This window comes from Cadophora gregata (assembly GCF_030347475.1).
Source record: "Cadophora gregata isolate MNR1 chromosome Unknown scaffold_8, whole genome shotgun sequence".
Taxonomy (NCBI): Eukaryota; Fungi; Ascomycota; class Leotiomycetes; order Helotiales; family Ploettnerulaceae; genus Cadophora; species Cadophora gregata.
The window spans coordinates 1537329-2015109 of NW_026695931.1; the positions used below are offsets into that span (position 1 = coordinate 1537329).

Genomic DNA, 477781 nt, shown 5'->3' on the forward strand with positions numbered 1-477781 from the left:
TGGGGAGAGGTGAGATTACTGAGCAGTCTGTAATGTGTGGTGCGTTTGACCAATAATCTGAGGGAAGGACCATGCCCGACCCAGTGTTGCAAGATTCGTGATCCTCGTTGGGCCGGCCCAAAAGGGTAACTGGGAGGGTGCATGCCCTTGCTTTGGCCTTGGACTCCTTGGACTCCTTGGACTCCTTGGACTTTGCTTGCCACAAGATCAAGATAGCTGGATAGGTAGGGATTAGTCTAGGGAATGGAGGCCTCTTAACTTGACTGAACTGTACTGAGTTAAGCTTCTAAACGGTTATCGAAAAATAGGTGACACTAATGAATTTACTTGGTATCGTAAATATTAATTCTTCCGTCTCATCCGGTGAGAATGGAATGGTTGGTGGGGGCCTTTGAAGGTTTGAGTGCCCTTGTTAAACATCGAAGTATGCAAGTGCACACACACATAGACGCCTAAGGTAAATTATGTACATACGGTAAATCTACATACACAAATACCCCTCACTGTAGTTGTTCTTGCAGCAGCATCTTCACTACCTTACTCCCAACAATAGACCAGCTCCAGTTCGCGCCAATCGATAGTTGGCGTCAAAGGCTCATACAGCCAGCCTATCGCTCGGCTGGCTGGTCATAGCCTGGAGCCTGGAGCCTGGCCCTCGCCTTCGATTCGATGGGTAAGGAAGGTATTTTGCCGCGAGTACTGGCTGATTTAGTCCCGTCCTAGTATCCTACTGTACAGTACAGTACTGTAAATGCCTCCTCCCTGCCGCGCCGCTACCCCTGCGCTGCCCCTGTCAATCTCCAAGCCCTGCAGCCCCTGCCATGCTGCGAAGTGGAGTGGATTCAGCCGGCCAATCAACAGGCTGTTCCTGACACTAGCGGTTTTGATTCTTCTCATCGCAATTTCCTGTGCTCCACTCGGACGCACGACGAGCGAATCCTCTGCCCGGGCGGGCTTCGCTCTTTCCTCTGCAAAAGTCTGAGAGATCCAGCGCAGCGCAGCGCAGCGCAGCGCCTTCCCACCGTTCCACGCCAGGTCCATCCTCTGCTCCCGCCCGCCTGTTCCAGTCCTGTCCTGTCCTGTCCTGTCCTCACCTCACCTCACTCACGACCTCCTCACCTCCACCTCCACCACCACCACCACCACTCCTTCACCATCGTTCCACCTACGGTCTTTGTCATCCATCAGCTCCATCGTATTCGATGTCTCTCGCTCTCTTTCAGTAGAGCTTCACTTCAACCAAAGGCACACTCGTTACGGCCTTTTCCTATTTACACTGCATTCCGATTCGCGTTCTATCGAAGAAAAGGAGACACACAGGTCAACACGTCCGCCTAAGTCAGGGATATTGTTTCAAGAAACGCAGCGAGTCCCCTCTTCGAAACAAACAAGACAGTCGATCCATCCCATCAACGCCATCATCATCGATTAATCATCCTCGTCCCATCCAGTCCTCTCGTCCCTCGATAGCGCAGTCGACTTCGAAGGGAAAACAAGTGAAGGTTGTGCGTGGACGGGCTGCAAGAGCAACATCAGCACCACCACACCGCGTTCTGCCCCAGGTCTTCCGACGGAAACGCTCGAGTCGAAACGGGATTTTCGACATACGAGCGACCTAATATCCAACCACCCGGCCGCGGCCATCCCACATTTCAAAATGAAGACATTCTCCTCTGTCACTGCCGTCACGGCCTTGCTCGCTGCCACAAATGTCATGGCTCTGGAACGGACCTACCAGGGTTGCTACTCGTCATCCACAGGCATGACGCTCAATTCCACCCAAGAGTACAACTCGAGGGGATCATGTGGAGATCCGTGTTATGGTATGAACTCGGCAACATTCGCCATGACAAACAAGAACTTCTGCTACTGTGGTGACACCCTTCCCCCGGCATCAACCAAGGTGGATGATACCAAGTGCAACATCAACTGTCCAGGATACGGCACAGAGAGCTGTGAGTATACGCCATTGAAACGTTCCGAAATGTGCTGACATGTAAATAGGTGGTTCTAAAGGATTTTGGAGTGTCTATGTGACTGGAATTGCAGCTGAGGTTGAGAATGCACCTGCAGCCGCTTCGGATACCGTGAAGTCTTCGACAGCATCAGCTACTTCAACTGGAAAGCCATCTGTTGTTACTGTAGGAGGACAAACTGTTGTCGTTACCGCTGGTAGTGAAGCCACAAACTCTGCTACGTCATCCGCGGCATCAAAAAGTAGTGGACCAAGCAAAGCTGGCATCGCTGCAGGCGTCGTTGTCGGTGTTATTGCCATCGCAGCTATTGCTGGAGGTGCCTTCTTACTGATCCGTAACCGCAAGAGAAAGGCTATTGAGGAGGAATACAAGAGAAACGCTGCTGTGAGCAGTTTCATCGCTGGTGGTAAACCACCTACCAGCAGTGGAGGTGCTTCTTCATTCAACGATATGCGCCTTGACCCAGCGGTCATGGCTCAACGAAGGATGAGCGATGGTAGCATTGCCGACAACCAAGATTACTCCAGAAGAATCCTCAAGGTATGACGACTGGATATGACGAAACTATGTCACAACTAACACTGCTCCAGGTTACAAACGCTTGAGCACCATGTGACGACAACGAGTTTCCATGTCATTTAGCATCCCTCTGTCACAACGGCGTTATACGGTTTCTGGTCTCCCGACCCCTGGTCTGATTTCGGCTTTGCTTCGCCACTGTATAGGCCGCTGGTGTTTTTGTTTATAGGTGTGGCGTAGAATGAGGAATATGTCCTATATCCCCTCTTCAAGGGTCTCCGTTTTTCGATTTCGTCTCCTTGTCCTCGGCATAGGATCGAAATCTACGATTACAGTAACGCGCAAACAAACGTTCATACAAGCACGTTTTGTCACACCAAGTCCTGTCCTTATCGTCAAAATATTGTTCGCTTTCTTTTTTGGATTTTCCAGCCTCCTCCACGCACCCTTTCCTCTCGAATGAAGATGGAGAAAACATCTCCCATCATCATCGCTCTCGTCACCAAATCAACAAACTTTATATCCGGAAACGATCCTTGGAATCTCACTGTGGATGGCTGGTCATGGATTGGGATTTATACCATCCTTTTCCGCTCTGGCTGTGATATACGGGGATTTCGTGTACTGGTACTCTTACTTGTCTCACTTCTGTTGGATACAGATCTCGGGATGAAAGAAATGGGTATCTATCTACCTGTCGAGGATCGTGTGTTGAAGTAGTATAGACCTGATATAATGAACGACATCAAAGCTACTTTCATGTTTTGTCATCTCGTTATGTCCCTTTAGTCCGTGACCCCAATACTATCTAGGTTCTTCCGGCTATGTTTATATCTTTCACCGCTCGTTCTCTTATCCTTCTCGCATGAGCAAGTTCGGTAGTCGTCTACTACTGCTCAGATGTCACTCAGCTACACAATCTGAGAATATCCAGCACCGCTGATTTGACACTACCTTCCTTTATCGTCCACTGCACACCAGCTCCCCGACTGTGATAAACGCATCTCCACAGCACCAATAGCACAACATCCGAGTTGCAGCGTCTTGGCTTCTCTCCTCTGCTTGCTTTCTCGCTATCCGACGTCAGCCTTTGTTCATATGTCAGATCTACACCACTTACACAGTATGAGGATAGAGACGAAGCATGGAAGAAGTGACAGGAAGAGGATAGATTGGGCTCCAACTTGGAGATTGGAGATGGAAAGGAGAAGTGGGACGAGTGATTTTGTGCTAGGAATTAGGCAGCGGTTCTTGTAGATTTTAAAATTGATGATGGATTCTGGTATATTAGGTATTCATAGACATTCTTGTCCTTTGTACATGTGAGCAGCATCTCGATCTTCTGGAGCGAGGTATCCTCCCAGGAGCAGGACTGAGTCCATTACTGCCTCTGGAGGGCTCAGCTAGCTGATATTCTCGTATCTTTGCCGGTTACCCTCTCTTTTGCAGCGCTGGGATTTCATATTCCCGGCATTGGGATAGTCAAAGCTATATGGCTTCCACGTCGGTATTGGAGAGAAGGTCTAGAGGTATGCTTAAGCATTCCCTCAAGCACTTTCACCCATCTGCCCTTGCTTCTCTTCTCCAATACGGCACGAATCTTCCCCTGTCCCTCCCAGAACCATTCCCTCTCCTAGCCCTTGACAATCCTCTATACTCCCCTCTCCCCCTCCTCGTCCCTCCTCCTGAGCGCTCGCCCGTTCTCTCACCCTCCCCGTCTTTCCTTCCTCTAGCTTCAGCATACTGCACATGCCTATCCCAATCCGCCAACTCAGTGTACGGACTTCTCAACCAAGCCCTCAACTCGTGTAAAAACAGCCTCGTATTCTGCCTCCCCAGGAACTCACTCAGCATCTCCTCGGCTTGTCCACCACTCCCCTGGATATCTACTGTCTTCAGAATAGCAATGATGTATTCGAGTAAAAACTCTGCGTTGTTCGCCCGACGATCATTACTTCTGCTCGGACCAGACGTTGACGTGGCATCTGGATTCAGGAACGTAAAGACACGGAGTTCCCGCCTGATCCATTTGCGTGCTCGTGAGAGTAGTTCTGTGTCGCTGGTGAAGAGGGCAGGTGTGAGATCGCGGAAGCGCGAAACTCGATTGGTTCCGACATGGAGGGAGAATAGCTGGTCCTCGTAAACTTGTCTACGTCGGAGGAGGGCCTCATCTGGTGTTTGTGCTGGCGCGCGAGTATCTCTCCTCTCCCGGTATGGTCTTCTCCCCCTATAATCAAATCGACCCCTTGAGTTGTAGTTCGAATTCGAATTCGTGGTTGATGTTAAAGGAGGCGCATTGTTGTCTGTCGAGGCAACCTCATAGACCATGAAGGTCTCCGCATTCTTGAAGTCGTACCGCACAGTCTTGACATCTGCTTTACAGAGCGGACATGAAGACTGCTCCTGTAACCAACTGATCAGACAGAGAAAGTCGAAAGAAGCGTGTTGGCACGGCTGCGCAACTGCCTGGTCAGACACTCGCTCGAGGCAGATCACACAGCAGGTTTCGTCTTCGTCTTCGCCATCGCCTTCAGTGGGGTCGTCTTTCCGTGCTGCAGATATCTCTGCTAGAGTTGTTTGCAGAATCTGAGACCGAGTGTCGATGTCAATTTCGACATCTTCTTGGTCCATGAGAGGAGTGTTGAGCTTGGGTAGAGAGGTGAAGGTGAACTGTTGATAGAAGACGAGGCTGATGCGGGCGGGGCAGGGATGATGATGTTTTTGAGTGGCGGGAGCTAGCCGAGCGATAAGACTAAAGTGGCGTCACGATAGTGGAGTGGACGCGCCGGGACGCGACTTTTTGACGTCCCGGAGCTGCAAGTTCGCGTGAGTTTTGTGAGATCATAGCGAGATATGTTACGGCCTTGGAAAGCTCACAAAAAACACAACTGCCCAGGTTTTGCATATCTTGACAAAACACCTTACATTTTCTCCAGTTTCCCAGTTATTCCTACCTTGAATGCGACACTACGAAGTACTTGACTGCATCCCTTGAACCACCTGGAGCTCCTCAGCCCAGATAGGTCATGGAGGACTCCAAGAGAGCAGAATTGACGGAAACGTCAAACGCGCTTCGGGGGGAGTTGAAAGTATGGGAGAAGGCATTTTCTGCGGCGAATGAAGGCAAAAAAGCTTCTCGAGAGGACATCAAGAAGAACGCCGAGATTGGTATGTCCTTTAACCCCTACAAGATCGGCCAGTCTAGCTAACTCTTATCACCAGCTGCAAAATACAAAGAGTACAACAAGATCCGCGACATTCTCTCAGGCAAAATTCCATTACCTCCACCACCAGCACCACGCCAGACCCCTCGAAAGCGAAAATATGAGGAGCCAGCTGGCAACGAAGTCTCGAAACGACAGCAGATCTCAAGGACCCCGTCGAAAGGCATATTACAACCCTGGCAGGTCGATCCATATGATTCTCCATCAGTAATTCGGAACCTCTTCACACCATCAAAGAAAGCACTTGGACCAACTCCGCAGAAAGATGGCATGGTCTTGGGATTGTTCGACCTACTTGAGCAGGATATCACAGCGGCTACACCATCGAGAAGGAATGCTGAGGCCAAAGGGCTACCCAAAGCCATCCATGCAACCCCCCGAAAAGCAGGGGCGGAAATCGGACTCAAAGGCAGCAAAACACCTGGCTCTGGACGTCGATTGCTGGATGCTTTTGCTACTCCAGCAAAGAACCGCCATATTGGAGAAGCAGGCACGCCATCCTCAGTCTCAGAATTACATTTCAATACTCCGTCATTTCTGAGACGAGATAATCACAGAATCCAATTACCAGCCGTAAACGAAGAAGGCCCGGAATTGTCCCCTCAAATGGTCAGAGTACCTCGGAAACCACTAGTCAGAGGCTTGAGCAGTATGTTAGCCGGACTCCGTAAAATGGAAGACCAGGCGGCGGACGACGACCTGGACGCTCTTCGAGAGATGGAAATGGAAATGGAAGGCAGCAGCATGACTGTACCCAGACCAAAGCCAAACCCAACATCAACTGCCCAATCAAAACCAAACCCCATCCAGCCTGCTACGAAGGAAAATATCCTGGTAGCTGACAGCCAAACAAACCTCGTAGGTGCATTCGACGATGAGGCTCAATTCGACAGCGAAGCCGAATCACCAGAAATTGGACGTGACGGCCAACCCTTGAAAGTATACAAGAAGAAAGGGCAGAAACGCACAACCCGCCGGGTGAAAATGAAGCCCACACGCTCCAAACCTTCGCAACCATCCAAAACCCCAGCCGAGGATGAAGACAGCGACGACGAGGTCGCCGGTCCCAGTGACATCGTTCCAGAAACCCAAATTGATGGTGGTCTAGACGATCACTCAGAAACAGATCTTGCTCAAGACACATTCGAAGAAGCCGCCAGAAATTTTGACTCGGATTCTCAGAGCGAGTATACAGCTTCTGAAGGCGGCACGCGATACAAAAGACCGGATCAGAGTAAGAAACGGAAGGGGATGACGAAGGATGGGAAGATCAGATCGGTGGCGAAGAAGGTGAATGCCATGGCACATCAGAACTTCAAGAGGCTGAAGTTGAGAAATTCAGGGGCCAAGGGAGGACCAGCGCATAATAGTCGCTTTAGGAGGAAGAAGTAGCTTAGAACAGGACTGGAATGAATGAGTATCACTGTATTGAGTCTGAGCTGGACAGTGGATAGCTGGGCTAGCACTTGGCTGTGAGAGGAGCACTTTAGGTTTTATGAGAATCACGGCAGAAGAAATCACGTTGATGATTATGAGGGATACGCGGGCATATGTTTTGATTATTTGATTGGGATTTCCTGGATGATGCTCATAATGTTCATTCTGGCCTCCATTCCACTTCCCAGCTGTCCTTTCTCTCAATCATGAGCCCATACATACAGGTCGATTCCATCTTCGACCACAAGTTTCGTAATTAACATCCCATTCGTCCATCCATCCTCATCCATGATCATCATCCAACCCACTCAAATAAAGAATCCAGGCTCCCAAAAAGATAACAAAACCATCCATATCCGTGTCTGGTCAACTCCGTCCCAAATGCGTGCACGATCTTTCTGTCTGACGTCTTTATACACAAATCGAAGGTAAAGCACCCAAACGATGTTGGTTCACTCCGGTTGTACTTTTGTTCAAATTGATAAAAATCCCCAAATCACACCTTGGGAGACGGAAAGGTGTGTGTATGGTGTTTACCATCCAAATCATCATGCGCGCTGAAAGGTATCATCAAATATGCTTGCTGCAGCCAAAACTCTCTCACTTCTCCTTCCGATTGTCGTCTCGGCTCCACGAAAGATAAGCGGTCTATCAGCTGAATGCTTCACTCAGAACACGGATACTCAGAATCATGACCAGCAAGCCTATCGTAACGATGATAAGCAGAGCAAAGCCAAACCATCCGAGTACCATGGCTGTAGTTCCGACGCCGCTCTTGACGCTCCCGTTGCCGAAATCCTGCGCTATGATGGACGCTGCTACGGATGCAGTGTGTTGCCATAGAACGGAAACGAGTACGAAAATCGAGGCGATGAAGATGATTGCAAGGGCGATTTGGGAGACGGGCCGGGAGGGAAAGGGCTTGACTTCTCGTTCGCTACCGGAGGCGTCTTCTTCTTCGTGCCATCCAGGGAAAGTGGCGAGGAGCAAGAGGCAGATGAAGGCGAAGATGATGGCGATGATACTGCAATATGTCAGTGGCTGGGATTAGGATAGAAAAATCGAGGAGACAACATACATCAGGTATGGGAATACGATCATGTCCTTGAACTGACTGGCAAGCCAAATCAGATTCAAGGGATCTTGCGTCAGAGATATTTGGTCTGCGAGCGCGGTAGCATTGTTACTGCAGAGCCAGGATCCTCCATCTGGATTGATGCAGATACCGAAGTATCCAACTCGGGCTGCTAGAACGGCATCACCAGCTACTACTGCGATGGCATTGTGTACGTTGAAATCGACTTGGGCCGTTGATGGCTTCGGTGCATAGTCTTCGTAGTAGAGGGAGATGAGGAAGATATCGGGTATGAGAGGCGATGACGATGAACATCCTGCTAATAACAGTGCTGGAATGTGTCAGCTTGATTCAGGTCCGAACCATGGGATTATGGAGACTTACATAGTAATATGATGGCAATCGCAATCAGTATCATGAGTACATGATGGTATCCGAGGAACGGTATCAGCCCTATCAAACGGTTAGCAGCTGTTGTGGAATGAGAGATGATTTGCATTCTTCGGAGACATACTCATCCACCCCACTTGAAACCTCTGTGCCATTGCAACGCTCTCCTACTTCTTGTCTCGGTATATTCTAAGATCTGCCACTCCCGTCCTCCCTGCTTCGGGGCGACGTAGGAGTCGCAGCTGAGGAATGCTCAGCAACGCTGAAGATTGTATGCGAGGTTTGAGTTTGGGGAGCGAGGAATGTTCGACGGGTATCGCTATCGAGGAATGTAGATCTCGTTTCAAGTCGGTATAATTGTAGATGTATCGTTGTAGAGGTTATAGGAGTTTGCACTGCTTCTTTCGTTGGGAGCACGATGGTCAGAATCTATGTCAACAAAGCAAGCAGTATAAGGGAGGAAGAGGTAGAGGATGCGTAGCAGAATTGGTTTCTTCACAAAAGGGTTTTGGCCTTCAGCTAGTTGGGAGGAGGTATGGTATGCGAGCGGAGAGGAGGATGAATTTCGGGTGGTTGGGAATTCGTTACGTTGTTCACCAACCCCTTCGATTTGCGCTTCATTTGGAGCTCTCGGCTCGCCATCTGTTTTCTTTCGCGCCGTTCCTGGCCCGGCAACCCAGTGTAGTGGCGTAGGCGGGCGCTAGTGCAGCCACCCCTTGTCTTGGAGCGGGCTGGCGGGATCGCTTCAACCTTATTTATTCTGGCACTTCCATCGCGACACCTTTCGTCATCTGGACCCTTGGGATATTCTACGACGGATGCACGGAACAATACCAAGAGGTGTTGTATCATTACTTTATTTTCAAGCAAAGATGACTGATATGGAGACAACTGTTGTTCCGCTCTCCCTCTCTGTTGCTCTGGTGTTGAAAGAGGTGTCTGTTTATCTTGGCTGAGATCTCCATGACAACAGACGAATTACCTTGTTTTCGCGAGTTTTGGTCAATGCTTTTTTGCATGGGAGAAACGATCTTATTTTCTGGATAGCAAGGGGGCTCTGATGTTGTCATCGTGCTAGACCTGTTATCCTCCTGCCAACTGACTCATTGCCACGTTGCTGCAGAAAATCTCCTCTCTCTTTCAAGATGCACCACTTCAGCGAGGATGAAACTTCAAACTGTGCTGTGCTCCTAAGTGGCTTCCTAAAAACATCGAAACTCCCTTTGCCGCTTATTTTTCTGCGACATAATCAGATAATTGTTTTCTTTCACCTGGTTACCTCCCACCGGTGTGATTCTCTCAACTTGCTTACATTCTACGCCTCTTGGCAATAGCTGTGGATAGTGTGTACAACTCTCCGCAGATTCCAATGTGAAAATCGTGTTCTTGATAGTTTTTCTGGTACCCGGGCATGGATTTATCGAGTCAACAATAGCGCGCACCGAGGTAGTGCTCCAACAAACTAAGCCGGTGCGAGGCTCCTTCAAACATTTCAGTTCTACTGTAAACCAGTAGAGCCCATGCCATCTGCTGATAGTTATACTTTCAAGAATAACAAAAAAAAACGATGCATAGTCTCTAGTCTGAAGGGGTGCGAAACGGTATCTTGATCTGATATTTTGATACGGTCCTCTACCATGGCTCTTACAATGAATTCGACCGCCAGGTCACAGTCTTCCCCAACCATCCATGCAGATTACCTCCTGTACACGACCTCGTGTCGCCCGTAATCGGAGAGTCGTCATCGTCATTCAAATTGTCTATCCATTCATGTTCACGAATGTCCCTCTCAGCGACGGGAAAGCCATCCTCGTCACGCAGCCAGGTAAAGATATTTCTCGTTACCATTTCCGAACAGTCGTCATCTTCGTCATCAAGTCTCTCGTAGGTGATGGGAATAGATATATCCTTGGGTACCGGATATCCGTTCTTGGGCCGCAGTGGTGGTGTAGGAGAGGGTATAGAGGTGGCTGTGTTGTTTTCAATACATCGCCAGCTTAGACTCTTGAACTCAAGACTATGGCGAGCTTCGCATCTGACATGCTGACGAACCTCGATATTGGTGTCTTTTGTTGCTATACATCCGAATGGTGCAAATGGAAAGAGCGGAGGAACAGTATAGCTTTGCTCGTGGGACATATACAGCAATCGGCATTCATCCGCTCTCGAGATCTCCTCTTCCTCTTCCTCTCCCTCAACGCGACCTCCCGCAACCGGTTCCTGAATGAATGACATCAGTGTCCCGGTCCACGCCGCGACATTCAGATCAAGCTTCCACCATCCCCGTCTGGCTTCTTGTAAAGCACGAGTTTGGGCTCCGGTGATGAAAGCTCCCAGCCATAGCAAAGACAGACCAGGATCTCGCTTCATCATGGCCCGAAGGAGGACGTTCTGGTCTTGCATAGTCTCTGACCCAAGAACCTCAAATGTGCCTTGCAGGAACGCACCACAGATATTGCTTTCTACGCCGCGTTCAAAGAATACGCTGTTGAGGAGTGACTTGACACCCACGGCGTTGCAGCTTAGTGTTGTGAGACTGTCCAGGTACTTGAGATTCGTCCATATTGAGCTGAAAATACCGGGAGATTGTTTCGTGGTTGAGCGTAGGTTGTGTCCAGCTCGTGGGGGAGGTAAATTTACTATTCTGTTTTCGTATTGAGCGACCGGAAGAAGTAGTGCGGCGGCCAAAGCAGCATGGCTCTGCTCAACCACATTATGATATTCGCAGTAGCCCCAAAGAAATCTCAAAGCTGTTCCGAATGATGCTGCAGGTCGGTACCCTGGAGAAGGTGGAGATGACGCCTCGCGTGAGAGTACCAGAGGTTGCTCTGATGCAACTTTCGTATGCCACGGGGAGTGGAGAACTTGTCCCCTATCACTCAGAATAGTGGTTTTCCAACCCCCTTCTGGAGCAAGAACAGCTGCCCACCATCGAGCAGCGTCATCGTCAACATACCCTAGCTCAATAACCACTTTGCTGGAGTCGTCCGAATAATCCTCAGATGATATATCTCTGCCTGTCCACTCAGCCAGAGAATTCATATACTCTGGACCAGCAACTCCAGGAATGATCTCTGCCCATCTCGCAGAAAGGATATAAGTCCAAGCCAGGATAAGCACGGCAATATGATCTTCATCATCGCCACAAATCTTTGACAAATCAAATTCCTGTCTCTTAGTTTGAGAAATATTGATATTGACAGGACGGTCTGAAGCGACGTGAATGTAAAATTTCTGATCGAAGCCTGGTGAATCGCACGGGGATTTGGCTGTTCTCCAGGTAGAGATACCCTCTGCAAGAACAGTGTTTGAAAATGACTTGTCAAGAACAAGGTCCTTCGGAAACGACGGATGGGAGAGCAGTGCAGTGTCGGCTTGTAAGATCGAGCTCAATGAAGGATGTTTGCCCCGAGCATCATGAAGTGCCTTCTTCTGCAAATTATGCCAAGTTCGAAATCCTCTCTCGTACATAGCTTTGAACGCTTGCTTACTTGGACGAACTGCATCTTGCATTGTGGCCAGAAGTATCGAAGGAATCGCTATCCACGGGATAGCTGGTGTTGATGTTTACTCTAGGCAACCGAGTGGCAGCATTGGTCAGTTTCGACATCCAGAATGGAAGCAAAACAGCGCACTTTGTTCTCGCGTTAGGCTAGCGAAGGTGCCTTTGTTGTCATGAATGGACGAGCCAGGCGAACAGATCTCACTCGCGTCATGACATTGCTTCCCATACGATAACGCACTTGTGGTCACATATTCGAATAGAAGACAGGTAATTGCACAAGATCATGCATGCATTTCATTCAATGCTGGTCACGGCGTATGCAAGTATGCAACTTCTATCTCCACGCTCGAAAACATACAAATCGGACCACCATCTATATACGGCAGCCGATCCTTTTCGCGTCTCTCGTTCTTTCAGTTCCCGCAAAGAAGATCCCAGCCCAAGAACGCCAGCCATGCAGAGTGAGACCAGACAAGCAGTCCTTTCCTTCCATCCTTCATCCATCATCCCCAACATTCGCAATCCCCTTACTCGTGCATCGAATTGGTATTGAGGCTTGGACGAGACTACCTCACTTCGCAACCGCAGCGCTCAGAACCTGTGTTCTGAAAAAACCGCCCTTTGTTCGCTCAATGACCTGTTGATACACGCTGCTAGGTGGGTGGTTCATGACAACTGTACCCTCCTTGTAGTCGATCTTAGCATCGACTCTGGTATCTCTGATCAAGTTGACGATCCACTTCTCGCCCTCATCCTGGTTCAAGCCCAATCTCGCACTCAAGTCCTTGATATCGATTCTCTGGTGAATCTTGCAGTAACTCTCGGAGATCAAATGTCTGGCAGCCTCAACGAAGTTGTCTGCGGCAGAAACGAGGAAGAAGTCGGAGCGGAGCACTTCCTCAGCCTCAGAGAGCTTCTTTTGGGCCTCCTCGAAATCGAAGTCGATGTAGAGCGCCTTGATGAAGTCGGTGACAGGATCCTGGTACTCGTAGTTTTCTTGCTTGACGATGCGGATGATATCCTTGAGCTGCTTCTGGTATTGTCCGGTGTTTCTTGTGCGGTTTCTGTTGGTGATGACGGCAGCTGTGAGATATCTGAGGATCCATGGGCAGGCGGTTTGGATGGTGTTGATGAATGGTGCGGAGAAGAAGAGTTCGCAGATAGTATCGCGGCCGGCCTCGTAGTTGAAGAAGGGGAAGAGAGCCCAGTGGATGAGCCATGTTCGGTGAGTGAGTTGTGCGAGTGGGTTGCTGAAGAGCTTGGTATCGATCGATTCCTTGACCTTCTGCACTTCCTCCATAGCAACCTCCCAGTTTGTGGTCAAGATCTCTGATGCGAGCTTTCCCCATGTAGCGGCAGCAACTTTGTCGTTATCAGTGGAAAGAATTCGGAATTGGTAGAGGAGTTCAGCGGCTGCCTGATAATTTCCGCAGCTGTATTGGAAGTTACCAAAGTCGTACAGGACATTGATCATGTCGAGGGTAACCTAATAATCGTGAGCAAATGGTCCTCAATACACAGCGTATTCCACATACATCGTGATCCTTCTTCAAGAACTCCAAGTTTGCGACCTTGTCACTTCTCAGTCCAGTAACAACGTCCTCTCGGCTAAGAAGATCCGTGATCTTCTCACTCTCTTCTGAGTATTTGTCCAGCCGATCCAGAACCTCCTGTCTCTTGGTCGCGAACTCCGCCGGGGCATCGTCCAAACCCTCCAGCTCGCAGTACAACGAAGCGACGTAGTCCGTCATATTCGTCTTCTTCAGCAGCTCATATTTTGTCCTGGTGACATCCTCGCTGGGCTCCTCCTCATCCTGACCTTCGAGAAATTGTAGCAAGGGAAAGATCAAGTGGCGGTCCAAGTGGGTGACAAGTTTTGGCAGCAGGTCGTACTCCTTGGCGATCTCCTCCGGAGTCCTGGCGGGCGCGTTCTCTGCCATGATTGCGACTGGTTTGAGGTTGAAAGGAAGTCGTCGTCGTCGTGGTGGGGTTCAGTCATGAATATCAGTTTGTGGGAACGCCAAAAATTTAGGAACTAGCGACGTTTTGGCCTAGTCGGCTTTGCGGGGTTCAAGAGGCTGTGAACACAACAAATCGGCAAACCTGACATCTATTGAGTGTCTGCATTCAAATTCTTGAGATTAGATTGAAGGAGAAGCTGTTATATCTAGATCTGGTTCACGAAACTCAGCTTTGATTAGAGGTAAACCGAACATGAGAAGATGTACCTCTGTCAAAAACGCCTGGAAAATCGACCTTCACCGTGAAACGCCTTTGAAAGTGACCATAGTGCAATATGTTAAGAAGGCATTGGTTAGTGGATGCAGTTGACTCTTCAATATAAAATATATTATACATGACTTCCAATTACTATGTTCTGGATGCTTGTAGACAGTAAGTACTTCGCAATAAATGAGAGGGCCGGCACACTGTTTCTAGCCAAACATATTCTGCATTTGCATGCAAGCGCTCTCTGTGAAGATTTCCGGGTCAAAATGCAAGCTTACATTCATTATCTTCAGTAAAGCAGAAATTTAAATAAGCCTCTGCAAACAAGTCTTGATGAGAATATGTCCCTCTGAGTATGTTACTCCACCCCCTGTCAGCCTCGCTAGTTCCCTAGCGCAACTTTCCATTCTGGATTCGCGACAACATCAAGCTCAACTTTCTGAGCTGTTCGGCAGATTCAAGTAGCACTTCAGTCAACCACAACTCCCCACCTCTACAATGGCGTCTACACTCCCCCTTTCCTTCCTCCGACCAATGTCCCTCCCACGACCCTCAACTCTCCACAAATACCTCAACCTATCTCGCCCAGCACTCTCGCAGTCAACAACCCTCCGATACACATCAACATCAAGCACAACCACATCCACACCCACGTCGTCTTCCTCCTCTCCCTTAGCATCAGCTCAGACACCACAATCCTCTTCGCCTTCAACATACACCAAGACCGCACCACTCAAGCCCTATCGCTTGGTCCGCACACCCAGCAACAAACTCCCCATCTACCTCCTCTGGAAAGCCGGCGGCAACAAGAAGCTCACGCGCGTGCGCAAGATAGAAGGAGATGTGAATATGCTGAAGACGGACCTGCAGGTTGCGCTGGGTATGAAAGAGGGGGATGTGACGGTCAATCAATTGGCGAGGCAGGTTATTGTTAAGGTATGTTCTTTTTCTTCCAGTTCGGTTGCTTGGGGGGAAAAGGGGAGGGCAAAGGGCAAATGATAAGGAATCAGAGGGATAACAGGTCTTGATGGGGTTTCGGATGATTGGCTATAAGGTTGTGGAGTTCTGCTAGATGGTTTGGATCTTGACTTTTGGCAAACTTGTCGAGGGGAGCATGCATTGAGATGAAGGAGAATGTAACTTGCTAACATTTTGCCTAATAGGGACATATGAAGCCCCAAATCGAGAAATTCTTCACGGATCTGCAACAATAGAAAAGGACCGGTCACCAGGAAGGTATTAGGATGGCGAGAGAGTGGAGGCAATATGGGATATCATCAGCGGAGTGCGAAGGGCGACGCTTGTATCATAGATGCTTGCATTGTAGACTTACTGTATTGGGGGATTGGAAGGGCTTTGAGTCTAGTAAAGCCTTCAATCAGGAGATAACTGAAGTCAAATTTCCAGTAGGATTGTAGGGCCATTAGATGTATGAAATGTACCATAGATAGAATATCGACCTCGTCCGACTTGAAATCTCGTTTCAACCAGGAAATTTTGCAAGTGGAGAGCCGATCCAAGCAAGCAATTTATTCATTGCATTGTCTGTCTGTCTGTCTGTCTCTGCGTTCTTCTCTCTGTAGACAAAATAATGCTATATGTACACTACTAGTATCGTTCCCATCCTTTCCAATACAGCCACTCCATCATCCCACACATATTGCCTTCACTCTCACTCCCTCACCTTTCGTTCCACTCTCGACGTAGAAAGACCCAAACCAAGCCGATACAACTTTACAATAGCAACCCGAGAGAGCGAGACACACCAAGACAGAGAATGTAACAATCCAAGAACCAAGGAAAAGTAGTAACTTCGTTAACCAATGAAGCCATGCTGGTAAACAAAAGGCAATTCATTCACACCCATCAAGTAAAACGCCGGCCGACCGACTCCACACGCTGATAATAGGTCATTGGATGCGTCTATGGAAATGTGATACAAATGTGAGGTATAAGATTGGGATCATGTTTTGCGTCCTCTGGCTATTTATGTGCCTAGCCCCGCATATGCACACAATTGTTTTAGAACCCCTTGAAGTCGAGGTTGCACGATCCGCAGTGTTCCTAACAAGCTATCCTTCGATGGCAGACCGTGGAGGGGTATAGTAGATGTTAAGTCTTCCGGGTCTTTGGATTTCTCTGCCAATCGGCGAAGGACTGCAATGCTGCCCATTGTAACATGAAGCAATGCTTCATCCTCGACACCTTTAGGAAAAGCAGGTGCTCGTTGATGTTGTAGGTGAGGTGTTGCCTCGAGGCACAACATCATTATCAGGCGACAGAGCCTGTGGGCGAAGCCGTCATCAGATGTCAGCCAGGATTTTGCCACACCAGTTTCATACCCAGGTGCAAGATTGGACAGAATCTCGGCAGCAAGCATTCCTTGCATTAGTGAAGGTTTCCGCGCCTCAACGACCGCAAGTAGGCCGCCTCGTTTGGAATCGGGCTTTTCGTCTGGTATCGTCGAGATAGCAAGACCGAATGTTCGAGTCAAGAGGTCGAATGGTGGGAAGGAGGCAACATCTGAAGCGAATATAGTCTTGTAATGTGTCCGATTGGGTTCGTCTCTGGCCAACAGCTTGGCAAGCGTGTCCACAGCACAAGGAAGGTATATGTGAACAGCGGGATCAAATGAAGAGAACGAAACCGTGTCAGAGTTCGTCGTGTTGGGCGGAGGGCATGGCGCAAAGGCAAGCAAGAAGTGAATCATGCATAACGCTTGCTCCCGTCCAGGCAATTCAACGGACTGGGCCAGATTGGATAGAAATGTAATGACATCCTTCATGAAGTCCAAGGTATTCTGGTTCGTTCGAAGTAACATGTTTCGAGTGCCAAGGTATCGAATGACAACACATAGAAACTTGATGACGAGTTCGTCGGCTAGAAGGGCATGATTGAATTCCTCAAACGAGAGATTTCGGAGAATAGTTGTAAGGCATAATAACCTTTCAACAGCTCGATCCAGCTCGTACTCAGGTGAGCCAAAGAGTGGAATTTCTCGCAGGCCCTGATTGTCAGACCGACATCCACGGGCCACGTCCTCATATGAGCTGATGAGCATCACGTCTGAGACCTCTGCCGCATTCTCTGCCAGTAATTCGACTTGCACTTCAGCGCAGTCAACTATGGTCTCCACAAGATCCTCGCATTGGCGCACATCTAGTCGGACTGATGAAAGTGTCAACATGGCCAGAGTATCCAGGGCCATCCGTACTTCAGCATTGATGCCCGACTGTAGACTCATGGTCAAAGCATGAATATCGATCATTCCCATGTCTCCGACAGGTGGCATGTCAGGTCGGTATGCCAAAATCTTCTTTCCGATTCTCTCCAGTGACTCTAACTCATATCCACCCCAGTTATCTAGAACCCGCACCTTTGGCTGTAACTCTTTGGGGAGATTGTGTGGTTTGGTCGCGGCTGGATCGGTTGCACTGACAAGGTGTGGCGACGATAAAGTTCCAAGCTTACTTGCAGATATGGGAGACGGCATTGTAAAAGTCGATCCATTCTGCGTCGGTGTCGCATCGACATTTCTAGAGAGGCTGTTTCTCGAATGGCTTTGCTGAGCCATGGCCATTGGATGTGGCCCTTGAGCTTGTTGTGGGGTCGAGAAGCCGTTCACTGAGGCTGGCGGAGCGTGATGTATTGGAGTCATTTGTTTGACAGGAGTTGTGTGGGGATGTTGTTGCTGAATGTGATGCTGTTGGCCCATGATTTGCTGTTGCTGAAGAAAGCCCTGTGATTGCTGCATGGCTTGAGGGTTCATCGGTTTTGTTGGAGACATCTGAGGCCCTCCAGGGATATTGGGATTTTGCTGCATCATGGCGGCCCTTTGGCGTTGTTGATTCAGTTGCCATGCCTCTTCAAACAGCAGAAGATTACGCTCATAATGGCTTTTCAATTGTGGAGGCGCCGCTTGGTTCTGCAATGGATGGAACTGCATGGCTTGAGCAACCTGACTCCAACCATTCTGCTGCGTAACCTTTTTGTATCCCCCAAACTTTATTACGGCCATGTATAATGTCAACAGTGATACTTGACGATCACCCACAATGGGATTCATATCGAGGGGAAGATTCTTCTGCTGCATGAATGCAACCAAGCTCTTCATAAAGCTTTCTGGATTTGGACCACTGCGAGAAGGCGCAGGGGGTTGCTGGGGGCGCATGCCCGCGAATTGGCCGTTTGGTGCTTGCATAGGCCCTTTACCCATAGGACTGGCTCCTGGCGGGAGGTTTTGCTGACGAGCTGCCATCATATTCCTCTGCTGGATCTGCTGTTGTAATTGAATCTGCTGGTACATCATCTTTTGTTGGTCTAGATGATTCTGAGGTCGTTGCTGTCCAGGCTGTGGTTGTTGGCCTTGCTGATACATTTGAGGTTGTTGCATGTGTGGTTGCTGCATCTGAGGTGTTGGCATGCCGCTCGGAGGTGGTGCTGATGATCGTTGAGGTGGAGGTGTGAAGTTTTGAGCGAATCCTTGAGCAAACCCAGGGTTCTGAGCGTAAGGGTTACCCGGCTGAGGCGTCTCGGTCCTTCCTCCTTGTTCTGATTGTGATGGTGATGCTTGAGGAAATTGTTGCGCAGCTGGGGAGAACGGATGTGGAGACGCGGTAGAGACTCGTTGCGGGACGCCTCCGGGACGGAGCTGGTTAGCCATTATTGGAGACGGACTGGCATTCGCTGAACCATTCTGCAGATGTGCATATGGAGGTTGCTGAGGCGGATGTTGTGGAGTACCGTTCTGGGGAAACCCTGGATACGGAGCTTGTTGCGGCGTTTGGGATCGCGAGTTTGGCAGCATACCAGGTGCTTGACGCGGCGATGTCCCTAAGCTGTCCTCCCTCGGTCGTGGTCTCTTTGCAGGAACCACGGGGTTAGTCTGATAGACGGGATTGTTAAAGGCAGGAGAGCCATTGCGCATCGCGCCGCCATTTTGCATCCTCTGTTGTAGTTGCTGATTTTGGAATTGGGAAGGATCGAAGGAGGGAGGGTTGTTCATGAAGGTCGAGTTCTCGAGCATGGCTCCGTTGGGGTTGGGATCGAGATTGAAGCCGGCGCCATTGTGGTTCTGGACGGCGGCGTCGTTCATCCAGGAGCTCATTTCTATGAGATAGTGAGGCAGCCCATCTGCAGGCGACAGTCAGCTACAATGAATTGGACCAGGGCCTCCATAGATGGCCGCAAGGGCCGAAAAGAGATGACCAAGCGCGAATTGAGGCTCACGCGATGGAAGTCGCGATGGGGGTGCAAAGCAGTGGATGGCACCAAGGCCTCAGCATCCGCAGCCTCAACAACGATGAGCAGCAGGCGCGGTAGTACCTACGCCATCACGGGACATCGAGATACGCGCAATAGAGGCAGGTTGGGATGGAATGGAAGTCTTACCTAAGTTAATATCGCGCCTGGCTGTTGATGTATGCTCAGAGGGTTCTCTGCTCGCCGTAAGTCAAACCGCGCGAGGCCGAAGGCGGGTAAGTGCTGCTAGGGCGGACTAGGTTCTATTTTTACCGACGAAATGTCGCAAGCTGTGTCGAGATCACTATGAAAAATACATCGTCAGCTTGTGCTTGTTGGTGCGCCGTGTATGTCATTGGATCTGCGCATCGAATTGATGGCTCGCCCGACGGTGATGGCTCTGCTGGGTGAGAATCACGTGTTGGTGGTGTGATCAGAAGTCGCCGGTGAGGTGGCAAGTCAACCAGCGTTATGTCCGAATAGGCAGCAGCATGGAGGGCAAGGGAGGACAGCCGCGACAACATACCTATAAAGATACAACTCGGGCCTGGAACGTGAGCCTCGAGATGGGATCTGGAACTGGATCCTGCTGGTTACTACTACTGGCGGAGTGTTGCCGAGTGTTGTGGATGGGGCAAGCCTGGGAAAGGCGGCTGGTGGAGTGTCTTTTCCCCTCAAACGCAACGCAACGCAACGCGGTGCGGTGCGGTGCGGTGCGGTGACACTCACGGCGCAGACCGGCGACTAGGCCGAGGACTGAAAGTCGATGTTTTCTGGGCCCAGCAGGGAGGCGAACAGGCACAGAAGTGAAAAGGGAGGTGAGGAGCAGGGAGCTTCGGCGTAGGTAGGCGTCCAGAGTGTGGTGCGTTATCGTTAATTGGGGGGAGTTTCTGCTTCTGCCACGGTGCTGCGCGCTGCTGTGTGAAAAACCTAACCTGAGGGAGTTTGGCTAGCAAGCGATCGAATCAACGCCCGCGCTCGGGTGTGAAGGCAGATCATCTCGTCCCAGCCACCAAACCAACCCATTTGCAATCTGGAGCCCGCGAAGCCTGCTGTTCTGCGGACCACCGTGAAGCGCGAGCATCGTGTGATTGCTGTCCTATGATCTCGCTGTTAGTTCGCGCTGGCGACGTGGTCAGTCATGTATAGCAATAATTGCAGCGAATTGCCTGCTCTCCCGGGAGCCCATGTCTCGATGCGGTGAAGCTGCAGGCTGCTTTAAGCCCTGTCTCATAGTGCTGGAGTCGGCTGTGATGGCTGGCGAATCCACTGATGGGTGACACATGGAGAACATGGTCGTAGAACAATTCGAGGGCGTCGTGATGATCTGGGAGAAGGATCATGAGCTTCAGGAATGTCAGATTAGGCGTGTTGGCGGCGGTGGAAGGTTCCATGCCATCCTTTATTCGAAAGGGCTCCAACTCTCGGCTGCTACAGTGGCATGAAAGTTGGCTGACCATTGAAGTCCGACTAATGAATGAGAACGTCAAGGGCAAGCATCCAGGACTGAACAAACAGGACTGAATAATAGGAGAAACAGAGGAGTGAGGTCCGGCAGGTGGCGGGGGGAGGGGAGGGGCTTTATGTAGAATTGCTGAGCTTTCAATAGTAATAGTCCTTAGAAGAGGACGACAGGGCCAATCTTTTTTAAGCATACCTAGCACCTGAAGGTACCTTACACCTTACTCACTTCCACACGTCGTGACAACCAGCACCAGCACCAGCACCAGCACGGAAATTTAGGTAGGGCAGGCAAGGAAGAAACAAAGGCAGACCAGCCTGACCGGGGCCCGGACGGATAAGCTTCTGCATGGTTTGGCGTCATAAAACACTCCACGCTGAATCTTACCTCTAGGAACTGGGAGCTATCTCCTCTGGCAACCCATCCAATCCAGAGTTGTGCTCTTTGGTCCCCGTCACACTTCACACAGACCAATGGTCTTGTTACAGACCGGCGTCTTTCGTAGCATGATCCCTTTCCTTTTCCCACGGGCAACGTCCCCCGCTGGCATAGCGTTAGATTTATTCTGATTTGATCGACGGCAGGCTGTTTTCCTCGCGTGAGATGGAGATGGAGATGGAGGGGCGAATTAATGAGGCACCGGCACACTTGGGACTATCCCGGCTCGCTCGTTTGACCTCACTCCAAACGCCAGTTAGTACAGATTCTTACAACTCACCTGCGACCCCGACCATCCTCGATGCTAGACTTCAATTTCGACGGTATTCAGTAGAGAATCCCAATTGTTCGTCCACTACCCACTTTCTCTTCTCCTCGGCTGGTGCCACCGGCTACTCACCGAAGCATCACTTCTGAGACCGCCGCTCACAAATAAGGCTATCTGCGGCAAAGTGTGCCTTCTTTCCCAGGACCTGGCTTCCGAACATGTCAACTGTTAGGTTTTGGGCCAATTTTATTAAGCAGTAGTGGAGACTTTGTCTCTCCCACACCACTTCTCAAACACTTGTATGGAACGAAAATCGACGGATGAGGAATGGAGCCTTGGACATGGACGGGAGGGCGTTCTCTTTTCGACCTCCTCTTCTTATGAGCAAGGATGAGAGTCGACGCATGCCAGCTTCCCTGCATGAGACAACGTCCAATCCATTGCCGCGCATCACAAGCCCAAACTGCATGGATTAGCACGGATATGACCAAATGAGTAAGTGCTGCAGGATAAAAGCAGATGGCCGTAGCGGGTTGGGTTGATCTTGGATCGCCGGGGGTAAGCAAAGGATGTGTAGCAAGAGGTCAGGACAGGCCCTAATGTTGGGAGGAAAAAGCAAGCCCAGAAAGTGTCTCCCATTCCGAGAATAGGTAGGTACCGGGTGCCAAGCATGTTAGCGATACTCACGTGAAAGTAGCTTCAGACCCCTGTCAATAGTGGAGAACGTTTGGTGGAATCTGGAGATGCGCTAAGTTGGTACGACTTTACCACATATAACAACATCGGGAAAAGAGGTGGTAACACACAGCCACAAATATTGTACGCGTTCAGGTATCAATCTCACTTGTGGTCTCAGGCTAAATACCTACAATATGGCCAAACGGAAAGCGAAAGTTCTGGAGGAATTGGAAGAACCTCGAAGGTCTGGCCGTCGAATTTCCACCAGGTCTGAGGAGGTTCCTACTGAACCAGCAGCGAATGCCCCAGCCAAGAAGGCCCAGAAGGAGCCGAAGAGAAAGGCATCGACGAAGGAATTGACGAAAGAGATTGAGCCAATCGTCAATGGCAAGATTGACGAGGAGTCAGACTCGGTAGGGCTTTCCAGAAGCTTTGTACTCTCCTTTTACTTCACGCCTCGAATGGAGCATCTCCATATCAACTCCAGCCAATCACGTGTGTCATCTTGTCTTTAGAAATGTCATCTCTCCAAATTTCATCTGTCTATTGTTTTATAGTACTGATATGTTATAGAAACCCACAAAGCAAAATAGAAAGACAAAGTCCTCGGCCACTGCAAAAGCTAAACCCACCGAGGATGATGTTTCAACCGGTCGACAGTACTGGCTCCTGAAGGCGGAACCCGAATCACGAATCGAGAAGGGCAAAGATATCAAATTCTCAATCGATGATCTAGCTGCCAAGACAGAGCCAGAGCCCTGGGATGGTAAGTCTCTCCTCTCCTGAGTTATGCGTGGTTCAGTCCTAACATCGTGACATAGGCATTCGGAACTTCGCAGGTACATTCTTCCCGCACCACACTGTTGCATTTTGAACGTCACGTTAACAGTCTCCAGCACGTAACAACCTCCGTGCAATGAAGAAAGGAGATCTAGCATTCTTCTACCACTCAAGTTGCAAAGTCCCCGCCATAGTCGGCACAATGGAGATTGTACAAGAACACACACCTGATCGTCAGTCATCCCTTCATTTCCTGTATTCCCTCAATCCCAATTCTCACTCACAAACCTATAGTAACCGCCCATGACCCGTCCGCACCATACTACGACGAATCATCCAAGCCCTCGGACCCCAAGTGGTCCGTCGTCCACGTGACGTTCAAGCAGAAACTCATCACGCCAATCACGCTCAAAGAGATGAAAGAATGGCAGGCCGAGAAAGGACACCCCTTGGAGTCCATGCAGATGTTGAAGATGACGAGAATGAGTGTCAGTAAGGTCAGCGAAGGAGAGTGGCGATTTCTGCTCGGTGAAATGGAGAAGAGGGGAGATGTAGTTGAGGAGTAAGATCTAGAGAGGGTTGGAAGCGGGCAGAGGGTTGTAAGAATAAGTATGTGAGTGAATGGCGGTGTACAATATTGTCCACGGACTTGAACTTTGCCATATCAGCAGGTAGACTTTTCGAACTGTTCAGTATGTGCAAGGCATGATAGTATGCGGATCAAGCCAAAACAACCTATCGTGAAGCCAGTTGTTTGGCACAGATTCCTAAATTTCTTATTCAGCACCTTCCCTCCAATCATAGCCATATATCTCCATTTTTCACACATATTCAACCTCTTTCTGTCTACTTCATGAGGGCTGTATATTACTCGCATTGAATGGCTATTCTGCTTCTTGTATCAACGAACGCAGCATGAGCAACCTTGCGTTGCGGCGTGCAATGTTGGAGAGTAAGGAAAGAATAATGGAGAAATTGAGTATACTATGGGGTGCAGGTATTCTTGACAAAGATAGCGTATAATTTTTGAGGTTCAACGGTCTTTCGATGCTCGGCGACAATCGTCTGCAAAGTGGCTACTATTAAAGCGCCGAAAATCATGTGCAGATGTGTTTACATCCATTACGGGAAATAGGTGCCGATTTGCCGGACACTGAGGACCCAAGAGAGACTCCGCGAAGAAAATCGAAGTCCATGAGTGATCTAACATGATTATATTTTTGCTTTAACACAAGTATAACAAATAAACATTTTCCAAAGACTCCATGAAGTTCGATGTGTACCTTAGATTTCAATCGTCTGACTTCGGCACTCGCTAAACCTCACCACTACCTTATTCCGAGCCCAAAGCTGCTCACTGTAAGCGACTCCGACTTCGCCGCGCCTTCCCGTGACAGGAATTTCCAGAACACCTCGAGACTTTTGCCTCCCGCGCCCTCCCCAACACCATATAAAACCATCCAATTACCAAGCCAAACGAGCTCGCATAAGTATCAACAAAGCTAAGCTCAGGAGTCAAGGCTCAAACATGGAAGGGGTAAGACACAGCACTCATCGCGAACCCATATCCACACTTTCACAAACTCCGAGGGCCGTGCTGATCAGACTCGCTTTGATTTCCAGACCGCCGGCACTGCACCGCACCAGCATCAACAACAGCATCTAGATCTCGATTTCAGCCAGCTTGAAATCCCTGGTTTTGGCTTCGATGATCAGGACTTGCCGTTATGGGATCCATCTTTGGAGATCCAGTCACTTGAAAGCTGGAATACTTTAAATGAGCTGGAATTCTCTGCAAATGCAGATTTCTCGCTACCCCTTGCTACCGACAATGAGCACAACGATGTGTCTTACATAGCCGAGAATGACTTACTGCGTGACTGGCCCACGAACGTTGAGAAAGTCGTTCCTAGTGAACAGGATTTCTTGCGTTGGGTAAACGGTGCTTATAGACCTCCGGAACCTTGCACCTATTGTCGGTATCATCGTCTGGAATGTCTCATCATTCGGACGACGTTCTCGAATCCGAACCCGGTGGCTGCATGCTCCAGTTGTGTTGCATTGTTTAGAGAATGCAGTCTAGCGATTGGGGAGAAGAGGAAACCGTCGGAGTTTGAGAACAATCAGCCTATCATGGGGCATTTGCACGGTGTGAATGAGGAGTTTGAAGATGGACTTCAGTTTGTGGACTGGGGAGATGAAGCTGATATCTCGGCGCCTAACACTCTCCCTGAAGCATCTTCCATGCCAGAAGATTCATCGGTTGTGTCTCCGACTAAAGGGAAAAGGGCAATCTCGAAGCAAGACATTCGAGTTCTGAAAGCATGGCTCTCTGACCATCGGCATGCCCCTTATCCGTCAGAGGAAGAGAAATTGGAACTGAAAGCTACCACCGGCCTTACTCTAATGCAAATTTCAAATTGGTTCGCGAACGCGAGAAGAAGACAACGACATATCCAAGGCATTCCTATTCCGGGCCGAGGACGAAGCTCAAAGCATAAACCAGCTTCACCAGAATCTGGAGACCTGTCTCCAATATCTCGATGGCAGAACTCTCCACCTGAAGATGACGCTGTTGATCCTTCAGCTGTAGCCAGAGCACTTGCCGCAGCTACTGGCACATACGGCCAACATGACAGCAAGGTGACGCTCAGTAGACACTCATCCTTCGACAACGTCTCTGTTTCCAGCATCGACACAAACCGCTCCGACCTCTCAACATCATCCTCCAACTCCGGGTGGAGTCACAGCTCCTTTGCCTCGCGGCAATCCTTTACTCGCCCCAAACGCCGCCGGCGTCAGAAAAGAGAACACTCCGAAAAGTCAACAAACACTTTTGCAGCACATTTCCACTGCACATTCTGTCCCGACTCCTTCAAAAAGCGCCACGACTGGCAACGACACGAAAAGTCCATCCATCTCCCACTCGAGCACTGGATCTGCTGTTCCGGCGACGGGACACTCACCACGCTGCTCAATGGGACACAATGTCTCTTCTGCGGGCTGCAAAACCCAACGCAGGAACACCTCAACAGTCACGAACACAACAGCTGCTCCGAACGACCCGCTTCAGAACGAGCGTTCAGACGCAAAGACCATTTGCGACAACACCTCGTTAAATTTCACAGATGCTCTCAACCACTTCCAGCTGTCTACGATTTATGGAAGGTGGAGTGGGGAGAGCTGCGAAGTAGATGCGGGTTCTGTGGAGAGGGTTTATTGAGTTGGGAGGCGAGGACGGAACATTTAGCAACGCATTTTAAGGAGGGGCAACTGATGAGTGAGTGGACAGGGAACTGGGGGTTTGATGATGAAGTTTTGGCTTTGCTGCAGAATGCGGAGGTGCCGGGGATGGAGGGGTTGGATGGGGGTGTAGCGGTAGGGATCATATGAGGCTACTAGATTTTGTGTAGAGCAGATAAATTGACTGAGAAGCCTACCGAGAAGCCTTGCCAAAGACCGATAATGGGTGTTTTGCATGTGCCAGGCATACGGATTTAAACTCCAATTAAAAGAAACCTGGGAAGCCACATACCTACCCAGCTTTCGGGATCTGCAGAATGCGTAGGGCATACTCTCACAGATCGGAAGAACAGTCCGAGTTTCAACCTCAGACAAAGCCTGATCGAATTGTTGGTTCTTCCGTAAAGGGCTCGGGAACCCGCAGGAAGCAAGGGAGTGTTAGGCACCAATTGCTGGCGATCCATGAATGCTAAGCGAGGAGGATTCAATAGGCTGGCTGATTTGTTTGCTTCCAATGTCGTGTAACACTGAAGAGCAAGGCTTTTCAGTGGGATGGGCAGTTGATATCCTTAAATAATTGATCTCACCTTTCCAGATGGTAGGAATGTCTCCACGCAACTGCCTTCGTATTGTCTCATTTTCAAGTCAGTGACTTTTACTTGTGGTGTTTGTTTACCAGCCTTCGTCTCGACCCCAAGATGACGCCGAACAATGATGACTTGCATATCGAGTTGGCAAATCTCGACGAGAACTCGCAGGAACCAAGTCCCGATCATGAAATTCACCAAAACGAGGACGAAGCACTTGTGCCCTTGATCGATGGGCAGATCCTGGGAGATGAGAGTGTCAAGGAGAGTCCATCGGAACGGTCAAAGCCTTTGCAGACTGATGAAAAATTCATGGAGGTTTTTACTCAATTGGCCAAGGAGAGGCTGGAAGGGATGATGGGTGGACTACTAGAAGCGATGGTTGAGAAATTGAGGACTGGACAGAGGAGGACCCAGTTGGATATTGAGGCAAGCGCTCAAGGATTATCCAAACCGAACACAGATACCCAATGCGATAACACTCAAAGCGAGAACGTCAACTCCTCAGTCGGACCTGCTTTCGAGACGGAAGTTCTTGACGAAGAATTCTGGCCATTTACAGCCACGAAGACTGATGATGAGATCATGAAAGATGAAGACGAAAGGCGACGGGTACTTATGAAGTATATAAGCTCTCCCTGTTCTTTTTAGGTTAGATATAGAAACCTGCTAACGCGAAATAAGCCCCAAGTTTGACTCAATACCCGATATGTGGAAGCACATTTGGCCAGCTGAGTGGGCCGAAGAGAGTCTTCGACACTCCCTCATCAAAGAGCTAGTCATTGTTCTGCACGGGTATACTACGACCGATCCCTACTGTGTAGAAGGAGTAGGAGACTTGACTAAGAAGGGACATCTGTATTCTATTCTGAGCATAATTGGAGGGGTGGTCGTGATGTTTTGTGGTGAAGATAGTTTGGACACAGACTTTCATATTGTTAGCCCCCAGCCCGATCATTCCTTTGCAATCATCGTAACGACAGCGATCATTGAAGCAATTCATATTAGTCACAGACTTCGAGTGGATGATCTACTTATTGCTTGCTTCAGAAGGAGCTGTCTGTTCAGGCCATATATGCGTTCCTCGAATCCTTGGCTACAAGATATCAACATTGCTGCCTTGGCTATGTTTGCAGTAGCAATGACGGATACATGCTACTATGGGCCATCGTTGGTGTTACGAGATTTACTCCAAGACAATGATCTGCAGAAACTGGCAAATGACCAAGTAATGAAATACTACAGGCATCTGAATTTTAGTGCGTTTCGAGACCGAGATCGATTGTGCGGCAACCCAGAATTATTCAGTACACTACTTCCGACAGAGAGCGCAACAGGAAGCTTCCGAACCTACGATCTCCACTTGCATAGTCTCGTAGCTCTAGGCAAATTGGAAATAGAATGGACGCACGACGCAAGATCACATTTGAGACTTAGGCCGTATGGAGATGGAAGGGGCTGCTTGCATCTTTTTTGGTTCGGTTGTGGAACTGAAGACACATCTTATTATATAGCGAAGCATGTTAGACTTCCTTTACTTTCTAAGAAACTGGCTGACGATGGCTACAATAGATTGTTGGTCCCAACCGCGCCGGGTGCTTGGGAGTCTGATAGGGTCGGTGAATGGACAGAGCTTGAAAACACAATGCGTATACTGCTAGGGCATTCCAGCAGATCTGAGGAGCGCTTGACCCGAAAAGCTTACGCACGGCTCCCAATACCATGGTGGCTATTCTCTCTGTGTAAGACAGCATCTTCAAAAATGCGGAAAGGCCTGCCAGAAATTATTCCAGCCTACTTTCGAACCGAGAAGTATGTAATGGGAGACGTCATGCAGTTGTTCCCGGACGGAATCGGAGGAATGGCCGCCCATCTATCTTACAAATTAGACCCCAATCGATCCTGGAGTTATTCAGAGTTCCCAATTTATGGTGAGCGGCTATATCAGCTTCGACTTCAGTATGTTGAATTCTACCTGGCCTTACAGATGGCAGACTGACCAATTGACAGTATGGATGGAGTGAGACCGAGAGGCTTTCGGGGTCTCTTCAAAGACAAGCGGGACTTCGCAGGCAAGTAATTCGATATTCTCTTTGGATTTGTCGCTTACAAGCGCGTAGCCTACCACACTTTCTGGTTCGCAGTCATCTTCGGCACAACGAGTATCATCCTCGCACTTGCAAGTTTGCTCGTTTCATCACTGCAAACTTGGGCTGCATTTCATCCCCAGAATGTGAATACCAACAAATTAGCTTGAGAGGATATATTCAAAGTTAGAGAAAGTCCCAAAGCAACACAAGACGGTAAGTTAGAAGCGTGAAAGATATTCGTGACAGTGTTCACACAATCAAGATGACCATGGGAAGTGGGGCGACATTAAGATGGTATATGTACAGCTCTGGGCGCATTTCCAGAAAATAATGTGAATTAAATCGAATAAGACAGTTCCCAGGTGTAGCCAGAAATCAAAATGTGACATTAAACATTTCCGTAAACAATCCCTTGTCAGAGCTTCCTCCTCTCCTAGAAGCCCTGGGTTCAGCGAATAACATGGCCCTCCTCCGCTTCTGGCTGGCTCTGCTCCTTACTCAACTTCGGGTTTCTCAAACAGAACGCAAAAGCGATCAGCGGCACACAAAGACAAATACCAGTGATCGTCAACAGTCTCTGTACATGTTGATAACTATCGATAACCGCAGTCCTGACATCCGTTCCGACAGGATATTCCGGAACAAGCAAAAATGGACTTCCGTAGAAACTAGCAGCCAATGTTTCATTTCCAGTAAAGGCCAATCGGTTGTTGAGTTCTGGGTACAGAGTCTGCGTCCAGATTGCGCCTGAGACGCAGTTTCCGAGTGCAGAGCCAACATTGTAACTTGCGAGATAGATACCCGTAATCACAGCGACGTGTTCGTGCTTTGTTGCTGCTTGGATAGAAGCTTGTGCTGGGTAAGGGAAAAGACCACCTGCGATACCCAGGAGAATTTGAGCACCAATGACACCGGATTGAGCTGCGCTGCTATGACCTCCTCGGTAATGGATCAACAGGCCGAACGCAACCAGGAAGAGCATCGTTCCGGCTAGAATGAAGTACTTGAGTCGTCTGACCTTGAAGATCACGAGTGAAATGAGAACGCCGGTAATGACAGAGCAGAAGCTATAGAGTGAGGAGACTCTGGTAGCTGACTTGATGCTGAAGTCGAAGGCGACGATCAAGACGGTATAGAGGAAATCGCCCTGTAAATACCAGGCAAAGTTGAGGAACATTGCTATTCCGAGAGCGGCCCAGACCGCGCGATCTTTGAGCAGGTGGAAAGGAAGTAAAGGATGCTTGGCTTTCAATTCCCAGAAGATAAAGACTGGGATACAGAGAATTCCGATAATCAATGGGGCAAGAATATGAGCTTGATGCCATTTCGATGCAACAGCACCGACGGCAGTGGATCCACCAGCCAATGTGAGAGGTACGAGAATGAGCGCAAATACTGCAATCAGAAGAATAATGCCAACGACATCGAGTTGCCAGAATAGTTCTGCTGCGAGGCGTTTAGGGCCTAGCATCTGAAATGGTGACTTGTAGCTGTCGAGGATGCCATTTTTTCGTGCCCGCCGTCCGGCGATGAACAGCGCCAACATCAAAGGCAGAGCACAAATCGGGTAGATGATACACCACATGCCAATTCCCCATCTCCACGAAGTTACTCCTAAAACGGCTTGAGTAATGTCGCCAGAGACCCAGGTATTGATGATGAATGGTGTTGCCGGAATGTACGAGAAGAAGACACGGCTTCGCATGGACGTGATATCTGCGATGATGACTTCGACGAGAAGGATGACACAAGTGTATCCAACTTGATACAGGACAGCACCAGCGCAGAAAGTCTTCACTCCATCGGCACAAGATTCGATAATAGTCCCCAGCGTGTAGAAGAAGACTGAGACAGCGACCAGTTCAAGACGTCCGAAGACATCGGCGACTTTGGCAGCAGTTGGCTGAGCTGCAGCAGCAATGACACTCCTGAGGACATTGATAGTCGAGAGAAGCGAATGAAGGGCATAGTCGCTAGTTGCTGTTGCCTGGTATGTATATCGAGTTGTACCGTCAAGTCCGTATGCATACGCAATGAGGAAGACGCCAAAGAAGAGGAATATCCGATTGGTGAAAGTGAGCTGGCTAGATACGGCTTCGATGCGGGCCACACCAGGTGATTTTGCTCCTATGATGTGGTGATCGGAGTGAGCATCGACATTCTGAGGATAATTGACGCTGGAGTCTTTCTTCTCGTCATTGCTTCCCTCCCTAGGGATATCTGGACTGAGATTCATATTTGCTGCTTCGCTTGGACTCGAACCAGCCGCTGACTTTTCGCGTTGCCTCGGCTGCTCAATTTTACGACCGGTAGAATAATTGAGGATCAGTAACGGAGACCAACTACTGACATCCCACGAGGAGAAGGTGGTGCTTTATATCGTGTCGTTGGCACTTGGGCCGGACCTCCCACGCAAATCCAAGCTATCCCAAATCCTGGTAGACTGTCATGACATACAGGCTGCCCCATCCCAGCTCTTGGGAAGATAATGTGGAACTTTGGCTGTCAAGCAGCCATTTAACTGGCCGATGGCCGATGATGATCGCTGCAATCTTATCAGATCAGAGTTTTCATCTAATCAGATGATTCGCCGTGCGACTGGTGGTCTTGTCGTAGTGGGGCTTCAACGTATGGGGTAACCGGATCCGTTAGAGCTGAGGAAACCTGGAAAAAATTGATAATAACCTTTCGGGCTTGGCAGTTCCTTATTTCAGCAGGTTTGATGGGAGGAAGGTTCATCCGCAATCGGAGGGTTGGCATAGCGAGATTGTTAACCTCATGTGATAATACCAATCTTCGAGTTTGAAATGATTTATGTCGATGCAAGCCTAACTACCGACTGACAGAGACGCGATATCTAAACAAAGAGACATAACGTCAAGATTCTGATCAACACATTAATTGTTCCAAATCACCGACAGGCTCCAGTCTTGTCTCTCTACTTCTGGGGCTCTATGGCAATAATCTGTGCGACCTTTAAAACCTCCCGCGGTAGTGATAGCAAAATTGACCGCACCAAATGAACCAGAAAGCCTTCAACCGGAGCTCTCCCGAGCAACTTTCCAAAGCCGGTCCGCCTGCCAAAAGACTCTCAATTGTCTCCCAAGCTTAAACTTGTGCTCCAACAGTAATACTCATTGCCACAGCATAGCATCTATCACTTCTTTGAATTGATCTATCGATACTACTCGTGCCACCGAGATTTGGTTGTACCCTGCTCCAAATCGTGTGTTGCATGCTGTAGAGATCAGGGTTGTTCAGAAAGATACCGACATGCGCTCCGGCCCCATTCAGCTTCAGACCTGAAGAACATTCGTCTAGCCTGCCACACAAGTTGACACTGGAACTCATAGCGAGATGGACATCGCTTTGACCTGCGACTTCCAAGCCCGAGCATAGGCGTCAGAAGGGCATCCAGCTTACGCCAAGTGACCAAAAGGCAGCAGGCAGCAGGCAGCAAGGGCTCACAAAGCGCTCAATTAATGTAAGGGGCAGCTAAATATGTAGTATAGGGATATTTTTTGGAGACTTATAAGTATCTCATTGCGAGCATAACGCAAATAGGCAGAATAGAAGAGTATCACAGTCATACTCTACCTCTAGGCATTTCAATCCGATGCGAGCCACGGAAGGAACTCAGAGCCGACGTCCTGCCTGCACTCTACCGGTCAGCTATCCTTGTCGTTCTGAATAAAGCTCTGAATTTGTCTTAATGCTTTTGTGAGGTGGATTTGGATGTAGAAATTTACATGCCTAAGCTACCACTACGACACCGGGCATTGTTCTCACAAGAATAAGCGAAGGGCTTCAAAACAGAGGCATTGATGCAAACAAAGAACATCCCCATAGCCAAACATGACGGTCTCTTCTCTTCAAACGAGGACAAACTCTTATTCTCTTGTTCAGCCACCAACCGTTGTTCCCCTCAGGACTAGACTGAAAGTAATTGAGTATATATTTTCTTCGTCTTCCCTCTTTCATCAAGCATCCATCTTCCTTAGACCCACTTAGTTCACTGGATCGAGATCAGCGCCACTGAACCCTAGTGAGGAAGCATCATGGCAAGAGAAAACGACGAGTACAGACTTGCAGGTGAGAGTCAGAGTGAAAGCGCTACTCGACATGAGTTCGAGAGAAGCCGCAGAATCGCAGCCGAGAAAATTCGGCAAGACATACTGGATAAGCATGAGCGACAGCGTCAAGCGACCCTGAAAGCCAAGGGCTCTGTACTGCAGAACGAAAATGGAGATTCCGTCTCTACTGAAACGCAGAACTCGCAAGTGCCCGTTCAGCAGTTGCCCCTCCTGCGAGACCTCGTTCAGCCAGACCTCGTTCAGCCAGACTTCGTTCAGCGAGACCCCGTTCAGCGAGACGCCGTTCGGCAAGTGTCCGTTCAGCAAGTCGGGCCTACCCAAGCCTTGTATCCCAATGCACTGGGGTGCCCAAAAATGCCAGCTCAGCAGCGCGATCATACCTCAGCTCCCAATCCAACAAGTGGACGTTCGCATCGACGACAGTGGGCTCAAGGACGTGGTCATGCCTCAGTATTCATAGCTGCAGGTGGATTTAAGTCAAGAGCGACGGCTGGACAGATGCGTTTTAACTATGACACAGGTGGACGGGATCCAGGAATGAATGGTGGACCTTCGCGCGCCCCAGAATTCTATCCAATGTATGGACCCGATCCGCACACGCCGACTCAGCAAGGTGGTACCGCTCAAGATCTGACAACTGGCTATCTTAACCCTCAAGCAGGTTCTTGGTATCCAGCTCCACCTCCACCTACAAAAGAAGAAGACACGACATTGAAGACTGACTCGGCTTGGGCCAATGATCCAGCATACATTGCACTAAGGAATAGTATTGGCTGGGACCAAGGTCCACCACACATCGATTCAGAATGGTATGATGAGAAGAATCATCATCGCTTTGACGGCGATCTTTTCATCCCCAAAAGCCTGTTCGACGATACACCGGTCGACATCACCTCAGCCGCCGTATCAGAGGCCACTCCTCGGGCCATGGGACCACCACGCAAAGGCAGCTATACAGGTAAGTATGGAGCGATTCATCGATGGTCCAGAGTCCATACATCAGCACCTTGTGAACCGCCAAGCTAGACGATGTCAGATTACACGACTGCTTAACGTGGTATCCTTGAACTCTGTGTTGTCAGACCACGGAGCGATCCTATTCTGGTCCGACAGTAGCCTCATCTTCAAATTTCCCCAGGAGACGATCCTTGACATTGACTCGAAGAGCTGTTGCATTTTTGGCTACTTCTGCGGTGGAGATTTCGTTATCACTTGTGAAAGTATTGGACAGAATCATCTCGGAAACCGGATCGATTCCAAGGCCGCATTCGATAGCCATGACTTTCAGCATGGATTGGCGCAAGTATGGGCCCGGTGTGCACCAGAGCTTGTTTTTGGTCTGCGTTGCTATATCTTTCAACCATTCAAGGCTCAAGCCTTCCTCTTTGCAATGGAATAGGGTTGTGACAAATCGGAAGAAGAGAAATCTTTGTGCGGGGCGATGTTCGTTCAGAAAATTTAACTCTTTCCCGTCAATCTCCTGAATTTCGTTAGAAAGAAAAAATCGGAAGGATGAAATTTACTTACGCTCCATTTAACTCCTATTTTTCCAAAAGGCTGAGGCCCAAGCACCTCCTTGTTTGACAGAGACTTATCCGTAAGAACAAGTTTGTAGCGCATAATCGTCCCCTCAGAAGCCATGTCTATGGGAACGAAAACTATCTTTCCATTGTCTAAGGCGTTCTCGAGCTTATTATGCATAGGAATTCCTACGAAGTCAGAAGAAATCGGTCAAACCGATTCAAGAAGTAACATACCGTTGCGGCAATCTCCTAGTATCTTATCGTCTTGAACGTCAAACAAGTAGAGCAGTTCTTGCGAGTTCAGCGATTTCGGTACTAGGTGAGCGGCGGAAACGTTTTCGGCAGCTTGCCAGCCAGAGACAACACAATAAGACTGCCTCCCAGCCTCATCATCATTCTTCGTCGCACCATACCAGTCCATCACTCGGGTCTTAAACGTTTTCTTGTCGAATTTCTTCTTGACAAGCTTTCCCTTCTCCTCATCAAGCACCATCTCCACTTTCATATTGGCAGTTGCTGCCATGACCTTCGAGGACATTGCTGAACTGTACGCTTCACTTAGGATCCCGTAAGTCGGCATTTCTTGCTCTATGTCCTGTGCCAAAGCCCTCTTCTGCCTCTTCACAACTCGCAGTTCATCGTCAATGAGCGAGCGGTGCCGTTTCAGTTCTTCTGCAGCGGACTGGTAGTCGTCTATTGTTATGACTCTTGATTTAAATGCTTCTTGGAGGAGAGCCATAGTCTGTACGCCTTCTTCGATGCCAGTATTGAGCTCTTCGTTCTTTGCATCAATGAACTCTATTGTTGTAGTTGCAGTGCTCAGCTTTGATGACGATGAAGCTTTTCTCTCCGTGTACTTGTCGAGTGCTTTACGTTTTTGCGCTGGAATAAGAGAAGAAATTCGAGGCGGTATTTGTGGGGGGCCTCGTGGGTTCATGTTTGCTATTCTGAGATGATTTGAAAAAGATTCCTGATTGTGGGGAAAATTAGTTTGAACTTTGTAAAGTCAGGTGAAAATGGGATAGAAGTGAGGTGAAAGTGAGGTGCAGGTGAAGGTGAGTTTGTGGTGGAGAATAAAAAGTGGCCTCGATTAGCATCTGGACTAGATACTACAACAGAGAGGTGCTAGATAAGGCCACTAGGCCACTAACGGATAGGCTAAGTCACTAGCTTACTTACCTGCGATAGCAGATGAACCTTCCTCACCTGTCTGTCTTGGTTCCTGACTCACAGGCCACTTATCCATTGCGTCGACTGTGTTACCTATAAGGAGCAAAAGATCTTCCGAGAAGAATCCTACCCAAGCCTGCAGCTGGGCATCTTCAGCAAGCAGTCTCGAGGAAGAGGTATGTGCGACAAATCCGGATCGGGGTTCGCGGAATATATGGTTCGAAATAGCATGTCTGACGAGCCGGCGCAGGTTCGTGACATCGACGTTAATTTTCTCGGAGAGGGCTTCATAACTTATATCGCCTTTTGTAGGGACAAACTCAGCGATCTTAAAGTGATACACAGCTCGAAGTGACAGGCTATTGACAGACTGCAAATCCACTGTCAGCATCCGTAACCTTACATGTCTTGAGAGTGGAAAGGCTGCTGACATCCCATGCCAAGTGGCGAAGACTCTCCTTTGGTCCTACAGCTAAGTCATGAAGCTCTTTTGTGGCTGCAACAAGCTTGGAGCGAGCCGAATATGCTTCCTTGTCTGCCGGAGAGATCTGCAGCTCTGTGAGGCCATCTACATCAAAAGACGGACCTAGGGCTTCTTGGAATCAAGGTACTCGGTGATGATTTTGGTACTTTCAGCAATCACGTTTGCAAGCTCTGTCAAACGAGCAGTAGCCATGATTCATAAGAAAGCCCGCACCTTACTTACAGATAAGTATCTGTCAGGTGCAGAAACATCGTCGTTCTCGTCTACCCAGCGCCAAGTGGCATGGCCCACCAGCCGGATCCATGCCGATCTTGGGGAGTACATCCCCCGCTGCTACGGGCGATCCTTAGCCGTGAAGCCACAATGCTTGTGGGCAGCCTTCTGTTACTGAGGGGCGTTGCATTTTCTCATATATGGTATATGTCGGTAATGATCCTGGGTGCTTTAAATTCGTTGCATAACAGCGAGAGGCTTCTGCCCAAAAACCACATGAAAAGGAAGGTACGAATGTACCGAAGAATTCATCAGCGCCTTCCTTACGTGAACCAAAAACACCTGAACCTCGGCCGGAGTCCATCCCAGACTTCTTATGAACGGGCCCAAACTATTCCCTTTCAATCCATCATAAATCATAGTCCTTCCATATAACCCAACTACTCTCATAGTCTTGTTCTTTGGCCACGTTCCAATTGGTATCTTGAATGTCTTCTTTTCTATTGACAAAACCTGCATCACGAAGGTACTTTACATTTTTAACTGCTCCAAGAAGGTCAGGACCAAGGACTGCAAGGCCTTCTGCGACGTATATCAGCCATTGCTGGACCAGGTAATCTTCGGGCATTGTGGAGTCATCGCAGTGTGCTTTGTGAAACATCTCTTGTATCTCGATCCATCCGCCTGGCTTCATAGACCTGGAAAATATCAACAAAACGTCCACAGAAACGAGGTTAATTGGAAGGAGCCCTACTCATATGCTTGCTGGATTGATTTTGGCATATTTTTGACAGCCACCGATGTGTGTCGAGCAGCAGCATGGACGAAATCAAAACGATCTCTTCCATGAAGCCAACGACTCTCGAGGTCATCGACCATGAATCTGACGTTTGGAGGAACCCATACAGGCTGTATCGGGCTCAAGTCAACTCCAAGAACACTGGCACTGGGATATTCATCTCCGACTAACTTGAGTCAATACACAGCTTTTCAAGAAGAATTTAAGAACAAGGAAACTCACTATCAATTGCTCAGATGCCGGTTCCAGTTCCAAGATCAAGAATCTCTTGAGGATTCTCAAGAGGCGCATAGTGTAATTTGCCGCCGCAAAGATTGACAACCATAGCATGCTTCATATCTTCGCGGGCTTGCTCTGGCTCATCGTTCGGAAATTGATACTGTCCTTCACGGAACTTATGGTATCTCCTCCCATTCTCAAAAGCGTAGTCTCTCACACTTGACGACAGCGATGTGGACGCCGCGCTGGCATTGTCACTCTCATATCCATCATCCGGTACTCCATCTTCGCTGGCCTCGATCGTAGTCTCAGCTTGCTGGGCGACGCTCTCAGCCTCCTCCAAAATCTGAGCAACACCTAAACCGGTTCCTTTGTCTGGTGAGCGCTGCGCGCTCGGCAACTCGGTCATCTCGTGTACTGCATTGAAGAGCGCTGTGTGCAATACTTCCAGCAATGTTGGCAAGATCCTTGGGATCAAAAATAAAGTTGAAGTTCGCCATCATGAACTCTGTGTTGTTAGACCACTGAGCGATCCTGATCTGGTCCGTCAGATCAATAGACTAATATCTGATCCGGCATTCCCGATGTTCATCATTGTTAGAAACGGATCGTTTCAGTGGTCGATTTGGCTCGGCACCTCCCTAACCGCTCCCCCTACGGTATGCAGCACCGGATGATCGACGTGCTGCAGAAACGTGATCTCCAACTCGTTTTTGGACTTGGATCTCAGCAGGAGTGAGCTTTTTGGGACACTGGATTTCAGCTCTCTCGGATGTTATAATGATTCTTTTATAATTATCTCTATACGAATCATATCAAAGCTTTCTGTAAGGTGGTCTGGTTAACTAACACCACCCAAGAACATCCCCCTCGAGCCCTTTAAGACATCCTCTCGCTTACTGTACGTCATGACGTCCCGAGCTGAGGGAGCGTTCCCTGGACCCAAACAGAGTCGTTACATTGAAGCACTCATAAATTCTATTTTTTAAATGTTAATGTCACGCCCATCCACCTGGTTTTCATTGTTGATAACAACAGAGAGATCTCCACAATTACTGGTCAAACAATTCAGCTCCAGCACCGTTGAAATGAAACGCAAAGCCGGCTCGTCGCCCGAGCCATCAGCAAGAAAAGTGGCAAAGCTCGCAGACTATTGCTGTACTCCGACTTGTCGAGATTCGCAAGGTGTCGAAATATGGCCAGCTCCGGAGTCTCAAATGATAGCCGCGCGAAAGTTTTTGCAAAACTGGTCAGTCACTGAACAGATAACAGGCATCATTGGGATAGTAGCTGAAATCAGTAATATAGTGTCACGGCTCAGAAGAAAACCCTCATCGTACCAGATAAAGATGCAGATGGGCTCAGTTCAGGAGTCATTGTTCACAGAACTTTGGTGAAATTAGGTCTTGTAAGTTCCATTCTCGGTGAAAGATACTCGTCTTCTCTGAGGTTTGCTTGGTCATCCACGAAAATCTTGAGAGCTCCCCATTTGTTCATGCTGCTGGTCACCATGAGATCCACCATACACGCAGAAAACCACGTTATGCTCGTAGATGTTGATGAAAACACCAACTGACGCTTGCGATCTAGGATCCGAAATTGCTCGACGTTCATCTAGTCCAGAAAGGATCGAATATACATGAGCCTTTCGAGCGACAGGCCATGTTGGAAAAAGAAGCAGAATTCATTATTGTCCTAGATCAAGGGAGCAGAGGAGCTCCTCCAGTAGTCGACGATCCAAACACCAAACCAATCATAATCGACCACCACTTGAGTGGCGACTTTCCTGAGGGCGCCGAAGTAAGTAAACAAACCCATGCAAGTCGCGTGTTGTCATTAATGAGTCTAGGTTGTGTCGGCGTGTCACTGTCCACCAGTCGCCACTTCAGCTCTCTTGACATACGAGATCTGCAAAGAGCTCCATCCAGATATCGCTTCAGAGTGTGGATACCTCTGCGCGATCGGCACGCATGGAGATCTGGGCAATACACTGAAATGGCTACCGCCTTTTCCAGATATGACAGAAACTTTCAAGAAGCATACCAAGAAGATTCTCAATGACTGTGTTTCCTATCTCAATGCTCGTAAGCCTTCAAGTGTCGAATGCTCCTAATTTGGTGTTGACATTTGATAGCTCGACGTACTGGCACCTATGATGTGATCACTGCTTGGAATGACCTTCTCCAAGCCAAAGATCCTAGAGAGATACTCAAAAACCGCCGTTTGGCACAAGCACGTGAAGAGATCAACATCGAAGTCGAGAAACAAACGCACACCCCACCGAAATTCAGCAAGGATGGGAAGATCGCCGTGCTAAAGATAAACAGCAAGGCTCAGGTTCATCCTGTGATTGCCACACGATGGGTAAGCACTCTTAATTTCTCTGTGAGTCTTGTCTAACAACATTCCAGGCAGGAACTCTAAAATCCAAAGCCCTCGAAATTATCATGGTAGCCAATTACGGCTATTTACCAGGCAAAGTCAACTTCTCTTGCCGCATCGCCCGATGTGCTCGGGATCGCGATCCTCCAGTCAACATCATCGAGTCATTAAAAGCTGTAGCGGACCTAGATACAGGTGATCTGATTCAGCGAATGGGTGAGAGTTTCGCGAGAGGACACAAGGAGGCCTCGGGTGGAATCATTCCGACAGCCGAGTTCGAGGAACTGTGTGTTCTGATGAAAGTTGGCGAGAAACCAGACAAGGTGGACGGAGAGTCACCAAAGAAGAAAGCGGATGCCCAGAAGAATACTCTAAATAATTATTTCAAGAAGTCTTGAGAAGTAGATCTTGGGGTCGGCCAAAAGGAGGATTTGCCGAGACTTTTCCTCGCTCATGTTTACACTGCATCTGAGTCTCAGACAGGCAACAAGACGGGTACGCCTAGAATTATATCCTGACCATACTTCGTGCCGTTGACTTCTTTGACTCCTTCAAGTCGTTCTTCTGGAGCTATCTGTAGACGTGTTTTGATTTCTGTCACACAAGTGAGCTTCAGCGAAAGTCACGAAATTGAGTGAATACTTACGAGCTTCTCGCCATTCTTTATTTGTTGGCACCTGGAAGTTTGTCAGTTTGGTTCGAGACTGGATTAGCTTTACCTCCTCACCGGCCGACCGGAGTCCATGAGATTTTTAAACTGCATGAATATTCCTTGCTTTAGTACAAACCCCTCGCGCTGTATCAAGGGTGATTCTATATTACGCAATGTCAGTATCCTCACCTAAATGTTGGGTTATCCTTACCTGTCAAAGGTTTTAAGCGCATATCCCCTTTAGATCCATTGAAGAGCACCAGCGAAAGACGCTTTTCGTGTCGTTGATCTTCTGGAGGCTCAGCAACCTTGTGTAATGTAGCTTTAAAATGACCTCCAGAAATGACTAGCCAGGCTTCAGTTCCTACAAAAGCTTTCCTACGGAAGGCGTTTGACAAACCTTCAAGTGTGTCTCCCAGATTTACAACCAACGCACCCGGATTGTACTTCACATATCTCCACTGATCATCCTTCCAGATCTGGAGCGCTGTAACGGGAACCGAGAACAAAAACGTTGTTGTTCCGTAATCAGTGTGTCTGGAAAACCTCAGTAAGTTCTCGACTTTAGTTGTACAGTAAACAGTGGTCATTACTGGCTTACTTACCCGTACATCCGCACGCCTTTCCTCGCAACCCTACTCTCCTCGTCTAGAGGATAGAATAATGCATGCCTGAAATACCCATCACCGACCAATCCGTCATGCGACTGCACGGTGTCTAAATACACGTGTTAACTTCTCCTCGCATCGTTGCATTGCTTGAGGAATGCTACTCACCCCACAGATAGTCGTCAGGAAGCTCAAGAACCATCGATAGTAAACGCAGCAGTCGACGATTCACAGAATTGACTAGATACTTTAAGACTATAAGCTCGGCTTGAGTGTCATATGGGAGGTGGACTCACATCACAGAATGAGGTTATCTCATCCATGAATGGAAGGATACACTTAGGAACGCGACTGCTGTCTTCAAACTCGGGCGAGTAAAAATTGAACTGTTCAATCCCGTCATAATTTCCCTTCTCGCGCTTGGGACATGTGTTAGTGTATATTGTCTACTACAGATAGTGGCACCTGCCTTCCAACCAAACCTCGGCTTGAAACCCGCAAACACACCAGTCGACGGATCCCAGAGTAAACGCTCTTTATCCTCCTGAGAGATATTTTCATGCAAATATTGAGCAAGTGAGAATTGCCGATGAAGCTGCCACACCTGTCAGTAAGTCAAAGTCACTTACACAAATGAGGACATTTCCGGTGTGTTGTACCTGCTCTAGTGAAATCCCATAATTCGTCAAGAAGAGAAACCCATCTTCTTTAATAGCAGTTTTAGTCTTAGCGACCAGATCCGCGACCACAGCCGGATCATCAGAGTCAAGCAGAGATAACTCGATAGTCCTGAGGTCTGCCCATTCAAGATCCATCTTCGTTTGCTGCGGAGGAATCCATGCTGGAACTTCCGGCTTGTTGATATCTGAAGTCGGTGCTGTAAATGGAGCTGCCATGTCTCTCTTCTGTCTACAATTTTCCGATGTTGTCGTGATATTGGTTGAGGTTACGTGCTGGTTTTCAAGTAATGTTGTGAACCCCTCCTTTCAGGAAGGTGGGATTGCCAAGGGTCAGGCTGTTTCTTGGTTTCTCCGTTGCCATGCATCTCTCGCTATCTGCGAATGGCGTCGATCGAACTGTTAATGTCTCCGCCTGGTACTGGGTTCTCGATTGAAGCATGACTTTCTAAACTTGAGCCCCCTCCTGGCAATTTATAGCAAAAGAGATTAACCTTATCGAGTGTTTCTCAACTGCGAGTAATTGTGACAGGTCCTTCTGATGCCACTTAGATGAAGAGTTTCAACGATAATGTCAATCGAATGCAGATTTCTGAGATATTCATAATATTGTGGGGATGAAGTATTCAAAGCGCACCTTCTGCCTTGCTAAAGTAGTAACTGGACATTGTGACATTGCTGAAGACAACAGAACCTCATTACTTAGCGAGACCACCGGATTTAGCGAACAGGCCTAGAATCAAAACAACACCAGCCCAGGTGTGAGCTTCCGATACCTATATGCAGCAAAATCTTGTGTCCACTGCCATAGAAGCATTGAATTCTTTTTGATTCCTAGTTCAATTGCTTACAAGTCACCCAGATGTTTCGCCACTTCGTAGCACTCGTCTCTAAGTCCACAAATCCTCCTCTATAAAATTCGCGGCCCTCCTAGCAACAGCATATGCCGAGCTTGCAACGTTCCTCTACTGCCATGGATGAGAGAAGCAGTGACACTGTCGTTGCTATGGTATTCCAGCATGACGCCCAGCTGAACTTCTTCCGTGCGTGATTACTTCCGGAAGTTGTGTTGTGTACTGGTAACTGCCCTGGTCTTTGTATCGTTTTGACCAAAGTCACATAAATTGACAAAACGAATTTGATCACTTGACTAACCAAAATTCTAGCTACATTTTGTCAAGCTGGTATTTCTGTGCTCGTTCAAATTGTATCCAATTATTAAGATTAGTTACCTGCTAATCGTAACGACAGTCGATAGTGATTCATCCAATAAATCGCTCAAACGCGCCGAAACGCCACCAACCGATTGCCGGCCCAGATATGTATACCAAAACGCCTCGACATAGTCGTATATTCCCAACGATCCCACGATATCATTTGTCAAATGTCCCCAATAAGATCAGCATCGCTCACATCATGCTCACAATCCTACCGCCTTTTACTTCCCCACAAGGAAGTTCAAACTTCCAGAAATGCCCTTCATCTCCACCATGGATCCCTGCCCCTTATCCTCAACACCCTTTCTCGCCACAAGCTCGCTGAAGCCAGGGCCATTTCTGAACTTGATGATCCTGACACCCTCGCCTCTTGCCACAATATTCCCTGACACAGACTTGCCGTGTACCGTCCCCTCCCATGCACTAGGATACTTCAACTTGATAGTCGCGGAGTTGGACGAGTGGATGGAAGATAGAGTATGTAGTTTAGTGTCGTCGGCCGAGGTGCGAGAATCGATTTCGAAAAGCGCTTGGGTCCCAATGTTATTGGGAGGGATGATCAGAAAAGGCTCATCATCGCCGACGGGTTTCTGATTCTCAAGTTGGTTGGAGAGAAGGGAGATGAAAATTGGGTCGAGGAGTTCAACATCTGTCGTTCCACTGATGGTGTGCGTTTCGAAACTGTTGTTTGGAGCTGTGTGTGAGTCGCCAGCGCGAAGAACTGGAAGTCCCGTAATTTTAATGGTACCTGATGTGGTCTTGAAACTGTTGGAAGAGCCTATGTAGTAGGAGCCACTAATAGACGACGAGGTGGAGTGGACTGTGGTGATGTAATTCCGTGGGGGCGGAGTGTACGACGGATCTGAATCTCCGCCAACAGGGCAATTGACCTTGATAGTACCAGATGATGACTGGACTTCTAAATCGGCTGGGGCGGGTGCCGAAGGAAGAACAGGTTGGGGGAACACGTCCGCATGAATGCTCCCTGACTGCGAAGACAGGCCTAGGACATCCATCAGAGGATAGTTACCTCTGATACTGCCCGACATTGTTTCGACAAAAATTTTGCGAGAAGAGAAGGGAAACCCGTCCGAAGAACGCCAGCCAGGACTGTCGGCTTGACTTTTGGCATCTGTTGCATCGATGGCGGGGAACCTTACTCCACCTGAGATAGTTGTAAACTTAGATCGCCCACTGACATTGACTTTGATATCATCTACAACCCTCAAGGTAAGTGAGATAGCCTCGATCAAAAGGCTGCTGAATTGAGCATCTTCGGGAATCCAGGCCGTGATCTCAAGCGAGATACAGTGATTCAACCCAGGCCTGAGAGGAGCGGTGCTTGGAGTGACAATTTTCAAAACGCGCGAGTCCTCATCCCATGTTTTGTCCACTTGCAGACTTTCGTCACTGACTTGAACATCCACAGTGAAATAAGCTCGGTTTCCATGTATTGAATTCTTTGGTAGTCGACGGAGTCGGATCTCGCCGACAGTGCTTACACTTCTCTCATACAACGAGCCACCAGACTCAGTGGTTTGCAACACCGTGAGATCTGATCCAACAGGAAATTCGTATGTCACAACATCTTCCTTATATTTGGCTGCAGTGCAGTATGGAGTAGATGAGTCGATGGGTCTTTCGTGTCCATCGTCGTTATCAGGCTGTCCCTTACTAGGTTCACTACCTCCATTGCCTGGAGGCGGTAATTTGTCGGCCTGAAAATACACTTAGTCTCTACTTCAATGCTGCTGCAAGGTATAAATTTAACTTACGTCTTTGTCGTGCCGGAAGGTAGCTGTGGTGAACATGGTAAATAGGACCAGAGCCAGCACCGCAAATCCAAAATGTTTGAGCCAACGCTTCTTTGTAGGTGTTAATTTCTTTATAGATGCCAGGGGCGTATTTTCCGTCGGCTCATATGCAGGCGCTCCCATACTTTCCGGTTCGCGCAGAGGAGGAATGCCAGATTCCAAGTGGTGCTCTGGAAATGTACTGTATGATCTCTCGACTGGTTCGCTAGCCGTGGTAGGAGATACTGGACTGGGTGTATATGCAGGAGGAGGGCCGTTAAGCAAAGCACTGTTCTCTGAGAACATCTCTTCGTTTCGATGGGGTGAGACAGGCGAAGCGGGAGTATATGAAGTAGGAGTAGGAGGAGACTGTGAGCTAGCTTGCTGGGACGCGTAACTCTGTGATGGGGGTGTTCGTGATAGTAAAGGGTGCATCGATGACCTCGAACTTTGTCCTGCGCGTTGCTGTATGTTTGGGGTGGGTATCAAAGTCTTGTCCTCGACCCTTTCCTTCCTATCCAGTGATGGATCCGCGACCATTGTATTGGACGGCATCCCGCCTCCACGGTTGAAGTATCCATCGCTTGGGCTGAGCTCGTCACTGATTGACTGTCTGTCAAATATGTTGTCGTCCTCCTCGTCGTTTGCGGAGTACAGATTATCAGACGGGTGCGACATTTATGCTGCTGCCTTGGCAATTAGGAGGTCGGCAATGTTACGAAGCAGTACAAAAGTAGATGCCTTGAGCAATCCACGATGTTTGAGGTTGCAGCAGACAGCACAAGCAAGTCAGAGTCGTGAGAAAAAGATAGACAAGTGGAGTAGTAAGCACGGAGGAACTGAGGATTGAATTGAGAACTACGTAGGCTGTTTGGAGCGTAGGCAACAACGGAAATACCATTGGGAATTGGCCAGGAAGAGGCAACCCCACTATCGAACTACGAATCACCACCGCTGCGGATGGAGAGAAGGGCCTTGGGATTGGCTGCAACGGTCAGCCCGCATTGAGGCTTGCATGGTTTGGGAAGGCGGGTGAGAAGTTGCAGGGTCGGATATGAGGTTGAATCTGATAAGAGGTGCGAGAGGCACGTGCTTCGGAGTTCGATATTCCCTGTTTCGGCGTTCGCAACTGAGTGAACAAAGATTAATTGAGATTTTCTGGATGACTACTCGTGATATGTGGGGAGTAGAGTGTAGAATGTTATAAGTGTCACAACATAATTGATGGGTGGGGTTCGTCTCTGGACACCCCGAAACTCACACGAAGTTAAGGCGTGTGTGTAACTTTAAGTCCACCTCACTTCCCTATCAGGCAACACACCAATTCCAAAAACATTCAAACCATAAAAGCACGACCAATGATGAGACACTTCCCCGGATTTCGCTACACAGTGTTCATTCAAGAGCCCCTATTCCCACCATGCCCTCCACGCCAAGGATCCATAGTTAGTATTCTTACTTCGGTTTGGCTCTCCCATTCTCTCCTCAGCTTTGTCCCGAGTACATCATGATATGCGTGTTCCCTATTCAAAACCAGATACTGACTCCGTTTTACCACAGTCCTAGGCTTAGGCAACCTAGGTCGTCTTTTTGCCCACGCACTCGCTACTCTACCAAACCCACCACGAATCACGCTCCTCTTCCACCGCCCCGTAAGTTATTTGGAACCATGGAGTCTGACATTGGAGCCCATCTTTTATCTTGCCCAAGACGTTATATAGATATCTCTTATCTGTTTCTCTGCTGACTTCCATATCAAGAGTCTACTGGACGATTGGGAAGCAGCTGGTCGCCAAATACAAATTGCGTCCAAAGATCTCAGCTCAACATCCTCATCATCAAACTATACAATCGAAGTCATAGACTCCAACTCCAGTACATTAGGCTCCTCAACACTGTCTCCCTCACAGGGGCCTATCCAAAATCTCCTCATAACAACTAAAGCTCAACACACCCTCCGAGCACTAATACCTCTCCTCCCCCGTCTCACCAAATCATCCACCCTCCTCTTCGCCCAAAACGGCCTCGGGACAATAGACGAAGTGACAGCCGCCTTGTTCTTCAACCCGTCAACACGACCAAAGTATCTCGCTGCGATTACTTCTCATGGTGTGTATTCGACGGGACCATTCAAATCGGTTCACGCTGGGTTAGCGGATGTGAAGGTTGGACCTGTTTATCCTCGCACTGAGCCTCAGTCTCAAAATGCATCTGCAGCGAATTCCTCTCCAAAGCCCCTGGAGGGAACTCAAAATGAACATGGAGCAGAAGCAGAGCAAACAGCACCTCTCCTCAACGCCCTAACATCCTGCCCCATCCTCACATGTACAACCGTCCCAGCACACACGCTCAAAAACCTACAACTCGAAAAGTTGACCATAAACGCCATTGTCAACCCCCTGACCGCCATCCTAGGCGTCAAGAACGGAGAAATATTACAACACGACTCCATACGCAGAGTCACTCATCTACTCATCGAAGAATGTAGTCGTATCCTCGTCTCCCTCCCCGAACTCCAACCTACCAACTCCAAAACCACTACCTCCTCCCCATCACCAGGCAAGAAGTCTCCAGACGATGAGATGACTCTGTTGGAAAGGTTCTCGCCTACCAGGCTGGATACCCTTGTAACGACCGTGGCGCAGAAAACAGCTGCGAATACGAGTTCTATGTTGCAAGATGTCCAGGCTGGACGGGAGACGGAGATCGAGTATATCAATGGGTACTTTGTGAGGAGGGCGAGGGAGACGGGGATAAAGTGTGTATTTAACGAGAAGATTGTAGGCGCGGTGAAGGGGCGTGTGAGCGTGGGTGTTGGGGAGTTGGAGGGTTTGTTTGACGGGTTGGGGGAGTGAGTGTAGGATTTAAAGCGGGTTAGAAGACCTGGGGAGTAAGATTGGATTGTGTCAGTAAATGTACGTCTGCATAGATGTTCGACGTGATAAGTGTGACACATCAAACTCGTCGGTTGCCCGGACTGATGCTGTAGTATAGTGTCCCGTCGATTCTTTTTTTGTTGAATTCTTTGCTTCATACAATATGTACAACGCCACTACAATCCCTTTCCTTCAGTCTTTCTAGTACGAATTCCAGATATCAATCAACCCCAGTTCCTCAAGCCCTGCAGACCGAATTATCCCCCAAGCGCATCCATCTTTACTTCGACCTCTCACTAGGTGTAACAGCGAATGTAGGTCTCACGAATCTGTAAATCAGCCAAAGTTAGCCAGTTGCTCCTCAAGTATCTAAAACCCTTTCTTTCCACCATTGCGGCTTGGTGCAAGACAAAATAACATACCTATCCGAGTTATACGGACTCGTCTGACTCCCCAGCAGCGCCTTCTCCCTCGCCTGATCCGCATAATGCCTCCGCACCAAATCACGATCTTCTTCCGCCGTCAGGAGAGGAATGAGGTGGATTCTCGACCACATCTTTTCGCGTGCGAGTTCACTGTCCAAACACAATCTACGTCAGCATTGCATCCCCTTTAAGATCATCTCATCTTCTGCCCAATGCTTTCCTCTCGTATAAGGACTCTCTGTGTGGTTTCATGCTCCAGCATGAGCCAGGCGAATCCAGATTTGTAGAATTGGGAGACAGGGGAATTCGGATAGTAATGGTGTAGGACATGAACGTACTTCTGCTCTCTAATTCCCTTGCCGACCTTCCAGAAGCCGAATGTCATGACGCCGGCCATAGCGACGAGCATGACTGATGGACGGAAGCCTCGCGCCGGCAAGTTTCGCTGTTGATCGGAGAGCGTGTTAGCAATTGTTCTCCTCCCTCATATCATGTCCCATCCAGTACTGCCATGGCTGGTGTTGTGCTGCATGTTGTGTGGTTTCGAAGATGCCTGCTATCGTGTCCATTGCCTCAATTGAACCAACTCCAGACCCAGTTCCAACCCATGGTCTTCTCCCTCCAGTCGGCCATTTCCCTCCTTCCCTCTATACCCTCTCGATCTTCAATCTTCCCATCCTCCTGCTGCCCATCCTCCTCCACCTCCTCCCCCCTCTCTTCGCGTGCTCTCCTATAAAGTAAAAATACCCACGTACCTTATACTGAACCGGCTCATAGCCCCCGACGGGCGGTAGATCTTGAGGCATGATGAATGTGCGTGTCTGTCGTCTTGCAATGGAATTGCAGTCTCAATCGCAATCGCAGTGGCTGACAGCTCAGTTAAGGTCGTCGTTGAATCGCGAGCTTCACGATGCACTAGGCCGGTTGTGGCTGGGGAGTTGGAATTCTGCCGGGCGGTGGATCAAGCAAGAACAACCAATGGGAGAGAAGGTTATCAATCAGTTGATCAGGGCATGGAGCCATGGTCCGAGGATGGTTGGGGAATATATTTCACTGAACAGACCATTCTTGATATGTTTTGAGAATGTCGAGACATATAGAAGTCAAGGATACGAAGAAGAATCTTCCATTGGATGCTGCATCGGCTCGCAAGCTTGTACGCTGAAATGCACCTCCTCACTACCTTACAATCAGAAAGAGAAAGCACACCAAAACAAGCACAAACGCCATGGCTATGCCCCATCCATCCACCCTAATTCCATCCCGCCCCAATCCAGCCCATCCAAAGCCATCCCAAACCAATAATATCCCAAACTTGCTACTATGACGATGGAAGGGAAAAAGATACGCCCACATGCAACTTCTTCCATAGTCAGCAGCAAAGTGAGTTTAGTCAAATATTCAACAACCGGAACACCAGTCCCCAATCTAGCCAGTCTAGAAATGGGATATGCAAAGATTATCTCCTCCCTTGTCACTGCTCATCCCACTCATCACTTCACTGTAACAATTGTGTTCGTGTAAGAATGAACAAGAATGCAATCCCAGACAGCTTCGTTCTTGTGAAGGACGCTCAGACAGATCCATCAGCACCTTGGGCCTCCAATTCCTCACTCGCAAATGCCGCCTCAAGATCGGCCTCTAGATCATCTCCAAAACCGTCGTCGCTGCTATCCTGTTCTTCGCCAGGAGTAGGAAGATTGGTGATGTCTTGTGATAATGCGCTTGTGCTATTCGAAGTCTTCACGGCATTCAGACCGGTTGTTCTCGACTTTGCAATGCGTTGCTTCTTCGCCAGAGTGCTCTCCTCATCACTCTCTTCATCCTCAGTAGCCGTGTCGTGGTTTCTCTTCCGCCCTCTCCCGGCCTTGCTTTGTCGACTTGACGTACTTTGTCTGCTTGCATCACTCTCGCTACCTGACTCGTTGGCTTCTGAATCTGACGCCATGAATTCATCAAGTTCATCGTCGACTTCTCCCCAGTCGAATCCCTTCAAATTGTCGATTGGTGATGTGCCCCCTGTCATCTCGTCAGGCATCACACCTTCATCATCATTAGCTGTGTCGTCTTGGCTACTGGCGGGGACGCTCTCGCGATCCTCCTCCTCACTCGCTGAATCGTCGGAAGTCTCGTCAGAGTCAATTACCGACGATGGCGCATCGGAGTTGAAGCCGTCATCTCGCACTCTGTCGGCTTCGTGAATTGCAACCTGATGTGTATTAGTAGCCAGACTATGCTTTCTCGCTTCCCGGCTTACAAGATATGGTGTCTCATCCTCCTTCTGCCACTTGCTCATCGAATTTAACAACCATTGTTGATTGACGATCTTGATGTTCGGGTATTTGGCGGCTTGTCGAACTTTGTGAGTGCGGGTTCTACTTGTCGAGGCAACCAGATGTGTGACTTTTCTGTTAACCCTGTAAAACTTTAGCCTAGAAATTTCTTCGATATAGTGAGAGGTACGTACTTCGATTGAATCTCTGCACCGAAGCTGGCAGCTTGGAGTCCGATCTCAGTTCTACGATGGATCTGTAAGCTTATGTCCCATTGGTCATGCAAGTCCCATATAGCTTCATCATGCTCAAATTGTGATATATCAGATTCTAAATACCTCATTATATCTGCTTGCAGTGGCACCAGCCCGGACATTACAATCGTACAACCGGCCAATGTCTTAGTCCTAACTGTTGTGAGTAAAGAGTTTCGGGGAGATAATATGGGGGAAACACACTTTAATCGTGGCATGACATCTCCGATATCAGGCACGACCTTGCGGTCAGCGCCATTCAGGGGGATCTTTTTGTTAAGTCCTGGTTTCAGTTGTGCAACCCGGCCTCCAGAAGCATTGATCACGCGCCCCTCGTATTCATCGTAGAATGCCTTGTGTACTTGACTGAGATGTTGTTCCAGGTATTTGAGCTCCATATCATTATCGACTAGCAGGTTGTGTCTGTGTTGAGGTTCTTGAGTAGCACCGCCGTTGGCTGCTTCATCAGCAGGAGCTTGGCTGTCCTCCTTGTCGAGTTTTTCTTGCATATGTAACAATGGCCGATCTGTCAATTGCTTTTCCAAGAACTTTTCTTGCTCTGCAGCTTGCTCGAGGCGAAGTGCCTGGTCGTCCCCACTACCCATGCGAACCAGCTCTTCCAGGGCGCTGATCTTCGATCCATCATCAGGCTTAGCTGCTTCTCGCTCTGCCGATTCCACAGGCTTAACCTCATTAGACTCTGGCTTCTTGTCGTCAGATCCCTCAGCAGTTTCCTTAGTTTCGCCATCCTTCAGTTCCGATTTGGATGATTTCTTCTTGAGTGGTGGTGGCAGTGGCGGCAATTCCTCTCTCTTGGGTAAGAAGCTTGAGTTAATGTCTCCAATACCGAGGAAGAAGTCGTATGGAACAACCTTGATTAGGTTTGGTCGGTTGTTGGGCCATACATCTGCTCGATCATCTATGATGACAACCATCTTGGTGTCCACGGGAAAGAGCCGAGCAAGACTCTTTGCTGTGACATTGCCATTCTCATCTCTGCTGATGATGCGGTCTCCGAAGAGCTTCTTGTCAGGGTCGACAATCTTGGCGATGTTTATAGCGTATGCTCGAGTACCCATTGTGTAGACATGCAATTCGTACATCTCGGAGATCTTGGCCAAGAATTCCTTTAGTCCGGGGCGCATCTTGATATAGTACCAGCATCCGGAAGCCAGACCTCGAGGCCCATCATCATTTAATTGGAACGATCGGACATCCTTGACGGCGTCGTAGTTGGGTGATGTCTTGTCTCTCTGCCACTCTCCGACCGTGGGCTCGATACAGGCGTGGATGATAGTTTGGTCCAAATCAACCACCAAGGAAAGCTTCTTATGGGCCAGCAGCCTCTTCTGTAACTCGCTCTCAGCCTTCGATGCCTCATCTTGGCTAACCGTCAACGATGTCTGGTCATGAATCATGTTGATCTTGGCTCGCTCCGTATCGTCCGAGGTGCTAGTCCAGTTCATCTCTGTCATATCCTTGCCGCATATGCCACACAGCCCCTGGAATTGGATGGAATGCGGACACGTCTCTTCGACATCAACAAAACGCATATCCTTCTCGATAACCATACCATCCGTGACCTTCCATGACTTCAAAGTTCCTTCTACAGGACTCTCCCAATCTGCGATGGCGGTCTGTTCCTCCGGCCATTGTCCTTTTGGATCACTAGGATCGCCAACCATCAAGGTCCAGTTCCACTTGTATTGGAGGATCGGTTCGAGTTTCTTTATGCTATCGCCAGGCTTCTTAAGTACTTTGATGATAGTGACTGGGTACTTCAGCTTCGCCCCTAAACTCAGTAGCTTGCCCATCTTGTTTCCTCCTTCAGGTTATCGCAATTCTTGTGATCATGCGGTTCTCGCCTTTCTCGATCTGTTACAAAACCCGAATTAGTGAAAGACCAAAATAGGAGTTGAAGATCGGGCATGGAAGGGCGAGCGCGCAAGCTGAACTCGAGATCGAGGACAAGCGGGGCTTGCAAACAGAAGTAGGAGGCTCAAAAAGCCTCGTAGAAGCTTGCGCAAGCTCCAAGCACATACGATACGGCAACTACAAGCTGTCGGAAGACCTACGATCTCGACTTGAGCTTTGGAAAAGCTCTCATAGATGTCGCGTGGGGTACAGCTGGAGGGTAGTGCAATAGCTGGTGCATCTGCGCCAATGCTCCTTCCAATCCTAGCACCCAAGTAATCACCTTTTCTATCTCCCCAATTCTCTTCTTCTGACCAACGTAGAGGCTGCTGCAGTTGCGGGCTGGTGCAAGCAAAGTGCGCGTGGTATTTTTGGGGTAGGGGTTGTCGGGGTTGACGCGGTCTTGTTGACTCTGGAGCTTCGATAGGTAAGGTACGGACTTGCAAGTATGTTCGGTTCGCAGTGGAGTGCAGTGGACGTCGTGATAGGCTGCGCTGGCGAATTTTGGCAAACAAAGTACTTTGCCGTGGGGTTACGGCAAAGGTGAATCGGGGAATTGGTGAATTGTAGCTCGTGGTTTTGTGCTGTATTGTGTTGCGATGCGATGCGATGCGAAGTGAGGTGGTGCCGTTTGCAGCTGGATCTTGAAGTTGAAGTTGAACTTTTGGGCTTGTCGACTCGGTCGCGTCCGCATGGGGATGGTGGCTCGGTCAGACAGTGTCGGTGTGTCGGTGAGTCGGTGGGTGTGGGTGTGGGTGTGGATGTGTGTGGCAGGTGGGCAGGCTGAGTGGCCGTGGCCGTGGCCGTTCCTTTGCTGGGGAATCCAGAGCTTTTTAACCCCGTCAGATCGTGGAAAGTGGAGATGCCGATCCATAGACCAGACCATGGCTGATTGGAGCCTGCGTGCGGGCATGAGGCCCAGCGCGATTGGCTGCTGGCGGAATGGACAGGGGTCGCCATATCCATATCCATATCCATATCCATACCGTTTTGGTCAGTCTTCAGCCTCGCCAGTAATGCAATACATAGATGCATGCAGCCAAATTGTATCTTGTGCCTTTGCCATCCAGCCTTTTGGATACAGACTTGGTATGTCGGTTCATAGACTGGGCAGGGAATATAAAGCTGCTATGCGGGCTTGGGTTATGGCTTATTGTGGATCCAGCTATGTTGGATATCGATGCTCCTGAGGAATGTCTCCACCTCAGCCTGAAGCATGTTCAACATCAGGATACAGGATACACTTGCTCACTGCTCTGGACGTATAATAGTTCAAAGTAAGCGGAACTCATTTCCAATCAGCTTCCTATTGCTTTTCGTCGGCTATGAAGATACGGCGCCTTGAAATTGTCCGTATTCGTCACAAAGAAAAAAATAGTCTTGGAAGCCTTTATTCTAGAAGCTGTTCAAAAACATATCACGGCCTTGTTGCATTCTCCTGTCAGATATATCCCCTTTCCTCGAGAGTTAGCTTTCAAATCTTTGTTTATCTGTGTTCGCCATGAGCAGTTTATCCACTCTCTAGCAGCAGTTCCCTCCAAAGCACAATGCAAATCTCTGTAGTACGCAGAAATGGAAGTAATGCAGCGATATGGAATTTTGTTGCTGGAATTTGTTGTGTCGTTCTGCGATGACCAGCTCCACGAGATATCCAAAGCCGTGCCTGCATGAGGAGAGACACCAAGCAGGGAGGTGCTGCAGTGCCGGCCGGGATCTGAGATCAAGAGGCCCTGCAAAAATATCCATAATCTTACTATCTGATTCTTCAGGAGCACTTTGAAGAAGCCCTAGATATTGGAACGAAAGCAACCATGCCACTCACTAGTGAAAGGCTCTCAGAGACGGAGTTGGAGAATTCTCAGGAGACTGCGAAACCTGGAGAATATTTCATCCGATAACAGACCCTACTGCAAACATAGCATCTTCCAATTGCAAAGATCTCGTGCGCCTCGAGGTTATGCTCGGTGAAAAGCTATGAAGTGACGAGTCTGCTCCAAATATGTTTATCGAGAATTAAGCGAGAAATTCGTCCTCGGCAAAACAAATGGAGAAGAGGCGGCCCAAAAAAAGAAATTACAATAACGAGTAAGACAGAAAAGCTACTCAAAGTGAACGTTCAATCACCAGCACACTATGGCAGGACCAACTCTCCCGGATTACGATACGTATGAATCATCGCAGCTTACGAGACTCTGTATGGACCATGGCTGGCCAGTGAGTGAGGACACCCCGCGTCATGAGATGATCAAATTCATCGTGCGCAGATACGAGCAGAACGAAGGCAAGAAGGCAGGGGCGCTTCCGAAATTTAATGCGGACAATGATCGAGATGGCCTCAACCGTAGAGAATGGATTGAAGGGTTCAACAAGGTCTAGGAGCGTTGTACTCATCTTGAATTCGAAGCGGTCATCGAATACAGTCAAGAGAAGATAGAATGGCACATGAAACAAAAGATCGTCACTCAAGGGAAACTCAAGCACAGATTGAAGTCTTTGTCCTCGGGCCTGGAGAAACGATTGGCCGACCTTGATTCATCATTGACCTCTGAGAAAGCGGGAGGGAGCAAGGCAAATCCTGAGTGAGTTCTTTACCTCACCCGTAACCTGATGATGTTCCCGAGTATACACTAACACCGCCTTACTCATTCAGAACTGATTCTGTGGAGTCCAGCCTCGAAATTCTTCTCACCGAACCTAATAGCGAGAACACCGATCAAATCGACACAGAAGACGTCGAGGAAGTTACGGATGCAGTCGAACAAGATGAGACAGAAGAGGCTACCAAAACCAATCAGAAGAGCGTAGAGCAGGGAAATGGCAACCATACAGTCATTAATGAATCAGCTGCCAAGCGCCGTCGTCTCTTGGATCCGGAAGACTTGCTTCAGGACATGATCGATACTCACACGAAAAATCCAGAGACCAACGAGGAACTCCAGCCATTCAATATTCTCGGCGGAACGCTGCACTCCAAGTTGTTTGCAAAAAATCTGTCAATCCCTTGAAGTCGAGTTTGGGGATTCAGATACTTGCTTCTCTCTGTTGTCGCTTCGGGAACATAAAAGACACTTCGAGCAGTTCTGCGCTCAACATGTTCTCGCAGACAACTCGGCACTATTTCTCATCTTCAACTGCTCAGCTGAGGGCGACGATAATCTCAAGAAGTGCAAGGCCCATGCCGAAGAAGCCCTCAATACTTTCTGCTTCGCCAGACCTTGCTGCCGTTATTTCTCCAAGATCGACTATCGCTATGGCACCCACACAGATACAGAGATTGATGATTTCGCAGAGGCTTGGGAATATCAAATGATACACCATTTTGGAGCCGCTGAAGGTGACATCGAGGAAGCCATATACCATTCGGAACTGCTGAAAATGACATCGAGACTGAGGCGGCGGGACAGATCGATGAAGTTACGAACTCATCAGAGATTGAGGTGGTCAAGGAGACGATGATTCACCAGGATTTAAGTATCGCTGCAGGAGAGGAAAGCCTTGATTTGGACGAGGACCACTGGTATGCGGATGATGAGGATGAGAGCGACCACAAGAGCGAGAGTAAGGAATTTCCAGTGGAGGTTCTAAAGGCTCAAGACACTGTGGAGACATGTGTATCGGAGAGACATCAGGAATTGGAGTCGATGAAGTCGGAGGATTTGGCGGAGTCGTATGGAGCACAAGGAGAAGCTGAAGCTGAAGCAGGTCCAGCAGTTGTTGAGAGCAGTGAGGAGAGTGAAGAGGAGTAGGCATGACGGTGTCCTCTGCCTATTCTGCGACTTTCAGCTGTCACTTGTTGACCATCGATTTCAGTACATGCATGTCTGGACGGGCGTTTACGGTGTACTTTGTCTGCTCCCACAATACCCCTCGCGCATATGCACAGACTGGCGTTTTTGATTTCGTGTACAGTGCTCTCATTTTCTGGGAGAACATACGGAGACTTTGGAGCGAAAGATTGACGAAGAATCAGGATTGTACATTTGTCATTTGGCAGTCAGCACACAGCCTTGAATACAGATAGATCACAATTTATACCAACTTACATGATATGTCATCACTGCCTGAAAATAAGACCCAGTGAACACACCACCGCAAACCTCAAGATATGTAGGTATATTTATCTATAATTGTCCCCTGCATCAAATCTACAGCTCCTTCTCTCCTCTTCCCTTCTATCCCCTTCATCCCATTTCACTCATCAAACGACCCATTACAAGAATCCGAAGATTCCCATCCCGCATTCCCAGCTGCTCTATTCCTCTCGGCACAAATTATCCATCACGACTATACGCTTCGCCGGTATATTATATCGTCTCATACCACTCCAACCAGTGCGTCCATACATTCTCCAACGCCTATTATCTGCCTATGAAAAATCTCCCCTAAGGCGAAGAAGGCAGAAGCGTAAGAAAGCAATCGAAGAACCAAAGAAGAAGTGCAGAATTCCGTCCAGCGTAAGGAATGTCACTCCCAAACCCCGCGCAATCCCAAGGCAAGTATTAACAAACAAAGCAAGATAAGAAGGAATTAAAACAAAAAGAACAGTCCCATATCTCTCGCTATGCCATTACCATACCCAATCCAGCCCGATCCGTTCTGTTCCAACCCGTCAACAAGCCGAAGCCAGCGCGCTCTAAACGTGAAACACAAGTAAAAAAGTCCCATCGTATCTCATCTCATCTCGTCATGCAGCTATATCCTTAGCAAAACTCTCGCTACCCCCAAATGCCTTTCCATCCGAGCTCTCGGATCCCTGCCCCCCTGCATTCTGCGCCAGAATACCGCTTTGAGCCAAAGAATCCCCTAAATGATCGGTATATTAGCATTTGTCGTGTATTGTGAGCAATTTTAAGGAGCGAAGTACTCCTGGGATACCCAACGCGGGGAAACTAGGGTGTGCTCAAACAACGTACAATCGTGAATCCGCTTCACAAGAACGGGGTCGTTCTCATCGCCGATGAATGTCCAGCTCTCCTCTGGATCTTCAGTGGTGTCATCTGTAGATTTGCCGTCGCGGCGCTTGATTAACGATTTAGCGTACTCGAGATCGCGGTAGATAGATTGAATCGCCGTGTCTACGCCATTCTCCTGCTGAAATATTAGCCTTCTTGTCTTTGTCGCGGTATTTGGAGAACTTGCCTGTCTGATGGTCTCACCTAGGACATTGGCTTTGACAATCATTCTCTGGCTGTTGCACGCTTCCCACATTGCACGCGAGAAGGAGCTCACGTTGAGCTTCTTCAGACAGATACCAACACCAAGATCCTGTACACGGGAGCCGAAGAAGTACTGATCTCCGAAGAACGGCTTGATGATTGTTGGAATCCCGGCCCTTAGACTGGCACCTGTTGTTCCGGAACCACCATGATGTGCAGTTGCATCGATTTGCTTGAACAGCCAGTCGTGAGGAGCGGACTTGATCAGGAGGATCTCCGCAGGTAGCGGCTCTTCCACAATTGCGGCATCTTTCCTGTCAAGTCGATCTGACCACCCCTTTGACAATATGCATCTGACATCGGCTTTGAGAACTGATTGGACAATGGTAGCCGTCATGGCCGCTGAGTCCTGAACGACAATTGACCCAAAGCCAACGTAGACGATCTTCTTGCCGTCGTCTCTGGCCTTCTGGATGAAGTCAGTCAGTTCTTTGGGTGGCATCCAATCACTTCCGCCCTCGTCGAGAAACCAGTATCCAGTCACGCGAATCCAATCACTATAGTCCAGTGGCGGAACAACTACAGATGGGCTGAAATTGTACAAGAATGGAACCTTGTTTGGTTGCATTCTCTCGAGACTGGTGGCTTGCAGCCCCAGCTCTTTCCGTCTCCATCTGTTGACCTGAGAAGAAATGGCTTTCCAGAAGACGTTGTCGAACATGACATATGTGATGTAATTGTACGCGCCACCCATCTTGTGATCTGGAACTGCAAATGCATGAGGATATGCGCGAGTTCGTGTCCATGGCATAGAGAAAGCCCGGAAATATGGGATGCCAAGTGCCTCGGCGATATGGATGCCGCCCATGGCACTGGGACTCTCAATAAGCAGATCCGAGTCCTGACACGCAGCCCAACCTGAAGAAAGCAACTCATCAATCCAGCCACGAAACTTCGTCGAGGCCTCCTTCAGGAATGAATAAGTGAACATGCCATTCTCGACACAGATTCGCATCAGCTCTGCGGGATCTCCTTCCACTGGCCGAAACTCAATCCCGTGGCTCTCAATCCAGGCCTGGAACTCCCGATGGGTGGCAATTCGTGTTCGGTGGCCTTCAGCCATCAACCCCTTGCACAACGCAATATAGGGTTGAACATCACCTCGCGAACCGATCGTCAAGCAAGTAACTCGAAGAGACTCAGTCGGTTTGAAGTTGAGGATCGACGCTCGCGGATCATCAAACAGTATGGGCGGGCCTTCAGCTTTAGCTTCTTCAGCTGTCTTTGGCATTTTGATTTCGTGCTCTGCATAGCCATCCATACGTGCCTGTTGGAGAGATCTGTGCTCGTCGCTCGCATTTTGAGCACTTTCTTTCTCTTCCGCGCTTAAAAGACCCGATTCCTTGAGAAAACGCATAGTTTCCAGATTTTGGAGTAGCGTGATTGCACAGTCATCTCGCAATTCAGCCTGAGGGAATTCGAAAAAGAGCTCTTCATGCCCTCGAATGACTACAACCAATCCAGAATACCCAAATCGGAACCCTTTCTCCTTGTCAACATTCTCAATATCCTTCAGGGGTAGAATAAGCTTGGTGCGTGTGCCAGGGAGAAGGCTGCGGAAGCAGAAGGACCTGTCACTAATGTAGATCTTCCCATATAGAGGTAAGACGCGATGGAGAAAGCCAAAGTACGAAGCTTGAAGCTTTTCCGTAGCAGGAAGTGCAAAGTGTTCTCGAAAACGGTCTCCGTACGCGGCGGACTGATCTTCATCGTCGTCGTACGTCTCATCGTCGGGAGCCAGTCCTTGGGGCTCATCAAAATGCTTCTTACCACCCTTCCACATCCCTGACACCTTCTCGACGTAACCCATTGATTCTGTTGCCAGCAAAGTACTCATACGCTTTGAGTGTCGGTTGAGATATCCTGCGAAGCCAGCGGCACGTTGTAACGGGTATGCTCCTGCTTTGACAAGGCTCTGTAGCGTTGGAGCCGATACAGATGGCTCAACTTGACCTGCGTTTGAGTCATCAACTGGAGTGGTTGTGGCAGTATGACGTGGTCTCGGTGGTCCCATTGTTCCTGTATTGGGAGTGACTCGCGAGGGTGAGTCGGATCGGGAATCGTTGTTGTTGGAATCAGGTTCTCGTCGCCGTGAAGCTGACGCCGAGCGCTGAATTGTCGGCGACAGAAATACATCAGAGCCTCTCAATATTTGACTGGCCAAAGCTTGTGTATCGTCGCTTGCTGATGGAAGCGCGCCAGATGATCCAGGTTCCTCTAAAGAGTGAACGAAAGAGTCCGAGGAGCCGTACTTTTCTGAAGCTCGTCTTTCAGGGAGGCGGTGTCTGCTCAAGCTTCGCCTATTAGCGCTAACGCTTCGACACCCAGGGGCACCATCCATAGTTAATCGGTTAAGATCAACACTACGTCTCCCAAAGTTCTTGAGATCCATGCTTCTTCGGTAGGCATCAGAACTGGCACGACTGAGCTCAGTACTGGCCCGAGGGCTTACAGCAGCACCTATGGGTGATAGCGTGGCCTTGACACTGTGTTCCAGGAGCGGGGTAGTGGTTCTAATTGGCGGAGGCGGTTGCGGGTGTGGACGTCTGTCTCTGGGTGTCTGAGAGGAATTTCGTTTCGAAGGGCCAATGCTCCGTGACCTAGGACTTTGATTTCCATCAAGATGAGGAGGCGAGAGTAAAACCTCTTCGGGAACTTGCTGAGCTGTAGTGCCCTCAACCAGTATTCGTAGAACATTCAGCGCCTCCTTACCGAAGCTGAAGAATGAGAAAAAGTACTATCGCCGGGTTAGAACTGGACTTGAAAAGTATAAAGTAAGCTTGCCTCATCGATAGCGTAAGTTTCGTCATTATCAATGACTCGAATCTTGCAGGTGTCTGCAAAGTCAATGATTTGACTATCTTCTATGTCGATAATGTTCTCGATCGGCAATGATATCTTGACGCTATCACCCTCGTTGTGGGAACGGAAGATGATCTTCTGAAGCGATTTGACCCATTCTTTGGCACTCGGAGCACTATCGGCCTTGAAGTTGTACTTCCTCTGATGTGTTACGACGGTGAAGTGCGTAGCATCCTTTCCCTTCTCCTTTTCTGCGACGCTCGCGGATATCCCGTACCGTAGGTCAATATTTCCGCTCGGGAAGTACAAATCCGACGGGTCTGAATAGTACGAAAGAACGTCGTCTTTCAGCCGAAACCAGTATCTATTATATTTCGGATTTCGTCGGCCAGACTTGGAGAGATATCCAGATTTCACGACTTCATTCTAAGAGGCATCAGATATAATATTGTCGTAGCTCGAATGTAAAACTTACAGATTTCTTGGGCAAATAAGCATAGAAGCATATGTGCTTTGTTGTTATATACATGTAACCTTGGAGCAAGACGCTCTTTAGTAACCAGCAAGGATATTCTGTAGATTTTAGCTGTGGCACGGTAAAAATGCTAGAGAATTGATCCGGACGTTCAACGTCTTTTGCCCGCGTGCAACTAAAGAATGTTTGATGGGGGAGAGAACATGCCTACCTTCTATTACATCCTCCGCGGTCTCAAACTCGAATATGTCCATAAGCTGCTTTGCCAGAGTGCTCGATGTCTGTTCTTCTGCCACAGCGCCTTCTCGGGTATGTTTAGGTCGCGGTAAATCGAAGCTCGGCCGTAAAGATAGCTCTGCCTTAGCTTCTAGCATCCTGCTCATGACTGGAGCATCTCTGGAGTGTGTGCGGGTAACTTGAGCGTCGGGGCTAACAGCTCCAGGAGATGGGCTGGGTGAAGGGGATTTGGAGCCGCTTGGAGAGAGTTTCGATTTGGACCGTCCCATAGCTGACAGAGACCGCAGAAGCTTACTCTCTGAGAACTTCCGTCGGTGATTCTTCTCTGGTCTGGCAGGTAGCTTCCCCTTCCGCGTCTTGTCGACCTTCAACTCAGTCGTAAGTGATGCTGGAGGCTCCCCATCATCCTCCTCGTCGCTCGACGGACCATCGAATCTGGCATTGAAGTCGACCTGGGATCCAGCTGCTGCTATCATGCCAAAGACGGACTGATTCATGTAGGCGTTCCGGCCATGGAGAGCAGTACAGTCCTCGTCCGCGTCGTCGCCGTCTCGAAAGCGCTCTGGGATCTCCATTGTGACCTGACGTCCCTCTTTCCTCTTCTTCGTCAACTTACGCGCCACGCGCTTCTTTAAGTCCTCCTCCAGCGGTGCCATCTTGAATATCGAGGCCCAAGGTCAACAACGATGAACCTCGTTGGGAGTTGCAGGAAGTAAAGTCAGCCAGGTTCCCTCGCCTTGGCGCGAGGCGGAAACTGGAGTCGTTATCGATAAGCAGCCAGTTTTGGGACCATGAGCTAAAGCGGTACAATACTTGCAGCCGAAAATTACAATCACATGCTGGTGTCTTTGTTGGTACCTGTGGAGCAGGGCTGAGCGGATAAAAGAGCACCAAGAGTTGATGAGGTGGTCACGGTTTAGACCGATCAGAAGATGAGGTGACCAAGTTAGTGAGGTACAGCCAACGTTGAGAGAGTCAGTCACATTGCACAAGAGAGCGTTGAGTTTGGGACTAGTTCAAAGCCAAAATAACATGCACGATTCGAGTACCGTAAATGCTACCTCACCGATTACCTTCGCTAAATATAGGATCGATGGAAGTACTAAACTACCCAGTCGTCCTAAGGTTTAGAGTCTCCGGTTTCCGCAAAGTTCTGAAGAGGTAGGCGCATGCAGCTGTCAGCCTGTCAGAGGAGGCATCTTTGCTACCAAGTGAGTCAAATTAGGATGGCAGTCCGTCACGTAGGCGCCCTTCTGACCCAAGATAGCAAGGCAGCCAAGGGGCAAGAAGCATTCTTGAACGAGTGGTTCATCGACCTGACCTTCGTTTAGTCTCAACAGCTGATGGCACTGGGATGTTATCAACAGCACCACTCCCGCTAGCCCGACACGGAGTTGAGGTGTAATAATCAGATGCGATGATAACATTTCTACCAGCTAATACCCGTATTCAAGCAAATACCCCGGAGACTCCGTGTTCCCTTTCCAGCCAGCGCTCCCAATCAAACGCTTACTTATTCAAACAAAACGATGTACAAGACCGAACACAACCGGATTATTCACATCCAGAGACAGAGCTTTCCGCTGGCCGTTCCACCTGCGACCCAGTCTTTGGTTGGGTGGAAGTGCGCCACTGCCGGAACAGCAGTGATTCCTTCCCCACTCAACTGCGCCAATTGCTCCCCATCCGAGCTGTACACATCGACGAAACGATTCATATTTCCGATAGCAAACTTTTGAATTCCATCTTCCGGCCTCTCCTGCCACTGAGGTTTTAGTATTGTGACCCAACGTCCCGTCTGGTTGTTGTGCTTGATAATAGCAGTAGGCTTCATGGCTTCATCATCAAGATCTTGACCAGGCTTGAAGGTACCTGCTGTAGGGAAGGAATGAATTTTGATGGTATCATCGTATGAACTCGTCGCAATATGGCCCCCAGCAGACCAGGAAGCATGTGATACTGATAGCCTGGACGTGTGCTCGCCCATAAGAGCTGGCACTCGGGATTCTCCTTTTCCTTTAATGCTCCGTAAGTCCCAGATCTTAAGCATGCGATCTAACGAAGCTGTTGCGATCAAATGAGGATGTAGCGGGTGATTTGCAAAACCCCCAATCTTCTTGTCTGTGAGTTGCCATATCTCTGCATCGGCAGGTTTGGTCCGCATATCATGTCTGCCAAAGGATCCTTCCAGAGTCGAAAAATAAATTAGATTCTGATCAGAAGATGGAATGGATATGCAGGAAATCGGTAAATCTTCGTTTACTGATGCAGGAGCAAACACCTCAACAGCAACTCCTTTTTGAAGATCAAATTTTCGAATTGATGAGTCGTATGAAGCAGAGAATAGATGATTGCCATCAGCAGGGAAGACAAATGAAGTGATCGTCCTGGAGTGAAGTTTCAGAGCAGTGATTGCTGGCTCAGGGAAATCGGCCTCTTCATCGTCATCTTCTTCGGCCTTGACATCTGCCCCGGTCTGAGAGGCATCGAAAATGCCCATGTTGCCCATTTTGTCTCCAGCAAAAACGAGAGCTTTGTCTGGAGAAGGATGGAATCCAAGAGAGTAGACTCGCTCGGGGGTAATTTTGATTTCTGGGGCAGTCAGCAAATGTTACTCCATCATCTCACGCACAGGGACCACTTACGGTTGGGTTCGTATCCGTCATATATTTCTAGTCCGCTCATTTTCTCCCTCAATGCTTTCAAGCCTTCGTCCGTAGTCTCCTTGACATCATCCTCGGTAAATGTCCTGACATTTGGCTGTGCTCCCCTCATGATTCCTGACAAGAACCCGTCATCCTTATTCCATTTCTTTCCATCAACAACAATATCACTGAAATTGAGATCCCCAGAAACTCTTAGCTTCTTGGCCTTCGCCTGCTCCATCGCGAACTCATATTCGACCTCGGCTTTCCGTTTCTGAGTCTCGCTATCTGCCTCAATGCCAGCTAATCGGGAACTTGTTCGCGTAGGTCGCGGTTCTTCCCTCTTTACGGGCGCAGCTTTCTTTCGTGAAGCTGGTGTCTTCGGCCTACCCACAGGTTTTGGCGCAATCTTCGCTGCTGCTGACGAGAGGTCCTTAACAATTGCTTGGTTTGTTGCAATGTTCGCGAGTCGACTCCGCTCAAAAGCGCTCATCTCCTCTTTCTCTTTCTTAACTGGAGCCATATTACTTTTTGGTCACAATCCCGCTTAGATATGGTGTTGATGTTGGACTGAAATGTGGTGGCCACCTGGATATCGTTGAGGTCATTTCAATCTACACGAAAAGGCGCGTTGGACGAACGCGAAGGCACGCGACTGACTATTCCCGCAACAGTCTAGCTGACTTTCATACCCCTGCCATTATTTTGTTGTCTCTAAAGCTTGGAGGCTCATCGCTAAATTCAAGAGCAGAACTTTGACAGCCAGGCCAGGACCTCAACTTGTCCAAGAGAAATACCCTTCGACACGGAACGCCTATACCAATGATGCAGTAGCACTCAGCACCACTCTTTCCCATAAATCATGCTCGGAGCATGAGCTACTGCAGAAGCTGGCCCTGCAGCACTCACGATCATGTCAACACCTACGCCATTCCTTTACCAGACCAGGACGCTCGCCAGATGGAGTCTTGCTGGACCAAATATTATTAATGCACCTCGATACTATGATACCATGCTTCGCAGACACTATAGTGATGTCCGTAGTAACAATGCGCCACCCTCTTCCCCACGATTTACAATAAAACGAACATCGAACATGTCAGGAGCTGAACCTCCAGCAGCTGGGAGCTGGACCTATAAGCCCAGATCTCAAGACAATACAGTCTTTTTTTCGAACGAAGCGGATGCTCAGCCATCACCATCCAGCAGGCCATTCACGCCAAGAACACCAGAAGCGGCATACCTAGGAACATCAGGGCTCGATACCGCCAACAAATTGCCAAATCTCGAGTCCAATGACTTCAGATTGGAAGATGGACTAGGATTCGACGAGATGTCGGAGTTGGATGAAGTTGATATGGAAGATCCTTTCTCAACTGCTATGCAGCCCGAAGAGATTCAGGACTTGACGAGAAAGCACGGCTCTCGCGACTCGACAATAACGGATCAAGAAAGATCAGCATTCCAGAAAATCTTCTCGGACATTTTCAAGAGGTCCAACAGTTTAGGTCCGAGCTTATCTACTTCCGCTTTTGAAGCGATGGACAAGGACCCGTTCGAGAGGGAAAGCGAGCCAACAGATCTTGGACGAGCCAAAAAGAACCTTGGTAATATTCTCACCACAGCGATGCAGAGAAATCCTCAAAGTCGTCGACAAATGGACGCGGCCCTGGAAAAATACCCACCAGCCCTGCGTGCAGCTGCGGCGAAAGCTATGGGATACATAGAAGACGAATCAGATGTGGAACAGACTCAGTCAAGTCGAAATGCCATGTTGGATACGGAAGCACTCGAAGCATTAAGAGAACCAGAACGAAAACGTGTAGAGGGTCTCATGAACGCAGCCAATACCGATTTCGAGCTGATGGAGATCATGGAGAAAGAAGTATTTACCTTGATCTCAAAGTTAGGGTTGGAGGATGCTTCAAACGTCGCAGCTGCTCACGTTCCGCTCAAGACCAAGAAAAAGAAGGCCTCGAAAAAGGCGAAAGTGACACGCAAAACCGAGATTGTAACGGAGGTCGAGTCACAGGAAAGGTCAGAAGCTACGACCAGCGAGCCCGCGATCGATGGAGTGTCCCCTCTCGCGCTCTATGGCCCTCTCTATCCATCATATCTCTTGCTTGGGCTCCGGCTTCTCGATCGCTCTTTCGCGAAACCATCTCCACTCGCCCTTTCGATACTTCCAAGAATCAAGTCTTTGGGATACATCTCACAGATCCTGGGAGGTACGACCCCACTTTACAACGAGCTTCTGAATATATACCGATATCGATATGATGACTTCCGTGGAATGCTTGATCTGCTGAATGAAATGGAACAAGCTGCCTTAGAGTTCGACGAAGATACTCTTGCGATTGTACGGAATACCTCCAAATTCCAATTTAGCATTCATCGAGGCGAGAAGGGCACTACGATGAAAGCCTTATGGGCAATGCCTGAGTTTGCGCCCAATGGTTTCAGGACTTGGAGAGAGAAGATCATCAAAGCCATCATGGAGAGGGAGGACAAGGCCAGAGAGCATCTCCAATTTAACATAGCACGATAGGCCACAAGTCTTGTATCATAACGATTTTGTACTATAGTAGATTTACACACGGCTCGTGGTATATCCCAAATCACGCATGCATCCTACTCAAATTCCCGCTCAATCGAAAAGCGCGTTGTAACCGTTGCGACAATCATCACGAGCGGACGGGCTATTGCTTACCTCCTCCTTCCCATGTTGACTTGCTTAGACTCGACCCTGTCCTCGTCATCCTGTTCTGAGATGCCGTCCTCTGCATGCACGCTGTTTCGTTTGAACAGACTCATAAACGACGAGCGTCTACCCTCAGGACTCGTCCCGGGTGATACAGACATAGTTGACCAAACACTCGACCGTCTTGTCCCATCAGCATTGACCCTGGGTGGGTAGATGGTATCCGAAGGCCTCCCTATTAAGCAGTGTCAGAACCAAGAAGAATTCTGTGGGACAAGGATCGGCCACCGACGTATATTTCCTGCACCACCAATCCCAAAGCTCTTCTTCCTCTCAATATTCAAAGCACCTGTCTCATTACTCGCCATCCTGATTCTCAATCTCAAATTCCTCGCTCTTTGTCGCTGTTGAAAGTCAAGCTGTTTTCTATGCCTCGGAACAAGTTGTTCAAGGCTGTTGTCCCGACTAGGTTTATAGCCGTATGGAGGAGGTTGAGAATGTGAGCGTGAATGTGAGCTGTACACACTGGCTTGGTAATTCAGACTTGGCGAAGCAGAAGCGTGGTCCGACCCTCTGCTCAAAGATATAGTCAGAGATAGGGCGACCATTGCGAGGAAGAGATATGAGTGGCGTATCTTCGCAGTCGCAAGCCGGCAGTCAGAGTGTGTGGGGAGATAGGGATATGATCCACGATTCGAGGACTGCGGACAGGAGAGGGAACAGAGATTCGTCTTGGCGCACATATACTACCTCATCTCGGACTTCCCAGGGGCGAAGTTCTCCCTCTTAAGTCGAGCTCAGATAACCTTCCACAACGCGATTCGTTCTCCCCCGCCAGTTTCTAAACTGATCTCCATGCCAGGCTCGCAAAAGTCACTCATCCCTCCTGGTCCCGTGTGTGCTGCTGATCGCGCCACACAAAGCTCAAGTTTGTCACTCTGGCAAACCAGAGGGTCCAATGCCTTGAGCGGGGCTTATCAGTGGCTTCAAACTTGCAGGATTACTCGCGCGGAATAATATGCCATCATACAAGTAGTGGACTGCCGACGACCCCTGCCAAGATTGGAGGAGATACAAGCTTTGTGGGGGGCGGCAGCCAGGTACGTATGCAGATCGCTGGATCGCGTGAGGTCAGGCAAGGATCATGATACAGTAATGAAATGATGACAGGGAAAGTAAGCCCGACTCTGACTACAGTTCAATTCGCTTGATAAGCCCGGAAACGTGGTGCTTTCCGTGCTGTTGGAATGGCTTTATCTCTGCGAATGACAGGAATTAGAGACTATCCTATCAAGCGGCGTAAGACGCCCCTCGTCATCCTATCTTACAGAGAGCGACGCCTGTATTGACAGACATCTTCGAGGCATCTGTAGTCAGCTTCAATCCACAGAATAATATGCCTTCCTGTCCAGCTTTTTTATGCATACCCGTATGAGGTCGTTGAATAGTCTGACATACTAAGCCAGCTCCTGGGATGCAAGTGACAGTGGAGAGAGACGAGACATTGCAATGACTCCAATTGTCTGTGTCAGGTATGGGACATGGACAAGGATACCATAAAGCCGTACTGTACAATTAATAGCGATCATGTTATTCTTGTAATGATAAAAATAAAAAGACACGCCGCAATATTTGTGATGCTATCAAGCGAAGCAGCAATGCTTTTTCACCGAGAATCAATGTTAAGCGAGAGAGGAAAGCTTGTGAGGAACCAGCCAAAAACTCCAGCCTGCCTATTTCACATTATGTTTCCGACGTAGCAATACCGATAGACACCAGACAGATAATTTCTGGTGGCAGAATATAATTGTGCTTCCACAGGGACGATGAATAATCACAACCAAGACTTCTCACTCAGTTACTCACTCACTCAATTACATTTTCGGTAAGTCAACCAAGTAACCACCCAATCCTCTCCCTTCTGTAACGCAAAAACATCCTCAAAGAAAACACAACAAAAATGGACAACCGTCCAAAAGTCCTATCCTCGCAAACTCGCATCAACCCACCTCCAAACATCATATGATCAATGCCCTCTCAACTCTACTTACTGTACTGTATCATCGAGATCACCCACCCGTCCACCTACCCCAAGAGAAAAAAAGATCTCCTGTCAATCACGTCTCATGCTCCTGCCGATCCGAGGTCCGTCCCCATCCCATCACAATCCATACCTTACCTCCCCCATCCATCCCGCATCTCCCGCTCTTCAGCCGCCCCCAGATTTTTTTCTTTTCTTTTCTTTCCTTTTTCGTGTCTTACTACTTTTGGATGGTAAATTTCTGTTGGAGGGACGGTTGACTGATTTGATTGACTGGACGGCTGGGGTGCCGATCTGTGGGGTTTTGGGGTGTGAGGGTAGGTGCGTGGTGGGTGTGACGTTGGAGGGTCAGCGGCTGAGGGAGGGGACGAAGGAGAGGGGGGGCGGGGCGAGGGGGGTTCGTTTGCTTGGGTACCTATGCTGCGAATATTTAGGAACTGGAGAAGGAGATAGGGTAGAAGATGGGATGGGATGGGATGGGATGGGATGGGATGGGATTGGTAGGTTGATATTCGGTGAGAAGGGGAAGGAGAGTTTCTCCGACAGTACGGATGGGATGGATGGGGATGGGAGAAGGGAGGAAGGATGGGCATTAACGGGACCCGAGAGGATTGACGGTAGAGAGTTCCATTGTCACCGTCGTATCGAAAACCAATGGCATGGCTCATTTTGTCACCAGCACGGGAATTAGAGAAATGATCACCATATTCTGAGATGGTTTTCTCTAAGTTACGAAAAACTTCACACACAAGGTATTGTCTGGGTATCCCCCTCGTCGAAAACACGTCATATCTCCCTCCCTCTTAGCTCATCAAGAAAAGTGTATCAAGTCCGGTCTCGTCCGGCTATATCCCAAATCCCAAAACATATCCACAGATCACTTGATCTCGTCTGCGAACATGCCAGGTCATGCCAGCATTTCCAAACAGAAAGGAACATCCTACCTCGCAAAACCCCCATAAATAGAATAACCAACTCGACTTTTCTTATCGCTCCTCCCGCTCCCCACCTTCCCTGCGATGCGATGCGATGCATTGCGTTGCGTTAGGAGATCCGTGCTATCGATGTGTATCCACATCGGCTGTTGCATCCTTGAAGGCTTGCGGGCTTGGGCCTTGGGGGCTTGGGATGAAAGAAGAGAAGTGAAGTGAAGTGAAGTGAACCGGGCAGGGAAGGCTAAGCTCTGATACCTGAATCTTAGAAGGAGTGCTGTAGGTATTTATCGCGCGGCTATCTCGCATATGCGATGTGATGCGGTGCGGTCGAGGCGCTATTTACAGTAGAAGATGCGCCATTTTGGAGGCGGGCGCGATAACGATAGTACTTAGATAGTGATCTAAACTTGGGTTAACTACCTAAGGTATCTAATTACTGCAGGAAGAAGGCGCTGTGGTCAATGTTTGTTTGTTGGGTTTGGTGTTGGTTAGTGTTAGGGGAGCGGGAGTTCGCGAGACTTTGATCCTGATCTAGTCTGGCCTTTCTGGACGGATAGGAGAGTTGGTTGGGTGGGAAGTAGTGTCATCTGCACCTGTTTTAAGGTAAACTTACTACAGAATTGATTTGACTTTAAGTTGCGGAGTATCGTTTGTTACAGTAGTGCGGTGGAGGCTAGTTGAACTTATTTGGCTTCCATTGTTGTGGCTGATGGGGGTCCCACTCCCGTCTTGCCTTGCTTCCATTATTGCTGTGCGCCGTTGCGTGTGAACTGAAGTGTTGTGCTGTGCTGTGCAGGATGCGAGGGATGACAGGATTGCTGTACTGTATGTGCCTTGCAGATGTGGGGGTTCTGGGTCATGTATGTATGTACGGGGACGGTTGAATGCAGGAACTGGAGGGCTCTGACTCGTTGATGTTCAGGCTGAACTCAGTACATTTGTTGGTACTAGGTTGTTTACATAGAGGTGCTGTGGTCAACCTGCAATCTGTGAGATGTGCATGATTGTAGCACGGTAGATGCGATAGAGAGCTTGAGGAAGTGGGGGTGAAATATGGAACCTTTTGCAAGTCTGGCACTTGCACTGCTTGGACTGTTCCCATTGTTGGACTACTGCGCTTGCAATCTTGTCTTCGAGGCTTGTCTCATGATCTAGCTGTGCAGCTGATCAACAAAGAGATTTGATATTTGAGTTTCGTCGGCCGTGCGTAAGCTGGCAACGCGGCTCTGTGGAGATGATGAATTGTTCCGTGCCTTCGATGACATCTTGTCATCGTCGCATTGCTCGCTTTTATCTTTTGAGGAGGATCATCTTCAAGTAGTAGTGATGACCAGGCCAAGCGGAGCCCCTCTCCCCTTTCCATCGACTCGCTTCTCCTTCTCCTCCTGAACCCATGTTGCACTGAGCTGAGGCCAACGGATAAGCTAAGCGACAAGCAGATCTGCCCTCAGGCGCTAATGCACAGTGAAGCCATCGTAAATTCCTCACCCCCATGCATTCCTTACCCGTTGCTATTCTGCTGTCCATTCATTAGTTTGCAACTTTTCCATCCATGGCGAGGTGCATCGCTATCGGACGGGGCAGTGTTCTGAAAGAGATATCCCACATGGCTTTAGTCGCTCTGTGGCGCTGAGACATCAGATGCTGAAGTTTTCTTTCCGGAGAGTTCACCGAGGCGAAGTTGTGGTGTCTGCTTTGGGATGGGAGGGGTCGGATGACTCTCCTTTTTCAGGTACGGTAAATTCGGGTAATACTCGACTTTCCAGGTACAGTCAGGTACAGACCCACGTCTTGTAAAGAAAAGCCAGGTACAGGCACCATCGGCATCGACTTTTTTTTACTTCAGGAACCATCAACGGGCTGTCGAATGCGGCTTCGCTTGACGGAAGGTTGCAGGTTAGAGACTCGACTTGACCGGATATGGATGGTGAAGAGAGGACAAACCATGGTTGAAGCACAGAAGGCTTTGAGGCGGAGGGTTAGATGTTGATGGTATTGCCGTTCTTTCGCCTGAAGGGGTCGCCGCTGTGGATGATTTCTTGATATTTCAAGCCGGCGTGGTAACCGGCAGCTTTTGGCTCAGGTACAAGCTTGCAAAGCGGATTCGATTATGGAGACGTTTTGTTGGGTCTTCCCCTGATAACGATCGATAAGTGAGAAAAGAAACTACGTTAAGGAACCGATGGACCGAACGAAGGCTGAAGCCGATGAGACAGAGAACGATCTCTTCCTTTAGCAGCTTGCTCTGGCTTGTTCCAGCTGGATCTCATTCGCTCCGCGCTCTGTTTGGCTTGCTTGCCATGAAGGAAGCGCTGGGTTCCAGTGGACTGCGCCATCTGGATGCGTGATGGCGGAGACAAGAAAATTGAGGAGTCAATTTCCTCCACGTGCACTGCAGAGCAAGGCCGTGCGGAAGTGGTTCGTGTCGTATCTTTAGCTTTTGATGCCATCGTCATATCGATTAGATGAATTGGACGTGAGGTTGCACGAATGCGGAGTAGCGGGTACATGCCTTGGGTTGGCTCGATGCCTTTTCGAGCAATACAAGACGAGGAAATATAAGTTCGGCAGTATTGCACGCACCCTACCTAATGCTATGCTGTGGGACCACAGAAGGCTGTTATCAATCTGCAGATTGATGTGCGCCTACTGTAATCGATCACTGGATTATTATTGCTGTGTGGCAAGAAACACAGGTGTGGCACTTGTTGGGGATGAGATAGGGGCAGAGATACTTCTGCCGCCTCCGCCTCTGGGATGGTGACAGAAGAATGCAGGTCGAAACAAAGATGAGATGAAGGACCTCGATCGCCACCGTCACATCCCGTACGGTACGGTAGTATTGAAGTACCGAAAGTAAAGTACGGAAGTACCATACCAGAATAGAAATGCGAACAGAACATCCGCCAAAACATGAATCATCCGGTGCTGACAAGTTCGAAGCACCAGCCTCACTCACCCAGCCCTCGGCCCTCGATCTCTCAAGTCCGTTATTATTATTATTATTATTATTATTATTATTATTATTATTATTATTATTATTATTATTATTATTATTATTATTATTATTATTATTATTCCGATCAATGGTGCAGGAAGTGGTTAAGGTAGGTAGCGAGGGTAATTAGTAATGTAGACGGCGGCGGCAGCCAATCTGCAGGCAGGCCCAGGGCCCAGGGCCCAAGGCCCCTCCACACTTTGTGCCCCTGTTGCCCCTGTTGCCGTCCTCCGTCCTTTTTGGCCCTCCCCTCCTCCCCTGCCATGTCTGTCCATGTCTGTCCATGTCTGTCCGGCCCTTGTCCTGCCCTGACTGCACACTTCATGTTTCGAAATCTGGAAGTCAAGGCAAGGCAAGGCACGGCAAGGCAAGGCCCAGCAAGTGAAGTCAAAGACTCAAAAGTCGGATCTGATCTGAAGGCTCAAGGCTCAAGGCACGTCCTTTCCCGCCAAGCCGCTTCTCTTTCAGACTTGCAGCGCTGCACTGCACTGCACTCCACTGCACTGCACTGCTCTGCTCTGCACCTCCATCTCTTCCTCTCCGCCGCCATCCTCTGTTCTCTCCCGTCTTGTTCTGCTTGTCATCCACTCCCGTCCCCTCCTTTTCTCCTCTTCCAGAAAGAGGCCACTCCAGTACAGACAACTAATAATCCATCAATCAATCAATCATTCAATCAATCAATCAATCAATCAATCAATCAATCAATCAATCAATCGCTCGATTAAGCCTGCCCTCGGCCATTTCAGCCCAGCCCAGCCCAGCACCAAGATCAGGCCAACTTTGTCACCCCCCCCCCCCCCCCCCCCCCCCCGACCACATCCCACATCCATATCCACACCCATATCCACATCCACATCCCAACCCAGACCCCCAGCCTAATCAAGAGCCGAAGCTCCCCTGGGTGTGCTGCCTCAACTCACCCACCCACTCACTCCTCTTGAAGTCTTCACTCCTTCACTCTCTCAACACTACCCAGGACCCAGGACCCAGGACCCAGGACCCAGGACCCAACTGTTGTGTTGCGCAAAGCTCGTCGTTCATTTTCCTACTCAGGCCGCTCAACCGTCGTTGATTGATTGCAGTTCATGCCAGAGGCCCCGACCTGCATAATCAATCATTCTCCGATCAGAAACATTCACATTCGGACCTCTTTGCGACGATCGCGCCAGTCTTTGAACAGCGTTCAACGCCACAAACACCTCTACAACGTGTCCCGAGTCTCGAATCGAAGGGGTAATAACCTATTCTGTGTTCCTATCCGACTCCAATCGAAATCGCTGGTCGACGTCCAGACGCAAGCCGTCTGCATTAAAAGCATCGCATCCCCTCTCTCAGTTCACCGCCGCACGATAATACCCCTCTGCCACCTTTTGCATCCGTTGAAGCTTTCGAATAATTCTCGAGCGTCCCAATTACCGTAATACCAATTCCCTAGCGCTCCCGGTCACCGTTGACAGATTTCTCATTCTTTGTTCCCTGGGCGAGACAAATACTTCGGACATCTGCGAAACTTGACCTGACGCCTGAACATCCTGAAACTTTGGGGACAATTGCATAACTCGACCACCTTCGCACTCGGTGAGTGCAAATAATGAGCGTCATGCTTCAGACCCCATCGCGGGCGTCAACAGCGTCCTCCTCTTCCTTCCAACCAGTATCACGCCAGAACACAATGTCTTCTCACGATGGAGGGCGGTCTGTCCGACAGTCGAAACGGTATTCTATGACCACGCTGTATATGTCGATGTCTGCGAATGAGAAGGATTTGGAGATTGAAGATGACTTAGCCAAAGGTAGGCTGCAGTTGTGGCAGAGAGTGGGATGAAAAAGTGCTAATTATTTCCAGCCCAGAAGATTCTCCGCGACCTCAAATCCAAGATCTCGTCCCAGTCAAAGAAGAATTTCGTGTTAGAAAAGGATGTCAGATACCTAGATTCAAGGATTGCGCTCTTGATCCAAAATCGAATGGCTCTGGAAGAGGTAAGAAAATAAGGCTCCAACCGGGGGATCAAGACTGACAATTCGCAGCAAAACGAGGTTGCAAGCCATCTTGAAGATGCAGCTGATCTGCAGGAAGGTTTCTTTCCAAACGACGAGAAGACGCAGAAATATGGCAATCTGCTGTTCCTTTTACAATCTGAGCCTCGACACATCGCACATCTCTGCCGCCTGGTCACAATGGCTGAGATTGACTCACTCCTACAAACAGTTATGTTTACGATTTACGGAAATCAATACGAGAGCCGCGAAGAGCACCTTCTTTTGACTATGTTTCAGGTACATACTGCCCATGCTGAGTATGTTTTCTCTGCTAATCTGTATCAAGTCTGTGTTGACCTATCAATTCGATAATACCCCCGAATACTCCTCCCTTCTGCGAGCAAATACTCCTGTATCGCGAATGATGACCACCTATACCCGACGTGGACCTGGACAGAGCTACCTCAAGACCGTGCTGGCTGACCGAATCAATGGACTTATCGAATTGAAGGACCTGGACCTCGAGATCAACCCGCTGAAGGTATATGAGCGAATGATTGAGCAGATTGAAGAGGACACCGGCAGCTTACCAGCATCCCTGCCGAGAGGAGTGACCGCCGAACAAGCGGCTGAAAATGCACAAGTGCAGGCGATCATTGAACCGAGATTGACGATGCTGATGGAAATCGCGAATGGCTTTCTCACGACAATCATCGATGGACTAGAAGAAACACCTTATGGAATCAGATGGATCTGCAAGCAGATCAGGAGTTTGACCAAGCGAAAGTATCCAGATGCCAACGACCAGGTTATCTGTACTCTTATCGGTGGATTCTTCTTCCTTCGGTTCATCAATCCTGCCATCGTCACACCCAAATCATACATGCTCATCGATGGAACTCCAGCAGAGAAGCCAAGACGAACGCTGACTTTGATTGCCAAGATGCTCCAAAATCTTGCTAACAAACCTTCCTACGCAAAAGAGCCATATATGGCTAAGCTTCAACCATTCATCCAACAGAACAAGGAGCGAGTGAACAAGTTTATGCTTGATCTTTGCGAAGTCCAGGACTTCTACGAGAGTTTGGAAATGGACAATTATGTTGCACTGTCAAAGAAGGACTTGGAGCTTTCCATCACTCTCAACGAAGTCTATGCAACTCACGCCTTACTGGAGAAACACAGTGCTGAGCTGAACAAGGATGAGAATTCTCACTTGGCCGTAATTCTTAACGACCTCGGACAAGCGCCCGCACAATTGCCCCGCAAAGAAAACAGAGCCATCAACTTACCACTTTTCAGCAAGTGGGAAACAGCAATCGACGATCTGACAGCTGCTCTGGACATTACCCAAGAAGAAGTATATTTTATGGAGGCCAAGTCAACATTTGTCCAGATCATGCGTTCAATACCAACCAACAGTGCGGTAGCACGGAGACCATTGCGCCTCGAAAGAGTTGCAGATGCCGCAGCTACATCCAGAAATGACGCAGTGATGGTACGGAAGGGTATCCGTGCAATGGAGCTCCTGAGTCAACTGCAAGAACTGCAGGTGATTGACAAATCCGATCAATTCAGTCTCCTCCGGGACGAGGTAGAGCAAGAGCTCCAGCATCTCGGCTCGCTTAAAGATGGTGTTGTTGTGGAGACACAGAAGCTCGAGGAGGTATTCAAGACCATCCGTGATCACAACACCTATCTTGTTGGTCAACTTGAGACGTACAAGAGCTACCTTCACAACGTCCGAAGCCAGAGTGAAGGTACAAGGAGAAAACAACAAAAGCATCAAGTACTTGGCCCATACAAATTCACCCACCAGGCTTTAGAAAAGGAGGGCGTCATCCAGAAGAGTAATGTGCCAGATAACCGAAGAGCGAACATCTACTTCAACTTTACGAGTCCTTTGCCGGGGACGTTTGTCATCTCGCTTCACTACAAAGGTATGTTTTGTCGACATCATTGAATGTCAGAGCAACCAACTAATAATCAACAGGCCGCCAACGTGGACTTCTAGAGCTTGATCTCAAGCTCGACGATCTACTGGAAATGCAGAAGGACAACCAGGAAGATCTCGATCTCGAATACGTCCAGTTCAATGTGCCGAAGGTTTTGGCACTCCTCAACAAGCGTTTCGCGAGAAAGAAGGGATGGTAGTTGATCTCCGTCTCGTGTCTGATTCGAGCCAAAGAGGTTCCTATACTTCTGGAGGCTGTACGATTGTTAGGTATAGGGTTAAGCGATGATGTTAATTTGATGATGGATGCAAAGGAGTGCACGGTGGTGTATGATGGATGGGCCGGCCGGACGGAATGGCTGGACCCGGCGGAATGGATTGGACGATATGGCTTGACTAGGCTGGAATTTTTGGGACCGGAGGAGGAGTTACGTTGAACTTTGGCTTTGGCTTTTGTCTGTTTACCTATGATATCCGGCGGACTTTGGCTGGTTCGGTTGTTCTATTCTACTACTATGTTTTATTATAGCTGGGTGATGGGGAGGCGATGCAATGCTACGTGGACCAATGGACGCCTGAAAGTCAGGCAGGGAGGCAGGCACGCAGGCAGCTGGACGAGGGCGTACTTGACTGATCTGATCTGATTTGATTTGATTTGATTGATAAACGATCGAATGAAATTGCGCATGAAAGGAGCACACTTATCTACTACTTTTCTGCGTCCATCTTGACTCTGGGATTCCTTGGTCTCTTGCTCAGTATTATCTGTCACAACGACTCAACACTTCCTTCCCTACCCGTGATTTCCGAGTCCTGGCGTCTGGTCTACCTATCTGCTGATTTTTGAATTGTACACTTGAAACATGAAACTTCAATAAATTCGAGTTTGAATGTGATAGATAGATATATTTCTATCCCGTTGCGTCGTGTCTAGCCGTACTCGTGGTTTACGGGGGTTTCGGTGTTTACCTTAGAGCTTTGAAGGAGGAGAAAATGTTTGCTTTTGCGGTAAAAATTGATGAGAGAGATGGATGGATGGATGAAGAATGCCCTTTGAAGGAGAATAACTTACAATGGCGGCTCGGCAATTTTGTGGTTTGAGGATATTTTAAAAGTGGTGAAGCCAAGGGCCGGGATGAGAGGAGAAGGAATGGATGGGATGGGAGGATGGACCGCATGGATGGAATTGTGGGGAGCTGGATTGAGTTGAGGGGAGTTGAAGTGAGGATCATTGTTTTGTTAGCCAGGCTAGGGAGGGAGGCTAGCTAAGCGAAATCCTGACTGCCTACCTCCTACCTACCTACTTCGATTAATTTTTTCTCAGATGATGATGATGCTTGAGGCTCGTTTGCATTAGTTTGTCAGCCTATAGAAGCGCATTCCACATCTTCAGTAAGGCGGTACATCAAAATTCTTTATCCCAGGGAGAAAGAAGAAAAATATTCTAACAGATGAAGCATTAGTTTGCTAAATCGAGCAATTTATGGTCTAGTACAGCACACCCAGTTGGCATACATACATGCTATAGAGAAATGTCCAAATCGCTAGCCTGTAATGCAAGGACAACATGAGTCATCCCCTTTGGGAACTGGGGAGTTCCCAGACGTCTTTTCAATGTCCACTGCGCCGCCTCGGTAGTGCTAGGCTGGGCTGAGCTGTGTCTTTCCACTCCAGCTGAGGACATTCGTATTCGTTCACTCGGCCATGGGTGTAGGTCGCAGGATTCCTATCCTATAGATTCTGGGCGCATTGTCTTTCCTCTCTTCATAATTGCGACTTGGCATGTGCTCACTCGCTTCTTGCATCTGCTCAATTGTAGAGGCCTCAGCACACTCGGTCAATTGTGAAAGCGGACAATGCGAAAGAATCCGTCTACCCACCCAGGACATGCAATCTCCAACAATCTTCTCACTTCCACACCTTTCAGGTAAGTTTCTCGATACCAAGAATTTCGATCCAAACCATATCAAGTGAGTTCAAACTCTCTCTCCTCAAACATCCCCACCCCCTCCCCATTCATAAACCCATGCACATACGCCTCACACATGACCTTGAACTTGCCCTTGTCCAGGGGATCATGTCTCAGTACCGCAAGTCTCGAGCATCCATAGAACGCCGCAAGGACATCGCCTTCTCTACAAAAGGGATAGCATTGTCCGAAGACTGGTCCGCTCGGAAGGTTCTCCAATTTCGCGCTGGGGGAGAGCGAGGTGGATTTTAAGGAGAAGACAGCGGCGAATGGTGCGATCATGAGGATTTTGGCGGCACTTTCGTCATTAAGAGGCGAGGTTTCGGAGAGGGCGGCTGTGCAGTTCTCGATGAATGTTGAGGGGTCAACTTTACTGCAGTTAAGCTTGTCGACCGCTGTAAGGGTTTCGTAAAGACTTTGTAGACGTTCTGCTGTTGATTTTTGTGAGGTGGCTGGAAGTGCTGGATTTGGAGGCGTGAAGGCGTCTGGCGCTGAATTTGCGAAAACTGCCATGTTTCGCACTTGGATGTTACTGGCTGGAGTGTAGTCTGTATCGTTGTGTTGAAGATTGATGTTGATTTTAGCGATGCTTCCGAGGAGGAGCCCTCTGCAGCTGATTACTTTTCGGTTCGAGGTGGCAGATATGCTGGGAGATTTGGTACCGGTTGGGTGCCAAGAGAAGTTTAGCATGCCAATTGTGGGTGCAGAGTTTAGGCATCGTAAGTCAGGTACCCAGGATGGTAACGATGATTGTGAGTGCTGACTCTTGGTACATTCGCAGGAATATCTGTGAGGATTGAAAATGAGTTCGAGGTCTTGGTCCTTCAATATGATCTGCCGAATTGCTTGTTGATATACTGTATCTGCATCCAGTGTGTAATCGACCTCGATTCCATAATCCGTCTTTTCGCTGATACCCAAGATGCCGTATATCTTATCTCGTGGATCACTGCATTTCTGTTTCGTGAACCTAATCAAGACCTCTCCCAACCGAGGCCGGCTGAAGCTCGCGTGCTTGAAATGGATAATTCGACAGTGCGATGTCTCCCTATCGATGGGCGTCCACTCGCTCATACTGATCGCTGCTAGAGATTCGGCTTTAGCATGAGCAAAGAAGGTAAATTGAGAAACGTCTATCACTCTTAAGCCGACGTGGATGAGAGCTTGGCGAGCAAGAAGGTATTCTTGTGCGATCCATACGCGCTCCCAGTATGGTCTCTTGCACAAGAGTGGCAACGGTGCCCAGCTAGTCTGTAAGTAGTTTTCCCGAAGCATTCTGTGAACTTCTGCGGGAGCAGCATCACTGGTGCCGAAGTTATCGGAGAAGTCCCGTACCATCTTGGCGAGGAGTCCAATTTCTGGGATTTCTAGCCCTGTCCATGCGTGAACAGATTGGGCATTTCTGTATAGAAGACCCATCATTTGCACCTGTTCGTTTCTCTCTAATACATCCAGTTGGTTTATGCACAAAGCATCTATCCCTACAGATTTTACTAGATCAGTACTGCTGGATGGAATGTGAAGTTCTTGCGTGAAGCTTTAGAGCTCCTTCTGTAGTATGCAGAAAGTCACCACACTTACAAATCGGGGTCTCATAAGTAAAGTGCGTCTGATTCTCCCTATCCATCCTTTCTCCAAACTCTCCCACTTCCGCATCTGGATGCTGCTTGAACCAATTCGCACTCCTCCTCAAATGCCACAGCGCAACCCACAGATTCGGCGTGACTTCCACAGCCTGGCCATCCAGAAAGATGAACCCACTAATCAACACCTTTTTCTTCCTCTTCACATCATCCGGATCCTCAAAGCTTTGCCCAAGACTCTCATCATCCCACGTATAGCTTAGCGCATGATACGTAGGTTTGTCGTCAAGCGAGACATGGCTTAGGACGCAGCTGATGGGGTCAGGACCGAGGAGGAGAGATCCTGGCTGTTCGGGCAGGATACGAAGAAGGCGAATTTCTCGAGTCGAAGGAGACAGAGGGCGGTATATGTCTATTTTGGCGAGTTGAGTTTTGGATTTCTGGGACGAGACGGATGAGGCTTTGCTGGTTGTTGGGACGGACCGCGTTGGTGAGAGTCGTCGTCCGAAGCGAAGTTTGCGGAGCCGGGAAGTGATATTTGAGTCCGTCATGACTGAGTCTGGCGCGTTGGGTGTGAAAGTGAGGTTTGGACTGTAAAATAAAGATTGAGAAGAGGGGCAAGGAGGGGGAGGTTGGCGGTCCTGCAGACCCTGGTCATGTGGCGACACGTGATGATGCTGTGTGACCGTCCATTGGGCAATGCGGATTTGCTTTGGTTGGCTGATGGTAGAACGATATAGCTTGATATGCAATAGTTGTAAGCCCATTGTCTGGGCGAGCGAATGTGCGGCATATTGGATCAACTACAGCATTGGATAGTGACTCCTGACCTGCGCCAGAAGCTGGCCAATCTTGCATAGCAGAACTCCTGGCAAGCTCAGCATGTGAATTTGTCTACAAGGTGAATAGAGCTAAAAAGTATTTAGCTAGAACATGTATAAAATTCAAGGTTCGTGGCATGTCAGTGATAAGGAAATGCAAAAAGTCCAACTCTCCTACATTTCCTCCATCATTTTTCTTCTTCATCCACCTGCTCCAACTCCTACTCAAGGTCCTCTTCTTCATCGAACTGACTATGGATCTCTCCACCCATGATCAGCTCTCTGACGTTTTTCCTAGCGCTCCAGACGATATTCTCTGTGGTTCCTACTTCTCTGAGCTCTCCTTTCTCACCACCGCCAACAAGCTGGATGTCCGCGTCCCCACTAACATGACCTTTCGACTTGTGATGAACGAATACCGGCGGGGTAACGCTATAACACCTCATACCTAATCTTTCTTCCTCTCTTCCCCATCTGCAAAGACCTGCCAAAGCGTTGTCGAAAGGTCCTACCAAATGATCGACACTTAGATCAAGAAGCACCTTCCTCGCCCCTGTAAGGCTCAACGCATAAGCAAATGTGCAGATGGGACCTCCTGTGACGTGAATCCAGCGTGTATGTGGACTTTCCGTAAAATTTTGGAATCCGTGTGTGTGAGAAGGCGGTGGAACTGTTGGGTCCTCGTGGATAACGTACTTCGTTGTGAGGGAGATGTACTCGGGGGAATCTGGTGCTTTAGAAGTATTTCCCTCAAGTTGTTCTGGGAAGACTTCGCCACAGTGTCCGAGCCATATCAGGTCCCAATCATTACCATATGGGGAATTGGACGAGCTAGTGGAGCCTTGCAGAGTTCGCGTTCCATCTGCAATGAGCTGCAATTGTGATTTGAGGCGCACGTCCCAGTCCATGTCATCCTCCAAAATAAGGGCGGTAGAAATACCTTGCTCAACCACGCTCCGAACTAGTTAGCAGGAAATCATGGTTTAGACGAGTGTCCTTACGTTCTGACCGCATTCATATGTCCCCGCCAAGATCCCAGATTGTTTTCCCACAACTTCACGCGGTCAACACCAAACGGGAGGGCTTTATCCGCCACACTTTCTCCGCGCACTCCCTCAATCCACTGAATCTTGAAACCAGTCAAACTACTGATGAGCGTCAGAGCATCTCTCTTGTCGCTCCGCTCCGAGAGTCCTACAGCAAAGACCCTCTCGAAGCCCAAAGTCTCGTTGATGGCAGGGTCAGTCTCCGCAGCTGGAGACATGGTCTTGGTATACGAGCTGACAATTTGTGCTGGATATCCTCGTAGAGACTGTGGCTTGGGAGTGTAGATGAGGAATAAGACGAGTAGGCTGGTTAAAAGACCCACGCCGATTGGCAAAGTGCGCGGCTGAAGTATTGTATTTGAATTTGGCGCTGAAAAAGAGAATGGAGAAGACGGTGGACTTGTGAAAATTGTTTGACCGTGCAGGAATGGCTTTGCAAAACAAAATCGTCATGTGGAAGGAGAGAGAACATTGGGGCCCCGAGAAGGTGTTGATGACTATCACACTAGCGTGACTGCCCTTACCATCACGCTTTTCTGGTCGCGATTTCTTCCCAAAAGGTAACGAAAATAGCGAAACCAAAATGGAAGTGACGCATTGAAATATGTAACGGTCCTTATAGGTACCATCCCGAACACTGAACTGCTGATTCAGTTTGGACAAAGTCCACTACACTATTCTCGCTGTGATAAATTCAATAGAAAGAACAATGGTAATGCTCGTGACCTCCCAACGCCATACAAATGCCCCCACCATATCTCATCTTGGTGTTGACGCCGAAAGCGCCGTCCAAATGACTACATTCCATCGCTATGCATATCAAGACATGAGATCGTCCTTGTCCATCCAAAATAACGCCATAGATCCATGCCACTACGAAAAAAAATGCACAGTCTGCACTATTGACCCACGCCGGGTGAGTACTTGTACTTCTGAGTATAAACCGCAAACATTTCCTCCGCGTAGTCGTCCAAGTTGATGACTTTGAATTTGGATTCCCAGCGTTTCAAAAACTCTTTCCGTCGATATTCGTAGCTCAGGCCTTGCGACCAAGCAACGACCTCCACCTGCCAACCCTTCCTCAGAGCCCGCTCGACATTTGTCAGGAAACCACCGGAGTATTCTGCTTCAGCAGCATCGCCACTGGCAAGAACAATAGTAGAGGGGCTTTCGGTATCCACCAAAGTCTCCAAGATCTTCATTTGCAGGATTTCGTCCACCGCTTGTTCTTGCATGGCGAGCCGGATGGAGGCCGACTCTGATGCACTTGAATATCCAGATGTAACGTAGCCAGAGCCAGTTCCGTGCTTTTTCTTCATCGGCGTGAGTTGCTGAGGCTTGGAAACTCGTTCAAGAATATTCATCTCATAGTTGCATTTTTCAGCATCATCAATGTGAATTGGTTTTTTGAAGGTTTGGTTGTATAAGCTGCTAATTGTTGAGCCGACGACCACACGTCTAGCCACTTTTCGACCTCTTTCGAGTATGATGGCTAAAGAGTGAAAAGCAAAAGGCGGCTGCTTGATGCGCGCTACTAATGGGATGTTCCGGTTAAATTTCAGCCTGTTGAAGAAACCAATGATGATATTCGACAAGTCAACAAAGACATGAATTCCCTTCGGGTAAGTGGTCCCCAATCGAGACAGTGCCTTGGAGATCCTGGTCTCTGCCGAGAATTGTTCAGCAAGCTTTCTGATGAGTCTAAGTTTTTGTTCCTTTGCTGTAAGCGTCAAGGCTGGCTGAACAATTGATGGATCTAGAAATACATTGGGTATTGGAGGCGGAATTGGATCGAAAAGTCTCACAGATGCTGGAATGAGAATTGGCCTGTGGGGCGAAAAGATAGCCTGACGTTGCGAAGTGGATGGCTTGGATGGATTGAAGTCAGACCCTGCTTCATCATTCTCGGTATCGGTCTCTTGGTCGCTGATATCAGAATCTACCAGTAGGAATGAAACCCCAAAAGCAGTGTCGGACTCGTCCGTTTTTGCTTTGATATAAGCGCGTTCCTCTTTCAAGGCAGCTCGTACAGGGATCTGGTCGTGCCAACGAACTCCTTTCACTTTGAGATCGGATACCGTCTCATCTTGTAGCCCATTGTCGTCAATTCCAGAAGTGGGTGGCGTTGACTGGCTGAAAGGATGAGACGTCGTCGAGGAGGAGGAACCGGTCGAAAGTCTGCGCACTTCAGGCGGGGGTAAGCCAATTGGCTTTCCACAGAATAAAAACAGGCGATCGAAGTCTCCTAGATTCTTTGGAACGTTTACTTTCGGATTGTAGAGAGAGGGGTCGGGAACACCGAGGGGCGGGGCGGCGGTTGATGATTCTGAGCTCGAACCAAAAGCACGATTGAATTTGCGAGCGAGCCGGAAGTTCCACAAGCCATCGTCTTGACTATCCGAGTCTGAGTCCATGCTATGAGTTCGAGTCTGAAATTGAATAGGGAGTGCAGGTGGTTTGGAGAATAATAAGTTCGATTCTGTCACAACGGCAGCTTAGCTCTCTAGTCTCTGCATGCTGGTCTGGAGAAGCTACATACAATGTGGTGGTAGCGATCTGCCGAGAATGGATAATTGCTGTGTTCATGTTTGATTTAGATCGAAGGCTGTATAGTTCTTGAGAGTGATATCTAGTTTGGTGTTTTGAGAGAGTCAGACCTCAAACAATGACGAGGACGAGTCCAGTCTATGGTGGCGGCCGAGGCTAGCCTAACCTATACCTGGGCTAGCGCATTCTTTGAGTCATTACCTGCCACGCTCTCTTCCCATAACTTATCATTTCATTTCATTCACTCAACATACTCCTCCTCATGGACTAGAAATATCCATCTTGCCTTATCACCCAGACTTCCTCAGAAATACTATGATTGAGGCGGATGAAACACAAGAAGAAAACCATCTTCTTAGCCATGAAGTACCTCAAACTGGTCGTAGGCACACCACCTCTGCGCTCGATTTTATCTTCAAAGAAGTCAAACGTGATTCTAGAGGTTGTGGAATTATTAAAAGCATACTCTTGGATGGAAAAGATCGTCATTTCAACGCTAGCAAGTACACAAGCCCGATCCGTTCGTTCTGAGGGCTCTGCCATTGACGTGAACGCCAGGGACGGTTCGTCGTTTCGGATGATGAAATTGACTTAATCTATTGTCCTCATTAGAGCAATGTGATAGTCCTCCATATTGCTGTAAGTACTTACAATGCGTTGTATGGATTCCACAGAATCGTATTTCCCACAACCTTCGCCAGTATTTTAAGGTGTCGGTCACTTCAATCTCTGAAGTATCGCGTCGCTCAAGAATCATAGTAGCTCGTACAGCTTCGGAAGAGGCCATGCCTTATTCTGTAGGGGGACCTATTCACGGTGTCTTTTTAACATCATTGGGATGGAAAGAAAGCGAGAAAGAATGACCAGCACGGAACGAGAAACTCGTTGTATTATGCGCGTGGCCGAAAAAGCAAATTCCCCTTTCGCTGACTTCCTTACCGAGAGAGGATTGGCCATCCGCTTGCTCCACTGAAATAGAATATACTTAGTAGTGGCTTCTGTCAACGATATTATTTTCTTGCAGGCATGCATGTGTCCGGATTATGAGCGGCATTCTCTTTGTTGGCATTGTAAGCTTTTCCAGAAGCGGACAGCTAATTCCTGCACACACATAGACACATGCTCCCAATAGCTACTCAGCACACTGGACAGTCTTGCATTCTTTGTCTCAATATTTCCAACTTCATTTCTAAGTATAGGGCGCTGCAGCATTATACTTATTGCGGGATGTGTATCTACAAATTCCCGTTCCTGTGTTCATACCAGATTAGTATATGGCTACATTTATCGATCATCTCATAGGGCTTTGAATTGCAGCCATCGTCGTCTCTGGGCGAACTCCAAAGCCTCACAAAAATCGACATGCCGCCAGCGATCCTAAGTAACTGTTCTGAGGGTTCTGAAGGGATTATCGCTAACATCGACTAGCACACGATCAGCATGGCATGCAGCTCAAAGAGACCATCAGTGGCTTGCAATACTGTGGACTTCAACTCGCTCCTCGGTATACTTGCGGGGTCGAGGATCGCGATATAATATTGGGCGAGGATGATTCTGGCTCAGGTGGATACTCACGAAGGACGCTGCATTCTCGGTCGACACAAGCTCCACTCGTGGCTCTTGAAGGTGGGCCAGCGGAAGCTCCGCACCATAGCGAATCATTGCCTGTTTCAAATATGACTGCATTGAAATACCGTTGCAATTCTATGCCGGAACGACGAGGTGCAGCCCCGGCCGGTCCTGTGAATGATAAACAAGATACGAGCGACTCATCTGAGCTGTCTGATATCTCCGGACTGTCAGAATATGAAGAAGAGGAGGACATACTCACGATGCCAAATGCGCGGAAGGAAGAAGTCGCTCGAGATTGTGAACACAGAATAAACGCTGACCGGGCCCCATGCTTTCAATCACCCAAATCTGAACATTCACCATCGATCAAGCCAAAGTGTAAACAGGACGGTTTCATTCCTCCGGTATCGCCCTCTACAGAGCAATTTGCTGTCAAGCATCTGCTTCAATACCACACTCGCATTCGAACGAAGATTCGGAGCCGGCAATCTCCTGCCTCCTTTATTTCACCTAATGACGATGACTTCACCGAGTTTGAGCTTTCCGAATTTTCGATATATCTTCCCGATAATAAGTTTCAGCCGTTCTCAATGAAAGGTTTGCAGCACTTAGGGACAAGATCCAGCAATATCATATATATGTTTGATGGAATACTTAGTTTGGGCGCAGCACGCTATTACGTTCAAGACATTCCATTCACTGTACGATCTATTGGGAATTATGGAGAGGACCTCCACGAAGTTGGATCCCAAATCTGGATTGAGTCCGAAATGAATACCGGCACCAACATTTTTTATCGTTTGGGACATCCTTCAGCTGAATATGCCCGGTTTCACGACGAGTTTCTCTGGCTAGCAGACTTTGCGAAACACTTCGTGGACTACCTTGAGGCCTCGGAGCGCCCAGTATCATTGCACAGATTTCGAGCAGATTTCTATCAATGGTTGAGGGAAACGCATTCAATGTCGTCAGCATTCCAAGCTTGGTACAGGAAGTACAACAAAGAAGACTTCCGATGTCAAGTTTCTGTTAACATCGCCTTCCTTTTCTCCGAGAGTATTGGGATCAACCAAGAACTCAAAGCCCACCCTGTTTGGAGCGAGTGCATGTCACGAGAAGCTGTTCCATTACAAGAACTCGAAGAAGAGCAAACCATTGTTACTGAATATGTTTACGAGTGCTTTAAGGATATACGATTTGGGCAATACTTGAAACTTCTGCCTTCAAGATCAGGTCAATCAACGCATGGCTACTCACCTATGCAAGTTATTAATTCGTCCTCAGCAGGGTCCGAACAGACGGCCTTGAAGAACGTGTGTCTAACGGGAGTGCCAATCCGGAACCGGTCTGTGGCAGAGGGATTTTCTGTGGAGAGATCTAACAGTCTTCCAGTGGCGAGGAAGCAATTAATCCAGGATATTAAGGTAGGGGACGTTATTTCTGTTGTCAAAGATGGTAGTCAGTCTGTCTGGAAAGATGAGGTCAGCCGATGGAAAGTCGCGGATGATTGTTGGTATGTCTATATCCAGAAGGTGTATCACACGAGAGATAGCGAAACGACTTACGATGCTATTTGGCTTTATAGACCATCTGATACTTCTTGCGCCAAAATGAAGTATCCATATCCTAAAGAGCTATTCATGTCTGACAATTGCACCTGTTTCAGAACAAGGATTTCTGAAGCTGAAGTACTAAGGATTGCTACCGTAAAGTGGCATGGGGAGCCATCAGATTCGGATTCAAGCCATTTTATCCGCCAAACATATCTTCAAAATGAGAGGTTCGTTACGTTTAAAGAGGAGCACAGAACGTGTGAACATCTCCGAGTTCAGTCGAACACGTCTACCAACGATACACAGTCCAGGTATCCGATAGGAAGTACTGTTCTTGTTCCACCACGTTACAGATCCAAACACGAACTGGAACCTTTTGAAATCGACAACTACATCACCGAGGGTTTGAAGCAAGTTGCGATCCTCCGACGGCTGCTGAGGAGACAGGAAGTTGACAAAGCTGGTGAGAAGAATGAGCTGGTCTACACAGACGAGTTCGAGAAAGTACCAGCACATAAAATACAACGGACATGCCTTGTTCGCTTCTATAGTCAGTCTGATCTTATCAATCAGACGATACCGGTACCCTACAACAGAAAGGGGACTGGAAATGCCTTCTACATTATTACCCGCCTGGTCGAGATCAATGGCAAGAAGTCACTGAAGCCGATAGAGCTCATTCCAAAAGGCTTGATCCAAGGTTTCGATCCACTAGATCCTCCAGCGAGAAAGGTACTCAACGGACTAGATCTCTTTTGTGGGGGTGGCAACTTTGGACGCGGCCTAGAAGAGGGTGGTGCTGTACGCAATAGATGGGCCGTGGACATCGACAAGAACGCGATACATACATACAACGCCAATGTTGATGAGTCCAATCCCACTAAACTATTCTATGGTTCTGTAAATGACCTGCTTGCACAAGCAATGAGAGGCAATCCAAAGACCTCCGAACTTGTACCCCTTCCAGGCGATGTTGACTTCATCGCAGCAGGTAGTCCATGTCAAGGATTCAGCAGCTTGAATAGTGAACCGAACAATGAGAAAGGGTTGAAAAACCAATCCTTGATTGCCTCAGTGGCTGCGTATATTGATTTTTATCGTCCTAAATACGGCATTCTGGAGAACGTTCTCAGCATGGCCAAGGTAGGCCGCGGCCGTGACGAAGACGTCATGTCTCAACTGATTTGTGCTATTGTGGGAATGGGATACCAGGTCAAATTGAGCGTTCTTGATGCATGGAGCTTTGGCAGTCCTCAGTCTCGTGGCCGTTGTTTTTGACCTTCGCAGCCCCGGGCCTAACACCAATGGATTATCCAGAACTGTCGCATTCGCACCCTCCAAACGCCTTGTCCCGCGGCCTTGGCAAACTTGCGAATGGGCAGGCATTTGGTGTCAGGAGAAGCTGCCCGACTCCTTTTGAATGGGTTACCTTGGAGGAAAGCATGTCAGATCTTCCGGCTCTAGGTGATGGTGCTACGTATCAATGCATTCCATTTCCTGACCATGTTATGGCTGGAACTCTCACTGAGCAGTTGAGAGGCCGGATTGAAGCGATCCCCATGCGTCCTCGAGGAATGAACTTATACAAAACTTGGCACAGTAGTCAAACGCCGATGACTCCTGAGGAGAGAGAACGGTTTCCACCAATGTACAAGAAGGATGGAGCTATGCGAGGTGAGTCAACAAGCAACGGATCGCTCATTTCATGCCGTTCTGTCTCGAAGCGTGTCTAGGAACCAAAGCTAACATTCTCACTACTTAGCCATGTATAGGCCCCAATCTAGAGCGTATACACGCGTTGATCCGAAAGGTATATTCCCATGTATGACAGTGGCTGTAAGTCCAGGAGACATGATCATGGGTTCGGGAATTCATTGGGATGACCAGCGGATGTTCACCGCTGTGGAAGGACGCCGAATTCAAGGCGCCCCTGAACATGAGGTGTTTCTGGGGACTCCGATTGAGGTTTGGAAAATATTGGGAAATAGTGTCAACCGAAATGTGTCCCTAGCGTTAGGTCTTTCGCTTCGTGATGCATGGCTTACGAACGATCCTGCCCATTACCAAGAATCAGTCGCATCTAGAGCTGCTGCTCCAGCGTCCAACAAGAGAACTAGCTCCAAGACGGCAAATAAATCTCGGAAGGCTGTGTCATCAGAAACGATTCGCAGATCGACAGGCCGCGGTGTATGTACAAATGATCGCATACCGTCTCCCATTCGAGCGGTGGACCCCTCAGGTGACGAGAGGGGTCTCACAGACTGGACATGTAACTTCATGATTTCGCAAGACATCGTACCATATGTAAGCCAGGATACAACTCCAGAGTCATTTGCAAGTGCCAGCAAGGGTTCAGGCAGGGTAGAGAAAGCGCAAAGACCACTAAAGCGTCCGCACTCGTTTTTTCAGGAAACATCGATAATGCGGGATGGGAAAAGCAAGAAATCACCACGAGCATCAAAGACATCAATTTCACGTCAAAGAATCCACCAGGATGACTCCGTGGCTTCTTCTAGAACATTCGAGAATTGCACATCGAAAGATACGACTGTGACAATAAATCTACAGCGACTGGCAAGGAAAGGCTTGCGGCAGGTTGACACTGAAAACATTCCCGACGCTTCAAGCGACGGTGGTGCAGATAGTGACTTAGAAGTGCTGTTCACATCTGTGGTGACGAGATTCCGAACTCGAAATCCTGGGAAGCCAAAGAGACATCGAAGGATATTGTCTTCTACACAAAACCCCAAATGGCCTCCTGTTTTTATCAGTCTTGTCTCCGATGACGACGATCAATATGTTGCCTCTGAAATCCAATGTCGAGGTCAAGCTCCAGGTGGCACGAGGCAGCAACGAAACAATCTATATGTACCGGAGACTAAATCTCCTCCATATCCTCATTTTCATGATGATCGTGTCCAGGAGAACAGTGATCAGCGCTATCACTTTCCAAGTGCTAGACTAAATCATCTTCCTGTCTTAAGCAATACACCATCTTCCAATAGACCGATACCTACCCAACAGTCGCAGGTGTATCGTGGAAGCAACACCTGCTCGCGCAACTTGACTCATGCGTCCCAACTTTCATCCTCAAAAACACTTCCTGGACCCTTTCCAAATCTTTCAGCAGACTATGGACAGAACGAAGGACGTAATGAACAAGACGATCAGGCAGATTCGCGTCAAGAAAAACTCAGGAGTGAAGCCAATGTAGTGTCAATGGATGGCAGGGGAAAAGAAAGTGAAGAAGTCGAACGGGACGAGGGGGAGGGGAGGACAAGAGACGCCGTGAGTGAGGTTCCGACTCAGAAATATTTACCTGTGGATAATGGTGATTTTATGGCGTATTTCCAGACTAGTCGGTACATGGGTCAGAAGACTGGAGGGGGGAGGATGAGATAGAGCTGGCTTGGTAGGGAGTGATGGCTGATTAGTTGGCATTTGCAATCTTTGGTGCATGTTCAATCGTAGGTTAGGGAAATCTGCACGCGGTGGCAGGCATGCACCCACTTTAGCACAGATTTAGGTTCAAATCTTCATAATTTCAAGACGAAAACAGCCCCACATCACTTTCGCTTGAATCACTTTCAAGTAAACACCACGTGATACAAACTCGACGTCCAAGTAGTCCGCTCCATTCTCAGAAAGAACTGCAGCAATATCTGTACGACAAGGATGTGTCTGAGACTGGTCGATCTGTGGAACATTCAGCTATCAAATAGAGACTTGATCCACCATAATTTAAACCAGTGCAACAAGCAAAGCTTGCATCCGATTTTCCAGGTTGGTGCACGTGAATTGTTCTTGAGCAACGCGAAGCTTAAAAAGGTTGCAATGTCTTCTCTTCGACTTGGAAGTCAACTTGAACCTATCTTACATCTCAAGTAGCACTTTTTGCCAGTCTAACTGTCACTTCACGCATTCGCATTCCTCTTCCATCGTCTTCAAAACCACCTTTCAAAATGCTTTTCTCTCTCGCGCCGTTCCTTGCAATCAATACTCTCGTCTCACTGGCTTCTGCGACACCTTATCACCTCGGCTCTAGCACCATTCTCTCGAACCTGCATATCACAGACAGCATCGATGTGGAGGTGGCCCATTCAGACTGGAAGCTGCTGCCCAGTGCCCGCGGACTTGACCAAAATTGCCTGATCTCTGCTGACATACTCCGAAGATTTCAGAACCAACTTTATGAATCCGTGAAAGCTTGATAATCAATGTGAGTTTGTGTGGGTCGAGAGACACAATGAGTTCGGACTGCTGACACAATACAGCTTGCAGCAACGATGCAATGTGCTGCAGTCAGGATTGCTATTTTCGCATGTACACGTCTTAGAGCACATGTTTTTGGAAATCTAGTTGCCCGACTATGGTTGACGGAGAAATGCAGAATAAGATAAAACATTTCACTGCGATAGGAGAGAGTATATCTGGCAGATTTTAAGCTGAAAAAAGAAGCTGGTGATTAGTAGTCAGCTATATAGGGTCGCAAAATTGCATTATTACATACCCCGTTGGACCGAAGTCTCCCTGGCAAGCACGGAAGATGGACTTTGGCACCAAAATGTTCAGTTGCGACTAGAAATCTGAAATTGTAAAGAGAATGTATATGAAACTTACTGGGGCCTACCTATCATGACCCAATGCTCGCTGCACCCTACGGGGGTTTTTTTTACCGACACTATCTGTACTTCTTATAGATACTGTCTATAAATAGGTATTTTAGACGGATTTTCTGTCTGTATTTTAGTTAATTGTCTATATTTTTCTCAGCTGGATTCTCTGACTCTGATTAATTTTTAAGGATTTAGAGTAAAAATATAGATATTACTTGTAATTTAAGGAAAATACAGCTATTATCTGTATTTTAAGAGTTTTCTAACTAATAAAGTTAATTTTCCCCCTCCTATTTCCCTCACCCTCTTTCTTTCCCTTCCCTTTTCCTATTCTCTCTCCCCCTCCCTCCTCTAAGGTCTCCCTCTAAGGTCTCCCTCCAAGGTAGGTCTCCCTCCTAAGGTAAGTCTCCCCTCTCCCCTTTCCCTTCTCCGAGTGTTCCGAAAGTAAGTAGAAGGTCTACGTTTAACTTTATATTAAAACATAAAAGGTCTAAGTTACTTAAACTCTCATACTTTTGATGAACTCTAAATTGTCTGCACTTTTTTGATGCGTTTATAGCAGATATTGTCTGAATTTTGTCTGTATTTTACTACTACTAGGAATACAGATAAAATGCAGATAATTTACAAACGTTGTCTCTATGAAAAACCCCGTAGGGGCAAGGCTCAATAGAGCGAGAGACAGGTCAATGTTGGAACCGCAACGCGACAATGTTCTCCGAGAAAGAACATTACTCTGGCTACTTACCTCGCCGTCTGCCTGCCCACAGCTTTATCTGGCGCATTATTTGAATTTCTTCATACTCCGCTTTCGGCATCACGTTCAAAGTCGACGTCCAAGGTAATAATTGATCGGAAGCGGAAAGCGGCAGCTGGGACATATAAAGTGTAGCCGTTAGGGGTTGTGAGGTCCCGGATAAGCAATATGTTTGTGTCTTAGTGCCAATCGAGGCTTTATCGAAAGAGTGGTACGTCGCCCTTATCTGAATACAAAACTTGGGTATTGAGAGGTAGAAGGGGATCAGAGTTGTTACTACCAATACGAGAGACTTTCTTGGAATCCTGGAATCCGCGGCGGTTTACATTGTCTTCAGAAGAAGGTAGAAGCAGAGTTTATTTATCATCAATGGGGGGAGAGGTGCGAGCCTGAACCATCAGACGGGGAAACGTGCAGATCACAGTAACAGCCGTCAAGGTACCAATACGATACTGTGCAGGTGCCGATGTATCCGAGACATCCCTGCTCACCGTCGTGGATTTCTGTTACTCCGACTTCAATCAGATATTCAACTTTATTAGGCATGGATTACATTGGGTTTGCTGAAACTTTCTTCCTTGTAAGGTTGAATGAGAAATAACCCACAAGACTGCAAGCCAAGATACATTCGCATTTGTGGAAGACGTCCTTTCTGTCAAGGTGTAGACGACTTTGATGCAAATTCAAACCTTTCGTTCCTTTCCAACTCTGCGTTGAGGACCCTTACTCGGAGGCTCTCGCAGGAAATTGTAGGACTCCAGATTGAGTAATAAAGCAATAAAGCAGTAAGAAGTCGACGCTCTGTGACGTGCCATGATAAAAGCACATTCTCTAGGCGAATAGAAAAGCCTGGAATGAAGGGAGGTTACACTTGACCCCGCTCCTGCTCACCTCCACTTACTATGCCCCCCTGGCTTGAATGTTAAATGTGTAGAAAACTGGAGTCAGTGTGGGCAGCTTTCTAGGGTGTCTATCCAACAGAAATCGCTACTTCAAGCCCCTTGTACTGTAGTCCTCTCAAACCTTGTACAGCCACCCTTACCTTTACAACAGACCTAATTCTGGCTCGTGCTTCTGGCTCTGTCCAGGGCCTCCGACCACTCAGCACTTAAAAGTCAGGCCTCTGACCCCCAAAAGTTCACATTTAACATTCAAGCCGGGGGGCGGCGGGGGGGGGGGGATAGTAAATTACGTACAACGATCGCCTTAACTTAAAGCTATAATAGCAAACGCAGTTCATGTGAATTACGCATGTGTTAACTTCCCCTATTGTTGCCGATATTAACATGGACGCGAGTAGTGTGAGAGTTTGCTTAAGATTTGCTGGAAGTTTTGTCGTAAAACAAAAGATTTATTTCTTCGTATTCATATAAAAAGGTTCATATCAAAACTTAACTACAGTTAAAAACGAAAAAAAGAAAGAAAAAAGGAGAGAGAGTTCGAGTTTTGCTGTTCTCTCCCTGCATCGCTTGAATGCGTGTATGATAGAGATAGAAGAATACTATATAGTACGAGCAGTTTCACTGACACTAAACAGTCGTCGCACCAGACCAACGACTGTCCAAGTACCGACAATATAACAAGACAATATAACAAGACAATATAACAAGACAATATGCAGCTGAACACTCTGCTATACGCCGCTTTGCTCCCATCGGTTGTATTTGGGGTAAGAAACCCTAAATACCTACTTATTCCATAATCTCACACGAGCACAGTGCAAACCGTGGAGGTACATCCAGAGCGAAGGGTGTTGCTTCAAAAATGTTGCCGTTTGTACCCGTTGGATGGTAAGTCGAGCATCTCGGTTTTGAGCTCGGGATAGTAAGCTAATAGGATAAGGGTACATATGCAGGCTGCAATAGCAATACCCCTCCTCCACTTTGCAGTGACAAAGTGTTGGCCAAGTGTGTAAGTAGCATGCTGGCTATGCAGGATCAACACCCATGACTAACTCAACTCAGGCAGCAGACTGTTGTCGCACGGACGGCAAGCCGAACCAAAATGGTGGAATCTACGGCGACAAATGCGGTTAGGTGGGCAAATTACCAACCAAGCGCGTATAGAGTGGGCAAATTTGCGCGTGAAGAAGTAGGATGGAGTGTCATAGCTCGGACATGCAGCCTCCACAGCGAAGATCGAACATTTTCAGATCTGTTTCTTGTCATTCCTTTTACTCGCAACTTAGCACTGAGTTGTGACTATTTTTCCTCTTCGTGGAGGAGTTATCAAGCTGTGATTGATGCACGGGGAGGCCTTACAAAATACTAGGAAATCAATGATACTTACATTATCCTACATTTGGAAGCGGTGAGCCAAAAATAGGAGCGGTGAGCTGATTTTCTAGAGGTTTCCACACCCTGTTTAATGTTTGTTTAGGGGGGGGATGGCAGTACCACCAGTCAGAGCGGCGACTATTACATTCTGGGTAAGAAAACTAAGGCAAACCCCACTTTCGAAGCGAAAGCCAAGCAGTTGCAAAATACAACTATCCTGTTTCCTCCTTTCCCCTCTTTCCCACGTCACACAAACACTCATGCACAAACCATCCAAAGTCCCAAATTCAGCATTCAATATCGAACAATTGCTTCCAAAACTTAAAACATATATGCAGCCCAAAATATCAGCCCAGCCACCACCACACCCTATCATCCCCTCGCTCCGCTCCTCCTCCCGCCTCCTCGTCCGCGAATTAGGGTTCATGTCTAGCAGCTTAGCCGGGACATCCTACTCAGCCAGCGCTGTTCACGCCATCGTCGAGATCGGCCTTCACGAACAAACACAAACTCAAGGACAATCCACTGCTCACAAGACCAAGACACCAAGTGCGGGCATCACAGCAGCGACACTCTGTACAGAGCTCAATCTCGAGAAGAGCAGCGTGAGTCGCTTGTTGAAGAAATTAGTTGAGGCGGGGGAGGTGAGTGAGGGGTATGGGGATGATGCGAGGGAGAAGGTGTTGAGGTTGACGGAGAAGGGGAGGGAGACGTTGAAGGGTATTGATGTAGGTCTTGTTGTCTTCTTACTCTTTTAAACCTTGGAAAATGAAGTGCTAATACATCAATCTAATAGAGTTATGGAGAGTCTCTGATTTTGGCTGCTTTTGAACGGTTGCCGCGAACTGCTACACCTGATGATAGTGAGTTCTCCTCTTTACTCGCTTTTGTTTGATGCTGGTGTGCTCCAGCCTTGAAATTTCTTGTTGCAGTTATCTTGCCTTTCAACATTTCGTGTCCTATCTCAAGACTTCAAAAAGGGTCTATATATTGATTCCTCGATCCTTACAGTTCTCAAAGGGATCAGCGTCTACGCCGACGCCCTCCGCTCCAACAGACTTTCTACCGCACTACCTTCCACACCCCAAGCCCTCGTTCAAAACGCCCACTCCACGCCAATTATCACCCCAACCATCACAATCCACACAGGCTACCGTCCTGGCCTCCTAGCCCGTTGTCTCACCATGCACATGAACACCTATCAATCTCACGGCTTCGGCGTCGACTTCGAAAGCATGATATCCACCGGCTTCGGCGAACTCCTCACCCGTCTCGACCCTCACACCACACAAGCATTTTACGCCCTCTCCACTCCCACCCCATCACCCCCCCAAGGTATAAACCAAAGCGAACCCCAAATCATCGGGACAATTTTCATGGATGGCGTGGATCTCAGCCTCCCATCTACGCCCTCTGCAAAGGGACACGAGTACATGTCCTCCATCAACGGCCACTCGGCTAGAAAAGTACACTTGCGAGGTTTCATCGTCGATGAAGGAGTGCGTGGTGGTGGGGTAGGTAAGAAGTTATTGGATGATGCTCTGGCGTGGGCGGATGAGAGGGGGTTTGAGGAGACGCATCTCTGGACTTTTGAGGGATTGAGGGCCGCGAGGAAGTTGTATGAGGGGAGAGGGTTTGGGTTGAGGGATGAAGAAAGGAGGATGATGTGGGAGGGGAAGGAATTGCTTGTGCAGCATTTTGTAAGGGTCAGACCGGTGGTAGAGTGATGTGGACATGGAGCTGCTTAGGAAAGAGGCGTCCTGCCGAAACAAATACATGCATGTATATAATCTCGCGAAGGAAGTATAAAATATTACAACAACAGTAATGGTTTAGAAAACGTATATCCGACCTGACTTACGTATTTTGTCACTTCGTTTAACTGAAGCGCATGAATACATCTTGTACCCCTCATATGTATTGTGTACAGCTTACCCAAACGTGTGCCGCCTATGAACATTTTTCCGATCGTACACATCCTCTATCTCCAAGAATTATCCCACCCACTCTGCTCCACGGTAAACGCAAGAGCCAGCTCAGTGAATCTTGCCATATGCTACATGATAGCCATCAGTAACCACCTTTTCAACGATCTCATGCAACGGCAAACAAGTCTTCGAGCAGACAGATAACAAGACATGATACTTGATTAGGGAAGACTTACATCAAGCGAGAAGTATCCAGTCTTATCATCAACATCCATGGTATCATTCACACCATGCACGTAAGGGTCATATTCTCCAGGAAATCCGTCACCAGACAACGGGTTACCTTCGGATGCGAAGCCAGCGGGGTATTTAAGTTGAGTGTAGGACATGTAGTCGGATCCAGCGCCACTAAAGGTTATGATATCAGTAATTTCCCGCGTGCAATGAGGATTCTTGGAAGGACGTTGAATAACGCGTTCGAGGAAGGAAAGCTGTGCTTACGGGAACAGCTCATAGATGCCAGCAGGGATTGATATGTATTCCTTTGCAAGTTTGAGCAACCATTCCGTGAGCGCTTCATCTGCGGATGTTGAGATGAAACCGATCGATTCTGTAGCATTACGAGCAATGAACGCAGTCATATCCTGAACCACGCGTCAGATACTTGCAATCAAGGGAACGAATCACAACAGATCAACTCACGAATTCCATCATAGCCCCGATAGTCGCACCCGACTCTTTCTTATACCTCGCAATCGCCTGACTGCCAAGCAATCCTCCCTCCTCAGCTGCATACCAATGGAACTCAACGGGTCCATTTTTGGGGATGTATCCGCTCTCAGCTAAAATTCGGAATGCCTCCAGGATACTGACGGTGCCTGAGCAATCATCGTCTGCGCCTGGTGCAGGGAGCAGCGGGAACAAGTAGTTTGCTGAGTCTTGATGCGCACCGAGAATAGTCAAGGGGTGTGAGAAGTTCCGAACTTTAGGCTCGAAGCGAGCGATTATCGAGGATTGGGGAAATGGATGTGTGAAGTATTCGAGGGAGATGTGTGTTCCGAATGGGGCGGCGCCGATGATCTAGTCATGTTAGTTCAGTAACCGTCCCCAGATTTGTATAAATTCGAGAATATACCTGAGCAATATGATCGTGAAGCCATTCTGCACTCAAAGCACCTGAGACTCCTCCATAGTACCGATTATAGTAACTGGTCATGTGCTTGAGAACATCATGCATTTTCCCCGTCGAGACACGAGTAAACAAAGGTCTAACAAGGCGCTGATGCACTAGATCAGGAAGATCTATAATTTACACCATCAACACGACTCCTCAAACAAATGTTTTCCATCAGTGATTCAACAAAACATCACTTACTTGCTTTCCCGGACTCAATATCAATCTGGCTCGCATAAAAATCTTCATGCTCAGTAATATCCACAAACTTCTTCCCCTTCCTTCTCAGCCGTAATTTATCTCCCTCAGTCATCCATTCCGCCTTCTTCTCGCCAGAAACGTGGAGAAGTCTTGGCTCAGAAAGCGTGGATGAGAGTTCTGGGTAGAGGGAGAGGAGTGCAGTGACAGGATCGGAGTGCGCATTGATGGCGGCGATGATGGCTGGGTCGGCCACGTGTGGGACGGGTGCTTTGGTGTCAGAAGATGGCGAAGTTCCGAGGATGGCTTGGCTGTCGTGGATTGAGGTACCGGAGATGAGATGTGCGGTGCTTAAGAGGAGGACTAGTGCGGAACGCAACATGTTGAGGTTGAGTGAGCACGACGCCCTTGTCTATCCCAAAAGGATGGGCTTTGCGATCCTGCACACAAGAAAGTAGTCCTTCGATAAAATTATAAAAACTGCGCAAAACAGATGTTTGATGATGATTTAGATATCTGCCTTCGGGTCATCTAAGGCTCCGTCATGGACATGGACGTCAAAATGAGGCTAGATTGAATGAGGAAGGAGGTAAATTCTGGTGGCGCCGGGGCCGAAAGCTAGAGTTCTGTCACGTGAACCCCATTCTCGTGATCTCAAGATAATCCTTTGATGGAATGTGCAAAAGTTGCGATAGAAGGTCCAGGAGAAGCTCAAACACTCAAAAGTAAGCTTCATCATGATCTTTTCCTTTCCAGGTTTAGGGTTGGACGAGTGGCTGGAAGCAGATTAAGATCGGGAACATAAATACAATAAGCGAATCCAATTTTTCATCTTTGGCGAAGTACGATATTCTCATTGTCTCTCTGCTATTCGAAGAAATGGTAGCATTATCTATTTTATAGATATAGCTGCAATTCGGTGATATCAAAAGGATAGTTCAATACAACATATCCATAGTAACTGGACATTGTGGGAATTGACAAATGAGGAAACGACCTGCGCAACCAAAAGTAAACAGCAGCCGATTACTCCAAAATTTGTACACACCATTACACAAAAGCCAGTTGAGGTTCTGGGAGTGGATTGATGATATCTGAGGACAACTAAGCACTCAAACATGTGGACCCAGACAAGCGATGAAAAGCTGGTCTTCTACGCTGTTCGTCAATGGCGAAGGTGTATAGTAAATCATCTTATTACTACAATTCATATAGGAGAACTAGAGGCAACACATTAAAAACTCAATGACTCGTTACATTCAAATCTCGAAACTCCCCATGCAAACTCTCCATGCCATTCCTTCTCACATCCTCAACCAGTTCCAATACTTTAGGTGCTATCACACGTTCGTCAAATCCGAAGTACTTGTACGCCTCTGCTCCAGGTAGGGATTGTCCAAATGTGGACATTGAATACCCCGCATCAGCATATCTCTCCCACCCATTAACAGCATACGCTTCAATAACCACTCGGGGTGCCTTACTTCTGTACTGTAGAACCTGGCGCTTGTATTCCAATGGCTGTTTATCAAATAGTCTTTGGCATGGGAAACTGGCGACGCGAACTTTCAAGCCAAACTTCTCCTCGAGAAGTTTCGCGGTCTTGACTGTGAACACCATTTCTGCACCAACGCCAATCAGAGTCACATCTGCATCTTCCTGCTCGATGAAAACGTAGGCGCCTTTCTGAACACCTCCACGCGATGAGTATTGAGGATATTGTTCAAGCGCTTGACGAGAAAGAGATATAATGCTAGGTGTATTGGTCGCATTCAGTGCAGCAATGTATGCACCGGCTGTTTCTTCGCTATCGGCAGGCCGAATGTACAGGATATTGGGCATGGCACGATAGAAATTTGCTAACGCAATGGGCTGATGGGTTGGACCATCTTCTCCTGTGCCGATTGAATCGTGCGTTGCGATGTGAATTTGTTGTAGTCCTTGAAGAGCACCCATTCTGATTCCTGGTGCGGCGTAGATGTAGAACATGAAGAATGACGAGGTGACAGGAACGATCGTTCCTTTGTTGAATGCTGCGAGACCGTTGGATATCGACGCCATTGCATGTTCGCGAATGCCCCAATGGATATACCTCCCGGTGTAAGCTCCATTGATGCCGCAAGAAGTTTTCAGGTCTGGATGCTGGAAATCCACCTTTCCTTTCCAGATCATGTTCACGGATGGGGAGAGATCAGCAGTTCCGACCATGAAGTTCTTGATGTTCTGTGCCAGGGGATTGCAGACCAGACCCGAGGATTTCCTTGAGGGCGTCGGGCTAGTTGGAAAGTCTGTTTTCGCGGGAATGAATTTCGTCCAGTCGTCGGTCAACTTTCCAGCCATGCGAAGAGCGAATTCTCGAAATAACTCGGGGTGAGCAGTCTCATATGATTTTAGCAGAGTGTTCCACTCGGATTCCACTTTTCTCCCCCTGGTCTTAGAATCCCGGAAGAAGTCATAGACTTCGTCTGATACTTGGAAATGCTTCGATTCATCCATGCCAAAACTTCGCTTAATACTCGCAATATCTTCTGTTCCAAGGGCTGCTCCATGTGTTGTCGCATTGCCTGCGGCCTTGCTCCCAAAACCAATAACGGTCCGAATGTTGATGAATGTTGGCTTGTCCTTGTTATTCCGTGCTGCGATGAGTGCTCGCACAATACCTTCAATATCCCAATTGCCGTCTTGCACATCGATAACACTCCATCCAGAGGCTACCATCTTGGCATTGACATCTTCGTTATTGCAAAGATCCACAGAACCATCGCAGGTGATCTGATTGTTATCGTAAATAACTACCAAATTGTTGAGCTTCCAGTGGCCGGCCAACGATATAGCTTCCAGAGCAATTCCTTCCTGCAAGCACGCATCTCCAATCATGCACCAAGTCATGTTGTTCACGACTGGGTAATTTGGCCTGTTGTATGTAGCTGCAAGGTGTTTGGTCGCCATTGCTAATCCCACTGCATTGGCAATTCCTTGGCCCAAAGGTCCCGTCGTAACCTCGATTCCCTCGTGCTCGATTTCGGGATGCCCAGGGCAGATGGAGTCTGTTCTCGTAGAATGGTAAGACTTGAGTTGTTCGAAAGTCATGTTCTTGTACCCGACAAGATGTAAGAAGGTGTATTGAAAAAGACATGTGTGGCCTTTGTATAAAGTCAGTAATTATTGAAAATACATTGCGAGTTGGATGAAAGCTTTCTATACCATTAGAAAGAACGAATCTATCTCGATTAAAAAAATCTGGATTCTCTGGTGTATACTCCATCACATACTTCCACAAAGCTACACCGATTGCTGCCATGCCCATAGCGCTTCCTGGATGGCCACCTCTGAACTGCTCGCACAGGTCTGCTATCAAACATCTGAAAGTCTTCAAGACCCAGTCATGGAGCTTAGGATTCGCAAACTTGACGTGGATAAGCTTGTCGGAGATTCCATTCTCGGAAGAAAGCTGCATCTTCGATGTCGAAGGCAGAGGAGACGAGACTTCGTTTGCAGAAGGGGCCATGATGGAGAAATTGGACAAATTGTAAAAGCGCAATGAAAAAGCTCTGGAAATTGGGTTTTCAACAGTCGAGGTAGATGAAAGCATCTTTTGACCAGTCTATGGTACATTAACATTATTCCCGATTCACTTGTTCGAGCGCCAGAGATTTCCTGAACGGGCGAGCACCTACACTTAGCACATCGCAAGTGATGCCCCGAACTCTCTTAGCGACATGCGGAGACAACGAGTTTCGATGCTGCCCATGCATGATTCGTGCAGATGCTCGCACTATGGTGGTGGCTGCAACTTCCTCTTTCGGAAAACCCCCCTCTATTTTCTCCGCTTAAGCGAGCCCCTGTCCTCTCCAAAACAGACTTCAGGCTCACAAGTTGAGCGTAAGAGGAAGTGATAGCCTCCTTCGAAAAATATCCTTGATATGTTGGGAAGACCCTTGAAGTATCTGAAATACTTCTATTTGAGTCGAAATTGATTTGCTCTTGTGCATTGCCCAATGAGTTTGCTTTGTCTCTCAGCTGCTTCTTCGTCATTTTCTCGGTCGAGTAAGCTGGAATCCTTCTGTGCTGTTCTTGTTTGGTTAATCCTCTCCAAATTTCTCAAATCATCAACACTATTCCGACAAAATCAAGATGGGCAGCATAGCTGAGCCAAGCGCTGTTACCTCACACGTTCCATACCCCACGAACCCTCTATTCTCGCTCGCAGGTCGCACAATAGCAATAACCGGAGCAGGAAGAGGACTGGGCATAACCCTCGCTGCAGCCGTCCTCGAAGCTGGTGGCCATGTAGCATGCATCGATATCCTTCCTGTGCCCTCAGAAATTGAATGGACATCACTACAAGCGATCGCAAAGGCATTAAAGCTTACTGTTACATACCACAGGTGCGATATCATTTTGGAAGACAAAGTTTCTGCGACTTTGGATCTGATCGCCGATACTGGTTCCAAACTTGGTGTCCCCCTGATGGGAACTATTGCTTGTGCTGGAATTCAGCAGAAAATCCCAGCGGTTGATTATCCTGTCGATGGTTTCAGGCGGATAATGGATGTCAATGTGACAGGAACGTTTTTGACCATCAAGCATTCTGCGAGGATATTCATGAAAGAGGGAACCAAAGGCAGTGTCGTTATGATTGCTTCAATGTCAGGGCAAGTTGCCAATAGAGTAAGGCTATGTCAACTGGTATCATCTGGATGGTAATAGCGTTACTAACTGGAATCCCTCAGGGTTTGACTTGCACTGCATACAACACTTCAAAGGCAGCTGTTCAGCAGATGTGTAGATCAGTTGCTCAGGAATGGGGAGCTCATGGTATAAGAGTGAACACACTCTCTCCAGGCTACATACGGACAGCGATGACCAATGGGCTTCTTGCTGCAGAACCGGGAGTTGAGAAAACATGGATGGCAGGTGCTTTACTTGGTAGACTTGGTGCGCCTGAAGATTTCAAGGCTCCAGCTGTCTTTCTGCTCGCTGATGGCAGCTCGTGGATGACTGGAGCAGACCTCAGGGTAGATGGGGGACACTGTGCCTCGGCGTAATTCATCTTTGTCGTTATCTAGAACTTTAATCTACTTACTGTAGAGGATACTTGGTCACTTAGAATCGTGTTTGAGCCGAGTAGATTAGTGAGTTTCTCCAAAGTCAATAACTCTGGATTTGAGTTCAATCAAGGCGTTAAACTGCAGAACATATAAAAGCACTTTAATTTGATCAATCTTTGTTAGGGAAGGAACACCGAAAGAATCGGAATATTAAACCCGAACTTCCTTGTTCTGAGCATTTTTGAATGCTGCCGTCAATTGTCCTTCTTACCACTGCATCCAAGCTATGCGAAGCGCGAGCTCTTTCTTGGCTTACTTAGCCACGAGATAGGAAGTTCACGACTACTAAAGTCAAAGTAAGGGAGCCAGGAGTATTTTTTACAGGAGTATTTATTATTCTATGTCTGGTTGTAGTCTTGTATCGAAAGAAATTTTCAAGTGCTTGCAAGAGTACTGTCCCAGGACTCGCTAATAGTGAGGGGGTTCTTGGAACAGGGTATCGGCTCATGGCGGGTCTCAAGACTGCTCAAAGGTGGGATGGTACTAAGTCTTGGTCGTTTAAGTGCCTAAAAATTCCTCTCTAGGTATCTTGCAGCATCTTCATGACTAGCAAGACAAGGACAAACTCTGTCCCCACATACATGTCGTCAGTTTGCGGGCTCGCTAACATTTCAAGATGGGGCCCCAGAAAAAGTCTCCACAGAGTTCGGATTGGGAGATGCAATCCAGTTATCAAGGATAAAAAACTGTATATATAAGATCTTCGTCTTTCCACAAGTTCGTAGTTGTTCTCGTAAGCAAAGTAAATCTGAATGCATATTGTACTTCCTGTCAAATTCAGCTGCTTTGTGATACACAGTCGGCAGAGATGACGATTCTCACTGGTGCTCCGCTCAATTGGGCTATCACAGCCACCGCTGGAAGCGGCTTCCTCCTGTGAGTGCTACAAAAACCATTTTGGCACAAACAAATTTGCTGACAGTTTCTTAGTTTTGGGTATGACCAAGGTGTGATGAGTGGCCTCCTTACCGGTACTGCTTTCACCCGTCAGTTCCCAGAGATCGACACAACATCTACCGGAACTGGTAGCTCGTCACTTCAAGGAACCGTGTAAGTGATGTTATCAGGCTTTTTGATATGCTGTGCTTACATAGGTAGTGTTGCAATATACGAAATTGTAAGATACCCGTAGGGACTACCTGCTACTTGGAATTAATTGTAACAGGGTTGCTTCTTTGGGTCTATATTTTGCTTCCTCTTTGGTGAGAAATTGGGTCGAAGAAAGTGTATTATGCTTGGATGCATTGTACTATCAATCGGTGCTGCACTGCAAGCGTCTGCGAACACCATCCCTCAAATGATTGTTGGCAGAATTGTGGCTGGACTTGGAAACGGAATGAACACGAGCACAATTCCTGTCTGGCATGCCGAGATGATGAAAGCACACAAGAGAGGGAAAGGACTTGCTGTAGAACTTGCCATCAACATTTTGTAAGTGGATATCAGTCCTGAAAGTCTTTGGAAACCTTCTTACATCTGTAGTGGGGTAATGATGGCATACTGGGTAGACTACGGATTCAGTTTTGTCAAAAGTGCTGCTCAATTCAGAGTACCTCTTGCTCTGCAAATCTTGTTTGCTGTTGTCACTTTTGCAGGAATTATCGTGCTTCCGGAGAGTCCTCGATGGCTTCTTGCACATGATAAACATGAAGAGGCGAGACACATTCTCTGGGCTCTTGAACTTGACGCACAGTCTATTGAACCCGCCAACCCCAGAGTACAGAAACAGATGGCAGAAATTCAGCACGCGATATATGAAGAACGAGCAGCAGCGGAGGGTGCTGGTGGGAAGAGAGCCATCTTGAAAAACGGTCCTCAACGATTCCTTCACCGGACGCTGCTCGGTATTGGCAGCCAGTTTATGCAACAGCTCAGTGGTATAAACTTGATAACATATGTTAGTCCTTTGAAACTTCTCACTTTTGAAATGAAAGCTTTTACTGACAACGTGAAGTACGCTCCGGTGATCTTCGAAACATCAGTCGGATTATCCCACAGCCTCTCTTTGCTGATTTCTGGTTTCAATGGAGTCGCATATTTCCTGTCGTCTCTGATACCAATTTGGTTGATTGACCGGTAGCGCCCCTACGTTCCAATGACTTTTAAAATGCTGACTTCTCTAGTCTAGGTCGGAGAAAGCTCATGCTGTTCGCCGTAGCAGGACAAGCAGCGTGTATGGCCATTCTGGCTGGTACGGTTTCCAATGGATCTACCAGCGCAGGCTACGTAGCAACTGTGATGCTCTTCCTCTTCAACTTCTTCTTCGCAGTGGGATTGCTGGCTATTCCTTGGCTTTGTAAGTTTGTAGTGCCTGAACTACTGAGGCTATACTAAGACTTACAGTACCTGCCGAGTACGCACCTCTGGCGATCCGAACTCCCGCCGCGTCTCTCGCAAGTGCATCCAACTGGATCTTCACATTCCTTGTGGTCGAGATCACACCTGTTAGCATTAACAGTATAAAGTGGAAGACCTACATATACTTTGCAAGTATGTTCTCATATGTCCGGAGCGTTCAGTCTCGCCACTAACAAATCACGCAGTCTTCAACGCTTGCTTCATCCCTCTCATCTACTTCTTCTATCCCGAAACCAAAAACTTGTCTTTGGAGCAAATTGATGAGCTATTCACGGGCGAGAAAGTTCTATTGCACTGGAAAGGATCCATGAGCGCCACAGATCTGCCAAATGAAGATTTGAGAGCAAACTTTAGTGAGAAGACCGACGTTCAGCATGTCGATGGTCAGGATGTTTCCAAGGAATCCTTATAGATGCAAGCATCATGATGTCTCATGTACTGGATCTTATGAGTGACTGTATGAAGAAGAATTTGAGAGTACAAATGGACTTTCGAAGTAGCAATGAAATGACTGAGATGTTTGGGAAGATGGTGGACATTGGCCCATTATGATACTCCTCATTTGCAATCCTGGTTCAGTTGTCATACGAATTTGGAGCACATTGATACAGTCTTGATCTGTACTATTAAATCAACAAGAAGGGCACCTCCCGCATGTCTAGATGTGCAAAATACGTAACTTGCGATCCCATCAATAGTTTCTCTTGTGTTCTTCATTTAGTGTTAACCGAGCCCCTTATCCCCTGCCACACACAGCTAACCAGGAACAACGTCCCCCACTCTTCCAGCGATTTCGCACTAGCTGAGCTTCATACTTCCACGCTGGGAAGTGCAAAGCTTATAACAAAATAACGAACATAGAACCTTCAGGTTACACCCCACTCCCCGCTCCCCACCAACTGTGATACCGCAAACACCTGGTGGCTTCCAACATCCGAATCTCCCTACAACATGAACGGCAGTGATGAGCTATCTTCAGTTCAAAGAGACTCTGTATTTACTCAACAGGCCAAGAAGACGCGGACAAGATCGGGGTGTCTCGTCTGCCGTCGTCGACGAAGAAAATGTATGCAAACAGTTTCATTTCCATGCAAAAAACATAGGGTGCTAACCGGTGGGCTTGGCCCAAGGCGATGAACTTCGGCCAGAATGTGCAAATTGTCGCGAGAGGGGAATGAAGTGTGAATGGGGAATGAAGATAAAATTCCGAAGCGATAATGCGACGCAGATTGACTCTGAACATCCTTCCATGCGTGAAGGATCAAGAAAAAGAGCTCGGCATTTCAGGGTAATTCGGAGCCCAGTTACTAGCGTTCTAGCTGATTGATATGCAGATTGTAGACGTGACATCGAGGTTCGAGAAGGACTTTCAACCAGAAACTCCTTCACACCACAGCCCCAGAGATCTCGAAACCGCCGTCACTCTCACAAGCCCTCACAGCACTACATTCCAGGGAGAGGTTACAGAGTCTCCGGCGCCATTGAGAGAAGAAAATCATCAGCAATTTTCTCAATGGCATTCAGAATCTCCTTCGTTTAATACGCCTGGCTCTTTGACTGCATCCTTCACAGACGACTCTTCTTTCAGGACAGAAGATGGGCAGTATAGTCATGCAAGTCCAAGGAGCTTGTCTCAAGTATACGCTCACAGGGACTCTCACAACCAGGTCTACCCAAACATCAACCAGCATAATGCATCAAGTGATGGGCTGACTCCCAATTTGACGTTGGCAAACAGCCGAGTTCGATTTGAAGATGCAGCTGCTGATCTTCTCGCTCTTCGTTACTTGCAGCAGTCCAAAGCTGCACCTCAAGTACAAATGCCTCCCCCCGGTAATCCGAACGCGCTGAGGAGTATCGGTGAAGTAGAGATGCTCGATCATGGGATATTTGATGACCAGCAAGATGGGATCTTCATACCCGGATCAGTGTTCCAAGAATTTCATTCAACCCTAAGAGACCACTTGATATATACAGCTCGATCAAGCTGCCCAACTCGCGTGGGTACACCAGAGGTACATCCAGATCAAACCTTTACCGAGAGACTCGTACCAAGAGACGAACGGATAGAAGTCGAGCCCCAATCAACCGCAAGTTCCAGACCGCATGAAATCACCCCACAACGAGAATATATTCTGTGGAAAACTTGGATAGATGAAATCGCACCGTGGGTACTGTGTATCCCCGCCAGTACACCGCAATTCTTACTCTACTGACTCAGTCCAGCTTGACAAATTTGACAACAATCGACATTTCGAGCACAAGATTCCCATGATCGCGAGAAAAACACCTCATCTTCGCAACTCAATACTGGCATTATCAGCCCGCCAGATTGAGATGAAGGAAAACTCCAAGTCTTCATCAGAAAGTCTCGCTTTATACCAAGAAGCCATTCATGTTCTGCTTCCTGAGCTGCAGAGCAAAGGCACTGCAGTGATAGCATCTTGTGTTATACTGTGTGTGCTGGAAATGATGAGCTGTGCGTACCGCATGGAATGCCTAGTTACGCCAATTCTGACAATCAGTAGGTTCTCCGAAAGAGTGGAGAAGGCATCTTGAAGGATGTGCGAACTTACTTGAGGCGGTTGGAATTAATGGATTCGTCGGTGGAGTCGAAGAAGCTCTGTTCTGGTGTTTTGCTCGCATGGGTAATGCACATCAGCTTCATTTCTGGAAGTCGTCTGACTTATTTAGATCTTTGCGGCGCGTTGATCTCGCAAGACATTACACTCATCCCAGTAGCTCGTTGGGCATCGAATGTTGACTTCTCATCAGACGTCAAGCTTTTCCGAAATCCCGGGAACGGGTTCGACACATATGCCAATTATGCAGTATTTCTGTGTGCCAACTGTGTGGCATATCTCAAAGATTGTAAAGCTTTGTCGGCAGAGATTCGAAAGAGTCGATGGATGGAGCTCATCAATCTTCTCGAAGATTGGCACTTGGAACGACCAGAAGAAATGAAACCTATTATGACCATTTCGCTTCAGGAAGGTGAGGCACATCGCCCATTCCCAACCGTATTGTATGGAAACGGGCCCGCAGGTGAGACTCATATCCATTGCTTCCTAAAGTTTTGTCTGACAAGCTTCAGTATCGGGCAATCAGCTGTATCATACCGCGATGTTGCTGATGTTACAAGAAAAGCCTGGTAGCATTCAGCTTTCACGGAAACTAGTAAGTAAGCTCTTTGTTTTGATACACTTCTCTAATGCGTTCATTCTTTAGAAATCAATTTTCTGGCACGCCCGTCAAATTTTTGCCATCTCCGAATCTAATACGCATCAGTAAGTTCACACTTACAGCTCTACCTAGATAACATACCACTAACCATACAGTGGCGCCTGGACCAATTCAATCCAACCGATATGGATTGCGGGGAAAGTAATGAGCCACCCGAGTGAACACGAAGCCATCTTAGATATACTCGAGAGAATAGAGCGAGAGACGGGTTGGGTGACGAGTTGGAGGAGAGAGGACTTGAAGGCTTGGTGGGGTGATTGTGATGAGTAAACCCCCATTCATGAGGTGGTGAATATGTGAGACTGGTAATACCATGAAACTTTCGCATACGAACGAAAGACTCGGACATCTAGATTGTAATGAGGCAAAAAAAAAAAATTGTATTGAGAGACAGGAGTGGTAGCGAGGGACACTGCCTTAATGCATAGCCCGAGACCGACCAACGTGTTCTAAACACAATTGCACGTCGAACCAACAGATAGTATATGTGGAGAGTAGTGGTGTGAAGCACTACCGCTAAGCTACACTTCTATTGAATTTCTAACGGGTTGTCATTTATTTGGATGGATAGCTGGTAGGTCTCTGGCAGTGTGCGGTGTACGAAAGTCCTGTGTGTCATTTGATATTTATATGACGTCCTTGGGGAATGGGAATAGTCTAATGGATTCAGCCAAACACAAAAATAATTGTACACATCTTCCTCTAGTATTACAAGTCTCATCTCATCCCCGCTCCTCTCCGCTCATCTCCCAGCATCAAACTTCGCCCTCTCCTCCTCGCTTGTCGCTACATTATCCACCGTCCACCTCCAAAGATCATCCTGAGACTCCACCTTATAACTATCAACACTACTCTGTATCTCCCTCGTGCCTTCAAAGTACTTTCCCGACACCCCTTCAAACTCCTCACCCGTGGCCAGCTTCGCCAGTGCAGTACCAGACTCCTTCGGTGAATGGATATTAGGATCCACTAATTTCCTCGCAAGCGGGATGAATAGAGGGATGATGCTGAACCAAAGAAAGTTGGGGATGTAGTTGAAAATCTTCCAATCTCTTACAAGAGATGTGCCGGGCATGAGGCCTGGATCCATTGCCACCACCGTAATATTCTTGGTGGAAGTCGTTTTCTGTGCCTCCAAATGCCGATGGAGAGCGTACATCCAAAGTATGTTCGTCAACTTGCTTGTTGCATATCGCTGTAGTCCCTCTTTCATAGTAGCCCACTCGCCTGTGGGATGTGCCAGCATCTCCGCAGAGATGTACACTGCGTCTGGCAGCCCAGTTTTCTGCGCTGGGTCATGAGTCCCGCTCGCGGTAATAATAACGCGTGCGTTTTCTGCAAAATATGGCGTGAGGAGATGGTAGAGGAGTACATGTCCAACATGCGTGATCCCGAAAGTCTTCTCAATGCCGTCGTCAGTAAAGTATAGCCCCTCAGGGAACTGTAGTGCGGCGTTCAGGAGCAGGGCTTTGATTGGTGGATAGTTGTTCTTTGATAGTTCTGCAGCAAATGCTCTGATATTAGAAAGGTTGGCGAGGTCAAGGGGGATAAATATGGCGTTTTTCTGGCCCAAAGTCTTGTTGATGGATGATGCCGAGGTGGATGAATCTTTGCGGGAGGCGACGATGATGAGGGAGTCGGGTTGTTGACGTGCGAGAATTAGCGCAGCATTGTATCCTAGACCAGATGTACCGCCTGTGACTATTATAGTGGATGCAAAAGCCATGATGGGTGACTTGTTGATCTGTTTGGTGACTGAACTGTTGATGTTGAAGCTTGATGAGACAACGGCAGGATTAAGGAGGAGGACCACATACTTAAGCAAAACAGCCAAATTAGACGATTGGAATGAAGGAGGAAAATGACGAAATTGACAAAGTCAGGAAAGACGGACTTTGGAGTTGGAGATAAGTTGATAGAGATGCCAAGTACATGGAAACGATGCAAGACTCTGAATCCAACCAACCAAAAGCCAGTATCATCACCAACCTCGCTGGATATGGAGTTGAGATAGATATTCTGGATCCACCACACGGAACGGCACCCATCGTTCACCCAGGCGCCGCCAAGACCTACACTGATCGTAGAACGGAATCCGAACTGCTTTCCTATGACGGATAATCCCAGTTCGGTCGCTCTGCGCACATGCATGGCACCTGTGTTCCCAACGGTGTGATGTGACTGGTTAAGGATACGTGCGGATGAATGAAAGTTGCTGACAGACGGGAGCGAGGAGGAGCAGGAATGGCGCTGTTAGAAATATGGGGATTGTAGGCGTAGACTTAGTACTGTAGGCCGTACTACTGAGTACGCTACCCCTTTATATAGGAGATTCTCTCTCTCTGTAGTAGCTCCTTATATAACTGCAATTATGATATAGTAGTAATTCTAATCGATTGAAAAAGACCTTAAAATTTTATTTTTATTAAGATCTTTACTTTATTAACTCTTAGTATATCTGCTATTATACTATAATATTATCTTAATTAAAAGTACTAATTCCTTATATCACTAGAGCCTTAAAAGGTAAAACTCTATTAGAGTTTAATAACTTCTTTAAATAAGAGCTTAAGACTAAATAAAAGCTAGCTAGGGCTAGTGTTCTTTATTATATTCTTACTAAAGTTAGTATACTAAATAGTATTAATTAGTAGAATACTTACGCTAAGGAAAAGAAAGAAGCTTTTAAAATAGTTATTAACTTAATCTCTAAGCTTCTTTTTCCTAAGTATAGAGATATTATTAAACTAAATAACACTAAGTCTCTCTAGGAAGCTATTTATATAAATGAAGGTAAAGTAGTTTAAAGGAGTTTTACTTTTACTAATATAAGAGATAATTTCTTTAAGATAAAGTTTATCCTAAGAGAGGAAATACTTTAGAACTACGTTATAAGGCTCTTACTCTTTAAAGTAAAGCTTAGCGGCGATAGTAAACCTCTTACTAATAAGGATATACGTCTTAAGCTATTATAGTTATTACTAGCGTCTAAAGCTTAGATTACTATAGCACTTACCTTAGAATCGTAAGACTTAGATCTTAGAGATACTATACGAAAGCTTAACGAATATTAAATTTAATAGAAGGAATAGCTTCGACTTATAGCTACTAGTAACGCTACGAACTACGTGAATAGAGGCTATAATAGAGGGAGAGGTAGTAGAGATAGTAGAAGCTAGAGAAGTAAAGGCTACTTACGTAGGAGAGATAATATACGTGAGAATAGGAGAGGATAAGAAAGACGGAATAATAATAGTAGGAGTAGTAGCTAATAGAGATATAGAGAGCGTGTAGAAAAGAGAGGAAATCGCCCTAAATTAGGCTGAAATCAGTGTGCTTAGTATAAAAGCTATAGCTATTAGTACGTAGATTACACAGAAGCTAAGAATACTTACGCGAGAGATAGCGCTAATAAAGTAGAGGAAATTAAAGATAATAATACTTATCTTATGTTCCTTTCAGAAGAGATTTACTACGCTAAAGATATAGAATATACTTTATTAATAATCTCTATTATAGAATCTATCTAGAAAATCGACTTTAGCGCTACTCGCTACTTTAGTAGAGTTCTAGCTAAGTTTAAGTAACTTAAGCGCTAGTATAATACTAAATACGTTAAAATAGCGACTAATTCGTACTCGATAGCTAAAGGTTATAGAGATATTACTATTAATAAGTTAACTCTTAAAGATATATAGTATATACCTAACTTCGGAGCTATAAAGCTAGTATTAATATATTAACTCTTAGACAAAGGAATTAATACGGAACTAACTAAGATATTAGTAAATAAATACTGGAATAGTGAACTAGCTTTTATAAGTATAAGAAACAGAGGTTTATATATTTTAGATATAAATCCTTAATATTAAGTTACGTATAATATAATTCTATTAGACTTAAAGCTACTAAAGGAATAAATAGAGAGTTAGCTTAGTATAAAGGAAATAAAAGCAGATCTGCTCTATAGGCGTTTAAGCTATATAAATTACGCTTATTTAAAGAAACTAGTTACTTATAGCAGTTATAGAATAAGACCGATTTCTATTCCAGAGCTAAAGGGAGAGAGGTATTATAAGGCTTACCTTATAAGTTATATAAAAGAGCACTTTAATAAGAAGTTAGATAGTAGAACTAATATACTTATTCGTTAATTATACGCTAATATCTCTAGTATCTTACTACGCTTAATTTATAGCTATAAATACTTCCTTTTAGTAGTAGATAATATTATAAGGACGTGTTAGGTAGATCTCTTAGTTAATAAGTCTACGTTAACTATTTAACTAGTTATTTAGAAATTAAAGCTATAGCTTGAAACTTAAAGGTAAAGTAAATTCCGTATAATTATCTACTAGAGGACTAATAATAGTAAGAGAGAGTTTAGTCCTAAGTTTATTAATTAGCTGTAAGAGAGTAGAATTGTTCCTAAACTCTCTCCTCTATATAAATACTCTCTAAATAGAGTTATAGAGCGATAGATATATGAACTAGCTAAGATTATACGCTTAATCCTCTATGATATAAAAATACCTGAGAATATATAGTACTACGCTATTAAGTGGGTAGTAAAGCTAAAGAATAGATACCTAATGTGGTGGGGTAGTGTGGTTCTAGGTCGGAAGATAGTTAGCCTATTCCGTAAGGTTATATAGATAGGCGCGATAGCGTGTAACGAATATATTATCTTCTCTCTCTTACTCTTACTACCTGTTTAGTTAGTAGTTCTCTATATCCCTGCTTACTATACACTTTAATAGTACTACCTTACCTCTTTATATTAGTAAGCTACGTAAGGGACTAGAAGTAAAGTAGAGGAATAGTTAGGATATAGCTAAGCTAATAGTAAAAGTAGGAGTTAGAATTTTATCGCTTAGTAACTTAGTTATAATAATAGATAAACACGTAGGAAACAGCTAGAAAAAAAGGGCTTAGGGAGCCCTTATTTAGCAGATAGGATATCAGGAAATAGCAGAATATAAGTAGAGAGAGCTAAGGAGGTATAGAAGGGAAAGTTATTATAATAGGCTTAGAAGATAAGATTATTATAGTAATAGAGAAAGTTTATATAAGGAAAATAAGTAAGGAATAGATAAATATAAAAAGAAAGTAGGTCTAATATAAAAAAGAAGCCTAAAGTAGAGTAAAAAAGAGATATAAGGAAAAAAGGTTAAGGAGGTTAAAGTAGTTAAGGGAGCTAAGTCTGGAGGTTATAAGGAGTATAATTGTCACGCTTTTACTAGTAACTTTAGTACTTTTAACTCTAGTAATATTAGGTATACTATACCTTATAAGTAAGTACTAAAGGTTTAAATCGTTTACTAAATTCCCTGATATAACTATATTTCTAGGAGATCTTAAGAACTAGAGAACACTAGGTATAGAGGAAAATAATATAGTAGAATATATTTAAGTCCGGGAGGAAAGCTATTAAGAATTAAGAACTGCGAATTCTAAAATAGTAGAAGTTAGGTATATTTCAGTTATACCGGCCCTGGGTATACTAAGCGCGCTATACTTTAAGGGAGCTAATATTATAGAGTTCTTAGAATAGTATACTGATTAGTGTAATAACGCCTAATTAAAGGATACGGACCGAATTAAATAGCTTCCCTGATATTATAATCTCACTATTAGTTAGTATATTAAGACGCTACTAGAGTAGATAAGTAAGAATTAGAAAGAGCTAGTAATCTCTCTTTTAGAGAAGTATAAGGATTAGGATACTTTTTAATAGATAAACTCCCGATTATTCCTCGAGGCTTTAAAGTTAAAACTACGAACTATAGAAAGCGATATAAAGTAGTTCATTTGATAATTCACTATAATATTAGCTACCTTAGTAAAAAGGGGCTAGTTAGAAAATTATACTTAAGGAGTATAGTTCTTAAATAGGCTACTAGGGGACGTTCGTAAGAAAGTGATACGTAAGAATAAGGTTAATATTAATAAGCCGGGTATAATTAAGTTTAATAACTTAGTTAAGATAGCTACTAAGATTTATATATTTAATAAGATAGTCCGGGAGTTTTCTAATAGTCGCGCGAAATAGAAGGGTTTTAGTAAATTAGTAGATTCGCTTAGCTAAGTACTTATCGCTTCTAAAGTAGAGAGTCAGCTAGTTCCTCTTATTATTAGCTTAAAAACTATATCTGTAGAAGTAGTAGAGGAGATAACCTAGGTATTTAACGCGCTAGTGCTAGCTACGAGAGTATCGCGGGCTCTATAAGTACCTAGAGGAAGATTAGGATTTAACTCGCTTAGTAAGGGAAATCAGTTAAGAGCTTACTTAGTAGGACCCGATAGTCGAGTTAATCTATCTAGACTACTATAGGGGGCTTACTCGGGCTAATGTAATAGCACGGTTTAGCGTTAGCTAGCACGTGAGCGAAATAACCACGGATCAGGTGATAACCTCTCTATTAGCGCGAATATCAAGCTGAGGAGCCCTCGATTCCGTGGAGGGCGCTCGAGCCTATATAGACAAATTCCCCGGGCTATTCCCGATTAGGCCTAATTACACTTGACGTAAAACTTGATATAAACTCCCATAGTAGCGTAGAGCTATTTCCCTTTGCGTATAACTAAGTGGGTAACTGTTGGTAAACCCCTTCAGAGTTAACCGAGCTCTACCGAGTCTTACCGAGCTTTGCCGAGCTCTAGACTCTTCCTAATCGGGTATAGTAAAGAAGTAGTTACCACTACCTTTATATCACCCCCCCCTTTGAAAAAATCGAGTTATAAGCCTAAAAGCGTAATAAAACGATTAAAAAAACAAAGTAGAAGTAATTATTATATATTAGAGATTAAAAGCAAGTAAAAAGAGGTATAAAACTAAACTAATAAGCAGATAAAACAAAGCACTTTTTTAACGCTAGCAGTATTATAACTGCAAATAGTACATATTCACCAGATATTCCTAGACCGCTTGTTCCTTATTAGGGTTAGCCTTTCGCCAAGCCTTTTCTATTCGTATTATAATACAGGCGATTTCAACGAGTTTTCAGTTCCAGGCTCGTACGTAAGTTATAATACGCTCTCTATCAGGTTTTAAGCCTTATAGCTTATAATTCGACTTATAAGCGTCTAGTATTAAGAGCTTTTCGTTAAATACCTGATAAAAGGGATTTACTACGCCGTCTGGTTTAGCGAAGAATCAAGCCATAGGCTTAGTAAGGTAAAGCAAATACGCCGGTAATAAGGAAGCTAATTCACTAGCTTCTAAAGCTTATTACAGCGTAAGCTATAGAGCAGGGAATCTAGGCTCTAATTCGTCGATATTAGTTAAATCATCAACTGGGGTTATAGCTATAATAAGCTATTCTAGCCAATCTTTAGCCTCTAATTCGCTTATAAGATTATTACTTGTAAAAGTAAAATCGTTATTTTGTAATAGAGCGTCAAAGGCGAGCTTTAATTGACTAAGAGGTCTTCCGCCGTTAATTTTATAATAGTCGTATATAGCTTTAGCTGAATTACCGAAGCTATTTACGTCGTACCACGTGTTATCAAGGGGGTAGTCTCTCCACTCCACTTGATATTATATCGTATCATTATAATAACGATAAGCTAGTATACGAACTAACTTGTATTCGTCTTTATCGTATTCTACGTCATCTATAGCATTAATAATATTTAATTCGTTATCAGCTCGCTTATACGCTTTCCGTAATCAAGAGAAGTTAATAATAAAGTAGATTTTTATCGAAGAAGGTAATTCTAACTCGTAAGCGTAGCTTACTTATCGTATAACCTTATAAGAACCTCGCTTAATAAAGTCTAGCTTTTTTAAGGGCTATATCAACTTAAGGTTTTCCGTATATAACCACACGTGATCTCCTACAATAAAATCGACATCTCATCTCAAACGATTCGCATACTCTCTTTAAGAGGCCTGCGCTTTACTTATATATACCTTCGCACGCTCTATTACGTCACACATACGCCGTGAGGTATTTATTACGTCACTCCTTTAAGTACGTTCGTATTACGTAACTATGTTATTATCTCTAGTACGCTACGTATTAGCGTCGAACAGTAGTAGAGCTAAGCGAGGTTCGTCGTTAGATCCGAGTCCTAGAATTAACACGGGAATTACCGTGTTTTAGTATAGAATTAACGCCTGTGTGTAATAGTCCGGTATTTACTCGCTATAAATACAGAAGGCTGTAGTTGATCTCTGATAATCGAGAGGTAGGTATATCACGTAGATAGGAAGATAGTTACTAAGTATTAGAATACTATTTGAAGTTAAGCACGAAGCTCTTATCTAATAGCAGACGTACTAGTCTTATATAGAACCTTCGTTCGCCTTAGATCCCTTAGGATACTAGATCCTTAGATCTTTAGATCCGTTTTCTTATAAGGGGATCTAGGGATCTAGGGATCTATTATATAACCTATCGTCTACTATGATCTAAGTAACTATTACTACTAAAGCGTGAGTATATAGTAGTATTACTCGCTATCCTATATTATTCCCTAGCTAGTACTACCCTATCGATAGTACCGCTCCCTTATTAGTACTAATGCCTCTATAGTACTACTGATAGTTTTATTATTATATAAGTGCTAACTGAACTATAGCGCTAAGAGTCTGTAATACTATCCCCCTCTTAGCTTAGTGTAGTCCTCATGCTTAAGTATAACCTTAAGAAACGTTAATAGTTACTAACGACTATTTTCCTTATCTATTATATCTGGTATTATAAAGAAATCGAGTGTCGCCTAGATAAAGAAAAAATAGAGTATCTAGCTTATACTTTATATTAAGCGTGCTATATAACTCGTAAAGCTTTATTCCTTCTACTATAGCTTTTCCTATACTTACTTCTTAGATTTATCTATTTTAAAACGATACTCCGAGTATATTCGCTTAAAGTGTTACGATTATAATACCTCGGGGTATATTAAGAGGTTTACTCCTAAATAACTTATGTATTAGTTTAAGATAGGAAAAACTGTAACTCCTACTTATCCTTTAACGCCTCTTTTTAAGCTTATTAAAGATAATCCTACTTCTTAGTTCCTTACTTTCGAACTTAACGCCTACTTAGTGTTCTTCTTCGAGGGCCCGGTCCTTAACCTTAAGTCCCCTTCCTTCTAAGTAAACCTGGATTTCTTTAATAGAATTCCTATAGAAGCTTAGGGTAGTAGAGGTTAGATTTAGGTTCTTAAGTATTTTCTAATTGTAAGTATCTTTTCTATTTAATTAAATATTTTAGTTTACTATAGAAATACTAATAGTTAAGAATAGCCTCTACTTCGTATTTAGTATTCGGATTAATTAGTTGTATTTTAGTAATAGGAGTAGGCAGTGCTCTTAGCGGTGCTAGTTCGAGGAGAGATATATAGAATACCGGGTAGATATTTATTATTTTTAGTAGAGCTAGTTGATAATTAACTAGTCCCTTGACTTTAGTAATCCTGAATAGTCTTAGCTTTTTATAATCTAATTTATAACTTAGTTGTTTAGTTGCGATATTCTTTCTAAGTAAGTAGACTTTATCCCCCTCCTTAAGTGTTAGTCTTATACTATACTTTCTGTTATAGTAGATCGTAGATCTCTACGTGATAAAGAGAATATTAGCTAATAATTCTTTATAGAGCTATTTAAGCTCACCTGCTTATAGTATAGCTTCTTACGCGGTACCCTGACCGGCTATTAGTAGGTTATATACCGTGAGATTATACTTATAATTCGCGTAGAATAGTGATACTCTAATAGTCTCTTGATCCGCGCTATTATATATAAACTAGGTAAGTGAGAGTAGTTACACTTAGTTATCTTACTTATAGTTTATATAATACTAAAGATAAGTCTCTATTATCTAGTTAATTTATTCTATCTATGTATTAGTCTAAGGATAGAATATAGTTAATATTTTCTGCTTTATTCTTAAGAGCGTGATAAGAGTTTTCTAGAACTTTAAGGTAAAGAGCTTATCTCTATTTAAGATAATCTTATCTAGTATTCTGTAGCTTATAAAGATTATTCTAAGGAATACCTGCGCTATTATAGGCGTGTCTTATGTTCTAAGTACTAGTACTATATACGTGTACTTTATAAACCTATCTGTTATTACATAGATCGAGTTATATATAATTCTTATAACTAGATCTTTTGAGGGTAGTAACTTAACTACGAAATCTAAAGCGATTGATTTCTATAGGCGAGGTGGTATTATTAGTGACTTCATAAGCTTATACAGAGTATAGTATAATACCTTATTCCGGATATATATATCATATAACACTATTACGTCTTTAATTACCTTCCTTATTCCTAGGAAGTAGTATTCCCTGGATAACCTAGATAGTGTCTTAGCTACCCCTTAGTATCTATAAGTAGGTAGCTTATACTAGTGCGTAACGAATTTAATCCTATCCCTAGTAGGTATATAGATTTATCCTTAGTATAGGAGCGTGCTACTTGTAGTGAAGGAGAATCCTTCGCTTAGCTACTTCTTTTATTCAGTTATAACTAAGTCGTTAGTATAGCTCTTCCAGATTTTCTTAGTAACTTAGCCTATTAAGGCTAGCTATTAGTGATTAACTATTAGTAAATCGCTATCCTTCTGTAGTATAGTATAGGATTCGTGAGTTTTATTTATAAGATATTCCGGTTTCCTACTTAGAGCGTTAGCCCTAGCGTTTTCCGTTCCCTTAATATAAGAAATTCGAAGTTTTATAGTAGAGAGTATTTCGTACTAACGAACCTACTATCGGTTTAGTTCCTTAGTAGTTATAAAGTAAATAAGATTCTTGTAGTCTGTTAGGATCTATACTTCGTAGGTAGCGCCCTCGAGGTAGACCTTCTATTCACGTATTATATCTATAATTACTAGTAACTCTTTATTATATATATTATAGTTAAGTTCTGCTAGTAATAGTTTCCGCGAATAGTAAGTGACTAGTTACTATCTTCTATCCTCGCCCGGCTAGCTAAGTATAGCTCTAATAGTGTAGTCTGAAGAATCTATCTCTATATATATTTCTTTATTAAGGGTAAAGGAAGTGAGTACTAATTCCGCGATAAAAGCCGCTTTAAGTACCTTAAACGCTTTTCGTGCGCTATTAAACTAGTGGAATTCCTTATCCTTATAAGTTAACTCCGTGAGTAGCCCGGCGATTTTTAAGTAGTCTTTAATAAATCGCCTATAGAAGTTAGTAAATCTGAGGAATAATTATACTTCCTTAATATTTATAGGCCCTATCTACTTAATAATTACTTTAATCTTTTTAGGATCTATAGCTAATCTTGTAGTAGTAACTATATAGCCTAGGAAGATAATCTTATCTATATGGAAGTTATACTTCTCTAGTTTAAGTAATAGGTAGGTGTCCTTTAGCCTCTAGAGAATAGCTATAATATCCTTTATATATTACTCCTCTGATTTAGAGTAGACTAGTATATTATCTAAATAGTATATACACGTTACGTCTAAGTAAGGCTGTAAAACGTTATTAATTAGACGCTGAAATATAGCTAGTACGTTAGTTAAGCTAAAGAGTATAATTATATACTCGTAGTAACTGAAATAAGTATGAAATACTATCTTTTCTTCTTTTCCCTTAGCTATTCTAACGAGGTTATATGCTTCTTATAGGTTAAGCTAAGTGAAAATCTTAGCTCTAATGAGTCTATCCTATAGCTCCTTAGCTAATAGTAGTATATAATAATCCTTCTTTATAGTGTTGTTTAATCGACGGTAGTTAATATATATTTGTTATCTACTATCTTTCTTTTTTATAAATAAGATATTACTCCCTTATAGAGATTTAGACTCTTAGATAAATCCCTTCGCTAGGTTTTTATTAATATATTACTTGATTATTATTAAGTCTATTGCCGAATATTCCTTAAGTAGTTAGAATATTAGTTTAGTACTTAGTTCTAACTCGATTTAATAATCGTAGTCCTAGTATTTTAGTAAGGCCTTAATACTTTATTTCTCCTTAAATAGTACTATAAACTTCTTATATACTAATAGTATATCCTTTATTAGTAGACCCTTATCTTAGTATCTGAGCTCTTCTTTAGAGGTAGTGCTAACCTCTCGAATACTTACTACTTCTGTTCCCGGTAAATAATAGTAGTCTTAGTAATAACTAAACTTAAGTTTTCTTATCTACTAATTAATAATAGGATTATGTTTTTCTATCTATAGTAATCCTAGGATAATATCGTGCTTTCTAATCCTAACGATATTGAATTAGATTATTTTAGAGTATCTAGCGATACTTATATAGATTAGAGTAATCTAGACCTCGATTAGTCTATCGGAGGCGACCTTACTATCCGCTAGTACTAGGTAGTATCCCTTATCTTTTACTTCGGTTAATAGGTAGTGCTCGAGTATAATAGTAGGAGATATAAAGTTCCTTTATACTCTAGAGTCTACTATTGCCTGAAGCTTAACTCTCTTAATTTTAACTTCTAACGTGAGATATTTACTTCTAATAGCGGTAAGTTACTATATATAGAAATATTCCTAATATACGCTATAGTTGAGAATACTTTCTTATACCTTTCGATTACTATAGCTTAGGCTAACTTTATATACGAGCCCTATTCCGAGTTCAGTATATATTACTAGGTTATATATCTTGTAATAGTACCGGCTGTTATTATTAATATGGACCTATGTCCTATTATATTAGTTCTTAGCTATGATTTCCTATTCCTCGCCTACCTTTAGTAGCGTGCTAATATTAAGAATAATAGTATTCTGGAGTAGTAAGTACTATATAAAGGTCGTCGGTCTTTCCTAGCTACCGGCTATTCTCTATCCGATACGCTTATAGTCCTGGTAGATTACTTCGTACTTTGCCCCCTACAGTAGACCCCCTAAGCCGATAAGGCCTAGTTCTTAATAAGTAACCCTAGTAGCTATATTAGTCTAGTAGCGAGTGTTATAGCTAACTTAATATAGGCTCTCTTCTCTTTAGGTAACTTCCTAAGTTTTACTTACTCTTAGTCCTGAGAGTTCAGGTTAAGGTAGCTCTAGTTCTAGAGTCTACTTAAGTTCCTAGGCCTCCTTCTTACTATCACTTAGTATTAGCTCTATATTATTGTTTAGTATAGAGCTATCGTTATCTTGATATATATAGTTCTTAAGGGGCGTGCTAATAACGATTTACTTAAGCTAATTCACGACGCTCGCGGAATCTCGCTTACTATCGTTAGAATCGCTTAACTAGGTGTAGATATAATTCTCCTTGAGCTTATCTATAGTTATATATTAATATATCGCGGCGAGTTATTATATTAGTTTATTATAAGAGCTATGTCCTATTATATTAGTATATTTCTTATCTATCTACGACTTCTTTTATTAATAAGAGCTAGCTATATAACTAGGAAGGCTATACTCGAAGTATAGCTTCTTTTCTTATCGCTCGCTTATAACTTTCTTAGATAGCCCGCTGCTATGTAGCTTTCCTTGATAACTTGGCTTCTAGAATATCGTATTAAGTTCTATTTCCTGAGAGTAGAATAGTTTCTTATTATTACCTCCTTTTCCTTAGTATATATATGTTCCGGAGCGGTATTAGCTTTTCTTCTTAAGTGCTCTCTTGTAGTTTTAGTTATTAATCTTAATAGCTATTTTGATAAGTTCTTATAAGTTAGTAAGTATATCTGATCTTACTATCTTATCTTTTACTTTATCTTTTAATCCTTTATAGTACTATGCCCGAAGGGTGTTGTTATTTTAGCTAATCTAATTCGCGAATTACTAGAAAGCAGTAGTATATATAGTTACTAACTCGGCCTGCTTTAGGTTCTAGATATTCCGTTCGGTAGTATAGTTCTAATTAATATCGCTAAAGACGCGGTTGATCTTATACTCGAAACCCTTAAAAGTTATAAAGATCTTCTAGGATTCCTTAGTTATTACTATAGAGACTCTCTTATCTTTAGTCCGGTTCTAAATATAGTCCGAGAGGAAGGTCTTAATCTAGTTAAAGGTAGATCCCCGGAGGAAGGATAAAGCCTAAAGGACTTTATTAGTCTCTGTAGTAAACTAGTAACTATTAAAGCTCGTATAGAGCTTAACTTACGTAAGGTATACTCTAAGCTTAGATTAGTCTCTATAGTAGAGATCCGGGGTAGTGATCTTAGGTATATTCTTTAGGTCGAAGACCTTAGTAGGAGCTGAGTAGTTATTTAACGATCCTTTAATAAAGGATATGTTATCTTTATAAGTTAGTACTTCTAATAAGAAGGTGCTTAAAGTGTAATAGTCCGGTATTTACTCGCTATAAATATAGAAAGCTATAGTTGATCTCTGATAATTAAGAGGTAGGTATATCACGTAGATAGGAAGATAGTTACTAAGTATTAGAATACTATTTGAAGTTAAGTATAAAGCTCCTATTTAATAGCAGATATGCTAGTCTTATATAGAACTTTCGTTCGCCTTAGATCTCTTAAGATACTAGATCCTTAGATCCTTAGATCTGTTTTCCTATAAGGGGATCTAGGGATCTAGGGATCTATCACGTGACTTATTGTCTACTATGATCTAGGTAACTATTACTACTGAAGTGTAAGTATATAGTAGTACTACTCGCTGTCCTGTATTATTCCCTAGCTAGTACTACCCTATCGATAGTACCGCTCCCTTATTAGTACTAATGCCCCTATAGTACCACTAATAGTTTTATTATTATATAGGTGCCAACTGAACCGTAGCGCCAAGGGTCTGTAACACTGTGTGGAATCCGGTAACTTAATATCGCTCCCGTCGTATAGTATAGAGCTATTTCCCCCTATACTTTAGTTACCCTTTTACACAGTAGAGCTACCCTTTAGCTCCCGCACCGGCGTATAACTAGTACCACTTAGCGTAGGATCTGGTCTAGATATTTGTTTACCTTAATATTCCTCGCTTAAGTATCAAGTAGTCGACCTTAACACTTAACGATTATTCGAGCTAGCGTTATTACTAGCGCCTGAATTTAAGGACTTTAATAGAGTTTTAGATCTAGTTATAGCGGCTATATCGTTTTTTCCGATATTATTAGCAGCTTCACTAGATAATTGCTCCTAATTAAAGGATATCTTAAGCTTATAGCTGTTAAGTACTTCATAAGGACTTAGCTACCCTAAGCTAGCGTACGATAATATTAACTGCGCGTAGTCTAATAAGAGTAGTATTTTAGACTAATTATCTTAATAGTGATTTAAGAACGCTTGTAGTTACTATTTTAAGTAGCGATTATAATTCTCTATTTAACTGTCGGTTTACAGGTGATACGCTGTAGAAAGCTTTAATTTAGTTCCTAATAAGCGACATAGCTCTTACTAATATTTAGAAACGAATTAAGAGCCTCTATCGCTTATAATCGTATCCGGGGCGCTATAGTATTAATAGACGTATTTTATAAATAACGCAGCTATTTGCTTAGCGTTTATTCGTCTATTACAAGCAATAGAAATCGATTGCTTTATAAAACGGTCTATAACTACTATTACATAGTCGTAGCCGTGTCGATCCTTTAGTAGCTCTGTAAAATCCATACTAATATCGCGCTAAGGCTTCTTAGGAATCAGTAAAAGTTATAATAACCCCGGCGTTTTATCCGTCGATTTTTTAGTCCTTTAATAATCGTAGCACCTATTAACGTAGTTAGTAATATCAACTAGTATATTAGACTAATAATATCGAGCCTTTATAAGCTAATAGGTCTTATCTCTACCGGGGTGAGCTATAGAGATCTGATTATAAGCCTCCTTAATCAGCTAATATCGTAAATTAGTAATATTAAGGACTAATAGTCTTCCTTTATATAATAATAGCTCGTTTTTAAGCGAGAAGTTACTATTAGGCTTTTCTTTTACTTCTATCCTTAGAGGCTCGTAGGACTTTTCTTATCTATTAGCTCTTAAAAGCCTATCGACGAAGTAGGAGTCGTCTATAATAGTGCTTATAGAAGCTAGCTATAAATCCTCTTTTATAGCCTCTTCCACTTAATCGGGTTATAATAACGATTTCAGATGATACTTTACTTTTATAGCGTCTTGATTTTTAGTATCGCTTTCGTCCCTTATAAGAATATCAGCTTTAGCGTTTTCGGAACCTCTATAATAGCTAATAATAAAGTAATAATCAGCTAGCGCTTTAGCTTAACGCGCTTATCTACTAGTTAAAGCTTTAGTTATCATAAAATACTCTAGCGCCTTATAATTAGTATAGATCTTTATACGCTAGTAAGTATACTCTAAGTCGGATCTCCAGTTTTTAAGCGATTTTATAATCGCTAATAACTCTTTATTATATATCTCGTAATTATACTTAGCGAGGGCTATAGTCTTAGAGTAGAACGCTATAGGGTAAAATTCGCTATCTAGGTGTTTTTAAGATAATATCCCTGCTATTACGCCGTCGCTAGCGTCAGTTTCGATTATAGTCTTTAATTCCGGGTCGTAGTAACGTAGTATAGGTGCTATAATTAAGCTCTTTTTAAGCTTTTCGAACGTATCTTTACAGCTATTATTAAACTTAAACTATACTTCCTTTTTTATAAGATTAATAAGCAGCTTAGCGATTTTACTATAGTCTGCTATAAATCGTTAATAGAAGTTACAGAAGCCTAAAAAGCTTTATATTCCGCGTACCGAGCTAAGGTCTTTCTAATCTCTTATTACAGAGATTTTATCTTAATCGACTTCTATTCCTTTAGTTGTAATTATAAAGCCTAAGTATTTAGTTCGTATAACTAAAAACTCGCTCTTTTTAACGTCGATTTATAAGCCGGTGTCTCTTAGCCTTTTAATAACCTTTCGCATGTAATCTTCGTGCTTATTAATATCTTCGGAATATATAAGAATATCGTCAAGGTAGGCAGTACAAAAATCGTCTAAATAGTCTAATAAGACGTTATTTATATACCTTTGAAAAGTAGCGGGTCCGTTTATAAGACTAAAAGGTAGCACTTTACACTTATACGCTCCGTAACGTGTTCTAAATATAGTTAGCTCCTCGCTATTAGGGTCTATTCTAATTCAATAGAAAGCTTATCGAATATCTAGCTTCGTAAATATCTTAGCTTTACTAATATAAGCTAGCGTCTTATCGATTAAAGGAATCGGGTAGCGATCTTTTCGCGTAATCTCATTTAGCTTCTTAAAATCGATATAAAAGCGTAAGCTACCCCCTGGTTTTTTAACGAATAAGACCGGTGAAGCGAAGGGAGCGTTCAAAGGCTCTATAAAGCCTTTATATAAATTATCCTCTAAGTACTCCTTAGTTAGGACTAGCTTCTCCCGTGATATATTATACAAAGGATTATATTTTAAGTCATAAGGTTTATTGAGAACTATCTTATAATTATAGTCTCTATATAGAGGTAGCTTATTAGACTCTTATTTACTAAAAGTGTCGTATAAGTCCTTTAAAAACTCAGGTACTTTCGCTGTTATTTCGCTTCGATCCTCAGGGGAAAGCTCGACTATTAGCTAATCGATTTCATATAAGCTAGTTGTAAATAGCTTAGTTCCCTGCCCTTTATCTCTATTTATTATTCGACTAAAAGTAGTAGCGCTAATAGTAAAAATATCTAGAGAAAAGCTAGTAGGATTTCTCGATTTTAGCAGGGTAGGTAGATTATAACATAGGGTAACTGGTTTATAACATAAAGTAACTGGTTTATAAGAGCTAGAACTAGAAAATCCTAATAACTCTTTTTCTATAGTTTTAAGCTATTCACGTAGCTCGCTTTTAAACGAATTCTTAGCCACTAATTTAGGGCGATTCGCTTTTCGCTTCCTTTTCTCGCTTATAGCGATAGGTGCTAGCTTAAGCTCTTTAGCCTCTTAAGCCTCTAGATATCGATTAACGTTATCTTAATAATTTTTATCGATTAGCTTCTTTTTAAGTTACTCTTATCTAATCGATATTTCCTTGTGAAAAGGTCTAACGCTCTTAGGAAGCTCGCTAGGCTAAATCAAGGCTTTTCCCGCTATATCTAGTAATACTTTAAAGTACTCTAGCCAAATACGGCCTAGAATAAGGTTATAATTACCTAATTCTAGTAAAAAGAAAGGCATATTAACTATTCTACACTTATTAATTGTAAAAGAGAGAGAGAGATAACACGTAATCTAATTATTAGCGATTCCGTCGTAGCCTTTTATTGTAATAAGCTGTAATAACTGTTGAGGTGTAAGGCTAAAGAGATATTATAATTTCTTAGTAAAAGGCTTATTTAAGAAAGCGAAGCTATTAGCGCCTATATTAATTAAAGAGCGTAATTAGATAGAATATCCGTTTTTACTAAGGCAACAAGGGTAGGTAAAGTATGGACCGCTTATTAGTATCAATAGGTCTAAGTTAGTTAGATCTATTACGTTACTATATTCGCCTAAAAGAGGGTCTTATTTTAGGCTTCTTCTTTTAAATCAGCTTCGCTCTCTGATTAGCTGATTTTATCGATTTCCTCTTAATCTAGCTCTTTAAGATCACTTGATTTAGGCTCAGGGCATTGAGGTAATAAATGCCCTACCTTATTACACCTATAACAGCGTACTTCCTGATTAAGCTTTATAGCTGTAATAGCTATAGTTTTTTCGGTAGTCTTTTTTACATAATTATTATTATAACGATTTTATATCCTTTACTCTCTACGAGCTAATCCAGAGGTTTTAGAGCCGCTAGTTATAATAATAGACTCTTTTCTTCTTTAATAGGCTATTAGCTCCTCTTATTTATGCGATTTTAGCACAGCTTAGTAAAACTCGTCGAATCTGTTAATAAAGTTTACTATAGGTTTCATAGTAGCTCTAAGATCAGGATATAACTTTATATAGAAGTAGTCTTTTAAGCGATCCCTAGGCTTTCTAGCCTTATTAGTAAGGCGTAGGAATTTAGCTTTAAAATCACTAAAATTATCAGTAGATAATATACGTAAGCTATTATATTCGGCTTCATATATCGATATTTACTTTATAACAAAGATCTTACGCAAATCAGCTATTAGCTCCGTATAATACGTATAAGGATCCCCGCTATACGTATCATACCTTATAAATAAGGCTTCTTATACTTTACCCTCTATTATATTATATACGTAAGTTATACAAGTAAACTCGTCGTCGAAATAGTCCTAATTTACTTTTAGCTTAGAAATAATTAATAATTCCTATCGCTCGAACGTAGAGTCTACGCTATCTATAAGCGGCTTTAGATCATATATTTTTCCGGTTTTACGCCGCTTATTATTATATCTAGGAAACCTATCAGGGGCCCTTATGATAGTAGCTCTAATTGTATCTCTAATAAAAGAGGAATTTACAGGGGAAATTAGAGGTAGAGACGCTCTAGGAAGCTCTCTTTAAATTTGAGTTGTAAAGCGAGTCGTAGCGTTCGCTTCTCTGATTGGTCGATTAGGCGATAGAGTTGTAATACGCGTTATAGGCGTTTTTTCCTTATCTCTTTGCCTACCCCTGGTACGTTCTGTAATATTCGTTCTAAGCGTATTTTCACGAATATACCTTGAGGGGCTTTTGTCTCTTACCCGATTAGGGTTAGAGTTAGAGCTTTTTAGCTCTTGTAGTTCTCGCTGTAATAAGCGATTCTCTTTAACTTGCTCTCGTATTATACTACGTAGTTCGGCGATTTGGTCTACCAGACTCTCATTGGCTGAATCTCTTTGTTGTAAGCGAGACCTAGGTCTAGCTGTAGAAGCTTCTTCTACCTCTGATTGGTCTACATTGCTAGCGCTAGGTATTTGCACTCTAGCAGGGGTACCTTGAACCGAGGAGAATAACTCAGCTTCGTCGTCGACTCTTGATTGGTTCGATTCGTCTTGATTTTCCGTAGAAGTCGTATTTCTACTCGGAGAGCTATTATTACGGCTACCCCGAGTATCGTATCGAGAGCTTATAGTTCGTACCATTAATTAGCCGCTAAAATCGCGGAAATCGGTTAACGTTTAACCGAGATATTGTCAAGTGATAATAAAGGGTTTTTAAAGGGTAAGTCGATTGTGAAAACGACCCCTTTAGCGTATAAGCCTAATAAAAGCTCTTTTCACTATCATAACGTAGAATAGTAACTGTTACATTACGTACTAGCGTATCTTGTCCTATTACAGAATGATAACCGTTGTAATAAGTACTAAAATAACTCTTTTTAGCGTTTTACGCTTATAAGTTAAATATATATTCAAACTCAAGGATTTGATTAGTTCTTTCAGGGAGCCGCGCGTATTAAAGAATAGGGGCTATAAAAACGGTCTTTTCTACCGCTGCTAAGAGCACACTAGTGGGCTCGCTTAGCTCTCTGAAGTAGCTCTTATTCGCTGTCGTAATATAACAACGTTTCTAAGAGGGATATTAGCTCTCGCAATAGCTAATAGCGAATAAGAAGCTAGTCCGAGTTAGGAGTGTTCTTGACAACTAGCACGACGCTCAGTGGTCAGATTATATAGCCAAGTCCCGTGACCTAGTTAGACGTTCAGGGTTAATATAAGAGTATTAGGCAATAACAAGCACTTATCTACTTTTAGCTAGCCTCGTAATTCTAACTAATAGCAAAGCTAGGCGATTCCAGCTTTCAAATAACACTAGGCTAAGCGTAGTCTTATAACTTTATATAAGTTGTCTATTATCATATAACTGAGTGAGTAGCGCTGGTAAGGTAGCGATAACAAGGGTCGAAAAATAAAGGCTCGCTTAGGGTAACGAGTATAAGTCGTTAGGATATTATTACGCCGTCACCGGCAGTGTAATTTAAGCTTAATATAATATAATAGCACGGTTTAGCGTTAGCTAGCATATAAGCGAAATAACTACGGATCAGGTGATAACCTCTCTATTAGCGCGAATATCAAGCTAAGGAGCCCTCGATTCCGTGGAGGGCGCTTAAGCCTATATAGACAAATTCCCTGGGCTATTCCCGATTAAGCCTAATTACACTTAACGTAAAACTTGACATAAACTCCCATAGTAGCGTAGAGCTATTTCCCTTTACGTATAACTAAGTGGGTAACTGTCGGTAAACCCCTTCAGAGTTAACCGAGCTCTACCGAGTCTTACCGAGCTTTGCCGAGCTCTAGACTCTTCCTAATCGGGTATAGTAAAGAAGTAGTTACCACTACCTTTACAGCTAACCTCAGCGTCTGAATAACTCGCTAATTAGAGTATATATAGTAAGTACTTATAGGGATCGCTAGAACTAATATTTCTACTATTTAGAAAATAGGTATTTCCGTAGGGACTACCTAGACTTCCTAATAGATATAGAAAGGGGGCTTATATATAACTATTAAGGCTAGATATATTATAGATATATAGGTAGCAGGGAGTAGTTAGTTAGGTAATATAGGGGGGTCCTAGTAATAGAAGGTATACAAGCTAGTTAAAGGGGAACCTTGATACAAGGAACTAGTAAAGGATAAGCTAAGGGGAGTAGTTCGATAGTATAGCTAATATAAGTGCTATAGTACCCTGTAAATAAGACTAAACCCGCGAAAGTAATAGTAGTAAGGGTAGTAACTTAGGACGAGTCGGATATTAAAGAAGATAAAGAGGACTAAGAAGCTATAAGAATATTAGAGGCTAGAAGTAAAAAACTAAAGAGCGGAAAAGATAATAAATAAGTAAACCCTAGGAAAGTATTAAAAGGGCGAGTTAAGAAGGAAAAGGACTTAGTAGCTCTAAAAGTTCTATAACTTAGAAAGTAGAAGCAGAAGGATCTAATTAAAAGGGTATTAAAGGAGGGAGTATAATAAAGAGAGATTATTAAAGAAATAGAGATAGATAAGAAGTAAACTAAGAAGTTAAAGAAAGTTAGTCTAAGAGTTACTAAGAAAGTAGAGTAGTACTTAAATATCCTAAAGCAGGGGGCGTAGCCTCTAGAGCTATTAAATAAGGTCCTAAATAATAAACTAAAGGGTATTACTAGTAGGGAAGTACTTATATACTCCGAGCTCCTATAGAAACTACTTTTTAAAAATATAGCTATAGTAAAGTTACCTCGGACCTCTAAGAGAGGAGTTAAGAGTAATTAGACCGATTTAGTATTAATAAAGTTAGCAGGGGTAAAGGAGATATTAGAGGACTCCTAAGTCTTAGTAATTAAGAGCCTGAAAGTTAGAGTCTAACTAGACTCTCTAATTATAATAGCGCTTATTAATTACGAATTAAAGGCTAATCTAATAACTTCTACGATTACCTTAAAGGCCAGGCTCCTTATTTAACTTAACCCTAATCTTAGAATAATAGGCTACTTAGGGGAGTAGGAGAAGTTTAAGGGGTTATATAAGGGAGTTACTATAGAGATCGGAAGTATCTTAATAGTAGGGAGTTTTTTTACTTTAGTATAAGCGGAGAATAATATAGTCCTAGGATAACCCTTTATTATAGCGAGTCTCTTATCGTTTTCTTATAGCGGAGGTTATTAGTTTACTATAGTTATAAATAATAACTAAACTAAGTAAGTTATAGTAAAAGTCGCGGATTTAATAGAGTCTTATACTAAATCGGATATTTTCCCGGAAAATACTTAGCTAGAGCTATAGTAGTAAGTAGTTCTAGTGATAGATCTACTAAGAGAAGGAGCGAGTTAACTAATATATTTAACTCGCCCGGCGAAAGAAAGGTAAAAGTATTTTTAGCTATAGTATTTACTAAGCCTAATAAGGAAAGGGATAAGGATATAATTCTTTTAAGGAGTATAGATTTAGTTATACTTTTATAAGTAAAAAGGGTTTTTTCCTACTATTAGAGTTTAGGGTACTTATAAGAAGAAAGCTAATAAGGTTATTCTAATTTAGGAGGGAATTTCAGATAAGTCGAAGCTAGAGGAGAAGCTAGACTAGAAGTAGAGGTAATTAGAATAGGAGAGAGTTAGGAGACCTATTGAACTACCTTATAAATTCGATAAGTAGATAACCCTGAAGTTCTTAGAGTTATTATATAGAATAAGGTTAATACTAGAAAGAATAAAAAGGATAATAATTAGAGGAGGATTATAGCTATAAGAACGTGAGCTTTTAGAGAAAATACTATATAAGCGTGAGGCTATAATAGTATTTAACTTCTCTGAATATAGAAGGATATATAAAGATATCTACTTACTATAGGAAATTCATATAGTTCTGTATAAAGCTTAGTAAGCGCCTGGATTCCTAGTACTAAAATATCTGCGTGAATATATTAAGGATATACTTATAGAGAGGCTTAAGGCTAGTACCTTAAAATATAGCTATAGATTATATAGGAATTAGTAGTTTTTAGTTAAGAAAAAGAGTAGAGTATATCGGATAGTAGATACTATAATAAAGTATAATATAGTAATAATTCGGGATACTAACTTACTACTTAATATCAAGGAAATATCAGAAGATTTTACAGGGTATATAATTACTTCTCTAATAGACTTCTTTTCCGGGTATAATTAAGTTACTTTATACTTAAATAGTAGAGACCTAACTACGTTCTAAATACTACTTAATCTTCTCTACTATATTACCTTAGTTCAGGGGGCAACTAACTCTATCGTATAATTTTATAAGGTTAAAAAAGCAATTCTGAAGGACTATAAGCCTAAGAGAGCTAGGATATTTATCAATAATATTCCTATCCTAAGCCCTTACTTAAAATATAATAATAAGAAAGTTAAGCTTAGTATTTAAAGATATATCTTAAAGTACTTTATTAATTTAGATATAGTCCTAGCTAATATAAAAAGAGTAAGGGCTACGATTAGCTCTAAGTCGTAGTTCAGGGTTAATAGCCTAAAGTTAGTAAGTTATATCTATACTATAAAAGGCAGGTTACTAGATAATGAAAAAGTAATAAAGATACTTAACTAGTAGGAATATTAAAACACGACTAAAATTAGGGCGTTTCTTAGAGTCTATAGCTACTACTATATCTAGATTATTAACTACGCTAGAAAAGCTAAGCTACTATACCTTTTACTTTAAAAGGGGGTAGAGTAGAAATTTAAGGATATCGAAAGGTTTATAATAGATATACTAAAGTTAGCTCTAATAATAGCCCTAGTACTAGTAAAGCTAGATATTTCTAAAGGAAGTAGCGAAGTGATTCTAGTAGTAGATATAAGCTTATAGAGATAAGGGATAGTCTTAATATAGCTAGATTATAACTTTAAGTATTATCTTATTAAGTATAATAGCGGAGTATAGATAACTATAGAAAGAAACTATAATACTACTAAGAGGGAGTATCGTAGGGTTTTAAAGGTATTAAAGAAGGTTTATAAGGTCCTAATTAGCCGCTACTTTATCCTAGAAATAGACGCTATAGTTCTAGTTATATAGTTTAATTAAAAGGCGTTAGACTTACTTAGGGCTCTAGTTATAAGATAGATTACTTAGATATACCTTTTCGATTTTAAAGTACGCTATATACTAGGAACTAAGTATACTATAGTAGATAAGCTATCTAAGTAGCTAGCTACTTAGAAGGAGTTAGATACTAAGGCTCTAGAAAAGGATATTAATAACTTCGTAGATACTTAGTTTAGCTAAGTTAAAGTTAGTATCTAGATTAAAAGAGCGACTCCTTACTTATAAAAGATATAGAGTTTAGATTCTAAGCTTATTATAGAGTATCTTCTTATACTAAAGTAGCTAAGTAGAGTTAACCCTAAGGACTTCAGGGGATTTAAGTAGTAAGCTCTAAATTATATAGTTCGAGATAGAGTTCTATATTACTATACTAATAAGGGTCTTCTAATAAGAAGGGTTATAAATAGTAAAAGGGAGTAGTAAATGATCTTTAAATCCCTCTATAAGGATATAAGCTATAAAGAATAAGAGAGTACTTACTAGAAAGTTATAGAAAGGTATTTCTAAGACTTACTATATCCGGATATAAAAGCTTATATAGTAATATATAAAGCTTATTAACTTCAGGACTCTACTAGGATAGAGGAAGCACTTTATCTTATATAGACTAGCGCTTTATAAGCTCAAGTAGGAATAGATATAGTATATTTACTACTAAAGTAAGAAAAGTACTACTTAGTTATAGCGCAGGATAATCTATCTAAGTAGGTTAAAGCTAGAGCCTTAGTAAATACGACTTTAGTAGCTATTATAAATTTCCTCTAGGAAGATATAATATATTACTATAGGATCTTTAGAAAGCTAGTTATAAATAAGGGGCTAGAAAATAAGAAGTAAGTAAAAGAGCTTACTTAGAAATATAGGATCCGAAGAGTAGTAGTATTAGCTTATTATACCCTAGCGAACGGAATAATAGAGCGGGGTTATAAACTTATTATAAACGCCTTAGTGAAGATAATAAATAAGGGGATAAGCGATTAAGTTAGAAATCTATATATAATACTTTTAGTGAACTACTATATAATAAAAGGAATAACTAAGTATATACTATTTTAGATATAATATAGGTTAGAGGCGGTTCTACTAATTGAAATAGAAGTCCCTACTTAGAGGGTTATAAATTAAAAGAATACTTAGATAGAAGTAAAGACTCTAGCTCTTTATATAAAGTAGATTTAGATTAGGGATAAAGATTTAAAGGAGGTAACTATAAAGTAGTATAAGATACAAGTAATAAGTAAAGATAGGTTTAATACTAGTTAGCGGATTTATTAGGCGGAAATTAAAGTTAGTAATATTATTCTATTATATAATACTAAATAAGAAGTTAATATATCTTCTAAACTAAAGCTTAGCTACTAATAGCTTAGATTATATAAGATTAATATAGCTATTATAGAGAAAGGAATATATATACTCTTAGAATTCTATAGTACTCGACTTAGTAGTATATTTTTAGGGAATTAACTTAAGGTCTTTTATAAAAGGGACTCTATCTAGGAACTAATTAAAGTTAGCAAGAGGCTTAATAATTCTGAACTTAAAGATCTAAGTAAAGGAGAGGATATAGTAGCTAGTAATATAAAAAGTAACTTAAGAAGTAATATCCTAAGTATTATACTAGTAATAAGAAGGTAAGCCGGAGTAGAGAGAGACCTCTAAGAACTAAAGGAAAGGCGAGTAGTAATTCCGGAAAGTAGGCGTATAGCTATTATAATTAAGCCGCTAAGCCGCGGGATAATTTAACTTACTTAGTAAGGGAAATAGGGTAATAAGAGTTCCTAAGGGGGCTAGGAATTTTAAGTAAGGGATATAAGTTATATTTACTTATTAAGTAAAGGAATAAGTAAAGTTAAATATTATTAAATCCTATCTATTAACTACTTATAATAATATTAGAGTCGAACTAAGAGAAGAGGAAATAAATAATATCGCGAGTAGTACTTAGAGTAGTTATTATATAAAGAAATCAAAGAAAATAATCGCCCTAAACGCTAATTATATAACTAAATAAATCTATACGAATAATAAATATAGTAGCAGAGGGGACCTATTAGACTAAGGGGGCAGTATCCTCGGCTATTTTATTATTATTAGTATCTATTTCTTTACTACCCTTACTATCGCTATTATTATTAGTACTATAGCTAGCTAAGAGAGGAAAGTACTTACTTATAGTAGCCGGGTAAGCTAAGGAAGAACTACCTAGTACGCTATACTTAGTAAGAACAGCCTTAGTAATAATTCAACGAATATATCTTTTAAGGTAAGTTATATAATAATATTTACTATTAATATCCTAAGCAGAAGCGCTACTAATATAACTGATATACTTAAGATTAAAGTATATCTAATAAGTAATAAGGTAAGACTAAGTATTAATAAAGTCGGAAGTACTTTTATTATAAGAGTATTACTAGGGGTACTTATTAAGAAGTAACTTAATCTTAGGAAGATAGCTAGTAATAAAGGTAGAAGTAGTTATAGTAGCTTTACAATAGGGGCAAGCTTAGCGTAATCTAGTAATAGTTCCGGAAATAGTCTTAAGAGCTTAACGCTTAGTAGATCTCTTCTTCTTCTTCTTCTTCTTAGAATAATTACTATTATCCTTATCCTTAATATTATTAATATTAATATGAACCTTAATATCCTTATTACTATTAATAGCTTTCTCTAGAGAGAGAGTAGTCTTAGAGGATTAAGTAACTTAGAATAAGATTTTCTTAAAGGTTATAGGAGTAGAGGTAGTAATAATAGATATAGGCTTATATTTAATAGTAGGGGTATTACTTTTATTAGAATTATCCTAATCTAGGGCGCTATCTACGTACTTATTAGTATCTTTCGACTTTTTCATAAGAGGAGTCTCCTTCTTAGTAAGCTTCTCTTTCTTAATAGTACTTTTAACGCGGATAGTACTAGAAGTAGAAAGGTCTTTAGAAGATAAGCTAGGAGTCTTTATAAGTAAGTTAGTTAAGGGCTTAGACTTAATATATTTCTATAATTCTTTCTTCTTATAGTTATTAAGAGAGTTACTACTACTAAATAAGTGCTTATTACGCTACTACTTATAACTATTATACTCTTTTATAAAGATAAAAGTTAGGTCCGAAGTATCTATATTAGATCTTATAGTAATACTACTATAGAGAGGTATATTATTAAACTCTATAATAAGGTTATCTGGACTAAGGAAAGTATAACTTATAGACTTCCGATTAGAATATATATAAAGATATAAGAGAAAATCGATCTTCTGCTTATTAGATACTTCTATCTTAGTAAAGACCTGCTTATTAAAAGTAAGGACTAGGAGGCTAATTATATAATCTAATAAATATATAGTCCTATTAGCTTAGATAGCTACTATAATATCCTAGATATAAACTATACTAGGAGTTAAGCTATATAAAGAACGCTCTAAGATATACTAAGTAGAGATAGTCTTTAGAAGTAACGCTATAGTAATAGAAGTAATAGAGGTATAGGTTAAGAGTATAGAAAGTATAAGGAAGGTAGTAGAGTATAAGGATAGTAATAATAGTATAAGGGAGAGAGGTAACTATAGAAAAATAGTTATTAAAAGAAAAAGGAAAATTTAAAAAAATAAGAGCGTAAGAGGGTTTTTATATTAAGCGAATAGTAGTAATAAAGCTATAGAAAAGGTGAATTTAGTAGAAAGAAGTATAAGATAGCGAATAAAAAGGTGAATTTTAAAGGGAAAAGGTAAAAAGGGTAAAGAAGTTATTAGTTGTTTATTATATATTAGTTACTAGCAAGTAGTGTAATAATACGATTAGAGGAATAATAGGCTATAAGCTACTAAGCGAGATATAGGAGCCTTTAGGAGGGGATTTAAGGCGCTAGGGATTTTTTCTAATTTAAAACTTTCAACTTTCTTTAAAAAAAAATAATAACTTCCCTATGTTCCGTGCTATAATAATTAAATTATTACGTAGATATAATAGTTTATTATAGATAATAGGAGAGATATAAGTATAGGCTTAGTTAAAGTACCCGCGGAAGATAGATTACTAGCTTTTACTAATTTTAATAAGGTAGTTATATACTTAGATAGGATCTTACTATAAGACTAGTATAATACTTAGTTAAGGGTCCTAGAGACTATAATAGTATATTATAATAGGGCTAGGGAACTTATTAAGTAAATATATAAGCATGTAAAAAAGTCGGGAGTATTCCGGATCTATATATTAAAGGACGAGTTTCGCTAGTCTTAGACAGAAGTTCGAGTTATAATTATTAATAATATAAAGAAGAGAAATAAATAAGGTAAAGCTTATAAGGGTATAGTAAAGAACTAGATAGACCCGGAAGTACTAGCCTAGCTAGTAACTAAGTCGGGGGAATTCGTAAGTTACTACTAATAAGCCTCTACGAAGATATCTATTAAGGAAGCTAAATTATAAGTTAACCTAGAAGTTTAGAAATAAGTCTTAAAGCTACTCTATTAAGAGATATCCTAGGTAAAGGAAGTTATTATAATAGATATAACTTATATAATAAGTATAAAAGTAAAAGAAGAGGAGGCGAGGAAGTTATTAAGGAGGGAATAAAGAAGTATTAGAATATAAGTTAGTACGAGAAGCTTTATAGAAGAAGGGGTATTTATAGAGGAATTAGAAGATATACCTACAGCTATAAGTAAGGAGGAAAAGAGCTCTAGTAATATTAATAATTTAGCTTACCTAGTAAAGGAAATTATTACAAGTGCTATAGTAGCCTTAGCTCCTTAACTACGTTAGTCCCGGCGCTAAGAGGAAATAAGCGAGGCTATAAAAGAGTTTAGGTTTATATATAGGAAAAAGGCTAAGATTAATAAAGAAGAGATTAACTTAATTAAGGAAGAACTAGAGGAATAGGAAAAGTAGGAAGTTAATAAGAAGAGCGGAGATAAGTAGAAGTATAGCTATAAGAAGGATATAACTACTAGCTAGAAAACTATAATAGGAGAAAAGAAAGTTCTACTAATTATAGCGATAATAAAGCTCCTAGGTAAGATACTAGGATTTTAGTGAGTTTACTATAGTTACTTACGATTAATAGTAGGGCGTATAGGTCTCTATATAAAGTAGCTCCCGGAAGGTTTAGCTATTAAAAGACTATATATTATATATAATAAGAGGTTAGAAATCAGAAAGCTAAAGATAGACTTAAAGACTTATATTTAGTTTCATATAGCTAATCGCCCTCTTTACTTATTAGATAAGCTTAGACCTTATAAATTTCATAAGAAAAAGGGACTTAAATTATTTAATTATAATTAGAAGCTAATTCTAGATAGCTAAGATCTAATAATCTTACTATAGTAAGAAGAGAATAGATAAGTTATTCACTTCCTTTTTAAATAGTAGTTTAGTTCCTCTCTTAGAAAGTAAATCTATAATAAATTAGATATATATTAGCACTACTTACGAGAGATTAATAAGTATAAGAATATCAGATAGCTACGGAATATATTTTTTTTAGTAACCTAGTAGCTTATACGCTAAGACCCCGCTTACTATATATTATATACAGCTCTTTATCTCGATAAGAAGTAGAGACTAGTTAGTTACTCCTACTACGCTAAATATACTATACTAGGAGATAGAACCTTTTTCTATTATATCGATTTAAATATTAATAATATACTTACTACTAATTAAGAAGCTACTATAATTTAAGGTAGTATCTCGCTAGATCAGAAGAATAAGGATAATTATACTTTCTACTATCCGGGGATATAATATAAGCTAGGCGAGTAGTAAGCGCGTATTCGCGAGCGAGGATAGGATACTAACTACTATATTTACTAAATTATAAACTAAACGTTTACTTAAGAGGATATAGAGGTCCTAAGAGTAAATTAAGTTAGGACTCCTTATAGCCCTAGAGATATACAGATTACGCTACTAAAGATCTTATATAAGTTAACTAAGCCTATAATAAAGGTTTATTAGACTATCTTACTATAATTTATTATAATTTAGGATAATAAGGAAACCTTAAAAGTTATAGAAAAGGGAACTTAGAGAGATCTAGCTAACTCTTATTAAGATTTCACTATACCCTTAGCTACCTTATTAGGCCTTATAAATCGGTATAGAGCTATTCCCTTTTAGTTCGCTACTATAGTTAAGCTTTCCGGGTTAGGTACTTTATTTAATACTCTAGTTACGTGATAATAATAGAGTTCACTAGTAGTAATAGCTCAGAGAAACGTTCTATTAGAAGGGGATTAAGCAGTAGCTTATAGCTTTATTAATAGGTAGAGAGCTAAGGCACTAGTTATAGCTATAAAAGCTTTTAAGATAGTAAGGAGAGTAGAGAAAGAGGCGTTTAGAGAGAAGTCCTTTTACTACCTAAAGGAGGTATTAAAGGCTATAAGTGTTCTAATAAGAGAGGTAGAGGCTAATACTAACTAGCTAAGTAAGGAAGTAATAGAGATCGTGTTAAAAGAGAGCTTATTATTTATAGAGAAGGCTAAGGAATACTTAGTAGCAGGTATAAGCGATATAATAGAGGTAGATAGTTAAAAGGAGTATCTATGTGTTTCTTTTATTTATATAATATATCAGGGGATATAATCAGGGGGCGATTACTTAGTTAAGGAGGGATATATATAGTAGGGTAGTGTAGTTCTAGGTCAGAAGATAATTAGCCTATTCTATAAGGTTATATAGATAGGCGCGATAGCGCGTAATAAATATATTATCTTCTCTCTCTTACTCTTACTACCTGTTTAGTTAGTAGTCCTCTATATCCCTGCTTACTATACACTTTAATAGCACTACCCCACCTCTTTACACTAATTACTGCTTTACTATATAAAACAGCTACTAGACTTACTTTAATCGAAGCGTATAGAGAACAGCTTATAAATCTCTCTAAAATAAGAGTATTTAGCTCTATAGCGTACTTTTTATATCTACTAGGGCTATATTAGAGTAAAATAAAGTAAAGGACGATTCCGGGGTATTTCGTATTAGTAGGTATAGCTAATACCTTAACTTATAAGCTCCTGAACGTAGAAACCTTTAAGGAACTAGAAATAGCTGACTACGGCTTTAATAAGTATATAATATACTTTATATATACTAGTAGTAAGGAAACTATACTAAAAGGTAGTAATAAGGCAGTAGAAAGACCTCTGCTACTAGCTACCGGTCTAGTACTTACTAAGAGGCTAGCTAAGGGTACTAAAAGCTTAGAAAGACCTTTAAGAGAGAAGCTAGCTATAGAAGCTAAAAGACCTCTAGGAGAGAGGCTAGCTATAGAAGCTGAAAATCCTTTAAGGGGAAGGTTAGCTATAGAAAATATAATAGGAGATACTAAGGGAGTGTCTAATTAACGCCTCCTTAAATAGACTTAACTAGTAAACATATCTAATAATACTCTACTATTAAGATATAGTAGGAAATAGCGTAGAAAATAATACTTCAAGTAAGCTACTTAGGTGATAACTACGAAGCTATACTCTTAGTAAATCCTTAATAAAGTACTAACTTATTAAATAGCGCTAATTATACTAGAAGGTAAACTTATACGACCTCTTAAGGTTATAACTATCGTAGAGGCTCTAAGGGAGAATCTAGTAGAATAGAAAGCTACTATTCTTAAGGAATTATAGGCTATATAAAGCGCTAGAACTTATAGAGTATACTTTAGTAAGCCTCTCTCCGGCTTGAAACTAATATCTTTAAGACTAGTTCTACGTAATAAAATTAACTCTAATAGCTCTATAGCACGGTAAAAGGCTAGGCTCGTAGTAAGAAGCTTTAAGTAAAAACACGGCCTTAACTACTTTAATACTTTCGCGAGTATTATATGCTATTTTACTTTACAAGTACTACTTACTATTATAGCTAAAAGAGACCTAGAGATTAAGTATATTAATATTAATACTACTTTCCTAAACGTATACCTGAAAGAAGATATATATATAATAATTCCGAATAACAAGACGCTAGAGATATAGAATAAGCTTTACTTAGAGCTAAATAGAAGAAAAGATATATATCTAAAGCTCTTACGCTCTCTCTATAGCTTAAAATAAGTACCTAAGGAATAGTAGCTCCTTATTAAAGATAAGATAGAAAAGCTAGGTCTAGAAGCGTTAGAAGCTAACCCTAATCTCTTTATCTTTAAGAATAGAGCGTATATATTAGTCTTTATTAATAATATACTAATTATAAGTAACCTTACCGACTGCGAATATCTTAAGAAATAGCTCTTAAAGACTTAGAAAAGTAAAGACCTTAGAGCTATTAATATATTTATAAGCCTATAAGTTAAGAGGGATAAGAAGAATAAGACTCTGCGGATTTATTAAATAGCTTATATATAAAAGCTACTAGAAAGGTTTAGAATAGCTATAGCTAGAGGTAATACTTTACCTATAGCTACTAGAATAGTACTAAGGGAGTTAACTAAAGATAAAGGTATTATACTAGCTTCTTTTAAAGAGATCTTACTGTTTTAGTAGATTATTAGCTCTCTAATATATCTCTTGAACTTTACACGACCTAATATTACCTATATAATAAGCTAGCTAGCGCGGTATATATTAAATCCCTTTAAATCTCACCTCTAAGATACGAAACCTCTTCTCTGATATCTACGATATATAGAAGGTAATAGAATAATATTTAGAATCGAAATAGAATACAAGGGAAAGCTAGATAATAATATATTTGATATTTAAACTAATACTATATAAGGGACAGAATATAATAGGAAATCGTTCTAAGGATAGATAGTAAGGTTCTATAGGAGTCTAATCTCTTAGGCTACTAATAAGTAAAGGTCTATAGCTCTCTCTAGCTTAGATTCTGAGATAATAGCTACTAGTGATAGCTCTAGAGAAGTAGCCTAGTTACTTAAGCTATAAAAAGACCTTAATATAAAGCTATCCCGAATTCCTACGCTATATCTTAATAATACTAGAGCTAAATCTCTTTTAAAAGAACAGAAATTCTATCTAAAGGTAAAGTATATTAATATCTGCTAGTTCTATATTCGAGATAATATAGTTTTATATAATAAGTTAGTAGTAAAACATGTTTTAAGTAATAATAATATAGCAGATACTCTTATAAAAGCTTTACCTTTAAAATCGTTTAAACGATATAAGATATATATAGGGTTACCTAGTAATAACTGATTCTCTAATAATAACTCTAAGATTAATAATAGTTAGCTAATTAATAGTAGACTTATATAAATCAAGGCTATTTCTAGTAGTGAAACTTATAAAAAATAGAATATTCTTCGCGGAAAATCAGTCCTTTAATAAATATCTTCCTTAATAATAATATATAACTGCGAATTAAGTAAAACACGATATATAACTACTATACTTAATAGTTAAGATAAATCTTATTCCGCGGTTAAAGGAAGAAGGAAAGGAAACAGAACTAGAAGAAGATAACTTTTATATATCCTAGAGGCTAGAGAGAAAGCTAGTAAGAAATATCTTAGTAGCTATAAAAGGAAAGTGCGAGGTAGCTATAAAGAAAGGTAAATAAGAGTAGTAGGAGCAGGAGATTATTAATAAGGGAGCGATTTAGGTGTACTCTTATACTGTTTTATATACCTTAATACTATAAAGTTGCTAAACTCCTAGGAAAACAGGAGATATAAGCACTATATATATACTAGTATATTATAGGAGTTAATAAGGTATAATCGAGGCTCCTTATATAATATAAGTTATTAGTAATACTTCAGTGATACTTTAGCGTCGCTTTAGGAATATTTAGCGCTGTACTACTTTAGAAAACTCTATTTATTACAGATATAGAGAATAGGGGGGCTATTAGAAATATAGGGATTATAGGCGTAGACTTAGTACTATAGGCTGTACTACTAAGTACGCTACCCCTTTATATAGGAGATTCTCTCTCTCTGTAGTAGCTCCTTATGCAACTGCAATTATGACAGGCGCAGGGCCGGCTGGGCACCCATACAGTACTGTACTGTTACAGTACTGTACTGTTACAGTACTGTACTGTTACAGTACTGTACTTTAAGCGAGAGAGCTTTAACAGAACGGCACCGTCGATTCTTCCCTACTGTAGGGCTCCCTCCATTCCCCCTACCAATCACGAAGAAGTCCTAAATCCAAAAGAGGAAGACAATACTTGCACGATTATGCGATGAGTATCTGCATGATGCAAGGTACTTCTTTCGTATTGCGAGCAAGTAACACAAAGAGTCCAGTGTCGTAGAAGACCCATTTTATCACCGATATTACCGCTAAAACCCTCGCTTCCAGTCCACCATCCTCAACAACGTCAACGAACCGTCTAGAACATTGTATCACGACCAGAAGCTCCACCGCAAATCAATTTCTTCTTTTCTGATCAGACATTCAGAATCGACGGTCCTGTTCCCCCTATGTCACAAGCCACATCAATGACATGTCTCCCTCCAGCACCACCTCCTCACCACCACCACCACCAGACCCCCTCCCTTCTCAACTCCTTCGCTACCTACCAGATCACAAAGCCCTAATATGCACGACATGCCTCTACGCTATCCAGCCCACAGCCATTTCTCGGCATCTCAAAGATATCCATGCAATCCACCGAGCTCGGCGCCGTCCGTTCATGAGCTATGTGTCCACTCTTGACCTCGCTACTCCTGAACAGGTGATTCAGACGCAGAGTAAATTTAGTGTCTTTCCTGTGCCTGCATTACCGGTTATTGAGGGGCTGATGTGTAAGTACGAGGGGTGTGGGCATTTATGTGCAAGTGGGAAGAGAATGAGGAGTCATTGGCTTGCTGTTCATGGTGTTGCTGCGAAAGCCGGGGTCGATTGGAAGGCGGTGGAGCTGCAGACCTTCTTTAGGGGTAATCTTTTAAAGTATTTTACGAACGGAGCAGTGAGTGATGTTGAACCTAAGTGTAACATCGCTTCTAGTATGGTTGATATTATGAATGTTGAGGTACGTCTCTTTAATGCCATTATGAGCCAACAACCCAATGGATCAATACACTTTCGGAGCATTTGCCAATAGGTACAAAGTTGCTAATGGTACTTAAAGTACGACATAGTAGTCCCGGAGAATGTCGTCCCTTATGCAACACCTCCATCAACAATAGATACATCCGACTCAGCACTTCTACATCACTTCATAACAAACACAGCGTCCACCCTCTCGACCACCCCAGCGATGCAATCTCTGTGGGAGAACCACATTCCGCTCCTTGCAAAAACTAATTTCTTCCTTCATCGTAGGTCTCCGGCGAGATTCGAGACATTGAACAGCTCTATTTCTGCCTCTTCTTCACTAATAACTCTCTCGCTTAACACTGTGAGTGGTACATCGAAGACCAAATACTGACCTTACCGTTACTTGTCCACAGTTGGCATTCTTGCCTGCTCCGCTCTCCATCTCGCCTACCTCACCCCAACTCACCATTAAGCACCCACCTCAGCCTCCTCGCCTCCCAACACCAAGACGCCGCCATGCCACTTTTCCAAGAAACCATGCTCCACGTCACACCCCAGAACTGCGACGCCGTACTCGCCTTCGCCCACCTCCTCATAACAATCTCCTTCGCAACCGAGACGCAAACCCAAAACGAGCAACTAATGATCGTGTCCCCCTCCGCACCACCCATACCAATCCGCACCATCAACGGCTCCTCCAATTTCCAAGACGGCGAGAGCGTCCTCCCGCCCTGGCTCTACCTCATCCGCGCAGGATGTGTCATCCTCGGCGACATCTGGGATACACTCGAGCTCGGACCTGTCTCCGTGCTTGCTGATCAGTGGGAGATACCCGTTGAAGTACCGGATGGGACACCTCCTCTCCTGTTAGCTCACTTGCTCTCGCTTATTCCCAGCGGCCCGAAATATTCAGACTTGGATTCATGCTCAGATGACAAGGATCCAAACGCAGTTGTGCGAATATGGACCGAGCATGAAATCACTACTTATATCTCCTCCGCTCGTGAACTCGACCTCGCGTTCCGGTACCGCGAAGTCCTCGGTACGGCATTCACGACCTGGGATGCACTGCGTGTGTGGCCGATGGCTATCTCGGAGGCGTATTTGGATATGCTTGCCAGGAAGCATGAGGGTGCTCTTGTGCTATTGGGGTTTTATTGTGTGTTGTTGAAGATGGTTGAGAGTCGGTAGGTGGTAGCTTTTGCTCTTCTTCGCTTCGCTCTCTGTGCTTGTTTGCAAATCATACTCGACTGTCTTGAAATACTTACAATACGTGAGCGCTAATACTTATTCCTCTGTCAGGTGGTACTTCACCAATCGCGCGCAGCGGCTCCTCAGTGCCGTGCTCGCTCATCTCGACGAGCAGGGGGATGCTTCGAAATGGCGAAAGGCATTAGCTTGGGCAATCAAAGAGGTCGGTATTGAAGGGCAATGAAGTCAAAATGCATGATATTTGACATATTATCATGATTCCCGAATGAGAGAGGGGGATGTTGGGATATGGGAGGTTAAGATCGAAAATTCGCACTTGGGAATCTCACTTTGGAATGCCAAATGTTTGGTTTACGACACGAAAGGGAAATGTTTCGGATTCAGCTATGAGATTTAGCACGCGCCCTAGTACATATAAGAGGGGAGGCACGCAGGAGATGAGAAGATTCAACGTCGAATTTCGCTGTAAATCCACAGTACTAGTACCAGTAGATTCTAAACCGTGATTTGACAGGAACGACCCTTGCCCCTTTTCTCGCGACTTTTGCTTCAATGGCTCACTTGTGCATTCATCATTACAACGAATGTCACCTAGCACTGTTGCTTCAGAATTCAAACTAAATAAAGTGCCCCTCGATGTATCAAGTCTTTCATTCAAGGTCAGCAGAAATCATACGTACAATATGATCATCACTGCCTTCTCATCATATAAGTACAAATCTGTTAATCCGTCCATCTCTCACCACTTTCTTCTCCCTCTTCTCCTCAGCATCGCATTTTTCGTCTAACCACTTCTCTTCATAGCCCACGCTAACCCCCCAAATGCTAGCCCGCAAAAGCAGAAAAAGCAGACAACTCCATGAAACCCTGCACTGCCCAAGCAGTGCAGTGCATCGCTCGCGAACCAGAGGAAAAGCGCAAATAGAGAGATAGTTAACAACAAAGCTCCCTGCCAAGATAGGCGGACAGGGAATGAGATCTAATAGAGAGACGGAAATATGTACAGGTAGGCCGGGGAAGTGCTTTGGTGGTGTCTTTCTTTCGCAAAGTGCCTTCTTTTAATCGTGGGGTGATGCGCGGGTGGGATTCGATACTTATAATCGTGTATGCAAACGATGCCATTCTATCCTGAAAAACCCGGCCTGGAGGTCGTCGGCAACAGCATGAGGCGACTTGGATGGTAAGGTGGGCTTGCAACCATAGGGTATGTATTATGTGGGAAGCTTTGGCGTAGGCGCTGAGGTGAGATGGCGATTGTGGACCCTCGTTTCCTTGTCATTGCTTGGTTGTTCAAACGACTATGTCATTTTGCTTGATGAAGTATGCCCTGCGCTTGTTAGCATTGCGTCCATCTGGCGGAGATATCGGGGAAACTCACTTGCAGGCCTCATAAGCCGACCAGCAAATGGCCGTACTGGGCATTGTAGTCACAACGCGCGGCCTGACACCTTTGAAGAAACCCCCAAATCCCTCTCTCCGGTGCAGTAATCGGGCGCCTTCCATAAATCCATTGACGTTTCTTAGCTCCGGATCGTTGGCAGTTCCTCTCGTCTGCAACATTGTCTTCACCACATCCATCGGAGTTGTCAGCGCAGCCGCAAAACCACCAGCCACAGCACCTGCAGAACAATGTGTCAATGGATCGTAGACTTTCGAGGGGTTCATCGCAGTCGAGATAGATTCGTAGGCAAGGAATTGTAATGCAGTGAACGGGACGGTCATGGAAAGTGTGGTGGGGTAGGAGACGTAGAACGCCGAGACACCCTCGCTTCGGTAGACATATCTGGCGCAATCGAACATAGATTTGTACATCTTGCTCGAATTGTGGATTTGCATGCGTTGCTTGATAACTGCGGGGGGTTAGTACACTGTAAATTGAGAGATAGAAATGACCATACCATCAAATGGGTTCATCAGAGCATCACTGGCAATGGTTGCGCAAGCTCCGCTTGTCGCTAGAAGTACACAGTTAGCAGATGTCCAAACAAGCTAGAAATCAAAAGCAAACATACCTGCAGCAAGAGGATGATGAACACCAGCTTGGTTACCACCCATGACATGCTTCACAGCTTCGTAGGTCGCAAAGTAGACTGCATGAGCAGGACCTATCGAGATATCAATGAATGTCGCCTCCAAGCCTCCCAGCTGTACATACCAGCTCCAACCACCACACTGGACATTCCTCTCCATAAACTGAGAAATCCCTCCCCCGTGGCTATTCGGTATCCTCCTTGAATCATACCGTTGTAGACTGCGGAGGGAGTCGGGTTGAGGATCTGCATTCGAGTCTGCGAAGCTGTCAGTCAACATCTTGACATCATGAAACCACCTCGTGAATATTGCGCACCTTGATAGCATCAATCGGGTACATAACAGTGTGTTCCTACTCGAATATTAGTATGTAGTGTCTTGAGCGCCTCTCGAGGAGGTGTTGTAGAGACTTACAGCTATGCCTGCAAACGCGCCTGCGGCCATGTTCTGGAGCAGCGAGAAGTTTGGTGGCAGTCCCTCATAGCTATGGATACAGTGTTAGCGATCTGTAGATTCGACATGGGAAAGACTCAGTGCGATTCCTGCGGTTGCACATACTCATACTCATCTACTGGCTCTGCATCTGGTTGGGCCATTGGGGCGGCCACAACCACAGATCCTCCTCCGTACGCCGTCGATTGCAGAGCCAGGATGCCGATTACACCGGGTGCAGTGAGAAATCCTCGAAATGAGCGTCCTCTTTAGAAGGTCGTGGTGATCTCGGGTTAGGGGAAAGGAGTGGCGGCGTGAGTGATAGAGTTGGTAGTGTTGAGAGCAGCTAGAGGGTGTTCGATGTTTGTCGATGATGCTGTGGTCTTTTGGCTGTAGAAAATCAACCAGAGCTGACAGGGGTGCGTAGCCTCGAATGGCTGGCTGGCTGGGCGGTGGAGAAGCGAGCCAGGCGGGTTGTACTGTACTTGTACAGTAATGCCCGCGGACTCGAGGGAGGAGAACAGCCTTCGCCGAGGCAAAGACAACACCAAAACTTTGGATCACCACGACTACTGTAGAGCCTTCAGCTGTTGATCAACACCGGACTCTTTTTAGTGCTTGCGCTGGTCCGATCAAGAGCAGTATCGTTCCGTGGCAACCGTTCATGTATTTCAAATCTACATTGGATGATGGACGATGCCACCCTATTTAGTACTACCATCGCTAACGAAGTCTTTCCTTCAACACATCAACAAAAAATGCATCGTGGTCTGCCTTCTTCGATGGAGAGTGGAGATACGGAGTTGCGGCCTCGCATCCTCTTCATCCTTTGCTGTGGCATTCCAGGCGATGCAAGGTCTCCTCGGAGCTTTACAGGAGGGCAATGCAGACTTCGAAGATATTCAATCCTGCAAGGGCAATCTATTTGCTAGATCTGTCAGATCCCTTCCCCAGCCACGAATGCACCGAATGGACACAAGGGACCTGGGGAAAACCGCAAGCCGCTGGATTCTGCGTCATAATGGCATGAATTCTCGTACGACGCCTGCTCTTTCAACATGCGATTCTGCCCATTCAGCACTGCTTGTCTGGAATCCCATGGCCATGGAGACGGAATTCGATCTCTGGGGAAGGTGCCAGCCTCTTTTGAGGTTATCTACGTCTAAAGACCTCCTTCACAACTGTTGCCAAAGAAATCTTCTCATGCCTGTTGTCAGAAGATGCCCAAAGCCGCACAAGCCGGTGCGTGGGTCAGTCAAAGCTCTCGGAGTGGCCCTCGCGGCTCTAAGCGTGATGCAAATTTGATCTGATAACAAGGGAGAGCAAAAAAGGGTATTCTAGAATACCTTGAAAAGGATCTGATAAAGAATTTGCTGGGCTAAGATAGCCAAGGGATAGCCAGTAAGATTACTCCGAACACACGCACCTTCGCATGTCAGATATTCGGAGTGGATTCTGCATAAAGTCGGAGGCATAGCTACTGGTGCTTTGAAGGTCCGTGAAATATCCATACCTAGGTACATCCGACATCGCTACGATCCGTTGCGCTAGACCCTCGAGCCTGAGCATCCATCGAAGGCATTTGATGCGAAGCGTGGCCAAACGTTGTTCTACACCTGTGATACATTTCAATTGGTTCCGTTGTTTTGCTTTATTCTATTCTTCACTCTTCCTATTCTATTCTTCAATCTTCGTCACCGTGTCGGAAAGCTGCCAGCTGCCGCAGTTCGTTGAACGCATCTTTTTATCGCAAGAACACTTTCTTTTTCGTAACAGATATGCGACAGCATCTGCATATGCAGGAGCTTTTCTATGATGCAGAATCTATCTTCAAAATAATAACTTCTTATTGTCTGTTGTCCTTGTATGATCATTTTCACAAAATCGTTTTGCTCACCGCGAGTGGACAGAGCCTGTGACCCTCGACTGCTTTGTAGGCGAAAATTGCCCGATCCCAGTCCAAAAATTTCAATCAACTGGATAGATTCTTCTTGATGACGAGCACGCATATTTTCTTTCTGATAGAATTGATGGCTGAAAGGAATTAATGCTTTTAACAGAGCCCTGGTCTGCAGATCACGATGTAGCAAGTCTTCTGTCGCTGGCTGAAGCTAGCGAGTAGGCATAACAAATACCATTCATTGCGCCACGTATGTGACCATATGTCTCTTTACGTGTTCATAGGAATCCATGATGATCAATAAATTTACATGCAAATCAACAGCAAAGACCAGAGACACAAGCTTTTTTCGCGATCACAAACTGAAGCAGAATCTAGGCGAGCCTGCTGGTTTGTCAACAAATAACCAACAGCATCAACACAGACATTTGGTTTAATTAATTGCTAGATGCAATAGTCATTCCATCCTAAATTACGTACAGAAAGTAAGAGACCCCTCAAGAAGTCATAGGAGGCATCTCAAAGGCACTCCCGCCCATCCATCCCACCAAGCAAATCCGTTGCCCACAACCAATCATCCTGCAACTCCTCACCAAATGGCACATCAAACCACATCCCACCATAGCTATCACTCCCGCTCAACCCAGGTCCAACAATCGCGTCCTCAGTCATACCTCTATCCACCTCATCAGCAATCTTGTACTTCCCCTCACCCCCAGCGCTCTCCACAGTCAGCCAACACTTCTCAATCCTGGCTCTCTTCATTCTAATCTTCTTCGCCGCCAGATCCCAAATCCCATTCCTCCATACCCCGCCATGAGCGGCGCTCATTTCCGTTTTGGCGGCTTCGAAGCGTGTTACTACTGTATCGAGAATACTCAGAATATCAATCTGCTCTCCGACATTCAAATCTATCCTAGAGGGTGGATTACGGCCAGAAGGCTGATTGCTGTGAGCCCGAGGTGATGAGCTCGGGCCGGTTAGGCGGGAGGGAGAGAAGATAAGTGCCCATTGGGATAGCATCACCATGCTGTATCTCAACTGTGCTGGCAGAGGTTGAGACATGTGGAAGTAGAAGCAGACGGGGATGGTGAGCCAATGTTCAAACCATTTCTTGAGTGCCGAAAGGCAGGAGCTGAATCTGTTGAATATTGTGGGATCGGACAATGATAGTGTTGTGCATGATCTGGAGATGCCGTCGAGCAGACTGGCATCGTAGAGCAGGGGCTCGTAGAGGCGGAGTTGGGCGGTGTTGAAGTGGGTCATGATGAGATCTACATTTTGGGTTGAGATGGAATCTAAGACTACTGAAGACTTCGGTACTTACGGCATTTACTCAAGCTCGGAGGGAGCATAACCTGGTGTCTTTCGATTTCGGTCTGAAATGCTGCATGATATGCTGATGCGGGAGTCTGTACAATGCCGGGCAGCTCCTCAGGTAATTGATCTCTGTTGTTGAAGTCCGCGATCCGCTGTATCAGGTGTTGTATTCTCACGAGGTGTACGAGCAATATATCAGATTCGTACTCGGAAGCTTCTTCTAGCTCTTGGAGACACTGATCATGGTACTTCGTGTATTTCTCCGATTGCCCTTTATTAAAGGTCAACGCCACACTGTAAACTATTAACTCAGACTATTCAACAGGACAGGATGCTGTACTGACTTGGAACTCATATACCATACCCCAACAACGGCTCTTCTCTCATCATTAGTCCTCGCCCTCGGCGGGTCATAATCAATGGCCAAAACCCTCTGCTTCACAAGTCTCCCCGGATCCCGATTCAAATCCATGTCCCCAACAATACTAATCGCTAACTGCATCAAATTATTAAACTGAATATGCGCCAGACAATGATAATGGTAAAACCCCAAGATTACAAGAATACCCTGCAGGAGATCCAACGAGCGCTCAGAATACACGAATACAGCTTCTGAAAGGTATTGCATGATCGCTCGGCGCTGGCCCCACATTGAACGGACGTTTCGAAAGGAGGCGACGAGACGGATGGCTTTCAGCAGAAATGGTCGGCAGGATTGAAGTTGTGCGGCTGTTGTACTGGGCGACACGATAACGAAGGGGAACCAGGAACAGAGCTGGTTCTTGTATATTGATAACAGAATCTCGTCAGTGTTGACGGGGTGGGAATCTTCTTCGCTGACTGGTGCTCGACAGATGCATGTTGGGGGTGCTATGGAGCTGAACTTGGACGGGAAATCGTCGTGAACAAGCTCACTGTCGCCTTTTTGGGGAGTTTTGGATGTCCGACTCTTTCCCTCATGTTGATCGGACCGTGCTGTTTTCTTGCCAGTGTTTGTTGCAGGTGACTTGGCTAGGATCGACTGGACGGCAGAAGCCCCTCCTGGTGTAGCTTTCAGCAAGTCAACAAGGCTATCGAGCTTTTCTTCGAGTATCAAAGTTCTGCTATTGAAATAGTATCGTTATTAGTCCGGCACCTCTCTTGGGATGTGGAAGATCGTGAAGATTCATAGCTGTAGAAAATCAGCTCTGAAGGCTTACTTTGGTTGGGCCTCTCTCTTCTTCCTTTTCTTGTGTACCTGACCCGTACAATCTTTCCGGGAAGTCAGACATCTTGTAATTAGTCGGAAGTCAGCATGCCATATTTTGAAACTGTGATCATGGCCCTGTCCGGTGTGAATTGACTGTTTCGTGGTGCGGAAATGGGATAGCTGACAAAAGTACACCCGAAGCCACCCAGTCAAACTTTTCGATCAGAAGGAGCCAAGAAACCAGCAGTTGATTGTCTGGATGATTTGTTCAAACTACTCGGAATTCTTCGAAATCCTTTTTGATCTGACCAGATGAAGTCAAATCACACTCACCTGTCGCATTTTCCAGATGATTCATTGGATCGAATACACCTAGATTTCGCAGTTGCGCAAGCTGAACAAGCCGTTCCCCATTTCGCCGTAATAGGCACAGAAGCATTCATATTTGCCGGCGAAGGAAAAGCACCTGCAATGGAAAGTATAAAAGTCTCCAAGTTGCCTTTCCAAGGTATATCTCAAGGAGGGGACGACCGGACTTTATAAAAATCTCCGCTTCTCCAAGCGAGATCGGGATGCGGCGTGGTGACCAATAGCGCGTAAAAGAGGGAATTCAGGAGCCACGCGGACTCCTGGCGACTCTCCGTCGTCACGAGAAGCGCCTATAACGATTATGTCTTCATGCAATGTGCGGAAAAATTGAAGGAGTGCTCAAAATGTCTAAAAAGAAAGGAATGCCTCCTTCCTTGGCAGCATTTTCAGACCAGACTTTCAGCATCTCACGGCTTCTTTTCGCCCGCTTAGATCAAGTGTTTACTTCTCGCTTGACCCTCTCAATTGCTGGTTTCAGAAGCGGCTATCCACTGTTCGTACCAGGGACTAGAACCGTCCACGACCGTAGCCAAGATGTCCAAAGCGACACAGAAGAACACCAATGTGGATATTTCGCCTGCTGGTAACACGGTCGTTGGGCTCCAGAGTCCGACTGATGTTTCCGACGATTCTCGCTCTCGTGGAATTGCAAACATAATTATGATGGTGTGTCTGATAATGGCAGTATCGCTTGTGGCATCGAATGCAACGATCTTAGGAACCGCATGTGTTGCTTTCATACCCTGATTTCAACGTCTGCGTGGACGCTGATAATAAAATAGGCCATTCCGTCCATCACTTCGGAGTTCAATACTGTACAAGACGTGGGATGGTATTCCGCGGCATATTTCATTTCAAGGCACGTCAATCTGCTTCAAAAAATTGACTTGAATCCAATGCTAACTTTTTTAAAGCTGCACGATGACACCTCTGACTGGTGTATTGTATCGGATGTTCAATATCAAAGTCATATACTTGGGATTCATCGGTATATACGAACTTGGCTGTCTTGTAGCTGGAACCGCGCAATCATCAAGCGCCATAATTGTGGGAAGGGCAATCTCAGGTATTGGTAGTGGTGGTCTGATCACCGGAACTACGACAATAATAGCCTCGACCGTGCCTTTGAGTAGGCGGGCTTTTGTTATGGGTGTCGGCATGGCGTGTCTCGCCTCCGGCCAAGCAGTCGGCCCTGTGCTGGGAGGAGTACTCACCACCGTGTCGTGGAGGTGGTGTTTCTATATGTGAGTCTGCCATGGCAAGATGACTTTCAACCCTCTCAACGCTGAACATTTCTAGAAATCTACCTTTGGGTGGTGTGGTTGTCATCGTGCTTGGTATCTTCATGAAACTACCTGTAAGCAGACTCACAACAACTGAGCTCACTGTCCTCCAAAGACTAAGAACTATTGACATTGTTGGATTCTTCGGGTTTGCAACTGGTTGTGTTATGTTGCTTCTTGGACTCGAGTGGGGAGGCGACAAATATCCATGGAGTTCAGCCACAGTGGTCGGGCTTCTCTGTGGAGGAGGAGCTATATTTATTGGTCTCCTTGGCTGGTTCATCTACCAAGGTGATGCCGCTTTGATTCCACCACGACTGTCAAAAGACAGAAAAAACATAGCCATCGGCCTCACTGCATTTGTGCAGTCAGGTGGCGTGTTTACAGCAGCTTATTGGTTGCCGATTTGGTTTCAGGCCGTCAAAAGTGCCTCACCCATATCAAGTGGGACTATGATACTGCCCTCTGTCATCTCGCAACTCATAGCAGGAGTGGCTTGTGGTGCAATTGTACAGAAAACGGGATACTACCTTCCTGAGGTGATTGGAGGTAACTGTCTAATTATTGCAGGAGCAGCTCTGATGTCCACAATGCAGCCGGATACATCTGTGGGTCGGTGGATCGGCTACCAGATCTTGCTCGGAACTGGAAGAGGTTTCGTGATGCAGTTGGTGAGGATCTTTCTCTTCAATCCTCGGCCATTTCAGCGATGTGGTTACAATGCTGATCCATCAAAGTTGGTGACAGCCATCCAAACAAATCTTCCAGCTGAAGATGCATCTCTGGGATCAGCTTATGTTCTGTTCGCTCAATACTTTGGAGGCGCAATTTTCGCAGCCGCGACTAAAACGGTCTTCACATCCTCAATGAAGCCAGCAGTAGCGAAGTTCGCTCCAGGCCTTGATTCAACGCTTCTGATACGTTCTGGCGTCACTGAATTGCACCATAACGTCCCGGAGAATTACCTGGAGGGAGCAATTTTGGCTTATAATCAGTCCATTAATCATGTCTTTGTAAGTAAGTACATTATTTGGGTAGAAAACAAAACTGATACTAGAGCATCAGTATGTGCAACTTGCTGCGGCATGTAGCGCTCTGCTCACAGGTTGCTTTGTAGGATGGAGAAAGGTCAACTCAAGGGGCACTAGAGAGCAACAGGAAAGTAGTGATCTAGAGAGTGCCGGAGTTGAGACTTCGGTCAAGAAAGAGGACGAAGAGAAAGCCATACCGAAGGGCTAATTAATGACAAATCATTGGTAGTACTGTTGGTATTTAGAGAATAATGAAGATGTAATATCACCTACTTGTACGTAAGCCCCCCAGTGTCGTGCCGTTAGGTCAAAGGGCTCAGTCCGCCCCTGGCACGGAGCGGAAAAACCAACATCCCCGCTGATGCTCGAAATCATCAACACCAGACCAAAATCCGAAGCTCTCCAGCAGTCCAGCGCAATTAGCCCACCACACAATTGCCCTCATAAAACAATGTCAACAACTAAAGTTGCAGTTTCCGCCACGCGGCAGATAAATGCTGTTGTAGTATCAGCAGGCCTTATGCAGAAAACTGTGAAAGCACGAGTTGGCGTTCAGAAATGGAATGGGCATATTAAGAAGGTATGTACTTCGTCCTCTGTCCTCTTTCTCTACCATTACAATTCCAAGTCTTTACGATAGGATCTCCTCCTAAATGCTTAAAACTTCCTAAGCTGACACTTCTTTCCTTAACAGCATTTCAACAGAAGCACCAATGTCCTAGTTCACGACCCCAACTCTTCCCTCCGCATCGGCGATATCATCTCCATCTCCCCCGGCTGGCGATACAGCAAACACGTACACCACGTAGTTAATAGTATCGTGGCGCCATTTGGAGAGCCGATTGAGGACAGGCCAGCGATACCGACGCTGGAGGAGAGGGTGGAGAGTAAGGAGGCGAAGTGGAGGGCGAAGGTTGAGAGGAGGTGGGCGAGGAGTGGGAGGCCTGGATCGCCCTGGGACACTCCAAGGGAAGCAGAGGTTGAGGGAAGAAAAAGTGAGGTGGGCGAAGATGGGATGGTGGAAGAGTTGCTTGGAGAAGGAGAGAGGCACGCGAGTGAAGCCAAGGGCCAGGGCGCCGGGGAGAAGATACTTGCTTGATTTGATGGAGGAAAGGAAACGACTACCTGGAGAACAAGGGCTGTGAAAGCGTCACGGTTTGAAGATTGGGAGCGAACGAACATCTGGTGACGGAATGTTCGATATGGTGAGGCGTTCATGGTTCGATCCGATGATTGTAGAATATTGTATATGGTACGAGTGGGACGAAGACATTGCATTGCATGGCGTCCAAATGTATAAGACGGGAGAGAGTCAGGAAAAGTGTACCATAGACACCATTTCTCTTCAATTGAACGGTATCACTGCTCATACAGCCGGCCAGTTATCCTGCCCAAGCCCCCCCAAACCATCGATTCCTCCCCTGCCAGTCTCGCCTACCCAACCGCACCATTTCCTTGTCCCATTTTAGGCATGTATAAGTATGATACAATCCCATGAAATAATATGTCTATCCACCTCGCTCCCCAAACTCCTTAGCCCAATCCTCGAATTCTTTCAAGCCCTGTTTGCTGACACTGGGTCGGATGTTCACGAGACTTGCTTCAAAGTCTACGAATTGTATCGGTCTGATCTGGTCCATTGACATGTGGAGTAGTGCTTCACCAAGGGAGCGCAGAGGACCCATGGCAGCATCTTTGGCTAGCGCTGTGATATCTGAACCAGAAAATCCTGCAGAAACGTCAGTAAAACTGCAAATAGACTGTCAATAGAGATTATGTACCGTCAGTCAGCTCCACTAGCCTTTGGATGTCGTCTTCGTCCAAACTATGTTTCTGATGTCCCAGCAAGGTTCTCAACTGGGTAGCCCTGGTTTCGTCCTCTGGTAATGGAATGTATTGCCGCCTGACAAATCTTCGTCTAGCTGCTTCATCAATAGCCCAAGGAAGATTAGTGGCAGCAAGTACAAGAACCCGGCTTGCGTCTCCCCGCTCCTTCTCTTTCTCACTCTGCTCTCTTCCGGCTGCGGCTCGCTGAAGATCGCTCCATTGAATTAGAAATTCTGTTTTGATTCGCCTGGTTGCCTCATGCTCTCCTGACCCAGAGCGGGATGAAAGCAGGGAATCGATTTCGTCGACGAAAATGATGCTGGGTGCCAATGCTTTGGCAAGTGAGAACAGGGCTCGGACAAGCTTCTCAGACTCGCCAAGGTATTTGCTTGTCAAACTGCTTGCTGATATTGAGAAAAATGTCGATCTCGATTCTGTTGCCACAGCTCTCGCCAACATCGTCTTGCCAGTCCCAGGAGGTCCAAAGAGGAGCATACCTCGGGCTGGCTCGCGAAGCCCCATGAATAGATCTGGACGCAAGAATGGATATACAACCGCTTCTTTCAATGCTTTCTTGGCTATGTCGAGACCAGCAACATCATCCCAGTGAACTTCGTCACCCTGAACCACGATTTCGTTGAAAATTTGCTTCGCAGCTCCCTCATCGACACCCTTCGGCAAATTTTTCATAAGCTGCTGAACCTTGATCTCCCATGCGCTCTTTACCAAGTCGGCCTGTGTTTCAGAGTCATCAGAAGTTGGCGTTGTTGGATCCGCAAGTATTTCACTCTCCTTTTGCTTCTGCTTCTGTTTCCTTTTCGGTTTTGCTGTTGGACCACTGCTCCCCGTATCTTCATCGATACTTTGGGATGATGTGTCATCGTCTCTCGGCTTCTTGACTCTTTGTGCTTTTCTTCCAGCATCCTTCTCCTGGAATCGATCCCTATGCCGAGGCGAAGATATATTTGCGGCAACTGGCTTCCGGGACAATTTGGTTTTAGATCCTTCAGAATCACCTTGGTCCCTGACTGCTGGCTTTCTTCGTAATGGCATTTCTGTCTCAGCCTTGCTCTTCCTGGCACTAGTTTCGGGATATTCCTTAAGATATGTTGGATATGAAAGGGGCTCAAGTTTTGCTGCATTTCTAGAGTGAGGTGGTGGTGGAGGAGGGGTTTTCTTTGCTTTAGTAAAGCTCGATTCAGCGATAGGTGGTGAGGGAGGATCGAGATCTATCAAGTCTTGTATTGCTGAAGGAGTAAGCATCGAGCCCGCAACAGCACCTGGTTGACCGGGATCCGTGGGAGGAAAAGGATAATTACTTGATCGTCCAGAAGAGCCATACAATTCGGCTTTCCCAGACAACAAATCGGGAGGGCTCGGCCCTCGGGGGTGGGAGTGGGAATCTGGGACCAACGTACGAGTTCTACTATCGTACCGAACATTCTGCGAAGAGCTTGACCTTCCTGGTATTGGCTCACTAGAACTATCCTTGCGACCAGATTCTGGAAGAGCTGTCGAGCTCCTGTCGTTCTCGGCATCCAAGCTCCGCCCGAGTCTCTCCTTACCTCCCTTCCCCAAAGATTGCCAAGCTAGGGAAGCGGCTTGGTTTGTAACGACATCTTTCTTAGAAGATGATGTTCTTGGAGCACGAGGGGTGGGCTTTCGCCCAGTTCTATCACCTGATCGTAGCGTATGAAGCATAGTCCTGCCTTTGTCCGGACTTGGACTTCTCGACGTTTTCTTCATTGGTGGGACCAGTGAAGCGGAAGATGTTGGAGTGATAGTCCTCGACGACGAAGATGAGGCAAGATTTGAGGAGGATGGCCCCGCAAATGAAGGCTTGCTTCCAACAACAGCACGTTCTGAGCTGTTCTTTGTGATCATGGCAGGTCGTTGTGGTAGTGGTGGACCTGGCCGCGACAGTTCTGGATAGTTCACAGCTGGAATTGTGCCATTTCCAATGAATCCCTTTTCGCCATGTTCTGTTTCAGAGCTGTGTCTCGGTGTCCTTGAGGAGGTCTTGTGGATCTTTCCATTTGATCCTTCTGGCCCAGCCTCACCCGCAGTCTCTTCCTGGCGTGACTGCTTCAATGCTTCCAGAAGATCCACGCGCTCCTTACACTGCATCTCCATATCTCGCAGACTGTCCTTGAGTGCCTTCTCCGTCTCCGACCGTGGAATATACCCTGCAGGTACTCGGTAGGCATTATGATAGTATATCTGGTCCAGTGCCGATCGCCATGATCGTAACGCTTCCGCTTCGTTACCCTGTTTACCCCACCGTCAGCTTTTACTTCATTGATTCGCAGATTGCTCCAGCGGACTGCAAGCTTCGACATATACTGTACGCCACAAGGATAGCTTACCTGGCCTTCAAAGTACACGGCTGTGGAGCAGATCAGATAGCATTCATCGTACGTCTTTTGCAGGGACGAGGAGGTCTTGTTTCGCATCATGGCCGCACCGTTGAGGGCTTTCCCTTCGTCGGATCATGAATGAATGTACACGGGAGGTAATTCTCGTTTGCGACAAGATTGGATTCGTGTTGACTGTTTGGTGTTTCCTGAATCGCGTGCGTGTGATAGTGTCTGGGAGGACCCTCCTTGGGCGAAGGTGTGCAGGTGGTGTTGACAAGGCTCGCAGTGACGTAGCGGGCCCCTCGAACCAGGCTGTTTTTGGGCAAACCAGCCCCGCCAATAAGCTAAATTCAACCTCAAATTCAAAGAAGGAGACCAGTGTGCGAAAATGAAGATATTCACAAAATTGTATATTTTTACGTCTGAAAAATGAAACGAGCTTCTATACGTGCTTCTGAGGGATAACACACGAAGGCCACCACGCGGGGTCAACAGTGGAATTTTCACTTTGCTAGTGGATCACTTGCCGACCAAAGGTGGCTGTGATGACTGCGTCTTGCTACTATTGCGTCGCAACTTCATCATCACTCAATAGGGCAATTCTTACGCCGGGGCTCAGCGAAATACTGTTCAAAGTCAGGAAGTAGTCACTGAAAAGTCTCAGTCTGGGTGCGAAAGCGATCATTTGTCTGCTTGGCATTACCTTCGTAGGTTTGGAACCGCCAGCCATGTTCGCATCCTCATTCAAAGTTGATGTTGCTCCTCTTTTTGTGTGTGAAGAACTGGAGACTTTAAAGCCTGGCGTGTCAGTGGGCACACATAACCAATTCTTTATGTCGTTTCCTGGGCATTAGAAATTTCTGTCCAAGAAGATGTATTTCCCTGTATAAGAGAACTTCGGTAAGTTACATAACCTCAAGACAGCAAGACCTTAATCTCGCCACTTGTTCTCGGGAACAGGGCTCTCAAAGGCTCTTCTCCCTCCTCACCTTCTTCCTCCCATATCTCGTCCGCCGCATTAAGTTTCTCCTCCACTTCCTCGAAGTCATCACAGAATTTCTCAGCAGCTTTCTCAGTAATCTCCGCCACCAATTTCGAACTCTGCAACTTCTTCAAATTTTCTGTTGCGTCCATGAGTGCTGATGGCAAGAAGTCGTCTAGAATCTGACCAGCTTGCGACAAAGCAGCAGGCTGGAATGCTTCCAGTGTACGGATGGACCTGAGATCGTCTTTCGAGGTATCGAGCGGGTCCAGCGCTTGGATTAAAGGTTGAAGCGCAGAGGAGGTGAGGAAGAAGGCATATTGCGACTTGGTCAATATTGTACTGTATTTTTCGATGCTCTCGTCGATTTCTTCGATCCGCGACACCGTGAAATCAAATGGAGCAAGAGTACTTCGAGCACAAAGCAGACAGTTGATGGAGAATATGGCGTCAGATGGAGCTGGGAGGTTCTTAGCGAGATTTTGGGCTCCTGTCATGAATGGATCGAAAGCTTCGGTCAAGATGGGTCGGAAATCCGCCTCTCGACTATCAGGGGAAGTAAAGGACGTCTCGTAGGTCTTCATGATAGCTGTTAACTGCTTCAGTCCCTCTTGCAAGAACTCCGGTGGGTGCAGATTGTTCGGTGGAAGCTGTGTATCGTTTTGTAGACTTGCGACATGGTCACGCATCAGAATTCGGAATTGGCGAAGAGCAGACTCTTCAAGTGTTGAGAGCGACTCGAGGAGAACAGATTCATCCCCGAGTAGCTTAGAAAATGTGACGCGATAGAAGTTGAGCAGGTTGGCTATCTTGTAAGCTGTGATAGTCTCTTCATGGCTTTGAATCACTTGGCCTATTCGTTGGCGAAGTACCCGTGCGACGCCAGCGACATCTCGATCGACGAGCTCATTCAATGCCTTCAGCCCGTCGAAAGAGCTGTTTTCTTCGTCCTCATCAACACCTACACGATTCCAGGGCTCACTATCCCTGCCTGCTTGAATCCCTTTGGCGATCTCGTCGCCATCTGAGATGAAGAGTACTTCTAAAGCTTCTCGTTCACTCACGGTTGCGGAATGTGTCCATGCCAGCATATCGCCTACGTAGCGGAGCGGATCATGGGCTGCTAGCTCTATCGGCTTGGTGGATGCATTCTCTTCACCATTGACAGATGATCCTGTCAAAGCGGTGTAGAAGGAGTCTGAAAGAATGTGTTCTCGAGCTTCAGCAAAGAAGTCGAGACAATTCTGGAACAAGGATGGCCGCTCAGCCAAAACTCTCAAGGCTCTCCTTATGGATGAGCTGATCTGGGGATTCTCCAAGTTGAGTGATTTGAACTCTCGTTGAATCCACCTGTACAGCTTTTGGAAAGCTCCATTGAGGTTTTTGGAAACCTGTTCCATGATCTCGAGACCTAGACGCTGATTCTCTGTCCCAAGCAGAATTTCACAATCAGTCTGGATTTTCTTGGCTCTTGCTAAGATCGAGAAGAACTTGTCATTGACAGGCTCAGCAGTAGAAGTTAGAGTTGCAATGTCATCATCTGACATGATGAAATGGGCGTTAAAAGCCTTCAATAATTGTTGCTTGTTTTCGACCTGGTCCTTCTGCTTCATGAGCTCAGAGGCCTCCTCGAGTACCGGAGCAGTCTCCAGATGAGCTGCCATGATGTGACGCTTCATCTCCTCACATCCCTGGTTGAGGCTTGCGATGGTGAGCCCAATTCGCTTGAGTTGCTACGTACTGTGTCAATATAGGTTGTGTCACTGAAGGTAAATTCGAGCAAGCATTACCTCAGCCACCTGACCGAACTCTCGAATGATGTCTCCATTGCTCTCAAGGACTTCTTTTTGAACATCGAGTCTCAATTGCCGCCGAGTTTCTGCGTTATTCTGAGTATTGCGCTTGTCTAGCAGGGTGAGAGCATCTCTAATATCCGAGTCTGCATAGGACGCGGAAAGGACAGAAGTGACTTTTGATGCTAGCGGATTGCTTCGAGGTTGTGTTCCTGTAGGAGATGTGGGTGAGTCGAACCCATCAGACAAACCTGACGGTTTTCGGGCCAGAAAGTAATCAGATGTCATTTCTTCAACGAGCCATCCTGGTGTTAATATTTCCCGAATATGAAGGTCTCGCCAGCCGTCTCCTTCTAGGGGTATCGGAGACTATGCCCAATCTGTTCTACGGCGAGGCTGAATGTCAGCCCCCTCGGCATGTCGCGTTTAGCGCGCCGAGAGCAAGGCAGCATCAAGTCACTCGTGCCCCCCATTACTCCCTCGAGGATGCATCCAGGTGACTCTTGAGATCACAACAACATGGCCTGAACTTGCCTTTCTTCAAATATCATAAGACAAAACAAAGACACCAAAGCACGTAATTTTTTCTGTCAAATGCTCATCTCCTTGCTTGATACCCGCGTGGCGACCCATGACTCTACACATCTATCACAGCCCAGGCTCACCCATTCTCTATCTGCCCTCCCAAAATCTGGGAATCCTATGAGACTGGAGGCCATCTGTGTTCATTCTTTCTGCCACAATTATGAAGACCTCGAATTTAATCTCGAGACTACTCCCAACGAACCCTCAAGGACGATCCATCTACGATGATCTGCGAGCCCATGATGAGGAGTCGGACTTGGAAGAACAAGCGGGGATGGCACTTGATGAGGAGAATCTGAGATTCCGAGATGACGAGTTGGGAGCTGCAGATGCTTTCGGGGAAGCGAGTCGTATAACAACAGAGTCCACAGCCTTTCTGCCTGCTACTCAACACAATAGACAAGCTGGGATGGCAAATGTTCCGAGAGCCAAGTCACGTAATAGATGGATGGCGCAGTCACCGAGACTATTGGAGGAGGATGGAGATGATGATGTTCCAGCTTCATTATTGATCGAAGGCAACGAGATCCCAGCTCCAAGCACACCTACGAAAGCTCGACCAAGGCAAGGAAAGGCTCCGAAGAAGCATACTGCCATACCAGGGCCATCCAATAGAGAGACCCGAGCTCACTGGGAAGCTGCTCAAGCACAGCAACGGTTACATAATGAGGAGGATATCTCCCCTGGCTTACCACAGCCAGCCCGGCATAATTTTGGACCGCTCACTGGCAGTGCTCGGGAAAAGGCTATGTGGAGGTGGATCAATGTCGTAAATCTTGATGGCTTCATAGAAGAAGCATACGAGTACTACATTGGTGCTGGAATATGGTGCATAGTTCTGGATAAGGCTCTTAATCTTTTGTAAGTTACCTGTCGACCATTGTTGGAAGATTCTAACGACATCGCAGGCAAATCATATTCGTTGCTGTGTTTACGACATTCCTTACACACTGTGTCGACTATTCTGCAATTCCTCACAGCAAGAAGCTGTCACAGGTAGTGGTTCCGCAGTGTACCAAAAATATATCAGGGATGCCGAACGCAGCGATTTGGCTATTCACACTGCACATATTTTGGAGGGTGTACCAGCTTTTGATCGATGTTCCTCGCTTAATGCGAGTACGGGATTTCTTCGTCCACCTCCTCGAAGTTCCAGATGGGGACATGCAAACTATCTCATGGCAAGATGTAGTAGCCAGAATCATGGCCTTGAGAGATGCAAACCCAGTCACAGCCGAGAAGATATCTCCGCAAGCTCGGAAGTACTTGGGAAGTCAATCAAAGCAGAGACTGGATGCACACGATATCGCAAACCGTCTGATGAGAAAAGAAAATTACCTGATCGCCATGTTCAACAAGGATATTTTGGACTTGACCTTGCCATTTCCCTTCCTGCAAGACCGCCAGCTCTTCTCCCGCACACTGTTATGGAACCTTGACTGGTGTGTTATGGGGCTGATCTTCAACGACTCTGGTCAAGTCCGACAATTGATTCTGAAGGACTCGCATCGACGACAGCTAAGCGAGGCCCTTCGCGGTCGCTTTCTTTTCGCTGGCTTCATGAACGTTATTTTTGCTCCGGTCATTGTGATTTATCTCATGATTGTTTACTTCTTGAGATACTTCAATGTAAGTCTGTTTTTTTTTTCTTAAATTTTTTTAATGTTGTCTTGCTGATTTTCGCAGGAATACAAGAAAGACCCGTCGGCGATCGGATCTCGTCAATATACACCGCTTGCCGAGTGGAAGTTCCGAGAGTTCAACGAACTACACCATCTATTTCACAAGCGGGTCAACATGTCATACCCCTTTGCTTCTCGCTACTTGGACCAATTCCCGAAAGTTAAAAGTGTCCAGTTCGCAAGATTCATGTCATTCATTGCTGGCGCAATTGTATCGGTTCTTGCCGTCGCTACCTTATGGGACCCTGAGTCCTTCCTCAGCTTTGACATTACCTCTGACAGGACTGTTCTCTTCTATTTGACTGTCTTTGGTGGTATCTGGGCGGCCATGAACGGGATGATACCAGAAGAAAACCTCGTATTCGAACCAGAATACGCCTTGCGGCAAGTTATCGAGTACACTCATTACATGCCAACACAATGGCAAGGCCGACTACACAGCGACGAGGTGAAAAGAGAATTTGCGACGCTCTACCAGCTAAAGATCGTCATCTTCCTTGAAGAAGTCCTCAGCATCATAGTCACACCATTCATACTTTGGTTCAGCCTACCGAAATGCAGCGACCAAATTATTGATTTCTTCAGGGAGTTCACCATTCATGTTGATGGTGTTGGATACGTTTGCTCATTCGCCGTCTTTGACTTCAAGAAGGGTGATGGTCGAAAGCCGTTGCACGGAGGTGGGAATGCTGATATCAGAGACGAATACTACTCCACCAAGCATGGCAAAATGGCCGCATCATACTACGGATTCTTGGACAACTATCTCCTCAACCCAAAGACCGCCGTCCAAGGCCATGTTCCTCCCGGACAGCGCCATCACCACCCACCACCGTCCTTCCCTGGCCTCATGTCCCCCACGTTAGGTGCGGAAATGCAAACATCACGCATGGGACGTAGTGAGAGACGACCCGGCAGTCGAGCAGTCAACATTCCTCCAAACGCACGCACACCGCGCTTTACACCGTCTGCAGCCCACGGCTCTCCAATGCAATCCATCCTGCTCGATCCACACCACCAACCCTCCAATTCCGGCTTCGGTGGCCGCAGTGTCCGACGCGGCAATTCACGTTCTCGGTACCAAGCGCGCCAAAACATCATCGAAGAGCCCATGGAGGACGACGAGGACGGAGCGGCTACCAACCGCGAAAATCGCAGCTCAGGTAATGCGTACGATAGTGGCGGCGGACTTGACGAGTCGAGATGGGAGACTTCGCCTACAAGAGCCGCAGCTAATGACGCGCCTGAAGAGGAGGTTGAACCGTCTGGAGGTGGCGTGTTAGGGCTATTGTACCAATTTCAGAAGGCGCAGAACGACGGAAGGCCGGGCGTTATTTGATTCTTGTATTTTACTTTGAGATTGGGTTAAGCATGTTCGGGCGTCTGGGGCATTTGGGCAAGGTGTCCATATATAACACCAGGGCGATTGTAGGCGCATGGTCGAGGGTTTCTTTAACCCTCTGATTGAGTAGATATAGGTTCTTTAATAGAACTCTATTTGAACATCAACACCTCTCATGATTGACTTTGCTTTAACTTGAAGATATTGAGCAGGTTTCTCCAGAATGATCGGAAGCAAAAATATGAGATCATCGTATCGTATTATTGGTCCAAATTACTACCTGGGTATGTATCAAAACTCCCTGAGCGCCATCACTCGTTGCTCCTGCATTCTTTAGTAGCCCCGACTTATAGTCAACCAACCTCAGCGACAGCTCCACACGCTCTCAATACTAATGCGCTTCTGGTGATCCCAACCCATTCTGACCCATCTCAGATCCAAAGACCGACGCTCAGCAGCCTTAAACCATGGTCTCCGAAGCGTGGTGGTGACCATTCGCAGCCACGGGCTTGCGAGAAGTATAGCTACTTCCATTCCCCACTCCACTACCCACGCCATTCCCGTTGCCATGATGACCTGAAACACCAACACCATGACTACTACCGATATGACCATGGCCACCCATATCACTACCAGCAATACCCCATCCAACCTTGCGAGTGAAAACCGCATGCTCCAGATCTACTTCTCCACCAGATCCAGGGAACGCAACAGCGCGGTTCAATGGGATGTGGTTGGTACGCCAGTCCCAGATCGAGGCGTATACCATGCGGTAAGACGAGAAAGCCATGACTGTTCCAATGATGGCGCCGGCGAGGCAGTCATACCAGTTGTGATACTCGTCGATGGTGAGAGCGCCTGCGATTAAAGTAGCGCCGAGGATGGGTGCATATGTAGCGATGAGTTTCCACATTGCTGGGCTGAGGGACAGATGTTATTATATAATGATAGGTGTAAAATACCTGGGAAGTGACGGATACTTACTGATAGTTCGACCACACCTTCAACTTGGCATTCAGATACAAGCTCAAGAACACGAACCCCGCAAACGCAGCCGTCGAATGCCCACTCGGAAAGCTCTCCAACGAATCATCAATCTCACTCTCATCGCCCGTACAAATCGTACGATCATACATAATCTGCCTCAACCCATTCCCCGTCTCCTGGGCCGTAATAGCCGGCAAATTCGGCTTGCACACAGCCAAGAAGTGCGGACGCAGACCACCGATCAGCCATTTCAGGAAGACTTGGAAGACGGCGGCGGTGATGAGAGAGTAGAGGAGCCCGATGTTCGCGTTGTTGACGTCCCAGAAGGAGCGGATCCGGATCTGCATGATGAGGAAGATGGCGATGGGGACCAGGGAGGCGAGGAGGGCGGCGGCCCAGATGGGGACGATTTCGTTGCGCATGGGGTATGCGAATTGGGGGTAGACGATTTCACCGTCTTGGAAGAATACTGGGAAGGATCGTGAGGGCGCAGGATGTGCGGTGTAGACCTGAAGTGTCGGATGTTAGTATACTGCATCATCATTTCTTATTTTCACTCCCACCAAAGGCGGAAGATTTGGGGCTCTGGAGCGGCATATACGTACTCCAAGACCGATCATACCCATAGCAGCCATAGTGAAGATATCAAGCCAAGTAACTTTCAACCACTGACCAAATGTTGGACGTCTGCTCATGTTCATGGCGACAGGAGGCGCTCTCTTCTCGCGGTGGTGTGTAGTTGTGGTCGTCTCTGCGGCGACTGCAGGATCGCGTTGTCTGCGCTTGAAGAAATTCATCTTTTCGGTGTTTTGAGTTGTGGTGAGATTTTGCGGTCTCAGATTCAGATTTCTGTTTGTCGAGATCGAACAGACGTCCTATCAGCAAGGGGGAAGAGAATAAAACAGAAGATGGAGCAAGACGATGGTATAGATTTATCGAGAATCGCTTCGCCTAACGAAGTTATGACGGAATCTTCGTCTTGTACGTGCAGTGAATCCGTACTATTCAGACTAGATGTCAAAAAAGAATGGCTTTCACAATCACGATGGCAGATTGCCATGTACTTATCCCCTTTGTTGATCGCCCTCAACGCGCTACGTCACAGCAAGCGAGCGAGCGAGTGGACGGCTGGTACTCCGTGCAAGGGTCCAAAACCAAGGAAATCAAGACATTGGCCAAGGACGGACAAGCCTTGCGGAGAATTTCATCAAACCGTTACGTTTGTCGTACAAGAGGAATCGGCGATGCGATGCGATCACTTGATGCATGGGAGCTTGCTTGGTTTGATTTGATAGGGTTGGCGGATAAATAGTGTGGTGTTTTGGAATGATGAGCCGGGGGTGGCTGCAGGGAGGAAGAATCAAGCTCTTTATGATGGGCTTGGTGTTCTTGGTATGCTGGGCATCAATCATGGCTGATTTCAGGACGTGAGTCTGGGCACGACTGTTCGTCATTTTCGATTCACATTCATTTAAATTTACCTTTATCCGGGATACTGAGGTCCAAACCTCAATGTTAAAGCGACCAATAAATAGGTATGCTTGTCTAGGATGGACATAGTTCTTATAGACCCTGATTTAACCATAATTTTGGAAGAAGTGATAGCTAGAACGCATCCTCTACGATTCGAAGTAGTTGTGAACGTGGTTTGGAGTTCATAAACCTCAAGAGACAGATTTAACCAAGTTCTACCTATCATCCCATGATAGAGGAAATTGACTGACCTATAATAAGGTCGGTAACCTGAAACTTTTTCCAGTCTCGCAATTCCTCATGAGATGAAGCAATTCAATTCTTCGAGAAGGCAGTTACGCAGGTATTAGCTATATAATACCTACTGTTACAATGCCGAGTCGCGTGACTAGTAGGAAAGCTTATTCCATTACATATATATATTGGCCATAATTAGAAGTAATATGAGAACTCCTGATTACTACTGCCTGTTCTGACTGCACAGGAATGATAGGGAATCATCTTCGACAGGAAAAAAAAAAGTATGGGTATTGGTATTTTTGCTACATACATGATAGTGCAATCAAAAGCTGACAAGTCCAGCTGCACTGTTACGCTTCGCTCGACTCAGGCAGGCGTGTAAACAAAAGTCGCCCTGCCTAACCCAGTCCGTTTCCTCCAGGAAGTAACACAAACCAGAACGCCACCATCAAAGACCCACGATCCCCCATGATAGAGTCATTATCGAAAGACCAATAAAATCAGTAAGGAGAATTAACAACATCCTCCTTGCCCAGCTTGTATCTGCCACTTTCTCTGGTGCCAACACGACCAGCATCACTTCTTCTTCCACCAAAGCTTCCACCACCGATACGGACTGGTGTGGCGATGCTCTCTCTGGTAGGCTTCTTGAAAGACTGTTTGGCGACCATGTTGACTTCATTTGGCAGAGCGACAATGACGTTCTTGTCACTTCCATATTTGAAGTTGTCTGCCTTGACCTCTTCGGCATAGCGCTTGATGCTGTACGGATCCTTGCTGCCACGAAGAACCTTCTTCATGTTCCATGTGACAATAAATGGTCCGGTCGCAGTAATGATGGAGGTCTCGGACAAGCCTTCTCCAGTGTTGAATCGTGCGGGGGTGAAGGATAATGCCGCTCCGGTTTCGTGCTGGAATTGTGCCACGTGAGATGGAGTAAGACCAAGACGCCGAGGCTGTGGCTTCGAGTCCTTCCCGAAAGACTTCTCGAAACCAAGTTTCCCTTCGTTCTTGCCGTCCTTTTGCAGAGCATCAATAAGCAGGAGATATGTGCGGCAAGTAGCAAGAACCCAGCGACCATCCGCGCTGACATCGAGACCAATGATTGGCTCACCAAGAGCGGGAATGTGAGTTTTCGCATTGATGCCAAGTCGGTCGAACATGCGAATATCACCTTTATTGCTTGCAACTGCGATGTAGCCCTTCTCGGTGGTGGCAGCAGCTGAAAAGTCGTTCTTCGATACGTACTGCTTGAGCTCCGAATCAACAAGCTTGTTGCCAGCCAGGCGAGGATCGATCCGATAAAGTGCATTTCGTGACAACCCGAGGAATGTTTGTTCACCAGACATTTGTGCAAATTTGCTCTCTGGAGCGAAAGTGTTCACGGGGATATCATCGTGAACTTTCCATTCATCAACAATCTTGCCATACTCCAAGTCCATCCGGTAAAGCGAATTCGGGTCGGCCTCGTTCTGTAGAATCATGTTCGTATCCTCGGCATGAAGCATGACTTTCTTTGGACTGAACAGCTTTCCATTGGGTGTCTCAACTTTCGAAATATTGGTAGAAAACTCGAGATTGTTGTTTGGAGTGTGTTTGAACACGCCAATTTTGGATCCTCGAACCACGAATGACCGATCGTGCTTGTAGCCCACTGCTAATTGCGAGTTGACATTTCCGTCGTCATCTTTGGTAACCACATCATCTTCGTCTTCATCGCTGTCGTAGTGCTCGCTCTTTTGTCCGTCATCTTCAATCACTTCCTCCTCAACTTCCTCTTCTTCCTCTTCCTCCGGCGCATCATCCATTGCCAGGTCCTGGAATGCCTCGAGGACATAGTCGCGTTCATCTTCCTTGCTCTTGTTCCATTTGATCTCGTTCAACTGCTCCCAAAGTGCTTGCATCAAACCTTCTTGAAACCGTGTCTCGGTCTCCTGATTCTTGAATCGAAGAAGCCATGAATATGCATCTCCGTTTGGAGTGTATGCGTTGAAGATAAAGGACAAGTATTCGAAGTTGAATACTGGATTGATGTCGGCGATAACTTCTTGACCAAGCCAATCTCTATCGTCACTCGAAATTTGAAGCCAGTACTTCCATTTTCCCACTTCTGAAACAACAGCGGTGACATTGGAGTCTTGTAAGATGAATGCTCCCGACTGGAAGTCGAAAAGGTGGAGTTCTGCAAGTTCGTTGGCAAGAATAGAATGTGCCACTGGATGTGTGAGAACAGGTGGAGCTTCCGTAGGGACATCTTCTTTCACAGAAGCTTTGCGAGGCTTCGTCGGGGTACTTTCTCTCTTTAGTGCCGAATTGGCCGTGTTTCGCGATGGTGGCGGCATCGTGTTGACAGGTGACGAGGTTTCGGGACTATGAGTCGGACTCGCGCTTGGAATTGGCTGTTCGCTGTCAAAAGCAAATTGTGCAAGGTCCTCAACAGTCGCGGTTTGGTGGCCCTTCCTATGCTTTCGTTCGTATTGACATTGGACTGCGATCAACTCAAAAGCTTCTACTTCGGCGTTTCCGATCGAGTTGTCGCAAACAAATTCGTAGAGATCGCCGACGTCCCCGCTCAAGTCTCTCCAGGCCAACACTTTCTCTCCGCCCTCTCGAATCTCTGATCTGAAATGTAAACCTTCGTCGAGGAGGAATGTCTTCTCGTCTCGTTCAGCGCCCAAGGCAGCAATCTCGGCGTCTTCTCCGTCCTCGTCGTCCAACAGCTCCTCTTCACCCTCCTCGTATGCGCGTTGTACGACGAGTTGATATTGAAATTCTTGATTGGTCCGACGAATTCTCGCCGCCGCGTCTTTGAAAATGAGCTCGGAGTATCCCTTGGGGGAAAGTGGGCGGACAAGATAGAGTTGTCCTTGGGGTAATTCGACGAGAGATTCTTTCGAAGTATCGCCAAATATCAGCTTTCCCACTATAACATAAGTCAGCAATTTTTCAGGGATGGGTTGAAAGCAGTCGTTGTTGCCCTTTCAAATGGGCGTGGAGGGGTAGTAAACAAAGAAAGGACGACTAACCATTTCTGAGGACAAACATGGCTCAGTAGATTCGAAACTGCTGTAAGGAATGCACGAGATTTGTAGGCACCTGGAGGTACCTCAAGATGTCACCGAGTTGTGAAATAGTTGTTAGATGTTAGAAAGATGTTTGCTTCCAGGTGCATCATCCTCCTGCCTGTCTAAATCTTGCCGTGGAGGGGTTGCCGTCATTGTCTAGAGAGTTTCAGGACTAGTTTGTCAGCCACTGTGGCTGTGCAGATCACGAGACCTTCGGGGGCAAAGTCTGCTTGTCACATGCTGATTCACTTTCGCTTTCGTCCAGCTTTATTCAATCTCGTTCCTTTCACCAGAGTTCAAGTGGTGTCTCAAAATAAAATGGTTTTGGAATCATAAGACATGTCTCGAGCACTGAAAGTTTCAGTTGAAAAGGGAACTTGATTTAAAGCTTCTTAAGTTGCCACTGGTACATTTTGTGTCCTCAGCGCAACACTTCCTCCAAGTACACGATCTTACTTGTTGACTTGTAGAGTCACCATCGGGAATGGGGTTTTCTTAATTTTGATACATTAAAGCCTTTAGGTAATATGAGCCGAGTCTAACAGGTTTCCAGCCTTGGCTATGGAACGGGACAAATTGGATATCTATTCTCCATTATCTGCATTCTCTCTAGAATTTGAGCCAAAGAGTTTTTCATACGCGGACACTATGAAACATATCGTTCCTACTGCTGCCAGGAGAAGCAATGCCCAACAAAAATAACTCATCCATTTCCTTGAACAGTCTCTCAGCCTGTCAGCTTGGCTGGACGTCCGCTCGTGTGGTGGAAGAGTGTTGTTAGGCGCACCAGGCTCGATTGATTCACGACGAGCTTGCACATCTCCGAGTTCGATATCTCTCCAGCCCTGTTCCTCGGCAGTCTGAGCCATAGGTCTGAGGATGTCAGGCATGATTAAGAACTTCCAAAAACTTACGTGGTTGTTCTTCCTACTCTCGGAGGAAGCTGTTAAAGATAAGAAAATTCTCTTGTGGAATAAAGTTGACTTTGAGATAAACCTCAATGGGGTGTGTTATATATCAGATATGAAATGAAACAATGTCTTTGACACAGGTCAAAGACAGTCTGTTCTCGGGTACCACCTCTAGATTCCGTACACTGGTCTTTGTTATGACCGCATGTGTGGGCTTTCAACAAGCACACCATTGTCCTCATTTCTTTTCCAATACAAAAAGCCCTTGGATATACAATTCTTAGTGACCTTTCACCATGTTTCCTGCCCGGCCGTAATTATTTGATACGGATCTCTATCAACCTGGCTAACGTCAATACTGAAATCCTCATCTCCTCCCAGTTCCTCTACGACCGTCTTCCTCAATGCCGGCATCATTCTCTGCTCCAAGAACGCTCTTTCGGAATTACTGTGAAAGGCAGTGACTACGCATCGTCCAGCTTCAATAGCAGCTAATGCTTCGTGATGGCTCAGTTCGCCTGTGAACAAGAGATCGACGTCGAGCCCGTTCAGCATTGAGCCGCCTGATCCAGCGCATATCCCAATGGTTTTGATGGGAATATCAGATCTCTGCCCGTCGAGGTACTTTTGTGGAACAGCGACGGAGACACCGGCTTGAACTTGGGTGTTGGAAGAGGTAGCGAGTCCAGTCATGATGCGCTGGACCAGTGCTCCTAAAGTCTGCGGACCAGAGAACGTCACAATCCGACCATAACCTGCAGACGAAAAATGCTCTGGAAGGACGGAGAGATCTGGAACTGCATTGATGACTTTGCGCGTGTGATCGCTTGTGCATTGTTAGCTCTACTCTTTGTATCGGATAACAGACCAATCTTACCTCACGTTGTCTTTCGTCTGAGTGACTATATCAGCTAGCCAGTCATTCAAGCCGCCCGATACTGCATCGACAGCTGTGTGGGGACTGTAGACGCTGATTCCTTCCGAAGCGAGACGGAGAAGTGAGTTTTGCTGAGTATTGGCGAGCGTGAGTGACTTGAGCGGGCGGAAAATGATTGGATCTGGTAGTGCTAATAAGTATAATGCTCTGGTATGAAGTCGAAGCGACAGGCCTGGAGACTCACGATAACTTATAACAATTGAATGCTCTCCCTTGATAGCTTCTTCTGCTACGGCTTGTGTGAGGTCGATCGTGAGGAGCGCACTTTTCGCTAGCTTAGCGTTTGACCGTTGAGGCGCTTCGAGGAGAACTTGCTACTGTCAGATTCTAACACGACAAAAAATGTATCTAGAATACACACGGCCTGTATTATCAAAACTCTTGTCTGCCAAAGCCTCTGGATACCTACCATCACGTTAGCGTGGTTGAAGCCATTGAGCACGTGGACAAACCTACAACTTCCTCATCGCACCAACCACGGCATTAGAGAAGGGCGACGAGGTCACGGTTGAAGAAGACATGGTGGAGATGGTGGTGAAGGATCTTCGGATCAATCTTTGAGCCTTCATCACAATCTGAAGTTGAGCTTCAGAACGATTGTGTTGTGTGAAGCTGTTGGAGTTCTGTTTAATCAAGCTAGCTCAACCTCCCCATAGTTCGCCAAATTTGCCACTTTCGGGTTGGCCATTTTGATGACTAAACAACGGCCTCCTCTTCGTGTCATTTGCTTGGCCGTAAGCTCAAAATTCCAAGGATTGAACCTACATCAAATATCATGCGGTTGAGGACCGATATACGGTTGTCCTTGATAACATGACGTTATTCGCAGCGCAGAGTTTCGAAGCAGATACTTATCGAATCACTATTTTTACTTGTCCTTCCACTATTTGGCTCAGCCATTCTTACATCCTGTTGTTTTAACTAGAGCACAATTCAGAGGGCGACGTACGAGCCCCGAGATTGACGTCCCGGCAGATCGGCGATACCAGCTTATATCAATGTCAGATTGGCGAATGAGGGCTGTAAGTCGTCGCGGCCTCGATGTCTTTATTTTGGGAGCGTCTACGTTTGCTCAGCCCTCAAGAAACATAAGCATCTGCCACCGCCAAGATGTGAGATGCGGATCTGCCTCTAAACTTCGGATCTTACACCAAGTGGCTCGAGATGATCTTTGAGTATATAGTAGGTGTTGAGTCTTCCTTTGTGCGGTATAATTGCTTTGCTCACCGTTCTCTTATCTTATAACGACTTTTCTTTCCAATATTTATCCTGCTTGCTCGATTTCTTGTTCTTGCATTTGTCATCTCAATTATTGGCTACTCATATCTGTTACCATGACATCAGTACTTCGATTATGGGCAGTGCTTACTCTCTGGAACTTTGTGACTGCCACTCCAATTCCTGCCGAGAATAGATCAGAAGCATGCGCATTTAATCTCCCATCATCCTACGCCGCTCTTGGAGACAGTTTTGCCGCAGGTCTCGGGTCTGGATTTCCAATTGGCAACAATGGTATGTCTGATATGCAAGACTGTGTCCTCTACAACCAATGCTAACTCACTCCAGTTCAATGCCAGCGTCAAAACGGTTCTTACCCATTTCAGCTCTTGGAATTGGATCCATTCAGTGGCAACCGGTCCACCTTCAACTTTCAGGCCTGCTCCGGCGACGAGCTTGATGATATTGATTCCCAAGTTGCAAAGCTCGCTCAGAACAAATATGACTTTATTACACTGACGATCAGTGGAAATGACTTCGGATTTGGTGATATTGCAGTACGTCACCAAGTTGCTACAACGTATTCAACACTAACTCAAATCCCTAGGAAGCTTGTGTTTATCAAACTCTCTCACCCAACATTACGAACCCGCAACAAGTTTGCGATACAGCTTTCTCCACAGGTGAAGCTCAGGTGAAGGATAAATCCATCTGGAAGAAATTCGACCAGAAACTTTCCCTAATCAAATCCTCGGCTCTCAACAAAGGCGGTCGGATCTTCGTTACAGGCTACACGAAATTCTTCGCTACCCCAATTGAAGGCGACGCTTGCGACTCTATCTCGTTCTTTCCCATCCCTAAACTGGCAGCTCTTAACATGACAGCAGCCAATCGTCGTCGCGCGAACGCCATAACCGTCGCAGTCAACCTCGGAATTCATAAGTCTGTCTCCAAAGCTGGCCCGGGTGTCGTGTTTGTCGATTTTGACAAGTTGTATGAGGGGCGAAGATTTTGCGAGGCGAAGAATGCAGATGATCCCATTGGAGCCAATAACCCTAACGTCTTTTTCAATGATCTCAGAACAGTTTTGCCATTTCCTGGTGTTGCAGATGTTGCGAAACAAACTCCTGGCTTAAAGGTCGATATCTCGAATGTTTTGCAACAGAAATCGGTCTTTCACCCGAAGATTGGGGCACACCGCATCTTGGCTGCGGAGTTGAACTTCCGGATTACGCGTGATTCAATCATTCCGGCCAGCTTGAACCTCTAGTCTCCTTCAGCTGAAGTTGCTCCTTCTACCAGTATCTAGGACTTCTTGGGTAGCAAGATGGTGTTCAGGTTTGGGGTTACTGGCTTGAGAGGGGAAGATACCTCCGACGGAACCTAGAAAAGAGTAAAGGCAGCTTTAATGTACTTCGAACCTTAATTGAAATAAGATCAGAACCTTTCAGTTACCTCTATCATTAGATTCCACAGTACGTAAATGGTGGCAAGTTACTCCAAGGAACGCTAATCCCAAACTATGCCAAGCCCGCGGCGGCTCCCGTTCCAAAAAAGTTGCGGCTTCGGACCGGCCTGATTTCAAAGGTGCTCCCTCGACGTGCTACACATCAATTCGCAACAAGTCCAAGCAGAACCGGCAGGGAAACATGGCAGAGACAGCAGGCGTCACAGCAGCAGTGCTGAAGGAGAAGATTATGCAGACCTTAGCGGCAGTCCATGTCGACATCGAAGATATGTCTGGTGAGTGTTGACCCCGCTACGATACCCCTCCATTCGAGTTTCCAAATCTCTGGATTTCATGAGTCCTCGAGAAGTTCGCCAATATTTAATGATATTTTCTATCATTTCATAGCTCTACTGTCATGCACGAATAGAGCTAATCCTAAACAACAGGTGGCTGCGGACAAGCCTACTCTGCCATAATAGTATCACCACAATTCGAGAAGAAGACAACGCTCGCCAGACACCGGCTTGTTAATACAGCGTTGAAAGCCGAGGTTGCTGCTATCCATGCTTGGACCCCGAAGTGCTATACGCCGGAGCAATGGGAGAAATTGAAATCGGAAGAGAAGGCTCAGGTTACGCCGGGCAAGGAGACAACAGGCGGGGTGGTGAATGGTACAACGGCTTGAGGAAGGATTGAAAGATGCCACAGTATAATACGAGCCGGATGGAATTGTAGTAGAATTCTGGAAGAGAATGGGAGGTCAAGTATTGACTGGCTGAAGGAGTTGCGGCATGGATGGGTATGATACTAGAGTCTGGGGCTCAATATATGGGAGTCCTGGTAGAACGACGGCCTTGTCGGAAGAGCAACAAACTACCAGGAGTTGCAGAGCGCTGTGCCTACTAAGTCTGGAGACCAAATATTATGGGAGGAAACGACACTGGTCAAGGTGGACTCGAACATGAGAAAGTGGTCAGTGCTGTCCATATTGCCAAAGATCATTTGGACTAGACGACGGGGTCGAATCGAGTAGCGGCGTGAGAGTATCTATGCTGCTTCTCAGCAGATCCCCTTATCCTGCTCTAGGCTTGGCAAGGTTGTGAATAACCTGTGGCCAAGATGTTTCTGCTCATCCATGCCATAATCGACAAGAGATTCCCAGTCCGGTCCTCATTGATGTGCGTTTGTAATGATTTGAGGCCCTCCCATCAGCATGTAAGATATTGTCTCATGCTTTATTCGGACGAGGCTCTCAAGACCACTGGCCCAAAATGACTCCAACTACTACCAGCGAGCCCATTTGTGCTATAACTTCTCCAAGCTCAAGTCAAGTCGTTTTGCTCATTCGCTGAGCGACGAGACTGAATGCTGCCACCGAAGACATGAACAATACGATATTGTAAAACTAAATATCGTAAGCAATACCTCCAGACAAGAAAAGGGTCTACTTACGGCATTTCTCGAATAAGCGCTCTCCTCGGCATCTGTACGAGCTTCGACGAAGAGCCGGCGGAGGTTTGGAAGATTTGCCTTTGAAGATGCGATTAGACTCATGATGATAGACGAATGTGAAAAGGGGGTGGAAATCTCCTTACCATTTATCTCTAAATACTCGAAAGACCCGTTGTTTCAAGTCTCTTTTAGTAGCAGGGAGCTGCAAGTAAAGTCTTGTGGTTGCCCCTTGTTCTCGATGACACTAGCGTCATTTTGACACCTGAACCACGGAAGGCTGAAGCTGTCAACACTCGACAGAATATCAATCTCCACTTTCCACAACCACGACCCTGCAATACACATCGAGCGCATACATTCGAACCGCATCTTAAGTCATCGACATCGAGATTCTCCGAAGTATCCGGGCGATCTGCACAAAGCTGCCGTCTCACCGAACAATTAGAACAGTTGGAGGCGTATGAGGGGCACCTCAAATCGCCATCTGTGTGAGCGATGGCGGTAAATAGGATCAAAGGGGCCTTCGCGGTACCCAAGAAAGGCGAAACCTTCGAGTTGAGAGCTGGCCTGGTCTCGCAATATGCCTACGAGCGTAAGGAGGCTATTCAGAAGACCATTATGTCCATGACATTGGGCAAAGACGTGTCTGCGCTATTCCCCGATGTATTAAAGAATATCGCAACGGCGGATCTAGATCAGAAGAAACTGGTGTACTTGTACCTGATGTAAGTCTGCTGCTACTTGCGGTACTGTCACTGGATCCATAGCGCTCATCTATCTGTCAGGAACTATGCCAAATCGCATCCAGATCTTTGTATTCTGGCGGTCAACACATTCGTTCAAGATTCCGAAGATCCAAATCCTCTAGTGAGAGCGCTGGCCATCCGGACAATGGGTTGTATTAGAGTGGATAAAATGGTAGACTACATGGAGGAGCCACTACGTAAAACATTACGAGACGAATCTCCCTACGTACGGAAAACAGCTGCGATATGTGTTGCGAAACTCTTCGACCTGAACCCTACGATGTGTTTGGAGAATGGCTTTCTGGAGACTCTGCAAGAAATGATTGGAGATCCAAATCCTATGGTGGTTGCCAACTCTGTCACGGCGCTGGTGGAGATCAACGAAGCAGCTCCAGAGACGAAGGCATTACGAATAACTCCTGCTACACTCAAGAAGATGCTGATGGCGCTGAATGAGTGTACAGAATGGGGAAGAGTGACCATTCTCACAACTTTGGCCGACTACAAGGCACAGGATGTAAAGGAATCTGAGCATATCTGCGAGAGAGTTTCACCCCAGTTCCAGCATGTGAACCCCAGTGTGGTACTAGCTGCTGTGAAAGTGGTCTTTTTGCACATGCGAAATGTCAGCCAAGAATTAAACAAGCAATATTTGAAGAAAATGGCTCCCCCACTAGGTATGTTACGTATCTGAAATAATTGGTTCTGTTACTAAGCAAACTCCAGTTACCCTTGTGGCATCAGCTCCAGAGGTTCAATATGTTGCCCTAAGAAATATCGACTTGCTCCTCCAGGCCAAACCAGATATCCTCAGCAAAGAGCTCCGAGTTTTCTTTTGCAAATACAACGATCCACCATATGTCAAGCTCCAGAAATTGGAGATCATGGTACGAATAGCCAATGACAAAAATGTCGATCAGCTCTTGGCAGAATTGAAGGAGTATGCTTTGGAAGTAGACATGGACTTCGTCCGAAGGGCAGTGAAGGCTATCGGTCAGGTTGCCATCAAAATCGAGAGCGCCAGTGAGAAATGTGTCAACACCCTCCTTGATCTCATTGCCACCAAGGTCAATTACGTTGTTCAGGAAGCTATTGTGGTCATCAAGGACATCTTCCGGAAATACCCCGGCTACGAAGGTATCATTCCCACGCTTTGCAAGTACATTGATGAACTTGATGAGCCAAACGCCAGAGGTGCGCTTATCTGGATCGTTGGAGAGTATGCGGAGAAGATTAGCAATGCTGATGACATCTTGGCTGGATTTGTTGAGGGCTTCATGGAAGAATTTACCCAGACTCAGTTACAGATCTTGACGGCCGTCGTCAAGCTATTTCTGAAGAAGCCTGATAATAACCAAAGCCTGGTTCAGAAAGTTCTCCAAGCAGCCACGGCCGAGAATGATAACCCCGATATTAGAGACAGGGCATATGTGTACTGGCGTCTGCTTTCTGGTGACCTACAAGTTGCAAAGGTATGCGAAATCACCACCTATTTTCCCACATGAGACTGATCAGACAGAACATCATCCTTTCCGACAAACCTCCTATCACCACAACTATGTCTTCTCTACCTCCCGCACTTCTAGAACAACTCCTCACTGAGCTTTCGACCCTCGCATCAGTCTATCACAAACCACCCGAGACTTTCGTCGGCCATGGCCGTTATGGTGCTGACGCCATCCAGCATGCCGCTATTCAAGAACAGCGCCAAGAGGCCGCCGACAATCCTATTGCAGCTGCAGCCATCGCCGCTCAGAATGGTACTCAGAACAACGCTGAGAATCTCCTCGATATTGACTTTGACGGTGCAGCCCCAGCATCAGCTGACTTGCCTCCAAGTGGTGGAGCATCTGGCCTGGAGGGATTGGCTGGCACACCTCAGAGAGTTGCCAGTCCAGCAGCCGGACCACGACCTGGTGCGAGCAACATGGATGACATGATGGGTCTCTTCGATATGAACGGAAGCAGCTCTGGCGCTCCAGCATCAGGTCAAAATGACATGATGAATGGCTTTGCAGGTTTAGATCTCGGTGGATCTCAGCCTCCTCTGCCGCAGACGCAAATGCAAGGTGACTTGTCGAAAAAGACAAATGAGGATTTACTGGGCATGTTTTAGATCTTGGGCTCTTGGGAAATGTAGGTTTTCTGTACCGACGGAAAGCAAAAGAATACTAGGCTTGGCTTGAAAATCAATGGATGCATTGAGAAGGCGAAAAGGTAGCAAATTGAGTCTTGATTCTTGATAAACATCATTAACATGATCTTAACTTTTGTTTTCATGGTATGATAATCCTTTCATCTACTGCGCAACTGGTCGTACATGTATATTATGCTGAGAATCCAGACCTCCTGTCTCCATTTTCATATCCATTGATCCACTTAGTCGTCACTATCAGACTCGCTCCCCAAAAACGCCAACTCTGGGTTCACTCTGCGCTTCCTCACAGGCGGTTGATCATCCGCATCACTGCCATTCTCTTTACTTGCACTCCTTGACTTCCTTTTCTTTGAAGCGCCTTCCTCACCACTCTCCTCGTCATCCTCATCACTAGGCTCCTTCAGACTCTTCTTCATAGCCGCGCTACGACTCCTCCTTCCACTATCCAATCCCCAAGCTTTCTCACCCTCCTTTACAGCCTCCAAATCCGCCTGTAATTCTCTCATCTCCTTGATTTCCCTCGCCCGTGCGTCGCTGTACCGTCCCGTCATCCCAATATCCTTCAAAATGGTTTGTAAATGCCGGATTTTGGCTTTACTGTCGTCACCGTATTGCTTGAGCTCAAACTGCCAGATCTTCTTCATGCCGCACTTTCCGAGTTGGGATTGTAGGGTCTTAATCTGTACTTCGTCTGGTGAGAGATCTGCGGTAGACTTGGCCTTGGAAGCGGCTTTGGCTTTAGGTTCCTTGGAGGCTTTGGCTTTCTTTTCGCCTTTGGGGGGACGTTGGCGTTTTGGCTTTGGAGTTGGGTCGAGTACGATGGACATTTCTGAATCAGATCCTGCGTCTGGCTTGGATGCTGGCTTGTCCTTATCCTCTGCGTCCGAATCTGCGGCTCTGGGGTTGTCTTTAGGCGTTGGTACAGATTTAGGTGCCGGTTCTTTCCCATCTTCCGATTCGGCATCTGACTCTACTACGGCTTTATTCACCTTCCTGGGTGTTGCCTTCTTTGGTGTAGCTTTCTTCTTCGGTGCAGAGGCATCGCTGTCAACCTCCTCTTCAGACCCATCACTGTCCACCACCTTCGCCTTACTTTTCGATTGGTGCTTGACTGGCGTCCTACTCTTGGGCTTCACTTTGCTCTTCTTTTTGGGTGCTTCGCTGTCATCCGAGTCCTCAATGCTAAGCTCGGCTTCCGACTCCTCCTCTGAAATATCCTCACTTTCAGAGTCAGCCTTTGCCTTGCTCTTCGATTGTCTCCTAGCTGGAGCTGCCGCTTTCCCCTTGCCTTTCGCCTTGGGTCCCTTCTTCTTCTTCTTCTTCTTTGGCGCGTCGCTATCTTCCGAGTCACCGAATTCAGACTCCACCTCGCTCTCCTCCGTTGGTGTAACTTCAGAAAGCTCAGACGTCTCATCCTCGCTCGGCGTATCGTCCTTCTTCTGTCGCTTTGTGGCGCGTGCCTTCGGTTCCGGAGCAGCTCTCTTCGTAGCCTTTTTGATCGGAGCAGTAACTTTCTTTGGTGCGGGCGCAGCTTTCTTCACTACTTTGGGCTTGGGTGCGGGAGTTTCTGGTGCTTCTGTCGCATCGGCCAATTCGCTCTGTAACAACATCGCATTAGCTCGTAATCATCAATCCAAGGTGTCCTAAGCGTACCGCATAATCCTTAATTATTTTCTTGGATTTGTCCTTCCAAGATTCGTTGGAGAGGAGGCCAGCCTCGATGCCCAAGTCTGCTTCGGCTTTATTGCGAACATTGCGTACCGTGAGGGTTTCTGGATCTGCGGAGTGAAGGGACTTGATCGCGGCGTAGATCCCGTCAATGATTGCTTTCTCGGAGTGAGCCATTGCGCGTTGGTGTCTGCAAATCGGGTTGTTGTAGGTGGAGAGTGCAGATGTTTGTTGGAGGCGGACGACAAGGCTGAGGATGGCGCGTTCAAGTCGCGTGAACGCGGAGGCTGGTGGGCCGGCAACCATGAAGGTTTTGGCAGGGATGTGACAATAGCCGAGACAGCCTGAGAATCAAAACAATACTCTGTTGGCATTAGTTCGCTCAGATTCGGTGCACCACGTTATGCTAGATCACTTGAAAAGGTCCTTTCGACTCAGTCCGTGTTCTATTTCTTTTTCTCTATCCATGGAGCTTCAAATGCGGATTCAGTACCTCCACCAGCCGACGTCGCTGAAAGTCAAAGCGTCCATTGTAGATCTTATTTATTCCTGGCCATGACGAAATTGTATTCGGAGTTTTGTGCCATAGATCCAGATGGGAAAAATCTTGGACACTTGCAAAGAGAAAGAGTTCCAGCATGGTGTGACAATTCTTGAATGTATCTTTGCAGGCTAAGCGAGCTCCTCATTGCGTTGTGCTGCAGTATCAATTTACCCGGGCACGATAATTGATGGTCAGGAATGGTTTCTTTTACATTATAATCCAGCTGACTAGAAGATCACCTTCAGCTCCAGAAATTTCTAAGAGAGCATAAACCCGATTTGGATCACTCGCACAATTAATGTGAGTGGTGGCTGATAATGCTTATGCAAGCGAGGGAGAGGCTGTGCCATGCTTTGTCAAGCAAAATCAACCATTGCAGCGTGAGCGACAACGGAAACCAAGTCAAGGCTCAGTAATTAGTTCCGTTTTATTCTCCATATCACAGGCAAATCTTGTCATTTGCGATTTGCCCTTGGCATTCAGCGGTGCCGATATTGGACCGGTCTTATTGGTTATTATCTCCATCCTCAAGCCTCACGAGAAGCCAAATACGGTAAACGCTGTCTGTCAGCACGATCAAACTGGTGGTCGAATCTCAAAACCTTATCCCACTTGTCTTTCGATGCTGAGTTATTTGCAGTGATGTCGCAGCAGAGCATTTTGCCATCATGTTCGATTTGAGATCGAATCTTGCTCCATTTCCTCTATAAATTGTCTCTTGCCTTGCCCTGTATTCTTTCTCGGCAAGATTGCTTACAGCAATATCTCTACATCGCAAGTTCAAGATCTTTCTATCTGGCCATCATGATCCATATCCTGTCCCGTCTGGCAGTAGCCGCACTTCTTTCAACACCAGTCCTATCCGTACCGAACATTGCAGAAGGAGAAAGTTTTGGATTCGAACTCCAAAACGCTACCAGTCCAGATGGTACCATGCGAACCAAATGGGTACCGTCTCAAGCTCTCCTTGATGAGCAACAAGCTCGAATGGAGAACTACTATGTTCTCGACCCAGTTACCAACAAAACAATCCTCAACCCGGCGAACGATCACGCACTTTCCAAGCGTGAGGACTTCAATCCGTACGATGGAACAGAATGTCGAATGGTTTTCATGCATCATCACAATATTGCGCAGTGCTGTGGAGGGCAGCACTGTGAGGATTGCTCCTCTGAGACTACCGAGTTCAGGATCTTGGATAATAAAGATTCTGGTCGTTATTTTGCTGTGTTCGATATGAACCCAGGGAGTTGGGAGTACTATCAGTACGTTATTCTTGGTTCTAATTTCATAATATTCGGACCCATCAAAGTCGAGATGACATTTATTAACAATTGTTTGTAGACTGAACGGTCATCGAGGATGGTGGGGTATTGCGAACTGGGGATGGGACAAGTGGTACGCGATTGACTCCGCATATGGGCATATTGAAGGAGAAACTACGGATCGTGGTAAGTTTGCATTGTTCCATACCCTTAATATTGGCTGTTTCGTCTATTGACTGTCTGCAGATATGAAAGGAGGAGAGTATTGCTGGTACAGTCAAGGATCGGCGTGGTGGGGCTATTGGGGAGAGGCAGCTTGTACAAGGTAAGTAAAGGGCAGCATGTACTATTGGCTACAGTTTCTAACTTCTTGTTCTTGCGTAGTTGGTGTTCTGCCTTCAATTGGTAGAGTGATATAGACCCACGCCTCGTCGCGGAGTCAGGGCTGGCTTTATTGTCTCGCCTATCAGGGTATCCTACATCTCCTATGTTCGTAGTGTTAGTATATAGATCGTTGAATATGTTTTCAAATGATGAGAATATTATAGTTTACATGCTTTCAGGAGATGTCCGGAATTTGCGGCAGTGGTCTGACAAGACGCAACATATGTGACAATTGCACTCACAGCAACTCGACTGAAGATGGAATGCTTGTTGGTGATTAGATTACTTCTCTATATATGTATATATGTACAAGGATTTTGTATCAGCTTCTCGCTGATCATTTCTTCGAATCTCTTTTTGAGAATCCCCATGATTGTTGCGACCAACGATTCAGAGACATCTCTGGCACATCTAAACCAGCGAATATAACGTGCAAAGGAAGCATTGTTGGATTCGTCATTTCGCGATCCAATTCCAGCGTGAATGGGGCCTCACTACTACTGACCGTAGCTTTGGAAAAGTCAAACGAGCTTTCAAACTGTTGACTGTCAGACTCCTGCTGCCGCTCTGATGTGTGAGAAGGTCGCAGTATATTTCCAGGGGCAACCTCGGCCATGGCAGCTTCTACGTCTCCTTCCCTCTGCCTACTTTGCATAGTAGCCTCTGTTCCTAGTCGTGCAGATCCGCTTTGCAATGTCCCATACGCCTCCTCTTGAACTGGCTCAGGATCAATTCGAAGTGTAGCAATCGTTCTGACGAGGCGTATATCCCAGAACCTGGCGGCGAGAGGCCGGAGAACAGATAGACAAACAGCAAACAGGGCAATCCCTGGCTCAACTGTAGACCAGATAGCTACTCCGAAAGTGTGATCTAAAGTAAATTAGTTCAGCAGAACTTCAAACAAGGAGGTGGGGCTGGCACTTACAGAGAAAGTCTTTCTTGATCACCAAGCTTTCAATGAAGCGAAGACGAATCAACGTCGCAATGACAGCAATCGCGCCTAATCCCATCATGACCCCAATCCAAAATTTCTTCCAGAAAGCGAATCGTACATTCCACAACAGGACTACTGGGAGACCTGCGAGCGTGAAATCTGAGATAGCGCTCACAGCCGAGTGTATATATGTACCGCCGAGAACGATCCCACGTGGGAGGCAGAAACCCTTGTGCGTTGTGTTCGGCTCGTATCGGTGCCAGATGAATGTGACCGGAACACATTGCAGGACGACGGCAAGGAGGTAAGCAACTCCGGTTGCTATCACTATTACCAATGTGATCCAGATAACTCGGCGTTGCCACTTTTCAATAAACAGTCGAAGGTAAAGAACTGAAGGTCATGAGCACGGATGTTACAAGTACTCGTGGCGGAACGAGCAAGGCTTGGAGAATACTTACTTGTGATAGCGACTTTGATCATGCACATGGTAATCACATATGCCCACTCGCAATAGTACCAATACTAAACCACATGTCAATTTATGAACAGTACAATCCCGGTCCAAGACTCACCCGATGTGCCGTCAACAGGTCTCTAACATCGAGATTCGCATCGAACCGTCCGGTGCCATAATGAACACCGACAAGAACGAAAGAGCAGTAGATACTGTAGAATACTCTGATACAAGCTGTCAGTTTCTCGGATTCTCACATACAGCCAAACCTTGAGAATGGACTTTTTGACGTACAAGCTTGCAGCAACAAATCTATCGTCCCAGGTGATCTTTTTGACAATGAAGAAACGAGTATATGCCCGCAGGGCAACTCCAACCCATGCCAAAGAGATAAGAGCGATGGCCAGAATTTGCAATTGTGGCCCTTTGTTCTCAACCGCCTGCATTGCAATGAGGCACCTAAGGAGGTGGAATGAACTTTCTCTTCTGATCACTCATCTGATCCGATGCAGCACAATCTGTCGGTAGAGGTAGAAGTCATGTCGGCGTAACCTTATACTGCATATTGAGGGGTACTTCTAGACAAACAAGAGTAAGTAGCAACTAACATTAAAGTTCATAAGTTTGACTGCACTACTGTGCCTCATCTTTAAGAACTTCGGACTTCGTTCTTCCAGGCTGACGGCGTAGCACCAAGATCCAAACAGCTTCAGAGGTTGGGTCGCCTTCACAAACCACGTCAATGCGTGTGAAAACCGGCGCATGTTGGGCGTTGTTAAGTACACCCTAAGTCCCGCGCCAAAACGAAAGAGAAACAACAGACCCTTTTGCTAACCACTCCGGCCCCGCACTACCAGCTTGCTCGTCCGAGCACCCTTTCCACTTCGACCACATAATGGCCAGACCGTCTGCAAATCACTAGGTTCGGGTTCACGAAGAAGTCTGTGCAAGCTTCTAGCTCAGGATCTGCACGCAGGATTGTGCGTTAGGTTTCCGTTGACGTACACTATTTAAACTGGGCACCAGTTGGCTTGACACCTGGGAGTCGTCCTCCGGAATTGCCCTCCAGGCTCGGAACTCCCAGTGATTTTCAAGTGGAGTCTGGATTTGAGACTACCGAACGGCGAGATACCGAGATGCTAGCAGGATAGCAGATGGCAAAATTTCAAAACGTGTCCTTGGAGGAGCTTGGGTTGTTTGGAGTCAAGTTGAGACTCACTCAGCCAATAGCTACGGGTTCAGAATGAACTCTATCCATGGGTGGATTATGCAAATGTCATCCAAGCAAGCACTGCTTGATCAGAGTTCAACGTACCCTGCGGAATTCATTATAGTTCGTCTCAAACTCGCTGATCAAGGATGGGAATTCAACGTGAGGCTGTTCTCCTCTGTTAGTGCCTCACCTACAAAATAGTATGAGAAACGCCACACATGTTCATCAGTAGTCAATAATTGGACCGTTCATGGACGGTAAACCAAGAATCCTGAAGCGCGTGAACCTTATTGGAGTTTCATCGTTCGATCTCCTCCCCGCACCCCTAGCTTAGGTAGCGTAGACCAACAAATCATCGGGACGGTAACCGGCCGTTCTAAGACACTGCAAGGTTCCAATGATGCAGAAATTATACTTGCGGGCTTGAAAAATTGCCGTACCTCCGATCCGCTACTATCACCTCTTTCAATATTCTGGGGCGCACTTAACCCATTCCAATTCCCAACTAACTCGATCGACATGTCCCTATCTATGGACAGGCTGTGTAGCGTTTTTGTCAACGGTCTCTTCACACCTGTCGCGTGACGACTTCCGAACTCACAGAGCCTCCAATGCAGGACTTTTATAAAGATCAAGTTCATATGATACAATAAGCAGCATCGTAAGACCGAGGGGGCGGCGGGTAATCATTCGCTTAATTTGGTAACAACAAACGATTCACCTTGACAAAGGCTGTCCTTGGCCATTTCTGCATCTTTCCCCACTACAAATAATAGGGCTATTAAATGGATATTCAAGCCAAGTTTATCGGCTGCTTGGGGCAATGGGCTTAGAAAAGCAATCGCCACCAAGAGAATACGAGAGACCATCACCACTTGAGGTCACATTTGAATACAAAAAAAAAGATACAGTGTATACGAAAAAAGACATACTCTTAAGGTTTGTATAGCTCTCCATATTAAAGATGCTCCATTAGCTGTTAAGCTTCTTAGTCTGTTACAGCATAGTCGCATTGCGTAGACCACAGTAAGACGTAACTCCTTCTGGGCCGAGCATAAAGAGCCGCGTAAGGCTGTTTTCGATCTCCTCTCCTAAACATTACCTAACTTCTTGTCAACAAACCTTACGAAACATGTTCCAAGGGCCCCATCTCCGACCATCTCCAAGAGGAACGGTCCCTGACTTCCAGAGCGGTAATTAAGCATTTACGGGTAGCAGCACAGAACCCGAAGAGACGAGGTAGTCCCCGCTCATCTTCTCATGCATGTCAGATGGTATTGATTACATTCTTGAGTATTGCATTGGATCTGGCCAATGACTCTTGGGCCACTGGCCGCCAGAGCCCAGAGATATGGGTACGCTTCAACAATTGATGTCCGCAACTGTCGAATTAGGCATTGATATCTTACCTCTTGAGAAAACTGCTTGTTAACCCTCTGCGGTTCTCCATTTCCGTAGGACCCATACTCTCGTAGCGCTGGACGGAGGTATGAGTCCTGGTTCTGTCAAAAGAACGGCTCGAGACCAAGGTGCTACTGCATTGTTTCTCTGTTGGCGGAATTTGATTTATTTGAAGGCAAATAATTGCTGTATGAAAGCCCAGAAGGCAATAATAGATATGGTTATTAGCTGGCAAGTGCTGCTGGGTGAAAATTGATGGAGTGTTGGAGAAAAAAGGCATCGCCGATACACTTGACAGCTACCTCAAAGACTATTGCACTTGAATTGGCAGAGTTTCTTGAGATAAACATTCTGAAATACCATGACATTTGAAACGAGTAGCGAGAGATGAATACTTTGGTCAGGGGTCGTAGGAGACATGTTTACTACTTGGCCGTCCCAGATTCACCTTCCGTCAAAAGTAGTTCGAGACTGCCAGTCTGACGCAGTTTAACTGTCATAGAACAGTCAGCCATCTGAATGACCATTCAAGGTCGTTCCTTGATAACATCACTATCTGTTCATAACCCTAATCTAGACTATGTGAGACAGATTTATGAAGATACATAAACAAGATCTCGATGCCTCGGGAGATTTTCAGGACTCAGTCCACACCGCTATATCTATCCAAGCAAGCAATTCTCCCTCGCCGCAAGGCATTGTAAGTCTGCCCATCTCCCTGCTACTTCAATATTCAACATAAGGACTAACAGTGTCTTTTCAGTGGTCAATTTGAAACGATACAGAGAAGATTAGCATGGCGTAAGTCTCAATTGAAGCCGCTCAAGCGATCACAGCTAATATATTCCAGCCCTGCACTAAGGATGTGAGTTCTTCTCGGTGATACCTCTTCTCGAATGGCAATACTAATTCCTACATAGGACACGCTCAATCAAAGAGAAGCTACCAATTTTTTTGGCCTTTTTTCTCTCTGCTCCGTCTGGAATGAGAACACGGTAGACGATCCTCGACCCTGGTTGAGACAGGGGCGACGTGTTGGGGAATAAAGGAGGTGGCTGGAGGAAGATGAGGTTCGGGCCCGAGAGCCACTCACTAAGCGAACATATAAATATGTATGTCTAATCGCAAGGCAACGAAGTTTGTAACATTTGGTACCTATGACTTTCGTTCAAGAACTGTACACTCAGAGCGGCTTGTTGTAACGTTGGTGTAGCCTTCCATGCACCTTGTGTTTTCTTTCTTGCTTCAGCTCGCATGATACACCTGTCTGCCACAAGAGCGTAAGACGAATTACTTATTTGATACTGAAACGCTGAATAAACCAGTCCAAATCTAACCCAAATCGACAATACAAGCAAGATAAGGGCAGCTGAATGGTATCCAGAGCTACTCTAACGACCGATTCAAAGGAAGCACTTGCAAACTCCATCTCGTGATCACGTGACTGCTATCAAAAAGTATTTCGTAGCTCAGTTCAAGCTTCCTTTTCACCTATAAATTCCCCCAGAATTATCACCGCTTTCCTCTGAATAATGCCAGTGGTATTATCCCCATCTTACCTACCCAATCACACTTTCTGCATCACGGGCGAAGCCGTGATGGGGCTTGCCGACGTGACTGAACCATTGGCTCTGGAGCATCTAGGCATTCTCCAAGTTTGCCATGCTCCCACCCCTGCGCATTCGGACGTTCGGGCCCATTCTGCCATTCATTGCATGCTACCGAGGAATCTTAGCCGGTCAAATTCTAGCAGTTCTGCTGTGTAAGGGTGGTTGGAGCTCTCATTGTTCACAGCGAGGGACTTTGATATTGGGCAGCGTTGGGCATTCTCGCGGAAAGGGTTCGGCCAAACTGTAGTAACGGAGGAGAGGAAGTTTGCTCCGTGAAATACTGAAAAGCTTTGATCGAAACTTTGGACGCTCGAATTATGATAGATGCTGGACGTGTAATTCGACGTTCAAAGCTGACAGGTGAGGTGAGGTGAGGTGAGGTGAGGTGGCTCGGTGGGCCGCTTCTGCTGGTCGCAGATCCTCTTGACCCCTGCAGAAATTTGCAGCTGCAGCTCTGGAACAATTACGTCGCCAGGAATTCCATCTGCAACTGCCCTGTATTCTCTGCCCGCTTGCGAAGGACCAAGGAACCTGCCAACCACAAGACAGAATATCTCCTGCTTGCTGACTGACTGACTCTCCTTGTCTTTGTGTCACCATCGGAATCGGGATAAACAGGAGCGAGCGAACAATTCAATCGTCTTCAAGAAGTCAACAATCAATCAATCAATCAATCAATCAACAAATACTCCCCTCCATCCCTTCCTTCCCCGCCCCTCCTTCTACCAACACTTCGACGGCAACGGCTTTACCAGCTGCGACACCAACCTCAACGACACCGAAAGTCGATGTGACTGCTAGTAAAGCTCTCCAGCTTGCAGAATTACTCTACAACATCTTCGCATAAGCTTTGGAACCCCCAATAACTTTCTCGTAACACCACCGCTCATAACCGTCGAGATCATCCGGCCGAATTCAATTGCCTACATTCAGCGACCCCTCCACATCGACCTCTTCAAACGACATAAAAAATAGCTTTCAATCCTCCTTGCATACTACAAATCTGCGAACAGTTGTTTGCTTGACACCGATACCATGCCTTCAGTTGTACAAGAGCCAGCCGTGCAGGGCAGACTTCTGCTGGTATCCAACAGACTGCCCATTACCATCAAACGCTCCGACGATGGCGCCTACAGCTTTTCCATGTCATCCGGTGGTCTGGTTACAGGTTTGAGCGGACTGTCAAAGACAACTACCTTCCAGTGGTATGGCTGGCCTGGCCTGGAAGTCCCAGATGCAGAGGCTGGACCTATGGTGAAGAGACTCAAGGACGAACATGGTGCTGTACCCGTCTTCATCGATGATGACCTGGCAGACAGACATTACAATGGATTCTCAAGTAAGCTTCCCCCGAGATATCATGGCATACATTACTAACAGCTTGCGTAGACTCTATCCTCTGGCCTCTATTCCACTACCATCCCGGAGAGATCACGTTCGACGAGTCAGCATGGGAGGCATACAAAGAAGTCAATCGACTCTTCGCGAAGACAATGGCTAAAGATGTACAAGATGGCGATTTGATCTGGGTTCACGATTACCATCTGATGCTTCTGCCAGAGATGCTTCGAGAGGAAATTGGATCGTCGAAGAAGAACGTCAAGATTGGCTTTTTCTTACACACCCCATTTCCCAGTTCTGAGATCTACAGAATCTTGCCAGTCAGAGAACAACTTCTTCTTGGAGTCCTCCACTGCGATTTGATCGGTTTCCATACTTATGACTATGCACGACATTTCCTAAGCAGTTGCTCTCGAATTCTGTAAGTTTGATTTGCGTGTTATTGGAATTCCATCTAATTGTTGACAGAGAAACACCAACCACGCCTAATGGGGTTGAATTCCGTGGAAAATATGTTACCGTCGCAGCATTTCCTATTGGAATCGATCCTGAGAAGTTCATCGAAGGTCTACAGAAGAAGTCTGTCCAAGACCGCATCGCTGTGCTGGAGCGCAAATTCGAAGGTGTGAAGTTGATTGTTGGAGTCGATCGTCTTGATTACATCAAGGGAGTTCCACAAAAGCTGCACGCTCTCGAAGTCTTCTTAACTGAACATCCGGAATGGATCGGAAAGGTCGTCCTCGTACAAGTCGCAGTACCCAGTCGTCAAGACGTCGAAGAATACCAGAACCTACGCGCTGTAGTCAACGAGCTCGTTGGAAGAATTAATGGCAGATTCGGCACCATTGAGTTTATGCCCATTCATTTCCTCCACCAATCTGTCAACTTCGACGAGCTTACAGCATTGTACGCCGTTTCTGATGCTTGTCTCGTATCTTCTACCCGCGACGGAATGAACCTGGTTTCTTACGAATACATCGCCACACAGCGAAAGCGTCACGGAGTCATGATCCTGTCCGAGTTCACAGGCGCCGCGCAATCTCTCAATGGAGCCTTGATTGTCAATCCTTGGAACACCGAAGAACTCGCTGGCGCTATCCACGATGCAGTCACGATGTCCCCTGAGCAGCGCGAGATCAACTTCAAGAAGCTGGAGAGATATGTCTTCAAGTACACAAGTGCTTGGTGGGGAGAGTCGTTTGTCAGTGAGTTGGTTCGGATTAGTGAGCATGCGGAGAAGAAGCAGAAAAGAATTAGTGGTGCGGCCGGGAAGGTGCAGGAACTGGCGGGAAACGTTAGGGAGATGGTCTTGGGGAAGGATGAGCTGAGTGATTGAGAAGGGGCTGGATCAAGCTAGGGGTAAGGTGGAGTGATGAAGTGATGGCTGGCATGGGTGAACGAATGGATGAGATGTTACGATACCAAAGTGAGCTCTGCATACAAGGCTCTAGGCGTTTATGGAATGCATTTGCTCTGAACCTCAACAGCTGACTTATCATTCTTATAAAATTCTTTACAATTGTATCAGCTTACAATGGCGTTATTTAGACTCGGGATCGGTCTTGCCAGGAGTCGCTTCGCCAAGGCCAGCCTTTCAACATGAGGCGGATAGTAGCTGGATAGATGTTTCCCAACCAATACAAACCTGCACATATCGTGCTATCATCACATCCACCAGGAATGACAGTTCGAGTCTGCGGACCAGTTCTCACTTATTTCATCTTTTAGAACCTTTCAAGGACCTCGGCATCGGCGTTTTCATCCCCCTTTTCTTCGGCATTCTGATGTAACCTTAATCCAGCACAGGCCTCACCTCACATCTTGACGCGTTCCCCGTTGACCTTCAGACCAAGCCAGTCGAAGTATCAGACACATGCCGTCAAGATGTCTCAGCATCGTCCATTCAACGGGTCCAATCGCGCCTTCATTCTAGCGGCTAAGCAAAGTCGTCGCCAGTATCGAATGGAGGGGTGGCATCGTGTAGAGGTTCAGCAGTCTATCTGTGACCGACTGGAGGAAGAGGACGAGACTTGTGACCCACTCTGTCTTCACTGCAGAGAGGAATTCCATTCGATGGATGATTTTTATGATCACGAGCAAGCAGACTGCTGGGTCGCAATAAGCAGATTGCAGGTCGAGCAGGAGTGGTCACCAGCTTTGTTCGCATATGTTAGGCGGGCTGTGAATCCTGAGAACCGTGTACCTGGATGGACAACACCCGATATCATCAAGTCTCTCGAGGCAATGATCATGAGCAATGACAGAGTTGGTGCAGCCTGGGAAACTTTGGAACTACCACAGCACATCGCTCAGCCAGAACCAGTCGTTAAAATCATTCGGCCCTTTGAACTACTAGGCTTCACGGAATCGAAATCTCCAGCGCCATTGGTCTATGCAGATGTATTTGATCCTAAGTATTCTGTGGATCCAACTCCTAGAGGGCTTTTTGAGCATTCGGATGGTTTACCTTTTGTGGCCCATCGAGATCCTGGCGAGATGCTTGTTTACTCGGACGGAGCCTGTCCCAACAACGGTACAGCTTTCGCTCGAGGAGGCTGCTCTTATATATTCCGATGCAGCGATGATGTTTCTCGGCCATGGAATATTCCTAGAGGTGCTTACTGCATGCATGGAGCATTCTTCTTCCGACTTGAAGATGTTGGCCCTACCAACAAACGCGAACAGCCCACCAGCAATCGCGCAGAATTGCGTGCCGCTATAGCAGCTCTCCGATGTATTGGTTCTGATCAAAACCAAGCCAGGATCAGTTTCTCGGTGCCCAAAGACAAATCAAAGCTGGTTGTTGCAATGGATTCGGAATATGTCGTTCGAGGAGCAACCAAATGGAGCAAAGATTGGGAGAGGAATGGTTGGAGATCGAGTTATGGAACCGTAGTCAAGAATCAAGACCTCTGGAAAGAGCTGCTTGCGCGAGTCAGGGAACTTTTGTCCCAACAATGTGCGAAGGTTTCGTTCTGGCGCATATCAAGGGAGCTCAATGGAGATGCAGATAGGCTGGCGAAATATGCCGCAACTTTAAAGGCACGTCCTCGCTTTGGCGTCCCAGCAGCTGGAGCTCTACAGATCCTAGTTGATCCAAGTCAGACCTAGGGGAATCGAGAACACTGTATCGTCTGGGAAGATGTGGGCTTGGTTTTCAAAGAAAGCACTGATGGGCAGATTCATCATCTGAGGTTTACTCAAACATGGAAATCATGAGGCACTCACTACACAAGGCGAGATTGGTGGGATTCATGGTACAGCACCTAGGAATAGTCCCAAGCCTTGGGTATCTATATTTCGGCGACTTTATTGCAGATCCTAAAACATGACTCTTTCCCACTCCATTCCATACCAAAGAGAATCAAAAAGGTTGTTCAAATGAATCAAAAAGGTTGTTCAAATGATCACATACATTGGCAAAACCCGATCAACTTGTCTCTCCAAGAATTTCGCTCCCAATTTGATGTCAACATATCCGGAGGTGCCCGCAGTCCATAGATCAGGGACACGCACCTCCATTCGGGTCAACACTATATTTTCGTACTCTCGTCAGCAAATGGCATTATCTTCAACCACAACTCCCAGAGCCCACCTACCGAAAGAACCACCCAGCAACCGTCCCTGTCCCACCCCTATTACAAAGCGCAATCAAGATGCCCAACTCCTTAAAGCAATCCGCATCATCGAGATCAAAGCCAGCATTCTGATTCAAGTTACGGACTCCTAGAATGAGATGTCCCCCGACACCTGCGTCGTTGTTGATGCAGGCTTGCTTGTTCTGGCCCGCGGAGAAGAAGCCTTGGAATGCTCCTGCGTGGCCGTCGTAGCCCATGCAAGCTCGTTTGGCGTGGTAGTTTGCGTTTGCTTTGTTGAGGACTTCGCCGCTCCCGTAGCAGGCGGCGAGGGTGAGGTCGGTGATGGCGGCTGTGAGGAGGAGGGTGGAGATGGAGAGGGGGTTGGTTAACTTCATTGTGGATGAAGAGAATGCTGTGGAGGAAGTGTGTTACGAGATTTGAGTAGCTACAACGCTTTTGAATATATGTCGAGTGAGTTGAAATTTTGAGATTGCACTTATGCTGACGGAGATATGTGAAGGGGCAATATTTTGAGAGTCCTGGAAGGCATGCTGTTGATGATATAGACTATCCACTCCTGGAGTGAAACCAACGGTCAAGAACAAAAGAAAGTGTAGTGTAACACTTTTGGCTTCCACTTTCCGAATGCTCTTACTCGCATCACCCTCCCTCGATCAACAAAGGGTGAAGTTCGTCGAACATCGCCAGCTTTCCAGACACTCATGACCAGCCGTTCGTAACTGAGTCCAGCAGGCGTCTTTGTCAACCTATCTCGTTGTCGCAATGGTCTCATGGCGCTTTCAAAATCATTCTTCTATGTGACAAATGGCTTTTTATCACACATCTCATGATATCGTTCTGGTCGTGGTGCATAAAACGGCTGTTGTGGCTGCTCGGCACTATTCACATCAGCTTGCTTTTACCACCATTCCCGTGTTTTCACGTTACATTTCTAAACTTTTGAGAAACCATTTGAATCCATTCTCCCTACTTACACTCCGAAATTCCGGACCTAGTATGTTGATGCAGTTGTCTCGAGCATCGTGGCGTAGTCTTGGCGTCTGTTAGACGAACCAGCCAGTCAGTGCTAGTATGCCGTAAGCCCTTCTCTGATTATAATCAAGCCACGAAGATGTTGTGTTACAATTTGTGATGTTTGTTCTCAGCCACAAGGTATCGTGGATGAACAGCTCTTGGTCGTTCGCATGCAATTGCGGACGTCCTCACTTACCATGTCTGATGATATGAAGTTCGCTTAGCGAAGGGGCCGAAAGTAAATAGGTACCTTCGGATCACTTCCAAAGTTCTGGGTCTCGAGAGATGATAGAGAACTCAATTTCTTTGAGAAACACAGAGACTACTGCAAAAATTGATACACTTTAGTTAAGTGATATAAAAGAGAAAGCATACAATACTGACATTCTGAAAAAACAAGGTGTCAGCCGGCGCGTTCGCGGGTGAGGCTTTGCAGGTTATATAGCCACATAGCACTCGATGCTCAGAAATTGGATTTTGAGGTACTTCAACAATTCGTATGTGGTACTGTTGGTTGCGATGTCGAGCGGAAATCAACGTACCCGTACAAGATTCCTCTGCAAGCAGAAATTCTTACACAAATGAGTCAAGCCAAGGAAAGGTTTGTGCAACACATATGGAATGGGTTTCAGGCAAAGTTTTGTATTCTCATGGTGATTTGTTTCTAAATAGCGAACCATACCGCGTACATGAGAGTTCTATTAACGTGTAAAGACATTGGCTCCTCTTAGGAGGGAGCAAAGCCAATGTCTCATCCCATTATCTACTCTATCCTACCCACTGATCTTGGAATATCAACTTGAATTAATTGCAAGGGTAGTTTGCCAGGCCCGTCTTCTGTCCTGCCCAATTGACATATGCCTCGGTCTGGCTGCAGACTGGGATAACAAAGACTCCCGGTGCGGTGATCATCAGATCAACCATGCTGTTGAGGTTGTCGCGAGATACAAGCTTCTCGTCGTTTTGCTTCAGTCCGTTCTTTTTACCGTTGAATGTCCATGAATTCATGCTTCTGCGAGAGGGAAAAGAATTGTTAGCTCTCAGAAACAGCAGAGTCAATTAACTGATTGGAGTTGGACTACTTACCCCTCAATTATGTGGCCTCTGTTGATCCCGCTCCATTTTGAGCCGTCAAGGGTTGTAATACCCGGAAGCATTGAGAAGAGGTCGAATCCATTACAAACAGTCCCCTGGTGTGTTTCGAGACAATTTCTCTTGCCTTGAGCGCTGACGAGGTAGCTGAGATGGCGTGTTAGTAAAACCTTGTAAATTTTGTTCTCGAAGGCTATCCGAAAACCATATTGTTCACGCCTCCGAGTAATTGTACGTGAAGGGGCCGCGAATAACTCACTAGACTCTGTTGTTGAGACACATTCCGGACTTGGCTGCGGTTTCTCTCTTCATACGTAGGATGCGCTCATGATCGTCGTCGTCCCACTTAGCAGCAGTATCACAATCGGTGTCTAGACGAGAAATTAGAGTGTGTCTCCAAATCAAGCGCGAAAGAACTTACTAGGGTCGAGAATGAAAGGTGCGTGGCCATCACCACCAGCGCTCCACGCCATTGGAATGAGGAAGGAGTACATGGACCTGATCACTGTATCCTTGATTTCGACTGCGGTTGGTGGGATGAAGTCTTGAAGTTTTCCACCATCAATCATTGACTTCAGTGTCTTCATGGAGTCGTCAGAGCCATCGAACAGCGATTTGAGTGTTGATTCAGCGGCCTTGTACCAGCCCGATGCCATAAGCGCTACGTTTGTAGCAAGTGCATTCTGGACACTCAGCGTTTTGTCCCTGTGTACGTTAGCATGTCGAAAGCTGAGCGCAAAGCTGTGAATAGTAAATTCGGTTCTTACTTGACTTGAGTATCTTTTATGATCGTGATTCCGTTGGACACCAAGGTATTGAGCGTATCCTTATAAGTGTCGAAATCTATTCCCCTTCCTGGCTGTTGAAAGTATGGAGCTGGCTTCACTATATTCAAAGGCGTTAGTAACTGACATAGCCGCTGCTTGATATGGCTAGAAAAATAAAATAAGCAGCTTACATCGAGCCCATCCAGATGCTGCAAATACTCCGAATCCGAGTCCAAGGACGTCTAACATTATCTGTAAAGCTTTTTCGGAGTTCTTGACATTGGCAAACTAGACACATAGTGAGTCAACAAATGTCTCAATAGTGTGCTACGGAAATATCGACGGTGTCAGGGATGGGAAACAGCGAATGGGACTTCTTCCTTTGAACTTACCGTGCCTTGTACGGAGCTGATAGTACTTCCAACTAAAGCATGTGCTTGATCGATGGCGAAGTAGAAATTGTTGTAATACTAGTTATAGGTCAGCACTGCTCTGAGCATTTCTCCAACTCCAGTGAGAGGATTAAGCACGATTGACCCACATTACTTATTGATACAAAGGCATTGAGAATCAAGTATCCTGCGGGGTGATTGGTGTCATCGCATTCGAGGAAAGAGTTGCAGCCATTGGCCGTGTTTACTTCGAGAATAGTCAGCAACGTCTTTGGGTGTCAAGGAAGTGTTCTGAAGAAAATCTGCTAAGCTTGAAAGCACGCTCGTGATAGTACTCAGGTCCGCCAAATCGAAAGTAAAAGTCCAATCCTAGCCATTGCAGGCAGAGTGAATGAGGCGTTGGAAGAGAAGACCACGTGGGGAACACAACAGATGGAGTGACAGATGCTAGAGACATAGGTGAGATAAGGATAACCTACTGCTTTCGCATCCCATTTGTTCTGGGCCCTGCTAAATGTCAATCTTCTGGTTTAACATTGTGGACTCTTGAGATATACGTACGTTAAAGTAATTGCTGATTTCCTTCGCAAAGGTCAATTTCCCGCTCTTTCTAGTCCCCCAGTAGCTGAAAGCAGCGCTGAAGTAGCGTTAATATCTCTTCAAACACAATGCACACTGTTGGCAGATTGAATAAGTACATACTCTAATGCGGTACTGGTGTCGACTCCATCCCACCTGTCTTTGGGCCATATGGCGGCGTCTGTTATGACCTTCTCAGTGCACCTAAAAGATTCGGATATCAGCAAACAGGCCATCAAGATAAATTCCGGTGAAGTTTCGATATCATTCTCGGCAGTCAGAAGATAACGAGAATTGACTGCTCTACGTACTGTGCCTTTTCCCATTTCCCGGGATTGCTGTTGATTGGCTGCTTGATTGGAAAGCCATTGCCATCACAGCCAGATTGGCAGCCACCTTTAGTGGTACCGTCGCTACCAGTCAATATACTGCAATGAGCGGGGCTATTTCCACAGAATCCGGATGATGAACAACAAGGACCTTGCTCCCAGTTACCGCAGTAAGAGTTGCCATGCATTGCTCCGCAAGTGCCGTCAGAGGTTTCAAAGTTCGTCTAAGGTTATTTTCAGTGAAAGATCGCTGAACGAAAGGGTCTTGATACTCACTAGACATTTACCTGATTGGCATCCACTGCCACAGTGAGCATCGGTGGAACCGCACCAACCACCCTGTAACTGTCAGCATGACTTTATGTCTGCATTGTATCAAGTCCAGGTAGTACTGACCGGTGAGCAACAATCACCAAAGCCATTTCCGCACACTTTCTGGCCATTCTGAGGGCCACAGGTGCCATCTGTCGTGACTTCTGGTTCCAGACCGCCTTCTCCTGCGCCAGAATTGAAGTCGATACTCCAGTACATGGTGCCTCCAAAGCATAAAGAATCGGCGAATTGCCTTTTCAGTTCGAAGGACTGCTCGTCATCATAGCCGATCCACTGATCATCCCATGTTATCTCCATCATCATCGAATCAGGATTCAATCTTGGCTGGATGCCCTGGTCTTTCACGAGGAATTGGTTGATCTCTGTCAATGACATAACACCATCAGACCCTGTACAGCGGGACTTCTTGCTTGCACCGATGAATTTACATCCCACGCTGTTACAGTTAGGATCAGCAAGAGTATATCCTCGACCATAGTTCTAGGTGGCCCAAAGTTAGTAAATGCACAATCAGGACTCTCGGGAATCGAGTTCCGCAAAACGCTAGATATCCAAGAGATATGACACATCTGGCAAAAGTACAGGATGGGAGCTTACGGCTAGTCCGAAATTCAGCTTCTGGGGATTGAGACCGGCGAACCACTGGGGAATAAAAGTCAGTATCAGGTAGCTCCGGGGGCTGGAAAGGAGCCGCAATTGAGCATCACTCACCAGCGGCATCGTGTTGTTTTTGATCTCTCGGATATCTGCTTGACCCCGAACAATGGATCCCAATGTCATGACATCAGAGTCCCACGAACCGTGCAAGTCGTAAGCCATGAAGCCAAACCAGTCTACATATGGTTCCTATTGGCAATGTTAATGTCCGTTCGGATTTTCTTGCTTGTAATGCCAAGTGTCACCACTGGGTACGAGAAGTTTTGTCTTAGACTTACCATGGCTTTGGCATCGAACCATCTTAGAATGAAATGTCAGGCTTCGGCAGTGCTGATAGACACAGATTGACTTACCTCAAATACCAGTAATCTGGTGCAATAGCCATTGTTATTCCATATTTTGTGCCGAAGGCCGCTCGCATCTCTTTCAAAAGGAGAACAAAGTTTGCGGTGTCTGCTGGCTTGCCGCCTCTCTTAGGATCTCCAGGATATTCCCTAGGACATGTCAGCGTAGAACATCGCCCACGGGCTAGTTTATCTGAATTGTAATTCACTCCAGGACTTCGAAACCCTGAGGTGCAATCTTTCGAAATGAACATGATAAGGGGCATAGGGGTAGAAAGATAGTCTTACCAGTCAATATCCACTCCTTGAAATCCATATTGATCCATGAACGGAATCAAGGACGAGATGAAAGCTGCTCGATTAGCTGCTGTTGAACATACATCGCTCCTAAAACAATGTCAGTTATTCCATGCGTGAGAAGTGATGAGTAGATTGGGCACTGTACCATGTCGTGTGGGTTGGGCCAGGATCAGAAAAGTCGTAGCCTCCGATTGCGATCCACGTCTGGAGCTTAGAGCTCTTAAGAGCTGTGAATTCTGTATACATGGCGACATCTGCCGGATTTGCCGGTGCTATCTTAAAGCTGTTGGGATCTATGCTTGCAAATGAGAAATAAATATGCGTGTAGGCTTCAGTCTTCAAGTCCTTCGGAGCAATCTTCATGCATGCCCGATCGCGAACGTTCCAGCTCTGGTAGTAACCAATCGTGCGGCCTCTCGATGTACCGGAGCCTGTGCCACATGAGGGGGGTGGAACTTTGGAGCATGAACCAAAGCCTTGCTGGCATTCATTTCCAACTTCGCCTTTGCAATGAGCATCTGCAGTCTGTCGTAAAAGTGTCAGATAAAGGCCAAAGGTGAGTTAAGACCAAGAATTTGAGATGGTACTAACCCCACACCAGCCAGCACCTCCTAAACAAATGTCACAAGATTAGCGTCTTCACTTTCTAGCGTTGCGAGATCAAATTTATAAGAAGGCCTTGTTGATCAAGTCTCAAGGACAGAATCTTGCAAAACTTACCACAACATAAATTCATACCGCACTTTGTCTTTCCGTCGGCGCTGTACTTTCCACACATTGCCGTGGCATCACATCCATTCTTGCAACCAGTTCCACAGATCTCAGGTCCATAACCGCACCTACTGTTTGGCCCGCAGCAACTAGACCATTGTTAGTAAGCCATGTGTACCATTGACGCATTGGACAAACCTTCCATCTGCGCACACCAAGTTGTCACCGCAGATCAGTGCTCCATTCTCATCCAACTCTCGGCCTACAAGATAATGGTGGCCTTCGCCATTGAATATTGTGCGCTCAATGAGGCTATAATCAGCTTGAACGGCTGCATTGGCGCTGTGGAAAGATTTTGGAAGAGCAGAGCAATGAGTGGCAGACGATACGAGAAATGCGAGAAACACTTTGGTTGGGAACATTGTGCCTTGCTTTCAGCTGCGCCTAGCGAGATCAAAACAGTCAGGACACTCTGTATGCTTTATAAAGCTTGAGACTTTCGACTTAACGTTACTTCTACGGAAAGGATTCCCATCCTGATCACCATGCCTGCTTGTTCTCAGACTAAAGCATGCATCATTGCGGCAAAGCCTTTTCCTGCAATTGCATAACAAGGGTCCTCGAGTCTAGACTTGTGGACGTTATTGCTTGAATTGACTCAATTTCAATTCACCGTTTGTCCTGATGCAGAAGGGCCAAGGCTCTTAAATTTAGCTTGAAAACTTTAGCTCTCGTCTTCCTTCGTAACTCCCTCATGGTATAACTCTGTAAAGCACATCTTGGCGAATAGTCCACCCCGAGGAATTGTGCTTTGTGGTATCAGGCCAATTGGTGACGTGCAAGATACGGTTTTCGTGGAGCGGCTCGCTTCGCTCCCCAAACAAGGAAGCCTCAGCGATCAAGTTATGATCGTGAATAAAAGAAAGAGTCCGCTGCTGTTCTCTTGGCCACGTCTTGTGATTCGAGATAGCTACATTTTCCATCAAGTATTTGTGATCGCACTCACTTCGGCGGTACTTTCACCCTAATCCCCCTCATTCCGTGGGTTGTCTAGGGACCCTATCCACAGGGGGGTCGGAGAGGAAGGTCGGAGAAACCGGTGAATATGCTTTCCCTGGAAGCAACCGAATAAAGAGGGAATTATCGCGCCTGGCCAGGCACTATTTGACGTCAAACTATCGTGTTCAGTCAAAGGAGCGAATTTAACCTTTCCCGCATCAAAAAGAAAATGGCACACGTGCGGTATACGCGGGTTGTGACAGGGTAGTTCATGTCATGTCCCTGCATCGACATGTAGGGTCGGCTATAAATGTGCACGACTAGATCAATAGATCAATGCTACCGGTAATTGTGATACGATAGAGCCAATTGCATGCTAGAAAATATGAGCTGCTCCTTGTTGTAAATGGTTGATCCTCGTCAGATGGTGGCGATTCATCCGTCCGAGGTACATTCTTGGTATCCATCAGGGGCAAACGGGCGCTAAGACTTCGCGCCGGAGCGACAGCCAGAAGTAAGCTTAAACCGACCGCATTACCCCTGTATCATGCAAGCTTTCTCGCGTACCTAGGTATGCCTTGGTCCCGAGACTTCAAGTCCACTTAAAAGTCCAAACTTGGCCTATGGGAAACATGGCAAAAGGACCATAGGACCATTTCCTCCTTTTATTCAGCGTCTGTAAGTGGGGCTATGCAGTACCAGGTACAAGGGATTAAATGGGTCAAAATTCCCTATTGAGTGGAGAGTGGCTGCAGACTCCTGAACAAACCGTGTAACGTCTCCTCTTGGTGTTTTTTCTTGGATTTTTAAAGAGAGTAAGGCGTACTCAAAATTCCATACGACCCCAGTTGCACTCCTGGATATGCTTCTCGAGCTTTCCAAAAAGAATGAAGCTATGGCACGTTATTACGCTAGTGGAATTTGAGGAGAAGTTGTTCTAGCGAAAACCTTCACCTTCCTGTAGCCCTCTGCATTCTCAATAGTCATCATACCACTCTCATGGCTAGTGCTTACGCCTTTTCAAAAGTCATCTGAACTTTAGAAAGACATAAGAACATCCTCTAATTGGGGGATCAGACTCATCAGAGACCACGGACCTCCGGCAAAGCTGCGCCTCTGATCCGACAATTATCGATCTCAACACAAATCATAAAGTGATATCCTCTGCACGAAATAAAACTTTTTCAACAAAGTGCACTGACTGAAGGTACGAGCCTGCTACCAAAATTTCTTATATATTCGCCACCTAGGCGTGCTCGATGTCATTTGTATTGTTCTTTCAGACGCATTTGAGATCTTCACAGGAAATGAGCACAATTAATTTCGTAGCTGTGCGTCACTTCCAAAAGGCGACCGAGGCACGTCCAAACACCGACTGACGATGTTGAGGATGCATTTCAATTGGCCATCCGTGCCAGAAACAGCAGCTAGCCTCCATCAAAGCTCTTCGTCAAACGACGAAGCAGTGGCTTAAGAATTTCTCCTTGGTCTGCTTGCTCAGAGGCGGGACTCCTTTACACTCGCTTGGAGTAATTTGCAAGGTATCGCTCACTCTTTGTGTTGCGTTCTTCCTTGAGCTCAAGAAAGGCTCAGGTCCTTCAAAGTCAGGCCCTTTACCCCAGTCTTCATCCCTGTCATCCACCAGTCAAATTTTAATACAGCCTCAGTGTCTGCTCTCTTGTGTTCCTGATCCGCCCAAGACTTGTCACTTGCTTTGTATCAGCGACGTACTTCACCGAATTTTGATTTCGATTCACTATTAAATTAAGAGAAGATACTTGAACGTGTGTCGTTGCAGCGAATCTGCAAGTTAAGTCAACCGGGCATTCAACCTACCAGGATAAAGTGCCGACTCTTCCGTTCTTTGCCTCTTGGGACAAACGCTGCTATAAACTTGGATAAAGTTCATCAGCGCTCAACAAACGTTTTTGTGATATACAGAAACTTGTTTCATTGAACGGTCTGCAAATGTTTTCTCTCCACTACACAGTGGCCTGACGAATTGAAGATTCCCTTTTCCCTGGTATCGAAGCGAGCCCTTTACAGACTTTTAGACATGGTCTAGGTTTGATTTTCGAAAATCCAGTCCGTTTTTAATGAGCTTGTTGGACTAGATTGCTCCGCATGAACTTATGGTCAATTGTTTGATCAATCCCGAGCATGGCATAAATACATTATTAGGATTGGTTAAATTGTAGATGCGTTGTTAAATTTTAGCAAAAAAGCGAAGAAAATTATGACAGCGATATACCAGCTTGTCCTGAATCGCAGGATCCTGTCCATGGACGCCTGCTCCATAGGAAACATTAATCCCCTCACACGCCTCAGATAAGAAAGAATCGCGAATAGAAATTGATGCAACCGCTTCAAAAGATGATGAATTGTAGAAATTTGAACTCTTGATCTTTGTGCGAAGATTCATTCTACGTCGCCAGTTTTCTGATCTTGCTCCAGGAGATCTTTATATGGGCAGTATGCTAGTCGCTGCGATGGGGGAAGTCAACAATACTACGGGTGTTAAGCGAGATGATGCGAAGGCTGGCGCGCTTATGCCAGCTTGGTCTCGTTCTTTCCGGCTTTACGAAATACGAATATTGAACAAAGGCTTCTCATTGGCGAATACGGACTCATATACGGACTCATACTTAAGCGATGTTTGGTTTGGAGGATCTGCGACGCCTCACCATCCAAATTCAGGGGAGGTGGGTCCTTTCTCGCTTAACTCCCCTGCTTTCGTCTCATCTTTTTCTGTTTCGCTGTGCGCCCGTTTCAAAATCTGGTACTCGATTCGAAGGATCTGTTGGAAACCCAGGTTATATCGGCTTTTCATTGGGTTGAGTTTGTCCATTGAAAGCCTATTGGAGTTAGTCCATTGGCCAAGAAGAATGGGTGGCATGGTGAGAGCCCCGGAATTTTCGTCCCAACATTAGAACGGGTTTTAGCAGGGAACACAAAGCAGGTTTACCCGCGTTCTACTCAAGACAGGGCTGGCCATGTCTCAGTTGGGATGGCACATCTTTCGTACATAAACACCTGCACATGCCCTCCGTAACACATTGACACCCTTCAGTTCACTCCTATTCTATTTCTCATTCTTTGAAGCAGACTGGTCTCTTCGCATTTATTCACTCACATTCTTTTTTATCAACACACATTCGGTTCTTTTGTAATTCTTCTACCTAGCAATATTCGCAATCATGAAGGGCTTCACTACCATTCTCGTCTGTTCTCTGGCTGCTCTCGTTGCTTCATCACCTGCACGAGGTGACCGAGCGAAGGCCAAGGCTGCGGCGGCAGCCGCCGCCGCAGCAGCAGCTGGTGGTGCTGGAGTAGCTGCTGGAACTGGTGCCACTAATGGTAACTCTGGAAATGGGGCTGGAAATGGGGCTGGAAATGCCGCCACGGGAGGATCTGTGACCCGAGGTGCAGACACAATCGTCATGACAGAAATTGGAGGTATCCCAGGCAATGAATGTCTTACCTTCAGGAACAATGGTATTTCTCCTTCCTGAAAAGCTATATGCAACAATGTGCTAAGACTTAACTTCAGGCGAGATTGTCGATGCCGCTTGTGTCAACGAGGCAGCAGATCGTCAAGTTACTCCTTCTACCAACGCAGCCGGTGTGGATGTTCTCCTTGTCCAGAGAAGTTTCACTGCTGGGTTCAGACCTGATCTTGTTGACGTTCAAGCCTGTATTGGTTTCAACGGGACGACCATGAAAGCGGTTGATTGTGCTGGAAGTGATGAGATGGTCAGCATCGTGGGTGGACAATTGACATCTACAAGTGGCGCTTGCCAGAGTGGACACGACGACAAGGTGAGATCTTTCTTGGTGAACTTTGCTTTGAGCTGTTAGCTGATTGTTTCCTAGGCTCAACTGACAGTTGATCCAACCGGAGCCAACTGTGTTGGTGTCACTACCACAACTGTCACCCCAACAGCTCCATAGGCTTCTGATTCATTGTAAATTATCTCACCCTTCTTTATCATGGAAATGAACTCCATATTTTTGTGCATTATATTGTCAGTGCTCGAATGTTCCATTAGCTCTCAGTCTTCTAGTAACCTCTGGCTAGTTGCAAAGACGCTCTTTCTTGATCTGCAAAGTTGGCATGATTTCAATCGTCTTGGCCGAATAAGTATGCTTCGTCATGATTGGGAACTCAAAACAATGTCTATAAACCACAATACCCCATCTTACTTCCATGAAACCAAAAGATTCTTGTGAACATGTATTAGCCCTTAGATCTAAGCTCCTGTGATGAAGTTAACCGGGAATGAAGCCCAGAAAATAGCGCTATGGGCCAAATTTGGGGCCTTAAAGAAATCCCAGGAATTCCATGCTACTTCGAGCTGATAAGGTACACAGTTCGTTACAACTGGTTCAAGCCCTGCCTAACTAAGCTATCAATGCAATTGACATTAAAGCTGATTCTCAGTCCCAGGATTGCGTGAATGCTGATATGCAGTAACCTCTGTTAGCTCCTCTTAAACCAATTGATGAGATAATTTCTACCTTCGCTCATAGTCCGATTGGTTCGCGTCCTGATCTTGAGCCACAGGAGTGGAACAGGGTGAGCGAATCTCCCAAAGGTCTACAAAGAAATCTATCATATGGTATTCCGGATCCAGAATACAGTGAATTTATCTAGACAAACGTTTGTAGCCTCTTTGTTTCCTCCTCGTCTAGCTTGTGTTTCCTAGTCATTCTTTGTTACCTACCCAAGATATAGAATGTACATCACGTTATTGTTCCGGGAAAGTCACCGCACCGAAATGTATACATGCTGTACGCAGGTTTCTTGGTGACATGAATGATTTTTCGAAATTGCTGAATCCGGTACCGCCAGAAGATATTGTTTCCGAGCCATCATCAACGTACACTCCGCCCACATTTGACACTTTTCATGATTTCGAACAGCTCCCTCCAGAGATAAAGTTATCAATTTGTAAGTAGCTTGTATTCAGAAAACAATCTAGATTGAGCCTATTGATTCCCTGACCTGCGACTTTGCTGAACATTAAAGCTGACTTTCACTTCCACACAGGGAAGGATGCGTTTCCAGACTTCGGGACCGTGGACCCGATGTTGCCACCGCCAGATACAACATTCCAACCATTCGACACTCGATTGTTTGTACAAGATTCATACACGGCGAATCCCCAATACGTGACTACAACACCACACCTGGTATCAGTTAGAATCAAATTCTTACCTGTATTCATCAACCGACAACCTCTACAACCCCCCTTTGTTCTCGAGAGATCCTTCTCAGAAAGACGCATCGACTTGGAATTTAGCATGTTCATGCCTAATCCTGATCCATCTCGATATTTGCGACAAGTAAATAAAGCTGCTAAGGCAATTTACCATGGATACAAACCTAGATTTCTCCAGTAAGTTTCCCAGGATGTATTTTACCCTGTATGTGTAAGATCACAGCCGGAAAAGAAATAAACAAAGCTGAGCAATAGACTTCAATCCGGTGGACCCAAAATATTCTTCAATCCAGAACGAGACTTCGTCGAAATGGATGAAATCTCCACATTCCTACTATGGTACTATGGCCACATAGAAACCATCAACGCTCCCGCAGAAATAGCAGGTTTCGACGAAATTCGATTCCTCCAATTGGGGAACCCCACCTTTCGGTTTCCTCAAGGCATGCCGCCACGCATCGAGTTTCAGGGTATCCACGTCCTACGCCGTGGCAGGCATGAACTGTTAAGGAGTGTGATATTTCCAGAAGACAAAGACCCGAATTCAGATCCGGGCCCGATAATGCGAGGTAGTACACCGTATTCAAAGTCTGTGGGGAAGATATTGGTGTATATGTCAGGAAAGTCAGACCCTGATCAACGGTATCACAATTTTCCTACACGCTACCGATTCATCTGGGAAGAGGTTGTGAATTCGAGGCAATTTGCAATGACAGATAGACTTCTCCAATTTTATTCTTAGTACGGGTAGATGTAAATCTGATTCACAAAGGATAAGTCCTGTAGATAAAGTAGAAGATCTAGTGCATTGCGAAAACATTTGCGATTCAGTGTTTTGTAGTGATACGATTAACAAGTAATAACGCCTAATCTTTAGCGAGCTTTAGTGCTGTTGCGCCTGGAAATACGGAATTTTAGCGATCATAGCCTGAGTGAAACCACCGAAATCGCTTCGGCTTGAGATCTCCACAACTGCTTGCGAGTTTACTGATCAATTAAAGAAATTAAAGAAACAAGGAACTTTTTGTCAAATCCTTATTCGCCAATCCCTTTATCCATAAGCGGTCATATTCCCCAACCGCCAAACCCTCCCTCTTCTAACCTTGAAAGAGGGGAACATCCCAAACACTGCTCATATCGATGGTCCGTCCTTTACCATCCGGGATAGCAAGAAAATTGAGAGCCTCCATGTCTTCTTCAGAAAGCTTCCGAATTTGAAGGTTGGTTAGAATTCGTGCTGTCTGGTGTTAGTCCTTCTACCAAATAGACTGGCAGGAATTGGGGAAATTCATACAAGGAGTGCTACTCTTTCCCAATGGCACAGTTCCTCTCTGTACAGCCCAACTTTGCAATAGCTGTCCCACGTCCATCTCATTCCTGGTAGCTAGTTTCAAGACAGCTGGATCTTTCAGAAGCGTGGAGCCATCCGCCTTTTGACCTGCGAAAGGCGAGAAACATGTCGTCAATATTCCGTGTTCTTTTGAGAAGTTGATAAGCTCGGTGTTGGGAAGCCAAGGATGAACTTCGACTTGATTGCAAGAAATTGGGATTTCGGCATGCGGGATGATGTCTCGTAAGTCTGAGATTGAGAAGTTGGAGACGCCGATGGCACGAGTTTTGCCGTTCAGTACGAGCTTCTCCATTGCTTTCCATGTCGGGACGAAACTACCCTCCTTCCCTGTAAGATATATCAGTGTCTAATAGAAAATTGGTAAAGATTAGGAACAGGTTGGCAGAACGCACCTGAAAGCTTAGCGATATGTGCAGAGGTATGTTGCCAATCAACGACTGGCTTTCCACTCTCTGGATACACCAGCTTCCCCCAATCTTCAGGTGAGCCGGCAAGATCAGCAGTTGCCTTCTCTAACCCAGCTCTAGAAGTGGGCGTTTGAGCATACGGAAAATGTGCCAAATACAAGTCCACGTAATCTAGCCCCATCTCTTTCAAACAAAGATCGAGACACAACTCGACGTTCTCAGGAGCCGCGAATTGCATCCAGAACTTTGTCGTCACGAAGATCTCAGACCGGGGAATGCCAGACTCTCGGATGGCCTCTCCGATCTCTGAGTTGACGCCGTAAGCCCAGGCACAGTCAAGGTGGCGGTATCCGGCATTGAGAGCTTCAAGTGTTGCATCTTTGCACCATCCTTTCCCATCTGTTAAAACATGTGAGCTTTCGTAGTCTTTATCTATTGATTATGGGGGTGTACTGACCTGATGTCGGAGCACCAAAAGTACCAAATCCAACAGATGGAATTGGTATCGACTTTCTATCTGCTACTTTAAGTGGGAAGTACTTTGGGAGAGACATGGCCGCTGAGTTGGTTTTGATCGATTTATGAGACGTGGAATACAATGTGGAAGATGAGTGTTGTAATTCACACCTTCTTTAAGTTGAATCAAAAAATTAGAACAGAAAGAGATTTGGTTCTTAACACATCCAGAGCTCATGGCTAAAAGAATTTTCATCACGAAAAGTTTGTTGATATAGGAAGCACTTTACCGAGTCACCTAGTCGCCTTGCAAGCTTCAGAATGCCAAGCATTCGTAACAACTAGTACTGTATGCTGACGCATCCAGAAGAAGCGGCTGAGCTCAATGACATCGTGTACAACACCGTCGTCGTATTTCAAGCCATTTTATTTGTTGCATTGCATTGGTAATCAAGTCCGCTAAACAAGAGTTTCGAAGGAAACGGCGAACATTCCAATTAATTTCAGACATCTCCGGTCTGTGGTACTTCTCGCGAAAGAGAGAGGAGAAACCATGAGCAAATTACGCATCCTTTGTTTGCATGGCTTTACATCCAATGGTAGCATCCATGCACACCAAGTCCGGAAAATCACACAAGCATTATCAGCCGACTATGATTTTCTCTTTCCGGACAGCCCTCATGAGGTCGAGGTCACAGAAAAGATGAAACTCGAAGATCCCATGACGAGATCATGGAGTGAGTTTGTCGCCCAGAACTCAAATTCAGGACACAGAGCCTGGTGGTTTGCCAAAGATCCAAATCCGGCAAAGAAACAGCCTGGTAGCTTTCAGGGACTTGAGCAGAGCCTCGACTACATCGGAGATCTCCTGCAGAAGACAGGTCCTGTACATGCAATATGGGGATTTAGCCAGGGAGCGTGTTTCGCAGGGATGTTGATGGCATTGCTTTCAAATCAACAAAGAGACAACCCTCTTCGGAGTCGCCTTCCTAGCAGCCAGGCTGTGCCAAGTGCGGGCATTTTCATCTCTGGCTTCAAAGCGAGGTTCCCACAGTATGACAGTGCATATGCATCGGGAATTGATCCCCCAACACTGCATATAATCGGCTCGAGAGATACTTCTGTTACCCCTGAGCGAAGCGAAACTCTGCTGAAGGTTTGCAAGCAACCGACAATATTGAGGCATGAGGGCGGTCACGATTTGCCGAGTTCGGAGAAGGATCAGAAAACGATTGTTGAGTTTCTGTGTGAGAACGTCCATACCGAATATTTGGGCGGTCGAGAGAAAATATAGTAACGCAGACTGAAGGAAGTGATCGATCAGCGATTGGGATCCAGAGACTGGTGATGATGAGTACTTGTTACTTCTTGCAAGGGAAGGTGGAGAGGAAGGAGTCGTCCCTTGACAGATGTTCGCCGACTCTTCCTCCTTTGTGTTGTATTGTGGTCTGAGATCGTCGAGAACCAGCTTCATTGAGACACAGCTAAGACCTAGTCTCTATGCTTCTTGCAATAGCAGTCAAAAAGCCGAAGATACACTAAGTTGACGACCTTCCGAATCATTATTTCACTGATCGCGTCAGGGGAAGGTAGAGTACTTTAAGACTCTCTGTTCATATATTTTCAGCCGAGAAACAGAATACATTTCCTGAATATTCGGTCCTGCCAGTGGACTACGCCTAGAACACCCAAATCTCCTGGGCACTGTACCATGAGATCTCTGCTTGCCCCGCTGCCCATATAGTCGCAACCATAAAGCAGTATACATGCCGAAGGGTTTTTATGCAGTAGAACCCAGAAATGACCTGCCCAGCCCAAGCCCTGGTATATTGAAAACACTCAAATAAGTGATACGCCGACCACATATCAAAAGAATCAAACAAACATGCGTTGCCTGAACATGAGGAATGAACATGGCGGGGTATAGTAGAAGTGAAGCTGTGGCGAGTAAGGAGTACTTATTGTGTTGAGGTAGCAGAAGCATGACGAGAGAATCTGTCAAGAAGAATGTTAGTTAGAACAAGACGAATACTGTGAACCGTAGCAATATTCATAGCCAAGGAATCCATAGACAGGCAACAACGTACGGCTTTCTTGACTCAACCTGATTGATCGGGGCATCCTTGTTCCACAGCTTGCTCTTATACTCGGGCCATGTGCTCAGATTCCAGGCCTTCACCATGAAACTCTGCGTCTTGTCGACGTAGTTCTCATTGCGCAGCTCTTTGACCCCAACTTTCATGCCGTCTTTGGTGAACACTACGTTCTTCTTTTCCATCTTCTCGTTCGTGTGCTTCTGCACGTCGCATACTATAAGGTAGACATGGTATCCGACGAAAGCAAAGCCGCCGAGCACGATGAATAGGATCAAAAGAGGCAGAAGTTTACTAGAGGAGATGTCAGTTACATGCTCTGAGTCAAGCCAAGGGAGGTCTGTACCTCAAAGCTGACTTGGGAGGAGGAGGGGGTTTGGGAATTGAAGAGCGTCCCCAAGCCATGTTTGCGATAGCGACTGTGCGAAAAAGAACTGAAGTCGTGGTATATTTCCTGAAGATAGACCTCTCCCTGAAAAGATAAGCAATTGAGTTTTGCGTGGACCTGATAATGTGGAGGTTGAGTTCCACAGAGAATTCGAGATGTCAGTTACGAATTACGATGATCCCATGTGAAAGGCGGGCGGAGCCACTGCGGCTAACGATTCTCAGCCACGGGCCGGCCATCGCCCGTAGCACGTGACTCAAGCGAGTCGGTGCAGCCAGATTTCCAGGCGACGTGGGGATCTTGGAAATGGATGGCAGACAAGGCCAGGATCTACTTCCACCCACTGCCTTCACTTCCTTTACATGCACTCACACCTCTCCGCTCCCCGTGTCACGAACCTACAGCCTGGCCATCTGGAATTGTCACACACAAGATAGCTAAAGCTGTCATTGAAGCAATTGCCTGCCTGGAGATTCCGCAACGTGGTCCTTGGACTAAACGTTAAGACCACCGTTTATTTAAGCTTGGACGAGGCGAAGTGATACGACACTACACACACCTCGACCTTCCCTCATCCCGGCCAACATTGAATTTTGGACAGCAAATCCTCGAGAGCACTGTGCGCGTTCTATCACTGCAGCTAAAGATCAGCTACCCGCACCGAATCCAACTCTAAGCAAGCATGGCGCAAGACGGATACCCTCCTCAGGGTTATCCTCCTCAAGATCCTTACGCTGAACAAAACCCTTCCCAACCTGGCTTCGGTGCGCCAGCTACCTCCCCTCCTCCACCTGCCGGACACTCTGAGCATGATGGAGGCAAGAAGAAAAAGAGAGGATATGCGGCGCAAGCCTACGACTTTGGAGCTGGTGCGAACTCGGCATTAGGAGGTCAGACTCAAGGCGGCGGACCTGCCTTCCAACCACCTCCAGGACCAGCATACGGCGGATATCAAGCTCAACCAGAAGCTGCGCCATATGGCGCTCAACAGTATGGTGCTCCAGTTGGAGGACCCGATCCCGCAGCAGCAGGCCCTGGTTATGCTTCCCCAGCACCATATGGCGGCGGTGTAGGTTACCAGAACCCCGCTGCTGGATATCCAGGACCCGGCGCACCTCAAGCTCAGGGAGTTGCTGGAATTACTCAGGGGATGGGACAGATGGGAATGGGAGGACAGCCACCTCTTCCAGGAGCCCAACCAGGACAGCCTCAACCGCCTGGAGGAGCCGCCAGACCAGCAGTTCTGAACCACTTGTACCCCACGGATCTGCTCAACCAACCGTTCAATGTTGCAGAATTGGATTTGCCACCTCCACCGATAATATTGCCTCCCAATGTGCGTTGCTCGGAGTGATGTAAAGTGTTGTGCTAATTTGATATAGTCGAGCGTCACCCCTTCGCCAGATGCAAACTGTCCTCCCAAATACGTCCGATCAACACTTAATGCGGTTCCCACAACACACTCACTTCTCAAGAAATCAAAGCTTCCATTCGCTTTGGTCATCCAGCCATATACCTCTCTCCACGATGTTGATGACCCAGTGCCCATTGTACAAGATCAAGTCATTTCTCGTTGCAGAAGATGTCGATCATACATCAATCCATACGTCACTTTCCTCGATCATGGACACCGATGGAGGTGTAATATGTGTAATCTTACAAACGATGTTCCTCAGGCGTTCGATTGGGACGCTGCGGCGCAGAAGAGTGTGGACAGATGGCAGAGACCGGAGCTGAATCACGCTGTGGTAGAATTTGTTGCTCCACAGGAATACATGGTCCGACCTCCACAACCACTGGTATACCTCTTCTTGTTCGATGTTAGCTATGCGTCGGTTTCCTGTGGTCTCCTGGCTACAAGCGCAAGGACAATTTTGGACTCCCTAAACAGACTACCAAATGCTGATCGACGAACTCGTGTTGGGTTTATGGCTGTTGATTCCAGCCTGCACTACTTCGCCGTTCCCAAAGATTCAGACGAGAATGGAGAGACTCAAATGCTTGTTGTGAGCGATCTCGATGAACCATTCCTGCCAATTCCACAGGAGTTGTTGGTTCCACTTTCAGAGAGCCGGCTGAGCGTCGAGAAGTTCCTCACTACCCTACCAGCAATGTTCCAGTCCAACCAGAATAATGGATCTTGTATGGGTTCTGCTCTGAGAGCTGGTCATAAGCTCATATCCCCACTTGGTGGCAAGATTGTTGTTATCACTGCTTCTCTCCCCAATGTTGGATATGGCAAGCTCGAGATGCGTGAAGACAAGAAATTGCTGGGTACTTCAAAAGAAAGTGCTCTCTTGCAAACTGGTAACAGCTTCTACAAGAGCTTTGCTGTTGAGTGCTCAAAGAATCAAGTCTCGATCGATATGTTCCTCTTCTCGTCCCAGTACCAGGACGTGGCATCTCTCAGCAACCTTCCAAGATATACTGGTGGCCAAACTTATTTCTACCCTGGATGGAATGCTGGAAGAAGCGAGGATGCTATCAAGTTCGCTACTGAGTTTAGCGATTACTTGTCAGCAGAAATTGGCCTGGAAGCTGTCCTACGTGTTCGTGCTACGACTGGCCTTCGTATGAGCACCTTCTATGGCAACTTCTTCAATCGAAGTTCGGATCTTTGTGCTTTCCCTGCTTTCCCTCGAGACCAGAGCTATGTTGTGGAAGTGGCTATTGACGAGAGCTTGACGAAGAACTTTGTTTGCATGCAAACAGCTGTGCTCCATACCACCAGCAACGGAGAACGGCGAATCAGAGTTATGACACTGTCTTTACCTACGACCACCAATCTTGCGGATGTTTATGCATCAGCGGATCAGTGTGCCATTACAACTTTCTTCAGCCACAAAGCTGTTGAGCGAGCATTAAGCAGTGGTCTCGAACCAGCACGTGAAGCACTCCAGTCGAAGCTTGTTGAGCTTCTGCAGACATTCAAGAAAGAACTCGCAGGAGGTAACTCTGGCGGTGGCGGGCTTCAATTCCCTGCCAATCTTCGCGGGTTGCCTGTTCTATTCCTCGGCCTTATCAAGAACGTTGGTCTGCGGAAATCGGCTCAAATACCATCTGATCTTCGGTCTGCGGCTCTGTGCCAATTATCAACTCTGCCCCTTCCTCTGCTGATGCAATACATCTATCCTCGACTTTACTCATTACACGACATGCCTGACAATGCTGGTGTTCCGGACCCCGAAACATCGCAAATTGTCCTCCCCCCACCTCTTAACCTTTCCTCGGAACGCTTGGCACCATATGGTCTTTACTTAATCGACGATGGGCAAACTCAATTCCTTTGGGTGGGCCGGGACGCAGTACCGCAACTCCTAGCTGATGTATTCGACATTGGCGACAGAACCAAACTCAAGGTCGGCAAGAGCACTCTTCCAGAACTCGACAACGACTTCAATGAGCGTGTCCGAGCTGTCATCATGAAGAGTCGGGACTACCGATCTCGAGGTGTCGGCAGCATTGTTGTGCCGCATCTCTATGTTATCCGCGAAGATGGTGATCCAAGCTTGAAGTTATGGGCGCAGACGCTGTTGGTGGAAGATCGGGCGGACCAGGGAATGAGCTTCCAGCAGTGGATGGGGACCTTAAGAGAGAAGGTAGGCTAGATCATTTGAATCCTTGCTACACACTTGAGTCCTGGAATCGTGGCCTTAAGCTGACGCGATTGATTGATAGGTCGTTCAATGATTGTTCGTCATGTGAAGCGAAGCAGGGAAGTGCTCTCGTCAGATGATGGAAGATGGGAAAGTTACTGTAGCACTATAGAAAGAAAGCAAAAACATCTTACTTAGTGAAGCGATTCATGGATGCAGTTTACCATAAGCATAATACTCGTCATGTTGATATCGCAAGCACGTCTCACACTCTGCTGTCGCTTATCGAGACACTGATAATTTTTGACTTTCGCCACAGCCAGCGCCTCAACCTTACTTTCTATATCGACCGATCAGTTCTTTGACTCACGCCCCTTGCCATGGCGTACTTGCTAAGACGTAATAATGGCAGCTGCAAATCACTCAAGATACCTGGTCAAAGAATTCCGTCAGACCACATTGTTCATTCTACCCCTTAGATAATCGAATAATGGAGTCCAAGCCCTATCTGCAGACCGGAACGGATCGAGATCAAAAATGGAGAGGCTGGATCTCGCAAAGAAAGCGTGTCCGAGTAGACGTGTATCTGACCCCCTCGCACTGATCAGATGAAAAAAAGAAGCGCAGACGTCCAATCGGATTCAGGTAAGCAGTTCTCGATCACATCACAAAGCACAATGCTCGTCCAGCCTCCCAAGTCCCTGAACTGAAGCCATCGTTTGGGAGGTGTTTGACTATGGGCTTTCATCCGAAGGAGGATCCCGGTAGGCTTGATGGGCAGGGGGCGAGTGGTTGAGGAGGACTGTGGGCTGGCTCCTGGAGTGAACGGGAGATGGCAGGGGAGGGTATAAATGGTTTGTTATACAGCTGGCAAGGAGCAGATTCGGAAGATAGGGAGGGCGCGAAGGGGTGAAGATCATTCATTTGGGATGGTGATCTGGTTGATCTGAGCTTGAGCTTGTTCTTGATTCGGATGGCTGGTTGGTGGTTCACGGTGCAAGGTACGGGTGGTTGTAAATGGCGGCTTCGCTAACCGTTGGATGTTTAGCAATGATTGCCTACGGGTTCTGGATAGTAAATAGTAAACAGTACAAAAATATACTTCATTCGAAGTTTGGATAGTCATATGCGCTCAAGAAGTCAACACTAATTGGGTGATGCGCTGAGAGTAATGCAGTCCCCCAAGCCCAGCAACAGTTCAGTGTGGTCGCACCGCTGCCGTCACCATCGCCATCACATCACATCGGCCAGTCATGAAACGCCGCTGTCGATGGCTGCACCCGTGAAACAGGCGCCATGGGAGTTAGAAGCTATTCCGGACGGCGCTGTGCTGACTTAGGTAGAGGCTAGTTCTGGACTGGTGTGATAGCAGCCGGCGCTTAGGGAAGGCCAAATTAAGTATCGGGCAGCAGCGGCACCCCCTTCCCCTCGCTAACGGTGCTCGCCCTTCGCCCCTCCTGAGTCCTGTCTCTGGCCGCGCCATAGTACGCTGATTCGGCACCGCCGTCAAGCCAGTCGGCCCCTCCAAGCAGGTGTCCAGCCAGTAAGAGAGCGCTGCCCGTCCTCAAGCACAGCAAAAGGACGAGACGACGACCAGGGACTGGAGCGGAGGACAGGGGAGGAGAGGGGGAAGACAAGCAAAGGCACGCCAAAGCACAGCACAGCACAGCACAGCACAGCACTGCACTGCACAGCAGAAGAAGGGAAGGGAAGGGAAGGGCAGGCCCGCAACGACCCCTCCTCCTGTCCATGTCGATGCCCACCCACCACGCTGACTAGACCCCAACCAGCGACTCAGACCTCCCTCCTCCCTCCTCCATCCACTCTCCACCGCAAAGCAAAGCAAACCAAGCAGACCAGACTAGGCCTGCAGAAGCAGTCGGATAGACGAGGCCTTTCAGCGGAAAGCAACATCGTGACCTCCGACCTCTGTGCGCAGAGCTGTTCCTGCAACCTCGTTCCCAAACCTTCCAATCTTCCAACCTTCAAACTTGACCTCCCACAGGACGATTTGTGTTGCAGTTGATATCTGGCCATCTGTTACTTTCCAATACCCGTCTGCCACTTGTACTCGATCCGCAGTCGATATTGATTCGTCCTCTCCCGCCCACACCGCAACGAACGGCTTTTGGGCAACTCTTTAGCGGGGCACCAGTTCAACGTCAGCTGGAACAGCACAGAGTTTGAAGATTGCAGGTACGGACTACACCCTTGGAACACATCAGACACGAACTATTCCGAGATCTGCTGTACATACAGTCTGCAGACGCGATTGTACCGAGACCTTCTGGAAGCCTAGCCTGCTGTTGGTGTCAGAAAGAAAGAGACAAAACGGACGGAGCAGGGCCAGCACAGGCGACACAACAAAGAGAGGACCGCTTGCTGATTTTTCCATTGATGTTCTAGAAGTGCTTCAAAGGACCCTTGGCGAACTCGAAAACACCTACCTCCTGGGCAACCGGACTTGATTTTGAAAGCTGCGACACTTGCATATTTCCTGGCAGGGCCGAGCGCAGTTCGATTATCCTTGGACGTTGAAGTCGTCAAGTACTGTACGTACCCGAACGGCAAGCACGATCATACCTCCAAGAAATTACATTTGTCAGGCGCTTGCAATTCCAGGCGAAAGTCAGGAGATAATTAAAATTGTCGTGCTAATTGAGTCAAAAGTGAATCAGCAGATTCAGAGGAAGTATAGGGCTTGCCAGGCACAGATTAAGCGGACGTCACCTCAGGTTCTGATTCAGAAGTCAACACGTCGAGTCTCCTATTGATCACTGCTCTTCGATCTGCACAAAGACGTCCACAAATAACCAACAAAGGAGCATCTACTTCTCCTTCTCGGCTTCCGCGAGTAGATACAGCTCCCAACAACCAACTGTTCCAAGAATCACACTCCTTTCGTCTGCAATCCTTATTGCAAACGGATCGCATTCAAGACCAGTATTTCTTGCTCGTGTAGCTTCCCACAAGCAAGATGACCTCCCGTGCGCCGAATCCCTCGACGGGATCGCGCAAGATCAGCTTCAACGTTTCTGAACAGTATGATATTCAAGATGTAGTCGGTGAGGGTGCTTATGGTGTTGTTTGGTATGTTGAATTACCCCGCTATTGCTGTCTCTGCACCTCCAACGTCAACCCGACCATGACACGGTCGCGGTTACCGCCTTGCTGAAGGTCTGCGACGTCTTGATAGAGATGGCATGTTACGTTACCTGTCACCAATTATCGATTTTTGAACTTGCTTGGGGGCCTGCTGACAAGATTTTTTCCAGCTCGGCACTCCACAAGCCATCAGGGCAAAAGGTTGCTATTAAGAAGATTACCCCATTCGACCACTCTATGTTCTGTCTGCGAACACTCCGTGAAATGAAGCTGTTGAGGTACTTCAATCACGAAAACATCATCTCGATCCTCGATATCCAGAAGCCTCGTAGCTATGAAACATTCACCGAAGTCTATCTTATCCAGGTAGGTCGCATTTTCGAAATGAGGGAAGCAATTTATGGGATGTTTTCTGACACTTTATGAAGGAGCTGATGGAGACTGATATGCACCGTGTTATTCGTACGCAAGACCTCTCCGACGACCACTGCCAATACTTCATCTACCAAACCCTCCGAGCACTCAAGGCCATGCACTCCGCCAATGTTCTACATAGAGATTTGAAGCCTTCCAACTTATTGCTGAACGCCAATTGCGATCTGAAGGTCTGCGATTTCGGTCTGGCACGTTCTGCTGCTTCACAAGAAGACAACTCTGGTTTCATGACAGAATATGTGGCTACTCGTTGGTACCGTGCACCAGAAATCATGTTGACATTCAAGGAATACACGAAAGCTATCGATGTGTGGTCAGTTGGATGTATCTTGGCTGAGATGTTGAGTGGCAAGCCATTGTTCCCTGGGAAGGATTGTATGTGGATTCACATTACTCGATAGTTCCATCACTAACCGCATGTAGACCACCACCAACTTACCCTCATTCTCGATGTCCTCGGCACGCCCACCATGGAGGATTACTATGGCATCAAATCCCGTCGTGCGCGCGAGTACATTCGCTCTCTTCCTTTCAAGAAGAAGGTACCATTTAAGCAGATGTTTCCTAAGACGTCAGACCTCGCTCTCGATCTTTTGGAGAAGCTCCTAGCGTTCAACCCAGTCAAGCGAATCACAGTCGACGAGGCCCTTCAGCACCCATACCTCGAGCCATACCATGACCCAGAGGACGAGCCAACAGCCAGCCCCATCCCAGAGGAGTTCTTCGACTTTGACAAAAACAAGGATAACCTGAGCAAGGAGCAGCTGAAGGAGTTGATCTACAACGAGATCATGCGATAGGCTCTTCAGCCGCATCCCTCGCGTGTTCCCGCTTTTCCGTTTCCGACTAGCTCACCCCGTCATAAAACATACTTGCATGCTTGTCCACCTGCTCGATCTCGTTATCTTTCACGCATTGGAAACCGACCGGCATGTGTTCATCTCGATCTCGAATGCGGAAAATCATTGCTTTGCTTGCCACTGGCTGACCGAACTATGGTATCAACACATCACTTCATAAATACGATAAACTCCCCTTTACCATTGGTATCTTTTTGTCAAAATTTCCCAAGATCGGGTACCATGGGCATTTAGACGATGGATTGCAAGATTGGTTGGGGGCATTGCAGATTTCTAAGGCATGTGGAAATGAGACGTACCTCTGCCCCTGTTTCTACTGTGTTCTAGAGGACGGCGTGGATTTTCCTTCCGTTTCTGGCTTTCTTCCTTCGTCGTTTTCTTTCGTAATTGCATAGGTTTGGATCGGCCGATCGATCGACAAGCTAGAGTAAAGGATATTTGGGAACAGGCTCGTTCTTCTTGAGAGCAAATATGACTGGCTGCCTGGATGGATTTGGAGGATTGATAGATGGGAATTGCTCGCAAGTTTATGGAAAGGAATTGAATGAATGAATGAACGATTTTTTTCGGATGGAAAGTCAATCAATGCACACAAAGATCAGATGAGTTGAGATCACGGAGGAATAGGTATATCTGCTAGTTGCTCTTTTCTTTTTTGATTTTGACTTGGCGTTCTGGGCTCACTCACGTATGCAAACAAGATCGATCCTCCACTAGGATTGAACTATGAAGGCATGAAAAGGAAAGATGTATGGATCTACAGCTCTGACATTCAAGATGTTTCTGTTCAATTTTCGGCCCGATTTGCTTTCATATTCCCTCCGAGTTCCAATCCTGCGTCTTGCCGTCAATGATTTTAGCTCTATGTTCTAGACAAGATGATGGGCGGGGCCAGACCAGCTTGATTTTATTTTTTTCCCGTCTTTGTGCCTGGAGCTCTGATAGATAGGACACATGTGGAAGTTTTCCCTCTGAACAAGATCAATGCTTTCATTTCTTCAGGTATATTGGATCTTGCAGATAATAATATATGTAGCATTGTTTCTGCCAGTTTCATCGTCCTTGGTCTGCCATAGACTTCGGTGTCTGTTTACTTGAAGATATGTACTCTGAAGTGTCTAACATGTGTAATTTTTTCAGGTAACTTAAATCAAGTGCCAAATTCGACTTTTCGATTGCAAATGGGTATCATAGAACAGCTCTTGAACTCCTCCCCTCCAAAGATACATCCACAGATTTCTCTTCCTTCCCAGGTTCCTACACTAAGTGCCTAAGTATATCCTCACTCCTCGCCTCCCTCCCTCGCCCTTTCCGCCTCCTCTTTCACCTCCCTCCTCAACCTCTCCTCCCTCCCAGCCCTCCAAGCCTTATCCTCAGCATCCACTTTCCCACCCAAAACCACCACCGTCCCCGGCTCAAGCAGCACCACTCCCCTCGCAACCTTCGCTCCCCTCCTCACCAATACCTTACACCCAATCCCCATCAGCGGCGGCAGTCCTATCTTCTCCACCTTCCGTAATTCAAACCCCCAAATCGTCGTACCTTTAAAATCCGAAAGGAGGAGCTTGAAGGGTCCTCTGGAGGACTTGTCGCTCGTCTGGTTCTGTGTATTGCCCTGGGTAGGGAACTGTGTAGCCGCCGAAGAAGGATCGTTCTCCTCCCCCGTAGCGGGAATAACGCGTATGACTTCCCTCCCCTTCGTAGTCTCCCCTTTTCTCTCTGCCTCCAAACCCTCAATCTGCTCCCACTTGCTCCTACCTAGATCCTGTATATCGACAACTTGGAGGAACACATCGTGCGGTACGGCGCACTCTTTAATGCGGACATCGGATATGTTTGTTGGTAGGCTGGGGGTTGATGGGATGAGAATTGAGGGGTTGGTCGGGGAGGGGAGGATCGAGGCGGAGAGCAGGCGGTGTTTGGCTGTTGCGGTTAGGGCTGCGAGGGGGGGTGGTTGCCGGAAGGAGGTGCTTGAGGAGGGAGGGGTGAGGATGGGTTGGAGGAAGGCGGTTGTGGGGGTGGGGAGGGAGTGGGTTGTTAGGGAGTTGATTAGGTCTGTGAGAGTGGGTGGTCTCTGAGCCATAGTATTGTCGAATTGTTGTTGATAGAAAGTTGTATCCAGGTTAGTTAAGTGCTGAGGCGTGGCTAAAAATCGTAGCCTCGCTTCAGCCTCGCGTGTTGTGACAACTTCACTTCACTTCCTCTAGTAACCACTCAACTTCACCTGCAAGCTTCACAAAAACACCACCACCCGATCGGTAAACCCAATGCCTACACTGAGCATCTTTCCAAATCCCCTTTACTAGATACCCCTTTACTTATCACACACACCGCCAACATGTCAACCATCGCCAGCCCCCGCGAACCCTCCCTCTCCGGCCGCCGCATCCCCCTCCTCTCAACACCCACCTCCTCCTCCCGCCCCAGCCTCGACACCCCCCGCTCCGACTCGTCCCCCTCACGTCCTTCCATCCCTTCAAACACCTCCACCTCCACCAACACATCCACAGCCGGCCCAACCCCACAACCAAAACGCAACCGCGCCGCTCTCCGCGAGTACTACAACCTCCAAAAGACCGCCGCTGCATCATCATCTCTCTCAACAACATCACAGGCTCCTAGCTCGCCGGCGAGTTCGAGTATTCATTCTTTTGTGGACGATAATGGGTTTGGGTATGGGGAGGAGGGCGAGGGGAGCGAGATGGATAAGGAGGGGTTTAATGGGGAGGAGTATGTGAGGAAGGTGTTGGAGGAGAAGAGTCTTGGGGAGGTCCTGGCGATATATAGAGGTGTGCTGGCGGATGTGAGGGCGCTGGATGCGGAGAGGAAGGCGTTGGTGTATGATAATTATAGTAAGTTGATTGTGGCTACGGAGATGATTGGGAGGATGAGGGAAGGAGTGAAGGTTGGTGATGGGGCTGCTGAGGCTGGGGCTGGGACGGTCAAAGTGGGTGGGATTGGGATAGGGAGTGGGAGTGGGAGTATGAGGGGGACGGGGAAAGTGGAGGGTGTTGAAGGTGTGGAGGAGCTGGTTGAGCGTGTTAGACAGGGTGTGGAGGCCCTGAGGAGAGATGCAGAGAGTAATGGACCCAGCAGAGAAGAGATCGAGAAAGCGGAAAAGAGGAGGAGATTAAGGCTTGTTGCTGAGAGGGTACTAGGCACGCCAGATAAGGTCAGAGGGCTTGTCAAAGAAGGCAAGGTAGATGAAGCGAGGATATTATGGGAGAAAGAAAAGAAGTTATTGGAGAGGTGGAGGGAGAGGGGCGTGGGTGGGCCGGATGTTGGAGAGTGTATTGAGGATGGGGATAGAGCATTAAGGGGTGAGGAGGCTGTTGGTGGGAAAGAAGAATCGAATTCTTGATATGCCGCGGAGGTTGGGATTTCGATTTTTTGGTGCTGCCAATCTATGTATGAAAAGCACACCCCGACTACAATATGACTATGGCGTTGAATCAGGGGTAAGGGTGTATGGATGTGAAGTCTACATAGACGACATCCGAAGGATAGACACGGAGGTTGAGTAAGCCACGACATACACATGCAGAGAACAAGACGCCGGGGAAATCCTAGTGCGAGAAAGCCTGCTCTAGACATAAGCGGTACAGATATCCATCTGATAGTGGGAAACGGGAGTGTACAACACCAAAACATATAGAATCATGCCTCGTTTGTTCCGATCATTCATTGCACATGGCACACAAAAAAGTTCACTCCCTGATTCCTCAACTCAGCTTGCTTTCCCATGTTGCCATCTCGATTCCTAAGACAAACATACAAAACCTCAATCCCACCCAAGTTGGAACTCATAAAGAACAGAAAGCGAGTTCAAACACCATAAGTCCATTCTCATCCTATGAACGAACCTAATGCCAATCCCCATAATCTAACCATTTGAATACAAAACACCAAACCAAATCAGACCTCAAATTTCCCTATCTTAAATAGACCACCAGTATTCAAATTGCAATTGCAAACGCAAACTATGAGTCCTATGCCCAACCATGAAAATGAATCCCCTAAGGCTGCTTTACTCGTCCTTGAGCTTTATTTGATACACGAAATTATAAGCATAGCAAACTCCCTGATTCTTGCAATAGGCTTGCAATCTGACACCATCCTAATTCCCTTATTCGGAACCAATGCCTAGCCTCGCCACGCCATTTTTAAAAGCACCATCAACGCCTTTTCCCATTCCCGCAATCCCCTAATTCCCTAGTACACACCCCTTCTCAAACCACCCCGCCAGTCCATCTCTATCACCTCTTCAAACAACAAAATAATTCGCCAACAACCTCTCTACCGAGTCTCCTTGCTGATTACTCGCTTTCTTGAGTAGGTTCTTCCTCTCGTTCTCCCAGTTCTCTTTCAGCATCGCTTCACGCTGCTGGAGTGGGTTGAGCGTGTACATCGGTAGACCGGTCGTCATGACGTTTGGCGCTCCGGCTCCTGCTGCTGCTCCATTTCCTTGTCCTTGGCCTTGGCCTGCTCCCATGGTTGGGTTTCCTGGCTGGGAGGGTTGGGGTTGAGTGGTGTATGCACTGGTGGTGTTTGAGTTTGAGTTTAGGGATTGGTTTTGGTTTTGGTTTTGGGTTTGGTTTTGATGGAGAGTGGGAGTTGAGATCAGGGTAGTCGGATTTGTGAAGCCATTCGAAGCTGCGAGGTTGGTGATGGTGCTAGTTGTGATGTGTTGTGATGTGTTTGCCGCGACGGGAGGAGAGAAGCCGCGTGTTGTGGATGAGACGGCGGAAGGGGACAGGGATTGGGCCATGTGCATCATGTTGTCGCGGCGGATGATCATGGATGGGAGACGGAGGTGGAACTGTTTGTTTATCATTTCGTTAGCATAGAACCGCTCGCTTAGGATCAATAGACCTTGGGTAAGAAGTAGGGGAAAGTAAAGAAAGGGACCGCTTACATTACTCAACACCTTTGCATGGTTAAGACCTAACGTCTCACTCACATACATCAGCCGTCCCTTCGCCCATACCCGCTGAGAATCGGATATGTAATCCGTATTCGCTATGCTGAACAGCGGCCACATCATGAAGAACCCTCCTATCGCCTTCGCGCTCGTGACACCCGTACTCTCACCGGACAACGGACTCGAGAAATCCCCTGACTTGAGAATTCCACCCTGACTGACGCGCCAGCCGAGATGATATGGCGTCGAAGCAATAACATCAGTAACGAGATCGACGCACAACCGTACAGCCTGCGCGTACTCCGGCGTCGTCCGATAGTCAACAGGCGAACAGATCCATGCCGCACAACGGACAATCGCGCCCGAGATGAACAGCCTGGCGACTCTCATCTGGTTCCAAAGATTCGCAATACTAATATCACTATACATGTCTACCTTCCCGGGGAAGACCTCCGCCTTCGTTATGTCGCCTCCAGGTACTTGGTCGACCCAAGAGACAGTACGAGGACGCCACTCGTCTGGGAGCATGGCTTCCCATTCTACGCATTCGTGTTCGAGGGCCTGTCCGCGCCGCATGATGTTGGTTACTTCTTGGAAATACTCTGGAGTGCGAGGGAAGGTCGAGAGCGCGGTGTTAAGTTCTCCGCGGAGCTCTGCGACACGACAGGAGAGGTATGTGATGAAAATGCCCGTCTTATCTTTCTCGATGTCGGCGATCCACCATTCCGCTCCCATACTTAGTGGTTTGGAGCCTGATAGTACGGATACGAGCTTGGTTGTGTTAGTACTTGGCAATGGTGGATTTAGAAGTAGTGTTCACCATCTGTTGTCTCACGGCAATGAACAGCGAATATCCTGCTTTGGTTCGCAGTTGTTTCCTTCCTCTCATCTTCACAAGTTGTACCGCACCATCAACATGTGAATACCACGCCATAGCATTAGTCTTTTCCGACGCAACCGTCTTTCAAAAGTCAGTTTTCATCCTTATCATAAGTCGGATTTCATACCTCAAAGAATCCCAACATCAAAATAGCCGCCAAAGTCGCATCCGTTTTTTGATGAGCCGGCGTCTGTAGAGCCAAGTTCGTAGCCTTCAACGCTTTCGTATACTGTCCAATTGCCTGACTGAACAACATACGCTGGCCCCTAGTATTTGGGCGGTTCGCCAGAGAAGCCATAGACACAGCCGAGAACGCAAGTGATAGATGTGAGTTCGCGGACTCACTCTTCAACATTGGGAGCAGAAAGTCGAAATAGCCTCTTGTCTCGAGGCGAGGCGCGATAACGAAATTCGAGACGAAGAAACATGGTGCTTGATGCTCTAACGGGATCGATAGTGCTCCTAGAGGCGATATCGCCTTCGACATGTCCTGGTCTGGGTTTGGCGCGATCAGTGTTGGTGATCGTTCGGGACTTGATTCATCTGATGATGTGATTGAGAAGGACGATTGCTGCGTTGCTAGAGAAATTTGAGTCCCAGACCTCTTGCTGTTCACTGCTCTCCGGGCCCTCCTCTCTGTGGCTTGCGTCTCATTCCGGAAGACGAGATCGAAATCATCTTTGTATCCAGGACATACTCGCCTTGATTTGGCGCATTGATTGCACGTTGGTTTTGTCTCATCACACTGCGGGGTAATTAGCAAGAGCTTTACTTCACCATGCAAAGTCATTAGGAGGACATCTTACTTTGATCCTTCTCGTCCGACACATCTGGCAGCCCCTTGAGGGCTTCCCACAATACACCATCGTGCTACCGGTAAATTCTTACTGCCCACAAGTACAAGGGCGGTCCTGGAGATCGACAAGGAATTAGGGGACCAGCCGTTCGTATGAGGAAACTTCGAGCCGTTCGTCACTCAATCCAGAATTCTCAGCAGAAGTTTTTCGCTTTTTGTCTGGACTGATAAGTTGCAGAATATACTGGACGTTGCTGACGTGGGGTTTCCAACCTGCGGTGGAGGGGCGAGTATTGTCAGACGGCAGTGCAACAACGTGAAACTGTGGCAGGTGAAGGTACTCTGGTCCAAAATGATATGGGTACAGGCTTGGTAGCCCTGGATATGATGCGGCTCTCAAATCCTTCCCTGGCGGTTGACTGGAAGGGAGAATTGATCGCAAGATCCGAACGAATGCCGAAATCTATAATGTATGAAGTGTAGTATTCCTGACTTGGTTGTGCTGGAGAAACATCAAGCGTACCAGAAGGACCACTCGAACAGTGTCAATGTTGAACCGGTAGGAAATCGATATCTTGGGATGAAGAACAGCACAAATTCAGTCCTTGGGGAAGTACTTGGGAGTTACTAATATGAGGGAAAGAAGCTGCCCTGCCCTGCTGTTGGCTGTGCCGTGTGCGACGCGCGACCAAGGATCCGGGATTCTCGATGATGGAGATTCAAGGGTGTGTCAACTCGAAGGGCATGGGGCTCCTGGAACGAGCATGGGGCACAATTCGGGACTTTTCTGAAGCACGACCGATATCTGGATGATCAAGGGTCCTCTTTTTTCTCTCCAGACCAGACCACCAGACCAGAAGAAGATCCAGATGAAAGAGGAGTTTGATGGGCTGAAGACTGTGCACAGCTATAAGTCTGTTAGTCCGTCCATCAATCATCCAGCCTCTTCCACACGATGAGGAAGACGAACCGTGGCAGATGCAAGTCCGTTCAAAAGATGTATCGTCCTCACACAACCTCCGGGGAAGCAATTGCACAGATGCCGATGTCGAGGTCTATGCACCGAGTATGTGATTCGCTCTTTACTGCGCTGGACCCTCGCACTACATACTGTACAGTACAAGCAGCGGGCATCCGTTCTGTAGCACGGCGGCCTTAAAGAAGCAAACAATGGAAAGGCTCTTGCAAGAAAGTCCTCCACTTAGAGCTCTTGATCGACGGGTTGACTGCATACAGTACAATTGATAGCTGAAGAGTTGCTGTTGCTGTTGCTGTTGGGCGCGAGTTGAGGAGGGGCGAGGGGAGGGGCAAGGGGGGAGGGGGGAGGGGAGAGAGAGCGGCACTCTAAGCAGCACCCGACACCACCACGCGAGGACGGCACGGCATGGCTCAAATCCCCGGATTTCACCCTGACCTGCCCCTGCCCCTGCCTCTGCCTCTGCCTGACCTAGCCCTCGATCACCTACTGTAAGGTAAATTTACTGTAAAAGCCAACCCAAGACACAGCACTAACTGTGCTCAGCTAGGCCTGCAGCAGACAGCAGACAGCAGACAGCAGACAGCCTCGACGAGTCGAGAGTCGACAGCTACAAGTAGTAGTAGTAGTAGTAGTAGTAGTAGTAGTAGTAGTAGTAGTAGTAGTAGTAGTAGTAGTATTAGTAGTAGTAGTAGTAGTAGTAGACCTTATCCTGGCATCTGCCACACCGGCGCCGTCAGACAGCCAGCCAGGAGGACACAGGGGGAGGGGGGGCAGGCAGGCGAGGCAGGCACCCCTAGGGGCCTAGGTAAGGCAGGCAGGCAGGGCCCTACTGTACTGTACTGTAGAGACCACGACTCCACAAGTGGCACACTGGCACTACTGTACAGTAGGAGCGAAGTCTAAATATTCGAAACATCAACGGCAACTAGTGCTGCAAAACACTACACTACACTACTGTGCACTACCATTCTCCATGCTCCCATTGCTCCCAGCAAGTCCTAGCTTCAACCCGTAACTAAATTGCCCCATCATTCAATCATTCAACTCTCATGAACGATATCTGCATAACTTATTGGAGGCATCCGCGGACATACTGTACCATTACCATCCAGTGATCATGCACATCTTATAATGTAACGGCACAAGATATGATCGACTCCCACTCGGCCCCATGGGCCCATGGCCCCCGAACATCTCGGCTCCCATTCCGAGACTTTGGACATGGACAGGGGAATACGTCGCCATCCATCTCAGCAATAATCAGCAGCACCCCCATCCACCCATCAGGGCCATCACACACAGTGCAAATTGAGTTGAGCAGGTAGGTCTGCTCGGACCTTTCAGGTGGACTCTCGACCTTCTCCCTCCACTTTCCGTAGGTAAATTTACAGTACCTATCCATCCGCACCGTTCCTCTCCCTCCCGCCAAATCTTTCCGCTGCTTAACCTTACCCTCGTTTGATCTCCTCCTGCTTCACAATGTCTCTCCTTCCCATCTGACACTATCAGAATCAGAATTAGTATATGTATCCCACACAATCCCGTACCGAGAAATCACCATTCTATCTAAAAGAGGCCTGCGTGTACTGCAAAGCACAAGCCTGCGTCCACATAATTAAGTAACATATCAGGGTGTTCGAAAATGGAAGCAAATAATACTGTCTGTTGGCTCCAAGAGGGGTCAAAGCGGAAACGACTCGAAATCGTAACTTTCCCTGACCCACTACTTTCCACACACTTTCACTACCTTACCTTACCTTACCTTACCTTACCCAGCCACTTGCGTGCAGCATCAGCACTTCATGTCTGTCTGACTCGGCTCGGCTTGCTCGGCAACACTGCTGCGCCTGTTTCAAAGTGTGGGAAGGGAAGTCTCAGCCTGCCGACCCAGACGAACCAACAACAGCAACAGCAACAGCCTGCCTTGCCTTTCTTGCCCGTTCCAAGAGTCAACATCGACTTGGCTCGCTTGGGTTGCTGCTCTATCTCTCTCATACTCCCTTTATTCTTGGGGTCTGACAATAGAGCCTCTAAGACAGATCTTCGCCTAGGAGCTCTAGCTACAGTAATAGAATAGACAGGATTTCCAGGTCGGCCTTTTTCATTTTTGAAGTCGAAATCTGCTGATATCAGATTTAAGTGCTCCTTAAGCTTTGTGAGACACCTTTTACTTTGATAATCAAGGTTTTAAAGCTTAGTGACGTTGCCTAGACGTCTAAAGGTAGTTTTAAAACCTAATATCTACAGTAAAAAGAGTAAAATACGCGAGATAGAATTACGGAGGTATAGATAAAAATCTTATACTTCAGATTAGGTAAGATTATAAATACAGCTTTTTTTAGCCTGTTTACTTAAGTTTGCTTGAGTTCACTAGTGTTTGCTTTGTGTTTGCTCTATTTAAGAGGACCGCACAGAGCTTTTACTCCCTACAGTGATCGATGTTAGCGGATCCATTGTCAGACCCAATGATAAAGGGAGTAGTAGCAACAAGTTGAGAATAAAATGAACATCAGGGCCATGCTGTAGATCCAACGCTGTGTGAAACTTCACACTTGGGAAATAATTCGGGACGGCACTTACCTTGATACAATCAATTAAGGAGGAGGGAAAACAAGCGAAACAGCCCTCGGATACTACAACTGACCGAGATGATATGTGTGATGAGCAGGTCAAAAGGCTGGCCACGATATGAATACTCAGTTCGTCTGTCTACGGCACAGCTATTTCGCACCTCGTATCTAAATACACATTTCCCTTGGCCGTCGGGCTTTCACTCCTCCACTCTTCTCTTTGCACCTATCTTTCAACCGAGAATAACACTGCCCAATAAACTGATATTGATCGCTCAATATCCCATCTAATAACCCCGCCATCATCCAGTGCTCTAGTATGAAAAGAAAGTTGACCCCGCCAGCCAGGCCCTGCCCATTTTTCTTTTTCCCAATCGCCAACCCCGCTCGCAGTCAAGTGCCTTTCAATCTTACAAAGCAAAGCGAGAAGTATCTCTACCAGCCGACTTCGTATATCCATGCTCAGCTCATGTTCATGCCGGGTGATCTGTTTCTCTCTCGGGAGCAAATGAGAAAAGAAAGGAAGATCGCAGCAGCGGGCGGTGAGAAGAGGAAACAGCCTCGGTTCGTCGTTTTCGTTTTCGTTTAGATATCTGTTCCATTTCATCCCATTCGCTTGTCATGCGGGTTGATGTAGGAACCATGACCTTGTTTGTTTGTAAACACATCATGCTATGATGCGGTCCCGAATGATGAGTAGTGCGAGCAATCAGATCATGCCGCCATCATCAGAAGAAATGAAAAGTATTAGCCGCCACACCGCATAAGCTGGCATCACGCGAGTTATGAAAGTCGAATCAATCACCGGTATCATAGCTCTTCAAACATATTAGCGACTCCTACCAAACTAGGACTCGACTGCCTCGGCTCAGTTGAAGGTGGCGGCTCCTTCATGAACCCCTGCTGCATCTTGCTACGATCCTTCCGAACCGCAGATACAGACTTGGTGATTCGGCCTTGTTCACTGATACTGACTCCCTTGATATCACGGAGGAGGTCGAGGACCAAAGCCCGCTGCTGACGCTGTTGCATTCCTTGGCGGGTAACATAATCGATGCATTTATCGACCGCGCGCTCTTCGACGCCTGGGATGCTGACGAGAATTTGTCGAGGGGTAGGGGTCAGGCTGGAGTAGTAGATGAGGATAGAGGCAATGAGTTGGGCGAGGTCTTTTTGTAAGTCGACAAAATAGGGTTCGTTAAGTGAGGAGATGCAGGCCTTCAGGACGTCGGTGCTGATGAACTCACGGATGGATGGCGCGAGAGGTGCGCTTTGGGTAGCAAAGTCGGGGATGAGGGAGCGGAAGACACGCAAGACGACCCCGCAGCATCGACCATCACGCATACGAATTGCATGGGTCATAAACATGAGGAGAGGCTCTATAATGGTGGAGGAGGTTAGGCAGAACGTTCTCATGGATGGATATGCCGATGCCGCGTCGTCGCTTTTATATGTCGAAGCATCTTTCGCAGTTGCTGTGCTTGCTGCAATATCTGATGGAATTAGCGAAGATCCCTACATAGGAACGTGGCCACTCACTTTGACGAGCAGGATCCAACACGCCAGCAGCTATCATGACTGCTGCGTGAGTTAATTGGCGTAGAATACTCTCTGCCTTCATCTCATCAGTCAGGTTATCTCCATCAGTCGCTGCCACCTGCTTATGGGCAAGCTTCTCCCACTCCGAACTGCACTTGGCATCTATCTGTGCAAAACAAGTTGCGAGGATTGGAGGGACAAAGTGACTTCGCAGTTCGACCGGGCAGTCATCAACCAGTAGGCGAACAACGTTAAGTAAGGCAATGAGCTGATGTGTCGATAAACAGTCAGCATCAGCAAACAGAGCATGTGCTAATGGTCCAGGCAGTTCGTTGAATCCGTAAAAGTCGACGTCAAGCTTGCTCATACACCAAAGAATCGAGTAACAAGCTTCTCTAATGTTGCGGATGGAGCCGCGAATTGAAGAAGCAAATCCTTCCATTGTGCTCCTAGTGCCAGTAACACGAGCGTAAAAGTCGTCTTTGCTGCCAGTTGAGATACCTGCTTGCCAGAATCTGTCGGTCAAAATCCGGCTGACCAAGGATCGCATATTGGGAGGAAGACCGGTCCAGTTCGCCGGGTTGTGGAATGAATGAGCGTGACTGGAAAGTTAAAACTTGCTCTTTTCATCCAAACCAGAGAACTTACCTCAAGAACTTGAGCAGGCTTGGCAGCATAACCGGTAATGCTTCACGCCATAGAAGAAGCGAAACCTTGTATGTTGAAGTGTCCTTTTCTACTTTGTCTGTGGAGCAACTCAGGAACGATTTCGTTGTTCGTAATGGAAGGGCCTGACAACAAATTAGCACTATTCGAAGTAGAATGGTGCTCATCGTCACCTTTAGTCGCTCTTCCAGCTCTCTTTGAAGTGACTGGCCTTCCTCATCAAGCTGATAGAGGCCCCATTCTTCAATCTCATGTACTCTTCGGCTCACAAGATAGTCTCGAACCTTACTCAGGCCAAGCAGGTCGGAGAATCCGCCAAATGAAGCTAAGGCTTGGTCCATTTCTGGATTTTGCCACAATTGCTTGACTGGATTGACAAATCCAAGAAGTTTTTCTAATCGAACGTTGGATTCGATTTTGGAGGCTTTCAGACTATAGACCATTAGCATTCAGAAATGGACAGGAGGGTGAAGCAAATGCCTACATGATGGTAAAAAGAAATGTATTGTAGGAAGTCTGCCTCTTTGTATCTAATGCTCCCGATGAGATGATCTCATTTACTTTTGCTTCCAGCTGCTCATAGACATCCTAAACTTGTTAGCACAGCTTCGGTGGAGAAGAGGTTTCTCTCACCAGAAGCTGATCAGGCATCTTGCTAGCCAGTCTCTGCAGCTCGTAAATACTGTCGCTTTGCAATTCCTTCACGGCATCGTTGTATGCAGGGAACTCTGGTCGGTCGACGTGCCTACTGGTTAGAAGCTGTTCCAAAACCTTCAACATGAAAGAGACCTGCTTGTCAAGAGCGGTCGTTGAGAACGCTACAACAAGCTGGAGGATACGTTTTCGTATTATGGGATCCTACACAATTTAGATTATGTTTCATGGTCCAATGAAAAGGGATCCTACCTCGAAGTTGATTTCCATTAGACCTTCGCACCAGGCCTCGATGTTGCCTTCCATAGCAATTCGTTCGTGCTCCTGAGCAGCAGTCAGCAATTGCTGGCAAGTAAATGAAGATGGGGATTTTACATCTTCCTGAGGCTTCGATCCAGAAGCTGATCTCCACTTCATGTATCCTTTCAGTGCAGCTTCCACAACAGTGAAATGTGCATCAGTCCGCAGGACAGGAATGGATGATTTCGAGTATGACTCGACTATTTGGCATTAGCAGCTGCATGGAGTAACTAAGCTCAGAACTTACTGGAGAATGGAGACTGTCCATCGTACAAATGTCGCATAGAATTGTCAACTTGGCTCAAAATATGATAAATGGCTTCCGTTCGCTTCTGACGAACAATACATTCAATAATTTGTACACTGTATCGCCGATAGTTACCTAAGAAGGCGTGTCGCTCAGGAATTGTGTCAATATCTTCGAGTAAGAATATCAGAGAAGGGTCATCAGAGTCCTCAGGGAGATTCTCGTAGCGTATTAGTCTCGAGCTGCATAACTCAAGCAGGGGTGCAATTAGGGGGTTTATGGTGGGAGAATTGCCAATCGTATCTGAGCGCAAAAGTCGGGTCCAGGTGACAAGAAGGGGTATCGAAATTACAAAGCTCTGACTTTGAGCAATCGCAAGAAATAGATTCAACAGGTTGGGGAGATCGCAGTCTTCTGGGATGGCTGAGATCTTTTGCTCTATGAAGCTGCCGAGGTTGGAGATCATCTGGCGTTGGGTTAGCAAAAACGAAGGTGGTATCTGGTGGCGTTGGCAAACCTCTGAGAATTTTTTTGCAAATAAATACTTCTCATCATCAATATCTCGAGGATCAACGACCGAATGTTCGAAGAGTTTGCGTAGAAGGTCAACCATCTGGCTGGTGTACATAGGGCAGACCAATGACAGAAATTCTTCGTCCGAGAAATGTAATCTGCTGTACAAAGCGTGGAGAGCTTCAACCGAGGCCTAGTTTTGTTAGTACATCTTGCGTATATGTGAACAAGGGTTAATCTCACCAGCTGCACCGCAACACTTGGAGTAGCAAGACTCTTGCACATATGCTGGACGCAAGATGCACTAGAGATTGCTTTTGGGATCGCCCATGGCATAACTGACTTATAAACAGCCAGAGTTCTGACAGCACAACTCTGGTACTGTGCATTGCTTCCCAAATCATTGTCCAGACACTGATTCAAAAGCTCGCCCATTCTCACCAACCAACCCTCCTCTCCATATCTGACAGTCGTACCGATTTGTCTATTCGGGAATGCCTCTGCAAGCACTATAGCTGGGGTGAAGATCTCCACGCACGCCTTGCTAAGAGCGCCTTCTCGCAGAATCGCAACCGTATCTTCGCCATTGAACACTTCGTCGGAAAGCGTTTCCAGAACGAAAAGCACAAATTCCTTGTGTACCACTGATCCAGGAACCTCCCACAGCTGTACCAGAAGCTGATCCATATCCAGCCATTCAGCAGCCCAGCTTCTCTTTGCAATCTCCACCCATAACTGCGCGGTCTTGTTCCGTAGGTATAATGGGTCTTCTGGCGAAACATTCTGCGAGAGCTGCAGTATCCATTCCCGCAGCGCTGTACCCTGTGCCTCCGAGTATTCTGCCCATTTGTGCTTCATCGCGTGCTCGAGAAGGGAGAGGGCGTAGTGGCGGACCACAGGCTGCTGGCTCTTGTCGGAGGCCAATGTGAAGCCATGGTAAGGAGCCTCGGCGTTGCTCTTAATGTTGTCTAAAAATATCGAGGCTTCTCTTCGGGAGTCATTCGTAGAGTATGGACCGTGGACAACTTGCAGAGCTTCTTGAATCTGGGGCAGTAAAGTTGTGCTACCTCCGTTCACCTGGTTTGTACCTTCGGCATTGCCTTGCACGCCTGTGGTGCTGTGACCATTCGAGGAGCCATTCATTGCGGAACTATTATCTCAGACTATTGTAGGGCGAGAGATATATGTTGAGATAAGGGCTTATGGCTCAGAGATCTCGTGGTCAGAAATGTGCATCTAGGTCGTGAGCTGATGGCAGGCAAGTCATGCGCGTGAATTTCGAATGTTGACAAAGAGCTCCACGGCGCACCAGGAGAGATGATTGATAAAGAAGACCATACACTGGCTGAAGTTACTCTAGAGTAAGATAGATTGAAATATGGAACAACAGCCTTGAGTTGAGAATGACAAAGAATGGAACTGGAACTGAAAGGCTTAGGAATTGAAGATGGCAAAGTTTACTCGGCCTTCTCTCAACCTGGAGGAGGCTGAACCTTGGAAGTCGGCCGCCCGCTAAATCTCCGATGGGCAAGCGGCAAGGCTACCTGCCTAGGTGCGGGCAGCTTCGAGCAGCAGCCAATCAGTGAAAGGCTGGGTTTTGACACTGGCCCTTGGACGTCTGGACGTCTCTGAAGTGTCCATGAATGATTTTAATTGTGCATTGGGATCCTTCTTTTATCTTCGGATTTATGAACTCAAGTTATAATTCTCAAGTTCCCTACACGGCATGCGCAAGTATTTAGAAGGATTTGTGTCGGCCCCTTAATCACGATAGATCGCAGTTGAGGTTGGATAAATAAATGTTTTTCTCGAGACTGTCTGAGGCTCAAGAATATGAATGTACAACCAAGCCAATCCAACCGCTCAGTAGCGCAATCCTGGTAGGCCAAACTCCTTGCAAAAAAAATCCGCCATTTGTTAATCAAAAGTATGTGCTCAAACCTGCCACATGTAAAGCCTGCTGATACACCGTGTCATAATCTCATGATCTACATCATAGAGCATTTGCTCTGCTGGCATTGATCCAAGTAACCTTCTTCCTCCTCTCTACCCAGGGCCATGTTCTGTCTTCGCTGAACACCAGTGACCTTGATACTATGTTCGCCCTCCACGTGCCACCATCTCAACTTCTGGATCAATCCTCCATCTTCGTCATCTGTACTGATGGTCCATTTTCCCGCTGAAACTACGATCTCGCACTTGTCTTTGGGAAAGTGGAACTCTGGCAAGAAAATCTCGGTTGGTTTCTCTTCCGTGCTAGGTGTATGAGCATGAAGTGTGAATGTAAAGATACAATTTCGCAAGTCGAATCCCGACTTTATGATCCTCCCGACTGTCGAGATAGGGGAGGGGCGTAAATATGCCTCCGCAGCTCTATAGCCAGGCGCGTTCGTAAGCTCGGGGGGCGCATCCGACGCCTTTGCTTCTGAAGAGATTGAAGGCGTTTTAAGTTTGTCTTTCAGGTTGCCAGGGTTGATAGTCGACTCATCGGAGAAGGCTTTCTTTGACAGGGGACCAGATTTTTGGACCAGACTAGTCGTTGATCCATTCGATGGCGTAGGAGGAATTGGTGATAATGGGAGAGGTTGATCATCCAAAGAAAAGATTGATAAGTCTTCTCCGTTCCATTGATCACCCAGATGATGTTTATTCTGTCATCGTTAGTATTGATACCTCGGTAAGGTAGTCAGCAGAAGTCAACACACCTCGCACATGTACAGCCACAAAGTATAACCAGCCATGGAGCTATTCTCGACGGCAAAATGGTTGGCATCCATAGCACCGGACTGACTAGAGTAGTCTCCGGTCTTGTAAGCGTACTTGTCGTCCATATCGTACGGAATACCGAATTCAGTCAAGACACATGGGTGGTTGCCCATGTAGTCTACTCCTTCCTGTCTGATAGCGGACAATTGATCCCTGAAGCAGTTCCGAATTGCGGTTTCTCCAATCTTCACAGCGAAAGCCGGGCTCATATATCTTCCCCGCAAGACACCGAGGACATCAACATTCCAATAACGATTCCACTTTTTTGTCATCAGGGTTAGACCATCATAGTAGTGAGGCGCGTAGACCATCTTCGGGTCATCATCTGGGGTACCCTTGATGCTGGGGGGAATTTCCAATGTCGGAGGTTGACAAAACAAAATACAGTCTTTGTGATGGCTTCGAATAGCATCCCTGTGCTTCCGGTAATAGTCCATCCAATACGTGTTGGTGAACACTTCATAATCGAGTACTTCTCCTTTCGAGTTTTTCTTGAAGTAGTCTTTCTTCAGGAGAGTATCGGTGCTTGGATCCCAGACTCCATGCTGAGCCCAGATACACACTCCCAATTTCCATCCAGGATCCCGTTTGTATGAGTACCTGGACTCATCATAATCAGCCGGAAGCCATGCACTTTCCCCTTGCGGATCGACCAGAACTCTTCCAGACTTGTATGGTCCCATGCCTCCGAAGTCCCAGGTGTCTATCTCGCATGCCCTTCCAGATCCGGTCAAGATAGCTTGCCAGGCTGTTGGTGATGTACCCTTCTGCAGCTTCTGTTCACTTGGGATTACAGTGATATCTTGCCAGCCCACTAGCCCGCGATTCGGCTCGTTCATGCTCTCCCATCCAATGACAACTTCATCCTCCAAGTCTCCAGCTTCGTGTATCCGCTTAGCCAGGTGCGCAAGAGCACCGATAAAGTGATCTTGCAGAAAGTCTTGAATATTCTTCCCATCGATAATGCACTTCGGCGCAAAGTCTTTCCCAGCAAAGAAAAGAGTAAATATAACCTGGCATACCATCCGCGTGTAATTCGTCGACCATATCATTTTGGGGAACTTTTCGGGCTCGGGGTAGGTATTGTGTACAAGTGCAGCTTCTGTGGCAGCGAAGCTTTGGGGATTCAGTCCACATGCATACAATGTCCACATTGGAGCTCCAGATCCGCCTGAGAACCTCGACCACTGCAGTGATTAGCACGCTTCTTCGTTCCAGCCACGAGATCAACATACAACGTCCTGATGTGGATCCATGAATATATAGAACCCATAGTTTCTTCCCAGCCGGAGAATCTCAATAGTATGCTGAATCCATTCTTCATCGTATATCCCCGGCCCTGCCGCCTCGATAGCTTCCCAAGTAAAGACATAACGTATGGTATTGTAGCCCCAGCGCTTCAGTCGAGAAAAATGGAGGTGCGCATCTTCGAGAGGGAATGGACGGGAGCGAAAGTTGACCGTATCTCCATCGAAGAAGTCCAGCGGGATATGAGAGGGCTGATCTGGATTGCTGGGATACTTTGCATCTCCCGCCACATTAATGCCCCGGAGGGTAACCTGTCTTCCATAACCATCTTGGAATTGGCCATTCTCGATGGTCAGTCTCAACGGCATGTTGTTGAGTCCACCGGCTCTAGGACTGCAATGTCGAGGAATTTAGCTGGTCGCATACAGCGCAGAGTAAGGAAGTCGGGGTTTGAGACGTCCTGCCAGGTCCTCTGGTTGCCCTCTTCCTTGGATTCAGCACCTGTGACCGTAGCCAACACCACGAGGGAACTTCCAAGGCTGTGGGGACGACTGCACGTCACTGACTAGTGACGAAGCATCAGAGAGGATTATGAAGTAAACAGAGTATTGCGGAGCAACAAGGAGGAGAAAAGGCGCTGCAATTTCAGCAAGTCAGTGCGACTGTAAATTGCTGAATAACGTGGAGTGGCGGTACTCTAGGGCGCAAGTGATGGAGTGCGAGTGCTTGATGATGATTGCATCGCTCCCGTCTCCCTTCGAACCAGCTGGGCACGGATGGCACAACGCGAAGTTCCGCCGGCAGCGGCAGCATCCAATTGAAGAGCAAATAGGGCAGGGATGCTGGGCTGGAAGTGGAGTATTGTTGTTCCGAGCCCCTCGCGCAACATCCCACTGCAGGGATCAGACAAGGCTGTGGAAGTGGCATGGCGGCACTGAGTGGCATAACAGTGGACTGCATCAGCAATCAACTTCTTGAACCCACGACGCGATTGAACAGGCTCAGAACTCGCCATTGCTGTCGTTCACAGTCAACTATGCTAGTCTTGGAGGCAGCTCATCGAACATGTCAGGACCAAAGGCAGCGCTGAAAGCTATTGCTGGAGCTGTAAAAGCACAAAAATATGATGATGCGGCGAGTGAAGCTCAGAAGCTGCTTGCATCCGACCCAAAGAACTACCAGGCGTATGTCTATTTACACTACCAAATTTAAATACAGAATATGGCCCGGATTTGCCCTCGCAGAACAGCCCTGCTAACCTCCTTGCAGGTCCATTTTCTTGGGATTTGCTTATGGCAAACTAAACAAACTCGCAGATGCAGAGAAAGCCTATGATGTGGCCTCCCAGATCAAGGAAACCGAACCACAGGCCTGGCAGGGGCTTATACAACTATATGAGAAGGGTGGCGGAGAGAAGATAACAGCATACCAAAAGGCAGCGTTGAGACTGGCCGAAATATATCGTGATGCGGACGACAAGTATAAGTGTCAAGATGTGGTGGACAAGTTTCTTGCCTTTGCGAAAATTCAAGGCACACGACTGCAGCAGAAGAAAGCACAAGAAATAGTCCTGCCCACAAGCCCAATATATGATTATCTCGAAGGTAGAGTTCCTCACCCGGCCCACACATACCAAATAATGGCCCAGATCACCGAGTTTGAGGAGAAAGAACGTATAAACAAGGAGATCGGTGAGCGAAGAACCAGACTTGGTGCGAAAATTGGACAAGTCACCACTAAAGTCAAGCGAGAAGTGCTCAGAGATAGCGACTTAGAAGAATTGTATGGCCAGGTCATCGACTGGAGTAATGACGATGAGATAAGACGACAGTACGAAGAAAAGCTTGTCCAGAGATGTGTCGAGGCATTAAGTGTTCTTCCTTCTGGTCCAGACAAGATCGAGAAACGTAAGAAGGCAATGAAGCTAGCAAATGATATGGTCATCATTAAGCACCCTTTCAAAATGGCTTGGGATATCGCAATCGAGTGGAAAGACGCAGAGAACATTCGAGACCTGGACGTCAATGTCTTGCGTGAATACTATACGTTCTTCCCAACTGCGGGACTTGGGCAAGTCTTGCGAGGCTTTATGAGCAGCGAGATCTCACCATTTGCTCCGCCACCGCCAGTGCAGAAGATGGAAACCGCTGAGTCCGATGAAAGTGAAGACGACGATGACGATGGTGGAGGTGTTGCATTGGATGGATTTCTGACTGGCGAGGATCGCCTACTGTTGATGACTGATGGAATTTCGGATGCGGGAAAATCAATCCTCGCGCATAGACTCATGGGAGAATACTACCAATTCTTGGAAGAATACGAAAGTGTTGTTGAGCTCATGCGAAATGGCCGACGACTGATTACCGAAGAGTCTAACAGGACAGGACTTAAGTTCGATCACTCGTCAGATGCTATTACTGCTCTTTTGGGCACGGCTCTAGTCTTCTATCAGTCTCCTAAGAACCATCCAGAGGCGAAAAGTTTGTTCGACGGACTTCTAGAGCGAAATCCGACGTCGACTCCAGCTTTGATTGGTGTAGGTCTCATCTACGAGGAAGAGGAAGACTATCCAGCAGCAATTGACTTTCTGGGACGAGCGCTTGAACGGGATCCTAGAAATATTCGCGTCAAGACTGAAGCTGCCTGGGTCAAAGCTCTCAATGGCGATTATGAGGCGGGTAGAGACGAGTTGGAGGCCTGTCTTGCACAGATAAACGGGAAAGACCCTCGCAATCGAGAGTTACTTGCTCAGACACAATATCGAATTGGCATGTGTATCTGGAACACCGACAGCACGAAAGCAGCGCGGAAGGATAGGAATGGTGCTTATTCATATTTCTTATCTGCTCTTAAAAGCAATCTAAACTTCGCGCCAGCGTACACCAGCCTAGGTATCTTTTATGCGGATTACCTCAGAGACAAGAAGAGGGCTCGGAAGTGTTTCCAGAAAGCATTTGAACTCTCACCGTCAGAAGTCGAAGCTGCCGAGCGACTCGCTAAGATTTTTGCTGAACAGAGAGAATGGGAACTTGTCGAAGTTGTGGCACAACGCGTGGTAGATTCTGGGAGGGTTCAGCCATCACCTGGTTCAAAAAAGAAGGGCATCAGTTGGCCTTTCGCTGCACTGGGAGTCGCAGAGCTAAATAAACAAGACTATGCAAAGAGTATTGTCTCGTTCCAGTCGGCTCTCAGAATTACACCTACTGATTATCATTCCTGGGTTGGCCTTGGGGAGAGCTACCACAACTCGGGTAGATACATCGCTGCTACGAAGGCCTTCCAGCATGCCGAGCAATTTGAGCACGAGGTCGAGCAACAGAAATCTGGAGAGACTTGGTTCGCCAAACATATGCTTGCGAATGTTAAACGCGAACTAGGCGACTACGATGATGCCATTGAAGGGTATAAGGCGGTACTCCAAGACAGGCCCCCCGAATTTGGAGTTTCCATTGCCTTGATTCAAGCGCTGGTGGAGAGTGCATGGGATGGTATCGAGAAAGGCCTATTCGGTTATGCAGCTGAGAGAGCATCTCAGACGATTCATGCAGCTCTTGCATTGGCACCCAGCAGACCTGATGCTTTCAATCTTTGGAGGGCCGTTGGGGATGCTTGCTCGGTGTTCTCATGGATTCAGAGCCGCATTTCCGATTTTCCGCACGCCAAAATAAAGGAACTCCTACAGTTGGGTGATGAAAAGGATGCATATGCACTGTTTGCAGATATCGATGGAGTCGGAGTCGATGTTGTCTTCGCCGACGGTTTGTATTCTGCTGACGAGGCCGATGGGCTTAACTTGACGCGCTGTTTACATGCTTCTGTGCTTGCTCAGAAGCGGGCTATCCATGCATCAGCCCACGATATTCACGCTCAAGCTGTCGCATACTATAACCTGGGCTGGGCAGAACACCGGGCTCACGTCTGTTTGTGTGCAGGCATGAAGAAGCGCAGTACGAGATATCTGAAGGCAGCTGTTAGGTGTTTCAAAAGATCTATTGAACTTGAAGCTGGCAATGCCGAATTTTGGAACGCTCTTGGTGTTGTGACCAGCGAGCTGAACCCCAAGGTTGCCCAACATTCGTTTGTTCGGAGTTTGTTCCTCAACGAGAGAAGCTCTCAAGCATGGACGAACTTGGGTACCCTGTACCTTTTGCAAAGCGACTACATGCTGGCCAATGAGGCTTTCACTCGTGCTCAATCCAGCGATCCAGATTTCGCGCATGCCTGGATCGGCCAAGGTCTACTAGCATTGTTGATGACAGGCGATACCAAGGAAGCAAACCTTCTTTTTACCCACGCCATGGAGATTTCTGAATCATCCTCACTTATTACGAAGAAGCAATACTCGCAGTCGACTTTCGATCAGTTACTAGCATCAAAATCACCCGCGAGTGTCACTGATCTCGTGCAACCACTGTTTGCGCTCAAGCAACTTCAGTCTATGGATTCTAGCGATATCATGTACCAGCACCTGTCGAGTCTGTTCCTAGAGCGTATCGATAACGTTCCAGCAGCGCTGGAAACCCTCTCCAAGATTTGTGCCACTGTCGAAGCAGACTATGAAGTGACCGAGTCTCCGGCATCTCTTTCTCGGTTCGCACTTGCGAAAGCAGACCTAGCTCGATCCCAACTATCCGCGGGACTATACGACGAAGCCATCGAGAACGGTGAAACGGCCTTGCAGCTCAGCGTAGAAGATACAGGCCACGAACTGACAGCTGAGTCTCGCCAGAGGTGTAGATTATCTGCACATCTCACAGTCGGTCTCGCGCAATACTATTCCGAAGATCACGAAGCTGCTCTACAGTACTTCATTCCTGCCCTCGAAGAGTCAAACGATAATCCAGACGCCGTTTGCCTCCTTGCACAGGTCCTCTGGGCCAAAGGCGATGAAGATTCCCGCGAGAAAGCCCGTGACCACCTCTTCAGCTGCGTCGAGAAGGACCCCGAACACGTTCAATCCGTCCTCTTACTCGGTATCATCGCCCTCCTCGATAATGACAGCGACAGTCTGGAAGCCGTGACAGCCACTCTCCAAGATCTGCGCACCACGTACACTATCAGCGACCTCGAACAAGCACGAGTCAGCGAGGTCCTCCGGGCCATTGCTGCTTTGTCTGGCGAGGACCCGGATCGACAGGTTCTGGCTGAGATCCAGACTGATATCTTCCTCCACCCGAACCAACCACATGGCTGGAATCGGATGGCGGAGGTGGAGGCTGATGATTATACAGCCGAGATGGCTGTCAAGACTGCTCTGAAAGCTATCCCACCAAGCGGCGAACTCGATGCGGAGGATTTGGCGAAGGCGTTTGCTGGCACAGGAAAGATAGCCGGAGCTCAGCAAGCTGCTATGATTTCGCCTTGGAGCGGGTATGGATGGGACGCTTTAGGGGAGGCTTTGTCTGGGAAACACTGATGATTTACATGAATTATGATGTCGATGTTTATCTAGAAGGATAGATGCCTGATGTCAAAAAGAAGACAAGTAACGAAATGAAAAATAGACAGTATTCAGATCTCTTTGAATCTGGAGTCTTGTTCATAAAACTCCGTTCACTTCTCTCAATATGAGACTCAAGTGACCGGCAACCTTAGAACGTCGCCACGTGCACTTCCTGAAGAGAATCAAGTCGTGATGAAAGTCACCATACATTGCAGCCAGTGACGCGGGGTAGTTCCTCTTGACCTTGTGGTCCCCTCCTATTCCTTCCCTATCCAGCTTGACACAGTACTCAATCGATGTCTCCTAAAATCATCATCTTCCCTTGCACCACGAAAGGATTTTGAATTTGAGATGGATTTCAGAATTCTCCTGCTGATCGATCTTACAATGAAGAAATTTGGCATCACAGGCCATAATGTCAGATCGTTGAATCCAGTGCCGAATCGAGCGAGCTATTTCTGTACAGGAATCAAAGCACATTTCCAATATTTCAGCGGGAAATATTTGTAGTTCACGAAAAACAGAGGAAGAAAAAGAAAAGGAGTGCTCTGTTTTGATACACCGAGTGAACCTCAGACAAACACATGCCGTCTTCTCTTCTCTTATGGATGTACTCTCCATATACACAAGTTCTTGTCACACCTTTTCTTACATTCTCGTAGGAAATAAGAGTCTGATTCAGCACATCGATCATGAGTTATCACATGGAAAAATAATTTCTGTGAGAATTTGACAATGCAGGGTTAAATGTGGCTTTTGAAGCCTCCATTGATTAATGATGAATTACGAGGACGTTGAATAAGGGGTATATAATGCTCCGCCCCCAATCTCAAACTCCGGACAATGCAACCATTCCATCTGTCTCACGTCCCCAGGCCAAAAGCGACCCATGGTTTCTATTTCAAATGCCTTCGCCAATTATGCCGTGATTCTGGACACCCTTACCGGGGTCAGCATATGGGACATGAATTCCCGTCGATTTACCCTCCTCTACGACATCATCTTTTGGCCTCTCGAACTCATGAGTGAATTCCCACACGACCAGCTTCTTGTCGACCCAAGTCCCACTGACACAGAGTCTCTTCTCCTCAATCCGCTCAGAGGATGGCAGAGGGCCTGAAGGTCGCGCGGCCGCTGCATAGCAGTAGGTGGCAGGATCGCTGCTGGGTACGTCGAGACAGGCAACAACTTCAATTGACCAATCTCCTGTCATCGATCCTTTGACATGAATGATTTTCGTGCCGGCATGCATACAACAGGCCAAGATTGCGTAAGTAGTAGATTGTGGCAAGAACCAATTGACCTGTCCGAGGTTTTTGAGACGGTACACCCCGCCATCTAACTTTAACTTCGCCAGAACATTCTTGTTGTCAGTAGAGTACAGTCGAACATATTCGTCGTAACTTCCAGTGAGCAGTAGCTCTTCGTCATCAAGAGAACTGGGAGTTAAGGGAAGGATCGCAGTGACTCCAGCATCATGGAATTTGTGACTTCTGGACAGTTTCTTATTCGAATCGTACGAAAATGGTGCTACCAGTCCGAAGGAGATGATATCTTGGACAAGATCCCCGCCATCACCACCGGAGAAGATCGTAACTGGTTGTTTAGCACTCACACCGCAGCACCAAACATAGTCCAAAGTATTCGCATATGGGAGCATATGCGTTGTGATTGGCTCGCCGTCATTGAGTAGTTGAATCTCGCCATTATCGAGGCAGTACTCCATAAGGTATGTTCCCCCATCGTTTGTTGTGGCTGAAATGAGCGAACCGTGGTATGGTGGCTGCGCAGGAATAAACTGGAAAAAAGTGATAATTGTAGTTTTCGGGAAGACCTGGGCGGAGAAAATAGGTTGCATGGCGATTTCATGAACAGGTTCCTTTCCTTTTGCCCAGAAAAGCATCTTTTCTTTCACGTAGTAGAATGAGATAGCCCCAGTACTCGTTGCAACAGCAAAAATATCCTGTCCTGGCAGAAAGTGCAAATCATAAATGGCCGGCACACGCTCGAGCGTGTGAAGCACTTCTCTACAAACATGATTAGACATCAGGAGGACAAACTTCGTTCAACGATGGATGAGAGTAGCAGAGCTAAACACGACACCAAGACTTACAGTGTATTGGTGACTGGTGAGAGTTTGAGAAGCGTCAACGATCCTTCCCGTTTCTGTTTCTCCAGCTCAAGTCCACTGGTTGTGGTGGGTTCAGTTTCGAGGCTCGAATCAGCCAACTCGACGCTGACTTCATCTGGTTGTAATTCGTACGACCCCACGACAAGAAGGTTGCCAAACTTGGATCCGGACTTTGGTATGAACTCGACGCAGCTCGGCGGTTTATCAAGAACAAACTCTGACCATTGTCTGACGGCTGTACTGCTCAATGATTCTGGAGTTTGAGGTGTATTTATATCTCCGCCAGAGGCCATTTCGAATTTGGAAAGTCAAGTTTAGACTTTCATGAAGAGATGATTAGAGGCAGTTCTATGTATTTTATGTTGACTTGCGATGAACACAATGAGAATGGAATGGCAGGAGGAAAGGAAGGTTGAAGGTTGAAAGTTCTTGAAGTGGATTAGCGAATTAGGGAGGCCCGAGCGTCTACTGTACAGTAGCGTGACTTCATCATCAACAAAGCAACTTCTCCTGCATCGATCCTTCTTCCTTTATCACCCATCTTCTAGGACAAACTCATGAAAGTTGGGGGAAGTCATGCAAAATTGATGTCCTGATATGATTTAAGTCTTTATTGGAGCTCAGTACCTGTTTGGGGGCCTGGAACTGTCTTTTAATCCATAAGACTTTGATCGTGGATTCACGTCTTAAACGCGGCACGGCTGGGATTCTCAACGTTTGGTACTTCATGCGACAGCAAAATGGCGATCGGACACGGAGGGAAGCCCAAAGTCGCTAAAAGTATAGGATACTTATCTGATGACTCGGACTTTTATGGTAGCATTCATATCCACTCCAAATGGCAATTCTGACAGTCCCAGGCGATGACACCACCAAGAACGAGCTGGAGAAAAGAGCAAACGCCTTTGATCCCGAAGAGTGGCAACAAAACAAATCGACCTCCCTCATCGAGCTTGCTCGTAAGAATATGGCAACCTACCAGCCAGAACAAAATCCAGTCACCCTTTACAACCCATACGAAGGTAACTTACATGCCAAACAACTAGGCGAAAGTGTTGATGAATTTCTGGCACGACTTCCACCTGCGACAACTCCAGCCACTGAGGCCAATCCTTGGATCTTCCTTGCCAATCCATACCGTAAAGTTTCCAAGAACAAGTACAGCGAAGCCAAGCTTGCTGACGAGGCTCCGCCAAATGATGGCGCAAATCTCGCCGAATTTGTTGTGCGTGGCAATCAACTTCTGGAGCAGCTTACCGTATCAAGACATGATATGGAAAAGAAGAATCCTGGTAAGGCCAAAGGAACGATCACTAAGGCTCTCAATGCCCGCAGAGACGAGATCGTGAAGGAGCTGTTTGATACGGCGGTCAAATTGCATGTTACTACTGGCAAGGTGAGCTCCAGACAGATTTCTGGTTTATCAATTGCTATATCCAGACTTTTTTGAAGGAGGATATATGTTCATGGAAATCCTCCAAAAGTGGACAGAGTGTACTGACAGGATAGTGGATGATCTTCCCGAGCCCAGAAGAAGTCGATGATGTGTGGTCCGTTGTTGCCCGAGCCACTGCAAACAATCAGCTAGGCATTTCTTCCAAAGTTGCCCCAGATAGTGGAGATGACAGGAAAGGCCGCCTCATTTGCATCTATACCGAAAACTTCAAAGATATGGATGATGTACGTCGAGTTCTTCTCAAATTGAAAGATCTTGGTCTGGTGCTCAAGAGCAAGGCAATCTTCTACAAGTGTGGTAAGTTTGCTCTCAAGTTCGTAATCCCCACGGGACATTAAAGACCTTTTGACACCACTCCACGTAATGTCACCTTCTCCTAGTGATAGGACGAACCAACCCACACAAACCGTGGATTCTACGGAACGTCAGAAAAGCACTTAATGTACTGTAGGAGCTCTGCGACATGTGCTAATAAGGATATAGATGCGTGGACTTATCTGAATATCACATCCACCAACGAATATAACATCAAGGCATCCATGTACAGTTCGAAGGAGTTGCTTGAGCCAAAGGATGGCAAGGTAGAAAACTACTTCTATCTCAAGAAGAAAGATGGAAACGATGACTGGCGTCGTGTTGATATGGAATAGTTCCTGCTGCTAGATACCCTAAGTCTCGGGACTCGAGATATGAGAAGCATGCTTGTCCATCTCAGAAGCCTTTTCATTCTGTAGACTGCGTGGAAGATACGAATTCGACTAGTCTTCATCCCAATCTTCTTCCCAGATAATGTTTTTGAACAGAATGGATCTGATGACCGAGTGGTTCCTCGCAACAAAAACAGACCTCGCAAGGATCAGCAACTTTCACATGCTGTGTTACGCTAGTGCAGGGACGGCACGGGAAGACTCCGGCGATCCCAAAATTCCAGCGGTCAATACCCAGATTACGTAGCTCCGATGTTTCGATGGCACGCGCAACTTTCTTTTGACACCAGTGCCAACACTACCGACCATGCCGGCCAAGTTTATATACATTCTTCTCCCGTGATCCTCTGCATCTATTCTCCTCAACCATCTTTCTGTACATACCTCACCCATCGAAATGTCCTCCTACCTGCGCAAACGCGGCAAGAAAGACCCTCCTCCCCCACGCGACGACTCTCCCGCCAAAGCCGAGGAAGTCCGACTCGCGCCAGTCTCGAAAATCATCTACGACGACAGCGAGAACCCGCAGAAACACAAGCAGCAGAAGACCAAAACCAAGCGCAGAAATGGCCTCATATTCGTGCTGGGAGGTCTCTTTGGGATCTTGGTTGCGGGCTTCTTTGCGGGGAGGAGTGATCTGATCGATTTCCCAGAGTTTGGGGATCTCAGTATGGATAGCTTGATGGATGTCCTGCCTGCAGGCTTTGTGAGGGATGCGAGGGATTTGGCGGTATGTAGATTCAAATCTTGAATGGCTAGGCTTGGGGAAGAGCCGGGCTGACTTATTGTTAGAAAGGGGAAAGAGAGACAGTCAACTACGATTCGTTTTCTGTGGGACTGAACCTCGTAGCGCAAGGAGTTCGAGCGAAACATCCTGTCATAATGGTGCCTGGCGTCATATCAACAGGCCTAGAATCCTGGGGAACTACAAATAGCTCGCGGCAATACTTCAGGAAACGGCTGTGGGGGAGTTGGAGCATGATGCGAGCTCTGGTGCTGGACAAGGAGGGCTGGAAGAAACATATTATGTTGGACAAATATACAGGACTCGACCCAGCAGGAGGTATCAAGCTACGAGCAGCGCAAGGATTCGATGCGGCGGACTTCTTTATCACAGGATACTGGATTTGGAACAAGATTCTCGAGAATCTGGCGACTATTGGGTACGATCCTGATAACTCGTATACGGCAGCTTACGACTGGAGGCTATCATACAAGAATTTAGAGGTTCGAGATTCGTACTTCACGAGACTCAAGACATACTGCGAGATGGCGTATAAGACTACGGGCAAGAAGGTTGTGCTGGTTTCGCATTCTATGGGGAGTCAGGTTCTGTTTTACTTCTTCCACTGGGTCGCGGCTGAAGAGGGAGGAAATGGCGGAGATGACTGGGTCGACAAGTACGTAGAATCCTGGATCAATATCAGTGGATGCATGCTAGGAGCTCTGAAAGGTCTCCCTGCAGTCCTGTCGGGCGAGATGAAGGATACAGCCCAACTCAACGCATTTGCTGTCTACGGACTCGAGAAGTTCTTGAGTCGAGAAGAACGAGCGGAGATTTTCAGAGCTATGCCAGGTATCAGCTCTATGCTGCCAATTGGTGGAAACGCTGTCTGGGGCAACATGACATGGGCTCCGGATGATGCTCCTGGCCAAAATACCAGCTATGGTGCATTTCTGAATTTCAAGCTTAACAACGGGACTTCGGAGTATCGAAACTTGACAGTCGAAGACAGCATGGATTATCTGATGAATACTACGGAGAAGTGGTATCAAGACTCTGTGCGAGGGAGCTACTCCCATGGTGTTGCACACACCACGGCTGAGGTGGAGGCCAACGAGAAAGACCAGAGGAAATGGATAAATCCTCTGGAGACAAGACTTCCTCTCGCTCCAAATTTGAAGATCTACTGCTTTTATGGTACGTACTGCCAGGTATGATTCATGAAAAATACTTACATAAGGCAGGAATCGGCAAACCAACCGAGCGCTCTTACTTCTACCGTACGGATAAGAACCCTCTCTCCTCACTCAACATTACAATCGACACATCCCTCATCCTACCCGGAAACAATATCGACCACGGCGTCATCCTAGGCGAAGGCGACGGCACCGTCGGCCTCCTCTCCACAGGCTACATGTGCAACAAAGGCTGGAACATCCACCGGTACAATCCGGCCGGCGTGCAAGTCAAAGTCTATGAGATGCCTCACGAGCCGGATAGGTTCAGTCCTCGTGGCGGACCGAACACCGGCGACCATGTCGATATTTTGGGCAGACAGAGTTTGAACGATCTGATTCTGAGGGTTGCGGCAGGGAAGGGTGATGAAATCGGGGAGTATGTGGTCAGTAAGATAAGGGAGTACGCGGAGAATGTCAAGGTGTATGAGGAGGAGAAATATTTGTGAGAGCCTTTCATTCCTCCATTTCCACATACACGACCGCGATGGAGGAATAACCGAATGGTGAGAGGAAACTATGCATTTAAAGGTGTTTGGCTTGGACGTGGGAGGACCCGGCTGGCTAGCCGATTGGAGGAGTGTCTTCTAATGATTGCTGGATGGATGCGACTGATAGATTTATACCCTGGAGTGAGTGGGATGGAGTGAAGTAGAACGGCATTTGGGTTTGCTTAGAGTTAGACCTATTTACCTACTTAATGCTATGTCTTCAATTGAAGGGGGGGTGCTTCCACCTCTCCTATCGTATGTACGTACAATTTAAGGGCCTTTTCTACAGGCACAAGGGGAAGCGGATCGACAGCGGATCGCCTGCCCAAAGAAGGTCACTCCCGCCGCTACTGTCAGTAAAGTCAGCCCACTATTTCACCCCACAGCTCGTCCTCGAGCTCCTGGTGTCTATCCCCACGGACATTTCACTTCCCTTGGGAATTCAAAGGAGAATTCCAAGTCTCAGCCCTCATAGGTTACATAGTCTCTGTTCCAGCAACAACAGAAAGGTCAAGGGACCAAAACGAAACCATTCATCAACAGAATTCTTTCCCCCATCGGCTAAAGTCCCAAAATCCCCACGCCGCAGCCAAGCCGCACCCGCATCCAGGGACCAACAGAGTCGACTATCCCGTCCAAAGAACAGCAGCTCAGCATCCTGGATACATGCAAATGCAGGCCAAAAGACATTCTCGGACCTACTCGGAAGCTCCTCTGCTCTTCCCCACGGCCTGTGTTCCCTCCATAGCACATACAGCCGGTGACAACGCCATCTACGGCTGAGGCTGCCATGCGCCGCACGCCGGCCACGAGGTGCATGCCTTGATAGCCCCACCGGAATGCATACATATCAGGGCGAGGGCCAGTGAGGATGTGCTTGAGACAGTTTTTGTATGCAGGAGAGAGGATTGTGCAGCAAAATTCATGGGGGTGATAGGTGTTTTGTGGGAAGTGTTGGTATGAGTCTTGGACTTCCAAGTTAGGGTAGGGTAGGTGTTCATTCGATTGAGATATTTTACAGTGGGGTTTTATCCATATAAAATGGTATGCTAGGTGAGGTATGAAAGAGCTTTACCCCTCTTTTGACTTGGATCTGCTCTGTTTTTTCTTTTCGACCCATCTCGTTGCGAATAGCGTCGACTTTACTGCAGTAGTCTCCTCCAACCCGCACCATTTTAGCACTCGAATTTCTGGGTATCATTACTGACAGCTCCTGGCCTTGCTTATTAGATAATTTCCCGCAATGGGGGACACTCAGCAGCCAGTCGTCGAAGCAGAAGCTGATGATTATGATTCTGGACTCGAGAACGCAAGCCGAGCGAGCTCGACGACAAGTATTGCGTCAACGATCTTCAAATATAGATCTGAGAATGGGAGGACATATCATGCATACAAGGTTTGGATTGACTTTTCTTACTTTCCGTGAGGTTTCCTATCATTGCAGATATCAAATCATAGAGAGGGTTTCGTACTGATCTTCACACAGGATGGCGCCTACGCGTTTCCAAACGACGACACAGAGCTGGATCGTCTAGACCTGCAACACCACCAATTTTCAGTAACATTTGACGGGAAACTATTCCTCGCCCCAATCCCAAAAGAAAAGGTCCTACACCGTGTGTTGGATGTTGGGACAGGGACAGGAATATGGGTACGTCATCCACGCTCAAGATCTCATCGTCAGTAGGTCGATGGATACTGATATAAATCAACCAGGCAATCGACTTCGCAGACATGCACCCACAATCCCAAGTCCTAGGAATAGACCTTAGCCCCGTGCAACCAGGCTTTGTTCCGCCAAATCTATCCTTCCAAATCGACGACATCGAAGAACCATGGACATACGGCCAGAAATTCGATTTCATCTACAGTCGGATGATGGTAGGGTCTCTCGCAAACGTACCGCGGTTCTTTGAGCAGAGCTTTGAAAATCTGGCACCGGGTGGCGTACTGGAGATGGCGGATATTGCGTACCCCATGAAATTGAACAGTGGTGATATTCCAGAGGACTCGCAGTTGTATAAATGGTGCCTTGTCTCTTCCCTTTCTGTCTCTCATAAATCACTTCCTGGTCATGCCCCATCTCGAAATCTTAAATGCTAATCCTGCCCCAAAGGTCCATTCTCTTCACCGAAGCCTGCGCGAAAGCCGGCCGCAACGCCAACTGCGCGCGTCTGTATAAAACCCAAATGGAGGCAGCAGGTTTCACCAACGTGGTCGAGAAAACGCTCATGTGGCCTACAAATCGATGGCCTAAAGACAAGAAACTCAAGGATATCGGGATGTGGACGCTTGAGAATCTAGAGAATGGACTAGAAGCACTTTCGACAGCTCTATTTACTAGAGTTCTGGGATGGAAGAAGGAGGAATTGGATGTGTTTCTTGTGGGGGTGAGGAAAGAAATAAGGGATACGAAATTTCATACTTATTGGGACATGTGAGTTTTCGAATCGCTGTAAACCAAGGATTTTGCATAGAAGCTAACTTTTGTGCAGTATTGTTGTCTGTGGGACGAAACCAGAGTAGAGAAGTTCTTCAGACCAAGTCAGCAGGATAGCGTCACTTTTCCAAACAGTCGGGTAATGTCATGGCTGTTGGATGCGTACTCAAGGTAAGTTCCGTGAAGAAATTGTAGATATATTGCAAGTAACTCGCGCCGAAAATCTCTGTTCCAAGCCTTTACCACGTTGTGAAGGTCCCCAAAAGCGAGAGCATTTGGGGCCACTCACTGAAGAGCGTATTCTGGATGAATACTATCTCAAGGAAGGCGCGCTGCAGATTATCTTGTCGAATGCAACGTACGTGGGTCAATATGGAGACTTAATTATGTCGTGGATACAGTTCTTGAGAAGATTCTGCCTTGAGGTTAGATTCAGGCGGCTGGGCTGGGTCAAGTAGGCAGGGGATGTTGGGCTGAGGCTCAGTTTAGACTTGCAGGTGACATGGGGTTGCAGAGTCCTTTTTGTCATGGAAATGCAAGTTCCCCTTTCTCACGCTATTGAGAAACAGCACACAGCGGGCCACTGCGGGACTATAATAGACATCAAACTGGAACATTTTCAGAGCCACTGGATAAATCGAAAAGTGGATCGAAATCTACCTTCCGAATGCTGGACCTCGTTGTTAGGCTTGGGCACGATAAATTAGCTCGTGGTACTTACCACGAGCAAAGACTTTATTGAGTTCCCACGCGCGCAAAGTTCAGGAATGACACTAAAATAAGCGAGCCCAAGCCCCAAACGTCAACAAAGAGGGGGAGAGCCCACGAGTCATTAGGATTGGATACGTCACAACTTCTCATCACGCTCAAGATTTAATGTGAATGCACTTAAGGAATATTATGTATGTATCGTATCGGTCCTTATGAACGCATCAAAAGCTCGCAGTCACCAGCTGCCAACCCTACATCCCGAGACCCCAAAAACGACTGCTCACCCATTACTCATTCATCACCCACCAAAACACCCAACTTCCCTCATCATCTCCTCCTTCCATCATGGCCCACTCGTCCACCCCAAGCTCCAAAATCACACCGACCTAATCCTCGGCACCAATCTATCACTCAGCTCATCCCTCGCACCACTCCCATTCTCACCAGCAACAGCACGTCTCTTCGCCTCCTCCATAGCCCTCCTAACCCTCTCCCTCTCCTCATCCGCCTTTCTCTGACACCCAGAACATAGCACAGTACCACGGATAGATTTATTAATAGTTTCGAATGCGTCGGCGGCTGGTGAGACGTGGGCGGGACGCGTGCCGGTGATGGAGTTGCAGGATCGATTTTGGCAGAGGCCGATTTGTGTGGCGCTCATTTTTGGGGGCTGGTGTGGATTGTGAAGAGTGATTGGTAAGTGGAGTGTTTTATGAGGAGGGTTGGATGTGGTTGTAGGTTTTTGTGTATGTGAAATTGAATGGGTTATTTTTGTAGTCGAGAACTTTGCACTGCTGAGTTGTTGTTTAGACAAGAAACTATGTCTTTAAATATATCTCAACTTCAGCCTGGGAGTGACAGTACGCGTGTCACAAAGAATGAGCAAAATCTATGATTGAAATGGCTGGCTATTCACTGAAGATCACAGCCGCGTGGCTGGTTCGCGTCCATACGTCGTTGCCTGGAGTGTGATTGAAAGCTTCGATTCACACTCCTTAAAAGTCCACCCATATTCATGCAAGATCTGAATACTCTGTTCATCGCGATTGAGTATAACAAACTGATCATATGTCGTTGTTGAATTGTGACACTCGATATTTTGTATGATATTTCAGCATGTATCACGCTTCTGGAATATCTTGGCTGTGTAATCAACAAACGACAATATTTCACAGCTTTCACACTTCCATAAGCATTCTCGTTGGTATCTTTTGGAAACCATGCAATTTATATATATCTGAGCTCCTCCCCCAACATATAAACATCACGCCTAGTACAGTAACCTATATATGATACCCTATCTCATCCTCCCCATCCATCCCATACTTTCCCCTCTTCCCCTCTCTCCCCGTCTCTTCCGCTCTCTCCCCCTCCCATCCCCCAAATTCATAACCCCTTCAACCACTGCCTCTCTCCCCACTCCCCAGCTCTCCCCTTCTAACCCCTCATCTCGTCGGCGGCGCCTTACTAATACACACACTACACCAGGTAGGGAACTTATCCTTCACGCGATAGCTCCCCTTACAATGAGGGAAATCCTCGCATCTCTTGACGCATTCTGGGGTTTGTGATAGCTCTTTACCGCACTTGCCGCAGCGGATGAGGGCGTAGTCGCACATTGTTGTTTTCTGGAGATTTTGGCTTTGTTTGGAGTGTTTGGAGCTGTGGTTGGGTGGTTGGGCTGGTGGGGAGTTTGGTAATGGTTGTTGATTTGATCTTGGGGAGTGTGGCTTTGTGCTTGGTGAGAGAGATATGAGGTTTGGAAAGAAGGAAGGAAGTGTTTTTATACTAAACTTTGAGGGCATTGCGAGGAAGAGAGGATGAGATGACTCTCAGAATCTAGAATTAGCACAGGAGTACTAAATAATTCTCACCAGGAACAAACCAACCCCTCGAAATAGGACATCACAGAATAACGATGCGATATCAAGGTGATGTACACAAGTATCAGCCGCAATCTGAAGGTGAGTGGCTCCCGGAAAACAGAACATTAGCTTCTAAATGGAATTAATTCATGCAGACTTGAATCACTCGCTTAAATTCGAGTAACATCAAAACATCAGAACACCGCTTCCACCTTGCCTGGTCCATGTATCTCACCTCACCTCCCCCTCCCTCCCTCCCTCCCTCCCTCACAGACTCAAAATCGCAGGTCCGTCAAGTTGCCGTGAATGGACTTTATATGTCGTTAGTTGGAAGAAAAAAAAACCGCCAATGCTGTACATTGGACATAATATACCGTTAATACCATCATACACATGCTTTTTGTTGACTGAATCCATACAAATCTCATTCACAGGCCCTTCTCGCTCCAACGCAGGAACAATTCAAAACTACTGTTGATATAATTTTAATTACATGAAGGTCAAGGGAATTGCCTAAGCTAGGGCTGTGTACTGAGTTGCTGTGCGTTATCTCTCCACACGCCAGGTTAGATGAGTAGCACGGATATCCCGTATCCGCTTTACAAAGAAATTTCGCTTCATATAGCTCTTGGAAGGTCTAAAATAATTTTTTGTTAGTTTTACTGAGGTATTTCTCATTATACTTCACATCTCATCCGCCAAAATCCATCTAAATTCACCTCATCTCCTCTCCCACCACTCAAAATCCATCTATGGCAACGACAAAAACAGCGCCCTCATCTTAGGATAATTCGGGGTCCCAAGTCCCGTAGCAGGATCCCATCCCTTAACAGCATGGAACCCCTGCGTACCACACCCAAGATTCGTCCCATCAACAACATCATTCAGGACATCAGCATGACGGTACAAAACTGGGTTGATGAATCCGATAGATCCCTTTCCAGCAGTAGCACGTTCTTGATTCAGAAGAGTCAAGACAGCTGCGAACAGAGGAGCGGATAGCGAAGCTCCGTAGTAATACCTGAGTTTGCCGTTGAGGTAGGATGGGAAGCGAGCTCCGTTGGCAGATACGTCGGGGAATGCGCGGCCGATTCGGTTGTAGATTCCAGCTGTTTTGTTGACGTTGACGTTCAGTTCGGAGTAGTATGGGTAGGTGAGATGAGCACGGTGGAAGTATGTTTGAACATGTCCATCTTGGTAGGTGGGGCGGGGGAAATAGTTGGAGAAACCTCCAGCCGAGGAGAAGTCGGGAACATTTCCTCCTAGATCGTCTTGCATGACAACTTCGGGATCGTGAACAGAGCCATGGGGTGCGAGCTGAGTTGCTCCAACCGAAGTCACGTATGGGCATCCAGAAGGATATTGTGGGTTGAAGACCTGTTGCTTAGGGCCGAGACATCCTGATGCAGATCCATCTCCTGGGACCGAGGCAACACCAAAGTCTCCAGATGCCAAGATAATGGAGACACCTTGAAGGCCGAGCTTCATGAACTCGTTGCACTGACGGCGGACATATGGAGCTGGTAGATCGGCTTCAGCTTCACTGTAGGATGCTGAGATGACCTTGGCCTGTATTTGTCAGTATAACGAATATCTCATGGCTCCTCATTACTAACCGGCTTGTAAACACCACACTGTCTCTGTCCCTTGTAGCCACCTGGAACGTTGTGTGGGTAGACTGGATCAATCGTTGGAGAGTCGCCAGTCAACCCATCAGAGCTGTAGCTGCAGTATGAACCATCGAGAGCATCCAAGAATGTGTTGAAAAGGTTGGTTGTTGCCACTTCTTGTGGCTCGTACACATCGTCGTCTGTCTGGTAAAGAGTGACGGTTTGGGGATAGATCAGAGAGGTTCTACAAATGGTTAGTTGTCATACTCTGGGAGTCATTTGACAGGATCAAACACTTACGCCATCTCAATATCAATATTGGCTTCTCCCCTATTCAACTCGCTGGCAGCAGGTACCGAGTATGATGCTCCATCGATCGTAGCGTTGATGGGGAAGGTGTTCTGTGGAACATATTTTGCGTACTTCGCATAGAAGCGATTGACATCCGACTTTGAAAAGTAACTTCCTTGCATGTAGAGACCCAAAGAGTTATCCCCGACATTAACAGGATTGGTGGGAATGCTGTAGAGGGCTCTGATACAGTCTGGAGTCATATCCGTGCGGCACTTTTGCAGAGCATGTGGTAGAGCAGCAGCTGAAGCAGAGATATCTACGCTCTCCTCGTTTTCTGGTAGGCTCACATCAGCTAGTGCAGGAATGGAGTGGCTGACTCGCTTGGTCTTTCTGGTAATAGTTCGCTTGGTGACAGGCGAGAGCTTGATTCCAGGAGTGATGTAGTCGATGTGAGTAGCCAAATGCTCTGGGACATGGTACCTAATGCTGTCAGCATGATTCATAAGATTATCGAGGCATGCATACTTGTCTGTGCCCACCCGTATCTTTGAAGTCTGGCTGTGCTCGTGCTCGTGGAACTCGGCAAGCAGCAGCGCCTCAATCTCCTCCACAGTCACATCAACTGAGATCCACCCCTTGTTCTCGTAGGAGATGATTCTGGAGCCATCGATGCCGGAATCCGTAAGCCATTGAGTAATACTCGTGACTGTCTCCTCCTTGGGAGCGAAAGCATTGTGAACCTGTTCTGGGGTCCAATGCTTGCCATAGTTCTCGGAGTCGGAGCTCGAGCTGTGCGGGGTCAATATGGAGGTCCAATTGAAGCCAGGAGTGCCGAGAGAGCGGAACATCACTTACACGTCCATGAGGTAGTCGTAGCCCAAGTCCAAGTTGGTCTGAGTGAGGCCAATCTTCATTGGCACAACGGCACTCTTCTCGAGACGAGAACCTTTGATCCAATCTCTCCTCTCCACAGCTCTCTCCTCGTGAAGAACATGCTTGATTGGAGAAGGAGCAGCGCAGCAGAGAGCAGCGAAGCTCAAAACAGCCGACAGCTTGACAAACATCGTGAAGACGAGCCTGTGATTCAATTGAATGAATTGAAAATCCCGCAAGGAGGGGAAGAGCAGAAAAAAGAAGAGGGATGAAGGTGGGGAGAAAGGAGAGCAGCGGAGAAAGAAAGTTGAGAAAGCTCTCATTTATCCCAATTATATGATGATCAATGGCCACTCAGCTAAATTACCTTTCGAGCTCAATCTCTCTGCATGGGATAGGATTGGCAGGCAGTCAGGCACAGGCTCGTTTGTTTGGGTTGATACTACTGTAGGTACTGTAGAGTGGATAATGGGAGATGGGTGGCGATCAATGAGCTTACAGTATCCGAGACCCCGACACTTTCCATCTGGAATTTAGCTGGAATTCTAAACACGAGCGGTAAATTGGGGTTGTATCACGTCCTGGAGATGGAGTTACTGCTGGGTCCTCTTGAGACAAAGGCGCCTGGCTAGCCAGCCCTCGGGAGATGTAATGGTGTAAGTGGAAGCAAAAGTGCCTGTGCGAGCTGTTAGCTGATTTTACAGCGCGTGAACGATGCAGAACACTTTTGAGACTACAGTTTTCCTAACTATTAAACTATGCACAACTATAAAGAGAAAAGTTATGTAGAGACTAAGGTAGGTACCCCTTAAAAATAAGTTTAATTACATCCCAACTAGCTGTGGCTATACGCTAATATTCGTATTACTTAATTTAGCTTAACTCAAGATTAGTTACGTAGTAATCACAGATAGAAAAATTATAATAGATAAACAAAAGGTGTTTTATGAAACACTTTTCAAACCTTTACGGTGGTACAGGGCCTACCTAAGTTAGGTGCCCTGTACCTTCGTATAGTTAACTTTACACTAGAACTACACGAGACTCCACTATTAATCTAGAGTCTCCACCCTTCTAAGTACTGTAACATCAAGGAAAGCGTGTAACTTAGCGCACAAGGGTGAAAATCGTTTCTCGAAAAGTGTTTGGCCACTGCAAAATCAGCCATGTGGAAGTCAAAACAAATGAGATGGCGAAATGCCAGGTGGATTCTTACAACTACTGAAACTCCCGCGCATCGAAGCGAACTTAGCCGACTGTTTCCAATGCCTCGACTTTTCTAGAACATTATTTTACATGGCTCACTACCTAAATACGCATGCCGCTTTATAGCTTTTATCAAACCTATTTATGCTAAAGTATACTTAAATAGAGCTACAAAGGGAAGGAAATTAAAAAAGAAATAGAGAGGTATACTCGATAGGAAGTGCACTTAAAGGAGTAGTGTGAATAGCTTCATTTCTAGTCTTACTATTGTTATCACGTCACGTACATCGTGTTACATAAAGCAGTAAACCCATTTAGGTAGTAAGCTATGCAAAATAATGTTCCAGAAAAGTCGAGGCATGGTCAACCACAACAACAAATCCCAGACTACGATAGGTATGCATCCAAACCTCATTTCACTCAAACCTACGAGGTACAGTACAAACAGAATTTCAATTAACATAACAAGCTCGAGAATATATAGTTTGCTTTCCATTCTGCCTTCATATCAGTTTGCTCAGACGCTGGTGGGTGGGATCGTCGTCGACAAAGGTAATGTGACGATAATGGTTCATTTACGGATCCACTCCCAAACGCAAATCTGTATCATTACAGTAATTATCATTTCACACCCTGTGCATTTCCTACATACTCAGGACTCCAACCCTAGACTTCCCACCCACTCCAAACCCAAAGGAGATGATGACGAAAAGCACAAGAAAGTCAGCACACCGGTGAAATCGACTTGATAGCTACACCGCTACCCAAACCTTTTCAGTCCTCATCATCCTGGACTTTGAAGAACTTTCTGTACATGGGTAATCTTGAGATGTGGGCAGAAACCACGTCGACTTTGAATGCAATGAAGACGAGCGGGACTGCCATGGCGATTGTGACGCCCACTGTAGTCGGGGGAAGTCAGCTTGGCTTGCACTTATGTACACACATAGAGGTGCGTGTGCACATCTTGAGGAGATTGAAAACCGACGTACCTATCAAGGGAAAGACATAGCGGCCATTCAGGGTTGTCGATGCGGGAAGGATGTCGGTTGCGGGTACGATCTCGCGCGGGAATGTCGACACATTGAGAGTGAATATAGTAGTCATGAAGGTCAATGGGAGCTGTGTGATATGCTTGTCAGCAGAGGGTTTGTGGGAGGGAAGGGAGAAATTGAGCAGAGCTTACAAATACGATCGTCACGACCGTGAAGACGAGGACGACTTTGCCTTGCCTAGCAGCAATCACAGCCTGCTTCCGAGACTGTCGAGCCTCGAGAACATTTGCTTGCTGCTGTTTCAAGTCGAGCAGGTCCTTCAGCTGATTTCAGTCAGTCAGTCAGTCAGTCCTGATATGCCGTCTCTTCGTAAAAGGTAAACAAACCATCTCATAAGCCTGCCTCGCCTGGCCCTCCATCCGCTCCACATCCCTCCAATGCTTCATCACCCTCGCACGCGCGAGCCCCAACGGCGTTCCCTCAACCTGGAACTTATCCTGATCATCTAAGTCTTTGTTTTTCGCCACTTCCTCCTGGTACAGGACTTTCTCCGCATCGGCAAGGACGCCCAGCTGGTCCAGGAAGAGGGCAGAGAGCATCCCGAGCTCGTCCCGTATGTCTTGAACCTCGCGGAAGAGGAGCGTCTCCTTCGTGACGCTGAAGATGGTCTCGAAGACGTCACCGGGGATTTCGGATTTGTTGCCGTAGCGCTCAAAGGTTTTGACGAAGAGGTTAAGGAGTTTGGCAGTTTTGTCCAGCTAGAGGTCTGGTCAGCGGTATGCATGGTAGACTGGACCTCCGTTGAGGAAAGACATACTACAGATGAAGTTTGCGTGCTGAAGGTGGTCAGAAAGTCTAGTTCTTCGAGTCTGTTCTTGTGATCTAGCAGGATCCCCAGACATTGAGAGACAATCAGATTGACCAGATCCCTTGGGGTCAGCACCGGGTCTCGTGCAACTGTCCGTAAGTGCTTGGATATGGATCTCAGAATATCCGTTCTGTTTTTCGGGTCTATTCTCATCTCGGGATCGACTTTCAGATAATCCGCAATGTCGGGTTCATGTTCGTTTTGTCTCCGAGCAGAGAAGCTAGTAATGACAGTGTCTATCGTGCAGAAATCAGTACATCTTTCCTTAGCAAGTTGGAGAGAAACCCCTCACTGTCGTCTAGAACCCATAGCCACAGCTGATCTACCATGATGATGGGACTGTCGCCAAGCGTAGCATGAAGAGCTTGCCTGATGTTCTCATCATTTGCCCCAGATAACGCTTCGGAGATGCGTCTTTCAACTCTGTCAAGGTACTTTATTGCTTGGGTAAGTTCTTCCATACTGCTCTCCTCTCCTTCCACAGCTGGATTCATCCTGGGACGTTTCTGCAACAGTGTTCTCTCACACTCCTTGACATCACTCACCCATTTTGGGAACCTCGATTCGTCCTTGGCCAAGTATTGTAGTTTGAGATTCTCGTCGCGTGCTCTGTTGACCACTTGATCGCGGTCCCTAATCTGAGTGTCCTTCAACTTGGAGTAATAGTATTGGTCAAGTGTACGTCGAATATGCAGTGGTGGGCTCTTCCCGACATATGTGTTGAGGAGTATGTCCGAAGGGTCATCCTCAAGAACTGTTTCGCCCAGCTTGATCCGATTCGTGTTGTTCAATGTGTCGTTCGGTAGCCTAATACCAGTGAGTGGTGTCCCCTCCAATATCCTGGTCATGTTTTCATGGCCTTGACTTCTCTCCCAGTGGATGTACGGCAGCTAGCGTTGCAGTTCAGCCTTTATTTATTGCAGATCCCTCAATTGAAAGAATACTTACACAAATGAAGAATGGACGTGTCTGTTTTGATGCTTCTTGCGTCATTGACACAGCGTCTTAATAGAGTCAGTTACTCTCGTGCCAAATGTAGCTAGTCACTTGCCTGCGTTCAAGAGTTTGCATTGAGGGGTAATGGAATAAGTGTGCGGTGCTGAGCCCGGAGAAGTCGATTGCAAATCCACTCCCCATAGCTCTCTGCTGATTGCTGGAGCAGGAACCTGCTGCCTCTGTCTCATATTGTTGACCAGATCCTGAGCGTTGTACCAAAGTAAGTAGTAGAATCGTCAAAAATCGAATGCATTACTCACCTCAACCCATGCCATCTTGAAAAATAATGTTAGCGGGTGTTTCCGAGGGTATCAGTTACTCACATTGTTTGTTGGTAGATGGATCCACCGGAACTTTGGATCTACGTACTCGGGAGACTCCATTGAAGGTAGCTGTGGTAAAGCTTGGGTTTGTACAGCTGGCGCAGGCACTGAGCTCGATAGGAGCGGCACGCTGGTCTGGAGCATAGGCGCCGCCGGTGGATTTCCGCGTGCCATGATATCACGAGGGCTAGAAGAATACAAGATTTCATCAATCAAAGGATGGCGGATCTGATGCGCTTCACACGCCCACTTGTCATCGATACTGAAGTCGACGATAGTTGCCTGAAATCCCAGACCTGAGCCTCGCGGTAAGATCGTGGTCACTGGCTTTGCTGTGGGAGCTTTGAACTGCTGAAGGACATTGGCTTTGGGTCCGAGGAACCGAACGCCGCGATTATGTAGATTTTCCTGATCTGCCAACGCCTTGTCTTCAAGAGGCTTCATGATTCGCCGAATTTCCGACCATTGCATTGCAATCTGGTTGACTTGGTGGTTGTGAACATAGGTGCTAAATGTGGAACGCGATTTATCTGCAACTTCCCTCGCCTTCCTGCTTTCTTCCTCCACAATCTGGGATGCCGTTCTTCCCCAAGCGTCCTCAGCTTCAATCAATTCATCGTCAAGACGCCCACTCTCCAGAAGCAATTTGATCATGGCTGTGTTCCCTTGTAGAGTTGCGATGTGCAGAACAGTTCTCTGTCCCAGATCTTTCACATCGCAACGAACGTCATTTGCTAGGAGAATTTGGACTACATCTATGAGTCCATAAAGCACCGCCATGTGTAAAATGTTGCAGTATTGACTGTCCCGAGCCGTGAGACTAGGTGACTTGAGATTCATATGTGATAGAATCAGCTTCGCTGTCGTAGAAGCCATCTCGGGGCCTTGTTGTTGTGTTTGGAGAATCGCCACACGCAGCGGGCCACCAATTCCCTCCAAGTGTGGATCTGCTCCATGGTCAAGTAGAAATCTGACATGAGCGAGATTCCGAAATAGCACGGCCAACTCAAGAGGGTAGATTCCTTTCATCCATTCGGAATAGCGATTGGGGTTTCCATGTCCTGAAGTCATCAGCAGTTCCAGGATTGAAGACGCATTTGCAGATTCTTGCTGGAAAGCTGCCGCTGTCACTGCTTCCGAATGCCTGCGTTGTTGCTCGATTTCGGAATCGTTATCATTCTGGAGAAGTAGCTCCACGATTGGGGGATATGAAGAATAAACAGCAGCTCCGATCGAATTGTAGAAGATGCCCTCTCCTCGAGAGACAATGGCCCCATGTTTGATCAATGTCTTCACGATCTCCAAATAGGCCTGCGAGACATCTTCGGGTCCGTGAACTGTGATGAAAGCACCCCAGCGCCATCTGGTTTTCGGATCTGCTGTGTATGGGTCTCGTATATCACGCCACCCAGCTTTTGCTGCTGCTGCAAGCGCGCTTCCATAAATACCTCCAGTCTGGTTTACATCAACCTCGTCCAGAGTAAGCAGGTGTTGGACAACATCCAGTCTACCGAGGCAAGCTGCTGCCTGCAAGAAGCTTCCGTACTTTGCCCCGCCATTATTCAGGGTCGTAACCTTGGAAGTAGACTTCGAGATGAGCTTGTGTATCAACGCGGTACTTGAAAAGAAACATGCGGCCTCAAAATACGTTCCGTAAGAGCATCCTGTCAAATCAATGTTTGCTCCCTTTTCCAGGAATTTCTCAACAAGCGACTCATCCACGCCATTCCCGATTTCACAGAACTCTATGGCATATTGTAATGTCGATGGTTTGAGTATACTTGTCTGAATATCGGGATGATCGAGCAGATACTCAATTTTGGGGACTTGAGACGGTGCTTGGAGCTGAAGGGCGCTCTCGAGAGTTGTGAAACCAAACCAGTCAACAGCGTTTACATCGAACACTTTCAGGCCAGCGGTTTGAGGAGTGAAAATGCACCGCAGCATCTCCACCGAAGCATTCACCGATGCCCACCGTGGAAGTGAGAACCAATTACCCGCCGTATCGTTAATGGAGAGCAGATGCGGATTGAATGTGGAAGTGGGCTCAAGTAGATTCTGCATCCCAGGGGAGGCGATAATCTTCTCCACCTGTTCAACGGCGTTTCGTGTCACTGCAACCGCGAATAAATGCCCGATCCCCATCCCTTGTGGCTCGAAGAGAACAGGTGATTGAACCAATGGATTTGGCGCCTTTGTTTTGAGTTCTCCATAAGCTTGAAGGCAAATCGCGTCCGAAGCCACGTACAGGGAATTGAAGTCATTTTGAGCGGCATCGGGTGCATAGGGTGGTGATAGTGAGTTGGTCGCTTGCAGATGAGGAGGTGCAGTCAAGGTGGGACCATTGAGTACAGTGGGCATCCAGCTGGCGGAGGTCGCCATCTGACTCACTTTAAATAGTCCTAGGCGTACGAATGCAAATACGAAAGTTCAACATGAGAACAATGATGATAGTGAGATATATTCTTGGGATGCAACATATTCCCGGACACATAGCTCAGCAGCTGAACCACCACTCTCAGCTTCAGAGAGTAGCGTTCACGCCAGCAAATCACCGCTCTCGCTCGACCAAGTGGCTTCACGCCACGCGGTAGGGAACATTTTGGTGGCTGATTATGATATTAGATTTCAAGATGGGCATCTTCAGATTCTCGAAATGCGAACATTCGATTGTGGTAGAGATCGGGAGTGGTTTGAAGCGGCATTCCTTGGCTATTAGACCTGGATGTTTCGCTCTTTCGCGGAGGTAGGAGATCCAAGCTACATTCTATGGGATGTCCCGTCAAGGCCCGTCCCGCTAGAGACTGCTGCCTCCAGGACTCCCTGCTTCTGGGACGTTGGATGTGTACTGAAATAGGCAGATGCTTTTTAGTGAAGAAACGAGAGCAGACAAAAGGCTTGATGGTATAACGGTATTGCGCACAGCATACATATTTGAGCGCTGTGAGATACGAGTTCGATCCTCGTTCAGGCCCGTCCGTGTTTACTTTTTTCGCCTGTTGCACCTGGAATGAAGCATCTGCTACTAACTTAATACACTATCCTAAGGATACTAGACTTTTTGGCATTAACACATCATCATGTGGACAAGAAGTATCAAGCTGACTTTTTAAGCTGCAAAAGGGAGATTCTGGGCGTTCTTGCTTTCTTGTTCTGATCCCCTCTCCCCGTCCTTTTTCTTGCCAAGTCATGTAGGCCCAACTGCCCGCGCTCGCTTATTCCACACGCGGACGTTCAAGAAGTCAACACCACCAATTCACTCACAACACAAAATACTATACACCTCATGAAACTGAATAAGCAAATCCCAACCATTGGTTTTATGGTGTAACTGGTAGCACGTACAGCTAAGCAGAATATGCTGTGAGATCCAGGTTCAAGTCCTGATGAAGCCCCGCGACCCGGGCTGGGCAAGTCGTTGTGTCTCTTTAGGTACATCGACTTGTCTGGCAGGGTCAAACTTTTTACTTTCCACTTTTTATTACATATTTCTTTGCGATATGAACCTCAGCACGATGAATATTTGCAGGCTTGCTGCCTCGGTTCGGCTGAGTTGCGGTGCTGTGTTTAATTTTTACTTTGAGTGTAAGCGAGTTTACCAGGAAGCCGCTTCAAAGGGTGGATGTATATCATGTAATTCTTCAAGATTGAGAGGTGAGTGCAGGCAGTCTTAAGAGGATTTGGGACTGCGTTATGCTCCAGCCTCCGACCTCAACACCATATCTCCTTCAGTCCCTCCCGGCCCCCAGAACATCTTCGACACCAACCCCACACCCTGTAATGACCTCCCACATACCCTTCGCCTCCTCCTCACACCATTCCGCCAGGTCCTTCTCCTCAAGTGCTTTGTACGCTTCACTCGCAGCTTTCAAAGCCGCAAAGCTCTCAACATTGACAATTGCCCTCCCCAATTCCTCCCTCTCACCACCTACCTTATTTCCTCCAAGCTTCGTCCCCACAAACCCAAAATTCCTTAATATCTCCATCGCATACCTCACAACCTTCGCATGATCCCCCCTCTCGCGATGCACTTCCGTAAGCCAGATCGTCGGATGTACAAGCAGTAGCCGAGGAATCTCGTCGTAAATTTCAGGCTCGTGGAGATCCTCAAGTTTGCGGGTTAGCCGCTCGACCGCTTTGATAGTGCTATTCGACACATTCTGCTTAGCATTACCACCACTCCCACTTTTCAACGCCAAATTCTTAATCTTCTCCACCATTTCGCGTCTTTCTACGTGCTTCTCGTCTGGGGATTTCGCTTCCGCAGAGCATAGCACGCAGTCACACTCAAAGTCCCAATGTAAAGGGAAGTCCTTCCTGCGCGTTAGGAAATGCGCTTCGGGCGCCAGGTACTGTTGCGTTAATTCTGTGTTGGGAGGGATGTCGCTGTTGGCACGGATGAGCATCATGTCGCCAATAAAGGAGCGGGTCAGGTTTGGGAGGCAAGAGTGGTTGATGTAGGAGGCGAGGATCCAGAGGCCGGTGGAAAGGTGGTTTGGCTGGAAATTCTGGGATTCAGGGGTTTGAAACTGGGTTTGGGGAAAGAGGTGCGCTTGAAGGAGCGAGAGGGAGAGTCGGGGGCAGCTGAAACAGTTTTTCAGGCGGATGGCTTCGATCAGGAAGCTGGACACTGGAGGTTAGCAAGTAAAGAAGGACGATGGGATGTGAAGCAACGACGTACGAATCCACAACTGGCACTCCGTCAACGACTTTTCCCTCCATTCCAGACCTCACATACCCACCAGCATCCAATTCCCAAAACTTCTCCTCCTCTCCATTGCCACCTCCAGCACCACCAAAGAGCCTCTCTCTCAAACTCAAAAACAATCCCGCTTGCGCCTTCCGCTGTGTCTTCGAGCTGGAATTGAAATTGAATAACACCAACCCCTCTGGTTTATCTTCCCCATACAAATCCGGCAAGCGAAATGCTTTCTCACACAATACCAAACTTCCCTTTTTGATGAACTCTGTTGAGAACAGCCCGCGACCATGGGTGCCAGCTTCGTGAATCTCGATACTTCCTTTGTAAGTTGCGTAGTCGAGGTTGATGGTGCCGGAGGTGACTGATTGGATCATGCTGGCAAAATCGTAGTTACCGGTGGATTGCTCGTAGATGCGGGTGGTGACCCGGTGAAGCTCCTTTTGGCTTTTGAGATCATCAGGTCTGAGTTTGAGGGCTGATTGGAAGTACGTTTTGCTTTCCATGTAGAGACCTAGCGAGTAGGTAGCCAGTCCAGCACAATGGTAAGCTCGTACGTCCAGGAGACTTTCGGAAAGAGAGACTAGTGCATCTTCTTTTGCGGCTTCGAATGATTTGGCGGTCAGGTTGGCAAAGGCACGTTTCCGGTACGTGTCTTTAAGAAATAAAAGGTCATCTTGAGGCGATTTCTCAATCGCCTGCGTATAGCTGCAAACATTAGCTATTTGCCTCATGTCATAGTTCGAATACCGACGTACCATTCGACAGCCGAAGAATATTTCTTCTCCAAGTATGCTGTATCGCCTGCACTCCTCCATCGAGCAGGCGTAATTTCCATTGTGCCCGATGCAAATTGCATGATCATCGACACTGTCGGATCATCTCCTCTCAGGACAGCGATATCTGAGGGATGATCGACTCGGACGACAAAGTCTCCCTCGCCATTATATTTGCAATACGGTTCCTTGATAGCAACTGTACTGTTGATAGGAAGTGAATACGGAGTGCCAGAATACAAATTGTTTTCGAAGCCCAGAACAAGCTTAGCTACATCGCCGTCATCTCCTTCAATGATCGTCACAATCTCCGAACAGTAGTACGGAGGGACAATTGTCCTGCCTGTGAGAAAACCACCTCGGTGGTGCGTTTCCAGCTTCAAGTCTTTGAATGAGATCTACAGCTGGTCAGCTGAGCTCGAGAAGTGTTATATATACCTATGTGCATACCTTCTGAAGCTGATCTAATGATACAATTGATGGTGCATACGCAACTGGAAGAACAAATTCTCGGACTGCTGGGCAAGAGTTCTTCAGTATACTGATATTCTTGTAATGAATTGCGATCAGATCGTCTTTCGGATTCTTTTGTACCGCTCTGTCGCCTTGGCCCTTTGAGGATGCCTCGTAGATGTGCCTATGTTGGTCTGGCGATAGCTCATATGAGTTGGTCTCTATTAACTTGACGAGTGTCATTTTGAACAGAGATGATGAAATAATGAGATTCCAAAATTCAAGATCTTCACCTGCTCAGCTGTAGAACTTGACACATCTTTGTTTTCAAGATGTACAGAGGGCTCGGCCCGGTCGGCCGTCACTTGGCTGCGTGAAGAAGAATATAGACGAGACATGCGGCATGATGAACAGAGAACATTCGTGTGTAAGTGGGCTCCGGGTAAAGTGTTCCAATCACAGCCAGCTCACATCATGTATGAGGCTGTGGAGGTCATGCAGAAGTTTTGCATTCTTCTGCGAGAGGTGTCGACTTCAGCATAAACCAAAATTGAGGCTTCGATAGGAAAAGACGCATCCGAATGAAATGTTTACAAAGCATTGGCAGGAGAAACGATTAAACGGGTTTTGTATGGCATCAGCACTGATTCTTTAGAAATGTTCTGATACCCATCTCCACGCCTTCGGGACTTGGCTTCTCAGCACAAACGTCTGGTTCATAGTCGAAACATTTCCGCAGGAAATCTCGAGTTGTCGGCCCAATCGTAGCCACATACGTGCTTCTCGATTTCGGTTGGTCGACCACTCTTGCTTTGCCAGTTTCTAGATCAAGACGACCTAATGCACGAAGCATGGCTTCACATCCCGTCGGCGAGAAGACCACAATCCACCTCATGGGGCTATCTTTAGTCTCTTCTAGTATATTTGTAAAGTCCTCTTCGAACGACTCCATGACACCCGTTCCGTAGACGACCAGTTCGTCGACTTGGATCCTGCGATCATCTGCCAATTTTGGGTCCATCAAGGTCTTTGGTATGATATCCCGCCTCTGCTCTCCTACCAAGAACAAAAGAGGTGGCTTGACCTTCCGGTCTTGATACCATTCCCCATAATGGTCAAGCATGTAGTGCGCCAGAGCTTCCCCATTGCCCATATCGGCGCCATAAATATTGAGAGGCGGACTTTGTGGAATAGCTTGGAGAGCTCGGGAAGTGGCAGGTCCAACGGTGTATATGGGGATATCTTGTAGATGGGGCCATTCCGCGTCACCTGTCCCAATTGTCAGATATGTTCGGATGAGTCGTTGACCTGTAGTTTCACACCTTTCCCTTCCTCGACCAGCCTCGTAAAAGCCTCTACCGCACGCTGGGAGGTAAATATCATGCCACCATACTTCCTCCCTACGTCTTTGCCGATCTGCTTGCTCTGTAGCAAGTCTTTCACAACATTGAGCCCCTGGTCGAGGAATTGATGCTCAAGGACTGGGACGAATGTGGGGTCGAATCGATCGGAACCCACTGTCGCTGAAGAGAATCGCTCTTCGTAGCCATCATTGGGTGTCGATTTTGTCTTTAGTAACAAGATTGGTACAGAGCTCCGGGCTCCGCTATTCGTGTCTGTCATCGTAGTCGCATTGTGCGGTTTATGGATGAGTCGCGTCAAAGAATGACTTCGTGAAGGCGGGGCAGAGCTGATTTACAGTAAGCTGCAAATGAGTGGGTTCGAACCTAGAATTATCAACATTAACATATAGCAAACCCTGGGTAAGATTCGGCACATATTCTTGCAATAGATATTCTTCCATTGCAACACCTTCAAAAGGAAACATTCTAAAAGAATGAATCTGTAGAGTTGCTTCTTGAGAAAGTTAATATTTCAATCCGAATTTCAGGTCGCGTCCGCCGGGGCGGCCGAAGTGACCGCGTTGACAAATCGAGAGCTTCAGACCTCAACTTGCATTATATATTCCCCCAGTTTCACTCCATTCTGTACATCTTCTACCAGACAACATGGCAGACGACACTCGGGAAAATCATACCAAATCCCATGGAACTGCCCCAGAAACGGTCAAGAAATTTCCCAAGAATATCATCTTAGGGAAAGATGGCAAACCGTGAGCTTCATTCAATGCGCTTCCTGGACAATTGTAGCTAATTTTCTCAAAGGTGCAAGGCATGTAACTCCCTCCGAGACATGACATCTCTCTCCAAAAACCTCACCAAGGCCCAAACCCTCCCTCGAAAAGACTGTCCCCCAGACGTCGAAGAGCTTGGCCGTTCCTCCTGGACGCTCCTCCACTCCATCGCCGCCACCTACCCTACGAAGCCCACACCCACAGAGCAAGGCCAAGTAAGCCAGTTCTTGGGCTTATTCTCGAAACTGTATCCGTGTTGGGTCTGTGCCGAGGATTTCCAGGACTGGATGACGAAGAATAAAGTGCGGACGGAGAGTAGAGAAGAGTTTGGGCAGTGGATGTGTGAGGCGCATAATGATGTTAATAAGAAGCTTGGGAAGAAGGAGTTTGATTGCTCAAAATGGGAGGAGAGATGGAGGACGGGGTGGAAAGATGGGAGATGTGATTAACATCCAGTCTCTATTGGCTTGTGTACAGTGCATTGGACGAGGTGTATGAATATCATGATTGGAAGCATTGATTGGAGTTGGGAAGACGGATGGGTATGGCGTTACAGAATATGGAGGTCTCAGCTCAGAAAATATATTGGTTCTCAGCTCTAGCCTACCGGCCATTCGAACTGAGAGGCGCATGGTGATTACGATTTCTATTCAATCTCCTGGTTGTGGCGGGACAATGGCTATACCGCGTAAATAAAAGTGGCCGATTGAGGCACTCCAAGAACACCAAAACTAATGCACTAAAGAATGTTTTTCTCTACGCCCGAACAATCAAATCCTCTGGAACTTTCAGAATATCTTTAGAAATGGTATATACGTACTTCTGCTATAGCAATTACTCTCTTGTAGAGTTGTTGTTGCGCAAATCGCGAGGTCGTGCTGTCGGAGACCTTGCCTCAATCGGCCACTTTTATTTACGCAGTATAGAATGGCTGAGATTAAGTGCCGCGCCGCTAAGTTTACCGCCACTGCTTGGAAAGAAAAGAAGCTTGTTTCTATGTTCCATTTGATGCATCTTGTACTCATTCCTGAGTTGTCCAGACTCGTTCTATCATTTCTCAGACTCTGAGGACGAGCATCCTCTCTCCTCAAACTCAGTCCTAAGATCGCTCTCATTTGATATCCGCTTGGTTGCCACGTTTCTCATCCACTTTATCATCACAATCTTCACTCGCATCTTTTAGACAAGTAATTGTACCTGTCTTCCCTCTTTTTTTTTTGTTTGTTTGACACAGCAGCCCACCTCGCTCGGCACTCTTCCATCACAGCCTGCGGGTGCCAGGATTTTCAAAAATTACCATGTTGCTTGTATATCCCCAGATTCGGTCGAGAAAAACACAGCATTGATAGAGGAAGTTTTCTGCCGGGTCCTACTCAAGGCTGTCAGTTATAAATCCGAGAAAAAGAGAAGCTTTAGAAGGACACTCACTCTTTTACAGTACTCGTCGTCTGTTTATCCTCCACAATCATCACAGCTTCTGATATCGAGGAGGCCTTTGATTGGGGAATTCCTCGCTCGATCAGTTGATGACTTCTGAGTTACCTTTGACATCCTCATAAACCGTAGTTGTGCATAACGTAGACAAAATCAAAGCAACATGATTCGGAACTCTCCGCACTTTTTTTCTCGTGCTTTTTCAACTCCGCAATAACTTGAACCTTGCGTCACTGCAGGAGTGTGCTTATTTTCTAACATTGTAAAGAAGTTGTAAATATGATGGCATTCACATCTGAGAATAACTAGCGGTTCACAAGATAGCGTTATAAGATCACGAGGAAGCAAAGACTCTTGCACTCAGTGGCCTTGCCAGTTGGTGAAAGACTCAACTTAAGCCAAGTATATCATTATTTTGTTCTATACCCATAATCCTTTTATATCAAGTACCATGCAGTCTCAGCATCGGTACCCAGCCTTCTATGCAAGCCAAAACCAAGCTCTCTGCAGCCAGTTCTTTGGCACTCGAACAACTTCCATCTCAGCTAACTCGTCCATTTCTCTCTTCCCGGTCATGATATCAATATCCTCAATCTTCCTCGCAAAAGGAGTGCGGAAGTAGATCTTGTGTCCAAAATACAGCACCAAGAAGATTGGCAAGGTAATATAGGCAGCCAGGAAGTCAGCGGCATTGAACTTGTTCGGCCAGAATACCTGGAATCCATTGGTGAGTGTCAGGAGTGTGATGACGAATAACACTGCGTATGTGGCGTATGGCTGGAGAGCTGTCTTGTATGGTAGGACGTGGAGCATATTGTTGTACTCGAAAGCCTTGCGGAAGCGCAGGTAAGTGATCATGACGACGATCCAGGCGATAAAGCCTGAGATTGTGCTGATGTTCACGAACCAGTTGAACACAGTAGCTCCAGTATTTGAGACATTGAGGTAGGCCAAGAGGGAGAATGCCCATGTGAACAGGACTGCCACGTATGGGACACCGCGCTTGTTGGTAATGCTGAATATTTTAGGTGCTTGCTTGTTGAGAGACATCGAGTACAAAACACGAGATCCAGAGTAAAGGAAAGAATTTCCTGCAGACCATGCTGATGTCAAAACAGCTCCATTAATTGCATGGTTCAAGCCTCCAATTCCAGCTCTTTGGATGCCAATGACCCAGGGACTCGCGCTTGCATTTCCAGCACCGAGCAGTCTGTCTTCGTCTGAAGGAACAATTACACCAATAATGAATGAGGCACAACCGTAGAAGAGTGCCAATCGCCAGATGAATCGACGGGCAGCTTTAGGGATATTCCGACGAGGGTCGACGGTCTCTCCAGCTGCGATGGCGATCAGTTCAGGAGAAGTGATAAAAGCGAAACCAGCTTTGACAAAGGCGTGCCAATAGGCTAGGAATTTCCCAGTGTCACCTGGTGCCATATATGGGACGAAAGCACCTGGTTTCTGCCAGTATCTGAATCCCAGACGGTCGTGATTTGGTCCTCCTCCGAAGAATAGGACGACTCCAAGGATGATAAGTCCGAGGATCGTGATGAGTTTGATCGATGCGAACCAGAACTCAGCTTCTCCGAAGAATGAAACGGCAATAACGTTCAGCAGCAGGATAATCACCAATACCACGGTAATCCACACCGCAACGGAGACAGGAGCATTCCAGTAATCCAAGATGATCGAAGCAGCACTAGCTTCAGCTGCAACGAGCATAGCATAGGCGTACCAGTAATTCCATCCAGCTGCAAATGCCAGTGAAGGATCCACAAACCGTTCGACAAAGTACGGAATGGATATTCCCTTCATAGGCAAATAGGTGACCATCTCAGCCAGGACGTTCATCACACACCAGACCACCATAATCATGGACAGGTATCCCATAAACAGCGGCGCAGGTCCAGTTTCTGACAGAATGCTGCCAGAACCGACGAAAAGACCAGTACCAATAGCACCACCTATAAACTGTGAGTTTCGACACATATATATCTGAGTACAGTCGACATACCTAATGCCAGAAACTGGATGTGCCGACTCTTCAAACCCCGCTCGAGTTGGTTGTGCCCTGCTGCCAGGTTGAACTCAGGGTTCTCCTGCTCCTCGCCCTTGAACTCAGTGTCGAATTTCGGCTCCGTCTCGGTAGTCTTCGTTGGGTACGACATATTTTTCAACTTCTCAACTTGTCGTTGATTGAAGCCAGCTGGTCGTGATGATGAGTATAGGCAATATCAAAGATAACATCGACTATATACTTAGTGTAGCCGGTTAACAGCGGTGTACATCATGAGGGTGCAAGAAAAGCTAGAAGCATTCTGGCAAGAAGTTTTACGTCTTAGCCTCTTGGTGGTGGATGACGGCGTGGATCTTTTCTCGTAATGGCCAATGATTACCCATTACCCCACAACCGTTCCCCGCATTCCGTCAGAAACCGTATGCGGAGAGTCTTTTGAGCCGAAGGCATTGGATGATTAAGGCTTGCAAAGCTTTGCTTGGGGTCTTACTCTGAAGTGGCAAGACAAATGTCAGGATTAAGGCGTGGTAAATTTGAGGAGGCTTTTGTTGTTGTCGATAGCAGAATTTGCGTGCGGCTAGGACCGAGTCTGAGCCGAATCGCGGGCTTGGCGCTCTGCCTCAATGATCTAGGTAATCTGAAGCCCCCCTTTTTTTTACTTTCCCATCCAAACTTCAAGTTTATCTGGTGCCACCAACACGTCTCAGGATGAGTATCCTTGGAACCACAAGCCGCTCTCAATTGATGAAAGACATAAGCCTCCTTCGACACTGTCATTGCCTGGATCTTCTCCTCTCCACGACCAGCAGAACAATGTGCGTAGGGCTCCCATCCTGTTTTCCAAGAACGAGAAAATGGCGTGGCTGCAGACTTGTACCTACGAAATTCTTCGTTTAGACTTGTCCATCTTGATACCTTTTCCTTCTCGGTCTCCTCGGCAGCATTCGAACCCCTCTTGTTGTGCAACTTTGTACGACAAGTCAAGAGTTGTGGTGTTTCATTTTGTAGCGCAGCAAAGTCTCGGTTGTTACTCTGCATTGTTTACTGTTGATCTTTGCTGCGCTGAGTCCTCTACCCTCCATCAGGTCATTGTCTATCTGAAAAGGGGAATGATAAACTCCTGATACGTTGAAGACTTGCTGAGCTCAGTATGATTCTCTGCTGCAACGTTTGCCTTTGCAAAGCAATCGTTCCTCGGTGTTTCGGTAGCCGGTCATTCAGAACTTCATGCAACTCTATATGCACTTCGACAAAAGTGGCAAAGGATTTCCCGCGCCATGTCAGGTCACTCGAGAGTCTCAATCACTCGTTTTGATTTCTGAGTGCCTATTTGTTCTCGGATTGGACGCACGTCGAGAATTTCTCATGGCAACTTTTGGTATTACAGAAGCCATTGGCAGCTTTGCGTTTCTGTGATCCCACTGCATTGTTGGTAGCAGGCTGAGCAGGTACCAAGCTGCCAGAATTTACCTAGCGCTTTCTGTACTACTATGATCTTTGCACGCCACACAGCTGGTACAAGCATCGCCAGATCCCTTCGCGCCGTTGCTGCTAGAAGTTGTAACCGAGACTCGTCTCCTTCAAATCTACCAGTATGATCGATGATGATTCAGACTGGGCCGTATCCAAACCTTTCCTATTGCTATTAATCGTTGAGGCTTTAATCTTGTCCTCTGTCACTCACTCATTAGCTGTGAGTTGTGCTGATTCTGCCACTGATCTGCATCACATTTAGTGCGGGGTCAATAGAGATCTGTGGATATGACGAGATCGCGGCTGGTAGTTGCACAGTGTTACAGCCATGCTGGTTATTTTCAGACATGAACGGCATGTTTTGGAGCATCTACCTCGTTAACATCCGAACCTCGCTTTAGCATTCTAGTGGACTGTCTGATCGTCTTCCGGAGAGGGGAAATGTGGATCTTCCATTGGCCGAGCTCGAGTTGAATCACACTCGTTACAGTTGTCGTTCAGTCTGGTACCATTCAAACATCCCCAAATGTGCCACGTGAAGCACGATTTTGCGACTCGAGTTGAAGTTGAAGACTCGCGACAACCGTTCATGGGCTGATCGTGGTTATAGGATGAAACTCATTGACAGAATAATGCTACACCTAGTTCCACGACTTGCTTCTCAGTTACATTCTGATGAGGTGTTTCCATTCTTCAGATGTCAGATGGTCGATTGGCAAGGTCTTGATTCCTACTTCTGCGCTTCTCATCCTGAAAATTGCCCGTCAGCCCCTCATTTTCAATGAGCTCGCATCATGGCTGGCATGGCACGACATGCATCTCGGGTGAAATTGAAAATTCGGACGCATTTTCGTGTCTCAATGCTTCATAGGCTGCGAAGGCGACGAAAACTACTCCTCCCTCATCCGTAGCCACGCATGAGGTACATTCGTCACGTCACTTGGTACGTAGGCTTCGGAGAGTCAAGAAATGTGCTCAAAGTCTATATAAGCCACACTCCTTCAACCAAGTGGTAACCAGAAACGCAGAACATCAAGTTCACGGTCATCTTCACTGAACAATCGGTTCAATATCATCCTTTTACTCCTACTTTCCTTCTTCAAACACAATATCAACGTATTTCCAACATGGCAAATGCTTCAGTGATCGCCAATCGTGAGTTATCGGCGCAACAATGAATCTCTGCCATGCTAACCAACATCACCAAGACACCGCAATCGCCTCTATTGGCGATGGTAACGGTGTTCTAAGGGTGTACTCCATTGTACGTATGGCCTACAAAAACTTAGGACTTTCTAACAATTCATAGGACATATATGGCGGTATCCGTGAAACTGGGTATAATGGCTCAGGGTTTACTTGGTGGGGAGGTGACAAGGCTATCGCGACTGCGAAGATTGGATCACCTCTTGCTGTGGCCTCATCTCCAGGGCTGAAGAATGTGAGGACCTTGCAACTGCCACCATGAGAAGAGAACACTACTTATCCATCTCAGATTCGTCTCTACTACATCAGCAAAGATTTCAAGCTGTCTGAACTCTGCTATGATGCAGACTCGAGCAGCAAGGGGTGGTTTGCAGGAGAGCTCAGCAGCAAGGGCTACCAGGTCGCTCCTTACTCGCAGATCGCTGCCACGTATCTGGCCAGTACCCAGCTAAGGATCCGGTATGTTTATTATCCGAGATCTTGTTGCCAAGTCCTGTAGTTAAGCTGTGATGGTCCCGGTCCGAGTGGGTTCATTGGTAGACGCGGCAGCTTATGGAACGTATGCTGATGTGCTCGATGATTCAGAGTTTATGTTCAGGCTCCCGACAACACTGTCCAGGAGTATAGCAATGATGGTATGAAAACCTCTACATCCAACGCTGCTTTTCGCTAATAAGTGGTAGGCTCGTGGTACAAAGATCAGAGCCTTGGGGCAGCGGTTGCAGGAAGCAGCATTTCAGTCATTGCCTACAAGGGACTTGCAACCAGTATCCGGTACCTTGTCTTCCAGAAAGCCTCCTATAATCATGGGTTACTAACTGAAGTTAAGTCTCTATTATCAGGCTCCGAACCTTGACCTGATTGAAAAAGCCCACGATGAGGGCAGTACCTGGAAGACTGGCGAGTTCTCCGTCAAGTCAGCCAGCCCTCGTGCTGCCATCTCCGCAACCGTGTGGACCGTTCCCGGCAGTACTGGGACGAGCATTCGTATCTATTACACAGGGCCCAATAACACAATCCTCGAGAAAGCAAACGATGGTTCCTGGTATGACGGAATGTTCAAGCAAGCCTCGATTCCTGGCTCGCAGATTGGATGTCTATCTTGGTACGCCAACAGCACCAGGGCGCCTGAGATTCGCGTCTATTTCCAAGCTGGAACGCAGGTGACTGCAATCACCGAGTGGAAATGGCAGGGAGGACTTCGTGCATGGAACATCGGTCATCCAGCTCTGCCACCTGCTACCCAGTAAGTCGTGGATGGATATACTGGGCCGCTGAGCCGACATCAAATGATTGGAATCGAGTGGAGGACTTTGCGGGAAAGCCGAGTTATTGTTTTCATTGTTTCTATCACACTCCTTTGCCTCTCAATAGCAACGAATGAAAAGCCATGGCGATGGCGAAACTCTTTTTTCTCGTGCTGTGCATTCTTACACACCTCACGCTCTTCACAATTATCCACTTCGTGGCTCGGTCGCCTCCGAATGTCACACAAAGTGGCGCCTCCCCAAGAGCTGAGTAACGCTCATGAAACTGATCCCTCGTCCGATACCACCGTAGCATTACACAACGTCCAAATAGCGTCCTGCATGTCAGACAACTGTTTACATCCCCGCCTTCAGCTGCGGACAAACTCCCTGAAAGAGTGAAAACACCACCACCTGGCGGAGTCCTCATCGATTTCATTGTCTTGGCAAACATGTTGGTGACTGGACTTGGGAGTGATTGACAGGCTCCAAGAATCTTGTGTAAGCGTAAGCAGGTGCTCAGGTAGCATGAGACATTGAGGCTCCAGATGGGGTATCATTATGGCTTGCCGAGAATCGTTTGGAGGAGCCCTCAACGACAGCTCTTCGATGCTATCATAGTCTTCATGACTGCAAGCCCAGAGAATTCAGCTTACCGCTACGCTTGTTTGCAGTCGATTTTCATATGGATAAAATTGTCTCTTGCCTGTTGAATATGGCGACATTTGATGTGAGAAGCTTGACTGGTCAGATGTGACGATCGATTTCCTCAGTTCAGCTTCCATACCAGAAGCCACATTGTTTCGCGAATTCCTAGAATGAGGCTTCGTGTGTTGCTTTCTATCATCAAAGCTGTCTTGGTCTAATGGTTGTGATATCTGGATGCCCATGAGCTGAAAGGTTTCAGCGAAGAGCTGCTGCCTATATATTCGAATGCTTTCCTCTCCGAGTAGCTTGACCTTCAACATCATTCACAGATAATTCCAACCAGCCTCAATTCGATTCAAACAGAAGACAATCAACGTTTACTTGACCTTCATTGGCATTTTCAAACACTTCAGTAACTTCCAATCATGACTTCAGGCCCAGTCGAGCAGATTACATTCCGTAGGTCAACCTTGTCCTAGCTTTGATTTCATTTACATTTCCTCAAACTATATACTTACCATCTTTGCAGGCACTGCTATTGCTGCTGTAAACTCTACAGACCATCTTCGAGTCTACTTTCAAGGTAAGTGCTTTTGTTTTAGTTCTCCAACGTTTCTCCGCTCATCTTCTGGATGATCTCTCACCGAAAGATGGATTTGCGAATCACCTCCTATTTGAGACAGAGAGACTAACTTAATGTGTTCCAGATGTCAGTGGTGGTATTCGTGAGAGCAGTTACGAAGATGGTTGGAGTGGAGGAGTAAATGTCCTTTCCAAGGGGAAACGCAACTCTCCCATTGCTGCCGCTTTCAAGGGTCTTGATAACGTAAGTTCCCTCTGGCTTCTGGGTAGACAGACAAGGGCACGATCGTGGCCCCTGATCACATTCAAAACACATTTCTAACTAGGATAGATCCGTCTCTACTTCCTCTCATCGGACAATACGCTCCGTGAATTCGCTTACGACTCCAATGTCGGGTGGTATGATGGCCCACTCAACAATTTGAACTTCGCCGTAGCTCCCTACTCTCAGATTGCCGCCACCGCTTTACTCGCTAACAAGGACCTTACCATTCGTGTCTATGTCCAACTCGCCGACAACACTATTCAAGAGTATGGATGGGACAGTAAGTCTCCTCCCTTCAATTGCTTCTCCATACACGCTTTCCGCTCCTCAAGAGACGTAATGCTAACCAAGAATAACAGATGCTACCAGTGGTTGGCAGAAGTTCGTCAACTTGGGATCTGCGCTTCCTGGCACCAGCATCGCCGTCACTTCATATAAAGGACCGTCAGGACTGAGTATCAGGTACGAATAGAATGATCCCTCGATTTACACAAAGCTGACATGATATAGACTCTACTTCCAAAAGCCAGACCGCTCAATCACCGAACTCTGCCACGATGCCCAATCAACCTGGTACACAGGAGCCCTCTCCATCCCCGCATCCTCCACCACCCCTCGTGCATCCCTAGCCTGCACCAACTTCAACGACACCGAATCCAGCATCAGCCTCCGCCTCTACTATTCTTCTCCACGCAACAGTATTCTTGAGAAGGGATTTGATGGTGATGGTTGGTATGATGGCGCTTTTGAAGAGTCGACTATTCCTGGCTCGAGGATTGCAGCTATTTCGTGGCAAGATGGAGGCGAGATTCAGATCAGAATTTACTTCCAGAAGGGAGAACATGTCACGGCTGTTAGCGAGTGGGTTTGGAGTGGGGCTGGATGGACTCCGGGTATGGCTGCTCTGCCGCCTGCTTGAAATGCTCGGGAAGTATAAGCCGAAGGGTATTGTTGCTGAGGTTATCTCTTTGCTGCGATTTGTTGCTTTCTGGTCGTCTCCTTTATTATCATTTGTCTTTCCCCAAACAATCACGCCCGAGTCTGGGTCTTACTGCCGATATTTCTTATTGATATGTTTTGGATTTTAGTTATTGAGTAGGTCAATCATTTAGTAGCCGTCAGTTTGATGTTCGTCAAATTATCTGGGACTTTACCTACTGCAGCCTCTATTTCTTTCCACATTATGCACTTAGTGAGATATCTCCCTGCACTGCGTCCAACTTTCCAAGGGCAGTCACGAACTTAAGATAGACTTTTGGAACAAACAGTTTCAATGATGGTGGGCAAATATGATTATTTCACAATGAGTCATTCGATGAGCATAAGTATCAACTCGATATCAGTGTGGCACCGCTCCAAATTTCCGAGCTTCTCGAACCAAGCTCCATCCTTCAATGCAGTGCAAGACCTAGACTTCGCATATAGAATCAAGAGTATTCCATTGCCGGCCATGTCCCCAGTGCTGTTTTCTGGCCCTTGATACAAATCTCCAGCTGCTTGTTTTTCAATGACTATGAGGCCAGAACAATGTCTTAGCACCTTCACGAAACTGGCTCATTGAAATGGAATCGAAGACGCGGCCGGATAGTGCTCAGCTGAGCAAGAAGTAACCTGTACAGCAAAACTTGAGGTTCCATCCCATACCCAAATTCTTTCTTAAGTCTACATTTACGGACCCGAAAACATCCAGTTTCACAAGTCTGCTTTCCCCTCTGCAATCGAAACCGTCGTGGTCGCTTCAACGACGCCCTTCCAATCCCCTCCTCTAATAGATACACTAGTACTGACAGTTACAGGAAGTTCCGTGCTTGTTGCTGGAATAATCTGTCCGACTGTTGGCGCTTCTGCTGGCGATTGGGAGACCGATCGTGCTGTCGCGCTTACCAGCAGCGTCAGCATCTCAGCTGGTAGGAGAGAGCTGATGATATTCTCCAGCTCTGGATCCTCAAGTTGCGCAGCGTTGATGTTGAGGTTCAAGTCTGGGAGCTTGATTGTTGTGCTGTAAGAGATGGTTGGCAGAGTAGATGGTGCGGTGTTGGGTGGAGTGGACGCCTAACATTGGATTTAGCATTTGACATTCATAGGTGAAGGGGCTGGGCGCTGGAGGAGTGCTGATACGTGTGTCTTGAATCCAAATAGGGATTGTGAAGGTGCACGGAGAGAAGGAAGGTAAAGTTTTGCAGGTCTTACTTCGAAGGTGGGCTTCGCTGTGAGGGGGATCTGCCCCGTTGTTGCGACGGCCAACGCCGCGAACAGAGAGAATGATGTAACGCATCTCAGAATAACAATAACAGACATTGCTGATCAAAGCAACGATAATTAAAGCACAAGGCAATGTAAGAATACTGCAATGCGACTATCAAGTGATCAAAATACACAGTGATAGCCACGTCTTGAATTGGAAGAGGACGCGCAGCCGTATCAACGCAAGGGAAACTCTGGCATATAAAGTCAAGCAACATGAACTGATTCAATGGCATTACAGACAACAATGCCGAATCTTGCGACAGATCGTGAGGTTGTGCTCCCGTTCAGGCTGATGAAGTTAATCGTGGATGTATCATCTGGCGTTTCAGGATTCTGGTTTGAGAAGTACCCAGTGGTGGCGCAGAAGCTCATCTATTTCTGTTTCCCTTGTGCTCGGAGGCAGTATATCTTCGGTGTGGAGATACAAAGGACGTTGTCGATATACTTGCTGTCTGAAAGTGGTTAGATGAAATGAAGATTGTGGAGGAAGAGAGGTCGTTGGAAGTGGGGCACATTTTATCCCCGAGCTCGCTTGAGGAGCCAACCTTTCACAACACCCCCCTGAGTCTGATCACTCCTGACTTCCATTGATCCAGAACTAAACTCTCAAGCAAACTCAATCAACAATACGAAACAGAATAATCTGGTATCTATTGTTCATGCTGCGATTCAGAAGAACCTGTCTTCAACACCCTACATGATGAGAAAGTGCCAAAATACTTACCTCGACGCCTCTCCATCCTTTGAGAATAACCCACCATCTATACATACCCATCAAAAGCTTTGGTGGTGAAATCTTGACCGATGTTTTGGAGCGTCAAACTCGGTGGTCATGACTACCATGAAGGCAGTGGTCGATCAGCATCACACAAGGCGCTTTCAATCTGAAAGAAATGTAAAAATATCTCCCCATATTCAATACTACGAGAACTAATCCTCCTTTCATAACATCGCCAAGCCAAACTCTACTTTCATCTTCCATACCCTTCATTCCTATCCAAAATTAACCTCTCCATCATCACCTCAGTTCCACCTGCTCTACAAGAACATCTGAGTAGACCCTCACTTGGGCACTACTCCCACCTTCACCTCACTGCTTGCCAAAAAAGAATTCTCAGGAATCTCCCCAGCAGGAACAGGTCTCAATCCCCACTTCAAAGCCTGATTCGGAACCGCAATCGGCTTCTTGAACAAATCCGGGTTGATGGTAACGACGGATGTAGGAGTCGGGACTGGAAGCACATCGAGCTTCTTCAAGAGGTCAGTGTTGAGGGTTGGGATCTCGCGTTTGACGACTTCGACTTCGGCTTCAGCATTGGCTGCGGAGTCTGAGAGGGATCGTTTGCCTGGGTAGAAGCCCCAGTAGTAGCGGTATGGCCATTTGGGTCGAAGGGGCATGGGTGCCGGGGCGGGGGCTGGTGCCGGGGCTGGGGCAGCGAGGGAGATGCTCGAAAGGGTGAGGAAGAGGAGGGTGCTGGAGAGCTTCATGTTGGTCGCAGGAAATAGAAGATAGTGTTGAGGTTGCCGTGGATATTTTTTGAGGGGTAAGCTTGAACGAGCTTGGAAGTTTGGAAGAAATGTGGGAGAGTGGTGGGGAGCAGAAGAAATGAAGGGCAGACTCTTGGTGATATATATATACGGAAAGTAACTCACCAGGAATTTGCTCGGGTTGGTATTCCCCTTTTCTTCACCCTCTCGCTTCGAGTTGATCCTCCTTATTTCGCTGCTGAAATCTAACCGGTCCATCATCACATCCTCTAAACTCAAAACACATCACAACAAAACATATGCAACAATACGACCAAGCCTACCATTCCATGGCATTGATTGAACCAAGCACAGCCCTAACAGCTCCTGCATCCCAGCTGTCCACAATTCACACTATTTATCTAGTCCCACAATCTCAGCAAAAAAACATAATCTGGGATCGTTGCCAAACACCCTGATCATGGGATAAAGTTCCAATAGCATAGCCTCCTCGAAAACTCCCAGACACTTGCGTGTCCAATGACCATAGGAAACAACCTCACTACTTTCCATGATCATATCATCCCAGCGGAAAGTAGCTCGACTTAGCCGTAACGTTTCATCTCCTTTTTGTCAACAGATAAACAAGGAGTCTGCGAAGTCACCGCAACGATCCCATAAGGCTGATCTCCTCTTTCCACAGAATCAAACCCTAAACTAAGCCTCAATCCAGATCCCCATCCACAAACCAGGCACAGCAACCTCATTCGCTGCGAGCAAAATGACCTTCAAAGTCTTGGATCGGATTTAAGATAGGGCTGAGAGAAATTCCCATGATTCATTCTCCCCATAATCTAGATTTTGCCGCAAGGTAAAGTTCAGGATTCTTCCGAAGCTTTACAGATGGAGATTGTGGTGTTTATTGGATGGGAATGGAGATGGTATTTTGGGCGTTATCTCCGAATCTCGCTTGTTCAGCCGCAGCAAACACCAGGGCAGCACCCCCTTTTTCAGCCGAGCTTGGCGAGGAGATCTTGATGATTGGATTGGCTGGGATCAAAAGTCACTGCCTCCACGGATGGGTAGCATCTAATAAGTGGAAGGCAGAGTAGTAGATGGATGAGGGTTCTTGGTGAAATTGAGAACATGAGGAACGTTTGATTTTTGTTCATCGTGCTGGTTTGGATCGACTTTATGAGGAGCCCCTGAATCCCTTCCCTCGAACCTTGGATTATTTTTGCACTTGTTTTCAACTTGAACTCCTTCTTGATAACCAAGAACTCTCCTACATTGTAACCCTCATTTTGCACTTTTTTCAATTTCGCTTTTTATTTCGTTGTCAATTCATATTTGATTTTATCTCCTCTTCAAAATGTCGTTTCCGTCCTTGCTCAATACTTCATCATATATCCCAGTGAGCAATCATGACCACGACCATGAGCATGAATCCGACTCGTCCTCCATCTCCACAGCAGAATCCAATGAGAACCTCCTTTCTGAAAAAGACAGCTCATGTCGGACGAATCCACCATCAACACTTCAGCGTTTCAGGAAATACCTCCCCTGGACACTGCACCTCGTTCTCGTCCTTCTATACACCACAGCTTTCATTTTCTCACCTGCGAAGGTGATCATCCGAGAGCCTTTTGATGGTAAGTCTCCTGCTAGTTATAAAGGCATTAAACCTAAAATTCTGTGACGAGTTTGCTGACGCGAGAACTTCGTGCAGCACCAACCGATGCACCGATCGAGTACGAAACCGTAACTTATTTCAGCGAGCCCGAGGGCTCAAAATACTTCGGACCTTCAAATAACAAAACGGATGCTGCATGGGATGGTCTTCTAACCAGTAAGTCCCTCGATTCAAGTTCTCTCCACTTCAATCCACCTACTCTCTTTCAAATATCAGCACCTCTCTTGTAGGCTCTGTAATCAAGAAGAGCGCTTGCTGATTATGATGCTTTCCAGATGGACCAGGCATAGTCTGGATCTCCGAAGAAGCTGCTTCCAAACTCTCTGAGCCAACGGAGCGAGTGCGCGATTACGAGAGGAAGATTAATCCGGATGTGCCGGGGTACATGGGGAATATCGAGGTGTTTCATCAGTTGCATTGTCTTGTGAGTTCGCTCTCTACATCGTTCCAGAAATGAGAATACACGTACTGATGGGTGTTGACATGTAGAATCGCATCCGCAAACTATTTTATAACCAAACTCGCGAAGATGTTCATGATGAGATTCCTGAAATGAGAGAGCCACACACGAGTTCGTTTCTCCCTAATTTGTCACCCACTTCCGCCTTTCCCTTTCAACTGCTTTTCAAAAGTCCTAACTCACCCTCTGATAGTGCATTGTTTCGAATACCTCCGCCAAGTCCTCCAATGCCATGGCGACGTAGGAATCATGTCTCTTGGCTGGGACGCAGAAGGCGAAGCGTATACTGCTATCTTTGAGACGAAGAAGCAGTGCAGGAACTTTGAGTTGATTACGGAGTGGACGAGGGAGCATCAAGTGTTGACGTTCTTGCCGACGAATCAGTTGAATGCGACGGATTTTGAGGAGGAGGAAGATGAGAAATGAAGGATTTTAAGCAGAGAGATGAGGAGAATGTGATCTGAAAGGAGATAAAATTTGCGGAAGGGTTTGAGTTGTTTGGAGATGCTACACTGGAAGTTCTGTAAGAATACAGGAGAATAGAGAGCGGTGAGAATGGAAATAGACAAGCGGAAATCGGAAATTTACCAAGTAGTGAAGACTTTATGTGATTTGACTTTTGTGTATTTCGTAGCAGGCCAAATTTGACTAAGAAAGACATCCTAGAAGTATCATGAGAGAGAAGTCAATATTCAAATTGTATTCTGCAGAACCTTTCGGTTCAGCAGTGTACGTATCTTACCCACTCCTCTTCTCAATCCAAGCTGATCCGAAGCCAAGCAAGTACGTACTCACTCGAGCTCGATATCTCCAATTCCCAAGACACACAACCATCTTCAGGTTGGCAGCTAAGCCTCTATTTGATTACGAGGCAGCTGACTCATGTGATCTCTCTCCATACCACTTGTTTCCTGAATCGCGATACTGATTGCGATTGCTATGACATGACAGCCAGGGTCGGTTAGCGAAAAGGGGGGCCGGCTGACCTCCCGTCGCGATCGGAAAGGGCCGCAATGTCTTGGATTTCCATGGATACGGACGGCCATTGACTTTGTGAATGCAGGTATCCGTCTTTCCAGCAGATTACGAATCTAGACCAAGGAAAAAGTGTGTAAGGAATCTTGAAAATTTGAATGAGAATACGAAGGCTGATGCAGATTATGTCTCTGTATTAGGCGATGCAAGTGCCGAAGATTGCAGCGTGGGGTGAATAATTTGAAGGGAGAGAGGGGATGTACACAACCTAAACGAGCGAGTCAGGGGGTAGCTTTCACATGAAAAGCTAACGATGAACCCGCCATCATCTGACAGCCTTTGCGACATGGGAATCTTGATATTCGAGACATATCAACACCCAAACAACTCGATCTGGACCTGGCTTTTGGACGATGGAGGGCGGTGGCGGTGACCATGAATTAGATATCGGAGGTTTGCAGAGCGGATGTGCTGGGAAGGCTAGTTGACTTGATTGTATATTCGGGATTTGGAGTTCTTGCGCGAGAGGCGCATCAGTAGTTGTGTTTGAAACATTTCTGGAGCATAGTCGTTAAGTAGATGTATGAAAATGGTACTTGAGGCGATAGAACAGAGGAGTGAAACAGAACATATCCAAACTAGGATAGGCCAGGGTTTTCCTTGATTTCGGGAATTGATAGACAAATTGGCAACTTAGTAATCGAATAAGCCTTCTGATGTACATGATCGGTCGTGATCATGATGGATCAAGTCAAGTGCGGTGCGGATCAGATGTCATGCTGACTCGGTGGTAGGTATGGGGCTAAATGATGGGGGTTGAAAGTGTGGTGAAGTCGTAGTATGAAAGAGGGATGACCTGTCCTCTTGAACAAGATACTGCAGTAAGATAGAATAGCGCTGAGCCGCGAGATACTTTACTGCATGTTGAAGAAAGACGACGTTACCTTTGCCCCACGATTGAGACTTGTACCTTAGTGGTGCAATCGAGTCCTCCAGTCACGATCTTGTTCCCCCACGGAGCCAGGCTCCCAGGTCTCCTCTAACGAAGTCTCGTCGGGAGCTTTCCAACCTATCACAGCTCAGATCGCCCTGCGAATTGATGTTACACGCCAAAAGCGCAGGGCTTGGAGCAGAGATAGGACGAGAAGCCGCAATCTCTTGGATCCCCTCCTTTACCTTTGCCTTTACAGACCTATCATAATCAAGGATCTCGTTCTGTCAAGCCCAGCCCACCCGCCATAAACCGCTCCGTTCCGCTTTCTGATAGACCAGCAGTCTCTCACCGAAGAGCCACCTAGTATCTCAATCCAATTCCTCTCCTGCAAGTGCATATCCATTGCTACCTTTCTCTTCCCCCGCGACTTGAAGATTGGAAGATCCCGACTATCTGGAATGGACTGTCATCGAAGATCAGGTTAAACTCTATCGGGGTTACTGTATCAGTTTGTGACGGCGCAGAAGTCGTCACTAGCGTTTCCGTGGAAAGGACAAGGCAAAGGCACTGGCAGGGAAGCGCACAGGCTTGAGGAGCACAAGGCAAAAAGGTGGCAGGGACTCGAGGAACACCGGCGGTGAAATTTGTCTGAGCGTCGTCAAAGAGACGAGACTGAGCTCGCCTTGCCTCATTCTTCCTCAACTCCAATCCTTCACCACCATAGCCCGACCAGAGTCAAATTCTCCTCCACGACGGGGCGGTCAAGTCAGCCCTGTGCGCATTTACTTCGCTGGCCATTCTGCCTAAGAGTCACTATCTTTTGCACCGACCAGACTCGAGCTTCTTCCTTCACCACCAAACCTCTCGCTCTTCCCACGCGACAACGATCCCCCACTTCGAGGCGGGGTCGCAATACAGGATACTGCACGCCTCAACCTATCCTTCCTCGCAGCACTTCAATCTCGGAATACCAACTCCCTCGGGCATTTTAATGCTAAGTCAGGGCTCTCCCAGAATGTCGACCGAGTACAGACACATGAGCACTGGGTCTCTCAATATACCCCCGCCAAATGCGCTTAATGGTGCAGGCGGTCCGCCACCCCCAGTTGGTGGCATGGGACGATTCGAAGGTCCACGAAGTCCTCCAGGCAGACAAAGTGAGTTGTTGAGGCAATTTTAGTGCGCGGCAACGGGTATTGACAGCTCGCAGATACCTCCCATGTTCCATGCAAGTTCTTCCGGCAAGGCGCATGTCAAGCTGGATCGGCTTGCCCTTTCAGCCACGATCTAGCCAGCACAAACGATACCGTCTGCAAATACTTCGCAAAGGTATGTCGAGCTTGCAAAGTCAAAAGCTATGAGCTAATTATTGAAGGGAAACTGCAAATTCGGTCCCAAGTGCGCAAATGTCCATGTCCTGCCTGATGGCCGTCGAGTAAACTACAAGCATGGAGGAATGGGAGGTGGACATCTGAATATCGGAGGACGATTGAACAATGATGGATACCACACCCGGCCTACCACTTCGACTCTGACGAACTCTTTTATGGGTACCAATGGAGCTCCCCAGCCATATGGGCAGCAATATCAAGGCTACCAGGATCACGATAATCCCTACCCACCTATGGTCGGACGCCAGCAAAGCATTGATATCAATGTTCCTACGATCGACACAAGCTATGCCTCTCACAATGTCTCCAATTATGGCTCCCCACGAGAGGAGGATCACAATCGATTTGGATTGGGTTTATCACCGGTTGCTATGAAGGGTTTGAGTGTTCTAGATGCCCAATTACCTGCATCATTCGACAGCAATGGCATTTCCATGATCGCTAGATATGGTCCAATTGCCTCTTCTGTCCCAGCCAAATTTGGTCTTGACTCACCACCAAGTTCTCTCGGAGCTGCAAAAGACGGCAGAACTTCCGAAGCCTTGAAGAATTTACACAACTCAGCATTCGGTGACGATACAAAGGACCGATTCAACGGCATGCCATCTTCGCCCCCTGCTTTCCCGGTTGAGGAGTACTTTGGAAAGAGAACCATGCATTCACAGCGATACGCGAAGACGAAGGTCATGTCCTCCAGTTTGCCAAAGGCTGATCACGAGTGGGATCCTGCTTTCACGTTCGAGGAAGATCTTTTGCCGGAGACTCTGAAGGACTTGATGACACCACAAGAAAAGGCTCGTCGAGGATCAAGAACTGCTGAAGATGAAGGCAGACCAATCAATAGTGGAACCGGAACACCCAGCAACGATATGGGCATCAAATTTGGCTCTCCATCAAATGCTAGTCCTTCTCGCTGGGGTGGCGTCTTTCAGCGAAAGGAAGAAGAAGAGCGAGTTCGTACCTCAGCTTTCGGTCACGTTGGATCTCCACTCCGCAATTCTTCTCTTCACCTAGGCGCCAGCCCCAGTTCCAGACCAATTGCAAGACCAAGCGTGTCAGGTGATTCTTCTCCATACCTCGCATCACCACCCCGCCAAAGCTCCATCTCCATGATCTCCAGAGGTCTACAACGCACCCACCTTGGAAGACCTGAATCCAGTGGTAGTGATATTCCTACTCGTGTTCCAAGCAGCGGTGCACGAGCTGTAGCCGAGCGACAAGTCAGTTCCAGCAGTATGAGCAATGGTGGAAGCCATCGCTTCACAACGCCAATCGACGAGGAGCAAGGCGACTTCATGTTCAATCTGGAGGGTATGGAGGACTCGGATGACAAGAAGGGAGAGAAGCGCAATAGCGGCGGTTGGAGTTTCCCCGCTGGTTCCAGAACTTCTGGCCGTAACGAAGCCTCGGGTTCCACGAATGGCGGGGTTGAGGGCATGTTTGGAGCTCGATGAGAGATGATCACGCTCTCATGACAAATACCTCATCATTCCACCTTCACGAAATCCGACTATGCATTACGACAAAAAGACCAAAAGTTTCCCTCACGCCAAAAGACCAAGGATTTCCAAAATATTCCGACTGTACATCATCACGATATTTTCACGGCAAGTACAGAAAGCAACATCCTCGAACCTCATCTCATGGACAAAACCTTCACGAACAACAAAACTCAAAACATCACCTCCCGGCGTTACACTTTTTCTGATCTTTACATATGGAGATACATCGACACCCCCTTTGCAGGAAATGCACATTTTGCAGGAAAGCGTCCCACACATCTTTGATTTTATCTCCCTACCGTTTTGCGTGCAAGCATGAGACCACATAATAGCTAGTTACCTTTGCTCGGTTGATAACTCTGGGAAAGAAGGAAGGTTATGGAATGCATTTGCTTTTTGTCGGTTTGGTTAGGTCTGGTTGGAATTGGGCAATGCGACGTCAGGATTAAATCCGACAAACAAGCAGAAACGCATAGGGCTGTGGAGCCTGCATACATACACGCGTATGATAGATACCTACGAACTGTAATATAGACCTCACTTTCTACTATTTTCTCTTGCGCTTGCTCCTACCTTTCTTCTGCTGCATTTCTGGGATGGCCTGCGTGTGTTCTTGGGATGGGTTTTTTGGCGTAAAAGTCGAGTGCTTTTGCTTTGCTTCCTCCTTCATTCTTGCTTACCTCCTCTCCCAACCTGCAATCATCTTGATGGCACATTGCCCTACCATCGATGGTTACTTACCTGTGCTTGAGGCGGCTTTGAGTTGGAAGGGAGGGAAGGATAAGGAAAGACCTGGCCTGGTTTCTTTATCAAGCCGCTGCTTTTGGACTTGCTGAGGAGAGGGAAAGCAATCAATTGGTCTTTGAACGGACTTTCTGGATAGTCGGTTACGAGAATTGAATCCTATAGAAATCAGATAGTCAATTACTACATACTACTCCATCAATCGAAATAAGAGTCTGCTTATCTCAACTTGTCCTTTCAACTTTGTTACAGCTAGCCGTCCATCGCCGCTATTTGGAGATTGTAAGACTAGCCTGTGAGACATCGCATACCTTGCATCGATGTACGTATATCAGATTTACAGTGTAAGAAGGACGCTGAAAATGAGTAGTCTCATGTACATAAATACTCAGTCTCCGAAGGCAATAAACAAAGCCACGCGAAATCCCATATTTGCATCATGAATCTCCAATACTTCGAAATAATTGTTGCTACTTTCAATACCATAGTGTCATTAACGTCACTTTCCACTAATGACCTTCTTTGAAAAGGTACTAGTTTTCAATTTGGTGTTGTGGTGGTGGGGAAATGGTGATTACAAAGAGGTTATTTTGGGAGCGGCGTGACGGATTCGATGTCACAGTGTCGGGACAAAATAAATGCGATGTGCAACAAAATTTTTGAATGCTTGGAGGGTCATGTGACTGTAATGGCCTGGTGAGGTGTCGATGAGGCCTGAGGCATATCGGATAATGAAGTCTTGGCGGGAAGTGAAATGAGAAGGAGAGCAATACCGCACCAAAACACAAAGGCAAGAATGATGTATGCGTACACATGGCTGTAAAATAAAAATAATATTAACATGCATCCCAAGAAATAAATCACCCTCGCATTATCATCTCTACTGTTTCCAGGCTAATCTGCCGTTCGTCTCATCACTCGCCCCCAAATCTTAGGGCTTCAGGGCATCCAAACCCCATCTCGCTTACAGCACACCCCTGCGTGCACGCTACTCCCCAAACTAGACTAGCTCTCCCGCAACAGCCAACTTCAATTTTGCTTTGGGTTGGAGAGGAAGTTTTGGAAGGTTCACGACAAACCTCTACGACAAACATCTCGACCTCGACCAACAGACGTCAAGATGCCTACTCATTTGAGCAAGACCCGCAAGCAGTACGTATTTTGTAGTTTCTTTCTTCTTTGCGCTGTGCTGGTGGCGGAATTCGTAGGAGAGGGAGGGACGGGAGAAGGGAGGACGATGGCGATGCGGACTGAGATGGGAGATGGAGGTCGAGGAGGAATACGATCAGTCATGGAAGGCGAGAATTGCAGATGCGCATCGCCGTGGTCGAATCTGCGAGGAAGGATTGATCGCATTTTGGAAGACCCGGCGTAGGACCCGAGTTGGAAGTTTCGCTCTGGCTGTGGCTCGGATCTCGACAGCAGAATTGCCCTCTCCCCCCTCGCGATTCAACCCGCCGATTCGCTATCCGATTTCCATCTCAAGGCTTAGATTTCAGCTTTAATGTTTGGGTACAAGAGTACAAGCTAACATCCTCTCTTCAACAGCCGCGGACACGTCTCGGCCGGTCACGGTCGTGTAGGCAAGCACCGCAAGCATCCAGGTGGTCGCGGTCTTGCTGGTGGACAGCACCACCACCGAACCAACATGGACAAGTACCATCCTGGTTACTTCGGAAAGGTTGGTATGCGATACTTCCACAAGCAGGGCAACCACTTCTGGAAGCCAGTTATCAACTTGGATAAGGTATGTAATGGGTGCGGATTTCTTTCCGTCTGGTGGATGGAATGTTTATTACTGTCTGGGTGGAGATTGGAGACAAAAAGTGATGTGATGGTTGTTGAAGAAGGATATGAGGGGCGGGATGGCTTCATCTCAGCTTCTGCTCGAGATTGACCTCCCATCAATACTCCAGTTCCAATATGAAAGCGCCAAGTCAGCGCCCAAAAACAAAATCAGCAGGCAGCGCAAGTACCGCTACGCCCTCGCCAGATCGTCTACACGGAGCATTTGACAAGAAACTCCGCTAACAGTTCTCTAGCTCTGGTCCTTGATCCCCGCCGAGAAGCGCGACAAGTACCTCACCTCCAAGAAGAGCGACACCATCCCCGTCCTCGACCTCCTCCCCCTCGGCTACAGCAAGGTCCTCGGCAAGGGCAGACTCCCAGAGGTTCCTCTCGTCGTTCGCGCACGGTGGTTCAGCAAGGAGGCCGAGCGGAAGATCACCGAGGCTGGTGGTGTTGTTGAGTTGGTCGCATAGGTCTAGCAGGCATTGCATTGCATTTGTTTTGCGGATGGGAAATCGCTATGGCTGGCTGGATGGCGTGCATGGTTGGGATGAAGGGTTGTGATATTCTGGTCGGATTGGCTGATTATTGATATCGGTCGTCTTAGATGCATGCCACAAACATGAAAATGGTGGCTTCTGTTATGCTACAGGAGTTCATACGAATCACAAATGAAAAGCACAAACTTCAAACCAAACCATGAATCCGCTCTTAAGGGTATCGCTGAAGACAGATTTATGGTACTCTTAAGGGACCAGAACCACGACCAACTCTCCCATCCATCCACTTTTTGACTTCTCCATATCTTGTTTATCTCCGTTTCAGGCAACTGGCTGTTCGAGGGGTCACATTATTTACCTTATCAGCGTATCCTCTTTCCAGACTGAACATGCTCGCTTTCAATAATCCTTTGTTCATTTCTTGATTCCTGTATGCTACACTACTTAAGTGGTATCTCGACCAGACTCATCAACAAGCTATCAAGTAAATACACTCCCCTCGCTCAGATACACCCGCTAGCTATGTATATGTATATATGTACACGAAAACGCCATCCGCCATGCTACAATGCTTCCATAAACTCCAAGAACCGTCCAATTCCACTTCATCTCGCCATGATATCGTACAAACACAACACAAGTCACCAACTTCAAATCATCTCAATCTCATCCTCCTCATCCGTATACGTCTCCGGTCCCCCAATCTCCTCCTTCAAAAACGGATGTTCCAGCGCCTCGTCCGCACTAATCCTTTTATTCGGATCCAGCTCAAAACAGCGTTCCAAAAACCTTACTGCCAACAGCTCCTCTGGACTGAGCGGCAGCTCACATCCGTTCTTGCCGCCATCATTACGGCACGTAGACCACAAAATGATCTTCTCAAGCGTGAAACCTACATTGCCGATGGTAGGGATGTTACTCTCAAACGAGGTGCCGTGCAAGTAGGCACAAGATTTCATGCGCTTGAGGCCGAATATCGTGGCGATTTCAATCATGGCCTCGACGTCGTCGGCGGAGTTGAAGAATGGGAAGCGCTTAGAGAGGATAGTGAGCAGCATCACGCCGGCGGACCAGATGTCGATTTTGGTGCTTTGTTCTGTACACTTGAAGAGGACTTCTGGGGCGCGGAAACCACGTGTGCCGGCGCGATTTGCACGTCTTGAAGGACGAGAGTCGTTCTTGGGGTAGCCGTTTGAGGGGCCTTGGGTTGCGGTCACGGAGTTGGTGATGCGCCGGCGACGGTCGAAGGCGGATTCTTGACAGAGGCAGGGTTTTGCGTCTGTGCCTTCTCGTTCGGCGAGGCCGAAGTCGACGAGGACGCCGCGCTGCTTGTCGGGCTCGTAGAGGAAATTGGTGGGTTTGATGTCCCGGTGGATGATGCCTTTGGAGTGTACGGCAGCAAGGGAGCGAAATAGTGAGCGGAAGTATATCTGCATGTCGTGGACGGTCATCTTCCTGAAGTACTCGCGGAAATCGGTGTGCCTGAAATAGGGTAGGACTGCTGCGACTTGGTCTGTGGATCGAAATGCTGTAATGAGAGGACAGACTGAATCGAAGCCGCGAAGGTCATTGAGAAGTTCCAGTTCGTTGAGAATTCGTGATGGACTGCTGGTGACATAGATCTTCTTTATCGCAACAAATTTCGGCCGCCGTCTTTGCTGTGCATATTCATTCCTCTCTGCCAACGATTCTATATCTCTTCGTTGTTTTTTTAACGGTGGTGAAGTCCATTGCGAATTTTCCTTTTCCTCGACATCCCACTCGTTTTGGTAATGTTCGTACATCAGATCCTCGGCTTTGTATACAGTGGAAAATGTTCCTATAGCGCGTTAATGTATGTCGCGGGTATTCGTAGGAAGTATATTACCCTCTCCAATGCGATTGATCAGTCGGAAGCGCTCTTTAAGACCTTTAAAAGTATCTTGGAATTTGTCCATGTCTTCTTGAACGGTGGGATCAACAACTCCGTCGCTTTCTTCTGACATTTCTGAGTACGCATCCTCCTGGTTCTCGTGATCTTCGTCTATTTCCGCCCTTGAGTCTTCCATTCTGTGCTCTTCCTCCATTGACTCGTCCCCCATCTCGTCGTGGTGGATCTCGAAAGATTTCGCGCTTCTCGATCGCACCGAAGCCATCTTGTAACTCTACAGGTGATGTTCTGGAGTAGGCAAGACCTGCGATTAAGCTTCAAATACCAGCAATTGGGGATTCGGGTAGCCTGCAATTGGTTGTTTGTTTTCAGGTACAGCCGTTGCGGGCAGCACAGGGTTCCTATCAGTGGTGTTCGGTGGGGTTAGCAACAGGACAACACGCTTTCCCCGAAGGAGACGCGAACAAAACAACGGAAAACCGCGACTGTCAACAAACCCCCCGGTCGAGATCTTGCGACAACCACAACCATCCTGTTGATGTCCACACACTTGCAGCAGAACACTGCGCATACATCGCCAACATGGATACGATAAATTTCGACATTAACGATGTTCTCAAACATTACATGAGCGATCCTGCGACCGTCGCAACCCCAGAAGCAGATTCAAATCTCGTCGACTGCGAAAACGACCCTGAAGCCCTCACTAATTCCCTGATCAACACAGTTCTCAACCCGATCGTGGACTCAGTTGCAGAAAATCCAGATGCCATCACCAGAAGCTCATCTTTTGATTCCCTACAGTTTCTCTTAAAGTGCGCACCCATTTCTCTTTCCTCTTCCCAAAACTATATATCAGAACCCGACTCTGAACTTTTCAAACTCTCTAGATCCTCATCGGTCCTCCCCACGCATGCCCTTTCGAAGATCCTCGACCTGATCGTTTCTGGGCTTTCCACCGAAGCCGATGTCATACACAATGATCTCGAGACCGACGAACAAGAACTGATCTCCCACCACAAACAGTTGCTAGAAGTCTTTGGCTTCTTGTTACAATGGACCATTGCAGCGGTCGAGACGAAGGCAGCAGAGAAATCTAGTACAGCGCCAGCTGCTAGAGGGAGAGGAAAAGGTGCAAAATCCAAGGCCGCTGCTGGGAAAGATAAAGATGGAAACTGGGACTCCAGCGCCCAGCTGCAGACTGCTTTGGATACCATGTGTAAGGTCCTGAAGTTGAAGCTGTCTAAGATCTTCTTAACGACCTCGGAACGGGATACATTCATCAGTCTGTTTACAAGACCGGTATATATGGTTCTGGAGAGTGAGCAGAGAGTCAAGAATACTGCGATTCGGATGCACGCATTCAAGGTACTTTGTATAGCAGTCAAGCACCACGGGCATGGTTATGGTAAAAAAGAAGCATTCTCATATAGTAGTACCCCAGGACTGACGTTTTGTAGCTGCCCAGATATCTATTGTCCAGAACTTGACATACTTCGAGCATCTTGCAGAGCCCATGGCTGAATTTCTCCACATTCTTTCGGAACAATACGACTATCCTCAACTAGCAGACGAAATCCTTCGCGAGCTGAGCAACAAGGAGTTTAACAGCAATGATACCAAAGGCCCAAAATCGGTCTCCACATTCATTGTCAAGCTCTCCGAATTAGCCCCCAGACTGGTCATCAAGCAAATGACGATGTTGGCCAAACAGCTAGACAGCGAGTCTTATGCTCTTCGTTGTGCTCTTATCGAAGTATGTGGAAATCTGGTAGCTGATCTCAGCAAGCAAGAGGAACGCGGTGACAATCATAAGTCACAGTTGAATGCCTTCTTTGATGTTTTGGAAGAGCGATTCCTCGATATCAACCCGTACTGCAGATGCCGAACCATCCAAGTATACATCAAACTTTGCGATCTGGAGCAGAAATTCCCAAAGCGCAGACAGAAGGCCGCTGAGTTAGCAGCAAGAAGTCTTGAGGACAAGAGCAGCAACGTTCGTCGAAATGCCATTAAGTTGCTTGGGACTCTTATCAAGACTCATCCATTCAGTATCATGCACGGTTCCCAACTCTCACTAAAGGAATGGAATGCTCGATTGGATGCTGTGGATGCCGAGTTGAACTCCCTGAAACCTCCGGCGGAGACTCCTGGACTTGTTGATACGACGAAAGCCGATGTTACTGTTGACCCCGCGCTTTTGGATGATGCTACTGTCATGCAGTCTGATTCGCCACAAAAGCCAATGAGTGATGAACAAAAGATTGCGGCTATGAAGAAAGCTCAGGAGGACGCTGCAACATCCGAAGCTATCAACAAGCTCACGTTGACGAGGAGATACTATGTTGAGGCTTTGAAGTTTATCGAAGTATTACATGGTGCCACCACTACCATTTGCCAACTTCTTGGATCCAAGAACAAGAGCGAGGTCATTGAAGCCATGGAGTATTTCGAAATCGGTGATGCGTACAACATCGAGCAGAACAAGCTTGGTATTCGACGGATGCTGCGACTCATCTGGACTAAAGGCAACAGTGATGAAGGAAAGGGTGTTCAAAATCACCTTATCGAGTGCTACAAGCGTCTCTTTTTCGAAGCGCCAGACTCCTACACGGCCAACGATGCTGCTAATTACATTGCCCGAAACATGATCAGTTTGACCTTCGGTGCAACTCCAGCCGAATTGACATCCCTGGAACAACTTCTCAGCACCATGATGAAAGCAAACCATATTTCTGAACTTGTTGTTCAAAAACTTTGGCAAGTCTACGGCGTGCAGAAGCGGGAAATCTCCAAGAGCCAAAGACGGGGAGCTATTATCGTTCTTGGCATGCTGGCAACCGCAAAGCCTGAGATTGTTGTTGGAGAAATGGAAACCATGCTGAGAATAGGGTTGGGAGGTCTTGGTCGATCAGATCTCCAGCTGGCGAAGTATACTTGCATAGCCCTTCGACGGATCAACCCAACAGGTCGACAAGCCAAGGAGACTGCAGTGCAGCCTTCAAAGCTCCCCAATGATCATGCCGTTCTCCTCAAGCTTAGTGCCATCGTCGAAATCGAGTCGGACAACAAGGAGTGGTATGGTGTTGCCGAGCAGGCGATTAATGCGATCTATACTTTATCGAAACACCCGGACACGCTTTGCTCGGAGATCTTGAGGAGGAAAACGAAGTACGTCTTCCAGAAACGTACCGCGAAGACTCCCGAGCCTGAGGAACAAGCCGGCGAAGACACTCAGATGGTGTCACCTCCCCCTGAGCAACCTGCCGAACCGGAGCCTAAACTCAAAGGATCTATCGCGCTCTCGCAACTTCTTTTCATCGTCGGCCATGTTGCAATCAAGCAAATCGTCCATTTAGAACTTTGCGAATTGGACTTCAAGCGAAGGAAAGCCGAAGCCGAGAAGAACAAGCCAACTTCTGAAGCGCCAGCGGATAAGGCTGCCAAAGAAGCGGCCGATGATCTCGACATGATTGGTGGTACTACAGAAGATGATTTCACTGAAGCCATGTCACATATCCGTGAGCGAGAGCTTCTCTATGGCGAACAATCTCTTCTCGCCAATTTCGGTCCGCTTGTATCGGAAATTTGCTCGAACAACACCACCTACAAGGATCGTAATCTCCAAGCAGCCGCTACGTTGTGCCTCGCCAAGCTCATGTGTGTGAGTTCAGAATACTGTGAGGCCAATCTACCACTTCTGATCACCATCCTTGAGCGTTCGAAGGATCCTATCACTAGATCCAACGTCGTTATCGCCCTGGGCGATATGGCGGTCTGCTTCAATCACCTCATCGACGAGAACACAGACTTCCTCTACCGCCGCCTGAACGACAAGGACGCAAGTGTGAAGCGGACATGCTTGATGACTCTTACCTTCCTCATCTTGGCAGGTCAAGTCAAGGTCAAGGGACAATTAGGAGAAATGGCTAAGTGCTTGGAGGACGATGACAAGAGAATTGCAGATCTAAGTCGCATGTTCTTCACCGAGTTGAGCACCAAGGACAATGCAGTGTACAATCACTTTGTTGATATGTTCAGTTTGTTGAGTGCCGAGAAGGACTTGGAAGAGGATGCTCTCAAGAGAATCATTAAGTTCCTCGCTGGGTTTATTGAGAAGGTAAGAAATCTTGCTCCTCGTAATTCTTGACACACTTTACTAACAAATAAACAGGACAAGCATGCCAAGCAACTCGCAGACAAACTTGCTGCCAGGCTTGCCAGATGCGAGACGGAGCGACAGTGGAATGACGTTGCTTACGCACTGAGCTTGCTCCAGCACAAGAACGAGGAGATAACTAAGCTGGTGACTGGTGGCTTTAGGGTTATTCAGGCTAGTGCTTAAGGGAATGAAGTCGAGGAAACTTGTATGATGAATGATGTAATGAGCATTTGTGGTGGGAGGCTCGGCTGGGACGGGGCGGCGATGGGGCGTGTCGGCGTTTGTGTTGCTCTACCTAAGTCTGATTGTTTGTTTGCCATGGTATGGGTTAGAAATGCTGCGTAATGAATACAAATCACATTCTCCAAAAAGGTTCTGCCCAAAAAAGTATCTCCAAATGTGACCAACAATCGCAGACGCAAGTGCGCGGTCCATCTCTCATCTTAACACCGAGGATACAGAGAAAGGATGAAATAGTTGCTTTGCTACTTTCAGTCTTGCGTTAACAAATCATACTGTAGGTGGGCAAAACAGTAAAGGCAAAAAGAAAAGTTCCCAAATATCGCATATTGATAGTGAGTGAGGGGATCGAACCCTCGATTTTCTCTGCTCGGCTCTTTCTGTCTAGAGAGGAGAGTGTGAGAGAGACGCCTTACCACTAGGCCAACCCACTTTTTGTCTATGAATATTGATTCACATTGTTCTATTTGGTTAGATGAAGGGGTTAGTGTTCTGGGAGGGAAGGTGCATATTTGGAAGGCGCGGGTAAAAAGAAGCGGTAAGGGGCAGGTGCAAACAGAATGATCGTAGGTCGACTAATGAGTGATGTTCATGAAAACTTGAATCAAGGCTGGGCTCCATCATTCTGGCGTTTAATAAACATTGGTAGTTATTCTTCAGAGTCTTAGGTAATTGGTAGTTCGCCGTTCTGTAGTTTTAAATTCTTTCTGAAGCACTAGTGGCTGAGCTGAGCTGAGCTTTGCCATCTTTGCTCGTCTGGATAGAGATGCGCCTGACCTTGAAGGTGCAGCATGAACACTTCTCTCTAGCCAAAGGAAGTGACCAGTCTCCAAACCTTCATAATAGACCAAAGTATCTTCTTCGGGAAAATAATGAGCGAAACCTGAAGAAATCATATTTCAAGATGATCAAAGGGCAGCTCTCACAGACTGCCCTCCCTCAGCCATCATGGTCAATCTTCACGAAGAAATCAAGTACATGATCCACCATCGTCCTTCCAGTTTTGAAGTATCGTGCCTTTAATCGCTCTGCAGCCTCAGCACAAATGTCGTTTGGAAGCCACTAGATGATATGGGAGTTAGCATAGATTCTTTGATTGGTAAAGGAGGGGAGGAGAGATTATCCACGCCAAAATGAATAGGCCTACCTTCATGATACCCTTGTATTTAGACCAAGCAGCGATACTGATGACTAACTCTCGCATGACATCCTTTCCATTACCCACGGTTGAGCTTGGATTTTCTGAGACAAATCCAACAAATTTCTTCAATTGATCCTCAGAAGCATCGTCGTAAGATCGAGTAACCGAATACAACTCAGTCATCACCACGTTTTGCAGAACAGGCATCAAAATGCGCTCACCCAGTTTCCAAACCTTAGCTAGCTGGACTAGATCAAAATCCATGGAGTTGCGCAGATCTGCTTGATCAACCTCTGGATGGTTGCTGAGCATGTACATCGAAGTGTCAAGCTCGCGAGTATAAAGGTAGTGGACCACCATGCCGAAGGTCCGTCCGTCGACGTCTTCAAGGCGCATGGTCTGGGTCTTGCCTTCAAGCATCTTACTCTCGAATGCGGCTCTGAAGAATGGGGAAGAGGCGCACGCGGCGTGCTTGTGGACAACGAAGGTTTGCTTGGTGGGTTCTGGACCGACGATGAAGGTGACCATGTCTGTGGTTGGCTTCCTACAAGAGTCTTTTGTTAGCTGGTTTCCGAGCATCGAGATCCAGAGGCACTCACGAGAAGGATGGATTGGAGGGTTTTATCAATTTTGGATTGCGAACAGGTCGTGGGCTCTCATCGTCGCTGGTCTCATCGCTGGTTAGGCTGTTGCTTGACAGAAAGCTGCTAGAAGTATCTGACCAGGCCATTGTAATCGCGGTATGTGTTCTGGAAGACGTTGGTATTGGACTGCCGAAGATCTGCTGGGGAAGATCGAGTGACTGGCTTTTGGAGAAATGAGATTGAGGGTTCTCCTGCTATTAATAGTGAACGAACTTCTCAAGTAGGTTTGAATTTGGACTCAGAGGATATTCGTTCATTCATTCTTCAGGTGAATACACCAAGGTAGCGGAACATAATTGGACAAACGCCATGTGGCCTATATTGATTTAGCTTTTCGTATGCAGGTATTTACAAGATAACATTGACTCTGGACTCCCTTGGTCTTGTTTTACTAGAGGCACGAGCTTGAAATTCTCTACACCGTCATACAGTGGTATTAACAGCGAGAACCCCACCATTGAATCATCAGCCCATAAAAGTTCATACGAACAGGAGCCATGATACTGTGGAGCTAATCTGTTTCGCTCCTCGATGCGACACTGAGACTTGTGGCCGTCAACGCGGCAAATCATTTTCATGCAAGAGGCTCCTGACCAAAAAAAACATCCTAGAATAAGTTTCAGACATACCACACTACCACTGGAGATATTCGGGTATTCTGGAAAGAAATAAGAGCGCTATCGGAGACAAACAGGATATTACCATGCTTTGCGGTTAGCTCAGCTTAGCATTAATTTAAGCGAGAAGTAAACAATGAAATTGGAGAAGCTGAAATATTTGCGAATTTTGGATTAATGTCAGAGGCAGGTTGCGCAAATAGCCAGCGATATCAAGCAAATGAACTGAAGTATACTATTCTAGCCTGCAAATATTCTCGAATCTACAGGATTCATTCTTTGCCAGCTGATTAAAAGCTATACTTAGAAGAATAGAGAGGCTCCTGGCGGAGATTGAAAGAGACTGTCATAATGTTTACCAAGGACGAAGCCAGGGTCAGATTAACAATATATTCATCATCTACCGTTTGTACATCAATCTGTGAAGGAGGGCATATTTTTGTTTGAACCATTTCCATCTCACAGCATGCAGCTTTGACAAATATTCCTCATGCACTAACACGCAACCCTTTCAACTTTCGCTCAGTTTTCAGAACCCTCCCCATCTTTCCAATCAACCCATCGCTGTCCCTTCGACACAGCTACTTCTACTAACTCAGGCCAGTTAAAAGCCATCTACCACACATCCGTCCTCAACAAGCCAACCTCCCACCCTTTCTTCACCATCGTTCTTACCAAATCCTCATCCATCCACGCACTCGCTACCCTCCTCTCAACATCAAACCTAAAGCTTGTCCATAGTACTATCCCATTCTCCCTAAACTTCTTATACCTCTCAGCCTTATACTTATCCTCTACCTCATCACCCCAGCTCGGGTCAAGGATACAGCGGAAATTGGTATGGATGTCCCCGAATACGGATGGCGCATTGAATGAGTGATGGTTGAGGATTGGAGATATCATGACTGGATCCCAGAATGCGAGGGCCAGGCAGGTGGGTTGTTGGCCGCGTGGCAGGTAGCCGGGGAGGGTGAAGTAGAAAGTGTAGATATTTGATAGCGGAGGGAGAAGCTGTGCTGGGAGGGAAAACGGGAGTAGTGGACCGAACAATTGAGCGAGGGTTGACATTTCGTTCCTGTATGCTGCGATAGATAGCTTCTTTGCAGGGTACGAGCGTTTGAGATCTTTTACTGTGGTTGGAAGGGTACGCGGAGGGCGCGATGTTGTGACGATGTTGTCTTGGATGATGTTTATCAGTGTTTCGGAAAGCCAGTGAGAGGGATAGCCTAAGACTCTGAGGTGGGAGATCATGCGGAAGAGTATAGTGAGATTTAGTGGCACGTGGATGACGAGGGGGTGGTCTCTTATATCGCAAAGGTATGGAAGTCCCAAATTAAAGAATAATGCGTAAAACCATTTGGTGAAAGACTTCCTGTCGAGGAGAGACCCATAGTCCTGCTTCCAGGAAGGACTGGACACGTCAGATGGAAAGTAATATGCGTATTCAGCAAGAGGGTATGGTCCAACATCGCCCCATATGATATCGGTCTGCGTCAGCTTCTTAAGAGTGTCTTCGTCGGGGATGCACTGATAGTGTGCGACGAAGTCGTCCATACTGGACCATCTCGGGGAATTTCGCAGGCAGTTCGACATTGCACGACTGGTGATGACTCGTTTAAGGAGAGGTATGGCGAACAGAAAGGAAGATAAATGTCCTCCGTTGTAGTCCCTGTCTGTTTTAGTGGTTGATTCATCCACATGCTCGGCATCTTACGGAATATTGCTCGAATGGATCCTATCGAACAAGCAAGGGAAACCCTCTGGTCTTGGCCACCTGTCGTCTCCATCCGAAGCTGGCGTCTTGTCGGAGCGATACAAACCATGTCTCATCAGCTCGGTTGTGTCAATGAAATCTCCCAGAATGACCTCCACTTGGATTCTGCTATTCAAGGCTTTGATTGCCTTCGCAACAGATGTAAAAAATGGTGATATCTGATCGAATAAACTTGTTACGCCGGGGGCGACTGGAGGATTCCATATATCAGCCAAGTCATCCGGGAGATCACGAGGTCTGGTTTCAGTCGTGATCTGGCCTTGCAAGAGAAAAGGATCGTGATTAAGGTCAATCTCCTCCTTCCCGTATTCAATCCAATCCAGAGCAATCAGAGACGGGTTAATCTTCCAGTTCTTGCTTATGTACTCCCTGAAAAAAGAGGCGTTCTTCTTGGGCAATTTGGGATACTTGTCGATTAGTTCACAAAGGGTTAGTTCTCGCGTCTTGAGCATTGTTCGAGGCGGGTAGAGCAGTCCAGAACGCGTGTACAAGACCTGCTCATGGCGGAATGTCTTCGGCGTTCTGGTCAGGTACATGTGCTGGGTCGCTTCATTTTCTCTCTGGATCTTCACCAAGCCTAGGAGGAACTGATCATTTCTGATGTATCTCATCGCCTTGTCTTGCCATTCAGTAAAGACTTGGATGTAGGAAGCGACGTCTTGCTGGTGCAAGTAAACCCAATCCAAGGGAGGCTGACCACTTCTCACCGCGGCCAAAGCTCGAGAGATCGTCTGTTGCATCTTATCAAATGTATACAGTGGCATCATAGATCCCGCAAATATGTAATAAATGGTGGTAAGTATCAACATTGCTTCATCTGACTCGAAACTGTCCTGAATCGATAGATCGTTGAGCAACATAAATATAATGAGATCGCGGGCCAGGGCATATTTGTTGATGTCGATAACAGACCAGTGGTAATTTTTGCGCGGAGATCCCCTCTCCTCGTATGCATATATATCCCAGAACATGCGATACAGGTGTCTCGCATCCCCAATACCAGCGAAAAGGAATGATCTCTGCGGGTCGTCGGGATTCATTGTATCTAGAGACTCATCAAATATCTCTAGCATGTCATCGTGCCCCACGGCGTAGTGTTCGAGTGACGAGAACCTGTTGTAGATTTTGTTAGAGCTTGCATATGTGTACCGGAAATAGGAACTGCCTACATGAAAGCCTTGTATCTCGGTATCGTCTTCATGAGCTTGATCCTTCTCTGTACCTGCTCCTCAACAGGGGGCCTCTCGAAACATTCCCTTGCCTTCCCAATCCTCGTTCTCAGCGCTCTCGCATATTTATCTGCATCTTATCCTCCGCCACTCTCGCCCAATTTCAATGCTTGCTCTGCGGTTGCTATACATTTCCGGTAATGGCCCGTCTCGAAGTACGCTGCAGATAGGTTTCGCAGAGGAGCGGAGGAGTTCGGTGCTCGTTTTGCGGCGAGTTTGTATTTTGCAATTGCTGGATGGGTCGTTAGCAATTATTTGCGAATATACGTAGCACGTTACCATGTTCAAGCTTGCCGGCTTTATAAAGTACATTCCCCTCCTCTCGCAATTGGTCTGATTCTGTTATTGCAGACATGGGGGAGGGAGGGACTGGGATCTACAGGTAGGCTTGAGAGCACCCCAATGGTTGAGCTATTTCCGTGCCGTATACCTAAAATGTGCAACAGTGTTAGGGAGTAACAAATGTGAGGCAAATAACGAAAAGTTGAAGCAAATTGGTGTTGACGAAGTATCTCAGCACCGCGCTTGTTGAACGCGGTCACATCCCACCTGTGCCAAGAAACACGGTCGCACGTGCTAGCCATAAAAGGGGTTCGGCACTCAGCTTCGCTTAGGGAACACAAAACAGCGGGCTAATCCCCCCCCCCCCCCCCACCGGGAAGCGAACGAGTAGTTGAATAAAGGGAAGATCTAAGGAAGACTCAAGTACCTGCAGTTTCCAAAGGTCACATTTTCGTTCTAGTACTACAAACTCTACTCAATTATATCATGGAGGAAGATATTGATTGACCTCTAAGGCTTGCTAGATGAAGAACGACGACACTTGAGCACCAGGTTGACATTCGCTCCAGCAACATCATTCACCCATGCCATCTGCCCAAAACCAAACCATTCAGACACCTCAAAAACTCTCCCCTTTCCTCACCCCACAATCTTCTCCCTCTTCCCTCTAAAGAAACCTCCCAACGGACCCATCAACCCTCCAAACCCCTTACTCGCACTCCCCTCCACCAACCCCTCCCTAATCCACCCTGGCAACTTTCCTCTGACCCTCTCCCCCTCAAACCTGTGATCAACCATCACGATAGCCGCGTAATCACCCTGGTGTCTGATTGCACGGCCCACACTCTGGTTGACGGCGCGCATGCATGCGTTTTCGTAGAATTCGCGGGCTTCTTCTTTGCCCTTTTTGGACATCTCGTCTTTCGTCAAACTCTCTACTGCTCGATTGTCAGGAGGAATGGACTTGGATTCAGATTCGGGATTGGGTGCGGCTTGTGACTGTGATTGTGCTTGGAGACGCTCAACAGTCGAAGTCTCGATATATTCCATCTTTGCTTTCCACTCCGCGGAATTGATATTCGGAAATGGTAGCCCAACGATGACAACGCATCGGCCGAGCGCATCTGAGAAATTGATCCCTTCGCTCATCTTACCGCCTACGACACTGAATAGCAAGCCGCCTTTCCCGGCATCGATGGCTGCGGCGTAGGATGTGAGGACGTTGTCGACGCTGACGTCTTTACTCTCCTTGAAGATTGATTTCTTGGTTGCAAGACGCTGGAAGAGAGATTGTGGTGGTGTATCTGAAAGGGAGTTGGTTGAAGATGGGGGGACAACTTCCCAGCACGAGATTATGGATGCGAGAGATGTATAGCTCGGGAAGAATACAACTACACCATCTGGGACGACGGAGCAGATATTGAGCAGCGCACGTCCAAGATCATCAATCATCTCGTAATTCGCTCTGTTCTTGAACGTGAAATCGAAGGTCTGACCTGTTGGCCCTTGGCTCAGATTCCAAGCTAGGAGGTTCTCTTTTGGGATGACGTGGCCGCAGGAAAGTGTGGTGATACGTGATGGTGGCAGGTATGGGAAGAGATGGGAAGTGTAGTCGCTCATGGGGGACATTGTGCCACCGGCGAGTATCACGGCTCGCGCGGAGGAGACGAGGGTCTGGAAGTGAGGAGCGGGGTCGAGGAGTTGGAACTTGAGGGATATGAGGTCAGGGGATGTGGGTATTGGGGAGAGAGCGTAGAAGAGGCGGCCTTCTTTGGACGGGTGGGTGAGGGCGGAAAGGAGAGAGGAGATATGGTGGAGGACTGGGGTTGATGTTGATGTGTTCTGCTCCGAGGACTTTGCTGATGAGGTGTTGGATTGTGAGGTTTGTATTTCCGTGTGGAGGGCGTAGGATTCGACTTTGCGAGCGAGTTTGCTTTCTTGCAGGTACTTGATCAGTCTGAAAAGATTGATTTGGTCGACACCGTTGCCAGAGAGGAGATCCTTGTCCGTGACGATGCCGTCTTGTTTCTGTTAGAAAGTCAGTGATGATGCATTTTTTTATGTTGATATCTACATACCGGAAATGCCAGTCGGCTTTCCAAATATCCAGCCAAGGAGTCGATGACTCTCACCACTTGCGCAACATACACCCGATTCTTGCCTTTTAGTCGGTTTCGAAACTTGTGTAGATACACGCCCAACTGCGCTCGGGCTCTCTTCAGTTGCCTCAAGCTGACCTCCACTCCGTGAATGCCAGAGATAGCATCCATCAAGTTGTGAGCTTCATCAATGATGACTATATGACCTTTCAAGCTGATCCCCAATGCATCTCTAGCACTCTTTTGGAGAAGAAGCGGGTAAGGTAAAGTGACGATCTCAGCTGGTTTGATGGCAGCTCGGGAGGCATAGTAAGGACAAATTCCAATCTGTTTGCCGAGTTCGCCCATGTCCTCGATATCCCGGATAGTAGCAAGAGAATGGTCTCTGAAAGTGTTGACGAGAGTTTGGTTCTCTTGGTTGGGGAGAAATACGCATCTGTGCTCTTTTGGTGTGCTTGACTGTTGGAGTTCTGAGCAGCGCTCGTTGATGGCTGTCAAGGATGATAGTTTGTTAACCTTTGGGTTGATGCATAGATTCTTGCGAGAGCCGAGGGTGAGGTGTTTCAGGTCTTCTGTGTCCGTAGGTTTGGTGGTGTCGTCTTTGATCGAAGGTGGAAAGCGTACACGACGAAGTTCATTGATGAATTGCGTGAGTTGGGAATGTGTCCGTGAACAATAGAATACCTGGGAATGTTAGGCTGTCTATCACAAATCATGGGATACTCACCTTGGTTTCGTCTTCGATATCTTCATCTTCTTCTGTCATAGCTGTCGGACCCATTCCAATCTTGCTCATTAACTCCAATGTTTTAGCCGAGAGTCCACTCGTTGAACTTCCACTCTGCTCGCGATCACTATCGTAATCGTCTAAGACAAACTGTTCCTCATCATCGTCATCGTTCTCAGTTTCAACCTTCCGTCTCTTGAAGCTTTGATCTCCTTTCAGATATTTGTCGCGTTGTGCCTTCTCTTTAGCTCGGATCTTGGCCAGTCTGACTTCCATGTCCTCTCGATTGCGGAGAAGCTCTCTACGTCTACGTGCTTTGGCTTGTTCGATGATCCATTCTGGCTCATCGGAGTCTGTATAGCTATTAGAGATGTATTATATCTCGGTAGAGATGGACTAATTACCATTGCTCCAGTTGAGTCCTTCTTCGAATGCTTTGGCCTTGTGATCTCGGAGCCAAGTGAGAGCACCGCATATTAAGCTCAGAGATTTGCCCTATTGTGAAAGTCGATCAACGGCTATGCTTTCATATTCTTATCCTAGTGTATGAATGGAAGCAAGTCTCTCATCCGACTTGGTTGTGTGAGAGCAGGAGAGGTTTCCAGCAGGGAAGGATAGACACGTGACTTACAGTTCCAGCTAAGATTCTGTTAGCCAAGCTCAAGCTCACAGTTAGTGACACTCACTAGGGCTCTCCAGAATGCCAACCTTCCCATCTTCCAGTACCTGGTAAACCGTCTCCATAAACGTCTCCTGGATGGCATACGGCGTGAACGGGTGATGGAAACGATCACGTGCAGTCACCACCTTTTCACCATCCTTCTCTTCACCTTGCGCCATCGTCGCAGTCCTAAAATTAGAACAACTGACACTTCTGATCGTCTCTCCTAACTCCTACCAGCGCCACAGCCAAAATCTCGAAGTGCTGTTGGTCAAGAGTCGCGTCAAGAAGGCTGTGCTGCGTTCAAGACGCGCTTCAAGTCATTCCTGTCGTTTATTGAAGCGTGCCGACAAATAGGCACACGGCTTCGGCGCCAACCTTTTTGCCCAGCCTCACCTCCTGACATTAATGTCAGCCTCGACTGGATCAACGAAACTGAATAGTCTGATGAGAGAGCTATGCTGAACTCCATGGATTCCTTTAATATGTAGGTCTAACTATATCCTCATTCTGACGAGACCTTTTCATCCTTCCGAAGTGTCACATATTTCATCCGGTATATTGCATGTGGAAGTTGCTAAATCTCGCACTTCCTTGGAGCCTTGGTGACGGGATGCAGCCCCTGCAGCTGCCCAAAAGCTTAGCATAATAGTTCTCGTAGCAGAACGAGAACCCTGTAACAGCTCCATACTGGTCTCTGTGTAGTGTAGTGTGTACGTTCACGCCTGTGACAGTCCGCAGTATCCGATGGTACGTACCTATCCATATCCTGTGAGGTTTATTTTAAGAACTTCGTCCCTTTCCTTCCCCGTGTGCCCCTCACAATCGTCATCTGTGCATGACCTTGTGGCTTCCAAATCCATTGATGTTCATACTCACAACCTCTGGGAAGAAGAAAAGGGGTAGACGCGTGTAGTTGTGGATCTATTATTTCGCTTGTTGTCTTGACTCGGTAGTTAAATACGACTGTACGACAGATTCGGGCTCTTGGAAAGGCTCAGGAGTCGGGACTTGGACCACAGCCTCGCTTGGGCTTTGCTGAGTGAGTTGCCCGGCCATCGGTTGGGAGGGCAGGGCAGGGCAGGAGCACCACAGGCACAGCACAGCATCGCACGGATTGTCCATGACATGACATGACATAACTGGACCCCTTTCTTCCATTTGCTGGAACCCACTCCGAAAACCATTGTGCTCGTGCTTCTTCTTCTTCTTCACCTTTGTTTTGTTTTCAAACTTTTGCATACAGATGTAAACTTTGCGCTTAAAAAATAAGTTTATTTTCTGTCTGCACGATGTCGTACGGCTACGCGGATCATGGCCGAAACTCCTACAGCGGCGGCAGCGATTATGCGCGGGGTGGATATGATTGGAATCAGGGGCAGCACCACCACCAACTGCAGCAGGGTTATGATTATGACCAGCCTCAAGACCAGCGGTACTGTACGTATCAATCGCCACGCCCCCTCCTTACATGCAGTACATTCTCGCTCTCGCATTCTGCATTATTATGAAGAAGTATTTCGATCTCTTCTTCAAAACAGTCACAGCCCGTTTCGAGTAGTTTCGGCGAGTTGGCTTACTCCACTACCTATGCCGACCTTCTTCCATGCGCACAAACAAACCAGCTTCGCAGCAGCTTGAGATCATCTGATAATACGTCTCTGACATTGGGGAACAGCGCATCAACCACAGTACGGCGAATACAAGTACCAACAAGGCCAAGGGCAGCACCCGCAATACGCAAATATGGGGGACAACAACTATCTCCAAAAGCCCATGCAGGCGACCTTCTACCCAACGCAAAACGATGATTTCTTCATGCCCGAACTGATCTCTCCTACGCCCACGAGAATCATGCCAGAGGTGCCCTCGAACATGCAGGAAGGACTGGCGCATCTCGAGCTCGAAGCGCGGAACCCTCCAAACAGAATGAGCGCCTCCTCCACCGTCTCCTCGATGCAATCCCCCTCATATGCCGACATGCAGACCTCGATTCATACTTCGCATACTTCAGGAGGAGGTGGCGCACCGGGCTTTACGGCGAGCTACGAGCATACAAACGCGTCCGCGTACCAGAATATCAATCGAGATTACCAGCAGTATGCTTCGCAAGACTCGCCCAAATTCAGCCCCTTCCCAAAGTTACGGAACCCTGGGCAGAATGTCCCGCTGTCGGATGAAGATAAGGAGGAAGTGCTAGAGAGAGCGAGGCCTCTGGTCTTGAAGTCTACGGACCCGGAAATGCAGCTGGCTTGGGCACAAGATGCGCTATCGTGGGTCGAGGCTGCGTGCCAGAGCGCACTTCGGCAGCTACCAGAAGGACAGGCCAGCAGATCCTTGACTCCAAAGGTTGAGCATCAGCTGCGGGAAGATGCGCTGAACATTGTCAAGTTTTTGGCTGAGCAACACCACCCAAGGGCGGAATTCATCAAGAGTATGTGGCTAGAATTTGGGAAGTTTGGACACAGAATCGACAAGAAAGAGGCGTTTTTGGGATACAAGAGAGCTGCCTCGAGGGGATACGCCAGAGCCGAATATCGGATAGGAATGCAGTACGAGAATTTCAATAACTCGGTTAAGGCGGTGGAGCATTACCAGAAAGGTGTGGCCATGAGAGATTCTGCGTCGAACTACAGACTGGGAATGATGACTTTGCTTGGCCAACATGGCATGAAGCAGGATTTCCAACGCGGGGTGGATCTGATTCGGTTCGCAGCAGATACTGCGGATGAGAACGCTCCTCAGGGTGCCTACGTCTACGGAATGTTGATGGCGAGAGAATTGCCAAATATTATTGTTCCGGATAGGTATCTGGAATTCGATTTGAATGATGCCAAGATGTTTGTCGAAAAGGCAGCATATCTCGGATTCGCAAAGGCTCAACTGAAGATGGCAATGGCATACGAGCTTTGCCAGCTAGGATGCGAATTCGAACCAGCTCTCTCACTGCATTACAATGCTTTGGCAGCTCGCCAAGGCGAAGCTGAAGCGGAGATGTCCATCAGTAAATGGTTCCTTTGCGGCTACGAAGGCATTTTTGAGAAGAACGAGGAGCTTGCTTTTACTTATGCCAAGCGAGCAGCTCAGTCCAAGTTACCTACAGCCGAGTTTGCGATGGGATACTTCTACGAGATTGGCATGTATGTTCCAGTCGACCTACGAGAATCGGAGATGTGGTATACAAAGGCTTCGGAACATGGAAATATGGATGCTCTGGGGCGAATTGACAGTATTAGGAAGAACGGTGCTTTGACAAAGAAGGATCACGAGAAGGTTGCGATTTCCAGAATAAAATCTCAGTACGGTTCTCAGAAAGGGGCGAGGCCAGATCGATTCAAGCAGAAGCCAGCTCCATTGCCTGCAATGCACGAAGAGCGCATCGACATGCCCGACCCAAGAAACTCGTATAGTTCAGTTGCGCCTCTGCGAACACTTAACAATCCACCACCTCCAAGGCCAGTTTCCGCAGCGCCATATCCCGAGGACGACATGGCGCACATGAGTAGATTCAGTCAGGTCCCAAATACAGGACTGCGACCATCTTCTAGCGGGGGACCTCACGCGGACAGACCATCTTCTGCATTTGGTATCCGCCCAGTGGCTCACGCGAATACTGGCGAATTTGGTCAGGGTGGCCTTCGACCCACTGAATCGTTGCGACCATCCACGAGCATGGGCAATATGCCGCTACCGACTCTACCAGGGGGTAGGGGCGGTCCAGTTGGTGGTCGTGTAGTGTCAGGTGGGTGGGAACCACAGAATAGGTATGGCAATCAAGCACCAACACTTCCACAAGTGGATTTGGGACGTCCCATGAACCTTGATCAAGGTCCTGGAGGTCCAAGCAAATTACAAAAGCCACCTCCAAACGTAAACAAGCCACAGCCCGCTCAACCACAAACCAGTCCAGGCTACCCACCTTATGGAGGACCAACTCCACAGCAGGGAGTTCCACCGCGACGAGATCCAGCTGCAAATCACTACGAAAGACCTGCTCGACTGAGTTCGATGCAGACAGGTCCGCCAACGATGTCTGGAGGAGTACAATCAATGATGAGCCCTCCTATCATGAGTCCGCCGGGTATGAGTCCTCATGGAAGGCAACCTCAACCCCAACAGCAGCAAGCAAGACCTGATTCGCAAGCTGGCCGTCAACCTCAACGTCCTCCACCACATACCATGTCATTACAGCAAGTCAACTCCAGACCTCCTTCAGCTGTATCTTCTGCTGCTCCATCTCCGGCTTTATCATCTGCACCAACAACTGCCTCGCAAGGTTCATCTGCTCCTCCAAAGAAGACTGGGCCTAGCACGTTTGAAGAAATGGGTATTCCGACCGCGAAGAGCGAGGGCGATTGTGTAAGTTACTGCCTCTGCTGCCATTCAGGAGAAGAAAGACCAGTGCTAATACCGTCCAGATTATTATGTAAACCTCATATTTCCATTCTAGAGTAGTGGATCTCTATTTTTTGTTTCAAATGGGATTGAAACTTGGATTTGGATTTGGATGGGAATTGCATGCAATTCATAATGACCTGATGCAGCGAGCATTTGTTGGCGTTGGGTAAATGTCCCCTTTCTATACTAAACGCATTTTTCATTGTCTCAAGAAGTTGGAGTACATTTCCTATAAATACACCTTTGAGTAAGTAGAATGATACCCGAAATGTGTTTGTTCTGTTCTTGGGGTCTGGCTGCTGGCCTTTCATTTGCTTTGGGTCGCGACTTCCTTAAGGTACCTTATTTAGAATTTGGGTTAAACACGTGAGGTCTCCGCATTTCTGTGCCTTCTCACTTCGGAAGGAAGCGACGTCCAGTCTACGCGTTGAATCTTCATTCTTCATTTTCTTCTCTTTCTACGTCTCTTCTCCTGAATCTTTACGTCCATTATCTAAAGAATCTGCCCCAATCTTCCAATCCAATACATCACCATCCAACTCCGTTCCTCTCCATCATCGAAATATAACGCTACTTACTGTCCACCTGCAAGCACCACCCTGTCTTCCTCATTACATTTTCTGCAGCTCTCCCGCCATCTAATCAACCTCTGACTTCCTACCGCACGACACAGGCCAACAATTACATCCATCAAAATGGCACCCCGCAAACCCAAAGCCGATGACGACGCTGCATCTACTACATCCACTGATGTCCCCTCCGTCCTCAAACCCAAGACCGAAAAGGCCAAAGTGGAGAAACCAAAAACTACTAAGCCAAGGGCACCTAAGAAGGAGAAGGACAAAGTTGATGGTGAGCCTGGGGCTGGAGTTGGAGCCGTCAAGGAGAAGGCCAAGGCTGGGAAGAAGGAGAAAGAAAAGTCCAAAGATGGTGAGGGAAAAGCTGCAGGTGAGACCAAAGGAGTGAAGGGTGGCAAGGTTGATGCAGCAAAGGCAGAGGGAAAGGATGCGAAGGAGAAGGTCAAACCTGTCACGGGCGATGAGGCCATGGAGCTTATCGCGGACTATTTAAAGGTGCAGAATAGGCCGTATAGCGCTACGGAAGTCAGCTTGAATCTGCACGGAAAGGTACGTTGCGATTTGAGCTCTTAGCCAGCCTTCCAAGTCGTAGTTGTGGATAGGACGACGCGTCATTGATCGGATGCTCCGTCGCAGGTTATGGACTGATGATACAGCCAGGTGAACAAGACTGTTGCAGACAAACTCCTTAAAGAGATGGAGCAGAACGGTCAAATCAAAGGCAAAGCCTCCAAGAGCGGAACAGGTGGTCAATGGGTCTTCTGGGCTCTCCAGGTCCGTCCCTCCCTCATTAATCTATCAATATCCACTAATCCATCACCAAAGGATCCTGCAGACGCTGCATCCCCGGAAGAGCTCGCTGCCATGGACACCTCAATCACTACCCTTCGCGACATCATTCCCACCCTCAAGTCGAACCTCAAAACCCAGACCGCCAAACTCAACACCCTCTGCTCAGCACCCACGACCACTGAGCTCGCCGCCAAAGTCGATCGTATCCGTCTTGAGAACCAAGCTAAGAGCGAGAAACTACGCGGCTTCAAGGAGGGTTCGATCAAGACTGTTACTAGGGAAGAGGTCGAGAAGGTTGAGAAGGATCTGAAGTATTGGAGCGCGAAGATGATACTGAGGAAGAAGGCCTTTCAGAACTTGGAGGCGATGTTGTTGGATGGAATGAGTAGAGAGGATATATGGGAGAAGGCGGGCATTGAGGAGGATATTTACTAGCCGGGAGGAGGTTTGGGTCGTGGATTTAGCTGAATTTACTTATACGTTGAGGAGGAACCAACCCTTATTGATGGTGGATATATTGGCTTGAGTGGAGTGCATACGCTGAGGTTCTGCTATTTATGTTAATGGAGAAGTCGGAAGACATATCTCTCTAAGTAGATACCGAGTTGTGGCCATTAGTCGGTTCATTGTGTGCCTGATTTATCAAGTAGCTTCAACAGGTAGTATCAGGTCAATCCGTGGCCTCTAGTATGGGGTTACAAAGTGAAATCTTCATCCCCTTAGGGCCTCTCGGTCGTCCTTGACTTGGGCATAATACACCACCTCTTGCCCTGACCCATGTCACTTGGTCATCCAAAGGTCCACAGCATCGACTGCTGGCCAGTGACTAGATTGTATTTCTATTCAAATCTAAATGGATACGCAACCTAGTGAAGACTCCAATAGCCGAAATTTGGGCTAGTGATCATCCATCCTATGACGGATCAAAAGACGGTGCCTCTTATGAGAATTCTCTCGATGTTCAGCCTCCAGCAACACTTAGGACGTTCTATTTCTCATAAGTCATCACCTAATCTCCTTGATACTAATATTTTGAAGTTAAGATTCTAACCTCTATCATAGAAAACTTCCTAGCCCAAGATCAGATTCATCATCAGCCAAGAGTCTTTGAAAAAAAGACCTACCTGGAACACAAGCACCTCGCTCTCCCTTCTCCAAAGCCTTACTCGCAGATCCCAGCTCCTCAATCGAAGATCCCACTCAGCCCATATATCTCGCAGATATCCACTCCCGCACCCTAAGCGCCCTCGTCCTCTAAGACGGAAAAGAAATATTCACACGGGCATTTGAAGCAACACTGCGCCTCGTTGGGACTACACAAGTTCTGAAACATCCCGTGATACAAGTTGTTCAAACACAGTTAGGAAGCTTTGTGTGCGAGGAGGACTAGGATCATTCAACTCAGTCTTTCCAGGCTGACTGAATGTAAACAATACCGATCACGTGCACAGGCGAGACATTCACCGTTTATGATTTTTCATCAAGTTTTAAGTACACAGCTTATATCTGTATGAAGGGCATAAGAAATTCAATACTGATGATGGTGAGAACATCTGTGAACATCTGTCGACTTATCATCACTCGATGGGTTTTAATTATCTTTCACTAAACGAACAAGACATTCATTCAGTCATTTTAGACTAAACTCATTTCATATTACCGAAATAATTCACTGGCTACAGAGATCTACTAGTAGCCTAGCGCTAGTGCCAGAAGAATTGCGACTGATACATGAAACTCGTTCCTCATTGGAACTCGAATTGGAATTCAAGCCAACATCGGTCTCACCACCAACTCGAACAGCAACCATATTACCGTTCATGAGTACGACGAGACAACGTCAACAATGTCTCTTCGAAACAGAGTTATTTCTCCTTCCTCAAATGCTATGAAGACTCGCTGGCAGTCAGTTTCGTTTGTGTAAGTTTTTCTCTTCCATCTGTTATCAAAAGAACTCAAAAAGCTTCAAGATATTTTCGCGGGAGACCATATGCTAATGAAACTATGTTTTTGTAGAAGCCCTCAACCTCTGGTCACTTGCGTTGTCGGCAGAGAAGATATCAAGCAAAACTTTCTCATTCACAAGAACGTCATCGACGCCCACTCCCCATTCCTCAAAGCCGCCTTTCAAAGCTCGATGGCCGAGGGACAGAAACAAACAATGCGACTCGAGGATATTGAGCCGGAAACCTTTGGACTACTAGTCAATTGGATGTACAACCATGAGATCGACAAACAACGTTGCTTCAAATCCATGGGCGAGGATGCTAACAACCATGCCAGCACTGATGTGCAGGGCAGAGGCTCGCCGGATTTGATGCCCCTGATTAAGCTGTGGAGCCTAGGTCAACGAATGGTCATGCCAGCCCTGGAGAACGCCGCCATGGAAGTTATCCACTCTCTCATGGATAATATAAGTGACATCCACATTATCGAAATCGCCAACCTCGCATGTCAAGAAGAAGAGATTTCAATATTCAAGGGCTTCATTGTCGAGAAGCTTGCCTGGACCTGGGATCGAGCATATCTCCAGAGACTTGCTGTGAATCTGCCCACCGAGATCATCATTGCTGTTGCACTATAAACGAAGCATTAAGTTTGTAAGGAGACGAATGGGCATTGGTGGAAATGGAAGTCTGCAAAAGAGTTCTTTGTTCCAGTGAGCCACGAGCCCTTGGACCAGACGCCAGCTTGCCGACACTGTCGAAGCCTAATTCAGGATTGAATTATGGGGTGCTATCTCTTTTAGTCTTTGCTGATGTGCGAGAGGTTCGTTGAGCATCAACGAGAGGCATTCCATGGGAAAGATGGCTGGGATCTGGGCATCACGTGGTAGCACCCTAGTAACTCTTTGCTGGCGGATCCAAACCCCCAAACAATATGACAACAGCTACTCCCTTGTGATTTTTATGCATCCAGATCCTGATAATTTCAAGAGAGCGCCTTTCTTTGCATTGATTTCTTGGAGCTTTAGCACAATTTCCGCTATGCGCAACTTGTTTTCACTTACTCGGTGATCGCTAATGTGCATGTCTGGAGCAGCATCATTGAATCACGCTGTGCAGGACATATTAATACTTTTATGTAGTGTGAACTTTTGTCTTGGTAGGGATCATCATATGCCTTGTTTACATTTAAGCGAGCAGCGTCCAAAAATAAAACTTCCTTTTTGAGGAGACAAGTGCTCTATAAATCATTTCCGAGGAAGATTTTGCGAGATATTTGGGTGCAGAGTATGCAATCAGTTTGCAAATTAGTGATATGGTCTGACTGGGTGTAAGATTAGTGCCCCCTCATGACTTCGCTACCGTGCGAGATCAATCCGTCTCGTCCAAATATGGCTTATAAAAGAGTCCATCAGCACACACTGTCAAGTTCACATGGTCCATTAACTCTGTTTCTCTGACTGTCGAAATTAAAGAGATTCATTTTCAAGCCATTTTGCTCCGCGCATTGGAAGCATCACGATTGGCCTCCTTGGCGGCGGCAGCACTTGCAAAATTATACATAATCCCTGATGGCTCTTTTTCGCTCACAGATCAATCCCCCCGCCATTCTCGAACACAATCGGCTGGGGACCCCGTGATGGAGTCCCCTGGCGAAAGTCTCCGACATCTAGTCATGAAGGCTTTATTGAGTTTAACTTGGCCTTGACACGTCCTATACAAGGAGACTACGTTGGCTGGATATTGATAACCAGTTCCATCTGCATGGAGCTGTCCAGGTATTACGTGTTCGTTAAGCAGACAAACAAGTTGACTTAGTCTGGTGAGTTCTCTTTTTTCATTCTTGTCGTTCAGGACTGCGATCTTCTGCTCGTAAGAAACCGTAAAGACTCTGCGAGAAGAAGCCACACCCATGAGCTTTTCGGAAGATCTCAATGTCACAAGAGGAAACGTAGACATCTGAACATGCTGCTGGACACCCTTTGTCCCATTTGCGGCGCGGACCAGGTTCGGATTCAAGCCCAGACCTCTATTTAAAATCAATGTCCGGAAATAGAATGAGGACTTCGGGAAGTAGAACTAGTAATGCGATATAGAGAGTTGACCCACATTGTACATTTGATCCCAACCCACGATTGGAATTGAAATCTCGTCCTTTTCAATGTTACCAGCATGATAAGTGACATGTGTATGCTACTTGACAGACCTCAACAGCCATTACCAGGTCTTGGCAATCCTTGGCTGAGGACCAGTAGTAGTAGCAGGATACGAGCTGAAGGACTTCATGGCATTTATCAATGTCATCAGAGGCGGTAGCACATTCGATGAATGTTTCTGATAACAGCCCATCTTCTGGATCTGGAGAGGTCCACTGGTCAAATTATAATTCATTTGGAACCATTAATTAGCTGGGATTGGAATATTTAAAGTCACAAGACAGACAATGACAATCATTTAGCATTATTTCTTCTTCTTGCTAAGTTCCGGTGTTTGAAGCTGGGTCTTGAGAGATCTGAACTTGCAGGTTGATTTAAAGTACCATCACGTGTCTGGGACATTTAGCGGCTGGCTCAGCCGCGTCTCCAAGGCCAACCTGGACCTCAACACCAACGACGTCTTCATCCACCACATAAACTCTCACATTCCACCATGGCCGAACGCGAACTCCAAGATATTCAGCGCAAGCTGAAAAGCAGCCGCTCGTACAACGAACAGCTTCCCCTCCTCTCCTCCGCGAAACTCGCCCTCCTCAAGCTCAAATCCCTAACGCCTCTCCCAAACACCCCATCTAGCACACTCAGTCTTGCGCGAGACGTCTTCGAGACCGGCGCCCTTCTGTCCATTCGCGCAAAAGACCCAGCAGCTTTCACACGCTACGTGCACCAGCTCACACCATTCTACGAATTACCTGCTGAGCGACTGGCGCCCAGTGCTGAGAAGAACAAGATCACCGGACTGTATCTGTTACTTTTGCTTACGCAAGGTGATTATGCGGGTTTCCATACGGAGCTTGAGGGTTTGGAATTGAGAGGCGGGTTACCTGGTGGGAATAATGTTGAGAAAGATAAGTTCTTGGGATATCCAATTAAGTTGGAGAGGTGGCTGCAGGAAGGAAGCTTTGATTTGGTTTGGAAGGCTATGGCGAGCAGAGAGGTTCCTAGTGAGGAGTATGGTGTTTTCAGCGAGGTGTGTATTCTCCCCGCTGGTTCATATGCATGTCTTCAGATGGCTTCATGAAATTTATCCACCAATTCTTAAGCACATTGCGCAGACTAACCATCTATTATTACACAGATCCTCACAACCCACATCCGCACCGAAATTGCCACCTGCAGCGAAACAGCCTACCCATCCCTCCCCATATCCTCCACCAAGAACCTCCTCTTCCTCGACAGCGAAGGTGCCGTCATCGAGTTCGCACAGGCACGAGGCTGGCTTATCCGCGACGGTCGAATCTTCTTCCCCAACCAGAATCTCAAGAGCGGCGTCGATGAGCAGGGCAATGAGAAGGAGTTGAGCCAGCTGGCTATCGAGAACACTCTGGGCTATGCAAGGGAATTGGAGACTATCGTATGAGAGAGCTGTACTGGCGCTTGGCCTCCGTGGTGGGCATCTTTTTGGCATTGCAATGCTACTATTTCTCCGCTTGCCTTGTGGAAGGCTAGGACATTGTTAGATCAGGACAGCATGGCATGAAGGGGCATGAACTAAGCTTGTATTCTAGATTGGCGCTCAGGCGTAACACTTCAGACAGGCAGAGATGACCAAAAATGGACTGCTGATATGATAAGATACGATTCGCTGTTTCTCTACCACTCACTCACATGGAGTACCTGACTGGGACTTGAATAGAAACGACAACTTCCAATTACATGCAAACAAGTATTGAGGTAGTCTAGTAAATGACTACGATCTACTTTTTCCGAACTCCATTTGGTCACGTCTTCCATTTCATCATTTTGGTTTCGCCCCTAGCTTCCAAAAGAACAGACAGACAGATCTCCTTACGCCACAAGCTTCAATCCACTCCCGTTCTTTCCAACCTCGCAGACACCACATACTGCACACACAGTACCCTTGTATTTGGACTGATACTTACTTCCATCGAATGCACAGACCTCGTAAGCAGAACCGCCGTAGATGGGTGTGTAAGAAGCAGCACAGATATCGAACTCGGCGAACTGGTCGAACTCGATCTCAACTGCATCGTTGGGATTCCGCTCACAGTTTGCTTTGATCTTCTTGGCCTATATGCTGTTAGTCATGCTCGAAAAATATGGGGATATCTGGAACTCACCTGATCCAGCATCTTGGCTGCTCCACCATTAGCCAACATCCTGTTTGCAAAGCTCAAAGCCGAGTTGTAGTTCTTGTTCGTGAATGCCTGCTTCATCGCACTCGTCAAGGCAATCTGTCGGTGTGGGACTTCAAGCTTTGGAATGGTGAAGTAAGCAGCCAACTCGAGACTGCGCTTGAGCTTCTCAGGTGACTTAGCAACCTGGTCATCAGATCCAAGACTCCGCCGCGTCAACTCAATACCCATGGCAATTGTGTATTCGCACGCGGTTGTGATAAGCTTTTTAGCCTCTTCAACTTCCGAAGCGGTAGAGACAGCGTTGACAAGAAGAGCATGCAAGATGCCTTGGAAAATTGTGGCACCGTCTTGGAGCTTGTTGCTGCGCATGGCTTTGTAGCCATCTTGCAAATCAACACTCGCTAATGATTCGAGGTCTCGAGGAATGATTGGGAGCACCTGTCGGGGATCCGTCTCATCTACGGTACGGCGAACGTAGTTGATCAAAGGTGGCAGACCACTGGAGGCGGGGAGGTATGTCTTTGTTGCCGAGTACACTTCAAGGAATCGTGGCTTTAGTGGCGCGAAGTTGACTGCACCGAGCTGTCGATTCAGTAATTGCATAGCAGTCTCAAAAGAGCCAGCAGCAACATGATCAGCAGCGATTGGTGAGTTTCGAGCCCAAAGCTCAGCTTCGCTGCTTCCAGCACCACCTGCCTCGGCACTTTCAACGTTGACAAAGTCACTCTCTACTTCAGGGACAACGTCATCACCCATGTCCCAACCACCGGCGTCTTCATCGTCGTCGACCTCAACCAGCGTACCATTGCGGGTAGCGCCATCCTCCTCACCTGCATCATCTCCGAAGCCGTTCGACACAGCTGCAGGACCATCTTCAAAAGTCTCTTGTCCAAGAAGGGCTTTCTCGAAAGTTGACTGTGATGTTGCTTTGGTGGGCCAGTTGGCTCTGAACGTGGGCACAATTGGTTTTGGGGGTGAGAGTGGCGAGCCAATGGCGGGTAATGTGATTTGATCTTCAGTGAGACCGGTAGCTTCCAAGATAGACTCGCACTCGTCTTCGAGGCCGTGGGCTTTGGCAGTCATATATGCGAGAGGGTCTAGGAGAATTAGCAAATGAAATCCTACTCAAATTTCGCGGAAACTTACACAGATCGATTTCCTTGAACATTGCTATCCGGTCGGTGACATCCCCAAGATACAACGCATTCTGGAAACGAGCTGTAAAATCACCACGATGTTCTGCAATCTTCGCCATTCGCGTGAGCTTTGCTTCATCTCCAGTAGAGAGATAGAGGAACGAGAGTTTGTCAAACTGTCTCAGCTTCTGGTAAGACATCTCAACAATCTCATGATTACCATGCGCCAGAGCTTCCGTCGTCAATCTTGACCAAAGCTTGGGTCTATCCAGTTGTTTGGCCATTTCGACAGCTACGTCCAAATTGCCACATTCGATGGCAAGCTCGAATCTTGTTTGCGGATCTTGCACGAATTGCAAAGCAATCTCTGGGTAACCTTTCTTTTGCAAATAAGAAATGATGCTTTGGCCGACCAAACTTGAGTTCTTGATGATCTCCAACATCTCTTGATAATTACGCTTGACAAGGGCAAGCTTGAATCGATATTCCGTAGGATCAATATTCAAGATCTTGGGCTTTGCAGCGCGATCAAGACAGTAGACAGTCCGGGCCTTGACTCGAACAAGATAGACGGTTTGATCAAGGGTCCGAACGATGCCATTATCGCCATTCAGTAAAGTGTACTTGATGTGGTTGAGAGTCGAGTACAGTAGGACACCGGCATCGTCCCAGGTCGCACTCTTGATTCTGATGGTCTCGTGGAGTGTGCTGACTTGCTCTAGAGTCTTGGTGACAATCGTGACATTGTGCTTGCTGAGGAGGGCAGCATATAATCCATCATTGGACCAAACAACGTACTTGACACCACTGACGGCCAACTCTGCTGTAGCTTTCTTCTGTTGAATATCATAGAGGTGAACGGCGGTAGGAGTGATTAGGAGAAGGTTGCCGGTTCCTCCAAAGTAGATATCAGTGGTCCCAGTTGGGGGCTTGATGGTTTTGGTGGTCGAGTTCGATAGATCTTTGATATCAATCTGCTGATTGGCGGCTGTGAAAACAGCAAACCTGTTACGCGCAACAAAGACAGCTGAGTTTCCTTGCCCTCGCTTGGTATCTGTAGCATCACCAGAGCCATCTCGCGGCAAATTTATGAGTTCGTAAGAGCCGCCATCTGCTGGGGTGGTTACCAGGATGGCCCGCTCCGCTGGATTGAAGGACAGGGACCGGGGTGGTACCCATGGGCTGCCAAGCTTCTTCAAGGTCAACAGCGTCGGGCTCTCAAGGTTTTTCTGGAAGTCGTACGATCGAACTTGCTTATCTTTGGTGATAAAAAATAAGTTGTTTTGGTAGAAAGCTGAAGCTGGGCGCTCTCTCTCAAGCTTGAAGACCATAACTCCATTATCGTGTCCGGCAGCGAAAAGGTTGATCTCTGGATGAGCAGCAATGACCCAGAATCGGTCATTTTCCCTCTTGAAGGACTGGACTGATGTGCGCTTGTTCAGGTCCCAGACTCGAATGGTCTTGTCCTCGCCCACTGACAAGATCAGATCCTGGTGAGGGTGGAACAAACATCCAGAAGCGTTCTGGAAATGTCCCCTGCAAGTATCGACCTCCCAAGCCTTCGTTTCACTCATTCTCCAAAGTTTGACCAGGCGGTCGTCGCCCGCAGACACAATAAGGGGAAGTGTAGGATGGAAAGCGACCCAATTTACACCTCTGTCGTGTCCTTCCAAAACGAACTTGACCACAGCGTCCGTATTTCCAAACATGTCCGCCTGGTTCTGGTTGTTTCTCGACATCTGGTCCTCAAATGTCATCGATGTAGGAGCTGAGTGCTTTTTCCGCAAGCCAGAAATATCCCAAACACGGACAGATTGATCCAACGAAGCCGAAACTACCAGGTCGTCCTTGGGATGAAATTGAGCACACATGGTGTAGTGATTATGTCCGGTCATCGTACAGACTTGAGATTGCCAGTTAGTGTGAAGTATTCCTAACTGGCGCATCTTGACTTACTCAATGATCTGTTCTGCCAATTCCAGATTCTAATGGTCTGGTCATCGGAGCTGGAAATGATCCATGGAAGCTCATGATGAAAGAACACTGTGCGAACATAATCCAAATGCCCATTTAATGTGAACAGACATCTGCGAGTCTGATATGACCAGACCTTGATCTTGTAATCATCTCCACCAGAAACGAAGAGGGGTTGTGTCTTGTGGAAGTCGACTCCACGAACAGGCCCATCGTGCTCTTCAAAGCGGTCGATTAACGTTCCCATACGGTAGTCCCATAGTTGAATGGTCGAAGAGTGAAGAGATACGAGAATCCAGGGTCTGGCAATTGTTAGCTGCGATTGCGCGCCAGGGGTAACGGCGGGGGCTACCTCTTAGGATGAAAAGCAATCCCCTTTGCCCTTGAGGACTTCGACTCGAACTACCAAGGATCAGCATGACCATTTATTATCTGCAGCGCAATCCACAAAACGCATACCTTCGTAAGCATATTGGGGGAGGAGGAGGATGCCATCTTGACCGACGCTGCGAGGAACGAGGAACACCTAGATTTCTCGCATGAATGGACCGGGATTGCGGATGGCGGTTTGTTGTATGTGATTCTTCTCCACGCACGTATCCAGCCAAAGTTCGTAGGTGTTCAGAAGAAGCGGCAGCGGCAATGTTGAGTGAGTTGGCTGGTGTATGGAACTACGAGTACGTTGCTGCGATTCCAAAGTGTGGCCGAATCGCAAGTGTGGAGGCCTCAGGCATACGCGCGTCAGAGCTCCGATAGCTTCAAAGGCAAGGTGGCCATTTGATCCAACACTTTCGCCGAGGAAGCTATATATCAGCTTTGTTCTATAATTTTTTTTTTGCAAAAGTCTGTGAGATAAAAAAAGAATGCTGCGATTCGGTTCAACTTGACTCTAAGTTCTTCAAGTCCTTCCGCTGGCGGACAAAACAGAAGCTTTGTCATCTGAAGATTAAAGGTTCATGAAGTGCCAGAAATCTCCCCTAAGAAGCAATACAACATCCAAGAAGCTGGACAACTCCCACCAAACCCCATGATGGGACTCTTCAGTATGCCGTGGGGCTTGACAGGAACCCTATTGGCAACTACATACCTCCATTCCCTATGTGTTTCTGCGAGCCCCTCCATAAATGTCGCAATGAAAGCATCGTTCTCCTCTGCGCCGTATCTCCTGGAACTGCTGTATAAATCCCCATTTACTCCTAGACCAGGAACGGTATACTAATCGATCACAGTGAAACTGCTGGCAACGAGAATGCAACCTCATATTTTCCTTTGCTCGATCGAATTGCGGATGGGTATTTTTCGAAAGCCTCAACAGACAAAGAACTATTCGAGAAGTTCATGCAGGTATTAAGGGAGGATGGACATATGCTAAGCCCAGAGACTTTGTCCTCTTGGCAGTTTGCATTGTCTATGCGGGCATCGGCTCCTCGAATCGAAGCACATTATCAATATTACCTTACAGCTGCGGAACCATCTTTGAAGGCAGAACAAGATACGTCATGTCCTGTCTGGGTGCTCTTCAATGGAAAGCAGTACTGCTCGCCAGCTCTAGACGCTCACGGAGATATCAGTGGAGATTCGTAAGGTTCCAGGGTCGTCTGGGGTTTCAATGGCTGATTTTGTGTTCGTTAGGCAAGTTCAGGAGCTCCAGTTTGATCGAGTCCTTGGAAACCCTTTAGCACCCGCCTCGATTCTGTATGCGGATATCACCTCTCCAACTTTTGGACAATTTCACAAGACCCTGGTGAAGACTGCTCGCGAAGGCAAAACATCTTACCGGGTTAGGCACAGAAAGTCTCCATCTGCTGTGGAGAAGCCATTGATTATCCCTGGATATGGCGTTGAACTTGCGCTCAAGCGAACTGATTACATTGTGATCGATGATCGAGAGGAGGGCGAAAGCAAGCCAGGCAACCTAACTCCCGAGAAAGAGGTGAAGTTTGAGGATGAGGATGAAGAATTTGCAGATTTGAAACCCCTCTCTGCTTCGGAGCTGTTCTCCCTGGGCTTGAAAGCTTCAAGTTTTATCCTGCAGAGCGAAAATCCTTTGGATTCGCTTGTAAAGCTTTCCCAGGACTTTCCCAAGTACTCAAGCGCCATTGCATCCCATAATGTCTCGAGCGACTTTGTTGCTGAGCACGAATTCAACCGCGCCCAGTTAGTACCAGCCGGTGGCAACATTATTTGGATGAATGGCGTTCAACTGATCGAAAGACAAATTGAAGCCTTGGATCTGCTCGATACATTCCGCAAGGAGAGGAAGCTAATCAATGGCGTGAGAGCTCTTGGAATGACTGGGTCTCAAGCAATCCAGCTATTGTCTCACGAAGCCATCGCTACCGTGAAGGCTGAAAATGAACCTCAAAGATTCGATTGGAGAGATGACATTGAAGGAGGAAACGTGATTATTTGGATGAATGATATTGAGAAAGACAAACGATACTCGCAGTGGCCTACATCCCTGAATGCTGTAAGACCTTTTGATTGTTTTGAATTTCGTCGGCTAATTGTGTAGTTTCTCCAACGTGTCTACCCAGGCCAACTTCCCACTTGTCGGAGAGATGCTTTTAACGTCATTCTTCCTGTTGACTTCACTGATCCTCAGGATGTTTTGATCGTAGCGGATACCTTATTGAGCTTCGTTAAGAGGAAGCTTGCGATTCGCATCGGGCTCGTACCCTTGACGACGAACCAACATCAGGTGGAGCATGCGAAGGTCGTATATCATCTACTTGAGACATACGGTATTACGTCTGCCATGTCTTATCTCGAAGCTGCTTACACTAGAGAGAAGCTAACAGCACCTACTGCTGAAAGCTTCAAGACAGCAATTGGGGAGCGCAAGGTTCGAACAGACAAGAATAGTCTCACTCTTGAAGAGGTACTAAAGCCTGAGAGCTTCAAGGACCAAATCGAAGGATCACAGAAATGGATTCGACGATTGGCCGCCGATAGCAAAATTCCACCTATGTTCGTTGACGGAGTTGCGCTATCTCGCGATGAAAATTGGCTCCAGTCTATGAGCCAGAGAGTGACTACCGATCTTCAAATCTTGCAACAAGCCATTTTCACCGACACCTTTAACGAAGACAGCTGGTTGCCTCTATACTTCCTTGTGCAAGCATCAGTTCGACGTAATGCACTGATTATACCTGAGGACGAGAAGACTTTGAAGATCTTCGACGTCAACAAGCTGATTGGGGATAACCAGGATATCTTGAATATTCTCCCCCGCATCGAAGCCGATACGTCTGCAGCGAAAGCTGACTGGGCTCACATGATTCTCATTGCAGACCTGGAGTCAAAAGCGGGCGAAAAGCTACTTGCCACCGCAGCTGTCTTTCGCGAAGGCAATCCGTCGGTTGAACTCACCATCGTGCATAACTCTGGCACGGAAGCAACGGAACCAGGTCTTAGCAAAGATCTGTTTAGTCATATGTCCAACAATGAAAACAAAGCCTTTTCACATATAAACGATCTGACTGCTGTCTTGACGGCTGATCTGGCGGTACCCGGTCAGCAGGTACAGGATCATGCTGTCGAGTACTGGCGCGGAGCCGATTCTTTGATCAAGACTCTCGAACTTGTCCCAGGTCAAAATGCTATCTTACTGAACGGACGTCTCGTCGGGCCGATTCCAAGCGACTCGGATTTCGACGAAGGCGACTTTGCCCAATTACTGTCCTACGAAAGAGCCAAGCGCATCACTCCAGTTCATACAGCTCTAGAAGCACTTGGCCTGTCTGATAATGTCGAGAGTCCGCTCGCGGCAGCTAAGGTATCATCTCTCGTCGCCATCTCAACCATTTCTGATACCCCAGACGGCATCTTCGAGCAAGCATCGACTCTGAGAATGAGCCAATTTGGTATATGGAATTCTACTCATACTTCTCTAGAGACCGGCGATGCCTTGACAGCCAGCATCCATCTGACGGTGCTTCTTGACCCTGCAAGTCAGGCTGGACAGAAGTGGGTTCCAATCCTCAAAGTTCTCTCGGAGCTTGATGGTGTTTACATGAAGCTCTTTTTGAACCCCAAGGAGCGCTTGCAAGAGCTGCCTGTGAAGCGCTTCTACAGATATGTCCTTGATTCAAGGCCGACTTTTGATGATGCTGGTGCATTACTTCCACTCGGCGCGTCGTTCAAGGGTGTTCCACAAGAGGCGCTTTTGAACCTTGGAATGGACATACCACCAGCGTGGCTTGTCGCTCCTAAAGTCTCCATCTATGATTTGGATAACATCAAACTCAGCTCTATCAAGACAGATATCGAAGCACTTTACGAGTTAGAGAACATCCTTATCGAAGGACATTCTCGCGAAATCCCCGGTGGTGCAGCCCCAAGAGGTGTCCAGCTCGCTCTGGGCACTGAGAGGGATCCTCATACGGCAGATACCATCATCATGTCCAACTTAGGTTACTTCCAGTTCAAAGCAAATCCCGGCTACTACAAGATTGATCTGCTCGAGGGCAGAAGCGCCGAAATCTTCAGTATCGACAGTGTCGGGTCCAAGGGTTGGAGCCCAACGCCGGGCGACGAGAACACAGAAGTTGTCTTGATGAGCTTCAAAGGCGCAACACTCTATCCTCGAATCTCCCGCAAGCCAGGCATGGAAACCGAAGACGTTCTCGAGGCCAAGGCGGAATCGAAAATGGATTTTGTCTCCCGTGGTCTCAACTTTGCCCAAGGCATCCTTGGCAAAGGCAACAAGGGAGTTGAAAAGGAGGTCCAAGCAGACATCAATATCTTTTCGGTCGCTAGCGGACATCTCTACGAGCGTATGCTTAACATCATGATGGTTAGTGTCATGAAACACACGAAGCACACCGTCAAATTTTGGTTCATCGAACAATTCCTCTCACCCTCCTTCAAAGATTTCATCCCTTACTTAGCCGCCGAGTACGGCTTTAAATACGAAATGGTCACCTACAAATGGCCTCACTGGCTTCGCGCACAAACGGAAAAGCAACGCGAGATCTGGGGCTACAAGATCCTCTTCCTAGACGTTCTCTTTCCCCTCTCCCTCGATAAAGTAATTTTCGTAGACGCAGACCAAATTGTCCGCACCGACATGATCGAGCTCGTAAACCACGACCTCAAAGGCGCGCCATATGGCTTCACACCCATGTGCGACAGCCGCACCGAGATGGAAGGCTTCCGTTTCTGGAAGCAGGGCTACTGGGAGAAATTCCTCCGTGGCTTGCCATACCACATCTCCGCCCTCTACGTCGTCGACTTGCACCGCTTCCGCCAAATCGCCGCTGGTGATCGCCTCCGTCAGCAATACCACCAGCTGTCGGCCGATCCAAATAGTTTGTCCAACCTGGACCAAGATCTCCCCAATCACATGCAGAGTATTCTCCCCATCCACAGTCTCCCTCAAGAGTGGCTGTGGTGCGAAACGTGGTGTAGTGACGAAGCGCTGAAAGATGCGAAGACGATCGACTTATGTAATAATCCGCAGACGAAGGAGCCCAAGCTAGATAGAGCGAGACGACAGGTGCCGGAGTGGACGGTGTATGATGATGAGATTGCCGCCGTGGACAGGAAGAGGAAGGGACTGCCGCCTGTCAGTGCGGCTACTGCTATTACGGAGAAGAATACCAAGAGTAGGACGCTCGAAGTTGAGAAGAGCAGTAGCACGTTATCAAAGAAGGACGAGTTGTAGAATTGAGAGATGGACTTGAATAGTCGTGTAGATTAGAATACAATAGATTTGATTCCTAAGACTTTTTTTTAGACTGCCGCTCACTGATCTAGATGCATAAACTCGCCAAACCTATTCTGGTGCTGTTTGGAAGATGTTTCATGCTGGATTGACCCGTTTCCCGCGCTCTGGCTTCGACCCCCTTTGAGGTTGACGTCAATAAACACAGCTTTACCACGAGATACTACGAGCATGCCCCTCCAGGTTAGCAACGACCCCCCAAATATATAATCACGCACTCTCTCCTCAAATTGTGTAAAATGCCTAGCTCGTTTGCACGAGCCACCTACCACCAGCCCCTGTTTAATGCATTCTTCAAATTCCACATCTTCTTTATTTTGCTAATTCTATACTATATATGACCGTTCAGATTTCAGTTAAGATTTAGACATATGAGGGAGAGTTTCGCTGTCATTTTTCGCCACGCTGTCATTACATACTTGCTTGTCACTCTCGCCTTGTGCATAAGCATTCATCACTTGCGCAAGTCTCCATAGGCCGAGTTCTACTCAGACAAAGCATTCCATCACCTGCGTTATTCGACGTGTCCACATATTCAGCACATCCACTGACTATAGACAGATTTGTATCAAATTCATTAGACATCCTCTGAGTGCCTGTTGCGTCTGTCAATTCAGCATCCGACGTTAACAACAGAACCTTTCCCGGGAGTTGGCTTGGGAAATGATGCAAAGCTGATTTATTTGTTGGAAGTCTCCCCGAAGTCACTGGTGAATCTACTTTTCAGGTTCGTGATGTGGCATGAGCGTTGTATAAGATCCCCACCAAGACCTTTTTGAGTCTCCAGCTTTCTGCTCAGTACTTCAAGTGCTTTGCTGCTATGCTTGGGCTCGCAGATCCAGAATTTCTAGCCATATCACACACCGCTGAACATATCTCTTGACGCATCTCTTGACACATCTCCTGCCACATCTCTTGACACATTTCTTGACACATCTCTTGATCCGAGCTGCGTGGAGTACAGACTGAGAACAGTGTTGGGAAGGCGGCTTGTATTACCAACAAATTCCACATGGAAACATTCAATCTCTGTTGTCGATCTATTTGTGGCTATCGATCTCCAAATTTCTGCCGCCCTTAAAGAAAAATGGCATAATGGACCAGTTGAGACTACCCGTAACTTTCCACCAAAAAGTGGCCATGGACATGCGGCTACCTCAGCTGGTCTACTCTCAACGTGGCAAGTTGCAAGAGAATGTATCAAAGAGATATTTATCGATCGGCAGTGACATCTCTTCGCCACTGACTTCTTGCTTAGACTTTGACTTACACGAAAGCTCTTTTTATCCCAAAACACAGCACTTTCTGTTAAATTCTAGTTTTGAATTTGAAGACGGTAGAGATTTAACACGCTCACTCACATATAATGCCCAGTGAATTTGCAGACAGATATCGAAAGTACAGGCTAGCGGCCTTTCAGCTGCTGGATGGACATAGATAAATAACTCGGACTTTCCTTCGTAACTCGCTTCAAGTTGGTGTGTGCATCTCGAAGATGATCTATCGGAAGAATATTGAGCGGCGTTCTTTCTCTAGCTTCTCTTCCCCTCAACCCGGTCTTCGTTGGTGGTGATTCTGGGTTAACTTATGTATCAACATTTTGTAGGAGCCCAGATAATATCAATGCAGTAGAGTCATAGAAGTAACAGTAATGGTGTTGTTGTCATTTCTTTTGTTGCTGTCAACTTGGCGAAGCGCAGGTTGCAGGTTGTGCTCATGCCCTCAGATATACATAAAGACGATAGGAAAACACTTATGCAAACAGTCCGTTTAGTCAGATAGAAACGCCTGCTAGAAGTTGAAATTACATTTCATTTCCAGCATGATTGTATGGGCCAAAGGTCAAAAGGTTATATTCTCAAGCTGGATTCATTGTCCTCTTTGACAATCCAGTCGAGAGTATTTCTCCTACAGGGAGGTTCATTCAAAGTCACTGTGGATGAGAAGTCCTTTTTATGATTTCGTGTTCCATTTTGTATTCAGCTCCTCCAACCATGCCTTGGCTATTCCTTCCGTTACATCTCATTATCGCTGTAAGAACACAAAAGCGCCCCACGCATGACCAAAAAGATAGCAAAAATTGTCCTATGAAAGTCCCTTCAAAAAAAAAAAAAAAAAAAGAAAAAAAAATGTCCACTGAGGGCGCCCATACCAAAAGTTCTGACCTTGAGACTGGACAGGTTCGCGGAAACAATCTCTGTGGAATCGAACCTCTGCATCAGGCTATCCACCGGCAGTTGCCCCTCAGCTTCAGGTACGAGAGTAACCAGATCCTTTGTTGTCGAACAAAGCCAGGAGAAGAGGATGCAAGACGATAATTTTTACGCACCAAAGACTCTAGCAACGTCGTGTGTGCTCGAAACATGTGGGAGCTCTCCTCCTCATGTGAACCTAGCCACCAGACTCGAGGTTCCTCCCACCATAAATATGTGCAAGATACCCACCAATATCACAAGATTCCTGTTCGCCTAACTTTCATACAAGGGTATTTCGCGTTTAAAAGTGAAGTCAAGACAATCTGGACGTCAGATGAGCGAATTCACTGATATGGGGAGTTGTATCCACTGGGTGGATCCGACACAGAAGTGCCTTTCTTAATCTTCTCCTTGAGGAACTTCGGTATCTCAGAAAGCTGAGTCGCGAATTTCTTGGCGGGGATTGGCGTTGGAGGAGTCTTTCTGCGCTTCGAGGGACCATCCTCGCCTTCATTTCGGCGTCGCTTGCCACCCTTTGCCGACTTAGTTTCAGTGTTTGCTTCGTCATCTCCATCCACATCGGTGGTATCTTCGCCGGAATCATCAGAAGCGTCAGATGATTTTGAAGCATTATTATCGTCAGCCCGAATGCCACGAGGCTTGTACTTGCCGGTCAGACGTAGCAGCAGAGCAATGTCACCATATCTCATAGCCTGAACCTTTACTGTTTTGCCAGCTCTAAAAATGCCACCGACACGATCTTCCTTTAGCTTCTTTGGATTTTTGAGCTTGGGCTTGTCGATAGTGTTGTCTGCGTTGAGTCTAGTGCTTTGGGCGAGTAGCTCGCCTTTTTCTTGGGTGATGTCCTTGAAGTGGTCGAACATGATTTGCGCAATTTCGTCCCAGTCCACGGTTCTCTGAGTTTTCCCACTGACAATTGCAGCTTCAACGGCATCTTTGAGGACATCTTTTTCAGCTTGAGTCCATACAGTTGAGTGCTTGCCAATTCTTCCCTTCACCCGGCCTTTATTTTGTTCCAACCACTTGTTGAATATATCAATATCGACAGGATCATTCCAATCCTACAATGGCAAGTTAGCAAAATCTATCATTTCAAACATCTTCCAAATATCCCTTAGTGGTTGAAGTACTTACTATTGTAGCCCATGATGGGAACTGACGGACATCCTTGATGGAGGGGTCGTTCTTGGATTGGCGAGTCAGAAAGCACTGGTGCGGTGCGGGAATACCGGCGATGGCTTTGTCAAGAATTGTTCCTGGTACAAACTCCCATGGACCTCCTCGTGGAGGCTTGTGTGTGTAGTTACCTTGGACATTCGGACGGAGATCATCAAGTGTTGATGTCTCGGAAGGAGATGGCTTGGTAGCATTCTTGCCAGACCAGGTAGTTGTTGACCCATATAATGTTCTGAGTGGAGCTGTGAGCCGAAGCTCGATCTCAACGGCCTTGATGTACTCCTCTGGTGTTCGATGCGGATCGTCAAGCGCAGTCTGGATAATATCTGCGAGTGCTGGGATGTCATGGACTGGAGTAGAGACTTTGAAAATATGTCGATAGATATTGGCAACTCGATAGCCGGCAGCCACTGCTCTCGGGAACTTTTCCATGATTTCGACAAGTCCTTCGACTTCATCGTATCTCTTATTAGCTATATCCAAGCTAGCCACCACTGCAACTATAGCAATTGCCTCATCATCACTCAAATTGACGCGTCCGAGAATGGATTGGGCAGGTGCTCTGCGAATCGGCTGATCATCATCACCGACGGCTCGGGGGAGAGCATCAATCCTAGGTAGAAATGTTAGACTAAGGGCTTGATATTCCTGTACAGGCAGACTTATCCCTGGCGAAAGCAATGTTGGTAAGGATTCTTGACATACCATGGCATCAATACTGTGCGACACACGCCACAAAAGTCACCCATGATATGTTCCTCAGCTTGAACACAACGAGTATTGGTAATAGCTGAAATACGCTCAGCAATCAGGTTCGACGGTGTTAACTTGGCGGGAGCAACGGCGGAACCTGGGGATTTTGAAGAAACGAGAGTGGTATCATCGAGTGTGTTGCGAGATGAGGTCACAGCGGAACTATCGATCATGTCAAACCCCTTTTTAGCCTCCATGGTGGATTCTGAGAAAAGTTAGCGAATGCCAAATATTGGAATGCTTGAATGTGCCCAAAAAGAATGAGAAGTTGAAAGCTTCATCCTTTCGGCCATGAACGCGAAGCGAAAGGCGTTAATTATTTAATTTCGACATTTAAAAGCGCTAGCTTACCTTCAAGTTGCTTTGGCGTGTGTGGATATGTTGTCTGTGGAGTTATTGATACGCGTCCAAGACGAATAATGAGACGCTACACAGCTTTCCTTAACTGTTGAAGGATGTGTGGAATAGATTGTGAAGGTATGGGCCTGTTGGGAATCTTGTGAAAGTTTTGAGAGATTGAGGAAATTCGCAGGATAGATGAAGAGAGAGTAAGATTATGAAAGGTATGTGCATATTATAAGAATCTGCAAATGCACGAAACGAAACGTGAGGCAGTGACAGCTCAAATTCACCGCCTTCGCGAGATGTTAGCATGCATTAACAAAACAAAGTACAAGCTAATCCAAATAGGGAATGACTCTTCTAAGCTACAGCGGCGATAGCTGTTCATGGGAGACCAAGCCTGCCGAATACGCGAGACAACGCAGACACACCATTGTCCAGCAGGCAAGAAAACTCGAAGTGAACACTTGTTGGCCTAAAACATTCCTGAACAAGGAATAGTGAATGCAAGGATGATTGTAAAAATCTATTCATTAAATCCTATTGATGTTCATGTATTGTGATAAACAGCCTAATGAGGCAGCGGTGTTGTCCCTCCTTTGACTAGTGAAGTGATTGAGAAGGAAAGTTTTGCAAAGTCGCACAAATCACTCACCAGTACAAGTGAAGATGTAGTCAGAACCAGATTATCTACTTTGAGATCCCAATCGTTCCTTGACCTTTATTACTTCAATGAGGTTCCGCGTGGCCTGTCTATCTTCAGTCCGAGATTGTAAACAACGGCTGCGGAGAATGCTCGCTTATTGCCCCACTTGGCTCTCTCTCAGGTCCATGCAGGTGGGTGGCTTGGAAGGGCTCGGGAGGCTCCGCGAACAATGAAGACCAATAACCAACAAACAGTCACGATCATAAAACGACAAAGGAACATCGCATCATGGCAGATAAAAACAAGCGCTCTAGCATTTCCGAACAGTCTTAGGAATTACCCACGAGACCGAAACGTTAGCACAACATTTGCAGCCAAGGTTGAAGTGTCGATCTGGGGCTACCATCTGACTGTAATACCGATATTAAAGAAATATACTTTTTGGATGGGGACGAAAAGAGGAGACCTTGTCCACACCGTTGAATATTAGTAATTCCATGAATACTGCCACCAAATCTGCTAGCCTCAGGCCAAAGTTCAAAGAAGTGCACAAGCACATGGAACAATTTAGCTTAATGGCACTTCGATTTCTTCCGATGCGAAGAACGCCGAGGTGCACAAGCCAAGCTCTAGTCTTGCGACTGAAAGGATTACGACATCCGCAGAAGCCGAACATTTTATTCACATCGAAGTCTGTTCAGGATCGCTTAGCAACGTTCACTTGATATCAGAATCCAAAACAATGAGACGCAATGATATAATGCACTAGCAATACTGAAGAGCGTAGAACTAGCGAATGTCTGTTTTGGTTGGGACCTAGGTACATTGGCGTCTCACGTGACTCATCTCAACTCGCAACCGATTCACCTATTGACAAACAGAACGACAATTTTCACCATTCACATGTTGAAGCGCTCTACCATTTATCGACTTAAGTTGGACCAAGCCTCAACCTCAATATCTCTGTACTATCTCGTCAATAACAGTCTACTGAATCTCGTTCACCGTGGTGGTTGGAGATTGCTAAGCCCAGCTCTTGCTTGCTCAAAAGCCACCCTACTTCCTTGCGATTCCATAACCCGGTTTCTGCTAAGTATTGGCCTTCGTCTAGAAACTTTTCAACTTGCTAAGAATTAAGCTAAGTTGACAGTCAGACCTTGAGAAGCAACAAGACGTGACACCATGTCTTTCAGAGACAACAGCTCTATCGAAGACAATGGTGGTGACGAGAAACAAGTAATTACAGCTGATACAAACACCAAACGCCACGAGGGTATCGATTCATCGAAAGCCGGTAAGCTCACTTCATTTTCAACACGTTGCATCTTCTAGATAGCTGACTTTCAATTAGGATCCGACAGCTCTCAGGAATCGACTACTGTTGTAGACGTTCGGGGCAGCCTTGATGCTCACCAACAGCCTCATACGCCGACAAGCTCTTCGTCTACTACCCAATACGTATCCACTCCTCGTGGCACTTTGAAACGAAGGCGCTCCGCGAAGACCAATCCTCCTTTTGCTATCAAGGGCGTACGGATGGCAGACAACCCCAAGCACACCTTGAATAGCTTAGCCGAAGTTGGCAAGCCCGATGACTCGAAGATGCGGTTCAAACTGAAGATAATCGGTGGAGGATACACCAAGGCATTCAGATTCGAGGGACGTAAGAATCCCGAATGGGACAACAAGGAGTGGGTCAATGAGCTCAACAAATGGCGCATCAAAATCCTAAAGAGATACTTCAAGGCCGAAAATGCAGCTACGAACAACAAGAAGTCTGGTCCTCGGGTACGCTGGTCTTATGCGGAGTTGGAGTACTTGCGGATGCAGATCAGAAAAAGAGTTCGGTTCACTGGCACAACTCTTAGTGGCAAGGATTGGAAGAAGCTCACAGAACAGCACAACGAAAGATTCCAAGGAAAGATGGTCAGAGTTGGTGAGAAACTCGCGGGTGGAAGAGTTGCTGTGACTGATCAAATCATCGAAAGACGAAGCCAGGCTGCCATGACCGCCTTGTACGGGAAATACGACGATTTAAGACAGATCGTTCACGAGGAAATTACAGCTTTCGGCACCGAAGCGTCAGATGACACCCCAGCAAGCTACAACTCATCCCAAGAATCGAATATCTTTGAAGATTCTGATGAATTTGATGGCTATGATGAAGATGAGAGTGGAATTGTTGACTACGACTTGGAAAACAGTTCTGATGATGAAGATGAAGGTCGGCGTCCTATTGGACAACCTGTAGGAGGAAGGCTTGTTACAGCAGCTTCGTAGGCGGAAGTGGATTTATGCCAATCCTTCAAGTTTTCAAAACGCGCTGCAGAAATGCGGTCGAAACCCCTTTGAGATATTCCGGATTAGTTATGATTGGCGTTTTTTTTTTCAGTCTCCCTGCACTCGATTCTTTTCATAACAAAGCATTTGCCATTAGTGTCTCTGGTATTTTGCCTTCAGTGTGTGCATTCATTACCACGACAGAGTTCCCCTCAGTAAGCTATGAATTACAAATAGATAATTTAACTCTGATATTGTAATTGATGTCGTCGAAGCAGAGAACTCACCACTAACCATATTCATGTGTTTTTTTTCTCAATACAGCATCTTCTAGGAAGTGCTGAACTTGCTGTAACTGATTTTCGTGACAATATCGACTTCACGTAAACTTTGAACTTTCCGTCGAGCAGTCACTTTCATGTTTCGCTGCTCATAACGCTGGATTCCCTACCTGGAAATGGCTTTCATTTCGTCACACATCCATGTTGCAGCAATCTCTTGACCATGTCTCACCAATAAAACCGTCTGGATTTTCGAATAGGAAAGCAGTTCTGGCCCATGTGAGGTGTCTTGGACCTGCGGGCTTATTTTCCCACACCCTTTGACTTCAGGCTTCCTACTTTTGGAGTTGGAGTGTGTTTGTAATCATAAATCTAATCCATAAAATAGCTCGCGTATTCCCGCGGACTGTTCAAACATTCACAGAAATTTTCAATTCGCTTCACATCAGCTTCTGATTTTGCTTTCAATTGTAAGTATTTCCAGTTACGTAATTTACTTTGGAACGAATACTCCCTGTAAGTTGACATCAAAGTCTAGATTTGTTTAAATAATCGACACCTGGAGCAACCAATCTTGCCATTTATACTAATTGAAGTCAATCTTGTTCCCGTTTGAGTCGACGCAAGCGAAGTTCCACATCCTTGTGCTGAAAATATGGCTTCATCCTGGCAAACGAAATTTTATGTACAAATAAGTAATACTCAGACAGACTCATGATTCCTGTTCTAGAGGTGCGGAGTTGTTGCAAACATCCGATTGTTTGTTGCTTGGGAATCGCAAACTTGCAAAGAGCCGGAATGTAGGCATCCTGACAATGAAGCACGCGTGGTCTGTCTAGACATAAAACTGCTTCCTGACCGTTCTGGCTTGCTTCTGTGAATGAATGTACTTGAATCACAATAAACAGTGAAGAACGCGTCTCCTACAGCATCATTCTGATTATTTCGGAACCCAGAAAGCTTTCACCGCCTACGACATTCAGATTCGGAGTTCCTAGCGGGTCAAAAGAATTTTCGCCCGGACTCGGAGATGATCAAATGAATTCTTTCGGCTATTCATTTGAAGCTTTCGTCATTCCTCAATTCAACTTAGGGTACAAGAAATCTTAGATGTCTATATAACCTCGCTCTTTTGACCCTTCAGAGGCCCTTTCCTCACCGAAAATACAGAACAAATCTCTCTCGCGGCTCTAGGTCTCTGACATCTTTCACTTACACATTTCGGCTCCTCTCTCATATAACACCAATACCAACAAGATATCCATTTTTTATCTCAAAGAAGTTCCGGAATATAATCTCCATCGACATGTCGACGCCATCCAAGAAGACTGGCACTAGTGTCAGAGAAGAGGATCGTGAGAGATCTGTTTCCGCTGATCCATCCAGTGGATCAGAGAACACTGGAGAGGATAGTGCTTCGGAGGATACCAAAGTACCTGCCGCGATCCCGCGCGATCCCGACGGCATATATTTGTGTGACGATGAAGTTATCTCGATTGGCATAAATGCTCGCCGCGTTGCCGATGTAAGTGGCCATACACCATACCTTTCTTTCAATGTACACCACTGACCTCTGTTCCAGGACCCTGGAAAGCACAAACCCATCACAAAGAAAGGTACCATGTTCCACTGGGATGCCAACGAGCACATCTCCAAGGCTCCACCAACTCTGGGAGTCAAGTCGAGAGCGGCAACTGAGTTGACGCTCTTCGATGAGGATGGCAACCCAGCGACGTTCATCTATCCTCCCCGTAGGAACCTGAACTTTGCCAACCAGAAGGAGATGGTCGAGTTGCAAAAATGGCGCTTGCAGGTTATCAAGCGTAAGCTTGATCAGAATGATGATGGTCAGAGCAGGAAGACCGTCTTCAGACAGCATGTAAGTACTCCTTCGGTTTACTTCCTCTATTGCGTAGCATAGTAAACCGGTACTGAATCCTCGTTGATTGTAGTGGACGGACCAAGAGAAGGACTTCCTAAAGGAATTGGTTCTTCGGAACATCAACGCCAACAAGCGACCCCTCAACAACCACGACTGGGCTGCTCTCTCAAAGGAATTCAACGACCGATTCAAGGGCTGGCCCATCAAGATCGGCGAAGCAACCACTCCTCATGCAAAGCGACGCGGTGTCCGGACGGAGTCAAGCTTGGTCAAGAAATCGCATATCATGGTGGAGCGGAAGCCGGGAGCCATCAAAAGCCAAGCTTTGAGATACGAGGACTTACGGGAGGAGATGGATCGTGCCCTGGAAGCATTTGGCCGCTCGTCCACAGATGTCATGGACACTGAGGGCGACACTGGAATTGGCGATGGAGCAGATGATGAGGACAATACCGATAGTAATGATGACAACGATGATGCGTTCTACCATGAGTAGATCGGTGTTCGCGTAAGTTCCTTTGAGAACTACCTGCCCGAGGTCGACTTCCTTTGCACTTTTGGATCTTGGATCTTGACAAGGGAGGATTGTATTTTGGAGTTCGGCACTTCGGAATCTCTTCTGGCCTTTATCTTGGTGGGATTGCTAGACCTTTGGACAATCACAACTTTGGATTTTTGACAAATTCCTGACGTGCCTGAACTGTGATAATGTTCCATTTGGCCGCAACTTACCCTCGGCTTTCCATACTCTTAACACAGACGTTACAGCTTGGAGGTCAAACCTGATTGATGGGAAATGGAAGTTCCATTCATTCCAACCAGGAAAGTGAGACGTTCTCGAATTTTGTCTCCCTTTGGAGCTGAACATATTACATGCCTAGGTCGATTTCTTCTCACAAGTGTCGACATGCAGAATTCGACATCGTAAACAAATCAGTGCTATTGTCGTTGATGGCTGAGGAGTTGGAGATAAAACATTTTGACAGAGGAGACTTCCCAACGAGCCTTGTAAAATGGAGCTCAAGAAGAAAGGGATGTCGTTGACATAACCTCAGCTTAGTCATCCTACTGTACAGTAATCTAATTCGGAAGTGGACCAGTTCTGACGCAAACCCCCTCTCCACATCAAATGGCGCCAACATCACTTCATCAACCTTCATGCTGAAAGAACAGTCAAGCCTCGGTGTCCTGAGCCCAAAAGGGAGATAAGAGAAAAGCTCGAGTCGTCCTTCAAGATGGGAATCTCTGGCAGCCGCAATGTTTGCTTTCAGTTTGGTCCTGAGTTTTGACCCCTCAATTTCGGCCCCCACTTCTCATCACAGATGATATCCATAATAGCAACGGCATCCACAGAGGCATTCTTCGATCGCGCGTATCATTGATTTGAAATAACGGACTGCTTGATATCAAATCACTTGACTTGTGGATTTAGAGAGAAAAGAGGCGCTGGCTTGACCGACACGCTCTTTGGGCCTCCCTCTCACCTTCTTAGAACTGCAGTCCCTTCTTCCGATAATTCCCCAATTTGCTTCTTTCCTCCAGCTGTGTTTGACGCATACTTCAATGAACTGACCAAATAGCTGTCATCAAAACAAAATGCTCGTATCACCCTTCACGCTCTCTCCTATCGCCTTTACGCCTGCCTTTGCGAGAATACTGTTTCCCATCACCAACCTCGTTGTCACAACTGTCTTGCCTTTGCTGGCAGGCGTACTGGTCGGACGTATGCTCGCAATCACTAGACACATTGGAGCGAGTCTAGCATTGACGTCAGTGCTACCGGAACTTCAAGCCATACGATGGTGAAGGAATGGGAGATGCGATGGCCTTTGGAAATTCTCATTCAAGGATTCCGTGGAACGCTTTGGTTGCGATCTGGTGTCAAAAAGACTTCTGTGCTGTATATCGCAAGTAGATCGAATGGTAAAAGTGGTTGAAGATCGCCATCAACACCACCATTGAGTTGTCTTGTACAATGTAGCATGGGAACAACAAAGGTATAGGATGACGAGGCAATTATCTGTTGCGACCGTTCTGTATCTTGTGCTTAAGGTCCAGTTACCAGGTGTGCCAATTGATAGCTTGGAGCTTCGCTTTTCAGTCGCTTTACGAAAAATGAACTGGGACTACACAAATTCGGAACGCAGTCAATTTACACCTGTACCCCTCATTCAAGAATGTGACCTCCTGTCCGGAAGGCGATCGACGACGCAACCCCTTATGTTCCTAATGATTGTCCAGCGTGTCACAAAAATGCCAATTACCCACACACTTTCCTCAAGGCAGAACTCAGATCAGGGGCATGTTCAGCTCCATAGGTAGAGAATACAAAACTGTGTTGTGGCCGGCGATTCGGTATACAATCTGTCTATAAGCAGCGAATCAGCAGTGCTCCAACATCCCAGTGGCAGCCGCTAACAAAACACCGGTATCAACCTCCACATCTGGACTTTGAACACCATATTTCTTTTTCGACCGAATTTTCAATATGTGCTTCTCTTTGCTTGCCTTATGCTGCTTTGACTTCTGTGTCAATTAGCCCAAAAGCTGTCTCCGGCTGGCCAACCCACTCACTGCTTCTTTGCCTGAGGTGGTGCGTTTCTCGATCTGTGTATCTGACAGATCTTGATCAGAAGCCTGACTTGAGCACTGTACATCAGATTCTGAACTGGCAGACCGGTCACCTTCGTACAAAGAAAACTCGGACTGGGTCTTTTCTGATCAGCATCGACAGATGTAACAACGTTAGTCACTGGCTAACCTCATCTTCAGAAAGACTCTTGTTGGACGGCGATAGTAGTCCAGATACTGGTTGAGGTTTTGCGGGCTCAACCAAATTTTTGGATCGCTATAACAGAAGTCAACCTCTGCAAAACCATGTCAATCCACATTACGTGCTAATACCTTCTTTTGACCTCTAGTAAAACGTGGTATCTGGCTGATTACATTCTTGCGATTGTCATGATACTGTTGTTCAATTAATCTGAGTACGTAACTTGGAACTGCCTACTCACGTATTCTGGCTGCCGACGACGAAATTCCTCGGCCTCCTCCTCGGACATATAATTCCGCCTTCGCTTTCTGGTCCCACTGCCCCTCTTCTGGTCATCTACCGCGGAGCGAACACCCCCTTTTCTTCGTTTCGGGGCATCACGATCAAGCCCGGAGGGATGTGTCGCTGACTTCCTCTTCCTGGTGGATGATAGAGCAAAATCTTCCACCGAGCTCGTGTTCTCGGTGCGCGCCATGTCAATCGCGCTATCCATGAGTTCTCCACTAAAATCTTGCTTGGTCTCGTCTTTAGACGCAGATATGTATGTTCCGGCGAATTTTTTCGCTGTATAAGGCTCTGATCTGCTATGTAGATTTCCAGATGTCGAAGTGGGCGGCGATTGGTGTGGTTGACTCGTAACCTGCCGTGGATAAGATCTTGCCAGGCTAGCCCACGTGTTTGTTATTGGCAGGGACTGAGGACTTGCCGCGGCCTCTGACTTAATGATGCTGTCTATACTTGGCATCCCTTGGGAGGTTGGTCTGGATTTCTTTGGGCATCCGGTGGTAGATATGCAGGACACCGGACTTCCACAACATGTACCCTTTCCGAAACAGTCCATTATGGAATTGAGCTAGAGTCGTCGAAAAAGAATAATGATACTTCGACGAGATTACGATGGGCTGCTGGGGTTGCAAATATACTCTTCTTCAGTGGATGATAATGGAAATGGAGGTATGCCGTGTTGAAGATAAATTCCTCGGACAGTGGGAAATAGTTGAATAACCTGCAGAATGTTGTGTGGGAAGGAGCGGACCCGCTGGCACACAGGACAAGTGAAGAAGGCACGATGGTACGTAACGCGCTCAGAATCATCAGGTTGTAGGATCAAGCAAAGTTTGTTCAGTTGCTTGGCGCGCCGGGTTATACAAAGCTTGTGATGAGTCTCTGGGCTTTGTTGAGCAGAAATCTTGGGTTTAGCGTTCTATCCGTAGCCTTGAGTGAGAATTCCATATTCTATAGTTGTATTGCGCTATCTTTCTTTCATCCTATCGAAACTATGCAACCCTGTAGAATAGCCCAATGAATTTCTCAATGAAAAACATACCGATGGCCACTTGCCTAGAGGAGGACGCAGTCGATCATGGTCAAAACTCCCAATGCCATGACTCCTCCGAGCGTTCTTTCCTTCCCGCCAAGTCTCAAACCAACTGTAGAAAGGGTAACACGAAAGATATTTCCTCAGTCATATGCAGGAGAGAACTTTTGAAGCTAACCAAGGTCCCAGCTGAAAATTCTAAGTAGGGCGGCTTGCCAATGTCCTATCTACTCAGCAACGGGAGCCGACTGCTTCCGAATCGACTTGGATCCTTCTCTCCTTCCACGACGAACTCGCTTGTTTGGATTGTACTCGAAATCCTCAGGATCAGATGGAAATGGCAAGTCCTTGCTGACCTCCAATACTTCCGCAGATTCCTCTGTGCTTCTGCCAGAGTCCTCATCGTCAGCGTCTGAAATAATTCCAAGGGCTTGTCCTTCCTTGATATCGTCGAACTCGTGCAAGATATTTTTCATTGTGCTGAGTCACCGGTCAGTTTCTTGATCTGTATCAACACTCTGAACGTACATCTTCGAATTTCCATTGGATGCTCGCTTCTTGACAGGAGTCTCTACGAGATCCTCCGTAGCAGTTCTCTTCAGCGAACCACGCACAGCCGACTTTGTAGAGGAAGGCGGACTGAAAATGCAATCGCGGCCGAGCTTGAAGCACGAAATGCAGCTCTCATCTCCGTCATCTTTCAAGCACTTGATCTTGCGGCGACGGCACTCATTGCAGGCTTTGGGAGACTTGCCGCGCTTCTTGGGCGTGGTGGAGGTAGCTTCGGGTGTAGATGAAAGGGTGTGTTCGTGGGAGATCGGTTCTGGGCGCTTTCGACGGGGAGTGCTGGGACTGGCCTTGGTGCGCGGGATCTTGGAGTTGGGGACATTCGAGATTGATAGGTTCGCACTGGCGTGGCTAGGGAGACGCTTTGGGACGGGCTTGGACTCAATCTTCTTCAGAAAGCAGTTTATTAGCATTGTGGCATCAATAGATTTCCAACAAAATTATACGAAGACTTACCGGGTTGTTGGGACTGCACTCGGCAGAATTTTCGGTGTTGAATTGCTCGGGGCTTTGTGCGACAACTGTCTCTCCTGACAAAAATCTCTTGGATCTGGTGGTAGGGGACCATTCATCTTTCGAGTTCCGTTTGTGAAGTGGCAGCTGAAGGGATGTCAGTGTTTCATCGATATGGCATATGGCAGCAGCCGAATTACCTCAACGAATTGAAGAGGCGGAAGCTCCAAGAACCGGTCAAGAGCCTCAACGTACTCATTGAACCAAACAGTGGGATTGATCAAAACTTTCTCTTCCGCTAGATGCTCAATCTCCGAGATGGCACCCAAGATCTCAAGCCGGCTGCGATCTCTTGCTTCGAGCAAGCGCTCAACTGCCATTTTAAGGAGAGGATAGTCGGTATTCCGCTCGATGGCTGTGACAATTCGATGGACTGGTCCCTTATCTATCATTACCATAGCTTGCTCCGCAATCCGTCTTGAGCCTGCAATATTTCCGCTCTTGTCCAAACCTGAATGAGCAGATCGTCAGCGCACTTTCACGGAAATTGTGGGAGATGCCCAATTGAAAGCTGAACGTGGTAATGAGGTAACATGAAAAGAGCATCCCTGAGTAAGAACTTTCGCAAACTTACAGCGAGCCAGGTAGTGCATTGTCTTGTTGATCTCATCCACATCGGCGAGATTGATGTTGCGGAGGACCGACAGCGGGTTGTATCGCCGTAACGGACTTGTTGGAGACATGGTGGCGATATTGAAATTGCCTTAGTTCTTGGCAAGCGATCGCAATGGTATGATTGAAGTGAAAAAACTTTGGTCGAAGATTTCAACTTTGCTAAATGAAAAAGTGCTTTGGGAGACAAGTCATGCGGGGGGCGGAGGATTTATAGTCAGCGGCCAAAAGCTTGCCTTTGCCTTAGCGAGGTCAGCGACAATAGCATCATGGACAATACTATCATAGAGCCCGCATCAACTCTTCTAAGCGGACGCGGAAGACGGCCGGAATCAAACTTCTCCACCTTCCATGCAGAAGGAATTGTTTGCTCATTGTCGGTGCTGAAAGAGGCAACCTGCAAGTGGCCGAAATAACTTGTACACGAGTCGACAGAAATACGCTTCCAATGTGCTCAGGACAGCCAAGGACATCATAATCCAGAGTGAACTGGGTCTAATTCAGTCTGTCCACCTCTGTGACGATTCGGGCCCATAAGGTCAAATGCACGTTGGAGGCCCCCGGTTACCCGTGAAATTTCGGGCTCTTACTAGGTATTCAGCATGAGCTTCCTGCGTTGAGATGATTTGAGAATCACCGCAAATCATCTCACTTTCCGTTTGTGAAAAGACTAAATCACCAAAAGAATAGGCTCTTCGTTTGCAACCTGGAAGGTCGTCTTCTGGATTGAAATGTCCCCCATCCTTGCCACTGACTGGCAAGTCTGGGCTAGCTGTAACCCATTTCTTGGGGGCCCTATGCTGACAATTCTCCCCGTGTACCATTTCACCCTCATCTCGAGCCCGATGCATGACTTCTTTGATGTTTTCATGTGGAGCATATTCGACCTGGTTGCAAAGTTCAGTGCCTGTCCGAACGGGGGCGAAGCGCTCTTCGTTCACTGTTTGACTTCTTGAGAAATTACTAATCATGTTCTCCTCGCCATCTAGTTCTTGCTTTGCTAGTTTGAGAATATCCGCGATTCAGCCCCTGCTCGTTGTTGAATACCAGCTATCAAGCGTTTGTACGTGCTTGCCGCCTCATCGAAGTTGATATCTGCTAATGTACTCTAGATGATGTCGCCCATGCAGTGTTCTTCAAGAGTTTCAAAGACTGATTCTCTCTCAATCTCTCGCCAGGGGGTGTGGGTACCGTGTTGGGACCAGTACTGCAGTCTGGAAAGTTGTCCAATCGAAATCGTAAAATGTCATACAGACCCAGATGTCGATTTCGTTGAAGTGCTTTGGACGAAGTCCTCACTTCTTGACCCCTCGATAGTCGAGCAGGGCTTTTCCCCTTGGATTTCGTGCTTTCGGAATTGCCATGTATAAGTTGAGCCGGATACGCCATTATCTTAGGGTGCTGAAATCCGGTGCTAATCATTTCATCAGCTTTGTGCTCTGATATTTCTACCAGATGTGCATTTTAAGACAATTGTGTCTATATTGCCCAGTCTTCTTGCTTTAACTACTCCAGCAACACTGGATCCGAAATTTCCTGAGGCTGCTTCATCAGGGGTAGCAATGAGGCCAAATGCTGCAAAGTCGACATAAAAAAGGACTGCTCTGGGAGACTCATGTACATGTCCGACCTTCAGAATAAACGGTTTTTGGTCAGTGGGCTCTCTCAGATCGAAACCCTTCCAGAGTTGGAGAAGTGGCTGGCAAAGGTCAACAAAGCTGCCCTTGAAGGCTTCCTCACACTTCACACAGAGACGGCAGGACTCTTGCAAGAACAATTGTGATCTGAATTAGTGTGCAACAAAACACTATACTCGAGATGCCTTGAGCTGCATAAAGGTGTTCTCAAGATCAATAATTGTGTCTGTCATTGCCCTCTACAAGCGAGATAACGGCCCGAGCTAGCTAGATCAAAACGCCACTATCCGTCATTAACGATTTTTGAGCGATACGGAGAAGGAAAAAAGATTTCACCTCCCAGTGGAGTTTGTGTCATTTATGGTCTAGGATGCGCTTGTTTTTGGGGCTCTTTATTTGGCATTCTGTGCTTGCTTGGCATGAATAAAGACTGTCAGTGTCCTGTGGGATCGAGAACTGCGATAAAAGTGAGTGGACAGGGTGATATTAGGAGGATATGACGATCTTTTCACTCACATTAAAGTATCTCGAGTTCCATAAATCATCAGTCACATAATTTTCAGCTCTTGCTTGATGGAGCACCTTGGCAGGCCCTGATGTCAACAATGGTACTCACATTAAGCGAGCTTGCTGACTCATCGCGTTTTGAGAACAACGTGGCCCCAAAGTCCCACCCGACGCAACCAGGTCCAGGAGATATCTTGAGCGAAACCGCCTCTATTGTATTTGTATCAAGATTCTATGCTTGAAGCCAGCCCGATATTGTCAGAACTTCCACTGTTTCCCCGAACGCCTTTGACCTCGTTCTTAAATTGTGCTTTCTACTTGCTAGTCGTTCCAAAGCTTCTCCTAGACTTGATCCAACTCCTTTCGCACGTCTTATTAGCTTTGAGACCAGATATTACATGGGAGTCTGTGACTTCTACCAATCAATTCTAGTTTCTTCTTCAATTTGAGGATCATACTCGGTTTTCATCGCCCTACCCGGACCTCTGTCGGGACTGCCCCACTGGTCTTGCTTCCTCGTCGTTTCCTGACGCCATGGAATATTTTCTATAGGAATCCGCTTGTATTATCTATCGATTATTATGGTTTCTTAATCGCAACTACCCTTTATCGAATCCTCCCCCCCCTTGCGAACTTTATTGTCGGAATCCTCTTCTTTGGAGCCGCGCCGATTGGGGTTCCTGATTCCATTTACATACATATACTGGTTTCGGCTCAGGAATTGACATATCATTGCCACAGCTACTACCAACAGGGAGTATCTACTTATCCACTATGCTTGGAGGTATTTTCCGATCTTTCGTAGACTATCTCGACGACGTTCGACTTTGCATGGTGATGAGGGAGTGTCGTGACTTTTCTCATTTGCGTTCTTTCAGTTGCACAACATTCTTGCTTTGCAACCACAGCTGGACTATTCTACAAGTTTTTAAGCGTATTCCAGCGCAATATCCTTGGACACCTATGTACCCAGATCAAGCTTCAGGGTAGTCAATAATCTTTTGGTGAAAATCTGTGTACATGCCGTTTCTTGGGCCAGTTATCCTTGGACGATGCTGAAATAGCCCCAGGCAATTTTCATCCTAGCCTCACTGTTGACAGTCAAAGCTTGTGGCCCACTTTTTAACTTTGATGAGCTCATATTTCGATAACCTGGATGCTTCTAGGAAACCATCTGGGAGATCCTAAAAAATCTAAATCTTACATGCCTGATCTTTAAAGCCTGGAGCGGCCCCATACTCTCGTTTTATATTTTCCTTCTGAACAACGTCGATCCCTGTGGTAATATTCAATCTCTGCTCAGTGTTCCGTATGACCAGGAGGAAGGACTTGACAGTCTGCAGAGTGCGTCTTTGTACAGCTTCAATCGATCCGTAGTCATGTGGCTGTTCTTAATTGGGAACTGAGGTTTGGTCTGAAAGAAAATGATTAGAATGAAAGATGTTGCATCTGTTTGCGTAAAGTAGACTGATGTTATCTCAAAACAAACAAACATTTTTCAGAGTAGTGACGGGAACTACCTGGAAGACTGTGGCCAATGAACTTCCTGTTCTAGGTTCTACCCACCGTGTGCTCTAGTTGATCACACTTTACGAACTGTCTCTTGGGATAAGTGGGTACTTCGAGACAATTATACTTGCTTCTATTCCCAGAAGACTTTTATTCCCTTTCAGATTATGCAAGTTGGTGACCAGCATAATTGTTGGTGTTACAAGTCCCCACCATTATCTACCAAAACGTATTTGGTGCTTTGTCTCAGATCCGGAGAACTCCCAAAAAGGCTTGGCAATGTCTGAAAATAGCGTGCGAAGGCCATCTGAATACTGCATAGAGGCGGCAGCAAAGCTCTTTCATCATATGCAAACAAGGAGGGGAGGAAAGGTGTGACGAAACACAAGGTTCTGGGGTGGATTGCTTCTATATTGAGTAGCAGTCTATAAGTTCTCAAAATAAACCTCTTCATGGAAAGCTACTCAAAGAGAAACTATCCCTGCAGATTCTTAATTATGTGAAATGAAACCAGTATGAACCTGATAATAATCTACCTGGTATGTTGGAAGACCGGCCCCTTTGTTCCCGACATACGTGGGATGTGGATGAATCACCGAAGATGTATAAGTAGGCAACCTTTTCCCGCTTCAAAGGCCATTTAACCGTTATACATATTCCAAATAGCTGTCGCTACTGGTACAAAGTGTAACTCTTTTCTTGTTCAGTACTTGTCCTATCACAGTCTATCACAAAACGACCCGTTCTCATTCTCACTTTCCAACTCATCTTCAGAATGGCTTCCCTCGACGAGCGTCACCTAGTGGGCACCATGAATTTGAATCCATACTTCGGCATCAATCTCAATCCTCTGGATTGGAAGACATTATTACGAATGAACGTTGAAGACAGAGAGCGAGAAATCGTCACTCGTGCGAATTTCTACACTTGGGGTCGTCCTCTGCTAAGGGCTATGAGTCGTGCACTTATGGAAGCGATAAATATAGCACTAGAGAATGGAGATGTCAGCTTCGAAAAGCCACGTGAGGCTAAGCAGTTGGATTGGAAGTAAGAATTGACATCATTACCTAGGACGTTTGCTAATATTGTCTTCTCTAGCAGAGTGCACGAAATGTTTCCCTACACCGATAAAGAAAAAGAAGGCGAAGAGTTTGTAAATGATCGCAGAGAAAAGTACTGGCCGAGTGCAAATGACATCATTTCGCATCTGGATAAAAACCTGGATCAATTCAGGAAAACACTTCTCTGCAAGCGACTCACAGAATTGGTACGACGGCTCTTCGAGAAAACTAGCTGCTGTAAGGTGGTCGCTTTTGGAATCGGGCCTCTCACCACCAGTATCGACCCGGAAACAGCCGGATGCAGAAGACTTTTCTATCAAACAGCGTCCTTGATTGTCTTTCGCGAGGTCTGGAAAGAGTGCCATGAAAATTCCAACGACACAGATTTTAAGATCTTCCTCCAGGACCCTCTTTATTGGCAACAAGACGTTGACGCCGCGCAACACTACAATATGGAAGTTGTTAATGGACTGCATGGTCATCAAATGGGTTGGCTTAAAATCGATCAAAAGACACTTGTTTGCGACTTCGGCACAACGTTACGTATGTGCGACTTTCTCATGGAGTTTGCCCGCCCGATCGCAATCTTTACCAATTATGTTTGGGATGTTGAATTCGTCGCCGAAGATGAGCCATATGTATACTTTCTAAAGAAGGATAAAGATGATCTTCCCTTGCCCTTTCCCGGTGCAGGCACGTAAGTCACCTTCTGGTATACTGCTCTAAAAGCTGCCATCAAAATCAGCTACTTGGGGCATACTAATGGTGGATAGAACTAGAAAAAAGTCACATCAGAAAACGAATGAATTGTACAGCAGGAATCTTCTCAATCGGAGCCAGCTAGATGTTGGGTTTCCTGAAACTGAAAAGATTCCACACGCAGATGGCGGTGGCGGTAACAATTACCTTGGCGGAAGTCCTACTTTGTACATTCGCAAAGAATAATCCTGGGATATCAATGAAGAGAATAAGCAGGATCGCTAATTTCTGTTTTCGGTTGTCCGATGTCATTTTGCGTTGATGTTTAAGTTTGATTCGAGTACTTTCGCGCTTTCCAAATTAATTCCAATAAGAACATGCTTTTGACCAGGCACGGCATGCCAGCCCTTTCGTGCCCATTTCCCATGTCTTCTGTAAGTTTGTTATTCTGAATGACCAGAGTGCAACCTAGAATTTCGTATTTTCTATTGTTGATTTCTCCATGTGCCTACATGGCAAGGGGAAAATGGACTCAGTGCTGCCCTAATTCTTTTGCCGTCCCAGACTCCCAGTCGCCAAGGAGGAGAAGCCCCTTGGTGTTAAAGCTAAGTAGTTGCTCGGAGATTATTGCTACATGGGATAAAACAAAGTCAGATCTGAGTCCAACTTTTTCGTTGATGCACCCTCATGAAGGTTTTTGGTTACGGGTGCTTGGACTACAGGAGTACGAATGCAGTTTACTAGGAATTACTCCAAGATATTGTGTCTGAACGCAACGGAACCGAGACGCATCTCTGCAAAGTAGCGCAGAATGGCGTTCGGTAGTTCATGAGTGTACACACGCCGACATATGTTAAAAATAGACAAAGGGTGTGCTGAATTGAAGGACTGTCTGCTCAAGTTCCCGAAGCGGGGCGTGGATGGGGGGGGGGGGGGGGGGGGGGGGTTTTAAAAAAAAAAGAAAAAATAGGTGTTAGGATTACATTTGCTTAGACGTGCTTGGAAAAAGCTATGGAATAATCTAGAAGACCAGGGTACATAATTTGGTGATCAAAAAGGGAATTGCGGCTTGACAATGCCATACGTTACGCAATGCCATACGTTACGCGCATGGTTGTGGGGCACAAGGTGGGCTGGCTTGTGTCGTCTGACCCAAAGACTGATGCAGATATCAGGACCAGTCTCCACAGAGAAGAAAAATAAGAACCCAATTCATTTTATGGAATTCCAAGAATCCCAGATTAATCCCCCCACCGCCCCCATAGGAGAAACTTAGTTCAGCTGTGATAAGAGAACTTTCAAACATGAAAGTGCCAAGGGCCAGCAACTACGAAATGACGAGCAATACAGACGGAATTGAATGTCAGACTGGCGTAAGGAGATTTATGATAATCGATTTAGAGAAAGCGAAAGACCGGAGGGTACGAAGCAGTGAGGATGTCTTGACAGTTTGGTGTTTTGTGAGTCTCGCTTAGCATGCTCGCCTTGGCAAAAGTCAGTGGGCTTGTTTATTTCACAAGGAGTGTCATCATTGGCAATTGATACTGTCTGGACTATCGTTTTTCTATTATATTCTACGCGTTGCTACCACGCCATTAATCGCCATCCTCATCCGTATCATCTTCGTCGTCCTCGTCCTCGTAATCCTCCTCCGACGAGTTCACAACAATTGCCGCCTGTCCCTTCTTCGATGAGGCTTCTTCCCTTCTTGCCTCCCGTCTCGCCGCATTCGTTTGCTTGACTTGCGCTTTAGTCTTCGGTGCGTCAGGATTCGGCAATTCTTTCTCATCTTGGGAACCGGGAGAGGCGACCACATTGTCTGGGCGCTGCGCATCGTATTGTCTTCGACGCTCCTTGGCCCCATCTAAGATCGGCTTGGTCAAGTGCTTCCACGTTCCTTCTTTCTTGATTATGTTCTGAATAGCTCCTTTAGTTCTCCAAGGAGCGAATCGATCATAATCTGTTACAGGAAGTTTCTTGACTCCTTCCTGTACAAGTTTAGAGCCCTTGAACTGAATCGTCCCATGAAGCTCGCGGTTGTAGGCGTTGGCAAGACGGTTCCACTTTGGCCTTGCCCGCACCTTGTCCCGATTTTGGAGCTGCTGCTTTAACAGCGATATGATGCGTTGTTGCTCCGACATCAACCAAGGATCACGAGTTCGTCGCTTGTTGCCAAGGTACTTTCGGAAAATTTGGTTGCGCCACCTGAATTATTAAAAATTAGCACCATGTTATTTCAAATCTCAGGACTGAAGGCTTATCAAAAGGAGCTAGCACTTACTGATTGAACTTGTACAGTGTGTTTGATGACTCCCAAGATGGCGCGTTGTGAGTCTCCAGGTAGTCGAACTTGATCGGCGACGCATCCTCCCAGATTCCAGAGCCTGGCTCCGTTTCCTTGCGGAGGGGAATGATGATCTTGTAGAAGGCGTGATTTGGAATTCCAGGCTTGGCGAAGTCATCACTCATGGTGGTTGGATCCCAGACAATCTGGTAGCCATCTTCCTCAAGAACTTTAACACTTGGACCTTCACTATCCTATGATAGGTCAGCTTGTGATATACTTTGGCTACATGAGGACATACCTGGTCGTTATCTTCTGAATCAGTATCTTCATCTTCGGAGCTATCATCCTCAGATTGCTCCTCACTAGAAGACTAAGATACATTAGCAAGATGGATGGACAATAATGTGATGTAGACCTACTTCGGTGACCTGCACGTATCTAGTCAAGTCCTTGGCGGCTCTGAGAACCTCCCGGTCGCTCTCATGACGAAGGTCAATGACCATTGAGACTATCCCGCGGAACTCCTCATCGCTTTCCATCTGTCCTAGAATACGCTGGAAAGTCGCCCTCTGGGTGCCGTCCATTCTACCCAAGGCCGAATTGTTGGTTGCCCGACGATTGCCCTCCAAGTAGAGCTTCAACGCCTCACTAAGTAGACGGACCATGTTTGGGTTGGCCAAATCGAAGCCTGGATAGTTGACCATTTCGAAGACTCTGTGAAGGAGTATTAGCAACTGTAGAGCCTGGTATGCGGAAGTAAGTTTGAAGATGTTTGGGACTCCTGAACTCAAGCACAGTAGAAGCTAGCTATTCAACTGAACTTTGGAGGATCAACAAGAGAGGTTGAAAGAAGTACATAAGGACATGATGATCTTCTGTACAAGGGAGGATATATGTGAGCACATTTGACTTGACATACCGTTGGATGTGCGTTTGTGGATGTGAGGCTATGTGAGGCTGTGTGAAATGTACCAAGAGTACTGGTGATTGGGTAGGTGAGCTTAGAGCTTGAGGTCTTTGGAAGTATATGAGCAGAAGTACCTCTGAAGAAACGGAGTGTCTTGGTTGAAGTTATTGGATGGCTCTTTTGTTGTGCTTGTTGTGTCTGACTGCGGCTTATCGTAGTTGAGGCTTTGGTATTTTTCGAGATTTCTAAAGAAAAGTAGCTCGATAGGAGGTAGAGGAGGGGGCTTATATATTGCAAGATGGAGCTAGTGGTTTGAGGAATTTCTTCATCTCCCTTACAACGGAAACAAGAGGCGGCACATGGGAGGGGAAAAGAACGACTCAGAACAATCGGAGGATGGAGGAAGCGTGAAACCGCCTTTGTTGATGGCAGGTTTTAGCTCAGGCCAATCTTAAATGTAGATATATAGGTGTGCCCAAACATGAAATCGACTTGATCGTGGCCATAATACTGGCTGTCGTCTTTATCTTCCATGGATTCCATTCTCTCAGGCATATCAATTTGAGTCATTCGCCGTGATGAATCCGTTGGAAGAGCAACACAATCACCATTTTGCGACTTTCAAGAGTGTACAGCCCAATCGCGTTGTGACACGTCCTTTCATATTCATATGTCACTGAGCTCAAGCTCTTGTCGTCTTGAAAATCGACATGCTTCTTTTGAAATTTGCGTTGATATGAGATACTAAGACGCGTTCACACAAGGCTCTGAAAAAAAAAAAGAAAATCTTGACGGCAATGGTGGCTGTGTATGTCACTCAGGCTTTGTCCCGGCCAGGAATTCTGTAACTTCTTGCAGCGTAAACATATTTCAGTTTCAAGTAAGCCTTGTCAGACCTTTGCTTAATTCGAGATTGGAAAGGAGGACACAGACTCGCAGAATCCGAAATAGTTCGCGTAACTTCGACGAGGGCGGGCGCTTCTGACTTGTAACCGTAGATTACATTTCGATGGTGCAATGATGATTAGTCGATACTTTGATAGTTGGAGTTGCACTCCAAGAAGCGCTGGTAGAAGTCAAACACATTATTGAAGGTATAAGATGTAAAGACGCGTAGAAGCAAGGCAGAAATTCAAAAGAAGAGTGAGAGGACTGCTTGCAATAGCAGCTGTAGACTTAGTATTTAGCACTGTAAAACGATCAGAGCCAGAGGTAGAATGATAAAGCGCAACTTGCAAAAGAGTGCGTACGAATAGTCGACCCAAACAGTCCCATTAGTACCAAAAATATAATCAAAAGCAAGCTCCCCAGCCCAGAAACCCAATACAAGAAAAGCACCACACTGGTGATCAACCACCGTTCCCCTAGTCGTCGTCCTCCGTCTCAGTATCCTCCACTTCCTTGTGCTTTCTCTTGCCCTTTCCCTTCGACTTAATGGTCTTCTTCGCCTTCTTCGACTTGCAATTACCCATAGTTCTGGTATGCGGTTGCTTGCGCTTTCCATTCGCCACTGCGATCTTCTCCGACTCTGTCGCGGGATCTGGCATTTCCTCCTCATCATCCGAGGACTCAACCTCAGATGTCTCCCCGGCCAGAGCTTCTGCCTCCAAGCTCCTGGTCTCAACCCATCTTGTAGTCTGAGCCTTGATGGCACCCAGAGTACGCCTGTATATGTCAGCATATGCTACACGTAGTGGAAGAGAAGTTATACGAACCATGGAGCCATGCGCTCCTCATCCAAGTAATCCTTGTGTCCAATCAACTGTGAAACCAAAAGCTCATCCGTACTCTGGATCTGGCCTTTCATAGCTTGGTTGAAGTTGTTGGCCAATCGCTTCCACCGAACAAACGCGCTGTTCTCCAAGTCTTTCTCCATCAGCTTCACCACCAGATTCTTCTCACTGACGACCCAATGATCGCGAGGTTGTCTCTTGAGGCCGAAGTAGCGCTTGAAGATCTGGGAACGCCATTGGTTCAGCCTAGACAGACTGGCTGCCGAGTCCCAGGATGGCTCATCATGGTCATCCAACCAGTTGTAGAATTTAGTGCCGTAGTAGTCCCACTTAGAGCTCATGTAAGGATTTGGCTTCTCGAAATCGATCTTGAACTTGTACTTGGACTTGTCCGGGGTACCGTGTCTCGCAAAGCTAATGTCAAGCGACGGATCCTTGATGGCTCTGACTCCTGGCGCGTTCTTTCCAACCAGCTGGCGGGGAAGAGGATCGGTTGGGACTGGCTTGATTGATGGCCGAATTTTAGGAGGCTGGCACTCATCAGCAGGGGCTTTATGGGCATGATTCAAATTTTGGAGGACTTACCGCTTCGTATGTAAAGTTTTGTAGCATGCGACCACTTGCTATTATGATGTCGTCAGACTCGCGATCAGCGACGACCAATGTTCCTATGGCATCACTGAGACTAGCACTGCCTGCCATCTGGATTGCAACTCTCGTAATGGTTGCCTTTCGCTGGTCACTCAAAGCCCGCGTCTGGAAACCATTTCCCAAGCCGTTGTTGTACGCCTTCATTGCCACTGCCAGAAATCGAATTTCTCTTGCGGAGGTCAGATTGTAACCGTCAAACAGAAGCGTATCTTGATAGTTCACGGCCATGTTGAAGAATGGAAACGAGTGTATGTGCTTGAGTAGAGTTGTGTAGAGTTTGATCTGAAGACTGATGCGTCGTGTGCGTCACAAAGGGGTATTCCAGTTCGTGTTGGGAGATTGTATCGAGAAAACAACGCGTCAAGGGGCTATGATGTGCCAAAGATAAGAAGAAAACATCATAAGCGAAGCTCCAAGCTGCAGCGAAAGTAAATCTCTTCCTCAGGCAGCATCATGTCACATCGACTGTTTTCATGCCTAACTAGGAAATATTATGACAGGATCCAAATGACGAATGAAACCGGTATAGATTCTCTTCTAAACGTCCTTTGTGTGGTATTCACTTTCTGCGGTGAAGGGTCAACTAGTCGTGGCCGACACACAAACATTCCGCCACAAGGCGCAGTGTAATCATTTGCAAAATGTACTTTTGAGATGTATGACTCTTACGACTGTGAGTACAGGCTCAAGCGTGTCGGCTGCGGTTGCCTTCACAGGTACCGACAGACTATGCGAAGTGGAGGACCACAGCGACAAGGCCAGCGGTATTGATTTGCAGATCATTGTTAGAGAAACACAAGTCGACATACTTCTGCTATTACAACAAATCCTGCGGGCACTGGTACAGGTCTCAGACAGGTCATCTTGCTCCTTATAAACTTCTAAGTCTGCTTGCTATACTGGATTCATCACATACCAAAGTGTTGTTTGGCTGCTGCTACCAACAGTCTCAACGCCAGTAGCATAACAAACAGCAGGGCAAACCCGCCATTTTAATGGTTTTGATAGGGGCAATCTACCAGTATCTTGGGGAAAACATCTAGTCAAAGCGAAGAAAAACCTCCACATTATTGGTGCAAAATTAATTTCGACTTGCACGAAGACACATCAAATGCAAGAACGGCAGAAAAAACACGAAGCAGAGCTCGAATATAGGGATGCTCGCAAGCTAGACATGGACACAACCAACGAGCAGGCATCCGATAAACATAGGACACAAACAACTAGACACGTGTATTTCGGATCAGGGCCAGATGTGGTTGAGAACGCCCCGGCGTCAACACCTCCCCTGCTACCACACAGTGGGCTGCTCAGACAAATCCGGCAAAGCGTACGTGTTGATGCCAAAGTAAGTGGGTATCTCTGCTGCTTGTCATGTTTCCAGCTGCGTTTGAGTCCCAAGCATCCAAGCAGTACGGTAGCAAAAGTTCTGAAAAGTTGGAAAGCGAAGGACAAATTAAAGCCAAATAATTGAAGGAACGGGAATTCCAATCATACTTCATTATGTCCACCCTTGGGTATCAAACTCCTACCACCAAAGATCAATTCATTGTGCCGAAGTTCGCAGATATTGTCGGACAACTACAATGCTCCGAACTCATGGCGACGTAACACTAGGCATCATCATCTCAACAAGCCACCCAGATCTTTCTCCATGCCCTTAACCCTCGCCTCCAGCTCCTCCTTCTTCCGTTCAAGTTCCCTTATTTCCTCCTCTTCAGCTCTCAAATCCTCCTCCGTAACCTCAATCTCTTCCTCACTCCCACCAAACCCCTCCTGTCCCTCCATATCCTCATCCTCAAACTCCTCATCATCCTCACCTCCAGGTGTACCACCCCTATTTATCTTCTCCAGATCCCTCGTCTGTCTCCGCACCTTCTCCTCATAGAATTCTAGACCTCCAAGTATCTGCACATATCTCTTCCTCAGCCCCTGTATCCGGTCGGGAACACCAGGTACGCTGTATACATTATTTAACTTCTCCGCACCCCGCAGTAGAACCTCGATATCGATTTCGCCCTTCCCTTCTGTTTTCCGCACTTCGCTGTGGAGCTCTGCGCCGAGGACTGCTGCTACAGCTGTATTTTTGCGTGGGGCGCGAGAGCCGATCGCTGTGCCTGATGTTACTTCTCCTTGCGCGACGTTGAAGACGGTTTGTCGGCGCGAGGACGGTGCGGGGTCTGGGTAGGGTGTGCTGGCTGTGCTGTGTGTTGGTGGGGGAGGCACGGAGAAGAGAGCGCGTTCGTGAGGTTCGGTATCTCGTATTAGGGATGTGATGTCCGGGGTGGAGAGGAGAGCATTGGTAAATATCTTGGGTGTTGGGAACCTGATGGCGGGGTTAGTGAGGGGTGTTTTCTACTTCAATCTGGATTTGGAGCTCACGGAAGTGTTGCAATGGATTCTGCTGAGAGTACTATTTGCTCGAGATGCCTTTCTAACAAAGACATGGCGACGAGAGATGGTGTTGTGTTTGTGTGAGGTGGAAGGCTTAAAGATTTAGTCATGTTGACGCGTCGTGATGCTCAAGAAGTCGCGATGGATTCCATGACACGTGACCAGTGCTCTTACAGTGCGATGTTTGGGCCAAGCGTGGAACTCCCAAGTTCTCAAAACACCAACACTTGCGTGAGCACATCAGATTTTTACTTCAGCAAGTCTACGGATCCGAAAAGCCACCTCTCAGATCTTTGGTGGGGATTAAATGCTGTTAACTTCATCATGTAGACGATGCCTCATGGGATCGCAAATGTGTTGTCGGGTTCAAACAGCAAGACGATGTTTCCGCTCAACTAGATGATATTGATCACCCCACGAGATCTCTGCGAAGGCTTCACAAGACGAATAAGTACATCTGCTTCGAACTTTGAGTGGAGCTAATTCAAAAACACTGATAAGATCATCGCCTAGTAATAAATGCATATGCCATGGCTAAAACGATATCAGATCACTGGCACTGGAGAGAGTGTTACAATTTTACCACAGGCTTCAACTGGCTTGTCCTCCGCCCGTACCTCGCAACGCCATCCAAAATTGTCCGCCACCTTGCCTTGCTGTATTGCTCTCAACTCAGTAGTCAACCTCGAGAACACAGGTCCGCCGGCTGTCTCATCATCTTTTATGTAAACCACCGTTTCCAAATCCGCAGCATCTGACACCACCTGGGCAAGTGGTGACAATACTTCTCGAGACTTCTTTCCCATTCGCGTGATCGATCGAATGGCAACCAGGCCAACAGCAGTTCCAGCCCCCAGTATCTCGCTGAAAACGGGAAGCTCCATGTAATGAATTGGCCGCTTCTCGACCTTCCAGCCCCAGCTTCGACCTATTTGTTGAATGCTGTCACTGGTAACGCTCTCGATGACACATGGAGAGTCAGGCACGACGATGGTCACGTCGTTTGGGGTATCTTGAGTATACAAAATACCCAAAAATCCACACGTACTGAACTCATCGACATCTTCATGCTTCGCGCTGTCCAAGTGAAGTGTGATGCCGAATCCTTGTGCCTTGGCCGCCCCTGTCCAGCGCACTACTCCAGCATAATTTCCTCCTACCTTCGCGTGACCAACTCCCTTTGGTGCTGTACGATCAAAGTCATCCAGGACGAGAGCTTTGACGGGTGGAATTGGGTGCATCCCTACTGATGTCGGAAACACATAGACACAGAAAGTGCACTGGTCTGGCGATCCAGGGATAAACATTGGACTGGATCCGAAGAGAAGTGGCCGGATGTACAATCCACAGCCGCTTTCGTGAGGAGGAACATACTCGGCGTTGAGAGCGACAGCCATTCTACATGCCTGCAAAAAGATATCTTCTGGAACATTGAGGTAAGTGGATCATACTTGCAGAGTGGCGAAGTCTAAGTGCATTGCGATCTGGACGAAATATGGATATGCTCCCAGGCGTCCCAGGCATGCGGTGGGCTTTGATACCTTCGAATGCATGTTGACCGTAATTGAGGCCAGCTGACAAGCCATGGATCCGTAAGTACGGATCGGACACGAATTTTAATGGTGCCCATTTTCCAGTCGATTTGTGAAAAGTGGACTCGACATGACCGTTGACTGAGAGGAAGATGAGCTCGGTGTTCAATGCTACAGAGTATTCACCTGTCACCTTTCTGAATTTCGAGGTTCTCTGCTGATGTCCAATTGACAGTGCTCAGAGAAGGTGGTGGGAAAGATGCCATTTTAGTTGAAGTATCATAGGAGGTGGTACTGCAGTCTTACGACCGTCTTTCAAGTCAATGGCAAGTCGTCACTTTTGTTATCCTTCAGAAGATATTTTTGGAGGAAGCTTAGACGTTCTTGCAACTTAATGCCCCTGACAATCTTCACCGCTCTCTGAATGTTGAGAAGTAACAGTCGGAAGTTCCTGCAGATCGTTCATGTTCCGTGTCCTGCTGTGTCACATCTGGTGGCACAGAGTCTGTAGACGGTCCATGTTGAATTTTGAAGGCGCCAGACGCCTGGTGGCGATAGAGCTAGCTTTGAAGGAAAATTTCTACTCTGCTCTCTCGCTGAAAACATACTCGACAATCTTCTCTAATCCTTGCAAATCGCCCTCTATAGTTCCAGCTTTCTCTCTGTCAACAAACCCACGAGTATATCCTCCACCAAAATCAATAACCCACGCGTCGTCATTCTTGTCGATTAATATATTATCTGGTTTGGCATCACCCCAGACAATTCCGGCCTCGTGTAACTGTGTCAAAGTGCCTGACTTGATCCACCCACTTCTGTTTGGTAGAAGTCGGAGTGTCGGGTTCCACAGCACAAGCCAGAGTTAGAAATTCGCATTCAATATATGTTAATAGCAGCCCGATAAGTTGGTTTTCGTCATCTTTAACAACGCCGTGGAGGCGACATATGCGTACATCAGGATCTAGATTAGACTCCGTGATCCGTTTGTAGTTCTCGAGTTCGCGGAGAGCCATAGTTGTGTCGCCGTGCTGGTACAGCTTGAAGAAGCAAATTCCCTTGCCGTTAACGAGAACTTTGTTGGGAGAAGCCATAATGGCATCCTCAGGGCTCGCAATACAGATTTCGATTGCTGTTGGCAGAAATGAGGGCCATGCTGGAGAGAATGCTGAGCCATCCAACTCGAGACCTGGAGATAACATTCCAGCCCCTCTTCCATCACTCTGAACCGGGGTCAATTCCCCATCGACTACGCGGAGCGAATAATAGAAAACCTCTGGGTGGAGAAAATCATGAAGAGTGATCTTGGGGTTCTTCTCTGGGGTTGGAGCTACAATTTCGAAGAGTGGAAGACACGGCTCGAGGGCCCAAGCATAGAAGTCCTCTGGACTGTAGTCCTCCGCCATGTTATCGTCATCAGTAGCGTCGGATCTTTCCGCAGCCAGGTAATCGAGATATTGTTGTTTGATGGCAGGTGAATCGACAAAGTTGTCGGGCGACATTGTGATATAGAAACATTTGCCATAGCGACGCACCTCAAGTTGAGAGTTGTCATCGTGTATGGAGAATAGAAGGCCGTTCACGAAGTATTTCGGTAGTCTGAACATTTCATCCTCTTCATGGATTCGATCCATTGTCAAGTTAGAGGTTCTTTAAAGGACGATAGAGGCGATGATTGACGTATAGGTAGGTTTGTCAGCAGGGGGATAATGGCAGACAACGAACGTTGAGATTTGCACAGCTCGCAGGTTCACCGCTAAGCGCCCAAATCACTTAATCGCCCGCATCTGAGATGTCACGTTTCGAAGTCCAGTGCATTGATGAGAAATCAATTAAGTTATCTATTTCTAATTGTCTCTTGGTCAGAGAAAAAATAATACAACTTTTCAGGATCCTCCCTCATGCATGTTCTAATTCAAACACAGTAGATAACGCGAGCGATTTGGTGAAATGCTTCCGCATGCATCGCCACCCACCCTCGGCAAAAACACCATCCCAGTCTTCCATCGTCGGCAGACAAACATCCATCATTGCATGGCCTAACTCGAATCCTAACGTGAAGACTGGAACATTGCTCTCCTTGACCGCATGCTCCGAGTTCCCACTGTCCAAGAGTCCGCGAAACGTATCACCAAGTAAGAAGCGTCGTGCCTTGGGGAATGATTCGCGTAATCGCCTCAGTGTCTTGATGCAGTTTTCCCGGGGCCAAAAGTCATGTCCCATGAGGAAACAAGTGATGAGCTCAGCCTCTGCGAATTCTGGCCTGTAAGTGAGGTCTCGCACATCGCCCTGCACGAAAGAAAGGTTCCTGTCAAATCCACACTGAACTCCATCCGCCGATGCGACCTTGATTGCAGGGACAGCAATATCGATACCTAGTCCTTTTACCCCCGGATACCGATTTAAAATCTGGTCAAATGGTCAGTGTCTAAAACAAAATGTTCTGAGTCACAGATTGGACCGACTACAGTGGCATACCTGTATCAGCCGTCCACCACTACCGCATCCAAGATCAACAACAGACGAGAAGCTGAAATCTAGTCCTTCCATAGCACTCCAGAATGCCGGATCCCAATACTGGCTATTGATATCTCGACAAGCATACGCAATGGCAGCGGCGTCCCTGGTAAAGAAATCCCCAATTCGATTCTCATTTCGCAGGACACAGGGCATGCGCGAGAACAAATCACCAGAGCCAATGCTGAGCCAGTGAAACAACGATTTTGTCCGATACGCTTCGTCGAATAGCCGGCCCGGTACGACATGGTCCACGTCTTGTCCCGGTTCTCGTTCTACGACATGAACAGTGACGAGCGATGTTACCAGGCCCTGTACTGAGCCGATGTGCAGGTCGTGCTTCAGTGCGAATCTCTCTGCATTGATCTTCCCATTGTTCCTCAGCTCGGTGAGGAGACCAAGTTCCCACGACGTGGCAATGGCTGTTGCTGCTATGGCAGAGTTGAAAATGTTTGCTACTGCCCGCTCGGGGTCAACATAATTTGAGTTCATGATGGGGTGTTTTGAAAGAGAAAAAAAAAAATCCAGTTCCGGGTTCGATCCAATTCTGCTGGTGCTCATTCGTGCCGTAAGATTGCCTTTTGGGTGGAGTGTCTCAATCATGCCATAGACTTGAGAATTTTACCCAAGTACGTTCACCACAGTCCTGAATCAAATGGGTAGTTGACCAGATATACGTGCTGGATGTCCTTGCCCTGCCCTAGAGATGTGGGAACTTTCAGGGTCCAAGGCACACTATCTCAACACAATATGCTGTGCTCGCCAGCTTATCTCCACGTTTCCCCCTTTTCAGCAAATCTAGGCCAAAGAAAGCAACCTGCGGAGATGAGTATCTTGCCTGTAAGATGCGAACGAAAACCTTCTCGGTATGGTGCAGCATTCGTGTGCTGCCGTGCAAGGCAAAGGTGCTGAGGCTGCTCAACACCCATGAACCAAAAATTCCGAGGTATCTTTGAAATTTACGAACAATTTGTAGGTTGGAGCCATAGCCAATATGATTTATTTCTCCAACAGCTGGTCAATCACCACTCCATTCAAGTCGTGGTGGGATCGGCTTGCGAGTAAATAGGTGGAAGAGGGTGTCCCATAAATTAAGCGAAGACCCCTATTTCTCCCGCCTCAAGCGAGCCAAGGGAAACAAATCCGAAAGTCGCACAGGTTCGCTGTACGACGCCAAAGGAGGCGTTTCCAGCTGAAATCCACTCAGAGTGGTACTTGTCAACACATTTGAAGCGCTGGTAAATGGTTGAGGCTGTACACGCAGATATCACAGTTTCACGACAATAATTCTCGCCACACACACGATCCCGATATGTGACTTCAGCACTGAATTAAATGCACAGCAGAGAGTCATGAGCTGGCACGCAGACTATAGGTAGTAATTCGAATACTATTGACTGACGGTTTCACACTCGGAGTGCCTAAGCCTGCGAATGGATGGGGTTGCTTCATTGGTCTTGTCGTTACAGGAGACAACATGTCTCCCACACCTAGAATCAAGCAGTCTCCTGGCAAAATAGCTATTGGACTTCAAGAAGGAAACTTCATGAATCAATTTTACATCCAAGGTCTCTAAAACAATCGTCAGTCCTCGAGGCTTTATTCCTTGATTTCCGATTTCGGCTACTGTCACCTGCTTCCCCTACCAATCTCTTACTAAACACAACAATGTCAGCCCCAACCTACACTCCAATCCAAACAAAAAATCATCTCTCCCTCATCGACCAATTTCCAAGCAATACTCCCATCACAGTCCTCCATCTGCTCCACTTCCACCCCGTGGCCCTCTACCCCGCCTCATCACCCCACGCCTCCCTACCACCTATCTCCGGCCGCGACGCATTCTACACGCGTTATGTCCCAGCTGGTATTCTCGCCGCCCAGGAGTGCGGCATCACGCCTGGAGAGACGAAGTTCTTCTCAGGTACGGTGATGAGCCTGTTGAGGGATAGTGAGACGCCTTGGGATGTAGTCACGATGAGGACTTATAGGAGTTTTGAGGAGTATGCGAGGTATCAGGCGAGTGAGTTGTATAGAGAGAATGCGGTGCCGCACAGAGAGGCTGCGCTGAAGGGTTGGGAGGTGCTCGTTTGTGTGGAGGGAGTGCATCCTTGAAGTGATGGAATGCAGCTTTCTGGAGAGGGCCCACGTGAGGGCGCCGTCTGACCTGAATTTACATAAAACGCTAGAATTGAGAGTTTAAAGGGAATACTAAGCGTTATAAAGACGATTCAATCGTTGTCAATACAGTCTCGACTTTCACTTTAATAGAACTGTGAACTTTAGCTACGAATGAAGAGCCATGCTCCAAGCTCTGAAAACTATGGTTTGAGCCTTTCCAGCTTGACCGAGGAGTACTAAACACATGTTGAAATCGAAGAATTGACTGGCTGTTTGGACATGATAATCCCTTTCCAATTAGGTGAAACTGTGACCTGCGAGATAACAGTTTCCTAGCAATGATCCGCGTGAGTGTTACTAGCCTACCATGAAGAATGACCACACAAGTCTGTAACCAACCACAAACCCTGCGCGAATAGCCAAGATCTGCGCTAGACCATACACAATCCTACCATCAAGTCGCACATCTTCCAAACGATCCCGGTGCTTGTCGCCCGCCATCTCTGCCCTTTCCTTATAAACAGTCATCAGACTATCCCAGTTCAGTAGCCTCCCAAAATGACTAAAAAGTGCAACGAGAGTACAGATCGCCGATCAGTTGGCTATCAGGTTCAAGCTCGCAGCTCAACCGATTATCCTCTGGTGCTCATCCAATATGCAGAAGACTCTTCGGGCTTTGCTGGTCTGGTGGTGATACAACATCAGAGACCAAGGAGTCGGGATGGGTAATAATGAATTGGCATTAGCAAGCGAGTACACTGCTTCCCGTTCAAGGTGTTCTCATGTTCCAGCTAAGCAGAGAAGAGCGACAATCAATAGTTTGGCCAGATCTCCAGATGATTTGTATCACTTCTCTTGTATCTTGAAGCTGCAGCCGCAAGCTTGATTTTGATTTTGGTTCTGGAGAACCATTCCGATATCACATCGTTTTGTGCTTTTGTATTTTTCCGTCAGGACTTAACTTATCGCTCAAAGGATTGGAAGTCAGCTCTGACGTGTTCGACTGTCCTGCAGAAAAGTCAGCTTCGTGTTTGGTGATAGCTGACTGGCATGGCCATGCCAACCATTGAGACGCTTCCATGGGGACACCGCTGGCGGTCGTCAGCTACTTTCACATTGGTAGCTATCATAATGGCTCTATTTACAGGTATGTGCTCATCTCATGCCATCTGTCTCTGCCTCCAAGCTGCTATGCCACCCTTTCTCATAGGTAACAACACACCCAGATGTCTTTTTGTATGGCTTCATCGTACCGATATTACCATACATGTTGGAACAACGACTTAAACTCGAAAATTCTAAGACGCAGTCGATAACACTGGCTTTGCTGTCGGAAAGTGCACTGGTAGGATTCTTTGCTAGTATAATTGTTGGGCATATTGCGGATCGGACTTCAAATAAGAGGGCCTTGCTGCTGTATTCGTTGGCTGGTGCGATGGTTGGGTCCTTGGGGCTGGCTGTTGCTGAATCTGGTATCTAAAACTCGCGGTCAATGTCTTTGATAGTCGTCAATTTGCTGATTCTTTGCATAGCCATTGTGTTGTTTATAAGCAGATTTATCCAAGCTTTTGCCAGCAATGCGATATTCGTCATCGGGATCGCAACGATAGCCGAGACTATCCCTTCGGATAGGATGGGGCAAGCTATGGGTCTTGTCACTATGGCTGCTTCTGTGGGAACATCGGCTGGGACGATGTTGGCCGGAGTGTTGTTGGAGTTAATTGGGTACTGGCCCACTTGGAGTACGGCGTTCGCGCTCCTTGCAGTTGATGCTGTGTTGCGACTGCTGATGATTGAGGCAAAGAGAGGTAAGTTTGTAATCACAAATGTTTCTTTCCGCAGGATGAGAGAAAACTGAACATGATGTAAACACAGAGCTTAACATCTCCTCCCCTGCACCCAGCGAAGCCGCCTCCCTCCTCTCCCAAGAATCCCTCGATGAAAACCGCTGTACCTACCACACGGTCACCAACCTGCCAACCAAACCATCACCTTCGTACTCCGAAAAAGAAAAATCCGGCCTCTCGTTCTATCTTTTCGTCCTCCGTCAACGCCGCTTCCTCGGGGGAATAACATCCTTCATATCCTACTCCATGATAATCGCCAGCTTCGACACCACCCTCCCCCTCCACGTACGCGACGCCTTCAACTGGGGCAGTCTCCAAGCCGGTCTATTATTCCTCGCGTTGCAAGGACCAGGCATATTACTCGGTCCATTGGCTGGGAGTCTAAAGGATAAGGTTGGGACGAGGAGTCCGGCCGCGGTGGCGTTTTTCGTTATTGGACCGGCGATACTGATCATGGGTGTGCCAGGAGCGGGTGAGGGAAGATGGGCGTGGCAGCAGTGGTTCGATAAGGGGGTGAGGGGGGAAGTGGTGTTTACGGTGGGGATGTTGGTTGTGGGGTGCATGATACCGTTGTTGAGTGGGGTGGGGGTTTTGGAGCTGACTGGTAAGAGAATCTGTGGCCTAGATCGCTGAGAGCAGAGAAAGGTGTCTTCTTGCGAATCGGTCTTTGCTGACACGATCAATTGTAGCTGCTATCGAAGAGATCCAAAACGAATGTCCCCAGATATTCGGTCCTCGAGGTGGGAGTTCGCGAGCTATTTCCATTGCGAATATGAGTTGGATCATAGGGATTTTCATAGGGCCGATCATCTCGGGGGTATTGACTGAGAGATTCGGGTACTTCCAGACGAATTGTATACTGGGTATGCTCTAAATTCCGATTATCTTCTATTGGGATGAATGCTAATGACGAAAAGCTGCTCTGTGCATGTTGTCTGGACTTAATGCTTTGTTTAGCCTCGGTCCACGGGAAGTGAGGCCGACAATACCTGAGCCAAGCGACAGCGGAGAAAGAGGGAATGGACGGTGTAGGAGGGGAGACTCTTGAAGGAGTGTATATCATGTTATGTAGAATGTATGATATGTAGTACTTATAGAGGTCATGCGTAGAGTCCGTCCTGGTCAAGTCCTGTTGATCTTTCCAGATTGTCACCAGCTTTGTTTTGGCGAAGCGAGCTCGCTTACATCCTTCAAGTCCACCAGTCCAGGCGGTAGAACGTGATGCTCTGAACAGTTGACGGGCGTGTAGAAAAGCAAACACAGGTATTGAAACCTCCCACTTCCTGATTTGTTAGCATCCTTGATCGGCATCATAATTAGAATGGAAGGAAAAGGGAGGGAAAGACTGCTATGGCGGAGCATGAAAAATATCAAGGATCACGTGGTCCACCGTTCTTGTTGTTGAGGATCCTTGATCTCTAGGTAAGACTATTTTACCATAGCTGAAATGTGTTTCCGTGACAGCAGGGCAGAAATGGTGTGATCATATCTACCGCTTAGTAGGATTCGACATAAATAGCTCCAGCGGTGGTTGTCGCATGACAGGCGTCGTAGCCTCCTCCGTCAGCAAACAATGAGGCGTTTCCCACCCCTGACTCCCCCATGCAGCAGATCCCTCTTTGAAATCTCATCCGCTGCTCATTTCGAAGCATTCAGTTCCCACTCCCCTCGAGTATCTTCCATGATCTTCGCCGTCTATCGGAGCAGATCTCGGTGGCGGGAAGATTGTGGGACAATGCAAGATGCTCTGCAGAATGACCCTCCTGCCCGAAAGCGGAAAACACGCAGATACTGAATGCAGAAAACAATCGGATTCGGGTGAAATAATAGAGCAGATATGTCTTGCTAGGGTGTCATTAGGAGACGTTTCAGCTCAGCTCACTCGGAACAGGAAATCAAAAAGTAAAAGGAGAATCCACCCATACATTCCATGCTAAGCATACTGGATTTTTGTATTTCTTCTTACAGTATGTCTAAGCTCTTTCTGTGACAGGTGTCTCCATAAGATGTCATTTTAAGAAGTGCCTAGTACGTAGGTAGATAAAAGGGAGTACCTAGGGACCTTAGGTATATTTTGATTTAATATCACGTAGAGCCTACCGGCCCACTGAATGAGGGAGTTCCCGCCGCTTCGCCCGACGCATCTTCCTCCATCATCACCCCTCGATTGGCTTGATATACCTTAATATTGCTGCACACCCTTGTTGAGTCGACTTTTTTTCTTCTTCGCGCATTCGCTCTCGCCCTCGCCCTCGCCCTCGCCCGGAATTTGATTGTGGACAACGCATCAAACACTCCTTCAAATTAAAATAGCGACAGAGCCGAGCAGACGCCTCTCAGCTGCCATCAGCCAGAGCAGAGTAACGAAGTAAAGTACCGTAAGCCAGGCACTGGACAGTCCACGGTCAAGGGGCGCATTCTCCTGTCGAGTCGAGTCACCCCTCCATCACCCCGGACGGGCTCATTCGCAAGAATTGCATCCACGATAGAGGGACGAACTGCACCGCACCATACCACACTGGCAGAGGCACAAATTCTCCGGTATCCTGCCATAGGCGCAAAAGCGTAGGAAAGGGCATAAGTCGACGACAAGAGGCCTGACGGACCGGTCCTCGCCCGTCCCTCCTGTCCATACACAGGACCTTCCATTCGGTTGCGTTGCTGCCCGACACTGACAGACAGGTCAACCCCGGCTGGCTGCACTACTCTGGTCTGGTCTGCTTTGTTCTTTTTGCTTCACTCGACTACGATTCTTTACTTTTCTCTTTACTACATTCCTTGCCCTGCTTGCCTGGTCGATATCCTCCCCTGTCTGTTTGCCCTATACCTGACTGATTGCCAGCTTGCCTGCCGCCCAGTCCAGTTCAGTCCAGATCTTCCCGTCCCTCTCCCCCATCCTCGCCCTGCCACGGGTCCAGTAGTAGTGGAAGTGGAGTGCGTTGTGGGATCTCGGGAAAAGGTCCCATCTGTTGGGTTGCGGTTCATTGCTTGCGGGTACGGCCAATACTGCACAAAGTATAAGTTTTCGGCTTGCCGCACATTTCCTCCTTCAACCACCCCCATCCCAGAATTATCTCGGACACCTCACACCTTAACGTCCACGTCAACCTCATACACTACGCACACTTTACTTGTCTTCATTCCGAAACAAGTCTACCCCTTTTTATCTGAGCAAGCAACGCCAGTCTTTCTTCTTCCACTTCCCATAAGCAGAGCACACAATTGGTCGCCCTGCTCGCTGATCCGCAGCGCCTACCCCTTCTACTACCCTTCCCCAACCAGCGAGAGTTCGACTTGGACCCAAGGACCGAACAATAAGAGTTCTGGGAGATCCGATACCCCCTTTTGACTCTCCACCAAGAATAGCCTATCTTTTGGATTGCTTCAAGTCGCGAGGCCCCTGGCATCCGAGCTCTCCTCTACAGATTGATTATCATGAACTGCAATCCTCCTCGTCTTCCTTCTCCCCTGTTGGAGACACACATACCACAGGCGTTGACGCCTTGAGACACGCCAATACAATTCCCCTCACAGTGTCAAAGCACATCAGACACTACTAGATATAAACGGCAGAGCAACTATGCGACCTACTACACCCAATTACAACTTCTCCAGGCAGGCGGGCCCCTCCTCTCCCCCTCAGACACCTACGACAGCATCGGCATCATTCAAATACAAGAACAGGCGGAATGGCATGCATTTTGATCCCACCCAGCTGCCAAAGCAGAATGGTACCATAACCCCCAACGGCAATGGCCCTCACTTCTTTTATACGCCTTCCAACGAACCTGCAGATCTCTCCCCACGATCCTCCTCCCCCTCCTCCTCGACGCACCATTCGGACTCGAGCAACAGCCCCCCACGATCTCTCTCGTCCTCCCCCGTCCCACCTTTCTCCGAATCGCCTCCACGAAAACCTACAAGAGCAACAGTGGCAGAAGGGAACTTCACACTCGAGGAATTTGGTGAGAGCGATTACGAAGGTTGGGACTCGGATGATGAGGACGTCATACGGCCTCACCAGTACGAAGATGCGGAGAGCGACCGAGCGGCCTCTGTGCGGTCCGTTCCTCGTAGCGACATCGACCCGCGTGTCCTCCACGGTCTGAAGAACCTGCAATGTGAGACCACTGAGGACGAAAGGGAGATATGGCTCGAGCAGCAACGGGCGGAGAAGCGTCGCAAGCGCAGGAGTTCGGGAAGTGTACAGAAACGGACTATAAGCCAGAGTATTGGCAGTGATACGGATGAGGAAGATTTAAAGCCAGTCACTTTCGAGGGTGCAAATGAAATTGGATCTAGTGCTAGGAGATTAAGAAGGAAGACCAAGGGCGAGAGAACCAGCTTGATATTCGACGACCCGCCCCCCAGGATTGACGAAGAGGACGAAGGTCCTGAAAGTGTGGAGGAGATTGTCGAGGTCAATGAGGGTGAGACTGACATTGAGGCTGGAGATCTAAGAGAATTGCCATACTTCCGATATGTCCAAGATATGGATGTCGATTCGGATGACGATTGAATGGGTGGAGATACGTTTGATATCCTCTTCGCAATGGATAATGAGTGATGAACAATGAATGAAGAACGATTATGATTGATGATTATAGAGCTGGGATGACGGAGAAAGGGATACCGGTATTGGGCTGGGCTTGGGCTTCGGCATCAACTGCATTGCTTTGGAAGGTTTTCGTCTCGCATAGCGTTTGGGTTTATACAATACTACAAGTCCGCGTGGAAAGCATAGCGACTAGATATATATGTTCACACAATTGAGTTGTTTGCTACTCTTTCCAAGAATTCTTCCTTTTCAAAGGTTCGCTATACATTAATTTCTGTATTGCAGTCAGGATGCCAGTAACCGATTTACGAAGTGATATTCCTTGTTGACAGAATGTATTTGACCTGCTGAATCAAGCGATTTCTCCAACTGTAGGTATGTGGCCCCAGACTTGAGTAACTCTAAACATATGGAGGTTAATGGCAAATGGGATATTTTCTTGGTCCCTGTTACAAGAACTTCTCCTTGTCTCCTGTAAGAAAGCCAAATCCTGAGGGAGCCGAAATAGCCCCAAAGATCCTGCCATTACCATGACCAGCAGAAGCCTCGGCTGTATTAACATGGCGGTCTAGGAAGATGAGAAGGTCCACTTCTCCATTTCGAGATAGTCAAGTGAAAAAGAGTAGAATTCTAATATAAATCTACAATTCTGCAATAAGTAGTAATCTACCTAGATAGCGTAGACCCATCACAATGACGCTGAGTGCTCCAACAAAGTCCATCCTGTGACACATCCAAGATAGGTCAAGTGCGGCTGAATGCGGCCGCCCGACCAGAGATCGGTCCACAACTTTGTCTGGACATTGCATCACTTCACTCCCCACCACGAGATTGTCCATTCCACGTTGCGATTTTGTACACGATATACGAGCAGCTATTATTGTCGACTTGAAGCTGGAATATAACAACAGAGTACCCTCATCTATAGGTGTCACACACCGATAGTCACTATGAATAACAGTCAGCAGGGCGGCTCTGCCCCTCAGGGCCAGCCCTCAGGAGCGCAACAGCAGCAACAGCGCAAGATCCCCTTATTCAAACCAGAGCAGATGAGAGGTCTTCCCGAACCATTCACGGCCGAAGAGAGAGCAAAGTGGGAGCAAGGGTTGAGGTCACTATGGAATCAAATTGAGCAAAATGCAGCAGACACACAACCACACTTGGAAGCCAAGCGCAAGCTCATGGACTTCTCGAGAACCCTTGCTACAAAACTACAAGCTGCCAAGCAAAAAGCTCAACTGCAAGGTCAGCCAGGATCACAGGGACAGTCGAGTCAGCAAGGACAGCAGCAAACCCAGCAAGCTGGAGTTCCTCGTCCTCCTAGTCAGGGCCAGCCACAACAAAACCAGAGCCAAGGAGGAGACAATAGTAGTGGTGGCACAAGCCCTGTTCAGCAAAGACAAACACCTAAGATCAGCCCGAAGCTGATGGAACATGTCACTAACTTCCCATACGTCCTGCCACCGAACATGACGCCCAATACCCAAGAAGCTATGAAGTGGATCCAAGAAGCGAAGCAGAAGTATCTAAAGGCTTTGGTCAACATGGAGAGTTTCACGGCTCGCGTAACTGGCCTGGATGCAGTGATTGCGAAGCGAAACGAGGAGGGAAAACCGCTGAGTCCGGAAGAGGAAAAAGATTATAAAGAGAAGAAAGAGGCGGCCCACAAGTCACATTCGGAGGTAAAGGCTTTTGTGGAAAGCTTTCGAGCACAGCAGGCGCAGTTTAGAGCTGCTCAAGCTCAGTCTCAGGGACAAGGACAAGGAAGTGGTTCTCCAGATGCCAATCGACCTGGCCCAAATGCCAGCAATGGTGGACAAGCTCCTCCTCGGCCACAGATGAACCCACAGCAGGTCCCAAATCCGACACAGACTGTCAATGCCGCTATAGAGGCAGCCAGAAATCAGCAGATGGGTGGAGGACGCCCTATGCCTCCGATGCAACAGCCAAATGCTCAGATGTCACAGCCTCCTCAGATGCCGAACCAGAATGCTCCTGCTGGCCAAGGGCAAATGCCCAATATCAAGACGGAGGCTGGAGTGCCTACGCAAATCAACACTGCAGTCACGCAGATGCAGGGAAATCAACGACCCATGCAAACAAATTCACCACAGTCTGCCGTTCCACGATCCGCTGGTGTGCCTCAATCAGCCACTTCGCAAGGTCCACAACAACAACAGGTTCCTCAGCCTTTGTCGCAATCTGACGCATTTCAGAGCGCCGCTAGGTCGTATTCCAATCAAGCTCCTCCAAATGTGATGGGCCATTCACACCCGACCGCTCCTCGATCCGAAGCGAACGTCATAACAAATAAAATGCCCATTCCCAAGCACCTTCCCGAGCGCGCAACACAACCACCGCAACCAGTACAAATGCAGCAAGCACGCCCAACCTACTCAGGAGGACCATCCAATGGTGGCAGTATCATCTCTCAACCTGTCATTCCGAAGACGCCAGGGTACAGCATGGAGGGTGAAGGTGATCGCGTTTTGAGCAAGAAGAAGCTTGATGAGTTGGTTCGCCAGGTTACTGGTGGTGGTCAGGGCTTGGATGGTGGTGAGGGATTGACCCCCGATGTTGAAGAGGTATGTGATGCTGTCTTTTCCATTATTACCTTCTATCTTCACAATCTCTCTCCAGACTCTGAAGAGTGACTCTGACTATTGTTTATCCTTATTGCGAAACCTTAATGCTGACTTGCGCAGTCCATTCTCAACGTAGCCGACAACTTCGTTGATCAAGTCCTTCAAGCAGCCTGCAAGAACGCCAAGGAACGTGGTTCCAAGATCCTCGAGATCCGCGACATTCAACTCACCCTTGAACGTGGTTACAACATCCGTATTCCTGGCTACTCCAGCGATGAAATCCGTACCGTTCGCAAGATCCAGCCTTCCCCTGCATGGATCTCAAAGATGAGTGCTGTGCAAGCTGCTAAAGTTACTGGTGGCAAAAATACTGATTAAGAGTGTGTAATATCTCCATGTCCTGAGAGGTATACTGAATTTCTGAAAAGCGCTCCACGTTAATAATGGTCATCTGGAGTTTATGGCAGGTTCCCAAGCCCGGCGTTGGCTGGTGATATGGAAGGGATGGCATATACACAAAGGCGTTCATATGATATTCTTTGATGCAACCGGACTCGTGCCCTGCTTTGCTATTCACTGGCTTCTACGAGAGTTTATGGATGGAAGGCGCTTCGGGAGACCAGGGAAAACACTGCTTCGCATATGGTGCATAAGGTAGTGATCGCAGCTAGCTGATGGCACATGTCAATTCACATGCATTGAACTTCTGACCTGCGCACGTGAGATTTCACTTACTTTCATGGCTGTGAGTCTTGGGATTTGGGCTGTTGATGTGTATTTCTAAAGCCAACCACCTCATAACAAGTAGTTCCTGTGACCTCTTTGCTAGCCAGTATTCCATTTCGGTTATGATGTTGTGAGGACTGCAGCCGGCTTACCTATTGGCTTCGTGACGGGATCTGAGTGCAAGCCAGGCTGAGGACCCACTTTTAGCAGGCACGGCTGCTTCGCGTCAAGGTTCTGCATCGGACCTCCATGTCGCTTGCCGTACCAGCCTTAAGCTTCAACATGTTGTAATCTCAAAGCACAGCTAACCTACTACATACCATCAACAACACCACCCCATCGAACCCAAACAAAGCGAATTGTCTAATATCTCTCGATTCCAGAGAGACATCCCCAGTTTTCCAGTACCATCCCAAGTCCTGCGAATATCATCGACGCGCTCCCTCGAAGCCAAGAGTACGTCACGGAAGGGCGCCTTCAAGACGCTTGATCAAACAGACAGTCAGTCGATATGCCCAGCAAAACACCCCATACGAACGGGGAAAAGCCTGTCGAGAATGGAATCAATGGTACCAAGGACATCGAGATGAAGGATGATGCACCGGCCCCGCTAAAGGGTGGAAAGGGCAAGAAGTTGAAGGAAGGCGACGAGGAGATGACCGTTGTTGTACCTCCCTCCAAAGGCACAAAGCTATCGGCTCCTCCACCGAAGGACACTGATGGTGATGTGGCCATGGATGGGTTTGAGGGTGCAGAAGGAGAGGATGCTGGGGCTGTCAAGATCAATCCGGTGGCCAAGGCTGTTGCAGGTGCGTAAATACCCATTCCACCGAAAACCTGCCCTTTACTGACGAAAAGTTCTTCATTGCAGATATTAAGAGCAACTTCCCTTTACTAGAACGCGCGGTTACCCTGTTCGATGCTAGATTCTCCCTTCGAGCCCTCCGGTCGATTTCTTCCATCCGCAAACGCCTTACACTGGACATCCTGGCGCAAGTCATCACTGAGACTTACCCATCAACAAGCCCTGCTGCAAAGTCATTACTGGTTGCGATCGATAGAGAAAATGCCACATTCACAAAGCCAGTTTCGTCTGAGATGGAGCTCGACTCGGAGTCGAAGAAGAGTGCCAAGAAGGAGCAGAAGGAAATCCTACCTGAAGTTGATATCTTCCTAGGAATCCTGACACAAATCTACTACCTGGATAACAAGATCAACCAGCAGGGTGCTGAGTTCTCGGCATATCTCGCTGAGCGGATACACACTTTGAACCGCAGAACCTTGGATTCCCTCACAGCCCGTGTGTACTTTTACTACTCATTATTCTGCGAACAGATGGCTCCTCTCCCACCGTCTCCGTCTTCACCCGTTGTTGCTCTCCGGCCTACGCTCCTTTCCGCCTTGCGAACTGCCGTTCTGCGCAAGGATATCGATACACAGTCTACTGTCATCGTGCTGTTGCTAAGAAACTACCTTTCAACATTTCACATTGCTCAGGCTGATCTCCTTTTGTCCCACACCCAATTCCCAGATACTGCTTCGAATAACCAGGTTGCCCGATTCCTGTACTATCAAGGCCGCATTCGGGCAATCCAGTTGCAATACTCCGATGCCCACGAGTATCTGGTCGCTGCTACACGAAAGGCTCCAACAAGCCCCAGTGCTGCAGGCTTCGCACAGACTGCTCAAAAGCTGTTGCTTGTGGTGCAACTCCTGATGGGTGATATTCCTGAGCGCGCCACTTTCCGGGTCGCCAGCATGGAGCGTGCTCTTCAACCATATCTTATGCTTGTGCAAGCCGTCCGCGTTGGGTTGTTGGGCGAGTTCGAGAATGTGATCAACCAGCACGCCGAGACCTTCCGCCGCGATGGGACGTACACACTCATTCTGCGCCTCCGACAGAATGTCATCAAGACGGGTATCCGGATGATGTCCCTGTCATACTCCCGCATCTCCCTCCGAGACATCTGCATACGCCTGAAGTTGGACAGCGAGGAGTCTGCAGAGTACATTGTTGCGAAGGCTATCCGCGATGGTGTCATTGAGGCTTCTCTGGATCGGGAGAGAGGTTTCATGAAGAGCAAGGAGGTTGGTGATATCTACGCTACCAGAGAGCCTGGTGATGCTTTCCATGATCGTATCCGCGCTTGTCTCACCCTTCATGATGAGAGTGTCAAGGTATGTCTTTCCATTCTTTTTAAGGAAAGTGTTTAGCTAACAAGTTAATTTTCAGGCTATGCGATTCCCTATGAACCAACACAGACTAGAGCTCAAGAACGCACAGGAGGCAAGAGAGCGCGAGCGCGAGATGGCCAAGGAGATTCAGGATGGTGATCTCGACGAGGATGACTTGGGAGGAGAGTTCGAGGGCTTGTAGATGGCTTTCGGACTACTGAAATCGGAAATCGAAACCCACATACATAATCTCGCTGTACACAAACTTGGAATGGAATGGGTAGCGGAGGGGCTGTATTGGAGAGTTTACATTTGGAGGGGGTCGAATGGAATGGGAATGCGGAGGTAGATGAGATGCGAATGGAGAGGAGGGGAGTGCACTGCGAGAGGTTAAGTGGGGTGGGTGGGATGTGCGGTGAGCTGAGCTGAGCGACGGGTTTGGTGGCATTTGGCAACCTTCATCATATTGTCTTGCTACTACTCCTACTTATTTTGATCTCCATCGCAGCGCTTATTTTTCTCGATGCCTGCTCAGTTTGCAAAAGCACTGGAGATCGACGTAATCTACCCTGCTTCTTGTGAGTTTATGCGGCTGAGGAGGGAACGAGAGCTGGGATGGAGAGGTGCTACATTAGGTTCTTGCGAACACAATACTTTTCCTTCTTGACTTCTTGCCTTGTGCGTCCTGGCTTCTGGCTTGCATGTATGTGTGAGGGAGTGAATATGGATGGTCACTCGCTGCGCATATGGGATCCGGTGGTGTGCAGTGCAATTGAGCGCCTAGTAATTGATTGATATACTTTATATTTCTAACTTTGACGTACTTACCAGGGTGACTCTACCACGGTACGCTGTCCTGAATATCCCGTGAGACGGCTGCCTAGATTGAAATGATACCATTGCTTACAACTATAAGGGGAGGTTTGGTAGAAACAAGAAAAAGCGACTACACAATCCATATTGTCTTGAATTGTGATTGCCGGTTTGTCACAGAAGCTAGGCTGACAATCACGAATTCAAAGTTGCCCCTCATTCTGTTATTACCCCAGGTCACCTTGGATGTCGCGCATCCCAAAGGACAACGATATTCTACTCAACTACCTACTTGATAAGGTAGTCGAGCGGAACAATTAATGCATGGATTACATGCATATTCCGTTTCTAACATCGCGTGTTCACGAGATCGGAAAGCGATGATGACCAACAGAAAAATTTAGCCCAAGCTCCAGCTCAAGCGCAAGACAAAATCAGACCAGGCGCAGACGACAAAAAAAAGTTTTCCCCTTCAATCAAGCGCTTCCGAAAACAAATCAGCCCTCTTGTCAGCGAAATCAGAGCAGACAAGTAAATTGGTGTAATGGGAAAGGAGAGGCTGCCAGCTTCTGCGCAGCGCATCTCTACATCCAGAAGCAGAGAACGAGGAAATAATAGAGGTGGTGTTGAAGGCGGTGGTGAAGGGACAGCAGCCATTCAGGGGAGAGGCCAAAGTCGCGGTTCTGGTTGCGTGGTGGTTGACGTGGGCGGGACCGAGACGGGGGATGCTGGGGCTGATGCGACGGGGTGGGATGTACCGCATTCAACGGCAACGACAGCTAGAGCTACAACGATCACTACAACGAGCGAACCCTCGCGTACGAAGAGTACACGGATAAACACAAGGACTGAGTTTACGTTTGCGGACACCAGAAGTGCTAGGGGAGAGGAGAAGGAAGCTGGACCAGCTTATTTGGGAGACCAGGGATTGGATTCTGGATTCAAGGCAAGCTGGACATTCCAGCAAGAGCAGCTTGAGAACAAGAGTCCAGGACACCAATACGAGACTTCTACCTCTACCTCCGACGCAGCATCATCGCAAATCCTCATACGTCCACTCAATCCCTCCCAAGACGCTCCACAAACTCCCCAGCCCCCGCAACTACCCCGCCAGTCCCCCGATCCACACCCGCAACCACAGCGCTACGTCCTGAAATTCGACCGACGCCTCCTCGAGAGATCGCAGGCGCGAGAAAGGGAGCAGAGGAAAGTCATTGAGGAGCTGCTGCAGAGGCAGAGGGACGAGGCGATCTGTGTTAGTGAGTTGGTTAGGGAGAGGGATTGTGAGATTATGCCTAGCTTGGAGGGGGCGTTGAGTTTGAGGAGTGGAAGGGCGAGGGGGGGATGTGCTGGTGGGGAGAATGAGAGGGATAGAGAAAGGGGGAGGGGAAGGGGGAGGCTTGTGAATGGGATTGGGGCTGGAGAGAGGGATACGAAAGTCAATGGTACCATGGGTGTGCAGAGGGTTGGGAGGAATGGGAGAAGGGCGAGGGATAACAAGGAGAATAAAGTCAATGGGAACGGGAATGCGAATGCGCCAAATGGAATCCATGAAGAAGATCTCAGAGATACGATCGCCATCCCTCTCGAACCTAGCAAACCTTCCAAGCCAAAGAAGATGGAGCTTGAGCTCCGCATCGACGATAAGTCCAAAGACAAAGACAAGGAGGCCCTGGAGCGTAACATCAACAACGTCATTTTCGGTGAAGTGACTTTCAAAGCTTGGTATCCGTCGTGGTACCCCAAAGAGATAATCGGAGAGAAAGCTCTTGCGGGTGATAAGGGCGGGATCGTGGTTAACGAGTTGTATGTTTGTCAGAGGTGCTTTGGGTATGGGAAGGTGCTGGTGGAGTGGGTAAAGCATTGTAGATGTTGTGAGAGAGAGGTCCCTGGACGGAAGATCTATGTGCATGGTGGGTGGAGGGAGGATGACAGTCCGAGGCCGGCTGTGGGCGAGTGGAGTATTTGGGAGGTTGATGGAGGTGTTGAGACTGTAAGTTCTCATATTTCCGTATTTCTGGATCTTGCAATACGGTTAGGAAAGGATATTTGCTGACATCGCTCTTCAGATCTTCTGCCAAAACCTTTCCCTCTTCGCCAAACTCTTCCTCGACAATAAATCCGTCTTCTTCGACGTCTCAGGCTTCAACTACTTCCTCCTCGTCTACACCCCCCCTTTCAACTCCCCACACAACACATCCAGCACCCCACAAAAACAAATCGTCGGCTTCTTCTCCAAAGAAAAACTCTCCTGGGACAATAATAACCTAGCATGCATCCTCATCTTTCCACCCTGGCAGCGCAAAGGCCTCGGCGCCCTCCTCATGGGCATTTCATACTCCATCGCTAGACGCGAACAGATCCTTGGCGGGCCAGAGAAACCTATTTCTGAGCTGGGCAGGAAGGGATATAAACGATTCTGGGGGGCGGAGATCGCGAGATGGATTCTAGAGAGGCAGGAGAGGAGGATGAAGGGAAAGAAGGGGAGGGGAAAGAGGGAGGAGGTGGGTATAAAGTTGTTGAGTGAGGAGACGTGGATCGCGCAGGAGGATTGTCTGGCGGTGTTAAGGGATATGGGTGTTGTTGAACGGATGGGGGGACGTGGGAGGGTGTCGGGTGGAGATGTGGATGGGGAAGCTGGTGCTGCAGAGAGGAATGGGAAGGGGGTGGTGAAGGTGAGGATTGACAAGGAGGCTGTTAGGAGGTGGTGTGAGAGGGAGAGGATTAAGCTTGAGAGGGTGGTTGGTGAGGAGGGTTTTATACCGGGGTATGCGGAGAAGGTTGAGGAGGATGGCGAGGAAGAGGGAGGTGAGGAGGAAGAGGAAGAAGGAGAGGGTGAGGTGGACGAGGAGGGTGATGAGGAGATGGATGGTTGAACCAATTGCATTGCATGATAAGAGAGAAAAACCTTGTATGATCATGGCGAGGCTTTTATTGCCCGGGGAGTTCTACGCCAGGAAAAGCTCATATGCACAAACATGGAATGCCTGCACAATGCAGAGACTATAGCAGCACACCGACGCAGCGGATGGAGAGAGAATATGATAGGAGATTGATACCCCGCGCTTCGCTGTTCGCAGACGCAGACGCAGAAGAATAAGAAGTCGAGAATTCGAGAATAGATGATCAGGCAGCTGGCTGGTCAGAGAGGACGAGGACCAAAACTGCCTCACGCATCTGATATTTACATACGAATAGTAAATGCGCTATACTTAAAAAAAAATAAAAACGCACATTGATGACGTGTTGTGATCATCAATCATGTATAAGTTTGCCTTGTCCATGCTACGACGATGGATCCAGATCTAGAAGACCTGCTGAGATGACGGGACTGTATGTATGTATGCTTTGCACACATTTCGTTCCATTTTGGAGCTAGCTAGCTAGCTGTGAACCCGTCCTTTCCCACTTAGCTTTCCATTGTTCGCTGCTATGACTATGACGAACGAGCTAACTTAAGCATGGAATAAGACGAGATGAGAGGAAAGGACTATGGAAAGAGTCTAGTCTAGCTATTTAACTTGGGTCGGGAAATATATCCTACATTAGCTTACCTTACCATACCTTATTTTATACCTCTCTTCTTTTACGTTGTCCTGTTACAGTAAGCTCCTTTTTGCATATGTATGTGAGGATGTGAGATGACATCCTGTAAGCGGAGTCCTTGAATGGTTAGTCCGAGGAATTGAATATTTAGCTACGAAACTTTGGTAGTCACTATTATGTTGCGTTCTGCTCGATTACCAGATTTGGGTGCGTGCTGGTCAGAATCGGTTGAACGAAAGGAAACGTTCAGTATGTGCTGAGCTCGCTGAGGCGGGCGGGCTGGGCACACACCCGCCGCGAACCGCCCTGCCGCCCCAGGGCATTTCTCCGCTCTCGCTTATGAAGTGGAGTTCTGCGGCGGAAGGTAAACAATTGATTCTGAGCGGCTGCGTAGGCGCAGTAAGCTCTGCTTGGATTGAGTATTTTGACCCCTGGATAGGTAGAGGCTTGGATTCAACTTTCTGGCGGGAATACACAGTGTTATTTTTGGACAGGACGAGATGAGATGACAGTGAGTGGTGGCTTTACGATTACTTTAGTGACGATTTCTGGTCCGTTAATTCCCTGTTTTAAGATCCCTGACTTAAGAAGGGCTTGGGGCTTCGTTTGATTGGGTTCGGTCTCCTTTTCAGGTCGTGAGGTGTCAGCTGTGGATAACAAATTAGGACGGTGGAGATGTCGGAGGTCAAGTTGCCACGAACCTGAAGCAGCCGTTGTAAGTTTGACAAAATCTGAGGGGTTATTTTCATCACTGGATACCGATGCCGTCGAGTTATAGCTTTCTCATTGGATGTACGGAAGAAGTGTAGAGCGTACCTATTCTGAAAGTCTCGATTCCGGGGCAAGCTCAAGACAAGAACACTTGTCAATTCGAGTGACTCCATTCGATTGACCTCACTGAAAGGTTGAATTTCAGTAACATATCTGATTACAGTAGTATTTTACAACTGTAAGTTCCTGGTTAAGCGTTCGTTGATCCCTTGGCGAATGGTCCTGTCAAAGAGTTGGACTCGGGGGCTTTTGAAAGTAGAAAGTTGTAGCGGCTCCTGAACTGCAAAGTATGTCAAAACACGCATCATCGATAAACATGTTTTGCCGTTATTCAGATGAAAAACTCGCAGCCCTAGACTCATGCCGTGCTAAATAGAACAAATTCTCAATTCGCCGCAGTGAGGCTGCAGAACGCGGGGACAGCGCATGATCTCAACTCGTGACGCTCCTTGGTCCGGAATTGCGTACCGAGCTATTCCAAGACTTTCACCCCAAAAAAAAGAAAATCTGTGGCAAAGGCTGGGCCCGGCTGGGCCCGGCTGCGGTCTCGCTTTTCTCCACTTCAGGAAGTGGCCGTTTACATCTTTCAGTGTTGCGATGACAAGGCTGTGTAAGCGCTGGCACTAATGCATTCCCGAGTGTGGGATACATTCTGGAAAGGCTGCTCTAAAGCAGATCTCTGACGCGGTCTAGGTTCCCTGCGTTAGGATACTGCAACCAATTTTCAAGGATTGCCCTTGATGCAGGAGGCTCAATCATCCATTTGCTTGGTCTGTTCTTGATCTCGGTACAAATGTCGTTCTCATGGGCAGATAGACACTATCCATTTCTGTCCCGGTTTAGCCATGACGCAGATTCTGGTCTCACAATTGCAGGCCTAGCTCCCCGATCGTCCTATTTGAGGCTTCAAATTGGGCTATGTCAGTGCCAGCACGAGATCTTTTGCCTTGTGGTAATAGAGAGCATCTGATATGATGTTTGTGAAGACAAGTTCGGCCACTTGGTTGAGTAGGTCATGACCCGCAGAGCAAAGAGGCTATCATAGCACCGGATACGCAGCCCGTTCCGGAACTATGTTTATCCTTGTCATAACTTGACTTCAAGTCTTATTTCCAGCAGGAAATATCTACCAGGCAGCCTTGCCAAGTTAAACCTTGGACATCCCGAAGCTTGGCACCATGGGACTTCCAAGTGTTTGGTGGAGGATGGGACGCTGCAGGGTCAAGTTTCGCAGCAACCACACTTGTCACTTGAGCCAGACCGCCTCCTTTATGTTCGGACTGACCCTGCCGGTTATGAGTAATTGGGTCGGTTTCTTTGAATGACAGTGATACCCTGATTGACCTCACGTGTAATTCGTACTCTTGGTGGGGTTTCAAAGGCCATGCGCACCAGGCAGCCTATGACGCTCTTCATGTAACCTCGTCCAAAAATAACGAACCGTATCGGCACGGCGTTCCACCAGCAATTTCTGCCATTCGTTATCAGACCCGTGCGATGTCATCCTTATCTATGCTCTCGAAATGTGAGAGAGAGCCTCGTTCGCCGCCTTGGGCTGCGCCCAGCCTGTGGCGTCGAGGCGTAGCCAGGAAGTTTACTGACCCATATTCTAGTTACATAGACGCTAGCCTCATATGCTCAGACCCTTATAAGTGTTCTCCAATCTTCTGTCTTCACATATGTTCAAGGTGAGCCAAGGCTATTCAAGGCTGTTTTTTTTTCATTGAGATATCCTTCAGTTCGGATGAGACCAGTTGATATAGGTTGACTGGCTATTCAGAAGTTCGTTTCCGAGGAAAGACTTCTCCTAACATGGAAGTCGTTTTTGGTGTCCCTGGGCTCATTTCTCTTGCGGACATCATCGTTGGGAGGACAATCAGGTATTCTCTTGAGGTCAAGCACGCTGAAGCAAGCATCGTTGCATTCTTGGATGAGACCAAAATCCTCCTGGGAATATTGAAGCAGATTGAACATACCTCCAAGTTGTATCTTGAGCATGACCTTGTCATAGATGCTTCAGTCGGGGAACATATTGTTGCCTGCTCCCAGTTACTCACAGAGATTCGAGACCAATTACAGAAGGGAGAGCTTCGTAGGAGTCCACTCAAGAAGATAAAGCGGGATATTCTGTGGCCTTTTAAGTCATCGAAGACCAAAGAGCTTGTGGAACGGCTTGAACGTTCCAAAAATAGCCTTGCGCTCGCATTCAGCACTGACAACTGGCAAGTTGACCTATTTCAATTTTTGGGACAAAGACTGACGACTGATCAGGCTGACAATTCATAAATCAAATCAGAAGCGAGCTACAGAACTCAAAGAACTACAAGATAACATCGCTTCTAAATACATCTGTTAGTTCTGAGAAAGATAACGGTAAAACAGCTCTTTCCTGACAAGACCATAGCACAGGAACGTCAACGAATTTTCAGGTGGCTAGGCGATACCAACCACGCGAAGCTCCAGGATAATGGCATCGCTCTACGCAGCCATCTAGAGAACCAGACTGGACAGTGGTTCTTAAAAAGCGTTCAATTCAGAAGATGGATGGAAACACGGCGCTCCAGATTGTGGATTCATGGTATCCGTGAGTAGTGGTCCTCCGGAGGTGATTTCGGCGCTGACAAGTCTGGACAGCTGGAGCGGGAAAGACCGTCTTGACGTAAGCTCTCCACCACAATAAACACCCATAAACTGCTGTTGACATTGCGCAAGGTCCACCATCATAGAGCATATCCAGAAATCGCTAGGGCTCTTCGAGTGCGAGAATAATTCTGACGGTTCGCTTTCGTGACACTGCCCCTGATGAGATTCAGCTAATGTGTTCAGTACTTGCCTATTTTTATTGCGACTTCAGGGACAATGCAACAACGAAGACCTGGAACATACTCGGTGCGCTGATCAAGCAGCTCGCAGAACAGAATAGAGAATGCCTCCACCTACTGGAAGAATTCCATCAAGCATACCACCCACCGGGTACGAGCCCGAAGCCATGTCACGAGAAGGAACTATGCAAATTGTTCATACAAATGGCTAAGCAAATCGACGGTGACGTACTTCTCATTATTGATGGGCTAGATGAGATTGAAGACCGTCGTGCGGACACTATAGAACTTCTGAGAAGCTTGTGGGGTGATGTCTCGCCCAAGGTTGATAATTCGCTGGTGTCACCAGACACGCTAGGCTTTGCTCCTGCTCTGGATACTCCACCAGAACTTGTCACTCACGGATCGCTACAACATGCTGGAAATAGCCCATCTTCTATCTATGCCCATGTAGAGCAATCAGTAGCTCTAATTTCGGGAGACACTGCACATTCTGCTTTGTCGTTCGATACAACGGCTTCGACTCCGTTCGACAACCCTCACATCAAGTTACTGTTCGTCAGCCGGACACAGAGGGACATTGAGTCCAGACTGCACGACTTCGAGCACCAAAAGATTGAAGCTAGAGAAGTCGATTTGCTTCTATATGTAGCCTCCGAGATTGACCATCGAATTACCAGACGACAATTGAGGTTTTCGGACAGGATGTTGAAGGAGGAGATCATGGATGGTTTAGTGAGTAATGCGCAAGGCGTGTAAGTTAACAAGCATGTAGAACTATACATTGCAGAGTACTTGTGCTGATACACCAGAGGTTTCGATGGGTCGCATGCCAGATTGACTATCTTTGCAAACTTACTAGCGACCGGGAGAAACGAAATGCTCTGAAACAGCTTCCACGAGATTTACCGCAAACATACGACCGCATTCTCCGAGAAATCGACGACAGTCACGTAGATCTCGTCCGCAAAACACTTCAATGGATTATATCAGCAGCGGAGCCATTGCCTATCCAAGCTTTGCTTGAGGCTCTTTCAGTATCAGAAGGAGATAATGATTACGATGCGCAAGCTATGACAGACGTGGATACCCTACTAGAGTGCTGCAGTAGTTTGTTGAAGACAAGCCAGACTGTACAAGGAGCTTTGGAGCTTGCACACTTCAGCGTCAAGCAATATCTGCTCGCTATCGATTCTCGATCACCACCCCAGATAGCGAAGTACCAAGTCAACGAAGATGAGAGCACACTCACGCTGGCACAAGTCTGTCTGACATATCTCAACTTTCAGTGCTTCAGGCACGGGCCTGAACAGTCCGTCAAGGATTATAACAGTATGCTTATCCGGCGACCATTCCTTCCACATGCAAGCAAGTACTGGGACTACTATGCCCAAGGTCACATGAAACATCCTTCTATGATGGCATCAGCCACATCTCTGTTCAGTTCTTCGAACATGGGAAACTTTCGCCATTGGAATCAGGCACTCATACTTTCCTTGAATGGAGAGCTGGGTATGGAAAGTGATATCTACACGGCTTGTATGGAGGCACCACCATTACATTGGGCGGCTCTCCTTGCGCTGCATGAGATTCTGAGAGATTTGCTTGAGGTGTTCTCGCCTAACTGCCACAGCGGTATGGGAGTTCCTCTATACTGCGCGTTGATCGGACCCGAACTTCTGCTTCATGGCGTTTCGAAAGCCACAGTGCAAGATATCGAACAGAAGTCATGGCGTCCAGCTTCGAGACTGTTGGCTGTACAAACGCTTCTCTCTGCAGGTGCCGACCCAAACAGCGACGCGGAGTTATCGACCGGTCATGATAATTCTCACGTCGCTTTTCACGCAACGGACAGCCAAGCGGACTTTTTGACTGTACTTCTCAAGGCAGGAGCAAAAATTACAGCAGATACACTTGCATGCGCTTTCCGATTGAAGGATGACACCGAGGCAATACATGGAATCATTTCCTTGGCCAGAGGCGGGGGAAACAGTCTTAAAGATGAATCAGACCGAGACGCTTTCAACAAAATCAAGTTACACCTTCCCAGTTTTCAAGACGGTGTCGTACAGCCATCCGAACAATCTTTCCAGTCTATGATGGCTAGAATGAACCGAACAGAAATTTCAAAAGCTTTGGAGAATGATGTGCGACATGGCCTCTCATCAAGGGTTCAGGCCAGGTTGGAAGCAATAAGGAACAGTTCTCTGAAAGGGCAGTTTTTGATACAGATTCAAGAACATTTCTGTTACGCGATAAGCCATGAGAACCGCGAAATGGTGGAAATCTTTCTCAACAATGGCGCTAAGGTAGACCGACAAAGCTTCTTCCTCGCCGTGCAGACTCGAGCATCCAAGATAGTAGATCGGTTCCTCAAAGAAAGTCCTGGCATTGTCGATCATGACGACCTTGTTGCGACTATTATCGCCGGTGATTACGAAACCTTTTCGTCTCTGAAATCGACCGGCATTGACATGTCTTGCCGAAGTTTGGATGGTTGTCTTCTTATCCAATATGCACTTCAAAATGATGACAAACTTGGATCTCCTGGACGCATCTCAATTATCGAGGCACTGTTAAAACTCAATCCGCCACTCCAGGAGCCCTGTCTACATGGTGATTTGCCAATTCATTGCGCTGCAATGGCTGGGATGAGTGAAGTCGTCGACGATTTCATTCGCCGGGGGTCTCCCGTGGATACTGAAGGTGCTTCAGGGTACAGGCCTACTCATCATGCCTCTAAAAAAGATTCAATTAAGACCATGCAAATGTTATTAGACGCTGGTGCCGATCGAAACGCGAAAAGAGGGGGTGTCGGTGGTGGCCCACTTCATTACGCTGCGATCCACAACGCGACTGAATGTACTCGGTTACTCATCCAAGCCGGAGCAGAGCTGGAACAGTTGAGTTCCTCCCAATACACACCATTGCTTATTGCTTCGATAAGGCATTCTTGGAACGCCGCCCAAGTTCTCATTCATGCAGGAGGCAATGTCAACGTATACGAACCCGGAACACAATGCACTCCTCTCATATTAGCATCGCAATCAGGCTGCCTTGAGGTTGTTGAACTGATTGTCAAGCGTGAGACAGACCTGGATTTCAAGAATTTGGAAGGTGAAAATGCACTTTACCTTGCTGCGAAGCACGATCACATCGAAATTGTGGATATACTGTTGAAGTCGAACGCGAAGCCAGACGCAGACCGAAAAGGCTACGATGGTACCCCACTACATTGGGCTATAGTACGCCATTTTGTTGACGTTGCTCGCCTACTGTTGGACTACAATGCTGAACTTGAAACCCTCAATTGCGTTTTCCAAACGCCTTTACTTGTTGCCACATCTGTACAGGAGTGGGAGATTGCGAAGCTGCTTGTGTCTAAAGGCGCAAACGTCAATGTCAAGGATTCTATTATAGGTGTCACGCCTCTACATAATGCCTCCTTATATGGACACACCGAGCTGGTGGAACTTCTGCTGGAAAAAGGAGCCGAAGTTAACGCGACGACAACAGAAGGCCGGACACCCCTTTTGGAAGCGGCATTGAATGGAAATCTACCAACGCTCAAGCTCCTTGTTGGAAAAGGAGCAGATATCCACGCACAAGATCACACAGAAGCTAGCCGTTCGGCATTATCTGAAGCCATCAGTCATACACCCTCTGTGGAAGTCGTCAACTACCTACTAGGGCTAGGCGCAGACGGTGACTTGCAGTCCAACGGTGCTGACAGTTGTCTAGAATTGGCAATCAAATCAGGTAACACACCCATAGTTCAAACACTTCTTGCTCATGGTGTGGATGTCAATGCCCAACGAACACTTTCCAAACATACCCCCATTATGAGGGCTGTAAGTCACAATCAGGCAGAAATTTGCAGGATACTTCTTGAACATGGCGCCGATCTCACATTGAGAGATTATAGTGACAGAACTGTCGCTCATCAAATCATGAAATACGCCAATGCAGAAATCCTGAAATTGTTTCTGCCGTTTAACGTTGATTGGACACATTCGGAGAAAACACACTCCATTGACTTCGAAGACGGAAACGTTTCCTACGGTTTCTCACCACTACATCTCTCAGCGAAATACAACTTCCCAGATGCCATCAATATACTTTTTGACGAAAAATTGGTTGATGATGTCAACTGTATATGTGGAGGAAATCTTACGCCACTTCACTTTGCGGCAAACGCAGGCAGTCTAGCTGCGATGGAGGCCCTGTTGACCAAGGGTGCCGATATCCATGCGGTGACGGCAAAAGAACGCCAGAATGCATTACACATTGCCGCCCGTTTAGACAATCTCAAATGTGTCTCGGCGTTACTCGAGAGAGGGGCTGAACCAGGCCACTCGGACAAACATGGTAGAACAGCTGCAGAACTATGCTCTAGCCAAATGGTTCGACTTGTAATACAGCAAGCTTTAAAAGAACGAGGTAAGACACTACCAGAGGCAAGAAGTCCTTGCTAACTCAAATTTAAAAGGTTCGACTAGTCGACTCGTGACTTCTGAGATAACTGGCAAGATTCCGGGCATCGCAATAGACCCCAGGTCCCAAAAGTTGATCAAGGCCTGTGAAGATGGAAACCTGACTATTTGCCGTGAGCTGATATCGATGGGAGTCGATTGTAATGCCGCATTGTCAGAGTCCCGTTCTTCCCCATTGCTCATCGCATTGGCCCAGCATGACAACTACAATCAACAGCTGGTACACTATCTCATTGATAATGGAGCCGATATTCAAAGTCATGCTGGTCCAGAGGTTGAGAGAGCTGGTTATCAACCGATTCACTACGCCGTATGGAGAAATTCAATTGATACTCTTCGTAAGCTATTGAAAAGGGATGCAAGCATGTCGAACTTTGGCTTGGAGCCAGTCCATGTTGCTGCTTGTCGAGGAAGTCTTGAAGCACTATCGCTGCTATTAGATCACGAACGCACCAGGTCGGATTGCGGCTCAGTACAACGCATGCTTGATGTTCAAGTCAAACCAGACCCCAAGTTTCCTAAGATGTGTATAGCTCCAGGTCCAATCTTTGCAGAACATTATCTTAGCACCGGTACAGCACTCCATTTAGCGGCGTGGTTTGGCAATGATGATATATGTCGAAAGTTACTAGATTCTGGTGCAAAGGTCGATGCAATTGATGCCAGAGGCAGGACATCATTACATCAGGCGGTGTATGGGGACAATCTGACTGTGGTGAAACTTCTTCTGGACTCTGGTGCTGATATAAATGCCCGTGATCTGATGGGTTGCTCTCCGTTCCTCCTATCGATCGACACAGAAACAGAAACGGACATAATGGAGGAGATAATTTCTCGCTCGCCTGATCTAACGGTTGTAGATATCTTCGCAAGGAACGCCGCCTTCTACGCAGCTGACGTCTCATCTACTGGAAAGGGCATAAAGGTGCTCCAAAGGCTGCTGCAGCTCAAAGTGCCATTCGATCTGCGCGACATACATGGCTACCGTCTGCTACAATATTGCCTTCGCCGCGAGTATACGCTTGATCCCAATATGATCGAGTTTCTTGTCGAGCATTGCAATATTCTTGGTGGTGGAGACTCACCAAATGGCAATATAGTCAACATGGCAACCAACTACTTCCCATCTCCAGTAGCATTTCTCAAGATCATTTTCGAGCGTCTTTCAGCTCTTTTATCGCCAGAGGATTTCCGAACTTATATCAACAATTGGTGTAAAGTCTACGGCACACCACTCTACTGGGTCACTTATCGCGGGGATGTGGCAGCCATGGAGTTGCTAGTTGAAGCAGGCGCGGACATTTCTCAAATCAAGGGACCACTTGGGAATGGCCTCAATGCAGCTTGTGCCATGGGTCGAGTCGACGCCATCAAATGGCTGCTTACACGAGGAGTAGGGTCGGTTGGAGATGAGGCTTTGGAGCTGGCCTCAAAATTTCAACATGCGACAGCACTTTTGACCCGTTACATGGAGAATGGCGTGTCTGGTCTTGTTGAGGAGCCACACAATTCATCCGTCGTGAAACTACCTCCACCCCAGGCCATGGAGGACATCGTCCTTTCAAAAATAGACGATTTTGCCGGGATAAGTATACCAGGAGATGACCTTCACACCAGAACTTTTCTCCAGTCTCAGTCCTCAGTCAGTAGTAGTTGCAGGTGGTGGCACGCCAGCTCGAGTGGACAAATCACTGTCAGCAGCCTCTGAGATTGCGGCTCTTACTACTCCATCAGATGGAAACAGCAATTTCGAGCGAGATATCAACGCGCACTTGAACGCAGAAAACACGCAACTGGTGGTTCTCGAGCGCAGCATTTCAATCCCTGTTGTTGATCACGACTATCACAAGGACAATCAACAAAGCTTGGATGCCACACAAAGCCTTACAACTGAACATACCTTCAAATGTTTACCAATTCCACATCATCAGATACCCCAGGGCTTAAGATCAAAGGCGACGGCTGAGGATAAGTCCTTGTCTTCCTGTCAGCTTTAAGATGTTACTCCAGAGCCCGGAAGAGTCTGGTCCGGTGTAACGTGGCATATGAGGCACAACACATTGGCTGCAGAGGTGCCTCCCTAACTTCTACATGAAATTCTTATCATCACCATTTTATTCTATATTTTGTAATTTGCGTGTCGGTTACCAGGCGTTGGAGTGTACACTGGTGTGGATTTCTCGTCTGGAGAGTGTATTTCACAAGATACACGCCACCTTTCACATGCGCATGTTGGGAGTGCATCTCATTTCAATGTCAAATCTATGTACCCAGAATATTTCTTTCTATTATTTTAGTGTAATATAAACGCCAGTTTCTAGACCGCATTGCAGGATATTAATTGTTGCATCACCAGGGCATGTTCTACACGGCCGAAAATATTATTTAAGTCAGGTATAACGAGTCTATTTCAGCACTGCTCTTTACTCTGAAAGAATCAAATCTACATCTCCAAAAATAGTCTGCATCAATGGTAAGGGAATATAACGAATGTCTAAAGGTGCGAGAGATAATAGGCCGAATATCCCAACACCAACATTCCTGCACGCAAATCGAATATCGAAAACCAGACTCCGAAACTCACTGTGAAATGTACCACCCTTCTCGCCACTCTTCCCTCAGATCCGTTCATCAAATAGGCTCATCGCATATCTCAGGAGCTGCAAACTCCATTCTGCACCACATGCCTGAGTCGCTTCTTCGAGTAGCAGGAGATGGAGATATGAGTGTTTCGAGATATGTTGTTGACTCAGTATATGCCTCTCATATCAATGTTATGGTTGAGCTTTAGGATACCTATATGCGTAGGTAGGTACCTAGATAGGTTGGTAGTCGTTGCAGCTGGCTCAGTCTGTGGAAGGCTCAGTCACGTGTTTTGCACACCCCGGGTACCTACCGACCTAGTACCTTAGGTAAAGGGAACCCAATCACTGAACTACGATGTATTGGGCGGAACTGCCTGTACAGGAATACTTCAGGTTTCATGTTTCCATCTTTGATTTTCTGGTCAACTGTACGCAGAATACTTTCGCAAAGTACAGGTCGTTGGTCTTGAGAGAAGAGAAGATGTGGAAAAGGGGTTTGCTGTCAAGGACTGCCAGTTCAACGAGACGATACTATGCAAAGGTTAACATCTACCCGCATCTACGCTCTAATGACAAGCCAAACCAAAAGTACGGTCAAATGCTGATATCGCGAGAAGGTTCCCGAACACACCAATATCACCTCAGGCGAGGAAAGGAAGCTAGAATCAATTCCAGCAAAGCTGGACAAGGCAGACTCGACAACCGAGATAGAGGAAGTTGAAGCGGGTACAAACGCGCTGAAAAGACCAATGACAATACTCGAGCAGGATGAAGAGCTCCGCTTAAAACTTGAGGGCATATCTGGGGGAGGTGGTGGAGCTGGAGTTGAATATGAAGGTGGCAAGGCGGTGGGGTTGAAAAGGGGCGTGAGGGAGAATATGTTCCGAGTGATTTGATACTGTATCGTCCCCAGCTGCATACTATTGGATGGGGTATAACCATCACGAATATTGAATATTGCCAGGATACAACTCAGGCTTTATTTGCTGACAGAGTACTAAAGGTGAACGTGGGGATATAATGACCACCACGTGACCGCCCGCGAATCGACGTCATCGTACTAAGTCCTTGACGCGTTCTTCTTAACGCGACTTTGCTTTTTATGTTTCCCCTGACTTCTTCAATCGTCTTCATCTCACTTCAAAGAAACTATCAGCGTCGATAAATCAACTCAGTTACCACAGTCGTTAATTGGAGATCAATTGATACACTCAAACAGAAGGTTTGCCTTTTCCAACCATAACACTACACACACAAAGCTCCCTGTTCACTTTCCATCTAAGCAAAGGTAAATTACTATGAATCTTCTCGTAAATTTCGATCAATCCAATGCAGAAGCAATACCTAACATTATATGTCTTTCAGCGGTCACAATGGCATCTACTAGATCCTCCCAGAGCTCCTCTCCGGCGCCGACAGGTACGAAGCGTTCGGCAGACACCTCTTCATCGCCCCCAGAAGCCAAGCGTGGCAGAGGGAGACCCAAGAAAGCCCAAAAGACTATCGAGGAGACGATCGACGGTACCGTAAAGGACAAGGACATCGAGAAAAATGGAGACATTGCAATGCAGATTGACCAGGACTCTGCTTCATCTCCACCAGAGCCAGCAAAACGTGGCCGAGGCAGACCCAAGAAAGTTCAGGGTTCCTCGTCGGATAAGAATGGAAATGCTGAAAATGCCGCCAAGGACAAAGACATTGAGGACGATGAAGCAATCGCCAAGCAGATCGAAAATGACAGCAATTCCAAGATGAAGGGGAAGGGGTCGAAGACCAATGGAGGTAGCGGTGAGAAGAACGCTTTCGACGAGGTCAAAGCCGATACAGATGATGTGAAGAAGGCTGCCAATAAAGAGCAGGAGGCGAAATCGAAAGAAATCATGGATAACAATAAGTCCATCATTGAGGATGATAAGCGAGAAGCTGCCATTCCATCTTCGATCCTTGTATGTTCCATATGTTGATACAGCGATGTGGAATCTTCTTCCAAACGATGACACTAACATGGTGGATATTAGGAGAAGGGTATTATCTACTTCTTTTTCCGAGGTCGAGTCGGAGTCGAAGATCCCCAGGGAATTGAGGATGTTGCCCGCAGCTACATCGTCCTTCGACCCCTCCCAATAGGTGCAAAGCTTGGAGAAGGTCCTCTTGAAGACTCCGGTAATGCAAAATTGCTGGCATTGCCAAAGAAGATGCTGCCAAAGAGTCGTCAGGATCGTTTCCTCGTATTTGTTGAGAACCCCTCCGCCACAATCAAGGATTTACGGGACCAATTCTCCAGCAATGACTATGCCACCAAGACTTCTGGGTACGTCCTGAGTGACACTGCATTAACAAAGAGTCCACCACTGATCATCATTTACAGCACAAGCCATACTCCCTCGGCCACTCCCTTCGCGGAAGGAATTGTAAGTAAACCAAGTATCCCCAATATCGCCTTATTGTGCAGGATTGAGTAGGACGCTAATTCATGTTCTAGTATGCCATTACTTCGACTGGCCGCGAGTCCCACTTGGCGTATCATCTCACCGTTCCCTCCTCAATCGGCGAGATCCAGAAAGAGCTGGGACTCAACGAGAAGGGCAGGTAGGTACCCACTTCACCCTCTTGAATTTGTGGAATGGTTTCGAATATTACATCATAAAGTCGATAATGCTGACACTCTCCTTTTCAGCTTCGTCGTCTCAGCCAAGAACCCCAACGCCCCTGGTCCAGCAAACGCGACCCTTGACAACCCCGCTTCCTACCCGGAAGATATCCAGAAAAAATTCAGAAACCTTCGCTGGATGCCTCTGGAGCCAGAACTGTTGAATTACAAAAATACTCAGTTCTTGATCATAGGTGAAGGAATGGGTGAAATGGATAAAGCGGTTCAGGAGCTGAGCAAGGATGCAAAGGACGATACCAAGGAGAAACCTATTGAGGAATTGGAGAAGCTGGAGGAAGAGGATCATGATCGTGTCGAGCATCTGAAGGGTGATGATCCGGTTTTTGCGGACCTGGGTCTTAGCTCTAAGGAGTATTCTAAGATGCAGACCACCTGGTAAATGAGGACGGACTCAAAGCCGCTAATCTTGCGTATGACATTGAAGTGGTAGGCCAATGGAATGAAGGCTTAGCTGGACTGTACGATAAGGCGATTTACTGGCAGGTACTGGTACTGGCTACCTGGTTCCGGCGTTGCAGCAAAAAGGCCGCATGGTGGATATGGACTTGGGAGTTAAGGAAACAAATGATTCGCAAATACTGCTAGATGACTGACATTAAGTGCTTCCGAACTCAACAATAGCATACTCTTTATTCCTCAACATCATTGTTCAGCTCCTGCCTGCTTGGGTGTCCCCAGCACGGCTGAGAACTTTTACATCGCAAGTTGAGTTGCTTCATTCCAGTGTCAACATCGCTGATTTGATTACACAGGCCCACGAACAGCCCTTCTTCAATACACATTCTCGTGTGTTTTGAAACACTGTCCTCATCTCGGTTATCTCGCCAAAACGGGTAACACGAGCTGGTGGATTATGTGAGCTCGCCTTCAAACCGACTCTTCGATTACTGATATACATTTCTATGCGATTGGAAATTTGAATTTTGCAAATGCTACTTCTGGTTAATAGCCGATCCTGTCTGCGTCGAAGGCTCAGTGTTTTTCAGGAAGTAGAAAGATTCACTGGATCTCGGGAACGCGTCGTCAATACCCGAATTGCCGAAGTCAGGACTTTCATCGATTTCTCACCATACTTGCTCTTTTCCGATGTTTATACAGTCAGATTGTTTACGCTTGATTTTTTCTTCGCTCTACATCATGCTCAGCTGATAATTCTCTTGTCTTTGCCTGGCTGCTTAGTGGCGGAAATAAGCTTTCTGTTGGAAGTGATCGAAGGGTCAACAGATCCGCCAATTTCATTGCCCCAGCGAATTTGATAAGCTTACACATGCATGACCTGATTCACGACGTAGGTTCTGTACCTGATCGACGAACTTGTCATGCCTCACATCCCATTTTTGGCATTGGCATCCCGGGGTTTTCAAAGCAAACATTGCAAAAGGATCGTGCAGATCCAGACCCCAATGCAAACAATAATACCCACGCGGACGAAAAACAACAGAAGCTAAGCCAACAAGTAACATTCAACAGAACTAATTAAGATCGACCTTTCAAGGTAGATGTTACGATTGTTTGGGTACGAGCCAATCGCGAACAGCACCAATGGCTGGGTTTGATGCAGCCTCATTGCCCGCTCTGGTAATCCACATAAACTTCAGCTGCTAAGCAATACGTAAGTAATTCTGGACCTTTGAGGAATCAATGTTCCAATCAGTCTGCCCTCCCCATCAGGAAGAACCTAGTGGGACTGATTAGCACGATCTCATGCGCTCGGCTCCCCAATGTGGCAATCCGCGGCCTCTTAGCAAATGCCGAGATGCGATAATCAGTATGTTGGTATACTTATCAACGAAAATGCTGATGCACTTGTAGCATATAAAATGATCGTCACTCCCACTTTCTACTACGTGAAAATTCCCGTTTCAGACTCACACAATATTTCTGCTCTCTACAACAGGGATCAAGATCCACAATGGCTACAAATGGGACACCAAATGGGAATGAGACCGCTGGTCCCGCAAAGATCGACCCCGAGCAAGTTGCAAAGCTAGGAATGGCTGCATATAGAGCTCCATCTCTACTTCAACCACACAGAGCACAAGAAGCACTTCAAGATGCACACGATGGACGAATCCCTCCTCTCATCGGCTTCTTCTGCGGCCTCTCATGTCCGCCTGTTGCAAAAGTCGTTGCCCAGCTTGGTTTCGATATTGTCTGGATCGATTGGGAGCATGCTTCTACCAACGTGGAGACGATGACACAAGTAAGACTTTCTGATCTCATAGCACATAAGAAAGGAAGCTGACAGGCATCTAGATGGTCCACGACGTCCAATTCTTCAGCGAGGGCAAGAGTATGGCTTTCGTCCGGTACGTCTCCAAATTCTCACTTAATCACAGCACTTCTAACATACTTACCAAGCGTTCCCGGCCACAGCCACGAAAACATCGGCTACGCTCTCGATGCAGGAGCAAGTATCGTCGTCCCACAAGTCGACACCGTCGAACAAGCACGACACATCGTCTCCGCCGCCCGCTACGGCGCCATCAGAAACGGCACCCGCTCCGCACCACCAGCACGCTACCTCCCCGGCATCTCAGACACACCTCTCGATCCATCCCTCACGTTCCACGAGAACGTCAACAAGCAAGCCGCCATCGTGATCCAAATCGAGAGCTACCAAGGAATCCAAAACCTCGACGCTATCCTCACCGAATGCGGCGATGAGATCTCGTCCGTCTGGCTCGGCTCGCTAGATGCGAGGATCAGTATGGGATTCAGTGGAGGTGGGATTGCAGGTTCCGAACCGGAGTGGTTGGAGGCTGTTGCGTTGTATGAGAGTACGCTGGCGAAGCATAATATGCCTGCTAGTGGACTTGCGATGGGTACGCCCGAAACGAAGGCCATGATGGGAAGGGGGAAGAGCTTTGTTGTGGTGGTGGCAGATACGTTTGCTATTATGGGGAGGGGGTTGTCGGAGTTGGGGTATTTTAGGGAGAATTTCCCGAGGAAGAATCATAAGGGGGTTTATAAACAGTTGTAGGTCGGGTTTTGGGAGATGGAGTAGATGCTGTAGTGGAGTGAAGGTAAATCAGTTAGCTTGAAGAATATAGAGGTACCTTTTGAAAGACGTATCATGGTGTAAGGTGCCAAGTATCCCTCGTCTTTGTATTCTTACATTATATTATCTCGACCGAAGGAGTGTTGGGCTGTACTTCTGCTTCAATAGGACGGGCTGAAGAGATGCACAACGACTCCATCTTCACATCATGCCCTGCCCAACATGTCCATTTATCCTTCTATGTCCCTTGTGTTTCCCGTCGTGTCCTATCAACGCATGGAGAACAGTGCATGCGCACCCACAGCTGGCTCATTTGCTGTCCAAACACACATATGAGAGCCTAGATCTGAGCGCACCCAGAATCGCCTCCTCCGGCCCTCCGGCTCAACAGTCCAAGCTCTCGAAGGTCAAAATTAAAGTAGACTAATGTAAAGTAGATCAACTTAAAGTTTCAAAGTCTCAAAGTCTCAAAGTCTCAGAGTCTCAGAGTCTCCGGACTTCCGGATCTAGATCTGAGCTAAACAGATCCACGAAGCTTATCTCACCTCTGAAGTAAGTTATCAATGTAAGCCAGCGTGCCAGCCCAAAACATCAACAACCAATAAGAAATGCGAAATGCGAAATGACCCAACTAAATCTACTCCAGCTTCTGCTTACCTCCATACAGATCAATAATTCAATTCAAGTGCACGTAGGTACCGGACCCAATTCCACATAATTATACGAAGCATCCTATCCCCCAATAGCCAAATATTTGGGGGAGCAGGAAACGAGAGGCGCACTGCGGCTAGGAGGTGCAAAAAAGGGATGGGAACTGCCCCCCCCTCCCCCCTCCCAAAAAAAAATAAGCTTTCCTGCCCAGAAAAAGGGGTGTGGACACCTAACCCGATTAGCTCACTATGTCGCACCGCACCACACACACCCTAGGTATGCAGCATGGCAATATACAGTACACGGAATTGATTCAGAACCCTCCTTGCTCTTGCTCGGACTCTTCCTCCTGTCTTTCTTCATCGCTCGTATCGTGTGGAATCTTACTTACTTGTTGTCTATATATACGAAGAAGGAATTCGATATTGTGAGAATCCGCTTTTTGTTCTTTGTCGTGCATGCTTGGTTGTTCGATTTCCAGATGATGGATGGATTCGGTTTCTCGGTACCGAAAAGCAGGCAGGGCAGGCAGGCAATCTGCAGCGAACGGATACTTCGGGGTGGGTTGGGGTTGCGCTGCGTTGGGTTAGGATTTCTGAAACAGTAGTAGTACAGTGCGAGGCAGGGCAGGGGTGTTTATTTGCCGGGGGGAAAAAAATGGGATGATTGGGATTTATTTTTATTGATTGGTTTGAAACTCGATGGGAGGTTAAGATCAGGCCATGACGCGGTATTGGGGTTCATGGGTATCTGTTTCGCGTTGGGAATTCGATGAACTGGTGGCGTCAAGTTGTGTGGCGAAGGAGTTGAGGGAGAGCTGAAGGGCTGATTAATGAATTGATGGATGAGGCTGTGTTTGTCACATGGACAGATTGAACAAACGTGGATTACCCAAACATGAACTGGGCGTGATAGAATGGATAAGCTTCATGCAGTGGGAGAAAGTATAGTATGATGCTCAAACATGGCAAGCATAATTCAAGAATTAGAACTGCGGTGGAAATAGTTTGTTTGGTATTAATAAGTATCCGACCGCTAAATAACAAAGTTCCTCCTTCTATCAACTACTGAAAATGTACAACTCCCACCCTAGGTGATAAAGACCGCCTAGTAGTTGTACTTGTAGCAGAAGGGAACACCAGCGATGACAGTTCCTCCTAGCGTGTTGATGATATCCCGGACCCTGACATCGGGACGGATGCCGCCCACCGACACCACGGTGTCCAATGTGAGGGGCTTTCCTTGTGCGTCGTTGCCGTTGAGGGTCTGGTAACGAGCGGGGTCGGCGGCTTGCCAGACGCGGTAGCTGTGGTCGATGAACAGGTGATGCATAAAGAATGTAGGATCGCTGACACTGGCATAAACATCAGACATAACTCCTCCAATACCATTGTGGCCGTAAGCGTGAGGTCTATATATCGCGTTAGTTTAATTCTTCTATTTGTTCTCTGTCTTGTAGCAAGACTAAAAAGCGTGAACTGCTTACCCTCCCTCGAGACAACTTGCCATCTCGGCGAAAGTGCCACGCGACTTGCACAAGTCAACGTAGCCTTGGTTGCACTGCGACGTCAACTGCTCGTTGACAGCACGCGTCATGCAGTGGTTCTGGTTGCTGGTTCCCGGGCCAATGTGCAGGGTGATTCCTCCAAAGGCACCGCTGTTGATACACCATCCCTGACCGTTGCTCTGCGCCGGTAGCAGGTTCCCGAAGTATGGCTGCGAGAACATGTCGAGCTTGGCGAAGTTTCCAGCATCCTTTGACTCGTCCCACCATGGGAATGCGCGGTTGAAGCCGCACTCTGCGCGCAACACTTGCTCGAATGTCCACACAAAGTATCTGTGCCAGATGAGGAACTTGGCGTTGCCGTGGATATTAGGGGTCCACATCTGATGCAGGCGGACGAAATCCTCGTATCTGTTGGCAGCTGGGGGGAAGTTCCCAGACGGGGGCTTGTTCATCAGACATCTGATAGATTGGACCAGAGCAAGACGATCTGATTGGGAGTATTGGCGCCATTCGAATCTCATGCCTGGGGAAGCGCTACACGATGCTGCTGAAGCACTTTGTGGAATTGCTGCTCCTTGGGAAAGCAAATCGGCCATCGACACACGGGTGACGTTCAGGTTCTTGCCCTCCAAATCCTTTCCTGCCTTGGCATCTTCAAAAGACAGCATCTTCGGCGCAGGGAACGCGGAAGCTGGTAGGGCAGGGGCATCTCTGTTTTGGAGAACCGAGCCCGTGACGACGGAGGCCGCCGAGGCGACCAGCAAAAGAAGACCGGAACGCATAATGGGCGAGGGGAGGAATTATATATTAAATAAGTCGATATATAGATAAAGAGATGTTGTTGAGCGAGTGTGTGAGAGGATGCAAGATGCAAGAAACCTACTCAAAAAAGGTCCTTCGAGAAAAGCCGGGGGCGGGCTCTGTATTTGAAGGTGATGGCTGGTGCTGGGTGCTGGGTACAGGCTGGGAACGACAGCAGACCCGCTGCCAGCCCTAACCTAACGCAAAAGCAAAGCAACGTTAAAGTGACGCCGCAGACACCGCCGCCAGGCCGCCAGGCTCCAGCCCATGCCGTCCGATCTCACCACTTGGGGAAGTTGATGATTCTGTTTTGGTGGGGATCAAATCTCCCATTTCAGGGGGTTTGGGCCGGCGCTGGCGGCCTTACCGAAAGCTGATTCGCCTGCGCAGCCACGGGCCCACGGCGCATTTAAATACGAACTTTGCCTGCGCGCCCGGCATAAGGGCGTCCCCGTTTCTCGTACTGGGGCCGTCCCTCGTGCTGATCATGACAGTACTGTACTGCAGCTACTCTCCTCCCCCCCTAAACATACGTTACGGAGTAAACCTCATGAAAACTGGGCCTTGTGTGGGTAGCTAGCTAGGGTGTTAATCCAATGATTCTGCTGATTCCTAGCCTTAAGCAGGGCTTTAAGTGTATCTTGAACCTTCTAAAGCTACCCTTGCCTTGACCGTTGACCAGAATCTGGCTCGTGCTTTGAGCCTATCAGGGGAGGTAACCACTTAGAAAAGGCCTACCAGGACTTCAGCCCACAAAAGTCCACGTTTAACGTCTATTTAGGGGGGGGGAGTAGCATGTCCATATTTAGACTTAGACGTCCTTGCTGTTGACTCGGTGTGAGGTGATGTTGACCCTGCGAGCCTGCTGCTGTCCTCCCTGTCTGGCCTGTTGTCCCACGGCAATGCGGAACAGCAGCGTGGCTGGAGAAGTTGCGATTGACATCCAAAACAACCAATGCGATGCTGCTAATTGCTTAGAGAGATTCAATAGAGGGGTGTTCTCAGGCGCCATTCCTATTTCCACTCGACGCCCCCTTTTCAGCTCGCAGACTTTGCTGGCTCGCCTAGGCTGGGCATCGGTTCTGCCCGTTTGGGCGGTGTGAAACATGTCACTTCGCTTCAACGAAGGGGCAGCTTCAGCTTCTGGAAGCGGATGTGCAACTTGCGACACAGACACCGTCGACAACGGCACTCTGGCAAAACTTCGCTAGGATCCACTGTTGACTCGAAATATTGGTGCATCGCAATGCTGCGAATGCGAACAATAATAATGTGAAGAACAGCGTCATAGGATCTTCCTCAGTTCAGTTCTGTGACACATCAACCATGTCAGAGCCGAGGCGACTAAGATCCTTGACCGTAGCACTTCTAGCCTTGGCCCAGTCAGGTACGAGCTGGGAGCTGCTTGGTAACTGGAGCTGTTCTCGTGTATGCGGATAAGATCATGTGAGCTGTCCGAACGGTCCAATATGACCTCACCTCAGCCCGTAATTGATCCTTCGAATCGACGATTCCATGCGACAACTTTGTCTACTCGGTCTTCCGGAACGAAAAGCAGGATTGCATACTGTAGGTAACGGACTATTGGCTGTGAAAGTGTTGTGTGACGTTGGTGACGATGCATTGCAGTTGAACTAATAGACTTTGAGGATGGAGAACTCAATATTGGCTGTCATGCAGGAAATCCTCCCTGGAAACAGGAAGAAGCATTTTTGATGGCAGATCCTCCGAAGAGGCGGGGTACAGACTGATCGACTGCAAACCAAATGCCGGGAAACTCACCACTCGGCAGAGTCGAATAACGGTACTTGCGCTTTGAGAATGTCGCCATCTGGACTTTGGGAGAATTGTTATGATCGTGAAGAGTTGATGTTTTGATGAGGAAGAGGGAAAGGAATTTGACGGGGACGTGATGTCTCGCTTATCTTATCTTAGCGTGGAATTCCACTTTCTCTCAGCGACGCTTCCAGTCTGGGAATGTGCTGCGAAGCGAGCGACAAACGCAGCAACATCAAACAAAATATCTGTGATGGGGCTGCTTTCCTCTACTTCAATCCTGTATTAACTCGAGCTAGCGCATAATCTGTTGTCTTCATTTTTCTATCCTTCAATATTCTTTTGAATTTTGTATCACGTCTATAGGGTAAGTACAAAACATATAGAGCCCTTATAATTATAGTGGAGTATAGAGATCATAAGAGTACTAATATCAATACATCATTTATTATTAGAAGAGTTCAGACGAACGAGGATTATTATTGTGCTTATATCTCATATCTCATATCTCATATCTGAACTGTCAAAGTCATGACTTAGTCAGCCGCTTAAAATGCCTATCTGGCGGGAACCATCCGCCCTACCTAATCAGGGGCTGCAAACGCTTCGCTTTGATACTTCACTACTACCTCCCTTCATTCCTCTTTCGACCTTCACTTGACAGGGTGAAGGTAACATCGCCACAATAGCCTCTCAAGCACAAACCCCTATCGGCATATAAAGCTACTTCTTTAATACAGCGACTAGCAACATTCCATAGAGTACACTATCTATCTGTTACAGTGTAAGCCTCGCTTATTCACAGCTGCAGATCTATAAGAAGTCAGAACCCTCCCCTCTCTCTCGCAGCAACACTGGTCACACGGAGTTTCTCCCCGTAGCTCCACATAGTAATTGCCTTGCGAGGAAGTCGTGACCTGTACTACCATGCTCATGCAGGCTGGGTAAGTACTTTGTAACGTCCCACAAGATGCCGCCGAGAGTTTGCTGCTTTTCAGAGGCTTCTCTGCGTCAGGACCACACCCTGGCTGAGCACCCCCATCACTTCGCAAGATCCTGGCCTTCCTGATCTTCATCAAAGCCTCCTGTAGATGACCTCGAACCTCTCGCTACCAAGATTTTACATCAGACTATACGGGGGACATGCCGGTTCATGACTGCTGCTAAGTTGCAAAATGTCGTGGACTATGCATCATATCTGACAAGCGGGATGGAGACCCATACCTGACAGTAAACGGTCAAACACGGCAAGACATACGAGACTAGAGTCCATCATTCAGTAACATTTTACTGATATAGCAACTTTTGATGGCAGAGAAAGGCAAGTTGCAGCACCCGTGCTACCCAAATTCTGGTATCTTCGTTCAATTCATCCAATGTTCGGCCTGAAACGCACTTGAACCTTCGGGAGTTCAACCGTTTCTGGAGAACCTGGCCCCATGATGGACTCCTACTCGTTACTCCCACCCACACCAGAGTCTCTGCGTCTCTCGCACGGACGTGTGGCGTATACTTGATCCGACTGGCTTCGCGGGAATCGACTTGAACACTTGTTTCTGAGCAACTCTATGCACTGATAATCATACCGATTCATACTTCTGTCCAAACTGCCACTTCTGCTTGTCATCATGGGAAACCGCAACGATATAGGAAGACTTCCTTGCCTTGCATGAACAGCCGTTTGTTTTTACTCTCAGCCTTCCAGTTCAGGCAAGAAAACTTCACCCTGATCTCCCAATGTAGATGAGAAGAGAATTCCGGCTGTCGGGTGATGCGCATGATCGCCGCAGGGAGGGATACCCGACCGTCATCTTTCCCGTAGCAACAACTGGAGGTCCATGTCCAGCTGCACACCGGCATATCTCTGCATGAGATCAATGCACTCTCAGAGGACCTCTTCCAACTGGCCTGTCAGGCACAATGGAACCTGCCCGGACCATGGCACCTACCGGCAACCTGCTTGCTACTTACGCTGCAATGGGCCGAGGGCACCAGATAACTATGAGATGGCACCCACAAATATAGGCTCTACATGTCTATGTTAAAGTAGACGACACATTCTTCAACAGAAGATTTCTGATGGTATGTAATTATTATACGTGATATTTTGGAGTCTGACTAACAGCTATGCAGTGATTACTACTGATTTTCTGTTGTTTGTTGTTAACAACATTGTTTTGAGGGCTTCACGCGCGAAGAATATCAGAGTTACTGCAAGGGTCAAGAGGGAGAGAGACACATCAAAAGAGAGATAACACTGGACTCCAAGCCTCTGTCTCTGCAAGACGCTGTTATCTCTATCTATATATGAAGCGAGCTTCTTTGAGATAGTACGGACTCGGAAAGGTCAGGCCAGACTGATTGTGAGAAGGAAAGACTACTGGACTGTAGAAGGCTGCATAGCTGAACAGCTAGAAATCATACACGCAAGGCAATGGTGTTGTCGGTGTCGGCAAAATATTCTTTGAGGTGGCCTGGGTCTAACCTAATTCGAAGTTCTGCCGGATTCTCAGAATGTCGATTTCAGGTTCGCCTTCCACAACGCGATCGTCTGCTCGAACGCCAACGTCACCGACGTCTTCAACCTCCATAACTTCCTCCGCAACATCAACTTCAACTGATCGAAGTTTTGACACGCTGCCATGGATTTTGCATCACATTCTTGAACCACAAACAACTTGCGAGCTACCAATTAGCATAATGTTTTCTATTAACTCTGGTATGTGTGTCCTGCGGGGTATTGACGTCGTTACCATTGAAAAAATCGCTAACCTCGAGGTTCAGGCAAGAGCTTACCACGACTGAAGGATGTTTACTCCTGGTGGCAGCTTGATCGAGATGGAAAGCTTATTCTTGCTTTCCTCTCCTCCCAAGAGCGAATAATCCCCTCCATTGCGGACTCGACAGCTGCAGAAATCAAGAACCCACCTGGTGCTCGAGCTGAACCTGAATTCGACCCCACACACTGTCCCGATGATCGTTTCATGGACCGTGGAAATGACACCTTGCTCAAAATTGGCTTCGCGCACATTGCCGCCAATACAGAAAGGAATATTGAGTTTGAACCTCCTGGCGGGCCACGAGGACTTCCACCTCACTTCATTCGGAGATACTGTATCGAGCAAGTTTTCATTAAGGAGTTTGGGGATGTCAACTTTGACCATGCACTCACAGCTTTAGATTACATCAGGGATCTAGAGTTTACTCGTCGAGATACCCTACGTGAAACCGCCGAAAACTTTGGAATCAATGAGCGCAACTGGCGAAACGTCCTTGGTGGCAATCCAAATGCGTTAGCATGGGTGGAACAGACTCAGGGAAACGAGTTGCGGATAGAGACGTTGTACTCCAACTTGTTCATCGATCTCCGGATATGGGTATGTGCTTGATTGCAGCTGAATTAGATAGCAGTGCTAACGAATGTAGACCATGACAAGCATCTTGCTCTCGAAGCATTTCTACAAGCAAGAGGCCTTGGCTATGCTCAACACCTTGTTTCCTCCCTCTCTTCAAGAGCTACCAACCGTCAAGATCAATCCCAAGATATTGTATCAACAACGCGCAATTTTCTATAGATACATCCTTGATGTGGTCGCCAATGGACCTGCAATCATGATAGAGTTTGAAAAAAAGCTCAATCAACAAGACAATCGCCACAACTGGCTGGCAGTCAGGGGAAACATGGAGAAGTATATGGATCTAGCAGCAAAGATGATTGATCAAGCAAAGGTTGCTAACGGGATGTTGCGAGTTCGACGTGCTGAAACACTGGAATCTTCTGTATTGAACAATTCGAGAAGCTTCAGCGGCGCCAGCTTCGATAGCATCAGACCCAAGACACCAAAATCCAAGAGTAGCTTGACTGATATGCGAGCAAAGTTCGGACTGAGCAATAAGTCCAGCAGAGTATTCGGAGAGGCAAATTCTGTTTACTCAAAGTCCTTGGTCAACGTCAGCAAATCCACTCAGGAACAGCCTGATCAATCTAGGGTAAATATTACCAGCAGAAAACTCGACTCCAGTCGCAGCACATCGTCTACGTCCCAGCCAAGATTTGAGAGTCTCCTTTCATTGCGCGCTCGTGGCCTCTCCAAGCCAATGGGCTTTGTCCCTCCTCCACTTGATGAATTGGAAGCACTTCTAGGTAGAACACTTGCTCCCAAGCCCGAGGATTATGAAGCAGATCTAACGACAACTCCAAACTCAACACCGAGGGTGTCATTCGATTTCGACGCTGAACTTGGATTGAGCAACACTTATCGCCGCCCATCACTGTCGTCGGATCTTCAGACTTCTGATAGGCCCAACTCAGCAAAACCGAGTCTCCAGATCGATACTGAGGGAATCAGAAGTAAACAACAAGTTGTGTCACCGCCCATCAAGTTGGCTATGCCTTTCACCAAATTCCAGCAGCCTGAAGACATAACTCCAGCTGATCGACCACAAACTGCGGATAACTCAAGCTCAAAGCGTAGTCTTTTGAGGTCACCAGCATCTTCAAGTAGGTTGTTTTCTGCCTCGGGACCACCACCATTTGAGCCGCTGCCGCCTCTCGCCACGCTCCCGACTACGCGACGTCAGATTACCGAGCCAGCTATGATGCCCGAACCATTGAATATCAATAGACCACGTAAGCCGACTACACCAGGAACGTCAAACATGAGTTCATTTCCACCTCGCAATAACCTCAAAGATCGAGCTTCGTCGTCACAAACTCCTGCAATCAAGAGCTCACCCTCTGGCCTCAACTCAGAACCTATCGACCGTACATCCCAAGACCTTGGGGAGTCCTTCGAAATTAGAAAGTCACCCTCCAACATCTCTGCTGCGAATGCACCACGTCCTTCAACCAGCTCAGAAGTCTCATCTATCCTCACCAAGAAACCCTCTGCAGACTCTGCTACACAATCACGTCTGCCGTCAGACAACTACGAATTCTTAAATCGTCCCTACGGCGGATCTTCTCAAGAAAATAACTACCCACCTCGAGTCGTAATGAAGAAATCTAGCTTCAACGCGCTCTTCTCACGCAAGAAGAAATCTTCATCTGCCCTCAAAGATGATTTTCAAGCAGGCAACCCCCTTGGTATTTCCACCGAGCCCAATCCTCCTTCCAGCGCTATCCCTCGAGAGTCTAGTGAGACTCGACCAATTGTCCAGAAGAAATCTAGCTTTGCAACTTTCATCCATGGCGGCTCTGAGGACACTATCGAGACATCTAGTGAGGATGGCCTCCCTCCTAAGACTCCTCGCTCGGCCAGAACTGCACGTTTCTTCCAAGACGATTACTACGGCCCTGGCAATGATTTACCTGAGAATGGGAAGGATGATGAGACTCCACAACCAAAGTTGAAGCCGAAATCAAGCTTTACCTTCTCCAACCGTCTTCGTTCGTCAGGATCGCGTTCCAACATGCGCTCCGACAGCGGTGATATGGGTGACAAAGCAGAGCCCAAACTCAACAAAAAGTCTAGCTTTTCTCGTAGTGGAAGTGTTCAAACTCCCGATTCTCAAGCCAAGGTCGACCCTCAGAGTCAGCCAGAGCAGCGTAGTATCAAAAGGATGGCCTCTTTCGTCTTCGGCACCCCTTCTCTCCGCACCTCCGATTCTCAAGCCACCCTCCGTCCCGAGCGTCGTGTCATCAAGAAGAAGAGATCTAAATACACCGTCGCTGAACCCTCCCAGGCCGCACCACAAATCCCACCCCTCCGCCACCAGTCTTCCTTCATCGCTGCCGTCGGTGGACCAGTCAGACCATATACCGCTAACTCAGAAGTTAGCCTCTTCGCGCAGTTCGAGGCCGAAGACCAGGGAGTCAAGTACGGAAAGGCACCAGAGGAAGGCAGGCGCTCCGACGTCCTCGGTGTTGGCGGCCCCGTCAGACCAGCCACATCTGGCAGGCAGGAGCGGGAGGAGGAGGAGGAGGAGGAGGAGGAGGAGGAGGAGGGAGAACCTGCTGGCGAGCTCTCAACGAGCTTCAACAGCAGCAGCAGCAGCAAGAGTCCCACGAGCCCTCTTGCATACGAATTCGTCCTTTCGCTCTCTCCCTCTCCCTCTCCACCTCCCACCACCAACACCACCGACATCTCCGGATTGGCGGCTGCCGCCGCCGCTGCCGCTCCCCCACAGCAGCAGCAGCTCAAGAAGAAGAAGAGCGTGTGGGGGTTCGTCGCTAGGAAGGAGGTGTCGGCGGAGGAGGTCGCGGAGAGAGAGAGGGTCAGGGAGGAGAAGAGGAGGGTGAAGGAGGAGAGGAGGGAGAGGGAGAGGAGGGAGTTGGAGGAGGGGGTGGTGGCTGTGGCGGAGTTTTTTGTGGGTGGGGAGGGGGTGAGGAGGGGTTGAGGGGTTGAGGGGTTGAGGGGGCGATGGGTGGGAGGTACGGGGTAGGATGGGAGGGGGAGGGGGAGGGCAAGAGAGAGAGGAAGAGGAAGAGGAGGGAGGGGTTGTCTAATTTTCTTTTTTGGTTTTTTGTATGATTATGTAGGATATTAGGGTGGGGAGTTTCGGCCGCAGAAGGGGGCGGAAGAGGGGGAGGGGGAGGGATGGGTGATACCAAAACCAGGGTGTTATAGAAAGTAATGTAGTTATAATGTCTGTTTGTATCAAGTCTCTCGATCCTATAGCTCTCTTTATGATCGTGATAGGCTAGATGGTTTACGGATGGTGGATTGATGGGGTGTGGTTGAGAGGGGGAGTGAGGTAGATAGAGGGACGGTGGGTGTGGTCTGGTTGAAGTATGATGTGGCTTGTTTCCGTAAGATGCATGGGGGTGGTGGAGTAGGAGGTGGTGATCCGAGGAGGTCGGGTTTGAATACGGAATACGGGCAACAGATATCGGTTGTTGGATTGTTCGCTGGGTCTCGCATGGTAGTTCTGGGATGAGTTACTAAGTGATTTGAGTGACCATGAACACACACGCTGAAAAGGTTCTTAGCAATTCTTTTGTAGTTGGATAAGTAAGGTGATGGGAGACAGGTTGGTCATACATATCCTTGTGAAATGCTGACCTAGGGTGGGCTGGGGAATGATGAGTATTGAGGATGTCTTAACGAGCGTAGGATGCTGTTGAAAATAGTCGGTATTGAGATATACCAGAGGGGCAAAGCATCTGTAAATATATCGAGAATCTGCTTGCTTGCTTGGTTCTATCCTTTGAGTCTCGACTCGAGATTGATGCGGAAGTAAAGCATTGAACCACAAAGCTTTGTTGTTGGATTAAGTGGGCCTATCAATAGATGGTGTTGGTAGGTTGGTGAGAAGACAGCCACTCGCGTTCGTGGAAAACCCATCATAGCAAGAAGGCACACTCTGCAGTACTCGATTGCCAGAAGCAACGTGTAGATTGGAATGAGTTGAAGCTGAATGGGTATTTAATGTGAATGCTATGAGATTTATAGAGGAAATACAGAATAGTGCAGAGAAGCATCACAGATAGGTCCTGCTGAGAGTTGTTGTCGCCTGTATAGATTACGGGGAGCAAGAAAAAGAGAACCGCGGGTACCAAACTTGGCCTTCTTCCGACTCCAAAATCCTTCTAGCAGCAAAGTCTTAGCAGAGTAGAGCAAATCTCTATCCATTCCACCTCACAACATAATCCACCCCACAACCATTCCCACCACTCCCACCAACCACCTCACACCCAATCTCCCCTCTCCCATCCCCAACCCAGCTCCCAAGAACGCCCACTGATCACACTTCCTCCCCGTCCCATCCTCCTGAATTGAAAAACTCAGTATCCCCTTCTCCACAACCCTACAATCCCCACTCTCATCCGTCTGACAGCTCTTCAAATACCACGGATGCGCCTCATACGGATCGTTCCCTCCATTCTCGCTACTCACCTGCTGGCAGTCCGGCAGCGAATACACGTTGATTCTACGACCTGACGCCTTGCCTGGGATGGCTTGCTCGCTGGTGAGGTTGCTGAGGGAGATTTGTACCGTGGTGTAGTTGTTGGATGGGGAGTAGAAGGTGGGTGGGGTGAGGATCGTGTAGTTTGCGCCGAGGACGAGGGTTTGTCCGGGGTAGGGGGTTATGTTGGAGGCGCCTTGGCCGGGTTGATAGCCGTTGATGGGGATGAAAACTGAGGTGAGTGGTTGCGAGCCGTTGGGTGGGGAGAAGATGCTGGAGAGGTTGAAGCAGGTGTAGGTGTAGGGGGTTGAGGCTGTGGTTAGGGTGAGGGCGGATGATTGGGGGTTGTCGGCCGAGGGACAGGTGGGGTTGGAGGATTTGGATGTGTTGTTGACGGTACTGCTGGGGAAGAAGGTGATGGTGAGATTTCCGCTGTGAGAGAGGGTCAGTGAATGCTCAAGTTTTTTCGTCTTAGTATTGTTCTTGAAATTTGTCACAGTGTGACCGGATGGAGGAGCTTGCTTAGAAACTTACTCAGCTGCGTAAGCCAGACTTGGAAGAAGCAAAGAGCATAAAGCGACGAGTGCGGATTTCATCTTGAATGTGTGCCAAGATGGCATATCCAGTACATTCATTCGGCTGTGTTTTTCAAATTCGGTCGAGGTTGAAATTTCTTTGTTGACTTTCACTGCGGGAATTGAAGTTGAGGTTTAAAATGGAAACGGGAATCGAAAATATACCGAGGAACAAGAGCGCCTCGTGAAATTACGTAGTGGACATTGCTAAGCGAATTATGCTCATTTACGGCCATTTGGGTAATACTACTCTGCGATGCAGAATGACGCAGATCAGTGCCAAAGAGGCGAAGCGAGGCAAGTTGTGACAGAAGCTGAACAGCCCCTTCCCGGCACTTGAAGATCTTAGCTTCGCTCGTATGTCAACAAACCCGGTAAAAGGGCCATAAGAGAACTAAGATCTTACTTAGTAGGTAGATTTGACTTTGCTGTGCCGCATAATTCTCATCCCGTGGTTGTTCATGTCTACTTGGGGGGAGACTACGCTTATTTGGGAAGGTTTCATCGTCGGTTGGAAATGTTGATACGATCAGCCGGTGGAATGGAGTAGGGATCAGCAGCTTGGCATTTAAGCTTAATTATAGAACTCCCCTTCCGAGATAGCTTGTACGAGCTTGACATGGTCCAATCAAGCCAGAATCTCAAATTTGACAATGGCATTATTCAATTGACAAAACTGCATTTCGATTCTCCCCAGCTACAGCTACCTACAACTTAGATTCAAAACAAAAACCCTAACTACTGATAACAAGTCCGCACGCAGAATCTGATCCCGACTCCCGAGTTCCATCCTCTGACTACGTCTCTACCCGCTTAGTCGATCGTTCCCTTCGCTATATATAGTGTCAGTAAAGTGTCCTTTTCAGACTCCAAGGTCCCGCAGTACTTACATCTGCACTGGAAAATGGGAGCTGGATGCCCAACGTTGATACAAAGACCCTTGCAAATGCCACCCTTATTGTCACCATCAGCGTTCTCCTTCAAGAAGCAGTGATCTTGACAGTCCGCAGCTGGAATTGGACATGTATTGTCAGTACTTTCAGGTTTCTATGATGAGTGTTTGAGTTGTCGGGTAGGGAGGTGCTTTTCAACGAACCTGTATCGTAAGCCTCGTTGACTGGATCTCCGCCTCCATCTTGACATGGTGGGACGTCGTTTTGACGGACTTGGAGGGGCGAGACGGGTGTTGCGAGGGCGGAAATGCAGCCGAGTCCCACAAGGGAGAGGAGGACGAGTTGGAAACGCATGTTGATGGGAGTTGGTTGGAATATGGAGATGTTTTGATTTGATGTGCAGGATAAAGAGACTTCTGTCTTGCTGTGGAATGGAGAGTATATGGTGCTGAGCTGATCTGCTGCTCTTCCTGCAAATCCTGTGGGTCTTTATATACACTTCCAACTTCCATCTTCTCATCGGACCGCCGAGTCCATGACGAAAGACAAGCCGGCGCAGCACTTCATGTCACTCTCATCGACTGCATTCGGCTCTATCCTGTCCTGAATTTCTAAAAGGAGTGGCAAGGTGTCAGAAGTGAGAATCTCAGTCATCGTCGTCATTGATCTCCGAGTCTCTTTCCAATGATAGGATGCCATTGCCTTTACCGGACTTGCAATGCGAGTAAAGGAATCAAAGATCTTCGATCAGTTACAATATCTAGATCACAGTGACATTTTCACGGTCCTTTCACGGTGCTTGGAAATGCAGAATTGAGGCGTAGTATATTTCTCCCTGTGATGGAGAGATCGAAGTTCTGAACTTTGAAGATGGACTAGTAACCTTTGAAACAAGAATTGAAGGCTTGGGCTCTAGACCTGTAGACACCATGGAACCGTAAGATTTTGGGACAACGGATGTCCTGTCTAGGAGGGAATAACATGTAGGTATCTTCGAGATGGACAAGTGCAGTAAAGTGACATTCCTATTGCGGCTACACGAAACTACAGAACATGGCACCTTTCGCCCCCGCAACGCCACTGATGCAATCATAAGTTCTCAAGATGTAGTATGGAGCATGAATACTGAACTAAAAGCGTCTCTACTTGCGAACACGAGCCTGATAGTGCGGCACAGATGATTTCCCTGGGTAAATCTTCCGAACTAGTTGATTGTATACAACGGTTTTCATAGGAGGCTACTGTGGGATGAACGTCGAGGACATGAGTTGAAAAAGGTGCCTGTAGATCAGCACCAATGGGGAGCTCTAGCTAGGAAGCCACACACGAAGAAGAACGGCAATACCATCTTTCTGTTATTGCTCTTTCGTCAAAGACTGTTTGCTGTCTCATTTTCCTAAGAAACTAATGACCAGGTTAGCTCTTAACTGGTATCTATTACTCTGTAAGTACCGAGGCAAGTCAATCCAAAAACCCAGGTACCTGAACAAGCGATCGAGCCGCCCAAATCCTTCTCGATCATCACCCCTCTACCACTCAACCCACAAAACCAAACCAAGAATTTGGGATCCTGAATTTAGTCAATCCTACAGACACAAACGGTATCAGAGCTGCCAAATCGAGCGATCAACATCAGCGGAGTAGTCCAGCCGGGTAATTCAATACTGCTTGCCTAGTACCTACCAGTCTGTCGGGCTTGGCAAAACCTTACCGAATACCACCTCACCCTCCCTCCCCATGCACATGCGGCGCAGTAACCTTACCTTACCTACTGTGACGAAGTTACTTGCAGCACACTGAGTAGTAAATTAAGTAAGGTAGCCGACAGGGGAGGGAAGGAATGCAGCGGAACGGGCGGGGCGGAAGGAAAGTTATGTGATCGGAATCTTACATCTTACATCTCACATCTTACTTTCAACGACGGGGGATAGCTCCGTGCGAATTAGCGCACCATGGGAGTTGTTAGTTGATTGAATGAGGGATTGATGATCTGTATTTGGGTGTGGCAGGGCCGCAAGGCGCGGTGATCTGTATGCTAGATAGGCTGAATTTACAGGACAGGGCTGATTGATGAATCGGATTTGATGCGAGAGCGCGATGTTACGCTCTTTTGAAGTAAAATCCTAATCTGCACTGGGATGGAAGATTGGTGTGAGAGTTGAATTTATTGTGTGTGTATGTGTGTCAGAGTTGAGAGATATACACGCCAATGAGAAAGTGCTGCTCGTTCTTCACTCGAATCATTTGATTTGAAACGGGTTTCGGACGTATCCTGACTGACCGAGAGACTAGAGTATTTTCGTTGTAGAACTTAGAGGTTGCTAAGCTCCAACTGCCTGATTTGGCATTGCTTCGATTGCTTCGATACTCGGCGAAGAGCAGGCGGTCTTGGGAGAAAGGATGTTGACTGGATGGAAACTTACTCCTGGCGCAGTGGGTAAATACGGTTATGCATGGACTTTTAGATCTCGATTTTTAAGTTCAGTTCCTATCCGGTGATTGTTTGGTCAGATCTATTCGATTAGTACTTGGCTGCAGCATGCTGTTACATCTGGTTCTCGTACGGCAGCCTTGTATGAGGCACTCTTGACCCACGTTTCTATCAATTGGTTTGCACAAAGATTTGGAACTGAGATAGAGTGATAATTCCTTGCTCAGAAAACCCCATAAATGACTCGTGGAGCGATTGGACGCCGAAAAAGGCAGCTCTCTGTAAACACCCAATCCGAATAATATCTTCCTCGTGCAAGTGAGCTTATTCGTACACTCGGTACATAGGGTCGTATTCATACGTGATATGCAGATCATGCTTTTCAGGTCATCCTTCCCCATTGAAATTTGAAACCAGCCCAAATGCCATGTTCCTAAACTCACAGCCGCGGCACTAGGTACTCAACACGTGAACGAGCCCGATGTCTTGGCTGCAGCGGGCATTCTCACCTTCAACTATTCCTACAGGCCATCTTACGGTGAGAACCGCCTACATCCTGTGCCGCTGCTTGATGAAGAGTGTACTTTGACGATCGGTGCAAGTGCCGTAGCATTAGGATGTCAGATTTCGGCCCCAAAGTCTTGGGAGAAAGAGGCGTAGCTGCTGCAGGGTTTAAGCGAGCAGGTAAACAAATCGATCTTGACGGCTGACAGAAATCGTGATTTAGAATGGGAGTTTCTTGCATTGGTTTGCGTGGGATATTTGCATGTAGGAATTAGTTACGTTGTATGGTGTACGGCACAGTGAGATATCAACGTCATTCAATTCGTGGAGGATTACTGGAGTGCGCATCGTTGAGATCGACGATGAGAGTTGAGAAGATGTGACGTGATGAATTCTGCACATAGAACAGTGTGCGGTATACAATGGAAAGCAACAAGACGAAGAGGATTTATGTGTGGAGGAGAAAGTATATAAACACCACAAAAGCTCCCCTAAAAACAACCAGTCTACACAACACAGATCAGATCAACAACATCTCCCAGCATTTCTTAATCTTTCCCAAAACACTCAATCACTTCATTTGAAAGTCCAGCAACATGGCTGCAGCACTTATTGACGGCATCGGACTTCTCAGCGGTGGCCTCGGCATCATCGGTTTCATCCAAGACAACCTCCCAGGCGGTGACCTCCCCGAGGGAGCAACTCTCCGAGTCAAAGTTGGTCTTGAGAAAGGCGACGATGAAGGTCAACTGGTAAGCCCTCAACCTCCAAGTCCTGATCAGTCTCGATCACATGACATGGAAGCGGTCTTGAGTTCGACTTTTGCTGATATCTGTTCCCTCGCTGAAATAGAACGGAAACCTGGCAGCCGTCTACGCTTGGGATATCAACAACAACTATCTCGGCCAAGGCGCCGGTCAAGACATCGCCGCCGGCGATGCGCCCACCATCACCGTCGACCAGTCCTCACCCGGCACCCGCGCCGAATTCGTCGGCCTCTCCGGCGGCGACGACGCCATCTGCATCGCCTGGGTGACCGTCGCTCAAAAGGACGAGACCCTCGGCGGACGCTGGACCGGCGACGTCGGCTACAGCTGCGGTGAAAATTGGTACGAGCAGGCCGAGTTCGCGGGGTATATCGACAAGGATGGACCCCAGACTGAGGAGAATAAGTTTATTCCGCATTGCTCATGGTTGGATGGTGATCATACGAATGATATCAAGAGTGCCGCAATGAAGTTTAGGACCTTGGCGTACGGCGAGGAGTCGACTAATACGATTAATAATGGGGCTGGCTGTACGGCTACGATTTGGGGGACGGATACGGGACCGATTAATGGTTTGTGCTTCATCTTTTTTGTCTCCTCTTCTTTTGTGGTGTTTGCTGCTGTAGTGGATGTCTGGTCGTTCGATTGCTGATGTGTGGTGTGCGAATAGATAAACCATCTGGAAAACGCTCCCTTCAAAAGGCAAGATCCGGTCTCAAGCCTCGCCCAGAATGGATGGAATCTCGCCTCGTCGTCTCCAACATCACGCAACATTCTGCCAAGGACCTCTGCACATCGGCTACGTCCTGGGGACCCGACTTTGTCTCGGAATCCGAAGGTCTCTTCTGTGATATGGGAACCAAGACTTTGTTGCCGCTTTGTGGGGGCCAAGACGTGGACGGATGTGTTGATGTTGATGAGGTCGAGAAGAAGGTTAAGAAGAGGACTGTGGTGGCAAGGAGGGAGGTGCAGGTTGATCATAAGACTTATGGTAAGACTGTTGTTTGGGGGCGTTAGAATTGAGGATTCGAAAAGTGGCTTGGGCTGTTGTAGTGTAGTGACTGGGAGTGTTTTTGCTTGAGAGTTGTGAGGGAGGGACTGGAAGAGGAGCTGAGCACCTGCGGAAGAGGACTTAGTTATCATGCTGTCGTTTCTGTGGAGTTACATGGTACTGCTGTCTGGTAGTTGATCAGCAAAACCGACAATGAAATATAACTCACCGTAATATTGAAGTATTGTTACATATTAAGTAAGGTCAACCTCCATTGCATGCCCTTCGCTGATACAGGGCTGCTGTTGCTCGTAAATTTTTACAAAAATGGAAGTTAGTAGTTCATTGAAAACCAACAATGAAATCCAAGTATCTTTGTAACGTTCGGGCATCTGCTGTGCTTTTATCTCTCTGCCTTCACTTTCTTATTGCGTGCGTGTCCATATTTTTGTTGACATTCGGCTGCTGTACTTCACGCCTCGAATCCCAGGCTATCATTTCAGCGGGTGGAGTGGAACCCGCCCCGTTCAGATCTCTTCCGGGTTCTTATCGCGCCTGCGCGCCTTCCCTGCCCGCCCGCGACGCGACTGGACGTGACTTCCAAAACTCTACAGTAAATCCACTCATCGTCTCAGCTGCGCTCAGAACTTCACCTTCGAGCTGCCTCCTTTTCTTTTCCCCTTGAGCTTCCCCAGACAACAATGCACCATGATTCGAATGATCAAGGGCATTTTCTCGTCCTCTATCCCGACTTCCAGTAACGTCGTCAAGGAAGAGGAACAAGACGAGGAATTGGATTCTGGTATGTACTTTGTTCTTTGTGGAGCTGCTGCGCGTGAGAGTGTGCAGCAAGCTGGAGAAGGGGGCTGGGATGCGGGGCCATCAGCGTGAACTTTCACACTTTTGCTGCAAAGACTTTTTTGTTTACGCTGTGTGCGCCTCTCTCCGCCTTTCGATTGATGTCTACATTCTGTTGCTGTTTATTCTTTGTGCTGCTGTGCATGATCTCCGGTCGCTAACCTGGCTGTAATTTTTCTGCAGATGCGCAAAGAGATCTCCCGAACTTTGAGGACGACCAACACCTACAAACCCAAGATCAAGACGAGCGAGCACACGCAGATGCAGGCACAGGCGCAATGGATCCTCCGAGCAGTTTCGTGAACAAAACATCCAAGGCGGTCAATGGAGAGCTTGCCAGTTCGAGCGCGATGAAGAGCAGTGGGACGAAAAAGAACAAGAGCAAGGACACCATCGACGCGCGCCGTATAAAGAACCAGAAAAGGAAAGAGAAGAAGAAGCAAAAGAAGCGGGATTCTTCTGCACTGGATTCCTCCGCCATGGAGTCCTCCGTCATGGGCAAGGAAACCGAGGCGCAAGGAATCAACGATAGAGGGGCAAACAAAGCTGTGGCTGCAGAGGCAGATCGAAGTTTTGTTTCCCCAGACCTATCCAGGACTATGATGAGTCTATTTGGCGACGAGCCTGCCACAAAGCAGGTTACGGAGACGCCCAAAGCAAAGAGACCCAAAAAGTCAAAAAGCTCCTCGAAGAAGCAACTGAACGCCCAGACCCACGAAGCTAATGGACTCGCATCTCAGATACCTGAAGAACCTGCTTCCGTGGATGAGGAGACCCAGGACTTGCGGACTCTGATTAGAAAGGAGCAATTGGCAAAACGCAAGGAGAAAAAGACAAAACGAGCTACAAGTGCAGTGGATTCGGAGGGATCTGCGTCAAATCAGAGGTCACAGTCAACTGAGCTGAGCCTTGCCGAAAAGATCAAGAAGGCGAAGCAGAAGGCACGATTGTCTCCTCGAAAACCATCTCAAGAAAGCATTGCTGCTCTACAAGACGAAGATGACTCTGAGGCCCTTCTACATCAACCACTCACACCTGCTCTGATCAACTCCTCGAGACCAGACACACCAGTTCAGCCAACCCAAGAAGACATCGCAGAAGCAGAGGCACAAATTCAGAGCAATGCGTGGTCTACAGGGCAGGTAGATCCGGACCCAGAGGATGACGACGATGAAGCGCCGGAACGACCGTCCAAGAAAGCTTTGGGCAAGAGAAAAGCTTCGAACACAGCCCTCGAATCGAATTCCAAGCGCAAGAAATCAAAGAAAGCGGCAGAAACCACACCCAAATTGACTACGTACGGTTTTGTGGCAGGGAGCGATGAAATGCCACGCGATCGGTCGCCTTCGGTGTCTATCGATGCTTCATTGCTTGCTCGAGAGGCTGCCAGCATGTATGCAAGCCAGATGGATATGGAACGCACTTCTCCAATTCTGCAAGCCCCAGCTTCGAGTCTTGCATATACTTCCAGCCAGCAACGAAGACCAACGCCTGCATTCACGCCCGTCAACCCGCGCAGACCACTGGCTGCTGTTGTAATTCCCGCACCAGCAAAAGATCCCTACGAACTTCCTCCTTCATCTCAACCACATCCCGAATCAGAACCAGAATTACCTCAAAAAGCCCCCACTTCTACTGAACGACGTAAGCGACGCCTTCCCATTGGTGATGCAGAATCATCGAAAGTCAATGGAAGTGGCAACAGCGCTCGACGACGGAAGAGCGAGGTGGCTAGCCGAGCTATCAAATCCACGACTCCCAAATCCTCAGCATCGAAAGTCAAGATTCCAAAGTCTAGGACACCCAAAGCCCCTGCCAGCTCACAGGCCACTCCTGCATCAAAGGGTCACCGGCTTCCAGATGATGATGTCAAGGCCATCGCTGAAGCTGTAGAAACCTATAGGGAAGATAATGACCTGAGAGAGGTTGATCTCAACGCAATCGTTCAAGGGCAAATCTCCAATAAAGAGAGCGCCAGGGAGTTCTGGGCTTATTTGTATGAACAAGTCCCAGACGTGCCGAAGACAAAGGTTCAGAACCATTGCAGACGCAATTTCCACAACTTTGAAGCTCGTGGCACGTGGACTGCAGAGGCAGATCAGGATCTGAGAGATGCCTATGAGAGAAATCCAGGAAAGTGGAAGCAGATTGGTGCGGAGCTCAATAGATTCTCGGAAGATTGCCGCGATCGATGGAGAAATTATCTTATCTGTGGAGATAACCAGAAAAAGGCTACATGGGAGAAGGAAGAGGAAGAGAGATTGAGGGACGTAGTGGAGGAACTTCTGGTGCGCATACGTGAGGACGAGAACAGAGAGCCTGACGATGCCAGGGAAGATGATTACATCAAGCTGGACTGGGTGAAAGCTAGTGCCATGATGGGACACACCAGAAGTCGTCTTCAATGCAGTATCAAGTGGAAGAAGATTCAAGAGCGAGAGGATGCAGGTATCGAGGATCCAGTCGCCTTTCAACCCATATCTACGGCAGCTTGGCGTCTCGAGGATGCCGAAAGGAATGCCCGCAGGATGAAAGCTCGGGATAAACTTGATCTGCTCTATCAAATTCGCGAGAGCAAGGCCGGTAGTGAAGGCAAAATTCCGTGGCTTCCCATTCAACAGGAGCTTGGCCTCAAAGGTAAGAAGATGGCCTTGCATGTTTGCTACAGGAACCTCAAGGAACATATACCCGACAGCGATGAGATGAAACTCCAGGATGTTGTGTCAGTTCTCATCGATCTTTACGAAGCAGCTGCTCCAGGAGAACCGCAAGGCTTCAAGAAATTCTTTTCGCCTTCCAGGTACAACAAGTTTGATATGGATGAGAACGACAGCAACGAAGCTTTCAAGAGGGCCAAGAAGAGAAGAACTTCTAGTGCTAAAGTGGGCGTGGACAATGGTGAAGGACCCAGCACCAAGCCTGCACGCCTCCGTTTGGCCAAAGGCAAGAAGGCTGCTATGCTTTCTGAGATGGACCGCGACAATGACCACACACCCGCAAAGAATTCACCTAAGAAGTTCCGATCCCGCATGAAGGCAGCGGGTCAGAAGGAGAGTCAGGAAACTGCTACGGATCACTTGGAGTCTGCTGATGATCTTGGTGCAGCTTTTGAAGCCGTCAAGAGCAGCCAGGGTCGGTCTCCCCGTGTCGCTAAGAAGCCTCTCATGGCTGCCAGAACGTCGAAAAGCGTGAAGCGCCTAAGTGCAAAACGAGTTTATGACAGTGATTCTGATGAGGAGCCAATGGCTACCGAGGCGTCAACACCAAAGGCAGCCGCAGCAACTCAAAGGGAGGAGCAACTTGATGAAGATGATCACTCAGACGAGGAGATGCAGCAAAATGGCAGATATCACCCTTACCCAGATCTACCTCGAACCCGACAGGAAGTCCCCGAGTCTGACATCAATATGGGCAATGCGCCATCTGCCGCCGAAGTTCAACTTGACTCTGAGTACGAAGCTGACGATCAGGAATACCCTTCCAATACCCACGACCAAGCGAGCATCGACCTGGATGCTGAACCCCAGTATGGAACTGCAAATGGTGCTCGTAATGGCATGAATAGCGATAGTGACGACGAGGAGAGTGTTGATTACGGCCGAGCCCGTCTCAGATCTGAGAGCTTCGATCTCGATAACACACCACGCGCAGGACTCACAAACGGCAATCATAACGAAGGCTCAGATGATGAGAGTGCTGTCGGTATTGGTACAACTTCCGGTCAAAAATTTCGCTTCCTGCGCAGCCCCTCCAGGGACTCCAATGGTGGCAGTTCTTCCGCTTCGGATATTCCTGCCGTAATCTAGAGCTCTCGTCGACCTGAAAAGCTATGGTATTGATTGTAATCTCCCCTTGAACGTTGCACATAAGGGCGGAATGCTGTGCATTGGAATGGGATGGGATGGGACTTGCTCGGCGATTTCTGGAGTTCAGGTGTCTCTTGGGAGAGGTAATGATGGGTGGGTAGATCTGGAGGTGGGGTAATGAATGGGATGGACTGAAGGGGGGCTGAGGGAGGGCATGCATGACTTGGGAATGCTTCAAGATGATGAGAATGGTCAGGGAATTTGCCATCTTTGTACCATTATGCATTATGAAGACTCATAACTCCCATGAGCGGTACAGGTGTTCATGCGAGATTAGCAAGCATTTGTGTATGTACCTAAGTTGCACCAGACGAATGGAATAGCTCCTTGCCATGGCTATGAAAAATAACTGAGCGTGGCTGATATGAGAAAAGATGTGGATTGGCGTTCTAATACTTTCAAGTTACACGTGCTCTTCTAGAGCAGGGAGGATTGAATTGTATGTACCTAGGTATGGTGAGCCAGGAAGGAAAGAACAAGGGGACCTGCTTTCGCTTGTTTTGGACTAGCTCAGGTCGGGGACGCTGAGGTGTTTCATCTTCCTTTGCAACATCATCCTCGTCCTCATTTTCTGCATCGATGTAAAGACAAGCATTTTATACGCGAGATATTGAGATCGATATGTTGCTTACAGTCCATTGGAGTCCAGCTGCAGAGTGCATGTACTAGTCGTGCCCTCCTCCATCTTAGCACATTACAAGCCGTCCTCATTGATGATATCTACCCCTACATTTGATACGCAATCCATTCGTTTCTTTCAGGCTTTTTCGTCCAGTACTTTAGTTGAGTGGGCTCGTTGGACTTTGTGGTCGCCCTTAAGGAGGTGAGTGGTCTGGTGTTGTGAGCTTGTTGGCAAGTTTTTGCGAGCAAAGATAGCTGGGACACTGACCTGTTGTCCTGGGAGAACTTCCAATGAAAGCTGATTTCGGGCAGACTATCACTGCTACTGTCACTGGTACTCTCAGGAACGACATTTCTTGTTTTGTTGAATTCAAGATGATTTTCCACGGGTACCAAAATATACATGTCGCCGAAGTCAACTTGCTTTAGAAGGCCGCACCGATCATCAGAACGCACGATCTTGCCATGCCGAGGATCAAAATGCTGGAAACAGCTTGAAAAAGACTCGGCTAATATACAGCTTTCAACAGCAAAGAATCTCATATACGAACGCCTGGAGCGCCACCTGAGCTCCGCCGAACCCCGAATATCTGCATCATCGAATTCCGACTAGAAGGGAACGTTCCCAAGTTTTAATACGGCACACTCTTGTGTCAATGCGGATAAAGTCAGACCACGAAGACTCAACAACATATTTCATTCACTGCAGTCATTCGCATAGTGATGGCACCTGGTACTCCTCCCTCACATGGAATGAGCTGCATCAGAGCACGGCGTGGTAGTACAACAGAATAACGGACGGAATTGAGCCGAAAAACACGAAAAACCACCGTGAGATTAGGAAAGCTGCATAAACCGGCGTCTGGGGTTAAAAATCTGGCATTTCCGGATAGTACAGACTGTCAGGTATGCGATTCCAAATTCACTTGGAAGCCAGCACGCCGCGCCAACAGCTCCATACGATAGCCTCGCCTGAACATGTCGGTTCTTTCTCCCGGCTATGGGACCTTTGTCGAATAGGAACAGTGTTTGAGTTTGTTGGTGGACCTCGAGCCGAGCATATCATTGCATGGTCCATGCGAGGCTGGCCGTAGGATTCCAACCGAGATCATTTGGCCACATCAACACTTTTTCATGTGTTAGTGCCCAATATTGAAGTATAGAGGACCCCATAAGTCATCTTGGATAGTTTATTGGCTGAGCCCACGTTGTGGAGTTTCTGATCATGCAAGACAGCACTGCACGTAGCACATTGGTCACAAGGTCCATGTTAGGTATGCAACCGGATCCACTCCCTGACAGCACAAGACTGACAACCACCCTCGATCTCGAATGTTGGCAGAAATATGGCAAAATCACCCAAAGATTATGGAACATTTTGGTTTTGCTCACCGTTGGCGATAGAACGTAGGAATGATTCAGTCTCGGTGCTAAAAGGTGCTTGTTTTCGCCCATCCGACCCTAATCCGAAATCGAGCTACAAATAATGTGTTCAAGTACGCCGAATTTTATGCAAACGAGTGACCCTTTCACTTGTGCTAAATCTTTCGCTTATGCCAGCCATGTATTGTTACTTCCTGCACTTCCATGCAATCCCTGATATTACAAACAGATCCGAAAAGTACAATTCAACCACCAGGTACAATGAAACGAAAGTGCCACAACAGCAAAAGGAATAACGAGCCGGGGCCCGTGATACATGATTGAGGATGTCGTCACACACTATTCTTCCAACTAATTCTCCTTTTCGTCTTCACTAACGTCGTCCTTGTCGTCTCTCGACTTGCGAATTCGGGGCTTATTTTGGTCACCAATCTGTCGATGTTCCGCCCTGGATTCGCTTGATGAATCCAGTGCGTTCTGTGTATTTGGCCCGCTGTATGCTGCATTCTGTGCTCTTAATGTATGGGCAGATGCGTCTCCTTCCAAGCGCTTGGTCGCTGGTCCAATTTTCGCAGACCTCTCCGTCTGTAATGCATTTCTGGGACATTGTCTTCGTTGGAGCCCATCTTCAGTCTCCGGGACTGGTTCTCGACCGTTAATCTGACGTTTCAGGATACCAAGGTTCTTGTCTTTGAGGTTTATGGAAGATTTATTCGGACCAGCTGCCCCACTGAGCAAAGTCGACGGGCTTCGGTACATGCTCTCTTCTCCAAACGGCCCGGATGATCGAGGGGTGCCACCCAAGCCGCTGCTTGGTGTCGTGTATGAATAGACTACATACGGATTCCGGGCTTCTGGTCTGCGAAAGTCATGTATATGAGCGTTTCTGGGCAAGGTAAGTCGGTGCTATCTACGGCTTTGAAATGATGTACTCACTTGTTGTTGTTCGATGAAAGAGGGCCATTGCCCGGCGATGTCTCATTTCTTATCACATACTCGGGACGGCTGCTTCCGTCGAGGATATAGTCATCTTCTGACGACATATCTTCATCCAGAAGTCCAACTCCTTGGCAGCCGTCGACCCTCATTTCGTGCACTATGATCCACGGGTTTTTGTCTTGTCCAATAGGTGGCATAGCCTTGCGAGAGGCGGAGAGGGCTAGGCAGAAGCTTGAGAAGGGCAAATTTCAATTAAGCTTTGGGATAGGCATCTCAATTGCCATATAAGAGCAGGTGTGGGATTGGAAGACCTGAAAAGCAAAGATTCAAAGGGCCCCGACGAGGTATATAGTCCGAGAGGAAGGCGGGCAGTGCTAACTAAAGTTGCCCGTTCCAGGAGAGCAAAGTGCCACTCCAGCAGGGATACATCATTATACAGGTAGGGCGGGCGAGCTCATCATGGGTATTGAGGTCGATCGTCTATTTTATTCATTATCCTGAAACTACGCGTAGTCGCGTGGCCAGCCAAAGATTCAAGGCGTACGCTTTCGGTGAGCCAGTTTGGCTATCATCTATGCCTCACCATGAAAGCTGGGCGGAATATTTCTACCCAAACCAAGGAAACCCTGCTGAGGTCCGGCGACACATAAGAGGTACACTGAGATTGAGCAGAGACGACTGGCACGACTCAAGCGTCCCACTCACGACCTCGCCACTCCTCATCGATCACTGGATCAAGGTTCTGTTCTCCATTTAGCACCTCTCCTCGGTCTCTCCGCGCAAAAGGAAAGAGAAGCAAGACAGTCCAGGTCCACAACAGGTGAGGAATGGAGCGAGGAGGCTTTGCAATCTCAATTTGGGGATGCAACACATATATACCCACGATTGCCTCGTCTGCCTCACCCATCCAAATGGTCGCACGACCTATCAACACAGACGAGGCTAGCAAAACGCCCTAAGTTCTGCCTTGTGTCTATCTGCACACATGCCCAACCTCGGTGCATTATGAAGAATGGGCCTAGATGGCGAGCCTTGCGAGATGAATGGTCGTGGAGTGAGCATTTGTGCCGCTGGTGATGGTGGTGGCGCGTAGCATTTCGACGCCTGGAAATAGGCAACAGGAGCCAAAGTGGATCCTGGAGGGATTCTTGCCGTTTTGCAGGTGTACGCCCTGGAATTACGTTTGGGCATTGGGCATCTGGCTCTAGATCCATAGATCTTCGCCCTATTTGAATTGATGGATTCGGGCCGGATTGAAGAGGTTGGAAGTTGTGTTTTCAAGGCAGGAAATTGCGGGGTGCTGTTCCGTTCTGTGGAGTGTGGCTTGAGTGAGGTAAGATGTCCGCGTCTCATGGATTTGACATTCCTGTTTTCTGATCGAGCTTTCTCATTGTTCCACGCATCAAATCCTTCTTTGCTACTCAACAAGTATTTTGCTATGCAGTTTCTTTTCTCTTTTCGTAGGGGTTTTCTTAGTACTTCGGATGATTAGTTGGTGGTAAAGATCAGGCTCGATGTCTGGTTGCATTGCGGGGAAATGGGGGCGGGATGATTTATTTTTGGCAGTGTCTTACCTAGATAGCGAGTTGAGCTCCGGGAGGGCAGAATCGATCATGTGAGCCTCGAACTTTCATTCCACCAGCTTTACAAGAAGATCGTGGTGTGAGATGATTTTGAAACGATGCATATCTACTCTCAGATCTGTTGACGATATGGATCAGTATTGTGAGTTGCTAAGGTGACCAGCGGTGAGAAAGACGTTTCAATTGAGTTGAGAATCTGCACTAATTGTAACATATATGGGTCATTCTGATTTCGTGAGATAATCTGCTGGAGGCTTAGTTACTATGTCTCGCTTGAAGATGTGTCTTAGGCTGGGATTCAATTCTGAGGTCTTTGCTGGGTAAGAGGCTAGATCTAAAGTCTCTAGGATATTTACAAGATTATTTAAAAGTTTGGTTTGATTATGAAGGGAGACCTCTATGATGATACCACTAGAATTATTCAGACATCTGATTGTACTTGAAGATAATAGCAGCGGTTGTGCGGCGAAGTCAATAGATCGAGACAAAAGGGTTGGCTCGCTAAAAGATGGCCAGGCAGCATTCCGCCAAGGAGTGGCTGGGTTTGGACGCCAGGCAGTCAGTGACTCCATACCTTATGAATGCAGTCATCCTATATCGAATTCTTGAAGAACTTAAATCATCAAATACCGCGGGGTATAAGAATATCCTCATTCCCAGCCAGAAAAAATCATCTCGAACTTTCGACGAAATCTGACCATCGATATCACGACTTTACTACCCCACTCTCAAGAACAATCTAAATTTTCGATAACATGAGTGCCGATACGGACACTCCAAGTACCAACATTCTCGACCCTTCACTAAAGAAGATACCTACCTCCAAACTCCCTCCAACCTCAATAATCTGGCCATGGCCCGCAGAAGAAATCCCACACTCATCCGAAGATGTACACATCTCCTCAATCCCCTACAACCAAAACATCCGCACCTTCTCCCTCCAAGCCATCAAAAGCAGCAGCAACACCCCATCATCCCTCCTCCCCCCACCACTAATCTCCGCCTCCGAATTCATCCCCCCACCTCTCATCACTCATCTAATGAGAAACAAGCGGGGTAGTGCCCTAGCAGCGAAATTCGTCGACGGAGCGGAAATCACCAATATGGAGGGCGTGATGCACACTTTCGTTGTGCCGGTCGTGCCGAGATGTGAGACCGCGGGGGATTATTGCTTTTCGTTTGGGCATCGGGTTACGCCTCCCATTGCTGCCACTGAGAAGGGTGAGCATGTAGGGGAGGGGACGAAGGTCTTGATGACGAGGTCGGTGGTTATGAGTGCGTCGATCCATATGGATTTTGAGTCCTCGGATGTTATGATGGAGTTGTGTAGGTTGAGGGGCAGAGAGGTGGTGGGGAGGGATCTGAATGATGATGCGGAAAGCGAGTGGAGTGTCCTAGGGAAGGAGGAGAAGCAGGATGATGAGAAGAGAGAGGAGTATGATGAGAGTTTGAGACGGCATTTGGTGTTCCATTTGATGAGGGAGAGGAAGTTGCCTGCTGTTGGGAAGAAGTGGAATAAAGTCTTCAGCCTGGAGAAAGCGCTGGCTTTTCTGTCGGAGCTTATTTCTTCCTCGACCTCAACTCCTGATACCATCCAAGAGAAACTCGTCAACCAGCACGTCAAAATCAACTCTCGGACGCTCTCTCTCGAGATACTTTTCGCCACTGCCTTCCACCTTGTGCGCAACGAGTTCTCTGCCCTTGAAGCCCTCTGCACTCAGGGATACCTCTACACGTATGATCCGGCTAGTATCTTTGCCGGAGCCGTAGGTGCGGAGTTGTTGAATAGGCTGTGGATTCTCGCGCTTAAGGTTTTGGCGGGGAGCAACGAGCTGAAGAATCTGAGGATTTTTGGATTCAATAACTACGCCGACAAACCTGCTCTTGATCTCGTCAAAACTGCGTTGGACAATCAGAAGCATGTGTTTGTTGTGAGTAAGGGAGAGCTTTTTCAAGGGACTGATGGCAGATATGAGAGGGGGAGGTGGATTACAGGAGAGGGGAGAGGTGATGGTGGGAGGTATGATGTGAAGAAGTGGGAGGGAGCAAATGGGGCGATGCTGGTGATTCATAATAACAGTGATGCTTTTGGGCAGAATGTTGAGACGGAGGGGATGAGTGGGAGTTTGGATGGGGCGATTGGGGCGAGTTCTAGTGCTGCTGGGAGCTTGGAGAGGAGGAGGAAGGATTTGCTGGACTGGGTTGTTTAAGGGATGAAAAATTGAAGAAGTTGAAGAGGGGATTGGACTTGGGGGAAGTTGCTCTGCTTTGATGAGAAGGCCGGTGCTTGATTGATCCTTGTGTGCTTGGATGGTGTTGGGAAAGTCCATTAGCCCGTTGAGGATTTTGAAGCTTTTCCTGTCAATATACAAGAAAATCAATGCGAAAAATGGTCAACTGAAAATACTCTCTTTGCACAAAAATAGACATAAGAAAACATATCCTCGCTTGTGGTCCGAGATATGTGTAAGTAAACATTGAATTTGGCTGGGAGTTACTATTGTAGTTAGGCGAGTTGAATCCATTGCAGTAGTAAATGATAAAGAAAGAGTGCAAATTTAGAATCGACAATATATTACAAGTGACTTTGATAATGAATATGTCCTCAAGAAGTTAAAAAGAAGAACTCAAGTCGAGGAGCTCGAAATTCTACAACAGCTCCTAACAATGAGGGTTCTTAGCCGAGAGATTGCCGTCAGAACCCGATTTCACGTGCCGATAAGTTTAAACTTCGCCGATAGCTCCCCCAGCTTCCCTTATCTCAGTAAATCAGCCCCTCCTTGGTGATACTCGCTGCCTACCCCTTTAAGCGAGCCAATTAAAGGCGAGAGCAGCTAGGAATCACCGGAGGGTCTAAGGGAAAATAGTGTTCCTTTGGTGGCTCGCGCGGCTACTTTAGTGAGGAAATCCTACTTTTTGAAGGTAATACTAGAATTAATACTTCGATATCTTATATAAATAGGATTCTAATAACTAAAAGCTTATTTAAAAGCTCTTCTAATTCTCTATCTTTTGTGGTATTTTTTAAGTACTTTAGATTAGTAGTTATTTTAAACTTTTTAAGTATTCTCTATAAGATTTAAGGAAATATTACCTATTCTTTAATTATTAGATACGCACTCGACGGATTTTTGTTCTGTAAACGTGTAACAGTCCGGTATTTACTCGCTGTAAATACAGAAGGCTGCAGTTGATCTCTAATAATCGAGAGGTAAGTGTATCACGTAGATAGGAAGATAATTACTAAGTATCAGAATACTATTTAAAGTTAAGCACGAAGCTCCTATCTAATAGCAGACGTGCTAGTCTTATATAGAACTTTCGTTTACTTTAGATCCCTTAGAATACTAGATCCTTAGATCCCTGGATCTGTTTTCCTATAAGGGGATCTAAGGATCCAGGGATTTATCACGTGACCTCTTATCTACTATGATCTAGGTTACTATTACTACCGAAGTATAAGTGTATAGTAGTACTACTCGCTTATCCTGTATTATTCCCTAGCTAGTACTACCCTATCGATAGTACTGCTCCCTCGTTAGTACTAATGCCCCTATAGTACCACTGATAGTTTTATTATTATATAGGTGCTAACTGAACTGTAGCGCCAAGAGGTCCGTAACAAAACGTAGAATCGTTCTAACTACCTATCTTATTAAGGAATACTTTATAGCTTATTAATTAAGGTTATAGTTCTAAAATACTAGAGTCGATTCCGGATAATTTCTAGCTTAATTCCTTAAAATATCACCTACTTTTTAATTATTAGATACGCACTCGACCGATTTTTATTCTGTAAACGTGAAATTATTCTAACTACCTGTCTTGTTAAGGAACAACTTGTAGCTTATTAATTGAGGTTGTAGTTCTAAAATGCTAGAGTTGATTCCGGTGTAATTCTAGAACGATTTTCAGTCTGCCGCGTAAACGCTAGCGATACCTTAGCCTTAGCAGGTATACTTCTCCTTAAAGGAATAATTAATACTTAATATAAATACTATTATTAGATAGAGAAATAGGTTACTGAGGTCTTATGGTATATATAAAGGTGTTCTGATTAGTATACGTTAAGATATCTTAATATAACTGAAAATCGAAACTCGATTTAGCTGCGTGACTACACAAATTAGCACTATTTTCCCTTAGACGCTTCGCAGCTCGCAACTGTGGACGCACAGACCTCCTTCCTAATAAGGTTAGGTCGGGGTGTCCACGTAGAGAGCAAGCGAGGCGTCTGATTTACTGAGATAAAGCTTCCCAACCTTCCATATTCAACCTACTTCATCAACGACACAACCTCGAATTATATACACAATGGGTGTCATCCGTACCCTCCTCAATACAGCAGTCCTAGGCGGAGCCGGCAGTGTCGGCGCATTCGCATTCGTGAGTCAATTGCTTGTCCTGATGTGCACGCGCGTACCTCGCATTCCCCCACCTTCTAACACAGCTTGAGCTCGTGCTTCACTTGGTTACCCAGCTGTCACACAACAATCTACTTCACATTTTCTGAGCCCCAAATGGTTTAATATCAATTTCTAACAGATATGTACAGTGGACTCGCAACTCAAAGTTCATCCCCATTACGCCAAACGATCCTATCTTCTCCTCCACAGCATACCAAACCAATAACCCGAATCGCAATCCTGCGACGCAGGATCTATGTGCATTGAGCAAGATCAAACCGCAGCTTTTGGAGAAGGAGGGGAAATTGGTGGAGGCGTTCTGCGCAGGTGTTTGGGGTGGTTATGGTATGCTATTTCTTCTGCTCATGCTTCGCGGGTGGGCTGCTATGTGGCGATGGGATTGGGCAAGGCGAGAATTGGAATTGGGAACCTCTTTTCGAACACAACATCTAACTCGAAGAGGACACAAATTCATCTGCAAAGAGGCATATGCTAACGGAATTTAATTAGGATACGCCTACCAACGCCGCTTCCTCGAGAAGAAGTACCGTAATTCCACAACCACCGCCCACCAACTCTGGGACACCTCCTCCCTCCTAACCTCAACCTACGAGCCCGGCACCGAGATAACGGACCACTTTGTCGTGGTTTCTAAAACACCATCCGCGATCGTAGTCCGCTGTGGAGACTCTCCTTTAAAAACAGGAGTCAGAAGCTCGGACGGCCTGTTCGAGATGGGCGTTGAGATTAAGAAGGATGAGGGTGTCGCGGAGTTTAGGCTGAAGAGTGTGTTTTATAAGGGGTTGGGGAAGGCGGATAAGGGGCCGATGGCTAGCCATGTTGAGTTTGCGCATAGGTTGTATACGAAGCTTTGGATGGAGACGGCGGTGGGGAATGTGGTGTTGTAGAGGCGGATTAGATTAGTGCGGGGTTGAAAATGATGATTGTACAAAGAAAGAGATGGATTTGGGCAAGGATGCTGGCTGCATCTATCATATTATTATACCCTAGTATATATTGAGGAGTAAATACCCAGACATCGTTTACAGCTCAGGGGTATCAACAAACATTTGTACCTATGTACCAATCAGTCACGGGCGCTCAAAACAAACACCATTTGAGGTCAGGAATGGGTCGTAAGTCATCAATTGATCCATCGCGGTCTATCTATCGCTTTCTACGATATGCGTCTAGTTATGTCGGTCGGCAGAATACTAGCTAAAACAAGTAATGAAAGTGCCCGCTCCCGCAGAAGCATGATATCATCCTTCAAAATCAGATTAAATCAAGAAAATAATGAGAACGAAACGAAGGAAGGAAGTTTGAACGCCTGACCCAAATAACCGCACATTCGGATGACTCCCTGCCCCTTCAACGCGGTGCTGAAAGAGCTCCTGTGCCGTGATGTTCTCGACCTCGGCTTTGCCTACCGTGGTGATGGTGGTGGATGTGGAATTAACGAGGACTTTGATCATGCTCGCCGTGCACGACAGAGCTGAGTAGGTATTGCAAGTCGCGGGACCAGACCGTAGGGCCGCGAGGAGACGGTTGTGGTCTACTATTGTTGGAGTCGTTGCTTGCTTCGCCTGGTGGGGGCGATGGGGAGGCGTAGCGAGAGTCGTCGTTGACTATCGTTGGACTGAATGTTATGTTAGTTGATGTTCGGTACTACATTGAAAGGCCATGTGGGACGAAGGGTATGACTTACGCAGTACTCAACGACCTGTTGACCCTGCCCTTCTCCTGCCCTCCCTCACCATCATCATCCGTCTCACCGCCAACACCACTCTCTTCATCATCCGACTGCCTCCTCTCCTTCTCCCGTTCCTCCCTCTTCCCCGTAAACTTCCCCCAAACATTCTTGCCAATCGCTCTAAATACGAACCCCAACGCGGCAAACACCAGCACCGGCGTCCCCAGCGCCACGGCCCAGGATGGCGTCTCGACATCGCCCAACACGATCCAGAATTGCACCATGACGCCGAGAATAGCGATGTTGGAGCCCACTTGCAGGACGGACCAGAAGCCCCAGTACATTTGCATCAGGTCTTCGCCATCACAGAACTCGATGTTAAAGAGTGCGAAGCACTCGAAGACCGTGGCTGCTGCCGAGAGGATCAGGCAAAGTGAGGCGATGGAGAGCATCTTGACGCGGAGGCGCCTGTTTTTGAGTTTGTGGCTGGTGGAATTGACGACACGGGGTGGGAGGGACTTATCACGCTCGGTGAGGGCGATGGACCTTGAGATAATGTTAATGACGGGGCGTTAAACGGGGTTGATATGGTTGTGGAATCGATCTAGAAAATGGCAGTTGATGAGTGCTTACTTGTGATGTTGCAGTGAGCTGATGCACATCATAATTAGAACCTGACAATTGTTAGCAGAGCTCATGGCGAACAGAATACTTGAAAGATGAGGATTGACGTACGAAGATGAACAGAAGCCAGAATATACCATTTGCTTCAGGCAAAGTGAGATGCTGAAAGAACCTGGCATAATGGACGCATCGCTCTGGGTCTTTGTCCGAGAACTTGCCCGTCATGGTGGACAGAATGAGACTTTCGTGATGAGGATATGATAGTTTTTGTTGAGAACAGAAATGTTTTGTTGTTTTACTTTGACTGAACCACGGCGAGAATGTGCTTTGCTCGTTAAGGTGAATTATATCAAAGGGTGCCAGCACGCGCTAGATAACGAGAGTCTGGGGGAATGGGGAAACATGTAGAAACTCCGAATGACAGCAGATACCCAGACTGTGGTTGATGAAAATAGAGAAACCCCGAGTTACACCACATGTAACTTGGTACAGGCAGCTTTTGACAGGAAGTCGCTGCTTCACACGATTCTCACACGCAGCCAAGATCATCGGGAAATACCTAGACGATTGCGCACAATATTGCCGGTGACGATCTCTCCCCATTGAGCTTATCTTGAGGCGCAACTGGCTGGTGCACTTGTACCAGATAGCCCTTGACTCGAAAGTGTAAGGTGTTTGCTTGTGCGATTGTCTTGGAAGAATGTACCTTGTGGAGCACGATCTGAGAGGACGTTGCTGCCAAGATGATCGACTGCAGGGCCAAGTCGCCAAGGGAGGCTCAATGTCTGTGGCCCGCCGTGGTATCGAGATTGCCCAGAAAAGGAAGTCAGGGATCTAGTGGATGCCATCTTCGGGAGGTGGCATTGCTTAATTGCGTTGTAATGGCTGAATTGGGTGGGTAAAATGATGAACGCCGTGGGGTGTACGGGTGAAGTCGAAACAAAGTTGCAAGGCCACATTTGGTGCTATTGGCGGACTGTTTGCGGGCCGGTGTTGCAAGATGCCGCATCGGCAGTGGCATTAGTACCAATGTACTACCAGAGATAATAGAAGGTTCACGAGATCCGTGTCATCTGGGTATAATCCGAGCTGCATTTCGCCTGCTCTCACGACGTCCAGTCCCGCGTCGTAAACATGTGACAGTGTTTCCGCAGCTCCACACTTGGGCACGAAAAAGCAGAAACATCGAGGTGCAGTGTGGCCAGTGCAGCTCTTCTCGAAACTGCTCTCGATTCAACGTTTTCGTCCCATTTCGGCGTGGTCAAGTTCTCATCAGGTGCCCATGCAAGCTCCATCCCCGGAAGGTTTGTTGTCGCCAAGCGAGTAGAGACGTCTGGTTAAAAGTTGTTTTTATTGCACTCCAACCAGATTCCATCACCCCTGCGTCTATCATTCTCTGGCTTCGCCTCCGGTTTCCTGCAGTCTCGCCGCTGTCACCATCATCCCTACTCCCCTAGGCATTGTGATACGGCAACGGGGATTTGCATTGCAATCACGTGCGGCAGAGTTCAGAGATTTGAGGGAAGTTGCAAACCTAAGTGACGACATGAAGAATGCAGACAGTCCCACTCGTGGATAGCACCCCGCGATTTGTGATCGTTCCTCCGTGCAGACATGACTCTGGCCTCGCCCCTCCGTTTGAGCTAGCCCCCACTGCTATCTGAAGTGCCTTGGCTTTGTAGATCACATCGCCAAGTTCGATGATGGGTTTCGACAACAAAAAGAACTATGCCAGCCAAAGTAGCTTTATCAGCAGGAACATTTGTCCAAACACCGCCCCCAAATTGATGACAGAACTTTGACCCTGAGCAAGTTTTCTAATCAGGAAGTGTGGTCTTCGAATGCCCTCGAAACCCCGTAAGAATCCATCCGACTTTGGCTTCGGACTCCGGGGGTTATTTGACACTTCATTGATATCTGACAGAGCCGCACCACCACTAAGCGGTCGAATCGAATTGTTTCTGAGCGAGACTTCCCCAGTATCATCTCTACTCCAGAATAGAATCAATCTGCGGAGGAAGAGTCTTGCATCCAATGTCTCGCATGGATATTTTTCTCCCCATTCTATTCGCAGTGGCCAACAGTCTCTTGCTGATAACCAGCCCCGCGTCGGAGTTCCGCCGATGCTTCATACGCAGTGGCCCACCAAACTTCCATGTCGATTCAGACATACGATCTAGCGGATATACTTAGCATGCTTGGCGAAACATATGGCTCATCGGATAGAAGTCCGTAGCTCAACACAAAATCCAACGTGCAGACAATCGATTTTGAAAGAGGAGACAATAGGTTCAAGTACGTTCCTAATCCTTCCAGTCGAGGCAGTCTACAACTACTGCAGTCATGGGAGCGCAGCCTCGGAGATACAAATAATGCCGGTTCTTGGATGACGATGCGCCAACGCGTGAGAGACTTCTGAAATAAAACCTCAAAGCTTCATTTTTGGCTGATCTAGAACACTGGATAGAATCCCACTGAAAGTCCACGTAATCATCAGGTTGATGAAGAATGACATACTGCATATTTCGATCAACTGACAATTTGGAATGAGAACACATGTCTCAGTAGCGATATGCGCCATTGATGCATGTAGGATTTCTTTGTCTTGAAACCTCGATCGCGGAGATTTGCCCAATTAGGATTTTTGGGGGCATCAAAATCAAAAAACAAATAAAGGGGGAGTTCTCCTGAATTATTGGAGACATCGAGGGATGCACTGCAACTGGTGAGATTCGTAGTGCGCTTCACACCGACCGATCGCGCCATCTTGGTGATCGTAGCAGAAATCGGAGTGACCATCTCCACAATTGCTTCAATGGATCTACCATGTTGAAATTCTAGATTCCATGATCTTCAGGGACAATATCAGGCAAATAAGTACTGCCTAGTACCCTATGGTCTATGGATAAGCTCACATGCGAACTTTGCTGGTGTGGCGAGAATAAGGAATATTGCACATGACGCTAGCGATCACCATGAGATGAGGACGAGTATTGAATGTGAAAAGGAACCTTTTTTTGACTCCAAACGACCCTCCTAAAAACGTGCTCATAAGGTGGACGTTGGGTGGCATTTGATATTGTGCCAATTCTTGGCATCTTAAACTCCGGGCTTGGGCAGTCTTGTGTAATCAACAAGGCGGGCTTAGATGTAAGTAAGCCAGGTGATGATTCTCCGGCGGAATTTTCGAAGGCTTGAATGACAGCCAAGAGCGTTGAGAGAGATGCTGCACCAAGATGCCGAGAGGGTATTCGGATGAGTTCAGTTGGAAGCCTCCTGTGAATGCAGGATTCGTGTTCTTGTTCGTCATGGTGACATGCGGAATGTTTGGCGCATCGAGATTTGATATCGAGCAAATCATGTGGCTTTCACTTATGACCGCCCAGACAATTGGCTTCAAAGATTTGATGTATATGGGCTATGCTTGGGAAGGGCGACGTGTCGATGTCTCTTCTAAGAGAACGGTCGGAAGAAACCGTAATGTAGAAGCTCAGCTGAACTGGTTCTGCCAAGGGGGTCGATGGTACACAGAGCCAAGCCAACTATCATGAGAGCAGGTCATCGCTGCATAGGAATTCAGACGGTGAGTCGAGCAGCGTCGCGGCCTCCGCACCATCCATTCCCCTGAAGGCGCCGTTGGGGAGACTTGCGATAAGAAAAGCCGACCGGCACTTCTGTATTTGGTATAGCATCTTCGTCACAGGAGGCTGATAGAAGGTTTGAGCTCAGTTCAATGGCGTCGTGATCGTCCCTGGCTCATAACATCCGGACCCTCCGCTCGACCTTGGCAGCCGTGCTTTTTCTCTGGGCTTTCTGAGTTCATGGCTATCATCATCGTCCAGTAACCGATTTACCTAGCTCTAAAGGAAGCAGTTGAAGTGAGAATTGCGTTGAGTCGCGCGCCATAAAGAAGCGGTGAAGGTTCGTGTAAGGTTGGTTGTGTGAAGTGTGGTGTTGATGGAACAATTGTTCTCGCCTTCAGCTGTTTCAGCTGCTCGGCGCCTGGTGGCGGCGGAACCTCGGCTCGCTTCGCGGCTGCTCCACTCTAAATTTAGCAAAGCCTAGGTAAGTACCTAGGTACCTATTTGATCCCATCTCCAAAACCATTTCCCCAATTCCCCTCAAATGCTCAAACAAATCCCCATACACCGAGTCTCTTGACTCTGGGGACTATTCTTGGTGTTTTCTTGGACTCAAAACGTTCATCACTTCATCGAGTTTTGCCCCGTTTGACTTGGCCAGAAGTCTGTGCCCTCAGCTTGGACACGCTTACGTGCGAATTGTCGCAAGATCCGATCATCATATCAAGGATGCGAAGAGATGAGAGATTGGCCCAGAGATCTCGGGACTTCTGGGGAAAGCTTGTGCTTTATACCCAGCTTCTTCGCCGCGGGGTAGTAATATGAGCCCACGTTCGCGAAGTTTGCTTGGCTGGTATGCAAACATCGTACGATAGTCGATCTCTGCCTGTATTCAGCCGTGCATCTCAGTTCTGGGATAGCATATGTGATCTACATTAATTGTATTCTCTCTGCTCATATTATTGATAAAGCGAATGCTTTGTCAGAGTACTGATGGGGATAATTCTGAAAACCTCGCTTCGCCTCAAGACCCGACAACAAGACCTGATCTTGAGTCAGCAATAGTATGGGGATCATTTTAGCATCAAGAGATTGTTCCGAGAGAGGAATAAATTGGTTCTCACTTTTCCGCCATTTTCTCCTTTAGTAAATTCAATTCGCCCTGGTTGATACTCACACTCATCAAATATCTTATGCCTTACAAGACGCCGAACAGATGGCACACATCTAAGACATGTTTTATTCGCGTTAGGCCTCGCCAGAACAAAATCAATGTATTTCAATAAACCTTTTGGTACTGGCATTAGTTCCAAGTGTTATACCTCTCGACTCTATATGTGGTAGCAGCCACCGCCTCGTAGTGTAGCCAAAGCATACCACAGCTGCGAAGTAGACGACTTGTGCTTCAAATAACCAATTGATATCCAACCTTCAAGCCTTCCTGCCATCTCCTCCAGCACCTTGTCGTCTCGCGATAATGATAAGAACATTTAGACCTCAAAATAAATTCTCTGAACGCCATAAGGAAATGAACGCAGACTCGATTGCTCACTCAAAGATGTAGGTCGATCATAGCTTGGATCTTCCTACGGCATACCTCGACACCCTCCTTCGTTCCCTTGATACCAATCTCCATGGGAGCCTCATCATCGTCAACCTGGTGCGGGATGATAATCTTGCATCCAGTGCTTTGTCGAAGTTCATTGATAAAAGAAGAATGGTGTACCTTCAACTCGTTGACCTCAGATCTCAATGCAGGCAGGCTCTCGAAGGCTTCGCCGGCTTTATCTCGTGCCAAGTTGACAAATGTGAAAGTCGGCTTGTCGTCGCCAATCCAAGCGTTTGGTCCCCACAGAGAAGGCTTTTCATCCTGGATCTTTGCAATCTCTTCTTCGAATTCCTTTCGCAGAGCAGCTTGGGATTCGTTGATGCCAATAGTGCTCGCGGGGTGGAAAGAGGTTGCGGGGTTGATACGTGAATGAGTCATTGTAAATGGTCTGCTCTCCATCACGAGCAGAACTTCTTTCAAACCTCTGCAGTACAGACTACGTTTATTGAGATTCTCACCCTTCGGCTGATTCATGTATCCGTGAAGGCCTCTCATTGTTTGAGAGACTCTGGATTCGTCAGATTCGCCACGGCAGCAATCGGCTAGTGGGATGCTGAGATCAATTGCCACCCGCGGAACGGCACATGTTCTGAAACAATCAATAAAACCGTTGTCTTGATCGTCATCCTGAAAATCTTCTTTGCCCCAGAAAGCTGCTGAGAAGGCTTGTGAGCAGTGAGTTCTGCCACCGAAGTATACGATATCTGTGCTTGGATTGTACAGGTGAGGAGGGACGAAGCAGCCTTTTCTTTTCAGATACAGCTTTCTACACTCACCGTACGCTTCTCGATTAACGTGGAGTAAAGGAGGGATTTGAGATCGACCTTTTATTACCAATCTTGAGTGGAAATCCAATCCATCGTCGAAAAGTTCAAATGCGATAATGCGTTGGTGAGTGGCAGCAAATCTCCAGATCTTAAGTCGGATCTCTGGCGGCAATCGCTTGAATGGGTAAAACTCAAAATTGGATCTGATATTGATTAGTCTTTGTCCTTGCATGCTGAGAGTTGAGACATACCCCTCTAGATACTCAGATGCTGGCTGATTCGCAGCATCACACAGGCTCGCCCAATTCTTGGCTGTTGCCTCCGCAAATCTACACTTCTCAGCTGTACCGGAACCTAAAGCGACCTCGACAGCTTTTTTTCCTCTATTATTCCCAGCCATGTCATCCGCATCCCCTCTATCATGCAGTGCGTCCTTGTCTCCACCAGCACCCATGTCCAGAGCGCCCAGTGCGGCGGTCAAGCTCTCCACGCTTTGCTTCCAAGTACCCGGCATCTCCGAAGGCTTAAAATCGTCTGGCTGGCGATAAACAGATGTTTTCACAGTTCTGGGTTCTTTATTTGGCTTTGGTATTGGCTCTGCAACATCTCCGGTGCTGAGACATTCGGCAATGGCAGAACATATCTTGACCCCAGATCTGTATGTCGATCGAAATAGATCAGGTATGATACCGATGCTTCTATCATTTAGGTCATAAGCGAGTCCGTGAGAATTGTTGGTGCGACTGAGACGCGACATTGGGAAGGTGGAAGAGGACAGCGAGATGTTTGAGATGGCGATGGAAGAAGTAAGATACGTGTGATGCTTTGCTGAGTGACGCGCAGGTCTGCCGAAACTCGAGGGGGAGTTAGGGGGGAAGCTTTGTCGTCGATTTTCAAGTCGAGATTCTACGAACTTGACGACCAGCGGAGGGGATAAAGTACATGGAGAATGCATTCTAGCGTCAAATGTAAACAAATTAATTAAGCGACATATTATCTTCCACGTGAGCAGTATTCACTTGTCAGAGGTCGTTCCAGACTTCCGTGGGTGAATGATAAAAGGTGTACACGGCTTCGACAGGTAAATTGCCTGTTATGAAATTGATGTGAGAGCTCTTATGTTCAGGCAATTCAATTGCAGAGTCTCGAGACTGCTCATAGCTACAGCATAAATTTTCAAACACGTCACAGTCACAGAACCGATCAGGAAACCAAGCAAACCCCTGGACAATCCCCATATATGTCATATCAGCCAGTCTGATGGACAAAGTTACTCCTCTATTTATGCAATAATCCTGATTTCATGATAACCATTTACCCATGCAGCACCCTGCCAAAACACCCACTGTTGCCCCAAACTCCCGTCAACGAAACTACTTACAATGGTAACAAAAAAACGACGATCTCGGACCTCCAGAATAAGCTGCCAGCCCAAATCATGGTTCATTTACGCAGTAGTGAGGGATGGCGTGCAAAATTCCAAGCTGCCACAGTAGTGTCAAAAACAGCGCCATAGACACTTCGCGACAGATAATCCAGAATATTTCCAGCATCGAGGGAGGGTGAAAACACCTGTTCTGCCACTCAGTTCCCTGCAAGTCTACCAAGAGAGATCTGAGAGATTCTCGACAATCCTCGATGTCCTCCTGTGCGCCCTTTATCGCAATCTCGGCCTTCTCCGTATACCAAGGAGTTGTTTTGGGTATGATAATCTCACAACGATGCTGGCGCTCCAGTCTGCTAACCGAACCCAAATCGAAGAAAGTTCGTCTCTTGAGATACAGCCATTGAATCGCGGCCGCTTGTGCTGTCACAATCTCAACGACTCGTCTATCGTTGTCTTCAGTAATTGGCGCGAAGCTGACAAACTTGATTGACGGCAAAGTCACTCCATGGAAGAGACTATGTTGCGAAATAAGCCCCTTTCTGATTTGCGAGATACAGCCTTCCAATGTTAATTTGCAGCTCATTTCGCCATCACTGACTCCATTGGTGACCGCAGGATGAAAAGAACTGTTGTGGCTCACTGCTTCCGGCTTTAGATGTGTGATATGTGATCCGACCACGAATGAAAGATCCTCCAGGCTGTTGACCTGATCACATGTTCTACCTTCACGGGTACAGTAGCTTCCAAGAAGCCGATATAGGAGAATAGTCGAATGACTACTCCCCAACCCATATCCAAAGGTGCAGCAAAAGGGCTCAGAGCCACTGATATCGACCGAAAGTCGGGGCATGATATGTCCACTGGTGACGTCGAGCAGGTTTCTGATGGCACTAAGACAAACGTTATCCCCACCCATGTGTAACGTGTCAACCCGATGATTGACGAAAATATAGTCCCCTCTCCAGGGTCCAGAATTTGAAATAATCACTTTGGTATAAACTTGCATGGACTCCTGCCGTGACTCATGATGAACGTGCATCAAGGGCGGTACGCGAGATCGAGGGCAGGCTATAACCCTCCGGTGGACAATCTCAGGATCCTTGTAAGTTGGACCAAACAAGGCCAGACGTTCTTTGTCCTGTTTGAATGCGAGAGAGACGATACGTGGAACTAGACTTACATACTTATAGACTTTGAGGCGGAGCTCGGTGGGTAGTCTTGGGAAGAGGTGGAATTCGGTGAGCGGTCGTACCCTATCATAGTTCAGATTCGATGATGGATTTGAGCTGGTATGCTTAGATCCATTAGGTCTGATCTCCTCAGTCTGAGCACCCGTTTTGCCCTTCGTCCTCGTAACTTCTTTGTTCCTCGACATCTTCCTCGATTTGTGCTGGGCAGATCTTCTGACTAAAGCCCGTTTTTTGGTTCCTTTCCAATCTTTCCCCTCAATTTCGATATTAATATCTGGATTCGAGAACGAACTAGAGGTCAAACAAAGCGGAAGATTGGATTTGAGGCGAATGACACAATGAACGATGTGTGTTTGGCAAGGTCAAAAGGGGTCGAAGATGTTGAGACTTCAAAGCATGTTGCGATATCGAAGCATGTCTTTGGAGTTCGAGACTCTCTCTTTATAGAAGAATCAAAGGCGATTGTTACAACTTTTTGAGAATGGCAAGACAAGATAGGTGGTTGTTCTGCGCCTCGCTAAGCGAGGATGCTATTCGAAGGACAAGATACCTCTAATTCACTGAGCACATAAAGGAACGGCGCTGTCTTGGGCACACTATCCCAATCTAATCAAAATCAAAATTGATTAGTAACATCTACGTCGAAAATATTAACAAACCACAAACGGGAAATTTAATCGTCGCCTGCACAGCAACAGTGGGCATAACAGTGAGTTCAGTCCCGCGCTCCTCTGTATGCTAAGACGAACAACGCGTGAAACAGACAAATTCATTGTTGAGAAGAAAAAAGGGATAATCTCATATGTTCATGAATAAAAGCAGCAATTTTAGGGCAAAGTCTTACTTTTTTGCCACACTACAGTTTTGTTCTAAGAAAGGTTGTGGTAGGAGACGATCGGATGTGCACTTCTTCAACACCCGCCCCCCCCCCCCCCCCCCCCCAAACCCCCAAACCCCTCTCCCCTACCGATACATCCAGGCACCCCTTGGCAAGCCTGATAATCACTGAGGCACGGCCGAACTCTCGATCCAGTTGAAGTCGGCCAGATTTTCATTTTATCTCGTGACAAAGTTTCCAGGACCTCTCGCGTTACCTCCTTACAGAAAGCGACGCTAGCCTTCGATCTTTTGATATCAATCTCCTGTAGGACTTCACTCGCATCCACTCTCGAGGGAACTTGGATCACGCATCTCAGGGCGTTTGCAAGCTCTCGCTGGATCTCCAGATCAATGTCAGCGAGCTTCGCGACCTGGAAAACAAGAAGCGGCCCTTAATTACATCGTAGACTGTATCGCAACTCATGACTGGCATTCGCCAAGCTGACCATTTAGCTGATAGTAGGCTGGAATTGTCGTCCCCTACCTACCCAGAATTAGTGTCGTAGCATCTTAGGAAGACCGAGACAGATAGACAAGATTCCCCTCATTCATATCTTTAAGTCGCCATTCCAGTTCGACATTACAGCTGGTTTATTCTCAAGTACGACCTTCAACTGCCGCGCTTCGAAAACAGGCGCTACACCCAATCTGACTTCCTTTCATCGATGCCAATTTCGAACCCACTACAAGAAAGAAAGACCTCTTTCAGACCTCGTGGAAAATGAGCTATAAGTTAACTGCAGCGAAAAACCAAAGCCACATACCATGCAACTCACGCATTAATTGCATCGAATGCATCGAATGCCATGCAGGCTGGTGAGTAATACCCCCTTGAAACTGCTTAGATCGAGCGCGATTCTTGGAAAGTCTCGCTCGCACGGCTGTCAGCTGAATGAAACGCCAAATCGAATGTTCAGATGCACAGTTTTCTCAGTACGTTATCAAAAGCACATCGCACTGTATTTTACATCAATATATTATGAAAAACAGTTGCTAGCGTGCATCATGACAAGTTCGGTTTGAAGCGAGTATAGAGACTCGCCCGTTCGACGATGATTTTGCATATAAACGTCGACCTTACCTTATTTCGGGAGAGCCATCATGTCCAATAAGTCACACCAAATGTCACATTCCATTCCATTTATCTTGTCAACAAAGAACTCCACCCCCCTTCCCCGCTCTCCCCCCAGCTTTCCCCAGCTTTCCACTACCACATAATTCTAAGTGTCATCTATCCGATTCCTAACCCTATCCCCTATGTCAATCCTTACCTCTCCTCCACCGCCAAATACATATCTCAACATATACCCACACACTCACTCACTCACTCACTTAAAACTCAAAACTCAAAACTCAAATGACCCTGCATCCACCTAATACACTCCCTACTAAATTCCAAAAATTCCGTAGTTCCAACGCCCACGCCCCGCTTCTTTATTATTATGTAGTAGATACAACATCCATCCATCCATCCATCCATCCATCCATCAATCCACCAATCCATCAATCCATCCATCCATCCATCCATCCATCCATCCATCCATCCATCCATCCATCCATCCATCCCATCCAGCCAGCCAGCCATAGAGAAAGCCATAGAGAAAGCCAGCCAGCCAGCCAGCCAGCCAGACACCAGACACAGAACCACGGCCAGAGCCAGAATGTCCAAGACCGTACCTCACCTTACCTTACCTTACCTTACCTTACCTTACCTTACCTTACCTTACCTTACCTTACCTCGCCTTCCCCGAATTCACCCAACCACCTAAGCACACAACCACTCAGTCATCCAACCAACACACCACCCCACCCAATAGATCAATCAATACTCCAAGCAAATAAGTAAAGTACACACACAACAAAAACCAGATCTATCCACCCAACTACCCATCCATTTATTCATTAATCCATTCATTCATTCACATCATCCTATATCCCTCTACATTCTCATTATGTATCCCCTCAACTGCCGTATCGAACACACCTGTAGCGAGACCCTATAATTAAGCGAAGAACGCTGAAATTCCTTGTCGTCCAGACAGCCTTAGCGCCTCGCTTCAGCGCCGTGCCCTGGAAAAGTTTTTTTTTCAGCAGTTGAGGGGATATCCCTCTAAGGTACTTTCTCATTATGTACATAGACAAACAAACAACCAAGCAGGAGTAGAGACACCCCCACAGAGATGGACCATACATACATGTATACATCACACACAGCCAAACCCATTCCAAATCTCAGTCCACATCTCGATCTCAGGCTCAATCCAAAACCCCAGCTCCAATTCCAAATCCTCAATTCAAACCCAACACCAACCCTCGCCTGCCAGGCTCCAATACCCAATACCCAATACACCCTACACCCTATGCCTAAACGCCCTGCACCCTGCACCCTACGCCTAAACGCCTCACCCACCCGTGAACTTGGTATACAATTTGGCAACCTCCCAGATATATCTGATCCTCCATGTGATCCTCAAAAAATCAAAATCATTTCCATCTCGTCGGGACATCATCACCCACGGACACAAGGAGATCGACCCGTATTCGTCGTCCAGCAGCGAGAGACAGAGAGATTGAGCGAGGGATGGCGAAGCGGGAGCGTCTTTTGTGACGTCCTAACCACCTTCCTTCCGAGCCTCACCCCACCCCCATCTTAGCCTCAGCAATCTCTACACAACCTTCCATCATTGACCAACACCAACACCAACCCCACTCGCACCCTCCTCCTCCTCCCCCCGAATCTCATCCCCCTCCCTCCCCCTCATCCACCCCTCCAAAATCCTCCCCACCTCCTTAAACCTCACCGGCTTCGTCATAAAGATATCCACCCCAGCCTCAAACGCCATCTCCTGATCCTTCTGGCTTGAGAACCCCGTGAGCGCAATGATGAGAGCCGGGGAGTTGAGTTTCAGGCGGGGGAGCACGAGGCGCGCGTTGAGGTCCGAGAGGGGTGGTGGGGAGAAAGTGGAGGGGGGGGAGGAGCGGGAGGAGGGGAAGGTGTTGTTGTGATTAGAATTAGGATTAGGAGGGGTGGAGGAGGAAGAAGCGGGGAATGGGAAAGTCGTTGGGTTTGAAGGAAGGGATGAGGTGTTGGTGGGTGAGATGGAGTCGGATCTTAATGGTAGGTGGGAGGAGTTGCTGGTTGAGGGTGTAGGGCCTGGAGTGGGGAGGTTGAAGGGAAAGGATGAGGGTTGCTGCATATTGATGGCGGTAGTGGAGGAGGGTGAGAGGAAGGGAGGACTGGTTTGGATGAGGTTTTGGTGTTCGTAGGCGAGGCGGCGTTCGGTTTCGATCATGCGGATGTGGCGGGTTGATTCGTAGCCTGTCATTACTGGCATTGAGACGTCTGTTCATTGTCACAGCAAAGATTAGCGGAGCTCGTCTGATGAGGAATGGCAGACACAGAAAAGGAGGGGAAGACCTGCCCATGAAGATGACATCAAACCCCCCAGGTCTCTCTCGGAAAGCTTCAAGAGCTAAGAGACCATTCGACGCCTTTTCAAACTCCCATTTGTTCTTCTTCATATATGTGGCTAGAAGCATCATGTTGACGGGGTTATCCTATACTTCTCATCAACGACCAAGCTTTTCACGAGACAGTGAATTCATACCTCGACAAGTAGCATGGTAGGCTTTCTACGCGCTGCTGGTACAGCGTCCGGAGATCTGGGTTTCAAATCCTCCAAATTACTCTTGCCAAATTTGGGTAATTTCGCAGTCGGAGGAGTCTGCGGTGTATCCTTATTCATGCTCGGCTTGCTAGCTAGACTCATGGTCTCCGATATGTTTCCACTCTCGATAAGGGCCGTAGCAGCATTCGCACTGGCAGCTCGTCGCTCATGCAAAGGTGTCGGCGTCGGACTAACCGGTTCGGTTGACAAGGCAAGCGTGATGGTCTTACTTAGACTAGGTGTCCGTATGAGATTCAGCACTGTTGGCGAGAACCCGATTGATGACTGCAGATTTCCAATCAGCCTCGAACTACTACTTGTACCTGCAGTCACCAGCGCTTCTCCTGGCGACACTAGTCCTATACGGGGCTTTTTCTGACTTACCCTTTCATCATTTGGAGTATGAGGCGTGCCGTCTTCGGTATCTAGGCAGTTTAGTAGGGCCTTGGCTAGACGATGTGGTCCGCATGGCTTGCTGATGAATTCCACAATCTGACCGGTATGCAGTCTTGAGGGGAAGATATCTCTGCGAGCACCGCTACTGCAAAGGATTAGTAAGATGCCGTATTCTGTATCAGAAACTGCCTCGTTAAGATAGGCAGACTCGTCTGCAATGGCGATATCTGCATCTTCTCGTTCAGACACGAGCTTGAGACCAAACCATTCAGTCGAGTACTTCGACATTGTTGCTTTCAGACTGGCGAGAGCTCGGACCTGTAATTTAGATCCTCCAGGTGAATCAAAACCTAGGATCTTGACGGTCCGACCACCTGCTCGACGACGAACCGATTCGACCGAATCTTCAGTCTTGGAAGGCGAGGTGGACTTTAGTACAAGATCTTCCGACGGTGGAGGGCAGTTGGCCAGTGGTAGGCTCAATTTGACCGAAGTGCCAATATTCTGGTCACTTTTGATTTCGATCTTGCCGCCAGATAGATCCACGATCTGTTTTACAATACTCATACCTAAACCAGTTCCAGGGGCCGTGACATCCTCCTTGATTGTGTTAGTACGCATAGCAACTGGCCTATGTAAGTAGGTTGGAGTCAGAAGTCAAACCTGCGAGAAAGGCATGAACATTTTCTTCTCCATGAACTCCTTTGACATTCCCTTTCCAGAATCAGTCACGGTCAACGTAACCATCGTTCTATCCGCGGCGCTAGATTTTGAGCCTGCCTCAGGTGCTATCGGGTGAGCTTCCAGCTTGATCTTGACGAATCCAGCAGGTGTATACTTTAAGGCATTGCCAAAGATGTTCATCGTGAGGCGTCTCCAAGTACCAGGGACGGTAGGAAACTTCCACTGATCTTTGAAATCTATATCAATTATCACTGTGACTTTGTCCTGGGATACAACAAGTTCATCTGTCGGGGTATTTGCTCGCTGCTCTGTTGAACCAGTGTCTTTGCTCCGGCTCTTGGTAGTGTCAGCTAGGCCTTCCGAAGACAAGCCATTGAATTCGAATCCTGCGTAGACTCCTTCGAGAACTTCTTCAATCACAGCAGATACATCGAGATCAGCGACGATGCCCAACGGCTGCATAGTCGCTTGCCCAAATTTCTTGATCTTCGAGAAGTCCAAGACATGCTCGATCGTGTCGAGTAGAGTTCGCCCACAAATGTCGACGGTGTCAACTAGATTCCTCTGGAATCCATCCAGGACGGTGTCTGCAAGGAATTCCACACTCGCAAGAATTCCATGCAAAGGACTCCTGAGCTCATGAGAAACATTACTGATGAAATCCCCTTTGGCTTTATCGGCGCTCAGGGTATTAAGTCGGCTGACTTCCGACATGACAGAGTGTCCAAAAGCAACTAGATATGAGAGATGATTTTCAGCAGTGAAAATTCGAGTGGCGGATGTAGACCACGCAAAAGATCCAATGAAGCATCCAGATGTTGAATCGTAAAGAGGGACGAAGAAAATTTGTCGAGCACCGGGGAAAGCAATTAATAGACGCAGAATATCAGCACGCTTCCTTGCCGCACGCCGAGCGCGCTTCTCTTCTGTGGTTGTATCGACAACTGTGACCACGGAGCACTCTCGCGAACTGGAATCTGACTCGGGATAAACTGGGCCGTCCTTGTCAAAGACAAATAATTCTCCTTGTGGATATCTCCTGACCAAGGAAGTGAGAAGGCTTTGGTCGATAGGTGTGAAAGTTCGTGGAGGGTTATTATTATTCTTCTTCCAAGAAGAAGACATGCCAGTCGAAAAGCCAAGAATATCTGACTTGATACCCATCGATGACACTGTGGCTAGTCCTTCGCTCTGGGTGTGACTTGTGTGGGAATGAGTTGCTGAGGAGTGATGACTGTGAGGCAGGACATGGGGTCGAGGACCGGGCCTGACTTCCGAGTCGTCAACTTCACCGTCCGAGCCCGAGTCCGAATCTGTAGTATCTGATTCATTAGAACGGCGCGGGTCCATCTCTAAAGTACTTCTCCCTTGGTAGAATCGATATGGCGCATCGAAGTAGACGGCTCCGTCTACCTCCATACCCTCTCGGACCAAATTCGATGCTCGAGAGAAGGCAGCATGTAGGCGTGTGGCGAATCCATTATTCGCAAACTCGTCGTCTCGGCCACCACTCAGGATTTCCTGGACTGTATCCCCTGCTCCCTCAAAGACGGACTTCAACACAGGGACTTGAGCAACCTCGGTAGAAGAACTCCAGGGAGAGTTGTTGAAGTTGAAACGCGCATCGACACTGACTCCCGAATGCTGCAGAGGAGAATGAAGCGGAGTTGATTGCATAGCCAGGGCCGATCGAGGGAGACCTGAGCCGAGCTGCTTCTGCCCATTCCTGTAGCTGCCAGTGCCATCATTCTTGCTCGTTTCCCACTGAAAGCCAACACCTGCCCCAGACGGTAGGTTGTATCTTTTCAGCCGCTGCCAATCTCCATCCATTGTGCCGTCACCCTCTATGAATGCATGTAGGGCTTGACTCATCATGGTAACCCGAACGATGTCCTCCTTTGCCCGAATACCTTCGAGATGATCCATAACCGTCGCCGCCATCTTTGTCAAAAACTGTGCCTGCTCCAGAGATATTTCCGAACGAGGCCTATCATCCACAACGTAGACACATCCGATATTCACGCCTTTGAGATTGGTAAGGGGAACACCGCAGTAGAACCTCAGATATGGCACTCCTCTAACACAGTTCAGATCTTTCATATTCTCATCCAGTCGTAGATCCGGAACTAAGAACCAGGGTGTCATCTCTGCGGTTGTATCCTGGTTCGGGATCAAACTGAGAGTCTGCTCGCAGAGTGAGGCATGGCGCGGAACTCGTGCGCCGCTGATTGACAGCCAGGCATTTTGCGCTCCATCATCGTCGTTGATGCTCAGTGTACTTGTAGATTCTGCGAGGAAGTATTCGTTTTCGTGATCGATCAGCGAGACAATTGCTCGTTGGGCATTTAGCCGGAGCGCAATCAATTGCGCAAAGGCTGTAAGTGCTGTGTCGGAGAAGGACTGCTGGGTGTTGAAGTTGGTGACTTTGGGCAGGAATTGAGGCCCGTGTGCGTAGTTTGGAGCGACTGGAGATGGCTCGGGAGTGTCTGTTGCCTTGGAAATACTTTTCGGTTGGTAGTACCTATTTGGATGAGTATAGTTTCCTTCGTGAAGGGGGGAGGCAGTCCGTACCTGTAGACTTCCCTGGACCGGAGGGTCTCTCCTGTAGTCATGGTGGGCGGTATTAGTGGATGTCAACCAACAGCCATGTCGAGCTGGTAAGTATATTGACTTTTAGCCTCACGATGTATGTATCAATGCCAGCGCCTCGAATTTTCACAGTGAAGTTTCAGAGATTGCGGCAGGGTTGAGGAGAGAAGAGGAATAGGAGCGGAAAGAGTCGAGATAATCCGCGATCGATTGACAACAGGTGATGGAAGCCAAGATCATGCGACTCAGGGAAGGAAGCGAAGCGAAGCGAGGTTCAGGGTCCAGTGGAAAGACGAGGTAAACTTCGGATGTACTCTTCTTCATTTGTCCTGGGGATACAGGGCCAAAACGTGGACTGATGGACGCAACCGGGCGCCGATGGGTACCTCTGTGGCCGAAGGTCTGGGTCTTAGCCTTGCGGGAGGAGCGACCTTAAGCAATTTTGACACTTGCTCAAGGTGGACCGTGTTTGTCGTGGTCGTGGTCGTGGTCGTGGTCGCGGTCGTGGCTCGTCGTCGGTGTCAATGTAACGCTCTTCAGCTGTTCATATTCATGTTTATGTTGGAAATCACGGCATCCAACCCATTCTTGATGCCGAATTGCGACGCGGTCAGGCAGGTGCCATTGACGTCGTTATGCGTTAAATTCAAACCGACGGAAGGGGGAGAGTGGAACGGAAAAAATTCAATCAAATCGAGCAATCATTGGAAGTATTTGCAGGGCGGCACCTCAGATTATTTCGATACGGGGTGGCCCTGAATATGTGGGGATGTAAACATGGGATTGCCCATCGAGCGAACTTCGATCGAGCCCTGGGACAGCAATCGAGAGCCAGAAAATCCAGGGTCCACGCCAAGACTGTGAGCTTTTGCAGGGTCCGAGCCAGTGCTAGGCCACGAAGAGAAAGGCACCCGCGCGGGCAGTGGAGTGGAGTGGAGTGGAGTGGTGGCTGTGGTGGCTGTCAACGGCTGGCTTGTGGCTCCATAGTGGCTAATAGGCCATAACCCCCCAAACCATGAAACGTCGTCCATTTCTTGATCTGGAAGTCCAGTGCAACCCACTATCTTGATATTCTCCAAATGATTTCAAGATTCTACCCGCCTTACAGTAGCAGCGTCCAGCAACGATAGGCCAGAAGGATTCTTCTTCACGGTCCAGACTGCCGTCGACTCTCACGCCATGCTCTGCCAACGGAGGTTCATCCGAGCGCCACTCAGCCCTTGTCCAGCTCAAAGAACCTTGACTTGAACACCTTGAAATAACCCAGCGCGTATATTGCATTTAGGTTGCGATATCTGCTCGTAACAGTATTGAAAGCAAACAATTTTGAAAGCAAAACAATGGATTTTACGAAAATCAGTGTTTCAAAATCTAAAATTGAAAGTGAGCAGGGTAATGGTGGCGGAACGGTGGTGGTTTTGGTGGTTTTGCTATCGACATACCCAAGTTACGTTCTGTATCTCCCGTCCTTCCTAGATATCTCCACTTCGCGTTTCGTTTGCCACTTCATGCGTACAGCTGTATGTTGTTAATCAGATAAGACTCGGATCTTGACTTCATAGCCAGAGATATTTTTCTTCCACGTGCGGATTCTTCATTACCTTGAAGGAAAAAGCAGGTTCCGCCCTACCGTGGGAGGGGCACTTTCCTAGAATACCTGTAATAATCATATCACTGTTCCCAAACTTTAGCGACTGTTAATTAACAGTCAATTGATAGGGATGAGATATTCTCTTGACACTTGAGAGGTCGTTATTTCAGGAAAGTGCACCTCCCTCCTACGACGGGGCAGAACCTGCTTTCTCCTGTAAACCTTTTCACTCAGAACGGGTTGCATTCAAGTGCATGCATGTGATTGAGTGCTTAGGTAGGTACTGTTAAGGTTGAACAAGGGATGGATGGGCTGGAGATATTAGGCGGCTATGGGTGGGGATATCGCCAAGGGAAACCCAAGCGAGTAAAAAGGTTTGTATTCTATCTTCACCTATCCCAACCTTAAAAGAATGTACACAGAAGTAATCCACCAACAACACCCAGCATCCTACGCTACGCCGGACATCCACTCGCCGGAAAATTACACGAACTAGCGTTCTCACCACCCGTAATCTTCACATCTTCAAACACTATATTCTTACAGCTCCCCTCTCCACACAGCACATAATAATTGATGCTACCCTTGCCCGCGGCCGTCCCCGTGACGTTCTTGAACAGCACGTTCTCGATGAGGACGCCGTTGGACGGGACGCCGGTGGGTCCGCCGTTGAGGTAGTCCTGCTGGACAACGATGCCGTAGTCGGAGGCGTTGGTCATGAAGATGTTGCTGTAGGTGATGTCGGAGATGAAGCCGGTGGTGTTGAAGTTGGATTTGATGCGTGCGCCGTTGGTGGAGTTTGTGATGATGGAGTCGGTGAACTGGGATGTATTAGGATGAGACAGTATAAAATGAAGTAGACGAGACTTACGAGAACGTTGGTGACGTTGTTGTTCGATTTCCCTCCGATGGACCCGATACTCAGTCCATGAGTACCCGAGCAGAACATCTTGGACACAGTGATCTTATCCCCACTCGTCACAGCGACGCAGTCGTCTTGGTTGTAAACAGTACAGTTCTCAATCAGAACATTGCTGCTCGACTTGACGCCGAAGCCGTCAGTGTTGTGAGCAGCATTCTTGCCACCACTGAGACTGTTTGGTGCGTCCCCTGCTCGGTTGTCCATGAAAATGTTGCGGATTGTGAGGTCTGATGATCCGTCTACGGCGAATCCATGGGCCGGCCAATTCTTGATCTGAAGATTTTCGATCACTGATCCTTCGGTCATTTTGACTTTGATGAATGTGTTTGGTCTGGTACCATTCTGTTAGGTTATGATCTTTGATGAAGAGTAGCTCACTTACTTGGGTACACCACCGTTGGAACCTAGACCATCCCAATATAATGATCCGTTCCCCTCAATCACTCCGCCTGGAGCCATCGTGATGGTGACATTCTTGCCACCAATGCTTATTGGGTTGAAGTCACTTGAATTTGTGAACTCGAACGACGTTGTACCTGCAAAGGTAACCCGGGAGTTTTTCTGCAGCTTTGAAAGGTTGATAGTACTATTTGATGGAGCGACGATGCCCTGGAGGGTAATGTCCGTGCAGTTCTCAACCGCACGAGCGATCTGAGAGAACTGCGTGCATATGCAAGACTCGGCAGCAAGGACGGTGAAAGCGCAAGACAGCGAGGCAAACAAAAGAGTGGAATGCATCTTGGCAACAAGACAGCGGGAGATGCTTAAGTGAAGGAAGACTGATGATCAAACGGCAAAAACTGGTTCGAGCCATAGCGTGGGTCATACAAACACTTTATATGGGCTCGGCGCATCTTGCCAAACTCGCAGGCGGAAGTCGGATAGAGTTTCGCTCTCATTCGTCTCATGTTTCTGAGCTGCCTGCATTTCGTTTCGGGAAATCTAATTGATGAGCATTGCGCACCCGGTATGAAAATGTAGATAAAAGATTGTGGGGTTTGAGGTTGCTGGAGCCACTCGCAACGCGGCATTCGTCGTTAGCTGATCGCCGAAACATCAGTTGCCTCTTCATGGAGAGGTTCCGTGATCATGCAGCAGGGAAGAGCCGAGTAGAAAGTCCAAACTTGAGATTGACAAACTTCAGAGATACGCTTAATATGGGAGACGGCATTTATCCACGAGTCGGACGCATGACCGAGGAGGATCTTCAGAATGAAGGGGGGAGGTGGACACTAGACTTTGAGCCGCAATCAAATACACTTGTTTGATCAGAAGATGAGAAGGAAAAATCTCCAGCAACACCTGGTGAACTGGGGAAGGGAAAGAGAGTAGTCAACCGATGATGAGGTCCGCGGCATTATGCAGTTCTTTGAAACCGATCTTGCGATGTTAATGGAAAGTCCTGGCACGAAGTAAATTTACAATCGTGGAGGAGACCAGACGATACTACTCTACTCTCTTTCCCGTGGCCCCTGCACGATTGACGATCAGAGGGGAAGGGACGGAAGGGACGGAAGGGACGGAAGGGACGGAAGATCTTTGAATCAAAACGAAGTTTCAAGCTAGACGATCACATGACATTGCCAAGAAACGAGAGAAAGATGGAAATGGATTTGGCCCCCATCTTTGCCAGCGCCAACCCTACCTTCATTGCGATAACAACAACATGCCCACAACAATCGCAGAACGACAAACACTTACCGATGGATTCGTTCAGGTGCGAGCGGCTCAGAGCATCCGCATGGCATGTTTCGGACAGTACGTATTCGGAACAGGCTGCAGCTGGATCTCAGTACAGTACCAACAGATGTTGAGTAACCTACAGCAGGATTGGAATGGCTGGTGAGCCTGGACAACAATCACCAGCCGTTCAAGACGCGTTCAACATATTGAGCCCTCAGGGTTTGTTCTTCGCAACGCCGACTTGCTCACGACTCCTCGCCGTACCACCTTCCCAAGTCGAATATCATGGCATCTCAAGTCTGCCAGCATTGCATCCTCTCGCAGCCTTCGCATAGGGACCCTCTTTTGGACCTGCAACTCGATTGGATGCGGCTTTACGAGTCGACTATCGTAGAGATGAGTGCATGTGCACGGCAGCGTCGGCTGCAGGAGGGCGGCAAAAGGTGTGCAAGAGCCCGCATACAGGATTGGAGTGGTTGGTGCACATTAAGATTTCCGGATGCCCTGGCGAATGGCTGCCCTCCCACAGTGTCGCACGAAGCTGTTGGCACAGTTGGTAACAGCGCTCCGGTCTCGCGATCCTTTGCTTCTGCCTGAAGACCGGTCTCACACCCTGCCGTTCCTTTATCCTACCTTGCTGCGCCATTTCCACCGCTGTCAGGCGATCTGCGGTCAAGACTGTAATTCTTTATGGGAGACGAATCAGTGTCCATGGTGGCTGGAAGAGTCAGAAGTCGCCCGTATCCGAATGGCCTCCATCCTGGTCGGGTCACTTCGTACCCCTGTTACGTTCTTACAGTTGCATAATCTCCACTGTCTAGGGGCGAGGAGGAAGGAAAGGTATAAGTCGAAGAGCCGTCCGACAAGATGGCATCGCTGATGAGCGTCCACGCTCTTCACTTCCGATGCCAGGGCCGCCCTTTTGCACTCGTTCTCACGCCCTCGCCAGTCTCCATCTGCGTTTCCTGCGCTCTTCATGCACAGCCGGTCAGCCAATTGCCTATCAGAGCCAGAATGAGCACGCTGGACCCATAAAACATGCAATCCACGACCCCTCATTGGCCTTTTTAAACTGCCACTTGCTCGCCCTTCACCGAAGGGCTCGATATACGCACTCAACACCCCCTCGCCAAGGCGACAGGACTGGACGCACTGTTGGCTCACGTCGATGCAGGAGAAGACCGCTCCGATCTGATTGGTCATGTCGAGGCTGGACTTCCCTGATTGGATGGATCTACTCGGTCCTCTGACTGGATGCTCAATCATCGCCTCTCGCTGGCCCATTCTCCTCCCACTGGTCAATGGAGATCTCTGCTTGGCTGCCTGGGGGATCCTGAATGGACAATTCCACCTTGGATCGGGTTGGCTCCTTGGATGCTATCGCTGGTCGTATTGCTGAGTGCTGAACTGGAGGCCCCTCGTACTGGACTGTACGGTATTGCATGACTGGATGTGCTGTATGTCTTTTTGCTTGGGAAGTATCCAGCAAGGCGCAGCACATCATACACAGTACACCAGCAGCTGGCTCCCCACGCCAACTTCAGTGAAGCACTGGATGCTCCAAACCAGACCGGATTATCTCAACTGGCAATTCACGCCTTTCCGTCCATGGACAGGTCAGTACATCGTCTTGTCACAACGATGTAATAGACTGTCGGTCAATGCCAGACCGACAGTGGTCCCGTGTGGCATCATTTAATGAGCAAGTCCATGGGCATAGGAAAGTCCTTCGTGGACGTGGGGTCTAGCGAGTGCTTGGGTGAGTGCTGGTAGGTCCATCCCGTTTCCCGTTTCGCGTCCCTCTCTCATCCCCCTTCGCCTTTTCCTCTCGCCTCGCTCCTCACCACCCATTCGAGTCCAAGCTCCCCCTCATATCTCTCTGATTAAGTCCTTCCTCTTCACAACAAACCTGCACCACAATTCCACTGCTGTCACAGCATTCATACAAATTGGTTTGCGCCTCCGCATTTTGAGCCATACAACACTCGCAATACGAACCCAAAATGTAAGCAGCAGGACTCCACAAACTGCGACGGTCCATACTGATGTCGGTGCCTAGCTCCCACAGCAACAATGTCTTCCTTCGTTGGGCAATCTGCCCAAGGCATCGCCGCCACCGAGTCCTCTACAAATGAGCGAAATGAAGGCGGCAACTCTCCTGAGGCCATATACCAAGGCAACAACGAAGCTGCCGCTACTGGCGGGGAGAGCTTCAACGACAGTGGAATTTTCGAGGACGACGATTCATATCGCCCGACGGCCGATTACAAGGACTTCCAGCTCTTCGATGGTGACCTCCCTGAGATCGATCCCGACACGGACAAATTCTTCGCAGATGCAGACGCCTCCGTGCAACACCATACCGAGTTCTTCTATTTGGGAAGCAACGATAGCGGTGTCGGGTTCGACGACCACACTCCGGGCCCTCAGATTCCTGCGTCTGAGGACGACGCACTCTTCCAAGATGCTGTCCAGCAAGTGACCTCCACCGCGGTCAGCAATACGGTCTATGAAGCTCTCGAAGATTACGATGTTCGCTCGCAATCTACCTATATCCCCCCGCCGTCTCCACAAGTCGGAGACGTCGCTATAGACCCGCTTGTTGGGTGGGTAGGCAGCTATCTCCGCCATGAATATATCGCATACCAGCTTTCACAACCGCTTTACGCCGTGCACGAGTCGGAGGAATAGTCGGCCCTTTGTCTCTTTTACGACCTTGGTAACGGCATTCCTTTGGATATTTTGTCCAAATTTTGGAAATTTTGCTTGGATTTGGTTAAGAATCATAAGTGCTCGCGAGGGAACGGTATCGCTTGAGCTGATGGTCGGGTGGACTTGCGGCGTTGTTAATACGGAGCGAGAGATATGATGATAAGAGCAGTGGAGTTTCTGGCGTTGGACGGTGTTTATATACCAAAAGTTTTTTCTTTGTTCCTCCTCATTACATATGATATCCAAGCTTTAAATATATCGACCGAATTTACATTTTCGGCTCTCGATCTCCATCCCACCCGTCTGTGCACTTACAGTCGTCTGATCTTCCGCACTCCATCTGAACCTAAATTCCCATCCCTCCATCGCCACGCTCTCCTTGCCCACCTCGTTCTGCAAGGACAGAGGTGTTACTCCTCTCTCCCTCCCTGACCCACCGTATCCTCCTAATCCGATGCTCCATCATCACTATCAACCCCCTTTCATCAAACACTGTTCCAAATCTCTCCCACTAAATCCATTTACCTGCGGCCCAGAAAATCATGTTTCCACCCCTCCTCCCCCCATCTCTCATCCCTCACTCCCCCTATTCTCGCCCCTCGCCCCGCTCCCCCTCACCTCGTTCGCTGCACCTTCATCCTCACATCCTCGCATCTCACATCCTCGCATCTTACATCCTAGCATCTTACATCCTCACACCTCACATCCCGCATCCTCACAATCTCAACCCCGCGATGATCAGCGCCCCCGCCCCCAGCCCGTCGCCGCCGCCGTCGCCAACGCCGCCGCCTCCTACCACCAACCGCGCACCCGCTCCGTTGCCGATACGCCAATTTTAACCTTACCGGTCCCTTACCTTACCTGGTCGGCTGGCTGCATGGTGTGAGCTTGAGGCGTGAGCTTAAGGCTTAGGGTTGAGTTGGGGTTTGGATTTATTTGGGTTTGGGTTTGGACTTGGGTTTGGATTTATTTGGGTTTGGGCTTGGATTTGGTTTGACTGCACCCTACAGTACTGACAGATCGCCACCCAGTTACCAGAATCTAGTGTTAAACTTCGTAGGTAGTTGTCGCAGCACGGCACGACGCAAAGGCGGCCGTGGCGGCGAATACCTGCTGCGGCGGCCAGTGGGTGAGTGAGTGAGTGGTGTCTGCGATGAGAACGCTAAAATTACAGGTGGATGGATGGATTGATTGTTTAGTTTGTATTGTGGATAAAATAATAACAGGCTCTGGTGGGCCTGTTAACCAGGCTGTAAGGTATCTAAGGTTATGTACAGTCCAAGTTTGGATCGTTATTGTTGAATGCAAGCTGCGAAGAGATTGTCGTGTACGGTTGGTAGTGTATTGTATTGTATTGTAGTTTATATTTGCGACCTGTAGGTAGTGATTGGAATATATCATAAGAGAAATAAGGTAAGTGGATCCGAAAGAGTGCAGCTGGCGCGGTACCTACTCATCCACTTCTGACAGAACAATTAAGCACCACAACAAATACTGCCTCGTCGTAGCCTCGTGAGACCCAGAGTCATCTATCTCCCCCTCCCCAAACATCCCTTACTTTCAGGTCATGGCCATAATCATAACCAAACACAGACCACTGCCATATCCCAGGTCCTGCCTTCCACTGGCAAACTCAGCCAGTACCTCGCATCGCTCGACCGATACCCCTCGTCTCTTGGAACGGTACGGTACGTCGGTACCAGAGAGAGAGCGGTGAAGGGGAAGGTAACTATGAGGCTAGATTGGGTTGCGAAAAAAAAATTGAGAGCCCAAAATGCGATGTGCAACAGAATTAGAAAGGGATTAATCGGACAACTGCGGGGATTGGAGAGGAGGGAAGCAAATGTCCGAATGCCATGTGGTTGTGCGGGGTTGGGCTGTTCTGGGCGGCGGCATGGTGGCTTTAGGGACCTACCTGCATCAGCAAAATGGCGATCTCAGGAGGGTGAGAGAAGCCTGATGATATGTTGAGATAGCTGGTAGGACTGGTATTGGATTTGAATTGTTTCGTGCTTTTTGGGGGAGTAAGGGCCTGTGGAGCTGTGGTGGGGTGGGGTGTGAGATGGGCGTGGAATTTGCGCAGTAATTAATGGTGGGAGATGCAATTGGTCATGGTCTGCTGCACAGCTTGGAGATATGGTATTGGCTAATGGTAGATCCGCATCAATTTTATTGAAGCTGTCTCCAAATCCTGTTGTAAATGTAGAAGGTTCTGACATAGGTACATCGACGGAGTGGCAGAAAGCGGGGTTGTCTCTTTTATTCAAGCGAGTCGCCAAGATTGAAGTTCCGTTACGAAGTATCTTCTGTGCAAATCGTAGATATGTAGGAATTGTAGCATATCCTTTATCTATTTTACCGCTCGTAACTATGGTACACATAATATCAAGCCTAATATACGTATCTGGACTATGTGGCCGGAAGTGGGAAGGAGGCGGGAGCGGATGCCAGCCTCTTGTTTACTGTCCCGGACATAAGCGAGTTCGCCATTTTGGGCTGCATTTTTCGGGCTGGACATGGAAGAATCCGCAGCATTGATCGAATATAGCCCTAGAGCTGTGATTGAATATATAATTTTCATTATCATATTTCATCATTTATGCTTCCCCAACCCCCATAGGATACTGTCCTTGCCAATACCTCCGCAAAATAATAGCGGTCTGACATATTGACGTGCCAGCCTCTTCTATTCACGTCCCCGGCAAAATTTGAGAAACTTCATTCTGACAAGCCTTTGTTGCATATCTATTATATGTCATAAAGCATAGTATACAATCAATGTTGAAGTGTAGCTACTGGGTCCTCCCCCCCTTATCAAGTTCTAAAGGACATGTCCACCAGTCCCGCGAGCACATATTTGGATTGTCACTTGACAATTGTAATGCTGCGATGTTTTTGCTGCATATTTGGAATGCACTGACGTAATGCCCGAAGACAATGTTAGAATCTCTAAGCTCCACTTTCAAAGCTTGGAAAGTGATGGTTTTGATGTACACCTCAAGTGTGCCTTGTTCCCTTTGTACCCCACCCTCGTCGCCTACGATCCTGCTTCACGCACTCGCCATTCCTGCCACGAAGTTTTGTTGCACGTCGATTATAATCAGGGGAAATCATATGAAATTGAAAGATAAATAACTCTTTATCGTTGTCAAAGGTCCAAGATCCTTGTCAACTGTGCGTTTTCGACACGCCTTCCTTATTTCCCTTATCACGCCCTTTCCTTCATTCCAACAGATTTGTTCTTTGTCTCATATGGTTGCCGACAATGTTAGTGTGAGATCATCTACAAACCATATCCATATACAGGACTCTTGAAAACTATTCGAAAAGTGAATGCAATTCATCGACTCCATTTCTCACAACCTGTGGAACTCTTGTCTTTGAACGGAAATATGGACTCAAAACATGGAACATCATCAACATACTTTAAAATCTGTATGATACAAAGTATGAAAGACTTCGAAGACTTTTGAACCTATTTTTTGGGGCTTCTTACAGCTTTGTTCGGACCTTACCCGTGAAATGTTCTTGGATCTCGTGATCAAAACAGCCTGCTGGCAGTGGAGTCTGTCGCTCATCTATTATATGCAGAATAGCTTAGAACCAGATAAGTCGATTCATAATAATGCTTCAATATATTGTGATCTTAATATCTGCATCGTTATGATTTTACATCCTGCTCGGCTAGCCATTTCCCGGCCACCCAAGTGGATTGGCTCGGTCTCCACTCCTCAATACCGCCATTCTTCTTGCAAGTCTATTATATCCAGTATAGATTGAATCTTAGGTACATAAGAATATTGCTGTAAGAGTCCGAGAAATTTTCTGTTATGATATCGTGAGATATAGAGAAGTTATCTCGACTCATTGTCTCGCCAGCCACCTCTTCCCCTTCCGCATGAAGCTTCTCTTAACTCAGTCACGCGCTTTTGTTGCAAGTCTTATATATGCAGTAGAGGGTATCTATTAGGCAGATAGGGACAATGCTATCATAGGAGCAATCCATGATGGGCACAAAATTCTGCGAAGTCCTTACGGCTGGTCCTCGCTTAATCCACGACCAGCCACCTGATTCCCAGTGGCTCAGCGTTCTTTCATCAACAAGTCTTGTTGCAAGTCTGATATATGCAGTATAGAGTGACTTCCACGTATGCATAGGAGGGGCAGTAATCTATATGATAGCAGTCTCTGTATGTCGGATCCTTCCCTGGATCGTAGCTCAGGCATAGATAGTTTCTTGGGTCACCTGCCATTTCTCACGTGTGCCCCATTTAATCTAAGTATCGACTGAATTGTCTTTTAATCAACAAGATTTTTTTGCGCATCTGATATATGCAGTATAGATTAGGCCCAAAGTTTGATCACTACAGAAAAAGGCACATGCGTGAGGCGGTTGACGCAAGTATGTGATCCCTGGCAGCGAAGCGGCCACAGGGGAGATATCATGTTCTGTGTTTGGGAAATATCTTTGATTTAGTTCTCACTTCTGCACCATATATTTCCGAACTAAGAAGGCATTACAGTACTGAGAGAATGGAAAGTTGGAGATTAATCTCCAACGTCACAGCGATACTGCGTGGCAATCAATACCTGGCTTTAATCAACATCCCCTTCACCTCCCAGTAGTCAATCCAGTTCTAGCATCTCGAGGGTGGAAAAATAGACCCTCATCACCACACCAGTAACGATCTCCATTTATTTTCCTTGCGTGTTTTGCTCCCTTTTATACACAATTACCAATGAACTGCTGGAACAGTCCCCGATGTTCTAAGGTGCCCTGCCTGACGCCATGCTAGCATCATACACAATCGGGAAGTCCCTCGCAAAATTGACAACAATGAAACTTACGAGTCATCTTTTTAACCCATGCGTGTCTAACTTTTGCGTTCCCTTTCAGCACATGAAAGTGTCGTTCATAAAATCCAGCAGCTTCAACTTCCTCCGCCTGAAGATGGCCAGGTCGACCGTTCTCTTCCATGACAGTCTGGCACAGTTCAGGAAAAAGGATCCTTCATGTTAAGCTAGTCACGTCGCTCTAAGATAAAAACCTCCAGATTGTATTCATATACGGATAGGGGAAGATGGATTAGGTTGGAGAGAAAGGTGGTAGTATGTATCAAGGGGGAATCAGTGGCGCAGCTCGCATGCGTCAGCATGAGAAGGTCTTGTGGGCAGACTGATTCTTCAAACTGGTCTCTATTCAGTGAGACAATATGCAGAAAGGATTAAATGCTTGAATTTATCCTGTTGAGACATGTTCTTGTAGGTAGTGGAATTTATGACGATGTGCTGGTGACTCTATGTCTGATTTCGGTATATGTGTATCATGAATCTTGCGCAGCAAGTTAGTGCAAGAATATCTGGTAGATAGCAGCCTATTAGCTACCATTGTGACATCTATTACACTGTCGGTCACATCAAAGGCTTACTATAAATCTCCTTTGTAGCCGGGGTGGGAGGGGAGGAGAGGAGAGGGAAACGGAGCCGATACAAATATCTGCATCCTACACACAGGGGCCGAGATCATGGAGACTGGAAGTTCCTATTGATTTTATTCATTCACGGTATCCTACTCGCAACTATCCACTGGAGCTAGAGCTGGTACGCATCTCGTGGAAGGTATACGATGACGCCCAAGGAACCTTGGTTGGTGGTCTTGAAATATGTATGGTCAGCAGGGCCTCCACCCCTCTTACTCAAACGCCGAGAAGGCTTCAAGGAAATGCGAGCGAGCTTTTGTTGCAAATCGCATTTTTACAGGCTGAATTGTTTTCCTCAAATCAGAAAACTTTAGCTGAGTAATAAACATCGTGTACCAGTAGTGTGTGTCCTCCCTCGCCCCTTTGGATCCTTGGAAAGGTGAAGTACACGATGACACCTCAGATCCAGCCCCAGCTTATCAAAACATGACAAATGCCTGCCCAAGAACAACAAATAAGACGGAAATCTTTTTTGTTGCAAATCGCATTTCTACAGGCTGAATAGCCTTGTCTTCTTTTGCTTGTCTTGGGCATGTTTGCTTTTGTCTGGAGGTAGCAAAGCTAAGTGGTGATGTCGGAATGATGAAGTGGATGGCTGGACATCCGAGCTGTTGTGATGGGCTGGTGATCGGCTTGCCAAGATATGGTATGGGGAGGATACTTTAGCGAGATGCATTCGGGGGTTGCATTGGGCTTTCTGTGGTCTGGGAGGAGGAGGAGAGGAGAGGGGAGAGGAGATCATTTTCGGGTTTCCCCCTTATCTTCAAACCTTCTTTATCGCTCGTCGGTAATAATTTAATTGCGATTCGAGTCGATGTGGAAGCTCGATCTCCTTCTTTTCGCTTAAGAAACTTCTCACTTACTACGATACCTATGCTTTCCTGTACGGAGTATACATTGGAATAGAGCTTGAGCTGGGACCTTACTACTGTTCATGAACACGACCCATCTTGATATCTGGTTCATGTTATCCATTTCAAAGCAATTCGTCATCACCTCCCCCCAATCTAATCCATTCCAACAATGCAACCCTCTCAATCCCACCTACCTGACTCATCCCCAAACAGGCAACCAAAACCAAATCGAAGCAAACAAACGCAAACGCATAACGGAAGCAAATAAGTCCGTTCCCAGCTCAGCGCAGCCAAACAGAACTTCAAACAAACCCCACCGAAGCCTACCTTCATGTATGGTGGTCCAGTCCCATGTGTCTGTCCCAAACCCTGCCGCTGCCGGGCACGCACGGCTGTTTTTTAATTTATCTTAAATGAAAAAAATAGATTACGGTGCAGCTGGTTTTGGAAGGAGCGGGGCTGACATTGGACGGTTTGGGGCATGGGAGGCGCTGGATGGGGATTAGAGAGAATTTCGGGGGAGGGATTAGGGATGTGTGCGTGCGTGGCAGGGCATGGGTGATGGGGAGGAGGTGTTGGTGATCTTGTGGTCCGGGCTGGACGACTGGCTGGGTCTGGATGGTTGGACGGTTGGTTGCAGGGTGGAAAGGAAGAGGTTTGCTCCGACACGACGACGAGACGTCAGGAGAGCAAGTTTATTTGCGAATCGGGGAGGATGGGGAGGATAGAGTGAATGTGTGTGCTTTTTAATTTAATATACGGATGCAGCCATTTCATCATCATATGTTCAGTTCGGAAGCAAAATCTAAAAATAAACTCTCAAGATCCGAGGCTCAGGTTGGTTGTAGCTGCGGGGTATGGAAAAGTAGGTCAGATGTCGGAGAGGTTATTTTGTGATATCGTGAGATTGCGACGACTGGGGAACTCATTGATGGAGAAACTATGGATGCAATATAAACACGAAGTAACGCTGACGTTCTTTTAATCAAAAAACAGTGCGGGTAAGAGATTGGTGATGCTATACAAATCCACTGCCCCTTTACTCTAGTCGCGAGTCAGCCTATCGCTTCCCAATATTCGCGGTCACCAGCCTTTTCTCAAGTCAATTATTCAGATTGAAAACTAATCAGCAGGAGGCAAGCAAGGCAGGCATGAAAAGAAGTAAAGCCGACTGTTGACCTCCGCAATCTGATCCAAACTTTACGGAATTAAGAAGATCATTACCTGAGCTTCTGGGGTTTCTAGGGCTTCTTTAATAAGACCTGCATAATGGCGACTTGCAACAGAGTCTCTCTCTACCTCTCTCTAGGTCCTTCCATCCAATTATCTATCGCAGTGACCATGAATAATGAGGGGGACAAGGACTAGCTAGCTAGCTAAATTTGTCTTGTGGAGATACCAGCAGCCAGTGTCAGTGACAGCTGAACGGGATATCATGGCGGGATACCTCCTACCTACCATCCCCAACTAAGACGTACGTAAGATGCTATTGAAGTGACGGACCGTCTTAAATGTCTCGCTATAGCATCATAGCATCACAAGCATGCGCCGAAAGGACCTGTAGATGGGCTTGAACGCCAGCCAGTCCCTGTCAGCGCACGGAAGAGTTAATATATCTTGCAGATCTGAGACTTGCAACAGAGAACTTTTGATTCTGAGATTTGAGGGCTTTGGACCAGTTAGATGCAAGAAGGCAGAGTTGTAGTTGCTTTTTGAGATCTGTGGTCTGGGTTTAGGGGAGACGGCTGGTCCATGGTCCATGCTGCTGTAGGTAACCTCGGAAAGTGGAGTTGTGGCTTTGGCTTTTTGCTGATTGATGTCGTGCGGAATTGGATCAAACACTCCTTCTCAGCTTTCCTCTCACAACTAACAGATTCTAGTTCTAGATCTCAGTCACTCAATCTATTCAAAATAGCCTGAAAGAATACGATTTGCAACAAAAAACATGTTTCTTTCCCAGTCGAAGTCAGATGTATAATAGGTTTGCGATTCCGAGGGTCAGCCGGCCTGCCCCGCCACGATGTCTGCTTAGGGGGATACTCCGCGCGTGATATTGCTGTTTGGCGGGGATAGGTATGGTTCTGCGCATGCCTCTACGGTGATTTAATAAGACCTGCAGATTTGAGACTTGCAACAAAATCTCGTGAGTTTGGTAGCCCATTTCCGTGTCTGTTTCTCTGATATGGGTTTGAGATTGGGAGCATGGGGGTGGATTTGGTGGTGATGAGGGCAGGCTGAATCATGTGATGATACTGTCACCGACGTGCTGGGCTTGTGGAACGTCCTGCTGCAAGACAGGATTTTGAAATGTATTGGAAGCTTGGGATGCTTTCATCTGTCAGATAGAAGTACATCGACTTACCTCCTATTGTAGAAGTCTGTTGTTTCTGGCTCGCTCAAATCCGCTGAGCGAGTGCTGTGTTTGCTTGCAATATTCTTCCCAACGGTGGGCTCGAATTGCACGTTGTCAAATAAACACAATGTCCATTCCAGTTTTTGCTGCCTAGCAGTAAAAGTCCTCTTCAAAATTCAAGAGACATGAACAGCTGAGACAAGCCTCATCTGAAATTCTCGCTTACTATGCGACGCTCAGACTTCTCCCTGAATAGAAACACCCGCGACAACGTAACCCCTTTGTCGGAGTCCTGGTTATTGCTCTTCGGCACCGTCTCGGAATACAAAAGATTACTCTCTTCTCAAGTCTATATCATCAGCCAAAAGAAAGTCCAAACCAGCAAAAGGTTCGGCTGCAGGCTCGCTCTGGATACATCTGCACCTACATCCTGGATGAAGAACGGGTTCATGCAGCGTTCAATCGCCCGCATTCCCTCCCTGAGAACACTGCATGTCTCGTACGGGGCTCATGGGTTCGGAGTTCTTTCAAGTGATTCTCCTGGGGTCAGGTCTCTCAGTACTCTGCCTTGGGTGCCAAATGTAGTATTTGGTTACATATAGGGTGGTTGGGAAAAGGGGGTTGAGGGCCGAAATTTTGCCGGTTTGGGGTGAGAACGGGACGGGAGAGGGAGAGGGAGCGGGAGCTAGTATTTAGATGGGGGGCTTGGGGAACGAGGGGTTGATTGATGAGGTGGATGGGGATAGAAAACCAGGTGATTTTGGTAGCTTTTCAGATGCAAGTATTGTAGTATTTTTGAAGCCAAGATCGAAAGGAAAGCTATACCTCCACAGCTTCCCCCACCCCCCTTCAGAAATCCCCAGACGCGGCAGGCTTGGAGCCAAGCCTGTATTTTGATGAGATCTGTGTGGTTCGAGATTGCAATCTGCGAGTACACAAGAGTCTTCAAAGATTGATCGTAATTATAAGATCTGGAAGAATGTTCCATCGGGTATCATTGCGAGATGATCGTCAGGACTCAGGAGCTTCATATCCCTAGCTAAATCCGCATATCTTCTTTCCTTCTCACTTACTACGAGTGTCTTTGATGCATGCAATGAGTACAAGATATTACATTATATATTATTAAATATTATATTTTTGCTGCGCAGCTTATCAAGCTCTTGACTCCGTCAAGCAGCTAGAAGAACAAGAGCGAACAAGAAACTTCCAAACGACGGCAGCACTCGACCTGTCCCAAATCTGCTCCCCACGTTTCCTGTCGGCGACGGTGAGGGGTCAATAGTCGGAGTAAGTATGCGGCTACTTGTCGTTGACGGCAAACCTGATACTGTTCCCGTCGAGTTCGAGAAAGGCGTTGGTGAAGCCAGTGTCCCAGAACCAGTAGTTGAGAGGCCTTCGATCGAAACCGATGTGGTGAACACAGTCTTGGTGGCTGTGGTTGACAATGGTCCAAGGACAGTCGAGGTGATGATTTCGTTGTAATTCTCATCCACCCCGAACAATACATGGAAAGCTGGATATGTCACTGCTGGACATCCTCTTATACAATTACAGCTGTCCCTCCACGATGTCGGGTAATCGTTCCCAAGGATTCGAATCATCGATCTGTCTCCAGCATATGTAGCAGTGCAGTTGCGAGCACAATCCCATGCGGTGCAAGGAACATTGAGAGGGTCAATGTAGCCCAATTTGACAACGGTTTCGAGTTCTGATTCCATCCATTTTGCAGTACCACCCGTCACCGCGAATAGCTCACTTGGCCATGCCTTGACCCCGTACCCCTCTCTATATTCATATCCCGAGCTTGGTTCCACCAAGATCTCCGCTGCATTGTAGGCTTCAACCACCATGGCGTATTTGGCGCCATCGGCGCTTACTGAAGACGGGATGCGAAAGTAGGGTTTGCTGATGTAATTGGTATTGACGTAGCAAGGGAGCACGACGGCCTCCAGTATCGGGTGTCCTCGTCAACGGAGTCGAGTTTCTCAAGCGCAGGTCCTATGTCGACAGCCAGAAATACACGGTACGTATCATAGCCAGTTGTATTCGCAAGTTGCCCGCTGATATCCACCTTGAATTCCGTGTCTGCAGCAATCTGATCCGGCACGACGATACTGCTGCATTCCACACTAAAGACAATCGTTGCGATGCAAAGAGCCAGAGCTATGGCCTTAGCGGACGACGGAAGCATCTCCTATTACCGACAAGCAAACAAACCAGAATTAGGTATTAGGATTATTGATTATGTGGCGACGGGTATCGAATCGATCGACATGTTTCAGCACAGAAGAAAAAGGACAGGCTTGGAGAAGAGGAAAAGAAAGAAATGTGGGAAATGGTCGTGCGATAAGGCGTTAAATTGGGGTGATTCTTTTGGGGTTGATAGTACGAGGCGCGAGTGCCAAGCCAATATAAAATGCGCCGAGAGTGTAACATTGGGGAGATTTCGTCCGTCCACGTGATAGGCGTATTTACCCCTCTTGATTAAGCGAGGGGAGTGAATGTGTTTTGGTTGACCAGCTGTGTGTTATGTATGTATCGCATCGTTAGGGATGGTACATTTCGGTCAAATCCGGTATTAAGTGCTGTAGAACAGTACGGGAAGTGTATTTTCAAGTACCTGCCAAGTAAGCTTTACGGATATGTCTCGAATTCTTCAGTAAGTGGAATCACCACAAAGTTATGGGCACTCACGATGACCTACAAGAGTTCTCAGACGAGCAGGATTCTTTAATTACGATTGTTCTGATACTAAGTATTGAGAAAGTTCCTTCGATCATGTGGTCTGAAAGTAGAGTGTATGAAACCGAAACCCCCAGTCTGGCATCAGCATCCCCTCAACGAATCTGATCTCTAATCTCCTTCAAATACCTATCCTTCTTCTGTCTCGTCCTCTCTCTTCCCTTCTCCAACCTTTGAAGTCCACGATTAATAGTATCAATCTGCACCAACAATGGCACCTTCTGCGCCTGAGGTTGTCCCGGCACCGCAACCCGCTCTCTGAGATCTCCCAGCCCCGCACTGATCTCTTTCAAGTGCTCCAGCATTCCTGTGACTCTTGCCAAAGCGACATCCTTCTGCTCCAACAGCTGCAAGACGACCACACTCTGCTCCTCCAATCCTTCAATCTCATCCCAGTTGAGTCCGAAGATCGCAGAGAGTTTCTTCGAAGCTTTGGTCTTGCTCTTCGTGATGTGGTTCCCGTCGTTTTTCCCCATCCTAGTCACGCTCCAAAGTAAGTTCTCGAGTGCTTCGAGGTTCATGACCGAGAGACCAGCTTCAGTAATGAGGACGTCGATGTCGTCCTTGACTTGCGAGAGATGCCGGATATACTGCAGCGCTACGGCTTCTTCAGTTGAAGGTTTTGGTCCTTCAAATATTGAGAGACCTTTATTGACAAACGATGTCAGAGCGCCATTGTTGTTCTCGACATCCTCCTCCCGAGCGATGTCTCCGAGTGTACGGACAGTCCATTCGTTGGTCGAGATGATAGAGTCCATGGTGCGGTCGAGATGTGAATTGAACGTGCGGAGATCATCGCCAGCTGTGTGTGCTCTCTTTTGAAACTCGCGGAGTGTCTTGCTGATTTCATTCCTGTGGACAAATTAGGTCAGCCAGATTACCGAGAAGAAATAGTAGGTGATCACTGACTTGGATGGCAAATTGCTCAACTCCACGTTCACAGCCACTTCTCGAACAGCATTCTCACCTCTTTTCATCAACAACGGCAGCGTCACTCCTCCCACGCTAGCCTCTTGGATCTCCTCGAGCATGTTTTGCAGATTACCCAGCTTTTGGAATTCAACATGACTGGTGGGTCTGATCAAAGGCTCGCAGAATGGCAGCGTGCGTCTCAAAATGGGCGGTGCGCATGCGGTTGACTTGGCGATTGAGAGGGTGAACCCGATGATGAAGATGGCCGCAAGACCAATAATTCCGCAGACGACAGCATAGTAGATGATCAAGTACATCGGTCTTTTGAGAGTCCCAAACACATTGCCAAGTAGTTGAATGGCCTTCCTGGATTGATTTGGCGGAGCAGCGAAACGGAATTGGTTGGAGTTATTGATTGGAGTTATCTTCTTAGAATCCTGGGCTGAATCCATCGCTGGTAACTTTGCAGCACTGTCGGCTGATTCAGGTTTTGAGTCTGACGATTTGTTTTTCATGCTGGAATTTCGAGGTCGTGTTCCTCGTGAGGACAGACGTGCATCTTTTGTTGACGTCTCGCTAGATGTCTCGCCCTCTTGCACGTGGCTATCCACGTGCTTTAGCTTATTGGGAACTCTGCGAGTCGCTGCACCTGATAAGGCTGTCGGTTGAGATTGACTGTTCTGTGAATCATCGCCATTGTCGCGGGCTTGATCATCTACAGTCATCTCTGGGGTGGTGTCTCAATATATGATGGTGAGGTTTCCGATGTGCAAGCAGAAATGAAAAGAGGAAACAAAGAAATGTCCGGATGGAGTGTTTAAGAATTGTCCTTGACTTTGGAAAGAAAGCCTTACATCATAAATGATTTCGTAGCTTGATAGATCACATACAAACAGGGCGTCCTGCCGTGTTTGCTTGAGCTTAGTGAGCTCGGCGGGCTCTCTGTCGAGGCTGCGTTTGCGATCAGGCTGGCGTGTGCCGCGGAAACGAGATCGGCGGGCAGCCACAGTTCGGACAGGGTAGTGCAGATTTTTGGTCTTCAAAGTTGTAATTGAATGTTGATACATATGCTTCTATACCAAGGCTTGTGAACATATGCTCGTTGTTCAAGGAGATACCTCCCGCTGTGGACGACCCGGAAGCGTGGACGAGTCCACATAGGATCACTGCAATTTGGGGAGGCTTACTAGGCAAAGTGGAGGAATCAAATGGAAGACATAATTTCTATTTCATAATATCCTACAACCTTGAGCCAACACCGCTCTCAGAATCATCGGCCTTGACCTCGACCAAAAGCTTGCCTGTGAAAAAACTTGTGTCAGTGGTCCATCTGTCACATGACGCAACGCGCCAGCAGGGGAGAATATACCAGTATTGATACCGTTGTAAAGATCCAATAGACCTTGCTCAGCAGCCTTCAAGCCACCCTTGATGATCGTCTCCTTTCGTTGAATCTTTCCCTCAGACAACCATTGAGTGAGCTCTGTTCTCGCGGCCTTGTATTGTGATTGATAGTCAAAGACGATGAATCCTTGCAACCTGGAATCAAGTCAGTAGTTGATTTGGCATAAGAGAAGCACGTTGATTTACTTGATTCGCATAGCGATGACCATAGAGATGTTCTAAGTCATTTGTTAGCAGGAGAAGAATGATGAGTTTCAACATGGCGACATACCTTTGGCCCAACTGGCTTTGCTGAATTATACTGGCTGATGGCACCGCACATCACAAATCTCGAATGAGCCTTCGCCCTGCTCAAGGCTAACTCCAAGATCTCGCCTCCAACGTTGTCGAAGAAAACATCAATCAGATCTTTCGTCTTCTCTTTGAACTGAGTCGCAAAATCCGTATTCTTGTAGTTCAACGCGTCATCGCAACCAAGGTCCTTCAACCATTGGACCTTATCGTCGCTACCTGCCAAACCCAGAACCTTCGCTCCCTTCAACTTCGCAATTTGACATGCTACGCTGCCCGTCGCTCCAGCAGCACCAGAAACGACAACAAAGTCACCGGCCTTGACTTGACCGATATCTGTGATGCCGAAATAGGCTGTGAGACCAGTTAAGCCGAGGACACCTAGGGCGTCGGTCACTTTGCCGTTTTCTGGGACTTCGAGGAGCGAGGCGTCCTTCTCTGCCACGATTGCAACCTCCCTCCACCCTGGGGAAGCGGTAACATAATTGCCAGGCGAGAACTTGGAAGATTTGCTGGCGAGAACCTTTCCAATGACGGCTCCGCGCATCACTTCGCCGATCTGAACTGGAGGGACATATGAACGAGCATCTGCAGTATGTCAGTCACGTAAGAGGGGAGGAAGGGAGGTCTGAAGTCGTACCGTTCAACCAGCCTCGCATTGCAGGATCGAGGGACAGGTATAGTGTTTCGACGAGAAGCTGTCCATCTTTGAGATCCGACTCGCTGATCATAGGGTTCTCCTTGAGAGAGAAGGTCTCGCCGGGGACGATGAGAGCCTTTGGGCGCTGAGCCAGGACGACGGATGTGAATGTGGATTGAGACATGATGTTGCTTTTGCGGGGGATCGCTTTACCCATTTTTGAGTCTGGAAGGGCAGTACTTCTTATATATCAGATCAAGGAGAATAGATTTTTAGGAGAGCAGAATAGCTTACCAATGAGCCACAATTATGGCGTCGTGGAGTGTTGTTTTGAAACTCTGCTACTGCGGGACAGCCATGAAGGTTCGGACATCGTGCCTCGGTTACGGGGAATATCCTGTTTAGGACATCGGTCCGGTGCTACGAGCAAGGCTTCATGAAGATTCTTTGCGTTACGGCCGGTTGCGATGATTGTTTTGTAATCGAGACGGCCCGGTCTTGCTTTGCTGGGTGATTGAAGCCGGCGTGATAATGCTTCTGGATTTCGCCTTGGAGTTAATGCGCCGTGGAAATAAAGCCTGAAGCATCGGGGAGCCCGGCCGTGATGGCGGGGTATTGCAGCCCCACCACACTCAATATCGAAGCAAGGGAGAAATGACGATAGCACACTTGGCTATCAGATTGTTCAAAGGGACAAGAGCTTTTCTCCCAAAAGATCGCTTAGTTTGTTGAGATTAGGCAGTGCAAAGCAAGTTCGTATAAGCTATAGATACGGTCGTTTCTCAGGGCACACAAACAATTATACCAAACATTATATTCGTATATATCGTGTATGTGGTCTGTTTTACGCGTCTATATCAGAGCATGTATTTAAAATAAGGGTTCTCCTTGTCGGTAAGATCTTGGAAAGCCATCTTGTCCCGGTCGACATCATTCAAATCCAGAGCTTCCCTTCGTTTATTCTCTCTCGCAAGAACAAAGTACAACACAACAGCAGAGACTATCGTTATGCAATAGCAAATAATGAGTCCCAGCCAAAGTTCAGGATAGTGTCTGGACTTGGTTTGCGACTTGATGAGTTGGGGTCCAACGATATTGCCTACGCAGTAGGCTACGAAGATTGTCGCAGCCATGAAGCACTTCTTAGTCTGCCCTGCAACGTTGGCCATTCCAATCGAGATGATCAAAGACACCACTGGCCCGAAGAATCCAATGATCGAATAACCCACGACTGGTGCCGCAGCGCGGTGATACCAATCACATTTCCAGATCATGGCACAGCCAGCCATAACTGGAAAGCAGCAGAGCACAAGCATGATGATCCGAATGTTCGGGATTCGAGAGGAGAGATATCCAGTGAGGAGGATGAATATAAGGCAGATCCCGCCGAGGGGAAATTGGAAGAGAATGGAGTCCAAAACTGAGTATCCAAAAGTGGAGACGATTAACGGGCCGAAGCCACTGACAGCTCCATTGACTGTATAGGCGGAAGCCATCATAAGAGCCACTAGCCAGAACTTGATGTCCAGGAAACATTCTTTGACCTGGGAGATCTTGAACTTTGTGCATCGAACTCCTGTCTGTCCATGCCTGAGCCGCTCGGTGGCAACGACTCTCTCACCCTGCGTAAGGAACCAAGCTGAAACAGGGGAATCCGGCACAAAAAAGCATACGATTCCAAAAAGAAACGTGAGAGTTCCCGCCAGTAGATATATGTACTGCCAGCGCTTCAATGCTCCACCAGTGATCTGACCGAATCCATAATTCAATGCCCCACCAAGGATCGTGAAAAGCCCCGTCGCAGAAAACCACCAGCTCTGCCGCAGCGACTGCTCCCTTTGTGTATAGAAAGAGCTCACGATACACATGAAGCCAGTCGGAATGATGCTTTCCACGAATCCCAAAAAGAATCGTTGGGCGTACAGGCCTTCCCAGCTAGTCACAGCTGCGGTAAGCATGCAGACCAGCGCCCAGAAACACACGACGCTCCCCAATATTCTTCCCATGTTGAATCTCTGCAGAGCAAATGTCATAGGGTATAGTCCAGCCAGCATTCCGAAGTAGAACATCGAGGTAGCCCATGATAGTCGAGAGGTGTCGGTGGTAGGAGGGGTGGTCGAAGTGTCAACTTGCGTGAGGTGGAGATCTTTGGTCATTCCAAACAGCACCGCGCTGCCCAGGATTGCCTGTATGGAGTCAATGAAACATTCTCCTAGTTCAAAAAAGTTTCATACCTTATCATAATACACCAATCCATAACCGCAAAACATCGCCGGCACCAAAAACCAGTCAATCTTCCGCACCACTCGAGTTTCTACCGCGGGGTCGATAGCATGTCTGTGCTCCCCCACAATTGCAATTGCAACATCCTTGTCTTGTACATCGGCGGGTGCTGCATTTTCGAGGTCTGTAGATACAATAGGCGGTGTTGAGGCAGATTTTTCGTCGTTAGACGTTGGATTCGAGGTCATTTTGAGATGATGCGGCATCGGGACAAGCCATCTCCTTTTTTTTTTTTTCAACGCGGGACACTTAATCTTAAGTATCTTTCGACACCATCGCTATGTCCCGTGTCTATGCGCCAACATCCATCGCCGAGCCAGATTCAATCAGCTGCTTTCATCAAATGCGTTATTGAATTATCAATCGAAGCTATGCTTGATGGTGGGGGTTTCCTCCCGGTCCCGGAATGCGAGGGGTCGTGACATGGTGGCGGCAAATGAGCACGGTAAGGGGAGCTGGTTGAGACTATCAACACCTGTTGATTTATCAAGTGGGCCAATAGTAGGCTTGTAATCTTGGACAATCATCTCCTGGGTTGCTCAGCCCCCCAAACGTGCAAAGAGAGACCTGTGATTTTGATGCGGCTCAAGTGGCTGCTGGAGCCTTCCTAGTACGGTGAAATATGATTAGTTACCCATCATTACCTCTGGAAGCATGAGTTACTGGAAGATGTATGCCTAGAGAAGGCAACGAGAGCGACTTTCTTCGAGTATTGTATGGCATGTTTGTTTTCTGATCGGAAGTCATGGTGTATTATAAGTTGATAGTGTTGCGACAAGAGACTTGGGGCTATTGTGTGTTGCTCGGGAGGATGCGTTTGTTTGCGACAAAGTAGAGGTTGGTAGGTAGGTAGGTAGGTAGGCAGGAGGTAGCGTAGTGGACGACGGTTTGTTTGTGTTCCTGCACGGTGATCGTTTGTAGCGTAAGGGAGCGACGGGGTAATTCCTGGAGGCTGCTTCTATTGGATCACCTCACACTTCATTTTCTCAATTGGCGCACATTTTTCCAATGTTCCATCGTTCAGTTGAAAATGGGTGATCATGACAATCCCAGAACCTGCTTATCCTTATGAGCATGGCGATTCTGTACAAGATATCTTCTTCCTTCACTACTTCGGCCGCTTCAGAAATGTCGACCAAGAAGAATGTTTCGAAACTCTCCAGCAACAGGATAACGACCTAATGGCAGCCGAGGAGTCTCGGATCAAAGAGCAATAAGCATATTTCGGAGCAGACAACAAGACGAAAGTGCTGGTTGTTAGATTGAAACGATGTCTGCACAGAAGACTTCCACTGTTGGTGGACAGGGAAAACCCCCCTGCCAGATCCTACCAGACGGTGCCAAAGATAGCACTTTCTAGTTGAATGACCTTCTAGGTCTGAATTAGCAGCAAGCAAGTATTGTCCAAATGCGCAAATCAGTACACCAGATCGAGGAAACGACTCGGCAGGGACGGTCCATCATGCTCTTTACCATTATCATCATTCTTTTTTCGGGAGTCTACGCTGCCCAAAAGAATACACCTTAGCTGACGATACAGCTACCGTTGTGATTTGGAGCCACTGTCTTCGGCGTGATTTCGCACGAATTCGAAGACAGAAAATAGACATTTAGACAAGAAGCTACCTACATGCATATGCCATCCCTACCCTCCCCTCTCCCATGTATTTAACAATTTCTCAGACCCGACTTTTGTCGGTAAAATACTCACATCAATCGTCCTCGCTTTCAGCTCTTTCACGCGCCGACTCCTCTTCCTCGTATTCTCTCTAGTCTGGACATGAGTCGTAGCCAGTACGCGCAATTACAACCTCTATATACAAGTTAAGATTGATACCCAGCATTTGTCGAAGAGGAGAGGATACGGTGAGCATCTGGCAAGGGTATGCGAGGGCTCAGAAGCGGAAGCGCAGAGAGGCTAGACAGAAAGTGCAGGATGCGAAAAGGATTAAGGTGCTGACAAGTGAGGAAGAGCACAGCCAAAAGTAGAATGAAAGTGTTCCGCCACGAACCGTATGAGGCTGTGCTTGAACGACATAGCTTCGTGTCTGGTTACCGAAAATTTGATCCTGTTTACGCTCGTGTCATCGGTAAGCGAACTCAATGTCGCATGTCAACGTCACGCCACACGCTGAAATTCACCGGGACGATATCAAAAACCCGCTCTTGCGGTAGTCCTCGGACATTCGTCCTGGGCCGAATGACTCTTTCCACCTCAGCCAGCTGACGCGAAAAGGCAAATAACGACAAACCTAGAGGGCCTTGCACAAGGTCGAACTTTCGAGCGAACGCCGTGCAGATAATGTGAGCCACAGATTGCTGCCTTTTCGTCTTCTAGCTCTAATTTTATCGACTACCCATCAGTAGACTTACTATGATGGATTCTCCTACGCCATTTAGCAGGCGTCACCATCGCCGGTCCACAATGTATGCCTCACCAACCAAGTCGAGGTTGAAAGACGCGGAATATGACGTCAGAGTTTGTTTACTTCCCGCAACCGAAGAGGATCTCATTGCTAACAGCTTCACAGGATCCGCAAGTGGAGGATGAACGCCATAGTTCTGTAGTTACTGCTAATAAACATGACTTCGAGGTATGCATTACCTGTGAAATGCTGATTGGTAGGAAATTAACTAACCAGAACCATAGGGGATGGATCCCCACATGTCTCCATCAAGGTCAACTATGAGCACCATCCCAACAGTGGAAGTCACACCTCCAAGTGATTACTTCGGCTACACGCCCAGAACAGATCCTGTCCAGCCCATAATCCCGTCGCCTCTTGATCAAGCACGACTGTCCACACCATCAAGAACTTCCGGCCACCAAAGCAACAGATCAACGAACGAAGCATCACTCCCGTCATTACCACACCCACCAGTACTTTCACCAAAAGCTGATATTCAAACTCTCAAATCAGCACTCTCCGTAGTCCGGAACCACCTTTCTTCCCTCGATACAGGAATCAAGCGAAACATTTCAGCTCAGTCTGTCGGTCAATCTCCTACTAAATCTAGGGAGCCCGATCTATTGAGCACCACCAGGTCAGCAAGCGGAATAGACGGTAGCAGAGCACCTGAGTTCGCAGTAAAAGATGTACATGTGTCTGGTGCGGTGTTGGATACCGCCAAAGTGTGTTGTGTGCTTGAGAGTAGTTTGGAGGCTTTGATTGAGGTTTTGGGGATGGTTGAGGTGGGTGAGGTATACGGAATGTCAAGAAGTGAGATGGAAGGAGAGAAGGGCTTGATGGATGCTTGTATGGAGAGGGGAGCGGATGCGAAAAAGGTTATGGGAAGTGCGGTCGAGGGTGTCAAGAGTGTGGTGGAGTTTGATGTGAAGGAGGGACCAAGTGATTGATGAGTGAGACGGAATCATGCTCTTCACCTGCCGCATATCCATGAAAGTCAGTGGTTAAGCAGGGCGACGTACAGTGTAGTCGATAGTTTACGGCCGTTCAAACGGCCGTTCAAACGACCTCGTTTTGAGGCTTTTGAACTAACTATAGTTTTACTACCTGATTATAAACTGTAGTTAGTTCTAGTACAGCTAAAACGAACGGAATAAGGTTGTTCTAAAGAACGGAGAGATAAACTAACCTATAAATTTGCCTCTATAGAGTCTCTAATTACTTCGTTAATCCCTAGCCCTTTTAAAACAGTATTATCTTATATAACCTTTAAATCCCGAACCTTAAGCTCCTATTCTAGTAGACTAGTCTACGACTTTAAATACTCTAGATATTTAATTATATATATACTTATCTTATTCCGGCGATCTAAAAGAGTAATTTTTTACTATAGAAAACGCGCGTTCTAGATTACTAGATATAGCTAGAATTAAGAGTATATTAAGAGCTATTTTAAAGAGGTTTAGAAAGGCCTTTTATTACGTAGGCTTAAGCTACTACTTAATAGTATTATTATAGCTATAAATATACTCTGTCTTATAATATTAGTTATATTCGTTTATAATAGAAGTTAGTATATTACATCAGCAAAAAAATCTAGCTCCAGGCAGCCGCCGGCTGGCCGCTAAAGGCGCTATTTTCGCTATTCTAGCCTAAGTTATATATCGATTAATTTAATAGCTAGCGACCCCAGAAGTAGTATATACTAATTTAAATTAACAACGTAGGCGCCTAAGGCGACTAAGGCGCTATAAGTGCTTATAAGCCTAATTAGGACTAGCATATAAAATAAAAGTAGGTCCGATTTTTTATTTATTATATAAGATATATTAGTAAGCTTAGAAAGCTTAATAATACTAATCCTAAGGATATTAAAGGTACTTATAAAGGTATACCTTATAAGGGGGTATTATTAGGCTTATATCGCCCGATTAGGTAAGGCGGCGACTTACCTCTGTATAAAATTTACCTAAATCGAATTATAAGCTTATTAGCGATTTTTTAGCGTGGATATTTATAGTATTAAAGGCTTAGCGAGACTAGTTTTAAGGATATACGTAAAAAGTGCAGGTCTTTTTAAATTCTTAGTTAAAATCCACGCTAGTCTAACTATTTTTAATTAGTTTAAAATCTAAAAATAAACTTAACTTTTAATTTTTAATTCTAATTAAAAATATTATATCTTTCCTAATTAGGTCTAGCTTATATATAAAAGTAGGTCTTATAAAAGGCGCCTAGGGCGTATAAGGCGGCCTTTTATTATTTAAGGCCGACGTATAATAGCCTCTTATATTTTAAGGCGCCTTAAGTGTTAATAGCGACTATTTAGCGAAAACAGCGAAATAGCGGGTGGCACGTGCACCTAGCGTCAGAATTTTTTACTAATGCAATTTAATATAGCTAAAGCTTAAACTTATTATTAGAAGATATAGGAAATATTAGAGGAGTTAGAATAGTCGATTCTAGCTTATATTTATTATCTTAAAGCTTCTAAATAGCTACTTTTACTTTCTCTTACTAAGAGACTCTCTAGAATTACTTAATATATAACTATTTATATATAAGATTTAATAAGAGAGCTATA

At 47.0% G+C, this 477781-nt stretch overlaps 162 protein-coding genes and 3 non-coding genes across 173 annotated transcripts; 81 read left to right on the forward strand and 84 right to left on the reverse strand.

The window, feature by feature from the left end:
- Positions 1-1657: 1657 nt before the first annotated feature.
- Positions 1658-2581, forward strand: ONS95_014021 (uncharacterized protein; the record flags this gene model as incomplete). Its single annotated transcript, XM_058507671.1, has 3 exons — positions 1658-1955; positions 2005-2516; positions 2567-2581. 3 exons carry the CDS (start codon positions 1658-1660, stop codon positions 2579-2581), a joined length of 825 nt encoding a protein of 274 aa, XP_058356841.1.
- A 667-nt stretch (positions 2582-3248) lies between these two features.
- Positions 3249-5190, reverse strand: ONS95_014022 (uncharacterized protein). Its single transcript, XM_058507672.1, has 2 exons — positions 3616-5190; positions 3249-3568 (listed from the first exon to the last, which is right to left on the reverse strand). Exon 1 carries the CDS (start codon positions 5124-5126, stop codon positions 4053-4055), a length of 1074 nt encoding a protein of 357 aa, XP_058356842.1. The 5' UTR covers positions 5127-5190; the 3' UTR covers positions 3249-3568; positions 3616-4052.
- Positions 5191-5286: 96 nt separating this feature from the next.
- Positions 5287-7269, forward strand: SLD2 (DNA replication regulator sld2). The gene has a single exon (XM_058507673.1). The coding sequence runs from the start codon at positions 5990-5992 to the stop codon at positions 7109-7111; it is 1122 nt and encodes a 373-aa protein (XP_058356843.1). The 5' UTR covers positions 5287-5989; the 3' UTR covers positions 7112-7269.
- On the reverse strand, positions 7270-9255 carry ONS95_014024 (uncharacterized protein). The gene is made up of 5 exons (XM_058507674.1): positions 9121-9255; positions 8746-9022; positions 8616-8684; positions 8235-8562; positions 7270-8180 (listed from the first exon to the last, which is right to left on the reverse strand). The coding sequence occupies exons 2-5, from the start codon at positions 8774-8776 to the stop codon at positions 7808-7810; spliced, it is 801 nt and encodes a 266-aa protein (XP_058356844.1). The 5' UTR covers positions 8777-9022; positions 9121-9255; the 3' UTR covers positions 7270-7807.
- A 1010-nt stretch (positions 9256-10265) lies between these two features.
- Positions 10266-12134, reverse strand: ONS95_014025 (uncharacterized protein; the record flags this gene model as incomplete). The annotated part of the gene is made up of 1 exon (XM_058507675.1): positions 10266-12134. The coding sequence occupies one exon, from the start codon at positions 12132-12134 to the stop codon at positions 10266-10268; it is 1869 nt and encodes a 622-aa protein (XP_058356845.1).
- Positions 12135-12697: 563 nt separating this feature from the next.
- On the reverse strand, positions 12698-14066 carry INT6 (eukaryotic translation initiation factor 3 subunit E; the record flags this gene model as incomplete). Its single annotated transcript, XM_058507676.1, has 2 exons — positions 12698-13612; positions 13662-14066. The coding sequence occupies 2 exons, from the start codon at positions 14064-14066 to the stop codon at positions 12698-12700; spliced, it is 1320 nt and encodes a 439-aa protein (XP_058356846.1).
- A 623-nt stretch (positions 14067-14689) lies between these two features.
- ONS95_014028 (uncharacterized protein) lies at positions 14690-21197 on the reverse strand. The gene is made up of 2 exons (XM_058507678.1): positions 19747-21197; positions 14690-19488 (listed from the first exon to the last, which is right to left on the reverse strand). The coding sequence occupies exon 2, from the start codon at positions 19460-19462 to the stop codon at positions 16343-16345; it is 3120 nt and encodes a 1039-aa protein (XP_058356847.1). The 5' UTR covers positions 19463-19488; positions 19747-21197; the 3' UTR covers positions 14690-16342.
- Positions 14854-15569, forward strand: ONS95_014027 (uncharacterized protein; the record flags this gene model as incomplete). The annotated part of the gene is made up of 2 exons (XM_058507677.1): positions 14854-15291; positions 15519-15569. The coding sequence occupies 2 exons, from the start codon at positions 14854-14856 to the stop codon at positions 15567-15569; spliced, it is 489 nt and encodes a 162-aa protein (XP_058356848.1).
- Positions 21198-22636: 1439 nt separating the features above from the next.
- Positions 22637-23788, forward strand: ONS95_014029 (uncharacterized protein; the record flags this gene model as incomplete). Its single annotated transcript, XM_058507679.1, has 5 exons — positions 22637-22855; positions 23016-23208; positions 23264-23281; positions 23339-23455; positions 23517-23788. 5 exons carry the CDS (start codon positions 22637-22639, stop codon positions 23786-23788), a joined length of 819 nt encoding a protein of 272 aa, XP_058356849.1.
- Positions 23789-24471: 683 nt separating this feature from the next.
- On the forward strand, positions 24472-26668 carry ONS95_014030 (uncharacterized protein). Its single transcript, XM_058507680.1, has one exon. It carries the CDS (start codon positions 25356-25358, stop codon positions 26613-26615), a length of 1260 nt encoding a protein of 419 aa, XP_058356850.1. The 5' UTR covers positions 24472-25355; the 3' UTR covers positions 26616-26668.
- ONS95_014031 (uncharacterized protein) lies at positions 26669-31387 on the forward strand. Its single transcript, XM_058507681.1, has 4 exons — positions 26669-27675; positions 27737-28570; positions 28625-29011; positions 29063-31387. The coding sequence occupies exons 1-4, from the start codon at positions 27164-27166 to the stop codon at positions 29130-29132; spliced, it is 1803 nt and encodes a 600-aa protein (XP_058356851.1). The 5' UTR covers positions 26669-27163; the 3' UTR covers positions 29133-31387.
- ARN1 (Siderophore transporter) lies at positions 29591-31378 on the reverse strand (the record flags this gene model as incomplete). The annotated part of the gene is made up of 1 exon (XM_058507682.1): positions 29591-31378. One exon carries the CDS (start codon positions 31376-31378, stop codon positions 29591-29593), a length of 1788 nt encoding a protein of 595 aa, XP_058356852.1.
- Positions 31388-33200: 1813 nt separating the features above from the next.
- ONS95_014033 (uncharacterized protein) lies at positions 33201-34262 on the forward strand (the record flags this gene model as incomplete). The annotated part of the gene is made up of 1 exon (XM_058507683.1): positions 33201-34262. One exon carries the CDS (start codon positions 33201-33203, stop codon positions 34260-34262), a length of 1062 nt encoding a protein of 353 aa, XP_058356853.1.
- Positions 34263-34332: 70 nt separating this feature from the next.
- ONS95_014034 (uncharacterized protein) lies at positions 34333-35696 on the reverse strand (the record flags this gene model as incomplete). The annotated part of the gene is made up of 3 exons (XM_058507684.1): positions 34333-34716; positions 34764-34945; positions 34994-35696. 3 exons carry the CDS (start codon positions 35694-35696, stop codon positions 34333-34335), a joined length of 1269 nt encoding a protein of 422 aa, XP_058356854.1.
- A 201-nt stretch (positions 35697-35897) lies between these two features.
- ONS95_014035 (uncharacterized protein) lies at positions 35898-36367 on the reverse strand (the record flags this gene model as incomplete). The annotated part of the gene is made up of 3 exons (XM_058507685.1): positions 35898-35905; positions 35939-36310; positions 36361-36367. 3 exons carry the CDS (start codon positions 36365-36367, stop codon positions 35898-35900), a joined length of 387 nt encoding a protein of 128 aa, XP_058356855.1.
- Positions 36368-37035: 668 nt separating this feature from the next.
- Positions 37036-37505, reverse strand: ONS95_014036 (uncharacterized protein; the record flags this gene model as incomplete). Its single annotated transcript, XM_058507686.1, has 2 exons — positions 37036-37324; positions 37381-37505. 2 exons carry the CDS (start codon positions 37503-37505, stop codon positions 37036-37038), a joined length of 414 nt encoding a protein of 137 aa, XP_058356856.1.
- A 152-nt stretch (positions 37506-37657) lies between these two features.
- ONS95_014037 (uncharacterized protein) lies at positions 37658-38053 on the reverse strand (the record flags this gene model as incomplete). Its single annotated transcript, XM_058507687.1, has 1 exon — positions 37658-38053. One exon carries the CDS (start codon positions 38051-38053, stop codon positions 37658-37660), a length of 396 nt encoding a protein of 131 aa, XP_058356857.1.
- Positions 38054-38310: 257 nt separating this feature from the next.
- On the forward strand, positions 38311-40424 carry ONS95_014038 (uncharacterized protein; the record flags this gene model as incomplete). The annotated part of the gene is made up of 6 exons (XM_058507688.1): positions 38311-38893; positions 38953-39052; positions 39235-39444; positions 39494-39728; positions 39779-40008; positions 40056-40424. The coding sequence occupies exons 1-6, from the start codon at positions 38634-38636 to the stop codon at positions 40422-40424; spliced, it is 1404 nt and encodes a 467-aa protein (XP_058356858.1). The 5' UTR covers positions 38311-38633.
- Positions 40425-40501: 77 nt separating this feature from the next.
- Positions 40502-42182, reverse strand: ONS95_014039 (uncharacterized protein; the record flags this gene model as incomplete). The annotated part of the gene is made up of 10 exons (XM_058507689.1): positions 40502-40620; positions 40673-40703; positions 40754-40839; positions 40890-41024; positions 41079-41215; positions 41284-41395; positions 41455-41533; positions 41583-41705; positions 41756-41881; positions 41946-42182. The coding sequence occupies 10 exons, from the start codon at positions 42180-42182 to the stop codon at positions 40502-40504; spliced, it is 1185 nt and encodes a 394-aa protein (XP_058356859.1).
- A 1219-nt stretch (positions 42183-43401) lies between these two features.
- ONS95_014040 (uncharacterized protein) lies at positions 43402-45651 on the reverse strand (the record flags this gene model as incomplete). The annotated part of the gene is made up of 2 exons (XM_058507690.1): positions 43402-44898; positions 44956-45651. The coding sequence occupies 2 exons, from the start codon at positions 45649-45651 to the stop codon at positions 43402-43404; spliced, it is 2193 nt and encodes a 730-aa protein (XP_058356860.1).
- Positions 45652-46393: 742 nt separating this feature from the next.
- On the forward strand, positions 46394-47828 carry ONS95_014041 (uncharacterized protein; the record flags this gene model as incomplete). Its single annotated transcript, XM_058507691.1, has 3 exons — positions 46394-46418; positions 46534-46625; positions 46734-47828. 3 exons carry the CDS (start codon positions 46394-46396, stop codon positions 47826-47828), a joined length of 1212 nt encoding a protein of 403 aa, XP_058356861.1.
- A 301-nt stretch (positions 47829-48129) lies between these two features.
- On the reverse strand, positions 48130-49080 carry ONS95_014042 (uncharacterized protein; the record flags this gene model as incomplete). Its single annotated transcript, XM_058507692.1, has 4 exons — positions 48130-48178; positions 48272-48424; positions 48613-48719; positions 49030-49080. 4 exons carry the CDS (start codon positions 49078-49080, stop codon positions 48130-48132), a joined length of 360 nt encoding a protein of 119 aa, XP_058356862.1.
- Positions 49081-50434: 1354 nt separating this feature from the next.
- Positions 50435-53509, reverse strand: FCP1 (Carboxy-terminal domain (CTD) phosphatase). The gene is made up of 2 exons (XM_058507693.1): positions 50532-53509; positions 50435-50483 (listed from the first exon to the last, which is right to left on the reverse strand). Exon 1 carries the CDS (start codon positions 52613-52615, stop codon positions 50702-50704), a length of 1914 nt encoding a protein of 637 aa, XP_058356863.1. The 5' UTR covers positions 52616-53509; the 3' UTR covers positions 50435-50483; positions 50532-50701.
- Positions 53510-54848: 1339 nt separating this feature from the next.
- On the forward strand, positions 54849-55091 carry ONS95_014044 (uncharacterized protein; the record flags this gene model as incomplete). The annotated part of the gene is made up of 1 exon (XM_058507694.1): positions 54849-55091. One exon carries the CDS (start codon positions 54849-54851, stop codon positions 55089-55091), a length of 243 nt encoding a protein of 80 aa, XP_058356864.1.
- Positions 55092-55157: 66 nt separating this feature from the next.
- On the forward strand, positions 55158-56461 carry ONS95_014045 (uncharacterized protein; the record flags this gene model as incomplete). The annotated part of the gene is made up of 3 exons (XM_058507695.1): positions 55158-55294; positions 55366-55692; positions 56065-56461. The coding sequence occupies 3 exons, from the start codon at positions 55158-55160 to the stop codon at positions 56459-56461; spliced, it is 861 nt and encodes a 286-aa protein (XP_058356865.1).
- A 938-nt stretch (positions 56462-57399) lies between these two features.
- Positions 57400-62101, reverse strand: ATG26 (Sterol 3-beta-glucosyltransferase; the record flags this gene model as incomplete). Its single annotated transcript, XM_058507696.1, has 6 exons — positions 57400-57518; positions 57629-57803; positions 57855-60668; positions 60716-61159; positions 61209-61306; positions 61420-62101. The coding sequence occupies 6 exons, from the start codon at positions 62099-62101 to the stop codon at positions 57400-57402; spliced, it is 4332 nt and encodes a 1443-aa protein (XP_058356866.1).
- Positions 62102-63003: 902 nt separating this feature from the next.
- Positions 63004-64613, reverse strand: ONS95_014047 (uncharacterized protein; the record flags this gene model as incomplete). Its single annotated transcript, XM_058507697.1, has 2 exons — positions 63004-64037; positions 64091-64613. The coding sequence occupies 2 exons, from the start codon at positions 64611-64613 to the stop codon at positions 63004-63006; spliced, it is 1557 nt and encodes a 518-aa protein (XP_058356867.1).
- A 390-nt stretch (positions 64614-65003) lies between these two features.
- Positions 65004-66638, forward strand: ONS95_014048 (uncharacterized protein; the record flags this gene model as incomplete). Its single annotated transcript, XM_058507698.1, has 1 exon — positions 65004-66638. One exon carries the CDS (start codon positions 65004-65006, stop codon positions 66636-66638), a length of 1635 nt encoding a protein of 544 aa, XP_058356868.1.
- Positions 66639-66796: 158 nt separating this feature from the next.
- On the reverse strand, positions 66797-67399 carry ONS95_014049 (uncharacterized protein; the record flags this gene model as incomplete). The annotated part of the gene is made up of 2 exons (XM_058507699.1): positions 66797-67026; positions 67084-67399. The coding sequence occupies 2 exons, from the start codon at positions 67397-67399 to the stop codon at positions 66797-66799; spliced, it is 546 nt and encodes a 181-aa protein (XP_058356869.1).
- A 4539-nt stretch (positions 67400-71938) lies between these two features.
- On the reverse strand, positions 71939-72277 carry ONS95_014050 (uncharacterized protein; the record flags this gene model as incomplete). The annotated part of the gene is made up of 1 exon (XM_058507700.1): positions 71939-72277. One exon carries the CDS (start codon positions 72275-72277, stop codon positions 71939-71941), a length of 339 nt encoding a protein of 112 aa, XP_058356870.1.
- Positions 72278-73017: 740 nt separating this feature from the next.
- On the forward strand, positions 73018-77870 carry GAP1_4 (glyceraldehyde-3-phosphate dehydrogenase 1). Of its 3 annotated transcripts, XM_058507702.1 has the most exons (5): positions 73018-74558; positions 74612-74745; positions 74794-75042; positions 75092-76685; positions 76739-77870. In XM_058507702.1, exons 1-5 carry the CDS (start codon positions 74357-74359, stop codon positions 76897-76899), a joined length of 2340 nt encoding a protein of 779 aa, XP_058356872.1. In that variant the 5' UTR covers positions 73018-74356; the 3' UTR covers positions 76900-77870. The 3 variants fall into 3 exon arrangements, with proteins under 3 accessions (XP_058356872.1, XP_058356873.1, XP_058356871.1); XM_058507703.1 differs by having other exon boundaries at positions 73752-74745; XM_058507701.1 differs by having other exon boundaries at positions 73752-74558; positions 74612-75042.
- Positions 77871-80836, reverse strand: ONS95_014052 (uncharacterized protein). The gene is made up of 4 exons (XM_058507704.1): positions 80250-80836; positions 78580-80149; positions 78219-78504; positions 77871-78143 (listed from the first exon to the last, which is right to left on the reverse strand). Exons 1-2 carry the CDS (start codon positions 80800-80802, stop codon positions 78666-78668), a joined length of 2037 nt encoding a protein of 678 aa, XP_058356874.1. The 5' UTR covers positions 80803-80836; the 3' UTR covers positions 77871-78143; positions 78219-78504; positions 78580-78665.
- A 457-nt stretch (positions 80837-81293) lies between these two features.
- On the reverse strand, positions 81294-82336 carry ONS95_014053 (uncharacterized protein; the record flags this gene model as incomplete). Its single annotated transcript, XM_058507705.1, has 2 exons — positions 81294-82026; positions 82074-82336. 2 exons carry the CDS (start codon positions 82334-82336, stop codon positions 81294-81296), a joined length of 996 nt encoding a protein of 331 aa, XP_058356875.1.
- Positions 82337-83017: 681 nt separating this feature from the next.
- ONS95_014054 (uncharacterized protein) lies at positions 83018-84532 on the reverse strand (the record flags this gene model as incomplete). The annotated part of the gene is made up of 1 exon (XM_058507706.1): positions 83018-84532. The coding sequence occupies one exon, from the start codon at positions 84530-84532 to the stop codon at positions 83018-83020; it is 1515 nt and encodes a 504-aa protein (XP_058356876.1).
- Positions 84533-86027: 1495 nt separating this feature from the next.
- DIM-2_1 (DNA methyltransferase Dim-2) lies at positions 86028-89068 on the forward strand (the record flags this gene model as incomplete). Its single annotated transcript, XM_058507707.1, has 2 exons — positions 86028-86046; positions 86094-89068. 2 exons carry the CDS (start codon positions 86028-86030, stop codon positions 89066-89068), a joined length of 2994 nt encoding a protein of 997 aa, XP_058356877.1.
- Positions 89069-89094: 26 nt separating this feature from the next.
- On the forward strand, positions 89095-91192 carry DIM-2_2 (DNA methyltransferase Dim-2; the record flags this gene model as incomplete). The annotated part of the gene is made up of 2 exons (XM_058507708.1): positions 89095-89464; positions 89553-91192. The coding sequence occupies 2 exons, from the start codon at positions 89095-89097 to the stop codon at positions 91190-91192; spliced, it is 2010 nt and encodes a 669-aa protein (XP_058356878.1).
- A 3131-nt stretch (positions 91193-94323) lies between these two features.
- ONS95_014057 (uncharacterized protein) lies at positions 94324-95199 on the forward strand (the record flags this gene model as incomplete). The annotated part of the gene is made up of 4 exons (XM_058507709.1): positions 94324-94832; positions 94882-94953; positions 95006-95074; positions 95128-95199. The coding sequence occupies exons 1-4, from the start codon at positions 94779-94781 to the stop codon at positions 95197-95199; spliced, it is 267 nt and encodes an 88-aa protein (XP_058356879.1). The 5' UTR covers positions 94324-94778.
- Positions 95200-95423: 224 nt separating this feature from the next.
- On the forward strand, positions 95424-97166 carry ONS95_014058 (uncharacterized protein; the record flags this gene model as incomplete). The annotated part of the gene is made up of 3 exons (XM_058507710.1): positions 95424-96167; positions 96236-96302; positions 96451-97166. The coding sequence occupies exons 1-3, from the start codon at positions 95550-95552 to the stop codon at positions 97164-97166; spliced, it is 1401 nt and encodes a 466-aa protein (XP_058356880.1). The 5' UTR covers positions 95424-95549.
- A 139-nt stretch (positions 97167-97305) lies between these two features.
- Positions 97306-99416, reverse strand: ONS95_014059 (uncharacterized protein). The gene is made up of 6 exons (XM_058507711.1): positions 98743-99416; positions 98503-98669; positions 98070-98447; positions 97869-98011; positions 97604-97775; positions 97306-97495 (listed from the first exon to the last, which is right to left on the reverse strand). Exons 1-6 carry the CDS (start codon positions 99119-99121, stop codon positions 97421-97423), a joined length of 1314 nt encoding a protein of 437 aa, XP_058356881.1. The 5' UTR covers positions 99122-99416; the 3' UTR covers positions 97306-97420.
- Positions 99417-99919: 503 nt separating this feature from the next.
- ONS95_014060 (uncharacterized protein) lies at positions 99920-102310 on the reverse strand. The gene is made up of 2 exons (XM_058507712.1): positions 101944-102310; positions 99920-101882 (listed from the first exon to the last, which is right to left on the reverse strand). Exons 1-2 carry the CDS (start codon positions 102245-102247, stop codon positions 99982-99984), a joined length of 2205 nt encoding a protein of 734 aa, XP_058356882.1. The 5' UTR covers positions 102248-102310; the 3' UTR covers positions 99920-99981.
- Positions 102311-102715: 405 nt separating this feature from the next.
- ONS95_014061 (uncharacterized protein) lies at positions 102716-103809 on the forward strand. The gene is made up of 2 exons (XM_058507713.1): positions 102716-103410; positions 103473-103809. Exons 1-2 carry the CDS (start codon positions 102874-102876, stop codon positions 103785-103787), a joined length of 852 nt encoding a protein of 283 aa, XP_058356883.1. The 5' UTR covers positions 102716-102873; the 3' UTR covers positions 103788-103809.
- Positions 103810-104592: 783 nt separating this feature from the next.
- On the forward strand, positions 104593-106862 carry ONS95_014062 (uncharacterized protein). Its single transcript, XM_058507714.1, has 9 exons — positions 104593-104726; positions 104781-104900; positions 104949-104967; positions 105016-105281; positions 105333-105747; positions 105805-105926; positions 105974-106146; positions 106194-106340; positions 106394-106862. The coding sequence occupies exons 1-9, from the start codon at positions 104659-104661 to the stop codon at positions 106618-106620; spliced, it is 1557 nt and encodes a 518-aa protein (XP_058356884.1). The 5' UTR covers positions 104593-104658; the 3' UTR covers positions 106621-106862.
- A 297-nt stretch (positions 106863-107159) lies between these two features.
- Positions 107160-111211, forward strand: ONS95_014063 (uncharacterized protein; the record flags this gene model as incomplete). Its single annotated transcript, XM_058507715.1, has 7 exons — positions 107160-107274; positions 107339-107496; positions 107543-108379; positions 108435-108687; positions 108737-108856; positions 108903-109495; positions 109547-111211. 6 exons carry the CDS (start codon positions 107160-107162, stop codon positions 109361-109363), a joined length of 1944 nt encoding a protein of 647 aa, XP_058356885.1. The 3' UTR covers positions 109364-109495; positions 109547-111211.
- ONS95_014064 (uncharacterized protein) lies at positions 110194-111177 on the reverse strand (the record flags this gene model as incomplete). Its single annotated transcript, XM_058507716.1, has 1 exon — positions 110194-111177. One exon carries the CDS (start codon positions 111175-111177, stop codon positions 110194-110196), a length of 984 nt encoding a protein of 327 aa, XP_058356886.1.
- A 181-nt stretch (positions 111212-111392) lies between the features above and the next one.
- ONS95_014065 (uncharacterized protein) lies at positions 111393-111572 on the forward strand (the record flags this gene model as incomplete). The annotated part of the gene is made up of 1 exon (XM_058507717.1): positions 111393-111572. One exon carries the CDS (start codon positions 111393-111395, stop codon positions 111570-111572), a length of 180 nt encoding a protein of 59 aa, XP_058356887.1.
- A 32972-nt stretch (positions 111573-144544) lies between these two features.
- On the forward strand, positions 144545-145207 carry ONS95_014066 (uncharacterized protein; the record flags this gene model as incomplete). Its single annotated transcript, XM_058507718.1, has 3 exons — positions 144545-144727; positions 144827-145016; positions 145149-145207. 3 exons carry the CDS (start codon positions 144545-144547, stop codon positions 145205-145207), a joined length of 432 nt encoding a protein of 143 aa, XP_058356888.1.
- Positions 145208-145251: 44 nt separating this feature from the next.
- Positions 145252-146575, forward strand: ONS95_014067 (uncharacterized protein; the record flags this gene model as incomplete). Its single annotated transcript, XM_058507719.1, has 2 exons — positions 145252-145922; positions 146038-146575. The coding sequence occupies 2 exons, from the start codon at positions 145252-145254 to the stop codon at positions 146168-146170; spliced, it is 804 nt and encodes a 267-aa protein (XP_058356889.1). The 3' UTR covers positions 146171-146575.
- On the reverse strand, positions 146576-148774 carry MRS3/4 (Fe(2+) transporter). Its single transcript, XM_058507720.1, has 7 exons — positions 148537-148774; positions 148393-148462; positions 148295-148330; positions 148103-148235; positions 147960-148052; positions 147846-147902; positions 146576-147797 (listed from the first exon to the last, which is right to left on the reverse strand). Exons 1-7 carry the CDS (start codon positions 148572-148574, stop codon positions 147322-147324), a joined length of 903 nt encoding a protein of 300 aa, XP_058356890.1. The 5' UTR covers positions 148575-148774; the 3' UTR covers positions 146576-147321.
- Positions 148775-150829: 2055 nt separating this feature from the next.
- On the reverse strand, positions 150830-153312 carry ONS95_014069 (uncharacterized protein; the record flags this gene model as incomplete). Its single annotated transcript, XM_058507721.1, has 5 exons — positions 153153-153312; positions 152830-152901; positions 151975-152733; positions 151638-151924; positions 150830-151584 (listed from the first exon to the last, which is right to left on the reverse strand). Exons 1-5 carry the CDS (start codon positions 153260-153262, stop codon positions 150830-150832), a joined length of 1983 nt encoding a protein of 660 aa, XP_058356891.1. The 5' UTR covers positions 153263-153312.
- A 165-nt stretch (positions 153313-153477) lies between these two features.
- On the forward strand, positions 153478-155766 carry ONS95_014070 (uncharacterized protein). 3 transcript variants are annotated; one of them, XM_058507724.1, is made up of 5 exons: positions 153478-153911; positions 153971-154047; positions 154103-154432; positions 154488-155484; positions 155537-155766. In XM_058507724.1, exons 1-5 carry the CDS (start codon positions 153723-153725, stop codon positions 155708-155710), a joined length of 1767 nt encoding a protein of 588 aa, XP_058356894.1. In that variant the 5' UTR covers positions 153478-153722; the 3' UTR covers positions 155711-155766. The 3 variants fall into 3 exon arrangements, with proteins under 3 accessions (XP_058356894.1, XP_058356893.1, XP_058356892.1); XM_058507723.1 differs by having other exon boundaries at positions 154488-155766; XM_058507722.1 differs by having other exon boundaries at positions 153478-154047; positions 154488-155766.
- Positions 155767-155910: 144 nt separating this feature from the next.
- Positions 155911-156601, forward strand: ONS95_014071 (uncharacterized protein; the record flags this gene model as incomplete). The annotated part of the gene is made up of 2 exons (XM_058507725.1): positions 155911-156082; positions 156197-156601. The coding sequence occupies exons 1-2, from the start codon at positions 155954-155956 to the stop codon at positions 156599-156601; spliced, it is 534 nt and encodes a 177-aa protein (XP_058356895.1). The 5' UTR covers positions 155911-155953.
- A 409-nt stretch (positions 156602-157010) lies between these two features.
- Positions 157011-159785, reverse strand: ONS95_014072 (uncharacterized protein; the record flags this gene model as incomplete). The annotated part of the gene is made up of 3 exons (XM_058507726.1): positions 157011-157231; positions 157284-159597; positions 159696-159785. The coding sequence occupies 3 exons, from the start codon at positions 159783-159785 to the stop codon at positions 157011-157013; spliced, it is 2625 nt and encodes an 874-aa protein (XP_058356896.1).
- An 816-nt stretch (positions 159786-160601) lies between these two features.
- On the reverse strand, positions 160602-162749 carry COG6 (Golgi transport complex subunit 6; the record flags this gene model as incomplete). Its single annotated transcript, XM_058507727.1, has 2 exons — positions 160602-162401; positions 162459-162749. 2 exons carry the CDS (start codon positions 162747-162749, stop codon positions 160602-160604), a joined length of 2091 nt encoding a protein of 696 aa, XP_058356897.1.
- Positions 162750-162928: 179 nt separating this feature from the next.
- On the forward strand, positions 162929-166237 carry ATG9 (autophagy protein atg9). Its single transcript, XM_058507728.1, has 3 exons — positions 162929-163907; positions 163955-164675; positions 164733-166237. Exons 1-3 carry the CDS (start codon positions 163207-163209, stop codon positions 166065-166067), a joined length of 2757 nt encoding a protein of 918 aa, XP_058356898.1. The 5' UTR covers positions 162929-163206; the 3' UTR covers positions 166068-166237.
- An 86-nt stretch (positions 166238-166323) lies between these two features.
- Positions 166324-167950, reverse strand: ONS95_014075 (uncharacterized protein). The gene is made up of 3 exons (XM_058507729.1): positions 167663-167950; positions 167055-167566; positions 166324-166990 (listed from the first exon to the last, which is right to left on the reverse strand). The coding sequence occupies exons 1-3, from the start codon at positions 167852-167854 to the stop codon at positions 166531-166533; spliced, it is 1164 nt and encodes a 387-aa protein (XP_058356899.1). The 5' UTR covers positions 167855-167950; the 3' UTR covers positions 166324-166530.
- Positions 167951-168936: 986 nt separating this feature from the next.
- ONS95_014076 (uncharacterized protein) lies at positions 168937-171950 on the reverse strand. Its single transcript, XM_058507730.1, has 2 exons — positions 171797-171950; positions 168937-171693 (listed from the first exon to the last, which is right to left on the reverse strand). Exons 1-2 carry the CDS (start codon positions 171813-171815, stop codon positions 169271-169273), a joined length of 2442 nt encoding a protein of 813 aa, XP_058356900.1. The 5' UTR covers positions 171816-171950; the 3' UTR covers positions 168937-169270.
- Positions 171951-172802: 852 nt separating this feature from the next.
- ONS95_014077 (uncharacterized protein) lies at positions 172803-174439 on the reverse strand. The gene is made up of 5 exons (XM_058507731.1): positions 174140-174439; positions 174045-174088; positions 173868-173993; positions 173624-173804; positions 172803-173572 (listed from the first exon to the last, which is right to left on the reverse strand). The coding sequence occupies exons 1-5, from the start codon at positions 174250-174252 to the stop codon at positions 173038-173040; spliced, it is 999 nt and encodes a 332-aa protein (XP_058356901.1). The 5' UTR covers positions 174253-174439; the 3' UTR covers positions 172803-173037.
- Positions 174440-175017: 578 nt separating this feature from the next.
- ONS95_014078 (uncharacterized protein) lies at positions 175018-176171 on the forward strand (the record flags this gene model as incomplete). Its single annotated transcript, XM_058507732.1, has 3 exons — positions 175018-175195; positions 175250-175458; positions 175509-176171. 3 exons carry the CDS (start codon positions 175018-175020, stop codon positions 176169-176171), a joined length of 1050 nt encoding a protein of 349 aa, XP_058356902.1.
- Positions 176172-176550: 379 nt separating this feature from the next.
- Positions 176551-177036, forward strand: ONS95_014079 (uncharacterized protein; the record flags this gene model as incomplete). The annotated part of the gene is made up of 2 exons (XM_058507733.1): positions 176551-176644; positions 176798-177036. 2 exons carry the CDS (start codon positions 176551-176553, stop codon positions 177034-177036), a joined length of 333 nt encoding a protein of 110 aa, XP_058356903.1.
- A 642-nt stretch (positions 177037-177678) lies between these two features.
- ONS95_014080 (uncharacterized protein) lies at positions 177679-177905 on the reverse strand (the record flags this gene model as incomplete). Its single annotated transcript, XM_058507734.1, has 2 exons — positions 177679-177756; positions 177804-177905. 2 exons carry the CDS (start codon positions 177903-177905, stop codon positions 177679-177681), a joined length of 180 nt encoding a protein of 59 aa, XP_058356904.1.
- A 393-nt stretch (positions 177906-178298) lies between these two features.
- Positions 178299-180665, forward strand: APL2 (beta-adaptin; the record flags this gene model as incomplete). Its single annotated transcript, XM_058507735.1, has 4 exons — positions 178299-178528; positions 178589-179226; positions 179276-180021; positions 180069-180665. 4 exons carry the CDS (start codon positions 178299-178301, stop codon positions 180663-180665), a joined length of 2211 nt encoding a protein of 736 aa, XP_058356905.1.
- A 263-nt stretch (positions 180666-180928) lies between these two features.
- ONS95_014082 (uncharacterized protein) lies at positions 180929-182681 on the reverse strand (the record flags this gene model as incomplete). The annotated part of the gene is made up of 2 exons (XM_058507736.1): positions 180929-182305; positions 182361-182681. The coding sequence occupies 2 exons, from the start codon at positions 182679-182681 to the stop codon at positions 180929-180931; spliced, it is 1698 nt and encodes a 565-aa protein (XP_058356906.1).
- Positions 182682-183296: 615 nt separating this feature from the next.
- Positions 183297-184720, forward strand: ONS95_014083 (uncharacterized protein). The gene is made up of 4 exons (XM_058507737.1): positions 183297-184184; positions 184264-184370; positions 184431-184509; positions 184569-184720. Exons 1-4 carry the CDS (start codon positions 183724-183726, stop codon positions 184591-184593), a joined length of 672 nt encoding a protein of 223 aa, XP_058356907.1. The 5' UTR covers positions 183297-183723; the 3' UTR covers positions 184594-184720.
- Positions 184721-184833: 113 nt separating this feature from the next.
- On the reverse strand, positions 184834-187420 carry ONS95_014084 (uncharacterized protein). The gene is made up of 5 exons (XM_058507738.1): positions 186254-187420; positions 186078-186183; positions 185964-186027; positions 185494-185895; positions 184834-185438 (listed from the first exon to the last, which is right to left on the reverse strand). The coding sequence occupies exons 1-5, from the start codon at positions 186403-186405 to the stop codon at positions 184906-184908; spliced, it is 1257 nt and encodes a 418-aa protein (XP_058356908.1). The 5' UTR covers positions 186406-187420; the 3' UTR covers positions 184834-184905.
- A 3798-nt stretch (positions 187421-191218) lies between these two features.
- TPS1 (Trehalose-6-P synthase/phosphatase complex synthase subunit) lies at positions 191219-192860 on the forward strand (the record flags this gene model as incomplete). Its single annotated transcript, XM_058507739.1, has 3 exons — positions 191219-191522; positions 191573-191945; positions 191993-192860. The coding sequence occupies 3 exons, from the start codon at positions 191219-191221 to the stop codon at positions 192858-192860; spliced, it is 1545 nt and encodes a 514-aa protein (XP_058356909.1).
- A 548-nt stretch (positions 192861-193408) lies between these two features.
- ONS95_014086 (uncharacterized protein) lies at positions 193409-194635 on the forward strand (the record flags this gene model as incomplete). The annotated part of the gene is made up of 1 exon (XM_058507740.1): positions 193409-194635. One exon carries the CDS (start codon positions 193409-193411, stop codon positions 194633-194635), a length of 1227 nt encoding a protein of 408 aa, XP_058356910.1.
- Positions 194636-195026: 391 nt separating this feature from the next.
- On the reverse strand, positions 195027-195497 carry ONS95_014087 (uncharacterized protein; the record flags this gene model as incomplete). Its single annotated transcript, XM_058507741.1, has 2 exons — positions 195027-195057; positions 195124-195497. 2 exons carry the CDS (start codon positions 195495-195497, stop codon positions 195027-195029), a joined length of 405 nt encoding a protein of 134 aa, XP_058356911.1.
- A 1263-nt stretch (positions 195498-196760) lies between these two features.
- Positions 196761-203061, reverse strand: ONS95_014088 (uncharacterized protein). 2 transcript variants are annotated; one of them, XM_058507743.1, is made up of 24 exons: positions 202151-203061; positions 201840-202085; positions 201651-201790; positions 201522-201541; positions 201076-201455; positions 200919-201017; positions 200640-200780; positions 200565-200586; positions 200341-200475; positions 200227-200271; positions 199693-200109; positions 199573-199635; positions 199279-199520; positions 199091-199171; positions 198950-199025; positions 198868-198895; positions 198538-198635; positions 198389-198466; positions 198188-198284; positions 197997-198114; positions 197651-197934; positions 197489-197600; positions 197224-197376; positions 196761-197149 (listed from the first exon to the last, which is right to left on the reverse strand). In XM_058507743.1, the coding sequence occupies exons 2-24, from the start codon at positions 202061-202063 to the stop codon at positions 196942-196944; spliced, it is 3261 nt and encodes a 1086-aa protein (XP_058356913.1). In that variant the 5' UTR covers positions 202064-202085; positions 202151-203061; the 3' UTR covers positions 196761-196941. The 2 variants fall into 2 exon arrangements, with proteins under 2 accessions (XP_058356913.1, XP_058356912.1); XM_058507742.1 differs by having other exon boundaries at positions 197224-197600; positions 202151-202622.
- Positions 203062-205430: 2369 nt separating this feature from the next.
- Positions 205431-206857, forward strand: ONS95_014089 (uncharacterized protein). Its single transcript, XM_058507744.1, has 4 exons — positions 205431-206135; positions 206191-206459; positions 206514-206665; positions 206719-206857. The coding sequence occupies exons 1-3, from the start codon at positions 205838-205840 to the stop codon at positions 206589-206591; spliced, it is 645 nt and encodes a 214-aa protein (XP_058356914.1). The 5' UTR covers positions 205431-205837; the 3' UTR covers positions 206592-206665; positions 206719-206857.
- Positions 206858-207763: 906 nt separating this feature from the next.
- On the forward strand, positions 207764-208680 carry ONS95_014090 (uncharacterized protein). Its single transcript, XM_058507745.1, has one exon. It carries the CDS (start codon positions 208173-208175, stop codon positions 208602-208604), a length of 432 nt encoding a protein of 143 aa, XP_058356915.1. The 5' UTR covers positions 207764-208172; the 3' UTR covers positions 208605-208680.
- A 438-nt stretch (positions 208681-209118) lies between these two features.
- Positions 209119-210174, reverse strand: ONS95_014091 (uncharacterized protein; the record flags this gene model as incomplete). Its single annotated transcript, XM_058507746.1, has 3 exons — positions 209119-209540; positions 209606-210019; positions 210078-210174. The coding sequence occupies 3 exons, from the start codon at positions 210172-210174 to the stop codon at positions 209119-209121; spliced, it is 933 nt and encodes a 310-aa protein (XP_058356916.1).
- Positions 210175-210629: 455 nt separating this feature from the next.
- Positions 210630-211370, forward strand: ONS95_014092 (uncharacterized protein; the record flags this gene model as incomplete). Its single annotated transcript, XM_058507747.1, has 1 exon — positions 210630-211370. One exon carries the CDS (start codon positions 210630-210632, stop codon positions 211368-211370), a length of 741 nt encoding a protein of 246 aa, XP_058356917.1.
- A 664-nt stretch (positions 211371-212034) lies between these two features.
- Positions 212035-212574, reverse strand: ONS95_014093 (uncharacterized protein; the record flags this gene model as incomplete). The annotated part of the gene is made up of 3 exons (XM_058507748.1): positions 212035-212071; positions 212164-212463; positions 212516-212574. 3 exons carry the CDS (start codon positions 212572-212574, stop codon positions 212035-212037), a joined length of 396 nt encoding a protein of 131 aa, XP_058356918.1.
- Positions 212575-212875: 301 nt separating this feature from the next.
- On the forward strand, positions 212876-218094 carry SEC24 (COPII subunit). Its single transcript, XM_058507749.1, has 4 exons — positions 212876-213893; positions 213940-216156; positions 216236-216411; positions 216473-218094. The coding sequence occupies exons 1-3, from the start codon at positions 213240-213242 to the stop codon at positions 216245-216247; spliced, it is 2883 nt and encodes a 960-aa protein (XP_058356919.1). The 5' UTR covers positions 212876-213239; the 3' UTR covers positions 216248-216411; positions 216473-218094.
- Positions 218095-219130: 1036 nt separating this feature from the next.
- Positions 219131-220493, forward strand: PMK1 (MAP kinase Pmk1; the record flags this gene model as incomplete). The annotated part of the gene is made up of 4 exons (XM_058507750.1): positions 219131-219243; positions 219429-219624; positions 219687-220068; positions 220117-220493. The coding sequence occupies 4 exons, from the start codon at positions 219131-219133 to the stop codon at positions 220491-220493; spliced, it is 1068 nt and encodes a 355-aa protein (XP_058356920.1).
- A 1103-nt stretch (positions 220494-221596) lies between these two features.
- ONS95_014096 (uncharacterized protein) lies at positions 221597-222636 on the reverse strand (the record flags this gene model as incomplete). Its single annotated transcript, XM_058507751.1, has 1 exon — positions 221597-222636. One exon carries the CDS (start codon positions 222634-222636, stop codon positions 221836-221838), a length of 801 nt encoding a protein of 266 aa, XP_058356921.1. The 3' UTR covers positions 221597-221835.
- Positions 222637-222891: 255 nt separating this feature from the next.
- On the forward strand, positions 222892-223914 carry ONS95_014097 (uncharacterized protein; the record flags this gene model as incomplete). Its single annotated transcript, XM_058507752.1, has 1 exon — positions 222892-223914. One exon carries the CDS (start codon positions 222892-222894, stop codon positions 223912-223914), a length of 1023 nt encoding a protein of 340 aa, XP_058356922.1.
- On the reverse strand, positions 223821-228448 carry ONS95_014098 (uncharacterized protein). Its single transcript, XM_058507753.1, has 5 exons — positions 227161-228448; positions 226482-227099; positions 226295-226435; positions 225469-226245; positions 223821-225372 (listed from the first exon to the last, which is right to left on the reverse strand). Exons 1-5 carry the CDS (start codon positions 227218-227220, stop codon positions 224818-224820), a joined length of 2151 nt encoding a protein of 716 aa, XP_058356923.1. The 5' UTR covers positions 227221-228448; the 3' UTR covers positions 223821-224817.
- Positions 228449-230580: 2132 nt separating this feature from the next.
- Positions 230581-236070, reverse strand: ONS95_014099 (uncharacterized protein). Its single transcript, XM_058507754.1, has 11 exons — positions 234862-236070; positions 234623-234811; positions 234106-234571; positions 233934-234058; positions 233811-233882; positions 233538-233762; positions 233389-233492; positions 233078-233336; positions 232887-233029; positions 232239-232840; positions 230581-232192 (listed from the first exon to the last, which is right to left on the reverse strand). The coding sequence occupies exons 1-11, from the start codon at positions 235759-235761 to the stop codon at positions 231510-231512; spliced, it is 3768 nt and encodes a 1255-aa protein (XP_058356924.1). The 5' UTR covers positions 235762-236070; the 3' UTR covers positions 230581-231509.
- Positions 236071-236336: 266 nt separating this feature from the next.
- ONS95_014100 (uncharacterized protein) lies at positions 236337-239457 on the reverse strand. The gene is made up of 3 exons (XM_058507755.1): positions 238620-239457; positions 237324-238571; positions 236337-237269 (listed from the first exon to the last, which is right to left on the reverse strand). Exons 1-3 carry the CDS (start codon positions 238998-239000, stop codon positions 236607-236609), a joined length of 2292 nt encoding a protein of 763 aa, XP_058356925.1. The 5' UTR covers positions 239001-239457; the 3' UTR covers positions 236337-236606.
- Positions 239458-239537: 80 nt separating this feature from the next.
- On the forward strand, positions 239538-244304 carry SKI3 (Superkiller protein 3). Its single transcript, XM_058507756.1, has one exon. The coding sequence runs from the start codon at positions 240272-240274 to the stop codon at positions 244046-244048; it is 3777 nt and encodes a 1258-aa protein (XP_058356926.1). The 5' UTR covers positions 239538-240271; the 3' UTR covers positions 244049-244304.
- A 455-nt stretch (positions 244305-244759) lies between these two features.
- On the reverse strand, positions 244760-246651 carry ONS95_014102 (uncharacterized protein). The gene is made up of 2 exons (XM_058507757.1): positions 246189-246651; positions 244760-246102 (listed from the first exon to the last, which is right to left on the reverse strand). The coding sequence occupies exons 1-2, from the start codon at positions 246497-246499 to the stop codon at positions 244977-244979; spliced, it is 1437 nt and encodes a 478-aa protein (XP_058356927.1). The 5' UTR covers positions 246500-246651; the 3' UTR covers positions 244760-244976.
- A 71-nt stretch (positions 246652-246722) lies between these two features.
- On the forward strand, positions 246723-248484 carry ONS95_014103 (uncharacterized protein). Of its 3 annotated transcripts, XM_058507758.1 has the most exons (4): positions 246723-247022; positions 247067-247602; positions 247716-247959; positions 248146-248484. In XM_058507758.1, the coding sequence occupies exons 1-4, from the start codon at positions 246947-246949 to the stop codon at positions 248310-248312; spliced, it is 1023 nt and encodes a 340-aa protein (XP_058356928.1). In that variant the 5' UTR covers positions 246723-246946; the 3' UTR covers positions 248313-248484. The 3 variants fall into 3 exon arrangements, with proteins under 3 accessions (XP_058356928.1, XP_058356929.1, XP_058356930.1); XM_058507759.1 differs by having other exon boundaries at positions 247716-248484; XM_058507760.1 differs by having other exon boundaries at positions 246748-247886.
- A 282-nt stretch (positions 248485-248766) lies between these two features.
- On the forward strand, positions 248767-250777 carry ONS95_014104 (uncharacterized protein; the record flags this gene model as incomplete). Its single annotated transcript, XM_058507761.1, has 3 exons — positions 248767-249099; positions 249162-250290; positions 250338-250777. 3 exons carry the CDS (start codon positions 248767-248769, stop codon positions 250775-250777), a joined length of 1902 nt encoding a protein of 633 aa, XP_058356931.1.
- Positions 250778-252062: 1285 nt separating this feature from the next.
- ONS95_014105 (uncharacterized protein) lies at positions 252063-253345 on the forward strand (the record flags this gene model as incomplete). Its single annotated transcript, XM_058507762.1, has 5 exons — positions 252063-252215; positions 252306-252470; positions 252536-252846; positions 252936-253256; positions 253315-253345. 5 exons carry the CDS (start codon positions 252063-252065, stop codon positions 253343-253345), a joined length of 981 nt encoding a protein of 326 aa, XP_058356932.1.
- Positions 253346-254346: 1001 nt separating this feature from the next.
- ONS95_014106 (uncharacterized protein) lies at positions 254347-254732 on the reverse strand (the record flags this gene model as incomplete). Its single annotated transcript, XM_058507763.1, has 1 exon — positions 254347-254732. The coding sequence occupies exon 1, from the start codon at positions 254629-254631 to the stop codon at positions 254347-254349; it is 285 nt and encodes a 94-aa protein (XP_058356933.1). The 5' UTR covers positions 254632-254732.
- Positions 254733-256310: 1578 nt separating this feature from the next.
- ONS95_014107 (uncharacterized protein) lies at positions 256311-259268 on the reverse strand. The gene is made up of 5 exons (XM_058507764.1): positions 258595-259268; positions 258265-258528; positions 257746-258219; positions 257452-257689; positions 256311-257404 (listed from the first exon to the last, which is right to left on the reverse strand). Exons 1-5 carry the CDS (start codon positions 258933-258935, stop codon positions 256586-256588), a joined length of 2136 nt encoding a protein of 711 aa, XP_058356934.1. The 5' UTR covers positions 258936-259268; the 3' UTR covers positions 256311-256585.
- Positions 259269-260252: 984 nt separating this feature from the next.
- On the reverse strand, positions 260253-265722 carry ONS95_014109 (uncharacterized protein). Its single transcript, XM_058507765.1, has 10 exons — positions 263001-265722; positions 262938-262952; positions 262733-262880; positions 262630-262685; positions 261974-262571; positions 261631-261917; positions 261200-261571; positions 261005-261136; positions 260811-260940; positions 260253-260720 (listed from the first exon to the last, which is right to left on the reverse strand). The coding sequence occupies exons 1-10, from the start codon at positions 265380-265382 to the stop codon at positions 260593-260595; spliced, it is 4248 nt and encodes a 1415-aa protein (XP_058356935.1). The 5' UTR covers positions 265383-265722; the 3' UTR covers positions 260253-260592.
- Positions 265723-265895: 173 nt separating this feature from the next.
- ONS95_014110 lies at positions 265896-265975 on the forward strand. Its single transcript has one exon. It is a non-coding gene; the product is annotated as a tRNA-Ser (tRNA).
- Positions 265976-266316: 341 nt separating this feature from the next.
- ONS95_014111 lies at positions 266317-266395 on the forward strand. Its single transcript has one exon. It is a non-coding gene; the product is annotated as a tRNA-Leu (tRNA).
- A 333-nt stretch (positions 266396-266728) lies between these two features.
- ONS95_014112 (uncharacterized protein) lies at positions 266729-269171 on the reverse strand (the record flags this gene model as incomplete). The annotated part of the gene is made up of 4 exons (XM_058507766.1): positions 266729-267623; positions 267682-268407; positions 268458-268873; positions 268926-269171. The coding sequence occupies 4 exons, from the start codon at positions 269169-269171 to the stop codon at positions 266729-266731; spliced, it is 2283 nt and encodes a 760-aa protein (XP_058356936.1).
- Positions 269172-269565: 394 nt separating this feature from the next.
- ONS95_014113 (uncharacterized protein) lies at positions 269566-270551 on the reverse strand (the record flags this gene model as incomplete). Its single annotated transcript, XM_058507767.1, has 2 exons — positions 269566-270197; positions 270251-270551. 2 exons carry the CDS (start codon positions 270549-270551, stop codon positions 269566-269568), a joined length of 933 nt encoding a protein of 310 aa, XP_058356937.1.
- Positions 270552-270937: 386 nt separating this feature from the next.
- On the forward strand, positions 270938-271511 carry ONS95_014114 (uncharacterized protein; the record flags this gene model as incomplete). The annotated part of the gene is made up of 2 exons (XM_058507768.1): positions 270938-271041; positions 271094-271511. 2 exons carry the CDS (start codon positions 270938-270940, stop codon positions 271509-271511), a joined length of 522 nt encoding a protein of 173 aa, XP_058356938.1.
- Positions 271512-272829: 1318 nt separating this feature from the next.
- ONS95_014115 (uncharacterized protein) lies at positions 272830-275053 on the reverse strand. Its single transcript, XM_058507769.1, has 2 exons — positions 274511-275053; positions 272830-274460 (listed from the first exon to the last, which is right to left on the reverse strand). Exons 1-2 carry the CDS (start codon positions 274662-274664, stop codon positions 272977-272979), a joined length of 1638 nt encoding a protein of 545 aa, XP_058356939.1. The 5' UTR covers positions 274665-275053; the 3' UTR covers positions 272830-272976.
- A 22-nt stretch (positions 275054-275075) lies between these two features.
- On the forward strand, positions 275076-278912 carry ONS95_014116 (uncharacterized protein). Its single transcript, XM_058507770.1, has 8 exons — positions 275076-275145; positions 276597-277141; positions 277195-277250; positions 277296-277427; positions 277482-277651; positions 277778-277827; positions 277876-277966; positions 278022-278912. The coding sequence occupies exons 2-8, from the start codon at positions 277114-277116 to the stop codon at positions 278440-278442; spliced, it is 948 nt and encodes a 315-aa protein (XP_058356940.1). The 5' UTR covers positions 275076-275145; positions 276597-277113; the 3' UTR covers positions 278443-278912.
- A 600-nt stretch (positions 278913-279512) lies between these two features.
- ONS95_014117 (uncharacterized protein) lies at positions 279513-281051 on the forward strand (the record flags this gene model as incomplete). Its single annotated transcript, XM_058507771.1, has 6 exons — positions 279513-279546; positions 279617-279670; positions 279795-279913; positions 280001-280214; positions 280294-280396; positions 280445-281051. The coding sequence occupies 6 exons, from the start codon at positions 279513-279515 to the stop codon at positions 280851-280853; spliced, it is 933 nt and encodes a 310-aa protein (XP_058356941.1). The 3' UTR covers positions 280854-281051.
- A 575-nt stretch (positions 281052-281626) lies between these two features.
- ONS95_014118 (uncharacterized protein) lies at positions 281627-282232 on the reverse strand (the record flags this gene model as incomplete). The annotated part of the gene is made up of 2 exons (XM_058507772.1): positions 281627-281986; positions 282125-282232. 2 exons carry the CDS (start codon positions 282230-282232, stop codon positions 281627-281629), a joined length of 468 nt encoding a protein of 155 aa, XP_058356942.1.
- A 1011-nt stretch (positions 282233-283243) lies between these two features.
- ONS95_014119 (uncharacterized protein) lies at positions 283244-283930 on the reverse strand (the record flags this gene model as incomplete). Its single annotated transcript, XM_058507773.1, has 1 exon — positions 283244-283930. One exon carries the CDS (start codon positions 283928-283930, stop codon positions 283244-283246), a length of 687 nt encoding a protein of 228 aa, XP_058356943.1.
- Positions 283931-285020: 1090 nt separating this feature from the next.
- Positions 285021-286227, forward strand: ONS95_014120 (uncharacterized protein; the record flags this gene model as incomplete). The annotated part of the gene is made up of 5 exons (XM_058507774.1): positions 285021-285300; positions 285378-285497; positions 285617-285765; positions 285831-285912; positions 285995-286227. The coding sequence occupies 5 exons, from the start codon at positions 285021-285023 to the stop codon at positions 286225-286227; spliced, it is 864 nt and encodes a 287-aa protein (XP_058356944.1).
- A 2474-nt stretch (positions 286228-288701) lies between these two features.
- ONS95_014121 (uncharacterized protein) lies at positions 288702-290555 on the forward strand (the record flags this gene model as incomplete). Its single annotated transcript, XM_058507775.1, has 3 exons — positions 288702-288867; positions 288921-289039; positions 289086-290555. The coding sequence occupies 3 exons, from the start codon at positions 288702-288704 to the stop codon at positions 290553-290555; spliced, it is 1755 nt and encodes a 584-aa protein (XP_058356945.1).
- Positions 290556-292467: 1912 nt separating this feature from the next.
- Positions 292468-293608, forward strand: RPL28 (60S ribosomal protein L28; the record flags this gene model as incomplete). Its single annotated transcript, XM_058507776.1, has 3 exons — positions 292468-292499; positions 292896-293094; positions 293390-293608. The coding sequence occupies 3 exons, from the start codon at positions 292468-292470 to the stop codon at positions 293606-293608; spliced, it is 450 nt and encodes a 149-aa protein (XP_058356946.1).
- A 176-nt stretch (positions 293609-293784) lies between these two features.
- ONS95_014123 (uncharacterized protein) lies at positions 293785-295903 on the reverse strand. The gene is made up of 2 exons (XM_058507777.1): positions 295503-295903; positions 293785-295454 (listed from the first exon to the last, which is right to left on the reverse strand). Exons 1-2 carry the CDS (start codon positions 295768-295770, stop codon positions 294286-294288), a joined length of 1437 nt encoding a protein of 478 aa, XP_058356947.1. The 5' UTR covers positions 295771-295903; the 3' UTR covers positions 293785-294285.
- On the forward strand, positions 295883-300036 carry YCS4 (Condensin complex subunit). The gene is made up of 4 exons (XM_058507778.1): positions 295883-296320; positions 296396-296913; positions 296966-299625; positions 299680-300036. The coding sequence occupies exons 1-4, from the start codon at positions 296088-296090 to the stop codon at positions 299848-299850; spliced, it is 3582 nt and encodes a 1193-aa protein (XP_058356948.1). The 5' UTR covers positions 295883-296087; the 3' UTR covers positions 299851-300036.
- Positions 300037-300240: 204 nt separating this feature from the next.
- ONS95_014125 lies at positions 300241-300340 on the reverse strand. Its single transcript has one exon. It is a non-coding gene; the product is annotated as a tRNA-Val (tRNA).
- A 506-nt stretch (positions 300341-300846) lies between these two features.
- ONS95_014126 (uncharacterized protein) lies at positions 300847-301778 on the reverse strand (the record flags this gene model as incomplete). Its single annotated transcript, XM_058507779.1, has 3 exons — positions 300847-300969; positions 301055-301592; positions 301648-301778. The coding sequence occupies 3 exons, from the start codon at positions 301776-301778 to the stop codon at positions 300847-300849; spliced, it is 792 nt and encodes a 263-aa protein (XP_058356949.1).
- A 1146-nt stretch (positions 301779-302924) lies between these two features.
- Positions 302925-305284, reverse strand: ONS95_014127 (uncharacterized protein; the record flags this gene model as incomplete). Its single annotated transcript, XM_058507780.1, has 3 exons — positions 302925-303978; positions 304024-305196; positions 305253-305284. 3 exons carry the CDS (start codon positions 305282-305284, stop codon positions 302925-302927), a joined length of 2259 nt encoding a protein of 752 aa, XP_058356950.1.
- A 105-nt stretch (positions 305285-305389) lies between these two features.
- Positions 305390-305667, reverse strand: ONS95_014128 (uncharacterized protein; the record flags this gene model as incomplete). The annotated part of the gene is made up of 2 exons (XM_058507781.1): positions 305390-305544; positions 305592-305667. 2 exons carry the CDS (start codon positions 305665-305667, stop codon positions 305390-305392), a joined length of 231 nt encoding a protein of 76 aa, XP_058356951.1.
- Positions 305668-306036: 369 nt separating this feature from the next.
- Positions 306037-310010, reverse strand: CHL1 (ATP-dependent DNA helicase chl1). Its single transcript, XM_058507782.1, has 7 exons — positions 309840-310010; positions 309107-309709; positions 309052-309059; positions 308825-308915; positions 308421-308773; positions 307673-308377; positions 306037-307622 (listed from the first exon to the last, which is right to left on the reverse strand). Exons 2-7 carry the CDS (start codon positions 309258-309260, stop codon positions 306234-306236), a joined length of 2700 nt encoding a protein of 899 aa, XP_058356952.1. The 5' UTR covers positions 309261-309709; positions 309840-310010; the 3' UTR covers positions 306037-306233.
- An 817-nt stretch (positions 310011-310827) lies between these two features.
- ONS95_014130 (uncharacterized protein) lies at positions 310828-313511 on the forward strand (the record flags this gene model as incomplete). Its single annotated transcript, XM_058507783.1, has 2 exons — positions 310828-313440; positions 313500-313511. 2 exons carry the CDS (start codon positions 310828-310830, stop codon positions 313509-313511), a joined length of 2625 nt encoding a protein of 874 aa, XP_058356953.1.
- Positions 313512-314174: 663 nt separating this feature from the next.
- On the forward strand, positions 314175-315284 carry ONS95_014131 (uncharacterized protein; the record flags this gene model as incomplete). The annotated part of the gene is made up of 3 exons (XM_058507784.1): positions 314175-314606; positions 314718-314831; positions 314883-315284. The coding sequence occupies 3 exons, from the start codon at positions 314175-314177 to the stop codon at positions 315282-315284; spliced, it is 948 nt and encodes a 315-aa protein (XP_058356954.1).
- A 1210-nt stretch (positions 315285-316494) lies between these two features.
- ONS95_014132 (uncharacterized protein) lies at positions 316495-317433 on the forward strand (the record flags this gene model as incomplete). Its single annotated transcript, XM_058507785.1, has 2 exons — positions 316495-316769; positions 316866-317433. Exons 1-2 carry the CDS (start codon positions 316696-316698, stop codon positions 317431-317433), a joined length of 642 nt encoding a protein of 213 aa, XP_058356955.1. The 5' UTR covers positions 316495-316695.
- Positions 317434-318334: 901 nt separating this feature from the next.
- On the reverse strand, positions 318335-319313 carry ONS95_015071 (uncharacterized protein). Its single transcript, XM_058508757.1, has 2 exons — positions 318905-319313; positions 318335-318824 (listed from the first exon to the last, which is right to left on the reverse strand). The coding sequence occupies exons 1-2, from the start codon at positions 318979-318981 to the stop codon at positions 318389-318391; spliced, it is 513 nt and encodes a 170-aa protein (XP_058356956.1). The 5' UTR covers positions 318982-319313; the 3' UTR covers positions 318335-318388.
- An 83-nt stretch (positions 319314-319396) lies between these two features.
- Positions 319397-320550, forward strand: RPN12 (regulatory particle non-ATPase). Its single transcript, XM_058507786.1, has 2 exons — positions 319397-319981; positions 320090-320550. Exons 1-2 carry the CDS (start codon positions 319445-319447, stop codon positions 320369-320371), a joined length of 819 nt encoding a protein of 272 aa, XP_058356957.1. The 5' UTR covers positions 319397-319444; the 3' UTR covers positions 320372-320550.
- On the reverse strand, positions 319397-324884 carry ONS95_014134 (uncharacterized protein). The gene is made up of 6 exons (XM_058507787.1): positions 324680-324884; positions 324573-324622; positions 324203-324522; positions 322257-324149; positions 321093-322207; positions 319397-321042 (listed from the first exon to the last, which is right to left on the reverse strand). Exons 1-6 carry the CDS (start codon positions 324713-324715, stop codon positions 320800-320802), a joined length of 3657 nt encoding a protein of 1218 aa, XP_058356958.1. The 5' UTR covers positions 324716-324884; the 3' UTR covers positions 319397-320799.
- Positions 324885-325013: 129 nt separating this feature from the next.
- ONS95_014135 (uncharacterized protein) lies at positions 325014-329927 on the forward strand. The gene is made up of 4 exons (XM_058507788.1): positions 325014-325396; positions 325450-325800; positions 325853-326690; positions 326736-329927. The coding sequence occupies exons 1-4, from the start codon at positions 325248-325250 to the stop codon at positions 329886-329888; spliced, it is 4491 nt and encodes a 1496-aa protein (XP_058356959.1). The 5' UTR covers positions 325014-325247; the 3' UTR covers positions 329889-329927.
- Positions 329928-331892: 1965 nt separating this feature from the next.
- Positions 331893-334290, reverse strand: ONS95_014136 (uncharacterized protein; the record flags this gene model as incomplete). Its single annotated transcript, XM_058507789.1, has 4 exons — positions 331893-332313; positions 332378-333225; positions 333299-333953; positions 334046-334290. 3 exons carry the CDS (start codon positions 334288-334290, stop codon positions 332488-332490), a joined length of 1638 nt encoding a protein of 545 aa, XP_058356960.1. The 3' UTR covers positions 331893-332313; positions 332378-332487.
- A 1417-nt stretch (positions 334291-335707) lies between these two features.
- On the forward strand, positions 335708-337613 carry ONS95_014137 (uncharacterized protein). Its single transcript, XM_058507790.1, has 3 exons — positions 335708-336174; positions 336225-336375; positions 336433-337613. Exons 2-3 carry the CDS (start codon positions 336264-336266, stop codon positions 337359-337361), a joined length of 1041 nt encoding a protein of 346 aa, XP_058356961.1. The 5' UTR covers positions 335708-336174; positions 336225-336263; the 3' UTR covers positions 337362-337613.
- Positions 337614-338948: 1335 nt separating this feature from the next.
- Positions 338949-340020, forward strand: ONS95_014138 (uncharacterized protein; the record flags this gene model as incomplete). The annotated part of the gene is made up of 3 exons (XM_058507791.1): positions 338949-339167; positions 339225-339521; positions 339595-340020. The coding sequence occupies 3 exons, from the start codon at positions 338949-338951 to the stop codon at positions 340018-340020; spliced, it is 942 nt and encodes a 313-aa protein (XP_058356962.1).
- A 623-nt stretch (positions 340021-340643) lies between these two features.
- On the reverse strand, positions 340644-343138 carry ONS95_014139 (uncharacterized protein; the record flags this gene model as incomplete). 2 transcript variants are annotated; one of them, XM_058507792.1, is made up of 5 exons in its annotated part: positions 340644-342050; positions 342099-342236; positions 342286-342372; positions 342429-342491; positions 342539-343138. In XM_058507792.1, 5 exons carry the CDS (start codon positions 343136-343138, stop codon positions 341907-341909), a joined length of 1032 nt encoding a protein of 343 aa, XP_058356963.1. In that variant the 3' UTR covers positions 340644-341906. The 2 variants fall into 2 exon arrangements, with proteins under 2 accessions (XP_058356963.1, XP_058356964.1); XM_058507793.1 differs by having other exon boundaries at positions 340644-341892; positions 342033-342236.
- Positions 343139-343631: 493 nt separating this feature from the next.
- Positions 343632-345378, reverse strand: ONS95_014140 (uncharacterized protein; the record flags this gene model as incomplete). The annotated part of the gene is made up of 5 exons (XM_058507794.1): positions 343632-344095; positions 344144-344571; positions 344639-344782; positions 344836-345146; positions 345270-345378. The coding sequence occupies 5 exons, from the start codon at positions 345376-345378 to the stop codon at positions 343843-343845; spliced, it is 1245 nt and encodes a 414-aa protein (XP_058356965.1). The 3' UTR covers positions 343632-343842.
- A 4357-nt stretch (positions 345379-349735) lies between these two features.
- ONS95_014141 (uncharacterized protein) lies at positions 349736-350996 on the forward strand (the record flags this gene model as incomplete). Its single annotated transcript, XM_058507795.1, has 3 exons — positions 349736-350007; positions 350062-350718; positions 350795-350996. 3 exons carry the CDS (start codon positions 349736-349738, stop codon positions 350964-350966), a joined length of 1101 nt encoding a protein of 366 aa, XP_058356966.1. The 3' UTR covers positions 350967-350996.
- Positions 350997-352315: 1319 nt separating this feature from the next.
- On the reverse strand, positions 352316-354000 carry ONS95_014142 (uncharacterized protein; the record flags this gene model as incomplete). Its single annotated transcript, XM_058507796.1, has 4 exons — positions 353427-354000; positions 353306-353377; positions 353002-353258; positions 352316-352925 (listed from the first exon to the last, which is right to left on the reverse strand). The coding sequence occupies exons 1-4, from the start codon at positions 353709-353711 to the stop codon at positions 352316-352318; spliced, it is 1224 nt and encodes a 407-aa protein (XP_058356967.1). The 5' UTR covers positions 353712-354000.
- Positions 354001-355083: 1083 nt separating this feature from the next.
- Positions 355084-356754, reverse strand: ONS95_014143 (uncharacterized protein). Its single transcript, XM_058507797.1, has 3 exons — positions 356233-356754; positions 355630-356177; positions 355084-355579 (listed from the first exon to the last, which is right to left on the reverse strand). Exons 1-3 carry the CDS (start codon positions 356524-356526, stop codon positions 355279-355281), a joined length of 1143 nt encoding a protein of 380 aa, XP_058356968.1. The 5' UTR covers positions 356527-356754; the 3' UTR covers positions 355084-355278.
- A 562-nt stretch (positions 356755-357316) lies between these two features.
- Positions 357317-358779, reverse strand: ONS95_014144 (uncharacterized protein). Its single transcript, XM_058507798.1, has 2 exons — positions 358681-358779; positions 357317-358624 (listed from the first exon to the last, which is right to left on the reverse strand). Exons 1-2 carry the CDS (start codon positions 358743-358745, stop codon positions 357922-357924), a joined length of 768 nt encoding a protein of 255 aa, XP_058356969.1. The 5' UTR covers positions 358746-358779; the 3' UTR covers positions 357317-357921.
- Positions 358780-359237: 458 nt separating this feature from the next.
- On the reverse strand, positions 359238-360089 carry ONS95_014145 (uncharacterized protein; the record flags this gene model as incomplete). The annotated part of the gene is made up of 1 exon (XM_058507799.1): positions 359238-360089. One exon carries the CDS (start codon positions 360087-360089, stop codon positions 359238-359240), a length of 852 nt encoding a protein of 283 aa, XP_058356970.1.
- Positions 360090-360976: 887 nt separating this feature from the next.
- ONS95_014146 (uncharacterized protein) lies at positions 360977-361855 on the reverse strand (the record flags this gene model as incomplete). Its single annotated transcript, XM_058507800.1, has 1 exon — positions 360977-361855. One exon carries the CDS (start codon positions 361853-361855, stop codon positions 360977-360979), a length of 879 nt encoding a protein of 292 aa, XP_058356971.1.
- A 265-nt stretch (positions 361856-362120) lies between these two features.
- ONS95_014147 (uncharacterized protein) lies at positions 362121-363236 on the reverse strand (the record flags this gene model as incomplete). Its single annotated transcript, XM_058507801.1, has 2 exons — positions 362700-363236; positions 362121-362630 (listed from the first exon to the last, which is right to left on the reverse strand). The coding sequence occupies exons 1-2, from the start codon at positions 363228-363230 to the stop codon at positions 362121-362123; spliced, it is 1041 nt and encodes a 346-aa protein (XP_058356972.1). The 5' UTR covers positions 363231-363236.
- Positions 363237-364406: 1170 nt separating this feature from the next.
- Positions 364407-364853, forward strand: ONS95_014148 (uncharacterized protein; the record flags this gene model as incomplete). Its single annotated transcript, XM_058507802.1, has 1 exon — positions 364407-364853. One exon carries the CDS (start codon positions 364407-364409, stop codon positions 364851-364853), a length of 447 nt encoding a protein of 148 aa, XP_058356973.1.
- Positions 364854-365990: 1137 nt separating this feature from the next.
- On the forward strand, positions 365991-367580 carry ONS95_014149 (uncharacterized protein; the record flags this gene model as incomplete). Its single annotated transcript, XM_058507803.1, has 5 exons — positions 365991-366006; positions 366086-366331; positions 366392-366667; positions 366735-367310; positions 367396-367580. The coding sequence occupies 5 exons, from the start codon at positions 365991-365993 to the stop codon at positions 367578-367580; spliced, it is 1299 nt and encodes a 432-aa protein (XP_058356974.1).
- A 1745-nt stretch (positions 367581-369325) lies between these two features.
- On the forward strand, positions 369326-371495 carry ONS95_014150 (uncharacterized protein). The gene is made up of 3 exons (XM_058507804.1): positions 369326-369500; positions 369549-370437; positions 370501-371495. Exons 2-3 carry the CDS (start codon positions 370287-370289, stop codon positions 371223-371225), a joined length of 876 nt encoding a protein of 291 aa, XP_058356975.1. The 5' UTR covers positions 369326-369500; positions 369549-370286; the 3' UTR covers positions 371226-371495.
- Positions 371496-372087: 592 nt separating this feature from the next.
- Positions 372088-374880, forward strand: ONS95_014151 (uncharacterized protein). Its single transcript, XM_058507805.1, has one exon. The coding sequence runs from the start codon at positions 372215-372217 to the stop codon at positions 373916-373918; it is 1704 nt and encodes a 567-aa protein (XP_058356976.1). The 5' UTR covers positions 372088-372214; the 3' UTR covers positions 373919-374880.
- A 206-nt stretch (positions 374881-375086) lies between these two features.
- Positions 375087-376789, forward strand: RPN3 (26S proteasome non-ATPase regulatory subunit; the record flags this gene model as incomplete). Its single annotated transcript, XM_058507806.1, has 2 exons — positions 375087-375384; positions 375447-376789. The coding sequence occupies 2 exons, from the start codon at positions 375087-375089 to the stop codon at positions 376787-376789; spliced, it is 1641 nt and encodes a 546-aa protein (XP_058356977.1).
- Positions 376790-377507: 718 nt separating this feature from the next.
- Positions 377508-380806, forward strand: ONS95_014153 (uncharacterized protein). The gene is made up of 2 exons (XM_058507807.1): positions 377508-379556; positions 379633-380806. The coding sequence occupies exons 1-2, from the start codon at positions 378108-378110 to the stop codon at positions 380437-380439; spliced, it is 2256 nt and encodes a 751-aa protein (XP_058356978.1). The 5' UTR covers positions 377508-378107; the 3' UTR covers positions 380440-380806.
- A 2469-nt stretch (positions 380807-383275) lies between these two features.
- Positions 383276-384166, forward strand: ONS95_014154 (uncharacterized protein; the record flags this gene model as incomplete). Its single annotated transcript, XM_058507808.1, has 2 exons — positions 383276-383568; positions 383661-384166. The coding sequence occupies exon 2, from the start codon at positions 383693-383695 to the stop codon at positions 384164-384166; it is 474 nt and encodes a 157-aa protein (XP_058356979.1). The 5' UTR covers positions 383276-383568; positions 383661-383692.
- A 740-nt stretch (positions 384167-384906) lies between these two features.
- Positions 384907-385461, forward strand: ONS95_014155 (uncharacterized protein; the record flags this gene model as incomplete). The annotated part of the gene is made up of 1 exon (XM_058507809.1): positions 384907-385461. The coding sequence occupies one exon, from the start codon at positions 384907-384909 to the stop codon at positions 385459-385461; it is 555 nt and encodes a 184-aa protein (XP_058356980.1).
- A 246-nt stretch (positions 385462-385707) lies between these two features.
- Positions 385708-391438, forward strand: ONS95_014156 (uncharacterized protein). Its single transcript, XM_058507810.1, has 2 exons — positions 385708-389142; positions 389192-391438. Exons 1-2 carry the CDS (start codon positions 385776-385778, stop codon positions 390901-390903), a joined length of 5079 nt encoding a protein of 1692 aa, XP_058356981.1. The 5' UTR covers positions 385708-385775; the 3' UTR covers positions 390904-391438.
- A 144-nt stretch (positions 391439-391582) lies between these two features.
- ONS95_014157 (uncharacterized protein) lies at positions 391583-392768 on the forward strand. The gene is made up of 2 exons (XM_058507811.1): positions 391583-392321; positions 392398-392768. The coding sequence occupies exons 1-2, from the start codon at positions 392136-392138 to the stop codon at positions 392674-392676; spliced, it is 465 nt and encodes a 154-aa protein (XP_058356982.1). The 5' UTR covers positions 391583-392135; the 3' UTR covers positions 392677-392768.
- A 385-nt stretch (positions 392769-393153) lies between these two features.
- On the forward strand, positions 393154-394830 carry ONS95_014158 (uncharacterized protein; the record flags this gene model as incomplete). Its single annotated transcript, XM_058507812.1, has 5 exons — positions 393154-393726; positions 393799-394091; positions 394149-394191; positions 394263-394369; positions 394458-394830. The coding sequence occupies 5 exons, from the start codon at positions 393154-393156 to the stop codon at positions 394828-394830; spliced, it is 1389 nt and encodes a 462-aa protein (XP_058356983.1).
- Positions 394831-396363: 1533 nt separating this feature from the next.
- On the forward strand, positions 396364-397434 carry ONS95_014159 (uncharacterized protein; the record flags this gene model as incomplete). Its single annotated transcript, XM_058507813.1, has 3 exons — positions 396364-396654; positions 396708-396760; positions 396813-397434. The coding sequence occupies 3 exons, from the start codon at positions 396364-396366 to the stop codon at positions 397432-397434; spliced, it is 966 nt and encodes a 321-aa protein (XP_058356984.1).
- A 957-nt stretch (positions 397435-398391) lies between these two features.
- On the reverse strand, positions 398392-400693 carry ONS95_014160 (uncharacterized protein). Its single transcript, XM_058507814.1, has 2 exons — positions 399590-400693; positions 398392-399514 (listed from the first exon to the last, which is right to left on the reverse strand). Exons 1-2 carry the CDS (start codon positions 400390-400392, stop codon positions 399211-399213), a joined length of 1107 nt encoding a protein of 368 aa, XP_058356985.1. The 5' UTR covers positions 400393-400693; the 3' UTR covers positions 398392-399210.
- Positions 400694-402804: 2111 nt separating this feature from the next.
- Positions 402805-408526, forward strand: ONS95_014161 (uncharacterized protein; the record flags this gene model as incomplete). Its single annotated transcript, XM_058507815.1, has 4 exons — positions 402805-404269; positions 404321-404906; positions 404972-405564; positions 405614-408526. Exons 2-4 carry the CDS (start codon positions 404702-404704, stop codon positions 408524-408526), a joined length of 3711 nt encoding a protein of 1236 aa, XP_058356986.1. The 5' UTR covers positions 402805-404269; positions 404321-404701.
- A 1009-nt stretch (positions 408527-409535) lies between these two features.
- Positions 409536-410744, reverse strand: ONS95_014162 (uncharacterized protein). Its single transcript, XM_058507816.1, has 2 exons — positions 410570-410744; positions 409536-410467 (listed from the first exon to the last, which is right to left on the reverse strand). Exons 1-2 carry the CDS (start codon positions 410668-410670, stop codon positions 409768-409770), a joined length of 801 nt encoding a protein of 266 aa, XP_058356987.1. The 5' UTR covers positions 410671-410744; the 3' UTR covers positions 409536-409767.
- A 543-nt stretch (positions 410745-411287) lies between these two features.
- Positions 411288-411948, reverse strand: ONS95_014163 (uncharacterized protein). The gene is made up of 3 exons (XM_058507817.1): positions 411707-411948; positions 411501-411620; positions 411288-411443 (listed from the first exon to the last, which is right to left on the reverse strand). Exons 1-3 carry the CDS (start codon positions 411855-411857, stop codon positions 411424-411426), a joined length of 291 nt encoding a protein of 96 aa, XP_058356988.1. The 5' UTR covers positions 411858-411948; the 3' UTR covers positions 411288-411423.
- Positions 411949-415034: 3086 nt separating this feature from the next.
- ONS95_014164 (uncharacterized protein) lies at positions 415035-416222 on the forward strand (the record flags this gene model as incomplete). Its single annotated transcript, XM_058507818.1, has 3 exons — positions 415035-415190; positions 415291-415777; positions 415876-416222. The coding sequence occupies 3 exons, from the start codon at positions 415035-415037 to the stop codon at positions 416220-416222; spliced, it is 990 nt and encodes a 329-aa protein (XP_058356989.1).
- Positions 416223-416904: 682 nt separating this feature from the next.
- On the forward strand, positions 416905-420860 carry REB1 (RNA polymerase I enhancer binding protein; the record flags this gene model as incomplete). The annotated part of the gene is made up of 2 exons (XM_058507819.1): positions 416905-416998; positions 417238-420860. The coding sequence occupies 2 exons, from the start codon at positions 416905-416907 to the stop codon at positions 420858-420860; spliced, it is 3717 nt and encodes a 1238-aa protein (XP_058356990.1).
- Positions 420861-423275: 2415 nt separating this feature from the next.
- On the reverse strand, positions 423276-424060 carry ONS95_014166 (uncharacterized protein; the record flags this gene model as incomplete). The annotated part of the gene is made up of 2 exons (XM_058507820.1): positions 423276-423810; positions 423861-424060. 2 exons carry the CDS (start codon positions 424058-424060, stop codon positions 423276-423278), a joined length of 735 nt encoding a protein of 244 aa, XP_058356991.1.
- A 745-nt stretch (positions 424061-424805) lies between these two features.
- Positions 424806-425216, reverse strand: ONS95_014167 (uncharacterized protein; the record flags this gene model as incomplete). The annotated part of the gene is made up of 1 exon (XM_058507821.1): positions 424806-425216. The coding sequence occupies one exon, from the start codon at positions 425214-425216 to the stop codon at positions 424806-424808; it is 411 nt and encodes a 136-aa protein (XP_058356992.1).
- Positions 425217-426020: 804 nt separating this feature from the next.
- ONS95_014168 (uncharacterized protein) lies at positions 426021-427938 on the forward strand. The gene has a single exon (XM_058507822.1). It carries the CDS (start codon positions 426202-426204, stop codon positions 427654-427656), a length of 1455 nt encoding a protein of 484 aa, XP_058356993.1. The 5' UTR covers positions 426021-426201; the 3' UTR covers positions 427657-427938.
- Positions 427939-429625: 1687 nt separating this feature from the next.
- On the forward strand, positions 429626-430907 carry ONS95_014169 (uncharacterized protein). The gene is made up of 3 exons (XM_058507823.1): positions 429626-429832; positions 430002-430197; positions 430363-430907. The coding sequence occupies exons 1-3, from the start codon at positions 429761-429763 to the stop codon at positions 430758-430760; spliced, it is 666 nt and encodes a 221-aa protein (XP_058356994.1). The 5' UTR covers positions 429626-429760; the 3' UTR covers positions 430761-430907.
- Positions 430908-431307: 400 nt separating this feature from the next.
- Positions 431308-432394, reverse strand: ONS95_014170 (uncharacterized protein; the record flags this gene model as incomplete). Its single annotated transcript, XM_058507824.1, has 4 exons — positions 431308-431491; positions 431561-432091; positions 432179-432219; positions 432281-432394. The coding sequence occupies 4 exons, from the start codon at positions 432392-432394 to the stop codon at positions 431308-431310; spliced, it is 870 nt and encodes a 289-aa protein (XP_058356995.1).
- Positions 432395-435405: 3011 nt separating this feature from the next.
- On the forward strand, positions 435406-435720 carry ONS95_014171 (uncharacterized protein; the record flags this gene model as incomplete). Its single annotated transcript, XM_058507825.1, has 1 exon — positions 435406-435720. One exon carries the CDS (start codon positions 435406-435408, stop codon positions 435718-435720), a length of 315 nt encoding a protein of 104 aa, XP_058356996.1.
- A 1582-nt stretch (positions 435721-437302) lies between these two features.
- Positions 437303-438883, reverse strand: ONS95_014172 (uncharacterized protein; the record flags this gene model as incomplete). Its single annotated transcript, XM_058507826.1, has 2 exons — positions 437303-438329; positions 438378-438883. The coding sequence occupies 2 exons, from the start codon at positions 438881-438883 to the stop codon at positions 437303-437305; spliced, it is 1533 nt and encodes a 510-aa protein (XP_058356997.1).
- A 584-nt stretch (positions 438884-439467) lies between these two features.
- On the reverse strand, positions 439468-440888 carry ONS95_014173 (uncharacterized protein; the record flags this gene model as incomplete). Its single annotated transcript, XM_058507827.1, has 1 exon — positions 439468-440888. One exon carries the CDS (start codon positions 440886-440888, stop codon positions 439563-439565), a length of 1326 nt encoding a protein of 441 aa, XP_058356998.1. The 3' UTR covers positions 439468-439562.
- Positions 440889-444263: 3375 nt separating this feature from the next.
- ONS95_014174 (uncharacterized protein) lies at positions 444264-445934 on the reverse strand (the record flags this gene model as incomplete). Its single annotated transcript, XM_058507828.1, has 4 exons — positions 444264-444925; positions 445005-445140; positions 445191-445535; positions 445635-445934. The coding sequence occupies 4 exons, from the start codon at positions 445932-445934 to the stop codon at positions 444264-444266; spliced, it is 1443 nt and encodes a 480-aa protein (XP_058356999.1).
- A 369-nt stretch (positions 445935-446303) lies between these two features.
- Positions 446304-448942, reverse strand: ONS95_014175 (uncharacterized protein; the record flags this gene model as incomplete). Its single annotated transcript, XM_058507829.1, has 2 exons — positions 446304-448851; positions 448902-448942. The coding sequence occupies 2 exons, from the start codon at positions 448940-448942 to the stop codon at positions 446304-446306; spliced, it is 2589 nt and encodes an 862-aa protein (XP_058357000.1).
- Positions 448943-450965: 2023 nt separating this feature from the next.
- ONS95_014176 (uncharacterized protein) lies at positions 450966-453371 on the reverse strand (the record flags this gene model as incomplete). Its single annotated transcript, XM_058507830.1, has 4 exons — positions 453256-453371; positions 451815-453208; positions 451382-451763; positions 450966-451331 (listed from the first exon to the last, which is right to left on the reverse strand). The coding sequence occupies exons 2-4, from the start codon at positions 452168-452170 to the stop codon at positions 450966-450968; spliced, it is 1104 nt and encodes a 367-aa protein (XP_058357001.1). The 5' UTR covers positions 452171-453208; positions 453256-453371.
- Positions 453099-453450, forward strand: ONS95_014177 (uncharacterized protein; the record flags this gene model as incomplete). The annotated part of the gene is made up of 2 exons (XM_058507831.1): positions 453099-453190; positions 453258-453450. 2 exons carry the CDS (start codon positions 453099-453101, stop codon positions 453448-453450), a joined length of 285 nt encoding a protein of 94 aa, XP_058357002.1.
- A 1554-nt stretch (positions 453451-455004) lies between these two features.
- Positions 455005-458176, forward strand: ONS95_014178 (uncharacterized protein). Its single transcript, XM_058507832.1, has 2 exons — positions 455005-455120; positions 455175-458176. The coding sequence occupies exon 2, from the start codon at positions 455189-455191 to the stop codon at positions 455804-455806; it is 618 nt and encodes a 205-aa protein (XP_058357003.1). The 5' UTR covers positions 455005-455120; positions 455175-455188; the 3' UTR covers positions 455807-458176.
- A 4065-nt stretch (positions 458177-462241) lies between these two features.
- On the forward strand, positions 462242-462574 carry ONS95_014179 (uncharacterized protein; the record flags this gene model as incomplete). The annotated part of the gene is made up of 1 exon (XM_058507833.1): positions 462242-462574. The coding sequence occupies one exon, from the start codon at positions 462242-462244 to the stop codon at positions 462572-462574; it is 333 nt and encodes a 110-aa protein (XP_058357004.1).
- Positions 462575-465686: 3112 nt separating this feature from the next.
- Positions 465687-466367, reverse strand: ONS95_014180 (uncharacterized protein; the record flags this gene model as incomplete). The annotated part of the gene is made up of 1 exon (XM_058507834.1): positions 465687-466367. One exon carries the CDS (start codon positions 466365-466367, stop codon positions 465687-465689), a length of 681 nt encoding a protein of 226 aa, XP_058357005.1.
- Positions 466368-466390: 23 nt separating this feature from the next.
- Positions 466391-466708, reverse strand: ONS95_014181 (uncharacterized protein; the record flags this gene model as incomplete). The annotated part of the gene is made up of 1 exon (XM_058507835.1): positions 466391-466708. One exon carries the CDS (start codon positions 466706-466708, stop codon positions 466391-466393), a length of 318 nt encoding a protein of 105 aa, XP_058357006.1.
- Positions 466709-467354: 646 nt separating this feature from the next.
- ONS95_014182 (uncharacterized protein) lies at positions 467355-468896 on the reverse strand (the record flags this gene model as incomplete). Its single annotated transcript, XM_058507836.1, has 2 exons — positions 467355-468111; positions 468169-468896. The coding sequence occupies 2 exons, from the start codon at positions 468894-468896 to the stop codon at positions 467355-467357; spliced, it is 1485 nt and encodes a 494-aa protein (XP_058357007.1).
- Positions 468897-469410: 514 nt separating this feature from the next.
- On the reverse strand, positions 469411-470723 carry ONS95_014183 (uncharacterized protein; the record flags this gene model as incomplete). Its single annotated transcript, XM_058507837.1, has 5 exons — positions 469411-469472; positions 469541-469710; positions 469762-469793; positions 469847-470454; positions 470507-470723. 5 exons carry the CDS (start codon positions 470721-470723, stop codon positions 469411-469413), a joined length of 1089 nt encoding a protein of 362 aa, XP_058357008.1.
- A 640-nt stretch (positions 470724-471363) lies between these two features.
- On the reverse strand, positions 471364-472977 carry ONS95_014184 (uncharacterized protein; the record flags this gene model as incomplete). The annotated part of the gene is made up of 2 exons (XM_058507838.1): positions 471364-472692; positions 472741-472977. 2 exons carry the CDS (start codon positions 472975-472977, stop codon positions 471364-471366), a joined length of 1566 nt encoding a protein of 521 aa, XP_058357009.1.
- Positions 472978-474936: 1959 nt separating this feature from the next.
- On the forward strand, positions 474937-476387 carry ONS95_014185 (uncharacterized protein). Its single transcript, XM_058507839.1, has 3 exons — positions 474937-475093; positions 475154-475268; positions 475321-476387. Exon 3 carries the CDS (start codon positions 475443-475445, stop codon positions 476145-476147), a length of 705 nt encoding a protein of 234 aa, XP_058357010.1. The 5' UTR covers positions 474937-475093; positions 475154-475268; positions 475321-475442; the 3' UTR covers positions 476148-476387.
- The last annotated feature ends 1394 nt before the right edge of the window (positions 476388-477781 follow it).

Bases quoted from the DNA above. Each gene is read 5' to 3' on its own strand.
- ONS95_014022 (XM_058507672.1), bottom strand. From the start codon at position 5,126: ATGGACCAAGAAGATGTCGAAATTGACATCGACACTCGGTCTCAGATT.
- SLD2 (XM_058507673.1), top strand. From the start codon at position 5,990: ATGGTCTTGGGATTGTTCGACCTACTTGAGCAGGATATCACAGCGGCT.
- ONS95_014024 (XM_058507674.1), bottom strand. From the start codon at position 8,776: ATGGCACAGAGGTTTCAAGTGGGGTGGATGA. The intron at 8,685-8,745 runs GTATGTCTCCGA...ACCGTTTGATAG, and splicing joins GTTTCAAGTGGGGTGGATGA to GGCTGATACCGTTCCTCGGA. The intron at 8,563-8,615 runs GTAAGTCTCCAT...GACACATTCCAG, and splicing joins GATTGCCATCATATTACTAT to CACTGTTATTAGCAGGATGT.
- ONS95_014028 (XM_058507678.1), bottom strand. From the start codon at position 19,462: ATGAGCTCCTGGATGAACGACGCCGCCGTCCAGAACCACAATGGCGCC.
- ONS95_014030 (XM_058507680.1), top strand. From the start codon at position 25,356: ATGGGGCATTTGCACGGTGTGAATGAGGAGTTTGAAGATGGACTTCAG.
- ONS95_014031 (XM_058507681.1), top strand. From the start codon at position 27,164: ATGACGCCGAACAATGATGACTTGCATATCGAGTTGGCAAATCTCGAC. The intron at 27,676-27,736 runs GTATATAAGCTC...ACGCGAAATAAG, and splicing joins AGGCGACGGGTACTTATGAA to CCCCAAGTTTGACTCAATAC. The intron at 29,012-29,062 runs GTATGTTGAATT...ACCAATTGACAG, and splicing joins CTATATCAGCTTCGACTTCA to TATGGATGGAGTGAGACCGA.
- FCP1 (XM_058507693.1), bottom strand. From the start codon at position 52,615: ATGGGCAAGCTACTGAGTTTAGGGGCGAAGCTGAAGTACCCAGTCACT.
- GAP1_4 (XM_058507702.1), top strand. From the start codon at position 74,357: ATGAGCGTCATGCTTCAGACCCCATCGCGGGCGTCAACAGCGTCCTCC. The intron at 75,043-75,091 runs GTACATACTGCC...ATCTGTATCAAG, and splicing joins TTCTTTTGACTATGTTTCAG to TCTGTGTTGACCTATCAATT. The intron at 76,686-76,738 runs GTATGTTTTGTC...AATAATCAACAG, and splicing joins CATCTCGCTTCACTACAAAG to GCCGCCAACGTGGACTTCTA.
- ONS95_014052 (XM_058507704.1), bottom strand. From the start codon at position 80,802: ATGACGGACTCAAATATCACTTCCCGGCTCCGCAAACTTCGCTTCGGA. The intron at 80,150-80,249 runs GTAAGTGTGGTG...TAAAATCTGTAG, and splicing joins TACTTATGAGACCCCGATTT to GGATAGATGCTTTGTGCATA.
- ONS95_014059 (XM_058507711.1), bottom strand. From the start codon at position 99,121: ATGTTGCGTTCCGCACTAGTCCTCCTCTTAAGCACCGCACATCTCATC. The intron at 98,448-98,502 runs GTATATTCTCGA...TAACATGACTAG, and splicing joins TTCACGATCATATTGCTCAG to ATCATCGGCGCCGCCCCATT. The intron at 98,012-98,069 runs GTGAGTTGATCT...CGCGTGGTTCAG, and splicing joins TCGGGGCTATGATGGAATTC to GATATGACTGCGTTCATTGC.
- ONS95_014060 (XM_058507712.1), bottom strand. From the start codon at position 102,247: ATGGCCCCTTCTGCAAACGAAGTCTCGTCTCCTCTGCCTTCGACATCG. The intron at 101,883-101,943 runs GTATAGAAAGCT...CTTTATACAAAG, and splicing joins TAGATTCGTTCTTTCTAATG to GCCACACATGTCTTTTTCAA.
- ONS95_014061 (XM_058507713.1), top strand. From the start codon at position 102,874: ATGGGCAGCATAGCTGAGCCAAGCGCTGTTACCTCACACGTTCCATAC. The intron at 103,411-103,472 runs GTAAGGCTATGT...GGAATCCCTCAG, and splicing joins CAGGGCAAGTTGCCAATAGA to GGTTTGACTTGCACTGCATA.
- ONS95_014062 (XM_058507714.1), top strand. From the start codon at position 104,659: ATGACGATTCTCACTGGTGCTCCGCTCAATTGGGCTATCACAGCCACC. The intron at 104,727-104,780 runs GTGAGTGCTACA...ACAGTTTCTTAG, and splicing joins GCTGGAAGCGGCTTCCTCCT to TTTTGGGTATGACCAAGGTG. The intron at 105,282-105,332 runs GTAAGTGGATAT...TTACATCTGTAG, and splicing joins GAACTTGCCATCAACATTTT to TGGGGTAATGATGGCATACT.
- MRS3/4 (XM_058507720.1), bottom strand. From the start codon at position 148,574: ATGGCCCAACCAGATGCAGAGCCAGTAGATGAGTATGA. The intron at 148,463-148,536 runs GTATGTGCAACC...CTGTATCCATAG, and splicing joins GAGCCAGTAGATGAGTATGA to CTATGAGGGACTGCCACCAA. The intron at 148,331-148,392 runs GTAAGTCTCTAC...ATATTCGAGTAG, and splicing joins GCGCGTTTGCAGGCATAGCT to GAACACACTGTTATGTACCC.
- ONS95_014070 (XM_058507724.1), top strand. From the start codon at position 153,723: ATGTCCAAAGCGACACAGAAGAACACCAATGTGGATATTTCGCCTGCT. The intron at 154,048-154,102 runs GCACGTCAATCT...ACTTTTTTAAAG, and splicing joins GCGGCATATTTCATTTCAAG to CTGCACGATGACACCTCTGA. The intron at 154,433-154,487 runs GTGAGTCTGCCA...GAACATTTCTAG, and splicing joins TGGAGGTGGTGTTTCTATAT to AAATCTACCTTTGGGTGGTG.
- ATG9 (XM_058507728.1), top strand. From the start codon at position 163,207: ATGAAGACCTCGAATTTAATCTCGAGACTACTCCCAACGAACCCTCAA. The intron at 163,908-163,954 runs GTAAGTTACCTG...ACGACATCGCAG, and splicing joins GATAAGGCTCTTAATCTTTT to GCAAATCATATTCGTTGCTG. The intron at 164,676-164,732 runs GTAAGTCTGTTT...TGATTTTCGCAG, and splicing joins ACTTCTTGAGATACTTCAAT to GAATACAAGAAAGACCCGTC.
- ONS95_014075 (XM_058507729.1), bottom strand. From the start codon at position 167,854: ATGAATTTCTTCAAGCGCAGACAACGCGATCCTGCAGTCGCCGCAGAG. The intron at 167,567-167,662 runs GTACGTATATGC...CCGACACTTCAG, and splicing joins TGGGTATGATCGGTCTTGGA to GTCTACACCGCACATCCTGC. The intron at 166,991-167,054 runs GTAAGTATCCGT...TCTGTCCCTCAG, and splicing joins AAGGTGTGGTCGAACTATCA to CCCAGCAATGTGGAAACTCA.
- ONS95_014077 (XM_058507731.1), bottom strand. From the start codon at position 174,252: ATGAAGGCTCAAAGATTGATCCGAAGATCCTTCACCACCATCTCCACC. The intron at 173,805-173,867 runs GTGAGTCTCCAG...TAGCACTACCAG, and splicing joins TTCAATTGTTATAAGTTATC to ATCCAATCATTTTCCGCCCG. The intron at 173,573-173,623 runs GTAAGATTGGTC...ACAATGCACAAG, and splicing joins CAGACGAAAGACAACGTGAG to CGATCACACGCGCAAAGTCA.
- ONS95_014083 (XM_058507737.1), top strand. From the start codon at position 183,724: ATGATCCATATCCTGTCCCGTCTGGCAGTAGCCGCACTTCTTTCAACA. The intron at 184,185-184,263 runs GTACGTTATTCT...AATTGTTTGTAG, and splicing joins GGGAGTTGGGAGTACTATCA to ACTGAACGGTCATCGAGGAT. The intron at 184,371-184,430 runs GTAAGTTTGCAT...GACTGTCTGCAG, and splicing joins AGGAGAAACTACGGATCGTG to ATATGAAAGGAGGAGAGTAT.
- ONS95_014084 (XM_058507738.1), bottom strand. From the start codon at position 186,405: ATGCAGGCGGTTGAGAACAAAGGGCCACAATTGCAAATTCTGGCCATC. The intron at 185,896-185,963 runs GTAAGTATTCTC...CATGACCTTCAG, and splicing joins GATCAAAGTCGCTATCACAA to TTCTTTACCTTCGACTGTTT. The intron at 185,439-185,493 runs GTAAGTGCCAGC...AATTTACTTTAG, and splicing joins GATCAAGAAAGACTTTCTCT to ATCACACTTTCGGAGTAGCT.
- ONS95_014088 (XM_058507743.1), bottom strand. From the start codon at position 202,063: ATGTTCCCAACCAAAGTGTTTCTCGCATTTCTCGTATCGTCTGCCACT. The intron at 200,781-200,918 runs GTAAGACTATCT...GACATGTCCTAG, and splicing joins CAAGGAGTGGATATTGACTG to GGAATATCCTGGAGATCCTA. The intron at 200,476-200,564 runs GTAAGTCTAAGA...CATTGCCAATAG, and splicing joins GGTTCGATGCCAAAGCCATG to GAACCATATGTAGACTGGTT.
- ONS95_014089 (XM_058507744.1), top strand. From the start codon at position 205,838: ATGAAGGGCTTCACTACCATTCTCGTCTGTTCTCTGGCTGCTCTCGTT. The intron at 206,136-206,190 runs GTATTTCTCCTT...ACTTAACTTCAG, and splicing joins TCTTACCTTCAGGAACAATG to GCGAGATTGTCGATGCCGCT. The intron at 206,460-206,513 runs GTGAGATCTTTC...ATTGTTTCCTAG, and splicing joins AGAGTGGACACGACGACAAG to GCTCAACTGACAGTTGATCC.
- ONS95_014090 (XM_058507745.1), top strand. From the start codon at position 208,173: ATGGATGAAATCTCCACATTCCTACTATGGTACTATGGCCACATAGAA.
- SEC24 (XM_058507749.1), top strand. From the start codon at position 213,240: ATGGCGCAAGACGGATACCCTCCTCAGGGTTATCCTCCTCAAGATCCT. The intron at 213,894-213,939 runs GTGCGTTGCTCG...AATTTGATATAG, and splicing joins CGATAATATTGCCTCCCAAT to TCGAGCGTCACCCCTTCGCC.
- ONS95_014098 (XM_058507753.1), bottom strand. From the start codon at position 227,220: ATGGTGTATTGTGGGAAGCCCTCAAGGGGCTGCCAGATGTGTCGGACG. The intron at 227,100-227,160 runs GTAAGATGTCCT...ATTACCCCGCAG, and splicing joins GTCGGACGAGAAGGATCAAA to TGTGATGAGACAAAACCAAC. The intron at 226,436-226,481 runs GTATGAAATCCG...GACTTTTGAAAG, and splicing joins TGATGTTGGGATTCTTTGAG to ACGGTTGCGTCGGAAAAGAC.
- ONS95_014099 (XM_058507754.1), bottom strand. From the start codon at position 235,761: ATGAATGGCTCCTCGAATGGTCACAGCACCACAGGCGTGCAAGGCAAT. The intron at 233,493-233,537 runs GTGAGAGAAACC...TAACAAGTTTAG, and splicing joins AGATGCCTGATCAGCTTCTG to GATGTCTATGAGCAGCTGGA. The intron at 232,193-232,238 runs GTGAGTGGCCAC...TAATTCCATCAG, and splicing joins GTTGGATCCTGCTCGTCAAA to ATATTGCAGCAAGCACAGCA.
- ONS95_014100 (XM_058507755.1), bottom strand. From the start codon at position 239,000: ATGCCGTTGAGACTGACCATCGAGAATGGCCAATTCCAAGATGGTTAT. The intron at 238,572-238,619 runs GTATGTTGATCT...TAATCACTGCAG, and splicing joins TGGATCCACATCAGGACGTT to TGGTCGAGGTTCTCAGGCGG. The intron at 237,270-237,323 runs GTGTGTTGACTT...TAACGATGACAG, and splicing joins TGTGGCTGTACATGTGCGAG to AATAAACATCATCTGGGTGA.
- SKI3 (XM_058507756.1), top strand. From the start codon at position 240,272: ATGGCCCAGATCACCGAGTTTGAGGAGAAAGAACGTATAAACAAGGAG.
- ONS95_014102 (XM_058507757.1), bottom strand. From the start codon at position 246,499: ATGGCCTCTGGCGGAGATATAAATACACCTCAAACTCCAGAATCATTG. The intron at 246,103-246,188 runs GTAAGTCTTGGT...TCATGTTTGTAG, and splicing joins TCACCAGTCACCAATACACT to AGAAGTGCTTCACACGCTCG.
- ONS95_014103 (XM_058507758.1), top strand. From the start codon at position 246,947: ATGGCGATCGGACACGGAGGGAAGCCCAAAGTCGCTAAAAGTATAGGA. The intron at 247,603-247,715 runs GTGAGCTCCAGA...CTGACAGGATAG, and splicing joins TGCATGTTACTACTGGCAAG to TGGATGATCTTCCCGAGCCC. The intron at 247,960-248,145 runs GTAAGTTTGCTC...ATAAGGATATAG, and splicing joins GGCAATCTTCTACAAGTGTG to ATGCGTGGACTTATCTGAAT.
- ONS95_014107 (XM_058507764.1), bottom strand. From the start codon at position 258,935: ATGAGAGCTTTCTCAACTTTCTTTCTCCGCTGCTCTCCTTTCTCCCCA. The intron at 258,529-258,594 runs GTAAGTGATGTT...GACCCCGCACAG, and splicing joins TACGACTACCTCATGGACGT to CTCGAGCTCCGACTCCGAGA. The intron at 258,220-258,264 runs GTATGCATGCCT...TGACAGCATTAG, and splicing joins ATACGGGTGGGCACAGACAA to GTACCATGTCCCAGAGCATT.
- ONS95_014109 (XM_058507765.1), bottom strand. From the start codon at position 265,382: ATGGCGACCTCCGCCAGCTGGATGCCCACTGTACTCAATGGTCCCACC. The intron at 262,686-262,732 runs GCAAGTGACTAG...GACTCTATTAAG, and splicing joins ATGCAAACTCTTGAACGCAG to ACGCTGTGTCAATGACGCAA. The intron at 260,721-260,810 runs GTACGTCGGTTT...CCCCGACTACAG, and splicing joins CTATGTCTTTCCCTTGATAG to TGGGCGTCACAATCGCCATG.
- ONS95_014115 (XM_058507769.1), bottom strand. From the start codon at position 274,664: ATGTCGTACCCAACGAAGACTACCGAGACGGAGCCGAAATTCGACACT. The intron at 274,461-274,510 runs GTATGTCGACTG...CACAGTTTATAG, and splicing joins CATCCAGTTTCTGGCATTAG to GTGGTGCTATTGGTACTGGT.
- ONS95_014116 (XM_058507770.1), top strand. From the start codon at position 277,114: ATGGCAAATGCTTCAGTGATCGCCAATC. The intron at 277,652-277,777 runs GTATGTTTATTA...TCGATGATTCAG, and splicing joins AGTACCCAGCTAAGGATCCG to AGTTTATGTTCAGGCTCCCG. The intron at 277,828-277,875 runs GTATGAAAACCT...AATAAGTGGTAG, and splicing joins CCAGGAGTATAGCAATGATG to GCTCGTGGTACAAAGATCAG.
- ONS95_014123 (XM_058507777.1), bottom strand. From the start codon at position 295,770: ATGGCTTCGGTGCGATCGAGAAGCGCGAAATCTTTCGAGATCCACCAC. The intron at 295,455-295,502 runs GTAATATACTTC...AACGCGCTATAG, and splicing joins GATCAATCGCATTGGAGAGG to GAACATTTTCCACTGTATAC.
- YCS4 (XM_058507778.1), top strand. From the start codon at position 296,088: ATGGATACGATAAATTTCGACATTAACGATGTTCTCAAACATTACATG. The intron at 296,914-296,965 runs GTAAAAAAGAAG...GACGTTTTGTAG, and splicing joins GCACCACGGGCATGGTTATG to CTGCCCAGATATCTATTGTC. The intron at 299,626-299,679 runs GTAAGAAATCTT...ACAAATAAACAG, and splicing joins TCGCTGGGTTTATTGAGAAG to GACAAGCATGCCAAGCAACT.
- CHL1 (XM_058507782.1), bottom strand. From the start codon at position 309,260: ATGGCGCAAGGTGAAGAGAAGGATGGTGAAAAGGTGGTGACTGCACGT. The intron at 308,774-308,824 runs GTAATTAGTCCA...ATAGCTATACAG, and splicing joins AGGACTCAACTGGAGCAATG to ACTCCGATGAGCCAGAATGG. The intron at 307,623-307,672 runs GTATGTAGATAT...ACTTTCTAACAG, and splicing joins AAAGCCGACTGGCATTTCCG to AAACAAGACGGCATCGTCAC.
- ONS95_015071 (XM_058508757.1), bottom strand. From the start codon at position 318,981: ATGTCACTTATCATGCTGGTAACATTGAAAAGGACGAGATTTCAATTC. The intron at 318,825-318,904 runs GTGGGTCAACTC...GATTTTAAATAG, and splicing joins GTTGGGATCAAATGTACAAT to AGGTCTGGGCTTGAATCCGA.
- RPN12 (XM_058507786.1), top strand. From the start codon at position 319,445: ATGGCCGAACGCGAACTCCAAGATATTCAGCGCAAGCTGAAAAGCAGC. The intron at 319,982-320,089 runs GTGTGTATTCTC...ATTATTACACAG, and splicing joins AGTATGGTGTTTTCAGCGAG to ATCCTCACAACCCACATCCG.
- ONS95_014134 (XM_058507787.1), bottom strand. From the start codon at position 324,715: ATGGCATCCTCCTCCTCCCCCAATATGCTTACGAAG. The intron at 324,623-324,679 runs GTATGCGTTTTG...GATCCTTGGTAG, and splicing joins CCCCCAATATGCTTACGAAG to TTCGAGTCGAAGTCCTCAAG. The intron at 324,150-324,202 runs GTAAGTCAAGAT...GGCAATCTCAAG, and splicing joins TTGGCAGAACAGATCATTGA to TCTGTACGATGACCGGACAT.
- ONS95_014135 (XM_058507788.1), top strand. From the start codon at position 325,248: ATGATGGGACTCTTCAGTATGCCGTGGGGCTTGACAGGAACCCTATTG. The intron at 325,397-325,449 runs GTATAAATCCCC...AATCGATCACAG, and splicing joins CCGTATCTCCTGGAACTGCT to TGAAACTGCTGGCAACGAGA. The intron at 325,801-325,852 runs GTAAGGTTCCAG...TGTGTTCGTTAG, and splicing joins GGAGATATCAGTGGAGATTC to GCAAGTTCAGGAGCTCCAGT.
- ONS95_014137 (XM_058507790.1), top strand. From the start codon at position 336,264: ATGTCTTTCAGAGACAACAGCTCTATCGAAGACAATGGTGGTGACGAG. The intron at 336,376-336,432 runs GTAAGCTCACTT...ACTTTCAATTAG, and splicing joins TATCGATTCATCGAAAGCCG to GATCCGACAGCTCTCAGGAA.
- ONS95_014143 (XM_058507797.1), bottom strand. From the start codon at position 356,526: ATGGCCGTGAACTATCAAGATACGCTTCTGTTTGACGGTTACAATCTG. The intron at 356,178-356,232 runs GTAAGTCCTCCA...GATGAGTGCCAG, and splicing joins AAAACTTTACATACGAAGCG to CCTCCTAAAATTCGGCCATC. The intron at 355,580-355,629 runs GTTCGTATAACT...TGACATATACAG, and splicing joins GAGGAGCGCATGGCTCCATG to GCGTACTCTGGGTGCCATCA.
- ONS95_014144 (XM_058507798.1), bottom strand. From the start codon at position 358,745: ATGTCTTTGTTAGAAAGGCATCTCGAGCAAATAGTACTCTCAGCAGAA. The intron at 358,625-358,680 runs GTGAGCTCCAAA...CCCCGCCATCAG, and splicing joins GAATCCATTGCAACACTTCC to GTTCCCAACACCCAAGATAT.
- ONS95_014150 (XM_058507804.1), top strand. From the start codon at position 370,287: ATGCGACCTACTACACCCAATTACAACTTCTCCAGGCAGGCGGGCCCC. The intron at 370,438-370,500 runs GTACCATAACCC...ACGAACCTGCAG, and splicing joins CCAGCTGCCAAAGCAGAATG to ATCTCTCCCCACGATCCTCC.
- ONS95_014151 (XM_058507805.1), top strand. From the start codon at position 372,215: ATGAATAACAGTCAGCAGGGCGGCTCTGCCCCTCAGGGCCAGCCCTCA.
- ONS95_014153 (XM_058507807.1), top strand. From the start codon at position 378,108: ATGGGAAAGGAGAGGCTGCCAGCTTCTGCGCAGCGCATCTCTACATCC. The intron at 379,557-379,632 runs GTAAGTTCTCAT...ATCGCTCTTCAG, and splicing joins TTGATGGAGGTGTTGAGACT to ATCTTCTGCCAAAACCTTTC.
- ONS95_014156 (XM_058507810.1), top strand. From the start codon at position 385,776: ATGACAGACGTGGATACCCTACTAGAGTGCTGCAGTAGTTTGTTGAAG. The intron at 389,143-389,191 runs GTAAGACACTAC...CAAATTTAAAAG, and splicing joins GCAAGCTTTAAAAGAACGAG to GTTCGACTAGTCGACTCGTG.
- ONS95_014157 (XM_058507811.1), top strand. From the start codon at position 392,136: ATGTATTGGGCGGAACTGCCTGTACAGGAATACTTCAGGTTTCATGTT. The intron at 392,322-392,397 runs GTTAACATCTAC...TATCGCGAGAAG, and splicing joins CGAGACGATACTATGCAAAG to GTTCCCGAACACACCAATAT.
- ONS95_014160 (XM_058507814.1), bottom strand. From the start codon at position 400,392: ATGCGTTCCGGTCTTCTTTTGCTGGTCGCCTCGGCGGCCTCCGTCGTC. The intron at 399,515-399,589 runs GTAAGCAGTTCA...CGCGATATATAG, and splicing joins GCAAGTTGTCTCGAGGGAGG to ACCTCACGCTTACGGCCACA.
- ONS95_014162 (XM_058507816.1), bottom strand. From the start codon at position 410,670: ATGAATGTACTGGATATGCCATCTTGGCACACATTCAAGATGAAATCC. The intron at 410,468-410,569 runs GTAAGTTTCTAA...CCTCTCTCACAG, and splicing joins AGTCTGGCTTACGCAGCTGA to CGGAAATCTCACCATCACCT.
- ONS95_014163 (XM_058507817.1), bottom strand. From the start codon at position 411,857: ATGCGTTTCCAACTCGTCCTCCTCTCCCTTGTGGGACTCGGCTGCATT. The intron at 411,621-411,706 runs GTTCGTTGAAAA...GTCCAATTCCAG, and splicing joins CAACGAGGCTTACGATACAG to CTGCGGACTGTCAAGATCAC. The intron at 411,444-411,500 runs GTAAGTACTGCG...CACTATATATAG, and splicing joins TCCCATTTTCCAGTGCAGAT to CGAAGGGAACGATCGACTAA.
- ONS95_014168 (XM_058507822.1), top strand. From the start codon at position 426,202: ATGAGTGCCGATACGGACACTCCAAGTACCAACATTCTCGACCCTTCA.
- ONS95_014169 (XM_058507823.1), top strand. From the start codon at position 429,761: ATGGGTGTCATCCGTACCCTCCTCAATACAGCAGTCCTAGGCGGAGCC. The intron at 429,833-430,001 runs GTGAGTCAATTG...AGATATGTACAG, and splicing joins GTGTCGGCGCATTCGCATTC to TGGACTCGCAACTCAAAGTT. The intron at 430,198-430,362 runs GTATGCTATTTC...GAATTTAATTAG, and splicing joins AGGTGTTTGGGGTGGTTATG to GATACGCCTACCAACGCCGC.
- ONS95_014178 (XM_058507832.1), top strand. From the start codon at position 455,189: ATGTCTTCCTTCGTTGGGCAATCTGCCCAAGGCATCGCCGCCACCGAG.
- ONS95_014185 (XM_058507839.1), top strand. From the start codon at position 475,443: ATGGATCCCCACATGTCTCCATCAAGGTCAACTATGAGCACCATCCCA.